Source organism: Gopherus evgoodei, chromosome 1, assembly GCF_007399415.2.
Source record: "Gopherus evgoodei ecotype Sinaloan lineage chromosome 1, rGopEvg1_v1.p, whole genome shotgun sequence".
NCBI lineage: Eukaryota > Metazoa > Chordata > Testudines > Testudinidae > Gopherus > Gopherus evgoodei.
In genome coordinates this window covers 246343089-246919804 of record NC_044322.1, presented here as the reverse complement: position 1 = coordinate 246919804, position 576716 = coordinate 246343089, and the positions used below count along the sequence as shown (strand labels likewise).

The 576716-nt window shown below is 42.2% G+C and overlaps 3 protein-coding genes across 6 annotated transcripts; 2 read left to right on the top strand and 1 right to left on the bottom strand.

Moving 5' to 3' along the window:
- Positions 1–90662: 90662 nt before the first annotated feature.
- PIK3C2G (phosphatidylinositol-4-phosphate 3-kinase catalytic subunit type 2 gamma) lies at positions 90663–426205 on the top strand. 4 transcript variants are annotated; one of them, XM_030541952.1, is made up of 34 exons: positions 90663–90743; positions 106561–107352; positions 110282–110364; positions 116064–116221; positions 117726–117837; positions 139617–139719; positions 150235–150305; positions 154967–155030; positions 165969–166091; positions 171319–171352; positions 180207–180402; positions 184295–184417; positions 195469–195600; positions 199784–199906; positions 204130–204244; positions 206241–206371; positions 210112–210300; positions 228937–229030; positions 231837–231931; positions 274941–275121; positions 283038–283145; positions 285449–285541; positions 288597–288726; positions 290132–290268; positions 293165–293334; positions 320582–320738; positions 333587–333696; positions 351694–351886; positions 352438–352559; positions 357821–357929; positions 369387–369462; positions 380938–381032; positions 406254–406379; positions 425578–426205. In XM_030541952.1, exons 2-34 carry the CDS (start codon positions 106657–106659, stop codon positions 425728–425730), a joined length of 4602 nt encoding a protein of 1533 aa, XP_030397812.1. In that variant the 5' UTR covers positions 90663–90743; positions 106561–106656; the 3' UTR covers positions 425731–426205. The 4 variants fall into 4 exon arrangements, 3 of the variants coding, with proteins under 3 accessions (XP_030397812.1, XP_030397821.1, XP_030397831.1); XM_030541961.1 differs by lacking the exon at positions 199784–199906; XM_030541971.1 differs by lacking the exons at positions 351694–351886; positions 352438–352559.
- A 3021-nt stretch (positions 426206–429226) lies between these two features.
- Positions 429227–557283, bottom strand: PLCZ1 (phospholipase C zeta 1). The gene is given in 19 exon segments (XM_030549213.1): positions 429227–429726; positions 432361–432510; positions 435564–435696; positions 447104–447276; positions 479831–479947; positions 482529–482679; positions 489725–489961; positions 503231–503265; positions 503268–503382; positions 506279–506364; positions 506367–506408; positions 508439–508452; positions 508614–508720; positions 508722–508785; positions 528121–528127; positions 548399–548422; positions 548808–549042; positions 552679–552843; positions 557221–557283. Coding segments are annotated over 19 exon segments (2001 nt in total). The 3' UTR covers positions 429227–429643.
- Positions 557284–557339: 56 nt separating this feature from the next.
- On the top strand, positions 557340–558233 carry CAPZA3 (capping actin protein of muscle Z-line subunit alpha 3). Its single transcript, XM_030549198.1, has one exon. It carries the CDS (start codon positions 557340–557342, stop codon positions 558231–558233), a length of 894 nt encoding a protein of 297 aa, XP_030405058.1.
- The last annotated feature ends 18483 nt before the right edge of the window (positions 558234–576716 follow it).

The following is a 576716-nucleotide window of genomic DNA, read 5'->3' as shown; positions in this document are numbered from 1 at the left end:
GTTTGTGTGTGTAACAGAATGTGGCTTCACACTTATCTTCCCTACAGGAAATGCATCGACTCCATCGGTGTACACTCAGTGACCTTTTATTTCAAGTTCCCTCCACCAGTACTGCTGCAGTCTACTCTCCGTGCAAAGGTCTCTTTACAATATCTACAATGTTTTTGGCCTTCTCCTCAGGATTTAAGGGGAACAGAGATCTCCTTTCTCTGAGGAAAGGAAAAGAGAATGAGGATGACTTGATGTGGAAGCTGCATGATGTACATTACGCTTCGTTTGTATGAAGTGCTGCCTGATAGAGCTAATGGAAGAGATCTGAGGTTTGGAGATGCAGGTGGAAACTGTGGTTGAGTTTTGAAGGTCATGTGAGCAGATAATGGAGGGAAGGCAAGAAGACACTGAAGGGAAAAGTCAAGACTCACATATGCAAACTGGCCTGGATTTTCCTGGATGTGTGATAGCTGACAGATGCCATTTTAAGTTTGGTGTTGGTGAGTAGTGAGGACCTCATAGAAGAACTGGTTGTAGGGGACAACCTTGGCTTGAGTGATCATGAGCCAATTCAGTTTAAACAAAATGGAAGGATAAACAAAAAATAGATCTGCAACTAGACTCATTGACTTCAAAAGGGCAAACTTTAAAAAATTAAGGGAATTAGAGAAGAGGACTGGGCTGAGGAGTTCAGAGATCTGAATGTGGAAGAAGTTTGGAAATACTCTAAGTCAAAGTTGCAGAAACTTTGTAGGGAATTCATGGGGAAGGGTTGCAGAACAAACTGGATGAGCAAGCTTCTCAGACAGGTGATTAAGGAAAAGCAGAAAGCCTACAAGGAATGGAAGATGGGAAGGATCAGCAAGGAAAGCTACCTTTTTGGAGGTCAAAAAAGTGTAGGAATAAAGTGAAAACTGCCAAAAGCCAAGCAGAGGTGGACCTTGTAAAGTAAATTGAAACCAATAGTAAAAGGTTCATAGCTGTATAAATATAAAGAAAATAAGGAAAGAAGAAGCGGGACTGCTAAGCATTGAGGATGGGGTGGATATTTATAGATAATCTAGGCATGGCCCAACACCTAAACAAATACTTTGCCTCAGCTTTTAATAAGGGTAGTGAGGCTCTTATGGGTAGTGACAGGGTGGCTAATGGAAATGAGGATATGGAAATAGAAATTACCACATCCAAAGTGGAAATCAAACTCAAACAATTTAATGGGACCAAATCAAGGATTCTGGATAATTCCCATCCAAGAATATTAAAGGAACTGGCACATGGAATTGCAAGTCCCATATCATCACTGTAAATGGGAAAGTAAGTAAGGAGGTCGACAAATATATTTACCTGGATCAGTAGCTGAACAGAGACGACTCATTCAAAGGGGAATGCAGTAGGAGGAGAAAGGCAGGGTGGGCAAGTTTCAACAAAATAAAGACCTCTGTAATGGATGATGAAGTTCCCATGAAGAAAAGGAAAGAATTGTTCTGCCAGCAATGATATGCAGAGCGGAAAGTTGGTCAGCAACGAAAGTGGAGGAAGAAAAATCGCTGTCACCCAGATAGCAATGGAAACACAAATGTGTAAGATGTTGCTCCATGATCACATACTGAATGAGGAGATCAGAAAGCATACAGAGGTGACCGATATAGTGCAGGCGATGTACAATGCCAAGCAGAGATGGGTGAGTCATGTAGTCTTCAGGCAAGATAATAGGTGGATAACCCGCATCAGTGACTGGATCCCCAGAGACCACAAGTGATCACTGGGAAGACTGAAAATGTATTGGGCCAATCCCATGACAAAATTCTTTGGCCAAAAATGGAAAAAAACGTGCTTGCAACAAAACAGAATGGTGTGGTGTCAACTTGCATTCATGGAGGGAGGGATGAGGACAAGCCAGACAAAGATGACAAAGGTGATTTTTTAGTAAAAGTCAGGGACGAGTTATGGACTTCCATGAATTTTTGGTTATTGTCTTTGACCTGTCCATGACTTTTACTAAAAATATCCATGACAAAATCTTAACCTTCCCTATGAACCCACATTCCATAACTGGGCAATCCTGCTTTTTATGTCCAGGATGCCCACACTGGGTGCAAACCACTCTCTGGTTCCCTGAAGGAGTTCTCATTTCCTCCTTTTTCTTTTCAATCGTCCTGGGTGTGTCTGCATTGCGTCTCTCTCTTCCCCGCCCCCCTAAAGTCCAGTCCCTGAAACATCTGGAATTCTTTCCTGGGAAAGTCTGCATCCACAAACTCATTTGCAAGCATTACCATTTCCTCCAGGATTGTTGACTAATGCCTCCAATCCCAAACGCTAGCATTTTAGGGAGGCTCTGGAGAAATTGCACCAGTATTATCATGTCTGTTATTTCCCCTGTACTTCGGGTGTCTGGCCTTAGCTAGCGAGTTGCCCAGTCTGTTAAATTTTGTCTGAGTGTCCTGGGTCATATGTCTCCAGTCCATCTAGTGACTCGAAATTTCTGTCAATATTTTCTGACCAAAAGGCGAACCCTAACCAAGATGTCCACCTTTAGCTTATCATAGTCCAAGACCTGTTCCTTGCTCATGGCCATGGGCTTCCCCTGACAAATATGGTACTACTTGGTGGACCCACAATCCCTTATCTCATCTGGCTCCCATCGCTGCCCTCTCAAAAGTTAGTAAAAATGCACCAGGTCATCTGCTGGGCCCTTCTTCCACAAGGTCACCCCGTGTCCTACTGCTGTTTCCTGTCGCAGGACTCATCAGATCCTGGATCAATTGCTGCTACACCTGCAATTATTCCTTTGTGAACTCTTGCAGAGTCTGCTGCTGCTCAGCCTGCCACGCAAGAAGAGACTGTCATTTCACCTTGTAGGATTCCTGGAATGAATGTATAGCCTTCTGCATCTCTTTTTGTTGCTCCAGCAGCCATTGTAGGGTCTGTTCCATTGCCCAAATGCTGACTCCTTGCACCGGCTTTCCCCGACCAGCTTCTAGTCATCTGTCACCACCAATGAGGAAATTGCAATTCTGGACAAGCCCCACATGTGTAACGGCAAGGCTTCACTCCTGTTGTCTTTCCCACAGAAACTGCACCAACTTCACCAGATGTGAAATTAGTGACTTTTTATTTCAAGTTTCCTCCACCAGTGCTAATATAGTCCCTGTGCAACAGTCTGTTTACAATATCTACAGCGATTTGGCCATCTCCTCAGGACCTGAGAGGGAAAAAAGGTCTTTCTTTTCTCAAGTCCATGTGACTGGGCTTAGTTAGCCCTATTTTTGTCCATCTGTCCATCCCCAGCACTTCCTTCCTGTTCCTCTTTCTCAAACTTGGACTGATGGACTAGTTGAATCTTTATCCCACCCAGCACCAGCCTGATTAGATAATTACCCCAATCAGTTTCCTCTTGGGAGCTAATTAGCATCTAAGTGATCAGAGTGCAGGTTCAACTATTCACTCCCTGCATAATGTGCCAATGGCAAGAGTGTCTCACACTCTTCCCAGAGAGAGAGTAAAAGTGGAATGGGGGTCCCAGACTAGTAAGGAGCAATAGCAGGGGTCCTATCCTCTCAGGAACCACAAGGACTATAGTAACCCTTCCCTCTCACTCAACTCAGAGCATCAGGAAGGGTGCCTTAGCACTTACCCCGAGAGATGGGCTGTATCTGAATAGGTGACTGGGCCAAGCCCACTGCATTCCCCTCCTCATACACATTCTTTTGCTGGGGTGGCTTTGGCAAGGAATAGTTCTTGATGTTAACACCCCGTTGAGAGGCATAGTGCATGCCTCTCTGAGCCACTGTTTCATACTCTCTGTATACTTGGGAAAATATCACTGCATCAATAATATTTGTTTCCATTTGTCAAACCTCCCTTCACAACCATGAGGGCTAGAAACCTTTTTTTTAAACGAAAGTTGAGCTTGATCTCATCACATGATTTTACGAACCGGGTAGTAGCATATGATACCTGTACCTTAATCTGACCATGACATGCTTCATTTCATTTCTAAATGGGATCCTGAGGGATCGCAGAACAGCTCTTAACTGTGATTGATTTAGTTAAGGTTTAAGTTAGATGTCCACTGTAAGCCCAAATATGCCCCTCCCCCCCCACTCACAGTATCAAAAGCAAACCAATTCACTTGAAATGTCACGTGACATACAATAGTCCAGAGCAGAATATTTTGTTTTGAATATTTGGGATAAATCAGAGTAGCACTGAAGGAGTTAGGTTACCTATACTGGAAATTATGTTAAGAGTATGTTTCATCCTGGGCATTTCCTTTCTTATAGATTTCACAAACAGCTGGGGGTAGCAGGGCAGCCTGTTTATAAATAAAGCCAAAGGTGTATCTGGTATATCTAGTATATCTTGGAGTACAAGGAAACACGACATCTGTCACCTTAGCTACAACTGACAGCATGCTTGTCTCAGGAAAGGAGTGTCACAGTCTAAGTTCCCTGTAAGCTGCGCAGCCATGTGGCAGGCTAACATGACATCTGTCACCTTAGCTACAACTGACAGCATGCTTGTCTCAGGAAAGGAGTATCACAGCCTAAGTTCCCTGTAAGCTGCACAGCCATGTGGCAGGCTATCAGGAGCCTTGCAGGCCCACCGGAGGTACTGGGGAGAGGAGCCCCTGGCCTGGCCCGGTCAAGCCCAGCCTCGCCGGAACTGCCACAGCCCAGGAGAGGCGCCTCTCCCCCAGCCTGACCCAGCCCAGCCCCACCGGAGCTGCCGTGGCTGGGGAGAGATGCCTCTCACCTCGCCCCAAGCTACTGCAGTAAGAGAGGGCTAGGGGGGACTCCTCTCTCCCCATTGCAGCCCCTGGGCAGCCTGCACCCCAAAGCCCTCATCCCCATAAACTTATATGTGATCTCACTGTAAACGTAAGTGCTGTGTGTTAAGCAGAGCAGGTATCTGAGGTGAAACTGGTAAGCTGGGGTGCATTGTTCTGTGGAAGCAGTGAGTCTGAATACTGAAAGCATCCAGTGGAACAGGGGCTGGACACTCCAGGGAGATGCTCAGGAGGCTCAAGGGTTGGGATGTGCCAATTGCTGATCTGTAGAGTGATAGCAGGACCTGCAAGACCCAGGGAAGTGCTTGTGTTATCCGTGGCTGGTGGAGTTGGGGAGCTGACCCACAGCAGGCAAAGACAAGGCTTCCTCAAGCCAAGGGCAGGGTGTAGTGAGGTGCCACACAACCTGGGTACCCAAGGAAGCATCACAACTTCCACTTTTTGTGTCTTGTAATATCTCCAAGCATTTTGGACTAGAAGTTCCAGACTCGCTTTATTCTGTTGATTCTATCAAGGAGTGGTACCTTGGGCTAGCACATAATTGTGTGTGTGTATGTATGTATGTGTGTGTGTTTTGGTGTGTAACTGACTAGATATTATCTCAGTTTTTCTTATATTTAATGTGCACAGCAGATGCACACATTTAAAACATGCATCAAGCCCTAGCATACTTAATTACAGCATGTTTCATGGTGGTTAATGCTTTATAAAGCATTCATCTTGATGGTGGACATTTTTGCAGAGTGGCCAAGACTTCATAAGTGTTGTGAAAAATGGACATGGTCCAATTCAACTCTATGTGGTGCTACACATACTTGATAAATTCTTCATGTGATTGATACAAATAGCTATGATGTGGGGAGTAGCAAAGAAAGAACCACACTATAGGCAGGTTTATCCAGTCTCTCAGGAATGGGAAAGAGAGAGCGCCGTGGGAGCAAGAAGTCAGAAATGGGAAATAGGAAGCAACACTGGAGACAGGAAGCATCTGAAAAGGAATTGCAAGATGGACTAGCTCCTCTGCATGGCTGAAAAAAATCTGCAGGGACTCCAATCTCTGAGCAATTCTTAGTTTTCTGGTTATTAAAAATACCTTTTCATTAACCTTTCTTAAGTTCAAATGAAATTTAATGAATTTTTTTAAATTAAGATTAGTTCCAGTAAATGAGTAAATCAGGTAATGTGGGACAATAGAGTCAAAAGTTATTCTAAACTTTAGATATTCAAAGTTAAGTTTCAGCTTAAAAAAAGTGTAAAAAATGGAATGCGCAGAAAATGCTCAGTTAAGGCATCCAAATAACCTTAGCTCTGCCTCTGTGTTGTTCTGCATTAGAACAACCAGAAATTCAGAGATGGCCTTTTTTCGAAGAACTCAAATTCACTGTAGCAGTGTCCCCAACAACTGAGAACTGTTCATAATATAATCTTTTACTCTCAAACATGTAGGTCCTGATTTTGCCACCTGTCTGCAGAGAAAGATAAAAGATGGTTATGTGCAATAAATTATATTAACATGGAAAGGTCTTATTGAAATAACAGTGGGTAAGTCCTAGGAAACCATCTTTTATAAACAGAAATGTACTCATTATTTAATTTGTCTTGCAAAATATCATATTTTTGGTGCTTTTTAGTGACCCAGCAAAGACAAATGCTACTTTATCCTACATACCACATTTAATCCTGTTTTGTTTGCCACCAAATTATTTGTTATGCTTAAGTGTAATTGATGCTAATAAGGTCTCTTAGCTCCCTTCAAAATTCTCCATTTATGACCAGATCAGTGCATAGAGAAAAATGCACTTTATCATCACAGTTTGCAGTAAAGAGGATGGTCTCAATGTTCTCCAGACAGATAGTTAAAGGCTCAGAAGGCCAAGCTGCTTTTCCAGAATGGCATCCCACTCCCTCCCCTCAACACATACCGGTACTCATATCATGGAATTTGGGGATGGGCTGCTCTCCAAATAAGTATGAAAGTAAAAATCCCATTCATAGAACATAATTGAAAATTACACGTGACTTGGTATGTTACTGTAATTTTGAACTGTGTGGGGTTTGGGTGTGGGAAGGAAATCCGCCTTTCAAGCATCTTCTGAGCAAGTTTTTTTTCACCTTACACGGGCCATAATTTTCAAACCTGGGTACGACAAGTTAGGCTCCTAAATTGTTACTTGGGCACCTATGTACAAGTGGTCTGACTTTCAAAGGCATTGAGAATCTCTAGTTCCCACTGACTTCTATGGAATAGTGGGTGCTTAGCACCTTGGAAAGTCAGGTCACTTGTACATTAGGTGTAAGAGCCTAATTCTACAACCTAGGGTCACCCCAAATGCCTTCCTAATGTGTAAGCTATTTGAATTATTTAACCTGTGTGGAATATCCAGGCATTGGCCCTAATTACGTTATGTAATGTACCTGGAAATACCCTGTACAGAAGATGCACAATGATGAGTTAACATTAGTGTTGGAACCGTGACAGTTTCATTTTCTGGACTTGTGCTTTTAACCTATGTCACATTAATGTTATTAACTGAAAAGTCTCATTTAATAGTGATAAAAGGTCTGAATATAGTAGTTTATTTAATTCCTGCTTCAGTTGTAGTGCCATGATTTCTAAAACATTTTTCATTAATGAACGCTTTTATGAGGGCTGTTTGCTACAGTATAGGCTTGTGATCCAGCAAAAAGTATCTTTTTTTCTTATAAAAATTATAAGAGCTAGTTTATAAAAAAAAAAATCAAATTAAGAAATGTATAATATATTACTTGGGGAGGGCAGGGGAGGAATCCTGGCCCTTTGAAATTAATGGCAAAAATTTCCATTGACTTCAGTGGGGCTGGGGCTGCTTCATTAGTGAGGTGCTGAGTGCCTTCAACTTCCATTGAAGTCCATTAGAATTGAGGGTGCTCATTTTCTTAGTGTATCAAGTTCTCAGTGTCATTATTTGTATGCACGGAATATAATGTGACTAGATAGATATTTTATATATCTTCTTCGTAAATGAAATTTACCTCTGTGCAGATGATCAGAACAAAGACTAAGTGGTGCATAGGCATAGACCTTATGAATTTCACTCAGTAAAACTACTTGCATTAATAATCCACATTTTTTAAATCATTTGAGATTCTTGAATGAAAGGCACAACATAAGTGAAAGGAATTATTATAATATATTTATTTAAGAAATTACATTCCTACTGCTGGCATTCCATTGACCTATTAACTTCTGAACAAGCTCTTAATACTCTTGCATCAAAAAGCAGCAGGAATTCAATAGATTTATTAAATCTGAATAAAAGAGGAAATAAACATTAGCAATAGGGCAAGTAGCCAAAATTGTTATTACGTCAATGTTACGCTAAGCAAAGTAATCTGGCAAACCTTTAAAGAATAACGTTCCTCCTAAATGATGACAATAAAAAGAATTTAGAAAAAGAAAGTCTATTTCTCTCTGGAAATAGGATTCGGGGTCAGATTGTGGATGGGGGAAATGGTGGTAATTTACTCAAGTACAGGCCGCAAGCCCAGAATAGCTGAATGTTTTTGCATAAATGACCAGTGCTGAAGTAGTTAAAGATTCACAAACACAATGTTACATTAGGACAGAATGAATGTTGTAAATATAGAGAGAAATACAGACCTTGTGGGTAAAGCAGTAGACTAAGATTTGGGACATTTGGGACCTGTCCTAGTGACAGGCAATTCACTTACAGTAAAATTTTCAAAAGCACTTGAGAGACAACCAGATTTTCAAAGGTTTTTACGTACTAAAAGATGCAGATAAGGGCCTAGTAGGGCTTTCAAAAATGCCTAAGCGAGCTAGGAGCCTAACTCCCTTGATTTCAGTGGGAGTCAAGCACCTAACTTGTTTGGGTCCCAGAAGTTCATGTATAATGAATTAGTCCCTGTAGTCGCCTGGTTTTAAAGACCAGGACAAAGACCTTGATTTGGATGAGTGGAGGGTGGAACACTAATCTCAGCCATACCTTTGCCCAGTCTTACATAGGAGGGAAGCTGTTGCATGTTCAATAAGGAGTTTCTGTCTATCCTGGATGTTCCTAGGTAGAAGGAGTTAAAGGAGTCGAGTCTTGAAAGAGATGGACTCTTGTTTGCTAGATACTCATCCAAGAACAGTGGATGGGATATCCTGGCAATATGAAGTTTAATGAAGGTTTTCCCAATCGTCGTCATTAACTGATTCCCAAGATGTATGGACAAACCTAGTGTACTCCAGGTTTCCACATATAAATAACTCAGGGGCAGACATCTTCAATAAAGAATAGATATGGTCACTGTTTTTTGCAGTCTTTCAGTTGTTTTCCTCTTTCTATTGTCGTGACTTTTGTCCTGCCTGATTTGAATTTCCTTTTGTATTTTTCATGTAGTTTGGAAAAAAAACCCATATGATTACAAGTCAGGGTTTTCTGGGTTTTTGTGAAGCTTTCCCCTGTCTTGTTTAAAGAGCACATTCTTCTGCCATTTTAGTTAAAATAAAATTGATGGCATACTGACATGGAAAAAATTTCTGGGGAACTGACACTGGTAATTTTTTTGGGAAAAAATTTATGTATTGGAGCATTCTTATGTACCTTACTCTAGCATTTGTAGTGCTCATTTAATGTGCTTGGTTGACAACTAGAGCTCGCTGGGAATCTTTTTACACATTTTCTTTTGGTTGGAAAATGCTGATTTGTCAAAGATGTCTTAGGTCCAGGACAGAAGGCAGAGACCCAACCCAGAACAGCCAAGTGATCAGGGAACTCACGTGAGAGTCCCAGATTAAAGTCCCCACTTTGCCCAGTTCAAAGCAGGACTTGAACCTACATCTCCCATGTGAGTAATAGACCACTGGGCTATATAGAATCAGTCTCACTTTGTTTCTGTCCCAATGAATATTTATACAAAGTGGAACAGCTGGAACAGAAGAGTTAGAAAGACGGACCGTGTAGCCTGGTGATAGGGGCACTCACCTGCGTTTCACATTTCCTCAGAGAGGGTCCTAACCATTGAGCTGTTGCCTATTCAGAGGTAGGAGTATCCTTCTCACTCTTGCGGGAGGGGTTTCAAAACAATTTAAAAGGTCTTTTTTTTTCTGATGTGGAATAAAAACAAATTTAGAAACTTTAGAATTATTTTTCACAAAAAAATTTTTTTCCTGGCCAGTCTTGTTGACAACCCTAGATAATAAAGTTCTTTTTTTAACAGAACAGTACAGCATGGATATACTTCTTCTATGCTCAACTGCTAATATGCCACCTCCCTGATATGGAGAGACATATCTCATCTTTAGAACTGAGTTGTCAGTTCAGATTCCATGCCAGTTCAGTGCATGTCCTATCTTCTGAGACTTTGTCAGGTAGACACCTGTCCACTAGCAGCTGAACTCAGAACACCTACCTTATTTCAGGAAGTCCACCAAAGAACCAATGGATAATAACAGCTTTTGGTCTCTATTGGGCTATGCTGAATTTGAACTAGTGATCTGAATGTATTTCCATTACAGACAATTCCCAGCAGACATCTCAGTGAAGACTGAACAGTTGTTGGATATTGTTACCACATACTTTGAAAGAGGAATAATCTTTGTGTGTCCTTGGCTCTGACAAAATGTTGGAATTCACAGCCACTCTCAGCCTACCTATTTATATCTGGCTATTTTTCTGCAATTAACAAAATTACAAATGCCTCCTTTTAAAAGTCACTTGACTACTTCATCTGTATTGTTTTGTGAAGAGCATTCTTAACTTCATTTACATTCAGTAATGTTGAGGTGTTACTAATTATTCCCAGCATGAATGCCTACTTGTAATTGCAATTTATCATGAATGCTTATGACTTGGTAATGATTTTTCAAACCATTTTTTCTCCCTTCCGCCCCTCCCCCCATCAAGTCTTAAGGGTTTTTTGTTTCTAAAACTGTTGAATAACCTGCTGGTTTGAAAATAGTAGCTAATGCATACCACCTACTGGTAATAATTGCATCTAAGCCCTTTACCCCCTTCTAGCATGTTAATGCTGTGAAACGTAACAAATTCCTTACAGTCAAAATGCTCAGTTTTCATTTAGTGGATCTTTAGTTAATGCTTTGGGGCCTGTTTTGCTCAAACTCAATAGAGTATTGTAGTAGAAAAGGATTTTTTCCCTGATACAAAAAGCAGCTAACTAAATACATGTTGGCTTTCACTCTCTGAAAATTTCCCTGACATGTGGTGAATGAATCCTGTAGTGCCACAGCTAATCTCCCACAGCCCTACAGATGGTAGATGGAAAGCCCTGGAGTCCTTCTACTCACTTAGACCAGCAGCGCCAGCGTTCCAGTATGTGACAGACATCTAGCTATGTACAGTGCTTGTCAGCCTGGCGCTTGTCACTTAGGGTGAACCTTGTTGTAATACAGAATTTGGTCCCCCATTCCTCATTCTTTAGGAGGAGGGAAGTTGTGGTTAGGGGGAAGTGGTTGCCAGAGCAAATATGTAGCGTACTGTGGCTAAATGTTACCTTCTATATGTATGTATATGTGTACTCTATTTTTGGTTTTGTTGTCCTATGAAGAAGTATAACTGAACTTGACTTTAAAATTAATGTAAAAACAGTGATTTTCTTATCCTTACTTCTGAAGGAATGAGAAGCAAAACAGGAGACTTTGGATAGGATTTTATTCATCAGTAAACTTTCAAGTAATCCTATTATGTGTTTGTGGTTTACTGCCACCTATGTGATTTTTTTAAATTGCTAATTAAATTCAGGGCACAGGCTTTGAAAGAACTTTAACTCCCATTATATTTGTCTGTACTCTATACTGTAAGCCAAGTTTCACTGAAATGTACAAGGAGGCAAAACATATAAAAATGATAATTACATGTACCAAAATGAGCAGGCAGAAATAATTATGAAAATGTAAATTACATATATTATCTATGTTTGCATACTGGAATTTTATAACTGGACCTTGACCTTGAAAATGGCATTTCTAACACACCTGTGAAAGTAGTGGCTGCTGTGTTCTCTCCATCTTAACGCTTTTCTCTTGATTAGAAAATGAATGTCCTAGTTTTTCCTCAAATAACACTGCTCTACAGCCAAAATGCTTCTGAAGTAAATGTAGTCCAACTTTACTAATTCTGGGTCACTGAGAACGAAAATGATGCTTAAAATTGTTGATTGGCTCTAGTTTTCAAGATATGCTATTGGGTCAGTATATATGACTCTTGACTTGGGAATGGCGGAGGATAAGTGAGTTATAAAGGGAAGGGATCTCAATTTAAACCAGAAATGACTAAAATACATCTTTGACTGGATCTATGAATAAATCTATGACTGGGTTTGCACAGTACTTGCTTTTTAGGCAAAACAATGAATGATGCAATCTGAAGCTGGTATTGCATCATAGATGATATGAATAGCATCATGTTATTCCTAGAAGTCATGGATGATGCAATCATAACGAAGCTTACATAACTATGCTGAACAAATTGCCCTAGATCAGCTCTAGAAATCATACAGTGTCGTACTCTCTTATTTGTCCGTGTTTGATTTTGCAAAGGGACACATTTCTGTTTAGCCAAAGTGAGCAGAGATGCCTCGTACTTGTGTGAAGAGTGCAGATAACTTCTGCTATGTTTGTGGTGAAGTGACTTTTGCATCACAAAAGTGCAGTATAAGCACTATGGTTAAGAAAGCCTATCACCTTTATTTTGGCTGCAAAATTGGAGATCAGGACAGGAGGTGGGCCCCACACACATGCTGCAACCCTTGTGCAACAAATCTTCGCCAGTGGTTGAACAGGAAAAGGAAATCTATGCCTTTTGCAGTGCCAGTGATTTGGAGAGAGCCAACAGATCATACCAGCAATTGTTACTTCTGCATGGTGTCTCCAGTTGGGAAAGGTGTGTCAAAGAAGAAAAGGTGGACTGTGCATTATCCAAACATTCCATCAGCTATATGCCCAGTACCCCACGGAGAAGGACTGCCGGTTCCTGATGCACCAGAATCATTCTCACTTGGGTCAGACGAGGAAGAGGATGAAACTTCTGGTCCTGAACCATCAATGTCACAGGACTCACATTTTCTCCCATCCTCCTCCTCTGAACCACACCTCATTCAGTTCACCTTGTGTTATGACCTTGTCAGGGATTTGGAACTACCCAAGAGTAAGGCAGAGCTGTTTGGTTCCAGACTACAGCAGTGGAATCTCCTGGCAGGCTATCCAGGCAAATGGAGCCGATCAATGCTTGCAGACTATTGCTGGACAGTGACAAGAGATGCTCCATTTAATGAGTACAAGAGACAAGCCAAGAAGCACCGAGTAGACACTGAATAGGACTAAACCATGTACATAATAGTTTTTTGCCTTTTGTTTCATAATAAATTTTATTTATATAACCCTTTTGCTGATGTTTAAAGTGTTTACATAAACAGGACAGGTGAAATATTATCATGTAAAGCAACCATAAACACATGAAAAGACCTAGGTTTACAATTAATGATTAAAACTCTACTATCTACACAATATACGTAGACATAAAATGTAAAAACTTAAATATCTTAGAAACAGTAGCTAATCAGTTGTTTTAATTGTCATATTTGAATTCAGCACATCAAAATACATAATAAATATCACATTTTATCTCTGAAACAGACGACTTCTCAAAAATTGTAGACCAGTGTGTAATCATAGGGCCACGTTTATCCCTAATGTAAGCCCACAACAGTCAATAGAGTAATATTAGAGATACAGTTAGCCCAGAAGGAGCTGTGATCAAAAATTAAAAAGTTGAGAGTAGAATTTTTAAAGCCACCTGAGGTTGGTTTTTTGTACCAGAGAGTAGGGTTGCTAATTTTGTTGGACGTATTCCTGGAGGTTTCATCACATGACATAATCTTTAATTAAAGATTAATTCCTGGAGACTCGAGGACAATCCTGGAGGGCTGACAACCTTACCTGAGAGGTGGCAACCCTAGATGCTGGTGTCAGAATAGGACACTGGTGTCAGAAGAAGGGGCAATAATATGATAAATTAGAAGAGGCAGAAATCAGATGTGAAGTTTGGATCTGGATCCAGAGTAGTTTAATCAAATTCAAGTTTTGGTTTGTGCTCATCTCATTCGCTGTCAGTAACCCTCTCACTAAATCTCAAGTATATTTTCAGTGAAGAGAATTGCTTTTTCCTGCAATTAGTTGATGGCCACATTAGCAAAAGCATTTTTCCCAGTATCTAAAAGCTCCAGGAAAAAAAAAATCCAGTAGTTCTGCAAAATCTTTTTGAACAGCTTCAGTTTAGCCAACTGAGGCCTTGTCTTCATTAGGAATAAAAAAAGGGGTTATCTGAGACATGGTAACTAATATGAGGTAAACTCCTGGAAAGACAAGGCAGTTTGTAGTTTTCATGTGTTAGCAGGTTGAGGTAAAGGCTGTGAGGGAGCCAAGGGTTTACCCTGGCATGTTAATACACGTAAACACTATAAACTATCTTGTCTTTACTAGCATTTTGCCTCATGTTGGTTATCATGTGCTAGCTAAATTGAACTAAGAAAATACTTTTTTCCTTGTGAAGATCCACTCTGAGGGTATGTCTACACTACGGGATTATTCAGATTTTACAGAAACCGGTTTTTTGAAACAGATTGTATAAAGTCGAGTGTACGTGGCCACACTAAGCACATTAATTCGGCAGTGTGCGTCCATGTACCGAGGCTAGCATCGATTTCCGGAGCGTTGCACTGTGGGTAGCTATCCCATAGTTCTTGCAGTCTCCCCTGCCCATTGGAATTCTGGGTTGAGATCCCAGTGCCTGATGGGGCAAAAAACACTATCGCTGGTGGTTTTGGGTACAGCCTCACCCCTCCCTCCATGAAAGCAGCGGCAGACAACCATTTCGCGCCTTTTTTCCTGGGTGAACTGTGCAGACGCCATACCACAGCAAGCATGGAGCCTGATCAGCTCAAGACAGCAATCATGGATGTTGTAAACACTTCGCGCATTCTCATGCAATCTATGCTGAAACAGGATCTGCAAAACCAGGCAAGGAGGAGGCGGCTACGGCAGAGTGGCAATGAGAGTGATGAGGACCTGGACACAGAATTCTCTCAAACCGCAGGCCCCGGTGCATTGGAGATCCTGCTGGTAATGGGGCAGGTTCTAGTCATTGAACGCCGATTTTGGGCCCGGGAAACAAGCACTGACTGGTGGGATCGCATCGTGTTGCAGGTGTGGGACGATTCCCAGTGGCTGTGAAACTTTCGCATGCGTAAGGGCACTTTCATGGAACTTTGTGACTTGGTTTCCCCTGCCCTGAAGCACCAGAATACCAAGATGAGAGCAGCCCTCACAGTTGAGAAGCGAGTAGCGATAGCCCTCTGGAAGCTTGCAACACCAGACAGCTACTGGTCAGTTAGGAATCAATTTGGAGTGGGCAAATCTACTGTGGGGGCTGCTGTGATGCAAGTAGCCAAAGCAATCACTAAGCTGCTGCTACAAAAGGTAGTGACTCTAGGAAATGTCCAGGTCATAATGGATGGCTTTGCTGCAATGGGATTCCCTAACTGTGGTGGATGATAGGTCATAATGGATGGCTTTGCAGGTCATAATGGATGGCTTTGCTAAAATGGGATTCCCTAACTGTGGTGGCTATAGATGGAACCCATATCCCTATCTTGGCACCGGAGCACCAGGGCACTCAATACATAAACCCCAAGTGGTTCCTTTCAATGGTGCTGCAAACATTGGTGGATCACAAGGGACGTTTCACCAACATCAACGTGGGATGGCTGGGAAGGGTTCACGACGCTCGGGTCTTCAGGAACACTACTCTGTTTAAACGGCTGCAGCAAGGGAATGACTTCCCAGACCAGAAAACAACAGTTAGGGATGTTGAAATGCCTGTAGTTATCCTGGGGGACCTAGCCTACCCCTTAATGCCATGGCTCATGAAGCCATACACAGGCAGCCTGGACAGTAGTTAGGAGCTGTTCAACTACAGGCTGAGCAAGTGCAGAATGGTGGTAGAATATGCATTTGGATGTTTAAAGGGATGCTGGCGCACATTACTGACTCGCTCAGACCTCAGCCAAACCAGTATCCCCATTGTTATTGCAGCTTGCTGTGTGCTCCATAATCTCTGTGAGAATAAGGGGGAGACCTTCATGGCAGGGTGGGAGGCTGAGGCAAATCACCTGGCCGCTGATTATGCGCAGCCAGACACCAGGGCGATTAGAAGAGCACACCACAAAGCGGAGTGCATCCAAGAAGCTTTGAAAACCAGTTTCATCACTGGCCAGGGTATGGTGTGACTGTTTTTTCTCCTTGATGAAAACGTGCCCCCTTGATTGACTCATTCCCTGTAAGCAACCCTCCCCCTTTGATTACAACTTGCTTTATAAGGAAATAAAATCACTATCGTTTAAAAATCATGTATATTTTATTAATTGATTATAACAAGAGGGAGAGAACTGACAAGGTAGCCCAGGTGGGGTTTGGGAGGAGGATAGGAGGGAAGGAAAACGCCACTAAAAAAATTCAAAATAATGATAGCCTTTTGGTTGGGCTGTCCACTGGGGTGGAGTGGGTGGGTGCACAGAGCCTCTCCCTACGCTTTCTTACACGTCTGGTGGGTGAGGAAGCTAAGGAGCACAGTGAGCGGGGAGGATGCTTACACAGGGGCTGCAGCAGCACTCTGTGATCCTGCTTCCATTCCTGAAGCTCCACCAGACGCCGGAGCATGTCAGTTTGATCACGCAGCAGCCCCAGCGTTGCATCCCACCACCGCTGATCTTCCTGCCGACACCTCTGATCTTCCTGTCGACACCTCTCCTCACGTTCGTCCCTCCTCTCCTCACATTCGTCCCTCCTCTCATGGTCACTGGCATCTTTCCTGTACTTTGATACCATGTTCTTCCACTCATTCAGATGAGCTCTTTCATTGCAGGTCACTTCCATGATTTCCAAGAACATTTCATCTTGCGTCTTTTTTTCTGCCACCTTATCTGAGATAGCCTTCGGGACGGAATAGGGAGGCTTGAAAAAATTGCAGCTGCAGGAGGGAGGGAAAAAAGGGAGAGAAGTACTTAAAAAGATACATTTTACAGAACAATGGTTACACTTTCATGGTGAACAACATTATTCACATTACATTGCACATGTGATTTCAGTACAAGGTTGCATTTTGCATCTTAATATTGAGTGCCTGCAGCTTTGGTGTTAGATCACAGACACAGGTCTGGGCAACAGAATTCAGCTTGCATGCCGCCATGGTAAGCCATTGTCTTTTGGTTTCTGCAGCCTTCATATCCAGCTCCCTCCTTTCCCAAATACCAAGCAAAGCCTGTTGAGTGATGTTTCTTTCTGTTAACGTGCAGCAGCAGAAACTGGGTGAAGTGAGGCATAGCTCAGTGGCTTAAGCATTGGCCTACTAAACCCAGGGTTGTGAGTTCAATCCTTGAGAGGGCTACTTAGGGATCTGGGGCAAAAATTGATCCTGCCTAGTGAAGGCAGGGGGCTGGACTCGATGACCTTTCGAGATCCCTTCCAGCTCTAGGAGATTGATATATCTCCAATTATTACCTTACCTATCAGTTTGTAGGTTAGATAAATGTCTATCAGGGATGGTCTAGACAGTATTTGGTCCTGCCATGAGGGCAGGGGACTGGACTCGATGATCTCTCGAGGTCCCTTCCAGTCCTACAGTCTATAAACTTCCCCCCACATCCAATTCTCTGGGATGATCGCTTTACCCCTCCCCCTACCGCGTGACTGGTATCATGGAAGATCCCTGGTAGCCACTCCCCTTCCCCCCCCCCCACTGCGTGGCTGGTATCAGGGAAGATCCCTGCTAGCCAAACGCGAAAATGCTCAGCGCCAATCACCACCCTCCCCACCGCTTGGTTAACTGCAGAGAAGGATTTTTTTTCAGCCACAGGCAAACAGCCCAGTAGGAATGGCCACCTCTGTCCCCTTAATTAAATTCCCGTATTTCAACTAGGTTACCGTGAACAATATCACTCTCCTGAGGATAACATAGTGAGATAAAGAACGGATGTTGCTTGAATGCCAGCAAACACCGGGACCATACGCTGCTAGGCTTTGTCATGCAATGATACCAGATTACTTGCTACATGCATGGTGTGATCAAGTATCCTACCATGGAGGATGAAATAAGGCTGCACTACCCAGAAATCTTCTGCAAAGACTTTTGGAGTACCTCCAGGAGAGCTTCATGGAGATGTCCCTGGAGGATTTCCGCTCTATCCCCAGACGCATTAACAGACTTTTCCAGTAGCTGTACTAGCCGCGAATGCATCCCAAGTCCTAGGGCAAATTAATCATTAGAAAATGCTTGCTTCTAAACCATGTTTTATATTTACAAAGGTACACTCACCATGGCTTCATTGTCTGGGATAGTGGCTTGGGAGGGCTGGGATGGTAATTCCATCAGGCTGAGAAAAAGGTCCTGGCTGTTGGGGAGAATGGTGTGCTGTGTGCTCTCTGCAAGCTCCTCCTCGTCCTCCTCATCTTCCCCATCTGCAGAATCCTCAGACATGGCTAAGATTACTCCCTCCTCGGAATTCACGGTTGGGATGGGGTAGTGGTGACGGACCCCCCCTAGAATTGCATGCAGCTCAGCGTAGAAGCGGCATGTTTGTGGCCCTGCCCTGGACCTTTCATTTGCTTCTTTGGTTTTCTGGTATGGCCTCTCTCCATCATGGCCTTGGAGATTTTTTTGAATGTTTTTTCATTTTGTCTTTTGGAACAGAGTTCTGTTAGCATGCAATCATCTCCCCATATAGCAATAAGATCCAGGACCTCCCGTACGGTCCAAGCAGGAGCTCTTTTTCAATTCTCAGACTGCATGCTTACCTGTGCTGATGAGCTCTGTGTGGTCACCTGTGCTGATCAGCTGTCCATGCTGGGCAAACAGGAAATGAAATTCAAAAGTTCGCGGGGCTTTTCCTGTCTACCTGCCCAGTGCATCCAAGTTCAGATTGCTGTACAGAGCAGTCAGAATGGTGCACTGTGGGATAGCACCCGGAGGCCAATGCCGTAGATTTGCAGCCACACTAACCCTGATCCAACATGGCAATACCAATTTCAGCGCTACTCCCCTCGTCGGGGAAGATTACAGATGCCAGTATCAAGAGCCCTTTATATCGATATAAAGGGCTTCGTTGTGTGGACGGGTGCAGGGTTAATTCGGTTTCATGCTGCTAAATTCGGTATAAACGCATAGTGTAGACCAGGCCTGAGACTCAGAAGTAGAGAGGGAAAGAGACATAGGGCTTGAGTCTGTTACACTAAGGTCTGTGCTTAAAGTTGGTGGGAATGGCCCGCTGAGAACAGTGGTTGTGTAGAGCCCCCTCCACCCCCCAATCAGTATAGAGCAGTTGAACGGCCCTGTGTCAGCCTTGGTCCCTGTCCTACACATAAGGCCATGTCAGGGAATGATGAAGCAAACAGCGGTGTAGGCTGGACACAGTGGAGCTATGAAAACAACTGATTTTTCAGTTCATTGGCTGTACCAATAAATAAAAATTGTTTCTGGTTGACCCAAAATGAACTTTAAAAAAAAAAAAAGTTCAGCAAACTGGAAAAAAAATTGTTTTGGGTCGAACTAAACATTTCATTTTATTTTCAAGAGGGTTTTTTTTTTAAACAGGTTTAATTTTTTAAAATAAAAAACTTAACTTTTTGTATAGAAATTTATTTATTTTGAATTAAACCCCCCCCCACAAAATGTTTCATTCTGAAAATGTCAGAACAGAACTTTTTGATTTTGATTTGCTTGTTTTCATCTGAAACAATTCAGTGAAATTCATTAAATATTTCAGTGGAGTCACATTTGTATTTTTCAGCCAAAAAAATGTTTCCCAGCTTTAGGTCACAGTGCATTGCATTGTGACTCTTCAGTGCTTCCCAGGGTCTTATGGGTAGCCAAGCATATGGGCAGCCCTGGGTTTGCTCTAACTTATAGTCCACTCTTTCCCTTTCCTTCCAATTCTGCCCCAAGAAAAGGGATGGGGGAAATGAGGCACAGACCCAGCCCCAAAATTATTTACTTAGGGACATAGGTTTCCAAAAAGTATGTATGCTGCTTTATTTTTATCTTTAAAAGAATCTTCACTAAAACACATGCTATTTTTAGGCATATCTGAGTCTGCTATTTTTGTAGCATTCTGCTTAATTTGAAAGAAAGGGGAGACCTGCATTTTCCCAACTTTCATGTTAATAGAGAACAGCTGGAAACTTAAAAAAAGCCCAATGTAGAAAAATATGGTTGATTTGCTTAACCCTATTAATCTAAAATCTGGGTGCCAGCTGGGTAGAATTCAAGAGAAAGAGGTTTAACTCTTTTTTGGCCTCACATAAGGCCACTTGTACATTTTCATGCAGATGTTTCCAGGGGGCATCTTTGTAGTGGGAGGGGCAGCATGGGAGAAAGCACAAAAGTGCTTGTTTGAAAACCCAACAAGTGGGCAATGGAGGCTGATATTCTGAGCTGGTCAGAGGCAGGAGTCGATATCTCAGTAGCAAATGAGGAAATGATTCTCATGGTCAAGTTTCTCAGGGTCACGTGACAAGTGAAACATTGACTAGGGAAGACATTTCCCTATACAAATAATGATTTACGCTTCTATTGCTATTATTTTAATTATTCTTCTCTTCGGATGCTGGAGCCTGCCAAGTCAGTTTGCAGCAGTCTCAGAGAAGTACAGAACCCTCGGAACGCCATCAAATCTGGTCACAGGGGAGTCATCAGTGATGTGACGTTGTCTGTCTTTGACCACAGCCACATGTGGGATCATTTTGTTGGTCCCAGATGTGAAGGCTGGCTGCACATTGACCCTGGCCCATTCAAAATTGGTTCAACAGAGCCCATGAGCAGTACAGCAAATCAAAGCTGGGTTCACACGTGGTTGGGTCAGTTATAAGAGACTGATTGTGGATGTCACCTGTAGACCAATCTTCACAACAAATCAATGTTTCAGAGAAATCTGGGTAGGGCAAGTGCACCTGCAACAGGTGCCTTGATGACAGGCATGCTTTTGGATGGTTGAAGAGGTCTGCATATAGTGGTAGGCTCAGGTTTGCCCTGATCTTCTCAACCATTCTTATCAAAGCATCCCCATGACAGACGTGTGGGGAAGTAATCTTGCTTAATAATGGTGTGCCATGGTACTGGAGTGGGTCAAATTGGCCCAGTTATGATGGGCATAGTTGAATGTAGTTGTGTGTCAACCAACTTGATGTGAGATGAATAGAGCCACACCGGAGCACAGTATCCTGCTACACAGTATGACAGAGAGCTAACCCAGCTGATCAGAGGATTTAAGCATGCAGTGCCGGCCAGGTTGCTTAGAAGGTTGTTATGCATCCTCACCTTAGCCACAGTTTTCCACAGACGGTTAAGATATGTGTGGGATATATCTAGGGTTCATTTAAGAAAAACTGTGGGGTTCACGTTTCAGTTATTTACACCTTTGTGTTTTACAGACAGAAGTCTTCCACTGAGCTCCTGTGTTGCACAAGACGAAAGAGTGGAATTCAGTGCTTTGGCCCATTGCCAGACACAGTGTATACCTTCCCTTAGGCCCAGCATGGAGGAGCAGTGGCTTGACTGAGCCTGTTCTTCCCCTCCATGCCCCAATTCCTGATTCAGGCCACTCTTACACAGCTTTAGGGTTGGATGTGATGGAGTGGGGCTTACTGCTTTTATTTCTCTACCTCGTGCCATGTTACAATCAGGCCTATACTTTTTATTTTAAAACCTCCAGTGTACACTGTTTCATTTCAGCCAAACTTTATTTTAACTGACTTTTTTCAAATTTGAATTATTTACATTTTCATTAAAAATCTACTCAAGCTAAAAAAAAAATTAATCTTTTTCTTCTTCCAAAGTCCTGCTGTTACTCCCCAGTGTTCATGTCTGACTTAAAGAGTAATTAAAATAAATATCAAGTGCTACTGAAATTATTAATAAAGTATACAATTTACATTCAATTGTAAGTGGAAGAATGCTTGCACTTCCCTTTTAAAAAAGCAGCATGGTACCAGACGGGAAGGAAGTGTGCTAATTACAGTGCCTTCATGAAGCTTTAGAATTCATGACTGAAAAGTTGATCACAAGATGCAAAGGAGACAAAGTAAGCATTTTAATTTTTTATACTTCAGCATTTCTAATCCCAAAGCTTGCTATTAAAATATATAACAAAATTTGCCTCATGCTTTTCCAACATTTTGATATTTCATTATCTTTTCCATGTAGAAGAATTATAGATATTTAGGGCCAGATTCTGATCTCATACTAGTTTTCATTGAGATAATTCCATTGATTTTACTGGAGTTACTCCTGATTTATACTGGTTTAACTGAGATCAGTTTCTTTTCTAAAAAAAAGCCTAATATTTAATTGCTTTTTATCCATATCATGCCTCTTTAAACTAATGACTGTGCAACTTGAATACTGGAATTCCAGTCAACAATGGTTTGAGCATACAGGACAAAAAGCAGAAGTTTCTTAATTTTATGAAGAGGCAACAGAACCAGAGTATGCTTCTCTCCAGTGATTCTGTCCATTGTTACATCTGAGAGTGAATGTGAAGATATTTATCCATCTTGCTTTTTGTCCGGATGTTGCTACTTAATTTGGAAATTATAGTGTCCTTTAATAAAAGACCGAGAAGAACACCAATGTAATATATGAAGATCTAATTCTTAGATAGTTTCTGTACAATTTTGCTGGCACAGATATGTTTAACTAGCATATAATTATTCAACTTCCTAATGTGTGTAGTTGTAGCCAAAATACCAGTTCCCCACAGTTGCCATTGTCTGTCTTGTCCTCCGTCTACTCCCCAGTTCATACTCCCAACTCCCTTCCTCTCCAGGCTTCTGTCCCCCTGCCCTGCATCTCTTTTCCTCACCCCTATTCCTCACCCATCTGCATTCAAATCAAGCTACTTCCTCCTTCATTCTCCCTTGGGCTCCTGCAGCAAGAGCATTGAGAGCACAGGTGAGACACTGTCCCCCACTGTCAGTCCTAGTGCCAAAGTGGCCCCCAGTGGCTGGGAAAACCAACTGCAGTAAAACCCCGGCTCAGCTCTGGAAGCCCTAGGCAGGAGCTTACTCGTTCACTCTGTGGGGATGGTGCATTCACAGTTTGGTCAGCACTAGCAGCTGTGAGGGGATGGAGCATGCCCAGTGAGAATGGACTCTTCAGAGAATTTAACAGCCAAATTCTAATAAGTCTTTATTTTGAAGTTCCTGCAGTAGAAATAGATTAATACTGTTTATATTTAGTTATAATTTAAGAATTTGTTATTCTGTGTATTGAGAAAAATGGGAGCTGCCCCTTTCTGAATAGGGTGAGGGCACAGTGAGTGAGCTACTGCACAGTCTAGAGCACAGATATCAAAAGTATGGCCTGCAGACTGGATCTTTCCGATGAACAGAGATGAAAGTAAGCCGGTGTGCCCCGGTATGGTGTACCGGCAAGAGCTGGTGTGCCCTACCAGGGAGGATCGGCTTCCCCTGGCAGCAATTTAAAGGGCGTAGGGCTCCCAGCAGCGGCTGGAGCCCCGGGCCCTTTAAATTGCTGCCAGAGCTCTGCTGCTGGAGCCCTGGGGAAGTGGCGGCAGGGCTTGGGTAGCGATTTAAAGGGTCTGGGGCTGCGGCAGCTGCAACCACCCTGGCTCTTAAAATAGCCACCAGAGACCTGCCGCTGCCTCCCCAGGGCTCCGGCAGCAGGGCTCCAGGGACGATTTAAAGGGTCTGGGGCCCCGGTAGCCACCACTGCCCCAGGCCCTTTTAATTGTCCCCGGAGCCTGCCGGGGCCCTGGGGTAGTGGCAGTGGGGCTCTGGCGGCGACTTAAAGGGCCCAGGGCAGTAGTGGCATCCAGAGCCACGGGCCCTTTAAATCACCGCCTGAGCCCCCGGCTGCTGCTGGTACCCCAGGCCTCTAGCAGCGGGGCATAGGTGGTGATTTAAAGGGCCTGGGGCTCCCACTGCTGCTACCCTCTGGGGCCCTTTAAATCATCACTTGAGCCCCGCTGCCAAAGCCCCGGGGGTAGCAGCAGCATGGCTCTGGCAGTGATTTAAAGGGGCAGGGGCTCCCGGCTGCCACTACTGCAGTGGAGCCCCTGGCCCTTTAAAACTCTGCTAAAGGCTGGGCCCCCAGGATAGCGGCAGCATCGGGAACCCCCTCCGATGGTGATTTAAAGTGCCCAGGGCCCCACTGCAGTAACTGCAGCTGGAGCCCCGGGCCCTTTAAATCACCCCCGGGGCTCCCAGCCACCTGTGCAGCTCGTAGCTCCAGGGGTGATTTAAAGGGCCTGGGGCTTCCAGCTGCTGCTACCACAGCCCCAGCCGTGGGCCCTTTAAATCCTGATTTAAAGCACCTGGGGATTTAAAGGCCTCACTTCTTCTAGTTGAGACCCCGCCTCCTCCTAAAGACTCCGGAGTACTGGTAAGTCCTTTAAGTTACTTTCACCCCTGCCCATGAAACACTTTGCATGAATCTACAGGCTTGTCAGCATGACCCCAGAGTCTGCACTACAGGGGTATGATTTGCAGAGCACACTAATGTGTTGCACTCTAACTCACCGGTGTAGTCCAGGCTAGCGTGCACTGATGTAATCCTGTTTCAAGCAGGGCCACATCAATGTGCACTGAGGAATGTTTAGTGTGCACCATTGGTGTGCTCTAGTCCAGAGACTGGTGCAGCAATCCAACAAAACCTCACATACAGGTGTAGAACCACTTGGTCCCGTTTAAGAGGCATCAGAGAGGTGTACGTCTGATGGAAAATGGTGCATGTCCAGATGAGGAGAGTAGATACCCCAGCTTGGCAAGTCAAACATAACTAAGTTTCAGATAAATCAAAGGATGAATGTAAGTAATTACTAATATGGTTTATCTTAATGTAGATCTATTTTAATAATTTTTGCTGAATGTGGCCGGTACCAAGTATCAGAGTGTCAGATCAGACCTGTTGTATGAAATGAGCTCGACACCCCCGTCTAGAGTGTGTGCTGCTGCTATAAGAGGAGGCTAGCCTGTTCTGTGTCCTGAGGTCCCTGCCTAAAAGAAGCTCCTATAGAAAAAGGTTTGAACGCCTAGAACAAACCATGTTCTTTTTGAACAGATGGGTGTTTCGATTGAGGATATAACATTGACTGAACATGTGCAAGCTGTGATTTGTTAAAGGCTAATAATTTGGCCAGGTTTGGGCAGATCCTCACAAGGGAGACAAGAGGCACATTCCTGACACAAACTCCACCCTCCTGCTAAATTTCAAATCCCTGGTCCAAAGCATGGTGGCGCTAGAATTTCTCCATAAAATTATTATGACTTTTTTTTTTAACATGGGCAAAACAGGGTATTTTTCCCTAATCTTGTTCTCTGAAACAAGTGAACCATTTTAGCCGTAAATTTCTAAAAGTTTCTGAGGCAGACATCAGTATGGACAACAGCAGCCCAAATGTTTTAAGGGGGGCAAAGTTACAAACAACTGAAATGACCTTATAATGATAAATGTCCATCAATCTCAACTGTAGGTGGTGCTACCTGCCCCGCCTGTAGTAACACACAGTTCTAAGTTTTGTTTGAAAAAGTATTAAAACAATAAAATTCATTTAATTATAATCAGGGACAAACTAATACAATCAAGAGCAATGTCCATGTCATTACACAACCTCACTCCCACACATCCCAGGGCTTTGTTTCAGTGGCCTCACATTATGGCCCAATGCCTACTTGGAATGGCAGGAGATCCCAGTCCCTTAAGGTGAGGCAGCATGAAAGACCAATGTTGGGACAGCAGGGGTTTTCTTACCTCAGTATCTCCAGGAGGAGGCACAATGAATGTGTCCCATGCTTACCACAGCAGCTAGGGTGTATCTGCTTGTGTGGGCCTGCTGCATTCTTCTCTTCCTGTCACACATGCAGTCCTCTACTGGGGTGGTATTGGCATATGGTCTAGAGCTGTAGTCTTGGAGTTAACACCTGACTGAGATTAATAGGGCCATTCACACCTCTCAGAGCTTGTGTTTCAGGCTGTTTGCAGATTCAGGATACATCGCTGCATTGATGCATTTAGCCGTATGGAGTGGAAATCCATCAACCTCATGAAGAAGCTTGCACAAATACAGACAGATATCATCTTCCTTTCCAAATGCAAACGGATGGACATCATACCAAATGCACTAAAGGTAAAAAATCCACTGCTATCTACATACTACACAGACCACAGTGAGAGATTGTGCCATGCTCTATCAAAGAAACTGAGGAACCACCTGATCAGCATCCTATACAGCAAACAGGAAAACATCAAAAAAGAGCTCTCCAACTCTCATTAATAACCAAACTTCCATACAAACGGACTTCACTAAAATAAGACAGGAGATCTATATTACTCACTTCACCTCTCTACAAAGGAAAAAGGACTGTAAGCTGTCTAAACTCCTACCTGCCTCATGGGGCCACAACCGTGGTACCCCCAACCCACCCAGCAATATCGTCAATCTATCCAACTACACACTCAGCCCAGAAGAAAAGTCCGTCCTATCTCGGGGACTTTTTCTGCCCTGCCACCCCCACCAACATGATACAGTTCTGTGGCGATCTGGAAGCGTACTTTCGCTGTCTCCGACTCAAAGAATACTTTCAGGACAACACTGAACAGTGCACTGATACACAGGTACCCTCCCACCAACAGCACAAGAAGAAGAACTCCACATGGACTCCTCCTGAAGGTGAAATGACAGCCTGGACCTCTACACTGAATGCTTCCGCCGACGTGCACAGGCAGAAATTGTGGAAAAACAACATCGCTTGCCTCATAACCTAAGTCGTGCAGAACACAATGCCATCCACAGCCTCAGAAACCACCCTGACATTATCATCAAAGAGGCTGATAAAGGAGGTGCTGCTGTCATCATGAACAGGTCTGACTACCAAAAGGAGGCTGCCAGACAACTCTCCAACACCAAATTCTACAGGCCACTTCCCTCAGATCCCACTGAGAAATACACTAAGAAACTGCAACATCTACTCAGGACACTCCCTACACTAACACCAGAACAAATCAACATACCCTTAAAGCCCCGACCAGGGTTATTCTATCTACTACCCAAGATCCACAAACCTGGAAATCCTGGACGCCCCATCATCTCGGGCACAGGCATTCTCACTGAAGGACTGTCTGGATATGTGGACTCTCTACTCAGACCCTATGCCATCAGCACTCCCAGCTATCTCCGTGACACCACTGATTTCCTGAAGAAACTACAATGCATTGGTGACCTTCCAGAAAACACCATCCTAGCCACCATGGATGTGTAGAGGCTCTCTACACGAACATTCCACACACAGGTGGAATACAAGCTGTCAGGAACAGTATCCCTGATAATGCCACAGCACAACTGGCTGCTGAGCTCTGTGCCTTTATCCTCACACACAACTATTTCAAATTAGATGACAATATATATCTCCAGATCAGTGGCACCGCTATGGGCACCCACGTGGCCCCACAATATGCCAATATTTTTATGGCCGACCTGGAACAACGCTTCCTCAGCTCTCGTCCACTCACGCCCCTTCTCTACCTACGCTACATTGATGACATCTTCATCATCTGGACCCATGGGAAGGAGACTCTGGAAAAATTCCACCATGATTTCAACAGCTTCCACCCCACCATCAACCTCAGCCTGGACCAATCTACACAGGAGGTCCACTTCCTAGACACCACGGTGCAAAGAAGTGATGGTCACATTACCACTACCCTATACCGAAAACCCACCGACCGCTATGCCTACCTCCATGCCTCCAGCTTCCATCCCGGGCACATCACACGATCCATTGTCTACAGCCAAGCACTGAGGTACAACCGCATCTCCTCTAAGCCCTCAGACAGAGACCAACACCTACAAAATCTCCATCAAGCATTCTCAAAACTACAATACCCGCATGAGGAAATAAGGAAACAGATCAACAGAGCCAGACATGTACCCAGAAGCCTCCTACTGCAAGACAAACCCAAGAAAGAAACCAACAGAACTCCACTGGCCATCACATACAGTCCCCAGCTAAAACCTCTCCAATGCATCATCAGGGATCTACAACCCATCCTGGACAATGATCCCACACTTTCACAGGCCTTGGGTGGCAGGCCAGTCCTTGCCCACAGGCAACCTGCCAACCTGAAACATATTCTCACTAGTAACTGCACACCACACCATAGGAACTCTAGCTCAGGAACCAATCCATGCAACAAACCTCGATGCCAACTCTGCCCACATATCTACACCAGCGACACTATCACAGGGCCTAACCAGATCAGCCACACCATCACCGGTTCATTCACCTGCACGTCCACCAATATAATATACGCCATCATATGCCAGCAATGCCCCTCTGCTATGTACGTCGGCCAAACTGGACAGTCGCTACGGAAAAGGATAAATGGACACAAATCAGATATTAGGTATGGCAATATACAAAAACCTGTAGGAGAACACTTCATCCTCCCTGGCCACACTATAGCAGACCTTAAGGTGGCCATTCTGCAGCAAAAAAACTTCAGGACCAGACTTCAAAGAGAAACTGCTGAGTTTCAGTTCATCTGCAAATTTGACACCATCAGCTCAGGATTAAACAAAGACTGTGAATGGCTTGCCAATTAGAAAACCAGTTTCTCCTCCCTTGGTTTTCACACCTCAACTGCTAGAACAAGGCCTCATCCTCCCTGATTGAAATAACTTCGTTATCTCTAGCTTGCCTGAATATATATACCTGCCCCTGGAAATTTCCACTACATGCATCTGACAAAGTGGGTATTCACCCACAAAAGCTCATGCTCCAAAATGTCTGTTAGTCTATAAGGTGCCACAGGATTCTTTGCTGCTTTTACAGATCCAGACTAACACGGCTACTCCTCTGCTACATCACTGCATTGGTTATGCTCTCTTCACATATTTGAGCTTTTCTTTATAAACATTAGGTCTCAAAAGCTGCTTTTTTTTCTTTTCTTTTTTTTTTTTTAATAAAAACTGAGGCATGGACATATAGTGCCTTTGTGGTAATTCAGCCCTGATTATAATTCTTCATTAAGAGTTACAGCCTTAAAAAGTTCTTATAGCTTGTTACAGCACATTGTCAGGCTTACAGTTCCATAGAAAACTTTCCCTTTCTTACACGCTCCTACTTGTAACCTTGAAAAACATGAATTCTTCTTCAGTGATTCCTGGAAGCAGCCTGTGAATGGGAGCATTCCTAAATTCTCTTGGTTTCTTTTGGAGGTTGAAGGGTATGCTTGTGTTCATTGTGGATAAAATGTGGTTTGCAGGGTGCCTATGCATAGGGAAGCATGCTGTGGCTCACTACCCTAGGAACATTCTAGAGAAGGCCAGGGGGAGGGAGTTGAGCTCAGCATGTGGACTGGAGAACTATGAGCATGTGATAAATAAACCCATATATGGAAAGGTTAACTCTTATTTGTTAGAGGTTCATGTTATGTAACTTATGTAACTTGTTATGTAAGTGCCATGTGCTATAAAAGAGCAAGGGGAGGGGCTCTCTGCTGGAAGGACTCTGCCTGATTTTTGTACCAGGAGCTCTCCTTTTGTACATATTGAATAAAGCCTTGTTGAATTGAATTGAATCCTATCGCATTGAATCAAATCGCATCGAATTGAAGTCCCTTGATTCTACCCAGCATCAGACTCACTGGGAACCACAAAATCCCAAAAAGGTACATTCACTTTATAGATTGTATATCCCTCATTCCCACTCCTAAATTGCTTAATATTATCATATTATAGATGCAACCAAAAATATAATCATATGAACAACATAGATATCTATTCAGAAAGAACATCTGTGATAATGGTGTGCTGGATGCTCAGTGAAGGGCCCCATAATGCACTTAATTGTCCCACATATTAATCTGTTTAGTATCATGAAGCTTTACAACATTTACTCTTTTATTGTATTTAGACATGGTTACTAAATGTATTTCTTTTATACGCTGACAGTTTTTTGAGACATGAAGTATTTTGCTTTTTCTAAATGTTAAACAAAATAATCCCTTCCTATATTTTGGACAATTCAAAGATAAACACATCAAATAGCAAACATGTAAACATTTGTGGATATAAATGTTTCTAAGGCTGTTAATCTCCATGAGACATTTTCTTCTTTAAACAGTTTTAACTTCAGAAGAGCAAAATTTCTTCTTGTCCAGAAGAAGCAGTAGTGAACTGAAAATACATCTAGACAAATAATCATATCTGACTTAATATTGTTGGCACTTACTGTTTATTTTTACCTAGAGGGGCATTAACCTTAGTTCCAAAGAGTTTATCTAAAAGTTTCAGAATTTATATTGAGAGTGGGAGAGCTGAGGATGTGGAATTTTGAACCCTGTTGGAACTTCACTGGTTCTGCATTTAGAACAGACTTGACCTTTCTCAGGCTCAGGTTCTGTGCTGAATGTTCACAAGACCATTTAAAATGAAGAAAAAAGGAAAAAACTCTTCTGCCCTTGACTGAAAATATTTGGCGTCCTCATTTTTCATATTGCTAGACTATTCCTGCCAAAAAATGAGCATTGTTTTGCTGTTTCTATGGTAAACATCATTAAAATATGTTCTGTTGCTTGACTGTTCTGTGTAGTATATTTGTGTGATGGTGCTTGTGAGCCTGTTTTTGAAATTAAGTGCATTCCACTGCACCCCTCCATTGTAAAGAAAGGGTTGGAAAGACAATATTTTTCCTTTGATTTTTTCCTTCTTTTTCCTTGATTTTAAGCTCTTGATCTAGTTGTGTTGTTACAGATAAGACCCAAGTGAGGCCCAAATGGATGTTATCTCCAAACCAGCCAGTGAGGCCCTTATTAAGTCAATGTACAGTAATTTATGACAGCCTTCATTATCCAAATATCGTGAGGGAACACTCAATAAATTCTGATAATCAAGATTTCTGATGAGGGGATTTTCAAAGTAATTCATAGAGTTTACATCTAGAAGTGACCACCAGATCATCTAGAATTTTCTTCATAGATGTGGTATACACAGCTCTTTTTAGGATCATTGAGATTTTGATATTAGAAGCTGGACTATATCCATGATCCACCCATCCTGGTACATTTTGGGATCATTGAATGTTACCTCCCGGTAGGCCCAATTCCACCAACCCTTAATCTTGTGTGCAATCCCATGGATGTAATAAAATAAACTAAAACATCATTCTTCTGTTTAGTTCATCCATTGACTTAAGATAAAAAAATTCCAAAGTGCCTTAGGAGCCTAAAGTTCATTTTCAAAAATGTCATAAGGCTAAATTTACAAAGGTATTTAGGTGTATAAAAATGCAGATAGGCATCTCTATACCATTATAAATTTGGCTTTTAGGCAATTAGTATCTTAAATTCCATTGATTTTTGAAAATGACAGTTATGCTCTTAAGTGACTTAGGTGCTTTTGAAAATTTTATCGTTAATGTAAAAAAGCTGCCATCCTGATAGTGTATTCCAGGCAAGAAACCTGAAGAACAAATTACTGATAATGGACCAAATTCTGCTTTGTGACATTATTAATCAAAAGTATTTCCATGAGTTTCAGAGGAGCTACTCCCACTTTATGTTGGTGTAACTGAAAATAAAATTTGGCCTGTATTTAGTATAAAATCACTAAATTCTTGATTATAATTTTATATTAAACAAGAACTGCAATCTAATGCAGTATCTGTGTAAGAGATAGTCATATAATCTAGTTAAAAAAGGGCACACTTATAAATGGCTTATACCTTAAATATTATATAAACATAAAGGAATAATTAGCAACCAAGTGAGAAGCCACCATTTTGATGGTCTACTACCATCAACAACAGCACAGCAGAGCATTTCTGATTCCATCCAATAGAGAGTAATGGTGCACATACCTGGTATCTGGTTCATTATGCTAAACAAGGGAGAGTGAACTTCTTGTCTCAGTGATGTAAATGACAAACCTACTATTGGTTTCAATAGAACCAGTATTTCCCCTGATGAGTTTTATAATTCTAAAGTAAAGGCCAACTAATTAGCCTTTATTCTTGCACTCTACCTGAAATTCCCAAAGACAGAAATGTCAAATAACCATGGTTATCTTTGAATAGGATAAAATATTAAGTTAATCGTTTGAGAAAAGACAGTTGTCATTTTTGTGTACTTTGGCTTTGCTTAAAACTCAAACCCAAACGTAAACCTTCCTGAATACTGGAAGAAGCTACATTAACTTTAAAACACCCTGATTTTGGTTTGGTTTGCACTTTTAGTTCAACAGTGAAATGCTGAAACAACATGGGAGAAGCTGCTGTCCTGAGCCCCCAGATTCTGCAAACACTTAGGTTTGTGCTTAATGAAAAGTCCCATTGGAAGTGAACGGATGCGTTAAGAGTTTGTAATATAGGAAAGCTGATATTTATAGTCTAGCTGGAAGCAAGTAGTAATAAAAATCTCATAAGAGCCTGATCTCTTAGGTCAGATTTTGCCATGCTTACCTCAAACTGAGTAACATCTTACTTTGTGAGTAACTTTTAGTTACATTAACTTGTGGTAAGAGTGGCAGAACCTGACCCATATATAATCAGTGCAAGTTTGCATTTGTTTTAAGCTGAAGAATTTTGGATCAGCTTGTCAGCTCTTGGGTGTTTACACACTCCTGCAAATTTCCTGTGGTTTGTCTGTTACCAGTTTCGATTTTAGTGGGCATCTAGAGAGAGATGAGTTCTAGTCTGCTCTCTACTATAGACTTACTATGGGTGTTTGTAGTGCTCTGAGATCCTCAAATAAAAGGAACTTACAAAAGTGTAAATTAATTGTTATTTTATTATAATGGCACAGGGGCTTCAGAATAGATGGGCATCAATCAAATAATGCTTCACTGAGAGAGCATTTCAAGGGTTACTTTTTTTTCTCCTCCCAATTTATCTTTCTGGCTCCCTCTAATTAGTGTTGAAAGGATTTACTGCCATGTATTGAGAGAGAAATATATATCCAGCTTATTGTTTGGTGCGTGACCAAACCCCAAACTATAACATATTGTGCTAGATTAATTCCAAAAGCAACAATTCATCCATAAAAGACTTAGAAAAAATCTATCAATCCATGAAAGAATAATTAGAATTCAGACAGTGAAAGTATTTCCTATCAGAAATGATGTATTGTTTTAAGAATGCATTTTTAAACTACAGGCCTGATTTCGTTCTTACATATAGCAATTTTACAATGGTGTAATTCCACTGACTTCAGCAGTATTACATTCAGACTGTGATTATGATAAGTGAATGGAGAATTGGGCTCCATGTAACTGGCATGTTAATGAAATCTAGAATAGCTTTAGTATGTTATTCTTGTATTATGTGATTTAAACTTAGCTGTTCCACTATCAAAATATGGTGGTACCCTAAAACAACATGGAAGAAAATATTGACCAGGGATGGTGGTAACAGCATATTAAGTGGGAATATTAGGAAGGCTGAACTCCAGAGTTAATAGGTGTAGCAGCACCTTTTAAATAGTGATAAAGGGCCTAATTCTGCAAGGTAGTGAATATGAGTGTGCTCAGCACAATACAGGAGCCACTCAGATTTGTTGCATCAGTTCTGTTGACACATGCTATCCATCTTACAGGATGTGTCTGAAGTTTATTTTTCCTGAACGTTAGTGTCAAAGGCCACACAGTCATTTGATGGCCAATTGATTAATATTTTGATCATCACAATCATGTTTTGTTCCAGTTAATCTTTGTGATAGTTTAAATTCTTGAAACCTGCTAGCCTCTCTTTGCTGTAGTTTAGGAAAAGAAATAGATATGTCTGCTAGTGTAAATGATTCGTATTTCTGTATTTTACTAAGTTGGACATCCTATAGTACAGATGTCACCCTATACATTTTCATAAGTATAGCAAGCTGAATGATGATTAATGCTTAGACTACAGCCATGAGTCCTTTTTAAATGCATTGCTCTGCACCAAATTACATGGTGGAAAACTGCTGAGATAGTGAGCAATGGGCCCACTGTACTTGAGCACTAGCAGACAAGGAGTTAATTCCCTGCTCATGTCTTCTGCAGCCAACCCTTCTACAGGTGACTGGGTGCAATGATTAGGAAGGCTTGGTGGCTCATTCAGGAGCTCAAGGCAAAACCAGAGAACTCTGCAGAAATAGTTTCCTAGCAATTATATGGAGGACTTCCTTAACATGCAAGAGTTTTGTATGACTGGATGTATTTTTAAAAGATATACGCAGTAATTCAAACAGAAGTTACAGGCTTGATGCAGAAATTACTGGGTGAGGTTCTGTGATATGTGTTATGCAGGAGGTTAGACTAGAGACTCACAATGCTCCCTTCTGGCCTTAAAATCTATTGATATCTCACAGCTAAGGGACCATATATTCCTGTTGCTGGAGCAAAGCTATTTTTGTGCAGATGTAAAAACCGTTTGTTTGATTTTACAGATGGGCTTAAAGTGTATTATTTGGATCCACTCTTCCCCAAAGCATAAGGGATCTGTGGGTTTTGCTGAGGCTTATCCCTAATTATTATGGGGGAGAGGCATGGGGAATAGGCTTTGGGGTGGGATGGGAAAGATGGTGGTGGTGGTAAAAATCTGTTGCTCTTAGAGTATGATAAGGAAATAATGTATATCTTGTGGGACCAGGTTGGTTTGAACCACAAGCCTTTGTTTAAACAGTTGCAGGAAAAAAATTCTGTAATAGCATGTCATTAAAGGTTCCCTCTAAATTAACATTTTTGGTGATTTGTACTGGATTTGGCTAATGTGGGTGCGAATGTTATCCTTGTAGATAGGAGAGCATTTTAAGAGCCACCAAAGTTCACCCTGGGTGTCTCTGATGACTGTCACAGGTGAAATAGCACTAACAAATTAGTCTGAGTCAGTTAACAGGCTGAAGCAGCCTTGGCCTGTTGCATGTATACATTGACTATTCTCCCTCTTTTTACAGGAAGACTGAGCCTCTGTTTCTCTTGTGAACCAAAGTGGTCTTCCTAATTAGTGGTGATCATTTATTACAGACTTTAGTAGACACCTGCTGCTCCTCAAACATAAGTGACTTAAATAAAAGGCAACCAAAATTTGATTTTTTTCTGCACAGAATTTTGACCAGCTGTACTTGATTAATGTTGCTGGGTGTGTATTTTGTATGGAAACTGTGTACCCTGGGAAAGCTTCATGCTACTAAAGGGTGCGGAATTGTAGACCTCTTTCAACAGAAACACTACAGCACAGGAAACAGTGATATAAGTTCCCCATCCTAGTATTTTGCCTTATCTCTGACTTTGGGTGAGAGGATAAATCTTTCTCAGAGACCTGTCAGTCTTAAGCATCATTTGAAAAGAAGGATTCAATAGATTTCAATTGTAAAAGCATTTTAATTTTGTTTTCCAAAAAGCATCTACCTGGTAACTGGGAGCTGGGTTTGGACTGACTCTGTGTCGTATAGGCCACTAACTAAGACAGTACATTGTAATTGCTGTCGTGATTGGCAAACCTTAAATGGTTCGTGTTGGGTCTTGATAAACAATCAAACATTCAGATGTCCATCTGACACAGTTCTGCACAGCTGCCTGTGGTCCTGTAAAAGCAGACTTCTTCTCAGGACTTTTTCATTTCTGGTTCCAAACTCGACCAGAACAGGGAAGTGTAGTTAGCCAAAGGGGGGGAAAAACATTTTTTTCCAGTGTCTTAGTTATCTCAACCGTTTCAAACTTATACAGAGATTCCATTTTGAGAAGCTTAGGTAAAATGTAAACATTTCTATAATGTATTGCCACTCCAATGAATCATGGAGAGCACTGCAAACAAACTAATCAAGTGACTAGTAATATATCTATCATTGGTCTCTACTATGTGGAATTTGAACTCTACAACAACATGTCTGAAACACTACAGTGCTGACAGCTGACAGAGATTACCCTTTAACTAAGCTTCCTTTTTGAAGCCCAAGAGTCTGAGTTCTATCCCTTCTCTCATCAAGAAGTTCCAAGTGGCCATAGTGTGCAGATTAAAGACAACCATGTACTAATGAGATGTTTCTAGATTTATTACAAAGATCTAGTGACAGGAAAGCATTGGACTTTCAGATGAAAAATGCATTTTTCTAAATTATGCTGCAGTAGAACCTCAGCTACAAACACCTCGGGAATGGATGTTGTTCATAACTTTGAAATGTTCAAAACTCTGAACAAATGTTATGGTTGTTCTTTCAAAAGTTTATAACTGAACATTGACTTAATACAACTTTGAAACTTTGCAGAATTAAAATGGGGCTCTTAACAATCTTAATTTAAATGAAACAAGGACAGATACAGTTTCCTTACCTTGTCAAATCTTTTTTTAAACTTTCCCATTCTTTTTAGTAGTTTACATTTAACTTAAAATTGAAATACAGTACTGTGTTATTTCTTTTGCTTCTTTTTTAATGTTAATTATTCATGGGGAAAAAATGCCAATACAAAAGCCCACTGATTTAAATGTCCATTCAAATAGGACTAAGAAAAATGCTGCAGCAAGACATACTGGCACTAGTCTTTATAATGACAGTTAAAATATCTATATATCTAGATATATCCAAACTTAGTTTATCCTGTAGTACTTAAGCAGGAAAGTTAAGTAGACTTGAAAAAATCTTTCAAGATTTTAACTTAGCTTTTACTGTAATCAACACACCGCTTATTGGAGTTCCTTTTGATCTCTCTTGTATAAACCATAGATGCATTGCCTTACCAAAATCAGTGGTGGCAACAGCTTTGCATACAATACACCTGCTTTTCACTGCTCCACTGTCTTTGGCTTCTTTTGCAAATTGCTTTATTTTTTCTTGACTTTTCTGAATATCAGTGATGGTTGATTTCTGGATACTATATTCTACTGCTATGTTGCTGAGGCTAACACCATTGTTGAGGTTTTTTAATATTTCTAGCTTTGTATCTATTGAAAGTGTGACACGTTTGCACTTCCCATTACTTGCCATTTTGTTTAATCATATCTTTTTCTTCTCTGCCATTGCCTGATTGTGTACTTCCAGTTCCAAATGAGATATGGGATTGACCACTTAGTTTGTTACCCTGGTATTTGTATCTCCGAGGTTGTAATGTATTTAATAACTTGATTTCTTGCGTCTAGTTATAAGTCTCTGGTTTATACCATTTCAGCATGGATGCTGTCCCATCAGGAAGTTATTTTATTAAATATGGATCCTATTTGTCTTAGTATGACAGTGCTACACATTTTCTGATGGCTAATCCTATCAGCCAGAGGAGTACTTTTTCCTATTACTGGCCTATTTTTTTCCAGTATATTTATGCTCTTTCCTCCCCACAGGTTTCTATTTCTAATGGTGATTTTTCTCTTCTCTTTGAAAATAATCTGCTTGTAGGATGATGTTCTTGCCTAATGTACAAAGACCTTGATGAAATGCATTGTGACACATTTCCTTAGCCACTATTTTTATAATAAGAAAATGCCTTTCAGGAGTGTGTCAGATTTTTGAACACTGTTAGTTATGTGTTGGTAGCAAATTCCAAGATAAACACATTTCACAAAAGCAGCACTTTTCTCTCTGTGCAGAGGAAAAATGGATTATATATGTTTGTTTCATATAACACATCTAAACTTGCTGAGTTTACCTTCCATATCCCCAAATCCAAAGGAAACCTGAAGCTGGGTACTGTAACAATTTTTTTCAGCTCATTTTCTTTGAGGATTTTTCTGTTCTTGTGTGTTCAGCTTCGTTTTGGGTTTCCTTTACATTTGAAATGCAAATTGGTCAAATGGACCAGTACAAATAACCTTTCCTCCTAACAAACATTTCTTGAGGGAACCTGATTGGAGGGAGATGGAGACTAAAACTCCTTTTTTCCTTGAAAGAAAGGAAAAATGAAAGGAGAAGAATAAAAACAAGGTATATACGTTAAGTCTCCAGTCTGGCAAAGATTTATGTACATGCTTAAATTTACATATGTAATTGATCCCATTGACTTCAGGAGGACCACTCCTGTACGTAAAATTAAGCGCATGCATAAGTGTTTGCAGGATTGCAGCCTATAAATTGCAGTTAACAGAAAGTTGAAAGTTTAAATGTTTAAATATTAGAATTGGGCAAAAATTAATGAAAATCAAAATTTTTAAAGATCACCTGAGTGTTTCAAAGAATTTGCACTAGCTGTGCTTATACTTTTCTAGCATTTGATTTTCATTAACCTATGAATGAATTTAACTGGCACAAATATTCATGGAAAGAAAATTTCAAAGTTGAATACACATGTATTCAAGGAAATTAAATTTTGCATTGGTATGCTAACGGTTCTGCACTCGCACTATTTGCATGCTAATCTAATCAGGGAGTGGAAACAATACCCTGATTATTTATCTGACCAATTGAAACTCAAATATGCAGCTTGAATTCTGGATATCAAATACCTAGGATCAATCCACACAGTTTATATAATAACTCTGAGATCACAATTCACTTCAAGATATACTATGCGCAGAAAGAGGCAAAATCAATCAAATCATTTTCACTCTGTTCTGTAACACAGGTCTCTGTGTTGGGATAAATGGTTCTTTTTGGAAAATTAGCTTGCTTCAAATAGTGAGAGGATATCTCCAACTAATCAGGCCGGTGAAAAGTGTAAACATGTTGAAGCGCGTTGTGGAAGTGAAAAGACTAGTGAAAAACGGTGTGGAAGGGGAGGGATGAGGGAAGCAGGTGAAAAGCAATGGTATCTTTTATGTATCTTGTCTTGAACCCAGTAAATTCAAGCTGCAGCCCTAGCTGAGCATAATAATTTTTCTTTAGCAAACGTATTTAGATATTGGCTATCTGTGTCAGCCAGAATTGTTTATGCCCCGTTTTTCCGTAACCGTGCACATCCAGTGATTGAGCCAAGCTTCCGAAGCTAAGACAGATTGATTTCATATAGAAGCAGTTGAGAAAGATCACACACTCTGTAAGCAAGAGGCTATTTACATTTTATGTCAATTACTGAACTGCATATTTGCCGTAGTCTATAAAATGTGAATTTCTTCACTTGCTTTATTAAAAACATTTCATGTTGCTGAACATAATGTAATAGCTCCTTCACTTAAGACTTCATAGTCCTCACTGTGATGGATGTCATGAGGTTTGGAACATCATAGCAACAAGACACTTGTTACAAAAACTCATACAAAGGAGAGTCTCTTTTAGCAATAAAGTTCCTAAGAAAAAGTCAAGCAATTCTTGTTCTGTCCAGTAGAGGACAGTGGTGCACACACATTAGTAGCTGTATAATTTTTAAATTTTAGAACTGGAAGTGATCCCAAATGCTGAGTCAATTTCTTTATGTGCACATTTGGAACAGCATTTTACTCATTTTCACTAATTTAAATATTTTTCCAGTTAAATATTTTATATAAAATGTCAGTTAAGTTTTTTTTCCCCATCAATTAGAAAAATCGGTCATACACTGTCATGTATGGCAGAACATATGAAATGAAAGTAAACTACAGTGGTTAGAGGAGGAATGGATAGGATTGTCTTTAGACACAACAATGGTTCTTTGAATCGGCATATGTCTAGATGCTATTTGATAATGTGGTATTTAAATCAGAACCACTGTAGATCTCATGAGATCCATTACTCATTAACTTCTGGGTATTCAACATGGGGACAATGACAGTTCTTCCTTCATATATTCCTGGATGACAGGGAGTTTCAGGGGTGCATGTCTGGGAAAGGGGGTCTAGTACAGAAAAGGTTGTGAACAACTACATTTACTGATGAGATCCTAGCCCAATTCTGCAGTGCCTGGATCCAGTGTATTTACTCTACCTGTAACTTTTTTTTTTCTCCTTTGGAAATTCCTAACTTTTTTTTTCTGTTGCACAGAGGAAGAGTGATGCCTTCTTGTGAGTTTGGGTGGGTTTTAGAGGTGGAGCCATGTTGGGGGACTAAATGGCTCAGATGGTGATGACATCTGGAGACATTCATCTTTAGATTCCTGTTTTTGACACAGTTCTGAAAGTCACGGCCCTTTGTTAGTTTTTATGTTGCAGTAGCACCTAGTGGCCTCAGCCGTGGTACCTGTATTGTATAAATGTATAGTAAATGACAGTCCCTATCCCAATGCTCTGACAGTTTAAAAGTCAAGACATAACTTGTAGATGAGACTAAAGAATGAGGAGAGGAGGGAAGACAGAGTAACAAAGCCAATAGGATGTTTTAGTATAGATTTAGCTATGTGTGATGTTCTTAGCCAACTGGTAGCAATAATCCCAGTTCGCTCAGTAGTCTGAGCAATGGACTGTTCAGTGATGCTATTCAGTGGTCTGTGTGAAATGAATTAGTAGTCCCATTCCAGTTCCCAGGAGGCAAATAGCCAAAACAAACGACAAACTCTTTAGCGCTAATAGTCATCTTGCTGGCAGTCTTGCCTCAGAAGCTAAGAAGTAACTAGGCATGGAAACTTGAATTATTATTTCCTCAGTAGAGGAGGTTCCTCTTGGTAAAGGTTGAAAGACATGTCTGGGACAGTTTTTAGAAAGCTTGCGCTGCTGGTGTCCATGTAGTATGTCTTTTGTGAGTAAACTTGATTTCTGCAGCCATGAGGCTGACATCATTCAGCAACACTAATCTTATCCAAAATGTTTTAAAACACTCCAGAAACCGCACATGCTTCATGGAAAAGTTAGTCTAGCAATATTTCACATGACAGGGTAGCTAAAAGAAAATCAACTATGGACTTGGTAAAAAACAAGGAAAGAAAAGGGAGGAAAGCATGGATAAGAGAGGGATAGAAAGACAAGAGAGAAGGGGACTGAATAATGAATACCCAAGACCCAATTGTGTGCTGTGATCTTACCAGAGTACCAATAAGTGAGAACCTTTTCCTTTTAAGCTTTTGACAGTTGATGTGGTGACTTCATCAAACATCAGTATTTTAAAGATGATTATGTGGTCAAGAGGTGAGTTTGGGTAACATTTTGCATGGAGGAGTGTACACGAGTGCAGCCGGGGCTCGACCCTCTCCAGCGGGAGGAGGGGAGCCACACTGGCTCACTACACACCGGTGGGTCTGGGAAAATAGCCCGGCAGTCCTCGCAGCAATCACCTGCCCTGTGGGGGCAAGGGGCTCAGGTCCTTCGGCAGGGCTGAGCTGTAATAATCGCTATGAGCCTGGCCCTAGGTCAGGGCGGGGCAGCAAACACTGAGTCCGGAAGCTCAGGCCCTTGGGCAGGGCTGAGCAGTAATGGTAGGCGTTGGCCTCCTCAGGCCAGGGAGAGGGGGAGTCTGCCACTCCAGAATGGAGTGGCAGGGGGGACACAGGCCCTCCCACTCCACTGTGTCCCAGCCCGGGGCCCTAGCAGTGGCATATGATCCGCTGTTTAGTCAGTGGGGATCCTGGCCACAACACACTGACATAGGCTCCAGTAATGCTGCAGCCAACTTGGGGTCGGCTGCCACCGGGCCACTTCCATACTCCCCTTCGGGGCCTACCTGGGTCCTGACATTGGCCTCGGCAGGGTCCAGGAGCATGGTCTCGTTGCTGCCAGGGCTGAGTGGTAGGTCCGGCAACTCCTCCAGAAAGTCGGCCCAGGGTAGCTCCGGCGGCTCCTCCGGGTGGCGGGCGGGGGGGAGCTCAGGCCAGTCTGGGCGGCTGCCCTTGGTCACAGGAGGTTCCCAGTCTCAAGCTCCCTGAGGGTCATCTACTCACTCCAGCTGCTGGGGCCTGACTGAGCTCTGAGGGCCGGCCTTTATAGTTCCGGGTCGGCGCCTGACCCTTTGAGGGGCATGCTCAGAGCTCTTTAGCTCCGCCCACTCTGGCCTCTGGCTGGGCTCTTCCTCCTCTGGGCTTGAGGGGAGCCACAGCGCCTCACTGCAAGGAGTTTTTTAATAGGAAAAAATTTTTTTGCCAAAAAGACTTTCCAAAACAGAAAGATAGAGGTTTGTGTTTCCACAGGACAAAAATGGGGTACTGTGGGTTTTAGCCATAGTTTGAGGTCTGGCGAAGTTATGTTGAATTCTTGGGACCCACGTCTGCCTTCCAAAGTGTGACCAGTTAGCTCCAACGAAAGGTGTTGCATGCATGTTCATCAAGGACTGAATTCTGCCTACAATTGTGTTGATACAATCTCTGCAAAGTCAATGGGAGCTGGTCAAATGTAAGTGTGAGCAAAATATAGCTGTCAGCATTGACTTAGGTTGCCCTTCTGGGCTAAAAAGTAAAAGGCGGACATGGGGCTAAATGAGAACCACGGGTCCACGTTCAAATTGTAGTCTTGCAGCTAGGGTGACCAGATGTCCTGATTTTGTAGGGACGGTCCCGATATTTGGGGCTTTGTGTTATATAGGTGCCTATTACCCCCTACCTCCATCCTGATTTTTCATACTTGCTGTCTGGTCACCCTACCTGTAGCTCCGCTCTGACGCTATAATGGATCAAATCCAAACAGCTTGAAGTTTTGGAACTTGAGAATTTGGATACATATTTTGAACCCTCCGGTCTAAAAGTACTTGAATCAAATTGACAAGTATGGGTGTAACATTGGAGTTTTGGTGTGAGACTGTACAGAGAAATGAAATTTAGAATCAGAGTTGGGCTCCTTTTCAGTGTAAAAACCCACACATCCCCCCAAACCTCGCTACTAACTGACTGAGCAGGAAACATTAGCGTGGCAATATTTTAGGAAGCTTTTTAGGGATGTGCAAGGAAATGTAGAAACAAATCAAAATGAAATGTAGCAGTTGGGGGTGGAATATGGATCCAGAAATTTTCAAACTTTACAAAAGGCTGGGTTTCTAGTCAATCTAAATTTGGGTTTATTCTTATTTTTTCCAAACCAGTTGGTATATTTTGTTGGCCTATGCTTGAAAATGACATTCATGCAGTCCCAGGATATGTACAACTCCTGAAATGAGAAACAACATTTAAGCATTGAAATGGAAATTAGGAATGTTTTAATCTGGTTGCTCAAAAAATTCTAATACTCATAGAGAGTATGTATGATGAAATGTGAAATTCCTAAATGAATCCTAACTTTCCAAACATTAAAATAATAGCAGTTGATACTAGTAGGCCAACTCTAAGTAGTAGTAATAACAATCATTTTATTTATTGTGTTCCCATCCATCATTAATATCCTGCTAGATGGCTCACCAAAGACATAATTTGAAATTAATGTCCTGCTAGGAGCCTCATAAAAGAAATAAACCATTAGGTATATAGCTGCCTTTATATTTTATGTTTTTCTCTATTGATGTAGATTACAGTAAAAGGGCCAATTTTGCATCTTCATTGAAGTTAATGGAGTTTCACCCACTTACACCAGGTCTGAAACTGGTCCAAAATGTGTTAACTTTTTTTTTATTATTTTGTTCTACCAAGTGGTGCAGGAGCATCCATCATTAACTTGCAAGGTGCCCCAACTGGATCAGTTAAGATAAAGAGAATACTATTTCCCCGCACGCCCCCCCCCACCAAATTTCTGTTCATTGCAAAATCCGCTTACTGTAAAATGTCATGTTTGGAGGGTTTTTTCCTTCCTTCTTATCTTTTGACTAAATTGTGAGTTCCCCTGCTCATTCTTTTCATCTTTTATGTCATTCATTAAAATATTACATTTTATGCCCAATATTGTTCACACTCTACAAGGTTTTTATCACTTAGATAAAAGCAATCTACTTGATGCACAGCTGGTGTCCAGTATGATCTGATTGCTTCTGTGATAGGTCTCAGATACCTAGTGCCATGCAGCACCCTTCTAAGCTTTTTCAAATAACTAAATTATATTACTTGCAGATGAACTCATTTTATAGCTGAGAAGGTTTTCAGTTCATTTAGGGCCAGATTTTGCCATCTTTGCTCACATTTGGTAGCTTACTCTTAGTTCTGTTGATTACTTGAGAAGTAAGGTATTACTCGTGAGTAAGGGTAGCTACTTTTTCCATATATATCCTGTGTCCTTGACTTATTTTGAGTATGACATTAGCCATGTTTCTGCTCCCCAAAACTTCTGTTTAGGAATGCTGCTGCTTTTTAAATGACCATGTGGATAAAGATGGTGGGAAGATATGATTGGTAATCTCTTGATCCCTTTTAGAAACACTGAAGGGGTTTTTTTTGTTTGTTTTTGTTGTTGTTTTGGGGGAGGGATTTTTTTAGATGTAACAAATGCAGGAACTATTATTTATAAAATAATGGTTTAATGAACTTTGCTGCCTTTTATGAACAGTTTTAAAAGTGTTCATAACACAGTAATTACTGTAACATTGTATATAACACCATTCCTTCCACAGTGCTTTGTAAGCTATCCAGGAATGGCAGCCAGTCACCAAGGAAATATAGCTGCCTCTCGGTTGGAAAGTGACATTTGTTTAACAGAGTACAGTAATATTACAGAAACTTTAGGATAGGAAGTAAAAAGTGATGTATTCAGGTGCAAGTACAGGGGAATTTAAGCATATGATTGTCTTCAATGGAGTTATTTCCATGCTTAAAGGTAAGCGCTCATGTAAATGTTTGCAGCAGTAGAGCAGTTGTTATTGGAATGGAAAAAGAGGTGTCCAAGCAACAGATTCTCTTAAGATGTGGTTCAACACTGTACAAAATGTGTGACAACAGCCTGGTCAGGCTGTGACTCTACTAGATCTTATGGGAAGCGTCAAGTATGCTCAGGACTTGAAGAGGAGGCCTAAAGGAACAAGAAAGAAGTGTGACAGGGTGCTTTTAGCAGCTACAAATAGAGCCCTTTGAAAGCCAGTACCCTGGTCACTTAGATCACCCAGGGCACCAGGAGTGGTTACAGTAGGAGGAAGCTTGATTGATATTGGAAGAGTAGAAAGGATCACTCATATCTGCAGGGAGCCTGATGAGCTAATAAAGTAATTATCTCACCACCTGGTGAACCCAGGGAAGAAAGCAAACAGTATAAAAGGCTGACTCAGGGAGCAGGAAGGGGCCTCTGTCCACCTGCTACTATTCAGTGTTGTACCTGGAGCTTAAGGAAAAAACAATAATAAATATAATTTCTGAAGGTGCCCAGGTGGATTGTGTGTGGTATATAGTTCACTGAAAGGACTAATCAGCCTGGGTTTGCAGGAGCTGATGGGGACACCTGTTCACAAGAGGTATTATTTCTAAAGTTTCACTCCTAATTCACAGGGGGAATATGTCAGCAAAATACTAGGCAACACTGTGATGTGAGGCTAAATTTACACCTAAGTAGGCACAACTTCATTGTGTGTTTTTTTTTTCTTCCTTTCAAAGCATGAAAGATTTGAGGTCAAACATTCTATGTTTGTTTTTGTTAGCAGGTTTTCTACTAAGATGTTTGCACCCACCACTCTTCCATGCATTTCTTTCTTTTAAAAGTTCTTTCCTCCTACCCCGCACCCTCCACAGCACACCTTCCTATAGCCTAAATTTATACTAATATGAACACTTTAAGCAATATTTACCCCAAACTTCTCTTATCCCTAGTGCACATACTAAGACCACTTAGCAGCTTCCCTGCCTCTTTACTAAACTCTTGGATGGAAGCCGCCATATAGCTGCTGAAAGAAATCCAAAGCCACCCCCTACGCAAAATATAGGCAGACACTGAATTAGCAACTCTGCCTTTCAGTTGACATTAAACAAAAAATAGATAAAATAACAATCAAATCTACGGGCATGCACCTTTGTGGAAGACCTAATGTAACTGTCTGTATCCTGTGCAGATGATATGGAGAAGCACATTTTCCCTCATCTTCCGCTCTGTTAGGGTCTTTTATCCTACTATGGTGCTAGATAGGCACAGATCTCTGAAACAACTCAGAGCTTTTTGTTTAAGAAATTCTTCTCAAAAGTTACCAGCCGACTTCCAGATGGCATTATTCATGGGTGGCAGTAGTAGCTGGCACCAAATAAACCCATCCTAGTCCACTCCTACTTATAAATATATTACCCAACTGGCTCTGGTCCCATTACAAACAACAGCCACAAATCCTAGGCTAATAGGCTTCATCAAATCCTAGTTAAAGGCAGTCTTAGTCTGACTGTAGCTGAGCCAAAATCATCAGGTTCTCTGGGGCCATGGGAAATATAATTCCATTTAGGTTTGATTTATTCTACAGAACTCTTTTATAATCTGTATATTATAACCAGAATTGCTTCACCCTGTAGGTGATGCTCAGTGGGGAAGAACGAATGGGCTTGGAACTCTTTTATAGAGCCTTTATTCCTCTCTCTCCAAGTGCTGGCTGACTGTGTCCACTCCTAATTAAAGGCATGTACTGGTTCAAGGGGATTAGAAAACAGATTTCATGATCAACAGTGGGTTACTCAGGTTAGTTTGTTCATAGTTAATTTCTTAACTTCTCCATGCACTTACATGATGATGTAAAGGGGATCCTAGTATATTAAGCTACAAGATTCTGGCTCTTTTCCACTCAGTCATAAATCAGCCTAATTATTGCATCCCTGGGTCTCCTGAGGCTTGTCTACACTAGCCTTGTGCTATTATTAGCATTGGTGCAACTGCACTGTATCTGAAAAGGGATATGAGATTTTTGCAAGGTAGATAAACATATCACCCAGGACAACAGCTACGCTTCATTCCAAAGTTTGTGCAATTAATTTGTCATTGCAAGCCCTGTTCGTTATTGAGGATGAAGTATCTCCCAGCATTGAATTCTTTGCACTTCACTGTTAACAGCATCTGCGTCTGCCTTCTGTCCTCTGTTCTGTCCAAAAAAAAAGTATATGTGCACATGTAAATAATTTTTTCCCTTTCTCTGAAAATAAATATCAGATGTCCCCTGAACAGTAGGGAACCCAACTGGAAAACATACTGCTCAACCCATTTTCTACAATAAAATTCTGTTTACAAAAAAAATAAGAACCTAAGAATGCCCATACTTGATCAGATTAATGGTACAACTAGCCCTGTAGCCTATCTTTCAACAGTGGCTGGTTCCAGATGTTTCAGAGGGAATGATCAGAACAGGGCAATTTATTAAGTGATCCACCCCCTGCTGTTCAGTCCCAGCTTCAGCAGTCAGGGACACCTTTAGCATGGGATTGTGTTCCTGACTATCTTGGCAAATAGCTATTGATAGACCTATCCTCCCATAAATGTATCTAATTTTTTTTTAACCCAGTTATACTTTTTGGCCTTTACAGCATCCCCTGGCAACGAGTTCCATGGATTTAAACTGAACTCTGTAAAGATGATTAACGGATCTGTAACCACCCAGCTATTGCCAGTAGCATTTGATATTGCACCTTCTGGGGGTTACTATTTTGCTATTTAAATAGAGAGATATATAGGCAAGTATACCTCCCCTTGCGAAAAAGGTAATATTACTGACAATTATGCTATAACTTTCAGCTTGTTAACATAAAACTCTACTACTAAATCTCTCGGGGTAAACTATGCGGAGATACAAAAGCCCTAAGGTATTAACTGATTTTGATATAAATTCCAATTTTATTTTATGACCATTTTACAGCTGCTGGTAGATATCTTCTCTCGTAAAATATATTTTTCCAGGTTTTAGGCAAATGTTACCTTTTTTTTTTCTGTAGGATTTCAGACAATAAGTTTATTGTGACAGGTTAGGAGCATTTTCTTCATACTGCGCGTTCATAAGAGGGAATCTTAATGTGACTAAACTAGCAGAAGACCCATAAAAAAGATGTGATTATATTTTAAGTATTCATAAAAAAAGTTCAATTTACACATTTGGATTTTGTCTGAGACAGTCACAAGAAATAGCTTCAAGAGTGTAAAGCTCTATAAACCAGGATGGCGAAATGGCTATGTTGTGTGTGCTGCTTACACAGAGCAAGCTTCTCTATGCGAATGAATAACTTCTTTTTGCTGGTATAAATGGTGAAGAGAACAAAACTAGATAACTTATCAAGTTGGTGTCCAATCTTGCATCCCTTACTCATGTGAGTGGTGCTGTTACCCAGGGTTTTCAGAACCCAAAGCAGTGGTTACTTAACTGTTTCTCTCCAGGCAGTGACAGGAATAAATCAATGGTGGCACAGCTCATCCGTCTGATATATAATTGATACAAACCAGAGTGCTTTCACCTAAAACTACATTTTTATTAGATCTTAAGTGGATGCACACACTCACATATACATGCTGTCACAGTAGATTTAGAACATTTCAAAACACTTATATTTACCTGAAGTTAATAAATGGTTTCAAGGGCTCAGCAGGCAGACTTCCGGGGGACCAAACTTCCATCTAGCCACTGAGGAACTTAGCTGTCAGATCATTGCCCAAAGAAAGCTTCCTCGGACTTCTGAAAAGCAAATTCTTGGACTCTTTCCTTCCCTACAGAGGGAGCACTGGTGTATCTTCAGCTGCAGGCCTGGCCCTCCACACTTAAGTAATCATTGAATCACTGTATATGCTGCTGCTTCCCTATCATATAGAGACACCCTTTTCTCCATACCTTGCTGGCACTTGAAGACCCTAAAATTATGTTAGACCTTGTCTTGACAGATACAGAGGAACTAAATCACAGAACTAAAAATTGATGCTAACTTAGGTACAAGCAATCATGATTTGATCACATTTATATTGTGCAAACAGAATGAAGTCCAGACCAGTGATATATAGATGTATAGGTGCTTTAAAAGAGCTAGTTTCACAAAGCTGAAAACAATTCTGAACCAAATCAGCTGCGAAGAAGAATTTAATATGGAAAAATTTGACTAATTGGGAATTGTTTAAGAATGTGCCCCAAAAGTCACAATCCCACAATTACAGAAGAAGGCTGCATTGGTTTTAAAAAAGACCTGGTTTAAAGGGGAAGTGAAGGCAACTGTAAAAATTTTTTTTTTTAAATTATTATACAACAAATGTAAAGAAAAAAGTTGATAGTAATGAATATAAATCAGAAGCTAGGAACTGTAGATGATTGGCAAGGGCACGAATGGGGCACAAGGAGAAAACTGGCTGGCAGAGTTAGGGACAATAAGAAGGAGTTTTAATTATACACCGCTACCTCGATATAACGCCACACAATATAACACAAATTTGGATATAATGCGGTAAAGCAGTGCTTCGGCGGGGGCTGTGCACTCCGGTGGATCAATGCAAGTTCAATATAACATGGTTTCACCTATAACACAGTAAGATTTTTTGGCTCCCAAGGACAGTGTTATATCGAGGTAGAGGTATATTAGGAACAAAAGATTACTAACACTGGTATTTTCTATTACTAGATCAGAATGGTAGAATTATCAATAACAATGCAGAAAAGGGAGAATTGGTCAATAAATATTTCTGTTCTGTAGTCATATGATAACACCCATTCCATTCTATTTGTATCTCAGAAGGATTTTACACAGCAGCTACTAAAGTTAGATATTTTTAAATCATCAGGTCCAGATAACTCTTGCATTCAAGAGTCTTAAAAGAGCTGGCTGTGGAGCTTGCTGGAATGTTCCTGTTAATTATCAAAGTCTTGAAAAACTGGGGAAGTTCTAGAAGACTGGAAGAAATCTAATGTGCCAATATTTAAAAAGTGTAAACAGGATGACTCAGGTAATTATAAACTTGACAGTCTGACATTGATCCTGGGCAAGATAATGGAGTGTCTGATCCGATTAATAAATAATGAATGTGGGATAGCATAATTAATATATTGAGTGTATGGAAAATAGATTCTGTCAGACTAAGTTGGGGTCTTATAAAAAAAAGATTACAAATTTGGTTGATAAAGGTAATAGTGTTGATGTAATGTTCTTAGACTTGTGTAAGGCATTTGACTTGGTACCACAGGATATTTTGATTGAAAAGCTAAAATTCTGTAAAGTTAATGTGGCACTCATTAAATGGATTAAACGTTGGCTAGCTGATGGAATCATAAATAGGGATTCATCATCAAATGGCTGTTTTTCCAGTGGGGTCCTGCAGGGATCTATTTTTATCCCTATGCCGTGTAACACTTTTATTAATGTCCTGGAAGAAAAGATAAAATCATCTCTGGTAAAGTTTGCAGATGACACAAAAATTGGCAGAGTGGTAAATAATAAAGAGGACAGGTTACTGAGAGTGATCTGGATCACAGTATCTGTTTCAAAACAGCTAAATGTAAATGTATACATCTAGGAACAAAGAATGCAGGCCATAATTATAGGATGGGGGACTCTGTCCTGGGAAGCAGTGACTCTGGAAAAAGATTTGGGGGTCCTGGTGAATAATCAGCTGTACATGAGATCTCAATTTGACACTGTGATTAAAAGGACTAATTCAATGGTTAGATGCATGAGTAGGGGAATCTTGAGTAGGAATAGAGAGGTTATTTTATCTCTCTGGTTGGCACTAGTGTGACTGCTATGTCCAATTCTAGTACCTCTGGCATTGGTCCATTACTAGATAGAAATGGCAGAATTCAAGAACAATACTGATAAATTGGAGAAGGTTTTTAAAAAGTCATGAGAATGATTAAAGGATTAGAAAACATGCTATATGGGGTAGATTTAAAGAGCTCAATCTATTTAGTTTGACAAAAAGAAGATTAAGAGGTGATTTAATTAGTCTGTAAGTACCTATATGGGGAACAAATGTTTAATAGTGGGCTATTCAACATAGCAGAGAAAGATATAACACAGTTCAGCGACTGGAAGTTGAAGCCATACAAATTCAGACTGAAAATAAGGTGTGTAGATTTTAAACCAGGACAGTAATTAACCGTTAGAACAATTTATCAGGGGCTACAATGGATTGTCCATTTTTTTTAAATTAAGATGGGATGTTTTTCTAAAAGATATGCTCCAGGAATTATTTTGGGGAAAGTCATCTAGCCTTGGAATCTATGACATAAAGATGACTAAAGGATGTTTTCCCAGGCAATTTTTTCCCTTTTTGTTGAACAGACTGGCCATATACAGAACAAGTAGTTGGCTTCTACACCTCAGAGAGAGCTTCCAAACTGGAAGATATAGAAGTTCTCCATTTAAATTTTGGTTCAATTAACCATAAGGTAGTTCAATGTAACTATAATAATGAGTGATATATTCATATACAGATTTAGCTTCTCTTCTCCCAGAGAGCTTTTGAGATGGAAAATACAATTTTCGAACTTGGGTATCTGAATTGAGATCTCAGTTCCACATTTGAGCACTTAAACTGACACTTTGTCTTTCAAATATCCACTGATGTGCCCAAGTGCCAATTTGTGTCCATGTACAGAGTTGATTTCCCACAGATTTAGCCATCCCATGTTTGGAACTTGGACTTTGCATTTTGGAATTAATTGCTTACCATTGAAATGCAGCCAACTCTAGAATAGAACACTGCAGATATTATACGCTAGTCACTATACATAGGTTGTTCCATTGAAAACAGTATTTCAAAAGCCTACTTGCAAATCATGTGATTGTGATGACAGGACTTAGGTGTACCCACTAACACATATCATTGGAAATCACCATTGGGATATATATGGATTCTATCTCAGAGCTGGCTGAAAGATGATTTCCATGAAAAATCTCAAGTTTGTTTCCATTTTGCAAGCATCTATTCCCCATCTGCCATAAAAAACTCATCATTCAAAAAAAAAATTGACCAGCTGTAGTTACAGCTGATATTTAAACAAATGAAGAATGTTGTTGAAAAGGTAATTATTTCATCCCTGGCAGAGAGCTGAACATTTATCAAGGTGTAAGTCAGTCTTATTTGTGCCCATTGTCAACAGAGTAAGCAGAACAATAGAATAACATTTCATCGCCTTTATGATAAGCCAAATTAAGTGAGGTGTTTTTAATGTACTTTATCATAAATACATTTTGTTTGTAAAAGGGAGAGAGGAAGCTGAAATTGGAGTACAAGTATAGTGTTCTGAATTTCAGCTGTTGTCTACATGCAAATCTATACCATTTACCTAAACTGGCATAGTGAAACCACTGCAAATCCAGGTATGGACACTCTTATTCCAGTCTGAGTGTCTTATTTTGGTTATAGTTTAAATCTGTTAATAATGATTTGAGAGAAACTGAAATAAACCACTCTTAAAATTGAATAAGAGTGTCCACATATAGGGTTACAGTGGTTTAACTGAACTGGTTTAAATTCTCACCTTAATGTTAAACTGGTACAAAACTCCATATGGCTAAACCTTTCTATTATTATTATTTTGTATCTGGGTAACATCTATTCTGTATTGCTTATTTATTTCTCCTGTGTCCTCAGTAATCAAGCAGATATACTTTATTAACCGTGTCTCATAGTTCCTAGCAGAACTGACTTTTGTAGCAGGACACCTGGGGTAGGTGCTGTACTCTGGCTTGGAATCTGATTCACTAGTTTTAGTGCAGCAAGAAAGCTAGAGAACAACCCTTTTAAATCTCTATTTTTCTTGCAGCTGTGACTACTTCTGGGGCAAGTAGATTTGCTGGGATAGCTGATTTGACTTGCTTACTATAGACAGTGGTTGGGAAATAACACTGGTGCCATGTGTTATTACATTTCAGAATGTCATCTTAATTAATTAAAAAAGTTCCTAAAGGGAAAGGTCTTTTGTTTCCCACTAGGTCGCTGTAATGGTTGGAGGAAGGTCTAGCTTGAGGGATTGAATAGCTTACAACTTTTATAAAGAGGCCCAAAACTTCTGAATTACGTTAAGGCACTTACTTTCCTCTCCATGAAAGTTGGAGGCGTATTAATGACTTGCTGTACTTATAAATGTGGCTGTTTAAACCTTTTATGTTAATTTTGTCATTTTGTTAATTTATAGCATTACAGTTTACAGGCAATACTTTAATCCCTGCTTCCTGAGTGACACACAATTAAATTGTCACTTACTCAGTCATGAGTCTCTTAGAAGCAGGAAGTGGTTTTTTTCACCACTTGGCCTTTGATATTATTATAGAACAGGCCTTTGGTTCTGATGCTGGTAGAAAACTATCCTTGTATGAATGAAACATGACTGCTGAATCAAGCAAAAAATCATTCTTAAAAATGAACCTTGAGTTGCGGGCATATTGATACTCTCATGGAATTCTGTGCATCAAACGACTTTCTGGGATTGGATGACTCAGAGTATTGGTTATGTGATAAATTTTCTCCACATTGTCTCTTCAAGTCTCTTCCAATCCATATAGGTTCTTATGCCACCCTCATCACTGTAGTATCTAAGCATCTTCCAGGGTCAATCAGTATTGACCAAATATCGTTACTATATAGTAACCTTTCGTTGGTTTGTATGAATGTCCTCTGATATAATAATGTTTTCCACATCAGCACAGTCACCACAGCAATTGAGCTTCTTGTTAACAGTCTCAGCAGAGAGAACAGAGATCCAGGATTCAACCTAGCAAAGCACTCCTATTGTAATTTTTTCTGCTGATAAACAGTGGGCTTTTGTTTCTAGTGGTACAAATATGGCACCTATCTGTAGGATTAAAACATCCATGTTGTTTTAAATGAACCTTTACTTTTATGTTAATGGCAAAGCAGCAGCTTTTAAGATTATCACTTAGAAAAAGTTACTCACATCATGCTACTTTCTGACTATTTTCTCTTAACCATAAAGAGAAAAGGCATTTTAAAAGTTTTTTGAAAAGGGTTCATTTATTCTCTAAAAGCAACCTCAAACCTATAATCATACAGTGTACATGCATGAAGTATTCTTAAATAAGACCTTTTTAACTTTTTAAAAAGTTCTCATAATGGTAAAAAAGAAAAAATATAGAGTTTATATAATGCCTACAAAGACTAAAAGAGGATTTTAGTACAGATGAACAGAAAATGGTGAATATTTTCTGCAAAAGTTTGAGAGGCAAAATTTTCATTTAATTTTCTTTTTCTTGGAAATTTTCTGGTCTTTCAACCAAAACCAACTGAAAAATATTCAGTTTGTAAAAAAGCAAAAAATATTTGTTTGGTAGCATTTGTGGTTTTCACTGAGATATTGGAACACACGACGTGGGAAATACTTTTCATGGTGGGTTTTTTTCTTCTTTTTTCTTTCTTTCTTTCTTTTTTTTTAAAATAAGGCCATATTTCATCAAGAAAAAAAGCTTTTATGGAGAAATTTTGACTAGCTTTAAAATGGAATGACACGCCTGAAAAAGACAGGAGGTGATGCACTGAAATATTGGAACAGCTGTATCTAAAGATGGCAGAAGCCTTGTACTGCAGAGGCAAAAGTCTCAGATGAAATGGCAGGTATCATACTTTCAAAGACACATTCTTAGCTTTATTGTTTGGGGCCCAGACCTTCCACGTAAGTGAACAGAATATTTTTACCAGCTACAATGCCAAGATGCACATGGTCTCTTGTTTCTTGTTAGTTTATAAGTACCATATCCCAACAGAGGTTTTATTCAGATGCCCTTTGATATGTGAACATTTTTTAATAGGTGGATGAGAGTAACTTGGATTTCCATTACTTCAATTTTGTGTATTACACACATTTTACCCAAAACTTAGTTTATTCTTTCATGCATCTGTGGCACCTTGCTGTGGGGAAGGTGAAGGCATCTGCCACTGCCTCACCTTTTATTATTTCCTAAAATTGTGATTGTCCTCTACTCTGTTATAATATATGGAACCACGATCTGTCTTAAACAATAAGTATTTACTAGGGAACACACAGTGCTTAATTTGTAATACAAGAGATTATGGGATTCGAGCAATTTTTTTTACATTCATAAATGAAGCAGCAAGCCCAGAGGTGCTGGAGCTATGAACTGCCAAGCTTAGAGGAGCCCTGGCATGAATTAAGCACTGGGAACACAGCAATGAGCTTCTCTTGCTTGTTCCAGATCCACACTCCATCTTTCTTCATCACCCAGAAGCCACATCCTTGGTGCTTGAATGACATAACTGCAAGCAAATATCATTACAAGCTTCATTCTTGATCTGTGTGCAATCTACAGGTCAGGTTTGGTAGAGCTTTGAGTAAACATTGACAGTGGGATCTGAGAAGTCATGTGAATTCATAGGCAGTACCTACTCTGGATATGATTTTTGTAATTCAGACTCACCCCTGATTAAACCTTTCCAGAGAAGTTTGCAGACAACTAATGTTTGAATCTTGGTGGGTTGTAGGTGAACACTTGGAACCATTTGTGAATAACGAAGCACTGCTTCTTTGAAATCAGCATGCACATTCTTGAAAGCAGCCAAATGAAAATCCAGAATAGATGCTTTCCCATTTTATCATCTACAATGTATCTGGTCTTAACCCCAAAATGAAGTTGAGAAAACAGCATCATTTCAGACATTTAAAAACTAGACTGGTCAAAGTTTAAAAATTATACGGTAGAGCACAGACCTGCACTGGTAGGGAGAATGATCAAATGCCATAAGAGGGCTTTTCCTCCTCTCCTCCCCGCTTACTTGTATGATGCCTTTTGTTTACTTTTTCACACACGTGTCAATTTCACTTTGTAGTCCACATCACTTTCTAGTTCTCATGTGCTAGCATAACGCTGTTGTTTGGATTACCCAAACTACTAAAGAATACTTACACTGATGTTTTTGGTTTTTAAATTATTATTTTTATTCCTATTTGAATTTGTAACCCTTTATTTTCTAAAAAACTAAAACCTTGTGCCTGATCTACAATACTTGTGCCAGTGTTGCATCTCTTCCTATTACTGTATTGAAATATCTAATACAGTATACAGCTGTCATTTTAATATGCTTGAAGTATAACCCATTGGCCTGTTACTTGAACTACCACACTATCTTGCACCTTGATACAATGAATGAGCAGTAAATGATTAACACTACTGTACTGTATTAGATGAACCTGGTGCAATACCTATGAGATATAATGAACAAGATAAACATGACTGTGTTCATTAATATGTATGAACTAAATATTTTTTAACATTAAGTCTCACTATGATCATGTTTCAAACTAATTGTATAGTTATCAGTTCTTACCGGTACAGATAATACCAAGTCAGGTTATTATTTTTAGCCCATTAAAAACAGGACAATGGGAAATAGAAAAGGAAAATTTAAAACTGGATAAGTTTGTACTGTAACTAGCTGAATGCATCACTTGGGAACAAATCTGTGTCTGCTTATATAGACATAACTATTCCTTCTCCATCTTATATCTATTTAAATTTATAGTATGTGCAATAAAATAATTTCTTAATTTTTCTCTTATTATCTTTGGCACAAAGTGTGGTGAGATGAGATTCACCATTTATACGAAATGATGAAGTTAGTACCTTTCTGCAGTTAAGATCAGCTGAGGATCTGGCCCCTGGTGTCTTAATATCATGTACTGCAACAAATGCACCTATCAAATAGTGGTAATTACTCTTTGTAGAATTTTAATGAATAAATAACATGTTTTCATTTTGGTAGAAAATGCTGAAATGTGAATCTTCAAAAACAATTTCTGATTTTCATTATGGATAGTAAATATCATAATTAGAGCTAGCCAAATTTTTTCCATCAAAGTTATTGTTGATGTTAAACTGTTTGGTGGTTTTTTTTTCTGTTTTGTTTTGTTTTGGGTTTTTTTTTATGTCATGCAAATTTCTGCTTTTCTCAGAAACTTTTGATTTTTTTCTTTCATTTAAAACCCCAAAATGGCTTTATTCAGCTGGATAGTCAACATTTTCCTGAGGGAAGGGAGCCCATTGTATTACCACTCTAGGCACAATTATGTTAACAGTTACTATACTTTACTATTTATATGAATCCCAAGAAACTTATGTTATTGATATTGACTACCAAAATAGTGAGATAAAGGCTAAAATTACCAGATGAGTACTGGATGGTTTTGGGAACCTGAGATGGGATGAAATAATTTTACACACTAAGACTTACTAGTTTGAATCAATCTGAAGTCCTTATTGACTTGCATTTGTTTCCATTTGAAGACATTTCAGTGTTCTATCTTAAATGAGTGAATAGTTCAAGCCCAGTCTGATAGACAAATATCTACGTGATGTAAGCCACAATTACAAGCTGCATCTATGACAGCAAAGCCAAGACTTCAATGAGCATTAATAAGGATCTCCCCTCTCCCACTAAATCTTCATTCCATGTTAGAACTCGGGTATATTGGTAGCACAGTTGCCAGCTTTCACACGTGGAAATCGGGGTGTTCATTTAGCAATAAGCCAAAAATCAAGCTAATCCCCTTTCAAAACAAGGACAAAACAAACCAATCCCTAAGAACTCCAAGACATGTAACTAGATCCCCTCGGCATGCAGTCTGCGACTGTGGTGGGCCCACTGTGCACCCCGACTGTCTCCCCACTTTTCCCTGCTTGCTGGGAGCTAATTAAAAAAAAAAAAAAAAAAGCAACAAGCTACAAGCCAAAACTAGCCAACAAGCAACTCACAAGCTAATTAAGCCAAAACCAAGCCCAATTTGTGTGTTTTTTCCACAGGTTTGGCATATCTGATTGGTAGTGCAGTTCACAGAAGCTTGTGTGGTTGCTGTTTTGGTTGTAGTGGTAGTACCTGTTCTGTGCGTTGGAAAAAGCATTCACTCTTCAAGACAATTAGTTCAATACATTTGATTATTTGAATTTTAATTAATATTGTGCTAAACAGAACTTCCAGGAAAATTTATATAAATCCATATTGATTAGAAAAACATACATTCTTGATGCAGACAAAAGCTCGTGGAAGCAGAAGGAAATCACCGTTTGTGAATTGGTGAAAAAGATTATTTCCTTCCACAACCACCCTTTTCTTATTGTATATTTTTGACAACCTGAATTCGGTTTTCATAATGTTGCTTTTTAAGTTGCTATACTAAAGAAGAAGTAGATGGCATATTCTTCCATGTACACCACTGACTCGGAATTAATTTGGTTCACAGCATTGTATTTAAACACACACACATATAGTGAAAAAGCAAAAATTATTGTTTGGCCCCTCCCATTATCCCTTTGATGACTTGGGCCTGCTTTTAGCTAATTGAAATGGTTGCTATTCATCTTTGAAGCTGTTGAGGGATGCAAGTACAAACTAACAATATTAAAACTGTGGGCTTTGCCCATTGTTTGTGAACACATGAATCACTTAAACTTGGAGCTGCACATCTCCAATTGGGTGAAGAGAGAGAAAATGTTAGAAAGAAAAGAGAAATTGAAAAAATGAAGTGCTCAGATAGTCTAATGTGTCCTAGAAACTTCTCAAGGAAATTCTTATGTTCTCTCCTGCTTAGGCTAGAAAATTGTAAGACTTATTTTTAATTCCCAGTTCACAGCAGCGGAATACCAGGTAGTTATTTCTAGCATCTGTTTGTCATAAAATAGGGTATACCCTGAAGACACACTCCTCATAAACACTGAATGCCGGAAATACTGTTCATATTAAATTGGACCACATGAATAATACAGAAGTCATGAATTTAAATTATTACTGGCATTTGGAGAAAATGACCGTATTTCAGCCCACCATTAAATAACAACTTTGTTTTATTTCTGGAAACAGAAAGTTATTAAGTTGTAAATCAGATTCTCAGGCCATTCAAAGGTATCTCAGCAGTACTGTACTGCACTATATTTGTTTCCTAAAAGTGTTCAGCTTACTTTTGCGTGACACTGAGAAGGCTTTTTCCTCCACCCCTCACACCCACTTTAAATTTTGCATTGTTTTACCTCATGCTTAATGGGGCAGGATTGAATCTGTTGGTAGATGAACTTGAACCAGATAGGTAAGTAGGTCTTTTCATGTCCTACAATTTTTATCAGATCCATAATTTAAAGGCAGGAGCCTGTTGTATATTGAGCAGTAGTGATGGGGGAAGAGTTGGAAAAAATAAAAAATTAAGCAGGGATTCTACATTCGTTGAGCCCATCATTGCTTGATATTCTGCTGGAGGGTTTGTGGCTGGAGTTCTGTGGAAGCACAGAGCAGTGGGAGTATGGTGCAGTGGTTTAGGCACTAGCCTGAGGCTCCATTTCCCTGCTCCACCACAGATGTCCTGTGTAACCTTGGACAAGCCACTTAGTCTCTCTGGGCCTCTGTTCCTCATCTGTAAAGTAGGAGTAACACACTCGTAGAGATATTGTTGAGGATAAATACATTAAAGATTGTAAGGTTCTCTGATACCATGGTGATGGGAGCCATATAGGCACCGAAGACAGAGTAGTCTCCTGCACATGGAGTATTTGTACCTTAGTGATTTGCAGGCACTAGTAGCAACTTTTAGTCTTTCAAAAACACATACAAGATTTCAAATGGGACTTGTACTCCCAAATTCCTTAGGTTCTTTTCACTCTCTTTAGAATTTTTATTTCAAAAGCCTTTTATAGACATTATCTAATTAATCCTTTTGAGCTTAATCCTGTAAAATTCTGAAATACCTTCTGAGAGGTGCTGAGACCTCTCAACTTCCAGTGAAATTTAACAAGTTGCTATTTATAACAAAATTTATTCTGTGAAATCCTGACCTCATTGAAATCAATGAGCAAACTCACCGGCTCATACTGTTCCTTGTTTTTTCCACCCTTAAAGCTACAAGGATTTCTTCCACAAAAGCATTTCATATTCTATTGTGCCAAGGCCATGGTTGCAATAGTGACTAAGGCTTTGTCTTTGCTGCTAAGAAAAGGTATGTTTTTTACCCCGGGGTGGCTAATGTGCATGAGCTATATTGAGGTAAAAACCACTGTGAAGACCAGGCAGATTAATTTTACCACAAGGAAAACTAGGTGTGGTGAACACTATTCCCTTGCCTGTGGTTCACCTTGCCTACTTTACTTCATGGTAAAATTAAAGTGCCTTGTCTTCTCTGTGTTTTTACCTCAGTATAGCTCACGCACATTGGTTACCTCCCAGACAAACCACACCTCTTCTGGCAGTAACATCAAGGCCTGAGAAGATAAAGATTGCAGCAAAAGCATTGTATAAGGCTGCCACCTGGCATTCCTTGAGTACTCTAGAGACACGGCTTTACATGCTAGTGTGTTGTGCCTTTGGCAGGAGGTGGATGAACACTGTTACTTTCTATAGGTTCTTTTCCTTTTGAGTTTGGAAGCCAGTAAGCACTGGGACTTAGCATTGGTCCAGATTGTATTGCATTGTCCACAAGTATACAAGCAGAAGGGAAGAGGGTTTTTTTTTCCCCTCTGCCTTCCAAACCATTTTTCTCTAATGGAAATATTTGACAATCTGAAACTCTTCCTGGGCTTTATATGTTGACACTGACATTAACTAGTTGTTAATATTTTATTTAAAGTTTAAGCATATTTTCTACAAATCTGCTACTGCATCAACGTGATTTTTTCCATATGTATGTTTAAAAGTGGAAGAAGAATCCACATGAAGAAAGAGTGGGAGGGAGCTGGGCAGGGAGAAAAAAACTTGGAAGCTTATGATTGTTCACTCTGCCAGTCAAGTCTGAATATCAGAGTAGGAAAGCCACAGTCCAGACTGAGTGCATCTCAGAAACCCTATTTACACACAGGGAAAATTTCTCAGCATTTTATAGTGTTAATAGTTCCAAAACCTACCTTTGGCTTTCTTGTGCCACTTTTCAACTCACATTCCTTTCACAAAAATGAACTTTTAATAAGCACTGTGATGGGGCAAGGCCAGATGGTTACAGTAAAGTACTGAGAAACAGGTATGTTAGCCCCAGGCTAAACAAATCCCTAGGACCCTGGTAACCAAATGGCAGTTGCTCCAGGTTAATCAAGGCACCTGCGGCCAATTAAGATCTTTCTAGAAGGCAGTAGAGCTAGCTACTTTAATTAGAACACCTGCAGCCAATCAAGGCAGGCTAATCAGGGCACCTGGGTTTAAAAAGGAGCTCACTCCAGTCAGGTAGGGAGGAGCCAGAGGAGAAGGAGTAGGAACAAGAAGCTGAGAGTGTACTACTGGAGGATTAAGGAGTACAAGTGTTGTCAGACACCAGGAGGAAGGTCCTGTGGTGAGGATAAAGAAGGTGTTTGGAGGAGGCCATGGGGAAGTAGCCCAGGGAGTTGCAGCTGTTATGTAGCTGGTACAGGAGGCATGATAGACAGCTGCGATCCACAGACTCCTGGGCTGGAACCTGGAGTAGAGGGTGGGCCTGGGTTCCCCCTAGACCTCCCAACTCCTGATCAGACACAGGAGGAGCTGAACCAGACTGTGGGTTCCACAAGAGGGGAAGATCACTGAGGTGAACAAATCTGCCAATAAGCGCAGGACCTACTAAGGTAGAGGAGGAACTTTATCACAGCACATACAATAAAATACCAGTTGCTAATGGTAATTATGCTAAGAAAATAACAATTTTTATCACAGGTGTTATGAAATAATATTTTTAATTATGCCAAATCTCTTGTGCCTTTGTAATTTCAGCCTGTATTTCCATTATTTGTTCATGAAAGCTGGCTCTGTATTAGTAATGTTACTAAGAGATGTTACTGAGCTTTAAACACTTATTGTCATGTTAGCAAAGTGTGTCTTTTCTTTGTGCTTATATCCTAAAAAGGCTGGCAGAGCACTGGAAATCCATGTACTAATGATTTATCTGGGATTGTGCCAAGAGAATGGTAATAGCTGTGAACAGAACACCTAAAGCTGAATGGCCAAATTATCCCTGGTGTAACTTTTTTACCTAAGTGGAGTTGCACCAAAGAATATTTTTCCACAATGTCTACACTGTTGCAACCCATTATATTTTAAAGGTAAATGCATATGCTTTTGTTTGGGACAGTCAGTCATGCTGGGTGCCACAGGACATGTAGCTCTTGGGTTCTGTCTTAATGGGCAAAAAGTGTGTATTTCTGTTGTGCTAGCTCAATTGACTTTTTTTAATGTGATTGAAAAGCCCTTCCTGCACTAGACAGGAACCCAGGCTACAACTCAGACAGCTAACACATGCTTCAAACACGTTAGCCTGCAATGAGGACTTCTTAGTCATGTTAAGCTCTTTCAAATGAACAAAGATGATTGTGAAATACACTATGTTGCCCGTGAAGATAGGGCTGTGGTGTGCTTATCCTTCCATTTGTCCTCTTGAACTCCAGTCAACTTGATACAGAACCATCATTGCAGAGTTTGGTGTTAGTTTGTACAGTTATTTAACAAAAATCAAAGAGCTCCATTAATAACACTAAAGACTGGTTTCCCTTTATGATATTCGCACTTATTTCTGAGATCTCACTTTCACTCTGAACTATGTGTGGGCCTGTGACAGCTTAGAGGTAAAACTCCCTTTAAAGCCCTGCCAAAATGCTGGCTGCAGCCTGCTCTCTGGCCAGGAGGCCAGGTATAGAGATGCAGGTACTCAGCAGGAAGCCCAGCTGCAAACCCTAACAAGGACTGGCTCAGAGGAATATACTGAGCTAAGTAGTGACAGCTGGGCTGGAGCAGGAGAGGGCTATAAAAGCTCTGGGCAAACCTCAGTGAGGAGGCTAGCCTGGGAGGACACAGGAGTGCAAAATCTGTCTCCTTACCAACAAGGATGTCTCAAGGCCAGGAGACCCTGGGGAGGGTCTATGGGGCACTAACTGTTGGAGGATCTGGGAATTGCGCAAGCATTGTAAATAAAGACATTGGGGTGATCCAACAAAAGGAGGTGTGGAAAACTCTTTATAATACCAGCTGAAACACAGGGTGCAGGCTCAGAAGTGAGAGAGCTTGCACAGGACCCAGTATCTTTATATTTTGTAGACTTGGATGTTTAAAAAGTCATCACCTAAAATTAGATGCCTAAGTCCATAGAGAGATCCTAGAATAAAAGACCTGATTTCCGAAAGTGCTGAGCGCCTAGAAGCTCTCATTGACTCCACTGGGAGGTATTGGGTGCTCAGCACCTTTTGAAAATCGGCACACTTCTTTAGATTCCTCAATAAGGATTTTTAAGACCTAAATGTTGACCAGGTTTTTCAAAAATGGTGCCTAAGGGCCTTTTCTCCTAAAGGAGATCTCAAACCACATTATAAACTATAGATTTAGGGCCAGATTTTCAAAATTGCTGAGCACTGAAAACTTCCCGTTTAGGCATCTAAATGAAGTGGTCAGACTTTCAAAAGTGCTTGAAACCCAACAGCTTCCATTGGTCTCAGTGGGAGCTGCTGGATGCTCAGCACTTTTGGAAATCAGGGCACAGTTAGAGTAGAACACAGTTTGTATGTTTGGCATAAGAGGCATTCTGGCTTAATAAGGTGGAATTGCGTCCATCAAGCATCCACAATGCACTGATCTAGTTGCATTAATGCACCTTTAAGCAGAAGAAATTTGCATGGCCCATCTTCTGCTGGTGAGCTTTTTTAACTGATGGAGCATACTCACAGACCTTGCTATGCCCATATTCTACCAGATTTCATCCCTGTAGCATGCTTCTTACTGTGCTAAGAGTGAGTTGGCAGCTATATTCTTAAGTATCATGGCAAGATGTCCTCACTTGCACAAGATATACACGTCCCATCCCACATACACATCGTAGGTATGTTACACTGAAGTTGGAGCTGTATGGGTTGTAACTTAGCAAAATTAGACCCCTTTTTCTTCCCCACCACCCCCAGTGTTGGGTGCTACTGTTTAGTACATACTGTGTGTTGAATTGTCTCATTAGAATTGGTAAGGCAACCCCCATCTCTTCATGTACTCATATATAACCTTCCTGCTATATTTTCCACTCCATGCATCTGATGAAGTGGGTTTTAGCCCATGAAAGCATATGCCCAAATAAATTTTAGTCTCTGAGGTGCCACAAATACTCCTCATTGTTTTTGCTGATACAGACTAACACAGCTACCCCTCTGAAACCTGTTTTTAACCTGGTGTCACATATGTTGTTCCTGGCAGACAGAAGTGTTGTAGGAAGGACGGTGTGGTATTTTATGCTAGCTTATAAACTAAGTCATGCTTGCAGTGGCAATACTTACGAGAGTAAGGATTCATAAGATTTAGCCCACTGTTTGAACCCAACTTTCATAGCTCTTTTCCTAGTGAAAATGTATATTGCTATTCTACCTCATAGATATATGCCCAGGTGAACAAAAGACCCAATATAAATATTGGACATCATATACCCTTTCCCAAGGAAAAAAATTTGGGCCAGGATTTTTTAATATCTTTGAAATTGATCAGGCACAGTGAATAAAATTAGGGTTTTTCAAATATTAACTTCTTTTCTCCCATATATCAGACAAATTATTGTGAAATTAACTTTATCCTTATTTCTGTAAGGAACTCTGAAATTCTGGATGAGTTAAGCTTATAGTTTGATGTTTTAAAAAGGTCTTGTATTCCTTGAAAGGTTCACAAAATTAGCCATTTTTTTCTAAATAAATGACTGCATTTTTTTTGTTTAAATGTGTTCTAGCTAATATGGAGTTTGTTCTGTTTTGGGACTACCAGAATCTCCTCCCCCACCCTCCCTAGAAACTAGTCCAGGGTTGACAATCTCTGGCACGCGGCTTGCCAGGAAAAGCCCCTGGTGGGCCGGGCCAGTTTGTTTACCTACTGTGTCCGCAGGTTTGGCTGATCACAGCTCCCACTGGCCGCAGTTCGCCGCTCCAGGCCAATGGGAGCAGTGGGAAGCCTCAGCCAGCACATCCCTCAGCCCATGCTGCTTCCCGCAGCCCCCATTGGTGCTGACAAAGCCATTACTGTTTAAATCCAAGTCAAGGTTCTGAACTCACTATGTTCAAGTGTATTCCAAATTAGCTAAAGTAAGTTTGCACATTTCTAGTTGATACAGTTTTCTTTAATGTGCACACCTGTGGCTAAGGGGATATATCATCATTACTACAACTCAGAGATGGCTTGGACTTGAGAATCAAAATAGCTACTGTAATTGTAAAAGGTAAATTGATCTCGTGAACCCTTGCTACAATTCTTCTGTCTCCAAAACACTGCCACATCCTCAGCTTGTGTAAACTGACATAACTCCATTGGCAATGGAGCTACTCTGATTTATACCAGCTGAGGATATGACCCACAGACACTTAAATAGCTTTTGCAAGACAGCTGTTTTTTCTGCTGAATAGCTGAGAAAGTTTGAAACTATTTGCCATTCTGGCTTCTACACTTGGAAGAAGAGCTGCATAATGTGTTCACTGAATAGCACCATATATTATAGTTTTTTTTTTTTTTTTTTTTTTTTCCCCCCCCCCTAGAGAATAACTTCCTTGGGCTGATCAGCAGTAGAGGCATAATTGTTTTTTTCCCAATAATTTAATCGAAGCATATGTAATTACATTGGAACCAATAAATGTTTTCTTTAAACAATGGCTTTTGCATGACACTTTCCATCTGAAGTTAACTTAGTGCTTATAAGATTCATTTAGTGCTGCCATCCAAAGCTCACTAGTCAACAGGAATCTTTCCATTGGCTTCAGTGAATTGTGGAGCAGGCCCAAAGGAAATCCTGCCCAGAGTTACAACCAGATGGGCTGAGTGCTGGGCACTTCCAAAGGGGAAAAAATATCTTCTCCCAGGTCATGAAACTGCCCCAGAGATGCTTCATGACTACAATACTAACCTCCATGGTGGTGGTTCCCTTCTCCCTCATCCACAACAAGGAATGGCTGGTAAATCTGCATGTGTGCAGATTCACTGAGTACATCCATATCATACGTTCAAATCTCAGTCAACAGTGGCATGAAAGTAGTCTTCACAGATGTTGGGCTCTTTGGATGAGAAGGGTGCACATTTGTCTTATTGGTTCCAGGCATTCTACCCATAGATCCCCAAAACAGAATTACATTGGTTCTCCAGCAAATACAGGTCTCTCTGTAGCCATGGAGGAGAGGGTCAGCATTTGCTGCATAGAGCTTTATAATACCAAAGCAATAGCTTCAGCTTTACTGCTAGTTAATACAGGTTTCATCCCTTCATTTTTTCCCAATCCCTCTTTCTGTACACTTGGCCTAGTTCACCTCACAGCTCCTGCCTGTCTTTCCTTACCTCCTTGCAGGAAACTCCAATTTCTTTTTTTTGTCCCCCCCACTGAGAAAACACCACCAGTTGGTGCAAGCATCACCCCATTGCAGCTCCTGCCATACTTGTACATTTCTGTGTTAGCTCAAATTGCAACTGAAAACATGTTCTCCATTGAACAAACTTTTTGCAATTTTTTCTCCCTCTACTTCTTATTCCTGGGAATCTGCACACAAACACACAGGTCTAATTTTATATGTATACACACAATTTTTTCAGGGTTTTTGCCTTGCCTTTTAAGATATCAGATGTGGGTTGTCACACCAAAAAACGTTGACCCTCTCTTCTGTCATTAAGCTATAGTGACTCTTTTAGTTTTCCCGCATCACCTGATGCCTGCTATACACACCTCCATGGATGAGCGGTCTCTGCCAACTCCTTCTGGTTCACCGACTTCTTGTTCTACCACTTTGAATCTAGTGTGAGTGTCCACCTGTTTTTCTGATAATGGTCTGATGATAATACAAGACTCAAAAGGGAGATTTTTGGAAGTGGGCATCCTTAGCACCCTAAACTTGTGCTGGTGTTTATCAGTCCAACAATAGGTACAGAGCAGAAGGAATAAGCCAGCAGACTATAGGGATAAAAGGTGCATATTACCATGGTTACCCAAGATAGCCCCACTTTTTCTGGAGTCCTTTGAAGTCTAGCTAAAAGGCTTCCAGTCTTAGTATTTTGAGCCCTTGTCTAGATGTTCTTTTTGCCAACTTTCTGTGGCATCATTATACCACAAAATCTCAGGCTGACCTGCATGTGTATGTTAGAGGAAAAACCTGCGGTAGTTACAGTCTTGGAGAATTCTAGCAACCCAGTGGCCTCTTCTCAGTTGTTGTTTAAAGAGTAGACACTGGACAGTATACCAAGATTTTCATGTAACATTTGGACTTGAATGGGATCTTCCCCCGTTACACACATCTCAGTGTAAACTCTTACTGTACAATGTGAAGGAGTGTGATAGGGTATATATGTCATCCTGACTCTGAAAGGGTTAATGTGGGCCTGAGAGGCCAATTAACCCACCTGTCACAACTGGAGAGTGGATCAGGCCCAATTAAAGATGACTGCCTTCTGGGTGACTAGTATAAAGAAAGGAAATCTGAAGCAGAAGGGAGAAACTTTTCAGTCACTCTCTGGTCCCAGAGAGTGGAGAGACCAGGAGAGTCAAGAAGGAAGCCCAGGGGAATAGAGAAGTCTGGCAGCAGGCAGAGGGTGGAGTCAGTCCCTGGGGCATGGAGCAGGCTCCAGTGATGAGAAACACTGTTACAGGGCAGGGTCTGGCTTTTCTGGGGGGCATTAAACTGAGGAGAAGAGCGGATAAACAGTCAAGCTTAGGAAAGGCAGAAGTGGATTTATGTTTGTACATTGTTTGGAATTTGATGAGGAGGACATTCTAGGGGAGAGCCCTTCAGATTCTGTCCCTGAAAGAAGGGTGAGCTTGGAAAGGCTGTGAGAGAGGCCAGCTGTGGCATACTGTGGTAGGCAGAAGTTCAGAGAGGCAACAGCAAGGAGTCTTACAGAGCAGACCTGCATTAATGGTTATAGGGTCTCTGGACTCAGTGCAGTGGGAGGGTCTCAATTCCCCTATCAGCTATGGGCAAATATGGTGGGAGGCCCCTGAGAATTTGATACCAATGATTGAGAGCCCTGAGAGAGGGGTGTGAGCATCATGGGGCCCAGAGTCAGGTCAAAGACCTTTCGTAAAGACATTGGCCTGTTTGTTGAACTTTCAATTTACCCTGGAAGAGTGGGACTAAAACACAACCCAAGTGTAGGGCTGAATCAGAAGAAGGGAGACCATGACAGGGTCAGAATAACCATCAACAGAAGGTGCTAGAGAAGAGACAGCTGCTATGCTATGCCAAGCCATGAGGGGGCACACCGGTGGTGAGTCAACCCTTCTAAAAGGAGACTTGCCATGCTTCTGAAAGAAACCAGTTCTGAGTTCCAAGGCAGTGTTTTTAAGGTATGATTTTATTTGCCAGAAGTTTTTATTGCAGGCCTTAGATCTAAACAATTTTTTTCTTTATTTGAGAAATACAACAAGTCATTAGGGAGCACAGCATATTTCATTGTACACCAAGCCGAGATGTTAGTTCTCGTAAAAACAAGAAGTTCTCTGGATGGCTTTACTGTCAGAAGTTTTCACATGTTTGAGAAGTTTTAAGAAGGATGAATAGAAAATGAATAATGAAAGCATTCTTCTTTTATCATTTTAATCGACTTCTCTTGGGTACATCAGTAAGACATTCCAAGGTTCCTCTTCCCCCCACATCCCTAGCTCTTCAAATCCATGTATTCCATACTGACTGGCATAAGTTATGAAGAGTGATACTACAAAGAGACCTTGAAATATATAAAAGTCCCTGTGCCTTCCCTGAATATGTTAAAATAGTCAACAAAAACATGGTAATTTCCAATGTAGTTCATTTGATCTAATATTAAATTAGCCGCTCTTGGGATATCTTTATGCAGTCAAAACATATTTGTGTGCTCTCATTTTTCTGTGGAGCTATTTATGTGTTATGGAACTGAATGGATACGTTTCAAGTAGAGACTGGTCATGACCAGAGCATTTTACTCAAGCAATCATGTCCTTTTGATATTTTTGGACCGATTAGGACTTGGAATGTGTATTTTTTCAGAACAAGAATCACCCTTGGATTCAGTGTTGCGTCTATTTCCCCCAGTAATAGAGAACAAAATAAATCCCATCATTTCCCCAAGTTTTCAGTTTTAGAAAATCAAAATACATCCTCCTTGTTCCATCTCCAGTTTTAAGCAGAACAGAAATCCCTTCTTTTTCCACTCCCGTGAATAAGATGAACCTATTCAAAAGGATCATTTAGAAATTATGGGTAACAGTCGTGTGTATATTTACCTTTTAATTAAAAATAAAGGTTAGATCCAGCAAGCTTTGCATGGTCGGATCCCTGGACCCACACAAAGCCTTGCTTAAAACAGTGGTATCTACCCACATGTACATGTGTAAAATCAGAGCCTAAATTTGATATAACAGTTAGTCAGGCATATTCTGCTATGGTCCAAAGAGGTTTTGCTGATGTGCAGGCTAAGGAATTGAACGTACACTGTGGATCTTTTTTCTTTTTTTTTCCTATATTAAAAAAAAATCTGATTTTAAAAACAAAACAAAACTCTTGAGTCCATTAACTCCATCCCATGTCATTCTAATAGAAACTGCTTTGGATTAGCTAGCAATTGAGAATCCCAAAAGAATGGGTTAGCTCGTATACATGCTACCCAAGATAAAACAAAATTGTCACATATTTTGCTTAAGGTGTGGGAGGAAAAAAATCAAATCAAATAGCATTTTACAAGTGCATGTAATAACTTGAATGTAAAGCAAGTTATGTATTATTCAAGCAATTCTAATCATGGCACAGTAAATTTTTCATGAAGGTTAAGAAAAAACTGACAGAAATATCATTTAAACTGAGTGGTTTTGATGCTGCACTTGAAAGTGGGGATTTAATAGAACTTTTTTTAATATGACGAGCCTCAGATAACATCACATTTGGCAAAGTGCTTTATTGGTTTTTGGATTAGAGTTTTTTCATAGGTTTTTTTTCCCCCTCTTCAAACTAATAAAATTCATGTAGCTGTCAGCTTGGATTTGATCCCTATTTTGTTTTGCCTCAACAATGTAATCTCAATCAGTTTTACTTATTTTTATGCCCCGTTTATAGGGTATAAAGATGACAAATCACTTGTGTGTAAATGCTGGGATTTTATCAGAAGTCTGAATGAGCATTAGGGAGATGGTGGGGAACGTTGAGGGTCAAATCAGGTTCAGAGCGCTGAAGTTCTGGGCCACCTTCTCTCATGCCAAATAGTACTTGACTTTGGCAGCATCCCCACTCAAATCAATTGAGCTACTTTTAGAGTAAGTTACTACTTATCCAGAGTAATGGTGGCAGATTTAGAGAGGGTGAGAAAAAAAGGCAGCCTGGTGCCGTGGCCTAGGTCTGAGGAGACTGGGTTCTATTCCCCATTATTCTGTGAGATGTTTTGCTTACCTTTTCACCTCTCTGTGCCACTCTCCGCACCCATGCTTTATATGTGTTCCCTGCTTAGATTAAGCTCTTCAAAGCAGGAACTGCCTCTTATTATGCATATGTACAGTGCCTACATGGCCCTGATCTTAGTTGGGGCCTGTGGGTGTTACTGTGATATAAATAATAATAATTCCTAGTAAATAGACTCTGGTAGCTGAGAAGTACAAAGCTATTTTCCCAGGGGTCCCTAGCTTTCTCTTTTCAATTTTACTTCTAATCTTTTCATTAAAAAATTATTCTGGGGCACTAATGGAATGTTTACACTGCAATAAGACACTTGTGGCTAGCCCAGCACAGCTTACTTAAGCTCATGGATTCAGGCTATGGGGCCATAAAATTGCAGCACAGACATTCGGGCTGAGGCCGGAGCCCAGACTCTGGGACCCTCCCACCTGAAGGGGTCTTAGAACCAGGGCTCCAGCCTGAGCTCAAACATCGACATTGCAATTTTATAGCCTCCCAGCTCAAGTCACCTGAGTCCAAGTAGCTGACCCGGGCCAGCCACAGGTGTTTTATTGCAGGGTAGTCATACTCTCACTTTCTAGTGGTATGGCCTGATCCTTTGTACCTCTGCAATGTAAGAAGATTTGGGGCAAGAGGGGGAGATTAATTAAGTACAGGAGACCTTTGGCATTATTTGCTGCTGGGGTTGATATTTCTGGGAAAGAAGTTGCAGGCAGTCATTTTGCAGCTGTGGTTTCTCAATCCCTAAATTGTGACAAGCGGCCAGGAATGTGTTAGAAGGAGATTTATCCTCTGAAGTTCCACCTCATGCAGCCTTTGAGATGATTAAGGAATTAGAAGGAAGGATTAATGTTAAATTTGAGGCATAAGAACATCTTTTGTCTAAGATGGAGGTTAAGATACCAACCATTGGGGAGGAATTAACAAACTGAAAATGGGAATTAAACTGCTCTGAATGAGCAAGTTTAAAGGGCTAAGTATTGTCTGTAGCTTTGGTAAAAGAGAGTCTCAACAGAAGACTAGAAGTGACAGCCATTCACATTAAAATGATGAACTTGAGGTTACTTGGCATGAAAGCCAAGAAGTAGATATTATTGAAATGAAGGATATAGTTTGAAGGTTGCTTGAACTTAGGTAGGATACACTCTAAGTATGATCTGCTATAGATAATGGAAAAAAAATTAAGAATACAGTAAAACTTCTTCCTCCCCTAAATGGAATATATTTGGCAAAGCCCTTGATGAGGTATTCAAAGCAATGACTGTGTTTTATTTCTTCTGGAGATCATGCAAAAGTGTTGACATAAACGAGGTACCGGTAGATAAGAAAACTAGGTTTCAACTTGAGCAGCGAGTGTATATAATCTTAAATCTGCCCCCCCCCCAACTCAGAGGAGGAGGTAAAAATTAAATATTTGAAAAGTATAACTGTATCTGACCTTTGCTGAAGAAGCCATTTTCATTGAATTATAGAATAGTAGGACTGGAAGGAACTTCAAGAGGTCTTTTGGTTCAATCCCCTGCATTCAAGGCAGGACTAACTATTATCTAGATCTTCCCTGACAGGTGTTTGTCTAATCTGCTCTTAAAAAATCTCCAACGGTGGAGATTCCACAACATCCCTAGGCAATTAATTCCAGTGCTTAACCACCCTGATAATTAATTCTTTTCCTACCTATACCGCCCTTTCAGCGATTTAAGCCCATTGCTTCTTCTCCTATCCTCAGAAGCTAACAAGAACAAACTTTCTCCCTCCTCCTTGTAACAACCTTTTATGTACTTGAAAACCTGTTATAATGTCCCATCTCCATCTTCTCTTCTCCAGAAGGATAACGAGCCTTGTGGATAAGGGAGAAGCGGTGGATGTGATATACCTAGACTTTAGTAAGGCTTTTGATATGGTCTCGCATGATATTCTTATAGATAAACTACGAAAATACAATTTAGATGGGGCTACTATAAGGTGGGTGCATAACTGGCTGGATAACCGTACTCAGAGAGTAGTTGTTAATGGCTCCCAATCCTGCTGGAAAGGTATAACAAGTGGGGTTCCGCAGGAGTCTGTTTTGGGACCGGCTCTGTTCAATATCTTTATCAACGATTTAGATGTTGGCATAGAAAGTACGCTTATTAAGTTTGTGGACGATACCAAACTGGGAGGGATTGCAACTGCTTTGGAGGACAGGGTCAAAATTCAAAATGATCTGGACAAATTGGAGAAATGGTCTGAGGTAAACAGGATGAAGTTCAATAAAGATAAATGCAAAGTGCTCCACTTAGGAAGGAACAATCAGTTTCACACATACAGAATGGGAAGAGACTGTCTAGGAAGGAGTATGGCAGAAAGAGATCTAGGGGTCATAGTGGACCACAAGCTTAATATGAGTCAACAGTGTGATACTGTTGCTAAAAAAGCAAACATGATTCTGGGATGCATTAACAGGTGTGTTGTAAACCAGACACGAGAAGTCATTCTTCCACTTTACTCTGTGCTGGTTAGGCCTCAACTGGAGTATTGTGTCCAGTTCTGGGCACCGCATTTCAAGAAAGATGTGGAGAAATTGGAGAGGGTCCAGAGAAGAGCAACAAGAATGATTAAAGGTCTTGAGAACATGACCTATGAAGGAAGGCTGAAGGAACTGGGTTTGTTTTAGTTTAGAAAAGAGAAGACTGAGAGGGGACATGATAGCAATTTTCAGGTATCTAAAAGGGTGTCGTCAGGAGGAGGGAGAAAACTTGTTCACCTTAGCCTCCAATGATAGAACAAGAAGCAATGGGCTTAAACTGCAGCAAGGGAGATTTAGGTTGGACATTAGGAAAAAGTTCCTAACTGTCAGGGTAGTTAAACACTGGAATAGATTGCCTAGGGAAGTTGTGGAATCTCCGTCTCTGGAGATATTTAAGAGTAGGTTAGATAAATGTCTATTAGGGATGGTCAGACAGTATTTGGTCCTGCCATGAGGGCAGGGGACTGGACTCGATGACCTCTCAAGGTCCCTTCCAGTCCTAGAGTCTATGAGAACCACCCCCCCCCGCTTTTTTTTTCAATCTTTCCTCATAGGTCATGTTTTCTACACTTTGAATTCTTTTTCTTGCTTTTCTCTGGATGATCTCAATTTCTCCACATCTTTCCTCAAATGTTGCTCCCAGAACTGGACACAGTACTCCAAATGAGGCACAATCAGCGAAGAGTAGAGCAGGATAAATACTTCTTGTGTCTTGCTTACAGCACTCCTGCTAATACATCCGAGAACACTGGTTGCTGTTTTTGCAATAATGTTACACCGTTAACTCATATTTAGCTTGGGATCCACTATGAGCCCCAGATCCCTTTCTGCAGTACGCCTTCCTAGGCAGTCATTTTCCATTATATATGCGTGCAACTGATTGTTCCTTCCTAAGTGGAGTACTTTCCATTTGTCCATATTTAATTTCATCCTGTTTACTTCAGACCATTTCTCCAGTTTGTCCAGATCATTTAGAATTATAATTTTATCCTTCAAAGCACTTGCAACCCTTCCCAGCTTGGTATTGTCCACAAACTTTATAAGTGTACTTTCTGTGCCATTATCTAAATTATTGATGAAGATATTGAATAGAACCAGACCTAGGACTGGTCCCTGTGGGACCTCACTTGATATGCCCTTCCATGTTCACTCTGAACCACTGATAACTACTCTCTGGAAACAGTTTTCCAATCAGTTATGCAACCATCTTATAGTAGCTCCATCTAGCTTCATCATTGTCTTTCTGGATGGGATTAGTTCATACATATATATATAAATTTAGCCTGGTTCAATAGCCTAAGGAAGAAGTGAATGCACTTTTGATAGAAACGACAGTAATTTTTTGCTGAATTTTGAAGAGTGTGTTTTAAAAATTGTAAAGATTTGCCCTACTTTACTCTGAATTTATTTTCTGAATTTTGGGGGGGGGTTATTTCTCAGACTGACTGAATTTGTTATATCTTTTAGTTAGACATTCAGATATTGGTATCACATTCTCATTCTTTAAAACAAACTCCCTTCTAGGAACCAGTGGTAAACTCTTCTTTGATCCATGTATCTGAGGACTTGACATTAAGTCCTGCATACAGTGCGCTATTTCTTTTCTTTGGATTGCTGGAGTTTGTGATATTTTATATGGGCTCTGTTAACTTTCTTTTTTTAAATGTCCAAAATCTATAAAAGTAATGTTAATTAAGTAACATATTAAGGATTTCTTGCTAATATTACTCACTGAATTCATAAGATTTCTATAGAATTCTAAATATTATTGTGCATTTATACTATCATCCTGAAGCCCCAGTCGGGCCCAGGGGCCAACTAGAAGCTGGATATATACAACATTAGGGCTCCATTGTGTTAGATTTTATACAGACATGCCATAGAATGACCCTTGCTCCCAAACAAATGACAAGTTAATTAACAGTTTAATTCCAACTTTTGCTTAAGCAATGTTTTCATAAAAACCAGCAGCACAGATGCTGGAACTAGAGGCCCTGGGGGTGCTGCTGCAGCCCCTGGCTTGAAGTAGAAATAACTTTGAATATAGGGTTTCCGCCTTCAGCACCCCCACCATAAAAAATGTTCCAGCACCACTGACGAGCTGTATCCAAAATTTTAGCTAGCATATGAGCTTATAATATATTTGAGCCATTGCATATTTCACTTCACTGAACAATCTAGTGACTCTCACAAAGATGCTTGGTCAGAAGCCAAGACACTCCTGATAAATTTAGAGGGCCATAAAGCAGTGTTAGCTTTCTTGAAATCTGACAACAGAAGAGGAGCAAAATAGCCAGGAATAATAAATTTCAGGGACCACAAGACATTCCCCCCAAACATTCCTTATATGGGAGTTAAAAAATATTTTGTGTCAGTGTATGGGGAGATCTTGACAAACCAGTAAAGTTCCTGAACCACTGCTGCTTATTACTAAAAGTAGCCAAGCTAGCAAGCTGTAAGTGGGCCTATGTATGATCGAGTCAGGAGGGGAGAGGATTTGGGTGCCACAGAAAGGGCAGCTTGATCCCGCATCCTTCCTGATGCAATCTCTGTTCAAATTCCTGAGATGCTTTTTAGAAAAATAGGAAGCTTGTCTATATGGGAAGGGCCATTCACGGTCCAAGAGCACTTGGGAACTGTGAACTACCTCATAGCATTTCCCAATTCTTCACTAAAGCCCAGAGTGTACCATGTTAATTCTCTCAAGCCTTTCTATTCCAGAGACTTACAGGTTTGTCAGTTTACAGTCCAGGGAGATGATGCTGAGTGGCCTGACGGTGTCTACTACGACGGGAAAAAAGACGGTGGCGTGGAAGAGGTGAACCTCTCAACCACCCTGGAACGTCTGCAGCGGCGACAAATCAAGGAGCTGTGCACTAGCTTCGCCCCATTGTTCTCAGTCAGACTGAACGGGCATACCACTCCATTGACACAGGTAATGCTCACCCCATTAGAACCCCACCCTACCGGGTGTCTCCTCATGCCCAAGCTGCTATAGAACGGGAGATCCAGAACATGCTACAGATGAGTATAATCCGCTCATCTACTAGTGCATGGGCATCTCCAGTGGTTCTGGTACCCAAACCAGATGGGAAAATACGCTTTTGTGTGGACTACCGGACAACTATCCAATGCCACGCACTGATGAGCTATTGGAGAAGTTGGGACGTGCCCAGTTCATCTCTACAATAGACTTAACCAAGGGGTACTGGCAAGTACCGCTAGATGAACCTGCCAAGGAGAGGTCAGCATTCGTCACCCATGCGGGGATGTATGAATTTAATGTCCTTCCTTTCGGCCTTCGAAATGCACCCGCCACCTTCCAGAGGCTGGTAGATGGTCTACTAGCAGGACTGGGAGAATATGCAGTTGCCTACCTCGATGATGTGGCCATTTTTTTCAGACTCCTGGCCCGAACACCTACTCCACCTGGAAAAGGTCTTTGAGCGCATCAGGCAGGCAGGACTAACTGTTAAGGCCAAAAAGTGTCAAATAGGCCAAAACAGAGTGACTTACCTGGGGCACCAGGTGGGTCAAGGAACCATAAACCCCCTACAGGCCAAGGTGGATGCTATCCAAAAGTGGCCTGTCCCAAGGTCAAAGAAACAGGTCCAATCCTTCTTAGGCTTGGCCGGGTACTACAGGCGATTTGTACCACACTACAGCCAAATCGCTGCCCCACTGACCGACCTGACCAAAATGACCCAGCCAAATGCAGTTAAGTGGACTGATGAGTGTCAAAAGGCCTTTACCCAGCTTAAGGTGACGCTCATGTCTGACCCTGTGCTCAGGACCCCGGACTTTGACAAGCCATTCCTAGTAACCACAGATGCATCTGAGCGTGGTATAGGAGCAGTACTCATGCAGGAAGCAACGGATCACAACTTCCATCCTGTCGTGTTTCTCAGCAAGAAACTGTCTGAGAGGGAAAGTCACTGGTCAGTCAGTGAAAAGGAATGCTACGCCATTGTGTACGCCCTGGAAAAGCTACGCCCATATGTTTGGGGACGGCGGTTCCAGCTACAAACTGACCATGCTGCACTAAAGTGGCTTCATACTGCCAAGGGGAACAACAAGAAACTTTTTCATTGGAGTTTAGCTCTCCAAGATTTTGATTTTGAAATTCAGCACATCTCAGGAGCTTCTAACAAAGTAGCAAATGCACTCTCACGTGAGAGTTTCCTAGAATCCAGTAGTTAAAAAGTGTTCTTAAAATGTAGAAGTCTGTTAGTTATATACTTTGGTATATGTACAGGTGCATGTGTTGTATTAATCTGTTTATTTTAAAGTACTAGGAGGAAATCGCCGCCAGTGAGCTTCCCCACTGTCTGCAATTTGCGGGGCGTGTCATAAACAGATAGCTAAGGGTTAAAGTCTCTTTCACCTGGAAAGAAGTAACCTGAAACACCTGACCAGAAGACCAATCAGGAAACAAGACTTTTTCAAATCTGGGGGGAGGGAAGTTTGTGTCTGAGTCCTTTGTCTGGTATCTGTCCCTCTCGGCTATGGGAAGGATTTCTCTATTTCCTGCTTTCTAATCTTCTGTTTCCCAGTTGTAACTACAAAAAAACAAACCTATCTTTTTGTACTTACATGTGTGTAGTTGCTGGAGTGCTTTGAATTGTATTCTTTTTGAATAAGGCTGTTTATTCATATTTCTTTTAAGCAATTGACCCTGTATTTGTCACCTTAATATAGAGAGACCATTTTTTATGTATTTTTTTCTTTCTTTTTACATAAAGCTTTCTTTTTAAGACCTGTTGGAGTTTTTCTTTAGTGGGGAACTCCAGGGAATTGAGTCTGTGCTCACCAGGGAATTGGTGGGAGGAAGAAGTCAGGGGGAAATCTGTGTGTGATAGATTTACTAGCCTGACTTTGCATTCCCTCTGGGTGAGGGGGAAGAGAGATTAGCTCTCGGTACTTCTGTTTTCCAAGGCTGGAAACGGGGAGGGTGGAATCCCTCTGTTTAGATTCACGGAGCTTGCTTTTGTGTATCTCTCCAGGAACACCTGGGGGGGGAAGGGAAAAGGTTTATTTCCCTTTGTTGTGAGACTCAAGGGATTTGGGTCTTGGGGTCCCCAGGGAAGGTTTGGGGGGACCAGAGTGCCCCAAAACACTCTAATTTTTTGGGTGGTGGCAGCTTCACCAGGTCCAAGCTGGTAACTAAGCTTGGAGGTTTTCATGCTAACCCCCATATTTTGAACGCTAAGGTCCAAATCTGGGAATAGGTTATGACATATGTGCCCTCAGGAATGTGTCTGTCAGGGCTTCAAGGCATGCAAACTCTGGGGAAAAAAAACACATCAGGTTAATGATGATCAGAAGGAAACCCCTTGCTTAACCTTTGAAATTGCTTGCTTAACAAGTTTTATTTGAGTGATGTGTTTATTGTAATACTAATGAATTAATAAGGTAAGAAAGTTTTGGGTAGTTGAACTCTTCAGAGACACTCCCTCTGGACACATCTTGTGGTCCCCACTGGCAGATGGAAGATTGGCCGTCGGAAGACTGCTGCTGTGCCCCTTGAGAGCCACACCCAACTCTGGTAATTATTGAGGGTTAGGGGCATTTTACTAATGTGTTGCAGACATGTGTAGGTGCTTGAGACTAAAGTATAGCTTTAAGTGAAAGCACTTTTGTGTTCTGTTTCTGCCAACCATCTTTTTTTGTGTCGAGTTCAGTGTTTAACAAAACTGGTGTATAAACCTTAGTAACATTTCACAAGTAGAGTTTCTTGATCTCAGAGATATTGAAATGATTTGCTTAAAGCCACACAAATCAATGGCAGAGTTGAGAATAAAATTAGTTTATTCTTGTCCCTAGTTCCATGTTCAGTCTACTGGACTACAGCTGTTGATATAAGTGCAGCAAGATCCTGTTTACCACAGCAGCTGAGATTCTTGCAGTGTTGGATTCAAAAGAGCTTGACCTGAGGAGCTGCTGCAACTGCTTTTCTGTTCATCTCAGCACAGTCCGTTGCGTGATGCTTGGTGTGCGTCACCGAAGATCTGTGAGCAGTCCTGTTTCCTAAAGTTTGAATTTAAAATCGGCTAGTCCTTGACTTATATTCCTTCCAGTTAGATGACTGGCTTTTCAGTAACTGATTTTACTATATTTGTTTTCCTGTTTGGCAGGACTTTTTGTCTGCCACTTTTCTGATTCACTAGTCTTTTGCCACTAGAAAAATCACATCTGTGTTCTGGTCATGTTTTAGCAAACATCAGTTCTGGCATGTAGAGGTTAATTGGACAAATCCTGGACCTTGCACAAAACCTGAGAAAATGGGCTTTGCCCACAAGTGTTTTCTGTGAGGACAGTGGAGCACATGCAGCTTTAATAACAGCATCTGTGCCTTCTGCTAGTGACAGCCCCTCAGTATCTGGCTTACATAATCCCCTACTGGCTGTGTCTCCAGTATTGCACATCCCTGTTTCCCTTCTGCATCCTCCTGTGCAGTGGCAGAGCTGAAGTTGCAAAGCCCCTTTGCAGCTTCCCTGTGGTTGAGGGGCCTCATGCAGCAGAACCATGCTAGTTCCGCTCTTGAGACATTCCATTACCTCCTACACTCTCCAGGATTTGGCCCAATGACTGAGCCAGTCTTTCAGATCAGAGCATCAGCCCTACTTTGTAAACATTAAAGAGATGTTGTTTAGACATTAAACATTAAAGTCTATGGGGTGCTTAAATCTCTATTAATACAGCATATAAACTAGTTTATTAAAAGTCTTTTATACTGGATTCCCATAACTACCAGTGTCATGAGTCACCAAGATGGCTGTCACCATCAGGACTCAGGAGACTGAGAATTAACAATTGTGATGAATAAAAAGTGTACAGTAGTCATGTTAAAACACACACCACTAATTCTCATAGTGATTAACACTGTAAATCCAGTGATCTTTCCCCTCTTCACAGCAAAAAATGTAAGAACAAAGTTTTGAAATGAGGACCCTGCTGACTAAGACTTTATTGCTTTTCCAAAACAGCCTCTGAACATTTAATATAATAGAATACAATATGATCAACCCTGCAATTAAAGCTAGATCATGAGAATAATTGAATGAACTATACTTTATGATGCACTCTCCTCCTTGCTTTTGAATTGCGGCTGCATTTTCAAAAGGGTCCCATTTTAGGCACTTAAATGAGGGCCACATTTTAGAAAGAGCTTAATACCTCTGCAGTGTCGTCATCATATTACTGGCCTGGCTAATTAATGTAGCGCTTAAATGGGAGCTGAGCTGTTTTGAAAATCTGGCCCTGAGTATGCAGAGCCACACTTGAATTAGCTGATCTGGCCTTTCTGATTGTATCATTTATGTTCGGTTCTAAGAGTGCACAGCTGGGTTCTCATAATTCAAAAATGGTAAAAAATCCCTTCTGCTAGTTCTGAAGTGTGGATGGGATAGGTAATAAGGGAGGAAAAATAATAAAGGGAGCCTTGGGGCAAGAAAGGGGGCATTCTGAGACAAAGGACAAGGGTTCAGTAGAAGACAGTGACAGTTGTAAACTGACCACAAGTGCCAGGCTATCTATTTTTTTTTTTTTTACAAGCCACAGCTTTATTTTACCAACAAGCTTATTTGGTATATGTTCCTCTTAGAGCTGGTGAGAAAATGAAATTTCTGTTCCATGGTAAATTCCAACTTTTCAGATTTTGTTTTGTTCTCAGTCCAAACCAAAAAGCTAAAATTTAGATATTTTCTATGGAATGAAAATTCCAAAAAGTTTGTCTGAAACCATCAAAACATTTTGGTTTAATAATGTCAAATCATTCTGTTTCAATATGATGTTTTCCTACTTTAATGTTAAATATAAAATATTAAACATATTTAAAAAATCTAAATAACATAAATCAACATGAGAAAATCAAGTAAAACATTTTATTGAAATGAGAAATTCAAAATGATTCCTTTTGACTTTTTCCCTCAGAAAATTTTATCAGAATCGACACTTAGCTGTGAAAGGTCTCAGTTTTGACACAACTCCATTTTTTTTAGCAGAAAATGTTCATATTGAAAAGTTTGCAGTCAGCTCTAATTCTTTCCCATCATTGTGATATTTGGGCACCTATCCCATTACAGGATATTCATGAGTAAACTACTGTTGCTCTTCTTGAGTGGCTGAAGAAATGAGGTCCAGCATTCTCATGTTTTGCATCAGTAAGCTACTGCTGCCCCCCTTGTTAAAGCTTTATTGCTACATTAGCATGATTGTACTATATTTTCTTAGGCAGTACAAAGTTTATATGAATTGGTAGGAGTATTTTGCAGAATGTAACTTTTCAGATTACTGCATTGAGAAAACTCATCTTCATTTGAATAAAATTCTAACTAGATTATAGAGATGGGTCCAGACCAAAACCTCATCAAATAAAATATCCCTGCACCATGGATGGGAGAAGTTGGAGATCCAAACCTGTATCAATCTATAAATTATGTGGATGAAGCCTATCTACCAGGGCCACCCAAAGGATTCAGGGGGCCTGGGGCAAAGCGGAGGAGCAGACATAAAAAAGGCACCACCCGCTGCGGCGCTCGTACTCGCCAGGCAGCGCTCTGAGTCTGCATCATAGGTGAATTAAGAGTCTTTGGAAGCATCCAACATTGGCCAAGACTAGTACCAAACTATATGGACTGTTGTCTTGTTTCTTTGTGTCACTTGCTACTTTGTGTCTACAATCAATTCATATCAGTAGCTGTGTTGTTTTCACTATATTACTGACTGTCACAGGGTAGCTGGCCCTTCCAAAGAGAGCAAGGTCTTAGCCCACCTGTAACAAAGCTGATTTGTCTACCTAGGTGAAGAGAACGAATCATGTCAAAAGACAGGTGGTCTTATGACTAAACAAGGTATCTGATGTAAGAGAGAAGAGGCCTGTGAACAGCCAAAGAGGGAACTTCAGAGAGAGACAGAGTCTCCTGCGGTTGCCCCTGAAGGAGGCAGTTGGGGCTTGGTAGAAAGACTCAGCTGGAAGTTTTGTTTTCCTTTTGTGGAGAAGGCAAAGAAGGAACGCCGCCAGCTCATGTGTCTTATCCCAAAGTTTAGAGAACAGAGAAAGAGACAGTACTTACAGAGGAAGGTCTGTTTCCCATTTAAGGCAGGGGTGGAAGACTTTTTTGTGTAAGTATAACCAGACCCCAAGAAGGGCTGTCATTGGACCTGAGAGAGCTTCTTTTTGAGTTATTCTAGAACCAAGAGGGAAAACTGAGGCAGGGTGTGCAGTGAGGACATGTTGGATGTGGCTGACCCAGTTACCTTGAGCTTCTTTCTGATTGGTAAAACAGAGGTGCCATCCATTGTTGTCCTTATAAAGCAAAGTGAAGGTATGAAGCAAAAAAAGATAAAAGGGATAGAAATGCTATAATGCAGTCAAAGAAGTAAAGTAAGGTGGTCATGAATATTAGAACAATGAGGCAGAAGAGGGAAATTCAGCTAGCCCGGAGAGACCCTAAAGGCATCGCAAGTCAACTTGTAACAGTTATTCAGAGCATAAACTAGTCTTCAGATTTTTAATTTTCTAGAAATCTGATCCACTAAATGCAGGTCCCAAACCACCACGTAATTGGGAATAAGAGTATCCCCAGAAGTGAAGCGAGTAGTTTTTTTTTTGTTTGTTTTGTTTTTTCTATTCTGTTTTACAACTACATCTCCTCCTTTCCTTTGCTTGTTCTCTTTTGTATTCCATTTCCATTATGTGTAGTTTGCTGTTTGCTACTTTTTGTATGTTTTTCTGCTTCTGTGGCATCTTTCTCTCTCTCTCTCCTCTTGTTTTATTCTTTTTTTCCTCCACTATGTCTTTGCCAAGGTTGTCATCTTCCCACTCTCTTTCTCTGTCTTCCACTTCCTTCTTTACTTATTTTTTGTTCTTTCCACTTCTTGTTTCTTTTTCCTTCATCTCTGACTCTCACCCATCCACACTATGAGTCACATTTCTTTTTTGCTGCCTTTTCTCCTTCCTCTTCCTAGATTCCTTTTTCTCTTCCAATTATGGTAGAAATATTCGAAAGATCAGTTGTCTCCTGATGTATTTTTTAGTAGTAAAGAGATCAAGCTACAACATTCAGACTAGTAAAATAAAGTTCTTGGATGGAATTAGACAAATTTCCCAAAGGATTCTCCTCTTTGAGTCTGGGACATAGAAGATTTTTAATATCTTAACACTATCTTGAAAAATGCTTTTCTGGTTGTCGTATCAATCTTCAACAGAAAATAAGACCACAATGTCAGCACCCAAATCTGCTTTTAAGGATAATATGTTTTGGCAATTTAACTCAAATTATACCAGATTAAGATTTTATTTATTTGTTTTACAGTAGTAGTCAGAGTTCCCAAAAGAGATTGAGAATTTATTGTAGTAGGCACTTGTAAAACCAAGTGAAAGAACTCTCTGCCCTAAAGAATTTACAATCTAAATAGACAACACAAAGGGAAGGGAGGGGAAACAGAAGCACAGAGATGGGAAATGACTTATCTAAGGTCACACAGCAGGTCAGTAGCAAATCAGGGAAGAGAACTTGGGTCTTCAGATTCCGAGTCCAGTTCAGATTCTGAGTCCAGTGCCCTTTGGACCATGCGCCCTCTCTATGAGACGAAAACACTTCTCCTTATATATAATCCTCTTTCCTCCCCACTTTGTGCTGCTCTCATGCAGTCTTCACTGTTAAAAACATCACATATAGAATGTCACAAAAAGCAATTGCTAGGGATTAGAACTACTGTCCTGGGTAGCTTCAAGTGCCTACAAACTTAAAAGGGATATGAAACAGCTTTAGTTTTTACAGAAAGCTTAATCTTTTCTATCAAGAATAGATTTTAATAAAGAAGATAGCATTGCTTTAGGGCTAATGCCTTCAAAGACATAATATCCTTAAATAACATTCTTTTAGAAATATCCTCAGCTATTTCAATCTTGTGATGGAATATCCCACTTTTGATTAGATCTCCACCTAAAGCTTTACTACTGAGATCAGCCAGAACAGTGACTAATTTATCCATTGGAGGCTTACATTCGGTGTCAGATTTTTCTGCTTCCATCTCCCATGTAGGCCTTTGGGGTGAAATCCTGGCCCCACTGAAATCAATGGCAAAAAGGCCGCATTGACTAAAACCGGACTCAAATTTCATCCTTGATGTCTGAGAGTCAGTTTTGAGTTCTAAATTCTTCATATTCTGGAAAATTGAGTTCATGTGAATAGCATCTACTACAGACTAGGCCCAAGAAACAGCCCCATGAGTGGTTACATAATGAGTTTTTGTCTTTTGGCAAGTGGGAAAGCAAGGACTGTTTAACACCCACACTCCTTACCAGCTATGGAAAGAATATTATCCTCTATTAATTTCTACAGGTCACTTCCATAAGGGACTCCTGTTTTGAGCATCACCGGTCTCTTTCAACAAGAAGTGATTAGAGGTAAGTCATTTCTCCAGTGCTCCAGCCTCCCACAGATATTGCAGTGACTACTTGGAACTCACTGGGAAAGCTCAACAATAAGAGACCGAAATAAATCGAGTGGTGTTTGGTAAATCAAGAGACAATGCCCAATAAAAAGGGTAACCAGCTCAAGTAAAGAGACCAATGAAGCAAAGCCCTGGAACGAAGGACAGTTTCAAGACCAGCAATGTTGAACAACTAGCTATTTTGCAGTCATCTTATTGATATGGTGACTTGAGCTTTTTTGCTTTCAGTTAGGCAAGGAACTGCCTAGGATTCCAACTTTGTTTAGTATGTGTGTTTTATATTTGTATTCAAATTGGTGCATATTGAGTTTTATCTGGGTGTAGTCTATTCAGAGGACTGGAGGGAAAAAAAGTGGTGTGTTTATATAGGAAACAAGTAGTGATTGACACATGACTCCAGCATGCCTCAACATTGTTAGTGTTCTGCCAACCAGACCTTCCAGATGTTATTGAGGGTGAGAGATCTGGACATCTGTAAGCCTGTAAGTTCCCTGAGCTTGCTTGAGTGGAACAAAGTTGTCATAGACTCAGATAAACTGCTGGCTTCAGGAGTGGGCTTTGGAGTGTGTATGGAGGTAGTAGGGGGGCTTCTGTGAAAGAAGGGAGAGAAGAAATGGAAGCTAGTTTTTCTGTCTCTTGTCCCTCAATTAAAAATAGTCAGGAGGGGAATTCTCATGAGAGTTCCAAGGGTTAAAGGAATTGCATTGTGCACAGGACTTCTTGTTGTCTCAGTTTAAACATTAAACGACAGGTAACAGGAGAGAGCCGTGTATGCCTGCTTTATACATTGGAGAAATTGTTCATTCATGTGAAATGTTGACCTCTGTCATCCTGCCAAGTTGATTGGGCCCAAGGGTGAGCTGCTGCTTAAGCGTTGGTTGCAAAAGTTAATGCTGCCAGGGGAGTACTTTAAAAGGACGCTGTCAGGTTGGTGTACCCAAAATCTGACCTACCTTTTTTTTCCCTTCCCCTTACATATATTTAAAAAGTTCATGTCATTCTTTTCTGAGTCTTTTTTTTTCTCCAAATGAAAATGCTTCAATTGCTATCTGAAGAAAGGCTAGGAAGGAGAGTCTGAGATTCTAGTATTCAGAGCATGGAAATACAGATGCTATGAAGGGGGAAATTCTGGAATGGTACTTGAAGGAGGTGGATACATTTTATTAGTAAATTATTAAAAATGGTAGATTAAAACTGAAGTGAAACTATCAACTGGAGTCCACAACTAACTTCCAAAAGAGGTGGTGAAATTACTATTTTATTTTAATAGCATCATAGCTATGCATGGTGGGTCTTAGACAGAAATAAAAGTACTGGCCTTACTCTAAACAGATCACTCCCTCTAAACCGCAACTTGGCTTGATGACCTCTTATTATAAATTATTATATTACTATTTCTGTACTGTGCTGGTACCCAAAGGTGTCAATCAAGATCAGAGCCTTGCTGTGCTGGGTGCTGTACAAACACACAGGTAGACACAGTCCCTGACCCGAAGCATTTGCAATCCAATTACAAATGAAATGTGACAGGTAAATGTAATCAGTGAAAGAAAGGGTGGGAGAAAGAGTAAAGGAAATAAGATCATATGGTTAGCGAATTAGCTATTGTTTAAGTTGATGATTTACATTGGTTCCAATCAAAATCTCAAAATGAAAGCCTTGAACTTTCTGAGGCTTGCATATCACTACATAGAACCCTGCAAAAACTCAGAGGGAGCCCAGAGAAAGTGTTATAGGATCACATTGTAGCATAATGCATATGCTCAAAAGGGCCAGGTTAAAGTTGCATGGTCAATCTTAACTTTGGCATTTCCAGACTTTCATACCCTGCATCATCTTCCATGTGGAAGTTCTCCTGGCTCCTCTTCTATAGAACATGGGCACCACAGAGACTCTTTAATCTCCAATGCTAGAGTAAGGACCACAGAGAGAGCTTTGGGGTGAACAGAGAAGGGTTGGGGAGGGACGATTCTTTACCACTCCAGCATATAGTCTGACTACTCTGGCTATGTGCTAGAAATGGGATTGTGAGTTAATATCCTTGAGAGAGGCATCACATTCTAGTAGAGAGCATACTAATAATGTTGCCTGTTAAAAATTGTACCCTTAAAAATCAAAAATATTAACAATCTTTTTTTAGTCTATCTTACAATTCTCTACATGGCAATGCTGCTTCATATCCAGTAAAGGAGAATGAGAAATCAAAGCATCACCAAAGAAGTTGTTCTAGTTAACATACACTCTACTCTGCCTGCTGCGGACAAGGATTTAGTGTTTATCTCTATTACAACTCTCTGAAGCTAGTTGTATAGTTGTGGTAATAGTGCCCTCCAGAGGAATTTTGAAGGAATTAGTTTGAGTAGCTAACACAAAAGATGATGCGAAATCAAAATGGAATACAGTATATAAGTAAAAATAGTTGACCCTTTGAAAAAAAAAAAAGAAGTGCTATCTTAAAGGCTTACAAATACAACTGTATCACTGAGCCTAGTTATAATAGGTTGCCCCATATGGACATGAGGGCTGCAAAACTCCAACTGAAATGAAAAACTAGAGTACCACAGTGGAGAATCAAGCCACTGATTCTAATTTGTAGTGAGACTGGATTTAACTGCGTTTTGTGACAGGCTACAGTCTTTGTCTAGGCTGTTTTGACTTATAGCCATGGTTGTGCTTGTGAACTTATCCCCGGTCTACAATTGTGAAGAGCAGTAAATGCAAATATTCACAAAAAAAGGAGCTTATTTTGGTGCCAAAGATAAAACCACACGTACTATTTCACTTACTGTATCTCCATAATGTGGTTGCAAATTATTAAACCTTTTGATTTCTTACATCTTTGCAATGACTGTTACTGCCTCTTTAAGATTTTTCATTTAACTAAATCCTAGATATTGATACTGAGGCTGTGCACATTAGCTGTGTCATTCTCAGCTAGCAAAACAACATATGTATCTCATGTCATCCAAAGTTTGCTGCAGCCTTTTCTTCCAAAGAAAGCGATGTTTTGTAGTAATGCATTGTGACACTAATCCTGGAAGGGCACATGTTGTTGCAGCACATGTGGCATCTTATTTTAGATCACATAGGCGATACACTCAGTGCGTCAATATGATAGGCGACCTTAAAGGCAGAGTTTCAAACAAACTGTACAATATCCTTGCTTTGGAGGCTCAGGATGGCTAGGGATGGCTGAATTGGTTTGGTTAAAATTTAGACTAGGTCTGAAACTTCACCAAAAATGCAAATCAAATCTGAATTGTGTGAGGTTGTGGGGAACTCTGTATTCATTTATTAGGGGATTGGAGCAAGAAGGATGTGACATTCACCGTGGGTTTCTCTGTAACAGGAGCATAGCCCCTAGTCTAAAATTTCTGCAAAATCTGTGTTTCTCAATTTGTCTGCAACTCTTCTCTTGCAGGGACATGGATAACACACAGCGCAGTGCGGCCCATGTGAGAAGAGAATAAAACTGAGGACAGGAAAACAACCAAACGCTACTGTGACAGGTTGGATCACAGAAAGCCCCGGCGAGCTGCCACCTGATGTTCCAAGACTACTTCTGCCCCCTGCTTTCCCAGCCTGCTTGGGACCCCAGACACTCCCGTCTGCTCCAATACAGACCCAGGATCTGAATTACTTGCCCCAAAGCTGTAGGTTTACCCCAAAACAGCTAAAAAAAGTGTTCCTGTCTTTAACATGTAGACGCCCAACTTCCAATGGGGTCTAAACCCAAATAAATCCATTTTTACCCTATATAAAGCTTATACAGGGTAAACTCATAAATTGTTCACCCTCTAACTCTGATAGAGAGAGATGCACAGCTGTTTGCTCCCCGAGGTATTAATACATACTCTGAGTAAATTTAAATAAGTAAAAAAATGATTTTATTAAATACAGAAAGTAGGATTTAAGTGGTTCCAAGTAGTAACAGACAGAACAAAGTAAGTCATCAAGCAAAATAAAATGCACAAATCTATGTGTAATCAAACTGAATACAGATAATCTCACCCTCAGAGATGCTTCAGTAAGTTTTTTTTTCCTCAGACTGGACATCTTCCAGGCCTGGACACCATTCTTTCCCCTCTTGTTCCAGCTCAGGTGGTAGCTAGGGGATTCTTCGTGATGGCTCCTCTCTTTAGCCACCTGAAGACAAAATGGAGGGGTTTCCCAGGGGTTTAAATAAACTTTTTCTTGTGGGTGGAGATCCCCTTCTCGCTCCTATACAAAGTCCAGCTCCAAGATGGAGTTTAGAAATCACCTGGGCAAGTCACATGTCCATGCATGACTCACAGTTTTTACAGGTAACACCCATTGTTTACATGCTACCTTGAATGTCCTCAAGTAGACTTCTTATGTGGATTTGAGCATTCCAAGATCCATTGTCCTTTAAGTGTTTCTTGATTAGGTTCTTAATTTCAACATTCCTTTTTCCAGGAACTGACCAAATGCTCTATGAAGGTTATTTAGAAATCAAGCTAGTACACAGCCAACATTCATAACATTGAATACAAAAATGATACATGCATGCAAATAGGATTAATACATTCAGTAGATCATAATCTTTACGGAGATATGTTACATGGCATCTGTAGCATAAAAACATTCTAAGCATATTTCCATAGAGCCTTTTGGGAGGTATCATCACACAAAATTTCTGCAAAGTCTGTGTTTCTCGATTTGTGTGTAGCTCCGCTCTTGCAGGGATGCGGATAACACATAGCCCAGTGAGGCCCATGTGAGAAGAGAATAAAACGGGGGACAGGGAAACCACCAAACTCTACATTTTACTAGTCTCCCACTTTCTCCTGCAGCTGTGGGTAAAGCAGTAGGCATCTCTTTGAACCCCTCCTGCCTTCCCGTCCTGCCTTTGAGGCAACCTTTAATACAGCCCTCCCTAGGAACAGCAGATTGGCACAGGAGTGTAAATTCAACCAGTCATCTTTGCTCCGGTAACCCATTGGGTGCACAAATGAGCAGCATCAATGTACACCCATATTCTGGTGAGCATTAGCCTTAGTATAACTCCCACTCTCATCATTCCTGCCTAGCATAGGAGTAATCTGTGCAGGTGCCCCTGCTGCGGAAGTTAATGTCTGCCCATAAAAATGTAGGCCATTTCCCCTAGCTGCTAAATCCCATCACACAATACCCTTCCATGACTTAGAGCCTGTGAAGTAGTCAGCAGGATTTTGGGGACCCAAAAGTTGGGGGTCAGTAGCTCCTTCCTGTTGGATGTCATAATATGTCAGAGGTATAGTGTGATACCTGGGGAAATAGATTCACATCATGGAATTTCTTTTTCTCTCATATTTTCTTTTAGTTTCTTAACCTAAAAGATTTTCCATCCAAAATCTTCCATTAGGGGAATGTTAAAACTGCATGACCAAGACCTCAAAATTCAGGAAATAAAAAGCTAAGATTGCAAGTCAAACCTTAACTTGCTTCTTAACTGTGTGTATGATAACAGTTTTTAGTTACATGATCACACAGTTTCTGAAATGGGAAGACACAAGTGTTGCTACACTTTGTTTCACATAACAGCTGGTAGTACCAGGTATTACTTCGTTTATTCCAGGCATACAATCCCTTAGAGTCATTTATTTGAAAAAGTGAACAGTAAACCATTCTTGCATCTTATACAGCAGGTAACATTTAATCAGAAGGAATTTTGAACAGGTGCTGGCATGAATAGCCTAATCTAAATATGCAGCTAAATTAACTTTGTATTTAGATGACTCAGTTCCTGAATCACACCTAAAGATCTCTGAGGTCCTAAATTTTAAAGAAATTGCATACATGGCTGCTGACTAAATTTTTAAAATAAGGGGTATAAAGACACAACAACTCTAAGTTATGTGGGATAATTATGACAATGAAATTAACATAAATATACAAGAATGGAGAAAGATACAAGAGACTAGATGTTAGGTTATAGAATTTTTTTTTATGATGTTCTATAGTAGTATGTGGGAAATATGTAATCACATAACTGTGAATTCAGAATAGGACAGGGTTAACAGTGTGCAAGTAAGTTTTAACCTCTGGAAGTAGGATGCTTTTGATGTTAAGCTTGAAAGTTTATTGATGTATTTCCTTTGACTGATAAACAGTGGAATCAGTTCTCCTCTCCAGGCAGGTTTACATTGATATAATTTCACTGACTTCAGAGCCACTGCTCTCAATTTACCTCTGTGCTACTGAGCAGAATCAGGCTCAATATTTTATCAGAAAAGTGTGTGTGCACCTTTGATACTTTTCAATAACTGATCCTGCATGTCAGGTGAACCTATGCTTTACTCCATGCAGAACTTAAAGGGAGGGGTCAAAAGTAGCTTTATGCCACTTCTGGAGCCACTCTGGCTGGTTCCAAGGCCCTGGCACAGGACAGAACACTCTCAAGGCTCCCCTAAATTATAACAACTGTCTATGTCCCAACAGCCTGATCTGGCAGCTGGGAATAACCAAGGGCAGTGGTGCTCTTTACATGTGCCCTATGCTGGAGGTTGTGAGGGTGGCAAAGAGTTTCTCTATGAATCACAGAATATCAGGGTTGGAGGGACCTCAGGAGGTCATCTAGTCCAACCCCCTGCTCAAAGCAGGACCAATCTCCAATTAAATCCCCAAATTGCTCCCTCAGGGATTGAACTCACAACCCTGGGTTTAGCAGGTCAATGCTCAGGCCAATGCTCAAATAGAAAGATCCTCAACATGGAAAATCTCTCTATGCTAGAGAAATTCCTGAGAGACCATCTTTACCACCCCTTGCACCAGCCGGTCCAACACAAAGGGGTTGTTGGACAAGGATGAAGAGAAAAAAAGTCTGCAGCAGTTGCTATGGAGCTTCTCTTTACAGTGTGCTGGTATCAGAAAATCATGGTTTTGTATTTGTATAGTATCCGATAAGAGGAATTTACCGAAGGTCAACAAATCCCATTGAGTACTGTAGAATGACATAGCTGAATTTCACAGGAAGCCATTGAGCAGACACACTGGAATGAGTGATCTGGAAAGAACAGCATAAGAAAACGGAGTAGAAAACTGCATAAGGTAAGAAATGAAAATTAAAGCAGATTGGAGTTTGAGATAGACCTGAACGAGAGCTCTGGATCCAAACATCCCTGAACTTTGGGAATGTTTGGCTCTTGATCTGAACCTTGTTGCTTGGGCCAGTCTCTTCCTGAAACGTATGATCTTAAATAGTGGATTACTTACATTTAGTTAAAGCTAAATTTGGTTTTCTTGCATGCCACTGTTGTGTTAACTGCATATTTAAGGATGTTTGTGGCGATTTTATGCTTTGCATTTCAGTGTTTACTTTCTCAACAATCTGATCTTTTAAAGCTGTAGTCATTTTTACCAGAAAAACAACTTTGTACATAAGAGCTACTATCCCTTTTTAAGAGATCAAGGTACATAGATATGAAAACAAAAGAAGAGATTAAAATCCATTGTTCTTCATATTCAGTCATGACTAATTCAGCAACCTTGTGCATGTGGAGTATGCCCTTGAAAAGCCATATGGCTCAAAAATAATAGGTGCCTTTGGTGACTTACTCTGTATTTAGGGCTGTGTGTGAAAGAAATTTGGAACATTTTTCCTAATAAAGTGAAATGTACAAATTCTGTTTCTTTGTCAGTGTCATGAAAAAATGAAGGTTGTGGCTCTTCACTACAGTGATTGAGAGTGAAAAGCTGCTCTCGGAAGTCAAAGCTCCATTTTTCCCCATCATGCATAATGCTCTTATTGATTTCAGTGGGTGATGAGTCACTCCGTCAATGACGCACCATAATATTGTATTTGTTTGTCCTTGTATTTTTCTTAAGTTTTTTCCAGTAATGCCCACACTCTTCTAAGTCCTTACCAAAGAGTGAAGAAAGCATGATCTCTGCTCTAAGAAGCTCACAATCTAAACAGCCACTAGAATAGGGGAAAGAGTACAACATAACCAGAGTGATCAAGGTGGCAATTGATCACTTCTTGGTAATATAACTTTCTGTGTTCACCAGGAAATAAAACCCCTGTTTTTTCTATGTGAGTTTGCCAATACATAATAACTGCCCCACATACAGTGATACTTAGGGTGTGTCTACACTGTAATAGAACACCAGCAACTGGCTGTGGGGACTCTGTCTGTGGGGCTATTAAATTGCAGTGTAAATGTCTGGGCTCAGGCTGAAGGTTGTGACGGCGGAGTATCCCAGATCCTAGTTTCCAGCCCATATGTCTACACTGCAGTTTTATCACTCCCCCCAGCCCAAGTCCCACAAGCAAACGTCAGCTGACATGGGCCTGCCACAGGTGTTTTTACTGCAATGTAGACATACCCTTAGAGGCATTGATCCAAGAGAAGTGGTATTGCACCACCTACAAAGCAGTGTCTCAGCTCTTTTTCATAAAGGTTGGTCTTCAGACAGCGGACACATTTGAGAAGCGCCAGCGCAGACATGATGGCATTCCTGGTAGCCAAAGGCCCAAATGACACATTACCCCCTGTACATGTGATAGTGTTGTCTGGATCATGTTCCTGGCATCAGAGTTTTGAACCAGTGACAGCAGGTGGCACTAAAGAACAGCAACATGTATAATCTGTTGTGAAGTGGAGCAGATGTTTGTTCAGCAGCTCTGAGTTTAGTTAGATTTCTGGCACCACAGATTGTAGACATTCTCCAGTGCACTTCCTCTGTGAACATCTTACACTTGGAGTCCTTTCCACAGTCTTAATCTATACAGATGCCCTGCTTTCAGAGAAGGGAAGTTACTGGGGGACCCAGCTTTTGGGGAATGTATCTATTGGGTTTCCGGGAAGTGGGCGGGCAAAGCCTGCCCACTGCTAAAGGATCCTCCCCTAGCCTAAGGGGAGGACCCACAGGACCAGGAACCCACTGATTACAGGGGACAACTAATAAAAGAACAGGGACAGGAGCGTGGTCAAAGGGTCATAAGAAGGGAACCTGATGGGGACACCGAGCAGAGAACCCCAGACAGCACCCACTGCTCCTTGAAGGCGTCAAGGGAGCCAGCGGACGCCGCCCAAAGGAACTCGGCCCGGATTCATGAACGGACCATGGAGCGGAAACAAGCACCACAGTCATCGGAGTCTCCATCAGCCAGCCTCCTCTACCTGGTCATGTAGATGGCCTTTTTAGCCAGGGCGAGGAGGAGGTTGACCAGGAGGTCCCAGGACTTTGTGGGGCCACGGATAGGGAGTGTGTAGAGAAGGAGGTGAGGGGAAAAGTGCAGCCAGAAACGTAAGAGGATGTTAATGAGGAGCCAGTGTAGGGGCTGCAACCTGGCGCACTCTAAGTAAACGTGTGCCAGGGTCTCCCTCATGCCACAAAGGGCAGGTGTCCGGGACAAGGATAAACCACGCCAAGTACGCGCCCGTGCTTATGGCCCCATGAAGGAGCCGCCAACTGATATCCCCGGCAGGCCTCGGGACCAGGGTAGAGTATAGGCTGCCCCACCGGGGCACCTCACCCTCCAGAGGTGGCAGGAGGTCCCCCCACTTTGTATCGGGGCGGGACACGAGAGTGAGGAAGTGAAGGGTGTGGAGCACGAGTGTGTAGAGTTGTTTCCTTGGCGCAGTTTGAAACCGGACCGGCTGCAGATCGTGCAGCTGGCTTGCTGAGAAGGGGTGGGGGGGCCGGTCAGGTCTACGGGGCAGGGGCCCGATGAAAAGGTCCGGAGGGCTTGGGATGAGGGGTGGGCGGGGCGTGCCCTCCCACAGGACCCGGTCGAGGTAGGCCCGAGCAGCGCGCTGCAAAGCGGCCTCCACCTCCTGGAGTACATGCCGGGGAGTACAAGGTCTGGAGAGCCCCATGCGTTGAGCGAGCGTCAGGGGATCCAGCCAGCCTCCCCGGTCATAGTCCAGGAGGTCTCCAACCCTGGTAGCTTCTGCCAGGACCAACCTCTGGCGCACCGCGGGAGACTCCGCCACCTGCACATGGACCTGGGGATGGTGTAGCAGGGGCTCCGCGAGGAGATCTACCCCCTCGGTGGCCACCACGGACCTGGTGGCGGAGAACAGCTTCCAGATCCGGAGGAGGTCCTGGTAGAAGACTGGCAGCCCGGAGAGGTCTCGCAGAAGACCCCTCGGATCGAGATAAAGGAGCTGCTGGTCATATCGGAGCCCTCGGAAGCAGCGCAGGAAGGCGTGCACCAGTGCTCTCCACGCCAGACTACTTGCACCATAAAGAAGCCTATGCAGTGCCTGGAGGCGGAAGACGTGAATCTGAGTGCGCAGGCACTTCAGGCCCTGCCCTCCCTCCTCCAGGGGCAAGTGGAGTACCCCTGCAGGGACCCAGTGCAGTCCTGGCCAAAAGAACTCCAGCACCACCCTCCGGAGGTCGGCCAGGAAGCCCGGGGCCGGGACCAGTGTGTTGAACCGATACCAGAGCATGGACAGGACTAGTTGGTTGAGCACCAGTGCCCTCCTTCGAAGAGAAAGGCACCAGAGGAATCCTGTCCACTTCCGGAGCCGCTCTGCCGCCCTGCCCTGCAAACCTTGCCAGTTCTCCGGCGGAGACAGATGGGTGGCGGAAAGGTAAATGCCGAGATAGAGCAGTGGACCCGCGCTCCACCGGTTGGCCTGAAGCGCGGGTGTGAGGGAGCCTGCCTGCCACCTGTCCCCAACCACCAGGCCAGAGCTCTTGACCCAGTTGACCCGGGCGGAGGAGGCCGCCGAGTACACCGCCTGGCAAGCCTCCACCTGAGCCAGGTCGCCCAGGTCCTGGACCACGAGGAGCACATCGTCGGCATACGCCGACAGGACCAGCCGCAGCTCCGGCTCCCGGAGCACCAACCCCGTCAACCTCTGGCGGAGGAGACGGAAGAAGGGCTCGATTGCCAGTGCATACAGCTGGCCCAAGAGGAGGCACCCCTGCCGCACTCCCTGCCCGAAGCTGTCTGGCTCGGTCAGGGTCTAGTTGAGCCTGACCAGACACTCTGCGGAAGCGTACAGCACCTGGAGAAAACCCACAAACAGGGGTCCGAAGCCAAACACTCGCAGAGTGCCCAGGAGATACCCGTGGTCCACCCTGTCGAATGCCTTCTCCTGATCCAGGGACAGGAGGGCGAACGACAGACCATCCCTGCACCCAAGCTCCAGGAGATCCCGGACCAGATAGCATCTTTGATAACCTCTATGGCCCAGGACGGTGTAGGTCTGGTCTGGGTGGATCACGTCCTCCAGCATGGCCCCCAGCTCAGCGAGATGGCCTTGGTGACGATTTTGTAGTCCGTGCTGAGGAGCGAGACAGGACGCCAATTCCGTAAATCGTGGAGGTCCTCCTTCTTTGGCAATAAGGCAAGCACAGCTCGCCTGCACGAGAGAGGGAGGACCCCACTCTTCAAGGACTCGGCCCAGATGCTGGCCAGGTCCGGGCCGAGGACGTCCCAGAACTCCACGGTCAGCCCGTCCATGCCTGGAGACTTGTTGGTGGGCGTGCGACGGAGGGCTTCCGAGAACTCGGCTAGAGAGAGAGGCAGCTCTAGCCAGTCCCGGTCGCCCGCGCTGAGTGTCGGGAGCCCGTCCCAGAGCACTCTGCGAGCGGCAGGATCGGTCGGATACGGGGAGAAAAGGTGCGCATAGAAGGTCCGGGCCCTCTCACATATCTCCGCCGGATCCATGAGGGGGGGTGCCGTTCTCCACCAGAAGGCAGGTGACGTGCTTCTTGGGCCCCCTCCGTTTCTCCAGGGCATAGAAGAAGCGGGAGCCGCGATCCATCTCCCAAAGGAAGCGGATGCGGGAGTGAACAAAGGCACCCCGAGCCCGCTGGTCCTCGAGGACCTGGAGCTCCTCCTGGCACGCTCCGCAAAGAGATGGATCCTCGGGGCTGGCAGCCAGATGCCTCTCCAGCTCTAAGACCTCCCGTTCCAACTGCCCTATCACCGCATCCCTCCGTCGGCTGACGCCCCGGGTGTAGTCACAGCAGAAGAGCTGGGCGCGCACCTTCCCCACATCCCACCAGCGCCGTGCCGAGGGAAAGGCACGCCACTGCCCTCGCCAGGCCAGCCAGAACTCCTGGAAGGATGCCACGAAGCCCGCATCCTCCAGCAAGCTGTTGTTGAAGTGCCAATAGGCCGGCCCCGGCCTCTCCGCACTGAGAGAGGCTGTCACAGTGATGAGGTGGTGATCAGAAAAAGGGGCTGGCCGGATGCTGGAGGAGTGGGCCTGTGACAGGTGGAAGCATGACATATAGATGCGGTCCAACGGGAATGCACAACCGGTGGGCCCCCACCCGGACATAGGTGAACGTGGAGACATCGTCCGGGTGGTGGTCACGCCAGACGTCCACCAGGGAGTGATGGTTGATGATTTCCTGGAGGACATCCTAGGCGGCCGGGCTCCGCTCGGTCCCCGAGTGGTCCCACTCCTCTAGGACGATGTTGAAGTCCCCGCCCAAGACCAGGCACTCACGAGAATCCAAGGAGCCATGGAAGGCGGACACCTGCTGATAGAATGGCAGCTGTTCCGGGGCCAATGTCGGGGCATAGACGTTCACGAGGTTGACCACGAGCCCCTCCATGCGGACCCGGAGGTGCAGCAGGCGGCCCGGCACAGCCTCGGCGACCCCCAGCACCTCGGGCCGTAGGTCAGGGGGAGAACAGGGTAGCTACTCCAGCCCGACGGGTTGTGAGATATCGGAAGTAGACCCCGTCCCCCCACTCCAGCCGCCAGCAGGCTTTGGTGGTCGGATTCGTCTGGGTCTCCTGCAGGAAAACCACAGAGTACCCCCCGTCCCAAAGGAAGGAGAGCACCTGGCTCCTGCGGAAATCCACCCGACAGCTCCGGGTGTTTAATGAGGCAAAGGTGATGAGTGCCATGAGGAGGGCTGGGGGAGGTCCTCGCCAGCAGGGGTGCTCACAGCCCCATTGGGCCACGCAGCAAACTGTGACCCACCCCAAAGATGAGCAAGGAGTCTCGGAAGCTGCGGACCCGGTGGTAAGTCTCGGCACCCTGCTTCCTGGTCCTCTTGCCCTCCCCCATGAGGGCCCTCGCGGCCCGGAGGATCTGGTGGAAATCCCCCCAGCGCTGGAGAGCAAGCGCCACCTTGTTGCAGGAGCCCCTGACGTCTTCCAGGAACTCCCGCAGCTCCTCTTGTAGCGTATGGGGGGGTGGGGTCGCTGGCCTCTGGCGATCCACCGGCAGGGCCTCTGGGACAGCCCCATGGCCTACTGAGATGGGCAGGCAAGGGGCGGACCCACGACATGGTGCCCGAAGGCCGGCGCCACGCGCTCCGCCTCAGACCCCGGCTCGATGGGGGGCGGTGGAGGGAAGAGTGCAGCCCCGAGGGGGTCGGGACTGTGAAACGTAAAGGCCGCTCCCTGGGAGTCACCCTCCGGGAAAGGGAAGGAGACAGCCCCAGGGGCGTCAATAACAGCGTGGGAGGTGGAGGGGACAGGGACGGGGTCAGGAGTAAGGGCAGGGCTGGGGTCAGGAGCAGGGTTGGGAGGAGGGACAGACATGGGACTCTGAGCCGCAGGAGCTGAAACGTCAGGAGGCGGCTCCTCGTGGCCAGGCGGCTCCTCGTGGCCAGGCGCAGGGGTTTGAGGGGCAGGGAGGGGGTCCCCGGGGACACCGGGTTCAGGCTCAACCGCTGGCAGGGGAGCCTCAGCGGTGAGGGATGCAGAACCCTCAGTGGGGCCCCCACCCAGGAAGGAAACCGGTTGCCCCGCGCCACCGAGGGATACCCCTGGTGGCTCGCCTCCTGGCCGTGAGGCACCGGCCCTCGCCTCAAGAGGCTCGGCGGCCGTCAGCGGGGTGACCTCTGTGGCCGGGCAGGCAGAAGAGTCCAGGGGGCCCCCGGAGGTGGGAGTGGACGCAGCAGTGGGGGCGATGGGACACAAGGAGGGGGAATCCAGGGTGAGGTTGGCTAGGTCGGGGCCCTCTGACAGAGGGTCGTTCTCCCCCAGGGTAACTGGGGTCAGACCCAGGGCCTCGATCTCCTCAAAAAGGGAGGGGAGCTCACCGCCCATCACCCCGGGGTCGTCCCCACTCGCACCCGAGGTGACGCTCACCATGGGTGTTGTAGGGGGCACAGGCGGCACGGGGATAGGAGGGGACTCATCAGGGGCCTCCACTGGGAGGGACTGCGGAGGAGGGACGGTGGTACTCTCCAGTGCTGCCACGTCTTCCCCAGCTGGGACTGGCATATGGTCCGATCCCGTGGGCAAGGCGGAAGGCTCGGTGTCTGCGGCCCCCTTCCTGCTCTTACGGGGGCTTCCGCATCAGATGGCGCGAGCAGAGCCCGAGCCTTCCGCTTGCCCCACCTACCCTGTGCTAAGGTCCAGCCCTCCATGGCGTCACCTGTGGGCTGGTCAACAGGGGTTGGGTCGGAGGGCAGGGATGTTGGTTCGTGGACTTGGAGGGGCACTGGTGGGACAGCCGGAGGAAGGGAATATACCCCCTGGGGAGGGCCCTCTCCCATGCCCGGGGGTACCCCTGCTGCACCCTCCTCCACAGGCCCAGCCAGGGCGCAGGCAGCTTGTCTGGGCATGCCGAGGGAGGTACCCCTGCAGCCCGAGCAGGAGCAGTGATGGATTGAGGAGGAGGGGGAGGAGGGGCGGCCCTGGGCACCGGGCAGCCAGGCGCGCCAGCGATGACGGGGCCGGCACTCTGCCAGGGCTCGGGGGCCCCGGGTGCTCCTCCGAGCTGGGCCAAGGGGCAGTCCCTCCGGACGTGTCCCGTCGCCCGGAAGAGGTAATACCGGGCCTCCCCCGTAGAATAGTGCACCCGGTAATGGGCCCCCTGATAGGGGACCAGGAAGGACCCCTCGAGCGCCTCTCCGCCACGCGCCGCCGGCGGCAGTTGAAGCTGCACCTGCCGGCGGAACGAGAGGATGTGACGGAGGGCGGGGTCCCTGCAGCCCAAGGGGAGAGGGCTCACTACAGAGATGGGCTTCCCCAGAGTCGAGAGGGCGGGTAGCAGGGCGTCATTGGGAAGGAAGGGAGGGACGGACGTCAGAACAACACGGACATCCAGGTCCTCCAGCGGCTCCAGGGGGACGAACACGGCCCCCACCGCCAGGCCCTTCTCCACCGCCTCCTGGGTGGCGGCCTCCGAGGCAAGGAAGATGACCACTTTGCCACACATCTTGGAGGCCGCCACAATGGCCGTGGGCCCCACCACCCTTGCCAACGCCAACACGTAGGTCTCCATGTGGGGCGAGGTGGGCACCAGGAGGCAACGGACGCTGTGCTTCCTGGTCAAGGTGGGGAAGGGGTCCCAGTCACCGTAGGTGGTAGCGGAGGTGGCGGTCAGGGGAGATGACATAGCGGCGGGCGGGGGGGCCGCCGCCACCTGGGTGTATGCCCTGGGGGCCGGGGGAGGGGCACCCACAGAGCTGGTGGAGGGAACAGCAGGGAGGGGCACCACGGCCGATGGCGGAGCCGCGGCAGCGGTGGCAGGCTCTGCCATGGAGGGCTTAGTCTTCCGAGCAGGGCCCTTCCCCTTCTTCTTGCCCTGGCCCTTTCTGCTGGCTGGGGGGTATCCCCCAGAATCGGAGGGACATGGCAGCAGTGGAGGTCACCCCAGCGCCTGGCACTGCCGCGCTTTAGCGGCAGCAGTGGCAAGCGGTCCGGCAGTGGCGGTTGAGGCCGAAACTGGGGGGTTTGGGGGGAGAGCAGGCGGGGGAGGGGGGACAGGGGTTGTCCCAGGAGTCCCACCCGCTGCGTCTCCTGCCATGGTGAGTAGGGAGGGAGGGGAAATACCCGAGAAGGGGAGGGGAGGGGAGGGGAGGGAAAGCAGGTCAACCACTCCTCCCTGCTAGGCTGTAGGCAGGGGAGGAGGGTACCAAAAAGGGGGAAGGGGCAGAAAAGGGGACTATCAAGGACTTCTCCCTCCGGAGGTGGAGGAGTGGGGGCTGGCCAGCAAGGCCCCCCCACCCCTCGCCCAGCAGCAGTGGCAGCAAGCGGCAGCAGCAGCAGTCCAGCAAAGGAGCACTGCAGCCAGCAGCAGCAGCCCAGGAAGGGAGAAGGGGCTCTAGCCAGCAAGGCAGGCAGAGAAGGGGGAGCACTCCAGCCAGCAGGGCAGCCCAAGCAGACAGAGCTCTCCCGGTAGCAGTGGTCCCCTGCTCCTGCCCTGAAGGGCTTAAAACAGCCTTGGGAGAGGGCTGTGGCAGGGAAAGAGCTACTAGGCTGATTGGGGGAAGCAGCTGCAGCTGGGCCATGCCCCAATCAGCCTCAGCTTGCCCTATATAAGAGGTTGGGAGCAAAGCGCTCAGTAATCTCTCTCTCTTTGTGTTCAGAGAGAGAAGGGCCTGGCTGCAGGGAGCTTAACTAGGTACCTGGAGGGGACCAGGGCTGGGAACAGACTGAGGGAGCCAGGGAGGCTCTGGCCTAGGAAAGCCCTAGACTGCAGGCATGGTGAGGCCTGTTAAGTACTGGGGTTGCAAAGGGGCAGGCAAAGGCAGCAGGTCCAACCCTCCTTGCCTATGATGAGTGGCTTGTATGCTGTAGTCTGCCTCAGCGAACGGGGGCTAAGTGGTGACTGGCAGTAGCCAAGACTGAGGCAAGGTGGGGATAGGGGGTTCCCCTGGAAGGAGAGACACTGAGATTGGGGGTTACTGCCAGAGGGGCAGCACCCCAGAGAAAGAGGCATTGGGGTTCTGGGAGGGACGTGGGGCCAGTGGTAAGGTGGATCACCGCCCTGCAGAGGGTGCTCTGACAGCTGGAGAGCTAATTCCCAACAGAGACCAGCAGGAGGTTCCACAGGGGTGAGTCCACTCACTTACAGGGAAGCATTACTGAATGGGATAAATTTGAAGAATGTCTGTGTTTCATTTTAGGGTGTAAACAAAACATCTAGCAGTTCTTCACTTGCAGCTGGGATTTTGTCACATTTACATTAACACCAATCGAAAAAGCTAAATCAAAGGAATGATTCTCTTTGTTTGACTTGGTTTCCTGACATCCCAGCCCAGTTTGACTCCTGGTGTCTTACTTGTGATCCTGATCTCTGGTTTGTCTCCTGCCTCTGACCTTCTGGTATCCTGATCCGGCCTGAATCTGGTTACTGATTTGTAGTTCTGCTCTAAAGTTTGTCTCCTGCTTCTGATCTCCTGGTAAACTGACCCAGCCTACGCTTGACTCCCATCCCGTGACTATGGACTCTTCACCACTGACCACAGCTTTGGCTAGCCATGACACACCACCACATAATGTCAAGTTCTGTGACAACAGCCACCAAAATTGGTAATCTTTCTTTTCTTTAACCACTGGTAATATATACAACACAAATGCCAGAAAACAGTTTGTGGTATGCATAGGGTAGTTCAGGGCTTTGGGAACATATAAGAACTAATGTACTACCTAGCTCCTAAAGACTAAATTTTGCCCTTCAGTAAATTCTTTCAACTCCCATTGATTTCAGTGACAGCCACAAACATAGGGCAGAGTTTTCCCCACGTTTATCAAATTCTTATTCCATTCAGTTGCTGTCAGATATAGAACATCTATAATCAGTACCCTTAAGCATTTTATCCTATTTTGTTCAAGGATACTGCAAGACTTTTTCTAATTGAAATGCTGTTTAGTTTTTACTAACACACTCTCACCCTCTGCAAAGATCCTTTCGTGCATGTAAGAATCATGGAGTTGATTAAGCTCTTGGTTTTATGTGAATTCTGGATAGGCGCCTAAACCAGATAGTCTCTACCTTCAAAGTGCAGGTCTGCAACATGGAGTGTGGAGGCATATAGTCACTCTGGGAACTCCCTGAGGGGATTATGGCTGGAACAGCCTCTGTTACTCTCTTTTTATGGAGAACAGCCTTGGCTTCCCTGCGTGAGGCCAAATATTCTGGCTAGTGTGCAGGGCTGCATGGTTGGGTTATGACTCACCTTGTACCCTTTTGAGGAAGCTAGCACCATTGTCAGCACGAGCCTTGAACTGTTCCTGTGCTTCCTGAGTGCAGGGGACTGTGTTAGTGATAAGCCCACAGTTTATTCTCTCCTCCACTGCAAGCCCTTTACAGCAACTCAGCAAATAATGAGGCTGCAAAGCTTTTGCTTAACCAGTCCTTGGGAAATACCCCAGCAGAAGAGAGGTTGCCCAATTAGCCCTGCGCCACCTGCACTCTGGGCAGCAGGAAGCCACCTTAGAGAGAGACTGCTTGCTACCCAGGAATTGTGCACCTCATGTTATCGCCTCCCAAAATTCTCACAGGCTGCTTCTTGTGCCAAGCAACCTCTCTTCCCTGTATAGCATTTCACTGTGTGTAATAACAGGGATGTATGTTACCCTAAAAGATGTGTGTGATCTTACTGAAGGTGGAGACTAGTGAAATTTCCGAACCTTATTTCAGTACAGAACAGCTTCCAAATCCTTTCAGTTAGAAAGGAATTGTCTTTTGTCTGTAGTATAATTAACAGTGTAAGTTCATTCACCAGTACCTTTAAAACTAGGGTTGCCCGAATAATGTGAAAGGCAACAGACAAAAGTGCATCCCATTTCTCCTTATTATCATTTGAAATTTCCCTGGAGGAATAAATGGAAAACAGTCATCAACAAACTAAACTTGTTAAACAGGAATGAACACTCACGCCTCCTTGAATTTGAAACCTTGTAGTTCATCTGAGTGTGTCTGTGAAGTACAAAGAAATAAGACATCGTATGTGCTTCCAAACAACTAAGTGTTTCAGGTAAGAGGCTGTAACAAATATATGTATAGGTTAGCAAAATGCCTAATATTGCATTCCCGTGTTCAAGCAAAATTGAAGGATTGAGCCCAAAATGCATGAGTTTATGATGTGTATATTGTTCTGCCATCAGCTCTTCAGAGTAAGGAAAGTATCTGAATGTTTGGAAAGTGCTTTGCACATTGTGGACATTACACAGTGTTGCAACTCTTGTGATTTTTTTTTTATCACCAATTTCATGATATTTGATGTGGGGGAGGGTTTCTTCTTAAAATCCCAGTTACTGGAGCAAGGCAATTATGTGAAAACCTTAGCTTTCATCTTAAAAGAAAAAGGAAATGTCTAGTCCTCATGGCTGCACAGCTTAAAAAAACATGAACCATAGAAACTCAAAAAAACAGAAGGTGAATAAAATGAATGTCAAACTACTTTTAAAAAATCTTGTTCGGGGCAGGGACTGGTTCAAACTTCTTGAACATTTGGCATTGTCAGTGCTGTTACTGTAATACTAATTATACCAACAATAATGAAGGACCTGTCCTACTTATCAATAGAACTTTGGACAAGGATTTGAGTGAGAGTAGGTGTAGACCAAATACTGAGCCTGATCCTCCCAGAAACTGAGCACTTCCTGAAAGGCACAGAGAGTACCTCGGTAGGACCCAGGATATGGCAAGCTGAAATTCCAGTCTAAATGGCTAATAACTACTTGTCTACAGTTGTCTACTCTATCAATACAAAGTCTGTATATATATACAGCTTTATACCCAATGTGTTAATAACTCATAATGAATCAGGTCTGTGCTTGTTGCAGCAGAGTAGAGGTTTGTCAGGTAGATGATTCCCTACCTGATTTGGCAGCATCCCTAGTGCAGGGTTTCTTGGGCTCCATCATCCTCATGTTGGCTCTAACTTAAATAAGATTGCAGTGATCCCAAGAGACTGTGTGCCCGATGAGAACAGTAGGAATGCAGAAGTGGCTACACCCTCTCCAAACTCTAGCACAATACTTACACTGGTTCCAACATTGCAGAATTTGTTAGCATGACACCTCCTGAGCAGCACAAAGGCTAAAATGAAGGAGATAGATATTTATCTATATATATCTCTGTATGAGAGGGAGAACACATGATGCAGTGGTATGGATATAAAACCTTTATTGCATAGGATAGGACATTGTGCTTGAGAGACAAAGCCATGAAGGAGTTATGCAGATCATTGCAAGGACATGCCATTAAACATTTACCATTTAAGTTGTTCGTACTGCTGAGAAAAAATGGAAACATTTAGAAATGTTTAGCACTTAAAAAGAAGTATTTGTAGTATTTTTTGTTCCCCCAAAATTCAAAGTAAGTATATATTTTGGGGGGGGGGGAATGAGAAATTTATTTTTAATTTAAAAATTTTCATTAGATTTTCTGGTTGAAAAAAATCAAAATTAATTTTTTTTCAATTTTGGGGGGCATTATTTTGATCTTAACACTTTTCCCCTTTCTCTTTTCCTTACTCTCTCTCCTTCCCCCCTCCCTTCAAGAAAGCAGAGGGAAGGAGGTTTGTAAAATGGAAAGAGAAGACTTTTTTTTTCCCATTAGAAAAAGGTGGATTTAAAAAAAGTGGTGTCCCCTCCCCCACAACGTCAAAGGGTTTTTAATCAAAAAATTCAACCAGCTCTGTCACAGAGATCACTTTCCTTCAGTAACTGCTCTAATGCCTAGTAACACATTGAAGTACCTATACAAAATTTATCAATTGTCAAATCCTAATCAGGCTAATAAGATACATATATAATTAATAGATATTATGTGAACCTTTGTCTATTTGATTTGGTTACTATTTGATTACTAGCATGATGTCTGCTACATGGGTGCAAAGAGGTAACTCAGTCCTGTGTGTAGGTTGCACGTCTGCAAGAACCTAAAGTCAATGTCTTTAGACAGCCCAATCACAGGTTCTTATCTGAAAATACAGGTGTCAAGGCCTATTCTTGTTTTGTTTCTGTCTGGGGGGAGTGGGAGTTAGGGAAGGGCACAAACACTCCCCATCTGAGGACTGAGCCAGGCCCTTCAGGTGAGAAATTTTTAAACAAAGCAGTTGGAAACTGTCAAAATCCTCAAACCTGATGCACAGACAAGGTCTTCAGAGAAACAGGTAACATGTTCCCCCAGAAGACTGAGGAGATACTACCAGGGATGGATCAGGCCTACCTAAGCTTATCATTCCTGTCAAGACATAGGGCATGTCTACACTACAATCTTAAGATGACCTATGTTGGATGTCCACACTACCCTCCTTCTGTTGGTGCTGCGCATCCTTACCAGGAGCACCCCACGGACCGAAGAGGGTCACTGTATGGGCCTGAGAGCCAGGGCTCTCAGCTCCACACGGTTCCCTGCCAGGAGCCCAACTGCGCCCTGGGGCGTCTCACCTCCAGTGACAAGATCCACTCCTAGATTCTGGTCAGCTGCCGTGCTCCTGGCAGGGAACCCCAGCGGGGAGTGGGAAATCCAGCCAACAGCCAATGTAAGAAATTCATTGTCTACACAGACACTGCGTCACCCTAATTACACCGATAGAAGCCCTATGCTTCTCATGGAGGTGGAGTTGTTATGCTGGTGTAGTAAGGCACTTACATCGACAGGAGCAAGACTATACACATTGACACAGTTATGTCAACATAAGCTGCCTTATATCATCCTAACTCTGTAATGTACATCAAGCCTTAAGTAAGACAATATGCATTTAGGTCTTTTTGTTATGTTAATCCCTTTCTTTCCAATTGCTATAATCAGATAGATAGACACTTTTTTTGAAGACACTGTTTGGTGTTCTTGCATTTACCCACTGTGCACAGCTCCTGAAGGGAAATCTATAGCAGAGGTCACATCCAGTTGGACCTGCTGTGGAAACATGATTGGTAAATGGGTACTGTAGCCAAAGACCCACTCTAAAAATGGGGTGACTTGCAGGATTCCAGTCTGAGAGAAGTGCGTATGCTGGGTCTGTCCCTTGAGAGGGGTGCCCAAGGAAAGACCGAGGATCAAAGGTACAGTTAACCCTGGAGCTGTGACAGCAGGTCTTGGAGGTTTCCATATCACAAAATCCAATTTTCATCCTCCTTTTCCTTCTGATTATGGGTGAGTAGTCTGAGTCAAGATAGTTTCATCAAAATAATAATAAAAAAGTTATGTTGAATCCTCTACTATAATATAGATTTCAGTGCATAGCATTATCATCTAAGCTAATACATTATAGATTTTAGCAGCATATTGAAAAACTATGTGATTTCAGCCTCAGTAATTTACAAGAGATCTTTTTGTTTCAATAGTATTTCTATTCTGAAAGAAAGGGTATAAATAGTCCATTAAAATATTAAATCAAATGGGTTTTATTTCTTCTATTTGAAAAAGTAGGGAACACAATTGTGTATGGCTTGTGGTAGCTGCTGTTCCCTGCCATTTGCCCTCTGAAGTTTTGAAGACACACTGCTTTTGCTGTTGTGCCCCCTCCAATCCCAGGACTCAAAATAGTTGCATAGCCAACTTAACCGCACCTTTTTATGAACACATGCACATGCTTATAGGTCAATATATGTTTACTGGTCTTGTTTCTGATCTCATTCTAATTAAATGTCATATGGGTAGGGAGACTAAATTGGCTCACTGATATTTGCCTTGATTTATATGATAAACTCCAAATTGTGCATAGTGACTACAGAAGAGTATAGAACTGTGTCCATTGACTTGCAGTATGACCTTGGCCAAGTCAATTAATCTCTTTGTGCCTCAAAATACACCTCTATAAAATGCATAGTATAAGGAGAGGTTTTCAAGGGCACAAAAGAGAAGTAGACAGCTAACTCTCTTTTGTACCTTTGAAAAAATCTCCCCCCATATTGACCAACCTCACAGGGGTATTGTGGAAGAGCTTTGAGATCCTTGGATAAAATGTGCTATTCAACTGTAAAAATAATAAGGAATTTAAAATTATTTATTTGGAGACTGCAGAAATGGGCATCTTTAGTTTTAATGACCACAAATATTATTCAACAGTACAGAAACCAAGGACCATTCTCCATCTGTTTCATATGGTGGGTTTCACTCTAGGTACCAGATAAGAGAGAGGATCTTATACCCTATGGAGAGAACTCTAAAATGAATGTCATTTATATGTACAACTTACAGCACATTAAATTCATTTTAGCTGGTTTTATTTTGTTTTGTTCCAGTGAATATAAAGCTCAAATTCTGCAGTGTTACTCATTGTGACTTTGAAACTGTGGCAAGTCTCCTGTGTGTTAATAAGATTGATGGGCTAAAGAAGCATGGCTTACTTTTGGAAAATGCCTTTGACACAAGATGAGTTACAAGAAGAACAATCTGAGGAACAAGCGTCTTACTCAATGTATCATTTTAATCCTGATAGCCAAGTCAGTCTAGGACTTGATCAAATAGTTGGTGAAGGCAGCAGTGAAATACCCTTTTATGGTCCAGCATATTCACATGACCTTGAAGAAAATGATTTTTTCTTGGATGCAGCAGAAGAACATTTATATGGAGTAAATCCACCTCAAATTCCTCATAGGGATCTTTACTTTGGAAGCCCCACCTCACACTGGCAGCAAGTCAGGGTGCCACCAACAATTGGCTTCAGACCTTCTTTGCTATCAGGATGTAGTAACCTCTCAGTTGAGAATTCCTACCCCACATACCCCATTGGAACACTTTATGACTATTGTCCACATGGAGGAAATAACTTGAGTCCAACTGCAGATGAATTTGGGTCAGATGTGGAGAAAGAGAATAAAAATCTGAATTTCTATATAGGCTTTGAACATATAGACTATCAATATCCCGTTTTCTCAGACGACAATGCAAGTGGACAAGGAATGAAAGCTAAAAGGAGAAATGACAGTAAAGCTTTCCTTGTGAGCTCTGGGGAAACATACTTACCAAACCTACCTAGAGAATTGACCACAGGACCTATCTGGACCAGCATCAGCTCTGCAGACAGCACAGAGGTATGTGCCAAATTTGTATGATTGAAAGACTTAAAGATCTTGGTTTTGACTGTCCCCTGTCTTACATCTTGTGTACTCACCCACACCTGTGTGAAGTGGGTGAGAAATGGCTCTCATTCTGCACATGTCAATGGGCTTTGGATCAGGCCCACTGAAGCCAGTTGAAAGAATCCCATTGATTTTAATGGGCTTTTGGAGCAAGTTCTGAATAATTACACATGAGGTGAGGCAGTGGGTAATCAGGCAGCAATTTTTTTTTTCTTACTCAGTTTTTCCTGTAATGCTTTTATATGTTAGAGGAAGCTACCTTTGTAAATAAACAGTACATTGACTCTTCTTGATGATTAGTTGGGAGGAAAAGCTTCTAAATTTTACTCTCTTTGTAGAATAATCTGTCTTTTCAGAAGAGAACCAAGCAGCCCATAAGAAATCACTTAAGAAGGGAAAGGAAACTGCTTAGTCTAACTAATAAGAATTTTATGTTGGCCAGATCTGTCCTCTATCTTACTTGTGGCTTACCGAACTTACACTTAAATGTGTGGACATATCTCTTCTATCTGCCCATTAAAAAAGACTGCTTCATTTTTTAGAGTAATGGAACCAGTTTCTCTACTGATGTGATTGGTTTAACTTCATTGATTCTAATGGAAGTAGGCCAATTTGGACTAGCTGAGGATCTGGTCTGTGGTCCAAAATGCTCCAGTGGTGTATACTATAGTAGTGCACTTTTGGACCACTAACATTGTTTGAATCATTGGACTGTTACTACTCTAGAGCAAATGGTAGAGCAGAGTATTTTAGGGTAGGATCTCTCCAGCTTTTTTACAGGGGGCACAAAAGAGCTATAATAGCAGGGCATTATGCTGAATCTGTTTTGCTGTGTGGCCAAATTTGCTATCTCTCTCTCTGTTCAAGATGACTTGTTCTAATCCTGAGATTTGGCACAATGACTATTTTGACCCCAATCTGCTTGCTTTTATGTATGTGTATTTTTTAAATAAATATCTTTTACTGTAACTGAACAGGTCTTCAGAAGTCAGATCCCTCTCTGGCTCTTGTTGTCTTTTTGAACCAAGTTTTTTTTCTCTTTCTCTTGCCTTCCTTCAAGCGTTCAAGTGCTCCATTCAGGGATATTGGAGGGGCGGGGGAGAGGGTGTTAATTTCCTGGTCTTCCAGTCTCCATTTCCCTCTCTGATGTTCTCTCCTCTCTTCACTCTTTTTCTTTTCCACAACCTCACACATTTCCCTTCCTCATAATGGTGACCCCCACCCACCTCTTGGTCAGCATTCTGAAATATTTTGGGAATCCTGAAGTATCCAGATATATGTGGGGAGAAGTACTTCAAGTCACTCTACAGTGACCCTTTTCAGATAGCTAGGGCATGATGCTGCAAAGTGCTGAGCATCTCTTGACCTTATTCAAAGCAGAAGGTGCTGAACACCTTGTAGGATCAGACCTTGTGTGAGTAAAGTTGACTTATTATAGACCTCAGTCAAAACTCCACTCCAGACCACTTCACAAAAGCTAAGAATCACACCAAGGTCTGGAAATTGTGGTTTGTGCCTCTCTCTGATGTTTACAGGCTGAAGAAAATCTATTCCTTGTAAGACTATGGTTGACTGCACAGGGATTTGATGGTGGTTTTAAAAAGGGTGAATTAACAATTTCTAATTTATTTGGTGCCTTTCCTCCTGGAGGTCCACAAAGCACATTGCAAACAGTAGCTGCAGCTAGGAGAAGTGATGCTAGCAAAGTCCATCTTTGCCTTTGCATTCTCAGAGTGGAACATGCTCATTCACTCTGTGACAACAGTACATGTGTTCTGGTCACATGTAGCTGATGTGAGAGGATGGAGCATTCTCATTGGGGATGGAATCTTCAGAGATTTCAGCTGTTGAATTCTGCACTCAGCATGTGTAAACTGAGATTTTTCTAAGGCTTCTAACTTGGCCAAATGTGGGCAGATTTCCATGGGAACAGCAAAAGATCATCTTCCTGCCACATTTCAAGTCTCTGCTCGAAAGCATGCAGTCGCATGTGCTTCTTAAAGAAACAGTCTTGAGAATTTTTTAACATGGACAAAATGTATTTTTCCCTAATTCATTTTTGGAAATAATGGAACCATTTTGGTTGAAACTTTTTTTTTTTGGGTGTGAGGAGGAATCAGAGTGAGGCACAAAGACGGCATGGAAAATTTCAGCCTCAACTTTTAAAGTCTGACAAAGTTCTATAAGATGCAAACCTGCAGGCAGGCCAGGGCAGCTCACACAGCTGCCATGACTCCCTCTTCCAACAGAGCCTGCAGTAACTCATGGCTCAGGGACACTGCAGCAACTCAACTACAGTGACTTATCCCTTAAGCAGAGCCTGCAGTGAGTCAGCACTCAGGTTTGCTGCAGCAGCCTATACCAGATCAGGGCCCAGGTAATATGACCCCCAGGCACAGGAATTTCATTGAGCCCGCCAGAGCTTCAAGTTAGTCTGTGCAATAGCAGTACTCAGCCAGGAACCTTTGTGCTTCTGCACAATGTTAAACTTCCTAGGCTTCCAGCCTTCCTTGATCCAGTTATTATTCCTGTCCTAACTTTGTCCTAGACTTGTTCATGGCCATATCAGCCTTGTCCATGCCCTATGCCAACTATACTTCAGCCCTATTATTGATGTGCTCCAGCCCTGCACCCATAGGCGCCAACTCCGTGGTTGCTCCGAGGCTGGAGCACCTATGGGGAAAAATTGGTGGGTGCTCAGCATCCACTGGCAGCTCCCTGCCCTGCCCCGGAGCCCCAGCTCACCTCCACCTCCTCCCCTGAGTGTGCTGCTGCATCCTGCTTTTCCTGCCTCTGTCCCAGTGCTTGGTGCTGTGAAACAGCTATTTCACTCAGCAAGCCTGGGAGAAGGGGGAATGCATTTAATTTTGGTATTTTTTAGCTTGCAGGTTGGTCTATCCAGCTGGTTGAAGTGAATCAAGGGAGTAATGAAAGTATTGCCTCCTTTTGCAATGGAGTGAAGAAGTAAGTAATGAAAAAACTTTATTCAACCATGACATTTATCTCGCTAATATTAATTGGATGATTATTTCTACATTTCTGAACAATACCACAATTTCAATGTCTTTAAATATGGAAAAACTCTTAATTTTGGTTTAGAGATTAATATGAACAAGCAAGTGTAGTAGAAAAAATATTTTGTGTCCTTGCCACCCTCTTTATTATTAAGTAGTAAATTGACCTCTTCAAAGTTAATGTTTTTCAGTGTACTGAACATAAAAGATGTTTCATCCCACTTCTTTCACCAGCTCTAATGCCTCTGGGGTTTGGGACTGGAAATTGAAAGTTGGCTGGGAGATAGTCCTGATACAGGAGAAGTGTTATTTGCTGTCCTCGTGAAAACTCTATTTTGGCCAAGTTTTAAAGTTTTGGATAATTACCATCTGCACATGGATAATAGAGCAGAATTGGCACTTGAACTGTTTAGAAAATTAAGGGACATCTGCACTGCATATCTTGCCATGCCTGCAGTTAGGTGCCTGCCTGCTTATCTACTTTCCTTCAGCAAAATACCCTCTGGTCTTAGTAAAGGTGCACTGGGCTGGGAGCCTGAATGTCATGAGTTCAAATTTCATCTGTTTCATTGATAAGCACTGATTATTGAGCACAAGTCATTCATTAATGTCCAGGCACTCCTCTTCCAAAGCTAGGAATAGAATCTCAGAATCCTGATACCTAACATTCCACTTTTGTCTAGAAAACAACTGTGTAACCCACTGACAAACTGTGTAACATTCCACTCCAGTGGATGTTCCACTTAGAGGATAATAGGCTATTATTGCTACCAGGTACTACCTTAGTGTTCCAACCCTGCTAAGCAATAGAGTTGGGCTTTTACTGTCCCATAGGATAGAATTTTTCTTTCTTTCAGTTTTCTTTAAAAAAAACAAACTAGAAAATTCATTTTTAAAAAAAACAAGAATATTAAGAAATATAAGATTGAAAGTTGCCCATACAACCTCAGCTGAGTCCCAGTATTGGTATTTATTATGATAAAGTCTTTTTAGTAACATGGTCACATACTAATTTTTACCCCCAAAGAACTATTTTAGGTATACAAATATATATTATCCATTTACATTGAGATATTGAGTCAGTTTTTTGCAAGGCCTTTCAAGACCTGTCTGTATAAAAATGTCTTTCTAATTCATCTTAATGGCTCTGAAATTAGCTGAATATATTTTTAGCTCCATGGAGAGGTTGTCCATCCCCCAAATATGCTGCATCAGAGATTTCACTGTTTCCCTTTTTTCATAGTGCGTCAGTCTGACTCCCCTTTCTAATAGCATCAGATTCATGAAGGCATATGCCACATGACATACTTTCTGTCAGATACTCAAATTGTTCTGTCCAAACATTGTACATTTTAACTTTCCACTCCAATTACAGGAAAAGACTCCTATTGATTTTCTGAATTAATGAGTTTATTTACAGTATAGGAAGATTAATGCTGTATAGGAAGATAAATAGAAATGAAGCTGTTTCTATTTGGCCGTAGCTTGTTTTATGTGTGTCCGTGGCAAACTCTTTCTTTTTGTTTTATCAAAATAAGAACTCATCCTCAGGAGATGATGTCACACCAAGGAAAAGACCAAGGAAAAGACCAAGAAAAATCTCCATTAGATTTGCACACAACTAACCCGTTCAGTCTTACTGAGCTTCCCCCAAGTCCCTAAAGAATCTTAGTAACTGTCAGGTTTTATAAATCAGGCAAAATATCTAATTCAAACTCTACATCATGGAAACTTACAGCTCCAGTTAGTAACTCAAGTAGAAACCCATTATATTTTTCTCCAGGTAACATTTGTACAGATAGCAACCCATAATTGAAACATTTCATTGTATCAACTTTAAAGCAGTTTCCATAATCTCTTTACCAGGTTTCTTGGTACAGTTATGGAACAGGCTTTAGCAAATGTCCTTCCACGGATAGTTTCAGAATCCTTTTTCAAATGAATTTGACACTAAAAGATACCAAATTCACAGTCTCAAGGTTCAGTGCTATGAGGTGTTGAACTGACTTCATCAGGAGCGGAGTATGCACTGCACCCCAGAGGAATGCTCAGCATCTTTCAGGGTCAAACCCCTGGAAATGATAGTCCTCTATTTATGTACAGCATGGGCAGCAAGCAATACAGATTTTCCCCAGGCTGCCAAGCCTCTGTACCTCAGCCCTCAGCCCTGATTTAGGGGTGAGAGGGTAATTAAGTCTCCAGCATTCAATCCTTGTCATCTATACGGAGACAGCTTACAAGGGTGAAGCTTGTGAGAGTGGAAATTGTGATGTGTTCATGATCCACAAACGAAGCTACACAGGCAACTACTTTCACATAGTCACGAAACCTCCTTTTTATAGAATAATGAATTCTGTTTCTAGTATAAATTTAGCACATGTACTGTAGGTAGTGTGACTTTCCATTATACCACTGAGCTACCATGTTCACTAGCTTTTCGTTATAAGTAATGCACTACTTCATTGTATAATTAGCTTTGGAAACCTAGATTTCTCACACACACACCCAATGTTATAGGAACGTGTATGCAATGAAAGCAGAGTTCATACTGGTATTTAAATGAGTTAGGAACCAGCTCTGAGATGTAATATTAGAAATGACCTTATAATGAAGAGATTTATACAGAGAACTATGCCACAAAATATACTGTTATCAGAGACGATATAAAATGCTGCCAAATCAAGATACAGCATGCTGCTTGAACACAAAAGAATGCAATGTGCTTACTAAAGAATATTTGATTTTAGTTACTAAAATGCAGGTCAATTTAGTGAAATGTAAAACCTCAGTTGGTAGGATATGTACTCCTATCTGATGCAATATAGTGTATTGGGGAGGAGGGATAGCTCAGTGGTTTGAACATTAGCCTACTAAAACCCAGGATTGTGAGTTCTTTGAGGGGGCCACTTGGGGATCTGGACAAAAACTAGTACTTCTAGTTCTATGAGATAGGTATATCATCATATTTTCAATCCCAGCTGAGAACCATGATGTCTCTAGATTTCAATGGCACGCCAAAGGGGACTTGAAATTGACCTCTGGTAATTGGAAGAAGAAGGAGTATATAATGCACTTACGTAGTAGCAGATTTCCCTTTAGTGACTTGACTTGATGACTAGAACAGGTTTCCTATAAGCATCTACAGGAGTTTCCTTAAACTTAAATAAGAGAAACCCATATTTTTGGTGATGAAGGTTCCAGGTTTGATCCTAGACCTGGTTGAAAACAGATACAATTTTTTGTGTCAGATTTTGCACAGAAAATGTTTTGACTAGCTGTATTCAATCTTTGCTGAGGCCTTAGTATCTGTAAGTTTATGTGCCCAAAGCTAGTTACACGATCTCCTTAGAAATCTGTCATTAAGAACATTGCTTTAATAGAAGACAAGAGTGAATATGTAAGAGCAAAATCTATGGAACTTGGAAATTGTAAAGAGAATAATAACACAAAATTCTGTTTACAGTGGTAAGGCTTCTTACCAAAAGGCTTACCCTGTGATCAAACCTAATAAAAGATCATGATAGCAGAGTCCTCAGGAAGGGTGATGGTGTTAAATGCAAGTGGAGAGATTATGGTGCCAATCTTTATGCCTCACCAGAGCCACCTATGATACAGGACAACAGAAAAGAGAGAATGAGCCATTAACCCTGTGAGAGTAAGTGATGTGTGCTATTACAAAAATGAAGACTGGGAAACACGAGACATAGACAAGAATTGTTAAAAAGTGATTGGCATATGTGGTACTGATTATATATGGAAAACATATAATGATGTACGGATGACTGGAAATTGGCCAGGAAAATGGACAAAGAGAATTTCTATGCCGTTACCAAAGAAGGGAGGCATAATAGAGTGTAGTAACAATTATACATCTCCTTGATGTTGCATGCAGGCAAAATGCTGCTCTATATAATCCAGGATCACATGCAACAAAAAATAGAAGCAGGAATACCACCACAAAAAGCTGGTTTATGAAAGGGTCAAGTCACATATGATCAAATAGTGAATATCCATAGTCCCATTGAAAAATGCAGTATAATCACCCATTGATTATGTGCTTAATTTGCTACTCAAAAGTTGACACCATCCAACATGACAGTTTGTATCTTTGGCAGACAAAGCATCTTATTGAATTTATTACAAGTCTCTACCATCACCAGCAGACTGCAGTGCAAACAGCAGTAGGCAATGGTGAGTGGTTTTCCATTGGGCAAGGTGTGAGGCAACTGTGTATTTAGAAGGAGCTGGGATTTCCATTAGTGAACATCTCTTAGCTAACCTCAGGTATGTTGATAACATGACCCTCTTTTCTACAACCACCAATGCAATGAGTGTTGGAGTCTATGAAAATAGTTTGTGTGGAATATGGACTATTCTGTAAACGAAGAAAACAAAGTGCTCGTACCTTGACATGATTAACAAAAATGAAATGCAAGTGGGCATCAGGATTAATAGACAACCTGTAGAGGCAGTACATGAATTTAATTATCTGAGATTATATATACCCAACCAAGGATGCTGTTCTAAGCAAATCAGTAAAAGACTGGGGATGGCTCACTCAGAAACTGGAAACGTGGCATCTCAATGTATGAAGTTGTGACTTATAAAAAGCCGAATATTTTTCCATAGTGATTTATAGATGTGAATCTTGAGAAGTTAATGCTTCTGACAAGAAGAAAATTGCAGCTTTGAAATGTGATGAAGACTTTCTTGCATATCCTGCAGATAGGCATTCATCTTTTTTTCTCTGTTAGAAATATTGTTGGAGTGGAGCAGACCCTGATATCAGAATTCACAGTCGCAAATGTATATACTTTGGTCCTATTAGGTACAGAGTTGAAAGGGGGAGGAGGGAATCATAATAGACGGCAACCAGTGAAGAAATGGATGAATGCTGTGTGGCAAATCACTGGAAGGTCACCTTGCTGAGTGCTCGAAATTTAGCAATGGATTGAGAAGGCTTCCAAAAATTCTGCTATGATGTCACCATTATTCGGACATGAATAAATGGGCAGAATACACTCATTGCATCATGGTGAAATTATTTTGATCACAATACAGTGATGTCTCTGGCTACACTCCCTTTGACTTTAGTAGGACTAGGATTAGACCCACACAGTGATTCTGTTCATAATATTGCATACTGTGGCCACGTCCAGACTAGGAATTAAAATCGATTTTAGATACGCAACTTCAGCTACGAGAATAACGTAGCTGAAGTCGAATTTCTAAAATCGAGGTACTCACCAGTCTGGACGGCGCTGCATCGATGTCCGCGGCTCTCCGTGTCGATTCCGGAACTCCGTTCGGATTGATGGAGTTCCGGAATCGATGTAAGCGCGCTCGGGGATCGATACACCGCGTCCAGACTAGACGCGATATATCGATCCCCGAGCAATCGATTTTAACCCGCCGATGCTGGGCTGTAATTGATGGCTATTTTACCAGTGGTTCTCTTATTTAATGAAACATGAAATAGGCAGCAGTTATCTCACTGAGATGTCTGACAGAAGTAGATTTGTTCATAGCATCAGCATATAAATTTTTTCTTAATATCTAACCATACCGTTGTTTATGGCATATTGTGGTAGTTTTGTCTCAAGTTACAGGAGAGCTGCAATATATCAACTTATCATATGTTCTCTCCAGAATCAGAGACGCATATCCTGCTTTTGATTTGACAACAAATACTGGGAAGATTTGGAGTATCACAACAACATTATCAGATGAGATCCTTTGTAAATCAAAATTCAAAGTTAGCATTTTGACAAACTGTTCATCTCCTCCACTGCATCTTACACCATGTGGTAAGTGCTTTGGGTTTCTTTAGCCTTCCAGAATTCAGTTCTTCAGTTCTACTAAAATACACAAACTTTTTTGTCATCTTGCTAGGTACTTGGTACCATTCCATTTTAAGTTGGGGAGGGAGGTTAGGGGGGATTGAAAGTGCCAATTGTCGTTTTTTTTTACGAGAAATATAAAAGAAAATATTAATATTGTGTGGAAAAGAATTGGCATTTATTGACCTGATCTAAATGTAAACAGCTTAAATATTTTTGGTCTAGATTTACCAATATGATCTGGCTTCTTTATGCTACTTTAGTTTAATGGGTTGGTTAAACAAGGCTCACAGCTGCCTTTTACCAGTAAGGCAGTACAAAGCAGCCAGTGCATAAATGTGAATCTGCCCACTTTTATTTTTAGGGCCTTCAGTTTGATTGTGAGCATTTAATTTTTGTGTCTGCTCTCCAAGAGGTCACTAAAACACAAATGGTTTTAACACCTTAAACTTTAAAATGAAACTTTAAAATGAATGTTTTAATTTTTTTTAGCAGTAAAGAAATAGCATGAATGAAGAATTGAAATGAAAAATCAACCTCTGCTTGGTGATTCGGATTGTTAGCTGTGGGCAATCAGATTGTCACAGAAGTTTGGAAGGAATTATTTCCGCTGTGTGCTGCATTGCACAATTGACTAGGTGTACTGTGGGTGATCTTTGCCTTCATTCTGAAGAATCAGATAATGGCCCATGATCTAGTTGGTAGGGCAAGTCCTTTATGCCGATAAAGGCAAATTTAGTTAGTTATATTGTGATTTGCTTGCAAGAATTCACAATCAAACTATAAATATATCTTTGATTTTTGGATCAGATCCTCAAAAATGGGAGAGGGGAGAAGAAAATCCCTGTGATGGAAAGTGACCTAAAAATTTGAAGCAGGGTTATGGAGGAATGTAACTACTAGAGTAGATTTATCATGGGCTAATTGCACATATCTTCATATCATTGCTGTGCCCAGCTACTATTACGTATGGCTTCATGAAATGAATGTGGCTGATTGCAGTGACAAACAAATCTCTGACGTATCCTTGGGTCTTGTGCAGGCGCAGAGCCTTCATCATGCCCTCTTTTTTTGCATTAGGTTATATTCACATTTGAGAAAAGTACACAATTTCAATGGGGAAAAACTGAGTTTATAGATTTCAGTGGGAATAACTAGCTTTTTGGCTCTGCCATCTCTGATTCAGAATTGATAAGTTTATAATTCTAGATTCCTGACAGATTCTCCTGTTTCTTTAAAAACCGGGGTGAGTTCAGTGAGTTGCTAGGATTGTATGAATGACAACCTGATCCTCCTCAGACCACGTGAAGCCAGAAAAAAATGATTAACTAAGGTGTGGTTCATTCTAATTCCTCTAGATGGAGCTATACTGCAGCAGAAGTTAGAAGTCGTACTGTGATTCTGCTCAACAATATAGCCAGCAACTCTCTACCAAGCTGCTATTAATTTTTCTTCTTATCTTTGTTTACAGCTAGCTGTATTGTCCGTAACTTAGTTGTAGAGATTCTCCATTGCACAAATCAATATCCAGCCCAGGAAGAGTGTTTTCTAAGTGTTTATGGATCTGATGAATTTTTGCAAAAGTAAGTATCGCATTAAGAGATGGAATTAGATCATATAAGCTATGCACCTGAATACTGAAGTACTACATTTGTAAACAAAGCAGATCCAAAGGGAGAGATGCAAAACTGATGGTCATGTCACAAATCTTAGATCCCACCTTCCTCGAGCCTTGGAAGGTATTTCAACCGTGGAGTTTGGTTCATGCCTATCTCAAATTGTGCTTATACTGTGGAGTATTGAGAAGGGAATGTGGTCTAGAGAAAAAAGCATGGGACAAGGAGCTAGGTACTCCTGAACTTGAATCAAAGCTCTTCTATTTACTCCCCGCATGGCCTTGTACAAGTTATTTCACCTCTCAGTCTGCCTCAGATTCTTCATCAGCATCTCTTTTTTTCCTAATGCCAAGATTGTGTTGGGCTGAGCTGCCCATTTCTCCATCCATAAAAATGGGGATAACAATACCAACTTCTTATTGCAGGGACGTTATGAGAATGAGTTAATGTTTGTGCAGCTCTTCAAAGATGTATACCACTGAATACATGGGAAGTGTGATTATGTAAAGTTGCCTAGTGGGACGGTGTTTCTTTCCATCAGTGTGGAGTAAGTGAAGATACCCAGCTATCACTAAATGTCAGACTGTGAAGAGAGAACATACATGGCAGAAAGAGGCCTTTTCTGGTATCACTAGACAGGAACTTCTGAACTTAAACTGCTTGAAGTTGGATGATGAGGTTGGAGAAACCTATAAAAATTACTAGTAACTGATTATATTCTGCAACTGAGGGTGTAGGGTTTTGTAAATTAGACCTTACTGTGCTTGATTTTCCAATTGCTTACACCTGCATAAAACAAGACAGTATTGTTATGCAGGTGTAAAACTGGAACAAGTGAGAGGCAAATCAAGCCCATTACCTCCATTACTTGATCAGTCTGTTGCATAAGACAGACTGAACTTGTTTAGAAGAAGGGGAAAAAAAGCTCTTTCTCATTTCAAACTAATTGCTAACAAAATGAAAATAACAAGTAATTGTACTGAGGATGAGCTCACTGCGTCTCAGTACAGTGTATGGTATGTTCTAAACAATTTATTTTCACTTTTGGAAGAACTCATCAATAGGGAACTGCTAAATTCCTGCATTTGCAGAATCTCTGCATGTCTCATTAGCAGTGAAACAAAGTCAAAAATGTTCTCAGCTGCTTGCTTTGCTCCTTCAGTGTAGTGCAAAGGGCATTGAGCTGCACTTCTGGCCTCAACTGCTGTAATTCTATGCTATGCTGTGCTTTCATCTTCCTCTTTTTCCTGGCTCTTCCTGATCATCGTCAGTGTCCTCTAAATGAGATCTTGAAACCCTAAGTCAAACTCATCCATAGGGCAACTTATTGTGAAGCCTGTGGGGTTACTTGCAGGATCAATTTGGCCCTGTATCTGAGATGCAGGAGCAGCTCCAGGCACTAGCACAGCAATCATGTGCCTGGGGCGGCAACCTGGGGTGAGGTGGCCTGTCAGTCATCATGAGGGCTGCAATCAGGGAGCCTTTGGTGGCGTTTCTGCGGGAGGTCTGCTGGTCCTGCAGTTTCGGCAGCAATTCGGTGGTGGGCACACCGAAGGCACGGGATCGGTAGATCACCCGCAGAAACGCCATCGAATCCACGTGACCGGCGGACCTCCTGCAGAAATGCCGGCGAAGGCTGCCTGACTGCTCTGCTTGGGGCAGCAAAAAACATAGCACCGCCCGTGTTGAGATATCTATGTCTGTGAGCTGCTCTTTCCCCATTCCCTTGTTGTTAATATAGATGTAAAATCAGAAGTGCTCATGCAAAATTCTTCTTAGAATACACATCAGTGCTGAATTCCAGAATAAACCCTCCAAATCATGTTTGCAGCGGTCTTTGTAGCTGTGTTAGTCCCAAGATATTGGAGAAACAAAGTGGGTGAGGGAATATCTTTTATTGGACCAACTTCTCTTTGTGAAAAAAGCAAGCTGTTGATCTACACCAGTGGTTTTCAACCTTTTTTTTTTCATTTGTGGATCCCTAAAAGATTTTGAATGTAGGTGTGGACCCCTTTGGAAATCTTAGACATAGTCTGTGGACCCCCCAGGGATCCATGGACCCCAGGTGAAAACCAGTGAGCCACACAGGGCTCTTCTTCAGGTCTGGGAAAGATATTTAGAATGTTACAACTAAATATAAGGCAGATCAAATTGTATAGCATAAGTAGTTCACACATACTCTTAAGATATCATTCAAGGTGAAGTGGCCCTTTAACTGATCTGCACAAAAAGAGAAAGGGGAAGAGGGGGCTTAGTGGGCTACAGATTGTTGTAATAAGCCATAAATATAGTATCTTTATTAAGACCACGCTTTTAAGGGTCTACCAAAGTTGTGAATTTAAGCTCTCCTGTCCGTCTTTTTGAAGATCTTGTGCAGGCGGTCGTTTTTTGTTTTTATTTTTCTATGAATTCATTTGAGAGCATAGTAATTGTTTCATTTGACTCATATAGTTGTTGTTGGGGCATTTAGTGCTCTGGATGAGGTACACCTTATGTTGATAAGCATGTGTAGGATCCATGGTTCTTGAAAGGTGTGTTGGGGGAGGGGGTATTGAACAGAATAGCGGTGGAGATATGCTTGCAGGGTTTGCAGCTATTGTTATGGCAGGGTCTACTGCCACTTTGTGTCCTGGTCTGTGGGGAGCTTGATTCTGATGATGAACTTGGTAAGGTTGTTTGAAGGTGTCATAAACAGATAGCTAAGGGTTAATGTCTCTTTCACCTGAAACACCTGACCAGAGGACCAATCAGGAAACCGGATTTTTTCAACTTTGGGTGGAGGGAAGTTTGTGTCTGAGGTCTTTGTTTTCTGGCTGCCTGCTTTCTCTGAGCTTTGGAGAAGTAGTTCTGTTTTCTAATCTTCTGTTTCTAAGTGTAAGGACCAAGAGATCAGATAGTAAGTTATATGGTTTCTTTTCTTTGGTATTTGCATGAATATAAGTGCTGGAGTGCTTTGATTTGTATTCTTTTTGAATAAGGCTGTTTATTCAATATTCTTTTAAGCAATTGACCCTGTATTGTATCATCTTAATACAGAGAGACCATTTGTATATTTTCTTTCTTTTTTATATAAAGCTTTCTTTTAAGACCTGTTGGAGTTTTTCTTTACTTCAGGGAAATTGAGTCTGTACTCACCAGGGAATTGGTGGGAGGAAGAAATCAGGGGAGATCGGTGTGTGTTGAATTGGCTAGCCTGATTTTGCATTCCCTCTGGGGGAATAGGAAAGTCCTTTTTGTTCCAGGACCAGGAACGGAGAGGGGGAGTCACTCTGTTTGGATTCACAGAGCTTGTGTCTGTGTATCTCTCCAGGAGCACCTGGAGGGGGGAGAGGGAAAAAGGATTATTTCCCTCTGTTGTGAGACTCAAGGGATTTGGGTCTTGGGGTCCCCAGGGAAGGTTTTTCAGTGGGACCAGAGTGCCCCAAAACACTCTAATTTTTTGGGTGGTGGCAGCAGGTACCAGGTCCAAGCTGGTGACTAAGCTTGGAGGTTTTCATGCTAACCCCCATATTTTGGACGCTAAGGTCCAAATCTGGGACTAAGGTTATGTCATGGTGTAGCAGCGGTTGGGAGATAGACAGAATCCAGAAGCCAGTAGGAATATTATATTTTTCTTTTCTCTGCTAAGGGCTTTTTAGCACAGAGAGAAACAGTTGGTTTTAAAAGGGAACCAGAGAGAATTTTTTTTTCTGCTCTCTCTGGCAGTTTGTGGCTTGCATGTTAAGCAAGAAGTCGTTAAGGGCTATCACGAGTCTTTTGTCACACAATAGCACTCCCATTGAGAGTCATACCAGCACTATATAAATGCAAATAAAGTGGTTTTCAGGTTTACTTAACATTGAAGATTAGCTAAAGGCACTGTTGCTAGGCAGACTTCAGGAGGCAACAGAGAACCTGCAGTTCGTAAGATAAACACCGGAGGGCACCCCAACACAAGAAAACAGGAACCATGTCTACCAAGACAAAAATGGAGGCTGAAGAACACATCAGAGAAGCTGAACACAGGTGACAGCTGGAAATAAAACAAAAAGAGATGGAGATGAAAGAAAGAGAAGAACAGATCAGACAGGCAGCCTACCAAAGAGAACAGGCAGCCTACCAAAGAGAACAGGCAGCCAAAGAGGCAGCACACAAAAGAAAACTAGAAGAAGAAGAGGTGGCCTACCGAAGGAAACAAGCAGAAGAAGAGTTGGCCCACAGAAGGAAGCAAGAAGAAGAAGAGGTGGCCCACCGCCGAGAAATGGAAAAACAACAAAAAGAAATGGAAAAACAACAAAAATAGAATGAAGAGAAGGAAAAACAGAGAAAACATGAACTGGACTTGGCAAAGGCTGGGCTGCATGTGCCAGCCAACCCTAACAACCCGGCGCCAATTATTGCTCCACAGCACAGGAAATTTCCCACCTACAAGGCAGGTGATGACACCGAGGCCTTCTTGGAAAATTTTGAAGGAGCCTGTCTTGGGTTACAGCATCCCCGAAGACCAGTACATGGTAGAATTAAGGCCACAACTCAGTGGACCTTTAGCAGAGGTGGCAGCTGAAATGCCTAAGCAGCAAATGAATGACTATAAACTTTTTCAAACCAAGGCCAGATACAGGATGGGGATAACCCCAGATCATGCCCGTCGGCGCTTCAGAACCCAAAAGTGGAAACCAGAGGTGTCATTTCCCAAACACGCCTACTACATTGCAAAAAACTATGAGGCCTGGATAACAGGAAACAACATTCAAACCTTGGAAGAACTGAACCTCCTCATACAAATGGAGCAGTTCTTGGATGGTGTTCCTGAAGACATCACACGGTACATACAAAATGGAAAACCCAAAGATATCGCTAAGGCGGGGGAGATTGGAGCCAAATGGATGGAACTGGCAGAAAGCAAGAAAGCTACTATCAAGGGGAACGATTACCCCAGGGGGCACACAGACCATAAACCCTACAACCGAGGACAGCCAAAGACCCCACATACCACCCAAGTAAAGCCACAGACACCCTACCCTTCCACCGCACCACTCTCCAGTAACTCACCTCGGCCCAGTGACCCATCAGATGGAAGATGCTTTAAGTGTAATAAACTGGGACATATCAAGGCCAACTGTCCAAAGAACACCATGCGAGTGCAATTCATTACACCACCATCACCCCAAAGATCCCCAGGCCCGGATGCCTCTCAAATACCCTTGGAGCGAAGGGAAAATTTGAGAGTGGGCGAAAAGAAGGTTACTGCGTGGAGAGACACGGGGGCACAAGTGTCAGCTATCCACCAATCCTTCGTAGACCCCAAATTCATCAACCCAAAGGCCAAAGTTACAATTTACCCCTTCATGTCACAAGCTGTAGACTTGCCTACAGCTCAACTGCCTGTCCAGTACAAAGGCTGGTCAGGAATGTGGACTTTTGCAGTCTATGACAATTATCCTATCCCCATGCTACTGGGGGAAGACTTGGCCAACCAGGTGAGGCGGGCCAAGAGAGTGGGAATGGTTACACGTAGCCAAACCAGGCAAGCTTCCAGACCCATTCCTGTTCCTGAGCCGTCCACAGAGGCCCCGTCTGTGTTACCTGAGACCCAGACAGAGGTAGTGGACCCGGATTCCATGCCTACCACTGAAACAGCCACAGCATCTCCAGTCCCAGGCCCGGAACTGGAACAGCAACCAGCACCAGCAAGTGCAACCACATCTTCAAACTCAACGCCAGAGGGCGCCAGCGAGCCAGAACTGGCAGAAGCACAAGACAACCATACCCAAAAGGCTCAGCCAGAGCCTGAAATACCCTCAGGTGCACCAGCGGGGAGCGGTTCACCAGCAACGGAAACAACCCCATCACCTACATCGCTTCCAGAGGGACCAAGCCCAAGTCCACAGTCTGAGGAAGAACTGGTGACCCCAGCCTCAAGGGAACAGTTCCAGGCTGAGCAGGAAGCAGATGACAGCCTTCAGAAAGCATGGGCGGCGGCACGGAGCGCCCCACTGCCTCTCAGCTCTTCTAATCGATCCCGGTTTGTTATAGACCAAGGACTTTTATACAAGGAAATTCTTTCTGGTGGACACTGGAAAGAATGGCAGCCGCAAAAACAGTTGGTGGTTCCAACTAAGTACCGGGGGAAGCTCTTAAGCTTAGCCCATGATCATCCCAGTGGCCATGCTAGGGTGAACAAAACCAAGGACCGGTTGGGGAAGTCCTTCCACTGGGTGGGGATGGGCAAGGATGTTGCCAAGTATGTCCGGTCTTATGAGGTATGCCAAAGAGTGGGTAAGCCTCAAGACCAGGTCAAGGCCCCTCTCCAGCCACTCCCCATAATTAAGGTCCCATTTCAGCGAGTAGCTGTGGATATTCTGGGCCCTTTCCCAAAAAAGACGCCCAGAGGAAAGCAGTACGTACTAACTTTAGTGGACTTTGCTACCCGATGGCCGGAAGCAGTAGCTCTAGGCAACACCAGGGCTAACACTGTGTGCCTGGCCCTAACAGACATCTTTGCCAGGGTAGGTTGGCCCTCTGACATCCTTACAGATTCAGAGTCTAATTTCCTGGCAGGGACCATGGAAAAACTGTGGGAAACTCATGGGGTGAATCACTTGGTTGCCACCCCGTACCACCATCAAACCAATGGCCTGGTGGAAAGGTTCAATGGAACTTTGGGGGCCATGATACGAAAATTCATCAACGAATTCTCCAATAATTGGGACCTAGTGTTGCAGCAGTTGCTGTTTGCCTACAGGGCTGTACCACATCCCAGTTTAGGGTTTTCACCATTTGAACTTGTGTATGGTCACGAGGTTAAGGGGCCATTACAGTTGGTGAAGCAGCAATGGGAGGGGTTTACGCCTTCTCCAGGAACTAACATTCTGGACTTTGTAAGCAACCTACAAAGCACCCTCCAACACTCTTTAGCCCTTGCTAGAGAGAACCTAAAGGATGCTCAGAAAGAGCAAAAGGCCTGGTATGACAGACATGCCAGAGAACGTTCTTTCAGGGTAGGAGACCAGGTTATGGTCTTGAAGGCGCAACAGGCCCATAAGATGGAAGCATCATGGGAAGGGCCATTCACGGTCCAAGAGCGCCTGGGAACTGTAAACTACCTCATAGCATTTCCCAATTCCTCACTAAAGCCTAAAGTGTACCATGTTAATTCTCTCAAGCCTTTCTATTCCAGAGATTTACAGGTTTGTCAGTTTACAGTCCAGGGAGATGATGCTGAGTGGCCTGACGGTGTCTACTACGACGGGAAAAAAGACGGTGGCGTGGAAGAGGTGAACCTCTCAACCACCCTGGAATGTCTGAAGCGGCAACAAATTAAGGAGCTGTGCACTAGCTTCGCCCCATTGTTCTCAGCCACCCCAGGACGGACTGAACGGGCATACCACTCCATTGATACAGGTAATGCTCACCCAATCAGAACCCCACCCTACCGGGTGTCTCCTCATGCCCAAGCTGCTATAGAACGGGAGATCCATAACATGCTACACATGGGTATAATCCGCTCATCTACCAGTGCATGGGCATCTCCAGTGGTTCTGGTACCCAAACCAGATGGGGAAATACGCTTTTGCGTGGACTACCGTAAGCTAAATGCTGTAACTCGTCCGGACAACTATCCAATGCCACGCACTGATGAGCTATTGGAAAAGTTGGGACGTGCCCAGTTCATCTCTACAATAGACTTAACCAAGGGGTACTGGCAAGTACCGCTAGATGAACCTGCCAAGGAGAGGTCAGCATTCGTCACCCATGCGGGGGTGTATGAATTCAATGTCCTTCCTTTCGGCCTTTGAAATGCACCCGCCACCTTCCAGAGGCTGGTACATGGTCTACTAGCTGGACTGGGAGAATTTGCAGTTGCCTACCTCGATGATGTGGCCATTTTTTCAGACTCCTGGCCCGAACACCTACTCCAACTGGAAAAGGTCTTTGAGCGCATCAGGCAGGCAGGACTAACTGTTAAGGCCAAAAAGTGTCAAATAGGCCAAAACAGAGTGACTTACCTGGGGCACCAGGTGGGTCGAGGAACCATAAACCCCCTACAGGCCAAGGTGGATGCTATCCAAAAGTGGCCTGTCCCAAGGTCAAACAAACAGGTCCAATCCTTCTTAGGCTTGGCCGGATACTACAGGCGATTTGTACCACACTACAGCCAAATCGCTGCCCCATTGACCGACCTGACCAAAAAGACCCAGCCAAATGCAGTTAAGTGGACTGATGAGTGTTAAAAGGCCTTTACCCAGCTTAAGGCGATGCTCATGTCTGACCCTGTGCTCAGGGCCCCGGACTTTGACAAGCCATTCCTAGTAACCACGGATGCATCTGAGCGTGGTATAGGAGCAGTGCTCATGCAGGAAGCAACAGATCACAACTTCCATCCTGTCGTGTTTCTCAGCAAGAAACTGTCTGACAGGGAAAGTCACTGGTCAGTCAGTAAAAAGGAATGCTATGCCATTGTGTACGCCCTGGAAAAGCTACGCCCATATGTTTGGGGACGGCGGTTCAAACTACAAACTGACCATGCTGCACTAAAGTGGCTTCATACTGCCAAGGGGAACAACAAGAAACTTCTTCGTTGGAGTTTAGCTCTCCAAGATTTTAATTTTGAAATTCAAAACATCACAGGAGCTTCTAACAAAGTTGCTGATGCACTCTCCCGTGAGAGTTTCCCAGAATCCAGTAGTTAAAAAGTGTTCTTAAAATGTAAAAGTCTGTTAGTTATATACTTAGTAGTATATGTAAAGGTGCATGTGTTGTATTAATCTGTTTATTTTCAAGTTCTAGAAGGAAATCGCCGCCAGTGAGCTTCCCCACTGTCTGCAATTTGGGGGGCGTGTCATAAACAGATAGCTAAGGGTTAATGTCTCTTTCACCTGAAACACCTGACCAGAGGACCAATCAGGAAACCGGATTTTTTCAACTTTGGGTGGAGGGAAGTTTGTGTCTGAGGTCTTTGTTTTCTGGCTGCCTGCTTTCTCTGAGCTTTGGAGAAGTAGTTCTGCTTTCTAATCTTTTGTTTCTAAGTGTAAGGACAAAGAGATCAGATAGTAAGTTATATGGTTTCTTTTCTTTGGTATTTGCATGAATATAAGTGCTGGAGTGCTTTGATTTGTATTCTTTTTGAATAAGGCTGTTTATTCAATATTCTTTTAAGCAATTGACCCTGTATTGTATCATCTTAATGCAGAGAGACCATTTGTATTTTTTCTTTTTTTTTTATATAAAGCTTTCTTTTAAGACCTGTTGGAGTTTTTCTTTACTTCAGGGAAATTGAGTCTGTACTCACCAGGGAATTGGTGGGAGGAAGAAATCAGGGGAGATCGGTGTGTGTTGAATTGGCTAGCCTGATTTTGCATTCCCTCTGGGGGAATAGGAAAGTCCTTTTTGTTCCAGGACCGGGAACGGAGAGGGGGAGTCACTCTGTTTGGATTCACAGAGCTTGTGTCTGTGTATCTCTCCAGGAGCACCTGGAGGGGGGGAGGGAAAAAGGATTATTTCCCTTTGTTGTGAGACTCAAGGGATTTGGGTCTTGGGGTCCCCAGGGAAGGTTTTTCAGTGGGACCAGAGTGCCCCAAAACACTCTAATTTTTTGGGTGGTGGCAGCAGGTACCAGGTCCAAGCTGGTGACTAAGCTTGGAGGTTTTCATGCTAACCCCCATATTTTGGACGCTAAGGTCCAAATCTGGGACTAAGGTTATGTCAGAAGGCCAGAAGGGGTGTGGGGGTGAGCAGGAAAGATTTATTTCAGAATGTGGTCTCCACAAAGTATGGGTAGCAATTGTTTGATAACCTATATGGGTTCCAGTGTGGGGTGACAAGTAGGGGTATGTGGTTGGAGGATTTTTTAAAATCTGTATTGAAACAAGATCTCTCGGAGTTTGGTGGCAGATTCAGTGATGGTTTTTTTGTTTTTTGTTTTTTAAATCTACTTCTTTGGTGTAGTGTCCTTGTTTGGTGAAGGAGATTTTAAGTATGCTAAGGTGTATATCCTAGATTTTCTCCTTGGAGCATATTCTGTGATATCTGAGTGCCTGGCTGTAGATAACAGATTTCTTTGTGTGTTTGAGGTGGTTACTGGACCTCAGTGTGGTAGTCTGTGGGTTTCTTCAATACAGTTGTCTATAGCATTCCTTTGATGAAGCTGATGTCCGGAAAGTTGATGCTGGCACAGAAGTGTCATAGAGAAAGTTTGATGGATGCGGGGTGGTGGTTGTTAAAGTTGTGGTGGAAAGATATAGGGACGTTTAGGTCATTTGACCAGAAGCTGAAAATATCACTGATGTACTTTGGGTGTATCATTAGCTAAGGGTGAGGATGTGAAAAGGATGTTTGGGGTGGATATGTGAGTGTTATCTTGTAGATATTTGAAATGGGTAGCTATGCCATGATTGTGAGGAGTGTGGGTAAACAGGGAGGTGAAATGGATGGTATTCTGAGGGGCATTGTTAAAGTTGCTGAGTTTCTACCGGATATCAGTTGTGTCCTGGAGGAAACGAGCCCTTTGTGTGGTGAATGGCCCTTTGAGGATGTTTTTTATGAGTCTTGATAGTCCTTCAGTAAGAGTCCCAAGGCCAGATATAAGTCTACCTGAGTTCCCTTATTTGTGTATCTTGGAGGCATGTAGAAGGTCTATCTTGGAGGCATGTAGAAGGTCCCTGAGTGGGTTCATGGGGGGAATGAGGTTGGAGAGTTTCTCTTGGAATTGTTTGGAGAAGGATTTGGGTGAATTCTAGTGTGGAGTCTTGTTGGAGTTTTCTATAATAGGAGGTGTCAGAGAGTTGTCAGTTGACCTCATTAACATAGTCATCATAGAAACCTTGTAGCAGTAAAGAGAATTGTGTGCTGCTGTTCTTTCTTTGTCATTACAGTTCAGTAGAACCTGAACATAAAGCCAACCCACAAAAAAGTTCATATAATGCACATGCCTCACACCATGGTGTTAGTGAGCCAGATGACATCATGAAGTTCTGTAAGAGGCTTCCATTTGTTATCAGATTGAACTGTATTATAGAGCAGCTGATGCACCCTGTAGCAGAATCTGAAATACTTGATGATGCCTGGAATCAATTAGCTTTAAGTGAGTGGAAGTGTTGGGGGAAAAGAGCAAATACATACTAGTGTGTTAGCTAGGAATAGCACGGCACATGGCATTGCCGGGTAAATGAAGATGTAACAATTTATTATTCCCCCTCCTTTGTGTGTGTCCATTATCTACTGATGTTCCCTTTGGCTTTTTATTATGAACCTCAGTGGAAACCTGGATTTCAAACATCCCCAAAAGTTCAGGGAATTTTATACTGAGGATTTTGGTTCATCCCATGGCTAATTGGTGAAATTCTGATTTGGAACCATGCTCCATTTCTGGTCTTTAACTTAGATTTCTCTAGGTCAGAAATTGTGAGTTGTCACAGGCTATGCAATTTCTTTTCCTTCTTACATTTCTCTTGTTAGCAAATCTCTCTTGCACCATCTCTAGAGCATTGTTAGGATTAATCCTTAGTTTGTCCCTGCCTCTTCTCTCAACTTTAGTTATATCTTTCCCTCAGCCCATCTTGATGTATTGCAATTTCCCCTTCTATGATCTTAATGTATTGCTATATGTCAAGGCATAGGCACCGGCTCCGTGGGTGCTCTGGGGCTGGAGCACACACAGGGAAAAATGGTGAGTGCCCAGCACCCACCAGCAGCCCTGCTGATCAGCTCCTTACCCTCCCCCCCAGTGCCTCCTGCCCATTGCAATCAGCTGTTCAGCGGTGGGCAGGCTGCAGAGCAAGGGCGGAGGGGATAGAATGGGGCAGAAAGAGGCAGGGCAGGGGTGGAGTAGGGGCAGGGCCTGGGGCAGAGCGGGGGTTGAGCACCTCCAGGGAAATGACAAAGTCAGCACCTGTGCATCTAGAGCCCAAAACTCTCTAGTTCAAAGAAGTGGGAAATACTATTCTACATTCACTAGCTTTCCCGTACATTTCCAAATACTATTCACTTTTGTTCTTCTGGTTTTCAAAACTCTGCTTAGACTCAATCTCGCTTCGCTCTCTAAGAGTATGTGTATGTTGGACCTGCAATGTGTAATTTCCAGCTTGAGCAGATATACAAGTGCTTGCTCTGATTGAGTTAGAGTACTAAAAAATAGAAGTGTATCCACAATGGCCTGAGAAGCAGGAGGAGCTACATGCCCACATACCTGCCTACGATCAGGATTGTACTCTGGTAATCTAGCTCGAGCCCACCGCTTGCACCACTGCAGCTATGCTATTTTTCGCATGCTAGATCTGTCAGTGCTAACTCTGCCTTACACCTTCTAGCTCACCTGTAGACATACCCTGAATCTCCTAGCTACCTGTTCAATACATTCCATCAAACTTGACCTCTTGTTTGTTTCTACCTTTTTATTTCTTGCCCTGTCCATCTCTGCCAGCTGAAGATTTTCCCTTTCCAAACCACTTGTATATCCTCTTTGTTTAAATCTTCCCTTCAGACTGTCCTTTGCTTTTTTTCCTCTTTAGCTTGTGAATAGATGCCTCTGCAAAGTGGTTTTATGATGTCCTTTATGAAAGATGCCATATAAAAATAAATTATATTGGGGGTTAAGCAGCTTGTGTTGAATAATTCATGACTACCACTGCCAGCAGCAAATCCAAAGCAGCTCTTGTTATGTGCCAGTAATGAATCAATCTTTCTTGCAAACTTTCTGCCTCTAGAGCTATAGGTCACTTGCTCAGAGCATTCCAAAGTGCCTAGTAAAACATACCACCTTGCTATATAAAAAGATGTTAGTTTATTTTTATTTTTTTTGTTTATTGATCTGGCTGTTGTCAGTAAGAAGAACTGACTGCAATGCACAACCAGCAAATGAACATAGTCCAGCAGGTTTTATAAATGTTACTTTAAAGTTTCCTGTCTTTTGAAGGCAGGAGGGTTTAAGTTTGCCTTTAGTATATTGCTGAATTCTGCTTTCATTTTCCTATAGTGTATTTTTGTGTAATTATCTTGCTCCTAAATTCAGTGGTCATAGTAAACAGAAATGTAGAATAGAAATGAGCATCTCTGGTCTATAATTTACACTCTCATGCTGGCTTATGACCTTATGGATGACATTTTTTTGTTTTTTTTGCCTTGTTAATTCCAGTCTCTGCTAATCAAGTCTTGACTAGAAACTAGTTTTTCCCTTCAAGTGAAGTTTAAACTATTAATTATAGGAAGGACAGAGGTATATTTGTGTAGATTGGGATCATTAGAAGCTTGCATTTTGAGGTGAATATGCTCTTTATAAAAATAAGCCTCCATTTTCTCTTGTCACTGCGAATTAACGTTCTCATACAGTTCTCATATTTTTTTTGCTGCAGGATGGCTACCTTTAAATCTGCTATTGTGTGTCCAGGGAGATTGACGTGTTCTACAGGTTTTTGTATATTGCCATTCCTAATATCTGATTTGTGTCCATTTATCCTTTTATGTAGGGACTGTCCAGTTTGGCCAATGTACATAGCAGAGGGGCATTGCTGGCACATGATGGCGTATATTACATTGGTGGACGTGCAGGTGAATGTACTGTTGATGTTGTGGCTGATCTGGTTAGGTCCTGTGATGGCGTCACTGGTATAGATATGTGGGCAGAGTTGGCATCGAGGTTTGTTGCATAGATTGATTTTTGAGTAATTACTATGGTGAGGTGTGTGGTTGCTGGTGAGAATATGCTTAAGGTTTGTGAGTTATACGTGGGTGAGAACGGGCCTGCCTCCCAAGGCCTGTGAAAGCGAGGGATGAGTTGTAGATCACTGATGATGCATTGAAGAGGTTTTAACTAAGGACTATAGGGCAGTGCAGTTCTGTTGGTTTCTTTTTTGGGCTTGTCTTGTAGCAGAAGGGTTCTGGGAACATGTCTGGCTCTGTTGATTTGTTTCCTTATTTCCTCTTGCGGGTATCATAGTTCGAATGCTTGGTGAAGATCTTGTAGGTGTTGGTCTCTGTCTGAGGGGCTGGAGCAAATGCTGTTGTACCTCAACGCTTGGCTGTAGACCAGGGGTCAGCAACCTTTCAGAAGTGGTGTGCCGAGTTCTCATTTATTCACTCTAATTTAAGGTTTCGCGTGCCGGTAATACATTTTAATGTTTTTTAGAAGGTCTCAGTGTATATATTATATAACTAAACTAGTGTTGTATTGTAAAATAAACAAAGTTTTCAAAATGTTTAAGAAGCTTCATTTAAAATGAAATTAAAATGTTGATTTTATGCTGCCGGCCTGCTCAGCCCGCTGCTTGTCTGGGGTTCTGCTCACCTAGGCCGGCAGCGGGCTGAACGAGGCCTGCGGCCGGGACCCCAGCTGGCAAGGGTCCAGCAGCCGGAACCCCAGACCAGCAGCAGGCCGTGTGGGGCCGGCGGCCGGGACCCAGAGGGCTGGGTATGTGGGGGGGTGCAGGTGTCAGGGCAGAGGAGAGCCTGGGTATGTGTGGAGATGCCAGAGTCAGGGCTAGAGTTGTTGGGGGGTGGAGGGAGATGGAGTCAAGCAGAGGGCTGGGTGTGCATGAGAGAGGTACAGGGCTCAGGGCAGGGGCCTGGGGTATGTGCGGGGCAGAGGGCAGTGTGTGTGTGTTGGGGGGTCAGGGCTCAGGGGAGAGGGCTGGGTGACTGCCCCCCTAAGAACTCGCAACCTCCCTGCTCTTTGTCTCCTGACTACCCCCTCCTGGAACCCCTGCCCCCCAGGACACCGCCCCCTATCTAAGCCTCCTTGTTCCTGGACTGGACCCTAGCCCCTACCTATCCCCTGACTGCCCTGACCTTTATCCACACCCTCATCCCCAGCCAGACCCCCGGGACTCCCATGCCCCATCCAACCGCTCCCTGCTCCCTGACAGGACCCCCAGAACTCCTGACCCATCCAACCCCCCCAGCCCCTTGTCCCCTGACCACCCCCACCAGAGACACCCCATCCTAACTACCCCCCCAGGACCTTCCTTGCTCCAGTCCCATGACTGCCCTGACCCCTGTCCACCCCTCGCCCCTGGACAGACCCTGGGACTTCCATGCCCCATCCAACAGCCTCTGCTCCTCGACTGCCCCCTCCAGAGACCCCCGCCCGTAACCACCCCCCCGTCCAACCCACCCTGTCCCCTGACTGCCCCCACCCCTTATCCAACTCCCCCAGCCATGGACCCCTTACCATGAGGCTCCACACAGAGCAAGTCACGCTGCTCTGCAGGAGCACACAGCCCCGCCCCACAGAGCGCTGCGCACGGCGGCGGCAGAGCTCTGGTTGAGCAGGAAGCCTGTCTGCCTCCCCGCGGAGCCAAATGCTGCCCCACAGGAGTGTGCAGCCCCAACCCACAGAGTGCTGCATGCGGCGGCAGGGCTCCAGGAGAGGAGAGAAGGTGGGGGAGGGGCCGGCAGCTTGCTGCGCTCAGTCCGGGAGCACGGACCCCGCGGCTTGCCGTGCCCGGAGAGTGGGGCCATTTGCTCACCCCGTGTGCACGGCTATGCTTCCGCTCCCTGCCCCTGCGGGGGGAGCGGAGGGCAGAGGACAGCGGGCCAGGCTGGGCAGGATTTTTTAATGGCATGCTGGAGTCCTGTCAGGCTCCAGCGTGCCATAAAAATTGGCTCACATACTGTCTTTGGCACATGTGCCATAGGTTGACGACCCTTGCTGTAGACGATGGATTATGTGGTATGTGCAGAATGGAAGCTGGAGGCATGAAAGTAGGCATAGCGGTAGGTGAGTTTTCAGTATAGGGTTGTAATGTGACCGTCACTTATTTGTACCATGGTGTCTAAGAAGTGGACCTCCCATATAGATTGGTCCAGGCCGAGGTTGATGGTGGAGTGGAAGCTGTTGAAATTGTGGTGGAATTTTTCCAGAGTCTCCTTCCCATGGGTCCAGATGATGTCATCAATGTAGCATAGGTAGAGAAGGGGCATGAGTGGATGAGAGCTGAGGAAGCGTTGTTCCTGGTCAGCCATAAAAATGTTGGCACATTGTGGGGCCATGCTGGTGCCTATAGTGGTACCACTGGTCTGGAGGTATATATTATCACCAAATTTGTAATAATTGTGCGTGAAGGTAAAGTCACAGAGCTCAGCAACCAGTTGTGCTGTGGCATCATCAGCAATACTATTCCTGTCAGCTTGTATTCCATCTGTGGGTATGTCTACATCTAAAATTTTGCAGCGCTGGTTGTTACAGCTGTATTAGTACAGCTGTATAGGGCCAGTGCTGCAGAGTGGCCACACTTACAGCAACCAGCGCTGCAAGTGGTGTTAGATGTGGCCATACTGCAGCGCTGTTGGGCGGCTTCAAGGGGGGTTCGGGGAACGCGAGAGCAAACCGGGGAAGGAGACCAGCTTCGCCGCGGTTTGCTCTCGCGTTCCCCGAACCCCCCTGCAAACCACAGGGAAGGAGACCTGCTTGCACGGAGGTTCGGGGAACGCGAGAGCAAACCGGGGAAGGAGACCAGCTTCGCCGCGGTTTGCTCTCGCGTTCCCCGAACAAGCAGGTCTCCTTCCCTGCGGTTTGCAGGGTGGTTCGGGGAACGCGAGAGCAAACCGCGGCGAAGCTGGTCTCCTTCCCCGGTTTGCTCTCGCGTTCCCCGAACAAGCAGGTCTCCTTCCCTGCGGTTTGCAGGGTGGTTCGGGGAACGCGAGAGCAAACCGGGGAAGGAGACCAGCTTCGCCGCGGTTTGCTCTCGCGTTCCCCGAACCCCCCTGCAAACCGCAGGGAAGGAGACCTGCTTGCTCGGGTTTCGGGGAACGCGACAGCAAACCGGGGAAGGAGACCAGCTTGATTACCAGAGGCTTCCTCAGGTATGCTGGGATACCTGCTTATTCCACGGAGGTCAAGAAAAGCGCTGGTAAGTGTCTACACTCGATTACCAGCGCTGGATCCTCTACTCCCGAGACAAAACGGGAGTACGGCCAGCGCTGCAAACAGGGAGTTGCAGCGCTGGTGATGCCCTGCAGATGTGTACACCTCCTAAGTTGCAGCGCTGTAACCCCCTCACCAGCGCTGCAACTTTGTGATGTAGACAAGCCCTCAGTGTGAGATGTTTGTGTAGAGAGTCTCCACATCCATGGTGGCTAGGATGGTGTTTTCTGGAAGATCAACAATGCATTGTAGTTTTCTCAGGAAATCAGTGGTGTCATGGAGATAGCTGAGAGTGCTGGTGTCATAGGGTCTGAGTAGAGAGTCCACATATCTGGACAGTCCTTCAGTGAGAGTGCCAATTCCAGAGATTATTGGGCATCCAGGATTTCCAGGTTTATGGATCTTGAGTAGTAGACAGAATAACTGTGGCTGAGGCTCTAAGGGTATGTTGATTTGTTCCTGTGTTAGTGTAGGGAGTGTCCTGAGTAGATGGTGCAGTTTCTTAGTATAGTCCTGAGTGGGATCTGAGGAAAGTGGCCTGTAGAATTTGGTATTGGAGAGTTGTCTGGCAGCCTCCTTTTGGTAGTTAGACCTGTTCCTGATGACAACAGCATCTCCTTCATCAGCCTCTCCTGCAGCAAAAAAAAATCAGGACCAGACTTCAACTGCTGAGCTTCAGTTCATTTGCAAATTTTGACACCATCAGTTTAGGATTAAACAGATTGTGAATGGCTAGCCAACTACAAAAGCATTTTCTCCTCCCTTGGTGTTCGCACCTCAACTGCTAGAAGAGGGCCTCATCCTCCCTGATTGAAATAACCTCGTTATCTCTCGACTGATTCTTGCCTGCATATTTATACCTGCCTCTGGAAATTTCCACTACATGCATCTGACAAAGTGGGTATTCACCCACGAAAACTCATGCTCCAATACATCTGTTAGTCTATAAGGTGCTACAGGACACTCTGTTGCTTTTTACAGATCCAAACTAACAGAGATACACCTCTGATACTTAACTAATGCACGTGACATCCCTTTAAGATTACTATTTGTTTTTTATCTCCATTTTATAGATGGGGTAACAGCTGCACAGAGAGCCAGGTTTTGTGCGGTTCTGCACCCCCTTTATATTGCTTCAGGAATGGACCATTGATAGTCTGTCAGTACATAATAAACTTGTGACAAATAGGACATCTATTTTGTGGACAGCTACATCTATTCTTTCTTATGACCTGAACTAGATTTTAAACTTGATTATGTTTTCCTCAAAAGTCATTAACCCACTCCATCTATTCATTCATGCCCCAATAGCTGCATGACTAAAAGGCTCCTCTCCAAACATTTGTGCAAAACAAAATCCATTCACACTAATATTTGCAGAAAGGAAAATTAGAAAATTATAGGAACATGGTCAAGAGATTCAAGATTGATAAATATGTTATGTGTAATGTTTCCAATTGTTCCGCTAGTTGTAATATAGTGTGAGGGTAAGGCAAGAGGGGAGGTGTATTCCACTATTGACTTCTGCAAGGGGAAAAGTGGGTGTGAAGGTATTTGAAGGAGGGGTATGAGGATGTGTTGCCTATAGGAAAAGAACTGTCGTTACAGACTTGGGGCTGGTGAAGGGATGATGAAGTCAAGAGTAGTTGGTGACAAGGGAGCAGTGAGGCAAGATGCATGGGCAGAGCATCAGGGCTTGATGGGAAGTGACAGGAGAGGTGTAGGAGCAGGTACAGCCATGCAGAACCCCAACGGTGAGGATGAGGAATTTGAACATTGTATGGAAAGAGAGAGGGAGGCAGTAAGGGACTGGGGGGGGTGGGAGCTGACAACAACAGTACAAATATTTTATTATTTCAATATAATAGCTAGTGCTTTTGCACTCTAATTTTTTCTTCTAAATCTGTACTGTATGCTTTTAACATTAAGGAATCTTGCGAATGTGCAGAAGCATTGTCAAAGGACCATGCCCTAGGTATTTATTTCATCAGATAGAAATAGGTTTCTCCTTCTGTGGCCTTCAATGTCTTTCACAAAATGCCACTTCTGCAATTTTACCTTTTGTGGTTGGAAATGGGGAGCTTGTGTTTTTCCTAATTACACTGTGGGATATGTGTAGAGTATTTACTCATAGAAGTCAGAATTCCCCAGAAGTCTGAATCCTTTGTAATTATCTCTGACAGCCATGTAGTGTGCTAGTTAATGATTTAAAATTAACCTTTGTTTTCTATTCGACATCCCCATGTGAGACGCAGTTGTTCCTAGTATGCTATGTGCACATTCTATACAGGACCGGCTCCAGCTTTTTTGCCACCCCAAGTGGTGAAGCGGGGAGGGGAAAAAAAAAAGATAAAGCCGCAATTGGCGGTACTTCGGTGGCAGCTCTACTGCGCCGCTTCATTCTTCGGCGGCAATTTGGCGGTAGGTCCTTCGCTCCGAGAGGGAGTGAGGGACCCACCGCCAAAGACCCGGATGTGCTGCCCCTTTCCATTGGCTGCCCCAAGCACCTGCTTCCTTCCCTGGTGCCTGGAGCCAGCCCTGATTCTATAAGCCCCTATTTCTGTCATAGGTTCATAGGACCTGTGTTTTGGGAATTAAACCCAATAAATCTGATTTCAGCCCCTCCCAACAGAACTCTCTTAGATATGGATAGACCTACTTGCCATCTGAATTTCATGCCTTCCCTGATGGTTGGTAAATCTGAAAAGAACCTGGTCATGGGCTGGCTGGGCCTTTGAGGCAAGCTAGGCCTAGCCTTGTCCATGGTTTAGCAGCTACCCCTTAGCCTCACTGAGCTGGCAATGCAGGACTAATTAGTTAACACAGCTGGGTGTAATGGGGGCTTAATTAGAAAGACTAATCCCAGCTGTGGTAGTGAAACAGGCAGAACACTCCTTAAATAGAGCTGGGAGCTCAGCAGAAGGGGAAAGAGTTTGGAGGGAGAAAGAAGGGTTGTGCCCCCCCTGGGAAGAGGCTGAGATACTCACTGGGATAAGACTAGCTCCTGGGTAGGAGAGCTCAGAGTTAGGGCCTGCAACGAGAGAGAGAGACCCACAAGGAGTAGAGAAAACTTCTGGGGGGAGGGGCAAGATAGAGGCAGGAGGATCCCCAGAAGTAAAGGTGAAAAGAAGCAGGAGAATCCTGCTGGGAAGAAGTAAGATGAGAGGAGCTCTGCAGGGGCCAGAAGAAGGGGCCAATAAGCAGTGGAGTCTGAGAGGGGCAGGAGAACTAGTGATTTAGATGTTTGGTTTAGACTTTAAGTTGAACTTTTTGTTGTTTTGGATGGGGAATGAGATGTTGTATGACTTAGCCGGAGGGCCAAGCCACAGAAAACAGAGGGAGTGGGGAGAAGGTAACAGGCAGGAACTGGCCATTGCAGTCAAGGAAGTGGCCGCCAGGGGCAGACAAGAGGCAAAGTCCTCTGCAATGCTAAGTCCAGGCACGAGAGGGCACTCCAGAAGTGGCAATCAGCACTGCAAACCTGTTTCTCCTACTTGGCCCAGGGAGCTCTGGAACAGCTTGCCATGCTGAAAGGCAATATAAATATGGATCAATCCTTCTTGCTGTCATGTCCAGGAGCCTGAATGAGGCAACATGAACCTGACAGAACATGCACTGGAGATGTTACTGATGGTGCATGTTAACTTGTTCCAATAATAAATTTGTCATTGTAGAAAATCGATACCGCTAAACCCTAATTTTTTTTTAATTTGAAGAAATGTTCTGGCTTAGAACTGGGAATCACTGGTGCATTATTTCGCCTATTTTTTTTTAATGATAGCCAAAGGAACAGTGTTAACTCTACATAAAATTAGAAATACCAGGCCAGACTCTCAGCCCAGGGGAAGTCTCCTTTGCATTGATCCAAAAATGCTAAAAGCACTGAAAGCTACTCTAAAGAAACACGGGGGGACCTGGGGATTCTCCTGACAGGGGAATCCCCCTGCTAGCATGAAGATTATTGGAGCACTCTAGGTGGAGCCAGAGTACCCTGCACTCTGGGCAGACCTGTCCCTATTGAACCATTTCAGTTGATGTAAGGTAGAATAGCCTTGAAGCTGCTTGGGCCCCTGGCTGGACCTATGATTAGAGGAGGTCAAAAACTGACTTACAGCCACCTTTGCCTTCTCCTTGTCAGTGGCACAATTTGAGCTTTGGAACTTGTGAGAATCAGGCCCCATGCTCATTTATGTATATGATTTGCAAATATAGATTCTTTTCTACCCAGCCTCTAAAAACCAATTAAATACAGCTACACTTTTTTCATCCAGTATGTTCTATTTAGTTATGTATCAAGACATAGAAATAATACAAATTATCTACTGTCTATCGCACAGGCAAATATGGTCTCATTATTTTCCTCATAACTCCCTTTACTGTCTGTACCCATCTGTTGCCTCTTGTCCTAGATTGTAATCGTCTTGGGGCAAGAGCCATTTTAAATTCTATTTGTACAGTGCCTAGCACAATGGGATCCTGATCCATTACTAGGGCTTCTAGGCACTATTGTAAATAAATAATAATACATTATGTCCAGGGTGCTTTGACTATAACCCATAGTAATTTGAGGTTTATGAACAAACAGGTTTTAAAGAGAGAGTATGGAAAGATCTTTTTATTTCCATCTTTCTTCATTGTCATTTCTTTACAGAACTTGCATGTTTTAAATCAGAGCGTCAACTCTACTGATGATTCTATTAATCTTTTTCCATTCAGCCCTTAAAAACAAGTCATGGTGAAAACTTCACAATCCTTTATAGAAGCAATACACTGTGTTTGTGTAATACAACCTTGTTTTGGATGCATAGCGGAAGTTGCTGGAGCCTGGTGGAAAGTGTGAGAAAGAAAATGGGGAATAATGACTTTTTTTCTTTCTCCCCCTCCTTTCCTACCACCTTCCAAATTGCAGCGATCATGCTTTGGGCAGTCATGAGAGTCTTCGCAAGGCAACCACCTCCATTCAGCTTCGTCTACAGAAAGGCACCAGCTATCAGCAAAGTTTGGCTCGAACGGTGCGTCACTTTTTTTCTTGTTTCTTTCAGTATGCCTGAGGAAGTGAAATCTCTCCAATCCTTTCATGTAACCATCTGCATTGATAATCAGAAAGGGCTTGTTTGCTTTCTTGAGTGTACATTCAAATGTAGTTCATCATTAATGTAACATACTCTGAGTCTTTCTGCTTCTCTCTAGTTAGGCTTTCTTTATGCTTTTGGTAATCCTAGAGAATACTTGAACATGAGAAGAGCAAATGTTACCTTTGTTAGAAGAATTCAGCTTTATTGGAGTTGAACTATAGTTATATCAGCTTGTCATTTTTTTCCCCGGCTGATCCTTGTACATTTTTGAAACATATTAAGGGTAAAAATCCAACACAAGATAAATCAGATCCAGATCCTGGTTAATGAAATTCTAACTATTTGTGTGTGCGTAAGAGAGAGAGAATGTATTTCTGCTGAAGATATAGTCTTATCGCACTTTAAATTTGAAGAGATTCTCATTTAGATTATTTGTGATTCAAGTACCTAGGAATGGATTATTGAGCTTTAATGATACTGATCCATGCTGCTAGATGTGAATTTTATTCCCTGTGGGCAATCTTGAATTCCTTCCAAACCAAACTTCACACTACAAAGGAGACCTTGATGTTTTAGGTGGTTTTGACTGGAGATGGGTTGCCTTTATCCACAGGTAGGATATCTGCCTAAAGGAGGAAATTGGAACTACTAGTCCAAGTCTGTAAAATTTGGATCAGATAACAGATTTCTAATACAAAAAATAGGGTTTCTTTTCTTTCCAGTTCTGATATGTATCCCCCTAAGATTTCTCAGGTTCTGTGTAATTCATCAGTTGCAATATTGGGGGGAGAGGGAGAAGCCATGAGGCCAAATATAATATGTTTTAAAATATCTTTTCTTTTGACTTATTTACCTTTTTAACAGATAAAATCAGAAGAGACAGTGCTATCATATACAGCAGTGGTTCAAATTATTTTCACTTTGCATTACCAGGGTATGCAACAAGTGTTTTTTTTTTTTTTGTTGCAAGCAATTGAAAATATCTGTAATTGAGATTCCATTGGTAGCAGAAGGACTGATGGTTCAGGAGATCGGAAATATATGATAGAGAGGCTTTCATCACCAAGTCACCATTTAAAATTTGGCTCAGATCAGTGGTGACCAAAAATAATTAACATCTCACTGATGTCAGGTGATCTGTAGAAAATGAGTTGATGGTTTGTGAAGCTTTTATGGAGTGGGGTAAGCAACTCACACACTGTATCCCTTCTGCTGTGCTGTAGCAGATGTCTGGGGTCTTGCAGTTTGGCTTCCTGTTGTTGGAGGAATCAGTGACACTGAGTCAGGGTATTTTAGAGCAGATTGCTTTATTTATACCTGCACACCAGTTCTGGGACAGAGGTGGTCACAAATATCATGCAGACAGTTCCTTCTTTCAGAAATCTCAGCCCAGTCACCAATGCCTGGCTCCCACGAAGCTACCCTGCCCCAAGAACTGACTGGCTCGGCGGGCAATGATCGATCCAGCAGGGATTGATTTATTGCATCTAGTCTAGATGCAATAAATCAACCCCCTGAGCACTCTCGCATCGACTCCTGTTCTCCAGCGCCGCGAGAGGTGCAGGCAGAGTCGACGAGGGCGTGGCAGCAGTCAACCCATCGCAGTGAAGATACCGCAGTAAGTCGATCTAAGTACGTTGACTTCAGCTACGTTATTCACGTAGCTGAAGTTGTGTAACTTAGATCGATTTCCACCCCCCCCCAGTGTAGACAAGGATCTAACATAGAGCAAACTTCCTTGTGCTAACGTAGCTCCCCAAGAGAATCTACTTTACAAACCTAACAATATATTTTTTTACAAGGCTAAAAACATGTTTGCACACTAATAAAAAGAAGAACGTGTAAGACTCTATGTAAGAGCACCATCTAGTGCTCCTGTTATAACAATACTTCTCTATTGCACAGAAGATTTGAGACTTAATTCACTTTTCTAAAGTGCTCTGGGATCCCCAAGTATGGTTAGCTGCCTGGAAAGAGGTAGGCGTGGAAAGCTTTTATCTATCATTTTAAAGCCACTAGGTAATTAAATATTGTCCTTTGAAATAAATAGTAGCATAGTCATGGAGTTGCCTCAGATTACACACAACCTTCACTTCTGCAAGTTATTCAGAAATATACTGCATGTGTGACTCTTATTGCATAATTACAAAACTGGCAATCATAGAAACATATTCTCACCAGTAACTGCACACCGCACCATAATAACTCTAGCTCAGGAACCAATCCATCCAACAAACCTCGATGCCAACTCTGCCCACATATCTACACCAGCGACACCATCATAGGACCTAACCAGATCAGCCACACCATCACCGGTTCATTCACCTGCACATCCGCCAATGTAATATATGCCATCATATGCCAGCAATGCCCCTCTGCTATGTACATCGGCCAAACTGGACAGTCTCTACGGAAAAGGATAAATGGACACAAATCAGACATTAGGAATGGCAATATACAAAAACCTGTAGGAGAGCACTTCAGCCTCCCTGGCCACACTATAGCAGACCTTAACGTGGCCATCCTGCAGCAAAAAAACTTCAGGACCAGACTTCAAAGAGAAACTGCTGAGCTTCAGTTCATCTGCAAATTTGACACCATTAGCTCAGGATTGAACAAAGACTGTGAATGGCTTGCCAACTATAGAACCAGTTTCTCCTCTCTTGGTTTTCACACCTCAACTGCTAGAACAGGGCCTCATCCTCCCTAATTGAACTGACCTCGTTATCTCTAGCTTGCTTGCTAGCATATATATACCTGCCCCTGGAAATTTCCACTATATGCATCTGAGGAAGTGGGTATTCACCTACGAAAGCTCATGCTCCAAAACGTCTGTTAGTCTATAAGGTGCCACAGGATTCTTTGCTGCAATCATAGAAATGAAATTGTTGACTAAAAATTCCAAATCATTCTGGTGAAAAATCCACTGGCCTTCCCACCTTGATTCATTTAAATGTCAACAGAAAGGGAAACGGTTCTGGAAGACATCTTCCTTAGGAAAATACAAAGAAGGGTGATAGTGTTTCTTGTAGATATGGTATAACAAACACTAGGACAGCATGACCACTTGCCTAGTACTGCTTACATACAGGTAGGCATATGACAATACTAAATCTGTCCTCAGCCACCACATACCTACTCATTTCCAACTGAAATATCAATCTAAATGCAGAATTGTACCTACAGCTTATAGTTCATAAATTTATTTCTTGAGGGCTACACTTCCTATGGTGACAGGCAGATCCTTCTTCTCATTTGTCAGATCTTTAACTTATTCCTAGGTGCCCAAGCCTAGATGTCCAGCTGAGTTAGTGATCATTCTGTGTGTTCAGCATGTTGTCTTTGAGAGGTGATAGGAACAGTGCACTGCAAGTAGGAGGGGGCAACAGATCCAGCGTTGCGTTCATATTTCACATTGTTAGCTAATCATTTGCAATCCAGAGATGTGACATTAAACTCCTCAGACCAAATTCACAGCTAATATAAGTGCATGCAGGGATAAAGTTGCTCTATTTTGTTTACTTTGCAACAAATAGGTGCGCTGAATCCCATAATTTTAGTAGTAACCACTTGAGGGAAAGAGTTTAGATTCATATTGAGGCGTATGTCATAATACAGGAAGACGATCCTTCTAACCACTTCCTGAAGATTCGTGCGTCTGGTGAAGAGCTCTTAAAAATCAGATTTCCCCCTCCCCCAAAGCTTTATCGAGCCTATTTAAGTGAAACAAAGCCAATAAGACAGGTCCGCGCACGCACGCACACACACACGCATACAAAGGCAGGAAGTCTTAAGTAAGAGCAGCAGACAGAGGAAAAAGAAAGTTTTGTTTAGCACAATGAGAAGTGAGTATGTATGAGTTTATTTGTAAACTGACAAGTTTATTTGTAAAACAAGGATGTTATAATCCCTCAGAGGGCCAGTAATAATATTCAAAATTGTTTAGTAAATGCAGCCAAAGACTTTTTTGGGTAAAGGTGCATTTTTTTTCCTTGCACAGGAAGCTGGTATTTTATGATGTATTCAGAAGGAAAGAGGAAATTGTCTTGAGCCAAGGAATGAAAAAGCAAGAAATGTGGCCTCAGATTTTCCCTTGAAATCATAGGCTTTTTTCAGCCAGTGGATGACCTTTTAATTTGGTTGGGTTTTTTTTTTTTTTTTTTGAGAGATGAGTTTTACCAGCACAACTCTCTTGAACAAGACCCTTTAGTACTTGAATTTTCTAGATGTTAGATTCTCATTAGACCTCCAAATAAAGCCCGTGTAGAGACCATGGAGTTAACAGTTATGCTGTAAAAATATTGAGACCTAATTATATTGTCTCACAGAACAAAAATTTCCATTGAAGTCAGTGGCAATTTTGCATGTGAAACAGCAACAAATTCATCATATTGTAGCGTATCCTACACTTTGAGATCTTGAAAATGGCAAATATTTTATGTGGGTGGGGAAGGTACAGTATTTTCCTCACAAAATGATGAACCAATTTAGAATAGTAGTAAAATACTCCAGGGGATGGGACGCTGTATTTGTTCTTTGATCTTGTGTTTCACAACTGCTGTATTATGTATACAACTTAGGATATTTAAAAGTATTGGTTGACCAGTGGCTCCAAAATGCATCCACGTAAACTGTAACGGGTGAAAAACTTACCCCTTCTTGGGGTTTGGTTTCAGTCATGTAAAGATCTCTGAATGAGACAGCACAAAATCTAGTCCAAGCCTCCACCACAAGTTTAGTTGCCTTTGGAGTTCCTCTCTGAGGAGTACTTAGCCAACACCTGCTATTCCCTCTCTCTAGCAAGCCATTCTCATGTACCTAGCATTTTTTTGAGGGCGGGGGGAGAGGGGAGAATATGAATCTTCAGAAGGACCGAATCCTCACCTGCTATATAGGGATTTTCAGGGAAATGCTACCAACCCTGGAGATCATTTTTTGCTTAAGTGGAATGTACCAGCATTAATGCTGATAACATTGTAGTAGAAGTGTTATGTTAATGCATGTGTAGTTACAATAAAAATATTTTCAAATTGAGAAAAATAAAGTCATTGGCATCTGATGGTAAGAGATGCATTTTTTGTTTCCTAAAATTTTTGCATATTTAAGAAACTCTTAGTGGTATAATGATATGGAAGTATTTTCCTATGTTGAATCATCCCTCATCCTGCAGCCGACCAAAAATCTTCGTCCCATTAGTATGCAAAAGCCTGCTCCTTTGCTGTTCTAATTTGACAGGTCTAAATTAGGCTTAATGTACTGCAATGCACTATGTAGACCAAGCACGCAGTAAGTGCAGCTCTTGGCATTTAACACTGCAGAAATAGTTACAACTACCAGGTAGAATTATTACTAACAAACAAAGTAATTTTTAAGCTTTGATATTTTAACCAGTTAATAACAGTCTTGGAAGATAAGTTAGTAGTGATCAGGATGTTAGAAAACATTTGTTGTCTCAAGGCATTCGCTAATCAATAATGTACAGTAGGGAGTCATCAGATATGCTGACTTTTTACAATACGTTCAAGTAAATTATTGATCTGCCCTTAATGATAACTGACATGAATGTGAGATCTCCAGGCCTCAGTTACTAATAGCAGTTGAGAAGATTAACAGCTGTAGAGCTAGCGTAAGTCACCGAACCAAAGGTCTCCTCCAGCCCTAGGGAATCCTTGCAACAATGGACTCACATAAGAAAAGAATGGGTTTTGCTTGCAGGCAGAAATGTTAACCAGTGCAGCAGGCGCAGAGGAAGCTATAATTGAACAGATACAGGCTTTATTGTATTGCATACTATTAAGCTGCTTCTCATAAGACACAATCCAATGGTGAGTTGGGCCTTTCTCAGACATACTGCACACCCTCATATTTAGGGCTCCACCAAATTCATAGCACATTTTGGTCAATTTCACAGACATAGGATTTTTAAACTAGTAAATTTCATGATTTCAGCTATTTAACCATGAAATTTCATGGTGGTGTCATTATAAGGTCCTGAAGCAAAAAGTAGTTTTGGGGGGAGGTTGCAAGGTTATTGTAGGAAGGGTTGCTGTACTGCTACCCTTACTTCTGCACTGCTGCTGGCGGCAATGCTGCCTTCAGAGCTGAGCAGCTGGAGAGTGGCAGCTGCTGGCCAGGAGCTCAGCTCTGAAGCCAGAGCCAACCACCAGCAGCAGCTCAGAATTGAGGATGGCATGGTATAGTATTGCCACTTTTACTTCTGCACTACTGCCTTCAGAGCTGGGTGGCCGGAGAGTGGTGGCTGCTGACTGAGGGCCCAGCTCTGCAGGCCGCAGCGCAGAAGTAAGGGTGGTAATACCATACATGCCATCCTTACTTCTGCACTGCTGCTGCTCTCCAGCAGCTCAGCTCTGAAGGCAGCGTTGCTGCCAGCAGCAGTGCAGAAGTAAGGGTAGCAGAACTGCAACCCCTCCTACAATAATCTTGCGACTTCCTCCCCACAACTCCTTTTTGTGTCAGGACCCTACAATTGCAACACTGTAAAATTTCAGATTTAAATAGCTAAATTCATGAAATTTACAATTTTTAAAATCCTATGTCTGTGAAATTGACCAAAATGGACCGTGACATTGCTGGGGCCCTACCTCTGTAACATGTTTTGAATGCCAGGGTCACAGTGGTATGCCCATGGTTGGACTGCCACTTTTGGTCCCAGAGAACCAGCATAGTGTGGTAGGATCACATCATACTAGAAACCTGAAATGAAGACCAGTGTCTGCAGAAATTAACAAGAAGGAAGGAGACCTTCCTTGAGTTAGGCAAGAAGCTTGCACCAACCCTCCAGCACCACACCACTCAATTTCAGAAACCTGTACCAGTACAGAAGTAGGTGTCTATTGCCCTTTGGAAGCTGGCAACACCTGACCGTTACCGATCAGTTGCCAACCAGTTTGGGGTTGGGAAATCAACTGATGGGGCGATGGTTGCACAGGTTTACCAGGCTATTAGAACTGAGATCCACCCACAGGTGGTTGCCATTATCGTGAAATTATATTGGGTTTTTAGAGGGGTTTTCTGATCTGTGCAGAGATCATTGATGGAACACACTTCCCTATACTTTACCCTCCGAAAGGGGCCAGTAAATGCATGAACCACAAAGGCTAGTGTTCACGGTTCTCCAAGGCTTAGTGGGCTGTAGGGGCAGTTCATGAACACAAATGTTAGGCATACAAGAAAGGCTCATGATGTCAGAGTGCTAAGGAGATCGAAGTTGTGCTGCAGAGGGAAAGAAGGGAATTTATTTCCCCCCAAATGAGGTGAGACTTTACAGTGGTTTTTTTGTGCCAACATTGATTTTAGAGGACCCTGCATATCTGCTCATACTGTGGCTCATGGAGCCTTACCCCAAAACTGCCAACCCAAGAAAAAGGGAATTCAACTACAGGCTGAGTAGCTGCAGAATGGTGGTGGCATGCACCTTTGGGCATTTGAAAGCACGTTAGTGAAGCCCCCAGACCCGTCTGGATGCCAACATGGTTCTGATTATTATGGCATGCTGGGCTTTATGTAACGTATGTGAGGCTGAAGAGGAATACAATCAAGTGAACAGAGGACACAACTGCTTTCCAAAGCCTGTATAGGCAACCTGATTTCAACCATGTGCACAGTGCTCCTGGTTCCCAGCAGGCCTGGGAAATTTGTGGTGCTGGATGCTTGCATATAATGGAACAGAGGGGAGCCAAAAGGTGAATTGGGACTGTGCCACAGTCTATTGTGCTGAGGTCAGAATCATAATGCTGTTTGACAAGCTCAGTAGAGCATTTCCATGTACTTCTATTCTGAGAAACCTCAGTGGGTTTTGATCCACTGCAGTTAACTGGGTGAGGATGGACCCTGATTATTAACACCTTTGGCTGTGGTTTTGTGCTGTGGACAGGGGCGGCTCCAGGCAGCAGCACGCCAAGTGCATGCCTGGGGTGGCAAGCCGGGGGGAGGGGGAGCGCTCTGCCGGTCGCCGCAAGGGCAGCAGGCAGGCTGCCCTCGGCTGCATACCAGAGGACGGTCCACTGGTCCCGCGGCTTCGGCGGATCTCCCGCAGGCTGCCGCCGAATTCGCGGGACTGGGGACCTCCTGCAGGTAAGTCGCCAAAGGCAGCCTGCCTGCCTTGCTTGGGGCGGCAAAATACCTAGAGCCGCCCCTGGCTGTGGAGTCTAAGGCCTTGGCTACGCTTGAGAGTTACAGCACTGTTAGTGGCTTTATAGCTCTGTAACTCACTCCCCGTCCACACTGGTAAGGCACATACAGTGCTGTATCTCCTTGGCTACAGCGCTGCTTGTACTCCATCTCCAAGAGACGAATAAAGAGAATAGCGCTGCTGCTGCAGCACTGGGGCACCAGTGTAAACAAGGAATAATCTTAGTACGCTGTAACTGACCTCCGGAAGCTTCCCATAATGCTTTTAAGTAAAGATTACTCTTTGTTTTGTTGTGATGCCTCTCTTTGTTTTATTGCGAGCTCCGGGCTCCCAAAGCTTTTTATCAAAAAAACAAACACAGCTAGTGTTTGCTGTGAATGAGCAGAGGCAGGCAGGGGGCTCCCTTTGGAACGCCCACAGCTAGTGTTTGCATGAAAAGAGGGGGAGGGAGAGGGCTTGAGGAGAGAAACGGCATGGCGTGTGGGAGAGAGGGAGCAGGGGGTCCGTTTCAGGGAGGCTGCTTATCAGCTGCTGTTTGCTTTCAGTGAGTGAGAGAGGGGTGGGGAGGGGGTTGGAACTTGCAAGGCAACTGCTGACAGTGTGTCAGCTCCAAAAATCCTCTCTCCCCCCCCCCCACGCTCCCTATCACACTCCACCCCACCCGTTGCAGCCACTTGAATGCTGGGATAGCTGCCCATAATGCACTGCTCCCAATGCCGCTGCAAATGTGGCCATGACAGTACGCTGGCAGTTCTCAGTGTGGACGGACTGCAGCGCTTTCCCTACTCAGCTGTACAAAGACAGGTTTAACTCCCAGCGCTGTACAGCTGCTAGTGTAGCCATACCCTAAGGCCATCATTGAGCAATGTTTTTGTTTCATGTTAACTGCTCTGTTTTGTGTTGGTTTGTTGGTGGGGCGGGGGGGAAGAGGGGAGGAGCTTTAAGCATTGTTACAGTAACTATACAGGTTTTGGGAGGGACTTACACATTCCTTCCTTACAATTCTGTCTGATACCATATCTTCGAGTTCTTATCAAGTGCTGTGCATGATTGCTCACATGGCATGACTACTCCCATTTTTGCCAGTGATAACTGTTTGGTTGGGGAGCCATTAAAGCCCTGGGTGTCAGGTATCTTCGCTGTTACTTTTGTTTCCTTTGTATTCTTGCTTAATTATCAAAGACATAAAGATGTTTCAATTAACTTGCCTTCTGATTTCCATTGTCATGCTGTGGACAGTTATTTCACAGCATACTTCAAGGCCCTATAGTCAGCAGAGATCTGGACTCAGCAGTGAGTCAGAGCTGTCTGTGCAGAACACAGGCAATGGCAACTTGCTGGCTGAATGTTGGGAACTACCTTGCTTGAAAGGCAGAGATTCAAGAATCAAAGGAAGGCGGGAGGCCATTCATGGGGCTGGAAGAAAGAGTACCTCTGATGGGTGGTGGGGTGGCCTGATCAGCAGAATCTGTGCAGGTAAAGATGGTGGGGAAAAGTCTCTCTCTAGGGAGATGGCAAAAGTGTGTTGGATTTTGACCCTGTTTATCAGTAAACATGGCTCCCATCCCATATGTCACCCATATGACTATAATCCCCAATGTATTCCCTAAAAGGAGGAGGAAGCAGATGGTGAGGGTGGGGGTGGGAGGAGTATGAAATGTCTTCTACTTGGTGTAGCATGCAGGAGTGGCTTTTCCTGAGAGAATGTCTTCTCTCTATACTGCTGGTTGAGGATACGGGCTGGGATTTCTCCTCTGTCAAAAAGGCAAGAACCTGGAGAAACCAAAATATAATCTTAATGTGAAAGATGGGCACCAAACACAATTTCAGATCAAAATATCCTGAAGTTTGAGTGTGCTTGAAATCTATGACAAACTAGGAATTTTTTCAAGTGGCTCCTATTTTTTTTAAACTCATGCAAGAAACCATAACCTTGAGCTATACTCTTCCTCAATCTGGGGGTGTTAAAAAATCCAGGACTGGATTGGAATGTTGTGGCCTCAGCCTTTCTCTATTTGCAATCAAGTCTTTATTTGAAAATGCACAAAAGTGATGAGGATTTTACTCAAGATGAGCTTCTTACTTTCCAAGGTCAGGCTGGTGGTGTTACCAGCTTAAAAAGTTTATCTAAGGGCTCAAGAACATGTAGGCAAGGAGAGGAAGGTTTTCATCAGTCTTCAGTAATGGGCCAAAAATAATGAAAGAACATACTGACATTATGAAGCACCAACCAAATTTGTACCATTTAGATGCTTCATACCAGCAGTTATGTAACTCTTTATATGCTCCTTTCTCTACAGCTTGAAGATGACCAAAGTCAATTTAATGTGAACCAGCTGCTACAATATACATATATTTGGAAGGTGTCCAGGTAAGAATGTTAGTAGTTGGAGTAGCTGTGCTTGATAACCATATATATTTGCTATCAGCACCTGGATGCCCTGGGGCTGTGATTTCATCAACACTTATAAGCTAAGCAGAGCCAGGCTTTGGTTTGTACATGGATGGGAGAACTACCAAGACAACAGAGGGTGCAGCATGAACCATTGCTGGCCTTTCAATAAATGCCAGTTCTTCCAATGAGTCAGTATTGAGCCAATTTTTGCATCACTATGTTAGTGGTCATGATGCTATTGAAGGTGCTTCTGACAGTAATTACTGAAGTCAGTAGATACTGATCTTTGTCATGTGACTGAAACCCTGAACCGGGCCACGTGACTGGACCAGCAATTAAAGCATTTCTATGCATCAGATTCTTATCACAGTACTGTCTTTGAGATGAAAAGAGAAGCTGATGTCTTGTGCTCTTGTATTCATTAGAAGTCATGCAGAGCCAGGTTGTTTTAACTCTTGTGCTCTGGCTAAATTCTATCTAAGGATGGAGATTACAGCAAGTGAAGTAAAATGAGCTCAACAGGTTTTTGTTTTTGTTTTTGTTTCTGTTTTTTTTCCCCTTCTGTCCTCACTGGTTGTTTGGCAGAATGGTCTGCTTTATTGAACTATATTTTCTCCCTGTCCCTTAATGTTGAGCATGTATGTGACATTTTCATTATAGATTCTATCATAAATAAAAGAAAAATTCTATTTTCTCCAGTTTGCAACAAAATGGCTTTCTGTGTATTTCAGTATAGTCGGCTATAGTGCTCTCTGCCATCCATAGCATTTTTACAAGCACAGTGAGTGTTAACTGTGTAGTTAAACCCTGTTATAGCTAGTCTTGTTAAAATAGCAACTCACTACAAATCGATGAGAATGGTGTTATGTAGAGAAAAATTATCATACAGCATTTATAGCAGTGTTTGGCTCTTAAAATTCTCTCTTTATGAACTGGAGAACTTGAAAATTACAGCTGGGAGAAAAACATCCTCTCCCCCACTTCTCCAAAGTTCCCTGGATTGAAGGAGCTGTAATTTTCTCATGCTGCTGCTCATAGAGAGACTTTTTTCAGAGCCTAATATAAATATAAATACTGTGGTAATGGGTTCACTCTTCATAACATAGTCTTTGTAACCAGGTGCTATTTTAACAAAGGTAGTTATAACAGGGTTCAATATAGCTCTAGGGCTGATGTGTCAAAGACACCCAGATCTCTCCTAGCAGATTAGGGTTGGAAGAGAGCCCAGGAGGTCATCAAGTCCAACCCCCTGCTCAAAGCAGAACCAACCCCACCTAAATCATCCCAGCCAGGGCTTTGTCAAGCCAGGCCTTAAAACCTCTAAGGATGGAGATTCCACCACCACTCCCTAGAAAACCCATTCCAGTGCTTTACCACCTTCCTAGTGAAATAGTTTTTCCTAATATCCAACCTAGACCTACCCCACAGCAACTTGAGACTATTGCTTCTTGTTCTGTCATCTGCCACCACTGAGAACAGCCTCGCTCCATCCTCTTTGGAACCCCTCCTTCAGGTACTTGAAGGCTGCTATCAAATCCCCCCTCACTCTTCTCTTCTGCAGACTAAATAAGCCCAGTTCCTCAGCCTCTCCTCATTAAATTATGTGCCCCAGCTCCCTAATAATTTTTGTTGCTCTCCATTGGACTGTCTCCAATTTGTTCACATCCTTTCTGTAGTGGGGCCCCCAAAACTGGATGGAATACTCCAGATGTGGCCTCACCATTGTTGAATAGAGGGGAATAATCACTTCCCTCGATATGCCGGCAGTGCTCCTACTAATGCAGCCCAATATGCCGTTAGCCTTCTTGGCAACAAGGGCACACTGTTGACTCATATCCAGCTTCTTATCCACTGTAATCCCCAGGTCCTTTTCTGCAGAACTGCCGCTTAGCCAGCTGATCCCCAGCATGTAGCAGTGCATGAGATTCTTCCATCCTTAGTGCAGAAGTCTGCACTTGTCCTTGTTGAAACTCATCAGAGTTCTTTTGGCCCAATCGTCCAATTTGTCTAGGTCACTCTGGACCCCAGCCCTACCCTCCAGTGTGTCTACCTCACCCCCCCAGCTTAGTGTCATCTGCGGACTTGCTGAGGATGCAATCCATCCCATCAGTGAAGATGTTGAACAAAACTGGCCCCAGGAACAACCCCTGGGGCACTCCGCTTGATACCGGCTGCCAACTAGACATCGCGCTGTTGATCCCTACCCATTGAGCCTGATGATCTAGCCAGCTTTCTATCCACCTTATAGTCCATTCACCCAATCCATACATTTTTAACTTGCTGGCAAGAATACTGTGGGAGACCGTATTGAAAGCTTTTCTAAAATCAAGACATATGACATCCTCTTATTTCCCCATATCCGCAGAGCTAACTCTCCCTCCACTTTCACTGAGCAACTTTTGAAGGAGTGAGGAATATTTAGCTCTTATATAATAATAGTTAAATCTAGTAGTGTTTTTCATCCATAGATCTCAAAGTGCTTTATAAAGGAAGATAAATATCACATTTCCCATTTTACAGATGGGAAAATGAGGCACAGACAGGTGAGGTGACTTGTTCAAGGTCACCTTGAACTATATGGGATGTTTTCAAAAGATCTATTTAGTTTCTTACAAACACAAAGCACTTCGTAAAAAACACAACTCTTGTTTACAGTCTGCTTCTCTTTCCCTTCCAGTATTTTGGCTCTTAACCCACTCATTGGTAAACAGGGGTTTCCTTTCCTCCTGCCTATACCAGAAGGAGATTTAGCAGTGGCCTTTTTATGCTAGGTCTTACACTCCAATTAACTCTGCAGTGATCTAACTCCTCCTTGAGTTAAGTTCATGTGAGAGTGGGCATACTGCAAGCATATGATCTGCACAGAAAAATTGTGTCAGTAGCTGAGAAGTTGTGTTTATTCAGCATGTAGCCTCTACCACCACTAAGGCCATCCAACTCAAATTGAAAGCACTAACACAATTGAGTTAAAGGATTTTGTGTGTGGACGGGACTTGAGCTGGAGCAACACTTGAGTTATAACTGGAGGTAACTCTGCAGTGAAGACTTGGAAATAAATCACATTACACGACAAGATGCCCTCCTTTGCTATTCTTAATAGCAGTTTCTGAGTGGGCAGCCGCATCATAATGAAATGCCACAGGGTGATATTTGTGTCATGATATGGCAAAATGAAACAACATTTTTGTCCCAGGAGCCAAATTGGTTAAGATGGTCACGCTCTACCTAGCTCCCATGGAGAATAATGAACACATGACTTCTTTAGCTGCTATTCTCTGGCCTGGGATGAAATGATGAGAATGAGCTGATACCTTACCCTTGCAAATCAGCAGATTCCTCTTATAGGCAAGTGGGTAGCTAATGAAACAGATCAGTATATCCACTGGTAGGTCTACACCTCCATCCCTCGCTATAATGAACACCCAGAGTGAAATTCAAACTTGGGGTAAATCCCTGGACATCAGTGGAATTGTATTCACTTAGGCCAGGGCTAATTTTGGCCCAAATTCCTCAACATCAAGATGCTGTTAAATACAACATGCTGGTTTCCCTGATGAGTGTTGTTAGATACAGTTTTTTATTAGCATATTAATAAATGGCCTTTTGGAAAGGAAACCTGGCAGCACGCCACAAGAAGTTCAGCTGTCAGGAAATTAAAAAAATGAATGCTGTAGTGTATGTAGTATATTACTCTGCATTATCATGTACATGTTTGAATAGAAATCAGCATCTGAGAGTGGTTCTCACATTTTGCTGCCTTATGTTGCAAAACTGTTGTATATTACCTGATGTGCTAAAGTCATTGGATCCATGGATATACATTGGTTCTAACATAATATATACATGAGCAACATATATTACAGGATCGAGGCAGGAACAGACTCAAGGGATAGAGATCTACACTAGGTTAATGTGGGTTACATCAGTTTCCTGAGTTCAGCCTGAATGGAGTAGAAAAGTAAAGCCACAACATACATATTAGAAAGTAAGGGAAATCACTGAAACTGAAATCATTTGAAAAAATAAAATGTGTAAATATTAGAAATATAAGTAATTACTTAAATTTATGATTATTATTTCAACACTGTCCCTTTTTAAAAATGTACTTTTCTACACTAGTGATCTGATTCAAAGTTTATAAAATTCAGAATTATTTCCAGTCGTTTTGCAGACATAGGACTTGATTATCCATAGATTTCCACCCTATTTTCAAACCTAGACAGCAAAGCACTTAGGTCCATCTCTATTCAAAAAGCATTTAAGCATGCACTTAACTTTAAACACACACAGTCGATGGGACTTAAGCATATCCTTAGCTTTAGGCAGATGCTTAAGTGGCTTATGTTTCTAAAAAGTAGGTGTAAAATGCCACCAGATTGGAATGGTAGCATTTTAAACCTACTTTGTGCAAGGGTAAGTGACTACATAAAGGTAGTGACGTGTCAGGTCCAATATTCTTTGAAATCTATATAAGCACTTGTCTTGATTCTGAATTCATATTTATACCAATGTAAAATCACTGTGGCCAATGAAGTTCTTCTTGATTTATAGTGCGAGGTAAAAATAATGCCCACTTTCTTTTTCTACCTACCACTAACTGAATGTTGATTTTTTTTATTTTTTTTTTTAATTTCCAGGAAGAACCTTGTTACATTTATTATGAAATATGGAGGTCAAGTGGAATATCTACTGCAAAATGAGGTATTTGTTCTCAGCCTGTTTTGCCAGAGAAGCATTAGCTTACTTGTGAAAAGTCTCTAATTATTAGATTAATCTGCCTGAAACTGAATTAAAGAGGACTCTTAATTAAAGCGGTTTAAGCTGTTTTGGAAAGGGTGTGGAAATTTTAAACTAAAAGTAATGACATCTAAATTATGATAAATACTATAAGATTAAAACATTCATAGTAACAATTTCCTAGTGTTGGGGAACAACAAAAGCATCTGAGGCTCTATTTTGAGTTAGCACCCAAATATTTGGATCTAGTTTTATTGTAATCATGTGAGTCTGCAAAATTTGCCCCTCCCCCAATTCTGCAAACACTTAAACATGTGTTTCAGTGGTACTATCACATGCATAAAGTCAGGCATGAGTTTAAGAGTTTTTTTTCAGGATCAGTTATAAACATAAAACTTGAGGGCGTTCCAATCTAACCCTAAAACAAAGATGCATGTTTAAATGACAGATAATCTGGGAAGGAATGAAGAAGACAAATAGGTTGAGCTGAGATTCTGGAGGTGGTGCAGACTCATCTTATTTTTGGTTAAATTAGTTCTTCCTTCTTTCATTTATGATTTGGGAAATGAAAGAAAGCACAAGACTGTGTTAGATCACAGAATATACTTATGCAGCAGCTTGGAGCTATTACAGTTTGATGCAGTAGAGTTTAACTGGTTGTGTTAAAGTAAGGAATTCTCCTGCAAAATGTTATGCGCCAGAAAAAAAACACAACCAAAAATCTCCATCCTGTTTCAGGGTACTAATCCCCCGCTGCCCCAGATTTCACTTTTTCAAGATTTTTTTTGTGAAGTAGATATTGCCATTTTGAATTATGAAAAATTACCAAAAATTCCTGCAAAAGAATGTACCTTTGTGTGAAAATCCTTGACTTTTCTTTTGTGGGACTCATCATCTGTTCAGTTGCAGCCTGGGCTGTGTTTTAGTGCAAGGAAATATGTGCAATGCAGCCCCATAATGGCATTCCAAGTCTTGGTGACCATGGGACGTAGATCAGCAATTCGGGACTGAAACTACACAGCAATTTCAAGCTAAGGCCCTGATCCTGAAAACACATAGGTATTTGCTTAACTTACACATGAATAGTGTTCCTTTGAACTCAGTGGTATTACTTATGTTTGTGAAGTTAGGCACATGGCTAAGTGTTTACAGGACTGTGGTCTGAGACCCCAATACTGCAGCGTCTTAAACTTTTATTTATGTGAGAAGTTCCATTAAGTTCAGTTATACATGTGTGCTTGCAGGGTTGGGACCAAAGCAAAAAAGGTTCTAAACTGGAAAGGAGCTGTGCAAAATGTTAATCACACAATTAACTGCACTCCAAGCTCCATATCCTGCAATATATACTGTGAAGGCAGACCTCTGCACCTATATAAAATCCCTGGGACATCCCTTCATCTAAGATTTTTACCTGGAATTCCTGGCAATCAAAGGCTAATCAAACCTAAAGACTAGTCTAGACACCACACAATCATTTGTTGCAGTTTACAAATATTTGTAGTTTATCCTAGCGTAAACTCATGATACTTAAATTTTAGCATGAGTTAGTTAACAGATGTTAAAAATGCACCCATTTTTTGCAGTGTTGATATGGCCATAGAGTTTACCTCAGGATCAGGACCTAAGTTTTGTGCCTTGCTGAGTTCACAATCCTTTCCTGAACCTACAGTGGTGTTGTCTTTATTCTTCATTGTATTGCACCAGTTTTATGCCAGTTATAACTCCACTGTAACACAACAGAGAATTGGGCTGTGTGTGAAATTTTCCATGCACATAAGAACTATTATTAGAATTAAGTGTTATGGTAGCTGTCCTGAAAAAGCTATGAAGTGGTCATGGAATCTGCCTGTTTAGCTTGCAGCGGGGTAGGAAGTTAGGAGGGTAAGTCCATCCCTGTTCAGTAGAGCACTTAATTTTAAGCCAATGGGACTTAGGTACTTGCTTAACAATGAGCATGTGGTTAAGTGCTTTGCTGAACTTGGACCTTAGTCTGTCCTCCAACTCTGGTTTTAAGGTGGGCGATCTCCAGGTCATCAGTAAATTTGTTTCAGCCATTTATATACCCACATCTTCAAACCCCATAAGTCATGGGTATTTGTTGAAAAACTTCAAAGTCATGGAATCCATGAGTGAGATCCATGGCAGAACTGTCGTCCTCGCTATTATTAATGTACAGTAAATGTCCTACAAGCTAGCTGGTGGTTGCTCCTATTACAAAATGAAAATCAGAGATAGAAATATGAAATTTTTGGCACAAGAGATGCAGTTTGGCCAAGCATGTATGGAGCATTGCCACAGAATTAGTGCCCTGAATGTTAGCCATTCTAGTCGCCCCAATCATCTCTTCAAAGCCTGTAAAGAAACTTTTTTGTTTAACTTTTCATAAAAGGGATGTTCCACAGTGGAATGGTTTTAAATATAGAAATAATTTAATCATCAAAATATCCTCCAAAAGATATAATATTAAATAGTAGTATTTAAATATTTTCAGTAAATAAAACATGTACATTATGTTGACTTTAATTCCTCCTGAATTTTAGGGCATTTTAGAACAAAAGCCTTCCAAAATAGTTATAGAAAAATGAGTCTGTCTGTGTTCAGTCCATTAAGGCTAAATCAATGTGATATATCTATATCTGGAAAGGGAGAATTCTCCAGGTATTAAATGTCTGTCTGGAAAGAGATTTTTCTCTCATCATCTATCAGTCATATCTAATTTAAAATATTTTTCATGTCTGTGTCCTTTTAAGGCAATAAGATCAATGCCTTGGAGTACCAAGTCCATAAACCATACCTAATTATAAAATTTCTTGCTTCACACTTAACGGCACATTATGTCATGGAAATGCAAACACCCTTCAAAACTTTCCAACATGCCTTTTTATAGGAATCCACAATGTATTCTGAAAATGTTAAACAAGATATTTTTCCTCCAGAGGAAGCATAGCTATCGCCCTATTCATGGATTAGCCTTGTGTGTCCGCAATGATAATGTATTACTCTGAAAATGCCTGTGTGTGCGTGTGTCTGTAGAGATAAAGTCCCTTGTGTTACAAATCCATATCAACATGCGGAAAAGAAAAATAGTAATATTCTCCAGGTCCATACAATAAAAAAAGCCCACATAATCCTCTGGCTTTGTCATTGTTAAGGTGGTGATAACGCTGTCTCATTTTAGCATCTCCCGCCAGTATGGTTATGTGTACCCTGTACATACAGAGAGGAAAATCTGCAAGCATTTAATTTAAAAATCAACTTGATGGAGGGGGAGGGGAAAGGAGGAAAAAAGGAAAATGAAATGATTTATAAAGGGACAGGTTAGAAAGTGATGAATCAATTTAAGACTGAAGGAAGCTCCAAAGCTTATTAGAGAACACAAACCACCATAATCAATCTCCTTCCCCTTCAATCCTAAGGCAATATTTTCTTTTAAAAAATGTGTTTGTTTTATTTTTCAAAATTCCGTGAGAGAGTGTACATAATATATCCCTGATCTAATTAAGTCAGTGGCATTCGACCAGTGATACAGTTATCCCAATATATCCATTTCTATTAATGATAGATATTAACCTTCTTGTTACAGTTCAGTTACAGACCTTCAGCTTAGAAATATAAAAGTTCATCTTAGGAGCAGTTTTTCTCTTTCGGCCATAAAAATGGATGAGTTACAAAAATAACTTTATCAGCACATTAACACACTGTAGCTCACTGAAAGGAATGTTATCAGTACAGAGACATAGAGAATATTTTAGGAGGAGAGTTTTTGCTTGCTCAGGGAATTTATTTCAGTCTTTAAGGCAGTCAAATAGTACAAATAGACAAGGAATCCATGGAAATTATTTTAAGTATTCTCCCCAATATAAAGTATGTAGTATTTGCGGAGATCCCCTTTCAGATTCCTGGAGTCATAGAGCTTAAGGCCAGAAGGGATGACCAGATCATCTAGACCGACTGCTTGAATATCACAGGCCACCAACACCACTCAGCACCCGCGCACTGAAGCCAGCAACCAATATTAGACCACTATATTACAGCCCACAGGAGACTAGACTGTTGTGTGCCACAGACAGAGTAGGAAGGAGCACCAGTTCCTGAAGCCCCTGCAATGGCAAGGAAATGACTGCCTGAAATATACCCAGGTAATCTTGGCAAATGACCCGCACTGCAAACGGCAGAGAAAGGCAAAATAAACACGTAAGGTCACTGCCTATCTGATCTGGTGGAAAATTCCTTCCCAACCCCATGTATGGTGATGAGTTAGATCTACAGCATGTAGGCAAGAACTAGGCAATCAAGCTTCTGAGAGAGAGACTGATGGCACCCAACCCCAGTGCCCTGCCCCCCCTTCCAGTGCCCCATCTCCAGCCATGGCCATCCCTGATGCTTCAGAGGAAGGACATAAAATAAAAAAATGAGACTACACTGAGGGAGGGGAAATGCCTTCCTGACCCTGCAGGGGGATGGCTGAAACCCTGAACAATGAGCTTTTAGGAACAAAACATGTTAACTAGAAGTGAGCCCCATGTCTGCTACTGAGCCCTGTGCCTCTCCATTACAAGCAACCCCATCATACAATCATGTTCATACAGGGCCAGTGCAACCACTAGGCAAACTAAGCAGCCACGTAGGGCACCAAGATTTGAGGGTGCCAAAAAGCGGTACCCAAAATGTCTGGGATGCTCACCCGGTGCTGGCTAAATGTGTAACCCTCTTCCCGCTGCTGTGCGAGGGGGCGCTATGTGATCAGCTCCGGCCGGCTGGGAAGTGATGTCATTCCTCCTCCGGCCACCAGGGGCGCCGCGCTGCTCCCTACTGCTCCTGCTCTGCCACCGGGCCCCTGCCCCTGCTCAGCCCTGCCGTGCCCCCACTCCCCTGAGCTCTGCAGCGGGGCAGAGCCTGCACTCATCGCCGAGGGGAAGTGCAGAGACTCAGCCTCAGCCGCGCCGCTGGTGAGTGCTGGGAGGTGGTTTCCCCCTGCCCCCCAAGCCAGCTCGGCCTCCCCGGAGGCCTGCCCCCCCCCATGGAAGCCTGGGGCACACCCCCCCCCCGCGGGGGGGCTGCATAGGGCCCCAGAATATCTAGGGACAACCCTGGTACCTGTCACCCTGCTCACAGCAAGCCCTTGCAGCAGCCCCTGCTGCACCCCCCTGTCCTGCCTCCAGCCAGACCCTCCCGCACCCCCCTGCCCTGCCTCCAGCCAGCCCCTCCGCAGCCCCTGCCTGCAGCCAGCCCATCTCCAGTCCCTGCTGCACCCCCTACCCTGCCTCCATCCAGCCCCACACTCCTTGCCCGCAGCCAGCCCCTGCTGCATCCCCTGCCCTGCCGGCAGCCAGCCCATCTCCAGCCCCTACTGCAGCCTCTGTCCTGCCTGCAGCCAGCTAGCCCCACACCCCCTGTCTCCAGCGAACCCCTGCTGCACCCCTCTGCCTGAAGCCAGCCAGCCCCGCACTCCCCTGTCTCCAGCCAACCCCGCACGCAATCTCCAACCAGCTCTGCATTCCCTGCCCTGCCCGAAGCCAGCCAGCCCCACACCCACCTGTCTTCAGCCAACCCGTGCTACACCCCTGTGCCCGAAGCCAGCCAGCCCCACCTCCTGTCAGGTTATTCATTTATTTTCATTAAATATGTAGTCTAAATAGTGAAATTAATAAATTTTCAAGCCAAATATATATTAATGCTAATAAACAATGCCACATTATGCAGTATTCATTTTTGAAAGTTTATAATAAGCGATGCTCCGGGGCGCAAGGTGGAAGTTTTGCCTAGGGTGCAAAATATCCTTGCACCAGCGCTGCGTTCATAAATTTGTCCAGCTCTCTCCTCAAGTTGTTTTGCCCTCCCACCTCCTACTGGGAGGCTGTTCCTGACTCTCACCCCTCTGATGGTTAGAAACATTCTTTGAATTTCCAGCCAGAATTGGTCATGGCCTGTTTATATCCATTTTTTTCTTGTGCCGTCATTGCCTCTTTGCCATCCTTGGTATTTACCCCAGATGTATTTGTATAGAGCAGCTGTATTGCCTCTGTCTTCTTTTTGCAACAGTAAACCAGTCAAGCTCCTCCAATCTTCTGTTAAACTAATTCCTCTATTCCTTGGATCATCCTAATACCTCTTTGCTGCACCTGTTCCAGTTTAAAGTATCTTTCTTGAACATGGGTGACCAGACTTGCACACAGTACTTGAAATGAGGTCTTACTAACACCTTGTAAAATGGCATTAATATTTTTCTCTCTCTCTCCTGGAAATGACTTGCCTGGCTCTTCCTAGGATCACCTTTTGTCTTTTTCACAGCCTCATCACATAGGTGGTTCATAGTAATCCTGTGATCAACCCACACATCCTGGTCTCTCTCCTCTGTCATTTCCAGCCCACAGCTTGTAGAAGAAATTCCTATTATTAGACCATAAATGTATGACTTTGCACTTTATACTATTGAATCTCATCCCATTTCTGTCACTCCTGTCTTCAACATTATCCAGATGTTCCTGCAAAATAATCTGACCTTCCTCTGTATTGACAATGCCTACCAACTTTGTATCATCAGCAAATTTTAATTGTGCTCTCCTAGTTTCTGTGCAAGATCATTAATAAAAAATTGAATAATACTGGTCCCAAAACCAATCCTTGAGGAACTCCAGTAGTAGGTTCCCTCCAGTCTGATGATTCATCTTTCCGCACAACCCGCTGCCTTCTCCCCTTTAGCCAGTTCTTTTCCCACTTTACTTTTCTAGTATTTGACCCCATCTGCTCAAATTTAACTAATAATTTCCCATGCAGTGCTGTCAATTGTTTAATGAAGTCCAAGGATATTAGACCAACTACATTTCCATTATCTTTAAAAAAACAGCTGTCTTCTCAAAGAGATTGTGCCAAACTCATCTTTTAACTTTGGTAAACCCTCATTGCATTATGTTCCCATTAATTTAATTATTATTTCCTTCATAATTTGTTCTAAAGCCTTGCATAGGACTGCTGTTTAGACTAACAAGTTTTTAATTGCCCAAATCACTTTTCCCCTCTCTTAAGTATAGGTTCAATATTAGCTATTCTCCAGTCATATGATATTAATACATCTGAATATACAGCCATATTAAAAATCCTTATTACCAGACCAGCAATTTCATGTGTTCATTTTTTCAGTATTCTGGGATGTAAATTATCCCTCCATCCTGATTTGAGTTTATTAAACTCTTACATTTTTGTTTCACCTCAGATGAAATAAGTTTTATTTCTAGACACTCATTCTCATGAGCCGTATTGCCTTCCTGCACATGTTCTATATTATTATCCTTAATGAAAACGGAGGCAACTTATTTATTTAGTTTTTGTGCCATACCTGGATTATCTTTAATTATTTTCCCATCCACGCTGCATAGCGGTCCAACCTCATCCTTCCTTATTTTTTCTCTATTTATTAAACTAATAAACCTCTTATTATTTATTTTAATTTCCTTGGCAAGATTTATTTCATCTTGACTTTTTGCAGTTCTCATTTTATTCCTACATTTTTCTAATCACCACAATGTAGTTTTCTTTGCTGATTAGGCCCCTTTTCCATTCCCTCTAGGCTCTCTGCTTACTCCTAATAACCTTTCTGTGGAGGCTATTCGTCTATCTGTGTATGGAGCTTTTCCCTACAAGTTTTTCCCCCCTTGCTTGTGAGGCAAATTTCAGATAGCTTTTGCACTCTTGATTTGAAGAAAGTCAAGACTCCTCCACATTGAAGTTCCTGAGCTCTTTAGTGCAGTTGACTTCAACTAATTCCTTTCATTTCCCAAAGTCTGCCCCTTTGAAGTAAAAAATCATAGTTGATGACCTGGTTTTGATCATCCTTCCATTTCATTTAAAATGAATCAACTCATCATTACTTGATCCAAGATTATTTCCTATGACCTTCTATGATGTCTTCACTACTTACCAAAACCAAGTCTGAAATAAATTACATCATTTCTTGTTCATTCAGTGACAATTTGAAGGAAATTGACATCGATCACTTCCAGGAATAAATGGGACCTGCCATAATTAGTAGCATTTATTCTTCAATCTATGTGCAATATGTTAGTCTCCCATTATGACACAATTTCCAATAGTACTGATCTTTCTAATAATATTTGAAGAGATCTCTGTCCATATGAGTGTGACCTTAGGGGTCTATAGCAACCCCCTAGCATTATCCTGAGTCAATCTCTTTTACAATTATTATCTAAAGTGATTTTGACCCAAACAGATTTTCACTGATGTACAACACTATCTTATCAACTTTACCTTTATTCCTATTGGTCCTAAGCAGCACATACATTTCAGTACATGTATTCCAGTTATGAGTGCCTTTCACCAGGTTTCTGTAATCCCTGTAATACCCGATTTGACCTCATAGACTTTAACGTCAGAAGGGACCATCATCATCATCTAGTCTGACCTCCTGCACTTGCAAATCACAGAACCTTACCCACCCACTCTTGTAATAGACCTCTAATCTCTAGCTGATTTTATAAAGTCCTCAAATCATGATTTAAAGACTTCAAGTTACAGAGAATTCACCATTTACACTATTTTAAACCTGCAAGTGACCTGTGCCCCATGCTGCAGAGGAAGATGAACAATCCCCAGGGTCTCTGCCTATCTGACCCAGAGGAAAATTCCTTCCCAACTCCTAATATGGTGATCAGTTAGACCCTGAGCATGTGGGAAAGACCCTGCCCCAGTAGTTCCAGTTCCTCCATTTAATTTACACTCCTCACATTAGTGTACAAATACGTCCATTGTTTATCTAGGATCTCACCCAGTTTTCTATCTGGATTAGATATCCTTTCACTAACTGTAACAACTACTTGCCTGCCACTCCACTCAGTATTTGTAATTTTTTTCTCTGTGCTGTCAATACTCTTACTTTGTGATGTTTCACTGTCCTTTATTATATCTTCATTTAGCTGATTTTCCTTCTCCCGTGTATTGAAACCCAGTCGTGGAGATTTCATGAGTCTCTCCCGACCTTCTCCTCTCATCTCCTAGTTAAAAGCCCTTCTTATCAATCATGCCAGACATGATCCCAAAAGTTTAATACTGAAGTGGAGTCCATCATTTGAGAAGAATCTCTTCTTTCTGTTAATATCTCCCAATGATTAGTCATCCCAAAACTTTCTTCATAGAACCAACCCTTGAGGCATTTGTTGATTATCATTATCTTGTCATGCCTTCACCCTCCTTCTCTAGGGACCAGAAGAATTCAGCTGAAAATCATCTGAGTTTCTTCTTCTTTAAGCAGCTTACTCGGCCGAGCCTACTCATCCTTAAGTCATTTTAGGGGAAATCTTTCAATATCATTCATCCCAACATGCAGCACAATCAGTGGACTTATCCATGCTTCCATTAGGATCCTCATCAGCTTCACGTCCACACCTCGTATCCTTGCTCCTGGCAGACAGCATACTTTCCCCTGGATGTGGATCTGGTCTGGTGAGAGACCTGTTGATTCTTCTGAGTATGGAGTCCCTAAACACATAGACCTGTCTCATCCTGATGTTGGAATGAATCTGACTTGAGTTCTGTGTGGCATTCCCCTATGCATCATCCTCACTTTTCCTTAAACTCCAGTTTCTGGTTTTCTCTGTCATCCCTACCTCTCTTCTGTAGGGACTGGCTTCTCTTCTTTTCTTCCTTGCCACTGTATCTTCTACCTGTTTCCTCCTCATTCCCTAGTGCAGCAAACCTGTTACTCAACTCAATTTCATCACCACTAGCTGAGTCTCTACCTTGTCCTCATGGTCACATTCTTCCATGGATCACTCTGCTCTTCTTGCAGTCCATCCTCCAGAAACTTTTGTTTGGAAGGTGTCTGCAAATCTTGAGTTGTCTGTACCACCTCTCCTCTCCTGTCCTGCATTATGCCTTCAAATTCCCAACTGAATTCCATCATTATCTCCAGCAGCATCTCTAATCTCTCTAATCTCTGCCATGAGTTCTATCGGGTGACATTTCATGCATAAGGAGCTTCCATAACAGATACCCACTTAAGGATGATATATTCTTTTGGGTCAGAAATTCTTAAATACACATCATATCTGGAACAACTCAGTTTGTGTAAAAGATAGTGTAATTTGGCCAATGGGCATGTAAAATACTATATTTTAAAAGTCTGGACTTTATCTTCATGAATATTTAATAGATTGGAAATATAATTTTTTTGCAGAAAAACAGGTTGCAAAATACTCAATTTCCTATCCATGTGTCAGAGATAATTACTCTAAGGAGTCATACTTCTAGGAAGGAGAAATATGGCCCTGCAAAATGGCTCATTGATATGAGTAGGAGATAAAAAGTGGCAATAACTCTGAGGGTTCCTGAAAAGCTTTTGAAGTTTCTAAGTCATCCGGTTGAAGTTTCCAAGTTATCTGGTTCATGGTCCCACAGAACTTGTTTGTTCAGAATATGTTTGATTTTTTTATGAAATCCAGCTAAACCACCACGTTTTGCCTTAAAATCTCTCTTAGAGACTAAGTTGGTCACAGTTTTCAATCAAAACAAGGAATTAGTCCAAGAAGCTTAGCTTAGATATGCCAAAAGCTTCTTAGACCTCCACAAAACCTTTGGTGAAACTGGCCCGACTCTTTCAGGTATGTAATCAAACACTGAAGCAGATGATACCTAGCTTGTTAAAGATTTCATTAGGAAAATTTCACCTGCTCTATAAGAATCATGTAAGGCATATAGAGTTTCATGCCTGCTGTCTTGAAGACTTTGCCAGTCCTCAGTGGTCTGCAAAGTTCCTGGGTTCATGTAGTATGTCATGTCTTTTGTGCCAGACTTATTTTTGGATGCACCCACGGACTTCAGTTTAACTTAGTGATGAGTTTTTTGTAAGGTATTTCTATTAAATGGGTTTTTTCTCCTTGCTGTCAACAGCATAAAGTGGATAAAGTGATTGAAGAAGCTAAAGCAATCTGCAGCGTTCTCTGTTCTGTGGAAACCAGGGCTATTACTGATGCAGTCAAGAAACTCCGTTCAGTGCCACTGGGAAAAACACAGGTAAAGAATGCACTGAAACATTTACAAGGTTGGCCTGAAGTGCTGATGTCCTGTTCCTTCTTGGACACCATAACTTTAAGTAGGTATCATTCATTTCTTCATTGATCATAATGAAGGGCCTTGCTACTTATTTTCTCAGAGATGAATATTAGGAAGCGGCAACTTAAAAAGAGAAAAGGTTGTGAGCAATTAAACGTATGACTAGAAAGCAATAAAAGGTTGGTCTTGTGGGTAAGGTACTGAACTTGGACATAGAAGAGATGGATTATGTTCCCAGCTCTGCCATAGATGACTTGTGTGACCTTGGGCAAGTCATGTAGGATTCAGTTAGCGGAGGTTCTGAGCACTCAAAACTCCATTTTAAGTCAGCATCTGGTGAATGCAGGTACTCTGCCCTACTGAAAATCAGGCCATTAATCATTGTGGGTTAGTCATGCTCAGGGGCGGCTCTAGATATTTTGCTGCCCCAAGCACGGCAGGCAGGCTGTCTTCAGCAGCTTGCCTGCAGGAGGTCACCGGTCCCGTGGATTCGGCGGCCCGCCTGCAGGAGGTCTGCCAAAACCGCAGGACCAGCAGACCTTCTGCAGGCATGCCGCTGAAGGCCAACCTGCCTGCTGCCCTTGCAGTGACCAGCAGAGAGCCCCCCGTGGCTTGCCGCCCCAGGCACGCGCTTGGCATTCTGGTGCCTGGAGCCACCCCGGTCATACTGATGCTTTCTCACATTAATGAAATTTTTACTTCAGTGTTTTAAGAAGTTTGAGTTTTCCTGTTTTCTCATAAGTGGTCTGTATCCTGCTGTTCTAACTTATTGACTTGAGTTTTCATGTGGAAGGGACTGCAAGATTGGACCCATTCTTGTTGGTTTGCCCAGATCTTAGATTCATCCACAATCTATCATTTTATCTCCTGCACAGTACACTTAGTTAAATAATCAAATATCAGAACAAAGTTTTAGCCCATAAATCTTGTGATGTATGTAAGAACAATCTTCTTAAGTCAGTCATTTAAACCTGTGTTCTTCACACTTTCAAACCCCAATAAAATCATCATTCTCTCAAAGTATTTTTATCTGAGTAAACCTGAGGCTGAGAGGTGAAATGGACTTGCCAAAGGGTACATAGTTAGTAGAAGAACTGGAATCTGAACTCAGAAAATCTTATTTCCTAGCCCTATCTTCAGTCCTCCTAGATTATGCCATAAGAGTAGATAGCTCAATTTTCTCACAGTAAATCAGACCAGCTGGTTTCCTTTAATTTCTTCCCTAGCATTCCTTCTAGTTCATTGTTTGTTGTTAAGTCAAGTCTAGTTTATATAGCACTCCGAATATGTGTGGTGCTTCATTGATAAGTGTTTGGAAGCTCTACATGGCAGCAATTTAATCTAAATGGGTCTGTGAAATACCATACATCCTCTGATGTGGTGTTAATTTAAGTACAAATATTCACAAGAATATTCTTCTGCTACTTCAGGTGACAAATGCAGTAGAGAAATAAATAAAAGAAACTACATCAGTTTATGACCAGGCTTATTGACTTTCATTTGTAGAATCCATCTACCATTTCTGGGGAAGAATTAAAAATCTTCCATATGAACAGAGTATTTTCTTCAGTGCCATGCTCTTAATAAACAGATGGCTGAAGAACCCAGTTCTTTGGGATGGGGAAAAGGCTAAAGGTGGGATAAATGCTCCTTTAGAAATGAACTAAAAATATAAAAAGGAAGAAGGCTGAGATTGATTCTTTCAAATTGGTACTGCATTGGGAAATGGATCACCTCCCCCCCGCCCCCCAGGCAAAGGGAGATTCTAGTTCTGAAAGCCACTTTCCCTTTATTTCATCAGCACTCTTGAACACAAATCCTCTGAAGCAACCTACATCCAGTTTGGGTCAGGCTTGCCTAATTTGTCAGAATCAGTTTTCAGACATTCCATTTGAAACCAGAGATAGAAATATCCAAATCATGGCCTGCTTTGGACACCTCTAATCAGAAAACAGTATCCTAAATGCAGCAGTGAACTTGGGAGTGTGTGTGTAGGGGAAGAGCTATGATTGCAGATCTTCTTACATGAGTCTTAAGTTTCTATTAGTGAATAAAATCCATCGAGAAAGCTTGGGCTCTGCTTTTCTTCGGAGTCAGTGTTCCAGGTCCTGTAAAACTGTAAACTGGATTGGTTGGCAATTCAGCACTTAGGTGAGATAACCCAAATCATAAACTGATCTGTTCTGTAGCGAGAACTCTCATTCACGTCTTCCTGTGGTGGGTTTCTCTTGTACTCCCAGCACTGGCTCAATTCACTGCTCTGCCAGAGACGTCCTCTGTAATGTTAACCAAGTAACACAATCTCTCGGTGTCCAAGTTTCCTATACTGAAGATAGGCAGAGTAATAATAATACTTTTTCTGTCCTGTCTAGTTAAATTGTGAGCTCTTCAGGGCAAGAGCTGCCTCTTATTATTTGAATGCAAAGCACCTATCACAATGGAAACCTGGTCTCAGCTAGGATCTCTGGGTGCCACTGTAAAGCAAGTAATAAATGGTGATAGTGGTGGCCTAGTCTGAACAGTAAAAAGAAAGTATTGTGGATTATTTTCTGATAAAATACTTTCTCCCCAGCCCTGAATAGAACATCTAGATTGATGCAAACCTGACAAAGAAGTTGATGAGATTTCTCTTCTATCAACATTTCCTTCAGGCTTGGTTAGCTGACCTAGCTCACTTTCCCTTGAAGCTTTCTTTTGAAGGCTGTCCATGACCTTGAGTGACACCCTCTGCCCCTCCTTCGTGAGACAGAGCTGATTAACAACTGACTTCAAAAAACAGCTGAATTCAGCTACCAAATGGTTCCTGTGCCAGCAAATGCCTCTGCTGCTTCTTGTTTCCTACTCTTTTCAGAAACAAGTGCTAGGACAGTTGATTAGACTTGGGCAGCCCCTCAAAAGTTCAGGTTTGCTTCAAAAAGAGCTGCATCTCATCCAGAGGCAGCTGAATTATAAATGTAATACAAGCAGACAAATATTTTGCTGCACGTAAGCAACTCAAGTTCAACTCAATTTTCTAGTATAGTTTCATATATATATATTTATATATGTATAATATGTATATATGTGCAGGTATGGATAAATGATGAGCCAGATTTTCAGGAGGTATAACTTAGCTCATGATATCTATCTCCTATATTTAGATATGAAGCCTGAATCAGTAGTCAGCAGTTTGATATTTGATGATGGGCCAACTCCTCTAGTCCTTATTCAAGCAAAACTCACATTGAAGTCATGAGTAGGAGTGCTGGCCCCATACAAATATGGTGCAGTGTTTTTTGGCTACTGATGACACATTTTTTTTCACTTGATTCTTAGGGATCTATGGACCACTTACCTATCTAATATGTCTGGTTTAGGTGTTTCTGTAGTACCCATCAACATAGCAGCCAAAGTAGTGCTGTGGGGTTCCATGGGTATAAGTCCCTGTCTACTGAAAGCCTGAAATCAGGATGCATAGCTGGTTCAAGGATCCAATTTTTTTTCCAATTTTGGTGCCATTACACAAATGAAATTTGCATATCTGCTTGCTGCATTCCTTGTGCTGCAGGATTATACATCAGGAAATGGAGAGATGCCAGAAGAACAATTCTATTTCCTTTCTCACATAGTTTCCTGATTTTTAGAGTACTGTATATTGTGGTTTTGTCTGGAATACTTTTTACCCATCCAATTGGCGGGTTGCCTGCACACACTACCCCTCAGGGAAACTGCTTCCTGCTCCTTCCAAGGCAAATTACATATGGTAATATATTTTTGCATATCTTTCCGTGCTTCTATCTATTCCATCAACATTTATATATAATAGTGCCTACATTTCTTCCAACTCTGTGTCTTTATTTAAATCACCCTCATTGCCATGAAAGCTCCTGTCCTGTGGTTGGGAGATTATGAAAGAAGCTGGCATCAGTGATAGTTTCTGCATGAATTGGCAGTGTCTTTCTCTAAAAGATTCATCCAGTCTTCCAGACATCCTGATCCTGGGAATTTTTAAAATCTATTCAAGGAAAATTCTGGGCCTGCTGTACAATTAATGTTGTTCATCCCTCTCTCACAGTCTTTTTTACTGTGATTCACAAAAAGTCTCAGGAGACCAAATCCTGCCAGAACAGGCACTAATCCATTATATATTAAATGAGCTACAGTATGTTGAAATTATCAGAGCTGTTCCAAAAAGATTATTTACTTTACAAAATGCAAGAGAATAAAACAAAGGTCTCTGTTCCCATTTGTTTCACTGCGTAAAGATTGTGAGAAAACATCTCAAACCAGTACACTGTTTCTTCCCTCAAGTAAGCATTGGGCTTCCATGCATATTAACCCGCTGATTGCTGCCTAACTAGCTGGGTACTAGTACTGCTTGTAAACGAATTAGAGCATTTAAGAGGATCCTGCTGAATACAGAGGCCAATAAAGTGTGGTCTCCCTGATCAACAGCAAAGGGATTAATGAGTATAAGAGAATAATTGACTCTTCAGGGGTGAGGGTTCCAACGGGGTGCTGTTAAGAAACAAACCAACGCCATGCTGCAGTATGCACTTTACATAGTCATTGTCTATGTTTCAGCTTTATACTTCAGCAATGCATTTATAGCATCTTGGTAAATATTAACTTATGAATGGTGCTTATTGCAAGTGAAGACTTGGTGGCGCAGCTGGTTAAAATTAAATTTTAACGAATCGTCTATTAATTATTTATGCACATAAATAATTGGTCTGATCTTTCAGAGGTTCTGAGCACCATGCAGCTCCCAGTGAAGGAAGTGGGAGATGTTGCCTGCTCATCACTTGTAGAAAATCAAGCTTCCAATTTAGCTCTCTAGCTATGAATTGGGAGCCTAACTTTTAGGCTATTGTTGTGCAAGCCCCACAAGGCCGAGTCTGCCTCCCCAGGCTCTGAGACTCACTGCTGTGGGCTATGTAGTGTGTAGATGTACCCGGTGTGACTTGCCTAAGATCATACAGGAAGCTTGTGGTACGAATAGGAACCAAACCCTGATCGCCTGAGTGAAAATCCAGTAAGTTTCTCCCATGATCTATGCTTCTCCCTTTTGCCCCAGCACCAGCTTACCGCCATGCAGTTCCCATAGGAAATCTCTGTGCCTGACCAATACCATCTCTCACAGCAATAAAAGCTGGTGTTCAGTCTTTTCTGCATTATAAATACTCATGATTTTTTCTTGTCTTTTTAGAATTCACTTCAAAACGTAGAAACTCCAGTCAGAGGTAAAGATGTTTCTTTTAGACATTAATGCAAACAATAAACAATTAGCAAAATGCACATTCTTCAATTTGAATTAATGTTAAAGAATTTATTAATTTATAGCGTAAACCATTTCCTGTAAGTAAAGCAAATGCAAGTGTTTCAAAGTCTATATAGATCATTATTTAGTCTCCAATTCATCCTAGAGATAAATCTTTTTTTTTATCTCAGATTAGAAAATATAGTCAGTTATAGTGGATATTTTAAAAGGCAAAGTGGATTGAGCCCCTTTTAGAGGTTGTCCTTAATCTCCCTTCTCCTGCTGGAAAAAAGAAATGAAGCACCACGGTGAAGCTGCCAATTTAGGTTTGTCTCTAACATTTCTGTTCCTCTTTATAAACTCTGTGCTGTTATACTAATGATATAATTTAAGGGATTTAGTAACATGGTAATGGGAGCAAACAACCATCCATCTTTAGTGCCCCTAGTTCAAATCAGACCAGACTAATAGTGACTGAAAATTGTTACTGCCTGATTGGTGTTTGATATCTTATGTGAATTAATTAAATGGTCTCAGTTTATTTGCTCAGACTGATGTCCATGTTGCGCCAAATAAAAAGTATCAATCACTCTTAGTTGCAGTATGATCTGAGTTTCTGAGAACTGAATGGATGCAAAGAATGTAAAAGCCCTTCATGTTTAGGGTTTGTCTATACATGAAAGTTGATCCAGAATAAGAGAAACTGTGAATTTAAAGCAGATTGACTATTCCAGATTAGCTCTGTGTATTTTATTTCAGATTAACTCAATCTGCTTCCAAAATGGATTAAGATAATTCAAAATAAGACACTCTGTGGATGGACACTCTTGTTCCTGAATAAATCAGGAATAGCTATTCTGGAAAAGTTTTCTGTATAGACAAGTTTTTAAAGATGGTTCTGGTCAGGGCTGGGGTATGGTGACCAGATCAATGCCAGGCTAGCTTGTAGCTGCTAACCAACTGTACCTGTATTCTGGATTTTAGACTGCAGGCTGATCATTCCCACATTTTTCAAATTCATTACAAATAAATTAAATAACACAATTGTATAAAAAGCACCTACATTCTCACCTGCAGGAAAGAGCAAAGTCTCCTTGTGCATAGCAGAGAGGTGAGCATGCAAGGGAGAGGTGAGGAGAGGTGAGTGTGCAGGAGACACCTATGGTCTCTGGTCCTCCCCCTTGGAAGAAGAAATTGTTTATCTCATGAGCTTTGTTCAGCTCTAGTGATGGCAACAATTTGCTAAACATGAGATGAATTAATAGTTGCTAATTACCATCTGTCCCTCATATACCTTATGCATCTTCTTCCGCACTCTCTTTAAAACACTCTTGTGGAAAGAATTTAAGCCATTCCTCTGAATAAGGCTATATGCAAGCTTGGGCTTTACTACATCAGCAGTTTCCTCAAAGAAAATCTGTTTAATGTATTGAAGCGCATTATAGATCTCCAACAGATTTTTACCTATCTGCTGGTCTACACCCTTTTATTTATGCCAGAAAAATGTCAGTCTTTTTCAGTTGAAGGCTTTTGTATTTGTTCTGGGCACACCTTTAATTTCATAAGCTTTGCAGAATTCATTCTGCAATGTACCCTTAGGAACTGCACATTACTGATTGCAGTGAGGTCCTGTCAGAACTTGTTGGCATCTTAGTATTCAATCAGGTTAAATCCTGGTGATGCTGTTTGTATTGTCTTTTTAAGCTATTTTTATTAAATTTTTTTCTGTTATTAATTGTAACTTGTGATGAGGAAAGATAGTCATTTCTAGACTTCTCACCTGTCTGCACAACACCGCATTCCCATAAAATAGAGAATATGATTATTCAAGTCAATAAATATTTGACATTGTGGGTTTATTATGATCCAGGTTATAGACAGACAGACAGAAGCAAGTTTATACAAAACTCAGCCTGTTTGTCTTCTGTGAAGCTGTAATGGATTAACGTTTGTACAGTATTAGAGTATGCAGCCTTCTAATGAAATTACTACCTGAGGTCACATCTGACAGAATAAGCATCCTTAATGTGTCAGTACTTTGTCGGAGGCATTCCTGAAGACTACCGGTGCACCATAAAGCGGAGTTGTTCAAGTGACAGTATCTTTCCTATGTGCTGCTAGAGATGTCATCTTTTGGAGGGAATGCAAAATAGATATACTCACTTCTTGAGAATTACTTACATTCTCATGGTACTGCTAAAGATGTAAAGTTTTTGACAAATTCTTTTTGGAATTTGACAATTATTTCTAGAACTGATCAGAAAATTGTAAGCATTTTCCACAAACATTTTTAAAAGAAACAAAATATTTGCTTTATTCAAATTTTCTGTGGAAATGTTCCAGTTTTTTAATGAAAAACTGAAAAACCTTTTTTTACCATACTAATTTTTGCTATTTTTTTTCTTGGTTAAACAAAGTTGAGAAATTATTTTGGATTAAACAATACATTTTGTTTTGATTTTGAGCTTTTTTCACATTGTTGCATTTTTAAATTGAAGGACATTTCTAAACAAAGTCACTTTGACCCAAACAATCACATCTTGTTTTTTCTAAAATGTTGAAACAAAATGGTTCAACTTTCTCTAAAAAATTTTTTCAAAATGAACAATTTGGTAAAACCAACACTAACTCAAAACATTTTCAGTGTCACTGAATCTGCAAATTTTGCAGAAAAAAAGTTTTATCTGAAATTTTTTTTCCCTTTTGTAAACAGAATATTTTTAGTTTTCAGGGGTTTTCTGTATCAGACCCTTTTAATTTCCTACCTTTTGTGATCACTTCCATGTTCTAAGTAGCACTACAACTTTAATTGTGTCTTAATGAAGTTCTTTGGTTTAGGAATTGTATTCAGGGGCTTGCTCTTTTTCTTAAAATAGGTAGGTAGATGCAGTTTTAATACTGTGTTCTCCATATTAGCTGTCAGGTGTCACAAGAATATGAAGCTTTTCTTGTCTGAGATTCCATTCAGCCATTGAAACAATATTTATGTAGTAACTGGAGGGAATGTGTATACAGGAGTACAGAGGGCATATTTAACATGTATTGAGCTGACATAGTCTACAACAACAACAACAACAACAAAATGCTCACCCTGAAAGAAGGCCTAAGACTAAAACAATACATAAAAATATAATATTGGAGCAGGAAGAAAGAAAGCAATCTGATATATGCTAACTTATTTTATTCTTTGTTTTGCAAAGTCTAGAAAGTATATGCTGCAGGTATAAAAATCAACACTTTCAATTACTAAATTGCTTACTTAATTTTGCTTACTGGAGGAGGAATTCTCTCTGTAAAGAGAGTATGTGCAAGGATTAAATGTGTTTTGTGGAGAACATTGCAGAAGCTGAATTTCATCATGCATGGTCTCAGTCCATTTCCCAGTGAGCAAGTCCATATCACAGTGGCTGAGATCTTAAACTAAATCATTTCAGACTAGAAATTGGGTGCAGATTTTTAACAGTGAGGGTAATTAACCATTTGAACAATTTACCTTGGGATGAAATGGTTTTCACCATCACCTGAAGTCTTTAAATCAAGTTTGGATGTCGGCTTTAGACCAGACAGAAGTTTATGAATATGCAGGAATTACCGGGTCACATTTTACAGGCTGTGTTATACACATAGTAAAACTAGCTGAGCGTAATGGTCTTTTCTGGCATTAAAATCCATGAATCACAAAAAGAAACTGGAGTACTTGACTTCATGAACAAATAGGATTTGGTGTACCCTGTACACTATGTAACAGCTGACTACGTAACAAAGATTTTGCCCAGCCACTGTAATGGACGCTTACAACCTGCCAAGATATTTGTGTCTCTAGTTTTGTTAATTGAGGTCCTGCTTAATGAATGAAGAGTGGAAAGAAACAGCTGTATCTGTCTTAGAAGCTGCAAAGGGATTTTAAATTGAGGTCTCATAGTAGAGATCAGTGGGCTTTGGCAGTGCTGTAACTAGCCATTTTAGTTCCCGGGGTGAGCATGCACATTTGCACCCCCTTCCATTTTTTCCCACCCCATTTTTCCACTCCCGCAGCTTTGCACCCCACTCAGCTCTCTCTGCTTGCAGCCCTGGGCTTTAATGTCAAGAAAAAAGTGTACCTGCTAACTTCAGGAGTTACAAATGAACATACATTTATTTATACGCTGGACTGAATGTTACTCTAGCAAGATTCTTGCATTTTACCTCAAAATGTACTAAGACACTAAGTAATCACAGTAGAAGATGCACCAGAGCCCATTCTTTTATTTGTTTGGAGCACTCTGCATTCAGTTTAATCTATAAAGGGACTTATCAGATCTACTCTCCTGCAAAATTAGGTTAGTGCACAGTATAATCTGGTCTATAATAGTCTTCTGAAGTTCTATTCATCAGCTTGCTTGGTGTGGGTAATTTTTCTGTCATGTAAAATATCAATTTTGTTCACATTTATCACCACAATCATTGTAAGAATGCATTTTGTGCTTGTACTAGTAAGTTTTCATGGTGATATAGCAGGGCTAGTGTATATATACATATTGTTCCAGCAATGTGACATATTTTAGCTCTGAAGTATAAGTTTGATCCATCGTCATTCTTTCCACAGCCACAATATACCTAAGAATATAAATGGAGAATTCCATTATCTGGAAGCTCATCCATGTTTCTTCTGATTCTTATTTAAAAAAAGCTTTCCTATTCTGGTTTGGTTAATGTATTCTCATATTCTCTTGTTCTGTACATATAATCTGAAACATTGTCCTACAGCTTTCAACCTGTGATTATGTAAGAAACATTGGAAACAAAGGGCATGTTTCAACAAACTGAGGGTTGTAGTTGGCATTTTAAAATGCTTCTGAGCTATGTTTTGTTATGTTTTACAAAGAGATGAGAAAAGCCTGCAAATTGTAGTTATTATCGGCTTTTTCTTACAGCCATTGACCTCAGCGGGACTGCCTGCAGATAGGAAGGGACTGTCTGTACATACATTCCATTTTGGACAAGTGAAAAGCCCTTGACTTCACTAAATGATTGCCTCAAGACAGCTGTTGACTGTATGTTCACAAACTCTCACTCAAATAAATCCATTTTGGATCAGATGGATTTATGTATACTATTTTTGGCACAAGAGAGCAATCTCCTTCATATAGTGTTCATATAGTATACCTTCTTTGTATTTCTAAATATGCCTTTCTCATCAAATCTGTTTTGGAACTCCTAGGACATGTAGATGTGGTTGAATGTAATTCTGTGGAGCACAGAAGAACACAATGAAAGGCTTAGTATGGAAATTACAAAATTGTTTACAGGAGTGACAGAGACATGCGAGTGGCTTTGAGGATAGGAAAAGGACCCAGTAAAAGATGCAGGCAATACAAAAGGAGGATAGATGGAGAAGAGGAACAGTAAAATGAATAGGAAAATGGAGAGCAGACAAAAAAAAAAAAGCAGAGGAGAGAAGTATAAACAAAAATAGATGGAAGAAGATTGAGAGAGAGAGTTTTGTTAGCCTATCAGACTATAAATTTACTTGTTATTCAGATCCAAAAGAGGCATTCACAAACCGTAAGAGACAGTGTTGTAGCCATTCTTTTCTGGAGCTATGATTTGGAGGCATATTTTCAGGAATGAAAGGCAAAACAAGTTGGCACCTCCCACATCTAGAAAATATATAGGTCCCAGTTCAGCTTAGCATTGGCTCATTAACTTCAGTGGGACTTAAGTAGCTGCTCAAAATCAGACACCTATTTAAGTGCTTTGTTGAATCAGGACCATAGATGGGAAAATACTCTAACCCATTCACCCGTGCACACTTGTGTTTGGACAAGCATTAAGATTAATAGAATATAGTGAAAAAAATAGTCCAGTTAAACTGTATCCTCTTGTTTTGATTTATGGGTAGTCTGAGACAAGAGGGGTGCAATAATTTTGGAGGTTCTGCATCTGTAAATTATAGAATTTAGTATATTTTGTATGATATTTATGGATATTTTAGAGTTGATTGCATCTTTCTTACTTGCTGTTCATATCAGGGCTCCACGATCCATTTTACAACTCTCATACAACAATTACATAGAATCATAGATTTTAAGGTCAGAAGGGACCATTATGATCATCTAGTCTGACCTCCTGCACAACGCAGGCTACAGTATCAAACCTGTGTCTGAGCCATTGAAGTCCTCAGATCATGGTTTAAAGACTTTAGGGTGCAGAGAATCTTCAAGCAAGTGACCCTGCCTCCCGCTGTAGAGGAAGGCAAATACACCCCAGGGCCTCTGCCAATTTGCCCTGGAGGAAAATTCCTTCCCAACCCCAAATATGGTGATCAGCTAAACCCTGAACATGTGGGCAAGACTCACCAGCCAGACACCCAGGAAAGAATTCTCTGTAGTAACTCAGATCCCACCCCATCTAACATCCCATCACAAGCCATTGGGCATATTTACGCTAATAGTCAAAGATCAATCTCATTGTACCATCCCCTCCATAAACTTATCAAGCTTAGTCTTGAAGCCAGATATGTCTTTTGCACCCACTACTCCCCTTGGAAGGCTGTTCCAGAACTTCACTCCTCTGATGGTTAGAAACCTTCATCTAATTTCAAGTCTAAACTTCCTGATGGCCAGTTTATATCCTCTTGAATTATAATGTACAGTCTACATTTATTTTAGAGACACCATCTATGTAATTTTCAGGTCCTGTATGAACAAATGGTCACAGTTATGCTAAGATAAGATCATAGTGGCATGCTTTTAAAATATAGTCAGAGAGATAAATTACTGCAGCTGAAATGAGCTTGGGAAATGTAACAATTCACCTAAAATTTTCCAGATTTCGAATTCTTATGGGATAGGGAAAGAATCAAATATTAATTATAGTATGTGGCATGTTTATCCTATTAAGATTTTTTAAATCATAGAAAAATTACTGAAAGGTTTAGCTATAATAAAACTGGAAGGGATATTGATCCTCTCACTTCAGGGAAGAAAATTAACTTGGGTCAAGCAGATATTTCCCCTGTGTTACATTTGTTTTAACCTTATTCCCAGATCTGGACCTTAGCGTCCAAAATATGGGGGTTAGCATGAAAACCTCCAAGCTTAGTCACCAGCTTGGACCTGGTACCTGCTGCCACCACCCAAAAAATTAGAGTGTTTTGGGGCACTCTGGTCCCACTGAAAAACCTTCCCTGGGGACCCCAAGACCCAAATCCCTTGAGTCTCACAACAAAGGGAAATAATCCTGTTTCCCTTCCCCCCTCCAGGTGCTCCTGGAGAGATACACAGACACAAGCTCTGTGAAACTACACAGGGTGATTCCCCCTCTCCGTTCCCCAGTCCTGGGAACAAAAAGGACTTTCCTCCCTCTCCGTTCCCCAGTCCTGGGAACAAAAAGGACTTTCCTATTCCCCAGAGGGAATGCAAAATCAGGCTAGCCAATTCAACACACACAGACCTCCCCTGATTTCTTCCTCCCACCAATTCCCTGGTGAGTACAGACTCAATTTCCCTGAAGTAAAGAAAAACTCCAACAGGTCTTAAAAGAAAGCTTTATATAAAAAAGAAAGAAAAAATACAAATGTTCTCTCTGTATTAAGATGATACAACACAGGGTCAATTGCTTAAAAGAATATTAAATAAACAGCCTTATTCAAAAAGAATACAAATCAAAGCACTCCAGCACTTATATTCATGCAAATACCAAAGAAAAGGAACCATAGAACTTACTATCTGATCTCTTTGTCCTTACACTTAGAAACAGCAGACTAGAAAGTAGAAAGTACTTCTCCAAAGCTCAGAGGAAACAGGCAGACAGACAAAAGACTCAGACACACAATTCCCTCCACCCAAAGTTGAAAAAATCCGGTTTCCTGATTGGTTCTCTGGTCAGGTGGTTCAGGTGAAAGAGACATTAACCCTTAGCTATCTGTTTATGACAACATTATTAAGCAAATAGATATATTATGGATGCTTGAGTCTTCCTCTGTAGCATCCACTATTGGCCACTCCTGGAGACAAGTATAGCAATAGGTGGACTAGCTGTTATTCTTGGTTACCCGCATACCTTGGGAAGTAAGGAGGGTTGTGAGGGGAAAGGCAAGGGTAACCCTAGAGTATTTTAAAACATTCTGGTACTAGATTAACCAAGAATACCCAGCACATTGCACTCTGGCTGTCTCCCTTCCTTCATGACATGCCTCCTACACCAGGAACGCCAGGAAAACTGAAATAAAGCCCTTCACACCAGCTCTATTCCAGTCCTGGTTGGGGCTCCAACTTACACTGGGATTCAGGCTGCCCCAGGAAATATGGAGAATACAAATGTGGCTGAAAGTCAGTGGGCGTAGAAGCAGAACAATAGAGAATTGGAGCCATTATTTATTTAATGTCTGAATACAAGTGTATTATAGATTAATAAATTGCTGTACATGACCCACAATACACATTGCAAAATCACATAGTATTAACATTTAACTTGCAGTAGTTTTCAACTCTTATTAACTATGTTGCCAGGTCCCCTGAACTAAATAGTTGCTTAGCTGCAGAAAACATGATAAACTTTCCCACAGAGTGGGAATTAAGAGATTGAAATGACAAAGCACCCTGACTTTACAGTGGTTTAAAAAGTCTTCCTTTGTAAATGTCTGTTTGAAGATATTGTAATAAAGGACTGTTGAATACCAGAAAATGTGCTAAGATGGCTTTCAGGAGCACAGATGGCTAATTGGCTTCACTTTGGTAGATGTCATTTTAATTAAATTTTAATAGAAGGAATTTCAAAGCCATAATTGATGTCTTATGATAAATATGCTTCTTCATCAATGACCTATTGCTAACCTTTATTTCCCCCCCCCCCAGTCTTGATAGAGAATGCTGTGACAGAGCTGTCTGCAGCCATCTCCCATCTCATCCAAGTTTTCAGCAGCAGCTTTCAGACAGATTTTCAGCCTGCAAAAATACTTAGAAGCCCTTCATGTGCAGATGATGACCTAGATCCCCACTTTAGCTTCACTGTTTATGCAGCCCACAACATTCCAGCAGCCTGGCTGAAAAGGTAGGAGGTGCCAGCCCTTCTCTTGAGAAGCTCTTCTTTCCCTCACGTGTATTACAGCTAGTTGCAGTGCATGGCTGCTGCATGTCAATAAAGATGTTTTGTGTTGCTATTATGAAAACACTGGTCAAATTCAGATCTAGTGTACGCAGAAGCAGCTGTATTATTTTCCAGGAAGCTGCACCCACTTACATCAAAGAGAGGACCTTTTTGGAGCATTATAGGTAGGGGAGCATAATGGAGGACTCAGGAGGCAACCTAGGCACCTGCACCAGACAAGTGTGGGAGGACAGTGGTAGGGTGGGTAGCTGCCCTGACAGGTGTGTGTGTGTTAGAAAGAGACCTGCCAAGAGAGAGGGTTTTAGATGAAGGGGGAGAGGAGTTTGCTACCTGCCCACAGAGAGGGGTGTGGCAGGGTTCGTGTGGGCCCTGCATAATGAGCGGCTCATGGTTCAAGGCCATCTTGTTGAGTCAATTTAGCTGCACCTGCTTACAGTAGGTCTGAGTTTGACCTTAACAATGGCATTCATGGTAGATGTATTTAAACCATGATTATCGGGTTACACCTATGCAGTGACAATTTTTGTTTACAGATGATGGTTAAATACATTTGTAGTTTTATAGGCCTGAGTATATCTGGTACATTAAGCACCACAAAGAAAAACAGAGGGAGACAACTTTAATAAAAGAAAACACTAATATAAATAATCTCTGCCACATTATTTATTTGTTCAGTTAGGGTCTCTTCAAATGGCTGGTTTTCCTACTTTATTGTAAAGTGAACACTTTCCCCTCGCCACACTAAGGCAATAAAGAGAGGGTCAGATGACTGCAATCTGGCAGTGTTATTGTTACAGGGGACATGCTGTTTTCCAGATTTTTATTAATGTTTTTCCCATGCACCCACTTTCCCCTGAACTGCAGATGACTAATTAAAACACAATGGGATCATTTGCATTAGAACATTAGCAAAAGAATGTACTATACAGCATTTAGTTATAATTAGCAGTTTAATAAAAATTTCAGAAAATTTGCATTACTGAAGATAATAGATACAGAAGCATAATCACTGCTCTGATTCTGCAGATGGTTGTACTGTTCCCAGTGTATTTTATTTTAAGGTTTTACCACTAAGATGTGAAATTACACGTGGCCTAGAGGCCGCTGATCGCTTGAGCTCCATCTCAATATATAGACATATGAGAAAATGAGAATAATTTTTCTTTCTAAATCTCCCTCTCCGATTTTTCCAACATTCAGTAGCTAAAATAGCCTTCCTTTCCTACCATTGCATCTCTGTATCCTACCTTTCTCTAGTGCCTTTACTGGCTCCCTGCCTCTTTTCACATTCAAATTTCTCGTTCTTTGTTCTAAGGCTCTGCACAATTCTGACCCTCACATCTCAGCTCTTGTTTCGGCCTGTTCGCAATTTTGTACAGCTATGCTCCTGCTGTTCTACTCATCTTGTTGCTTTCTTTGTCTGCCTGTCTCATGTCTTCCCCTCTTCCCACTGCTCCCTCTTCCTCTCACTTCCTACTACACCCAGAACAACTTTCCCTGTTCTAATAAAGAACAAGTCTCATCTCTGTCCTTCTCCTTAAAACTCACTTCTGCTGGCTGGATTCCTGTCACTGGCTTTCACCTCTGTGCTATTGATTCCTCATTCCTAGCCTTACTTTCTTCTTAAAATAGATAATGTACAGACAGGGATGAAAGTAATTTACAGGATTTACCGGTACTGCCGGAGTCCTGAGGGGCGTGCCTTCAACCAGAAGAGGCAGGGCCTAAACTGGAAGGGGCAGGGCCTCTCAATATTTAAAGACCCTAGGGCACCGGCTGTGGCTGGAAGCCCCAGGACCTTTAAATCAACCCGGGGCTCCCAGCTGCAGAGGTGGCTAGGAGCCTCTGGGGCTCAGGGACAAATTAAAGAACCCGGGGCTCCGGCCACCGCGGAGCTCCGGACCCTTTAAATCCCTCCTGCAGCTCCAGCTGCCAAAGCCGCGAGCGAGATTCAAAGGGCTCTGGGCTGCCCGCAGCTGGGGGAGCTCGGAGCCTTTTAAATCCGGCCCAGCCCAGCCGCAGGAGCCATGGGCAGGATTCAAAAGGCTCTGGGCTTCCCGCAGCCACGGCAGCCCGGAGCTCTTTAAATCCGACCCAAGCCCGGCCGGTGGAGCTGCGGCAGGGGATTTAAAGGGTTCTGGGCTGACCCCAGCCCCAGCACCCCAGAGCTCTTTAAATCCCCTGCCACAGCCTGGCTGCCAGAACTGTGGGCAGGATTCAAAGGGCTCTGGGCTAACCCCAGCCGTGGCAGCCCAGAGCCCTTTAAATCCGGCCCCAGCCTGGCCGCTGGAGCCACGGACAGAATTTAAAGGGTTCTGGGCTCCCCACAGCTGTGGGAGCTCTGAGCCCTTTTATATCCGGCCCCAGCCCAGCCGCCCGAGCCGCGGGTGGGATTCAAAGGGCTCTGGGCTGCACGCTGCGGCCGGGAGCCCAGAGCCCTTTAAATCCCCGCTGCAGAAGCCAGTGTGGTCCAGCACGGTGTACTGGCTCTTGCCGGTACACCGTACCATACAGGCTTACTTTCACCTCTGTTACAGAACCTTACAAATTACAGAACAACACGATGCAAATTATCTATAAGTATTATCATTCCTTCCCCCTCTTATCCTCTAATTTATCTGTGGTTTCCATGTTGTCTACCTAATTTAAACCCTGATCCTGCAAAGACTTTAGCATGTGCTAAACTTCATGCACTGTAAGCGATCCTATTGACTTAAATTAAACTATTCACAGCATTTAAAGTTAAGTATACATCTTTCCAGGAAGGAGCTTAAATTCTTTGGGGTAGGGACTGTATTTATAAAGCATACTTACAGTGTTCTATTGCAATTTAAATAGTAAAAATCCAGGTCTCTGTCTTGTCAGTGTTTATCTTTTGTTTCATAATTTTACAATTGCATTTATTAATTGTAGGACTAAAGTATAAATGTCATTGTTGTCATATTTAAGACCAGATGCAATTCCTATTAGTTATAATTAAATATTGCATCCTTTTTCTTCATGGAGTTCTCTCTTCTGATTCCTCACCTTTGTCCCCCCAGCTGAATATAAACATACATAATATAATAATTAATATTGCTGGAAAAAAATCAACACTGATGCTTTTATAAAGAAGGCAAAAGTAGGAACCTTGAGTCGCCAAACCCCTTCAGATTTGCTGTTCGAATCTGACTCCGTAGCTCTACACTATGCCTATGGTACTTGTTCAGAATCTCGGAAGAAGACAATGTTTTTCAAGAAGATGGAAACCTTTCAAGAAGAGCAGATATTCTAATACTTCACCATTTTGAGCTCATATTGCATATGATTTCAGTGATGATGAATCTGAAACCAAACCACAGCCCAGAAATTGTTTTGAACCCAAAACTTCCACCATGATCTAAACCAAACCAGATGAGTGTCCAGTGCTGTCACTGACCAGCATAATGATAAATACACATACAATAGTAATTGCACATCTCTGTAAGCATTATCGTCTCTTTACAGATGTGGAACCTGGGGCACAAAGAGGTTTATTGTTGCCCAATGTTACACAATGGAGGTCTGATCCTGTGCACCTTAAAGTCCATGGCAAAACTCTCATTGATTACAGTGGTAATGGATCAGGCTCAGTCAGTAACATAGCTGGAAACAGAACGTAAGAACCCTGACCAACACTCCTCTACTCTAAAAATAGAAGAATAATATGCTTTTATTAAAACACTAGCATAAGCCTGACTATTTCACTTCTATCTATAAGGATGAACCTTTCAGCATTCTGACTAGCTAATCCCAAATTTCAGCTATAAGGTATGTTGAATTACAATTAATATATTGCATTTCTTTTTCTTTGTAGCTACAAGCTCTTCTCTTTTTCCTGTTCTTTAACTTATGGTGGGAAGAAAATATGTCAAGTGAAGAACTGCAAAAATATACCAGTTAAGAAGTCTTTTTTTTTCCTGGCAAACTGGAATGAGAAGTAAGTTTTAATCTTCATTTGAAGGATGCTAGTCTGCCTCATTTTACACAACCAATATTAGGTTCTAAAAAATGGAGGTGCAAAGGTGTCTTCTAGAGATGGTGTTAGCTCATATCATAGGTAGTAATAATGTTCTAAATACGCCAGTATGATAATATAAAGCTAAGTGCAATGGATAAAAATTGATACCTGGACATATTCTCTAATCTGTTATTATCCTGCAGTTTGGGCACCAATTGTGGGCCAAAAGGACCCTCTGTGCATGGATGTTCCTTTTTCTGCAAGTAGAATCTCCACAGATTCTAGTGATCAGTAAGTGAAGGGGTGGGGAGCAAGGAGTGGACAAGCCAGGAGGAGGAGGGAGATGGGTCACGCTGGGAGTCTGGATTATGGGGACACACATTATCCTTTCTGGGACTGAGCACAAACTGAAGGGAAATGTAAATGCAGCCCCAGGCTGTATCTGTGGTGGTCAGTAAACCCTCTGTATCCAAGGTGCTTGAAAGAGATTCTTTTTATTCAATGAGACAGTTTCCAACTGCCTCTGTCTATGAGAGCATGGGTCTCTGCAGTGCTCCTCCCCAAGACTTCCTGCCTGGAAAGCTAAACCACTTAAAGGTACAGTTCCTAATACTACAAATTTCACTTTCCAGCACAGTGATGTCCATGCTGGGGAACCACCTTTAAAGAGGCGGGGGGGGGGGGGGGAAGAGAGTGCTTTGGGACAAAAGTCAGCCACGAGTCCTTGCTGTAACAAATTCAAGGATCTGCACTGCAAGGGAGCAGGGAGTGAGCTTCAGTCTTATACAGAAACATAAGGCCTCTGCAGTGATGGCCCTTCCACCACCACTCCCAGCTCCCCGAGAGGATCCATGGGGTTTGCGGGCTGAACTATCAGTTTCTTCAGTGGGTGGGAAGAAACACCCATTCTGCAATGGAACAAAGAAGGACATTCAGGGAGTTTCCTGGTTGCTGTGTAAGTATGTTTGCACAGGGACATAATCTGGCCTAAATTTTCACTAGTGTCTGCCTTCTGATAATCATGCAGCTCCCATTGAAGCTGAAGGACAGTTTGTAACTTCTTGACCTGAAAAATTAAACATGACTGTCATTAAATCATTTTTAAAAAATCATTCCCTCCTGTACAGCCTTTTCTTTTTATTATTACAACTGTCTGTGTATAATGATAGCAGTTAAAAAGTCAACAGGTACCTTACTGTGATATGTGAGAGAATGTGGTCTGATAGGGTTAAGTCCAAGTTTCTGTCTCCCCTTGTGCAGGTGATCAAGAGAAAGTAATGATGCTGGGCACTCTAGGCTAATCAGGTTCCCCAGCAGAAAAGCATAAACCCCGTCGAAGTAGTTTGTTTTGGAGGGCAGAAGGGGAAGTCATTTGGAGCAACACAGATTCCACACTCAGTTGCTATAGAGCTGAGATGGTAATGCAGAGTAGGGTTTTTCTTCGTATTTCTCACAATGTCAGGCCTTCTAGTTTTGTTGCTGTAATTATCCTATTGGATAACAAAATCTTTAGTAGGAGTGTGGGCAGCCTGACTGCCTTCCATTTTGTATTTTATATCAGCTAAATCTTTTCAGCAGTTTACATCTTGTTAGTCATCTTTTTGAATTGGTAACAAGACACTACCATATAGCGAATGTTGGCAAATGTTGACTTTTCAGTGGTGCCCACTGAAGTTATACATTTAAGTAAAGTTTGGCTTGACAAACACAATCATCTGGTATGGGTCATGTAATTACAATTGTGTTGTGTGATTTTTTTTCTCTTGCTTGATTTTTGGTGTTGAATATTTTATTGTCGTTCAGGGCTAAAGGAGAGAACTACAGTGCTCACTGTTTGAATCTTTACAATGCTGGTTAACATAGGCAATTGTTCTCTTTATGATGTACAATTCTTCTTCTGTATTTATTTTAAATGGTTGTCACCATTTGAGTACCATTTTCTTTTTAATATCATTGCTTATCTGGAATACAAAGGAAATGATTTGCTGATCTGAGTTTAAGTCAAAGGATCAGATATATCTGAAAGGAAGAAAAGAAAAATATAGAGTTGTTCCCTTTATTAAAAGAAAGCTGATTCTGATTTGCATTGTGGCCTTCCAGAGATTTCTGATAAGCAGCAGTTCATTTTCAGTCTGTTCAAAAAAGTAAGGAGAAAAGTGCAGCTAGGGAACTATCAGGTGAATATCTCTCTTGGGTATTCTTGGCTGCCTAAGAAGTGGTCACCTTTCTAATATGCATCCTAGGAAATCTGTATTTATAGGAGGAGAATTTTTTTTTCAGGAGTCGGAAACCCGTCTGATGTAGTAAGAAACTTCTCAGCAAAAAAAAAAACAAAAGCAAAAAACAAACAAAAAAAAGTCTGACTTCTGGTTCTACCTGAATGCAGAAGTTAGAAAATCAGATAATTAAAGAGTCAGGGGTTCTGTTACCATCTCTGCAGCTGAAGTGCAATATCAAGTGGTTCCAATTCCACCCGCTGAGGTCCTTTTTTTAAAAAAAGAAAGATATTTCTGTATACATGTGTGGTGGTTTGAGAACTGGGTTAAAATTGTGAGCTATCACATTAAATTCCCTGGGGGTTCCCTGGTCCTGCTTGAAGAATAGGGAGTTCTGTAGGGAAGTATGTAATCTGGGTCTTTCAATAGACTGACTCTGAGGGTACGTCTACACAATAAAGAAAAACACATGGTTGGCCATGCCAGTTGACTTAGGCTCGCAGGGCTTAGGCTGCGGAGCTGTTTCACTGCTGTTTGGATATCTGGACTCAAGCTGGAGCCCAGGCTTGAAGACCCTGCAGGGTGGAAGAGTCCCAGAGCTAAGTCTCCAACTTGAGCTTGGGAGTCTGCACAGTAGTGAAACAGCTCCACAATCCAAGCCCTGCAAGCCTGAGTCAGCTGGCCTGAACCAGCTGCGAGTTTTTCTTTGCTGTGTAGACATAGCCTTAGGGCACATCTACACTGGCAAAGTTATAGTGCCTCAGAGAGCGCTGAAGGGAAACCACTGTTGTGTGTTCACACTGTCAGCTGCCTGCGCAATAGCGTGTTCACACTTGCAGCAGTATTCGTAACGTTGCACTCTGGACAGCTATCGCACAGAGAACCTCTTTCTTTTCTGCTGCTAAGACTTGTGGGAAGGCGGAGGGGGTCGCGGGGCATCCTGGGTCCTGTCCCAATGACTTGTGATCCATTGTTTCGCATCCCAGAAATCCCCATGCTTCTGTCCACATTTGGCGCTGTCTTTCAATGGTTTGTGTATTGCATGCCCTGCCTCTTTGGGCTGCAGGAATGGATCCCAAACTGCTGACCAGTATGCTGCTCGCTCTGACCAACACTTCATGAGTGGCAGTGGAGTTGTTACATAAACTACAAAGACAAGAGGAGTGCAACATTGATCTCACCATGTATAGTAGCAACAACACGAGATTACTTTTGGCATTCACTGAGGTGCTAACCACAGTGGAACACTGCTTTGGGGGTCAGGAAACAAGCAGTGAGTGGTGGGATCACATCGTGATGCACGTCTGGGATGGTGAGCAGTGGCTGCAGAACTTTCAGATGAGGAAAGCCACATTCATTGGACTGTGTGATGTGCTCGCCCCAGCCCTGTGGCACAAGGACATGAGAGCTACCCTGTCTCTGCAGAAGCGTATGGTGATTGCATTGTGGAAGCTGGCTACTCCAGACTGCTACTGATCGGTCGCTAACCAGTTTGGAGTGGGAAAGTCGACCATTGGACTCGTGTTGATGGAAGTCTGCAGGGCCACTAATCGCATCCTGCTCCGAAAGACTGTGTCTCTGGGCAACATGTGTGACATTGTATATGGCTTTGCACAAATGGGCTTCCCTAACTGCGGAGGGACGATAGATGGCACACACATTTCAATTCTGGCACCATACCATCTAGCCACCAAGTACATTAATCACAAAGCGTATTTCCCAATGATTCTCTGGCGCTTGTGGATCACTGTGGGCATTTTACAGACATTAACACAGGCTGGTCTGGAAAGGTGCATGATGCACGAATCTTTCAGAATACGAGCCTGTTCAAGAAGCTGCAAGCAGGGACTTTCCTCCCGGACCAGAAGATCACCGTAGAGGAAGTCAAAATGCCCATTGTGATCCTTGGAGACCCTGCCTACCCCTTAATGTCGTGGCTTATGAAGTATTACACAGGACAACTTGACAGCAGAAAGGAGCTGTTCAACCACAGGCTGAGCAAGTGCAGAATGACTGTTGAGTGGGCTTTTGGCTGTTTAAAAGCCCTCTGGTGATGCGTTTATTGGAAGCTGGACCTAGCTGATGACAATGTTTCTATGCTTATAGCTGCGTGCTGTACGCTCCATAATATTTGTGACAGGAAGAGTGAAAGCTTCACTCAAGGCTGGTACATATGATCTCCAGCCAGAATAAATTAAGCCATACAATATCCTTCTGAAGTATTATTTGTTTTACAGACAAGTCACTAAATGGTGACATGTCTTATCAAAGACTACAAAAGAAGTCTGTGGCAGAATCAATATTGCAGTGAAGTTCTCCTAGCTCTGGCCTTGTGCTATTGCTTTAGAAGTGTTTCTCCACTCAGTCTAAGATGAAAAGAAATTGTTCTATGGAATAGCTTATGAAGTTATATAGAATAGTATAGCGCATGAAAGAGGTAGTGTACTGTTCGTTTTTTGTTGGGATATATTTTCTTTGCTGCCTTCTGTGTAGAGCTAATTTTACTCTGACTTATTTATGTGCTGGTTTTTAATTGGTCCTTTCTTTTTAATAAGAGACATGAGTGACAATAGGGCCATTAGAAAGAGATGCTAAAAAGTCACTTGGATTTTTTTTGTCCAGCAACAGCTCAATCAGCGGATGGAGGAATTTTGTGCTGGCAGCTCATTGGATATAGCTGAGACCAATGAGGCTCATTACTTTAGATTAGAAATGATTGAGTTATCAATATGGTCAAGAGAGATGGAAATGGCGGGAAAGATTTTGCTGAGTAGAGGCCCAGACAAGGAGTTCCCAAGGAAGGTGTATATAAGTGGTTTGTATTTTGGAGTGCTCTAAGTATAGGAAAGGGGAGGCAGCTCAAAACTTTGAGTGTCTAATATTTTGGCTAAACCAGAAACCCTAACAGAGGTTTTTTGTGTTTGACACTGGGCTTCTTGTGAAGTCTCACTTTCTTTGCTTGTTGCCTCCCTCTTCCCCACCTTTTGTCTGAAATGTCTGTTCAGATTTTAGTTTCTTTGGGGCAAAACCTAATATAATAGGGCTCCAGTTTCCATTATGGTCTTTGGGTGCTACTGTTGTATACATTTTAACTATCCTGTGCACTGAATGAGACAGGGATCCTGTTTTTAAAAAATAGTATGTGATCATGTAATTAGAGACTGCACCATAATGAATGTACACAGGCAAGCTTCATTCTGGAATTTCCTATTTTTTTGAGTGATTGTCTTAACAACCTTAATGTTTGCAGTGTTGTTGTGGCAGTGTGGGTAAGGAAATATATTTTACTTAACCACATAGAGCTGTTTTTTGGGTCTTCAGGGTAAGCTCGAAAGCTTCTCTCTTTCACCCAACAGAAGTTGGTCCAGTAAAAGATTGTGTCACCCACCTTCAACCTTAATAATGTTCTTTTAATTTAGCTTTTTGTGTTTAACTTCCTAGGTTTTAAAAAAACAAACTAAATACTCACATGAATTATTAGTAGCACTGGAGTCTTTAAAGTCACTACACAGACCTCTGCACTTAATGGTGTAACTGATAGCAATAGTAGGTTGTCATCCTTTATATAGATTGGCATTATATGGGGATGAGACCTGCTTTGCCAGTGGGTTTCACACATATTTGCTGACACCAGAGGAACGGTGATATTCTGAAATCTTGTTTTCCATTCCAGGCTCTGGAGGAGTGTGTCCTCTAGTGGGCACAGATTCTTCTGCTTGTTTTCCCCTTCTGTCCCATCTCCACCAACCTGTCCCTGTCAGTCCGGTCTCTTCCCTCGTCCTGGCTACTTGCCCTACTCTACTTGCCCAGGCAGTCCTAATCACCCTTTTCACTGCAGCTGTCTCTTTTCCACCGCTGCCACAGTTCTCCCACCACGATCACCACTGGTTGCTAATCCTAGTCTTCGTCCAGCCAGTCATAATTTCCTCCCCGTCCCACAGCTCCTTATTTGATCTCATTGTTCCTACTAGCCAATTGTCTCCCACTCCCATTTCTCACTGGCTTTCAGTCTTCTCACTGAGCTTGTAATCCTAGTACTCTTGTCCAACCATTCCCGGATCCCTTTATCTCCCATTCACATTTTTCTCTCCCGCCATCTGGTCCCAGTCCACCAGATTCCTTGTCCCAATCTACTCTTTTCCCTCCTCGATCTCCATTTGACTCAGAGATCTTCTTTCTACATGTTCCTGAGTGCCACCCAGATGATCACTGAGAGCACAGACGAAACACAGCGAGAGCAACTATTACAGGGAAAGTCATTCTGGGCCTATATAGCCCTAGACTGGGCTTGGGCCGTGATTCTGCAACCTCATAATGTAAATGGAACCCACTGAAGTCAGGATCTAAGGCCTTGGATTGTAAATTCTTCATAGGGCCTTGTGAGCTGCTTGCACAGTTGATCTGTTGTATGGTGGTTTAGGTATATGAATGTAACCCTTCTGCCCCTCTGAGTTGGCTGCAACAAGGGCCGGGTTCGGTATCCAGGGGTTCTGTTTCAATAACACAATGCATAACCGGCTCAAACCCCCACCCAGTGACCGGGGACACTTACCTACTACTCACCCTGGGTGCCTCTAGGAGACAATACTTCCCCACTCGCAAGCACGGAGTCTGAGTGTAGCAAAATCCTTTTAATAAAGGAGGGAAACAATGTGGCATCACATTGGAGAAATACCACAAACAGGATTATAATACAAACCATAAGCACAAAACCCACCTCCAAGTACGTCTGGCAATGTCCTTTCTCCCTTAAGGTCTTAAGTCCAATCACCTCAAAGTCCAACAACCCGAAAGTCTCTGGTCAGTGCCACCCCAGAGTTCAAAAGTTTATCTGCAGAGTCCCCCTCCTCCCCCAACCTGGGTGGAAATGGGGGGAGGGGAAGCCCCCACAGGGTGTTAAGGGGCACCTTACGTGGGCCAGGGCCAACTGCTCCACCTCTCTGTGGAGTTCTGCTGCAGCCTTCACCACGACCAGCTCCACTACACCAGCTGTGCTGCTCCTCCAGCCAACCCGTGAGCCACTCCAGCCATCCCTGCAAACTGCTCTACTCCACTCACTGTTCCATGGGCTGCTCCAACATGCTGTAAACTGCTTCGCTCTGCCAGCCGCTTAGTGATAGGTCTTCAGGCTCCCCCACTAGTTAACACAGCACTCAGTGATCTCAGCTCAGCTCTTTTAGTGATTTCAGCTCTTAGTAGGGGAGCCCTGGTGCTGGTGCACCATTGGCCCAACATGAATTCAGTTCAGCAGTCTCTAGATGGACTCCTAATGGAATCAAAATTAGCTCTACTCTTTAACAGTGGAGAGAGGAGGATGTGCAGTTGGTGTTCCACACCCTCAAAAAGGGCCCATACCATCAGGTACACACACCAGTCCTCAACCTCTCTCTATTCACTGGGTTTTGGAACCCATGTCCCTTGTCTAGCAAGTACTATTTAATTTAGGTTGAGTTATTTCTGTCATAAAGCAGTCTCATAGTTCCTCATTCACATAATTAGGGTGACAGCACTTTTTTTTTCCTCCTGCCTCAATAACAAAGAAATTGGGGATCCCAGAGCTCTCAAAATAATCATCCAGGCTGCCGTGGGTCTATGCTAGCTGGGGTGGGTGTGCCAATTCAAATACCTGGGATTCCTTTCCACACTCCCCATAATTCACCACCAGATGTCAGGGTAGAGCTCATCCTGACTCTGCTTACATGAACAACAAGATGCAATCTACTCCTAGACAGTCTGAATTGAAAGTAATGTCAAATGTCACATTTCCTCCTAGGTCTAAAATAAGGCTTTGCATTTGGCCTATACCTTCTAAAGTTTGAGCTATGACCTCAAATAGTCAGAGCTGAACTTCTTTCAAATTACTAGCAGTTGAAGGTTGCAGCATGTCATGGTTACAAGGCAAGCTGTGACTTGGGCCCTTTTACAGTCCCTCTCAAGTGCACCTCTCAGGTGACAGACTTTGCTTTCTTTATCTCTCTCAAGGGTAGAGCCCTGCAGTTCAACCACTCTTAGACTGGATCTCTGGATTGCAGAACTCCACCACCCCCCTTTCCTGACTGTGTTAACACAACAGGCCCAACTGCAGTTGGCATCTGCAAGAGACTTTTCTCCAGAAGGCTGTGACAAACAGCTGACTGAAGTGACCCAAACAGCTTCTTCAAAAGAAAAGGAATTGTTTATTCACCCAAAGGTACACTGCAATCAGAGAATAGAGTTAAAACAACAGAAGTCCTACAGTCTTGACTTATTCCCCTGGCAGCTTGGGCAAGCCTCATTAACACAGGCCCATCCCATAGAGCCTGTGTATTGCTTCCTCTGAGCATCCCCTCAAGCCGTGGCTGATAACTGAATTCCTGCTCCCTCTCTAGAGAGGAAGTTTTTAACTATTCAGTGTCCCAGTGATCTCAGACTCTGAACCTTGGCAAACCAGCTGTATAATTTGCATGGAGTCTGGAAATAGCATCTTCTTAATTAATAGCCCAACCATTGTTCTCTTAACACCCTGGAACTTGTTTATGCAGAGGTGTTTTATCTCTGACCTGTTTGTTTCCTATTTGTTGTTCTTAATAGTCCCCTTTTATTTAATCCACATCATCAGACAGAATATCATCAAGCAGGTAAACTGAGGTACACAGAATATTTATAAAACAGTTATCTCCTATGTTCTGTAAGCACCCTATATCACTGCAAATTTTCTTGATAGGCAATAAGGTCTTGGATTTGACCTATGGCTTCAGTCTCATGATGATCTAGCCATTTTTAAAGTCTGCACTTAATATAGCTTAATAGAGCCTACTTTTAGTAGTGCTATGTATTTTGTCATGACAAGTCCAAGTGAAGCCTCTAGTAAAAGAGAAGTAGAGAATCTGTATCTTGTAATATGAGGGATATTTTTTCCACTTGGTTACAAGATTAATGAGGCTTCCTGGCATTAGGAAAGATGTTTGTCCAGTTTATGAGTAATCATTTATCTCCTGTATAATAAAGTGCAGGGCTTTCCCCCCCCCCCCGACCCTTGATTCAGATCTTTTAAGATATTTAAGGTTGAGTACCCATGTTTTAGGGTCACTTTGTTCAGGATGAATGGAATTGATGGGCTGTAAATGAAAAGACAGGAAATAACTGATTTGGAGATGTGTGAAATAGACAGCTTTCCCAATCACTTTTTGAAAGTCACTGAGCTTTGGGAGAAAGAACAAAAATTAGCGCACCAGTCATTGTCTGAAAACTGTAAATAGGGACATTTGGGGAGACAAGGAGATGCATCTTAATTTCTTTGGAGTGAGACTGCTCTTTAAACTGAATGAGTGGAATATAGATTTAAGAGTAGCAGCCATGTTAGTCTGTATCTGCAAAAAGAACAGGAGTACTTGTGGCACCTTAGAGACTAACAAATTTATTTCAGTATAAGCTTTCATGGGCTACAGCTCACTTCTTCGGATGCATAGAAGAAGTGAGCTGTAGCCCATGAAAGCTTATGCTGAAATAAATTTGTTAGTCTCTAAGGTGCCACAAGTACTCCTGGAATATAGATGTTTTGCTTTGTAGGAGTGCGGGGAAGAGGGTAAATTGTTCAAGTATACCTTCAGTCAAGTTATGCCAGATTTATAACAATGTAACTGACAGTGGAATTTTACCCTAAATTCCACATAACCCCTCCTAGTTCTAATCCTAATATTTTCCAGACTGTTAAATTATTTCAGTGGAGCTTCCTTGATTTGTTTCCAGAATGACAATACACATTTTTGAGAACACCTACAACTACATCATTTCATTAAACCATCTAGAATGCTGAAAATTTTCACTCTGTTTAATTTAGATTTATATCCTATGTTTTTAATATTGAAGCAGGTTCAGATCTTCATTTTCTAAAATGTTTGTATCACCTCTGCAAAATAGTTCTTTTAACCCTGGATTCCTAATATTGATTTTGTTTGCAAAGAAAATTGTAATTTATCTCAATATCTGTCAGCAAAATCTGGCTTTTCACTGAATGTTCTCAGTGAAAATAAGAGATGTGCTTTTGAATATGAACTTTCACTTCAGGCAAAATAAAGTAATACTTTGTAGGTCTCTGAACTAATGACTCAGATGTTTTTACACAGGTAGGAAAAAAATCTCAATTATTAGGATTTGGGCGAATTAAAATTGTAAACCAGTTTATAAAACCTACATAACTAATTTAATTGATCAATCTACTTGTTATTGGGCAATACAAACCTGAAATGGACACTAGTTTCTACAACTTTACTTTCTTGAAAAATTGACATGCATTGGATTTAAAAGTGCATCAGCCTTTAAACTGTGTTTGAAAAAAAATTACATTGATTATACGTGCATAAATTAGAGAATGGTATCATAGTTAACAAATTCTAAGAGACACACACACTCACTCTCTCCAATTGACTTCAACAGGATTTGTGCATATGTGTCTGAGGGGAGAATTTAGCCCATTACCACTAGTTTATAATCCATCTTTCATTCAGTGTTTATTCTAATGTACTTTCTTATTAACAGGATGGCCTTTGCTTGCAACAACCAAGCTAGTCCTGTCCTTCTCTTCTCTAGTATTTGATCATTTGGATGGACAAGATTTTATATGCCTTTTCTCATGTAATGTGACCTAAGGTTAACTGTGGGCAATGCTTATAATAGATCTGTCAGTTGCATTTCCCCCCATGGAATTGCTACCTTGCAGTTTATTGCTTAGTAAGTAAGGTGTGTTGTAGGATACGATAAAAGTTGAAAAGCAGTAACTGCAAATAACAATGTTAAAATATGTTAGATTTCTTAAAATTGTGATTTTTTTTTCAGAATCAACTTTCCTGTACTAATAAAATCTCTTCCTAATGAAACAATATTGACAATAAAACTATTTGGAGTAAACAGTGTGTCTAAAAATACAGAAATACTGGCTTGGACATGTTCCCCCTTGTATCAAAAACAGTAAGTACATTTTCGTATGATAGTGGTTTTTTAATAGTATTCTTTAATTAAGTGCTATACTCTGCAGGAAAGGGAGGTCTGAAAGAAATATACAAACAAATGAGCACTAATTTGAGCAGCTAAACAGAACTTTATTGCAATAAGGACTGAAACAGTCACTTTCAATAATTGTTCCACCTTTCCATACAGAGCTCTTTCAAGTCCTGATTTTTCCGAACCCCTTTGGAATGGGCTTCTCTGACTGTCCACCGGGTTACCCTAGAAAATTCCCCTCGTTTTGAAGGGCCTTGTTACCTTCCCCATCCCTCACTCAATTACCCTCTCATTCAGACTATTTTCTTTCTGGATATGCTTTCCTGTTCCCTCGCCCCCTAACCCTTTCCACACATTTACTTCTCATTCTTCACAGAATTTTACTTCTCATTCTTCACAGAATTGTGCTGCCAATGGGACTACAGTGAACAGTTTCTCTGTTCCCTCCCTGTAGTTTAGAAACTTCCCTCACATTTTAACTTTCCCTTTTTACCCAACACTCAGTTTAACATTATTTTAAAGATGCTTGTCAGTTATGAATACCTCTGTAACTCTGTGTAAATAAAGACCTAGGGTGAAATATTCAGAAATGAGTAAGTTGTATTTTATCTTTGACTTGGGCTAAGGCCAGATTTTTAATGATATTTACACTCATAGACTTTACAGCCAGAAGAGACCATCATGATCATCTGTCTGACCTCCTGCACATTGCAGGCCACAGACTCTCACCCACCCATTCCTATAATAGACCCTTAATCTCTAGCTGAGTTACTGACATCCTCAAACCATGGTTTAAAGACCTCTAGTTCCAGAGAATTCACCATTTACACTACTTAAAAAGTGCAAGTGACCCATGCTGCAGAGGAAGGCGAAAATCGCCCCGAGTCTCTGCCATGAACCCTCTCCTGGAGCTCGGTGCCTAATCCAGGTCAGATGTTTCTCACAAAAAATGAGAAGAAAGAGGTGGAACTCCTCCTTATACACAATAACCCAGTGGTTAGAGAACTCACTCAGGATATGGTTCCGATGTCCACTCTGCCTGATTCAGAGCATGAATTTGAATCCAGAGTCCCCACCTTCTGGGTAAATGCCTTAGTCACTGGGCTACAGAGTCATTTTCACTCTCCGGCTCAATGATATATAAGTATTTCATACAAAGTGCAACCCACCCCAAAATACCCTAGCACTTGGGTGTTAGGATGCTCTACTAGGAGGTGGGAGACCTGGCTGTGTAGATTAGGGGTGCTCTGAGCACGCCTACCAGATCAGGCTCTGCAGGCAAGATGGGGGGTGTGGGGACAACTAGCTTGTGATTTCTCCAGGGACTTAGGTCTAAGTTCAGAGCTGAGCAGCATGGCAGTGTCAGGACTGAGGTAGCTTTGTGAGTGCCCAGCAGCAGAAATTTAGGCACCATGGCGAATTTAGATGCCAACTGAGTTAGGCAGCAGCTGAGCAGTGGTGCCAGTGACTCCTAAATGTTGGAGTTAGGTGCTGAAGTGGCAGACACCTAAGTCTCCCATGTGAATCTAGCTCTTAAAAACTAAGTCGTATTGACTTTAAAAGAATGCTAGGCCCCTAAGTAACTTGGGTGCTTTTGAAAATTTACTTCTCTATTAAAAATAGGCCTTATTCTTTCATGGTGCTACATAACTAGGGCTCTACCAAATTCATGGCCATGAAAAACACATCATAGACCATGAATGCTGGTCTCCCTCCCACCCGTGAAATCTGGCCTTTTGTATGCTTTTACCCTATACTATACAGATTTCACAGGGGAGACCAGCATTTCTCAATTTGGGGTTCCTGAGAAACCCCAATTTCCAACCTTACTGCTGCGCTGCCTTCAGAGCTGAGAGGTCGGAAAGCAGCGGCTGTTGGCTGGGTGCCCAGTTGTGAAAGCAGCACCTCACCAGCAGCAGCACAGAAGTAAGGGTGGCAATACCATACCATGACATCCTTACTTCTGTGCTGCTGCTGGTGGTGGCTCTGTCTTCAGAGCTGGGCGCCTGGCTAGCAGTCGCCACTGTTCAGCTGCCCATCTCTGAAGAAATCACCCCGCCAGCAGCAGTGCAGAAGTAAGGGGAGCAGTAGTGTAAACCCCTCTTATCCCCCCACAATAACCTTGCGACTCCCCCACAACTCCTTTTTGGGTCAGGACCCCTACAATTACAACACCGTGAAATTTCAGATTTAAATAGCTGAAATCAGAAAATTTACTATTTTTAAAATCCTGTGACCATGAAATTGACCAAAATGGACCATGAATTTGGTAGGGCCCTATACATAACCAGTATACATAAGAAAGGAAATACAAGAACACTTGCCATTACAGCTATTTCAGTATTTCATAGATCCTAGCTCAGATGACCCATCAAAGGAGAAATTAAAGCTAGGTGTAGGAGGAGGAATACTTTAGCTATGTTATTTACTATTAGGAGAAACTACTAGTATAAGAGAAGCATAGGTGCTTTTCCTCCTCTAGCCAACCACAGCTCCACAAAATTGCTTACTTGCCATGATTTGAATTGATAGTCCAATTTAAAACCAAAAGCACCCCTGAAATTCAGTCAGAAAAGTGAAACTTTAAAAAATCTGAACACTCAGTCTGCTTTACTATTCCATTAGAGCCATACCTGAATATTTTGTAGTTGGAATAAAATACGGTCTCTGAAAGGTCAACTATCTACAGAGTAACAGGAATAAGATTTTGGGGAATTATGCCACTTTGACACACGATTCTGACAAAGGAATCTGACTGGCTAGTCGGAAGGGTTCCAGTCCAGGAAATTAAGGGACAATAATTGCAGTATGTGGAGCTTTTTCTCCTTTCTATTTTTCACCATTCAAAACATCGATCATTTAATCTTTAATTTTTGTTCACAAATTTTATGCAGAAAATGTTAACTGTCCTGTAATACAGAAATATAGACATACGATAAGCAAGAGTAGTGATAAACTATGGGCTAAATTCTATTCTCATCTTTACTGATGTGACTCTACAGCGACTCTAATGATTTCAGTGGAATAATTCTTGAATCATGGTGGTATAAATGAGTACTTAGAAACACACACCAGTGATGCATTGTCCCAGGTTACTGGGAGTGTCTCATGAACGCAATGAGACTATATATTAAAGAGTTCTAATGAGCATTTCATAGTATGCTACAGTGCAGAATTAAGGTTGTTTTGGTGCCCTGATTCTGTATTTCTATACCTTAACATGTTTAGACTTCTTTTTAAGTTTACAGTCAACTATGAATTGCTTGGGTTTATAATAGATGGTTTGGGGATAATTGCAACATTTCTGCCATGTATTTTATCTTTAATCATTGATATGTCCTTTCAAACTAACTTCATTTTAACATAGTTTTCATCTGGAAATAAAAATAATAAAACTGCTAATCATGGACCTTGACTTTTCTAACCAATAAACCTAATATTCATGCTGCTTGCCCTTATATGGCAATTGGCCATATATAGAATATAATTTCCAAAAGGGACCTGGATGGTGGAGTTTAACAGGAACACGTTAAACTCGAGAAGCTGTTCAGTAAGTATTTGCAATGACAGCGCCAACTCTCCTTGCACATCAGGAAAATCTGTTAGTCTCTTGGGCTAAATAGTTGAGAGTTCCAAACCTAATGAAGACATCAGAAATCCATCATTTTGGGCAATTTGGAAGAGGTAATGTCTCCCACAGTGCTCATTTCTCTGAGTTCACTGCTTCTAACAACACAGCTTATTTTGAAGTGGTATTTCTAAATCAGAGAGAGCAGGCAACATAATTTTCTTTTGCTGGTCTCAGCGAGCGAAGTCCCCCATGTGACTTCAGGGCACAAGGTTGAACTTGTAACTTAATTTTAGCTTGAGCCGTCCTTAAACCTTTGTCTTGTCTTGTAATGTAATGAGCCTGGGAGTTTACTTCAACTCCTGTTATAAACAAGAGTAGGAAATTTGTTGAGGGTGTTCTCACTTGTCATTGGTCTGTGTAAATAAATACATAGCAGTAGATATATAGCAATTTGTTCACTTTCCATCCATATTTTATTGTTAAAGGAACTTTCTCATACAGATAGTGAGATAATAGATAGATAATGTTAGTGAAGTTGTTGGCTATCAATGCTCTAGTTGTTGGCCATTTCCTTTTCAGAATCATCCCATCATGCTATACCACCTGCTCTTCCTGCTATTTGCATCATTCTTCTATGCAAAAAGAAATGCCCAGTTATTGCCATCCTGTCTCCAGACTTGGTTCTAGAGACCTGCAATCCATGTAAGTGCACCATAATTCTGTGGGGGCTCCAGTGGAAACTGGGCTTTAAATGATGTGTAGTTTCTGTATTCTTGTGGAGCCCTCTTCCCCTGGGTGTCTCTCATGACCGTAGGCTTGTCCTTCTTTAAAGAGTTTGACTTAGTGATGTAAACACACTGATTCCGTGCAAGCAAATAAAGTAATACAGTAATTTGTGTCATTCATTCATTCGTGTGTGTGGAATGAATGAATGACACAAATTACTGTATTACTTTATTTGACTGTACTGAATCAGTGTGTTTATGTCACTAAGTGTGTGTGTGTGTGTGTGTGTGTGTGTGTGTGTGTGATAAATACTACATATTTATCCAACCACATAAACTGGTTCCTTTTTTTCTAATTCTACACTATTCAAGCAGTCTTGCTGCTCTCTATATGGTAATCACTATCTCCTGATAGAACAAAAATATCTCCTCCTCTGCTTCTTCTTTACTTTATGCTTCTGTTATTCTGCTTTGTGTTTCTCCTACCTTGCTGACCAGTTCTTTAGCTTCTCATTTGGTACCATATCACCCTTTCTCATCTCCCATTCTTCTCCCCAATACATGCACCCACATCTGGCAAAATTCAGCATTTGATCTACAGATAGGTCAGGGCCAGAAAGTTCTGATTTAGATTTCAATCTTAGCTCCACAGGCCCATCTGTGTTCTTTCCTTGATCCACTCTTCTCCTTTCATACTCTTTCTGGGTGATTTTATTGACTCCCATGGTTTTAACTGCCACTTATAAACAGGTGATTCCTAGATGTTTAACCTTGAACTCTGCCTTCTTTCCAATATCACATAGACTCATAGACTTTAAGGTCAGAAGGGACCGTTATGATCATCTAGTCTGATCTCCTGCACAATGCAGGCCACAGAATCGCACCCATCCACTTCTATAACAAACCTCTAACCTATGTCCGAGTTATTGAAGTCCTCAGATCTTCCACTGTGTCTCAGAAATCTCCTTCTGGATGCCCCCCTGCTTTCTCATAGTCAGCCACTCCAAATCAAAACTATTATGTTTCTTCTCTGTGGGCTGGTCATGTTTTGTAGTCTCCCCTTCTTTTATCCCTTCGCTGGCTTCCTGGCTTCTTATTTCAACAACTTCAAGTTTATAGTCACTTCCTTCAGCACCAGGAATAAACTTGCCCTACTTACTCTGCTCTTGCTTCCTCCTATTCATCTTCATGTTGCTCAGTTTTCTCCTTACTGCTCGTTTCCTCTACTGCCTGCGGCATTTAAAACAGTCCCTTAGCTCTCATTCATCAGGCACCTGCATACTTATTCTTCAAATAGCTCCTTAAAAAACGTTTTTATCAAATCTTTCCGACCTTGTTTTCCTACCTTGTTGCCCCACCTTCCATTGCCCTCACAGTTACCCCATTCTTCGTCTTACCTCTCTCAAAGGTTTCCAGGTCAGGAACCACAGCTCTATGGATTTTTTAAAGTACTGCATACATTTGTAGTGCAAGTATAAATGATTAGTGGTAATAAAAGGGGATGAGGGTAGTTTGGCCTCCATGTCCATTCAACCCTTGGCTGCTCATCTAAGACTGCTAACAATAGTACAATTAATGCTGATTATGGTAGTTGCTGTGAAAGAAACAGCTGAAAAGCAGTGACTCATTTCATAAAGTTCACCCAAGTAAACATCAGCTGGAAACACCTTTCAGTCACTATTGATCTGGTTTGAATTCAAACTAGTAGCCTAAAGGTAAACAGCTTCATATTTCACAACTAGTTTCCCCCTAATATCTTCTTGTTCACGTCAGTATTCTTTGTTCCCCATACACCTGCAGCTGCAAAACAAACTTTTGAAAATCATTTGTCTCTGATCCTCCTGAACTTTGCTCTCTCAGTGAAATAGTGTTTGCACTACCATCACCAAATATCTTCAGAAGTGAAAAAACAGACTATGCTTTTACTCTGAATGGTGGCTGCAAAGATGACATTGCAGGGTTTCCATGTTTCTTGTCTCAATGACTCTATAGCAATTTAGTTCAGTTTGCAATTCAAAATATTCCTTTTGTGTCAGTGCTGCAAACTCACATCGGGATCAGAAAACCCATCTGTGTTCTTATATCCTCATCACTGCTGTAGATTCTGTGTTCTGAACTCATTTATCCATTTTGTTGATGCTCTAGTAGGCAGAAAGGAATTTAGTTCATTCTCCCACAGCTGTATTGATTGTGCAGTGCTAACAGTAGTAAAAATTTGCCTGTCACTAAATAAAAATTATTTAGGAGTAGAAAAAAAATGTTGAATAAGCCCTTTTATACATACTTGTGATTTCTGATCTTAACCCCACCAGCCATTAAGATGTGAGTAAATTAAAAGGCAAAACAGATACAACTTTTAGATAACGTTTTCACCACTTAGCTCAGAGAGTCGAGAAGCTTAATTCAAGTGAGTGGATTAATTATGATTAGGACTTGCACCTATGTCTTTCCAAATGTATTCAGGCACCACTGAATGAATTATATTGACCTGGAATTTTCTTACCCGAAGACAGTGTGCGTGCATGTTTCTGATCGGACTTTTGTTTGTGAATGTAGTGCTCAGACAGGTGCTAGAGGCCATAATCTTCTCTTTATCCACTGAACAAATTGAGTGGGGAAGCTTGCACTATCTCCTTCCTCCTAGAGGGATCATTTCTATGGGTGCTTCAGTCCTCTTGCCCCTTCAGTCCTCCAGACTGATACTACTAAATAAAGTTGTTGTCAGTAGCTACCGGTGTGGTGCTCTGCTCTTGTTCGATGATGATAACAGTTGGCTGCGTGCATGTTCCCTCTGTGTGCTGCCCCGGCTCTGCGCAGATAGCTGACACAGCAAACCCCGAGAGAAACCCCAAAAGACCACAGACTCTAGTAAGGTACAAAGGAACCCGAGCCAGGTTTATTGTCAAACAAAGCACATTAATAGTTTCCTATAGACTCTACAGGACGTACTACGAATATGTGCCCCCTGGCAATGGACACAGCTCAGTCAGTAGCAGGACACTCCACTGCCCCCTCGACTGGATAAAGATGCGCACTCTGGGACCTACTTTTATACAGTTACAGGACAGATTACTCATCCCTGCTAACGTATTGAGGTACAGCCACTTGGCTCATTAGGGTGCTGTCTCCCCTTTCATCATGTTGTTCCTGGCAAACAGATCTATCCATCATGCTGTCCTGTCTTTAAGATGCACCTGCCTGTTCCTTGTTATGGCTGTGAAGTGTCCTGATGTCATCTTGGCACAAGTTCCTCTTCTCACCACTTCTGTGAGTGAGGTCTGCCTCTGGTTTACAGCCCAGGTTTTGCTTAGCAATGCCTAGAAGTACTTTGGTTCAGGCTTCAGGCTGGGCCTCTGACACAAGAGTTGTGTTTCAGGGCCTCATCATACAACAAGGGTGCATAACTATGGCCAGTTGTGGTGGATATTTTCTATCCATCTTAGATACCTATATGCCCCCCTTACCATAGCATCTGTGCACCTCAGAGTAGTTATTCTCCCAACATCTCTGTAAGGTAGGGAAGTAGCATTAGCCCCTTTTTACAGATGGGGAACTGAAGCACAAAGAGACTGTGACTACCCAAGATCAAACAAGAAGTCTGTGTTGGAGCACAGAACTGAACTGGAGTCTTCTGTATTGCCTCAACCAGTGGACCAGGACTGACAATTTACCAAACTTGTCTTGTATAGGCTACTGAGGGCAGCAACTTTCAGACATTACTGACCTAGGCCAGATTTGAATTACCAGCCTAGGGTTTGTGGCCTGTTCCATTCGTAGAGTCATAGAATCCAAGCCCAGAAAAGACCATTGTGATGGTCTAGTCTGGCCTCCTGTGTAACATGTATCATAAAACTTCCCCAAAGTAATTCCTAGAGAGCATACCATGTTTTAAAAATTGTCAGTGATGGAGAATCCGCTATGACTCTTGGTGAATTGTTCCAGTGTTTAATTACTCTCACTATTAAAAATGTATGCTTTATTTCCCGTCTGAATTTATCTGGTTTGAACTTCCAGTTGTTGGATTTTGTTATACTCTTTTCTGATAGATTGGAGAGCACATTATTAAATATTTGTTACCCATGTAGATACTTATTCCCTGAGTCATTGATTTCAATGTTTCTGTTATAATTTCAATCAAGCTTGTCTGGTTTATCTCCTGTACTGATCCGATATTATGTCTACGTATGTTGATATTTGCAGAAAGTTCATTCATGGAACCGTGCTGCTTAGCATGGCATTATACAGTGAGCCTCCAACAACCATGATAGCTCCGGGCATTTGTGACACTAGTCTGCCAGCGCTAGTGACACTGCAGGTAAAGATTGCTTTTCGAGAAAGCAAAGCAAGGACTTATCATCAAACAACTTACAGTAAATGATTGATTACATGGTTCTTCCTGATCCCACAGTTTAAAAGTCATAAGAGACCTCTGCTTGTACGCTATCAGCCTTTCTAATTGTGGGAGAGTAAAATTCTACATAACAGCAATTATACACCGTACTCGCTAAATCAGATACAGGCTGTGGGGGTTAGGCACTGAGAAGATTACTTTTTCTTCCATGTTCCTTGACACAAATTGCTGACCTGGTACCCTTCTCACAGCTGCATTTCTGTCCCACTTGTATACCGTGTACCACTGAATTACTTATCTTTATATGCATCGCAGGCAACTAACAATTAACTGAGTCTGCAGAAAGGTCTGTGGGGAAGGAGCTACAAATTGCATCTGTATTTATACCGCTCTTAATCCATGACCAAATGCCAGGCTGCCACTGATGTCACTGTGAGCTCTGCGTGTAGAGCAAGGGCGGTATATGGCCTTCAAATATTGAAAAGACATTTTGTCTGTCCCCAGTGTTGTCCTGTTCACAGATTGAACTGGTAATTTTAAAGGCACAACCAATTGCTTTTCATATTCAAAAACCAAATGATCGTTATTAGCAAATGAAACACAAAGGCAAGTAATGTGAGTAGATGAGGCTGGCCTAAAAATGCCCTATTTTTTAATAAGTAAGAACAAGAGTTTCTAGTTGGAATAATACAGTCAAAGACAGCTCCTTAAAATAGCTTTCTCTGTATTAATAATAAATGGAAGGTGAGGCAGTAGAGGGCTGCTAATTTAAAATCTGTCTCTCTGCTCTAAGAAACAGCAGAGAAGAAACTCCCACTCCCTTCCCATACTCAATTATGCCTGTAAATATGACAGTAGGAGACACTGAACATACTGCCTTAAAAAATAGCTCTTTTGATGTGACTGGTGTGTGCTGTAGTTCCTAGGAGTACTGTATTCTGAGAGCTCATTTATTGGTGGTGTTTTTTTGTTAATAGTTTGTGAGAATGAGTGTGTGCACATATATTGGTTAGAGAGACTGCTTTTCTTGTCCTGCTGTGAATGTCTTTTCATACATTATGATGTAATTTCTATGATACACAAATTGAACTGGATTAAAAAACGGAATTTTTATCTAACCTGCCACCCAAATCCAAAACACTTTTGAGTTTTGAAAAAGTTTGGTTAGCAGCTTTCCTCCCATTTTATTACGTTATTTAATGAAACTTCCCAGACTGAGCTGGAAGTTAAAAGTGAAGAAAAATCATGAGAGGCTATCCTTGATCCCTTAACAGGCCAATCAGAAACAAGGAATTACCATAAACAGCCTGCTCTACTGAATTTTCCAGCCTACTATTGCAAAACCAAGAACTTCAGGTACATATCAAAACTTGGGGAGGCTGTTGATTCAAATTGAATAGATCCTCAAAAAAAAAAACCCATTTTTGAGTTTTTCCTCATAACTTGATGAAACTAAAAATGGGCCTGTGCCAATGCCTGTCTCCTTCCCTCCTCCCAACTCTGGGGAAATTAATATCCAGATCTGAACCTTGCAGTTTGATCCCTGTCTCTTATAATCCAAATCAATATGCGGACTCTGAACCCCTGCTCCCCCACACTATTCTGGAGAAGTGCAGATCTGGATTGAAACTTTGCAGCTCAGGCCCATCTCTAGTTAAAAACAGGGAGGGAGAAGTCTTTAACCTGAAGTCCCATGCAGACCTAATGAGGCTCAGATACACTGGGTAAAATCCTGGCCCCATTAAATTTAAAGGCAAAACTCTCATTAACTGAAATGAGGCCAGGATTGTCACCCAATAGTTTTAAGTAAAATTCATTCATATAATAAACACCCCTTTGCAATTATTCTGTCTCCCTTTCCCCCTTATTGTTCACATTGTCTCTACATATTTAGGACATGCAGATATCTGAGAAACCTTTTATACAAATTTATATGCAAGACATCTTTTTTTTTTAATAGGTTGACTTTCCAGATACTAATTTGGAGTTTATTAAACCTGACCCTGAAGAGAAAAGAGATGACCTTGAAGAGCCAGCTAAAGAGTGCTTGAAGCATATAGCAAGACTTTCACAGAAACATTCTCTCTTGCTGTAAGTGCACCTAAGCCTTCCTGCTTACATCTGGCATGCTGTGCATAACACCGTCTATCACTCTTAAATGTGTTCAATTCTTGAAAAGCTAAATTTCCCACCTATATAGCCTGATTTCATTTATTTGATGAAGTAATACTTCTAGACGAGAGGAAAAGGTGGCAATGAAGCTAAAACAAGCCCCCTGAAGGTGACAATGCCTTTCTATAGCTTAGAACACTTTGTCGCTATTCTTTTATCTTTTCTGGTTTTCTTGGCCCTAGGAGCAAACTGCTGATTTGAAGCACAAACATTTGTCTCAAGTTATATAATTTCCAATAATAATGGTATTAGCAATTTTAAAAATTGGGCTGGATAAAAACCAACACTAGTAAATAATAATGATAAACCATACTATTAGGCCATCGTACTCACCAAGTGGCATACAAGCATTAGAAAGGAAATCTGTATCATGTTCCTCAGTAAACAAAGAAACAATTATGCAGAAGTTAGCTTTCACAGCAGGCGTATAAAGAATAAGTAAAACAAAACATGTTGTATCATCTACTCAGGCAGATTGGTAATCCTAGGCATATGTAGGTTATATTATCAAGTAGCATTATGTACTGTCTAAAATAACAATTATAGTGAGAACCACAGTGGGGTTAGTGGTATCAATGCTTGCATTATACAAGTCACTAACACTTGTTCATTAATCCTTCCCCACAGGCTAAAGATGTCATAGTAATGTAATAAATACATATAAAGTCTCTTTTTTAAACTTCTGATTAATAATTTTTTGTTATACACATGTAAAGGAGAAAGGTTTCTTTACTAATTTTATTTGTTTGGGAAAAAGATATTTATTGAGTTATACATTTCTGTTGGCTACAATAAACTGCTAGTATATTCAATGTTACTGTCTTTTCTCACCTCTAAAGAGACAGGGTGTGATTTAAGTTTCTCTACTTTCAACCGCTGAGGGCTGTTAAGCAAGACTGGCGCTGGTCAGTACTTGGATGAGAATCTTTTAAGGAAAACGTAGTTGCTGTGAGAAGTGACATTGGTGCTTCAGTAGGCAATCATTACTTCCAAGTTAGTACAGAACCAGAACTATTTCAGTAAGGTGCTCAGGATTGGTAACTTCTGAAGGGGACATTCTTTTGATAAGATTTATACCTGAGATCATGAACACTCATGACGAGACACTGAATCAGAAGGCTCATTTTAAATGGTCCACTTCTCCATTTCTTTCTCTCTCTCTCTCACACACACACACACACACACACACACACACACACACACACACACACACACACACACACACACACACACCTTATAGCTTCATTTGTATATTTTTTAATACCTGTACTAATTTTTTCTTAGTTTTAAAAGCTTTAACATTTTTTCTTTTTCAGTTCCATTAATAAAAGTTCAAAGTTTTTTTTTTTACAGTGGTTGTTGCAATCAGAGTAAGCCAAACCACGCTTAACTGCTTAATGTTGTAATAGTGAAGAAGGGTTGGTTAACATCTTATCTCTTGTTGGGCCCAGAAAATCTCCTTGTCAACACAACAATCCTCGGATGCTATATATGCGTAAAGTGTTATTGTCACCTAGACTGAACATCTTTTCAGACATAAACTTTTATTATGGCAGATAAACCTAAAACCTTTACCCCGATCAAATCTTTAAAGGCAGCCATCAAACAAGACAGTAACTCAGCAAAACAAGATAGGAAAGAGAAGACTGCCCTGTCACTGAAGAGCAATGGGGTAGATACGAGAAATCATTGGTCTTTTATCTAGCCATTTTTAAGCTTTAGATGATTTAATCTGAACAGACTGTCATGTTCAGGAGATACTGTTGGGAAACTAGAAAATCTATTGAAGTCAGCATGCAAGAGGTATCCTCTAGTTGCACTGTCTCACTGAATGCAGTCGTAGCATAAAGGAACGCATGACAGGCCATCAAAAAGCTAAAGCTTTATCTCCTCTGCAGTGTGTGGCACTCACACACTCTGCACATAAACACAAGGATTGCTGGCTGCTATTATTGTGAGCACTCTGTGAATTGTTGAGCTACACTAAGGAGATCATGGATCATGCTGCCACTACCTGTATCTGAAGCTTAAAATATACTTTATTTATTATAATAATTTGCTTAAAACTACTACTAGTAAAAAATGACAGTAGGTAGAATGTCTCTTATGCGGCCCCTGTCACTATAGTATCTGAGCAGCTCACACAATTATGAACTTATTCTCCTCATACCCCTCTGAGGTAAGGAAAGCAAATTGTCTTTCCTTGCAACACTAAACCCCATGTTTATTGTTTTTACTGTCAACAAGTATTCCAAATGCCTGGCAAATTCAAAACTGACTGAAGGAAATCTTTTTTCCCATAATGCACAATTAACCTGTGGAACTCATTGCTATGAGATATTACCAAAGCCAAAAACTTAGCAGGATTCAGAAAGGGATAAGCTATTTGTTTGGCTAATAAAAAGTTGTTATAGGAAATCATGGGGGGAAGTGTTTAGAAATGGATGCAAGCATTCGTGTTTCAGGGCTTGATTCAACTTCCAACTATTAGGAGTTAGGAGAAAATTTCCCTGAAGGCAGGTTATCCCATTACTACCTACAGCAGAGATTTTTGAACCTTCCTCTGATACCTCTGATGCTGGTTACTGTCCAAGATGGGATGCTGGACAAGATAGATGAAATCATGGATCTGATCTAGTGTTTCACCTCCTATGTTCTTTCAGAGCCTTAGTGATATTTATAATATTAATTATGAATATTGTCTATTTGTGATTTATTGTACATTTTTCAAGCTTGTTTTTAGAGCTTGAGTTTAAACGAGGATTGCCTGTTTACATTAGCAATTTTATCTTGATTAAGTTTTTGTTTGTGATGATACTGAACCCTAAGATTTAAGTAGGCTATTTGTTTTATGGACCAAAAAAAGGCGTATGAATTGTTGATGCATTGAAGGACATACGGTACACATTAACCTGGGGTTCTTTTCATGGGCTTACTGAATTTTACAATATTGGAGGATGCCAAGGCATTTCATTAATATGACATTTGCCCCTCTCTGTGAGGTAGGTGGCACTACACCCATTCTGCAGATGAGTAAAATGATGCACAGCAGGCGAGACTGGTTCTTTGAAAGAGGCTTGGAAAGTGAAAGGAGCTTTCTTCCTACCTATCCTCTTTGCACACCCTATGCAAGGACCAAGAACAATCATGTGTGTGTGAGAGAGAGGGAGGGAGAGAGTAAAAAGGCCACATGTTTTCTAAGTCTCATATCCTAGACTGTATATGAATGCTTTCACCTGAGTTGATCAGTGGTTGGGAGCGAGGGAGTGAAAGCTGACTAGCTGTGTTATAATCAGTAGTTGTAACCACAGTTAATTAGAGATGCTATAGAATAGGCAGTGGATACGACAGTAATTTCTCTGCCCAGAACTGCACACACTGAAAAAAAAACTAGAGAGAAAGAGAGAGCACGCAAGCTTGGCAAAGTGAAATATTTGTATGTGCATCTCTTTTGAGAGTTCGTCTTTATATGTCCCAAGGCTGACAGATCCAGATTATAAATATCACTTCTTCATAAGAGCTGATGCACAGAAAATGATATCCAATCCCAAGGAGAACAAGTAGCTAGAAAGCAGTGCCCTCTCTTTACAATAGTTTGCTGCTACACAAGGCTCTAGGTGGTTTTAATTTCGAACTGAATTTCTAATCTTCTCTTCCAGGTTGTTAGAGCAAGAGAGAAGATTTTTATGGTTTTATCGTTCCTACTGCAATAATGAAAACTGTTCCCTTTCTTTGGTACTGGGCAGTGCCCCCAGTTGGGATCGAAAGAGCATATCAGAAATGTACACAGTGTTGCGGGAATGGAGCTTTTCTAACCCTTTGGAGGCACTTGGGCTTCTGACTTTCAGGTAAGAGAAAATTAACAAAGTCAGAAAATAAGAATAAACAGACTCCTAGTCTGCTGATTGATTCAGCACTTTGAGTTGCTCAGTATAATACCAAGCTTTGGTTCATTGACTGTCTGCTTTCAGCTTTGCCTCTGTATCAGAATGAAGATGTAACTGGAACTCTTGAGCTGACCTTCAGTTGAATCCGCTGGCCCTGCCTTCTTGGCTGAGAAGTTTGCTATTTTCCAGGATAATTGAAAGCATATTTCTTTCTATATGATGGATTCATTCAGTTTCTAGTAACAGGTGATCAGTCAGATACTTAGCACTTATACAGCACTTTGCATCTTAATGCTGCTGTACAGACATAAAGTGAGTAATGGAGATGGAGCTGAACCATGCTTGTAAATCAAGATGCTACCTCAAAGTGACCTTTGCCACCTGCCCGTGGGGCAATTGAGAACCGGCTTCTAATGTTGTGCTCTCATTAACTTTCAGTGAGAGCTGGGTGCCTTTTGTGCATCAGAAAGTGTCTCTGCTGTTGAGGGTATCTTTTAATCTGTGACATGCATAATCTCCAGCAAAAAGAACCTGTGTCAGCAAATGTATTTTCTGAAGTTATTTTGGGGGAGGGGGTTGTTTTAAGAAATCTGTGTGTGAAAACATCACACAACCTGACAAAATTAGGGTGCAAATGATGCATTGTCAAGCCCTTGCTTGTCTGGGTGTTGAGATTTCCATGATTAAACCTGCAAATCCTGCTTTGCAAACTGATTTACTAGCTATAAACCATATCTTTAGAAAAGAAATTAAAAGGAGAGGTTTTGGAGACTTCACCTAATCCCTTTGCCCAGTGAGTAAGGACTTCATACCCTCATTACTCATTTACAAAATCAGATACTTAAACATATATATTTAAAAATAACCCCTGATGAGCATTGCCTTCAAGCATTATTCTTACCCCCCCTCCTTCTCTGGTTTAGGTTTGAATCCAAAGTATTAAGCTTCCCCACATACATACAAACATCGCCTATTGAAATTTAATGGGAGTTCTGCATGCAAAGATCTTGAAGGATTAGGTCTTTAGTGCATGGAAAGCACTAAGGAATATTGGAATATATGTGATTGTGCTCAGGCAGTGTATGTGTGCATACCATGTTTGCCATCATTACAATATTTTTGTGCTTTCATGACTTACCAGAGCACCCTTTTATAGTTGGAATAAATACAATGACAAGCACCACATTGATGTTCTCTCTCCAGACTGGCAAAACTCTTAATGGTGATTTAGGGGACGCACCAAGGTTTAAAAACAGAACCTTGAACTAGTTCTGGCTACACCCACAGTTGGCATTTCTGGAGACAAAGGACTCAATTCTTCCTTGAAGATCCAGCTTTGCATTGGGAGTGGTATGCAGTTTTATAGCCCCATCACGTGCTCCAAAAGGCATTGTGACTCACATTGCCTGAAAGCCTTTCACAGAGCACATTTGCTATGCCACACTTTTATATGTCTTCACTGCAGTCCTGATGTGTGGTTGCAGCAAATGTAGGCACACCCAAGCTAACTTTGATCTAGCTGGATGAAAGCTAGCTTGAGTAACAATAATATGTTAGCTGTTGCAGCACGGTTGGCAGTACAGTCTATCCTCCAGAGTACAATCCCACCCCAAACCCTGGGTACATCTCGGCCATGTCATAGCCACTGCTGCTGTGACTACATTGTTGTTACTCAGGCTAGCTTTTGTATAGCTAGATCAAAACTAGTCCAGATATACCTACAGGAGCCACAATCACGCCTTCCAACTGTGGCACACCCTTACAAGATGCAATGTACACCCCTCTCTGAGTCTGTCTAGCTCTGCAGGTTGGCATGGAAGGGTGGGCTGAGGTCATAACTCTGACTCCTCCAATGCAGCCTGTGGAATGGCTGGCCAAGAGTAAATACTTGTGCTTGGGATTTGAGGGGAAAGTTTCCCCTAATTACATACCTTCGCAGGAGACGTGCGCACTCTGGTTTATATTTTACAAACATGTTAACAAAAGAGACCGAGGATCTCAGTAGAAGTCTTCTTTTCTTTAAATATTCTGACTTTAAATATTTAATGTCCCTAGCATGTTGCATGTGTGTTTAAGACCAATAGGGAAGCTGTCTTTGGGGATTAGGGAGAGTACATTGCTCTCTAAACATTCATTTTAAAAGGACCAGTTTCAGAGATGGCTGAACTGCTGGAGAGGAGCGGGGGTTCAGATGGCTGGGATTGTGGTGACTTGTTTTTAACCTATTAAATAATTATCAGTTAAGTAGCAGCAGTGGCTGTACAGCTAACTTGGCTTCACGTTCACACTCTGACCTTCAATCAGTTTGGACTGTAGATTCATTGACTAAGGCCTAGGCTACACTTGCGAGTTACAGTGCAATAAAGCAGCCTCGGGCGCCCTAGCTCACTCCTCATCCACACTGGCAAGGCATGTAGAACGCTCTGACTCTGCAGCTACAGCACTGCTGGTACTCCATCTTGGCAAGTGGACTAACGTTTACTGCACCCCCGCTGGAGTGCCGCAGCGCCAGTGTGAATGAGATGTTGCGTTACTGCGCTGTGATCAGCCTCCGGAAACGTCCCATAATCCCCTTCATTCAAGTGGCCACTCTTGTCATTGTTGTGAAATCAGCTTCAGAAATGTGGAAAAGCCCTGTCAAAGCTCTGTTTCGGAGAAGCTGGCTGCTTTTCAGGTCCGAGAAAAAGCAAACATTTACTGTTTGCTCTGAGTGAAAGAGAGAGAGGCCAGGGGAGGAAGAGGGTCTGAACTTACAAGACAGCATGCTGACACACTCAGCACCCCAAAAACCCACTCTCTCCCACCACATATATACAGCACACTCTCTGTCGCACTCCACTCCACCCTATTTGAAAAACACGTTGCAGTCACTTGCATGCTGAGATAGCTGCCCATAATGCACCACTCCGAATGCCACTGCAAGTTCCACAAATGTGGCCACGCCAGTGCACTTGAAGCTATCAGTGTGGACAGATTGCAGCGCTTTCCCTACTGCGCTCTACGAAGGCGGCTTTAACTCACAGTGCTCTACATCTGCAAGTGTAGCCATGCCCTAAGCTGTCTGGGAAGACTTGCTCTACTCTGGTCTACATTATGCTTGGCTCTGGCAATTTTTACCCTCTGCTCCTGATTTCTTAGGGCAACAAAATGTCCTCCTAATTTCTTTTGATTAGAAATTAAACTACAAAAGGATGCCATATGCAAAGAAAAGGTGAGATGTGACTGACAGAAATGCTTCTTGTCTCAGCGTGTGTTTTCTCATGTGATCCAATAAGTATTCTTCATTTAATTAAAAAGTTGTTTCATGAGGACTGGAAAGCTCAGGGCTTGCTAATGGGAATCTTTGATCTCTGGGTTGCTTGTTCAAATGTAGTCCAGTATGATGGTAACCAGAAGTCATTACCATCTGATGATTGTTCTGTGGCTTGTGTACATGAAATGAGTTGGCTGGTCTCTGGATAAATTTCTACATCACAGAAGTTGCCACAGCACCTGTCTCTATTTGGCATGTTTATTCTCAGTCTCATCCAAGAAATTATGGGTCAAAATTTTCAGAATGACTGGTAATTTTGGGTGCTTCAGTTTTTGGTTGCTGTAGTTTTGGGGTGCCCAATTTGAGACATCTTAAGGGTCCTGATTTTCTGAGTGTGGGTGCTCAGCTCTTTCTGAAACACAGATTGGGTACCCAAACATCTCTAGTCACTTTTGAAAGCCTTGAGCTAAAGAAACTAAATTACCTGTAGGGCATGGCCTTCTCAGAGCAAGATTAAAGGACATTTCCTGAGCGCTAAGCTCACTTTTGCAAAGGGTAAGAGGAAGGAAGAGAAGTCACTGAGACAACATCCAGTTGTCTTGATCGCAAGAAGTCAGTACATCCCATGCAATTTAATGAGAGTTGCAGATTCTCTGTACCACTCAGGATCAAGCCCCAGTGTTCAGAATACAGCGCTCTCTGCCATATGGTATAACTTTAAAATTAGCTGCTCATAAGCCAATTAAGTATATGTTTTAATAGATGCATCTCATTCTTCTGGCATGTCTCTCCCTTTGCTGACTATCTTCTCTACTTTACAAGCACGACTCCAGGCAGACTAATAATAAGCTAGTCATTTATGCACTAGAAAAGGAGAAGTTTCATAAACTGGAAACATATTCATGCTATGTTTCACAGATAAATTTAGTAGCAGTCTTGCATCCAATACATGCAACAAGCATGGATTCCTAGGGCCTCCCAGGAGCCAGTCCTTAAAAACCAATTTAAAAAACATAGAAGAGCTCTTTAATGAAGGAAGGAGGGTAGAGAGCAGAATAAGATTTTACGCTCTTAGTTTTACCTCTAATTTCAGGGAAGGTTGATTACAAACTACAGTCTGAAAAATATAAATTCTTTCCCAAGGCAATGGGTAGAAAACTGGTCCCTCCTCCCCTGCGCTGCTTGCTGCTGTCCTATGCATTTCCACCTCCATTTTCATCATTGGCTTTCCTTACTTACCTTCCTTGGGAGAAAGCCAAGATTTTAGTTGAACTCTAACTTCTCTGCATGGCACACCAGTCAGGGAAATGATACAGGCACAGTTATTGTGATGATGGAGAAAAGCCGAATGCAGTGTTATAAATTTGATTATATATGTGGTGGGCACACTTATACACTGTATACATGTAGGGCAGGTGCACCTAAAAATTGTCAAGTTATTTTGCTTTTCAGATTACATATGTTCTTCTATATTTTGTATATATGAACCCATTAGCTAACCTGAAAAATAAAATAACAAGGGTTCAGTGGGGTGGAGAGAGAAACTAGATGGTATAAGAAAGAGAAACAGATTTTCCTGCCAAACTATGGGCTGCACAACTTCAAGGACTTAGGGACTAGAACCCAGATCAAGAGAACCTAGGGTGGCTGAGATTCCTACAGTGCCACCAAGAAACAATGCAAAGGTACAGCCAGGGAGCATCATGGAGTGTATGCACTGCAGAAAGTACCGCCCATGAGATCAAGAATGATAATACTCTGCGACCCTTTGTTTGGCCAAGTGCCCCTACTTAACCCTTGTGGTTGTCCCAAGAAGCTTTCTGGGTATCTACACAGACCTTGGCCTGCTGCAGTGCCAGATTTTGCCTTATCTCCTGATCTCTGACTCCTTCCCCTTGATTCTAACCCAGTACTCCCTCTGATATCTGGTCTTTGAACCCAGCCTGACTCTGATCCTGACTCTTGTTTATGGGACCTGACCCTGCGATTCCTCCAACTCCTGCCTGGTGACTCCTGTTCCTGGTGGACAGACCTCAGCCCAGCTGTGACTACTAGACCAGGCCATCTCCACCCCACTTGCTTACAACAGGAGAGTGAAGAGGAGTATGAACCCCTCTTATATCCCTCTGCATGCTAAGAGGATCTTGACTTCAGGCACATGGGGTAAGAGGGTTTATGTGCCTGCTTATGCCATTCCCAGAACAGGTGCGCAAAGAGGGGTGGGAAATGGACAGTCCTGCCTATTTTTTAACCAAAGTTGCTGAGCCAACACTTTTTCTAGACTGGAAGTAAGTTGTTAGCACCCATGCTCAAAGAGGAAGCAGGATTAGAATTGATAGGGTTTTGAGTCTTCTCTACTGGGCTTTATCGGTCCCTGCAGAGTGAGCTGTCAGGCATAGAGTTTTAATCTCCAGCTGCTTTGGAAAAGAGGGTCTGGTTGGTCTCAAAAAGAACCTTAGGTTAGTGGGGTTAGAGTGCCTCAACAATAACAGATGGAAGAGAGGATGGCCAGTCCCCTTCAGAAACTAAAGGGGGTAGGGTGTCATTGGAAGGCCTTGAAGATAGCAGTGCTGGATAAGGGCCCCTGATGTTTGATCAAGCAGTGGGAGTGGGGGTAAGAAAGGGAGAGTGTTTGGGATTAGATACGCCTCTGGAGGTTTGAATTCCCTATCTTGAACATCCAAATGAACATTAAGAAGTCAGTTCATGGACAGCCTCTCTCCTTCTCTGCTGCTGGAATTATTTTGTGAATACCATAATTACACGAACCCTGCAATATGCTGAGATCCCCAGTTTTTACCCCTGTGACTATTAGAGATTATCCATCTAAAGAGTATAAAGGAGAGATGTTAACATGAGTGTCCTGGCAAAATATCAGCATCTTAAACTTCCCTGCTTCTCTTCTTAGTCACAATATCCTCCTTCGCTTCCTGAGCGGAACCTGATGTTAGTGTTTATTACTTTATTAGATATAGTGTTTATTACTTTATTAGATATAGTGACTAATGTGTCCCATCCCAAATGTGGCTGCACTATAGAGCTGGGTAAAGTTAAGTGTAATCTAATTTGTAAAAGTGTGTTGAAACTTGTGAAAGTCATATCACAAACAATAGTAAGAATATGTGGTGCAAATCCAGATTGTCTTCAGTAGAGTTGCTTCAAATTGACCCTGATGTAATTAGGAGTAGAATCTGCCTGGTTCCCTCCACATCAATAGCAGAATGCCAAATAAAATAATTGAGTAAGAAGCAGTTGGATTGCATTGTGTCTGTTGAATCTCTTTGATTCTGAAAATTATTATATATATATGTATGGAGTAGAATAAACACAGGCTTATCTGCCGTGTAAACAGGGATGTTACCACCCATCATTTGGTATTTATATTTAGATTTACAGGACAGACAAACTATAAAGTCATGAAACTGCTATGCATTAATGTTTTAATAGACAACACTCTACAATAAATAGCAGATCATTACTGAGGTATTCAATAGTCTTTTCAGTATCTGTAACTTTGATTAAATCTTTTGATTGCAAGCACACATAGTTATAATGGAAAACTGTTCTGGGTGGCTTGCAGTCTTTGTGCACAGATATGCAAAGGTGGGCAGAAAGCTAAACACCTAAGGACCACCTGAAGATTGTGTAGGTAAGATAGGAGGACATTTGTTGTCCTCTGGAAAAATATAAGATCCTAGCCCATGCATGTTTTCAAATGGAAAAGCCTTATTCAAAAATTGATTCCTACCCCTCCTCCTCTATCAATCATAGAAATGCAGGGCTGTAAGGGATCTCGAGAGGTCATCTAGTCCATCCCCTGGTGCTGAGCCAGGACCAAGTATAACTACACCAGGGGTCAGCAGCCTTTCAGAAGTGGTGTGCCGAGTCTTCATGTATTCACTTCTAATTGAAGAACAATTCGTCACCATCCTCTTTATGACAGCCCTTAACATATATGAAGACTGTTATCAGATCCACTCTCTCGGTCGTCTTCTCTGAAAACTATGCATGCCTGTTTTTTTAACCTTTCCTCATAGGTCAGGTTTTCTCAAGTGTTTACCATTTTTGTTGCTCTCCTATGGACGGTCTCCAGTTTGTCCACGTCCTTATTAAGCGTGGTTCCCAGAATTGAACACAATACTCCTGCTGAAGCCTCCCCAGTGTCAAGTAGAGTGGGACACAGAACCTCCCGTGTCTTACATATGAAACTCCTGGTAATTCCCCCCAAAAATATTAGCCCTTTTTCAGCTGCATCATGTTGTTGGTTCATATTCAATTTGTGATCCACTATAAATCCCCCAGATCCTTTTCAGCAGTACTACTGCCTAGCCAGTTATTCCCCATTTTGTTGTTTGGAATTTGAATCTTTTCTTAAATGTAGTACTTTTCACTTGCCTTTACTCAATCTCATCTTGATGATTTCAGACCAATTCTCCAGTTTTCAATGACATTTTGAATTCTAATCCTATCCTCCAAAGTGTTTACAACCTCTCCCATCTTGGTGTCATTTGCAAATTTTCTTCACTCCATTATCTAAGTCATTAATAAAAATATTAAATAGTAATGAACCCAGGACAGACCCCTGCAGGATCCCACTAGATATTTCCTCCCAGTTTGACAGCAAACCACTGATAAATACTTCCACTATTGTATTTCAATCAGTTTTGCACCACATTGTCCTAGTTTGCATATGAGAATGTCATGGGGGTGTACAAGTCAAAAACCTTTACTAAGATCAAGATATATCACATCTACAGCTTCCCCTCCCCTGCAGCCAGTAGGCCAGTAACCCTATCAAAGAAAGAAATTGGATTGGTTCGGCATGACTTGTTCTTGACAAATCCATATTGACTATTCCTTATAGCCCTATTATCCTCTAGGTGCATACAAATTGATTTGTTTAGTAATTTTTCCAGTATCTTCCCTGATGTGAAAGTGAAGCTGACTGGTCTATAATTTCCTCAGTTCTTCTTTAATCCCCTTTTTAAAGATAGATACTATGGGGTTTTTTTCTCTCCAGTTTTCTCCAGTCACCCTGGCACTTCAGTCACAAGGCATATTATAACCAAGTGGCAGATGATGTCGAATTTGGTTTGGCCAGGGGCAACCTGAAGCCAACATTCTGCACCATTTGCTATAATGGCAGTTGCTATAAACGGCATCCTGAACAACAGCCAAGGCCATCCATGTAAATCAGATGATGACATTCTCTCATGCTGGGTAGAACATTGGTTCAGGACACTGTGATATTCTCCAGCTGCCACTTGTTCAGAGCTGGATGATCTGGCAGTCACTGCAGTTCCAGATCCAGACATTTGTACTGATGCACCAACATTGGATGAAGTGAAGTGTGCCATCTCTAAACTGAAAAATGGATGTGCAGCTGGTGCTGATGGCATCCCCTCAGAGCTGCTAAAATGTGCTATTGATCCTGTAGCACAATCAGTTCTGGTCATCTTTCATCTGGTGTGGAGAACTGGAACCCTGCAAACTGCCTGGAAAGATGGTATTGTGATCTCACTCTCTCTAAAGGCAAGGGACCACACACTGAATGTAAAAACTACGGGCCGATCACCTTGCTCTCTGTTCCAGGGAAGATATTTGTGAATGTTTTGCTGGCACGCCTGCAATGCTACATCGGAAGCATTGTCCCCAACAGTCAGGCTTTACAAGGAACAGGTCCACATTAGATGCCATTTTGGCCCTTTGCTTGTTGGAGATACGTTGTGAGTTCAGGAAGCCCCCGCACATAGCGTATGTTGATCTTAAGGTTGCTTTTGATTCACTAGAGCTTGTCGCATTATGGAATGCCTTAAAGGGCATAGGTGTCCCTAACACTCTGCTGGACTTGAATAGAGAGCTGCATAATGGAACTACTGCCTGTGTTCGTCTGGGGAACTGGATGTCAGTGCCTTAAATGAATATCTGGTGTTAGGCAGGGTTGCGTTTTGGCCCCTGCACATTTTTGTTGGGCAATGGATTTCATAATGCAGCATTCCATCTGGTCCGTGGGCATTGAGATCGGTGATGTCTCACTCAAACTTTGACTACGCTGCTGCTGATGTTCTTTTACTACAGAGCCGCGACAGGTTTTGTGAGGCATTCCAGCATATGGGGAGGAATCAGCTAAGATTGGTCTCCATGTTTCATGGTCAAAGACAAAACTGCAAAATCTAGGACAAGGTCCACCTGTGGCTCCAATCTCTTTGAACAATGAAATTGTTGAATTAGTTTCCAGCTTTTGCTATCTCTGTTCTATACTTACCAGCTCCTCCAATTCTCTCACATGGAGGTTCTCCGTCGGATTAGCATCGCAGCATCTGCCATGGGCCATTTACAACAGATATGGAATAATCATCTTCATAGTATGACAACCACGTTCTGGATTTATTTGAGCTGTATCCTTCCCATACGGTTGTACAGCTGCAAAAAATGGACACTACGCTGCTCAGACTGGACAAAGCTGGAGGCTTTCCACACAAAATACCAACATCGTATATTGGGCATAAAATGGAATGACTTCATTAGTAATGTAGATGTTTATGGTCACTTGGATGTACAGATTTCTGGGGCCATTGTCCACAGGCAGCACCTTATGTTTTTCTGACATGTTGCAAAGATGCCACAAGACATTCCCGCATACACTGTTCTCCAGGTGTCATGTTACATTTGGGATAAAATTCCACCAACCGAAGGGTGGAGGCAGCCCAAAAACCAACCCCCTATTACATGGGTTCATCATGTCTGTTCGGATGTCGGACTCTTAGGCTGTCAAGCCTTTGCAGTTGCACAGGAATGGACCAAATGGTGAACGGTCGCTATCGCTGTCTGTCTGGCTAAGCCTTGAAGAAATAGTGGTAGTCTTCTGGGATGTCACCCATCACCATGAGTTCTGAAAGATATGATAATGGTTCCAACATTGTTTCAGAAAATTCCTTAGATACCCTCAGATGCATTTCATCACGTCCTGCCGATATTAATTGTGTTAAGTATCTGGTCACCGTTAACCTTTTTAATGCATATTTCACTTCAGGAAGGAGGTGTTTAGTGAAGACTGATGTTGTCCATTATTAGCTCTCCTTCCCTGCAAAGTAGAAGACCTATCCTTTCCTTCATCTTTCTCTTATTCCTAAAGTATTTATAGAACCTCATCTTATTTGCATTTTATGTTTCTTGCTAGCTGTAACTCATTTTGTGCCTTAGCCTTTCTGATTTTGTCCCTACATGCTTGTGCTATTCTTTTGTACTCATCCATAGCAATCTGTCCATGCTTCCAGTTTTTGTAGGATTGTAATAATTTTCAGGTCATTGAAGAGCTCTGGATGGGGCTCTTACTATTCTTCCTATCTTTTCATCACATTGGAATAGTTTGCTATTGTGCCTTTAATATTGTCCATTGGAGAAACTGCCAGCACTCTCTGAACTCCTTTTCCCCTTATTTTCTTCCCATGGACTTTACTTATTAGTTCTCTGAGTTTGTTAAAGTCTGCTTTTTTGAAGTCTATTGTCCTTATTCTGCTGCTCTCACTCCGTCTGTTCCTTAGAATCCTAAAATCATCATTTTATGATGATTTTCACCCAAATGCTTTCCACCTTCAGATTCCCTACCAATTCCTCCCTGGTAGTCAAAATCAAGTCTGAAATGGCTGTCCATCTAGTTACTTCCTCCACCTTCTGAAACCAAAAATTGTCCCTCAAACATTCCAAGAACTTATTGGATATATTGTACACCTCTATCCCAATATAACACGACCTAATATAACACGAATTTGGATATAACGCGGTAAAGCAGTGCTCTGGGGGGGTGGGGCTGCACACTCCGGTGGATCAAAGCAAGTTCGATATAATGCGGTTTCACCTATAATGCGGTAAGATTTTTTTTTTTTTGGCTCTTGAGGACAGTGTTATATCGAGTTAGAGATGTATTTTGCTATATTACTTTTCAATGCAGGATATAATTCCCAGTAATGGAAATATCATATATTAAACTGATGTATGCTTGATCTTAGGATATGTCTACATTAGGAGCACTTTACTATTAAAGAAATATTTGCATACTATACCAGCAAAGCACTCCTAGTGTGGAAGCAGCAATACCAGCACGAATACATTTGTACCAGTATATTAAAACCATGCCCTACGAATGAAATAAGCTATTCCAAAGAAGCCCAGCTTTATCAATATAATTGTGTTTGTGCTAGAGACTTCTGCCAGCACAGCTATGGCATTCAGGGGTCACAACTCTTCACACCGCTCACTGACATATCAATGCCGGCAAAAGTTTGTAGTATGGACATTACCTTAGTCAAAAGGCCACAAAAATATGTAAAAAATGGAAGTACAAATTCAGTGACAAAATTCTGTTCTTTTAAATATCTATGGGCCAAATTAATATCTATGTAACTCAGTAGTGAATTTTGCCCTATGAGCCCAACTTGAAAATGTCAGGTCATATGAATCTCTGTCTAGATATGCATATGCAGTCTGAAGGTCAGTATTAGGGTTGTCTGGCTGATCTCTCTGCAGAGCTTGGAAACGGCCAGTATGCACCCATACACCAGAAGCGGCGCTTTTTTAAAACTACTGTAATGTTTTTTAGAATTTCAGGTTTGGGGGGCTTTTAAAAAAAAAAAAAGCAAGTCCCAAGTTGTTAAGGGAAACTGGGACTGGGTGTTAAGGTTGGGGATGCCTGGAACTGCCTGAGAAAGGAGACGGGGACTGGGAGCCGTGGGGACAAGGGGCAACTGAGATCAGATGATGGTCTCAGGGAGGAGACAGTGACTGGCAGAAGAAGGGAGTGGAGGATGAGGCGAGACAGATCTGACATTGAGCTGGGGTGTGGAGTGAGAACTGGAACTGGCAGGGCAAAGAGTCAGGACAAAAAGCAAGAGATGCAGTTTGGGAAGACTGAGATTAGATGAGGAGTCTGGTACTTAAAGCCAGTGTGTTGGGAAACATGGGGAAGAAAAAGATGACTGGAAGTCACTGTGGTGTGAGAGGATGGGGACCCATGAGAAAGGAAACTAGGACAGTCTGGGCACGATGTCTGGGGACCGCATGAGGGAAACTGTGAATGGCTGGACAGGGAGATGGAGAGCCACTGGAAGAAGACTGAGTGATTGGGGTGGGTGGAGGAGGAGGTTAGAACAAGAGCGGGTTGGGGACTTTTCAACAATTTTTTTTGTTGGAAAATGAGAGTTTGTTGAAACTGCAACTTATTGTGGGAACATACCAATGAAACATCTGGCCACAGATCAAGAGAGACACCAACCCCAGAACTGATCAAGTGGCAGAGGTCTGGATTTAGAAGTTCCAATCCTGTTGATGAACTGTCTGGGTGTCGATATGATACCATGTGATGGAATTTGTTTTTTCAGTTTGCTTTTTTTAAAAAACCTAAGAAATTACACACACAACCTATATTATTCTGGTTGCAAAGTCAAGCATTCAAAATGTTGAAATGTCAGAACTAAGATTGCGTGTGCAACCTTAATTTGATCCCCTTGTGTAAGTGCATTGTGATAAACTCTTTAATTACATGACCACATACTATTTTTCCACAGGATCTTGGGGCCACGCATTAAAAAATGAAATAAAAACAAAATATTGAATAGCGGCTCATTAAGTGAGCACTGTCCATCCTGTGCACTGAATAAGGCAGCAATTCTATAGAAACAATAGTATGTGATCACATAATTAAAGAGTACCAATGCATACCCAGAGGTTACATAGGCATCCTTAATTCTGGCATTTCCTAACTTTGAGTGTTTGACTTTGCAACTTTAATAATCTTTTCATTAAGTTTTTGTGCATTTATAGGTATAAATACACACGTGCGCGCTCACACACACACACACACAAGAGAGGATAGTGTTACTTTCTTCCTAATAACCCTTTAGATCAGGTTTAGGCAACCTATGACACGTGCGCCAAAGGCGGCACGTGAGCTAATTTTCAGTGGCACTCAGACTGCCTGAGTCCTGGCCACTGGTCTGGGGGGGCTCTACATTTTAATTTAATTTTAAATGAAGCTTCTTAAACATTTTAAAAACCTTATTTACTTTACATACAACAATAGTTTAGTTATATATTATATATTATATTATTATATTATATTATAGACTTATAGAAAGAGAGCTTCTAACAACGTTAAAATGTATTACTAGCACGCAAAACCTTAAATTACAGTGAATAAATGAAGACTCGGCACACCACTTCTGAAAGGTTGCCGACCCCTGCTTTAGATTACTACAACTGAAATAATAGTAAAAAATCAAATGTCCTTTTGCCATTTATACTGCTTGTTTACTTTCTGTACTGCTTGTTTACTTTCAGTCCAGACAATGAAGCTAGACTGGTGAGTTTAATTTTCATGGATTAGCCCAAAGCTGCTTCAATATTTTGTTTACAGACCTGCAGAGGCATGTTGAAATGATATTTTAAAACAACAACTAGTTTTCATTGTAAAACAAACAAAAAAAATCTAAAATTGTATGTGGGGGGAATTCTGTTCTTGTTAAATCCTGTAAATCTCCAGTCTCGATCTATTTATAAATATAAAAAAGCACAACAATAAAGCTTAATTTTGTAACCTAAATCTTAGTTCTGTATCCAGTTAAGTATTTGTTGACACTTCTGTCTGCCTTTGTAGGCATTTATAGAGCACTCAGCAACATAGTATCCTACACTTCTTGGAGTCCTGAGGCTCTAGGAATCAATGTATTGATTATACTGGTCTGGAAGTGTAGCTGTCTACATTTGACAAATATTTTATCCTTCATTTCATGGCTCAGATTTGCAATACTATGTGGGAGAACACAGCAGAATGTAAATTGTTTATACAAAATGAGAGCTACGCTTACAGCGCTGCATGGCATACGATAAACTTCTCATAATTGGCATGCCCCTGCCAGAAAGGTGGCATGTGAGATGCCTCTCTCTTCACTAAAAGGAGCATCATATGTTATAAAATACTCCAACCTCTACAGTAAAGTATTTCCATCCTATTTACCTAACAAATATGTATGAGATCTCCAACATATTGTTATTTGAGATCATACATTAAAATTAAGACTATTTTATCTGTTACAAATGAAAACTAAAGATATGCATTAGTTGTAATAATTGATTCCTAGATCTAAAAGTCTTCAGGGAACGTCACAAATTTACATGAAGTCTCAGGAGTGCTAGGTGTTTTTTTTGGATCAGATTTAGCTGAATGATGTAGCTCGAAACACATTTCCTTTCTGGATACCCGTATGAAGAGAATCAAGAACAGTTCTTACTTCCAAAGCAAATTGCAATTTGCTTACTTAGCTTAAAATCCTGTTTCAGATGTCAATGTAAAGTCTGAAAGGAGATACAACTACATTAAGGGATGTTATAAACAGGAAGGTGGTCAATTATTTTCAGTAGTCAGTCAGGAAAGAATAAAACATTATGCGTTTAAAGCAGCAGTATGGACATTTAGCGGAAATACTATATAAGAATACTCCAAGTAACAGTACAAGCTACCAAGGAAAGATTGTTGGAGTCTCCTGTGCTACAAAATGCTCTTAAAGAGTAGATTTGACACCCATGGTTTATGTATTACCTTTACCAGTAGCACTGCCTATATGCAAGCCCAGTACAAATATATGGAAAGACAGAGTCCTTGCCATGCAGTACACACTACCTGAAAAGATAATGAAGAAATAGGAGAAAGGAGTATATCATACAAGTAAGGTGGTCAAGGTGATAGGAGGATTAGGAATAATTTAGGGATGACTGAAATCACTTCAAATGCTTGAAGATTCACTAGAGGACTCAGGGCTTATCGATCTGGCGAGTTACTGCACAGTAAGCCTGACTGTGCATCTGCAGCATAGGAGCTTGCCATTTAGTAACTCACCATGTGGACAAGCCCTGGCTAAGGGACCCCTCTCACCTAAATGGTTTACAAGGCTAGAAGAAGCTGGAATTTCTAGTAATGCAAAGGATAGGTTTATAAAATCATGACTGGTGTGGAGAAAGTAAATAAGGAAGTGTTATTTACTCCTCATAACACAAGAACTAGGGGTCACCAAATGAAATTAATAGGCAACAGATTTAAAACAAAAGGATTTTTTTTTCACACAATTCACGGTCATCCTGTGGAATTCTTTGCCAGGGGATGTTGTGAAGGCCAAGACTATAACAGGGTTAAAAAAAGAACTAGGTAAATTCATAGAGTATAGGTCCATCAATGGCTATTAGCCAGGATGGACAGGAATGGTGTCCCTAGCCTCTGTCTGCCAGAAGATGGGAATGGGCAACAGGATGAATTGCTTGATGATTAGCTGTTCTGTTCATTCCCTCTATGGCACCTGGCACTGGCCCCTGTCAGAAGACAGGATACTGGGCGAGATGGGCCCTTTGTCTGACCCAGTAGGGCCATTCTTATGTTCTTAAGTTTTTGATTCACATAGGGTTTCTGACCTAAATCATAATGTTTTTAAGAAGTAGAATTTCAGAATGTAAATAATGTTTTTAAGAAGTAGAATTTCATTGTGGAGCTAATGTTTCTAAGGATGTTCTTTTTCATCCTAATCAAAATAATCCTGAAATACAGATAAATAGAAGGAGAATCAGCACCACTAAATGCTCTATCTGTGGCCCCAAACAGCCCAGAAATTCAACAGCAGGGATGGTTGTTACTGTTTGGATTGAACAAGTTGTCACTTGGTTAACAAGATTGGTCTATTACTCATTCCCTCAGAAAGGTTCTGCTTGACCTCAAACTGACCTTCATATATACAAGCTGAAAGAAACCGTTTAGTAACGGAGAGCAATACAGAATCTCATGCAAAAACAGAGTGGTAAGAGCCATGTTTGCTGAAGCAAGCTGACCTCTAGATTTTTACTGCAATATATACGCCTTTCAGTGCATTGTGACACTAAGCATATCTCCTTAAAATAATTTAGAAACATAGACACATTTCACACTGCAGCTCTTAGCAAATTAGTTTTAAGGAATCAAACCATTAGCAGTTGGATTTTTCTGAAACTGTTCAATAAGGTTTCTCATTCTTCATCTGGCTAGGGAGAAACCAGAACTTTGTCGTCATAACATTTCACATCTTCGAGCATTGACTGTTCCCAAAGACAAGTGGTAACTGAGTAATAACATTTTCTGCTTGACTTTATGCCTGTATAGAACATGTTTCACTCTCCAGTAACCTGTTGAACCAGGAGAGAGGGGAAAGGGAGGTACTGATTCCCATACTATCTGTGCAAGTTTGGCTCACAACCCTTTTGTAGTTTGATGATAGGATGATGAGGGGATTTGTGATCTTCTTTCAAATAATTTTTCCCCAAATAACTATGTAAAAATTATAGCAGCAGCTTCAAATTCATTGTATGTTGCCTGACATTAAAAAATAATTAACTCTTGTAAAATAGACCAATTTGGGACTAAAATGATCATTTATTTATAAAACACCCTTTTCCCTCCTCAACAGGGCACTCTGAGCACTACATAAACAATTACAGACAATATTAAAACATCATCAAATATGCACCATAAAGATAAACAAAATATTAAAAAGCCAAACACAATGGCATCATTAAAAAGAGTTTGGAAGGGATGTGATACAGATGGGTATGAATGCAGTGCAGAAGCCAGGGCTTTCTACCAGGTCCAAAATATAGTCATTCCATTTTTTTTTAAATTATTTGAACACACACAGCAATTTGATTATCAAAGTGTGTAGGGTTTTCTGGTTTATTATTTTTTAAACTTAAAAGTACCTCTCTAGAATTCCACTAGACACTTCTGCACAAAAACAGCTATGCAAGTTCTTCAGTGTCTCTCAGTTGTGGAAACTTTTTTATTACTCTCTCAGTGACCATTGTTTCTGTTTTGTTATTGTCTTTCATGTTTTAGTTTTCATTTATTTTCAAGTGCATTGAATGTCCCGATTGACAACCTGGAAGAGTGAAGTCCTCTGTTGATCTACAGAACAGACATAGCATAGGCATCAGCAATACCAGCTTCCACACTGCCTCTGCCAATGTGCACCTGGCCTGACCTGAAAGGAATCCCCTTTGGATTAGATGACAGCTCAGTCTCCAGGCCCTGTCAACCCTTGTCATCCATATCTAGAGTGCCAAATAGACAAGACTGTTGCTGAGATTTTTCAAAGGAGCCTGAGGGAGTTAGGCTCTGAAGTAGGACTGAAATCCAGTGCAAGCTGCACACTAAAACTCCCAGTGATAATGTCTGTTTAGAAGTAGTAGGGTTTAATTGTTTTCTGTGATGTAGATGCTTGACCTGAAGGGACTGGATTGAACCTATCAACTCATTTCAATGTGTCCCCTGAACAGAGTTGAGCAAATTCTCTGGAGGTGAAAAGCTGCATAGCCCATTACTAATTTGCTGAGTAGAGCTTGTCAAATATTGCAATTACTTTTTGCAGGATATTTCAAGAGATTTTTTTTAATTCCCTATAAGAATTTTTCAGTTTTTGAAAGTGTAAACTGAATTCTTTTACAGATTTTTTTTTCAATTTCTGGTTTATTAATGAAAAACTGGAAACTTTTCTGCTAAAATTGTTGGTTTTGATCAAAAAGTCGTATTTCACCAGAACATTTTTTGAGAAAGACTTTCTGACCAGCTCTACTCTTGAGCCATGAAGTTTGTCCTTAATAGACCTGGTTGAAAATTTTCCAGTGGAACATTTTTCCATTGGAAAATGATGTTTCATCAAAATCTAAACCTTCCAAGGGAATGTGTTTAATTTCCATGAAATTCCATTTTGGGGAAAAAAAAATTGAAAAAAAAAACATTTTGATTTTTCATTTTGAAATTACTGTTTCCACATTCTATATTGTATTATACATAAATTATAATATATAATAAAATATCAAAATCAAAATGAATCAACAGTTATTTTCTCAAAAATATTCCAAGTGAAATGTCAAAAGTTTGTCTCTTAATACTGATTCAGAACAAAAACAAATTTTGAAATGTTGCAATTCCCCATGCAATGGAAATTCTGAGTTTCAGCCTGTTATGAAAAAGAGCTGCAGAAAGCTCAGAATTTGCTTCATACACTAATATATAACTACAGGACTGAACTGTTAATTATAGCTTAACTGAAAAGAGGTATGTGGAGATCAGTGTAATGTTTTTTCATTGTAAGTTATAGTAAAAAATCTATGCAATTTAAGTTATCAGTCATGTGTGTTTGGCACTTATTACTGTAAAGCAGATTGATCTTCCTCTCCCATTTCTTTAGCATTTTGTATTGCTGAGAGTCATGAGAATTGTAATGTATCAGAAGCAGCTCGATAATGCCTAATGATCTCTATTTGTTTTGCACTAGTTTTCCAGATCAAGACATTCGCAGAACTGCAGTCCAACAAATGGAAAATCTGTCAAATGATGAATTGTTAGAATACCTTCCACAGCTGGTTCAGGTAACGAAAAAATGGATAGCCAAGGAAGTTCTCTAGCCAGATCAATGACTTCATTAAATACTTTTAATTCTTTCAGTTTGATTGATACATTAGTGGAAGAATAAGCAAGAAAGTCAGATCAGCTGGTGCAATGATTAAGTTAACTCCAGGGGTGAACTATAGATCATGCTCTACTCAAGAGAATGTGGTTTGCTTCTTGGCATTGCTGATTGGATTTTTGTGTCCTGAAAAGAGGCCTCTCCACTGGAGGGAAAAAATGTAGTATCTGAGGGGAAAAAAAAGAAAAGAAAAGAGTTATGACCAATAGCAGACACCATCAAATCAATGGCTGGCATTGGCATGGCTTCTCTGCAAGAAAAGTAGTGTTTGACATCACAATGAGTTATTTATTTTTAGATATCAATGCAAAATAGCCAAATACAATTGGTGTAAGGATGGGGAAAAGATGCCATCAATGTGGACTGAAGAGAGCAATTTGCAGGCTAAATAATCTTTCATTATATACACTGTCTTTCTTCATAAATGATCCCAAAACACTTTATATGCTGTAGGACAGAATGTCCCAACTATTTTCTCAAGGGTTTGCAACCATGGCTCAGTAGATATTTTCTTGGGGTCCAAGAAGAGATGACTGTCCCCAAAACATTGTCCTTCCTCCATGCAGTCTTTTATAAATGCCTCTCCTACAGCTCCTATGGGGTCAGAACCCTTCAGATTATGTTGGAGTGTGTGCTTGTGGGAGAGCAGTGATGAGGGAAACCCAGAAAGGAGCTTTCAATGGCATGTAATAATTAAAAAGAACAGGAGAACTTGTGGCACCATAGAGACTAACAAATTTATTGGAGCATAAGCTTTCATGGGCTACAGCCCACTTCATTGGATGCATAGAATGGAGCATATAGTGAGGAGATATATGTACACATACAGAGAACATGAATAGCTGGGAGTTGTCCTACCAACTCTAAGAAGCTAATTAATTAAGAGAAAAAACTTTTGTAGTGATAATCAAGATAGTCTTTTTTTCTTTGCATCTGATGAAGTGGGCTGTAGCCCACGAAAGCTTATGCTCAAATAAATTTGTTAGTCTCTAAGGTGCCACAAGTACGCCTGTTCTTTTTGCGGATACAGACTAACATTGCTGCTACTCTGAAACCTGTAATAATTAAGTTACTGGAGGACTGAACTATAGATTATGAAAGGGTCATAATCATAGAATTTAAGGCCAGAAGAGACCACCGGAATGTCTAATCTGACCTCCTGTATAGCACAGGCCACCAACAGCACCCGCACACTAAAGCCAACAACTTAAGTTAGACTAAAGTAGTACAGTCCACAAGAGACTAAATTATTATGTGCCACAGGCAAAGAATAGGAGGGACAGAGATGCACCAGTGGCTTAGGTCCTTGTAACGGCAGGAAAATGTTTAAATGAGAGATACCTTGATAATCCTCATAGGTGACCCATATCCTGTGCTTCAGAGAAAGTCTTTGTTGGCAAGTCTTTCCATTTGCACCCTTTTTCTGTCTTGTCTATGTAGACTTTATGCTCTTTGGGTCAGAGAACATCTCTTACAATGTATCTGAACAGTACCTAGCACAGATGTGGGCAAACTACAGCAGCCTGTGGAACCATCCTGCCCAGCCCGAGAGCTCCCAGTCAGGGAGCCTTGTCCCTGGCCCCTTCCCTGCTGTCCCCTCTCCCCCGTGTGGGCCGCTCTCTGGCCCACTGCTCCCACTGGGCAGCATGGGGAGAGGAGCTGGCTCTGGTCAGGTGTCGTGGCTGTGAGCCCCTGCTGCTGGTAAGGGAGCGGAGGGGTTGGGTAAGGGAGTGGGGGATTCTGGGGGGGCAGTCAGGGAGAAGGGGGCAGTTGGATGGGGTGGAGGTTTTGGGGGGGCAGTCAGGGGATGGGGAACAGGGAGGGTTGGGAGTGGGAGTCCCGGGAGGCCTGTCAAGGGGTGGCGATGTGGATAAGGGTTGGGAGGGCAGTCAGGGAGCAGGGGGATTGAATAATGGGGTGGGATCCTGGGGGGCAGTTAGGGATGGGGGGTCCCAGGAGGGAGTGGTCAGGGGATGAGGAGCAGAGGGCAGATGGATAAGGGCTGGGAGTCTCAGGGTGGCTGTCAGGGGTGGGGGTGTGGATAGGATCAGAGCAGTCAGGACAGGGAGCAGGGGGGTTGGGTAGGGGGTGGGGGTCCTGGGACAGGGCAGTCAGGGGACAAGGAGCACGGGGTGTTGGATGGGTTGAGAGTTCTGAGAGGGACAGTCAGGGGGCAAGAAATGGGATGGGGTGGATAGGGGGTGGGGGCCAGGCTGTTTAGGGAGGCACAGCCTTCCCTACCCAGCCCTTCATTCAGTTGCGGAACCCTGAGGTGGCCCTCGGGCCAAAAAGTTTGCCCACCTCTGACCTAGCACAATGGGGTTTTAATCTCAGTTTAGGCATCTAGGTGCTACAGTATTGCAAATAATTTTTTTAAAATATATATATATATATTTTAATCCAGGGAATCATTTAGATAAATTTGAATCTATTTTTAATTTTCAGAGAAGCTGTTGTGTCTCTGAGCACATATCACAGGATCAGAGTGAACTTAGTTTCTGCACCTGTACTGTCCTCACAAAAAAAAGGTTAATGCTAAAGTCCTCACTTCTATATGCCCACTGCATTTTTAGGAATGTTCTGCTTCTGTTGGGTTATCACATCTTAAATAATTGATAAATCAGTAAAACCTTTGTCAGGCCATTTTGTTTTAAAGAGAATGCAACAGAAGCAGCATGTAAGTGAATGTAGTTTCTATGTCTGTTAAGGTTATCAAGTTTGAGTGGAGTCTTGAAAGCCCTCTTGTGAAACTTCTGCTATGTCGCTCTCTGCAGAGCATCCAAGTAACTCATCGACTTTACTGGTAAGATCATCTAATATATCAGATTATCCATTTAATTGATTGTTACAGTGAGCTTTGTCCACTATGTTTACAACACGCTCTTGCTATGTTCAAGATCAAGTCAATTGGGAAAATAGTTTTATTTTCCTGATACTCATTTCAGCACTGGGTATGGAGTGAACCAACTTAAATAAAAGAACCACCTATCTGAACCTGCATCCATGCCCTTAATATGGGTTTTATTCTTAAGTCTTTAGTTCACTTTCCACAATCTTGAACTTTCTAGTTTCAGCCAGAAATGGAAGTACTGAAATATTGCCAAAAAATATTTCCAGACACACTGAGAGCAGGACATATTGGCTATTTCACGAAGGAACTTATTCTTCAGAGCTTACCAACCAGACCTCTAAAATTCAAACTTTTGGATGCATATCAAAGGCAAATCTCTAAACACTTTCCCATTACTAGTCATCATACGTTATTGAAGGCTAGGTCCTAAAAGTTCATTACACAGAGAAATCTTTATGCTTCATATACTCTCCTATCTTTTTCCTGCATGTTGACTAGATTTTCAAAGTGAAAAACTGGGAGACAGGATTTTGCATCATGGGTAGGATTGAGTCCATCCAGCCTCAGAACCTGCCAAACTACTCAAATCACTAAGCTCAGAAAAATCCCTCCCAGATGACCATGGGACCAGCAAGAGCCAACTTTTGCTTGAAAATCTCCTCCATCCCTTCTCTAGTTCACCTGATTGTTCCTTCTCCAGGCTCAGAGATCTGTTGTCTCTCCATGGAACTTCAGGTAGTGACCCACAGAACAAAGTTTGAGAACCTCTGCCATAGCGACTTAACAGTATCTGTTGCAGAGCCAATAGCTGTTGCATTATTGACTGAGGCTTAGTTTACCAGCCCCAATACTAACTAGCTCTGTTTGGCGGTATTGTAGAACCCCAAACCTGCCAGCCAGAACATAAATTCTTGTGTTTTACATACTGTAATGGAGAAGGGAAAAGAATTCTGTATCAAGCATTAACTAGGTAGGGGATTTTAGATTAATTGCACACTAAGCTGATTTATAACCATGCAACATACTCATTTGTGAAATAGTGTAAGGGCTTCTTTCCTCTGTTGTGGGCAGCCACTGGAAGGTGACTTGTACAGGTCTGACCATGCCATCCAGTAGAGGGCAAATATATATAAACAGACAGCCAATCACAGTGTCTCTGATATTTGTCATCGGGGCATGGTTAGACCTTTGCTCTGGAGGAGGTTCTCATATATAGGCCAATCTGATAAGGTATGTGGCTGTGGCGGGGGGGGGGGAGGGGAAGGAGGGAAGAGCTGCTGTAAATGGTGGTGTACATTAGAGACTAATAATAGTGTTTTAGAACCAGTTACTAGGTTATGAGCTGGAAGTAGCCATAGCTTGATATCCTCCAATGTACTGTCTGAAGTTAAATGTTTGTATTAATCTACGTGCATATAATAAGGAACAGGGTGTCCAACTGTTCTTATTGATTATGGAGATGTAATACATCATAATGTGACTGCAGCTGTCTTTTGCTGGCAGGATATTCTGTGTAAAAGCCATTGCAAGTTTATCTCATGTGATAGTTTATCTCAGCCTCTGTTTACCAGAAGCTGGGAATGAGCAACAGGGGATGATTTAGTATGATGATTACCTGTTCCGTTCATACTCTCTGGGGCACCTGGCAAGGGCCATTGTTGGAAGACAGGATACTGGGCTAGATGGACTTTTGGTCTGACCCAATAGGGTCATTCTTATGTAATGATTATTCTACAGGCTAGATTTGTCAGTTCAGTGGTTTCTAATTAAAAGGATGGCCTTTCCATCAGCTCTGCAAATCCTGGTATCTGAAAGTCAAGCTGGGTTCTTTTTGCCTGCACAGTAATTCCATTGAATTACACACCTCCAGACAAAGACTACAGCTGAAATGTAATCATTCTGTTGATGATGTGCAAGACAGAGACTCTAGATCTTTCTCACACCTGTATGAGCTTAGCAAGTGCTAATAGGAATAAAAGATAGTGAACAAGAAGATAGGAATAAGAATACAGATAGAGAGAAGATCTGTCAAATAAGGAGATGCCTTTTTTACTTAGTCACCTTTCTGATCATACATGCAGTTTAACTGAGACTTTTGCCATTGCATCTCATAATTTAGCTACACTGGAGGGAAGTTCACATAAATAATGATATACACTGAATCCATAAGTTGGCCCAATAAATCGATGGCAGCTCTGGAGGTCTGTATTTCTACATTGACAAGGATCCCAAGCACAATGATCACCAGCTGGTGTAAATTGTCATAACTCCACTGAAGTCAGCAGAGCTATAATATTTTATACCAGCTGATGATCTTCTCCAGTATAACCTTGCTACTGAATTTTCACTTTGTAATGTAGATCTATGAAGTGCCTTTTCTGTCCCTGTCTTCTGCAAATTTTTTGTACAAACCAAATCATCTTCAACTCTTACATAATCTGCAGGAGATACTCTTTCTTATGTGCAGCAGCAGCTAATCCATCCATGATAATGGTGCAGTGCAGAATCCCTGTCTGGAAGAATTGAGTTTTATGTAGTCGGATTTAAAAGGAAAAAAACTAAACAAAAACCAAAGCAAATTGAAGATTTTTGTATTATCATGGTTCTCTCTGTATTCCAACTAGTAGCAGCAGCCGGTTCATGTCATCAAAAACTTTGATTGCTTCTCAAGGACTTTTTACCTATCTCTGTGTGTTAGTAATTAGAGATATCATCAACCACTGAGAGTAAAGGCTTTAAATGTTTTGATTATCCTGTCATGCACTGGTTGCAGATGTGAAGTGCAGTTCACCATGAGCCTTTTTAAGTTTCATATTTGAAAGATTCATAGGAGTCTGCAATAGCTTCTCATAAGTAGTAAGCCCTGAGTTGCCATTTATCTAATATTAACTGTTGTGTCAAAGGATGACATATGCCACTGTAAAAATATCCTCTGAGCTAAAACACAGCATGCAACCTCCTAATCAAGGAGGGGGGATTCTTAACCAACTTTTAAAATTAAAATAAAATTAGTATACTTATTCAAGTAACCAAAAAAGAGGCTTACGTTTTGCTTTATGCTGTTCCAGTACCAAAATGTAGATTCTGTAGTGATATTGTGGACTGATTAATTTGCAATAAAGTCTCACCACTTTGCAATACATAGAAGCACCTTCCTCTATTGATGTGGTATCTTTTTAGAGGGGGGATTCCATCTCTCTGAAACATCTGGTACTTGCAATTGTCAGAGACAGAATGCTGCATTGGAGTGATCATTTGTCTGCCAATTCTCATTTTTCTGTCTTAATGGAGATCTAAAAACATACAACTACATAAAATCAGTTCAGAGTCTACACTGGCTGCTGTCAGGGTGCACTATGATGAATGCCCTAGTGTTGAAAAGTCTTTTGGTGATGAATATTACCACTCACCAAAGAGGCCCTTCAGAAGCCAGTATTGACCCAAAAGTGGGCCGTGCTTGCTGAACTTGGCGGGGCTTCAGGTTCATTTATCTCATAGAAATTAAAAATTCACCCATTAAGTTAAGAGGTTCTCCAGGTTCTCCAATTGTCTACATGCAACAGGCAGAGTTGGAAGTGCAGTATTTCTGAGCATTTGAGATTTTTCAGCTTTCCCATTTAGCAGCTTAGTAACTCCAGTCAAAGTGTGTGCACCCCAGCGTGTGACCTGCTTTCTTTCCTTGTCAACTTGATGAACTCCTGAGTCCTGCTGCCAATGATTTGTTAGCCAAGGATGATGTCACGCAGAGAGGAGGGATCCTGTTATGGCTAGAGTCTGGGACTCTTGGCCACAAGACATCATTGCCAGCTCTGACATAGAGTTCATGTTTGACCTTGGACAACATTTAATTTCTCTGCTCCCCAGTTTTCCCATCTGAAAAACAGGTATAATATCCCTTACTATTGTTCTTGCCAACTTCAATTGTAAACTCTCCAGGCAGGGACTCTTTCTCAGTATGTGTGTCTATGAATTCCACTGTGCTGGACATAGATCTTAATTGGGACTTCCACATGGTACTGTAATACAAACTGCAATACTTAATAATAATCGCCTGTCTAGCATTAATTTCAGTTCATGCTGCACAGACCTGGGTTAAGCTCAGCTGTACTTAGTTGTAGATGAGGAACGTGCTACGTATAGCCTGTGCTCTTTACCTTTATTCCTTCCCTGCCTTGACACACCCTTCCTGACCCATGGAGACTCTATCTAAGAGTAGTACTCTCTAGGTTTCTGCAGGTTTGATGGGAGTATGCCTTGTAGCTATTGATCATTTAAAAAATGGATGCCTAATTTTGGACTCCCAAGTACATATTTAGATTCCTAAAAAAAATGTCTGATTTTCAAAGGTGCTGAGCACCTAGCAGCTCATCTTGACTTTAGTGGGAGTGGCATTTTTGGAGATTAGGCTTCTAACTCAGCCGTCTAACTGTGGACCTAGGAGCCCACCTGTAGGTACCATATCTGAAAACCTTACTCCTTGCTTCCCCAACTGCTACCCCTACTGCATAAAGCACACCAATTCCACCTCCTTTTCCTCCGTTCTGGACACATTGGTGGAGAGGTTCATTCAGCTTCATATGAGAAAATGTCCTACTTCCATTTTCACTAGTAAAATGTAACACTCTTACATTACTATAAAATATTTCTCTTCTAGAATGAAAAACTATGAGTAGTTTTCCAGGTAATACATTTTGTGCAGAATGTTATGCTTTGTATTAATAATGGCTTTTCTCTCCTTTGCAAATGAATTCCAGTCCCACTAAAAGTAATTAAAAACAAAGCTATTCTTCCATTTATCTCTACATTTTAAAGAAAATAGATAATATCTTATTGTCTAAATGTTTAATTCTTGTTCTTTGAGCTGATTTCCAAATTAGCAGTCAAATAATGTCTTAGAAGCAAGTACTGGTAAAAACAAGCTTTTATGAGCAAGATATCTATCTTTTATTATAGTAATTGGCATTCTACTGTTAAAAATTCCAATATAGTTCACAATACACTCTTCCAGAAAATTTTTTTTATAAAGGGAGATTTTAAGAAAACCCAGAAATCCAGTGATGCTGTTTCATGACCCAAGTGGAGAATTCAGCTGAACAAACCTTCCATGTTTCACAAATCTCTTCCAAGTCCAAACACTTGTTCCCACAGCTGGGTCACTGGTAACGCTACTAAGTTCTTTAAATGGCAAACTAAACAAAACATTGCTCAGTCATATGGCTTTTTTTTAACAACAGTTGAGCTATGAAAAATAAAATTGACATTATTTCCCAAACCCCAGGTAAGACGATGAGACTGTCCAATAATAACTGGCCAACTCATCATCTGTTAATATTAATGCTGGATAGTAAATCACTGGACTTTTTCCCCCCCTAAAAGTGAATTATCATCTTATCTGACCATTTAAAAAAAAAGTTCTGGAATAATAATTGGCAGAAGGTGACAAATGTGCAAACACTTTGCTGCCGTGTTGTTTTTAAGATTGTTGGGCGAAGCATTCAGTTGATGTAAATCACTATAGCTCCGTTGAATGTGCCATGCCAGCTTATACTGGCTGTGGGTCCTAAACTCCACCAGTTGTAGTGAGGGGATAATTTACTCTACCTCCACAACTTTTGCTAACAATGAATGAATTATTTTGCCCACTTTTTTCAGGAACCAGGTCATGAATGTTGTCAGTTACTACACTCCTAAATATTAAAACTTCTTACATTTCCATTTTAAAGGAATCCTTTTCATGGAGCATAAAAATTGCCCTTGAGCAGAGGCACTGTCCAGATGCTACTTACTTACATAAACCCTATTTTGAGGTCTTACGGCTTGTCTACATGGGGACACTCAGGAAAATTAGTCTGAATTAATTAAAGGTGTGAAATTAAAGCTGATTAATTAAACTGCATTAAAGCTCTGGGTGGACAGTTTCATTCAGAATTAAAGTGACCTCAACTGTGGTTCACTTAGTTCCCTTGGATGGAGGAAAGGCCAGGCCAAATGTGAATGAGTGGCATTGCAATCTGGCCCCTGGGGTCTCAATGCCATTCAGATTTAACCTAGTCACCCCTGGGTCATGAGCAGGAGGTGGTGAGGGACAGCTGGGCCAAATGTGAGTAAGTGGTGTTGTGACCTGTCGGATAGGGTTGCAACACCACTTGAATTTTGCTTGTCTTCCCCTCTGTCATGACAGAAGAACAGCTGGGCCAAATTTCTAGTTCCAATCACGAGCTGGAGGATGGGGGAACAAATGCCTCATTTCCCCCCAATTCAGTATGATCAAATACTTTTCCTGCATGAAATGAAACTGTCACACAGTGCATGCCTTGTTCATTTAACCTTTAGCTACATAGTAAAAGATGAAAAAAATCCATGTATATTGATTCCCTTGCATTAACCTCCTGAGATTGATTTCCATGCATTAAATTTGGAAGTAATACTTCTAGTTTCTTCATCACTACTTTAAGCTATAATTTAAAGTCATTACTGAATAAAGAAGTAGATTGTTAAGATTTAAGATTCTATGGATTTTACCCTTGTTAGAGAAGAATTGAAATTCTAGCTTCTGTGTAGGACATATGCAATTTACTTCTCCAATGCCTCTGCATGAAACTTCAGCATGAAAGGAATTCATTTAGTGTTAAACAACTTTACAAATTCTACTTGGACGCCATCTGGGTCCAGACTTTTTCCTCACTTCAGTTCAGAAACTTGTATTCAAATTTTTGCTTTCTCAATGTGGCTGATTCGAAAGAAAGAAATCTTGGAGAATTCTTATTAAAAATCAGCAGATGGGATTCAGATTTCAAAATCAGCCTTAGCCATTTCTGCCAAATATAAGACTTTACAAGGTTCTGAATTCTCCCTTCCATTATCATTAAGTGCCAAGTGGTCGTGACCATGCACCAGATGGACAGCTGTGAAGCTTCATGCTTGCCACCGATTTCTTCAATGTTTTGTTCTTCTGTCAACTATAACTGTGTCTGCATCAAAAATCAAACTCTTACTGATTAAAAAGGTATTGTAACAAGCGTATGAAGTGAGGGCCCCAGGGCATCCTTGCCCCATCCAATATCTTTTAAATTTTCTTTGTGGTTTGATGCTTATTTACTAGTATGAGTCTCTGGGAGTCAAGGCCAATAGAGTGAGCTGTGCTGTCTTTTGGAGCTGTGGTGGGAAGAGCAGATGCTTGGTTAGCTCCTGCAGGGTGCAAGAAGCAGAGTGGTCCATAGCAACTTCCTCTAAGAGCAGAAAGAAGCTGAGTGATCCCTGATAGACCCTGCTGCCTCTAGAAAATTATTCTCTTTAAATTCCTGCTACTCTTATGTGTGACATTTTCACACAGGACTTTTATCCAGCTTTCACTTCACACTTTGCATTTGGAGGATTTATATACTCTTTTGTCTAGCAACCTGCTGATCAGTTTCCTACTTGTATGAAGCGTCTTTGCTTCTGGCTGCTTTCACAGGTGGCTATTGTACCACACGATTGCAGTAGTTGGCAGGGTCAGCATGTGGCTGGAAACATGTTTCTACAGATCATGCTTTCCACAGTGGAATTGAATATTCGGAAGAAATGTTGTAGCCACTAGTGTTATGTCTACACTGCAAAGAAAAACCTGGGGCTGACCCTTCCCAGATGACTTCTGGGCAGCCTGAGCTCTGGGACCCTCCTATCTTGGGCTCTAGCTCAAGCCCAGAAGTCTACACTGCAGTTAAACAGCCCCTTAACCTGAGCCCTATTAGCCCAATTCAGCTGGCACAGACCAAACATTGGGTGTCTAACTGCAGTGTATACATGCCCTAAGATCAGTGACTGTTGCTTGGAGGTAAGCTATAAGAACAGGTTTCATTGTAGTGGAATATTATGAATGTTCTTGTATTCTTAGAGCAAAGAAAAAAAGAAAAGTTGTCCTGAAGGCTAAATATACTTTTGTGGCTTATTATCTATCCTGAATTTTATTTCATGTAATCAGATCAGTTACTGAAACGTTGTAGAATTTTCTAGCTTGTAACATTCTTCAACTAGACAGTGATTCTGTCTTGAAAAGAGGAGAGTGTCACCATTCTCTTGCATGTACAAACTAGCTAGAGGAGCAGAAATATATGAGCAAAAGAGGAATTTGGGGTGCAATCCTGCCTCAATTAAGCCAAAGGGAATATAATGTAACTCTGGTGTGTGTAACTCTGAGGTTCTAACCTGCCCAGTCAACCACACACCTCATTTGGAAATGGAAGTATACAATCAGGCAGCAGCAGAGACCAAAAAAATAAAATAAAAGCAAACACAGCACAGTACTGTGTTAAATGTAAACTACTAAAAAATAAAGGGAAAGCATCATTTTCTCCTGCATAGTAAAGTTTCAAAGCTGTATTAAGTCCATGTACAGTTGTAAACTTTTAAAATAATCACCATAATGTTTTGTTTAGAGTTACAAACATTTCAGAGTTACGACCTACCACTATTCCTGAGGTGTTTGTAACTCTGAGGTTCTACTGTAATACCATTGACTTCAGCGAGGTTAGAATTTTGCCTTCTGCCTTTAGTTTTTCTATTAAGGAGATTTCTGTTGTGGAGGTAAAGAGCAGTGTATCTAAGACTTTACCAAAGTGTAACAGAGCCTTGTGGAACAGAATCAGTAGGAAGTTTTTTAAGACTTGGCTAAATTCTCTAGCAGCAGGGAAGCTGGCCCTCAATTCTTTACTTTTCAAAATCATTAGCTTGCTGTTTAATTCACCTCTTCAAATTTGGGATGAAATACATGATAGATTGCTTCATATTTTGTCAAGGGAAATATATTTTTCACTGTCACTTACTATTGATCTACACTCATCATGTTTTAGTTCCAGTATCCTCAGGAAAGAATAAATCAAGCAGAGTCATGGTTCTGTAATGTCCTCAAACTATTTAAACACTAAGCACACCTCTCGCACTCACTCACTTTCTCCCTCTCACAAACTCTCCCACACAGGCAATCAAAGGCTGCCAAGTGTGCTAATGTTTAGCCAACTTTTAAGTATCCTCTCTGTAAGAGGCAGAGGCAGCCTGAGCCATAGAACCTTTATTTTGCATTAATTAAATTTATATTAATGACCCCAATCCAGCATTGCACTTAAACATGTACCTAAACTTAAGCATGGGGCTAGTCCCTTAAAATTATGCATGTGCTTAATAGCTTTGTTGGATTAGGGCCAGTATAAGACATGTACCAAAAAGACAGTATTGGACTCTAGATCCAGGTTAGGTTTAGGCTGAAATTCATGTTCAAGGACTAATCAAAATTATGGCTCAAGTTCAGGCTTGGATTTGATGGTGCCAAAATTTAATGAGCTGCTCTTGTAAGACATCAGATTCATCTGAACTGGGAATCCTTGAAGTAACCCTCTTCCTAATTTGGATGTGACCCAGAACCAAAATGTTAAGGTCAAGTTCAGATCCAGATCAAAGCATTTGAATATGAACCTCTCAACCACTATCACCTCTTAAATCCAAGTAATTTGGATTTGGTTATGGTTGATCTCTAATTATATTAGCAATAATGCCATTATCCCATTGTTGTTTTGAGGCAGTAATCAGATTCACAATGAGGTAATCTGCTTCTCATTATTATGCACTCAGTTTGGATTATTGCCTTGGAAAATGGAGGGATAATTATATTATTACTTAATTTATGGGTTATCAATCTTCTCAGACTCCTGTTTTACTAAGAGTAAACATCAACCAAAACAAAGACATTTACTGTGAATGTAAAAGGGCTGGCCACCTTCTGAGTGCTCCATCATGGCCAGAGGTTACTCTGCCCGTTTCCCCATGTCAGGAATTTTTTAAACAATATCCACACCTCCAGTCCAAAGATAATTGAAATCCCTCTTTCTGAGGATCCAATTTATTCTGTCCAATGGGTACACATTGGATCACCAAGCCCCATCCCCAGTTCAATGTCTCTCTCTCCCTTAGACAGGGAATCCCCAGCCCTCGTTCCTGGAGCTGGACATTCAGTGTATCTCTCTCCTTCATTAGGGAGTCACCCAGCCATCCTTCCCAGATCTGGGTCCCAGCTTTACCTAGCTGGAGTCTTTCCCCAGTCTGTAGTCTTTGCCATAGCTTCCTGAACTACCTCCTCACTCCTCTATCTTCCCCCTGTACTTATAGGAGATGCCTGTCCTCCATCAGGCCCCCTCAAGGTTGTTAATGAGGTACAGGTGAGCTGGAGCCATTCTGTCTTAAAAAGGCCCATTTCATCCTGCAACAGTGAGGAATATTCTGACTTTCAGAAGCCAAAATATGACTGAGCACTGTGATACAGCATGGCCAGAGGGCAGCAGGAGAGTGATAGCAGGGAGCCTTATTCCCTGCAAGGGGAGGAAGGTTTGCTATAGATTAACTAGAGCACCTGAAGCCAATTAGAGCACCAGCAGTCAGTCTTGTGATAAAAACCCCCTGCTTCAGCCAGACAGTGTGGGAGTTGGAGCAGGAAGGTTTGGTTGGAGCAGAGAGCAGTTTGAAGGAGTTGGAGAAGAGAACAGTTTTGAAGAGAGACAAAAGGAAAGTTTGGAGGAGTGCTGAGAAATCCAAAAGAAACCCTAGGTAAGGGGCACCTGGCTTGTGTAAAAGGAGGGCAAGAAGCCCCTTCACAAGCTGAAGGGCAGGAGAGGGAAGTAGCCCAGGGGAAGGAATCGCTAGTTCAAGTGGTTTGCCACAAACCTCAGGGCCCCTGGGTTGGGACCTGGAGAAGAGGGTGGGCCTAGGTCCCTCCCTCTCCACTCCCCTCCTCAAGGACACTAGTGGGGTAGTTAAAATACTGGTTCAGAGGCAAGCAATGGTGCCCTGAACCTTCCCCAAAGAAGGGAAAGCGTGAGACCCAGCATAACAGTACTGGCAATTTGCCACAGCACTTAGTTCACCTATGTCTCACAGTTATGATTGAAATAATACAGTACACTAACACAGAGATGTAAAAAAAATTAAGTGCCTCTTTCTATCTCTCTGAGCTTTATTTGTGCCTGGGCTTGCTTTCTTTCAGGTTTGAAGAAAGAGATGGGAGAACTGTCTTTATTGCTCCTGGGGGAGTTCTGTGCCAAAAAAATTAAAAATTCTGTGCACAATATTTTACAATTCTGCAAAATTCTGCATATTTTTTGTCAAAATAACACAATACAATCACATCAGTTTGTTATTTTGGTAATTTATTTCAAAATACTTGTCAGCGAATATGTCTGTAGCAATACAGACAACAAAAAAGATCCAGGAAATTTTTTTTGACAAACAGATTCCTTCCTAGCCATATTAATACAGAACTTTGAGTAATAATTCAGTTAAACTAAAATACTGAAATGTATTTCCCACACCCTTCAGAAGCTGTGCAAAGGCTTGGGGGAGTTGGATAAAAGAGGAGCTGAGGGAGAGGGAAGTAATTGCTTGGAAGGAGCCTGGCTGTGAACTTGGAGGGTTGTTGAATGTGGATGGGAGAAGTATGGAACAGGGTTTGAGGGGCAGGGAAGGGATTGTTAGGAAGTGTCACACATGCATACCCTGGCTGACCCATAGCCTCTCTCATTCAGTCAGGCACATCTGCATCTGCCCCCATGTGTCCCTGCACCCCCCCAATCGCCATATGTCCCTGCACCCCCACTCAGCCATCCCCTTCCCCCTCTCCCCATGTATCCCTGCACTCCTTGTTCCAATGTGTCCATGCTCCCCCTCCTAATGTGATCCTGTACCCCTACTCAGCCACCCCTTTCCCTGTGTCCCTGCATCCCACTGCCATTCAGACCCTACCCCACTCTGTCCCACCTACTACCCTTCTTAACCCCAGTCTGTGACCCTGCCCCCAGCAGCCCCATGTGTCCCATGCTGTCCATCCACCCATATCCTGTGCCTTCTGACCTGGTACCTTGAGAAGCTGTGAGGAGCACAGCCTGTTCTCTTCCTGTCCTTAGCTGAGGCTGCTCCTGCCTGGGAGTAGCCACTCTTTGTTTTGCCACCACAGCAGCTTCTGGTGGGTGAATGGCATAACTGCAGCACCTCTCTGGAAGAGATTTTTCTGCAGAGAAAAAAAAATTCTGCTCTGGACATGAATCCTGTGTGTGCACTGTGGTGCAGAGTTCCCCTAGGAGTACTGCATAGCTATATCTGTGGATTGATAACAGGATATAGAACATTTCATCTTTAAGTGAAGGCTTTGAGTCCAGCATATGTTGACGACAACTGAAAATAATTACCGACTGACTGGCCTCTGTGTAATAAATTGATGTTCTTGGTCTTCTTCCATATAAAAATATCAATATAGTTGGAATTAACCAGCAGTCTTACTGGGACTCTCAGCAGAGAATTGAAGGACTAAATGGCCTCCTTTACCCTGTAGAGATGATCCTTCAAAGTCTGGTTTGAGGCATATAATTGAGTATTCCACAGCAACATTAAATAACTTGTACTACACTTGTCTATACTGTTCCATGAGTGGAGGACTAAGGACCTGATCCAAAGCTCTTCGAAATCAGTGAAAAACTTTCCAGTGACTTCACTGAACTTTGAATGGAGGCTTTAGTTTCTGGAGCTCAAAGTGTGACAGTTTTACCAACACTAAATTCACTTCTTTAATTTAAAGAGTTTTGAACAGAACATTCATTGACCAAAGAACAAACCTTTACAGGTACTGCATTCTTCTCTTTTCAAATTAAACTATTCCCGTGGGGGGGGGGGGGGAACCAGACTTTATATCTTCTTGAAAGCTAAGTTGGAACTGGAAAAAGAATGATACAATATCACAAAGAAACAGTAACAAAAATAAAATACTAACAGTAAAGAGGTTCCAAAAAACCCAAGACATTTTGACAGACACCTTCAAAATCCCATGTTGACATCTTTATTTCTAATAGTTCCTGCTTTTGTGCCATTAATTCCAGGTTTGGCACACAGATTGTGTCAGTTATGATTGTCAAATAATGTGTGAGTCTTAGGTCCAAAGCAAATTCACACTGTAGTCTAGTTAAAACCTACTAGTAGGTTGCCTCCTGGAAACCTAAAATCTATGGCAAATCAAACTATTTTCTATGGTATGTAATGATTGCTCATTATTGCTCCAAGAATGCTGTCGTGCAAACAAATATGATGAGTGGTAACTTTTCTTTTACTTAAGAAGCAAATGGTTATATGGTTACAGTGTTCTTTGTGCTAAAGAATGTTGCTAACTGAGGGCCGGACTCAAAGGGATACTCTTATGGCTTTGCTTTCTCGTAGATAGGTTTAGTGTGTTGTTTTGAAAGTGAAAAGTGTTTTTAAATTGATGTAAAAGGAAAATAAAACTAAATAGATGGTATCAATGCATCTTCATAGATGTTATTTCAAACATGTAACTGTGAACTAGTCACCAACATGCATGGCCCTAGCAGTGTGATTTTAAATTGTATGTAGAGCTCATAATGATGCCTATACATAAGGTTGTACACACATTTCCAGTGAAAAGGGTCGTTTTTGTTTACTTGCAACTTTGTCATTTTTTATCTATGTAGCTGAAATACAAAAGTTTTTAGTCAGTCCAGGAGATTTATTTTTTTTCTGGAAAAGTTTGCATCAAAAGAGTTGAAGCTTTACAAGAATGAAAGGGGGAAATTCACTTTTTCCTCTAAAAATAACTTTTAAAAAGAGCTCTGTACATCAGTGGTAAAGAGTCCCTGAGCTAGAGAGATATCTTGTGGTGTTGTAGTCAATACGGATTGTAATTTGTCAAAAAAATTAAATAAAGTATTTTGTGTATGCACATTGGCTCCTAACAGTCTATGAACATTCTGTTGGCTATTTCTTTCATAGTTTAGAAGAGTTTGTGAGTAGTGCTGTGTCTTTCTACAATTAGGGAAAATGTGAGAGGAAGGAGGTAGGGTTCCAAGCACTCCTCCTTGTGTATGATGATATGAGGAAGTATGAATGGAATAAAACCAGGGCTTTTGTTTCATTACTAAAAATGTATTGCACATTACAAAGTGTTCTGTTGTGGCTGAGCACATTGTTGAACATGATGGAAATTCTTTATTTCTTCATTTTACTATTTTTTAAAAATGTAGGAAATGCCGTACCAAAACCAGAATTCAGAGTGTTAATGTTACAAAGTGAAGAACTCAAAAGTCAGGAAGTGACAAAAGTTATCACTGTGGGTTTATGTAATAAAAGACTATGCCATAATATATACTCACAAGGGAACAGAATTAAAGCTCAGAATTTAATCTTTAAAATGATCTGAAAATAAATATTTTAAAAATTGGGTGTGTGTGTATTTACAGCTTTGTGGTGTATATAAAGTAATTCTGGAGAGGTGGTTTTCAAAATATTATTTTTTCTGTTTTTTGTTTTTGACATTATGAATATTGGGAATGGCAAATCTACTTTTTCCATGGTTTTGCTGGAAGATCTTGTAATAGTTTCAAGACGTACCTATTATGACTTCTGATACCTTAACTGAATTGAAGCGGCATTAATATTTTGCATTAAGAACATCAAAAGAGTCAAAGTTAATTTAACTTATTCTTTGTTCTAACTTATTTCGGTGTCACTGGTGGTCAGTACTTAAGTCTCTGATACTGGGATTTCAGTCTGGATTGATTAGCTGATCCACTGTGTGGAATAGCTCTGAGAGCCAGGATTTTTCAACTGTGATGGCAGAAGAGTAATGGGTTCTCCCAGCTTCTGTTGTTGTGGTGGCAGAGTTCAGTAGAGTCTTGGTGCTTTTGGGAGATGGTTTCAGAGAGGGGTTTGTGCAATCATCATTCAAGTCTTACTCCTACACACTACTGACATAGTTTGTGAGTGAAGAGAACCATGGAGATGTTCTGAGTCACTGTGAGGGAAAAGGGTCAGCTTGAGTCCAGGATATCAGTGACAATTGTGAGTCAATGTTCACACCATTTGCCAGCTCATCTTCACTTTGGCCTTGCTGAGGAGTGGTTTGCCCATTTGGGGGCCAACTGAAAACGCTAAGACTTCAAAAGTTTGTATGGGCAAACCAGGTTTGTTTCTTTGGTTCCCTGGTAAATTGGAGTGGAGCCACCTCTTTCTCAAAATCCTACTAACATACTTTTTAAAAAGCTAGAAATATATTATATACTTAGTTAATATTTCCTGCACCCACAGAGTAGTAGACAGAGATCCACATCACTGAAGCCACCATCAACTGACATGCTAATTGTTAGTCTCATCAGGGAAAGCACAAGAACTGAGTCTCCCCTCTAACTGCTGGAGGTAAGCCTTTCCAAGAAAGGGCTCAGGTATACGGCCAAGGCAGCGGAGGGGCCATGTTGTACTTGCTGTGTGACTAAATAGAGGTCTCCAGGGAAGGAAATCCAGCATCCTTCACCAGTGCATTTTTAACAAGGGGAGGTGCGATGGTTCTGTAAACTTCCTAAGGGAATCTGTCACGTGGACATCTTTAAAATGTCACTGTATAGCCCAATTCTGTACAGGCAGAGCGGTGAACTGGGTAACTACAGGGTTCATCTGCACTAACGCCTCTGATTCTGTAAATACTTTAACCAGCCAGGCAGAAAACGAAGTACAGTAAAATCCCCTGCACTAAAATGATGATGATAATAAAAAAAAAAAGCTGAGGTACTTTCCCAATCACATATCCCTATTGGAACATAAATGAATAGTTTTGCCTGAGGTGAAAAGCCATGGCTTATTTGTAAGTGGATCATCTTTCTAAGTTGGGGTCGTCCCTCCTTCCCAAACTAAGCTTTCCCCTCTCATCTCCTCCAGTAAATGACTTAATGAGTTAAAATCCCAAGAGATAAATGGCAACTCTTAGTATTTTGCTGTAAACAACAAAGGGGCCTCGACATCTCCATCAATAAAATCCTGTTTTATGTTTCCTATGCTCCATTTGTCTAGCTTGTGTTGCAGGGCTTATATTCAAGCAGATAAAAATCTTTCTTCTGTTCACGTAAGTGCTTATTTTATATGTTTGGCTTCCCTCAGCACTTTGGCTTCCCTCAGGTCTCTGTCATCCAGTAGAGTTGTAATAAAAGTTCCCTTGAGGCATCCTTCCCCTCATTCCCATCCCACTGCTTCCTCACATGGATGTAATAGTATTTTTACATTCACACACACGTTTATGTTTCTGTTTGTGTACACTGACACAATGTAGATGATGATCTTTTAACCTTTATGATGCTGGCTTATTCCCTGGTATTTAACTTTTTGGAAACTGGTAAGTTACTAAAATACTTACTAGTGAGTAAATAGAGGGCATGCTATGCCACAAGAAAAGTGTTTATGGGCAGCTGAGAGATGGGGCTGAATTGGGATAGTCTAACTGGCTCCATCTCTCCTTAGTCAGCACTCTCAACATTCCCACCTCCCTTGCTGCTGGATCCTGCCTCCATTTTTAGGCCCAGAAGGAGGATGGCTAGGTTCATCACTTGACCAGGCTGAGTGTGGTATGGAACTTGCACAGTGTTGGCAGTGCTAGAGAACAGAGTGAGCTGGGACCAGGTTGAGGTGGTGGGTTGGGATTGAGAGGGTTTCTATCTACCAAGATGGGGAGAAGTGTGTTTTTGGTGGTTACTGAGAGAGCTTGGAGAGGGATAGTTCCCTACCTTGTTTGTTAGAGGAGAGACTGCTGAAAATATGGGATGAGAGAAGAGATAAGTAGCACAGTGAGGATCATAGCCCTTCAGAATTAATTGAAACCAAACATGAATTTCAGATATGAACATAAAGGCCATACTGGGTCAGACCAAAAGTCCATCTAGCCCAGTATCCTGTCTTCTGACAGTGGCCAATGCCAGATGCCCCAGAGGGAATGAACAGAACAGGTCATCATCAAGTGATCCATCCCCTGTCACCCATTCCCAGCTTCTGTCAAACAGAGGCTAGGGACACCATCCCTGTCCATCCTGGCTAATAGTCCTCAAGGGATCTATCTTCCATGAATTTGTCTAGTTAATTTTTGAACCCTGTTATAGTCTTGTCCTTCACAACATCTTCTGACAGTTCCACAGGTTGACTATGCATTGTGTGAAGAAATATTTCCTTGTTTGTTTTAAACCTGCTGCCTATTAATTTCATTTGATGGCCCCTAGTTCTTGTGTTCTGAGAAGTAAATAACACTTCCTTATTTACTTTCTCCATACCAGTCAGGATTTTAATAGCTTTCTACCAAATCCCCTTCAGTCATCTCTTTTCCAAGCTGAAAAGTTCCAGTCTTATTAATCTCACCTTGTATGGAAGCTGTTCCATAACCTTAATCATTTTGTTGCCCTTTTCTGAACTTTTTCCAATTCCAAAATATCTTTTTTGTGATGGGGTAACCATCTCTGCACTCAGTATTCAAGATGTGGGCATACCGTGGATTTATACAGAGGCAATATGATATCTTCTGTCTTATTATCTATCCCATTCTTAATGATTCCCAAAATTCTATTCACATTTTTGACTGCCACTGCATATTGAGTGGATGTTTTCAGAGAACTATCCACAATGACTCCAAGATCTTTCTTGAGAGGTAACAGCTAATTTGGTCCCCATCTTTTTATATGTATAGTTGGGATTATGTTTTCCAATGTGCATTACTTTGCATTTATTAATATTGAATTTCATCTACCTTTTGTTGCCTAGTCACCCAGTTTTGTGAGATCCTTGTAACTCTTCACAATCAGCTTTGGATTAACTATCTTGAGTACTTTTGTATCATTACATGGGTGCAAATTTCCCCACAGAACTTGGAAATTTGATACCATCTCCAGATGAAAGGTACTTTCAGGGTTAGACCCTTGGGTGTCACTATTTCCTGGAAATAGTACTGACTATACTGGATCACTTCTGGATTGTCATCAATAAAGCAATTGCATATGCCACTACATGCTCCTTTGTGTGTCCTTGTTCCTGCATGTGTAATCACACTTCACTTCTCTGTCAGTCCAGTTTACTGATTCCAGAAGAAGTGTCCACAATTTTCCCTCTCGAACAAGGAATTAGGGAGCTTCTGTGTTATCACTTCAAGCCAACAAATATTCTGAAAACTCCTTGACTGAGCTGCTCTTCTGACTGTTGTTGATGCCTTGAAAAGAGCTTGACGGTGGAGAGCTGAAGTGCAACAAATTTAAAAAAGGTTCTTTATTCAGTTGGGGCTTATTTTTGTGTATGATGAATGTGGGGGGTATGTATTCAAAGCACTGGCAGAGGCATGACTTAAAGTGGATCACTTTGTAACCTGTGCCAAAACAAGCTATGGATAAACTGGTTTAGATAAAGTGGGTAAAAGGTCTGGTGACTTCCTATTGCCCCACAATGAATTTGTCCCAAATGTTTGGTGAATTGTGAGGAAAAGGGGTTGTTTGTTTTTCCTCCTGAGCTTTGTGGTTTTCTACAAGGTTGTAATTGGAAGTACCAAAACACTTGAAGAGAGTCTGCTGTTATGATATCTTTTGTCCTGATCAGATATGCCTCCAGGAAATTAGCTCTTGGATGAAGAGCAACTAGCTCAAGCTGAACTCAGACAAGATTTAAGTGATGCTGGCTGGAAATGAGAAACACTTTGAAGAGCTGGCCAAGAGTTTGTCACTATCTTCCATCAAAGGTATTCATCAAAGTGGCCGACGCCTCAGGGTCCCGTTTGATTCCTCAGTAAGCCTGAATTGCCAGATAGCACAAGTTTCCAAAAATACCTTTTTCCACCTCCAGCTTGCAAGGAAACCTTCATCCTTTGCTCCTGGATGAGGACCTGGCCACAGTAATCCATCCACTTGTCATCTCCGAGCTTGATTACTGTAACTCGCTGTGTCTAAAACTGAATGTGAATACGATGCATAAGGTCCAGCTGGTACAGAATACAGTGCACATCTTCTCCATGGTTCAGACTATTACGAGTCTTTATTGCCTGTGCTTAAGTCCCTGCACTGGCACCCAGTCAGTTTCTGATGCCAGTTTAAGTCTTGGTCCCAATTTTCAAAGAAATAGATGAAATCCCTGCTACATCAAAAACCAGATTTTGATCTATGAACTGCCACAACAACTCTGCTGTTCTGGATAATGCAGATCCTAAAGCCCTGGATGAAGCATATGAGAGCTGGAGACAACATATTCTCTGTCAAGGGAATCAGGCTATGGAATGGTTGTCCAGAAACTATCAGGCGAATCAGAAGTCTGCCTATCTTTGGGAAACTTTGCAAAGCCTTCATTTTGAGGGATCCCTTTCCACTGCAAATGACACAATTTGAGCACCCTTTTATTCCTTAACTCTCACCCACCCCAAAAAACCCTACCCAAAGCAGAGTTCTGATCCTGTAAAAGGAAAAGAGCCAGAAACTTCAGGAAGTCTTCTAGGGACTTTGTTATTGCTATTGATTTATGTGGAAGGTGCTCATATAATATGGTGATGAGTGGCAATATAAAACCCTAAGACTGATAGAATTGGAAGGTATCAGAAGATTACTGCTCATGCAATGTTCAGAGATGTTTGCAGATCTAAGTGGTTCAAATAGCATCCAGACTTTTAATATCTGTGAACTAAGCCTCTAAACTTTTGAATGAATGATTTGTCACTAGTTCAAGCCAATATAATCAGCAAGAGGCAGTGGCTGCATTAGATTTCTGTGGCCATATAGAACCCTTCTCTTCTTGTGACTTCACATGATATTCCCAGATTGCTCTCAGGAGCACCTGTCATAAACAGATAGCTAAAGGTTAATGTCTCTTTCACCTGAAGCACCTGACCAGAGGACCAATCAGGAAACCGGATTTTTTTCAACTTTGGGTGGAGGGAAGTTTGTGTCTGAGTCTTTGTTTTCTGTCTGCCTGCTTTCTCTGAGCTTTGGAGAAGTAGTTTCTACTTTCTAGTCTTCTGTTTCTAAGTGTAAGGACAAAGAGATCAGATAGTAAGTTATATGGTTTCTTTTCTTTGGTATTTGCATGAATATAAGTGCTGGAGTGCTTTGATTTGTATTCTTTTTGAATAAGGCTGTTTATTCAATATTCTTTTAAGCAATTGACCCTGTATCTTGTCACCTTAATACAGAGAGACCATTTGTATGTATTTTTTCTTTCTTTTATATAAAGCTTTCTTTTAAGACCTGTTGGAGTTTTTCTTTACTTCAGGGAAATTGAGTCTGTACTCACCAGGGAATTGGTGGGAGGAAGAAATCAGGGGGAGATCTGTGTGTGTTGGATTTGCTAGCCTGATTTTGCATTCCCTCTGGGTGAAGAGGAAAGTGCTTTTGTTTCCAGGACTGGAAACGGAGAGGGGGAGTCACTCTGTTTGGATTCACAGAGCTTGTGTCTGTGTATCTCTCCAGGAGCACCTGGAGGGGGGAAGGGAAAAAGGATTATTTTCCTTTGTTGTGAGACTCAAGGGATTTGGGTCTTGGGGTCCCCAGGGAAGGTTTTTCAGGGGGGACCAGAGTGCCCCAAAACACTCTAATTTTTTGGGTGGTGGCAGCAAGTACCAGGTCCAAGCTGGTAACTAAGCTTGGAGGTTTTCATGCTAACCCCCATATTTTGGACGCTAAGGTCCAAATCTGGGACTAAGGTTATGACAGCACCACTGTTGCTTCCCCATCTGTGGGCCACTGTCACTGCAGCGGCTATTTTGGCCAGTGAGGCAGGGATTGAAACGGACTTCCAGAGCCAAATCCATGAGTGTCTACAAATCACAACAGTTTGTGTGTGTGTATGTATTGAAATAGTGCAATTTCTGGCTCACAAATGAGATCCTATTAATTACATTTTATATTTTCCAAGTGTACTGTGAGACAGAATCTCAATGACTCATTATCTTGCACACTCTTCTATTGATGGGTCAGTCGGTCAGAAAGATTGAAAGCAGCCTTTGTGGCAAATAATCTTTCATTTTGCCAGTGTTTTGTACTATACATCACCCATTTGGTGCTTTGTCACATGATGGTGATATGCAAATGCAAAAACAAGCCATAGCTTGGCAAAAGCACACACTGGTTTCTTTTCCTGGGTCTGTTTTCAGTTCACATACAAAAGGTGTACCAACAGTCTTGCTTTATGGCCAGAAATGTGTGAAACAGCAGCTCAGTGGTGATGACTCACTCCAAAGAGCTTTGCTATGCTGCCTTATAAACGCAACCATTTCTACACTGCCACATTTCAGTTGTTAGGGAAGGATGATCTGATGCTATCTGTATTAACTTCTGATCCTTCAGGCAGTTGCTCACTCAGCTGAGTATAGCATCAAAGGAGAAATGGAAAGAGTACAGTTGAGCTTGATGTTTTCCACCCTTTTGTCCATATTATGGCTGTCCCCCATCATAGATTCAGTAGGAGCACAGAGAGGATAAGGTGCCCAGACTGTTCTGCACTTTGAGGGAGGGATCAATCTAAGTTACACAACTTCAGCTACATGAATAACATAGTTCAAGTTGTCTTTACTGCAGTATGTCGACGGGAGTGTCTTTACTGTGGTGTGTCGCTCTCCCGTCGATTCCCCTTGTGCTTTAGAGTACCAAAGTCAATGCTAGAGCCATTGTCGGTTGACTTATGTCTATACAAGACACGATAAATCGACCCCTGCTGGATCGATCACTGCCCATCGATCCAGCCAGTAGTGTAGACAAGCCCTAACAGTGTGAGAGGAGGTCCTCTAGTGCTGCCGGCAGGGGTCTGTGTCCCAGAGGGAGTATATCTGGCCAAAATGGAAGCAGCATGGCAAGTGACTGCGCGGGAGGTGGGGGAGGGCACACTCGTGTACTGATGTAGCACTTGCCATTGGAAAGCATGTTCCATCCTTCACTTATCTCATTATGCTTGGAAATACTACACCTGCTTCTGCCCTAATGCTTTCTTAACATCCCCAAATCTGACTCTGAATCTGAGATTCAGATCTGAGTCCCTTTGTCACACGAACAAATGTTGTTAATGTCTCTCCTCTCTATTACCCTGAGCTGCTGCTTTCCCCTGTATGATACACAGGTACTGGCTGTATAGGTGTAGCTCAGGTGGGCAAGGGATGGGGGAGGGCAGTAATATTATTTTATTAACTTATAGCTGTTGCTATGGTATTCACCTTTATAGTATCAGAGCACCTTACAAGCAACAATGAAGTAAGTTTCTTAACACCACTGTGAGCTAGGAAACTTAATGTTTTGACTAAGTTTTAAATCCCCAAAACTCAAACCAAAACTGGAAAGGGTGCATCTCATAAAATAAGACACTTGTTTGCGTGAACCTCTGCAAACCAAAGCTGCCGAGTTTCACACATGCCTGAACTTCCTGCAGTGAGAACTTGTGAGGCAAAGTCTATCCTCCTTTGGTCTTGGTATGGGAAGCCCTTGGTAAGGAGAGGCAGAGTCTGACCATGAAAATAGCTATGGGCATTTAAAAACAGCAACAAAAAGTTCTCTTACAGGATTTTAAGACAAGGCTCTCTTGTTTCCATTTAGTTGCTGATACCCTCTTCTTTTTAGCAAAGCAAGTATATGGTGGGGAAGGTGGAAGGAAGTTAAAGCCAGGATATTATAAAAGAAAATAAATAAGTAAATAAAATACAATGCTAAAAAAGCACAAGAGCTGTCATGGTGTAATCCCCCACTCTGAACCTTAGTGTCCAAAAGATGGGGTACCAGCATGAATTCCTCTAAGCTCAATTACCAGCTTAGTACTTGTAGCGCTGCCACCAACCAGGAATTCCAGTGCCTGGTACACTCTGGTCCCCCCAAAACCTTGCCTGGGGACCCTCAAGACCCAGTCCCTCTGGATCTTAACATAAGGAAAGTAAACCCTTTCCCTCACCGTTGCCTCTCCCAGGCTTCCCCTCCCTGGGTTACCCTGGAAGATCACTGTGATTCAGCTCCTTGAATCTCAAAACAGAGAGGAAAATGCACCTTCCCCCCTCCTTCTCTCTCCCCCTCCCAGACTATCCCTGAGAGAGAAAGTAATCCTAACACAGAGAGAAAATTAACCTTTCTATCCCCCTTCCCTCCTTCCTCCCCACCAATTCCCTGGTGAATCCAGACCCAGTCCCCTGGGGTCTCACCAGAATTTAAAAAACAATCAGGTTCTTAAACAAGAAAAGCTTTTAATTAAAGAAAGAAAAAACAGTAAAAAATTATCTTTGTAAATTTAAGATGGAATATGTTACAGAGTCTTTCAGCTATAGACACTGGGAATACCCTCCCCCCCTAAGTATACAAGTACAAAGTAAAATCCTTTCAGCACAATACAAATTTGAACTCCTTCCATCCATATACACATTTGCAAATAAAGAAAACAAACATAAGCCTAACTCGCCTTACTGACTATTCTGGACATATAAGAGACTGTATCAGAGAGATTGGAGAGAAACCTGGTTGCACGTCTGATCACTCTCAGAACCCAGAGAGAACAACAACCAAAAACTAACAGCACACACACACACAAACTTCCCTCCCTCAAGATTTGAAAGTATCCTGTCCCCTGATTGGTCTTCTGGTCAGGTGCCAGCCAGGCTCACTGAACTTAACCCTTTACAGGCAAAAGAGACATGAAGTACTCCTGTTCTATTAACCCTTAACTATCTGTTTATGGCAGGAGCACAAGAAGGAAAGAATAAAAGGGGAAGGAGAGAGGAAGAAAAACAAAACTAAAAGGGAGAAAGGAGAAATAGAACTAGGGAGAAGGGGTATGAAGGAAACAAAAACAGGGCTCTATACAGTTTAAATCCTGTTCTTATAACCTGCCCCTGACAGACATGCAAAGTACAGACGTGAGCTGACAAGGGCCGGCTTTCATAAACTCCCCTGTTTAATTAGAAGAGGAGAGATATCATCTTGTCTGAGGAGAGCTACACAGTAAGGAGAGCTGCAGTCTGAAGAGATTTCTTCCTTCAAAGAATTGGAATCGCGGAGTGAAGAAACTGTGTTACTGGGACCCTAGAGGCTCCCTTATTAAAAAATCTGACTCACTCACGGTGCTACTCCCTGCAAGCAAATGAGCTTTGCTAGCTACCTTTACATTGTAAAGAACCTTCAGGCCCTCCTCTATATAATTTTCTTTATGGATGAAGTGTCTCCCAAAATTAGATTATTGGCAATCAGGGTCTCTCACAGTTTTCTATGGCTTGACTATCTGGACCGCCGTGTCCTTAGTAGGTTGTATGGCTTTAGGTCTTGTTACTGTAGCTGTACCAAGGCTTTTACACATGGGCAGAAGAGTAGCAAAGACCTAGAAAAAGAGACTCAATGTATCACTGGAAGGGCTGCAATGGATTAGCTGGAAGTGTCGAGCACTGTCACCATGACTCAGGGTCCATTCCTGCTTCCACTCTTTATGTGCGCTGCGCTCCTGAGAAAAAGTCTGAGAGGTCCCTAATGAGCCACAGGAGACAGATTGCCAAAGGGACTAATAGTGCCCATGTACATAACTTCATGGTGCAGAGGAGTTCCTGCTACGCTTCTACCTGGGATGTGAAATGACAACTTAGAACAGGAGACTTTGCCGTACTGTAAGTATAGCGAGATACCATGATTACTACAGTACCTATGTCTGTAAATGTTGAAAATTCATTATACCGCTTTGTGATGGGATATATAAATCCCACACTGGACAGCAAGAAGTTAAGGAGCTGCTCTGGGCTCAAGCAGCTCCACCCTGTCACCTCTGCAAGGCATGCAGAGATTGGATGTAGAGCTCAAAAGGGGAGCAGAACAGTTCATTTTTGGCAGACCAGGGAAGAGAACAGACCTTCAGCTCCTGAGGAAAGGCTAACTGAAGGCAGGAGCTTCCCAGTCAACCGCTGTCCAATGATCCCTCTATTCCTATTAACTCAATTTATTTGTGTTAATCCCCCCCTTGCTTTTTGTTAATGGACTACCCTGGAGCGGGAGAGACTTTGAAGTGACCTGGCTGGAGAGCCAGGTTGCAGGAAAAGGCAGACCAGTGCAGAGACAGAACCACAGGAGACACCCACTGTGGGGACAGCTGCTATGCCACGCCTAGCCACAAGGAGATGTCAGCAGTGTAATCTGTTCACACTCTTCCATACTCTATAGACTGTGATCTGTTTAGACATTGCTGCCCAATCTCCCTTTTCTATAAGTTGGTAAAAGAAGGTTGGTAGGGCCACCAGCTGGACAGGATGTGTGCAAGCAGCTGGTCTCATCTCCCATGGGCTCCAGGGATGCAGTGTATCAACAAGATCTCTGGATACATGCAGAAACAGCTGGTGTCTTTCTCTCCATGCACTAGGGATTGTGGACTAGTGACCGACGAGAGCTAGTAACATGGGGAAGCAGATGGTGCAGTCTCCTAATGCTCCAGAGAGATGGTGGAAGTAGAGAGCGTACCACATGGGGAAGTAGCTATGGGGATGGGCTCCTGGTGTGCAGGGTTGTGCTAGACCCCTTGCTTTCTTGTGTAAATGACTTGGTCAGCCATACTTTAGAAAATGAAGTCCCAGAAAATAAACAGTCTTTCTGGACATTTCCTGCTCAGAAGTATGAATTCCTTTGAATAACATTTGAGCTCATGGTTTCAACCCCCTCTAAACAAACACAAACAAACAAACAAACAAAAACACACAAGATGGGTAAAGCTCTAGATTTGTAAATGACTTAATAGGTTCTTATTCTGGTTGAATGACTGAAATCTGGTGCTGCTTCTCAGATGAGTGACCCAAGACCATAATGGCCATCTAGAAAGTTAATTTTACTTTTAAAAACAACAGCAACAAAAAACAACCCGAAGCTTATTCTGTATTAATGTCAAAAAAGTGCAGTGTCTTAAAGGAAAGTTAATCAGAGTCCTTCAGTATAAATCAGGTTTAATTCAATCATTTTTCTGTAAATCCTGATTGTCTGATGCATGCGTAACTGTTCAGAATCAGCTCTGTCTGATACATTTTGTTTTATAATGTCATAAAGGATTTTTTGTTCCAGCTGTGAAGCTAATGGAAAGTTACAGAAGCTATCCAAAGCCATTTTAGTAGACATGAAGTACCCAAACAATAGGAAGGGAGAAATGTTCCTGTAAGCACTCTTCCTCTCGATATATTACAGTGATGACTGTGGCCCAGATTCAGACACTGTGTAAAGCAGCACAACTCCATTGGCTTTAGTGGAGCTACACAACTTGTACTAGAGTTGAGTTTAGCCTTTTATTTATATGGCTTTAAAGTAGACTCGCCACAACCACTCTATGGGTCAAATTCACTGCTAACAAATGCAGGCCACACTCCACCAAAGTTGCTGGTGCTGTGTCTGCATATTCTACTGGTGAACTTAGCACTCCCACACATACACTCTCATTCATTACAAGCCTACAATGCAATTGCACATGAGAAGATGGTCCTTTCGGCTATACATGCAATGACCACCTGGTTTCACTCCATGATTCACAAATTGATGGTGACCTTTTACAATGATATGTGACTTGTAGCTCTCCAGCTTACCGGAGTGAGGCATTGCATGACAGTCTGACAATAATGTGGCATTTGCCCAAAGAATAATGTCCATTTGAAACAAACACAGAGGCATAGGCTGGCACTTATAGGTAAGATGTGAGTGGCAGTGACAGAACCATTTCTCAATGAACCCCAAAATAATTTTGCTCCATTCATAACCTTTATTCAGCTCTTAAGATGTTAAGTGTAACAAACTTGCTATACGCTTTTTTGTATTCTGGATACATTTTGTGCTTTTGTGACTCCTCCTGGTTCTATGGATGAGGAGTTGGTTCTTCAGCTTTTAGAGGCTGAGACCACTCAAGAAATGAGCCTGAGTTTCAGAATTCAGATTTGGATTAGACATCCCATTGTTTTGGATCATTATCCCTGCAGTTTTGTCCTGGCACTTCATTAAGGTGGAGTCATTAGTGAAACTTGAGTCTTATTCAGCTTCTGAACTCCCACAGAATTCAGCAGTGTTTGTATGCAGTTTGGTTTGGGATAATCACTAATCCTGGTACGTTGGCCTTTTCTTTTTTTTTTCTTTTAAAGTATCAGCTTATTAGTGCAACGGTGGTTTGCTGAGATGTTAATTCTGTTCTGTCTGTTTTACTGAGGATTGGTGAAAGGCAACCATTCCCTTGACTGCCAAATAAACTTTGTGTGCCTCAAGCTTAACTATCACATCTAATACCTATGGTGCAACAATGCTACACTGTTAAAAAGTCCCTGACGTCTAGGCATCTGTTCTAGGTAATATTTTTAAAGTAATTAGCCTACAATGAATAGAAATGTCATGACAATTTTAAAACAAAATTTCAGTGGAAACAGATGTATTTTTTGGTTAAGTATTCAAGATCAGTGTTTTGAAACACAGACGAAAGAATGCTGTTCTAGCTGAAAACCAGCAAGAGAATCTGACTGCAGTTTTTGTCTGAGCTGTGTGAAGTACCAAAAGTATATTGTTGTTCTTCGAGTGCTTGCTCATATCCATTCCAATTAGGTGCGCTCGTGCCGTGTGCACGTTCCTTGGAGGATTTTTACCCTAGCAACACTCGGTGGGTCAGCTGGGCGCCCCCTGGATTGGCGCCGCTATGGCGCCAGATATATACCCCTGCCGACCCAACTGCCCCTCAGTTCCTTCTTACCGCCCGTGTCGGTCATTGGAACAGTGGAGTGCGGTTTTACTGACCTCCACCTCCCTAGCTACTCGTAGTTCTCTAGTTATTTTTTTGTGTACATAGTTCAAAGTTATATAGTTATAGTTCATTTTTATCGTTCACAGTTAGTGTATAGTTAAGAGGGGTTCCGGGATTAGCCCCTTCCCTGCACCCGGTGCCGAGGCCCATGCCCGATTCACCGGGTTTCAAACCATGCTCGGCCCGTCACAGGCCGATGCCGACAGGAGATCCACACGACTCCTACCTTAAGTGCCTCAGGAAACCTCACCTGACAGATAAGTGTCGCATTTGCAATGCTTTTAAGCCGAGAACAAAAAAGGAGCGGGACTTTCGGCTAAAGCAGCTCCTCATGGAGGCGGCTCTTACCCCTCCACCTTCGGCACCAAGCGCTGGTCAATTGGCGGGCAGAAGCACCTCCTCGGCACCGAACCGTGCTGGTACTGCCAAGGCCTCTCAGCACCGGCCGTCGCCGGCACTGAAGTCGACTTGGCACCACTCCCTCTCCCCGAGGTCGAGAAAGCCTAAGACTCCTGCTGCTTCCGTGCCACCTGCACCGCAGCCAGAGAGCTCTTCTAAGTCCGATCGCCCGGCTCCGACACCTGCTGCGGCGCCATCGATTCCGGTCCCACAAGTGCCATTGAGTCTGGTGCCTGTCAGCTCCCCGGTGCGAGCCGTGGTTGAGCTTACTATTCCATCCACGCCGGAGACGTTCTCAACGGCAAGGGATCTGATTGCCATGACAGAGTCAACGCTGCCTCAACCCCCGGCACCGCCGGTGCGGGTAATACAGTCTATCATCAAGCCTGCCCTGATAAGACCATTCTCTGTCGGCACAGCAGAGTGGCACCGTTCACGATCACGGTCCCATCGGCACTCCTGCTCCCAACTCCACTCGCAGTCCTGGCACTGTTCTCCTCCTCGGTACCGGTCACACTCGCGGCACCATTCAGTATCCCATTCACTGGCCCGCTACTCTTAGCTCCGTTCCATGGCCATCCAGACACGCATCAGTGTCGTCCCACGCAGACAGCTCTTATGCACAGGACTGCGATTCTGATGTGCCCAACAGAGTCTTCCAGGAGACTCAGAACCAGGACCAAGGACCCCATCAGTGGTCTTTCTGGACACCTTGGGTGTACCACCAGGCCCAAGGCGTATCAGTAGTTCCATCCCGCTCTGTCCCATCAGAGCACTGAGTGCCAGAGGTGATGGTTAGCCATCCCCCTCCGACTGCTACGGAGGAAGCCCCAGTTCACCCACCGGACTCCCAGGTTCCACTGGATCAGGAGGTCGCCCAAGAGCAAGAGGCAACACAGGACCCGCTCGTCCCCAGCATCTTCTCTTCCTCTTCTCCAGATGAGGCGGTGGCAGGAACATCCTCCTCGGGCCCTCCTCCAATCGACCTGAGAGCCTATCAGGGCCTCCTAAGAAGGGTAGCGCTCAATATGAACCTCCAGGTGGAGGAAGTCCCGGAGGTAGAGGACCCGGTAGTGGACATTCTGTCGGCAGATACCCCCACTAAAGTGGCCCTACCGTTTATTTGGACCATCCAGGCCAATGCCAATACTATATGACAGTCTCCAGTCTCTATCCCTCCTGTGGCCAGGGGAGTCGAGCGTAAATATATGGTGCCCTCTAAAGGGTACGAGTACTTGTATGTCCATCCTCCTCCCTGCTCACTAGTCGTCCAGTCTGTTAATGAGAGGAAATGCCATGGCCAGCAGGCGCCAGCCCTGAAATTGAAGGAGGCTAGGCGAATGGACTTACTCGGCCACAAAGTGTACTCGGCAGGTGCCCTACAGCTCCGGGTGGCAAATCAACAAGCCCTGCTTAGCTGCTATAATTATAACACCTGGGTGGCAGTGGGTAAGTTTACGGAGCTTCTCCCTCAAGACTCCCGCCAAGAGTTCGCTGCCCTCTTGGAGGAAGAGAAAAAGGTGGCCAGAACTTCCCTCCAGGCCTCGTTGGATGCAGCCGACTCAGCAGCCAGGACTCTGGCCTCGGGTGTTGCCATGAGGCGCATCTTATGGCTTCAGGTTTCAAGCCTCCCACCGGAGCTGCAGTATACCATTCAGGACTTGCCATTTGATGGTAAAGGCCTCTTCTCAGAAAAGACTGACCCCAGGCTGCAAAGCCTGAAGGACAACAGGGTCATAATGCACTCTCTCGGCATGCATACACCGGTGACCCAACGCAGGCCTTTCCGTCCCCAGCCTCACCGCCCATAATCTGTGCCAAGACAAAGACAGGACTTTGGCAGGCAGTGCAGCTGAGGTGGTCGCAGATGACCATCAGGACCCCAAGGGGGCCAAAATCAAGGCCCCTCGAAACCACCACCAGGACCAAAGACAAACTTTTGAAGGTGCACCCAAGGGCGGCGTACCAGTTACATGCCAGGTTCCCTCTCCTCCCTTCTCCAACCGTCTCTCCTACTTCCTCCCGGCGTGGTCCCAGTTAACTTCAGATCACTAGGGCCTATGCACAGTGGAATATGGGTAACACCTCCAATTTATTTCAACCCCACCCTCCCTCGCTCCAACCCTGTCTCTCTTCAGGGACCCCTCTCACGAACAATTCCTCTTACAAGAGGTGTGGACGCTCCTTGCCATCAGAGCTATAGAGGAGGTACCAATGGATGAAAGGGGCTAGGGGTTTTACTCCCATTATTGCCTAATCCCCAAGTCGAAGGGAGGTCTCAGACCTATCCTAGACCTGCAAGGACTCAACTAGTTTATGATAAAGTTGAAGTTCCGCATGGTATCCCTGGGGACCATTATCCCGTCCTTGGATCCTGGAGACTGGTATGCCGCCCTCGATATGAAGGATGTGTACTTTCACATCGCCATTTTTCCTCCACACAGGAAATACCTCCGCTTTGTAGCCTACCGTCAGCAATTCCAGTTTACGGCCCTGCCGTTTGGCCTTTTCTGCAGCCCCAAGAGTATTTACAAAGTGTATGGCCATAGTCGCCACCTACCTCTGCTGACGTCGGATACACGTTTTTCCGTATCTGGATGATTGGCTCATCCGAGGGGCCTCCGAGACACAAGTCACTCAGCATGTGGGCATCATCAAGGACCTGTTCACACATCTAGGCCTGATGATCAATATAGAAAAATCCACTCTGGTTCCCATGCAGAGGTTAGACTTCATAGAAGCTATCCTGGACTCCAGTCTAGCCAGAGCCTGCTTACCACAGTCGCAGTTTCAGGCGATGGCAACAATCATCTGAGGTCTACAGAATTTCTCGACTACCTCGGCTCACGCTTATCTTGGTCTCCTGGGTCACATGGCTGCCTGCATGTTTGTAACCAAACACACCAGGCTCCGCCTCTGTCCTCTCCAAGTTTGGTTCAACTCGGTGTACCGCCTGGGCAGGGACCCAATAGACACGATAGTCACCATTCCCCCAAGCACTCTAGGCTCCCTAGAATGGTGGCTTACTCCCTCCCTGGTGTGTACAGGGCTGCTGTTCCATCCGCCCCAACCCTCAAAGTCCCTGACGATGGACGCATCAACTTTCGGCTGGGGTGCTCACCTCGGACACCTTTGTACTCAAGGCCTTTGGTCATCTCAGGAGCTGGCATTACACATAAATGTCCGAGAACTGAGAGCAGTCTGCCTGGTGTGCCAGGCATTCCAGAAACAGTTATAAGGCCATTGTGTCTCAGTGTTTCCAGACAACACAATGGCCATGTACTACATAAACAAACAGGGAGGGACACGATCCTCCCCCCTTTGTCAGGAGGCCATCCAACTCGGGGACTTTTGCATAGCCCACTCGATAGATCTGGTAGCGTCCTTTCTCCCTGACGTTCGGAACACTCTGGCGGATCAACTCAGCAGGTCTTTCCTGTCTCACGAGTGGTTGATCTGCTCGGACGTTATTCATTCTGTTTTCCAGAAGTGGGGATTTCCCCACATGGACCTGTTCGCTTCCCGCGCGAACAGGAAATGCCAGATGTTCTGCTCCTTCCAAGGTCTCTCCCCAGGATCGATCTCAGACTCTTTCCTGATGCCGTGGAAAAGCCAGCTCCTTTATGCCTTCCCACTGTTCCCGCTGGTTCACAAGGTCCTGTTAAAACTCTGCAGGGACAAAGCGTGCATCATCATGATCGCTCCAGCATGGCCCAGGCAGCACTGGTACACCACGTTGCTCGACTTGTCGATAGCCAACTCAATTACCCTGCCACTCCACCTAGACCTCATAACTCAGGACCATGACAGACTTCACCACTTGGACCTGCAGGCCCTTCACCTCACGGTGTGGCTGCTGTGTGACTAAACCAGTCAGAGTTACATTGCACTGCATCAGTAAGACAAGTTCTCCTGGGTAGCAGGAAACCTTCCACCCAGTCAACATATCTGGCCAAGGGGAAGCGTTTCTCCTGCTGGTGCAAAACGCTTACTCTTACTCCCACTGAGTTCTCGATCCCCTCTATTTTGGACTACCTCTGGTCTCTCAAACAGCAGGGCCTAGTAGTATCATCACTGAGGGTACACTTGGCAGCCATCTCTACCTTTCACCCAGGCGACGGCGGCCATTCCGTGTTCTCACACCCTATTGTTCCGAGGTTCCTCAAGGGCTTGGAGCGCTTATACCCCCAAGTACACCGCCCAGTCCCGACCTGGGACCTCAACCTGGTTTTAACCAGACTTATGTCTCCCCCATTTGAGCTGTTAGCAACCTGCTCGCTACTATACCTGTCTTGGAAGACAGCTTTCCTCGTAGCCATTACATCGGCCAGACAAGTCTCCGAGCTTAGGGCTCTTACTGTGGATCCGCCATACACTGTGTTCCACAAGGACAAGGTGCAGTTGCGACCACACCCAGCATTCCTCCCTAAGGTGGTTTCGGCCTTTCATGTTAACCAGGACATCTTTCTCCTGGTCTTCTTCCCGAAGCCACACTCAACAAGACGGGAGCAACAATTGCAGTCCCTGGATGTCCGTAGAGCGCTCACATTTTATATTGAGCAGACAAAACCCTTTCGTAAAATGCCCCAACTCTTTGTCGCGGTAGCAGACCAAATGAAAGGCCTACCTGTTTCCTCTCAGAGGATCTCATCTTGGGTGACAGCGTGCATCCGCACTTGTTATGATTTGGCTCATATTTCCCCAAGCCACATCACTGCGCATTCTACCAGGGCTTGGGCTTCATCTGGCGCCTTCCTGGCTCATGCACCTATCCAGGAGATATGTCATGCACCTACCTGGTCCTCGGTCCACACCTTTGCTTCACATTATGCTCTGGTTCAACAGTCCAGAGATGATGCAGCCTTTGGCTCAAGAGTTTTGCATTCTGCAACATCTCACTCCAACCCCATCGCCTGGGTAAGGCTTGGGAATCACCTAATTGGAATGGATATGAGCAAGCACTCGAAGAAGAAAAGACGGTTACTCACCTTTGTAACTATTGTTCTTCGAGATGTGTTTCTCATATCCATTCCAAACCCGCCCTCCTTCCCCACTGTCGGAGCAGCTGGCAAGAAGGAACTGAGGGACGTTGGGTCGGCAGGGGTATATATCCGGCGCCATAGCGGCGCCACACCAGGGGGCACCCAGCCGACCCACCGAGTGTTGCTAGGGTAAAAATCTTCCGACGAACGTGCACGCGGCACACGCACACTTAATTGGAATGAATATGAGCAAGACATCTCGAAGAACAACAGTTACAAAGGTGAGTAACCGTCTTTTGCTGTGCACTGTTAAATATGGTTCATCTTCCACCCCACATGATTCATCTAAAACAGTTAAAAATTAAATATTAAATAAAATGTAAACATTTAAAACATTCATCTAATACATCAGCATTTAGTAGGCAGTTAGCCAAATAGCCTCAACAAGTCACCATTAATTCTCCCCTTTCTCTGTAAAAAGAGGGATGAGGTCTAAAATGAGCAGGACAAGCTAGAACACTTTTCTGTCACTTCTTTTGTGACTCCATCAGTTTGTGGATGGTTTAAGTTCTCATTTGAACCCAAAGAGTTTTTAGCCCTTCTGTGTGTTTGCATAACTTCTCAGATATGGAATGGTGCACCAAGGGTGTTTTCCTAAATCTACAGATAATGCCTGATACAGTAGCTCTAAGAGAGAGTACCTGACCATCTCAGCTGACTCTGAAGCCTAAGGAAAACAAAATATGTGCCAATATTAACATTCATTTCTGATGGCTTTATCAGGAACATCCTGCCTGCTTGAGGTGGATAACACAGAAGTTAGAGATGAAAAAGATAGGGGTCATATAGTCAATTCACAATGCATGATGTTCACCAATATGTTAGACGTTATATGGGTCTCAGTGGTATAGACTGTTTGTTTTTGTCGTTCTCCTCTGTTGCTCAGCTAGCTACTACATTTCAATAGCTGTATACAGAATGGTGGAGGGCCACTCTGAGGATAAGCCACTTTTATCTCATCTGTTAACTGGTCTTCTCATGGCCTTGTCTTCTGCTAATCCAGAATTTTCCTTCCTGTATGTTTGGTCCCCTCTCCAATTTCCAAGTTATCTTTTCCAATGTTTTTCCACTTCTGGAAGCATTGCCTAGGTGGTTGGACACCAAACTGTTTTTAAGGGGCAGGGGCAGGTCCATAGAGAGAATAATTTGTATATACCTGCCTTCCAAAACAAGTGGGTATGGCTCCTCTTTCCTTCTCTCTGAATTGGCAAAGGGCCACCCCATGAGAAGACCAATTAAAAATTGAGACAAATTTGGCCTCTTCTAGGCCCATTCTATATGTCTAGAGATACACTTGTAGATATGTAGGCAGAGGGGTGTGTTTGTAAAGATCTTCATGAGTCTTTAGAATCTATAGTTTCTATATAGCGTATGCTATGTTGATATCATTATCAAAGGGATTATTCCTGTTATCTTTGGTGGGGTGTACAGAATTGTAATTAGCTGGAAAGGAACCTTGCAGAATCTAACCTTCCTTTAGGAGAGAAAAAGGAAAAGCTAATAAGAGTATAATCTTAAATATTTTACTTGCAACTGGGATAATTAGTAGCAGTGAGTTGCCCACTCTTCCTCACTGCCCTTCACAGATGTGCTACAGATATTACATTTCTGTGACTCATTTGTCACATTTATGATTCTAATCCCTGTGAGCAACCTGCAATGGGATTTAACAATACTGTACTCAGACCTTGTGCTCATCCCCACTGCTCAACCCCACCCCACCCACTTCCTGACTCTCCTCATTGCATCCTAGCAGCCTAAAATATTTTTTCCTGGGTTCTCATTAAAATTCAGATTGCTCTTTCTTTTCTTATGTTTTGTGCATGTGCATATGCCATAGCTTGATGCATTTTGTGAACTTCAAAGATGTCTTCAGAGTGTTGCAGGACATGCCTGTATATACCAAGGTGGGTGCCTCCCTTAGACACATGGCCCGTACCCCTCTGGAGAAACAACCATTTTTCATGCTAACCTATTGACAAATACTGGGGACTGTGTAATGACATTTAAAAGCATTCATTGCTATACTAAGCTTTGGAGTCCTGCAGTAATGTCCTTTCCTTCTCTGAGTCTGCCTGCTTCCAGCTGAGTAAAACAGAGGATTAAAGCAACAGGAGTAAACTGTATATTTACAACAAAATATGAATATTTTTGTCAAAATATTCAAAAGTGACTAGTGATGTTGGGTGCCTTGGTTTTCAAGCACCCAATCTGGGACACCTTAACAGGGCCTGATTTTCTGACTATGAGTGCACTCAGGTCTTTTGAAGTTCTCATCAACTGAGACCCCCAAAATCACTCATTGCTTTTGAAAATGGAAGTGTTCATCATGTTTTATTGTGTATGCATAGTGTATGTGCTGGTATATACAGTGGATATACAGATTAAAAACACCAAACCATCTTATTAAATGGAAACATTAATTTGTCCTTATCACTGCCTAGGGTTCTTAGAAGTTTTACCAACCATGCCTCACTTATGAACCTCAGGCAAATTGTGTCTCTCTTGTCCCTCGTATCTGTTAAGGGCCTGCAAACCCATAGTAGGCTATTTGGGACTCCTTGCTCTCCTTTACTACATCATTGAACTTCAGAGTCCTTCCCCTCTTAGCCTCCTTGTGACATTCCCCAGCCTGTGATCTATTGACAGTGAGTCTAAAACCACCTATCTTGCTCTGGCCAAAGTCAAGTATCAAAGTAAGAGATGAGGAGATTGGAGAAGAGCCCATCCGTAGAAGGAGAGCTTCATCTGTTCTTCTGTTGCTGGTCCACAAGACCCCTATGTTGCAGGACTGCAGGCCTGGAATATAAGCAAGATTTCAGGGTTAGTTCTAATATGCAGTCTTCTGTAGCAAACATCAGAGGCTAAATGTGAGTTTTTCCTTGCTTCACAATCCCTGACCTTGAGTCATTCTAATTACAGTGCATTCCTGTTGGGACAACAGCTGTTAGTGTGTCCAGTCGTGTCTTGGAAATGTCATTCGTGTCTTGATGATTATGTTCATCCTGTGATTTCATAGGGCACAACTGCTCCTATCTGTGCCTGGTTCTCAGACTGCAGCGGATGTGTGGGGATGTGCGGGCTAGGCAACAGTGAAGACAGAATTCCAATTGCTTATTTGTTCAGTTGCAGAGTAAACACTACAGCAGAACCCAGAATGAGTCATTACATTAAAGGCTGACCTCTGATATCCACCTTGTTTTGTTTTTATAAAATGAAGATGAAAGTCAAATCTAGTTAATTCCAATCATTTTGCAAATTAAGGTCAATACAGTGGCTTTTAAAAGAACATCTGTGAGGAGTGAGTGGTAGGGAGTTCATTGCCAGAGCTTCAGTTCCGGATGTATTTTGTCATCAGAGCACTGCGGTGGACAGAATCTCTCTGAAGAGATACGGTAAAAAGGGGAACACTCCATTTCTGCAACTGCCATGTGCTGAAACTGTGCAGCTTGTGTTCTCCTCCAGTACTGGCCTCCAGCTGTTGCAAAAGTGGAGGGCATGATCATGAGAGCTGCTCCACCTTCCTGCAAAGCTTGGCCTCATGAAACAAAGGAATCAAAATTTTGACTCTTCCCCTCTCCTCTGTGTCCCTCCCCAAACCTCTGGCTTATGCATGAGCAGTTGGAATCTGGTCCTAACCCCATTTTCAACTTAAAAGGAAACATTTGTGAAGTACATGCATGTGCTAAGATTATTAGAATTTACTTCTCCTGGAGCTTGGCCATAATGATAAACTAAAAATAGATCAAAAAGGTTGATCTTTCCTATACAGGAAGTGTCTCTACTTAAAACAGAAAAAGTTGCTTTTCCTGGTTCCAATGAATTCCAGACTGTGGATTCATTAGAGGAAAGGTATCTCAGTACTGTGTATTTAAGAAGAACAAAGATGACTGAATCCTAAAAGGAATATTTCATACAGGAGAAGGTAGCCTTCATAGTTTATTTAAATTGATACTATAAGAAAAAGAGACAGCTGAATTCATATGATTTATGCTCTCGGGGCCAAATTCAGAAACAAATATAAGTGGGTATAAAGAATTCTAAAATGGTATGAGTTGTAGTGCTCCAGCCCATTCAGCATGTAGATTACACTAATTTAGAAATCCTTAGACTCTCTCACATGCTATTTTTTTCCAAATGGCCCCAGCCTCCTTCAGTGCCCAGGATGGACTGTGCTCAGGGAATGAGTCAACGGAGCCGGTTCTAGGCATCAGCAAACCAAACACATGCTTGGGGCAGCACAATTTCAGGGGCGGCATTCCTGACACTTCAGCAGTTGCCCTCCCAGAGGTTTTTTGTTTTTGTCATAAACAGATAATGAAGGGTTAATAGAACAGAAGTACTTCATGTCTCTTTTGCCTGTAAAGGGTTAAGTTCAGTGAACCTGGCTGTCACCTGACCAGAGGACCAATCAGGGGACAGGATACTTTCAAATCTTGAAGGAGGGAAGTTTTTGTGTGTGCTGTTAGATTTTGGTGGGTGTTCACTCTGGGGGCTCAGAGGGACCAGATGTGCAACCAGGTTTCTATCCAATCTCTTTGATACAGGCTCTTATAAGTTCAGAATAGTGAGTACTAGGTAGATAAAGCGAGTTAGGCTTATGGTTGTCTTCTTTATTTGCAAATGTGTATTTGGCTGGAAGGAGTTCAAATTTATATTTTGCTGAAAGGATTTTAATTTCTACTTGAATACTTAGGCTGGGAGGGTATTCCCAGTGTCTATAGCTGAAAGACCCTGTACACATTCCATCTTAAATTTACAAAGATAATTTTTATTGTTTTTTCTTTCTTTAATTAAAAGCTTTTCTTGTTTAAGAACCTACTTGTTTTTTTATTCTGGTTAGACCCCAGGGGACTGGGTCAGGATTCACCAGGGAATTGGTGCGGAGAAAGGAGGGAAGGGGGAGAGAGAGGCTAAATTCTCTCTGTGTTAGGATTACTTTCTCTCTCAGGCAGAATCTGGGAGGGGGAGAGAGAAGGAAGGGGGAAGGTGCATTTTCCTCTCTGTTTCAAGTTTCAAGGAGTTTGAATCACAGTGAGCTTCCAGGGTAACCCAGGGAAGGGAAGCCTGGGAGAGGCAACAGTGAGGGAAAGGGTTTACTTTCCTTGTGGTAAGATCCAGAGGTCTTGGGAGTCCCCGGGCAAGGTTTTGGGGGGACCAGAGTGTACCAGGCACTGGAATTCCTGGTTGGTGGCAGTGCTACAGGTTCTAAACTGGTAGTTAAGCTTAGAGGAATTCATGCTGGTACCCCATCTTTTGGACGCTAAGGTTCAGAGTGGGGAATTATACCATGACAGTTTTTTGTTTTTGTTTTTTCGCTTGAGGCAGCAAAAAACCTAGACCCAGCCTTGTGAGTTCAAATATTAAAAGGAGGACCCCTTCCTCATTTGTCGCATTAGTTGGAATGTATGTACTAGTTGTAGTACTGGGGCAGGGGACTGCAAAAGGAGAGATGACGGTCTCATGGTTAAGGCAGTTGAATGTTAACTGGAGAATTGAATTCTATCCCTACCTCTGCCATGGAGTTCCTATGGGATGCTGGTCAAGTTACTGAAACCAAACACATTCAGTAGCTGAGTTTCTCATTTTCTGTGTGCCTGACTCAAGACACCTGACCTGAGATTTGCAAAAGTGTTGAGCATTCATAAATGCAACTGAAGTTAATGGGAGCTGTGCTCTGAACAAATGAAGTGCTATAAAATGCTATTTTATCTGAAAAATCAGCCTTGGGTATCTCAAATAGGACATTCAAAATTATCAGGCACTTTGGAAATTAATGCCTCTCAGCCTCTGTTCCCAGTTGGTAAAATGGGAATAATAATACCACCTTAGCTCACAGGCATTTTGGAAGATAAATTAATTAATGTTTGTGAAGCACTTACATACCGTAGCGATGCGCACCAGAGAAAAACCTCTGCGGAAATTAATAATTCCGTTTTACAGAGCAGGACTGGAATAGTGTGCAGTAAATAAGGCCTTTGTACAATGAGGAAAAAATAAAATATTGCACGAGGATCAGTGAACTATCACTTATTCTCCTGTGCACTGAATGAAGCAAGTGTCAGGAGCCTGAGCTGAAATGCAGATCTGTTGGCTCCTTGTATCCAATCTTGTGGGCCAGTCAGTCAAGTGATTCTGCAGCCACCAAGCTGGACTCATCAATCAGGCTGAGTTGAGGGAACTAAAGCCCACAGTTCCTGACAGCAGTTGTTCTGTGGGGAAAAAATAGTATGTAATGATGTAATTAAAGACTGTATCAGAAAGCATATGCACGAGGGAACTGAAATTAAATGTTGAACAGGCATCCTTAATTCTGGCATTTCCTGACTTTTGAGTGTTTGACTTCGCAACATTGACATTCTCTTCACAGCTTTTTTGTATGTAATGGGTATATATTCAAGTCATCTCTGAGTTGAGATCACATTTCCTGTAGCAACAGAAAATGAACAGTACTTCTACAAATTTAAACATTCAATTCTGAGAGCAAAAGTGGTATGGTCTTTTTACAGAACACTTTAACTACGGTGTTGTGCCGGTACTTTCATCACATCAAGTGATTACCCCCACACAGTCGATGGAACACCATTTTGTTTTTAAGAAAATGTCATGGAAGATAATGAACAGCATCCAAGAAATATGGTTGAAACTCACCCTGTTGCAGAGAGGTGATAGAAGATTTACACAGCCCCTTGATCCCTGTGGTACATTCGTGGCCCTGCCAGTGCAGTCATGCAGAGCGACCTTTGCATATCATGTGATGAGGGCTGTATACTCACTCTGAACAGGCTAGTGCAGAATGGGTAGGAACTGCCCCTTGTGATTACACAGATTCAGTGGGCTGAACTGCATGCAAAGGGGCATGATCCTAGATAGGAACAGCAGCCCCAAAGAGCATACCTGCAGGAGTAAATAGTACCCTGCTTCAGCCCAGTATTGTTACTCACACAAAAGCTATTTACTCTGGCTTTGTGGAAAGGGTGAATTTCACCTCCTGTGAGTTAGGTAAGCTAGAAATGACGTGTTTACTTCTTTACATTGCTATAGTTGAGACAGGTTGAAACTCCCTGTCTGCACAACAGCTGGCATTGCATCAGCAACAATCATGTTGAAAAAACAGTTATCAAGGACAGTTCTGATAGAATTGGACTAGAATGGTTTCGCTCTTCAGAACGGCCAGTGACTTTTAAGAAATATATGTTCTGGTTACAACTGTGTTAAGTCACACTATGGAGTCTAAGGACTTGACTACACTTGAGAGTTACAGCGCTGGTGGCGGCTTTACTGGCGATGTAACGTACTCCCTATCCACACTGGCAAGGCACATACAGCACTGTATCTCCCTGGCTACAGCGCTGGCTGTACTCCACCTCGACGAGAGGAATAAAGAGAACAGCGCTGCTCTTGCAGCGCTGGGGTGCCAGTGTAAGCAGTGATTAATCTTACTACACTGTAACTGACCATCAGAATCTTCCCATAATACTTTTTAAGTAAAGATAACACTCTTTGTTTTGTCGTGATGCCTCTCTTTGTTTTATTGTGAACTCGGGGCTCCCGGAACTGCTTATCTAAAAAACAAACACAGCTACTGTTTGCTCGAGCGGAGGCAGGGAGAGGATCCCCTAGTATTTGCTTGAGGAGAGAAGCATCCCGGAGGTAGGGTGGGAGGGTCTGTTTTGGAGCAGCTGCTTATCTGGTCTGAAGGCTATTTGCATTTAGTGAATGAGAGAGCGGTGGGGGATGGGGTCAAAACTTTTAAAATGGTTGAAGGTTGGAGCTGTGTATCTTCAAGTCCTTAGAACTTGCAAGGCAGGGAGCTGACACAGTGTCAGCTCCAAAAATCCACTCTCTCTATTTCTCCCACGCTCCCTGTCACACTCCACCCCACCTCCCTCTTTTGAAAAGCACATTGCAGCCACTTGAACGCTGGGATAGCTGCCCATAATGCACCACTCCCAACACTGCTGGAAATGTGGCCACGCTGCAGCACTGGTAGCTGTCAGTGTGGCCACACTGCAGCACTTTCCCTACACAGCTGTACGAAGACAGCTTTAACTTCCAGCGTTGTACAGCTGCAAGTGTAGCCAAACCCTAAGACACAGTTTTTGAACCTCAGCGACTCTAGCTAGTATCAGTCATCATGCATGAGCTGTTCGAGTGAGTGAGGATGGCAACAGAAGCTCTGCCACTAAGGGTGTGGAGTCTGTCTGTACGCTGGAATTTATCTCCCACAAGACAGTGCACTGACACTTTATATTCTCGTTCAGCCCAGAATATAATTATTTGTTTGCAATAGACTATACTAAGAAGTGTCATTTCCAACTCCTAGGGGGAGAGAAGATGACAGACTAACTTACTTGTATCTCCTCCCTTACATGTCTAGGCATTACTAGCAGAACACTACAGGTACTTTCAGTGTTTGCAGTGCTTACAAACCTGTAAAAATTCAGATTCTTTATGCTATTGGGAAAGTTTGTCAGAAACCAGCAGGTGATATTATTCTGTATTGAATTGTCACTTTGTCTGGGTCGCAAAGGAAGCTCCAGGGGAGCAATTGTCTTATAAAAGACAACAAAGAACAAAAAATGTCAGCAGGGAAAAATATGTAAAATCTTTACACTCTTCTTTTATTCAGTTAAATCAGAACAGAGATTTCAGGCACAAAATATATAAATGCTTGGCTGTGGTAGCTTTATTGTAATGCATTGACAAAAAGGGGCAGAGCTAAGGGGTGTAGGGGAGTCCCAAGTCATGTTCTGACATCTGTGCAGTAAAATCTTTTTTCTGCTAATGTGTGTCATATTAATATGTGTATGCATGTTGTTCCTTTAAACCTTAAAAAACTGGATAGCTTTCAGTTGGATAACCTCAGATAAATAAAGCTGTTCTTAGTGTTCAGTGGCCAGGTCAGCTAGGGAAGCTACGTTGGGGCTCAGGCAGGGTTACTGGCAGAGTGAGGTTTTGGGGGGGTCGGACTGTGGGAGGATCATGAGGCTGGGAGTGGTCTAATGCTGCTCATGGAAGGGGAGAAGAACGAATCAGGAGATAGGCAGAAAGCTAATTACAAATTAGCTCTATATCTATGCAGACCAACAAAAGGATGACTTTTTTTTCAGTCAAACTAGCATACACCAAGATCAGCTCAAATGATCTTAAAGGTGTTGAACTGTGTCTACTTGGAAGTTAAAGGTGTGGTGGCGGGAAGGGCAGTTCAAATTGAGTTAAATAAATTCAATTGAAAAAAAGCATATTTTTTCCCCATGTGGACAGGGCTGTGGATGGAGGAGAAAATTGAATGAGGCTCAAAAGATCAATATACTTGTTCTTTCACCCTACCCCTTAGTCAATGTTGGTGATGACTCAAGCCATAAAACTTCCCCAAAGTTCATCAGAATCAGAACTGGGTTTTTAGTCTGGATCCACCTCTGACAAAGAAGAGATGGATGCAGTGGATGCACATAAAAAGTTAACTCAGGGTTTAGAGGTTTTATGGATTTCAGGAATATTCCTGCACTTAAAAATGGTGAATACAGCTGAAACTATAGCACTTTTAAGACCAATATGAACTTTTTAAATGTACCCACAGTCTGCAAGGTCTGTGTGTGCACATGCGCAGTTGCCGTGGTGGGTATTGTGTATATATGTATAAAACTGGACAAAAGAAAGTAGAAAATACATTCCTCTGACAAATGTTTCTTTTAGAAATAAGAAGCAAGTCAGGAACTGCTCTGTGGATGGCAATAAGAAATAGGTTTCTATCGATTTTACACTCTTGGAATCTCATTAGTTATCAGATGGAACTTGACTGCTGCCAACAAATAAATATTTTTTTCACTCTCTCCTGTTAAACTGCCCAAAGCCACCAAATACAGATTAGTCTGGAGTACGTTCATTGTTCTTGCTAGAGGTGGTATAAAAAAAATCAGTTTTAGGTACACAACTTTTTTTCTCCATCCTCCCTTCAGGCTGTTAAAGGATGCACAGAATGAAGCTCATTTCAAAAGCTGGTATCAGAAACTACTAGCTGCTGTCCAATTCTGCGCAGGAAAAACCTTAAATGATGAGTTTTCTAAGGAGAGGAAACTTATCAAAATTCTGGGAGATGTTGCTGAAAAAGTCAAGGCTGCCAGTGATCCCAAAAAACAGGTTTGTTAAGATTTTTTTTTCCTTCTCTATGTTTTGTACGAATAACTTTTAATTTTGAAGCGATTGCATCTCTCTCTCCTAAACTGCATTTTGTTATACTAAATAGCTCCATATTTTGAATAAAAAGTCCCCCAAAGTTTGTGCTATTCTGCACTCATACACATTTATTGGTTTGTTTCCTTTTGTGGGAGGAACGTAAACTCTGCTCTCTAATTAGTGTGTGCATAAATCCCAAGGCTAAGCTTCTTAATTATATAAGTATGGGTACCATTCCAATCTTCCAGTTCGCCTTGGCAAAGCACATAAACACCTCAGTATTTGTGGTAGTCTATATACTTAGCATAGTGATCACCAAGAATCCTATAATAATAAGTACACCGCTACCTCAATATAACACCACCCAATATAACACAAATTTGGGTATAACATGGTAAAGCAGCGCTCCGGGGGGGGCGGGGCTGTGCAGTGCACTCCGGTGGATCAAAGGAAGTTCAATATAACATATAACGCAGTAAGATTTTTTGGCTCCCAAGGACCGCGTAATATTGAGGTAGAGGTGTATTTATAAAGGCATTTATAAACATTTTGACAGCCACAACTGTAAACTATTTTTAACGAGCTGTAATCCCTGAGCCACAGTTACTGTCTTTGGCCCATATTCATATCATTCATATCCATAACCTTTTGAGCCACATCACTAAAGGTGGCCAAGGATGATGTCTCCAACATCCATCAATCTGTTAACCAAGGTAAAGCCCAAACCTCTTCTGAAAATGTTTGTCTTTTGAATTTAGTTTGTTTATAGCAGGGAGATCTCAAGACTCTAGTGCAGCAGTTCTCAAACTTTAGCAACATGAGGACCCTCATTTGATTTAAAAAATTTTTGGGACCCCCCCGCCAAGCCTCCCTGCTCAGCCCTTACCCTGCCCCTTCTCCAAGGCCATTCCCCCTGCTCACCCATCCACCCTCCCTCTGTCACTCACACTCCCACACCCTCACTCACTTTCACCAGGCTGGGGCAGGGGGTTGGGGTTCAGGAGGGGGTGTGGGGTGCAGGCTCTGGGAGGGAGTTTGGGTGTGGATTCTGAGCTGAAGTAGGGGGTATGGGTGTGAGAGTGGGTGAGGGCTCCAACTGGGCGGCAGTTACCTCGGGTTGCTCCCAAAAGAGACCGAGGGAGCCAGGGGGTCTCCGTGTGTTGCCCCTGCCCTCAGACACTGCCCCTGCAACTCCCATTGGCTGCAGTTTCTGGCCAATGGGAGCTGCAGAATTGGCGCTCATGACAAGAGCAGCACACAGAGACCTCCTGCCCTGCCAGAGACTCAGAAACATATCAGCAGTTTCCAGGACCAGCGCGGAGCCAGGGCAGGTAGGAAGCCTGCCTTAGCCCCACTGCGCTGCCAAACTTTTAGCATGCAGGAGGCACTGGAGGCATGCAGGAGGGAGAATGAGGAGTTGGAGGGAGGGAGGGAGGGAGGGGGAGGAATTGATCAGCGGGGCCCACGGACCCCCTTGTGGCCCCCCAGGTGGTCCACGGACCCCTGTTTGAGAAACACTGCTCTAGTATTTAGTGTCTCTTTAAAAGTTTAATGTTAAATCTCTGGGAGATGCTAAGTGCTTCCTTTGAGATACTGAACATCCTCAGTTCTCAACAAAGCCAATGGGAATGGAGGGTATTTAACATCTCAAAGGAGGCACATGGCACCTATTAATAGATAGAAGATGTATTCCCTGTTCCAAAGGGCTTCTTGTCCAATATATGCAGTTTGCATGCAGCTAGGCATAGTCTAAGTTTAGCTCACTTGGTTACTGAAGCAACCATTATTGTTACTTAACTGATGTCTAAACTCTTTCTTGCTGAGATCTCAACCAGACAGACCAGAGAGCCAAATAAAGTTAAGACCTACCACTGCATGTTGTCAGAGTCTGGACTCTGGTTTGCCTCTACTAAGGACTCAAGGATTAAAAAAAAAAAAAGACAGAAAACGTAGACTCATAGACTTTAAGGTCAGAAGGGACCATCATGGTCATCAATCTAGTCTGACCTCCTGCACAAAACACGCCACAGAACTTCACCCACTCACTCCTGTAATAGACCCCTAACCTCTGGCTGAGTTACTGAAGTCCTCAAATCTTGGTTTAAAGACTTCAAGTTACAGAGAATCCACCATTTACACCAATTTAAACCTGCAAGTGACTCATGCCCTGTGCTGCAGAGGAAGGCAAAGAAAAAAGAATCCCAGGATCTCTGCTAATCTGACCTGGAGGAAAATTCCTTCCCAACCCCAGATATGGTGATCAGTTAGACCCTGAGCTTGTGGGCAAGACCCAGCAGCCAGACATCTGGGAAAGAATTCTCTGTTGTAACTCAGAGCCCTCCCCATCTGGTGTCCCATCACCAGCCATTGGAGATATTTCCAGCTAACAGTTGCAGATCAGTTACATGCCATTGTAGGCAGTCTCATCATACCACCCCCTCTCCAGACATTTATCAAGATCAGTCTTGAAGCCAGTTTTTGCCCCCACTGCTCCCCTCGGAAGGCTGCCCCAGAACTTCACTCCTCTAATGATTAGATACCTTTGCCTAATTTCAAGCCTAAACTTGTTGATGGGCAGGTTTCTATCCATTTGTTCTTGTGTCCACATTGGCACTTAACTTCAATAACTCATCTCCCTCCCTGGTATTTATCCCTCTGATGAATTTATAGAGAGCTATCATATCTCCCCTCAGCCTTCTTTTGGTTATGCTAAACAAGCCAAGCTCTTTCAGTCTCCTCCCATAAGATTGGTATTCAATTGCTCGGATCATCCTAGTAACTCTTCTCTGCACCTGTTCCATCTTTCTTCAACTTGGAAGATCAGAACTGCACACAATATTCCAGATGAGGTCTCACTGGTGCTTTGAATAATGGTACTAACATTTCCCTATCTTTACTAGAAAGACCTTGCTTCATGCATCCTAGGACTGCATTAGCCTTTTTCACAGCCGTATCACATTGTCATCTTGTGATCAACCAATACACTCACGTCTTTCTCCTCCTCTGTCACTTCCAACTGATACGTCCCCATCTTATAGCAAAAATTCTTGTTTTGTCCCTAAAAGCATGACCTTGCACTATTAAATTTCATCCCATTTCTATTACTCCAGTTTATGAGATCATCCAGATCTTCTTATCTGATAATCCAGTTTCCCTCTATATTGGCAGTACCTCACAACTTTGTGTCATCTGCAATTTTATTAGCACACTCCCACTTTTTGTGCCAAGGTCATTAATAAAAATGTTAAATAAGATTGGTCCCAAGACCAGTCCCTGAGGAACTCAAATAGTAACTGCCATCCAGCATGTCAGTTCACTTTTCAGCATGACCCATAATTGTCTCTGCTTTAACCAGTTCCTTGTACACCTTTCAATTCTCATATTAATCCCCATCTTCTCCAATTTAACTAATAATTTCCCATGTGGAACTGTAGCAAATGCCTTACTGAAATCCAGGTAGATTAGATCTACTGTATTTCCTTTGTCTAAAAAAATCAGTTATCTTCTCAAAGAAAGAGGTCAGGTTGGTCTAGCACAATCTATCTTTTGTCAAACCATTTTGTATTTTATCCCAGTTCCTGTTTACCTCTATGTCCTTAACTACTTTCTCTTTCAAAATGTGTTCCAAGAGCTTGCATACTATTGAGGTCAAACTAGCAAGCCTATAGTTTCCCATATCATTTTTTCCCCTTTTCTTAAAAATAGGAACTATATTACCAATTCTCCAGTCATAGACTCATAGGTCAGAAGGGACCAATCTGATCATCTAGTCTGACCTCCTGCACAAGGCAGGCCACAGAACCCCACCCATCCAATTTTATAACAACCCCTATCCCAGGACCAAGTTATTGAAAACCTCAAAATTGGTTTGAAGACCTCAAGCTGCAGAGAAACCACCAGCAAGCGACCCGTGCCCCACGCTGCAGGGGAAGGCGAAAAACCTCCAGGGCCCCTGCCAATCCGCCCTGGAGGAAAATTCCTTCCCGACCCCAAATATGGCGATCAGCTAAACCCTGAGCATGTGGGCAAGAGTCACCAGCCAGCACCCAAGAAGGGATTCTCTGCAGTAATTCAGTTCCCATTCCATCCAACATCTCCCCGCAGACCATTGAGCAGACCATTGAGCAGACCTATCTGGTGGTAATCCAAGATCAATTGCCCAAATTAACAATCCTATCATAACATCCTTAAAAATCCTTGCTTATTGGACTTGAAATTTAATATGCCAGTTCCTTTAATATGCTGGGATGGAGATTTTCCAGGCCCCCCGATGTAGTCTGATTAAGCTGTTTGAATTTGACATCCACCTTGGCTGTGGTAATTTCTACCTCTGTATCCTCATTGCCATGGGTCACCCTGCCATAACCCCATAACTCTTCACTAACCTCATTAAAAACTGAAGCAAGGTATTTGTTTAGGTTTTGGGCCATGCCTAGGTAATCTTTAATCTCCTCTCCATTCTCAGTGCTTAGTGGTCCCACTTCTTCTTTCCCTTGTTTTCTTCTTATTTATATGGTTATAGAACCTTTTACTATTGGTTTTAATTCCCTTTGCAAGCTCCAACTCTGCTTGACTTTTGGCAGGTCTCACTTTATCCTACACTTTCCGACCTCCAAGAGGTAGCTTTCCTTGCTGATCCACCCCATCTTCCACTCCTTGTAGGCTTTCTGCTTTCTCTTAATCACTGTTTGAGATGCTTGCTCATCCAGCTTGATCTGAAACTCTTTCCTAAGAATTGTTTCCCCTTGGTTGGGATGCAGGCTTCCAACAGCTTCGGCAACTTTTACTTAAAGTAATTCCAAGCCTCCTCCACATTCAGATCCAGTCCACTTCCCTAACTAATTGCCTTAATTTTTAAAGTTAGCCCTTTTGAAATCAAGGATCCAAGTGGCAGATCTATTTTTTGTTTATTATTCCATTTAGTTAAACTGAATTAGCTCATGATCACTCGAACCAACGTGGTCCCCTACAACTAGTACCAAATCTAAAATGGCATCACCTCATTTTGGTTCAGCAACTATTTGGAGAAGAAATCTGTAAGCTATCACATTCAGGAAAATCTGGACCCTACTATTAGTAGTAGCACTTGTCCTCCAATCTATATTTGAAAAGTTAAAGTGTCCTGTAATCACAGAATTCCCAGTAGTATTTATTTCATTAAAAATATTAGAGCTCTCTTTTCATATCCAAATTGGATCCTGGGGATCTGTAGCACACCCCAAGCACTATTCCAGGGGAACCACTAGTAGCTTTCTTCCCCAAAGTGATTTTGACCAAACAGACCCCGTCTTATCCATTCCATTACTTCTAATTTCTTTACAGTCTACCTCATTATTTATATACAATGCTACTCCACTACCTTTGCCTTTTTCTGTCTTAAGAACATAAGAATGGCCCTATTGGGTCAGACCAAAGGTCCATGTAGCCCAGTATCCTGTCTTCCGACAGTCTTTCCTAAACAGCACATACCGTTCAATACCTGTACTTCAGTCATGACTACTATTCCACCATGTTTCTGTTAGCCCCATAATATCTGGTTTCACTTCCTACACCAGTAGTGCTAGTTCCTCCATTTTGTTACCCAAGTTCCTTACATTGGTGTAGAAACATCTTAATTGTTGCCGCTTGGCTTCACGGACGTTCCTTGCCCAACTGGGTATAGTCATTCTACTGCCAGTGTCACCTATATGACTGGTATCAGTGCTATCCTTCCTCTTAATGTCCATTCTCCATTGCTGTTTCTTTTCTTACTTGATTTTCCTCCCTTTCAATGTTAAAATCAGGCATGGAGATTACATGAGCATTTTCAAACCTTCTCCCCTGAATTCCTACTTTAAAGCTCTTTTAGTCAATTGTTCCAATCTCCATCCCAGAAGTCTATCTCCCTCCCTACTCAGGTGGAGTCCATCCCATGAGAACAGTCCTCTGTCCATGAATGCCTCTCAGTGATCGGACGTCCCAAAGTCCTCCTTATAGCATTACTGCCTGAGCTATCTGTTGATCATCATAATCTTCTCCTCCTCTAGGGACAGGCAGAATCCCACTGAAGATCACCTGAGCCTTCATTTCCTTAAGCATCTTCCCCAACCTGGCATTGTCTCCCTTGATATGTTCCAGCGAGAATCTAACAGGATCATTTGTTCCCACATGAAGGACAATCCAGTAGATTCTTTCCTGTTCCCATTAGGATCCTCTTCAGACTCAAGTCCACATCCTGTATCTTAGCTCTTGGCAGACAGCACACCGTTCTGTTCTCTGGATCAGCTCTGGTGAGAGACCTGCCTGTTTTTCTTAGCAGGAAGTCGCCAATCACATAGACCTTTCTTTGCCTGGTGATGGTGTGATTCTCCGGCCTTCCTCCTGTTCTTTCTGGCTGAGACTCCTCTTGTCTTTTATTTTCCCTTGCAATCTTCTGTGAGTCTTCCTGTATCCTCCTGGGGCTCTGAACTCTGAGTATCTCCATAGGCTCTTCCCCTCTTTCTGTAGGACTTATAGGCAGGGCTGGCTCCAGGCCCCAGCGCGCCAAGTGCATGCTTGGGGCAGCATGCCGCGGGGGGCGCTCTGCCAGTTGCCGGGAGGGCGGCAAACGGCTCCAGTGGACCTCCCGCAGGCATGCCTGCAGAAGGTCCACAGCAGCCTCGGGACCAGCAGACCGTCCGCAGGGTCACCTGCGGGAGGTCCACCGGAGCCGCTGGATCGGCGAGAGGCAGAGCGCCCCCCCCCCCCGCGGCATGCCACTGTGCTTGGGGCGGCAAAATGGCTAGAGCCGGCCCTGCCTATAGAACTAGTTGCTCTTGTCTTCTTCCTTGTCCTCTCTCCTTCAGTTACAGCCTGGCTCTGCCCCTTCTTCATTTTCTAACTCCGCAAACCTGTTCCCCTTATCTAGCCGGTCTTTTCCTCTGCTTGGTTCTCGTAGTCACATGCTTCCACTGGCCACTTTCCTCAACCATTAGTCTCTCCACCGAGTTTTTCAGTCCAGTTTGCATCTGCGAATCTTCGCTTTTCCCTTCAACCTCCTTTGTTTCATCATTTGCTCAAATCCCCTTTGAAACTCAACCATAGTTTTCACCTGCATCTCTAAGCCTCAGATCTTCTCTTCCACCAACTCTATCAGGCCGAACTTCATACAAATGAAGCACTTTTCAAGTACCCCACTCCAGGATCCATGTACATCCCATAGCTTCCACATCTCTGGTCATCTTCATTGTGTCTTATAGTGCGTGGGTCACTACCACTGCTGCCTCTGTATCTCTCTTAGCCTTCCCACCTAAAGTACTTCCGAGGGGAAAAAAATACAAAAACAAACAACAAACAACCAACAAAACCAAAAACCCAAACCAACACCAAAAGAAAACCAGAATGCCACACCTAAACAAACTTTAACATAAAAAGACACAGTGATTTGTCAGAGTGAAAGATTGTGCATGCCACTGTAAGAAGAAATCAGTAAATGTGTATGACACCTTTTTGGTACATCAAGAAGCTATAAAGCCAGAAAAACACAAACCTTGTAATTGGCATACCTACACTTAGAAAGGGGAGGCAAGGCAACAGTCCTGAAGCAAGAAACCACTCATTGTGAACTTGGTTAGAGAAAAATGTCATAAGAAAAAATGCTGTTCAGAATAAGATGTGCTTAGCTGAAAAGCTGCTGAGGAGGACACTGTAGGCAACAAGGGCACAGATGCATACCACGATCACAATTCTTAGTCTCAGTTACTGCACATTGGTGTAATCCTATTAACTTTTATGAGGTTGCATTAATATTACTAAGACCAGAAATTTGATTCACTATCTTATTAAAATATAGCAAGAGAGTCAGCAATTAAAAAACTGCTGTGATGTTGTTTCAATTTGTCATAATGATTGATGTCTCACAGGAGGTACTAAAGATGGAAATCAACAAACTTAAGCAGTTCTTCCAGGAGGTAAATGTTTGCCGGCTTCCCCTGAATCCTGCAGTTGTTGTACGAGGCATAGATGCAGATGTAAGTCCATTTTACTCTATAGATTATTTTATTTTCAGTGTAATAAGTACTAGGGAATGAAATGTTGCATGAACTAGGTCATGATCCTGCAAATCTTTATTTATGAGTATCCCCTTTAAGCTTTGGCATCACATAGGCAGCTATCCACAGGACTGATATTTTTATGGATGCCTTCAGCCCAGCTAGGGGGAGAGGTAGTATTTGCCAATTTAAGTGTGTCTCTCTCCCCTTACAACAGCAGCGTTGCAATGGAGACTCAAAATTGTGACTAGCATGGTTCCAGCCTGGCTTTCCTCAAAGCAGCTTTTATGGGGAAGGAGGTATCTGCCTCTTTAACAGTGCCCCCTGATGCAGCAGCTGGTTGCTGCCACAGAATGCAGATTCTTACTGGCAGCTCTTCCTCCCTGGGGCCTGATAGCCTTCAGAGATGAGGGGTGCTTAGCTGTAGCACTGGCCCTCCTCCCATTGAACATGTGAGATTTCGCATGGTAAATGTTTGCAGACTCAGCCACCTGTGCAAGTTATCCTTATTAAAAACTACTGCCGAATGGAGGAAACTTGTGTATTTTTTCATATGTTTGACTTCATTGACCAGACTGCCAGGACTGTGTCATTCATGTTTTATCACATACAAATGTCACACCAGAGGATTCAGTGTTGTTGGGGGAAGAAGTACCCAGCCACAAGGAAAATATAATATGTACAGATCTGAGGGGATTTTTAAGTTATAGCTTTATAATTACAGCACTGCTCTATAATTTTACTCTGTGGCCTATAACCCACAATGGACCTGATCTTGTGAGGAATTGAGCCCTTCAACCTTCTTTGACCTGTGACTCTGCCAATAATTGCTCTTCAGACTTGATGTCAATGAGTACTGAAGCTTCTTAGCACCCTGCTGGACTGGGCCAATTGTGGATAACATAAATCAGAAGAATTTTCGAGCTAACTGTTTCTCACTGCTTTCAGACTTTCTGGGAATAATGACTATTGGGGAGGTCTGTAACTATCCAGTTGAGCTATTGATACCACACCAGATTGGCCTGACTGACACTGAATCTTGATTGATGTGTGTGTGTGTATGTATTCATTTTCTTATATATATATATATTTTTGTCTGCAGCCCACTAGACTGAAATGCATGTTCTATTTCATGAACTCTAATATTTTTAGAATACTCCTAATAATCAAACCATAATTCATTTCAGCATTGTCTACTGGTTAAACTAAGAGTCAAGCATCCAGAATCCTTTTCCAGCTCAGCCACTGGTGTACTATCATACATTAACCTTTGGCAAAGTCTTTCAGTCACTCTGAGTGAAATCATTGCCCCATTGAAGAAAAACTCCTGTTGATTTCAGTGCAGTTAGGATTTCACCATCTGTGCCTCAAATTTATTCATCTGTAACATAGTATAATATATAGTTCTCAGACTTCACATGCGTGTAAAGAGGCTGAAGTAATGTTTCTAACATACTTTGAGATCCCTGGATGAAAGACAATGTATAGCTGTCTATATTATAATTTTTCTTCAAATTTTCCACCCTTGCATATGCCCAGTTCTGATTTTAATGGGAGCTGTGAGGTGCTTATTATTTCTGAAAAGTAGGCCATTGCTTTGTCTTTCTCAGTTTTTCTTTTTTTATTGTGGTGATAATAATACTTACCTAACTCACAGGGGTTTTCAAAGCTTAGTTCATTAGTAATTTTAAAAGCCTTTTGAGATCTTCAGGTGGAAGGCTCTATATGATGCCAATGGTCAGGGTTTAAGATAGGCTCCAAATAATGTAGATTATGATGATTAGAATTTGTTGCACTCCTAACCCAGGATTAGAGACCCATTAAAATTGATTTGCCTCCATAAGGATTGTAGGATCAGGCTAACCACTGACAAAATAAGACAAAAAAAAAATCTTTAGATCGCAGTGTTCACAAGTGCATTGCAGCCTTTGATTGGGTCTGCCTTACATCACTTTGGTCTTTCTAGTCCCAGCCAAAATGTAGCACTGAATGGCCTGGGGAAAATAAAAAAATAATCGTAGCGAAAAGATTACCTGAGCATTTCAGAACCTTTAAGAAGTTTGAATATGATGGTAAAGATGGGCAAAATGTCAAAGGAAGTAGAGATTCTTCTGTTCTGAACCAGTTCAACTATTTCTAATATCGAGGACTATTGATTTTTGTTACCTGTGCTGCTGATAAATACTTCAAGACACCACATCTTCTCAGGGAAATGTTCTACTGCTTTTACCCTACAGTATACTATATTTTATGTGTGTGTCTTTTTTTTTTTTTTCCAAAAGGCATGTTCATATTTCACATCCAATGCTTTTCCATTGAAAATCTCCTTCATCAATACAGAGACACTGAGTAGAAACATCAACGTTATTTTTAAGGTAGGTTATTCATACTAATAACCTCCAGTTCATTTTGTATGCAAAAAGTTAATTTAATACCCATTGAAAGGGAAGGCTTCAGTTCTTGAGCCTGAGGTGTTTGATTTGGCTGTGCTGCTCCGTTTTCATAATCCTATTTGATGCTAGACATTTAAGTACAGTATATTAAGGAAATATAAAGCATCCAAGGTTTTGACTGGTAGAAAATCAAATGCATTCTAGGAAAACAATGTGTGCTTTTAACTCAGGTTAAACAGTAAATGATAACATAGTGTATTTACCTTCTTGAGGTCTAAGGACAAAGTCCAGAGAAATAACTGTTCAAGGAAAGGACTGAATTGTACAGTAGCCCTGTCTAGCTGATAAAAGTACTACCATGCTGAAGACTGCATTTGGCACAAAACATATAGGACTCAATTCTGACTCTCCAAGTCAGAGTCAATGTGATGGAGTAGTGGTGCCAAGGGATCAGCCCATTCTCATCATGTGGCATGGCCCTTTAAGATTTGGAAAGGTCTGATGTATATACAGTGACTCAGGAGACAGAGAGAGGAACCGGTCCTGGGAATGAATGATGCTTGGGAGGAAATCCTGTCCCTGTGTCTTTAAGGGCCTGGGGCCAGGAGCCTTGCAAAGAGTCAAGAAAGAGGCTCCCTTCTCACCCAGCCAACTGGCTTTTAGGAAAGGGACTGTCACAAAAGCTACCTCCTCCCTCATGTTATAGTGCGTCACCACTAGCAGGAGAAGGCAGCCTGCTAAACACCCTGCACCTGAGGACTAACTGCGGGGAAAGGGCCAACTGAGGAAGAAGCTGGCTAAGAGGTGGCAGTGGGGGAGGGCAAGACCCCCCCCAAACACACACACTTAGCCCCTGACCAAAGCTTGGTGGCATAACAGCACAGCCTCTTTCCTGCTGGCATGATGAGGGGTGGCTGGGCAAAATTTGAGTGGCCTTGAAACCCTGTGTGTCTGCTTGGGCCCTTTGCTTTCTCAGTCCTTCTGGCACCCATGAATGCCAGCCTCCCAGTCCCCAAGGAAAAGCAGAGTAGGACTGGGTACAAGAGGGAGATCTCGGAGCTGGGGGCAGATCAATGTGGAGGGAAGAGTTTTTTGTGGAGCTGAATGCAAGAGAGAGAGCACAGATCTGGGTGCCAAGGCAGTGTGAGACTGCTCAAGACTGGGTATTGGGAAGTGACAAGGGAGAGTTCGGGGGTGGAGGCGAGGTGTGGGACTGGATTCAGGGCAGTGGAGGGAGAGCTCTGGATTCCTATCTTAGGAAAATTTTAATTGCATCCCTGAGAGAAGAGTAACTGTTTTGAACCAATCTGGTCAGGGTAATTGATTGAAAGAACCTTGAAAGGTTGCTAAGTGCAACATACATGTAGGACCATGAACGGCCACAAGGGGCATGCTGGAGAGCACCACCCCATGGCAATCATGTTATGGAATGATAGAGGAGGTACACCACTTTAATAATGGTATTAGGATGGATTAATCGCTGGCGTAACTCCATTGTTGTATTTGGAAGTAAGCCCAGGATTGTCATGTTTCCATACACAAAGAGAGAAAACATATGCTTTCAGTCTAAAATTACTTCTGTTTCAGATTAAGAGAAACAACAATAGGAAAGCCCCCTAGAGAAAACACGGTATGAGTGTGTGAGAGAGCTCTCTGTTTGGACCACAGCAACCTGAAGAGCACAAAATGGTTGCTGTCTCCAAGCAAAGGGTTAAGGGGTAGTTCTTAGAAATTAGAAGGTGCCCTAGTCAGAAAACAGAAGCCTAAAAATTTCATGCTACAGAAACCACCAGGGTGAAATTTGCATTTTATGCACATATGGCCTAGGAACAGAAATATCATTTCTGGCCAAACTGGAGGAAGCACCCTCATCTGCCTTTGTCACTTTTGGAAAAGGTGTATACCTGGCACTACTTACATAACAAACCAGTGGCTTAAAGTGGAAGGAGAGGCAGGTGCCTCGTCATGCCACCCAATGTACATCTCTGGGGCAATGAACACTGGCAGTGATGCCAATAGTGTTATGAAGTTCTCTGCACCTTCCCCTATCCAGCATACCGATTTAACAGCAACAGTAATTTGGCTCATAATATGCTTCATTATTTGTAATAGATAATGCTTAAATGAAATGGTAACTGTTGTTTTGAACAGTGGTGAGCAAACACAGGAAAAATTCTCTTCAGGCCTGGCTACTGAGCATAATTAATTGGAATCAAGATTAGCTGTAAACGAAAGGGAAATGGATTTTTAAAAAAATAGGGGGAAATTGATGTCTTCTCATTAAATGCCTGTAGACTAGGATGTTTCTGTAAAAGGAACATAATAAAGGAACAAATCATTGTAATGTAACTAAAGCTTACAATTTATGAAAGACTTTCCTGATGAAGGCTTGAAAATACCAGTTAAATCCAGATGCAATTTAGCCATTGAGGAGGAGGGGATGAATAGCAGAGCTTTTGTTTTATGGGCCATTTACCCAGCTACGGTAGAAAATAATCCCTTCATTAATTACAGGACGCAAGGTCCGATTTCTCTAAGATTGTTGTTCAACAGACTCCATGTGGGGAGCAGTCAGCAAGAAAATGCTAGTTGAAACTGGTTCTGAATCATGTCAGGGAAACCATTTGTATGTGTAATAAGGTTGCCCTGTAGTGTCAGGCCAAATACTTGTGCTCTCATTCCTGAAAAGGGATCTGCTATTGGATGGATTTTGAAATTTAACTAAACAAGGATCCAAGCTCCTGACCGCATGTGAAAGACCAGTAATTTCCATGTGAGTAATAAACTGCAAGTTTGCAGCAGGCAAAACGGCATATGGTACCGTTAGTGTGGTTGCCAAAACACTTCTTGTCTGTATAAGTCATCCCGTTCTTTCTTCCTTCTAATATAGTATGAACACTTTGAGCAAAACTGCAGGGATTTACTGCAAAATGAAGGTAGCTGGGGCTTTTGGCCTGGAAAAAATCCAAAAGAGAGAGAAAAGTGTCTCGCTTTGGGATTCAAGCAGAAACTCAAATTTCACGTGCCCTTTTCACAGGTGGGAGATGACCTACGTCAGGATATGCTGGTTCTGCAGATTATTCGTGTGATGGACAGAATTTGGATTCAGGAGGGACTTGATATGCAAATGATCATTTATAAGTGTTTATCTACAGGAAAAGGCCAAGGTCAGTACAGATTAGAAAGGATGCCTGTATTACATTATTCATATCTCATGTAAACCAGTAATACAACAGCACTCCTCCCTTCAGTATTTCCTTTTGAAGGTGTCTTTTCTTTTTCTCCTTTGAGGGAAAAGAGTGCTCAGAACTACCCTCAGTTGGGTCCTAAACATCTTTGTAGATTTAGAGAGGTTAACTTTTTTTTCCCCCCACTTCAGAAGAAATAGAACCTAAGCTAATGAGGTTTTGTAGCAACTCAGGCCTGAATTTAAAGCCTAGGCATCCACAACTCGTCTTGCACTCTCAAAAAAAACTTCTCATTTAGGCACCAAGTAAGAACTTCTGAAAACCTGATCAGAAGTGTTGCCATGGGAATTAGTGGGTGCTAAGCCCCTTTGCAAATCTGGCCCTTATTTAGGTTTTGGCTATAGACTAATAAAGTTCCAGAAACCGCCCAGCGTTGTTTGAAATACCACCCTTGCTGTTCATACTGCTTAAGGCTAGCTTGGCTCATATGAAAGCTTTATTTATTCCTTTCTTTTATGGTTGTTGTAACAAAGCCATAGCAAGGACGCCAATTACTTGCTAAAGAAATTTACTGATGGTAATAGACCTTTTTACTGAAAATAATTCTAGCACAATAAAGAGCTGAAGAATCCAGATGACCTACAGTGCAGAAATGAAAAATACAGCATTTTTGGCCTTTGTAGCCATGCTGCAGAGAAAGTTTGGGGAATGGGAGGAGGCCTGCAGGAGCCACGGAGGATTCAGGGATGTGGCAGGTGGTTGATGGGAACTGGAAAGGGATCCTCTTCATCCTTTCTTTCCATGACCAAGGCAGAACCAGAAAGATTTCCCTTCAAAAAGTAACCATAAAATACTATATCTGGAGAAGGAAGATGCTATAATTAGTTCCCCTCCATTACACTAACTCTCAGTTTAACATCTTTTAAAGGATACAGGTCGGGCATGAGAATAAACCCTGGATGTCTGTCTATCTTAGGTACTTCTGTGGCCCTTGTGGCCAGAGTATCTGAGCACCTCACAATCTTTATCCTCACAATGCTTTGAATCTTGCTAAATTCTTGGGCTCCATGATGTCATTTGGCAGTGAACTCCACAATCTAGTTGTCCATTGTGTGGAAAAGCATTTCCGTTGATCAGTTTTTAATTTGTTATCTTTAATTTCATTGTATAGCCCTTTGTTCTTGTTTCATGAGGCAGGGCGAAGAGAAGCTCCCAATCTCCTTTTTCTAGATCATCTAATACTGTATAGACTTTTATGGTTAATTGAAAGGTGTGTGTAATTCTCTCCATGGGGTGACATGATACAGTGCAATGCAAATTAATAAACACTCTGCCCCTTTTTAAAATTGTGAGTTTTTCATGTGTACTCCTTCTCTTTGATTAGGACTAGTACAGATGGTGTCAGATGCTACAACTCTAGCCAAGATCCACAGGGAGTCTGGACTGATAGGACCACTGAAGGAAAACACAATTAAAAAATGGTTCAGTCATCATCATCCTTTGGAATCAAGTTACCAAGAGGTATATTAAAATGGAACATTGCATAAATTGTTTATTTTACAAATGAAAAAGCAAATGGTGATATGCACAATCTCCTGAAGTCAGGGAAAACAGATCAATGTACCATTAAGTCTTCTGAAATGGCACATCAATTTCTTTGGCCAGATTGCGAGGGACCAGATTCAGTGCAGTGTTTTTTCAGGAACAATAAGAAAAGTCAGGAAAATACCATACTTGAAGATGGAAGGGTGAAGTAAGAAGAAGCTGAAGACAAAATTAAGTAAATAGATACCAAACCTAGAGATTGGTTGGTTGGTTGGTTTGTTTGTTTGTTTGAATCCCGATAGTAAGATGTGGCGTTTTATATATAATCACACATACGGTATCTTTTCTGTGCTTAAAAATGTCACACTTTTAGAAAACTGTATTTCATTGAATTCCCCCAATGATATAATGCATCAGGCCATGCTTGTCCTTTTACATTATGGGATCCTGTGTAAAGCATCTGGTTTTATACAAAATGGTGTTACACGTCTGGTTATATATCATCCAGGAAATTGGGGAAACTGCAAAAGCAGAGGTTTCTCTCTTAAAAGAAAGAAACCATGAAGTCACTTATGCACATTCTTTTTAGGCGGGGCACGTGTTGAGGTTCACAAAAAGGCTTTGAAATTTTTAGCGTCCTGAGGAATTTTTGAACACATCCCCATACCTGCAGTAGATTAGTAGCCATACTTTTTGCCCAATTTAAAGAGAGCTCCAGGTGCTGAGCTACTCTGAAAATGAGACATCTAATTTGATGCCTAATTGTAAGCATCAACATATACATTTTTTTTGCCAGCATGTGGTGGTTGGTTCATTTGTTGTGTATTTATTTATCCAAATTTTCAATCTAAACCTTTAGAAGCAGCTTTAATGTAATAATTATTACCGTATATATTTACAGTAAAGATGCTACTGACATTTTGATTGAAAATTGAGACAGCTATCAATTATCAGTCAAAAATCCAGTTTTGTTGGGTTTTTTAGTAAGTCAAATAACATGGAATGTTCTAAAAAAAACCTATTTGTTACGCATTATGTTCATTTTTTTAAAGAAATGAAATAGTCATTTCTGATTGCATAGGATGTCTGTATAATTGTTTGTATCCTGCTCTCACCATTTGTCTTCTTTTGATATTAAGACTTTGCACTTGGATACTGAACTCACATAGGTGAGTAAGCTTTATTATCGTCAAATAAAGGCACAGAAAGGTGAAGTGACGTCTCCAAACCCACCTAGCAACTAAGTGGCACAGTCAGGAAGACACCCCAGGCATCCTGAGTTCTTGAGCTGTGGTCTAATCACACCAGAGTGCTATCATCAAAATCAGTAGATTTAGCACCGTAATACTACAGTAATATCAGTACTCAAACAATTTTTTATATTCGATAGTATAGTATAAAGATGGTACAGTACTGTATGCAATCAGGTATTGACCAAGAACTTAATAATCGTGAATTAGGTTTTATAGAGTCTGCATATAAATGGCTCACATTATTATTAAGACAGATAGCTTAGTAAGATTCCCAGGAGATTCAGACCCTTACAATTGAGAATGCTATCTGTGGTTATTACACGGTAGTAGTGAAGATAAAACTTGCATGGGCTATAGTTCCTCATGCTTTGTATAAATCTGATCACCATCCAGAGCTAGGAAAAATTATCTTCTCCCTCTCCTCTTATCTGTGATATGGCATGGGGCAGAGTCTTTCCCTGTGGTGGGGAAGGGCTCTAGCCAGCAGGGGAAGGGCTCTAGCCAGCAGGGAGCTGCTGGAGCCTTTCCTTGTTGCCACTCTTCCCCTTTTGCCCCTCTCCCCCCACCCCGAGTTTTTCCCCACTGCTGGTGCCTTTCCCAGCTGCTAGAGTCTTTTCCTGCAATGGGGAAAGGCTCCAACAGCTGGGAGGCAGAAGGAGTCTACATAGTTTCCGCTAGTAGAGAGTCATGTATAGTATGTACTTGGGTACCCTTCAGACGTGTCTGTACTCTAGTTGCCTAAACTGTGCCTCACAGTCTACACTGATACTTAAACCCATGCTGGGCCCTACCTGAGTACAAACTCTACGTGCTGCCAAAAGAAGCATGCAGTGTAGACATAGCCATTGTGAGTATCTAGTGGTTAGAGCAGGGGTTTAGGAATCAGGACTCCTTGTCATGTATTCCCAGCAGTGGTGGCTCCAGGCACTAGCTCTCCAAGCACGTGCCTGGGGCGGCAAGCCACAGGGAGGCAGCCTGCCGGTTGCCATGAGGGCAGCAGAAAGCGAGCCTTTGGCGGCATTTCTGTGGGAGATCCGCCAGTCCTGCGGCTTCAGTGGCAATTCGACAGTGGGTACGCTGAAGGTGCAGAACCGGCAGACTTCCTGCAGGCTGCCACGGGATCAGGGACCTCCCGCAGGCAAGCCGCTGCAGGCAGCCTGCCTGCCGTGCTTGGGGGGAGCAAAAAAGCTAGAGCCACCCTGATTCCTAGGTCTGCCACTGAATCTCTCATACTTTGGGTAGTTCACTTAACCTTACTATATTTGAGTTTACCGCTCTGTAAAATGGAGGTCGGATTCCTTGCCCAGGAATGTTGTGAGGCTTCATTAATTAGCGTTTGTAAAGTTGTATGGGTTCTTGAGTGAAAGGTTCCACCTAAATGCAAAAGAACTATCCAAAATAAGTTACTGCTGGAGATAGAACTGTCTAGGTGAACCATTGGTCTGCTGTACTATGGCAGTTCTCATGTGATTATTTTAGGTCCCAAACCTGCAAACACTTAGGCCTGTATTTAACTCTAAGCATGTGCACAGGAGCTTGTAGGACTTGGTATTCATGTTAGTACTGCAAAAATACATTACTGTATATTTCATCTTTGTGTTTTTGTTTTGTTTAATCAGGCAATAAAGAATTTCTTTCATTCCTGTGCTGGCTGGTGCGTTGTTACCTTCATTCTGGGAGTCTGTGACCGACACAATGACAACATCATGCTGACAAACGCTGGCCACATGTTCCATATAGATTTTGGAAAGATTTTAGGTCATGCACAAAAATTTGGAAGCATAAAAAGGTTGGTATCTACAATAACATTAATTATAAAGTGTAAACAGTGTTCTGATAAAACTTAAGTATCCTAAAACATACATGAAAATTGTAAATGAGTCCTTGCTTTTTTTCCCTCTGAATCTTTAGAGGTATTATACTTAGCATGTTGTAGCATTCTTAAAACCTTATCAGGAGAGGACTGAAAGAATTAATAATGGGATATGGAGATCTTCTCTTTTAGGTCAGTAGTATGAGTTTGATCCAGTTCAGCAGTGGCCAGAACTAGTTACCATCTGATGGCTGGCCGATGAGAAAACAATTCGTGGTCTCATTTTTTTTTTCTAGTGGGCAGGTGTCCATAGCACAAATCCAATCCCACAGCTGAATGTAATTGACATCCTTCTTGTCACTTTTAACATAGAGACCAAACACTGACTGGGCATGCGGGATCAACTACACTCCCACGCATAGGGTGAAATCCTGGCCCCAGGGATGTCAATGGGGCCCATGATTTACACCCCAAATATTGATCCCAACTAGTCGGGGTTGAGTTATTGTGTGGCAGCTCTCACTTCCTGGCTGTACATATTCTGTGAATAAGTAAATACTTGCCATACCTATTCTAGTTCCATTCTTGACTATGAAATTATGAAAGGATGAATTAGGATAAAATTATAATAACTAGAAGTGTGCATAGACATTTCAATACACCCCAAACATGAGACAAACTGTATAGCAGTATATATGATGGATAAAAATATCTCCCTGGCACTGACAATCAGATTGATGTGTGGAGTCCTTTCTTCACTTGTCCTCATAATCACCTGACCCATCCCAGAATGAATCAGCTTGAGTTAATCCTTTTTTTCCCCTTGTCTTCCAGCATATTAGACAGAAATAAGTGTGGGCCTACTGGTACGAAGGAAGCTGATAAGGCTAATTAGTTCTGAACCATGTGGACAAAAGATTTATTTGCAGTGCTCAAAATCATCATCAGTCATTCAAGGGGCTCCCTTAATTTTACCAATTTTCTGTAGAAAGAATAATGCACAGTAGAGTCACAAAGAGACATACATACACACCCTGAGTCAAGTGCTGCATCTGTTACTCAGCCAAAGCTGCCAGAGTCTATCTAGAGCTTACTTGAATGGTACTTTTGCCTGAGGGCAAAATGATTTAGGAGGGAAAGATTTGGCCCCTGGAATGCAGCAGAAGGCCCAACACCCACAGTTTAGACAGGAATGCTATAGCTATTATTTTCATTATAAAATAATGTAATGACATTATACAGCTTTGTTTAATGTAGAAGTACCATTTGGAAAAAGTCATTTATTTAAATAGCAGCTATTTTTGTTCCTTTTCATCCATGCAAATATTTTGCTCTATTTTCAATAGATTCCAAAGCGATACAACTTGTGACTCATTCATGCGTCCTTACTAGGAATAGGGCTGATATTTTCTGTAGGCCGTAGACACTAGGGAGTGATATATGCTTACTCCTTGGGCTCACGTACACTGAGTAGGTCTGAGAAAGATGGTTGTAATACACATGAGCAGTGTGTGTTCTTCATCAAATGTAGTGTCTGACAGATAATAGTGACATATGGATATCAGACTTCCATCACCCACAACGTGAATACTTGATGCTATTTGCATCTATCCATCTATCCATTCCTTTTCCACGTGCAGACCTGAAGCATAACGAAGCTTACATCACTCTGCTGAACAAATTGCCCTATATCAGCTCTAGAAATCATAGTGTCGTGTTCTCTTATTTGTCAGTGTTTGATTTTGCAAAGGGACACATTTCTGTTTAGCCAAAGTGAGCAGAGATGCCTCGTACTTGTGTGAAGAGTGCAGATAACTTCTGCTATGTTTGTGGTGAAGTGACTTTTGCATCACAAAAGCGCAGTATAACCACTATGGTTAAGAAAGCCTATCACCTTTCTTTTGGCTGCAAAATTGGAGATCAGGACAAGACGTGGGCCCCGCACATATGCTGCAAGACTTGTGCAGCAAATCTTGGCCAGTGGTTGAACAGGAAAAGGAAATCTATGCCTTTTGCAGTGCCAATGGTTTGGAGAGAGCCAACAGATCATATCAGCAATTGTTACTTCTGCATGGTGCCTCCAGTTGGGAAAGGTGTATCAAAGAAGAAAAAGTGGACTGTGCATTATCCAAACATTCCATCAGCTGTACGCCCAGTACCCCACGGAGAAGGACTGCTGGTTCCTGATGCACCAGAATCATTTTCACTTGAGTCAGACGAGGAAGAGGATGAAACTTCTGATCCTGAACCATCAATGTCACAGGACCCACATTTTCTCCCATCCTCCTCCTCTGAACCACACCTCATAACACAAGGTGAACTGAATGACCTTGTCAGGGATTTGGAACTACCCAAGAGTAAGGCAGAGCTGTTGGGCTCCAGACTACAGCAGTGGAATCTTCTGGCAGGCTATCAGAGCAAATGGAGCCCATAAATGCTTGCAGACTATTGCTGGACAGTGACAAGAGATGCTCCATTTAATGAATACAAGAGACAAGCCAAGAAGCGCCGACACTGAATAGGACTAAGCTATGTACATAATAGTTCTTTGCCTTTTGTTTCATAATAAATTTTATTTATATAACCCTTTTGCTGATTTTTAAAGTGTTATATAAACAGGACAGGTGAAATATTGTCATGTAAAGCAACCATAAACACATGAAAAGACCTAGGTTTACAATTAATGATTAAAACTCTACTATCTACACAATATACATAGACATAAAATGTAAAAACTTAAATATCTTAGAAACCATAGCCAATCAGTTGTTTTAATTGTCATATTTGAATTCAGCACATCAAAATACATAATAAATATCACATTTTATCTCTGAAGCAGACGACTTCTCAAAAATTGTAGATCAGTGTTATCCTTTGTTGTTTAATACAATGTATATGCATTGCAGTGAGGTAGCTTAGGCAATTTTAAAGATCAGCAGCATCTGATCTTACAAATCTTGACTCATGTAAGTAATCTTTATATCACACTGTGGTCATGTTTTTCTTCAATGCATTTATAGCAAAGACTTGCAGGAAAAGAAGTCCCCAATCTATAGTGATTACCGTACCCTGGTCTCTCTTTTCTTAGAAAAATAACTTGCTTGCTTACCACAGATATAAATACCCATTGTGTATTCTCAATAAATGTGTGGGGAGTTTTGTGTAGCAAACATTTGTCCTTCAGAGCATCATAAGCAAATGCCTTCCACAGTCTTCTGCAAGTAAGTACTCTTTTTACTGTAAATAAACTGAAAGGTTGATAGTAGCCTGAAGAATTATGTAACACTCTATGCCAGGGCTGCCCAGAGGATTCAGGGGGCCTGGGGCCGTCGGCGGCAGGCGGCTCTGGTGGACCTCCCACAAGCGTGCCTGCGGAGAGTCTGCTGGTCCCATGCCTCCGGTGGAGCATCCGCAGCCACACCTGCAGGAGGTCCACCGGAGCTGCGGGACTGGCAAGAGGCAGGGCGCCCCCCGCGCGGCAAAATGTTTAGAGCCAACCCTGTTCGGCGGCGGGGTGCCCTTCCATTCTGGGACCCGCCGCCGAAGTGACCCGAAGACCCACAGCGAGGGCCCCCCACCGGCGAATTACCACCGAAGCGGGACCCGCCGCCGAAGTGCAGCCCGCTCTTTGGCGGTAATTTAGTGGCAGGGGATCCCTGCTGCGGGTCTTTGGGGCACTTCGGCGGCGGATCCCGGAACGGAAGGGCCCCCCGCCACCGAATTACTGACGAAGACCGGGTTGCACTTTGGCGGCAGGTCCCGCTTCAGCGGTAATTCGCTGGCGGGGGGTCCTTCCGCCCCGGAGTGGAAGGACCCCCCCACCGGCGAAGACCGGGAGCGGAAGACACTCCGGGGCCCAGCCCCGCAAGAGTTTTCCGGGCCCCCCAGAGCGAGTGAAGGACCACGCTCCAGGGGTCCCGAAAAACTCTTGTGGGGGCCCCTGCGGAGCCTGGGCCTGGGGCAAATTGCCCCTCTTGCCCCCCCCGGGTGGCCTTGCTCTATGCAGGGCAGTGATTCCTTCCATTCAATCCACTCTCGACTCTGAAAATAATCCTTTGAAAATAATATGATTCAGACAGACATGAGAATTTTCAGGAAAACATTTCTGTTGAAAACATAGCAAACATAATTTGGCAATGGAAAGCAATCAATACCCGCTCCAGTCCAGTATCCTCCTCATTACATGTTATGTACTGAATGTCTCCATTTAGAGCCCAATCCTGCACCCATTAAAATCAGTAGAAAAGTCCCATTGCCTTCAGTGGGATTTAATGAATGTTCCTGCCTTGAAGAGCTTGTAGTCTGTCTATCTGAGCTTTAAAGTCTCTAGAGGAACATTACTTTTTGAGTCCCATAGGAGATTTACAGACTAAACATGAGATTTCATTATCTTTTATGTTATCTTACAAAGCTACACATTTTGTTAGTCGTAATAAAATTACACACCTTTCTTTAATCAAGCCACAGCTTTTGACTCTAAGGCAGTGAATTCCACAGATTCAAATGATGTGAAGAAGTAATTGCCCTTTATTTGTTCAAAATTTCCTGTACTTTAACAGTATTGAGTATCCTGTGCTCTCATTTTGAGGTAGGCCTGTACTCCCTGCCCCTGTTGAGGTCACAAGGAGTGTTCTCTAAGGATAAGTCTATGCTGCAATGTGTACCCACATACTGGCTAGTGCACATGTGATTGCATGTTAGCCAAGCCTGCCTCCAAGAGCCCATACTACAGAGCCACACGTGCCCCTGTATACCCACATCTATTCTGACACAGCAGCTGCATACGTTTAGTGCTGGAATTAATGGGGGTATGTATATCCCAGAGCATCCAACAGGAACAATTCTAGCAATTGGTGTATAGTGTATTGTGGGAGGATTTTTTTGTCCTTCCTGGATCCCTGTGCAGAAGTGGTTTTAGCTGAGGTACACAGGACAATGTAAGAGGAAGGGGTTAATTTTTTTATTTTTCCAGTTCTAACCAATTCCTCTTGAACTTTTGTGCTTTGGAGGATTAGGCAATAAAGGATTTATTTAAATACTGTACTATCTGATACAATTCTAGATTTAGCAATCTTACACTTCTCTGGCCATTTTCAGCACCTTTCTTGGTAGTTTTCCAGTCACTGGATTAGGTGGCCATCTCAAATGAGATGAGATAATCCAGGTTATACTATATTTTTGTCATGGCATAGTAGTATATGTGTAATTTCCCATCCTTTTTCAATGCACACTGTCGTCTTGTTCAGTTGCTGTCAGGCACAGCCTATATGCCTTCACTTATCTCCTCAAAGACCCCTGTGTCTTTCCTGTATATTAAATTTAGCTCTTTCTGTTGTGTGTTGTATTTTGTTTTGTTTTTTGACAATGTTTATTACTGGAGCCGGCTGAACCTAAGGATGGCCATACTGAGTCAGACCAAAGGTCCATCTAGCCCAGTATCCTGTCTTCCAATAGTAGCCAAAACTAGATGCTTCAAAGGGAATGAACAGAACAGGTAATCATCAAGTGTTGCCCCTTCCGAGCTTCTGGCAAACAGAGGCTAGGAACACCATCCCTGCCCATCCTGGCTAGCAGCCATTGATGGACCTATCCTCCACGTACTTATCTAGTTCTTTTTTTGAACTCTGTTTATAGTCTTTGTCTTCACAACATCCTCTGGCAAAGAGTTCCACAGATTGATTCTGTGTTGTGTGAAGAATACCTTTTAGAATGTTGCCATTGGGAAATTCTAATTTTCCATCAAAAATATTTTTGTGTTTTTCCCCCCATCCTTTTTACTGTTTTTCTGCTTTTTCCAGTTTGAGAAGAATAATGGGGGGGATGCCATTTTCATTTATAAAAATCAAAATGAAAGTTTCTTTATCACTGAAAGTGTTACTTTAAAAGAAAAAGAACCCTTTCAGTGCTTTCAGACTGCTTTTGAATTGGCAAAGGTTGAGAACAGTCAGAAGATGGGGGGAAACACAATTTCAAATGAAAAAAATGAAAATTCTAAAATTTCAGTTATTTCTTGTATAGTTTTATTTGGGAAATGTTTCAACGGGGGGATCTAAAATTTTCATTTTGAAAAAATTTTAGACTGAAATTTTTTTTGTCAAATTCAGAATGGTCTGTGAAACATTTTTGTTTTCAATGCAAACCTATTTACTGATGAAAAAACTTTCCTTGGAAAATTTTTGGCCAACTCTGTTTATTACCTTACCTATATCTAAGTTAAATTCTATCCTATATCATACTGCCAGTCTCTTGCTTTATGTAGATCTGGAGTTACATTTCTTAGTTTTCATTAACCTGAAGAGTTTCAAGTCATCAGCCAACTTACTTCACTTGCTACACCTGTCCTCCTTCAAAAAAGCAAAGGCCAGAGACATGCAAAGACTTCATATTATTAAATTTAAGTGCTTGGGTGGTTTCACTGAAGTTAATGAGGCTACTCTGGTACTTAAAGTCAAGCATCCACATATGTCTTTGCAGAATTGGAGCCTACATTTTCAAAAATGATTTGAGGCAGTTTCAACTTTTGGATAGGCCAGTTTGAGACACCTTAAAGGGGCCTGAATTTCAGAGGATAGGTGCTCAGCACTTCTGAAAATCAGCCCTTTTTAGGTGTTTCATGTTAGGCATTCAAAAGCACTAGTCACTTTTGGAAATTTAGGCCTTGTATACTGAGAAATATGAGTCCCAATACTGGCTTTAGAACACTCTTATATTCCTCCACTTTGAAGACTAGTTATTTATTGTTACTGTGTGTTTATGCCTTACCCAGTTATTAATCCTGCATAATTCTTTACCCTTGGTTATTTATTTTCTTTAATAGTCTCTTATGGAGGGAACTCATCAAATGCTTTTTGAAATCAGAGTAAATTTATGTCCACTAGTCCCTTTGTATCTGTTTTAATTTATTATTCCTGTGAAGTATCCTAACAGTTCAAAGAGGCACATATTTTCCTTTACAGAAGCTGTGTTGGTTTGTCCCTATCTGTTTTTATTATCCAAGTGTAATGTTCTGCTTTCTCCTTAATTACACGCTCAATTGAGTTCCTTGGAACTGAGGTGAAGCTCACTGGTCTGTAATTCCCAGTATCCCCTGTGGCTCTGATTTGAAGCTGAAGCATTGCATTAACTACTTTCCAGTCTTCAGGAACAGTTGCTGTTTTGAGGAGGTTATTGTATAGTCTTATTAGTAATTATCTGGGCTAGAGTGTGTTATTTATCGCCTTTGGAACCACCAGTGGAATTCCTTCCAGTTCTGGTGTTGTACTGCATGTGAGTTTGAGTGGCTCCATATCTTCCTTTTTGGAGACTTTCCCCGCCTTTTTTTTTAAGACTACCCTGTGAATTCTTATATAAATGCCTTTTGACACAGGAAGTTTCACATCACAATCAGCAGTAAATAACTGATGGAAAAAATATTGACCTATCTTCTGTGCGATATCATCATTGCTTTTAATTACAACCTGCCCTTCCACCACTTTATCCCATGTGCCACTTGGGTATCTGTGATGGGGTGTCCTCCCCACACTGGCCCTACATGAGCTGAATTAGGCTTCTAAGGGAGGAGGAGGGTATGCTGGAGGCAGCCAATTAAAGAGAAGCTCACTTATGATGGACAGGTGGGGCTTCTCCAAAAGACAGGAAACTGAAAGCAGAAGGAGATGCAGGGAGAAGGCTTCAATCACTTCCTGGGAGAAGGGAGGACTGCTTAGGGCTACAGAGACAAGTTGCCTAAAGTTACTCCCTGGGAAGAGGGAGTGACGAGATTGTCAAAACCAGAGGAGTGATGAGGGCCAGGAGGTTTGGAAGTGACTCCGGTAAAGGCAGCAAGGTGCAGGGAACTGGCCTTGCTGCTATGTAGAGGGTCCCTGATCCAGAACCTGGATAAAGAGTGGGCCCAGGTTCCCCTGCCAGTCACTGCAGGAGTGGCACTGTGAGGCAGTGAAGCAGAAGACTGCCTGAGACTGCTAAAAAATGGAGCCTTGATGTGCTTTCCCCCTGGAAGAATAGTGACCTGGACAGAGGGTTGAGTCATGAAGAGGACAGCTGCAGTTCCCAAGAGTGAGAGAAGAGCTGCAGAGGAGAAACTGAAAGGGTGTAACCACTGGAAGGGGTGTCGGCCTGACTGAGTTAATCCCAAGAATCACAAGGAGGTGGTGTCATCTAGCAGGGAGTCGAGCAGGCTGTCACAGTATTTTAGAGGGGCTATACTCTTACATAGTCTAGTGCAGTGTTTCTCAATGACCAGTCCAAGGACTGGTGCCAGTCCATGATAGTCTCCTGGCCAGTCACTCAGATTTCCCTAGCACAGAATATTATTAGAAACATAAAGTTTTTTTGTACTTGCATTTTACATCACTGCATTCATTCAATTATTTTTGAACATTTTAAATAAATCGACCTGGTTGACATTGGTGCCCCTGGTACTGATATGCAATTCACATTCGCATTCATTTGTTGGAAGGATGTAGTTAACAAAAAGCAGCAAGAAAAATTTAAGTTCTAGTAAAAATTTTACTTAAATAAACTAGACAATGTCACTGTCAAAGCAATTACTTCTGGATCTATTTTTCAGAACTTACAAAAGTTCAGAAAAACATAATAGAGATGCGAGTGACTCCTAATATGATCAGGAAGAAGTGTTACAAAAGGAAATGTTCAGCTGTCAATCAAAAATACTATTAGTCTTACATTTAAGTGTGGGTTTGTTGAAAGTGAGGATGTAAAATGCCCAAAACCTCTCTGTATTGTGTATGGCACAACTCTCAGCAATGATGCTATGAAACCTTCAAAAATGATTTGACACCTTGAAACTAAACATCCAAATTTAAAAGAAAAGCCAATGGAATTCTTCCAACAGACACAAGATGAAGTGAAGGGGCAAAAGAAACTATTGCCCAGCACCATAACATCAAATAAAGGTATGATATAAAAGCATCATAGCTGCTATCCCTACACAAAGCTAAATGCAAATTGCTATTTACAATTGGTGAAGAACTAATCATGCCTTTTGTAATAGATGCCTACAGCAAAGTCTTGGGTGATGAAACTGTGAAAAAAGTGAATTGTATTCCAGTGTCAAATGATACAGTCACACTGAATCACTGATATTGCAGAAGATCATAGAATCATCAAATCATAGAACTGGAAGGGACCTCAAGAGGTCATCTAGTCCAGTCCCCTGCACTAATGGCGGGGCTATATTATCTAGACCATCCTTGACAGGTGTTTGTCTAACCTGCTCTTAAAATCTCCAGTGACAGAGATTCCACAACTTCTCTGGGCAATTTATTCTAGTGCTTAACTATGCTGACTGTTTGGAAGTTTTTCCTAATGTCCAATCTAAAGTATTCTTGCTGCAATTTAAGCCTATTGCTTCTTGTCCTATTCTCGGAGGTTAATGAGAACAATTTTTCTCCCTCCTCCTCATAACAACCTTTTATGTACTTGAAAACTGTTAAGATGTCTTCCCTTCTCTTCTCCAGACTAAACAAACCAATTTTTTTCAATCTTTCCTCATAGGTCATGTTTTCTAGACCTTTAATTGTTTGTTGCTTTCCTCTGGACTTTCTCCAGTCTTTCCTGAAATGTGGCACCCGGAACTGGATACAGTACTCTAGTTGAGGCCTGATCACCATACAGTAGAGCAGGAGAATTACTTCTCATGTCTTGCTTACAACACTCCTGCTAATACATCCCAGAATTACGTTCGCTGTTTTTGCAACATTGTTACCCTGTTGACTCATATTTAACTTGTGATCTACTGTGACCCCCAGATCTCTTTCTGCAGTACTCCTTCCTAGGCAGTCATTTCCCATTTTGTATGTGTACAACTTATTGTTCCTTCCTAAGTGGAGTACTTTGTATTTGTCCTTATTTAGTTTCATTCTATTTACTTCAGACCATTTCTCCAGTCGTCCAGATCATTTTGAATTTTAATCCTATCCTCCAATGCATTTGCAACCCCTCCCAGCTTGGTATCGTCAACAAACCTGAAGTGTACTCTCTATGCCATTATCTAAATCATGGATGCTACTGGACAGACCTAGACCCAGAACCAGTCCCTGCAGGGATTCCCTTGTTATGCCCTTCCAGCTTGACTGTCGACCAGTGATAATTACTCTCTGGGAACAGTTTCCCAACCAGTTATGCACCTTTATAGTATCTCCATCTAAGTTGTATTTCCCTAGTTTGTTTATGAGAAGGTCATGCAAGATCATATCAAAAGCCTTACTAAAGTCAAGCTATACCACTTCTACCGATATCAAAGCTCAGTTGATAGAAAGGGTGAGAGCATTAAGATGGTTTGCAATTCAGTTACAACAGACATTGTTAACACTGCAGTTCTTATTGTTTATGTGTGCCTATAGGATGCCTGTGCCTATGATGGTGCATTTGACAAAGATCTACTCTGCTGAGAACTGCCACAAAACACAACAGGTGCTGAAATATTTTGTGATGAGTATGTGACAGGACATGGACTTCAGTAGGATCCACTGGAATTTGCACTGACAGAGCAGCCACACTGACAGCAGATATTCAGCTCTAGTGGCAAGAGTGATGGAAATTGCATCAGCTGCTCAAGCAGCACGCTGCTTTATTTATCAAAAAGTCTAGGCAGCCGAGAAATATATGCCCTTGGTATAGTTGTTAAAATTGTGAATTTTGTGAAAGCAAATGGACTCAATTCTCACATCTTTGCTACAATGTGTGAAGAAATGGGGTCTGTCCACCACTTACTCTTACACGCTGAAGTGTGGTGGTTATCCTGTGGCAAAGTATTAAACAGAGTGTACGTGAACTTGAAGACTTTCTGCCTCAAAAGAAGTCTCCTCTGGCAGCATACTTTCAGGATTTACAATGGCTCGCCAAACTTACATATTTGGCAGAGTATGTTGAGTGTCTTTGTACTGGCTTACAAGATCTGGCCTTTAAAATAAATAAATAAATAAATAAAAGCTCAAGTCTGGAAAGAGAGTCAGGTGCAACTATTATGACAAGTTCCCATTTTTTGCATTTCTGGCTATTGATGATAGTAAAGGTGTAGATCTGCCTCTCCTCCCTAAAATATTGCATCCCATCTAAAATCAACTCTCCAAACATTTGAGGACTATTTCTCATCAGACTCTGATCCACAAAAAGGAAAGCAATGGGTTCATGATCCATTTTCCTCCCCAGAACCTGAGACCTCTCTGTCGCTATCGTTAGAGGATAAGTTGCTGGAACTGTCAAGTGATGAGGGCCCGAAGTTACAGTTTCATGAAGTGACTCTACCTGTTTTCTGGAACAAAGTCCGAAGTGAATACCCACAACTTGGTGAATTCACTGTCAAAACTTTGCTCCCATTCCACTCCACGTACCCCTGCAAAACTGGATTTTCAGCGATGACTGCAATGAAAACAAAATGCTGCAAGCGGCTGAGCATTGGAAAGACGCTTTGAGTTTCCTTGTTAAACATTCACCCCCAGATTGAAAGACTTGCATCTACATGACAGGTACAAATATCTCATTAACAGTAGGGTGAGTGAATGCGTCTGATTTTTTTATTATTTTTTAAAACTAAATTAATTGAATGATCTCTAATGTACAAAATGAGGTATACAAAATTTGTAGCCAAAATTATTGGTAGGCCTTCATTTGAAACAATGTTTAAAAATCAGGTTAACATTTTCATATCGCATAACTTGTTGAACTGCATAGGTGCTGGAACTAGGGGTGGCTTGAAGTTGTTTATGTACTGGGTTTTCAGTTTGGTTCAGTGGCTCTCAGCCAGGGCTGCCTTACCATGAGGTGAACTGAGGCAGCTGCCTCAGGTGCCAGACTGTGGGGGGCCACTAGGCCCCAGAGTGTAGAAAATTGTGTCTGTTGGTGGTGCGTATGTATTCTCTCTGCTCTAGATGCACAGAGATGGTGGAGTGCTGTGCTGGAGGAAGGAGGGCACAAGAGACATAACAGGCAGGCAGGAGAAAAGGTGAGAGGGAATAACAGAAAGCACAGGAGCTGCAGGGAGAGAGGAGGAGGAGCCTCCTACATACCTCTTTAGCACCTCCAGGAGCCTAGACTGATTAACACCAGCTTTTCAGGGATCTTCCTGTTTCCTGCTGCTTCCCTGAAGCCACTTGAGGAGAACAGGCAGTCAACTGAAGTAGTAGGAGCCAGCTAGGCCCTTAAGACGCTGATATCTTCCCTCACTCAGGCCCTGCTACCAACCTGCTTATTTGTCCCCTTCAATTGAGTGTTGAGAGCTACTACAGCTGGCACAGAACAGCAGTCATGAGTGAAAGAAGAAAACACCCCTCTGGAGCAGCGTTCAGAAAAAGCAGGCGAGCAAAGGAAGCTTTTCTATCTAAGCAGGAAGCAACTCTCCTGAGGTACATAGACACAAATGTTCATGGTGAGCCTTCCAGACCCAGGGAGGATGTGAGTGGTGAGGGGATGCCTCATCTTCCAGTTAGTCAGAATGCAGGTGACCTGGCAGCCACTGCAGCATCCATATCTCCATCTCAAATATGGATGTAACCATGCACATTCCTGAAGTAAAGTGTAGATCAGAGAAGAATGTGGTGGAGGCACAAGAAACAGCTGCTGCTGAGTTTAGATGATCCAGGATTGTGGACCCACTTGAGCAGTAGCCTGAGGGACTTCCCCTTACTGCATGGGCCACAGCAAGTGAAAAACTTCATTTCCCAAAGACAATGAAAATAGAAGTTTCCATCCAACGCATTTCTGGCGTGAAATCCCCAATGGTGACAAAGTGGAGAGGCCATGGTTTATGTACTCAAAAATGCAGAATGCCGCATACTGTTTTTGTTGCAAATTCTTCCAGTCTAATGTTCCAGCCACATTGTGTTCTACAGGAACGAAGGACTGGAAAAATCTGGCTAGAAATCTGGCATGCCATGAGAAGGCAGAAAATCACTAGAGAGCATTCCATAAGTGGAAAAAGCTTGAGATGAGACTAAGGTTAAAGGCCACCATAGATGATCAGCATCAAGAGAAGATTGCATCAAAGTCTCTTTACTGGCAAAAAATTCTCATTGCCATTGTGAGAATACTTGCTACCCAAACCTAGCACTGTGTGGCACTTCATATCAGCTGTATGTGCCAAACAATGGAAACTTCCTTAAAACTGTGGAGCTGATGTCTGAGTTTGATGCTGTACTCCAGGAGCATCTGAGAAGAATCACCACCCAAGAAAAATATACACACATCACTACCTTGAAAAAACAATTCAAAATGAGATCATACAGTTACTGGCAACAAAACTCAAAGAGAAGATTGTGGCAGATCTGAAATTAGCAAGATATAACTCTGTTATTCTGGACTGCACACCTGACATCAGCCATATCGAACAAATGACTTTAATAGTGCGTTTTGTAACAACAGAACCTAGTGAAAATGTCCCTGCAATGGTGACTGTCAGAGAGCATTTCCTAGAATTTACTGACATTGATGATACTACAGGAACTGGTATGACAAATGTGCTTCTTAAAAAGCTGGAAGATATGGGAATTGCAATAGCTCACATGAGAGGTCAGGGCTACAATAATGGTGCCAACATGAGAGGAAAGAACAGAGAAGTGTAGACATGATCCAAGAGTTAAACCCTTGAGCTTTTTTTGTCCCATGCAGTTCTCATTCATTGAACTTGGTGGTCAGTGATGCAGCATCAGCTTCTAGTGAGGCTGCTGAATTTTTTAATGTAATTCAAAGCATCTATGTATTTTTCTCTGCATCAACTCATCGATGGCAAATTTTGAAATAACATCTGGGAACATCCTCTCTGACACTGAAACCACTGAGTGCCACATGATGGGAAGGTTGAGTGGAGGCGATAAAACCTATCAAACACCAAATGGGAAGATAGATGATGCCATAGTTGCCATTATGGAGAATAATGCTATGACAGGAACTGTTTGTGGAAGAACAGTGGCAGAGGGAAATGAAATCATCAGAAACATACATAACTTCAAATTTCTGTGTGGCTTAGTGTTGTGGCATGACATACTGTTTGAAATAAATGTTGTAAGCAAGAGACTCCAAAGTGTTGACCTTGATATATCTGGAGCAATGGAACAACTGGACAAAGCAAAGTCACACCTACAGTCTTACTGGTCAGATGAGGGATTTCAAAACGTTCTGAAGAGTGCACAGAAGTTGGCAGAGGAACTTCACACTGAAGCTATTTTCCCACCCATTCAAGAATACAAGAATTACCAAAGAAAAAGACGTTTTGATTATGAGACACGGGATAATCCCATAAGAAACCCCAAACAACAATTCAAAGTTGAATTCTTTAACCAGGTGCTAGATTGTGCAATACAGTCAGTTGAAGAACATTTCATGCAGCTCAAGGAACACAGCACTATATTTGGGCTGTGTATGATATTCCAAAACGCCTCACTATATCTGAAGAAGACCTACGCAGCACACTAGAGACAGTGTTGACACATGATGATGTGCATGATACTGATGCAAGTGATTTAGGTGATGAACTGAAAGCCCTTTCAAGATACATTTCAGCAGGATCAACTCCAAAGGCTGTTCTGGAATATATGTGACCAAATAAGATGACCACCCTCTTTCCAAATGCTTTTGTTGCTCTGCGCATACTTCTAACACTTCCTGTAATGGTTGCCAGGGGAGAACACAGCTTCTTCAAGCTGAAGTTAATAAAAACACATCTACCTCCACAATGACACAGGAGAGGCTGGTCGGCCTTACAACCATCTCAACAGAGCATGAGCTGGCCCAGACTGTGGACCTTCAGGAAGCAGTTCACATCTTTGCAACCAAGAAGGTAGGGAAAGCACCACTTTGATTATTCAAACAGATAAAAATGCCAGTGTTTACTATGCAGACAAGAATAGTTACATTTGCTGTTCAAGCATTTGAAAGTTAAGAGTTACTTCAAAATTTTGAACAAGGCATTTTAAGTTGTTAGTTCTCCTGTATTGGGGTAGGTAGCAGAGCAGTACCATGAGAAGAGTAGAATAGGAAGAAGGCAGAATTGAGACCTTTCGAAGTTTTGGCCCAAGCGAGAGGGCCTGGGGGCGTCACTTGAGCTCCCCGCCTCAAGTGCCAAAATGTTGTGGGCTGGCCCTGCTCTCAGCAGACCCACTATCCAAATTGTTCCAGTGCCCCTGTTGAACTGGACTTTATTTTAACAAAAAGAACTGAAGTAATGGCCCAACACAGGGCCATTACTTCAGTTCTATTTGTTAAAATAAAGTCCAATTCAAGCAAATAAATAATGCCTTACATGCGGTAGTACAAAAAAGAAATGTCTGCAAGAAAAAACAGCAAGAAATACCAGTGAAGCATGGTTCACTTTTTTTCTCTCAAGCAGTCCATGATAGTTCAGTAAGACAGCAAGCCTTGGTCCCTGGTGTCAAAATGGTTGAGAAACACTGGTCTAGTGCATTTAAAGAGTTTTGTATTGCTTAATCTCAATAACGTTGTTTCCTCTTCATTCTGACTCTTTGCCCATTATCCTTATCAGGAAAATGTGCTCCAGTCTATTATAGATAGATAGATAGATTAGATATGTCATTTGTGAAGAATTTCCATCTATGCCCTAAGGAATTCCTGTACATTGCTGTTTAATCATCATGGTTTTAGTCTCATCTTTTTTTGCTTAATGATAAACAGATATCCTGTACCTCTGATATTGTGTGTTTTGAGCAGCCTTCTGTCACTGAATAATCCATTGGCTGAAACTCTAGTGTTTTGTTTGTTCGTTTTTTCCATACCATTCAGTTTTTTTTAAACCATGTTCCTAATAGTTTTAAAGTTTGCCTTTTGAAAGTTCATCAGTGCTATTATCCATGGGGAATTCACTCTTACAGAATATCTAAACCATTTGTGTAGTGATCACTGTTAGCCAGCTGAACTTTCTCACTCACCTCTACATGTTGCATCAGACACAACTGGTAATAAACTCCTTGCCATCTGCAAAATGAGATGCTTTTAGAATTATTTAAAATTATTTATGGTATCAAGAAAACTGTGGCCAATGTTTTAAAACATGGGTGTCCAAAAGTTACGTATTTAAAAACTGTATTAAAGCACCCAAATAAATAGTCTGATAGCTGGTTGCCAGCACCTCAGAAATTCAGACCACTTAGTCAGGTGCCTAAATATGGAGTTATGGTCCTAGCTTTAGGTATCTGAGCTTGTCTAAATCAGACTCTGATGGTGCCATTTGACCAGTCTATATAAGAGACGGGTCTGTGCCACAAAGTAGTAGAAGAGACAATGATTGAAAAACATTGTAGACTTCTTTATCTTTAGATCATAGTGCATGTTTTATGAGGTGTGGTATTTTTTTAAGGCTTGGTCCCTATTTGATATGCAAGTGGATGAACTCCTCTGAGAGAAGTGAATTTCTTGTTCAAACTTTGTGGTCAGATAACAGCATAAAGGGGTGATTGTGGCTGGCAAAATGCTGATACATCCAACTGAAAAACCATTCACAGATCTCTCAGACCACAATCTCTGCTTGCAGCGGCATGTTCATTGCCAACTTCCTTACTAGGAAAGACCAACCCAGATGAGTCCCTAAAGAGAAAGATACCACAATGGCTTGGTTTATGCTGTGAAATGTAATCACATATAAACAATTGTCAGCACTTGTGTTAATTGTACTGGGTCTTAGCACGGTTAAACCAAGTGTATACAAGGATTTATAATATGCTCTGCATTGTGTCAGCTAACCATAATTAAATCCTGATTCAGCTAGCATGATTGTTGACCACCAGGTTCAGACATGGTTACATCTTGTAGCCTAGGCCAGTTCAGTGAGATAAATGCTTCCTTGAATATTGGCCAGGACGGGGAGTATATACAATGTGGTGATCACATGGGGAAATTTAAGTGAAGGAGACCGGTACAAGCTTGATTGATGGCCCCTGCTCAGTTAAGGAATGTGCATCAAAACATAACACTCCTATTCTGAAGGGCCATTTCTGCAATTCCTCCAGGCTCAGAACTTTCAGCCCCAGATCCACAAAAGTACTTAGGCGCCTAACCCCCAGATTTAGGTGCCTAAGTTCCACATTTAGGCACCACTACGATCCACAAAAACCTCACTTGGCTGCCGCCTAACCCTGTAGGCACCAAAACACTTTCAGCGCCTAAGTTTTCGCAGTGAAGATTTCCCTAGGTACCTATGTTTCTGGCTCTTGCTATGCACACTGCTTCCTGCCTCTAGGCACCTGGGTGTCTTTCCCTCATCTAAGCCCCAGAGCGATTTATGAACCAGAGGAAGATAGGGTGTCCTCCACCTCAGTTGTGTGTGGTGCCTGATCTGGTAGGCATGTTCACTGGTGGCCCAGCTCCACACAAAACAGTGTGGGGAAAGAAGCTTTCTTTAACCAGCTGCTTAGGATACACACCTGGGATGTGGGAGAGCCCTGCTTTCAGTCCCCACCTCAACTTGATAAGAAGAAATTTGAACAAGGATCTGCCACCTCTCAAATTAGTGCTTTAACTAGGCTATGGGATATTCTCATAGGAGAGATTGAGGGAGACCTCTATTCACATTGTTCCACTGTTAAATAAATTATTGAACAATTAACTATTTATTGGGCCAGAAAAAGAGGGAGAATCATTCCATAGCCCAGTGTCTAAGGCACCTCCCTAAGAGATGCAAAGAATCCTGTGGCACCTTATAGACTAACAGACGTTTTGGAGCATGAGTTTTTGTGGGTGAATACCCACTTCTTCAGATGCATGTGGTGGAAATTTCCAGGGGCAGGTATATACATGCTAGCAAGCAAGCTAGAGATAACGAGGTCAGTTCAATCAGGGAGGATGAGGCCCTGTTCTAGCGGTTGAGGTGTGAAAACCAAGAGAGGAGAAACTGGTTCTGTAGTTGGCAAGCCATTCACAGTCTTTGTTCAATCCTGAGCTGATGGTGTCAAATTTGCAGATGAACTGAAGCTCAGCAGTTTCTCTTTGAAGTCTGGTCCTGAAGTTTTTTTGCTGCAGGATGGCCACCTTAAGGTCTGCAATAGTATGGCCAGGGAGGTTGAAGTGCTCTCCTACAGGTTTTTGTATATTGCCATTCCTAATGTCTGATTTGTGTCCATTTATCCTTTTCCGTAGAGACTGTCCAGTTTGGCCGATGTACATAGCAGAGGGGCATTGCTGGCATATGATGGTGTATATTACATTGGTGGATGTGCAGGTGAAAAGAGATGGCACATCTCTGTTCAGCTCCCCACTTCTCATAAGACTGAGGGGGAACTTGAACCAGGTGTCTCACACATCCCAATGAGCACCTTAACCCCTGGGCTAAAGATGATAACGGAGTGTCTCCTCCTTCACCTTGCTGTTCTGTGTGGCGTTTGGTGGCCTCTGAGCAAGCCTACTAGATCATGCCCTGCATGTGAATTAGGTGGAGGAACACCTATCTTTCTCTGGTTTGCATGGCACTAATGGGGATAGGTCCCTCTATGCAGCCTGGACTTAGGTACCTATCTCCCTGAGAGGGATTGAGGTTAGGACTCATCAGCATCTCCCATTGGCTAGCTTAGGAGGAAAACACCCTACCTTGCTGACTTTTGTAGATCCCATTCTAAGGTCCTCTCTCTCCCCATTCATTGTATTCAGAGCCTAGGTGCCTCACTCAGGCTTTGTGTATCCCATTATTGTCCTGGTGATTTTGTAAGCACCTGAAAGTTAGCTGTTGTGACAATAGGTGTCAGAACGCTTATGTCCCTTTGTGGATCCCCAGGCCTCACTGACCTCAAAAGCACTTCACCGTGAGTTCTGTGTATGGAAGCTTCCCAAATGTCTGTTGCAATAAATAAAGGTTTAAAAGAAGGAAATGTAAACTGGGAGAAATCCCTCTGGAGAAATAAATTCTGGTTAACTTTAGGTGGCAGGCTGTTCAAAACTCGCTCAATCATTTGTCTCTTCTAATGGGTTTTAATGTGCAATTGCTGTTTGGGATAGACTGTTCTCTTTAGACATACAGGGATATGTATATAAACCCTGGATAGTTGGAAGAATAAAGGTCTCAACAAGGTATGGGCCTGCTTTTTATTTCGCAAGAGTTTGAAAATAAATAAATAAAAATGTGGAGGCGTCTGGAAGGTCTACACTTCTGTATTGTCTGCTTTAGTAAAAATAAGACTCAACTGAATATAGATTTACAATGAGCCAGAGGCAATGTAACTGGCAGCTTTGGGGTGAGCCTGCTCCTATTGAAGTCAACGTCAAAAATGCTGTTCATTTTGGTGGGAGCAGGAGTAGCTTTTGGCTAATCTACTGGCAAAATACAGAATGGAATGTTCAATCGCTTTGAAGGTTTACACAGAGTTTGGGGGGAAATGTGCATTTTATTGAACTGTGTTGCTCAGATCTTAGTTATTGTATCATAGATTTTAAGTATAGATTTTAAAGCTGTAAGAGATCAAATGTTTTAAATTAACATAAAGGATCTGACCATGACTTTGTCTGTGACACACACATTCACTGAGCTCACTGTACACCCAGGCACCAGCCCAAGTATACCGTGCATAGTTCTGAGGTGCCATGCACTCAAACCTGCATAGTGTGTACAGTCCCCAAAGAAACCTCACTTTACACTACCCTAGTGCTGTGTGGGGTTCAATAGTGGTTGGGATAGTGTACAGTGCTGCAAATTTCCCTCTGGCCTTAAGTTTTCACTGACCATGCCTACTTTTTCACCGATCCACATGAGGCGTGCCATAGTGATAGGGTGACCAGACAGCAAGTGTGAAAAATCGGGACAGGGGGTAATAAGAGCCTATACAAGAAAGAGCCCCAAATATCGGGACTGTCCCTATAAAATCGGGACATCTGGTCACCCTGACTAGTGATGCTCACATGTGGTCATAACTTCAGTAGACCAGGGGACAGCATACCAGTGGCTTTGTGTAACTTCCTCTTTATTTTTTTTTCCTAAGCACATGGGGCAACCCACTTTTTATTCTTGCTTGGTGACTCCTTACTAAGAACCTGATAAGGCCTAAAGTAATGAGTGGGAGTCTCTCTATTGAATTCAGTAGACTTTGGATCAGACTCTAAATCCTCTTTGCTTCTGAACACATCCTGTAAACATCTTTGTATTTGATTGTTACTTTATAGGCTCCAACAGCCTGAACTGTATGTGAACTGATGTAGACTTAGGAATAAAAACCATAGCAACGCTGAATATTTTGATTATAAAAGTGTTTTTTCATTTTAACTTTTGATCAGTGGGTGATCTGGTTCATTAATTCTATACCTAGTCAAGGAGCTATGGAGTATTTGGATAATTCTTTGTATTTTACACATGGCTCAGAGCTGCTGTTCACCCATGAGATCACTCAAAAATAGTTTTATGCCACCCATTAAATAAATACCCTTGTATAAGAGACTACTGTTAGTCTATCGCCAGTCTTATTCCCCCAAGTTAACCTCAAACTTACTAAATACTGTATAGCTTTCCTAAAGTAGGAGATCACCTCTGTTACAGAGTGGATTTTTGTTCACCTTTTTGAGTAGTTGCTTAAGGCAGATTTTACTGTATAGTAGTTCACAGCCTGTTTCTATAATGTGTGCAAAGTTTGTCCTTCCATGCCAAACTTACAGAAATAAGCACCTGAATTAAAAAACCTACAGAAATAAGCACTCAAACTAAAAAATAATGCTGTGCATTATTTAAAGAAGCTTTTGGTTTTGCAGAAGAATAAATGATATCCACATTCAAACACTGTCTGAAACCTTTACTTTTCTATTGATTGCATCTGAGTTCCAATCACTCCTGCTGAGTGTTACTACTTATTCATGACAGCCTAGATGATTTTAGAAAACCCAGTGTATATGTGGGTGGCTGGGTGAATGGATAGAGCAACTGATTTTAAACTAGTCAAAGTTCTGTGTGGTTTCTCACGCTCTCTTTGTTCTGTGTTCATATAAGCAATTGAACTATATCTAAAGTTAAACTAATCTTTGACATGCTTCTCGTTACATCTGTTGCAGTGTGACTAGAACAAACTTTCCCCTAACAGTACAATGGGAAGTTTAGATTGAACTAGGAAAAAGGTCACTTGTTGTTTGGCTCATGTGCTCCAGTTACTAAATAAAGGAGGAATTTGAGACATCTTTCTCACTGGAAACATGTTCCATACCGTGGGATTCAGAATAGGGAAAGCTGGAATCTTTGCTGACCTCATAAACTTCATTATCAGCTTATTTCAAATGTTTCAACCCAGTGGTCAGTAAACCCTAGGGATCTTTCTGTTCTCAAGTCTAGGGATGTAGCAAGTTTCCAGCCAATGGTAAGGTCCTGGTAAATATTCTCCTTATCCCTAATTTATTTGTTTGTTATGCCTGCTGAGCTATCCAATAACTTGAGGCTTGCTTCCTTCCCTGCCTCCCATGTCATATCATCCAAACATTCTTAGCCTCCAGAGGGACACTAAAAAGCATTCCCATGAACATTTGGAAGATCAGCAATGCACAGTGACGTTCATCACTGGGCTTACTTTTCCTTGGATTAATTTAATAAATCTTAGGTCACAGCAATAGCAAAATATACCTCCTGAAATCCCAGTACTATATAAAAGCGTGTTTGCCCTAAGTGTGTGCATTCTCTAAGTGTGTGCATTGTTGAAATACTTCCACTGTAAAAAAACTAGAGGATCCTTCATCCCATCGGGGGAGGGTGACCAGATGTCTTGTTTTTAAAGGGACAGGCCTGTTTCTTGGGACTTTTTCTTATATAGGCGCCTATTACCCCCCACACCCTGTCCTGTTTTTTTACAGTTGCTATCTGGTCACCCTACATCTGAGGCACAGCTTGCAGTGAAGAAAGGAGGCCTCATAATGCATGATTTTGCTTATATGCTGCAGGTACATGGTCAAGGCCAAGTTACACCAGCTCTTCGCAAAAATACTTTTACACTAAAGAAGATGCTCCCCCTGTGCTCCCCTTGTAAGATAGAGGGTATAATATAGTGAAAAAAAGCTTGTATGGCCTTCCAAAATGGAGACATAGTCAAGGCCAAATCTCCTCCTTATCATGTTGCCCCATAAACGCAGCACGGAAACAGAAAATAAGAAGTGAGCGCTCTCCATGTTGGGGGCTGAAAAATCTTCTCTGTTAGGTACATGCAACCCAACTGATTTAATTGATGCACAGGTTTAATGGAGATCTGCATTTTGGCCCATGGGGCCTCATTCGTGCACGTTGGTGATGATATGGAGTACTTGCTCTTTCGGCCCCCTCTAGTGGTGATATATTATATGAATTATTTATGATCTGTGTGACAAATATTGAAACCATGTGAAATATCTTTAGAGGAACATGTTGTTAAGGTTATGAATGGTTTATGTATCGCTGTGGGCCAGGGATTGTATGCAGCTGGGGGGAGGGTTGCTTTTAGTTCCTCCAGGATCTAAAAATAGTGGATGATGATTTAAGGTGAATCACTCAAGTTGTAAACACCTCTGGAGAGGTACCACCCCCTGCGATGGCTTGTATGTGGATATTCAGACTGGGTTTTCCAGAGACCTATAGACAAATAAAGGGTTTCTGTCATAAAAAGACTGCAGTTAAACTGACTTGGGATCTTCTTTCTGATCCAGCAAATGATTGGACCTTCTGTCCAAGAGGGACTCCAACTCTTGTAGAAAGTTTGGAAAGACTCTGGCCTACTAGTGTCCCATGGGGGCTAATGAGTAACTCATGATATTTTAGTGTGTGTTCTAAATATTTCTATTGTTTTCTCTGTAATGCTTTTGCCTTAAGAATAAAGGTGCTTCCTTAGAAAGGGCTATGCAGTAACTTGTAACTGCTGGCAATACACTGTTCATAGCCCTTGGAGAGAAAGCAACACATTGAGGCTGGCTGCTATACAAACTGGCTTGCTGTGGATATCACAGTGTAAGGCAGGGAACTGTGCCATCTTAAAGCCCCTGTCAGGCAGGAGAGAGATGTGGGTCTCATCCAAGAGACATGACATCTGGGAGCCAGAAACCTTAAATGGGGGACCACAAAGGGTAAAAACAGATGCAATTACCCTGAAACTGTGACAATCTGGATGTCATACTAACAGTAGCATATGTTAGGACCTGAATGAATTGGAAAATGTGCCATTTCGTGTTCAGGTCTGTGTAGTTGACTGCATAGAAACACCGTCCCTAGCAGATTTATATCCAAATCAGCCATATATCTGTTATAGATATTATTCCTGTGCCTTCTAATGAGCTGCTGATTTTTTGATTGAATGTCACTATGTACTGAGTTGCTGGCAGTGCGCATCAAGGAAGAAAGAGCTGCCAGGCAAACAAACATATGCTCATGTGCAGTAGCATTAGACAGTGTATACACACAGATAAGCCTCTGCTCATGCCTCCTCTGTTTCATTTGCTGCTATGTGTTTATATATGTACAGATAGAGAGGGTGATTTTTTCAGCTCTGGAACAGACATTACCTTTTCCTTATATAGACTGAAACAGCAGTCACCATTTGTTGCTGATGATGTAAACTTGAACATGTATGATGGGCTGACAATGTAAAGTTTACACTTTGCAGTTCAGGAGTCATTTATGGGGCATCTTTTTCCCCTCCATGCTTTTTATATTTCAAACAGGGCTTCTGAAAAGCAGCAGGCAGAAAGGGACACATGCAGAAATTCAGCCTTGTAGATGTATTTTACACAGCCTTTAAAAGCCTTGTATCATTGAAAATTAGTTTTTAAAGATATCTCAATTAAGATGTCCTCTATTTCCCATATTGATGATTCTTGTTTCCTCTCCTATGTTATACTTTTTCATGTTGCTATTTTTTTTAATTGGGAGGTGCTCTCTTTGTGAGCTTTTAGCTGGATTAAATACTTGCAGCCCTGGAGTTTCAGTATCTGGTTACCATGGAAGAGAGAGACTGTGATGTCAGAAGAGCTTGAGCAAAACCAGGCTTAAATGTTCCAAAGGAAATCAATTTTCTACATCATATTTTTCAGATAAATAGAAGAGGAAAGGTCCAGCATCTTAGAAGGGAGACTTGAAGGAAATTGAGAAATTTAAGAACCTTGTAAACTGTTTCAAAACTTTTTGCAAAATAGCTAATGCTGCAAATCATATAAGAGCTGTCAAATACCAGTTACCTGCTCAATAAAGCCTACAAAAATTGCTTACTGCTAGCAGCCACTGTGCCATATGAAAGTCATGCTGTACCCCAAACTGCGTCTTCCACTAAAAACACTGTTACTCGCAGTTTCTGATTTCAGCTCAAATAACCATGATGCTGATTTAACATGAGAGATTTGACCTTGCTTCAGAATAATTGTGCTTTCTCAGAATATCTTATTTCTTGGTGTAGATGGATGCAAACCTCAGAATTCAGATATGGATTTTAAACCTCACAGAGCACTGGGGTGTTTTATATCTGGAGATATGACTAGGCTTCTTATAAAGAGAAGACCCTGCAGCAAATCTGAGATTGAGGTTTGGTTTTCAAACACCACCAAAGACAGAGGAGCATTAAAATCCAGATTTTGGGGCTGGACCCTACTCCAATCTTAGGTGAAAATGATCAGTTTTGCAGGCTTGGCTCTGTGACTGTCTCACGGGCTGACTTCAGTGAGTGTCCTTGGTTCAAATCTTGTTCAGTAATGACATAGGACTATTTAGAAGTTAATGTCAAAGAGAAGTAGTTGTGTTAAGCAGGCAACGGAAATAACTTCTGTCTCTAAGAAAAGCTGAATGATGGATTAAAGACTGGGCTGGAAAAGAATTGCTTACTGAGATCAGTAATAGACGTGGTTTTATAATGTGTGACTGAGACACATAATCTCCAGGAAGAGAGCTCACAAAGCCAAAAGGCAGCAGTGATGTTCTAAAACAGCTTCTTACACAATACAGAAAAGATTGGAAAGAAGAGAGAATATTATGGGCTCAATTTCACCCCTGGTGTAACACAATTAAAATCCATGAAGTTATGCAAAAAATGTATTTAGCCTTTTGACTTAAACCTTGGCAAACTGGGTTCTTTCTGGGTGTGCTTCACCTATATGTAGAGCCCTACCAAATTCACGGCCATGAAAAATATGTCACAGACCATGAAATCTGGTCTAAATCGGGTTCTCAGACGTCATTGCACTGCAACCCCTTTCTGACAACAAAAATTACTACAGGATCCCAGAAGGGGGGACCAAAGCCTGAAGCTGCCCAAGCCCCACCACCCAGGGTGATGGGGAAGAGGCAAAGCCAAAGCTCCACCTCCCCAGGCCTGGGGATCGAAGTCCAAGGGCTTCAGCCCCAGGCAGGGGGCCCATAATCTGATCTCTGCTGCCCCAGGGCTGAAGCCCTTGGTATTGGGTTTTGGCCCCAGGCCCCAGCAAGTCTAAGCCAGTCCTGGCAACCCATTAAAATGGGATCATGACTCACTTTGGGATTCCCCCCGCCCAGGTTTGAGAACTGCTGCCCTAAAGCTATACAGATTTCATGGGGGAGACCAGTGTTTCCCAAACTGGGGCACCTAACCCAGAAAGAGGAGGTGGGGGAGTTGCAAGGTTATTGTAAGGGTGAGGATCACAGTATTGCCACCCTTACTTCTGTACTGCCTTCAGAGGTGGGTGACCAGAGAGCAGCAGCTACTGCCATGCAGAAGTGGGGATGGCATGGTACAATGTTGCCATCCTTACCTTTGAGCTGCTGCCTTCAGAGCTGGGCACCCAGCCAGCAGCCACCGCTCTCCGGCAGCCCAGCTCTGAAGACAGCACTGCCATCATCAGCAGCACAGAAGAAAGAGTGGGAATACTGCAACCCTCCTACAATAACATTGCAACTTCCCCACAGTCCTCTTCTGAGTCAGGACCCTACAATGACAACACCATGAAATTTCAGATTTAAATAGCTAAAATCATGAAATTTACGATTTTTAAAATCCTATAACCATGAAATTGACCAAAATGGACCATGAATTTGGTAGGTCCCTACATATATGTGGACAGTTTTTAAAGGCAGAGAGAGGGTTTGTGGGAGGCTTTAATCCAGAAACTGTGGGAAAGGGGGAGTATTCAGAGCAGTAGGAATGCAAAGCAAGCTTCCAGTCTTGCCTGGGGTTATCCCCCAACATGAGCATCCAGTGCAACTCAACTTCATCACTGCAGCCATACGAAGAGCATGTGTCTGCAGAAGATTAACTGGTAATGGGCTGGGCGATACTGAGATGGGAATTGTTTGTAGGGAAGATGTTCAGGTTTCTTGTGGAGAAGAATCAGCAACTAGAATGGGGTCAGGCCCCTCATGAGTGAATTTTTAACTAGAGAGGGCCCCAAACTGTGTAAAGTGTATCTGGAGTTCAAATCTCCCAAAGATTTGGGAATATTTAGATTCTGGAGGTTGGCTCAGGCTTACCTCTAGCTCAGGGTTAAATTCTAATCCACTGTGTATATTACCTGGGTTATAGCTCTCTGATCTGTTTACATATATCTGTATACACAGTTATGAGGAATAAAACCCTGCAGTAGTTCTCTCTGTGCTGGAATAAAACGGTATATCAGGCTATATTGAAGCTGAAGCTGTCAAAAGGGAGAATTTTTAGCAAAAGCCTGGTTAATTCATTCTTTTTGCAATACCATAGCATGGCTACAAAATCCACAAGCTATTAAAAAAGCAAGTCATTGGCCCAGATTCTGCTGGTAATTTACATCCGTCTAAATCCAGAGTAACTGGATAAAAGACAGTGTTTATCTGGATTTATTTTGGCGCAGCTGAGATAAGAACCAACCCTTGACAGAAAGCAGAAAAGCACCCTAGGTTTGGGGGGGGGATTTTGTTTATTTTAAATACACTTTTTGCCTGGTAGAGAGTTATATTTATATCCCACTCTGTTCAAGTACAGCTTTTAAATATTTCAGTACCAGGAGAGAATATGCGTCAAGAACAAGACCATTATTCTGAGGCATGGAGTAGGGAAACTGAAGGAGTGAGAGTTAAAAATAAATTTTTAAAAATTGTGTTCAGTTGTTGGCTTCCCCAAATTGCTGCACAGCCATGTGCATGAAGAAGATCTCACCTAGAGACCTGTCTGCCACAATTAGTCAGCATCACTGAGTGTTCTGGCATGGAGTTATCCACCCTAAAGGAAGGGAGAGGAAAGAAATAATGAGAAGGGAAAGACTGGGAAAACAAATGTTAACAGGGAGTTAAAAAGCTCAACCCTCTGGTAGGATTTGCCATTTTTCATTGTATCTTTTTTTTCCCAAGGGACCGAGCACCTTTTATCTTCACTTCAGAGATGGAGTATTTCATCACAGAAGGTGGAAAAAACCCACAGCGTTTCCAAGAGTTTGTGGAACTTTGCTGTCGAGCTTATAATATAGTCAGGAAACATAGCCAATTGCTCTTGAACCTGCTGGAGATGGTAAGAAGGTCAGGGATGTAACCCAAAAAACCCTCAATCCCTCGTTTTCTTTTTCCCCTGTAGCAAGGCTTAGAGGGATTAGATTTTTATCGGTAAATGTCAATCACATTGTACACCCACAAACCAATGAAAATGTATATTTTTACCACTAATAATCTAAATTTACATTAAGGCAAAGTAAGAAAAATGCTGCTTCAGAAGTTACTAGCATTTGACTTAAGGGTCTTTACTTTGAATATTTTGACATGTGATGTGTACAATTTGTTAACAGTTCTAAAGGTTTAACTTTGAATCTCAAAGTCTACAGTCATTAAATAATTTCATGCAAATGTGAAAAGGTAAATCGATAAAACTTGAAAAAATCCTTAAAATTAGACATCGATGTTATCACTCAAAATTGTAAAATAATCAAATTCTGTCAAGTCTCTCTTACTGTGATTTAGAGCTTTGTCAAATTTCCAGGATTTTTTTTTCCATGCAAATGTTAGCAACTTTATTTAGTGTTACCTTTGTGCTCGCAAAACATCATTCTGCCCTCTCTTTTTTGTGAAAGCTAATTATGTTTTTGCTCATATTAAAGTTTCACCGTATTTTTTTTAAATTGGAACATTTTTGTAAAATTTTAACCAGTTGCAGAGCAACTCAAATGAAAAGGTTTTCTTTTGTGAATGTTTCACCCGGTCCTAATTCCAGGTTTTCAAATTGCAACTCTGTTCGGAATTAAAGAAGTGAACTAATTAAACTAAACTCAGGGCTTGTCTACATCACAAAGTTGCAGCGCTGGTGAGGGGGTTACAGCGCTGCAACTTAGGAGGTGTACACATCTGCAGGGCATCACCAGCGCTGCAACTCCCTGTTTGCAGCGCTGGCCATACTCCCGTTTTGTCTTGGGTGTAGAGGATCCAGCGCTGGTAATCAAGTGTAGACACTTACCAGCGCTTTTCTTGACCTCCTAATAAGCAGGTATCCCAGCATACCTGAGGATACCTCTCTGGTAATCAAGCAGGTCTCCTTCCCCGCGGTTTGCTCCGGTGTTCTCCGAATCCCCCCCCAAGCGGGTCTCCTTCCCCGCGGTTTGCAGGGGGGTTCGGGGAACGCGAGAGCAAACCGCGGGGAAGCAGGTCTCCTTCCCCGCGGTTTGCTCTCGCGTTCCCCGAACCCCCGTGCAGGCAGGTCTCCTTCCCCGCGGTGTGCTCTCGCGTTCCCCGAACCCCCCTGCAAACCGCGGGGAAGGAGACCTGCTTGCACGGGGGTTCGGGGAACACTGGAGCAACCCGGGGAAGGAGACCTGCTTCTCCGCGGTTTGCTCTCGCGTTCCCCGAACCCCCCTTGAATCCGCCCAACAGCGCTGCAGTGTGGCCACATCTAACACCACTTGCAGCGCTGGTTGCTGTAAGTGTGGCCACTCTGCAGCGCTGGCCCTATACAGCTGTACTAATACAGCTGTAACAACCAGCACTGCAAAATTGTAGATGTAGACATATGTTGCAATACCCTATGGTGATTGATCTAGGACACTGCTGCCATTGCAGAGTTTCAGGAGCCATTATTGTAGAATGCTACCATGCTTTGTTACTGAGATAAATACAGTAAAGAAAAAAGGCTACATGAGGACTGCATAGAAGAACCGGATGTAGAGGACAGCCTTGGTCCGAGTGATAATGAGCTAATTCAGTTTAAACTAAATGAAAGGATAAACAAAAAATAGATCTGCAACTAGGGTCCTTGATTACAAAAGAACCAATTTAAAAAAATTAAGGGAATTAGTTGGGGAAGTGGACTGGCCTGAAGAATTCAAGGATCTAAATGTGGAGGAGGCTTGGAATTAGTTTCTGCAACTTTGACTTAAAGTACCTGAAGCCTCCATCCCAACCAAGGAGAAAAAATGCTTAGGGAACGGTTGCAGACCAAACTGGATGAGCAAGCGTCTCAAATAGGTGATTAAGAGAAAGCAGAAAGCCTACAAGGAATGGAAGATGGGAGGGATCAGCAAGGAAAGCTACCTCTTGGAGGTCAGAAAGTGTAGGGATAAAGTGAGAACTGCCAAAAGCCAAGCAGAGTTGAACCTTACAAAGAGAATTAAAACCAATAGTAAAAGGTTCTATAGCCATATAAATAAGAAGAAAACAAGGAAAGAAGAAGTGGGACTGCTAAACACTGAGGATGGGGTAGAGATTAAAGATTACCTAGGCATGGCCCAAAACCTAAACAAATATTTTCCCTCAGTCTTTAATTAGGCTAATGAAGAGCTTAGGGGTAGTGGCATGGTGACTAAAGGGAATAAGGATATGGAGGTAGATATTACCACATCCAAGGTGGAAGTTAAACTGAAACAGCTTAATGGGACTAAATTGAGGGGGAGGACAGATAATCTCCATCCAAGAATATTAAAGAAACTGGCCCGTGAAATGTCAAGGGCAATAGCAAGGGTTTTTAATGAGTCTGTAAACTAGGGGGTTGTACTTTGTGACTAGAGAATTACTAATATAGTTCCTGTTTTTAAGAAGGGGGGGGGAATTGATCTGGGCAACTGCAGGCCTGCTAGTTTGACCTCAGTGGTATGCAAGGTCTTGGAACACATTTTGAAAGAGAAAGTAGTTAGGACATAGAGGTGAATGGGAATTGGGATAAGATACAACGTGGTTTTACAAAAGGTAGATCGTGCCAAACAACCTGATCTCCTTTTTTGAGAAGATAACTGATTTTTTAGACTAAGGAAATGCAGTAGATCTAATCTACCTGGATTTCAATAAGGCATTTGATAAATTATTAGTTACATTGGAGAAGATGGGGATTAACATGAGAGTTAAAAGGTGGATAAGGAACTGGTTAAAGTGGAGACTAAGACAAGTTATACTGAAAGGTGAGCTGTCAGGCTGGAGGGAGGTTACTAGTAGAGTTCCTCAGGGATTGGTCTTGGGACCAGTCTTATTTGACATTTTAATTAATGACCTTGGCACAAAAAGCGGGAGTGTGGTAATAAATATAGATGACACAAAGTTGGGAGGTGTTTCCAATATGGAGGATGACCAGAATATCATACAAGAATGATCTTGTAAACTGGAGTAATAGAAATGGGGTGAAATATAATAGTGCAAAGTGCAAGGTCATGCTTTTAGGAACTAACAACAAGAATTTTTGCTATAAGCTGGGGAAGTATCAGTAAGAAGTGACAAAGGAGTTGAAATACCTAGGTGTATTGGTTGATTGCAGGGTGACTATGAGCCACCAATCTGATGCAGCTGTGAAAAAGGCTCATGCAGTCCTAGAATGCAGCAGGTGAGGTATTTCCAGTAGAGACAGAGATGCTTTATCAGTGCCTTGTACAATGGTACTGAGGCTGAGAGGGGTAATGTGAGACTTTTATTGATTAATGTTTGTAAAGCGCTTTCAGCTCTGCAGAGAGATTACTCAGTAAAGCCCAAATCAAAGGCCCAGTCCAAAGAGCAAGCAGCTGGGCTGTGCATTGCAGGGCTCCTTCAAGGAAGGAGCAATGGAATCCCCGACCAAGCCAGTGGAATGGTCATAGATCGGCTATACAACTGCTACCAAAGCCCTAGTGCTCTGCGCCACTTGTACCTCTCATATGCAGGAGAGGAGAAATGATAGGTATGGCAGTGAGTGGATCAGCTGTCTTCTCCGCATATTCTTGTTGTGTGGTGGCATGCCAGGAGACTCCACAATGCTGCACTGCACGGCACTAAGGATTGTTTGTGCCCAGCACAAGATCCCCAAATCTTACCTCTCTGAGCACCCTCTGATGTGCAGCAAAACTGCACTCTTATGGCCAAAATGAAAATTATACATTGCAAAAGATGCCATGTGTTTCCCATCTTAAAGCAATTTTGAAGCTAGAACTGGTGCATGAAATGGGATGCCCTATAAAAGGAGTACATAGATCATAGACAATCATAGAACCATAGGAATGGAATGGCTGTCAAGAAATCATCTAGTCCAGTCCCCTGTACTGATGGCAGAACTAAGTATTAGCTAGACCACCCCTGACAGGTGTTTCTCTAATCCGCTCTTAAAAATCTCCAGTTACAGAGATTCCACAACCTGTTTGGGCAATTTATTCCAGTGCTTAACCATCCTGACAGTTAGGAAGTTTTTGCTAATGTCCAACCTAAACCGCCCTTGCAGCAATTTAAGCCCATTGCTTCTTATTCTACCCTCCTCCTTGTAATAACCTTTTATGTACTTGAAAACTGTTATCATGACCCCTCTCGGTCTTCTCTTCTCCAGATTAAATAAACCCAGTTTTTTCAATCGTTCCTCATACATCATGTTTTCTAGACCTTTAATCATTTCTGTTTCCTTGGACTTTCTCCAATTTGTCCACATCTTTCCCAAAATGTGGCTCCCAGAACTGGACACAATACTCCAGTAGAGGCCTAATCAGTGTGGAGTAGAATGGAAGAATTACTTCTAGTGTCTTGCTTACAACGTTCTTGCTAATACATCCCAGAATGATGTTTGCTTTTTTTGTAACAGTGTTACCCTGTTGACTCATATTTAGCTTGTGATCCACTATGACCCCCAGATCCCTTTCCGCAGTACTCCTTCCTAGGCAGTCATTTCCCATTTTGTATGTGTGCAACTGATTGTTCCTTCCTAAGTGAAGTACTTTGCATTTGTCCGTATTGAATTTCTTCCTATTTTCTTCAAACCACTTCTCCAGTTTGTCCAGATGATTTAGAATTTTAATCCTATCCTCCAAAGCACTTGCAACCCCTCCCAGTGTGGTTTCATCCGCAAACTTTATGTGTGTTCTCTATTCCATTATTTAAACCATTGATGAAGATATTGAACACAACTGGACCCAGAAATGATCCCTGCATGACCCCATCTGATCGCTTGTCCGTGAACATGGACATTTGTGCACAGGGATCCATACTGATTACCTGAGAGCTTCTGGATAGATTTTTAAAGTTTTGGTTTTAACCTATAAAGCCCTAACTTGCCTGGCACCAGGTCCCCCTGTGAGACCACCTCTTTCCCTTTAATACAGTGCAATGGTTGCAGCCAGTAGAGGTGTTGATGCTAGAGCCCCTTTCATATAACAGAGAGGGGGATGCTGGGAGAGTGTTCTGCGCAAGGGCCACAGAGCTCTGGAATGGCCTCTGGCCCCAGGTCTCATATTGTTTGGATCTGTTGGCATTCAGGGCACATTGCAGGTTCCATTTGTTTCACATGACCTTTGAAGGGCAGTATGGGTGTTGAGCTATAGGCTAACGTACAGTGATGTGTTAGCACTTGATTATAAGCTGCAGCTTGGTGGGTGAGCTTGATGGTATTGCATTCTGGGTTTGGTAATTGTAAATAACTGACAGGGAACTCAGAGCCTATGGATATGGGTGCTCTTATTTCTTCTAAAGAGAGAGGAAATAAAACAAACATAGGAGATTTGAGTGTGATGGGATGTACCAGGCCCTTTGAGGCCTCCTGCTGGAGGCCCTGCGGTCCTACCACACGCACCTATCCTGGGAAGGAGCAGTGAAGGTGAGTCTAGGGTGACCAGATGCCCGGATATTATCAGGACCATCCCAATATTAGGGACTTTTTCTTATATAAGCAACTAATTCCCACCCTGTCCTGATTTTTCACACTGGCTATCTGGTCATCCCAGACCTGGAGAGGCCTTGTGGGAACAGCCAATCAGAGCCCAGCAGGCTCCAATAAAAAGAACTGCCAGGCCTAAGCAGGTCAGTCCCTGGCTGGGACCAGAAGGCTGAGGATGGGTGCTCTGCTCTGGCCAGAGGAGCTCAATGGGCTGATCCTACTGGCTCTGAGAATGAGAAGATTTGACAGCTGTAACCCTGAGGTAAGGATGAAGAGAAAGGGCCTACATGGGAAATGGCCCGGGGAAGTAGCAGCAGCAGCAAACTGGAAGCAGTGATACATGTTTATAGGGTCCCTGGGTTGGGACCCAGCATAGTGAGTGGTCTCCCCACTGGCTTACTTGCAAAGTGGCCAAAGCCCTGAGAAGGGGAAAAGGCTCTGTTGGGAAGCTCAGGTGAAGGGCAGGACTTAGAGGGGCATGGAGGTCACCCCGGTACACTCCTTTCTGTCAGGTGTGGTGCCACAGCTTGATCTCATTAACTAGAGCCATAGCCATAAATAGGAGCCTACTCTGCTGCACCCAGGGACACTCATCTCTCCCACTCAGTCCAACAAGCAGCCTCTAGCTCCTTCCTTCAGGAGACATGTCTTTCCTGCATCTGTAAATAGTCTCTGCTTCTGGAATCCTTTTTGGTTCCTTCTCTGGGTTACTCCTTTCAGACCTTCCTTAATCAGGAGTCTCCTTTGCAAATGGGCTGCATTAGTTAGTCCCTGACTGTTCTCCTTAATCAGGAGTCCCCCCAGCTCTCCTCCCTGGAGCTGAGTTCTCTTAATCACTTTCTCTAGTCCTTCTGAAGTAAGAGCTGTCCTCTCCCAAGTTGCGTTATGCGTTATCCAGCGATAAGGCCTTTGCCAGCTTCTCCCTCAGCTGACCCTTGCCCTTAGTCTTTAGGCTTCAGACTGCTCAGCAAGCTAGTTAGTATTCCTGGTGCCTGCCCTGCTAGGAGAGAGAGGAGGCAGCCTTTATGCTGGTCCCCTTCTCCCAGCTCATTCCCAACTGGCTGGGGAGAAGGAGAAGGGAGGGGACCCTTGCTTTCCCCTCTCGCAAGGCTCCTGGCCCTTAAAGAAACAGTAACAGTATTTCCTCCAGAATACTTCTTATCCCTGGGACTCCTTCTTTTCTCCTAATATATCCCAGGTCTTTTTATATATAATTGGGCCTTTCAAACTCTTCAAGTGCCATGCCACATGGGCTGACTATTAGGCCCTACTACTCTTAAGGGCAGACTGCTCCATCACATACAGTAAAAAGGGTAATTTATAGAAAATTATGGGGAAGATCTACCTTGAGCTCACTTTAGTGCAAAATGCCAGATGACAGCAGAAAGGGAAAGATAAACTAACCATCTCATATTTATTTTATTCAGAAAAAGCAGTCTCAAGTTTCCACAATGGAAATTCTGTGCATATCTGAAAATCTGCATCTTGTCTCCATTTCACTGTCTGAGTTCTGCTTTCTGAGATATCTATATATGGTTTTTTGTTGTGTTTTTTTTAAGTCAAATCTGAAGTTATATAAGGCCACTTTCAAAATGTGCAGTGCTTGATTGGGGTTGTAAACTCTATCTGCTTTGAATGGTCAGTAACTGCTAGTGGCTTTAGCAAACTTTGATTATAAACCACAAGATTTTTTGGCTCAGTGTGGAGTTAATGCTTTATTCTCTTGGTGGTGAGCAGCATGTTTCCAAATATCAGCAGTACCAGTATATGCTCCTGGGAGCGAGAGAAGAAATAAGCCATGAAGTTCCCATCAATCTGAAAAGCAGAAACATCTGCGGGAGGCCCAAGAGCCTTGCTGACAGAGTTCAGCTACAAAGCCTGTAGTTTATCAGCTTTCCTCTCATTAAAGAATCAATATGAACTAGAACAGAGGGTTTCTGGGGGCCATGAGCAGCATTGAACTAGTTAAAAAAATCATGTAAAATCCAGGATTTTCCAGATAGAAATTTCTATCACAGGTCTATATAGCTGGTTCTCCAAGAAAGCCTAACAGATCAGCTCTCTGCTAAAATGTGAGTAAGAAATAGACAGAGTCATTACTGAGAGACAGGAGATATAGATTCACTGCCACTGAGTCACTCTGTGTCCTTGAACAAATCACTCCACCTTGCCATGCCTCAGAAATACCTTTTGTAAAATAGGGATAATGAAACTTGCCCAACTTGGTGAAGGGAGTTGAGATGTATGTGAAAAGTGCTGTATCAGTACTAGTATAATTAATTCTTTCATGTAGAGATGGGCCTACCCCACAATCCTGGATCTGAATGCCCACAGCCTTGGAGGTGTTTGCCATCCAAACTTGAGTCTACCCTAGGGTGACCAGACAGCAAGTGTGAAAAATCGGGACGTGGGTTGGGGGTAATAGAAGCCCATATAAGAAAAAGACCCAAAAATCGGGACTGCCCCTATAAAGTTGGGACATCTGGTCACCATAGTCCACCTTTACTGCTGGCCCTTCACTTCCTTTTCACTATGAGCAGATCCAAACATTACCATACTTTGAGGAATTAGAAATCCAGATCCAAATGTTTGTGGCTCAGGCTTATCTCTAGTTATATCAGATAACTAAAATACCTGTGATGGTCAAGTACTGTAGCCCAAGCCATCTGGGTGCCCAAACATATGTGTACTTGGGACAACCAGTTGGAAAATACCCAAAGTCTTGTCTGATCAATCTCCAGCATCACTATGTTGGGAACCCTCCTTGTCCCCTCTGATACAAGAGGAAAGAAACTACACAAAGCAGGGATGATGAAGGGGCTGGATGATCCTCAAGGAACCATGCTGCACGGGGGAACAGTAGCCAACAGAGCAATGCAGAGAAGCCAGTCCTATCCACACAACCTTCTGCTTCGCTGGCACTTGGGCTCTTCTTCCCATATCCCCAGGGTAGGGAGTCCACACCATGCCACCTGCATCTGGTGTAAGATAGGGCACCAAACTAGAAACTAGAAGAGACTAGGATTCTTTACCCACCTCGACGCATAGTACTGTATGACAATGGGCAACACACTTCATCTCTCAGCACCATAGTTCTCCCAGCTGTAAAGTGGGGATATTTTTACCTACAGTCCTTTGTAAACCGCTTGAAGATATATAGATAAATAATATTATGTGTTTGTAAGTGCAAAATATTATTATTGTGCCTTGCCCAGTCTCAAGAAAGATGAACTCTAACTGGAACAGGTGCAGAGAAGGGCTCCTAGGATGATCAGGGGAATGGAGGGGCCTACCTTGTAACTGGAAAAGCTTGGCTTGTTTAACCCAGGAAAACTAAGACTGCAAGGGGACATGATTGCTCTCTAGAAATACATCAGGGGGTAAACACCAAAAAGGAAGAAGATCTATTTAAGCTAAAGGACAATGTTTGCATGAGAACAAATAGACATAAATTGGCCAGGAATAAATTTAGGCTAGAAGTTAGAAGAAGGTCTTATAACCATCAGAGGAGTGAGGTTCTGGAACAGCATCCCAATAGGAGTAGAAGAGGCAAACTAGTTTTAAAATGGATCTTGATAAATTATTACCAGGATTATTTGATAGGGTTGCCTGTGATAGCAGGGGACAGAATTCGATGACACAGAAGGTCCCTTCCAGTTCTATGTTCCTGTGCCCTCTTTGTGTTTGCCAAACTGAGGGGAAGATTCTCTTGGAAACTAAACCATTTGAATTCACCTCAGTGATTTTTCAGTCTCCTCTGCGTAACCAGTGTTCAAGCTGTCACAGTTCCAGCAGCAGTCCAGACAGAGCCTGAGACATTAGGCAACATCTCAGCCATGGTGCTGAGGAGAAATGGACCCAAAATACAAACGCGTTGATTTAAAAATATAGAAAAGATGAAAAGAAATAAGGAAAACAAATCTCTCTCTTCTCTCCGCCTTTCACTTTACAACAAAAGCTATGTTTCCCTTTTATTTGGTTTAATCTTCTGAGATCAGTGGGCACTTCTGTCTGCACTGGAAATATATTTCATTGTGGAATGTACACGCTCAAGCAGCAATGGTAAAGTTATATTTGTATTCTTTCTGAGCAATGGGTGGGAAAGATTTTCTATTACACACAGTCCATCATCTCAACTCTGTGTGGGGAATGTGCAAAGTCAGTGGGTTTTAAACCTTTATTAGAAACTTTTCTCTTCTTTTTTTTTAACATTTTAAACTGCCTAGGGACAGGTGTGCTGGACATATTGAACATGTCTAGTTGTCCACTTCTCATTGCTGATAATATTGTTAATTCTCATGACTATATAAATAAGATTGGAAGGAAGGAAGACTTTGCATTTAGGAAGTGTCTTTCATCCAATAATACTTAGGACATATTCAATCATTTTACAACATATTCAATCCTACTAATACTGTTGTAGAGGCAAGCAACTACTATTGTACCCTTCTTCTGGACTGGGAAACTGGGGCACAGAGAGGCTAATGGTATCTGGCATGTTACAAATAAAACTGAGTACATTAACAAAAACAGTTTCTTACAGGCAGATGTATGTACCTAATTGCATGGATTTGAAATAGTGTGACATTGGGATGTAATGTTTTTATAGCTATACCTTTAGGTATAAGGAGTTCATAGAGTAAGGAGAGGCATCCATTCTGGTTTAGAGTTCAGTTTGGTTGGTGGGGAGGAGGTTATCACAGCTGAAGGTGGTATCTGCAGCCTGCCCTGGAGATCTGTAGGTGGGTGCCCTTTGCTGCCTTACGGAGGCTGAGGCCTGGTCTACACTACACATTTAAACCGAATTTAACAGCGTTAAACCGATTTAACCCTGCACCCATCCACAAAATGAGGCCCTTTATATCAATATAAAGGGCTCTTTAAATGGGTTTCTGTACTCCTCTCTGACGAGAGGAGTAGCGCTGAAATTGGTATTGCCATGTCGGATTAGGGTTAGTGTGGCCGCAAATCGACGGTATTGGCCTCCGGGCTGTATCCCACAGTGCACCATTGTAACCGCTCTAGAAAGCAATCTGAACTCAGATGCAGTGGCCAGGTAGACAGGAAAAGCCCTGCGAACTTTTGAATTTCATTTCCTGTTTGCCCAGCATGGAGCTCTGATCAGCATGGGTGACGATGCAGTCCCAAATCCAAAAAGAGCTCCAGCTTGGACTGTATGGGAAATACTGGATCTGATCGCTGTCTGGGGAGACAAATCTGTTCTATCAGAGCTCCATTACAGAAGACGAAATGACAAAGCATTTGAAAAAATCTCCAGGCTATGATAGACAGAGACCACAGCAGGGACTTAGCACAGTGCTGCGTGACAAGCGTAATGGAAAGCCAAAGAATCAAATGGACGCTCATGGAGGGAGTGAGGGGGGACTGAGGACTCCAGATATCCCACAGTCCCTGCAGTCTCCGAAAAGTATTTGCATTCTTGGCTGAGCTCCCAGTGCCTGAAGGGTCAAAAACATTGTCCAGAGTGGTTCAGGGTATATCTCATCAATTTACCTCCCCTCACCCCCATGAAGGAAAAGGGAAAAAAATTGTTTCTTGCCATTTTTCAATGTCACCGTATGTCTACTGCATGCTGCTGGTAAACGTGGTGCTGCGGCGATGAACAGCAGCATCCCCTCCCCTTCCTTTCCTGATGGCAGATGGTACAAAATGATGGAAAACCATCATCAGCCCATGAGTGCTCCTGGCTGGCCTCGGTGAGGTTGGCTGGGGGCCCTGGGTAAAAATGGGAATGACTCCCTGTCATTCCTGGCAGACGGTACAAAATATTGGGTAACTGTCCTCATCATAGCAGCTGGAGCCTGAGTTCCATCAGCCCCCTCCCCCCTTTTGTGTCTAAAGAAAAGATTCTGTACTGCCTGGACTATCATAGCAGCGGATGGCTGCTATCCTCTCCCCCTCACCCTTTAATGTCCTGCCTCGACTATCATAGCAGCTGGAGGCTGCCTCCCCCTCATTTTATCTCGCTAAAAAGTGTTTCTTTTTACTGTATTCTTTTTTACTTCATCACACAAATGGGGGGACACTGCCATGGTAGCCCAGGAGGGGTGGGGGAGGAGGGAAGCAATGGGTGGGTTTGTTCAGGGACACCCCCTAGAATAGCATGCAGCTCATCATTTCTGCGGGATCTCTGGGGCTCCGACCCAGAGTGGCTATGCTCTCTGGCTTTCTAGAAGACTTGCCCCATATTCTAGGCAGGACTGACTCTATTTTTAGACAAAACATGAAGGGAATGACCTGGGGAGTCATTCCCATTTTTGTCCATGCGCCCCCGGCTGACCTAAGCGAGGCCAGCCAGGAGTACCCATGACATCAGCAGACAGTACAAAATGATTGATAACCGTCATCGCCACTTTCCAATAGCAAACGGTACAAAATGATTGATAACTATCATCTCATCACCAATTTACAATAGCAGATGGTGCAACAGGGATGTTAACCATCTCTGCTACCTTGCAAAGGCAAATGAATGCTGCTGTGTAGCACTGCAGTACCGCCTCTGTCAGCGGCATATAATACACATATTGTGACAGTGACAAAAGGCAAAACAGGCTCCATGGTTGACATGCTATGGTGTCTGCCAGGGGAATCCAGGGAAAAAGGGCGCGAAATGATTGTCTGCCGTTGCTTTCACGGAGGAAGGATTGAGTGACGACATTTACCCAGAATCACCCGCAACACTGTTTTTGCACCATCATGCATTGGGATCTCAACCCAGAATTCCAATGGGCGGGGGAGACTCTGGGAACTATGGGATAGCTACGGGATAGCTACCCACAATGCAACGCTCCAGAAATCGACGCTAGCCTCAGTACATGGATGCACACCACCGAATTAACGTGCTTAGTGTGGCCACGTGCACTCGACTTTATACAATCTGTTTTACAAAACCGGTTTATGTAAAATCAGAATAATCCCATAGTGTAGACATACCCTGAGAGGGAAAAATAATGTTTCTGTGTATACTGAGGTGGTGGACTCCTAACAGAGAGCTCAGTTGCAAGGAATTTAATTCATGAGGTCCTAAATCTATTTGAATACATGCTCTTCTGGTGTATCAATGTGAAGAGGTTAGGAGTGCATTTCATTCTCCTAATCAGTGCTCTGTGTGTTATACCCAGAGTCCCACATTGCCCAAATTAAGAGAGGTTTGTAATTTATAAATGGGGAGAGTTCTTTCCCTGTAACTCCACTTTTTTCTAGTTGCCTTGTTTCATTTAAATTATGTTCAGTGCATTTATTGGATCAATCCTGTTTATTCAAAGATGCTGCATGCAGGGTTGCCTGAGCTGAACAGCGTCCACGATTTGAAGTATGTGTATGATAACCTTCGTCCACAGGACTCAGACCTCCAAGCCACGAGCCACTTTACCAGGTAAAAAACAGAAAAGAATTCAGAAAGTATGCCCTTTTTTAGGCTTAAAGAGAAACTGCAAAATTACAAATCATAGGCTCTGTTGATCTATGGAGTTAGTCAATTGAAATCAATAAATTACACAAAGGATTGTCTCTAAACACAAACACGCAAACAAACCCTCTCTTTATGCACGTCACTAATAGCTCCTTAGATTATGAAAGGAGTTGTTCATACCTAACTTATTTTCCATTACTGAAGTTGCTTACATTTTTTGCTCAGCTTGCATATTGTAACTACCCTAGTATATTTCTTGTTGGCTTCACTCTAATGCACTGTGACAATGCTGCAGGGTTTGGACTGCAAGCACTTCCAGTGACTGTTTGAATCTCCTCCTTCAAAGAGCTTCTTCTTTGAGTTCCATGAAGAATGTGTTTTTTGTGTTGGTTTTTGTAAAATGTTTTCAAAGAACTATGAGAAGCAATGTGGCCTTGCTGCCAGAACACTGGGCTGAGACTCAGGGGATTTCGTTTCTGTTCCTGACTCTGTTGGGTGACCTTAGGTAAGTCACTTCACCTCTCCGTGCCTTGGTTTCTCCATATGTAAAATGAGGTTAATTATATTTTCTTCTTCTTAAGCACTTTGAAATCTACAGATGAAAAGCACTGTATAAGAGCTAGGTATTATTAATAATCACTTTGCCGCTTGATTGGTATTCGCGTAATATTAAACTTTTCATTTCTAACTTGTTGTTCGGATTCAGCTAGGATTGGTAGGTACTGAAAGTTAATGGCAGTTTAGCAGTCTGTACGAAACAAGTTTGATGTCAGTTCTGTCTTTTGTAGACAAGCGTCCACCACCAGAGCCAGATTAACTCTCCTGTGGGCCTGGGGCTATTAGATTTTGTGGGCCCCTGTATACAAGTCTTTTTCCTAGGAGGGAGTTTAGTGCAGGAGGGGGCTGGGGCAGGAGATCGGGGGGCAGGAGGGAGTTTGGGTGCAGGAGGGGATTCTGACCTGGGGTAGGGGGTTGGGTGCGGGAAGGGGTTTGAGATACAGACTCCGGCTGGGAGGTGCTTAGCACAGGTGTCTCCCGGCTGGTGTTGCAGCTGGACTCAGGCTGCCTGCCTGCCTACATGCCGTGGCCCCTCATTGCTCCCAGAAGTGACTGGCTGCTAGCATGTCTCTGCAGCCCCTGGGGGCAGGGAGACAGCGTGTCTCCATACACTGCCCATGCCCACAAGCGCTGCCTCTGTAGCTCTCATTGGCCAATTCCCGGCCAATGGGAGCTGCGGTGCTGGGGGTGAGAGCAGCACATGGAGCCACCCCCCCCCACCAGGGGCCACAGGGCTGTGCCAGCAGCCAGCCACTTCCAGGAGCATTGTGGGGCCATGGCATGCAGGCAGCCTTCCTGAGTGCCCCTTTTAGTGGCGTGGAGATTGCTGCCTGTGATTTATTTTTGCAGGGCTCCCCTTGAGCCGTGGCCCTGGCTGTAGCCTCTAAAGCCCCTGCCTTAATCTGACAGTATCCACCACACAGAAATCCCCACCACAGTCGATGCCTTTGTGTCAATAGATAGGCCAAGCCCTGAATGCGCTTGTAAGCTGAATGAGCCACAAGTGTGGAGGCGCAGCCTGGGGAAAGCTCACACTGTCACAGCTTGCACTGTACCTGCTCTTGGGAAGGAGGACCCCAGAATATTGCCCAAAGGCACTATTAGAATTTTAATAAATGAGAGAAGGCCCCGAACCCAAACAATTGAATCAAATGCATTGCTCCTGTTAAATTCTCTCTGGAATTATCTAGATCTGCACCCTGATGTCAGTCTGAACAGTGTTACTCAGACTTGTCTTTATGATGTGTTGAGAACAGAACACGGAAACAATACACTCCCAAAATTTGGAGAGGTTGGGATCGAGATACAAAACCTTTGGATCAGACCACAGTAGTTTGGAACTTCCAAAATTAAATAATTCTATTATTTTAGAACACAGCAAAGTCCCCAATTTCTCGTTTTAACCCCTAGATTTTCCTTATTTTCCCATTACCTTTTGATTACACAGTTTCATTTGTTTTTAATTTCTACATGACTGTGATGGTGCTGGGATTCACCACAGCGGTGCTTCCCACTGGTCTCTCTGGGAATTAGCTCAGTCCATGGGAAGCGCCCTCTTATGGTGGTTTCCCATCCATCTCTTGCCCTTGCTTGGCACCTGGACCCTCGTTGCTCCCTTCTGCTCGTGGCATCCGCTTCAGGACACTGCCCTCCGGCAGTGCCCCCCAGTCCATTCTCACCCTCTTCCAGGGGCCTAACATCAGTCTTTCACCTGCCACAGTGGCCAGCCAATCCCAAAGTCTAACCCCTTCCCTCAAGAGTATGATGCAGTCCAATATGGCCACTTCCCATGGCCCATTGCAATATAAGGGGAAAGGGGGGGAACCCAGGCCTGCCCGCTACTATGAGTCCCGACCCAGGGACCCTCTAGCGGCAGCCTGCCTGCCCTCCTTCTCTCCCTTCACTTGCTGTCCACTCTCCCTGGGTCACTTCCCCTCTGACCCTTTGCACCCTTTAGGCCTTTCCCTCAGGGCCTGCAGCCTGGCAGGTAGCAGGCTAGAATTCCCTTCAGCTCCCCCAGGCCTGCCCAGCACTGCGCTGTCCCACATGCTGGTCTCCTAGCTCAGGAGACCGACCTTCCCTGTTAGAGGTCTGGAAGAGACTGACTGCTCCTCCTGAGCAGCCCTTATATACGGCTGAGCCCAGCCCTGATTTGCCACCTCCTGCCCAGCCCTGACTAGCTTCCTAACAGGCCCTCCCTGATTGGCTGCCACTTTGCACAGACTCTCTGTCCTGTTTTAGCCCCCCTTTCAAAGGGAGGTGAGGCACTCTCCCCACGACAATGACATTTAAGATCAATGTTGATCCCATCTCCTCTAATCCCTACTCACTCCCATCTCCTCACAATTTAAAGTATTGCCAAGCTGCAGCCTTGTATACTGCAAGCACACAGTAAAAACAAGTCCTGTTAATAGTAGATCCCTTAGTGATTTCCTCACAGTATAGCTGTATGCTTTCAGTGACTTGAAACAAAGATCTGATTGTTAGAATTATTGTGAAACAAGATCTTAAAACCCTGGAGAAATGTACAATTTTGCTAGAGTGCATGTTTTTTCTCTTTTAATATAAGAGGTTTGTTTGCGCTGTCTGTGCACGTTACTCCAAGAAAATGCTCTCATTTCATCAGTTTAAATAAGCTTCATGGAACCAGTTAACTCATTGTCTGTCTGTCCCTATTTTAAATTTCTAATCGTGGCTTAGTACATGTTAATAAACATGTTTTAACTAACACATTTATAAATTTTAATGTGGACAGGATGCCAAGACCTGTTGCTCTTTGTGTTTAAACATATGACAACCTCACTCTGCCAGTGCCCGAGCTAGATAGAATATGTTTACACTGCATTTATGGGGTGTGGTTGCAGCTCATTTACACATATTCAGACTAGTTTTAATCTATCTCCTCATCTATCTAACAGGAACTCCTTGACTCCAGATGTTACTTTGTCTTTATTTTCTTAGCTACTTCAATAAATGTTCATTATTTTTAAAAAGTCCCTGTCGTGGGATTGCTGGCCCCTTTAAGAGAAATCTGGGCTAACGCTATCCTAGAAGAGCTAATTTAAAGGGAATGAGCTTATCTAGGCAGTTAGTTGCATAACGAACACCTGAGCCTGATAAAAGTTCACCAGGGCTCAGTTGCAGAGAGTTGCTCACAGAGAGAAGCTCTCATAAGGGAGAGGAGTTCCCAGAGACCAAGGAGGAGGCAGTGCCACCCATGAGCCCAAGGGGAGAGACTTCATTTCCATTTAATAAAATAGAACCCCATCAGGGGAATTGTCTTGCATCACTTCAGATTATGTAGAAGTCTTAAGGGGCCCTTAGAGAAAGGAAAGTGAGGTAGATAGTACCTGCAGCACTAGCTCAGCAAAGATGTGCTACAGTGCAGGCACAACTTGTGACAAGTGGTACTAGAAGTGGGATTCTGAGATCATCTCCCATCAAGGAGGGATGACTGAGTGGCACAGTGCAGACACCTTCCTTGGCTGTGAGATTTTGATCCTCCCATGTCAGCATATGGAGGGGCAGCCACAGCTGTTGGGGGTGGGGTCTGAGCAGGCCCAGAGGCCTGTGAAGGAGGTTCCACAATGGTGAAGACTCAATTGTCATTGACACGGAAAGGGAATAAGATATAGGGCTCAACCAACTCTGTTTTGACTATGAGGAAGTGGGGCATGCAGGATGGGTTTGCCCCTGTAAAGACAATGATTGTAAAGCTGTCCTGGTTGTACTGAGCACCAGAGGAACGGGGGAGAGACAAGATGTCCTTATCAGAAACTGCTGGCTATTGTGAAGTCTGAACAAAAGACGGTGGGGACCCAGTTTGGGTGCAAGAAAGTGTGATGCCCCAGGGACAGTCTGTCTTGGTTGTGAGGAGAATGGTCACATAGAAAGATGTTGCCCTGCTAAAAATTTTGACTTCAGGTAGATGCACTTTAATTATGAGGAAGATAGATCCTACGATACTAGGTGAATATGGAGTAGTCCAGGAAATCAGCCTGGGCATGTAAAATTAAAGGTAGGAGGATGGCTATGGGTTTCAAGCTTCCCATTGGTTAGGGTAGATACCCTCACGCTTCTCCTAGCCCCAGAGATGAGAGTTTGGGGATCTTGAATTATTTAGTAGAGAAACCAGAATGGTTTCTACTCAAAAGAAGAGTTCAACCAGCTAACCTAGGGGACAACAGGATTATGGGGTTGAGCAAACCAGAAAAAAGACTCCAGGGATCAGAAGGTCCAAGGAAATGCTGGCAACAAGAGCTAAGATGTGACTGCAAAGCAATCTAAAAGCTGCAGGCCTTGATGGAAGCTTTCTATCAGGAGTTGGATGGCTGGGCAAAGATTCATGAGCCCGAAATCAAAGAGATAAGGTGGAAATTCCCCCATGCTATGGAGGGTATGACTACACAGCTGGAATGAACTAGGCAAATAGAAGCAGACCTTGAAAGGGCAAAGCAGGCATGGGAGAGCAGAGCCGGCTTTAAGCCGATTCACCTGATTCCCCGGAATAGGGCCCCACGCCAAAGAGAGGCCCGCGCCTAAGGGGTCCCCGCTCCAGGGGTCTTCGGCGGCATTTTGGCTGCGGGGGGGTCTGCTCTTGGGGTCTTTCGTGGCATTTTGGTGGCGGGGGGTCCTTCGGTGCCATGGAAAACCCAGAGCAGATGCCCTGCCACCAAGTATTCTAATCAGGCCTTGCGGGTCACAAAGTCGGCCCTGTGAGAGAGTGAATGTGAAAGGCTTACCACTGAGATTAAGAAGTCTCTACCTGGTAAAAGAAAATATTTTGTACTCATGGAAGGAAGTGACAGAACCACAAGTCAGTTTGAAAAGTGGCTCAGGACAGCCAAATCAATTGGAGAACAAGTCATTTAAGCCAGAAGATAAATTGGCGGACCTGGGAGCCCACGTGCAGATGACACAAGAGTCACTGCAGGAAGAAGCCACCAGAAACCAAGTCTCATTAACCCAGTGGAAGAGAGAGAGGATGAAAAGAAGTACTTAAAGGTACAGATGTGTGGAGGAGCTAAGTTAAACCTTGAGAAAGAAATCTCCAAACTAAAAGATAGACATTTCCTCTCCAGACCAAGAAGTTATTCCAATTTTTCTTGTCTATCACAGAGACAAATGGGAAGTACTGAAATAGAAGTGAGAGAGAGATTGTTTTACCGGTTACCTGAGCAGTTCAGTTTTGTCAACAACACCAAACACTGCATCTTTTGTTATTTAAGAATAGCTCAAACAGTAAAATGACTAACACTGTCATAAATATTCTTGGGATGGATATTCCGTTTGTTAGGCTATTTTTCTTACCTTTTCATATTTTGACCAAGCTGACTAATGCTGCTGGAGGCTGGGCTCTAACCTACCAAACCCTTTCAGAACTGTAAAGAGTTCTATGTTTTAGGAATTGTTATTGCTCCTTTTCTTCACTGAAGACTCATTCTGTAATCTCTGTTAGCATCTACACACCATTTTCCCTTGACCCCCAGAATTGGGTCACTGCACCATTATGAGCTGACCAGCAGCCACACACTTCTCAGATTACAGGTTTTGGGAGGGTCACTCTCCCATATTATGCATAAACAGTGGTATTTGAGACTTAAACAAGGTTTCTGTGGGACCACTGCCACATGAAATAGTTGCCTATAGTGCATCCCTGCCCTAAATTCAGTTTGAGCCTTGAAACTCTGTTTGATCTCCTCCCATTTCTCATCCCTTCTCTAGCCCCAGAAAACAATTTATCCACAGAACGGGGCACACTTCCTTCTCCTGAAAAGAGATCTCCCAGTTTGGTTTACTGCAAAGTGCTGTCTCCTCAAATGTCACCATGACGTTGTGTGACATTTTAAAAAGTGTTCTTAAAATGATTTACAGTTATTTTAAATAGATCAAAATTGGTTCCATGCTAAGACTGAAGAGTTTGAATTCATTGCAGTACACAAGCAACCCCATTGCTCCTGCCCATGAATGAGAGCTGCATAGTGGATCTGAAGATTAGCAGAAAATTAGCAATGCCCATCTTCAAAAGCTTGACAGCAGGGGAGATGCTAAAGAGGTGTTATCTGATGTATCTGTTTAGTTTATCTATTAATGGAATAATTTATTATGCACCCATCTCAGCACATGTCATGCACGTAGATTCCAAACACAATACCAACGACTGCAAAACTATACCACCCTCATAACGCAAATCCTCCGCCAGTCAGCAGAATCCCATTCCCCAGCTGGCAGCATATCCCTTAGTAATCAATCCCCCAGCTAATTAAAACACCAGTGGAGGTTGATGACATCTGAAAGAGCAGAGACAAAACTACCATCTCAAAGTGTGCTTGCAGATAATTTACAGCAGCAGGCAATAATCACGGTGTGTACACCGCAAAGGAACAAAGACAAACTTCTGACTCTCCCCTGCAAGCAGCCTCCACTGTAAAATGACAGGCTGAACAGATGTATCCCACACTGCATTCTAAGGAATGCCAGGAGATGGGGAATCCTTCAACATATTGATATTCACAGCTCTACAACAGGCCGTAGACAGCAGGATGATTATTGCCCTAAATGGAATCCTGACTAAGATCCTATATACTCTCTGTGGAAAACAGACCAGTTTTTCTTTCTAGTGGGTTCTACTGAAATTAAGTTAATTTTGGTCCCATGGTTACATAATAGTAAGAGGCTACCCTGACTCTACATCTGACAAGCTGATTCTTAACAGGCAGGGTCAGGTAAGGAAGGGCTGTGTGAAGCAGTAAAATTGACAATATGGGCAGAGTTGTTGAGCTAGGTTGGGAGAACTTACAAATGAATTTTGCAAATGAGTTATCATGCTCATTGACATAACCTTATTCCCAGATTTTGGACCTTAGCGTCCAAAATATGGGGGTTAGCATGAAAACCTCCAAGCTTAGTCACCAGCTTGGACCTGGTACCTGCTGCCACCACCCAAAAAATTAGAGTGTTTTGGGGCACTCTGGTCCCCCTGAAAAACCTTCCCTGGGGACCCCAAGACCCAAATCCCTTGAGTCTCACAACAAAGGGAAATAATCCTTTTCCCCTTCCCCCCTCCAGGTGCTCCTGGAGAGATACACAGACACAAGCTCTGTGAAACTACACCGAGACTCCCCCCTCTCTGTTCCCGATCCTGGAAACAGAAAGTACTTTCCTATTCCCCCCAGAGGGAATGCAAAATCAGGCTAGCAATCCAACACACAGCTCTCCCCTGATTTCTTCCTCCCACCAATTCCCTGGTGAGTACAGACTCAATTTCCCTGAAGTAAAGAAAAACTCCAACAGGTCTTAAAGAAAGCTTTATATAAAAAGAAAGAAAATACATACAAATGCGCTCTCTGTATTAAGATGATACAACACAGGGTCAATTGCTTAAAAGAATATTGAATAAACAGCCTTATTCAAAAAGAATACAAATCAAAGCACTTCAGCACTTATATTCATGCAAATACCAAAGAAAAGAAACCATAGAACTTACTATCTGATCTCTTTGTCCTTACACTTAGAAACAGAAGACTAGAAAATAAAACTACTTCTCCAAAGCTCAGAGGAAACAGGCAGACAGACAAAAGACCTCTTACACAAACTTCCCTCCACCCAAAGTTGAAAAAATCCGGTTTCCTGATTGGTTCTCTGGTCAGGTGTTTCAGGTGAAAGAGACATTAACCCTTAGCTATCTGTTTATGACACGCCCCCCAAATTGCAGACAGTGGGGAAGCTCACTGGCGGCAATTTCCTTCTAGAACTTGAAAATAAACAGATCAATACAACACATGCACCTTTACATATACTACTAAGTATATAACTAACAGACTTTTACATGTTAAGAACACTTTTTAACTACTGGATTCTGGGAAACTCTCACGGGAGAGTGCATCAGCAACTTTGTTAGAAGCTCCTGTGATGTGTTGAATTTCAAAATCAAAATCTTGGAGAGCTAAACTCCAACGAAGAAGTTTCTTGTTGTTCCCCTTGGCAGTATGAAGCCACTTTAGTGCAGCATGGTCAGTTTGTAGTTGGAACCGCCGTCCCCAAACATATGGGCGTAGCTTTTCCAGGGCGTACACAATGGCATAGCATTCCTTTTCACTGACTGACCAGTGACTTTCCCTCTCAGACAGTTTCTTGCTGAGAAACACGACAGGATGGAAGTTGTGATCTGTTGCTTCCTGCATGAGCACTGCTCCTATACCACGCTCAGATGCATCTGTGGTTACTAGGAATGGTTTGTCAAAATCCGGGGCCCTGAGTACAGGGTCAGACATGAGCGTTGCCTTAAGCTGGGTAAAGGCTTTTTGACACTCATTAGTCCACTTAACGGCATTTGGCTGGGTCTTTTTGGTTAGGTCGGTCAATGGGGCAGCGATTTGGCTGTAGTGTGGTACAAATCGCCTGTAGTATCCGGCCAAGCCTAAGAAGGATTGGACCTGTTTCTTTGACCTTGGGACAGGCCACTTTTGGATAGCATCCACCTTGGCCTGTAGGGGGTTTATGGTTCCTCGACCCACCTGGTGCCCCAGGTAAGTCACTCTGTTTTGGCCTATTTGACACTTTTTGGCCTTAACAGTTAGTCCTGCCTGCCTGATGCGCTCAAAGACCTTTTCCAGGTGGAGTAGATGTTCGGGCCAGGAGTCTGAAAAAATGGCCACATCATCGAGGTAGGCAACTGCAAATTCTCCCAGTCCAGCTAGTAGACCGTCTACCAGCCTCTGGAAGGTGGCGGGTGCATTTCGAAGGCCGAAAGGAAGGACATTGAATTCATACACCCCCGTATGGGTGACGAATGCTGACCTCTCCTGGCAGGTTCATCTAGCGGTACTTGCCAGTACCCCTTGGTTAAGTCTATGGTAGAGATGAACTGGGCACGTCCCAACTTTTCCAATAGCTCATCAGTACGTGGCATTGGATAGTTGTCCGGACGAGTTACAGCATTTAGCTTACGGTAGTCCACGCAAAAGCGTATTTCCCCATCTGGTTGGGTACCAGAACCACTGGAGATGCCCATGCACTGGTAGATGGGCGGATTATACCCATCTGTAGCATGTTCTGGATCTCCCGTTGTATAGCAGCTTGGGCATGAGGAGACACCCGGTAGGGTGGGGTTCTGATTGGGTGAGCATTACCTGTATCAATGGAGTGGTATGCCCGTTCAGTCCGTCCTGGGGTGGCTGAGAACAATGGGGCGAAGCTAGTGCACAGCTCCTTGATTTGTTGCCGCTGCAGACGTTCCAGGGTGGTTGAGAGGTTCACCTCTTCCACGCCACCGTCTTTTTTTCCGTCGTAGTAGACACCGTCAGGCCACTCAGCCTCATCTCCCTGGACTGTAAACTGACAAACCTGTAAGTCTCTGGAATAGAAAGGCTTGAGAGAATTAACATGGTACACTTTAGGCTTTAGTGAGGAATTGGGAAATGCTATGAGGTAGTTCACAGCTCCCAGGCGCTCTTGGACCGTGAATGGCCCTTCCCATGATGCTTCCATCTTATGGGCCTGTTGCGCCTTCAAGACCATAACCTGGTCTCCTACCTTGAAGGAACGTTCTCTGGCATGTCTGTCATACCAGGCCTTTTGCTCTTCTTGAGCATCCTTTAGGTTCTCTCTAGCAAGGGCTAAAGAGTGTCGGAGGGTGCTTTGTAGGTTGCTTACAAAGTCCAGAATGTTAGTTCTTGGAGAAGGCGTAAACCCCTCCCATTGCTGCTTCACCAACTGTAATGGCCCCTTAACCTCGTGACCATACACAAGTTCAAATGGTGAAAACCCTAAACTGGGATGTGGTACAGCCCTGTAGGCAAACAGCAACTGCTGCAACACTAGGTCCCAATTATTGGAGAATTCGTTGATGAATTTTCTTATCATGGCCCCCAAAGTTCCATTGAACCTTTCCACCAGGCCATTGGTTTGATGGTGGTACGGGGTGGCAACCAAGTGATTCACCCCATGAGTTTCCCACAGTTTTTCCATGGTCCCTGCCAGGAAATTAGACCCTGAATCTGTAAGGATGTCGGAGGGCCAACCTACCCTGGCAAAGATGTCTGTTAGGGCCAGGCACACAGTGTTAGCCCTGGTGTTGCCTAGAGCTACTGCTTCTGGCCATCGGGTAGCAAAGTCCACTAAAGTCAGTACGTACTGTTTTCCTCTGGGCGTCTTTTTGGGAAAGGGCCCAGAATATCCACAGCTACTCGCTGAAATGGGACCTCAATTATGGGGAGTGGCTGGAGAGGGGCCTTGACCTGGTCTTGAGGCTTACCCACTCTTTGGCATACCTCACAAGACCGGACATACTTGGCAACATCCTTGCCCATCCCCTCCCAGTGGAAGGACTTCCCCAACCGGTCCTTGGTTCTGTTCACCCCAGCATGGCCACTGGGATGATCATGGGCTAAGCTTAAGAGCTTCCCCCGGTACTTAGTTGGAACCACCAACTGTTTTTGCGGCTGCCATTCTTCCCGGTGTCCACCAGAAAGAATTTCCTTGTATAAAAGTCCTTGGTCTATAACAAACCGGGATCGATTAGAAGAGCTGAGAGGCGGTGGGGTGCTCCGTGCCGCCGCCCCACGCTTTCTGAAGGCTGTCATCTGCTTCCTGCTCAGCCTGGAACTGTTCCCTTGAGGCTGGGGTCACCAGTTCTTCCTCAGACTGGGGACTTGGGCTTGGTCCCTCTGGAAGCGATGTAGGTGATGGGGTTGTTTCCGTTGCTGGTGAACCGCTCTCCGCTGGTGCACCTGAGGGTATTTCAGGCTCTGGCTGAGCCTTTTGGGTATGGCTGTCTTTTGCTTCTGCCAGTTCTGGCTTGCTGGCGCCCTCTGGCGTTGAGTTTGAAGATGTGGTTGCACTTGCTGGTGCTGGTTGCGGTTCCAGTTCCGGGCCTGGGACTGGAGATGCTGTGGCTGTTTCAGTGGTAGGCATGGAATCCGGGTCCACTGCCTCTGTCTGGGTCTCTGGTAACACAGACGGGGCTTCTGTGGACGGCTCAGGAACAGGAATGGGTCTGGAAGCTTGCCTGGTTTGGCTACGGGTAACCATTCCCACTCTCTTGGCCCGCCTCACCTGGTTGGCCAAGTCTTCCCCCAGTAGCATGGGGATAGGATAATTGTCATAGACTGCAAAAGTCCACATTCCTGACCAGCCTTTGTACTGGACAGGCAGTTGAGCGGTAGGCAAGTCTACAGCTTGTGACATGAAGGGGTAAATTGTAACTTTGGCCTTTGGGTTGATGAATTTGGGGTCAACGAAGGATTGGTGGATAGCTGACACTTGTGCCCCCGTGTCTCTCCACGCAGTAACCTTCTTTCCGCCCACTCTCAAAGTTTCCCTTCGCTCCAAGGGTATTTGAGAGGCATCTGGGCCTGAGGATCTTTGGTGTGATGGTGGTGTAATGAATTGCACTCGCATGGTGTTCTTGGGACAGTTGGCCTTGATATGTCCCAGTTCATTACACTTAAAGCATCTTCCATCTGATGGGTCACTGGGCCGAGGTGAGTTACTGGAGACTGGTGAGGTTGAAGAGTAGGGTATCTGTGGCTTTACTTGGGTGGTATGTAGGGTCTTTGGCTGTCCTCGGTTGTAGGGTTTATGGTCTGTGTGCCCCCTGGGGTAATCGTTCCCCTTGACAGTAGCTTTTTTGCTTTCTGCCAGTTCCATCCATTTGGCTCCAATCTCCCCCGCCTCAGAGATATTTTTGGGATTTCTATCTTGTATGTACCGTGTGATGTCTTCAGGAACACCATCCAAGAACTGTTCCATTTGTATGAGGAGGTTCACTTCTTCCAAGGTTTGAATGTTGTTTCCTGTTAACCAGGCCTCATAGTTTTTTGCAATGTAGTAGGCGTGTTTGGGAAATGACACCTCTGGTTTCCACTTTTGGGTTCTGAAGCGCCGACGGGCATGATCTGGGGTTATCCCCATCCGGTATCTGGCCTTGGTTTGAAAAAGTTTATAGTCATTCATTTGCGGCTTGGGCATTCAGCTGCCACCTCTGCTAAAGGTCCACTGAGGTGTGGCCTTAATTCTACCATGTACTGGTCTTCGGGGATGCTGTACCCAAGACAGGCTCTTTCAAAATTTTCCAAGAAGGCCTCGGTGTCATCACCTGCCTTGTAGGTGGGAAATTTTCTGTGCTGTGGAGCAATAATTGGCGCCGGGTTGTTAGGGGTGGCTGGCACATGCAGCCCAGCTTTTGCCAACTCCAGTTCATGTTTCCTCTGTTTTTCCTTCTCTTCATTTTCTTTTTCCATTTGTTTTTGTTGTTTTTCCATTTCTTTTTGGTGTTTTTCCATGTCTCGGCGGTGGGCCGCCTCATCTTCTGCTTGTTTCCTTCGGTAGGCCACCTCTTCTTCTTCTAGTTTTTTTTTGTGTGCTGCCTCTTGGGCTGCCTGTTCTCTTTGGAAGGCTGCCAGTTTCATGTTTTCTTCCTTTTCTTTTATCTCCATCTCTTTTTGTTTTATTTCTAGTTCCTGTTTGTGTTTTTCCATCTCTCGCCTGTGTTCAGCTTCTTTGAATTGGTCTTCGGCCTCCATTTTTGTCCTGGTAGACATGGTTCCTGTTTTCTTGTGTTGGGGTGCCCTCCGGTGTTTCTCTTTTGAACTGCAGGCTCTGTTGCCTCCTGAAGTCTGCCTAGCAACAGTGTTTTTTTCCCTTTCTCTCTCTAGCTAATGTTCAATTAAGGGAAACCAGAAAAACCACTTTATTTGCATGCATATAAGTGCTGGTACTTGCCACCTAATGGGAGGGCTATTGCATGACAAAAGACCCTCAACAGTCTTCTCGCTTAACATGCAAACCACAAACTGCTAGAGAGAGCAGAAAAAAAAATTCTCTCTGGTTCCCTTTTAAAACCAAACTGTTTCTCTCTGCTAAAAAGCCCTTAGCAGAGAAAAGAAAAATATAATATTCCTACTGGCTTCTGGATTCTGTCTAGATCCCACCGCTGCTACACCATGACATAACCTTATTCCCAGATTTTGGACCTTAGCGTCCAAAATATGGGGGTTAGCATGAAAACCTCCAAGCTTAGTCACCAGCTTGGACCTGGTACCTGCTGCCACCACCCAAAAAATTAGAGTGTTTTGGGGCACTCTGGTCCCCCTGAAAAACCTTCCCTGGGGACCCCAAGACCCAAATCCCTTGAGTCTCACAACAAAGGGAAATAATCCTTTTCCCCTTCCCCCCTCCAGGTGCTCCTGGAGAGATACACAGACACAAGCTCTGTGAAACTACACCGAGACTCCCCCCTCTCTGTTCCCGATCCTGGAAACAGAAAGTACTTTCCTATTCCCCCCAGAGGGAATGCAAAATCAGGCTAGCAATCCAACACACAGCTCTCCCCTGATTTCTTCCTCCCACCAATTCCCTGGTGAGTACAGACTCAATTTCCCTGAAGTAAAGAAAAACTCCAACAGGTCTTAAAAGAAAGCTTTATATAAAAAGAAAGAAAAATACATACAAATGCGCTCTCTGTATTAAGATGATACAACACAGGGTCAATTGCTTAAAAGAATATTGAATAAACAGCCTTATTCAAAAAGAATACAAATCAAAGCACTTCAGCACTTATATTCATGCAAATACCAAAGAAAAGAAACCATAGAACTTACTATCTGATCTCTTTGTCCTTACACTTAGAAACAGAAGACTAGAAAATAAAACTACTTCTCCAAAGCTCAGAGGAAACAGGCAGACAGACAAAAGACCTCTTACACAAACTTCCCTCCACCCAAAGTTGAAAAAATCCGGTTTCCTGATTGGTTCTCTGGTCAGGTGTTTCAGGTGAAAGAGACATTAACCCTTAGCTATCTGTTTATGACACTCATATACATCCTTCCCTTTTCTCTTCCACTCACAGGGCCTACCAGGCTTACTGCAGCCCTAGACTTGTAGGAAAGACTGCAGCATTTGCTGTCAAGGGTTGAGAGAAAAGTCAGGATCAGGTCTTTGATATGGATTAGCAATTCAAACATACTTAATTCATTTGAGGGATGTTAGGGATCCAAATTGTGCGTATGTTTCTCTCCATAACACCTGATTGCCCTTGAAGGTTAACCTTCAAAATGAGTTGTTCTGTCACAGGGCATGTGACTCTTTCAGGTCCTCTACAGAGGCCCAACCATTATTCCTCCATAGAGTCCAGGAGGAACTTCACATGTGCAGTAACACTCAGATGTCCTACTCAAGGCAGTTGTGATTGTGTGTTTGGGGCTGCCTAGCAGCCTCAGTTGCTATTTGCAAAGGTGCCTTTGAACACCTCAGCCTACATGGCGGAATCTCCAGAGACTTTCTTATGAGGAATTTCGCTTCATCATTACTGGTGTTGCCATGAGAACAGTCTTGCTGATACTACTGTATGGTGGCAGGTCCTGTCCCAGCTGGAATTAAAAAGCTGGATAAGCTTCCTGGAGCATATCAAAACTTCAGTAATGAGTTCAGGCTTAACACTAAAATTAGGCTGACGTCTGGAGCGAGGGATTCTTACTTCATATATTAGGGACAAGAATTGCATTTTTGGCTAGAGATTTTGAATGCCTCTGTTTTGAGAACCTGTGAAGAGGGCCTGGTTTGCAGAAAGCACTGAGCACCCACCCTCAGAATATCAGTTCCCTTTAGGGTTTCCCCAATTGATCACCCAAAAGTTGAGCACCCTAAATTGCTAGTTACTTAGGGAGATTTAGGCCAAACTTTATTTGCTCATCCCCACTTCAGAGAACAACTTGCTAAGTCTCTGAGCACCCTGACTTGTGTAGGAGTTTAACAGTTCCTTAGGAATGCAGTGGACCACATATGAAATCTAAATTTAATTCAGCCATTAGGAGGCATAAAATTGGTGTATGTGAATTACACTGAAAACTCAACTCACTTTTCTGAAAAGCAGGCCAGAAACTAAGCTGACTGTCAAGAAGAAAATTAAATTTTTGCCAGAAAATTGTGTGCCAGCTACAGTAACAAGATTACTAGAACTAAAATCAGCCCTCTGCTTCATTTGCACATTTGTTAGCACTTTATATATAGTCAGTGTCACTATATAGTCCAGTATATAGATCTGTACGAGCAGTGCCTTGCAATCCTATCGAGCCCCATTGACTCTGTGTGAGTGAATGGGTCCCCAGCACAGAACCAATTGCCTGATCAGAGCCCAAGCTTGTTTGCTTGTTGCAGAGAAGACACAAACATCAGCAGAAAACACCTTCCAGCACATTGTTTTTAATGTGCTAGATGAATTGCTGCATTTTTCTATATATATATAATTTTTTCAAAAATTTAGTTTTAAATATTTAATAAAATAAATATTTTTTTCAGTTTAGGTATAAAGTAAAGGTATGTGATTAGCAATCTACAGGTTAAAATCATTTGAGAGATTTAATGGGCCCATAAAAAGAATAACAAACCATTAAAGAGATGAATTGCCTGAATTATGGTCCTCTGATATCAGCTGCTCTGCAATAGCAATAGTGTCTGAATACCAGGTTAGTTGTATACTGTAAGCAAAGGCCATGTGTCATACAAGTTCTATTAAACTGAATAGTTTTTAGCTGTAAAATTAACATTATTCTCTCCCAGTAATACTCTGAATTTTCTGGCTGCTTTTCTATTTTATGGTAGAGCTACAGATTCCACAACTCAAAACACATGCCAGTGATTTATCAAGTGATTAAACTACACTTTTCAAATATAATACTCTTTTCCCTAGGAACTAAAAAAAGACAAGTTTTACAACCTTGAATATGGCCCAATTAATCAGCACTGTATTGATTTTCCAATAATATCCTAAATTAAGATTTATTTTCTTGTTTTGCATGAGACTCCAAAATTGTTTCATTTCTAAAATGGGCTGTGTTTGACTCTTTCAAGAAAGCTTATTAAGTTGCTAATTACCTTGCCTTATTGGAAGATTATTTTGCTCATATTACATTAAGAAAAAATATGTATCTTCACTTTCCACCCTTACTCAGTTTAATGTGGATAATGTCTACATGATAAATTGCACATTTTGAGTGAATTCTGCGTGCATGATTGAGGTTTTTTGCTTTGCATCTGGGCCTCTTCTTTGGGGTGTAGCTGCATTTGTGAAAGATACCAGAGTCTTCAGCCTGAATGTCAGAGGTCATGCAAACTTAGGTCTCAATTCAGAAAAGTGAGGTCTCAATTCAGAATTGCTATTCTCAATACAGCCCAAGCACATGCTTAACTTTAAGCAGATGCTGAAGTCCTAAGTGAATGGGACTTAAAAAGGTGATTAAAGTTAAGCATGTGCTTAAGTACACTTCTGACTAGCAATAGATTTAAACATATATTTGAGCCCAGTTAGGATCCAACATTGGGAAAACTGTGGGACTCATATAGTTTTTGGGGGGGATGTGTAGTTAAGTCTAAATGGTTGGCACTCCATAACATCAACAGCCATCCTGGATATCCCAGAAAGCTGACCCCAAAGTAGGGAAAGAGAGAGGAAACTTAACATCACAGTGAAAATAGATCCAATTGGCAACTGGATTTTAGGGGCTTCCTCTCCCTCTTCAAGGACTAGTGATGATATGATTTTGCAAGTGCCATTTTCCAAACAGAATTCACATTTGATTTGAAAAGGTGGTCATGCTTATTTGTATATAGTGCCTTTCATCCTGAAGGATCCCAATGCTCTGGGAAGTAAACCAGAACACAGTTCTAATCTTGCATGGGAATAAATGGGGAAAGATGGCGTAGGGAAGTCTTTCCTTCTTATATCAGGGGGTAGTCGTGTTAGTCTGTATCCACAAAAACAACAAGGATTCTGGTGGCACCTTAAAGACTAACAGCTTTCATGGATAAAAAACCTCACTTAAATCTGTTAGTCTTTAAGGCGCCACCGAAATCCTTGTTGTTTTCCTTCTTATGTAGCTACACGAAGGGCAAATAGGATCATAGGTTGAGATTTTTAAAGTCCACTAAGGGATCTAGCAACACAAACTCCTATAGGTGAATCACTGAATCAGCTTTGAGAGTCTCAACTTTGATGCTGCTTCTCCCTGTGGCAGTTGCTGCTTCTCGACATGCAGAGAAGCATTGTGTGTGTCTCTGCTCTCCAAAGCAGAGGTGGGGTGGGTCCAGGTAATCAGGAATAAAAGCCACTGAGATAAGTCAGGTGGGTTACCCAGGTTGTTAGCCTAGTGAATGTTTTTTGTACTTTCCTGATAACACACCCAGCCCTAGTCCTTTGGAGATTGATGGAATAACTTATCTGAACTGGACTCAACTGCTGTGTAAATTGTCCTGCTGCAAACAAATGGTGACGAGAGTGTGTGTGTTGTGTGTGTTTGATTTTTAGTTGCATTCATAGCAGCAGGCACCAAGAAATGGAAGCAAAGGGAAATGTATGCATGAAGAGACGCATTTACATTTGATCTTGTTTTTGTTTTGTTTTCTCAGGAAAATAAAGGAAAGTTTAGAGTGCTTCCCTGTAAAACTCAACAACCTAATCCATACACTCGCACAAATGTTAGCCACGGGCTTTGCCAAGCCTACAGATTCACAGAGTGTTCCTCGGGAATCCAACATGCTGGATGCAGAGAGGTCAATTGCCCAAGCAACCATTTTAGGGTTCAGCAAAAAGCCTGACTCTGTATGTATTTCGCTCTCCGCTTGCCTTCCTTTCGCTTCATCTTTAACTACTCTTCCTTTATCTTACATGCTCTCCTGCCTCGGTTATATAAAATGTGCTTATGCCACAATGAAAGGATCATGAAATGAGCAGCGGTGCCATAAGCAATGAGATTCTGGAGGGAAATAAAACCAGGCAGAGAGCTATTAATGGGGAGCCATTAGGAGAACGGTTCCTGCCCTATAGTGAAAAATAAATCAAGAGCTAATTATAACACCCATAAGGAAAGCATGGCACAAAATTAGGAAGCCTGATAGAAACTGCTGTATGCTGCGTGAATGGAGCATTATTAGTTTTCTCACTCAGTGGTGACATTTCAGTGTTTGAACTGCGTCCTATCTAGACAAGTTCCTTTTTATACAGCTATGCCTATAAATTACAAATTGCATTATCAGGCACTTTGGAGCTACATTACAGAAAGGTTTTTCTTTGTTGAAATTTCCCTGTAGTTCTGCATGTGCCTTTTTGGCATCAGCCTCTCTCTAATCATTTCTGTGTTTTCCCCAATGCAGCTATATTTAGTCCAGGTGGTGCAAACCTGCCAGGTGGTCACCTTTGTGGAAAAATCATTCGAACAATTTTCAAAACTTCACAGCCATCTACAGAAGCAATTTCCATCACATACCCTCCCGGAGTAAGACAGCACATTAGTCCTCATTATTCTGCTGTTAAATGGTTCTCGCTAAGTACAAGTGAAAATGTGAAGAATTTATGGTTGTTATATTTGCTAGCAACATAAATTTTGCCTCTAAGGCACTCAAAGCTTTAATGTCTGTCATAGGATCTAGGGAAAATTGATCCTAGTCTGTTGTGGCAGCCTAACTTTGCTACATTCTAGTTATCTACAGCCACCTGTGATGTATACTTTTTTCACCCATTATTTTCAAGGCAGATTTATTTCTGGAAGTGGGATGATTTAGCAACAAATGGCTGAGCCTTTCTTTTTGGAGAATTCATATGCACAGAGGATGGGAGGAGGGGTTAGGGCCTGATCCTTTTTTTTTTTTCTTTTCTTAAGTGAAGGGAAGAACTGTCATTGACTTCATTTGGACCATGATCAGGCCTTAAATCAGCTTTCTTTACATCAGCTACTGTGCAAAAGTGTTAGCAAAAATACTTTATTATAGCAACACAGGTGTTTACATGCTGAGTCAGATCAAGGTCAGGCTAATCCAGTATCCTGTTCCTGACAGTGGCCAGATGTGTAACAACCCTGACACAGATAACTGAGGCATTATCTCCCTCCTCACCCCCCACATTAGGTCTCCTCCTAGCCTCTAACAGAGAATGCCTTGAGCCCTGAAGCATGAAGTTCAACATCTCTTCCAAAAATTGTATTATGATAATCCTGGGTATTAATATCTATATACATGTCCAGTCTTGTTTGGGATCTCACTAAGTTCTTGGTCTCAATGACTTCCTGTTGCCAATGAATTCCGCAGATTAATTATGTGCTGTATGGAAAAGTGTGTCTTTTACCATGGCCATGGATTCTGGACATGTCAGAAACATCACATATATCATTACTCACCAATATTGATGCCACTGAAAGCAAAGCAGACATTCCTTTGTCAGTCATGCTAACCCATCCCATGGAATTCCCTTCTCTCTACAGTCTCAGCTGAAGGAAAAACAAATACTTGGCCACAAAAATGAGTAGTTTATTTGATCCTAAATACTGGGAAACTCAGGCTCAGATGGACTTGAAAAATACAAAAGTCTCTGGTGTTTGAACTGAAGTAAATAGGCCAAAGTCATCATGGTTTGACTGGGGATGGGCAACAACCACATATTTTATATCCAAATTTGGTCTTCCCCAAAAATGTGAAACAGGTTAATTCTAGAGAAAGGTGAAGGAAAGATTCAGATCCCTTAGTTTCTCATTGCTCCGCTCTGGAGTTTTGATTGGCTGATTATACTTTGAATGCTAGTTGCAATATTCTAATTGGGATCTGAATATCTCCAAAGTTCGAGGGTGTTTGAATCAGGGTTTCCATTTGAGCCCATACATAGTTCTAACTATTGAATTATAAAATAAAATTGCAAAAAGCAGCTATTTCTATCAGTGTTCTTTGTGAGCACAGACCTTTGAAAGGGGGAAAAGGAGTTTTAAAATTATATAAATCTATCCAAATCTGTAATGTGACTTGTTAAAATATTAGTAGCTATTATTCATGTAAAACGTTTTTTAAATATAATTTAAAAAGTACTTGCAAGGCTTTTAAATTACCAGGATATGTTTTCCAGAAACCTCAAAAAGTCAATACCTCATTCTAAACCTGTTTAAGAGCTTCATAATTGTGCTATCAAAATTCAGTCTCAGCAATAACTTGTCACCACATGATCTTGTCCCAAGAGTGAATTCTCTTTACAATTTTTCTTTAAAATGTTCTTTTAAGTTAAACAGCTTTTTTTTAAACTGATGTTTTCCAGTTTAAGGATCTTTGTGCATTCCAGCTTTGATTTAAATAAATAAGAGGACAAATTATTTCCTTACTATGGTCTTATCATTGGAACTGCCATACCAGATCAGAACATTAGTCTGTCTATGTGATACACAACTCCAGTATTGGCCCATGCCATATGTTTCAAAGGAAAAAGTCCGGTTCCATAATGTATCTACAGTATCAGTTTGAAGCTGTATGATTAAAAAACAAAATGACCGATTTTTAACTTTGAAAAGAATTTCCACATGAATATTGTTACGAACACTAAAAATGGTATAGGTCCAGATTTCCAAGATGATGATTAATAGATTGTATGGAAGAAAAAATACAGCCTAGGCCTGATTTTTGGATGCGCTGAGTACTTGCTACAACAGTGAATAATGAATGATGATTAATGGGAAGTGAGGTCTCAGCATCTCTGAAAATCATACCTTTAGTATTTAAACATGTTCTGCAACCCCTATTTGTAAGTCAGACCACAGCACTTCCAAAGAAACACTTATATTCTGTCACTTTATCTTGTATTTCATCTACAGAGGATTTTAAATTTTTTTTTAACGAGGATGACGAAAAGGCAGTTTACACACAAAACCACATATTTTATAAAACAAAGATGTCACTTAGCCACAAAGTTTGGAAGCAGATCTGATTTTCATGAAGTTCCAAGATGTTCAGGTCTGCAGTTTTTGTTTATTTGCCTATTAAAAAGCTGGAGGTCAGCTGCAAAGTTCAGATCCAAATTTTTGTCAACCGCAAGTGGGTTCAGAACTGGGATTTTAGTTTCAGCTCTACACACAATTCAACAAAAGCAAGGTATTTTAAGGAAAGACTGAACACCAGGAAGGTCACAAGGCTGCCCCTATGCTTTACTTGAGGTTTGAAAATCATGACCATTAATTCTTGCCTTGCCTCCTCCCTCGGCCATTCAATGTTTCCTTCAGTTAAAGTCAATAAGAGTTACAGCTGCATTCCTGAGGCCTCAGTGTGGCCTCTGGGTTTTGGGGGATAGGGTATTGGACTGGATGTCAGGAAACATGGCTTCTGTTCTTATCTATGCTGTTAATATGCTGTGTGACCTTGGGCAAATCACTTTACCTTCTACTCTTTATCCATCTTGTCTATTACAATGCTTAGCACAGTAGAGTCTTGATCTTGGTTGGGACCTCTACATGCTACTATAATACAAATAATTATAACCAAAATGGTGGAAGTACATTATTTTGCCACTTTCACTTTCGTTCTTCACCTACTAACCGCAGACAGATCGCTCACTTGAATTTTGTGCAGAAGTGTTTTATGAGGCAGAAATTGCTTCAAGATGTTTCATATAATAAAGAACTATCCTGAAATCAAATCAGTGATTTTTTTTCATTTTTCCCCTTCCTCAAATGTATAGGTTCAAGGGAAGACTTTACTTAAGCAAATAAAAATGTAGGCTGTGGTAATTGGACTATAAACTAGATGCTTGCAGGAAGTGAGAAAAAGCTGCTTACCAGGTACATTATAAACTAGGCTGGACAAAGCACTTAAGAAGATTGTGAGATCTGTCCATCAATAAGCTTCCTCTGTAAAGTCTCTTAGTCGATAAAAAAGTGTTTTACTGCTGGTTGCAATATCTACAATAGACATTCAATATCAACTTAATCAATGTATCCTTATATAATGACCCTCTGTAGCAAACAAACCTTTTGAAAAATCTGGCAATAGTTACATAGAGATGTAATGTAATTGGGTTTAACTTACTTAAGTCATTCAATTTTTCACTAGATGAGAATGTCATTTGCCTGCATAGACTTTTACAACCAGCTGGTTTGCAGAGCTAGCCAGTGTTTCTCTGTACAGCTGCAAACTACAACTCAATGTGCTATAATCTGGCTGGCCTTTTAAAAGCTGGTGGCAGCTTTTCGTTGAGCTCAGGAATTGGGTACAGCCTGTTCAAAGTAAGGATCTGACCAGCAGGCTCTCAAAAGTCTGTCCAAGTGTAATTTCACTGTGTTGGACTGCTGGCTGGCTCTCTACTCACCTGAAGCTTTCAGGTTTCTCCCGAGAGGATAAACAGGGTTATACTAGAAAAAGAAGAATGTAAATGAGTCATTGTTAAGTGCCTGGAGTGGTGATGAGAAATTTAATACAATCAAATTGAAATGTCCACTGTTGTAAATCATGTAGATGAGAGGATACAAAACATAATATTAGTTTAACAATCTCATCTTAATATTAGTATTCCATATCTCTAAACCTTCACATGCAATTTAGCTCAGATAGCTCTTCTGAGACGCACAATACACTCCCTCGTCTTGAGAAAGAAATAGTCCTTCCAGTTCAAGGTTAATGTAATCCAATAAGGTGCACTGTTAGAAAGCTAACCTTCTGGCTGATCGAGCCATGCTTTGCCTGTAAAGAAGGGAGAGGAATGTAATGATTTAAATGTAGCTTTTATAACATACTTAAGCAGGGTGACCAGCTGTCCTGATTTTATAGGGATAGTCCTGATATTTGGGGCTTTTTTTTAATATAGGCTCCTATTACCCCACCCCCCACCCCCATCTTGATGTTTCACACCTGCTATCTGGTCGCCCTGCACTTACGTGAAAAAATATTTAAAATATTAAGTATCTTCAATAGCTATAAAATTTGAAGACACAGGACCACAATGTAGAAAATTACTAGATAAATTGTTTTTTTAATTATTAAACCAAAGTAAAATTAATATTAATAAAATCCAATCAAAGAGCATTATTATCTGTTGTGTTTTCATACACTACTTGTTTTATGGTAGCACGTACAAGCCACAGTGGGGATCAGGGACCCATTGTGACAGGCCCTGTACAAACATCTAACACAAGACAAAACCTTTTCTGAAGAGCTTACAATCTAAATAGACAGAAGAGATGGGGGCTGGAGACAAGGGAGGAAGCAAAGCTACTGATGAGCGGCTGCAAGATTTTGTTAATACTTTTTTGTCATTCATTATTAGAAATGGTAGTATTTTATTACAGTAGGCCTAGAGCCATCAGTTGACTTCAGTGCTAGGCACTGTACAATCGCAAAGATAGTCCTTTCCCTGAAACGCTTAGAGCCAGACATTTAAAGGTATATAAGCATCTAAAGATGCAGATAGGTGCCTATTAGGTGCCATAAATACCTTTAAAAATCTGGCCTTTTCAATGAAATAGATAGACAAAGGATGGGATGGGAAAGAGAGACACAAAGCTGAAGCATCTTGCCCAAGGTCACACAAGATGTCATTAACAGAACAAGGAACAGAACCTTGGTCTCAGGAGTCCACCTCTAATGCCCCATCCTCTGGACCCCAGTCCCTCTCCTTAAATAAAAATAATAATTAAAACAAAACCTTAAAGATGTCCTGCTGTTCTTATGTAACATAGAGTAAACAATGTCATATTTGCTCAGGAGAAATAAAATGTCTACATGTTCTCCATTTCAGGTTTCCCCACTGGTGGCATTTACCTTTTACGGATCTTGAACACAAAAGAATGAAAGACTTAAATCTCTATGTGAAGCAGTTATTGAATGGATCCAGCAACCTGTCTAATGTACGTGATCAATTTCCATATAATAGCTTATATTGTTTTTAGCAGCTTTCTGCCAAACAGATCCCAAAGCTGTCTACAGCCTATATAAAATGACAACTCCAGACACTGCTGAACCCATTTCTGAGGCGGAACAATGTTATAATTTGACAGGACTAACCACCCACAGACAACAAAGTGACTGAAAAATAATTTATTAGAGCTAGCTGGGAATTTTTTGACAGAAAAATGGTGTTTCCGGGAAACCGAATCTTTTAGGATTAGTTGCAACAGTTTCCTGATTTCAGAATTATTTTGGGGGGAAAAAGTTTGAAATTGTGAAAACATCCCATTTCAACATTTTTCTAAACAAAAGGTTCTGTTTTTTGGTTCAAAATGACTTTTCATTTAGAATTTTAAGTTAATACTAAAAAAAAAAAGAAAAGAAATAGAATTTTAGAAGGTCAAAATCAAAACAGAATGTTTCAAAACTAGCAAAATGAAACAGTGAAATTACTTAACAGAAATATTTTTCTGATTTTAGGGTCACAAAAATTTTGAGATTTTTACTTTTAAAAAATTGTGCATTCCAAACCAGATGAAATCTTGAAAATTTTTGCTGGACAGGAAAAGTCACCCAGCACAATAATTTATGCAGCTGTGATCACACAGTAGAAATGTAAGAGGAAAGGGAAATTAGCCAGGTGAAATAACAATCAGAGCTTGTTTTCTTTTTAATTATAATGCATAATCCTGGATTGAAGATCAGCTGTAGATAGGCACTGTCAGTAGATTTCCAAAGACAGCTAACCCACATGATAAAGCAACACTCAGGCCTGGAGAAGAGACTTTAGACTCCTGGTCAATTCAGTCCTTGGCCTCTCTACTGAGATTGCCAGTAAAAATTCAGAGTTTGGGGGTTAGATTTTATGTGATGTATAGACCCTGCCCTACAATGAAATGGGACTAAGACCACCAGTTTTTCACATGAGCTCTTTTTGGTCATTAGTGATCTTAGGATGTTTCAGGCTAGTGACTTAGAAGTGAAAGTCTCTGTGTCTTAATTGTTCTCTAGGCCTACCTCAAGTAGACAGGCTTTCAATTTGGGCCAGTCACTACAGTGCAGAAACTATAACATGCTCTATACTAGGGAAATTAAACTGGTAGAAGCCATCTGAATACTTGCAGAGACGATCTGTACCTGCAATAGTGGTGGAGGAGGGCAGAGTGAGGGCAGCGGCTTCAGCAGATGTTAGTGAGCATGTGCAGTACAAGCCAAGCAGCTGCATGCCCTTTCTCACACACACATCGCCTCTGAATAATTGTAAAATCCTTTGAGTCCGCACACAAAAAAACTCCTAGAAATGGTCTAATAGCCACTTAGAACACGTTGCCGCTCATCTTGTTTAATAATTCATCCAATCCTCCCGTTACCATCCCACAAAACACTAGCGGCCTTGAGTCAGTTCCCAGAATGCACTGCTGCAGGGAGCTGAGTGGGAATTGCAGGGTAGGTACCCGGAGGACACTGTAAATTAAACTGTTTAGAACAGTGCTCTTGTGGATAGAGGGCAAAACTTAAACCGCACCAACATGGGTAGTGTGGATACACAATACAACCAATTTGTTTACCAGTGGTTCAGTTGATACACAGAGTTCAGTTCCAGTGCAGACAAGAACTATGAGCCAAAGAGATGAGAGTTTAGGGACAACTATTAAAATGATGACAGAGAAACTAATCTTTAACAGTAGAATATGTGCTGTAGTTAATGGAGTACAAGACTTAGTGGGCCATATTAATGGAAGGAATAATAGTTGAATAATTTTCATCTGTAAAATGTTCCTGTATATTGTCTTCCTACCCATTATGTATCTAACCAGTAATTCTAGTGATCATCTTTATATAGTCACCGGTGTTCCAAAACCACTGAATTGTGATGTTTTACTTTAATGTAGCTCGCTTGCCAGGGGATGTTAGATATTCTGAACATACCAACATATTTAGATCAAGGAGACTGGTTCAGTGGGTAATTTTCCTTATATTAATGGCTGAGAGATCCATGTTTTTTAAATAGTATCAACTATAGTGGATGTTTGGTTAAGTTCCAAGCAGAAGTATTCGTTAGGAGATTTTCTTGATAAAAAATTATTGTACTTACTTGCTTCTGTCTGTCTTCTCATCTCAGACAACTTTCCAGTCAAATCCGTCCCTTTTTTTCATGCAACTAGAAAGCCTAGTCTAAGCCATATCTAATGATAGTTCTCTGTTTAAGAGTTACTTGTATTTTTACTATGCATTAGTAAAAATGTGTAGTAATAAATAATTAAGGAGTTTGTGGAGAATAAATGTTTGTGTCTTGAAAGTGCAGATGCCTGTAGAATGAAACTCTTTGTCTCTTACATCTATTGACTGGACAATATTTGTCATACTGAATTGTGTTTTAGCCAGGTTGAGGCCTAGGGCAGGGTTTCAGACTGTGGAGACCCAAAAAGTGGAAGAGATTTTAATTATAAATACCTCTGTCTACCATTTCTAAACTGATTATCTTGATTGCCTAGACATAAATTGTCACCTTGTGCAACTGTAAAAATTCTTGTTCTGCTTTTGTAGGAGGTACTGCAAACTCAGACTTATCATTATGTAACTAAAAATTCTAGAATTAAAGACTCAGCTTTCTCACTGACTCATGTGAGTGCATGCTTTTCAGACCAAACTAAGTGCCTGTTACTGAAACAGTGTTATGTTTAAGACTGTCCTTTTCTGTTACATGATTTAACATGGCAGGGGGAAGGAATATCTACTTTATTGTTTGTATTGTAATTCTGATGGATTCAAACCCTTATTTAAAATACTAATACAATATATTTTAAGAAATAGAAATTTTAAATTATCCACACATACCAAAGTCCATATACAGTATATTCACATAGTGTGACAGGGTCTATAAACCCCACACTAGACTTGAGGGGGTTAAGGAGCAGTTCTTGGCCCAGGTGACAGCACTCCCTTATACCTGCAGAGCCCGATCTGACTAGAAGAGGAGTTTAAAAGGGAGCCAGACAGTTCAGATGGGAGGTGAACATACCTACCCTGAGAGCTCCTGAACGAGGGTGCCACAGAAGCCCTCACTGCAAGGAAGGGGTTAGCATCTGAGCCCAGCTGGGCTGAAGGTTCACATTTTTGTTAGTTTTGTGTTGTTTTGCTGTCTTATGTCAGAGTTTGAGCGTTTGGGGAGAGATGAATGGTAGGAAATGACACAGAGAGGCCGCCTTAAGGCACTCTAGGGAACTTGATGTTGTTGTCTGTCATAGGACCCTGGGCTGGAGCCAGGTGGAGTGAGGGGGCCTGGGCTCCCCTACCAACCATGCTTGTTGAAGAAGGGCATAAACCTCCCTTCCACCCCTCCTCTCCAAACTAAGGAGAGGACAGAGGTGCTGAGAGCCTTGGGGAGAGGGCAAGCCACCTTCAGGAGCCCACAGGTGGGCTGAAGACCCTTGAGACTCTATATAATTTCCCTACACTAGGAAGTGAACTAATTTGATGACCCAGCTGGAGGATCGAGTCACCACTCACCTAAAGGCCGGTCGTCATCATATTGGAATAGATGCCAGTGGAAGGCACTGAACATGGGGGAAAGTGAAAGCCCAGTGACCTAGACACTAGGTGACACCACTGGTAAGCCCAAACCCCAGTAACACATACATTAATTTTACATAAGGGTTCAATCCTATAACCGCTTACAATGAGGCATAATAAATCAATGGGGCTACTCACTGTGCCTTCAGTACTGGAAAGTATTGAAGCATGTGCTTAATTCCATCCCTATTCAAGGAAGTGCTTGCGCATATGCTTAAATCTAAGCATGTGTTTAAGTCCCATCGATTTCTAGTGGTCTTAATAACATACTTAAGAGTAGGGTTGGCAGGAAAACAAGAATTCAGTTTCTTGTAAAAATGTTTCAGCATTTGGTTTATTCCACATCAGGACAAAATGAAGACCTTTCAAAATTTTCTAGCGAAAACCTCCCTGGTGGGCTAACCAAGTTCAAGTCCCTGCCCTGAATCCAGCAGAACTGGGACCTGCACCTCAATCTCCAATATCCCAGGCGACTACTTTACCCACAATGTTATGGGCTATTTCCAAGTAGGTTTCTCTCTCTCTCGCTCTCTCTTTTCCCTTGGTTTTGACCTGAGAAATACACCTCTACCCCAATATAACGTGACCCGATATAACACGAATTCAGATATAACGCAGTAAAGCAGCGCTCTGGGGGGCGCAGCTGCACTCTCTGACGGATCCGTGCGTCAGTGTGTCTGGCTCCGACACACTGCTCTGAGCAGCGTGTTAAGGATGCCAGGCCGGGGCTGAGGGGTTGGATAAGGGGCAGAGAGTCTCGGGGGGCGGTCAGGGGACAGGGAGCAGGGGGGAGCCACAGCCTGAGGAGGGGAGCAGCAGTGCAGGGGAACGTCACATGGGCTCCAGCTGGCGCCAAGAAGTTGGGGAAGACTGGTCCATGTGGGGAAGTTGCAGATCCAGGGCACGGAGAGATGCCGTGCAGGTGCCCCGTCCCAGCACTGGAGGGCTTGGCACACAGCACGCCCAGCTGCTAGGCTGCACCCTGCTCACAGCAGTGCCAAGTGGGCTCTCCGGGTCCATAGTGCGCCGCACTACCTGCCTGCAGTCAGGGGCTCCGTGTGCCCCAGTGGGCAGCTAGCCGCGGCATCCTCACCAGAGATAAGCTGTGCAGGGCTCTGCGGAGGAGGCGAGACGGGCTGAGCGCAGCACGCACGGCAGGAGCTGCCCACCGATGGTTCACCCTCCCCTGGCACCGCGTAGGCACAGGGTGGGGACCAGGCACATGCGGGCACCTCAGGTGAGGCTCTCCACCCTGCTCCTCCTCGGGGGCTCAGCCGCCATGCCAGGCTGGGCGCACTCCCCAGACAGGGCAGCAGGTGCTGGGCCAGTTCCCCCTGCCCCATCTCCACGGGGCTCGCCCCAGTTGATGTGGTCGAGCAGGTGTGAGCACTTCCATGTGCCAGCTCCCTGCGTCCTAGTGCCTGTCCTGGTGCAGCACGTAGCTCAGCGTGGGAGTCCTGGGGGGTTGGATGGGTCAGGGGCCTCAGTCGGGGGGTGGGAAGTAGGTGGGAGTCAGATAGGGGGTGGGGCTATTTGCTGACTTTTAATAATGGTGATGCTCGAGGCCAAAGCAAGTTCGATATAATACAGTTTCATCTATAACGCGGTAAGATTTTTTGGCTCTCAAGGACCGCGTTATATCGGGGTAGAGGTGTATTCCAAGTGAAAGTTCCATCAAAACTGATATGTTTCCACAAAAAGTTGTCTGAGTGAACTTTCTTTTGTAAAACATTGCAGCTAATATCCATCTGGCTACAAACAGGAATTAAAACAGCAAATTTCTAGTATGAATGCATCTTTATTTTGATATTAAATAGAGTAGCTTAGGTCAATGATAAAGGGAAAATGTCAGCACATGTTTTTTAGTTTTGTTTATTTTCATGAAATCAATTGTGTTACGTGCATGATAACAGAAAAATATTGTAATTTTGCACCAAATATGTCATGGTTGGTTGGTTAGTTGCATATACAGGGCAATAATCATGGATAAACATGAGAACATGTTCAGAAAGATTTGGACTCATGCAGTTTTGGATTATTAAATGACAGCAGCCAAGTGGTATCTTATTGTGGGAGAGCAATCCAGAAACTAGTTGAAACATAAACAATAAACTGAAGGTTTGAAACATGGGAACAACAAAATTACACATTATCTCAGTGTAAATCAAATCTATGACATTCACAGACAGCCTTTTTTTATGCCCACTGCAACTCTAGCTGAGTGATGGGCTAAATGGAGGTTGCAAGTCCATAACAACCCAAAAGCCATAATATATAAAATAAATTAGGGCTGTCACAGTGGCCCATCATTTTAATGCCATGCTGTAGAAGATTGTCCACTCCCTAAGGAGTCAAAACCAAATTAAGGCACCATTAATTGAGTCAACTCTTGGGTCCTGTGTCAAGCAGCAACATGTCAGTTGTTGACTAAGGCCTGGTCTACACTGGGGGGGGGGGATGGTGATTGATCTACAAGAATAGCGTAGCTGAAGTCGACGTATCTTAGATCGACTTAGATTGACCTACTTCATGTCCTCGTGGCGTGGGATTGACGGCCGCCGCACCCCCATAGACTCCACTTCTGCCTCTCGCCCTGGTGGAGTTCTGGAGTTGATGGGGAGTGCATTCAGGGATCAATGTATCACGTCTAGATGAGACACGATACGTTGATCCCTGATAGATTGATCACTACCCGCTGATGTGGCAGGTAGTGTAGACATACTCTCAGGTGATTTTTTTCTGCGTAGTTTGAAGGGAGAAGTTGCAGCTGGCCCTGTCCTACAAAAAGCTTAACTTCAATTATGGAACTGAATATAAAGTAATGTTAATTTATCAGTCCTCAATATTTTGTATAAATAGGAAACTAGCAATTTATGTACCTGAGTGTGTGTGAGGGGTTGCTGTTTAGAATTCATAAATTTACTCAGCTGGGCATGAATTATTTTCTCATCTCTTCTTGTTTAAAAAATATATGGTGTTTATTTTGGTTTCTATATATTGGGATTTACCGTGTGCTCATGCAGCTCACAGATTTTAGATTTCAGTTCCTATCTTGCCAAAATGCATGTGTTTAATTAACCATACCTGATTTGTCCCATTGAGTTCATGCATAAAGGTTTTTTCTTTGTTTTGGAGGGCAGATGGGTTGATTTTTGAAAATTTCATAGAAAGCTCATTAGCAAAACTACACCACATTAACTGTAGGGAAGATGAAGTTTTATTTTTTTCCTGTGTAAAATTGTTTTTACTTATCCACAAGATACTTCTAAAAACATTGGGCCAAATTCAGTATTAGTGTAAACACATATAAGTCCATTGATTTCATTGAAATTGTACTGCTAACATCAGATGTGATTCTAGCACATGGAAACATACAGGGACTGATTTTCATTTATACTGAAGTTTGTTTACACCACTCTGGTAATGTAAAGATGCTTTAAAGTGGATGTCAATTGAAATGACTATAAATTACATAAGTACCCACTTTAAAACCTTAGTATAAATGAGAACCAGGCTGATAATTTTGCATTTTTTGTAGTCTGTCTAATGCTTTGTAATATCGAAGTAATTAAGATTGAAAAGGGACATACCTGTATTTTTAATTATTTTCACATCTTTCCAAAAGTGAAAGTAAGCCGATATGGTCTGGCACGGTGTACTGGCAAAACCCAGTACACAGTGCCGGATCGCACCTGCTTCCGCGGCTGGGATTAAAAGGCCTCTGGGCTCCCCGCTGCTCGAGCCCTTTAAATCCCGCCCACAGCTCCAGCGGCCGGGCTGGGGCCACGATTTAAAGGGCTCGGAGCTCCCCGCCGCCACGGGAGCTCCGGGCCCTTTAAATTCCAGCCCCAGCCCGGCAAGGCTTGGGGCTTCCACATCTGCCTTTAAATCCCAGCTGGAGCTGCGGTGGGGATTTAAAGGACCCAGAGCTCCGTGGCAGCTAGAAGCCTGGGCCTTTTAATTTGCACGTGAGCCCTGGGGGCTCCCAGCCACCTCTGCAGCTGGGAGCCCCAGGCTGATTTAAAGGCCCTGGGGCTCCCAGCCACAGCCGATGCCGCAGGGCCTTTAAATCTTGAGAGGCCCTGCCTCTTCTGGTTGAGGCCACGCCTTTTCTGGGTGAGGCCACGCCTCCCTCAGGACTCCAGCAGTACTGGTAAGCCCTGTAAGTTACTTTCACCCATGCATCTTTCTTTTACTTGAGCAAAGAAATCTTTCATAACTATAGTAGTTGTATAACCTCCAGGGCCAAACTCTCCCCTCATGTACATAGTGGCGTAAATCCAAAATAACCCAGTGATGTCACTGGAGCTACTCTGGATTTACCAATGCCAGTGAAATCAGAAAATGGCTCCAGCATTCATTTCATGGGGTCACTCTAATGTGATGGAAATAATGAGGGTCTGAAATGTGTGGCTCTCTTGAATTTTCACTTTTCATGTACACACTGCAATCAAGCAGAGCCAAAATGAATAGGGCTCAAAGTCTCTTTTCTTCCCCTATCATTTCCTGAAAATGTCATAGCTGCAGCAGGGTCAGTTTTTTCTAATTTATTTCTTTCCTGCTGCTTCTCTGGCCTGTTGAACTATAACAGAAGCATGGGAGTTCTCTGACTCCAGACCTACACTAACACAAATAGAGAAGATAGGCAGACAGCTGAAAAAACAGATCAGGTTGATTCTTTTTCTACTGGAATTATTGCTGGCTAGAAATCTGACTATGATTAATTTATTTGTCCAAGTATTAAGATAATTTTTGCTTAGGCTCCTGTAGAGATGCCTGGCCAAAGTCTACTGTGTTACACCAATGCAAGTCCAGAATATATACACTAAAGTCAGTAGAATTAGAAGTTCTAGATTTATACCAGCATACCTCAGAGCAGAAATTTGGTCCTTCCAATTTTAACAGCTGAGCATATTGATGAATTCTGAGTAGAGACACACCCACAGCTCAGGTACATAGATTTCCCTAATAGAGTATTCGACTTTTTGATTCAACCAGGTGAACATCAACCATTAAAATTTACAGATTATATTTTTATTAGATAAAAATAAGACCAATGATGGGAGATTTGCCCGAAATTCCTAGTACAGGCATTGTTTTAAGGGACTTAAACTAAACTTACTGACCTGGGGAGAATATTTCTGTCTGTGAAAGAGTAGTTGAGTGTTCCTGGTCAATTCAGTCCTTGGCTTATATTGAAATTAACAACACAGGGGTCGGTTACTGCCACTCATGATGATGTGTCTTTGTAACATGGATAGGTGGACATGTACTGAGGCCTCCAAAACCATTTGAATAATGCCAAACAATTCTGATCATGAGCAGTTAATCTTTACTGGAATGCAGATGCTCAACCATTTACAAAACATACTATATGTGTTCATTTAACATGTGCTGTCTCAGGCTCTAATACGTCAGTCTGTCCCTGTTCAGCAAAGCACTTAAGCACATGCTTAAGTCCCATTGACATTGACTGCAATTAGACTTAAGCACAAGCCTAAAGTTAAGCAAGTGTTTGTGTCTTGCTAAATAGGGATGAACCTAAGCATGTGTTTAAATTATTTGGTGAACTTTTCCTTAGCCTTGGCAGCATTTTCACATGCCCTATGTGTGCTGCCCAATCTGCCCTTTGGTCCTGGGCTGTCAGAGGCACTTTTTTTTCCCTTTTCACTTGTCAACACTGACCTTTCTTGTCTTCCTATTTCTGTTGTTACCATGCTGGGTATGTCATTGTTCTCTCTCTCTCTCTCACACACACACACACACACACACACACACACACACACACACACACACACACACACAGCGCAAAATTCATGCCTTGAAATCAATAATGGGGCAAATTCATGCCTTGAAATGAATAATGAGGCACCAGGGATGAATGGTGCCCTTTATGTTTATGCCTGTCATGGGATTTTGCAGCATTTGCCATGTGCTCTTAAATGATCCTGCAGGTACTAGTGAAAATGAGAACTTGCAATTATGGTACCCTGAAATAACCCTCTGCTCTTCCCACTCAGTACTCTCCCTGTGTCACTCAGTAAAGAATTTGTATTTCCCTTTCAAATGCGTTAACATACGGTATTCTTCCTTCTGCCTCCTCATACCTGTCCTCTCGAGTTTGTGAAGGTAGGTTGACTACATACATTTATCTGCTTTCTTTTCATACTGTTGAATAAGGGGCGAGCTGCCAAAAGTATACTACTTCAAACTGAGTCTCCCTACACCTGCCTGTAGACACTTATGCTGAAAAAGCAAATAAGGGTCCCACAGGGAATAACCCTATTGTTTAATAAAAGTTCAAGATGACACTACTACCTGAAGCACTGCATGTGTTGACATGTGAGATGAAAGTTACTTTGTGGTTGTCAACCCTCGGCATTATCTGGAGTACTGGCATTTTCTTGCTAATCACTTCTTCTCCTATTCGAATCAAGGAAAAGTGACAGTTTTAGAAGCATTTTGGAGATTTTATTTTTCAAACAGCAAAAACAAATGTCAAAATAAATCCAAATTGTTAAATCATATCTGAATGCTGAGCATATGTTCCTTGTTCTTCTGTCTGCTAATCCCAGATGTTAATTGCTCTAGGAGCTACATTTGTCATTAAGCTCTTCTTTTTTCTGCTTTTGTCTCTTGCTGCATTTTGTCAAACTGAAGCAGGACATACTGTTGATAAGACACATCTTATTTCTCTTAGCCCTGTAAAATGCTGATGACATTTGAATACTGGAATCTGAAAAGGCTCTTGTGCAGCATCCAGTTTGTTATAGTGTCAATCCTGGTAACACTGGTATAAACGTGGCTAGTCTAACCACATTAAAGCATGGACAATCTGACATGCTGCTTTATGAAAAAGCTAATAAAATGCAATTACTGTCCAGCTTTGATTCAGAACTCTTATAAGTATTCATTTTGAAATTCACGTTTTTATTGGACTGCACAATATTTGAGACCAGGGGATTTGGCTTATTGCTTTACTGGTCTAAAACTGAATTCAACTACCTTTTACATCTGTTTACTAGAGCACTGTGAGTCAGTTAACACAAGAAAAATCTGTAATCCAGCACAAGAGGTGAGGCCTCTTTAAACAATGTGGTGAAAAATGATCCTCTTCTTCCAATTTGCATGTCTGACCTCTGTCAGGAAGTTAACTCTTTATTAGCCTTGTTAGAATGAGAGGGTACAAACAGCCAACAGAAGACATTTGCACCACTTAAGTTATGTGGTGCCTCAGGCCTTATACTGGTCCAGTGCCTGGGGTGAACTTCACCTTGCATGCAGGGGACCAATGCAAGACCTTCTGCACCACTTCCTCTCCACAGGAGGGCTATACAGGGGGTGGTGATTAAATTTTTTGCAGCATGTTTACCAACTAGAAACACTAATCTGAGACAACAGTTTGGCCATGGTGTGGTGAGGCATGCTGATGGGAAGAAGCAAAGACATGTACAGAGCGGGATGTCTCATGGGGCCAAGGTGCAGCTCCCTCAGGTGTTCTTCTTTCCTGCTGCCCCAAAAAGAGGCAGCATGCACCCTTCTTAGTGCCTGCTGTCAAACCCAGTTTTTACACAGATGGCCAGGTTTGTGATTACACCCCATTCAGAGGTGCAAATGTTCATCTGGATTCGTAGAGCAATATCCAAGGGAGTACTAGGGCCCTATCCTGCCATGTGGCCCTGCAATGGGCAGGAGGAGGCTCCCCTTTCCTGCTTATTCCTCTAGTTCATATGCAAGAGACAAATCAGCCAGGTGCCATTCGGGGACAGTGTTGGAAAATGGAGCACCTCTCCCACCCATTCACAGCATGTAATATTTCTGTTGTTTTTTTAATTTGATTTCAGAATGAGCATGTCCTCAGCTTTTTCCTCGATGGGTCCAAAACCGACTGGCTAGAAGAATCTGCACTTGTTAGCCTAGGTATGTAAATTATTAATTTTGATCACTTTAAGAGGGAATTGGTCTTGGTGACACTGAATGCTGCAATGCAGAGGTGGGTCTAACCGAACCCACTGGTAAACGTGTTTTTTCTTTGTAAATGTGAGCATAATAACCAGTAAGTAGTCAGTTCACTTATTTCCAGAGTCATAGAAGTTCTTACAAATATTTTTTGAATACAATCTGCAGATCCCAACTAGTTTTGATGTCCCCTCCCCCACCAGTTGTATTATTTCTAGGTATACTTACGTCATAATTAAAGTAAATATATATTTACGCTTGAAATAAATTAGGCCAGGAACCTTTTTTTCTTAAAATCCTTCTTCATATAAAAATCTTAAGAAGGAGGATATGAGGAATGACAAGGTATCATGCATGTTTTGAGACAGGGGAAGAATAATGTATGCTAGCAGTGATTTGTCAACAAGGGTATTTCACAATGAGTGAGGCATGTAAATAACAGAACATGTGGTTAATCTTGCTTAAATATGCATTATTACTTATAGAAACAGCACTGCTATATACTGCTCCTCAGTAATTAATAATACTCTGAACATTGTTTCCTTATCATGTCTAAACTCCTAACCACCTCCCTCTTCTGTCCTGAAGCCCCACCAATGAGCTATCTTCTTGGCTTTGTTGTTACCTTATGCCGACTCTTAGCTCATCTTCTGCAGTCAACTTGGGAAAGTGGGGGAAATAAAAGTTAATGCTGAAGGCCACAGTTCTGCTCTGCTTGCACGAAAACAGTTCAACCATTTGCTGTGTATTTCAAGCTATAAGAAAGCTCCAGGATACCAAGCTATTCACATTTCATAACTAAGTGGCTGCTAGTAATACCGCATCCCTTCCATGTCCAATGTGCTTGTTCCTCTTCTTTACAGACTGAGGCTCTGCTCCTTGGCTATACCACTCTAGTGACACAAAGCAATTCTAATTCCATCTTAACCAGCCACTGGAGGATTCCCCTTCTGTAGTGAGATCCTGTGGTGGTATAGAATTGCTATAGTGGCTCCTACTGCCCCTCTCCCTGCAGCACAAGAGACATGGCCAAGACATCTCTATACCCTATCAATTCCCTGTAATGTTTGCTCTGATGATACCTACATGTCCCAGGATTGGGAGGATGCAAAGCACTGACAAGATAAAAGTTTTGTTGCAAAAACTCAAGCCAGACTTTTAATACAGCTTCTAGCCTTGGTTCATGGGCTAGGTTCTCTATCTCTTTATGGCTTCTTTTACTGTAGTATCTGACTACCTCGCAGTCTTAAATGTATTTATCTTCCACACCCCTGAGAGATCAGGAACTACTGTTACCCCTCTTTTACACATGAGGGACTGAGACACTGATGTCACATGATGAGTCTGTGGAAGAGCAGGAATTGAACCCAGTGGACCATCCAAAAAACTATTATATAGCCAATGGTACACAGGTTAAAGGAGAAAACCTTTCACTCTGAACTGGACCAGCATTTATTTTCTGAGTATTTAGTGAGCTACCAAGCCATCATATCTATAACCCAACCTGTTGGTTAACTCTTTACATTTTTCTAGTGATGTGGGAGCCATGTAAGACTAGCCAGAGGGAGAGGAATACAGCAGATGTACAAGTTAAGATCCACAGGCCTTTACTAATCGGAGAAAGGGGTGTAGGGAGCCATTTGCCTGCAGGGGAACTTGGCTTTCAAAAGTTTGGGAAATGATGCTTTCAATAAGCAGGGTGTCTGTGTCTTAGAGGAATATTCATCTCCAGTTACCCTAGAAAACAGAGAACATTGTAATTGTTAAAGATTTTGAGAGTAAGACACTCACATAGATTTTGCAGACTGAAGTAGTTAATGCCCTTTCTCTTTGTTCTAATGTCCAAATCCTGAGCTCTTTACTTGGCTATGGAGGGGAATTTCCCCCTGCTTGCACATTATTTGTTGTTTGTATCTCAGTAGCAGTCATAGATCAGGGCTCTATTATGCTTGACATTGTACCAGCACAGAACACAAAGAAGGCCCTAAACTGCATACAGAGTAGCCACCTTCAGAGCACTGTTCCCTCAACTTCCTTTGGAAAGTGGGAAGTGGTGTGTGTGGGTCTAGGAGCCCCCGTCAGCCCCCTTTGACTTTATAGGAGTCGAAGGGGGCTGGCAGTTCCTGAAAGATGTAATACTAGAGGCTCAGCATGATGCTATTCCAATGCAGAGGAAAGATAAGAAGAGCCACATGACCAATGTGGCTGCACAAGGAGCTTTTTAGCTATCTAAAAACCAAAAGGGGTACATGCAGGAAATGGAAGGACGTGCATGTCAGTAAGGATGTATACATGGGTATAGCACAAGTATCTAGGGACAAAGTCAGGAAAGCCAAGGCAAGGAATGAGGTACAACTGGAAAGAAGTGTTAGAGACAATAAGCAGGGGTTCTACAAATATGTCAGACAAAAACGAAAGATCAGGGATGGCGTGTGCCCACTGCTCAGTGGAGAAGGTGAGCCGGTAATGGAAGATGATAAGAAGGTGGAACTGCTCAGTGCCTACTTTGCTTCACTCTTCATACAAAAAATAATGTGACCCAATGACTAGAGAAGTTGTTATAGAAAATAAAGGGAAATAAATGTAGATAAGGACAAGTAAAGAACACAGCAGAGTTCTTCTGACTAATTTGAATTAATTCAGGTCAGCAGGGCCTGTTGCCATTTACCCTAGGGTTCTGAAGAAATCTCAGAGTCACTGAGATTTGCAGGCTTATGGATGATAGGAGAGGTACTGGAAGACTGGAGAAGGGCTAATGTAGTACCCATCTTTAAAAGCAGGGAAAAGGAGGAGCCGGGGAACTATAGACCAGTCAGTTTGACCTTGATACCTGGGAAGCTACTTGAGCAATATATAAAACATTCCATTTGCAAATACCTGGAGGATGAAGGGGTGATTACTGACACCCAGCATGGATTTACCAAGAACAGAATCATGCCAAACCAGCTTGATTTCCTTGTTTGACAAGGTAACTGCTTTGGTGGATAGGGGGAATGCAATGGACATAATATACTTGGACTTTTTAGCAAGACTTTAGACACAGTTCCACATGACAGTCTCATAAGTAAGCTGGAGAAATACAGGCTCAGTAGAACTACCTTTAAGTGGATGCATAATTGGTTAAACAACTGGAAACAAAGAGTAGTGATTAAAGGAAGGATGACAGATTAGAAGGAGGTCTGAAGTGGGGTTCCACAGGGATCTCTTCTGAGTCTTGTGTTATTTAGCATCTTTATTAATGACCTGGATATAGGAATAAAGAGCATGCTGATCAAATTTGTAGGTGACACAAATCTAGGGAGGATTGCAAATACTTTGGAGGATAGAATTAAAATTCAAAGGGCTCTTGATAAATTGGAGAAACTGGGCTATAGACAACAAAATGAAATTCAACAAAGACAAATGTAAGGTACTACCCTTAAGGGACAAAAACCAAACACACAAATACAGAATGGGGGATAACTGGCTTTGCAGCAGCACTGCTGAGAAGAATCTGAGAGTTGTAGTGGATCACAACCTCAACATGAGTCAATGATACAACGCTGTTGCAAATCTAATGCAATTTTGGGCTCCATTAAGAAAGGAATAGCACATAAGTCATGGCTGATGATAGTACCACTCTACTCAGTGCTGGTTAAGCCTCAGCTGGAGTACTGTGTCCAATTTTAGTCACTGCTGTATAAAAAAGATATAGAGAAACTGGAAAGGGTCCAGAGATGAGTGACTAAAATCGTCAAAGGGATGGAATGTCAGCTATATGAGCAAAGGCTGAAGGAACTGGGTATGTTTAGTTTGGAAAAGAAACATGATAGTGGTCTTCAAATACTTGAAGGCTGCCATAAGAAAGATGGAGAAAAATTGTTCTCTCTTGCCATAGAGGGCAGGACAAGAAGCAATGGGTTCAAACTACGGCATAGAAAATTTAGATTAAATATCAGGAAAAACTTCCTAACTGTAAGAACAGTAGCACAATGGAACAAACTTCCTGTGGAAGTCATGGAATCTACTTCACTGGAGGTTTCAAAAGGAGGCTGGATAGTTACAACAAATCCTGCACCTTGGCAGGGGGTAGATAACCTTGGTGGTTGCTGCTAACTCTGTGGTTCCATTATTCTCTGAGGAGAGGTATAGTGAAGCCCTGGGATTTTCCTGGCTTGAAGGTGGGCCCTGAGCATATTCTCAAGGAGTAAAGCCAATCCCTTTATTTAGTGGAGTGATGGTGTAGAAGGAGGGGAACTCTGTGTGGAGACACCTTCCCTCTTCCCTTCCCCCCACAAAGATTTTACTCCTTTTTTCTATATATGGGATGATTCAGGCCTCCCTTTTTACTCTCTCTCTATTCTGACAAAACTCCACTTGGCTTAATAAGAGTTTTGCCTGAGTGAGAACTTGGTGATTTGTCCTTCAGCCCTGTCTCTTAATTAGAATGAATATAAAAGAGAAACAATATCCCATAACAAGCAGATTATGAATTTTGATTGACAACATCCTTCACTTACATCACTTTAATTTTCAAAGATTATAGGTAATTACACTTATTAAAGAGAGTAAAATAAAAATTAAAATGTATGAATTTGTAATGTGCTCCTAGCAATGAAGAGATTAAAACTCCGTGCCAAATTTACTTTGTCATGAATACAGATGCAATATTCCCACTGGGATGCATTCTGAAATATACTCAATATTGTATGCATCCAGGTACTCTTAGCCTACTATGGGGGGAACAGATATCAAAAATGATTTTGCCTAAGGTGTTTCATGATGATCAAAAAAAAGTGTTATTTTGTGCAAAAATATCCATCAAAACAATTTTGATATTCAGTGATGTTGTTTATTTTTCTTTTACTGAATTACATCTGCTGAAAGTATTAAAATTCCAGACCATTCAACTATACACTGTGAAGAAATGAAATGGTTTCTGTCATTTCTAATTGTTCACATATAGGCCAAGGTCTGTGTCGGCACAATTGAGCGCAGCACCAGTGATGTCAGTAGAGCTGTGCCCATTTATACCAGCAGAAAAATAGGACCTATCTCCTTTTAAAACAAGAGACAGGCTCATTGAATGAGGAAATGTGCATTACACCTCCCTGTGCAGGCTTCACTCCCAGTGCTTAATGTGGGACTCAGCCCTAGATAGACCAGACTTCTGTACTATTCTTTGTGATACATGACAACTCTCTCTGCGGCATGTGCTCATATGTGCTTCTTGTTGTGTTCCTAGTATTTCATCTTTTGCAGGCCATCAGTATTTCTTGATGTCTTATGAGACAAAAGCTAGGAGAAAGGGTGTTAGGAGCTAATCTTTCAACAGTCGAGGACAGGAGGATTATAATTCTCTACCAAACTGTCAGTAGAGCAGTTGGTCATTTTTGCAGTATTCTACCCCAATCCATTCAAGCTGAACTGGTTCCATCAACCTTTGATGGTAGATCGTTAAAACAGGTCTTGAGAGGAAAGGTGTGAGATAAATGACATAAATTCACCCACGAAAGCTTATGCTCCAATATGTCTGTTAGTCTATAAGTGCCACAGGACCTCTGTTGTTTTTTACAGATCCAGACTAACATGGCTCCCCCTTTGATACTTGAAATCAAAGGATGTAGGAGATAGAATAAGATTTACCTACCTTCCAGGTGTGCTGAGAAGCTTCTTTAGTTAGTGTTTGCACAGCATTTTGCTTTTATGCATCAAAGGATTGCAAAGTATTCTTCCAGGGTAGGTTCCCTCAAGGAGATTTGATCAATTTCTCTGTATCCATTGCCTTACTTTCTTAATTTCTCATACAACACAATGACTACAGTGCATGGTTTCTTTAAAAATGATGATTCCAGAAACATTGACAAGAACATAAACTAGGGCTGTAATTTGCTTTAAAAAATGACCATCCAAATAAATAAGGGGAACACAAACACTGCAAATTATTCAGCCTAAAACTGCAGTTAATTTCCAAATAAATTAGCATGTTTAGTTTTAAATAATCAAAAATAAATAAACCCAGGGAAGAAGCATCCACAAGTCATATTAAAAGAACTATTCAGCCCTGGGGCTATGCTTTGGGCACTTATAGGAGCTTTTCCATTGACTTCAGTGAGCGTAGGATCAATCCTTAGAAGTCAAATCTTGATTCGATTGAAGTCAATGGGAGTTCTGACTTTGTCTTCCATTACACAAATGTTTGGCCCTTGTTTATAAGAGAGAACCAGCAGTGCACACCATCTTTTAACAATGCAGAGCTTAAGCATGCTGGTCCACCAGCTGCTCCGTATCCATATTGGGCATCAGAGCAGGTGTGCGCCATTATAGTTTAGGTCAAAATTCTGGTCTCATAAAAGAAAATGGCAAAACGTCCATCAACTTCAACGAGAACACAATTTGGCACTGAATGCAGGAGTGTCTAAACTGTGACCTGATAGCCAAAAACAGCTGATGGCATCTGGCTGCTATTGCTGATTGTAGCTGATGGAAGTTGAAGGTGGTTAATGCCTCAGAGGAACCCCCTCAGTGCCTTGCAGAATCAAACTGCTTGTGTTCAGTTTTTTCCCCTTTTCTTCCTTGTGTTCAGATCATTTTATCTGTGTTGTCAAATCCATTTCATATATACACTGGAAAAAGGCAAAAAAAAAAAAAGCCATGCTCATACCTATGGTGTCTGTTTCAGATCTCAGATTTTCATGTGATTAATATATGTATTTCCCCTGATCTATTGCACCTTAACCTAGTTAAACAATTAATAAATTTATTTCTTACATATAAAAATGTCAATTGCAAGTGAAGAATTCCTCCATTGGATGGAAAGTTTCACTTTTTAAAACATTAATAGAACAGATACAAAAGGGGTGGGGCAAGACATGATTCTCAACTGAATTCTAACACTGTAATTTACACTCTGAGATCTGATGTGCTTTCTAAACTTCTGAAGTTGACCTCTTGCAATTCATAGTATCAATAGAGCCCCCAAGATAATTGTATCCTTATGTTCAAACACAACTCCCTGTTTCATACTCAAGTATTCTATCCTCTGTATTGCTACAACTGCTTTAGCACAATTTTTATGACTATTTATGAAAAACTATTTAACCATTTCCGTTTGCTTCTAATTACCCAAGAGAAACACTAAACCTATGAAGTTCTGTAATTCATTGGATTTTTTTCCTTCCCCTCCTGTCACTGTTTAAGTGATTCTTAGTGATGCTCACCTAGTCGCTATGCAATATAAGAAGGAAATAGATTGTTATAACACAATCATTCTAGCATTGAAATTAGGGCTGTCGCGTGCTTAAAAAAATGAATCGCGTGCAATTAATTGCTCTATTAAACAATAATAGAATACCATTTATTTAAAAATTTGATGTTTTCTACATTTTCAAATATATTGATTTCAATTACAACACAGAATACAAAGTGTACAGTGTTCACTTCATATTTATTTTTTATTACAAATATTTGCACTGTTAAACACAAGATGGTATTTTTCAATTCACCTAATACAAGTACTGTAGTACAATCTCTTTATCATGAAAGTTGAACTTACAGACGTAGAATTCTGTGCAAAAAATCCTGCATTCAAAAATAAAACAATGTAAAACTTTAGAGCCTACTAATCCAATCAGTCCTACTTCTTGTTCAGCCAATCGCTCAGAAAAACAAGTTTGTTTATATTTGCAGAAGATAATGCTGCCTGCTTCTTGTTTACAACATCACCTGAAATTGAGAACAGGCATTCACACTGCACTGTTGTAGCTGGTGTCACAAGATATTTACATGCCAGATGCACTAAAGATTCATATGTCCCTTGATGCTTCAACCACCATTCCAGGGGACATGCATCCATGCTGATGATGGGTTCTGCTCGATAACGATTGAAAGTGGAGCAAACCAACACATGTTCATTTTCATCATCTGAGCCAGATGCCATCAGAACAAGATTAATTTTCTTTTTTAGTGGTTTGGGCTCTGTAGTTTCCGCATCAGAGTGTTGCTCTTTTAAGACTTCTGAAAGCATGCTCAATACCTCACCCCTCTCAGATTTTGGAAGGCACTTCAGATTCTTAAATCTTGGGTTGAGTGCTGTAGCTATCTTTAGAAATTTCACATTGGTATCTTCTTTGCATTTTGTCAAATTTGCAGTGCAAGTGTTCTTAAAACAAACATGTGCTGGGTCATCATCCAAGATTGCTATAACATGAAATATATGGCAGAATGCAAGTAAAACAGAGCAGGAGACATACAATGCTCCCCCAAAGAGTTCAGTCACAAATTTAATTAACGCATTTTTTAATGAGTGTTATTAGCATGGAAACATGTCCTCTGGAAAAATGGCTAAAGAATGAAGAGGCATATGCATCTGGCAATATCTTGCAATGACGCCAGCTACAACAGTGCCATGCAAATGCCTGTTCTCACTTCCAGGTGACATTGTAATTAAGAAGTGGGCAGCATTGTCTCCCATAAATGGAAACAGACTTGTTTCTCTTAGTGATTGACTGAACAAGAAGTAGGACTGATTGGACATGTAGGATGTAAAGTTTTACATTATTTTATTTTTGAATGTAGGATTTTTTGTAGGGATAGGGAATAGTTATGAAGTTCAGATTTTGATTTGAACTTTCCCCATGTTTTGGGAGTATTTGGATAATGATGTAAGCAGAACAGAACCTCACGCATACTTGCATAGCTGTACTGGCATGATGGGGTTAATATCTGCTGCAGTGAGGGTGAGGATAAAACAGTGTCCATCCCTCCCCCAGCACTGCTCCAGAACTGGCCAGCAGAGACCCTACCAGAGTCTAGGTGCACTGAGATCTAGGTGATTCCCCCAGGCCACGTGAGGGTGGGGGTGTGAAATCTGCAGAGAGGAGACAGCCACAGATTGGTAGCAATAGATGAAGCCAAAGCAAGGATTGCTACCATGGGTGGGAGAGTGCATAAAGTGGAGCCCAACTAGGGTCATCCCTCCCATCAACATCTTCTTAGTCCGGTGGCACAAGGACCCAGATGGTGCCTCCATTCCCACCTCATGGCATGATGGAGAGCTATAGAGAGTAGCCAGCCAGAGACTCCAGCCAGTAGAAACAGGAGGAGCCAAACAGTACAAAGTGCTTTGACTTTCTCTGCCCTCTGCTGATTGGCTGTTTGCTCCAGCCCTCCCTTCCTCCCTGCCCTCCCCCTTCCTCAGGCTCTTCATCTCAGCTTCACTCCACAACTCCACCACCTTACCCTCTTCTCCTCTGCCCTGTCCCTCTCACCCTCCTTTTTCTTTTCATTTAGCTGATCCCCTCCCAAGTATCACCCCATTCCCAAAAATGGTGGACCTAACAAGACAGTTGCTGCCATCCCATTGTTCACTCTGCTTGTGTGTCCTACCCCTTCCCCACTCTGTGTCTATCTTGTTTTATTAGACAATATTGTTTTCTTATGGTCCCCCATCTACCTGTATCCAGCTGCTGGCTCTTGGCTTAAACTTAGATTGCAAGCTTTTGGGGCAGGAACTGTCTTTTTCTTGTGTGTTTGTACAGCACCTAGCATGGTGGGATCCTGGTCCATGAATGGAGCTCCTAGGCACTACAATAAAACAAATAAATAATAATAGGAGCAAACTCTCACTTTTTTGTTAGTTTAGTAAATGGATATAATGGGCCAAATTCAGTCCTAATGTTAGTAAAATGAAACCCTACTTGTTCCAGTAAAGTTAGAGTAGTTTACATAGAGGTTGAGGGTATTTTTTTACAGCAGGATAAATAACAAGGGTTAGCTATCTCTCTGCAAAAATCCTAGTGGAGACAAGAGACTGTCATTTTTACTTCAAGCAACGTGAGGTCAACCACAGGTGGGAGGTAAAATGTTGACCTTGACCTAACTACATCATGGTAAAAGCTACCTGTGCCTGTCCACTAGGATTCTACAGCAGGACAGCTAACCTGCATTCGTTATCCCACAATTTAAAAAAAAAACAACTTTTTTGGTAAAGACATTTGGCTCAATGCCTCTAAAAGTACTGATAGGAAATACTGAGTCAGTGCTGAGATTACAAACCTGGCTGGGCTTGCATTCAAGGTGATGGAATTTTTGCCCCCGGTTTCAGTGGGAACAGGATCAGACTGTGATTGCAAATTAATATGAATTTGTGCAAAGTATCAGGACCATGGGATCAGGCCTTCAATCAGAGGTGAAAGTAAGCCGGTACGGGCTGGTAGGGCGTACCGGTAAAAAGTGGCTGCCGGTACTGGCCCATACTCAGCTGATGTTAAAGCACTGCCATGGCAGTGCTTTAAGTACTCTGGTTAAAGTGCTGCTGTGGTAGCACTTTAACATCATCGCTCCTTTTGCCCCCTCCCCACCCCGGGCTGCTGCTGGAGGTGGAAAAAGGGGCAGCTTCCCCGGGGCTGCAATTTAAAAGGGCCTAGGGCTTCGGCTGCCGCTGCCGTAGCAGCAGCGGCCAGATCCCCAGGCCAATTGCCGCTGGAGCCCCAGGCGGCACAGGCCAGGCAGTGCGGATGGGCTGGCTTGGGGATACTGACCCCAGCCAGGGCTGGCTCCAGGCACCAGATGACCAAGCACATGCTTGGGGCGGCACCTTGAGGCAGGGTCGCTCTCGGGTTTTTGTTTATTTTTTTGGTTCGGCTGGGTGGCCCTGGAGGGTTTTTTTTGTTTGTTTTTGTTTCAAAGGCGTGGCGCTTGGAGGGGGCGGGGGCTTGGGTGGCACGGTGCTTGTGAGGGGGTGTTACGACAGGGCAGCGCTCTTTTATTTTGTGTGAGGTGGAAAAAAAGTTAGAGCTGGCCCTGACCCCAGCCCCGCCCCTTCCACCGAGGCCCTGTCCCTTCCAGGGACCAGAGCCTGGTAAGTATGGAATGTTACTTTCACCCCTGCCTGCAATTGGCAAATATATAGTAATCTTTTCCTTTTCTTTATTCCCTGTATCTTTAGCTCTCATAAATCTGCAGTTGTTTTGGAACCTTTCTGCAAACTCTTGTGTCTATAAATGTGAGCCAAATTCTATACTGATTTACATGCCTTGCCTCCTACACAAGTAGGAACTTTTTTTCCCCCACTGCAAACTGGAAGAAATTGAAAACCCATGTAATTCTTTTAAAAAAAATATATAGGAAAAATCACAAACAACAGCTCAATTATATTCATTTTTCTACAAAAATACCCTTAGGGTATGGACAATTAAGTCATAACATTTCAGCTGAAATTCAGACTGATGACAAATGGAAAATTTTAAATCTCTCGTAATGGCTCTCTAATATTTATAACAAGCTCATCTCTAGTGTTTTCCAATTCCAGACCTTCCTTAAGCAGGCAATATTTTGTTTTACATGTTATGTAAAATAGTATTTCAATGCTTTAGCTATGCATTTCCATTAATATTTTCACTAACTGGAAATTCACTCTTTCAGTAGCTGGAAATTCATTTCTTTTGCTTATTTCAGGTCCTAAATCTACTGAACAGAAACCTGGAGTGCAGTTAGTCATATCCTATGAGAGCACCCACCTGACAATATTGTTGAAACATATGAGGAATATTGTAAGTCCTTTTATTATAATTGAACTCTAACATAAGATTTTATGTTACCAGAGTGCTGTGCTAACATTAATCCTCACAATGTCCTTGCAGATAAATACATTTTACAGTTGTGTGACAGTGTTTTTTATTTAACATATTTGATCTCTTTCAACCAGGTTCAAAGCCAGGGTGTGGTACAGAAACTAGCACCATTAGTTTCATGGCCAGTGATGATCTCCTACTGGCAACGCACAAAAGATTAGGTGTCCATAATGGCTCTTTGAGCTGCGTTAGATATTACTGATTCTGAGTTGTTGTCTTGCCAGGAGTAGGTGGAATCACATGACAGGGGCTCTGTCCCTTTCTTGGTAAAGTCCTACCTGGAGAGTACTTGTTTATCTACCCCTAGCGTTCTTTCATGTGGGATTGTACAGGTATGTCAGCTCTCCTGTTCAACATATACGTGAAGTTCAGGAACATCATTTGCTATTGGACAAGGGGGCAGAGTGCCCCCGGGACTTTTCATAAGTCTATGTGCTCCATTCCCCTCCTTCTGAAACTTATAACCACATATAACCTTGTATATGCTGACAAAACTCTCCTCTCTGCCTCCCCCTGCCATTTTTTTCCTGAAGTGACTTCCTTGGTGAAGTTGCTAGAGGAAATACTGAGGTGGGTTAGGCTGCAATGTCATTGGTATGACGACAATGCTCAGCTCTACTCTCAGCAGGCCTAGATGGTAAAATTATCTGCTTTCCTGTAGTCTGGCTGTGATAGGACTGGCAAGGTTCAGTTCAGACAAGACTCAGGTGATGCTGGTTGACTTAGGGGATCTTGTGAGGGCAGTATGCATTGATTCAGCTAAAGTGGTATGTCTGCTCTTTGATATTAACAGCTTCTACAGGCTCTGGAATCCCCCGCTGCTCTTCTCAGTCTCAAGTAATGGCAGTGGCTGGAAGACCCTTTCATTACCTTTGTTTAACTAGGAGATTGTGACATCTCTTCCATGCCATGGACCCAACTGTGGTCATTCATGCCTTTTTCACCTCCAGATTAGATTACAATCACTCGCTCTAAATGCGACTCAGCCAAGCATCAGCCAACACAAAATGAGACTGGCTGGCTGGTTGGCTGTATGAGTCATGTGAAGCCTACATATCCCCAACTATTCTCTATAGACTCCCCAGGCTTCTGATTTGCAATTCAGTGTGTTCATTTTGATCTATAATGTCCTAAAAGATTTGGGTCTTGAGAGACTGTCTTTCTCTTTCCATGCACCATCCTGAGAGTTGAGATTTCACAGGATACATCTGCTGATAGGTCCTATTTATATGAACGTCCTACACTACAGAAGATGCTTCCTGTGCTTTTTACCTTTGGGGTACAGTATAAGGCCCTTTGGGGAGGGGAGCATCTCCTTCAGGCTGAGTAGCTGGTGAAGTTTGTGGAGGAAATTTTGGTCAGAACATTATGCTCTTAGTGTTACTGTGTGTATTGTATTTTTTCCACTGTACTTACGCTGAGAGGCTCCATGGTGTGTGTGTGTGTGCGTGTGATAAATCTGTGGTTGGGTAGGATGCATACTTGTATGTGTCAGATGTGGGAAAGTATAGTAGTAGTTTATAAATGTAAGTTTTTCTGATGAATCTGCATGGATGGTTTGCAGATGTACAGGGGCAGCTTTAAGACTCTCAGAGGTGGCTGAACTGTGTCCATACTTTCAAATGTTTAGGCTTTTTAATGTATAATTAACTTAAAATGTCCTGGCCTTTGTAACTCTACAAAGTTCCATTTAAATTAGACCTTGGATGGGCCTGAGCAGCCATACTCAAGTGTTCCTGGACCAAGGGTTTGGTGACCTAGAAGTTCTTTATCCTGTTAATAATCTCTTCAGCCATCCAGTCCCCTAGATCAATCTGTCTGCCTGCCTCTTTTGGGGTTAAACAAGGATTAAAAAGTATTCCAAGTTTATATTTTATTCAACACATATTAAATCCATTTCAGTTCTGTTCAGTCTTTTTCAGTGTCTTACTAATTACAATATTTTTAGTGGTTCATCTGTACAGAAATTAATTTGCCACCTTGTTTTATTTCAAAATTTATAGGAAATACTTTTTGCACTGGTTTCCCCCCCCCCTTTAATATATCCTTTAAAATAGAGTATATTGCTTTCAAATGTTTAAATAATTGTATTAGACCAAATTCACGCTTGGTGTAACTTCATTGAACTCACTGGAGTTTCAGTAGATGAATTTGAATCACTGAAGGAAACATTAATTATTATTTGTATTGTAGTAGATCCTCAAAGCTTCATTCAGGGATCAGGGTCACATTGTGCTAGGTCCTGTACACACACAAAATAAACAAGGCAGTCCTGCCCCAAAGAACTTATAGTCTAACTATATGATGAGAGACAACAGGGGGAGAAAAACAAACAGGTTGTGAAAGAACAAGGTATCTGTGAAACTACCATGTTTATAGCCATTGTCAAGTGTTGTGTGGGCTTCATGGCAGAGGTGGGCTTTAAGGAAGACAATGTAGTAGCTTTGCAGCTTTTTACAAGGAGCTTCTCCCAGGCATATGGCGTGGCACAGGAGAAAGCAGAGAAGTGTTCAAGGTGTAGTTGGTCTCATTTGTGAAAGGCTGGTTTTGTTAACAGAGGTCAGGACTGACAGCTGTATAACTGTATAGTTTCAGTCCATGATGCATTATTTACCCACTTTTTGTAATGCCTAGAAAGAAGGTTGGCAAAATAAAAGCATGTATCTGATGCCCAATCTGATCTTAGGTCTGCTTCAAAGAGGTACCTGTTTCTCCCTAAAACAGGAAATATTTCAATCATCAGTGAAAGAAGTTCTTAAAGTCCTGCCTGAAAACAGTCTATTGAAATATACTTTGAAGAATAAGTACAGAGTGAACTTGTTTAATAGATTTTAAGGCTAGAAGCGACCATTAATCTCTGCTAAACTCCTGCTTTATCTAGGCCATAGTTTCACCAAAGGAATTCCTGCATCTTCCCCAACAACTTGACTAATAAGACAATTTTGAGCAGCAATGCATGCAGAGAGTTGTAGAATTAGTTGCAAAGGCTTGTGCACGTTTCAGCTTAAACACTATGGGTAAATAAGGAGAGAGAAGTTCTGTTAAACTAGTGTTGACTGACATATTTAACAGTGCTGCCAACTCTCATGATTTTATTGAAAGTCTCATGATCAGTAGTGTTATCATGTGAATACAGCAGATTCTCAGCTTTCAGTAATTAAAAAGTAAGTTTATAGCCCTCATGGTAGCCAAGAAAAGCTTGAAAACAAGACCCCTAAGGGTGTGGAAGCCAGAAGATCCATGAAGAGTCAAAATATTTTATTTTTGAAATCTCATGATTTTGTAAACCGGTGATGATTTTTTGGGCCCTGACTCGTGATATTTGAATGCTTCGAGTTGGCGATACTATATTAGTGCAGAGATGCAGTGAAGTTGGAAGGCTATAAACAAAGAGGAAAACCTTGGCAGAGGGAAGGAAACTAGAGAAGGGGATTAGGGACTAGTGAGGAGGAGAGTGAGGGAGAAAGATAGATAGATAGAGATTGCCTAAGAGAGAGGGTAGGGCAGCATGACGACTGACAGAGTACCTGACACTGGAGAGGGAGACATAGGGCTTGTCTCCACTCACCAGTGGCTCAACGCTGCGACGATCAATTCACCGGGATCTAGTGAAGACCCACTAAATCGACCACAGATTGCTCTCCCGTCAACTCCGGTACTCCACCAGAATGAGAAGAGTAAGGGGAGTCAACAAGAGAGTGTCTCCCGTTGACATTGCATAGTGTGGACCCTCTGGTAAGTAGATCTATATCGACTTGAGTTATGCTACTAACGTAACTCAAATTGCATAGCTTAGATCAGGGGTTAGCAACCGATGGCACGCGAGCCGATTTTTAATGGCACACTGGAGCCTCCTGGGACTCCAGTGTGCCATTAAAAATCCTGCCGACGCAGCAAGCTGCAGGGTCCACGTGCCCGGGCCAGAGCACTGACAGAGTGCAGCGAGCCGCTGGCCCCTCCCCCACCTTCCCCCTCCCTTCCCCTGGAGTCCTGCCGCCGCGCGCGCAGCGCTCTGGGGGCTGGGGCTGCGCGCTCCCACAGGGCAACGTTTGGCTCCCTGGGGAGGGAAAATCGCTCCCAGCTCATCCAGAGCAACGCCGCAGTGCGCACAGCGCTCTGAGGGGCGGGGCTGCACGTGCGCAGCAGCAACAAAACTCCGGATGAGCAGGGAGCCTCATGGTAATGGGTGCGGGTCCGGGGAGGGTTGGATAAGGGGTGGGGGGAGATAGAGAGCAGGGTGGGTTGGATGGGGGGGTGGTTAGGGGCGAGGGGTCTCTGGAGGGGGCAGTTAGGGAGCAACGGGGGTGCAGGGGAGTCCCGGGGTCTGTTAGAGGGTGAGGGGTGGATAGGGGTCAGGGCAGTCAGGCGACAGGGAGCAAGGAGGGTCCGGGGGGGTCTCTGGAGGGGGTGATCAGAGGACAAGGAGCTGTGGGGGGTTCGATGAGTTGGGAGTTCTGCGGGGACTGCCAGGAGGTAGGGGTGTGGAGAGGGGCTGGGGCAGGCAGGGAGCAGGGTGGGGTTGTATGAGTCCAGAGTTCTGGGGGCCCTGTCAGGGAGTGGGGAGCAGTTAGATAGGCATGGGAGTCCAGTGGGTTCTGTCTGGGGGCGGGAGTGTGGATAAGGGTTGGAGCAGTCAGGGGACAGGTAGGGGGTAGGGTCCTAGGGGGGCAGTCAGGGGACAAGGGGCAGGGAGGCTTAGATATGGGGTGTGGTCCCAGGAAGGGGTAGTCGGGACAAGGAGTGGGGGGATTGGGGCTTCTGGGGGGGCAGTCACCCAGCCCTCTGCCCTGAGCCCTGCACTCCCACACACACCCCAGGACCCTGCCCTGAGCCCTGCACCACCCAGCCCTCTGACTCCTTCACCCCCCCATGACCCCAGCCCGGTCTCTGGCACCCCACACATACTGAGCCCCCCTACCCTGACAACTGTACTCCTCACATGCCCCCAGCCCTCTGCCCTGACTCTTGCACCCCACGTCCCCAGCCCCCCCACATCCCATGCACCCCCCAGATCCCCACCCTGAGGACCAAACGGGAGCTCCTGCACCCCCACTCACATTCCCACCTGCACCCCTCACACCAAATGGGAGCTGACCAGGTAAGTGCCTCCACACCCAAACCTCCTGCCCCAACCCTGAGCCCCCTCCTTCATTCTAGCTCCTCGCCAGACCCTCCACCCCCAGCCCTGTGCTCGGTCCACTCCCACCCTCAGCTCAGTCCAGAGAGAGGAAGAGAATGGGCCAGAACCAGGGAGAAGGTAGGTACCCACTGTATGTGAGAAGGGCCAGGACCCCAGACCGGCAGCGGGCTGAGCGGGTCTGGCAGCCGGGATGCCGGTTGGCAGGAGCCAGCGGATGGAAACCCTGAGCCACTCAGCCCACTGTCAGTCTGGGGTCCCGGCTGCTGGCCCCGCACAGCCCGCTGCCGGTTTGGGGTTCTGGCTGCCAGACCCTTCCCAGCTGGGGTCCCAGCCGCAGGCCCCACTCAGCCCATTGCCGGCCTAGGTGAACAGAACCCCAGACCAGCAGTGGGCTGAGCGGGTTGGCGGCGTAAGATCAACATTTTAATTTAATTTTAAATGAAGCTTCTTAAATATTTTGAAAACCTTGTTTATTTTACAATACAACACTAGTTTAGTTATATAATATATAGACTTGCAGAGAGAGACGCCTTCTAAAAAACATTAAAATGTATTACCAGCACATGAAACCTTAGAGTGAATAAATGAAGACTGGGCACACCACTTCTGAAAGGTTGCCAACCCCTGGCTTAGATCAACTTTCCCCCATAGTGTAGACCTTCCCATAATGTTCAGGGAGGAAAGTTTGGTCTGGCATCTGAAACCTGGCAATCACTGTATGGAGGAAGAAAAAAATAAAACTCAAAGCCAAAAGAAGGACCTGGCCCATTAGAAGTGGGTGTAGGATAGGGAGAGAAAGGGTGTTCTGTAAACATTGAAAGACAGACTAAGCACTGGAGGAGGGGAATCTTTAAGCTCAGCACAAGCAGTTGTAGCAGCGTAACTGTTGTTAATACTCAGTATGACAAGGTGAGTGAGGTAATGCTAAGGGAAGTCTTTATGGCTAAATTCATCTTAATATTATCATGAAAATGCATCAAATTGGACTCTGGAAACTGACACCGAAGTGGGAAGGAATCAATTGTCCAGTGTGGGGATTTGACTAAGTTTCCCAGGTAAATCAGGCTGCATCTCTCTGTCTGGTAGTCCTGTGCTAACAACCCTGCCTGCTGCTAGAAGTGACCTCCATGCAAGTGCAGGGAGCTCCAGCAGCAGCAAACACCTTAATGCTGCTGCCCTGTGCATTTGCCCCATGACAACTAAACCAGATGCAAGTGTAGGCTACTGGATAGACTTCCCAGCCAGACATGAGGGAGAGTGGGGACAGCTTCTCAGACTTTTCTCTAGGCTCCAGTTAGCAAAAGACACCACTGATTGAATTGGCCTCGTTAGCACTACAAAAAGTAATTTTCCCTCTGTTGATATTCACCCCTTCTTGTCAACTGCTGAGAATAGGCCACTTCCACCTTGATTGAATTGGCCTCGTTAGCACAGAAGCCCCCCACACTCACTTGGTAAGGCAACTCCCATCTTTTCATGTACTGTAATATATATATACTGCTTACTGTATTTTTCAATCCATGCATCTGATGAAGTGGATTTTAGCCCACAAAAGCTTATGCCCAAATTTGTTAGTTTCTAAGGTGCCACAAGGACTCTTCGTTGTTTTTTCCTGATACAGACTAATGGTTACCACTCTGAAACCTGTCACCCATCCTTAGTTCACTCCTGAACTTCCACCCATCCTTAGTTTATTCTAGACATTGGTGGAGAAGAATCCCCGCCTACCAAACTCTCCGCTAATCATTTACCTGCCTGTTTTTAAAACATGAAAACAAAATTGTCCCCAGGTAGATTGTGAACAAGAAAAGTTAAATCAATGCAAATACATCCATATCCAGGCCCACAGGGATTGCTCAAATTCCTGCCCCAGAACAGATCTTACATGTAGGGGAAGACAGTAAATCCTGGAGCATGGATTTGCACAGAGCTGGTGGGATAGCCAGGAACCAGGAATTAACCTAACAACTGCATCAGTGCTCAATATACCTGTACATGTGCAGAGATCTGTGCCAGCTGAACCAACCCATTTCAGAAGTCTAGAAAAGATTTGTTCAATATTTTCCATTTTTTCCCCTGTTGAACAGAGTATCCTAGCATGATATGGGAGCATAAGCTCAATGTTGACTCACAGAAAAGAATGCTGCCTATTGACCAGCACTTCTTCCAGATATGCCCTGGTTTTCCCTGGGACAATAATCTAATAAGCAGCTAGACTTGAGTCCTTATTTGAACCAAACTGTTGAACATTCTGAGGTTGGCCCATCACTGCTGGTGAACAGAATAAGGTGCCTGGGGGGAGAAAACTGATGGCAAAACGCATTGCCAAGTGATCTCGGGGTTTCTTGCCAATAAATGTAAAATGTTGTTCTAGTTCAGGAAAGCATGTGTGTCTGATGAATTCTGAATCAATCTGTCTGGGGAAAAATGTATTTAAAGAAAAATAAACTTCTAAAATCTTTTACAATACAGCTCCAAACTTTCCTTTTTAAAAGCTCTGTTGGTTTCATGAAGCCTCAACCCTCTCTAGGCTTTTCCACTGCCAATGATTAATGATGCTGTGAAGCGTGATGTGTGGGTTGACAGATTGAGTGAGCCTACATTGATTACTAGACATCCTCTTTGCCCTCCTGTGCTGTACCATCCATACTCATAGGAATCACTGCAAGAGAAGGGTAGGAGAAATGATGGATGAACTGGTTTGGGAAGGAAGGAGAGAACTAAACTTTCCTTAAACCACAATTCTATCCAATTTAAACCGTGTAAAAGTTCCCAGGTGCAGTGCAGTAAGGACCTGATCCAAAAGCCCACTGAGGTCAATGAGAGGGGCACTAAATGGATATGTGCGCAGGGAGTGAAAATTCCTTCTTGCCTGTCCTATAGCAGTCAGCTCTTGTCCTTTTCCTTTTCACACTTTATTAATAATAATATAAGAAGTGGCAGGACCAAAAGAAAAATATAGTTCTTGTCACTGAAGGGATAATAGTCTGAGCCGCAATCCTGCATGGATGGAGCTGATTACAGAATTGGGGCCTAAAAGATAGAAACAATGAAAATGGGACGCACAGTAGAAACTAGAGAGAATGACTTAACCCAGGGGAATTTTTGGGTTCATTTTTATTTTTCTTTCCACCTTTTTTTCTAAACTATCTACTCACTTCTTACGGATCTCATGGGAGATTAGGCTTTCATGGTTCCTGGGTTCGCTGGACCTTTGACCCTTTACTCAGTCTTTCCATGGGCATCCCTTTCAAGTGACAGGGCAACACCTATTCTTCTCTCAGAGTGGAATCCTGACTTTTAGAATGGGTCTCTAGGTTACAGCCCCCGGTTTACCAACCATGATTCTTCAGCATGAGCCTGTAACTAACTTACTGATAAACAAAACTAGAAGACAAAGAAGATGGATTGAAGGTCTATTGCTATAGACTTCCCTTCAGGAGCTGTGAACATTTCTCTGCAGAGCCTGCCTCTCTCTCTTCCCTAGGCTTTAGAGGTAGAGTCTTTAAAACCAGGCAAGCCTCTTTGTTCTATGTGTCCAAATTTGCTCCCTTTGCCGGAGCAAATCTGGGGTGAGGGGGGTGTTGTGCCCAGCTTGTACAGAGACAAAATGTCAAAGGCCTTGACACTTGTACTGTTTGTTAAGCAGCATGACTAGGATAGCTAAACCATTTTAGTTCTTACAGATTGTCACAGGGTCACTCACCACACTGGTGCCTCCTGCGGGCCATTTCAGGAATTAGCTTTGGTCAGCAGGTGTGCCTTCCAGTGGTGTTGGCTCTCCCATCCTTGTCTCTGCCTGCAGACCCACTGCAGTTCCAATCTCACTGCCTCTGCTTCATGGCACAGCCCTCCGGCCATGTCAGAATCCGGGTTCCCCCATTCCAAGGACTCCTGCTGCAACAGTCTAGCCATTCCTTGCAGCAGTTTGGTAGTCCACAGCCTGACTGCTTCTTCAGCGGTGTGTGTGTGTGTGGGAGGGGAAACCTGGGCCCACCCACTACTCTGGGTTCCAGCAGCCCTGGTCATGGTGCTAGTCTCTGCAGCCCTCTAGGAAACCAGTCCCCTCCCTTGGGCTTCATGCAGCAAACTCCCTTGCTGTGGCTTGCAGCTTCCTTTTTTATGGGCTGGCTGGGCCCTGATTGGCTGGTCCAGCCACCCCCCTAATTGGCTGCAGCCACTACCATAATTGGCTGTTTCCTTGCAGCCCTTCAGGCTGGGTTTTAACCCTTTCAGGGCCAGTGCAGGGCAGACACCCTGTCACACATACCCAAGCTGCCAAAGACTGATTTAAACCTTAGTTATCCTTTAACAAGAAACCCAACAACAAGCAAGCAAGCAAGCAGAGGTCACATATCTATAATATTTTATGCCTAATATCTCCCATTTTTCATCACAGAGGCACTTGAATGAAAAAAAGTGTGTTGGATTAGCCAACTGGAATAGGGAGGGAGTGCCATGCATAGGAGGCAGAATGGCAAAATGTTCAAAGAAGGCTGTGGGAAATAAATGGGGGGGGATGGATTTTAGAGCTGAACAAAAGCCTTGTAGAGAGACAAGTGTTGGTGACAGAATGAGACCAGTAGTTTGGAAGGAGGGGATATAATAGTTCCAACTGTGGTTTTCTCTAGACTGCCAGAGTAACATAGGACAAAAGCCAAGACACATGAAAATAATATTCTTGCTCTGATGCACATTTACAGAGAAATTGACTTTTTTCAGAATGGCGGTTTAGAAGATGCTTGTACTTTAAAATGAGCTTGGATAGGAGCACTTTTCTTTGGACTGAAAATTGGCTGAAGGGCTATAAACAGAGGGAAACATTGAACAGCATTGTTTCAAGTTGAGGAGGAGGTCATCTATTGTGGCACCGCAGAGATTGATGTTAGGTCCCAATTTATTTAATAGAGCTGGTCAGAGGTATTGACAAATATATCATTCAGTTAATTGTACTGTTATTGACAGATGTCTTATTAATCAAATATTTTGGGCAGTACAGGCCCAGCTTCATTATTTGAATGCTATTTTGAATAAATCGTTCACTGAATAACTAACATTTATTGAATAAAGTATTCAATGAGCTCCACTTAATATTATTGATCATTGTCCAAAGGAGGGAAAAGACACTGACATGAAATTTGCAGTTAATACTAAAGTAGAAAAACAAAAATACTAGTATAGACTGAACTGTAATACCAAGATATCTAAAGATATCTAGACAGAAACTCACGCAATCGGAACCTGTTTGGACAAATGATTACTTTCCCATTACTACACATGGGAAATATTGATCCCAGGCACACACATTAATGAGATGCAGAAATATCGATAACGGTATAACTTGGAACTCTTTTTTTATAAATTCAAGTGTCAAACTGTTTTATTTAGAAAAGAAGATATTTCAATCAATACTAAGTAGAAGCTACCCTTAAATATTTTTAAAAGTAAATATATAATAAAAAATAGAATGTTGACCTCAAGAGGTCATCTAGTCCAGTCCCCTGCACTCATGACAGGACTAAATATTATGTAGACCATCCCTGACAGGTGTTTGTTTAACCTGCTGTTAAAAATCTCCAATGATGGAGATTCCGTAACCTCCCTAGGCAATTTATTCCAGTGCTTAACCACCCAGACAGGAAGTTTTTTCTAATGTCTATCCGAAACCCCGATTCCTGCAATTTAAGCCTATTGCTTCTTGTCCTGTCCTCAGAGGTTAAGAAGAACATTTTTTCTCCCTCCCCTTTGTAAGAACCTTTTATGTACTTGAAAACTGTTTTCATGTCCCCCCTCAGTCTTCTCTATTCCAGACTAAACAAACCCAATTGTTCCTATGAAGTGGGGTAGTTTGCTCTTGTGCCCTTAATAATGTCTCTTTGAAAAACTGTCAACTGTCTTCAGTTGTTTTTCCCCTTAGACTTGCTTTCCATGGGATCTTCCTACCAACTTCCTGAGTTTGCTAAAGTCTGCCTTCTTGAAATCCATTGTCTTCATTTTGCTGTTCTCCCTCCTGCCATTCCTTAGAATCATGAACTCTACCATTTCATGATCACTTTCACTCAAGCTGCCTTCCACTTTCAAATTTTCAACCAGTTCCTCCCTAATTGTCAAAATCAAATCTAGAACAGCCTCTCCCCTAGTTGCTTTCTCTACCTTCTGAAATAAAAAATTGTCTCCAATACATTCCAAGAACTTGTTGAATATTCTGTGCCCTGATGTGTTATTTTTCACAACAGATGTCGGTAGCTGAAGTCCCCCATCACCACCAAGTCCTGTGCTTTAGATGATTTTGTTAACTGTTTAAAAAAAAGCCTCATCCACTTCTTCTTCCTAGTTAGGTGGGCTGTAGTAGACCCCTACCATGACATCACCTATGTATTTTTACCCCTTTTATCCTTACCCAGAGACTTTTAGCAAGTCTTTCTCCTATTTCCATCTCAACCTCAGTCCAAGTGAATACATTTGTCTTGTCATGAAATAATGTAAAAATAATATAAAAATAGAACTCCATAAAATTCAAAACAGAAACTTCAATTTTTTTTCAAAAATTTCATTAAAAAATATTTTTCCTGGAAATTTTTGTTGAAATGCACGTTTTTAAATATTTTCTGTTGAAAAAACATTTGGACAATTTTTTTTCAATTAGCTCTAGATCTAAGCACTACATTAGCAGAACGATGCTGAAAAACTGGAGGGAACTAAGAGTCAAATCAGTAGGGCTACAGCGACTGATTTATGAAAAGTGATTTTAGTAGCTAAATGTAACTGGGTTAAAAATTGACTAATGGGCACAAAAGTTTGCACATACTTTGAAGGCAGCAAACAGTAGGGACTGAGAGGAAGCATTCAGGGTGTTAAATAGAACATAACTAGCAGTGGTCAGATGTAATTAAAGAAAGGAAACTTTGGGCTTCATCTCACAGAATGCTTACTCATAGTGAGTGGTATCGTTTGAGACATTTAAAAGTAGTTTGGAGAAGGTAGCTATGGACTAATGTACTAATTTATTAATTAACAAAACTAGAAGGTCGGTTAAAGGCCCAAATAAAGCTCCTGCTGCTGCTGCTTGTGTTGTGTTTTTATATTCCATCTGTGCTCAGACATGGAACAAAAGAAAATATCTATGTGACCATAAGACAGAAATAAAACAGCAGCATTTGTAAGTGCTATCTGTTCTCAGAAACTGATTTTCTTTTACTCCATCTGATGGTCAGTGACAGTGTAAATCTTCTGTGAGCTGAAAAGAAATGTGAAACAGTATTGTTTTCTTTGATTTTTTTCTTTCATTGTGTTCTGTTCATGGGAGAGGGAATAGTAGAATCTGTAGGTGTGTGTGCGCTCACGAATGTACATACTGTAGACTAATATCCCAATCTAAACAACATCTATCTCAATGAGTCCCATGGACTCTCTAGCTGTGGAAGCTGGACACTGTTCTGAGTGGTAACTGGATGTCCCACTGCACAACAATAATACATGGTAGAGGGAAAGCAGGTTACCTTCTTCACAGGCTTCTAAAACAAAAATTTTAGAGAACTGTCCACCAAACCTATGAGTCTTCACCCTCATCCTACTCCCCACATCAAGACCAAGGATTAGGACCTTTCCTCCTGATAGTCATCACTTCACCCCATTAACCCATTAAGAACATAAGAATGGCCATACAGGGTCAGACCAAAGGTCCATCTAGCCCAGTATCCTGCCAATGCCAGGTGCCCCAGAGGGAATGACTAGAACAGGTAACCATCAAGTGATCCATCCTCTGTCACCCACTCACCTCTTTTGGCAAAGAGAGGCTAGCACCACCATCCCTGCTCAACCTGGCAACGAGCCATTGATGGACTATCCTGCATGCACTTATCTAGTTCTTTTTTGAATCCTGTTATAGTCTTGGCCTTCACAAAATCCTCTGGCAGGGAGTTCCACAGGTTGACTGTACATTGTGTGAAAAAATACTTCCTTTTGTTCGTTTTAAATCTGTTGCTTAATAATTTCATTCGGTGACCCTTGTGTTATGAGAAGGAGTAAATAACACTTCCTATTTAGTTTCTCCACGCCAGTCATGATTTTATAAATCTCTATCATATTCCCCCTTAGTCGTCTCTTTTCCAAGTTAAAAAGTCTTATATATCTCTTCTCATATGGCAGCCATTCCATACCCCTAATAATTTTTGTTGCCCTTTTCTGAACCTTTTCCAATTCCAATATATCTTTTTTGAGATGGGGAAACCGCATCTCTGTGCAGTATTCAAGATGTGGGCACACCCTGGATTTATATAGAGACAGTATAGTATTTTCTGTCATCTTGTGTATCCCTTTCTTAATGATTCCCAACATTCAGTTTGCTTTTTTGACTGCTGCTGCACATTGAGTGGATGTTTTCAGAGAATGATCCACAATGACTCCAAGATCTCTTTCTTGAGTGGTAACAGCTAATTTAGACACCATCATTTTATATGTATAGTTGGGATTATGTTTTCCGGTGTGCATTACTTTGCATTTATCAACATTGAATTTCATCTGCCATTTTGTTGCCCAGTCACTCAGTTTTTGAGAGATCCTTTTGTAGCACTTTGCAGACAGCCCGAGTCTCAACTATCTTGAGTAGTTTTGTATCTGCAAATTTTGCCACCTCACTGTTTACCCCTTTTTCCAGATCATTTGTGAATATGTTGAATAGGACAGGGTTCACTACAGACCCCTGAGGGACACCACTATTTACCTCTCTCCATTCTGAAAACTGACCATTTATTCCTACCTTTTTTTTCCTCTTTTAACCAGTTACCAGTCCATGAGAGGACCTTCCCTCTTATCTTATGACAGTTTACTTTACTTAAGAGCCTTTGGTGAGGGACCTTGTCAAAGGCTTTCTGAAAATCTAAATATCTATGGGATCCCCTTGCCAACATGCTTGGTGACCCACTCAGAGAATTCTAGTAGATTGGTGAGGCATGATTTCCCTTTACAAAAACAATGTTGATTCTTCCCCAACAAATTATGTTCATCTGTGTGTCTGACAATTTTGTTCTCTACCAGTTTGCCCGGTACTGAAGTCAGGTTTACTGGACTGTAATTGCTGGGATGACTTCTGAAATCCTTTTTAAAATTGGCGTCACATTAGCTATCCTCCAATCATTTGGTACAGGAGCTGATTTAATGATAGGTTACAGACTACAATTAGTACTTCTGCAATTTCACATTTGAGTTCCTTCAGAACTCTTGGGTGAATACCATCTGGTCCTGGTGACTTATTACTGTTTAGTTTACCATTTTTTTCCAAAACCTCCTCTAATGACAGCTCAATCTGGGACAGTTCCTCAGATTTATCACCTAAAAAGAATATCTCAGGTTTGGGAATCTCCCTAACATCCTCAGCCATGAAGACCAATGCACAGAATTCATGTAATTTCTCTGCAATGGCTTTATCATCTTTGAGTGCTGCTTTAGCATCTTGATCGTCCAGTGGCCCCACTGGTTGTTTAGCAGGCTTCCTATTTCTGATGTACTTAAAAAAAAAATTGAATCTTTGTCTAGCTGTTCTTCAAATTCTTTTTTGGCCTTCCTAATTATATTTTTATACTTCATTTGCCAGAATCTATGCTCCTTTCTATTTTCCTCACTAGGATTTGACTTCCACTTTTTAAAGGGTGCCTTTTTGCCTCTCACTGCTTCTATTACTTTGTTGTTTAGCCACAGTGGCACTTTTTTGGTTCTCTTACTATGTTTTTTAATTTGGGGTAATCATTTAAATTGAGCCTCTCTTATGGTGTCTTTAAAATGTTTCCATGCAGCTTGCAGGGATTTCACTTTTTGCGCTGTACCTTTTAATTTTAATTGCTCTGTTTAACTAACTTCCTAATTTTTGTGAAGTTCCCCTCTCTGAAATTAAATGCTACAGTGCTGGGCTCCTGTGGCGTTTTTCCCACCACAGAGATGTTAAATTTAATTATATTATGGTCACTATTACCAAGCGGTCCAGCTATATTCACCTCTTGGACCAGATCCCGTGCTCCAGTTAGGACTAAATCAAGAATTGTTCTCCTTTTGTGGTTTCCAGGACTAGCTGCTCCAAGAAGCAGCCATTTAAGGTGTCAAGAAATTTTATCTCTGTATCCTGTCCTGAGGTGACATGTACCCAGTCAATATGGGGATAGTTGAAATCCTCCATTATTATTGAGTTTTTTATTTTAATAGCCTCTCTAATCTCCCTCAGCATTTCACTGTCACCATCCTGGTCAGGTGGTCGGTAATATATCCCACTGTTATATTCTTTTTATTAGAGCATGGAATTACTATCCATAGAGATTCTATAGTACAGTTTGGTTCATTTAAAATTCTTATTTCATTTGATTCTACGCTTTCTTTCACATATAGTTCCACTCCCCTACCAGCACGACCTGTTCTGACCTTCTGATATATTTTATATCCTGGTATTACTGTGTCCCATTGATTATCCTCATTCCACCAAGTTTTTGTGATGCCTATTATATCAATATCCTCATTTAATATGAGGCACTCTAGTTCACCCATCTTAATAGTTAGACTTCTAACATTGGTAGATAAGCACTTTAAAAACTTGTCACTTTTTAGCCGTCTGCCATTACACAATGTAATTGAATGGGACTTTTTTTCATTTGACTGTTTCTCATCAGATCCTACTTGTATTTTATTATTGCTGACCAAAAGAAGGTTTCCATATTAGTATAGGATCTAGTCCTGTTTTGTTTCATTGCTGTGAGTGAGGGGTGTTTAATAGACCTCAAAATTAGCACAATGCAACAGGGGATTCAGGCATAGGTGCAACCACTGGAAAGAAGAAGCAGGAACATTTTTTTTTCTCCTTCTCCCTCCCGGATTTAATATACTGCATATTCCTCTTCAGTGCAGCTGTAAATGTAATGTATTTTCACTCCTGGTCCCTGTGACAGATATAGCAATTTTCTGCAATTGTAGGAAATTGTCTTCCTTCTTCTTTGGGAGATCTTATTGAATTAAGTTTAAGTATCTTTGGAGTCCATTGGTTTAAATGAATGGTTTGTGTATTACTGTGGGCCAAGATTGTATGTAACCTCTCATGAGGGGAGATGTGACAGATGTGAAACCATACGGTGGAGGTTAAAAGGGCTCTGTTGAACAATGTGCCAGATATAAATAGAATTTTGGAACAAAAAAGTGTGAAGTGATTTTCCTGAGGCCATCTAGATGCAAATTCCCCACCTCTGGTAATGCAAAAACCCAGCCATATGAAGCTATGCCTTGAAGAGTGAGCCATTGTCTACTGATCACCTGTTACATCAGGCCAAGATTAAAGGCCCAAGTTGTATAAAGGGAAGACTGAACTATTCATGGTTCTTGTTCTGAGTCTGAGACAGTTATGAACTTGGGGAAATACAGGTGCAGTTTCCTTGAACTGTGACACCAGCCCATCCCACCTCACCACCCACCCATGCGTGCGTGGGCCCACGTACTATATTGCGTAATGGTATCTTTATTACACAGGGTCTAAGTGTGAAGTCTGCTTTCTAGCTCAATTTAGTTGGCTCCAATCTAGGATAATGCCCCTGTTTTGCCAGTAAAGCTGTGTCCACACTAGTATAGTGTCAAGTATCAGAGGGGTAGCCATGTTAGTCTGGATCTGTAAAAGCAGCAAAGAGTCCTGTGGCGCCCTACAGACGTATTGGAGGATGAGCTTTCTGGGTGAATACCCACTTCGTTGGATGCTGCTTTTACTAGTGTAGTGGTATAGCTATACGAACAAAGTTTGCAAGTGTAGATCTGACCTGTATCTACGTGTGGATGAGAGTGTTGAAACTGTCTGATGCCCTCGGTCAGACTAATGCACACAGCACATAAATCATATTTTGGGATACAGATCAGTAATATGACAGTGTACCCCATGTTCATCAGAGTTGGAATACAAAGGCAACAGGAGTTTTGCTCTCCCACCACCAATTTTCCAGAGAAGAAGGTATATCTGCTAAGAGAATTACTTTCAGAATTCCAATGCTGAATCAAGCCAGCCCTCACCTCTCAGTCATGTAGCTCCAAAGCAACAGCAATCTCATCATTTTCCTGCTCTCATTTGGGACTGGCATTCCCCACTCCCTGTGCTGCTCAAGCAAGTGAAAATGTCTGCGCCACTGACCTTCATCACCATGGGTGCCCTCTCTCTTTATTCATGAAAGGGAAAAAGAACAATTACATTGCTAGCAACATAGGCACTGACTTCCCCTCTTTCCCATGGGTGTTCGACCCCCCTCTACCCCGGCCCCGCCCCCACTCCACCCCTTCCATGAGGCCCTGCCCCACCTCCATTCCAACCCCTTCCCCAAAGTCCCTGCCCCAACTTCTCCCCCTCCCTGCCCCTATTCCAACTCCTACCCCAAATCTCTTCCCCAGCCCCGTCTTTTCCCTGCCTCCTCCCTTGAACACACCATGTCCCCGCTCAGGGGATGAGGGGGTTGGGACAGGGGTGAGGGGAGGAGGGGGTTGGGACGGGGGTGAGAGGAGCTTGGCTGGTGGTGGGTGCAGAGCACCCACTAATTTTTTCCCATGGGTGCTCCAGCCTTGGAGCACCCATGGAGTCGGTGCCTATGGCTAGCAATCATGAGGCGGGAAAGAAATTTACAGGCAGAAAAGAAAACAAATGGGTTAAATGATCGTAGGGAACAAAGAGAAAACAGTGAAATGTGTTTAAACTTTTATAGAAGAAAGCAGCAGTTAGTGAGAAAGTACTTCATTTTGTGCAGTCAGCTACCATTGTTTTGGTTAGTACCTTAACAAATGTTTACTTTATGCTCTAAGATCCACCATGGAAATATAATGGATTATTATTCTAATTATCATTTACTATAGTAGTTACTTTAAAGGTGATTTTCTTTCAAATATTTCAACTACATAATTTGAAATGATTTTATCATTTATTTTGCTAAGTGTATTTACTGAACCATGATTTTAAATTCACAGGAAAGAAGAAAATTTAGTGGCAGAGAGGAGCGGGAGGCACATGGTGCAGTGAGATGTTCGAATCTGAAAAAATAATCATATCATGTGCCTGGAGGGTCCTTATTAAATAAGAACACAACCTCTAGTTTGCACAGCTCTGCTATCATTTTATCCTCCAGGTCTATAAGCCTTATTAATCTGTTTCTTGAAGGAATGTCTTGTTTTTTAATACCATTGTTGAGGTACTGATTTTCTTTTTTTAGGGCTCTAAATTTAGAATTAGCTCAGACGATGCTATCTTTTCAAAAGTGAAGGAATATTTGTTTGTTGTTAAGCTGCATTTTATGGAGGCAGGCTTTAACTTTTCCGAGGAACACTAATTTAAGTTGCATATAAACTGTGTTTTGTTACTAAGAAAAATTAAATGGCTTGTGTATTTAATAATTTTGATGGAGCCTCTGCATTTATCACTAGCATTTAATTTAATCAGGGTTCATCTACTGTTTTTTCTGATGACTTAGGTGTTTTGACTGATTTCCTCAGTGGATTTTCCTTTTCCTCCGTTCATGGATTATAATCAAGTTTCCTTCATGTCTGCATTTAGAATACAACTATGTTGTTACGAGGGCTGTGAAAACTGCGTGTATCTATTTACCATAATTGTATTTTAACATGCTTATTATTTAGTCATCATTCTTTCATTATTAAAAACTTTAATGGTCGGGGGGAGGAAGGAAATGTGTGTCTCTGTGGGAGGATGTGAAGATGAGCCAAAGGTAGCAGTGAGGTCTGCTGGAGAGTTTTGTCTGAGAATGGTAGAAGGCAGTAGCTGGAAGTGGAGACAGGAGGAACCATAAGCATCTTTCATTTATGAAGAGAAGAAGGCAGTTGAGACTTGAAGATGTCCAGAAATTTTTACTGGGGATGGAAAGCAGAAGAAAGGAAGTTATTTATAGAGGAGGGAAGGCAGTGGTTGTGAATGGAAGTTACCTGGGGGAACGGGGGGTGGCGCTAAGGATTGAAAAATGCGAGATGGAATCTTTTCTGGAGAAAGAACAGCAGCTGAACCCAGAAGATTTTCAGGAACTACCAGAGTGTTTCATCCAGGGATGGAAGGCAGCAGGAATGCCAGGAGAAGGAGCATCAACAGTTTTTAGGCCAGGGCCAAAAACTTGAAAGCAAGTGAGCTTTGAGGAATGACTGCCAGAGAAAAATATTTCATTTGGGACGAGGTGCTGTCTAACAAAGATAAAATTTCCGCAAAAAATCTAGGTGTTACTTTCACAAATTTTCCCTTCAGACTCATATGCTAAAGAGACTCAGGAGTCATACTGTCAGGCTGAATTTCAGTGCTTTAAATGTGCCAGGTTTAGAAGAAACCCTTATGGCTTTCTTAGTGTCAAAGAAAATTCCATCATAAAGGAGAGTTAGGTAGTCAGTAAGAGGAAACGAGCGGCTAACAAAGTGCAATTTTTGTAGAAAATTTCATTTCTTCTCTCTTTTCCCAAAATATAACTAGTGTATTTAATATTGAATTACACAAATCCATAACCTGTCTAGGTGGATTTCTGTAAGTACATATCAAATACTACTTTTGGTTTTGGAAATCTAATGTGAAATGAATTATGGAATTTTGCTACAGAGGGTATATTCTGTGAGACATATTTTTAATACTAAATTAGGGATATGAAAAGAAGTCCCTCTTTCCATTGACTGCCATCCAAAGTTTACCAGCTTTCTCTGCACAAAACTTGAATGTTCTTGCAATTCTGTATCTTAGATTGTGCCTTGTATGGTAAAGTTTTTTATACTGTTGCTCCATTATCATCTTCCCTATTAGCAACTTTGCGCCAGTGCATGACATTTTAGAAACTGCTATGAAGACGCTCAACATTAAAAACCAAACTGGAAGTGTTTGGTGCCTATGGAGGCTCCAGTGGATTAGGAATAGTGGATCCGGAATGTTGTTTACTCTCCCTTTGTAACATTTCTATCATCCCCTTTGTGGTTTTAAGAAAAACTGACATATCAAAAGAAGGCTGGTGACTGTTTTTCAGGATTCTGCTTATTTTAGAGCTTGCTGTGATATATAAACTAGCTGGAATTTTTTCAATGTATACAGAACTTTTTGGTCAATTTCTTCAGAACATTGGCTTCTTGGCGGCATTTCGGCAGCTGCTTGTCCAGCGGCCGCACTCCCCGGCGACATTTCGGCGGCTAGTTATCCGGCATCGGCCACACTGAAAGGTTGGGGACCATTGCTATAGATCATTCTCTCTTTGGCCCTATGAATATTTAAGTACATTCAATAGGAAAGATCTGAGAGCAGTATAGCCTATACTTGGTGGAACTGTTTCAACAGAGAGACTGATAGCCTACAGCCTGGTGGTAAGGGCACTTATTTGGTACAGAGGAGGTTTCCATTCAAGTCTCTTCTCCTGAGTGGGGATTTGAATCTGGTCTTGCACATTCCAGGCAAATGCCCTAACCACTGGACTAAGAGTTGTAAAAGGGGAATGCTGTCTCTGTCTCACACCAAGTATTTTCCCTGACTTTTCAGTTTGCAGGCTGAACCAAAAACTCAATTATTCACCCAATTCTATTTATGTCAATTCAGCAGCTGAAGCTTACTTACTGACTACAGCATTTTTCACCATGATCATGTGACATGTGCGATCTGTGAATGCTGACTCTTCATTTCTGGGTGGGATGGAAGATGCTGCTTTTGACTTGAGCTGGACCTCCGTCCCGGTTGAAAAGAGAGGGGGCTGCTGTCAGAGCATTCTCCATGAGGGACCTTGAATTTTGGAATCCATGCTCCCTTTTTGTCTGAACTATGTTGACCCTTCAGGGCATGCTGAAAAGCGTATCTCTTTTTCCTAGCAGAGGAAAGGAGTGGTAAGGATTTGTGCACCTTGGGCTGATGTTTAAGGCTAGATTGGTTTGTTCCTGCCCGGTTTGGGGGAGACTGCTGAGTTTACTTTTGTAGGTGCCAGTATGATTGGATTTTTAATATATGATGACAGGTCCAAAAGCCTTGGAGAGGGGCTTTTCAATGGATTGTATGACTCCTAATACTGTGTTAATTTAACAATACAGTGCTGTGTCCTATAAAATTGTTTGTTAGCCTCAATGCCCTCATGAAGTTCCTATTTGCATAATTGCATCCTGCCTATCTAAATTCCTTATGTATTTAAAATTGACTATAGTCTTTTTCACTTCTGTCCTAAACTCTTGGTGGGGAAAGGAGGGGTGGAGGAGATGTAGATGATTTGTATAATGCCAGCAGTGTGCTATTAAACAGTAGTAACAACGTTAGCCATAGTCACATTAAGCTGTGTGGTTGAACCAAATCGTATATTGTGAATGATCGCTTCAAGTAACAAACAAAAAAAAGTCTTTGTGTCATCAGCTTAATTGTTATTGATGCAGGCACACATGCATCTATGCATCTTCCCTTCTATATAGATGTTATTTATTGCTAGGATGCCTGTAGCATCTTTAGTTCAAAGATATGTTCTTCTTTGAGTGATTGCTCAGGTGTATTCCACAGTAGGTGTGCATGCCCGCCAAGTGCACCGGTGCCAGAAGTTTTTCCCTTAGCAGTACCCGTATGGGGGGAGCACCACTGCGACCCCTGAAGTGGCGCCTCTATATCCCACTAAAAGGGGATCCGTGCACTCTCTCCACCCTCGGTTCCTTCTTGCCGCCAGTGAAGGGGCACCTTCATGAGAAGGTGGTCAGAGTCCTCACGGACAATACGGCTGCGATGTATTACATCAACAGACAGGGAGGAATGCGCTCCTCGGCCCTGTGCCTGGAAGCCCTGAGCCTGTGGGAGTTCTGTATAGCCCACAATATCTCCCTGCGAGCCTTCCACCTACCCGGCATCCACAATGTGTGAGCCGGTCACTTCAGGAGGGTTTTTTCTCACCAGTACGAGTGGTCATTCCACTGGGAGGTCATCTTACAGCACTTCCGGGAGTGGGGAGTTCCCCGGGTCGACCTCTTTGCAACCAACCAGAACCAACACTACCCCCAGTTCTTCTCCAGGGGAGGGGTGGGAAGGGGGGAGATCTCAGACGCTTTCCTCCTTCAGTGGTTGGGCCATCTTTTCTATGCCTTCCCTCCTTTCCTCCTAATAGGCAAGGTCCTGCAAAAAGTAAAAGCAGACAGGATGCGTGTCATCTTCATAGCCCTGGATTGGGCCCGTCAACACTGGTTCGGGACCCTCCTGCAACTCGTAGCGGCTCCCCCGTGGAGGCTGCCACTTTGCCTGGATCTTCTCTCCCAGGAAGGGGAATGCCTCCTCCACCCCAACCTGGCCACACTTCACCTGACAGTGTGGTTGCTCTGTGGTTAGATGAGGAGGAGGGGAGGTGTTCGGAGAATGTCAATCGAGTTCTGTTGGAAAGTAGAAAGCTGTCCTCATGACGGACATACCTGGCCAAATGGTCCAGGTTCTCTAGGTGGGTGAGGGAGCGGGGAACTTCCCCATTGTCTGCATCACTCCAACTTATTCTCGATTACCTCCTGTCCCTTACGACCTAAGGGCTAGCTCCCGCCTCCATCAGGGTGCATTTGGCTGCATATCGGCCTTCCACTCGCTGGTACAGGGCCACTCGGTCTTTTCCCACTATATGACCTTCCGCTTTCTAAAGGGCCCGGATCATTCATTCCCATATGCTAGGCCCCCTGTGCCACAATGTTATCCCACCTCACGGGTCCTTCCTTTGAGCCCTTGGCCTTGTGTTCCTGGTCTCACCTGTCATGGAAGGTAGCATTCCTTGTTGCTATCACATCAGTCCGACGTGTCTTGGAGCTTAGGGCCTTGACCTTGGATCCCCCATATACGGTCTTCACAAGGATAAGGTCCAGCTTCGCCCACACCCCGCTTTTCTCCCGAAGGTGGTCTCCGCCTTCCATATGGATCAGGACATCAAGACATGGATTGGTACTCTGTCCTAAGCCCCACTCCTTCAACGAGGGGCACCACCTACATACGCTAAATGTGCGTAGGGCACTGGCTTTTTACCTGGACTCCTAAGGACTCTGGAGTACTGGTAAGTCCTCGCAGCTGTCCGTCGCAACAGATGAATGGATGAGGGGACAACCAATTTCCACCCAGCGCCTTTCGCACTGGATTACCTCATACATACACACATGTTATGACCTGGCAGAGGTTCCCCCACCACCTATTGTTAAGGCTCATTCTATGAGAGCTCAGACGTCATCGGCCGCCTATGTAGCTCACGTCCCTATCCAGGACGTATGTAGAGCTGCCACGTGGTCCTCTGTCCACACCTTTTCTTCGCATCATGCAATCATCTCCCAAGCATGGGATGACACTGGGTTTGGTAGGGCAATACTCCCAGAAACCCTTAAACTCCTACCCACCTCCATCAGATATAGCTTGGAGTCATCTACTCTGGAATACACATGAGCAATCACTCGAAGAAAAAAGGACAATTACCTGTTCCGTAACTAGCGTTCTTCAAGATGTGGTGCTCAGGTGTATTCCACATCCCACCCTCCTTCCCCTCTGTTGGAGTTGTCTGGCAATAAGGAACTGAGGGTGGGGGGGAGCGCGCGGCTCCCCTTATAGCACAATATAGAGGTGTCACTCGAGGGGTCACAGCGGTGCTTCCCACATATGGGTACTGCTACGGGAAAAACTTCTGGCACCAGTGCACGTGGCAAGCATACTGTGGAATACACCTAAGCAACACATCTCGAAGAATGCCAGTTACAGAACAGGTAACTGTTCTTTTGTACTGCAGGAAAACCTAACATTTCTGGTCTCATATTGTGAATTATCCAAATCTGAGCAACTGCTTTGCAATGGGTCAGGTGAAGCTGAAGTGAGGAATATAGATATGATTGTGCAGCCAAAATAACACTCTGAGCCCATCCACTCAGAAAATCCTTTTATTTATTAATTTACATGGAGTTTCACTTCACTTTCTGTCCATGGATACCCACTTCTTTCTGGTGCTTGCAAACTGGCCAGTATGCTTTCTTTCTAAAAGGCTAAATACACCCTCAAAATTATTGATATTTAGTAAAACACTTGTGATGGTACATTACATGTTGTGCTGTCTAATTGCATGTTGTGTTGTTAGCATTTTGATGGCCCCTCGTTTGGGAGATCCTAAGTGAGAAATGCAGGCACTGCTATGCACAAGCATAAGCCAACCATAACTGACCCAGAAGAAACTTCCCCCTATTCCACAATTGTTAAATTGTGGATTTCTTGCATCTTCCTGTAAAATACCTACTAGGGGCTTCAGAGACGGGATTCTGAGCTAGATGGATCACTGACCTGATTTGGTTCCTATATTCATAGGTCACTGAAAAAAACTAATGATAGTCTCTCCTCACAACTAATGAATCCTTCACAAAATATACCAGACCCTCTCCCAGATGATAAACCATAACTATCTGCAATCTCCATCTCCTTTTCTAAGGGCCAATTTTCGAAGGGGACAAAAGAGAGTTCCCAACTGTGTGGAGGTGGGAGTGGGGGATAGAGAGACTTTATATAAATATCCCTTCCTGCCCATATTGTTGCTGAAAATGCTCCTGGATCTTCTGTGCTAGCATCCTCTATGAAACACCCTTAAAAACCATCAATTGTCCCCATATCAACATTGCAACTGGCTCATTTTTTATGGGTTAAAGTCAATAGGAGATGTCTGGCTAAACTCCAGTTTATGTGCATTGCTTTGAAAGATGTAAGGGCTACGTTGCATACCAGTTTCACATAAGTTAAAGTGGATTGATGGTCTAAGTGTCTTCCACTAAAAGTATTAAATGTGGAGAATTTTATTTTGTTTTTATTTTTTCATTTACTTTTCCCAACACAATATGAGGTTGAATTCAATGTATTTCTGTTGTTTACATTGGTTAGTACTCCATTTTATACCAGTAAAATTTTGTCAATGTAATAAGTCTCCTCATGTCTGCTTTATGGCCAGATTTAATTTCGTACCTCTCATTTGTTTTTTCTTGATAGAAACACAGACATTCATATTTATAACCCTTTTGTTCTACAGCATCTCCCAGATGGCTCTGCCCCAACTGCACATGCTGAATTTTATCTTTTACCAGATCCTGAGGAAGTCAGCAGAAGGAAGACGAAAGCCGTTCCAAAAAGCACTGACCCTACTTATAATGAAATTGTGAGTGCTACCATTCTTCTTCCAGCATTTCTTGTTTTTCTTGTCCAAATCCTTTACTGAAATAGCAATAGAGCTTTGAGAACTGCAATAACTGGTACAATCAAGAAACGGGGACATATCCATAGATCAAGTGTAAGCATTTTACTTCCAGTTCTCAGTGATAGAACAGTTTCCTTATGTCTGTCTGCTTGAGCTGTTTGTGTTTTTCACATAAGGTGTTGATGTGCCTTGCTTCAAAGCGGTTAACGGCACCATGGCAAATCTGCTGCTACCTTGCTCTGTCATGGGCTGTTGCTTCCCAGTTACTGGGGTCGGCCTAACATGCTTTCAAGTGTGACTTTGGTATCTCTTTATATCATTTGCACTGACCACCATGAGAGCAGGTGCCTTGCTTTAACTGACCCTAAAGTATAGCCTTGGGTATTCTTGAGTCGCCATACAAACAAGTTGGCCAGACCAATGCAGCTGAGCTATTGTAAGCATTCTTTGAATGCCAGACATCCAAGAACAATTAAGGATTTCAGTATTAGGAATCTTGTCCTAGCATTTGACTCTGCGAGCAGACTAAAGAGAGCACATATGATCATGTTTCCTGATATAGGGTGATATGTTGTCCATGTCTCTCAACCTCAGTTCTGGGTCACCTTCCCAGGGTCAATGTCATGGGCAGGGTTGGCTTTACAGTTTTCACTGCCCCAAGCAGTGCACCGAATTGCTGCTGCGGGCAGCGGGGGCAATCCGCGTGCCCATAGGGCGGCAGGCGTGTTTCTGCGGCGGCGGCAATTCAGGGGCAGCTTCTATGTTTAGCTGAAGCCACCACAGACAGCTGAACATAGAAGCTGCTGCTGAATTGCTGCCATCGCGGAAACGCGCCTGCCTCCCTAAAGGCACACGGACTGCCCCCGCCGCCCGGAGCGGCAATTCAGCGCGCTGCTTGGGGGCAAAACAACAGGGACTGCCGCCTCTTGCAGATTGCCACCCCAAGCACCGGCTTGGAATGCTGGTGCCTGGAGCTGGCCCTGGTCATGGGCCACCGAGGGCATCCACAGGTCCTGAGCAGTGGAATGGCCTCCTGGTATAGATGGTAGCTGCAATATAAGCAGGGACAATAAGCACTCATGGAAAATCAAATGGCAGTACCAACAGGACATGGTGGAACAGAAGGCGGCACTGCTGCCCCTAGAGAATATCAAAAGATGCGCAAAGATGGTATTGGACTAAATAATTACATAAATAATAAATGACTTAGCCTCTTTTTATGCCAAAGTGTTGGCAGTTTACAGACCTATGTAATCACTTCCTTCACCTTTGAAATGCAGCCACCTCTGGGTTGAAAAGAAGCAACCAAGCACAGAGCAGCACTACAGGACAGGAAGTGACATACACTATATTCTGTTGAAACTGAAGGAGAGGGATTCAGTTAGTGTATTTAAGGAAGCAATGAGCTTTAGGGCCTTAGTAGTGATACTTAGCATGTCACACACACTACTTGATTAAGCTTCAAAACCCCCTTGTTCGGTATGGTACCCTACCCCTTTGTACTGATAAGGAAACTGAGGCATGACAAAGTTAAGTCGATTTGTGCACAGACACCAGGCAAGCTAGTTAGCTGGGATTAGAACTACTGTTTTCTGATTTCCTAGTCCGCGGCAGGGAATCAAAGGGCTCTGGGCTGCCCACAGCTGTAGGGAGCCCAGAGCCCTTTAAATCCCAGCAGTGGCTGGGATTCAAAAGGCTCTGAGCTGCCCGCAGTGGCGGGGAGCCCACAGCCCTTTAAATCCCAGCCATGGTCAGGATTCAAAAGGCTCTGAGCTGCCCGCAGCAGCGGGGAGCCCAGAGCCCTTTAAATCCCAGCCGCGGTCAGGATTCAAAAGGTTCTGAGCTGCCCGCAGCCCCTGGGAGCCCAGAGCCCTTTCAATCCCAGCCGCGTCCAGGATTCAAAAGGCTCTGAGCTGCCCACAGCCCCGGGGAGCCCAGAGCTCTTTAAATCTCAGCCGCGGCCGGGAATCAAAGGGCTCTGGGCTGCATACAGAGATTCCTGGCCGTGGCTGAGATTTAAAGGGCTCAGGGATCCCCGCGGCTGCAGGCAGCCCAGAGCCCTTTGAATCCCGGCCGCGGTTCCAGTTGATGGGCTGGGGCTGAGATTTAAAAGGCTTGGGCTCCCCTCAGCGGCAGGAGCTCTGGGCCCTTTAAATCCCTGCCCCAACCCTGCAAAGCTCTGGGTTCCCCCAGCCGCCGGAGCTCCAGGCCCTTTAATTTGCCCCGACAGCTCCCAGCCACTTCTTCAGCTGGGAGCCCCTGGTTGATTTAAAATCAAGCATCACCTCCCCACCCCCAACCTTCCTTTTTGGCCCACAGCTATTTTGGTGGGGCTGCGCTGGGGAAGGAGGGTTTGTGTCTGCAGGGCTTGGTGGTGCTGGAGCGGGGTGTTTCGGTGGGTCGGGAGGTCCTGGGGGGGGTGTTTCCACAGGGCCGGGGGGGGGTTGGCCCTCAGCTGTTTCCTTTGGAGTAATGTGGCCCTCGCAGCTTTACGAGTTGTGCGGGCCTGAGTTACACTGTACATTTTCAATGCATATTGTAAGCAGGCTCCAGCAAATGGTATTTACACTCATGGCTGAAACAGCTAGAAGTTGGCACCATGTGGCAGTATTAAATGAAATTAGACTTTTTATTTATCTGTTGTGTTTATATCTGTCCTTTTAGCAATTAAAGTTACAGTGGAATGGAGTTGCTTGGCTCTCTCGCTCGCTCTCTCTTGCGTGCGCGTGCGCACGCACGCACACACACACACACAGAGAGACACACCCCGCCCTGGTAGAGCTCCCCTTCTGCCTGGACACTCACCGGGCTCTACCTCATTAGGCACACGTGCATTGAGCCTCCTGAGTCTGAACAGGCTCCAGATACTGTGCCTGGGGGGAGGGGAAGCTCTAAGCATACTCTTGTAGTACAGATCTTCTGTAGCTCCCCCTCCAGGCAGCTGGGACTTCTCAGTCCAACTGCCTCACCTCTGGGATTAGTGCTGACCCCTCAAAATCTGTCTGTAGCCTAAACACACCCTCTCCCAGAACTCCCATGTGGCTGTTCTAGGTTTACAGTTTGACTCTTCAGGGACACATGACATTGAAAGCAAACAGACGCGCAGGTTTTTCACAGGAATCTAAACACAATTTACTCTTTACTTAGCAGCAAGAGAAATATACATATCTAGACAAAATAATAAACACACCTATTTCCATGATCAGTTTCCTCAACACTCTAGGGAGTTCTTTGAGCTTTGGCAAAGTCCTGTGTTATATCCAGGATCCTGTTCCTGAAGTCCACAGCTTCTTTCAGAATCAGAGTGTGTCTCTCCCCTCTCTAGGCCAGTCAGCTTTCTCTGATCATGTCCCATAGTTAAACAGGACACCCCTACTACAAAACATGTCCCCCTCTCCTGCCCAGTGCTTCCTGTGTCTCTCTGATTCACCAGCCCTCTGGAGAGAAACTTGATCAAACTGTTTTCCCCATTCACTACCTTCGCATACCCATTGTTCAGTCACAACACAGTTTATAACTCGACGTTGTTCCTGGTCTGGCAGAGACCAGGGACAAGAAAGTTACAGTCCCTGTCAGCAAATGGTGGACTCTACCACCACATACCAGGCATTCAATGATACAACAATTTCATAACAACTTCATAACACCAGTTTATAAGGTGTACATAGACACATTCCCCAGATCATCACACAGAGATTGTTTCTCTAAATTAAAACCGTCTTACATATATTTAGCACTCATCATCATGAAGGAATCCCTAAATATTCTATACACCATATAGCTCCAGTACCACTAAAACACTGCCATATTTGTGAGAGCACGCACCGGTACTCAGTGGGAGGAGTGTTAATTTTGGCCCAGGACTCAGGAGGAAACTTCTGGCTTTAAGAAAAGTACCATGGAAATTTTAACATCTGCTGAGACAAGACCTCCAGATTTTAAGGTCTCAGCTGAAAGACCTATATGCACAGTGAAGCACATGATACTCAGTCTAGTTCACAAAGAAGAACTGAGCTGACCCTGATGGGAAGTTGAGGTTCAAACCTGAAATTTCTTACACTGTTTAGAAACCCCTATGATTATACTACCCCATGTGATGCCATGCTGCATGCATTTTCTGTGTCTGTAGGTGATGGACAGAGGCAAAAGCAGGGATTATATTTTTGTGAGCCTCAGGGAACTGGAAAAAACAACTAAAAACACAAGTCAGCCTTCTATTACCTTAGTAGAGGCTGAATAAAGTAATATAGTAGCTCTTTTTATAAGAATTATAAGAATTCACAAGCTTTTATTTAAGCCAAAGGGCTGGAAGGAAATTGTATTTTCAATTTTGCTCTGTGTTGGAAGCTGAGAAAATTCTGAAATGTGCCTCTCTTGGGTATATTTGATTTTAATTTTGCATTTTGTATAACTGCCTGAAGAAAATTATAAGCCTTATTTTTGTTTTGTTTTTTTCCTCGTGTATGAGACCAAAGATATGAAAGTCTGGAAGGTGTCTGACACTAAGCAAAACAGACTGTGTGGTTTGGAGTCACCGTTAGCAGGCATTTATTTATTTTTTGCTGCTCCTTTTGCATTTTGTACTTTTTTGCATTAAAAACAACATAATCTTGGTTTAGAAAGATGCTTAAAGAGAGGATGAAGTGGGGGTGAAAGTAACTTAAAGGACTTACCGGGACTCCAGAGTCCTTAGGAGGGGGCAGGGGCTCAACCAAAAAAGGCATGGCCTCTACTGGAAGAGGCGGGGCCATAAATACTGGCGCTTTAAATCAGGATTTAAAGGGCCCGGGGCTGGGGCTGTGGTGGCAGCAGCTGAGAGCCCTGGGCCTTTTAATCACCCCTGGAGCTACCAGCTGCAGAGTTAAAGGGCCCAGGGCTGTAGTGATAGTCAAGCCTCTGGCCCTTTAAATTGCTGCTGGAGCCCCATCACCATTACCCAGGGCTTCAGCAGGCTCCAGGGATGATTTAAAGGGCCCAGGGTGATAGCAGCTACTGGAGCCCCGGATGCTTTAAATTGTCACCGGAGCCCTGGGGAGGCGGTGCCGGGGTTCCAGCGGTTATTGGGCCAGGGCGATAGTGGCTGCTGCAGCCCTGGACCCTTTAAATAGCCACCGGAGCCCCACCGCCACTACACCAGGGCTCCAGCAGGCCCCAGGGATGATTTAAAGGGCCCGGGGTGGTAAAAGCTACCGGAGCCTCGGATCCTTTAAATCGTCCCTGGAGCCCTGCTGCTGGAGCCCTGTGGAGGCAGCGGTGGGTCTCCAGTGGCTATTTTAAGGGCCGGGACCGTAGTGGCTGCCACAGGCCTGGATCCTTTAAATGGCCGCCAGAGCCCTGCCACCACTACCCCAGGGCTCCAGGGACAATTTAAAGAGCCCGGGGCGGTAGCTGCAGTGGGCGCCCCGGGCCCTTCATATCGCCACCCGAGCCCCGCCACCCTTTCCCCAGGGCTCTGGCGGCAATTTAAAGGGCCTGGAGCTCCAGCCGCTGCTGGGAGCCCCAGGCCCTTTAAATTGCTGCCAGGAGAAGCCATACCGGGGTGTACCGGCTTACTTTCACCTCTGGGATGAGGACAAAGAATATGGAGAAAACAGATGCACAGTAAGGAGAAAGAAAATCACAAATAGGCTGATGAAACAGGGAAAGGGGTAAAGAGGTATCATTCAAAAAAGTCCCAGTCTGTTTGTCTATGTAAAGGGCTGCAAGAGGTAACTAAGGGGTCAAAAGGGACTAAACCTGAAGAACTTAGATTTCCCAGCAGTGATGGTTCAAAGCTCTCACATCCATAGAGTGAAAAGGGGCAGGACCTGCTGCATTAATTCCGCGTCAAAGTCCTAAGACTATATTGAAACATTTGTAGTATCAACTATGTAACACGTTATGAGCTCATGTTTGCCCTCAAATTATCTTTTTTCTTCCAAAAGCAAGAGAAAATGCAGTTTGGCCAATTAACAGAAAATCTAGAAACTGTGCCATTGCTAAGAGAGACAACTGTCCCTTATTGGAGACTAACATTTCATTAGATGCCTCTCATATGTCAGCCACACTTCAGTCTTTGGAATCAGGAATACCTGAATTTTCTAACAGCTCTCCCATTGATTTGCTGTGTGGCCTTAAGCACTTCACTTCTGTTTAATTTGAATGTATAAGTGGCAAGAATTAATCTTAAACAGTGATTTGAGAATTGGCCTGGACTACATGTGAGATATTGGCAGCTGATAGCTTTAGCTCTATACTGTGTATCCACCCCAAATCTTTCAACCTCCTTTTCCACACACATACACTCTAATTACATATTCCTTGTTTCCTCTGAATTTGCAATGCCTTCTTAGAGCCAACTCATAGGGAGTGGTTGAAAGCCATGTAGACTGTACTCTGTCCCTGTAAATTGTGTCATTCCTCAATGCCTACAGCTTCTCTTGGCCCAAGGAATGAGAGTTCTCACCCTCCCAACACTTTCATGTACAGATACTCAGTAATGAAAAGATTCCTTAGCTATGCGGCTGGCAAATTAAAATTCTTCAGTGATTTTAAATGAAAAATTAACATGGTAATTTTTAGATTTTGGCCAAGAACCATGACACATTAGTACTGTCACATTAATACAGCATCATTAATCAAATCATATTTGCATTAAATTACATGACCTCTTACTGTGTTTCTGTCCTTGGGTTTATTCTGTCTAAAAAACGTTTCTCCATTTTTAAAAAATTCATCTACAACTCAGTGAAAGGGACACGGTAAAAATTATGGATTACATGGTGACTAGATCTGCTTAGATATGCAAGAAAAAGGAACAGGTGCAAGAAGCTCTTTCTCCTTGGGGCCCTTCCTCACTCTCATGCAGGAGCTGGTCAAAACAGCAGCCTCTGAAGTCTGCTAAAAGAACTGCTCCCTGTTAAAGCCACCTCAAGGTGGGCAAGGCGGGCCTGTCCTTCCCTCCCATGCCAGTGAGCAGAGCTGGTTAACCGCTTGAAAGTCTATCATACTGAGTGACCTTGTCCTGAATACCATATGTAGAAGTTAGTAAGTCACTATAATGTCTTTGATCCAAGCTGTTTGAGGAATTCCAGCAAGATGTTATCATAGCCCCCTGCTGTGTCTGACTTGATGAAGTTAAGGGTCTTATCTAGCTCATTGACTATGAATGTCTCTGGTTGACTCGTACCCACATTATGATGTCGAAGTTGGCACCATTCGTCCTGTACATTGCATTTGAATTGCTTCTCCACTGGGACCTGTGCTACCCACAGTAGATAGCTTGCAACCTCACTGGGCTTAATCAGTGGGTGATTTTGACATGAAGTTGTTGAGTAGCTCCCAGCCGGTGGATCAAGTTCCAGCATTTCCGGCTGCAATAAGTGAAGTCAAAGCTTCTCTGTAGATTCCATCCGCTGAGTGAGCATGGCAGCATTCAGAGACTTAAATCAGGTGCTCAGTGATGTCCAGGTCACCAGATAATTGGAATTTCCTGAGCAAGGAATAGCTAAGTTGGTATAACTGAGCATGTGGTTTGTAAATAGCTCCTTGGAACTGGTGGTAATCTTCTTTGACTGGGTTGGGATACAATGCAATGGAATTGTAACCACGCTGAGTTCCAGTATGGCACAAGTCTTTTCCCAGTCAGTGGAATTTCCAGAAGACAAACACTTGATTGAGCTTCAACTGATGTGTAGCTGGAGCCCAATGTGAATGAGTCATGGTCTATGTTGGCTATGGGGGAAGTTATCAAGTACTACACAGCTCAGTGCTTGTGAACAGCCATCTAGTGAACTGACCCAGCAAAGGTCGGGTGAGTAGTCTTTCAACCATCTGGGTGAAAGAAATGTACCATGTTGTTTTGCATTGTGAATGAACACAAAGTCATTGTTAGTTGCCCAATCCATCAGCCGTTCAACATTCTCATCTGAATCAGTGTACCCCCACTCAAAGTGGTGGCTGTTAAAATCACCAACAAAGATTGGTGGATGATCAAGTATTGGAAGGACCTACTGGTTCCAGTGCTCACTTGGTGGCTTATATACATTGGCCATCCTAGATCATTTTGTAAAAACTGGAGGAGGAAAGTGGAACAACATCAGATATGTCAGCGCACATGTATGTTGCACAGCCATATTTGGCATTTGGGGTGAGTGAAATGAGGCCAAAGCCATTGAAACCATAACATCCTGCTAGCCTAATTGCAGCATGAGTTTCTTGCAAATAGATCATGTCGACACTGAGACAAGTAGCTAAGACACTAATGATGCTGTGTGCTGCTGACAGGTCCTCATCGTTAAGCTGAAGAATTCAAAGGGCAGGTCCAATGGCCTGAAAGTCGAAGGATGGTGCTACCTTGGGCTCAAGATAGCACGTGACCAAGATTCATCCATTGCTGAATTTGGTCCTTTGGCTGGATCATTAGCTTCCCTGGCCCAGCCAGGCAGTGATGGGTAGCACACGTGAATGCTTATCCATTACCCCACAGATTTTTCAGAAAAGTTGCCAGTTAGACCTGGGGTATGAGCACCCGAACACTTAGAACATCAGCCCTTGCCCTCTGCTATTCAACTGCAGAGTACTGCACTCCTGTCTGGTGTCACTTGCCTCACACGAGGCTGGTCATTGTAGAACTTAACAAAGCTATGCATATTGCTACTAGGACTTTATATGCAACTCCATTGTCATGATTGCCAACAGTTAGTAACATAGCACTGCCCCATATTCGCTGTGAGAAGGCCTTTATGTTGCTGGCCAAGATCCATGAGAACAGCAACCTGCTTTTGTGTGCAGACTTCTTCAACCACCCACCAGCTCACCTGTCTTCTAGACACCCTTTATGGTTGTTTCTGCTACCACAGAGCATGATGGTGGAATCTGCTTGGTACAGTGAGTGGTCAGAGATGACAGTTATTAATCACTCTCTCATCACTGACCCAACCGTCTGTCAACCAGGTCTTGTTCTGCCAAGGCACTTGTGATCATCTCTGAACCACTTTCAAACAGGACTAGGCAACTGTGCAGCTGATCTCTTTAAATGGAGTTTTTCTAATGGCCCACGGTGCAGCTGCAGTGAACTTCAGACTATGCCTCATATCCTTGACAAACGCCAACTGCCTTATTTCGACGGCGGGCTGATGATGACATCATCAAATAGCTGGGCACATTGCGCATATGCTGAGAGAAGGAGGCATTGTGCCTCACTGAGGCACCATGTTGCCCAGTGTTCTGCAATAGAAAGGAGGGGTTGCTGTCATAGGCGCTGAGTTATGTGAGCCTGTGGTGCCTGTGCTCCACCAATATTCAGGAACATGGGCCCAGCTCTACCAATGTTTGGGCTTATATTTTCAAAGCCATCCTGTCCATAGCATGAACCGGGGCAACTTCCCCGGGCCCTAGGCCCCGCACTTTTGGGGGCCCCATGCTTCATGGGGACACGAGATCCAAGGTGGTCTGGGTGGTTAGCAGGGGGACTGGGACCGGCAGCAGCTCCATCCCACCTCTTCCCATCCCTTCCCCCCCAACTCCCACGCCTACTCTACCCCCATCCCGCCTCCATTCCACTCCTTCCTCCAAGGCCCCGCCCCACCTCTTTCAGGCTTCCACCCCCTCTCCCAAGCGACACTGGGAACCAGCAGGGTGGAGAGGAGCAGGGTGGGTTATGGCCTGGTCACCTGCTGCTGCTGCCGCCAGGCCCCCCACTACCTCTTCAGGCCTCCCTGGACCCTGCGTCCCCTTGAAATGCAGGGCCCCCCAAAGAGTGGGACCTGAGATAGTTGCCACGGTTCATCCTGTGGATGGGATGGCTCTGCTTGGACTAGTTCTGGGCACCACCAAAAATTATACAGCTGTGAGCCAGTGCAGCTCCCTGACCACCACAAGGAGCTGTAATAACTTGTGTCACTGCTGTAAGGTCTGCAGCGACCCTTCTCTAGTCTATGCCATCCATGTCCTGCCTCTAGAACACCCTTTTCCTCTCTTATGCTGGGAGTTATGAATGCAGCTGGTGCTTTCCAGTAGCAAATTACAGTGCAGGGAAATGCTGTATTGGCCACATGGCCATTTTAAGGTCACTAGTGGCGTTAGCAAAGTGGGAAATCTAAGCCATGATGATGAAAGCTGGAAGAATTTTGAAAGTCTGATTGTCTTTTCCTTATTCACTTTATTGCACTTGGTTCGGTGTGCACAAACTGGAGAGGTGGCTTCGCTTTTGCCGAGCCAGTTTCACTTTCTAATTCTGATACACTGGCACAATGCTGTTGTGTTTGTGTTTTACAAACAGTGCAAGAGAAGGTATACATTTAAAATTGTTTTCACTGAGACAAAACATAAAACCTCATGGAAACATGTATACACCGATATTGATTTTATATTAATATACACTCTTTTACACAAATCCAAGATTTGAAGCCTAAATCAACATGACAGTGTCCTTTTAAATATTATAAACCAATATACTATTCTTGAAGCATTTTCTTATCAATGAGAGAAGGAGAGACTGAAACACGGGAATTGATTACGAATGCAGCTTGTTTCTTGTTAGGCTGTCACTTGCCAGATTTTTAAATTCAAGAATACAATGCTCACATTTCATAATTAACCCCAGCATGTTCTCACAGTATCAAGGTAATTTCAAAGGTAAGTGTAAAACTGGAAGACTTTGTATTTTTCTAAAGGGATGTAACACAAGCTTGCTCACTTATTTTGAAGAGGTACAACAGCAATATAACAATGATGATTCCAACTAACGTATAACTTGTACTACCTCGATTTGGGCTCAATCCTACAATTATTCTACTTTTTGCAACTTGTACTGTGTTGGCTTTGTTTATTACATGACAGTCCCATTAAAATATCTCAGTTACTGTACCAAATGCACATTTGGACACTGCTAGTGAGAAGTTTCTAGACTTTCACTGTAGGGGCTTGTCTACACAAACATTGAGTTCGTGGCAAGATGGGTTCTGAATCTGCCCTGCAGTAGCCTGTTGCAGACTAACTGTCCTTGGGGTGCTGCTGACATGTATTAACAGTTTGTTAGTGTACTTTGATCTAGTCCTCTTTGAGACAGGCCTAGACCAAAGGTCACTAACTGTCAGTCAGGAGGGTCCACAGGGTTCATGGCAGGTTAGTTTGCACACCCTATTTTGCTGTAAGCTAAATGATCATGTAGAGAAGTCCTAAGGATTTGTGTATGCCAAGAGCAAAATTTATACAGGCAGTTGTCAAAGGAAAGTTGTCATTTCTCTATTGTGTGGGTTTTTTAGATGGTTGGGTTTGGTTTGGTTGGTTGCTTAGTTTTGGGTTATTTTTGTTTGTTTTTTTTTTTTGTCTTGAACTGTTATGAAATCTTTTGGAAGTACCACTGAGAAGAAAATTAGACAGTTTAAAATAAATTCTTATATGGTATCTGTCTATCTTAGGGGTTTATACGGCTGCCAATTACCGTATTATCGGAGTGCCTTCCAAAGAAAATCAATAGCAAAGTCCCTGGTGGACTTCATGGAGTTTCTGGCATTTCTCCTTGTTTGAGGTCAAAACTCTGCTTGGGGTAAGATTTGCGGGGCTTGGGGGAGGGATTATTTTTTGGTTGGTGTAGAGGTTTAGGGGTAGAAGTTGGTGTTAATGTTGACACTCTCATTCTTATGGGACAGCTTTTATGAAGAGGAAGATTTTTCTAAAGAACGGTCAGATGTTGGATTCCCCTGATTTCATCTAGAAGTTTGTTCCATAGGCAGATCCTTCCACAGAGAATACTTTATCCCCAGCTCTCACATGCTTTCTCATGGACTTTGGGATCTGTATTGTCCCAGAGGAATGCAACTGTCACAGTGGATTATATATAAAAATGTGGTCTTTTTATTCAGCTCGGGCTTGTCCCATTAATAGCTTTAAAATTTAGGACCGAGGCCTTATATTGGCATCAGAAACTGACTGAGTTTAAGTGAAGGGACTTGAGTTTGGGCTTGATATACTCATGGCAGCCTAAGCCAGGGAGAAAGTAGGTAACTGCCTTCTTTGCCAGCTGGAGTCTGTGTATCATCTTGTCATATCCCTGGTCAAGTTCCCTCTTGTGGACGCTCTCCAGGCTGCTGTGTTTGGATTCCACATGGTGGATCTGTGTGCTTTTAAGCTTCCTTTTGTCTGGGTAGGCTCTGGTCTCTCTGGCATACTTCCTGGGCACAGACTCTGTTAGCCCTTCATGGAAGTGGGACTTAGCATTCTAGTTGGCCAGGTCCCAGAACCACCGCTGACCCCCACAAGATACCACAGTTGTTTAAGCACTTCCTTTCCCAGAGCTCCAACCATGTGGCTATTCTGGATTACTATTTACCTCTCCATGGACATAGAGACACAGGCTTTGCAAAAGGTTTTGTACACAGTTACCGTTTACTATTGATAGCCCAAGAAATGTACAGCTCTGGAGGAAAAAAAACAGTTGAACACCTGTACACATTCCCTGCTTCAGTTTCCTCATTACTCTTGAATATTCTCTGTATTTAGCTCAGAGTCTTTTATGAAGTCTAGGATCCTTCTCCCCACTTTAGGCTTTTACTCTGGAACATAGTCTCCTCTCCCTGCTGCAGCCAGATTTCTACCTCAGCCTCTGGTCTCTTCTTCCTTTCTTTTTTCTCTCTCTCTCTCAAATGGCCAGGGAGAGACCCTTGCTCTTATAACCTACAATCCCCTTTGTCAGGTGACCCCCCTGAACAGCCTCATCAGGTAAACAAAGTCTCCCACCAGGTGATTCGTTGCTTAGTTATCTCCCCCGTGAAGTGCAGCCTTGAAAAACTTGTTTGCCTTCATGGTAGCCATCTCTTTGTCCAAGAGTTTTCCATTAGAATGGATGAGCACCAAGATTTAATGCACCTCCATTGTTAGCCCAGAGTCACTACCCTTTGGAATTTGAGTTCAGCATGGAGGTAAAAAGACAACAAAGAAGGCCGACATACCCCATATTCAAAATGGAGTTTGCAGTCTGACACTGATACACATACAGAATCCTCAATATTAGCCAGAAAGCATAAGCTATAAATAGCCAGATTCTCCAAATCATCACAGGAAGAGCCTCTCCTCTGTTTGAAAGGGATGCAGTTTTCTAGCAACCTGAAGATGAAAAAAGGACATTTTTAGATATTGATGCATTCAGACTTAGTGAGAAGTCAAATAGGCCCCTAAGGCTTCATGCCATTTTGATAAATGGGGTCTGTATGCCTTCAGTAGAAGGTAGAGATAATGTCTGCGACAGTTCTTCAAAGCATTTCTCCTTTCCGATCAGCATTACTTTGATCTAGCCTAGGTTTGTCTTGAGCCAGCTGCTTTTCCTTCTAGAGCTGATTTCATGTTGGCATTCTGACATTTTAGTAGTGTTGGTTGTTGCATCAATTGAGATTGAGATACATTCTTAAGTGTCATCAGCATACTTTTGGCATCTAAACCTACGGCCTCTCACTGTCTCTCCCAGTGGTCTCATGTAGATCTTTGTAGAGAAGAGAGGATGCTATGGATCCCCGCAGGACCTTGCAGGTGAGGGTCTTTGGAGAGGAGGAACAGAGTTACTCATTACGACCCTCTGAGTTCTGCTGGAGATGAACTGTCATGTCGGCATGTTAGTAGTATCTTGTGGTACACTGTGTCAAAGGCTACAGAAGGTCCAGCAACATAAGCATGGAGATCTTTCCTGTGTCTAGGGCCATAAGAAGGCCCTCCTTTAATGCCACTAGAGCATTCTCTGTTTTGTGTCACAGTCTGAACACTGATTCTACGGCATCAAGGCTAGTGGATGGTGCATATGTTGTCAGATCTTGGTGATTATTCTTTCTAGTTATTTTGCCAATGGTTTGGGAGGTTGGGGATAGGACAGCACTTGGAGGGATCTTCAAGGCCAAGTACTGGCTTTTGGGGGACTGGGTGAACAAGTATTTTTCTTGGAGTTCGGTAGGTGTGTTCTACTGAAGAAGGCATTTACTATTTCCCATATAGGGAGTATAACTGTTTTTCATTGGCTTTTACCAGCTATGAAGAGCATGGATCCATTTCACACATTGTGGCTGTAATATTTTTCAGAACTCTTTATTTCACAGTATGCAAACAGTATATACTTTCTAACAATGTTGTTGATTTCACCAGTGACAGCTGTTTATTATGTGTGATGTGCAACAATTACATGTTCATGAAACTTAATATTTTTTTTTTTTTAGTGAAAAATGCTTCTTGAACAAGTTAGCTCAAAAAAAGAGAACTATAAAAGAGAGCACAGTGCTTTCTGGAAATAATCAGCATTCTAATTTTATTTTAGGCAGTTAATTTCTAACGTACTTGCTTGTTTCCTTTGTGGTGGCTGACGTTATTTCTGTTGTATTTTCCTGTTCCATGTTTTTAAGCAAAGAGTCTATTTAGAGTTGCTTCAGAATATGTCATCAGCACAGTGTTAACAGTTATTTTGGCTAATCATCAATACCATTTTAAAATATTAAAATAATACTAGTGATTTTAGCATCTGTGCTCTTGTATGTGCTCTTATCTTATGATGCACAAAGTAATTATTAATAGTGAACCAACCATGTTTTACAGTTAGTGATTACCAGTCCTTCCAATTCCATATACTTATTACTATAATTAATAATTAGGTGTTGCCTCTGTCTGAGAGGCAAGTAAATACACAAAATCAACTTAGGGCAAGAGGTCCTAATTTTTATTAACATAAATAACAGTGTCTTGGACTGACAGAAGACAGTATCTAAAGGTCTAGCAGTTTCCCCCTAATTAGTATGCTAACAGGCCCCACACGTTGTGATGAGGAGGACACTAATATGTCACAATTAGAACTGAGCAAAGAACTGATTTTTCAATTTGTTGGCAGTTCTGTAAAAACGAAATAAAATTCATTTCAAGACAAACCAAAACTGATTTTTTTTCCAGCATTTTCAGCTAATCAAAAAAGTCAGTTTCATTTCAGGTATTTTTTTAATGCAGGCAAAGGAAATGAAGGGCTAGATTCACAAAAACAGAGCAGAGCCTCATCTGGACTACTGTGTCCAGTTGTGGGTCCCACACTACAAGAAGGATGTGGAAAAATTGGAAAGAGTCTAGCAAAGGGAAACAAAAATGATTAGGGGCTGGAGCACATGACTTATGAGGAGAGGCTGAGGGAACTGGGATTGTTTAGTTTGCAGAAGAGAAGAATGAGAGGAAATTTGATAGCTGCTTTCAACTACCTGAAACGGGGTTCCAAAGAGGATGGATCTAGACTGTTCTCAGTGGTAGCAGATGACAGAACAAGGAGTAATGGTCTCAAGTTGCTGTGGGGGAGGATTAGGTTGGATATTAGGAAAAACTTTTTCACTAGGAAGGTGGTGAAGCACTGGAATGGGTTACCTAAGGAGGTGGTGGAATCTCCTTCCTTAGAGGTTGTTAAGGTCAGGCTTGACAAAGCCCTGGCTGGGATGATTTAGTTGGGGATTGGTCCTGCTTTGAGCAGGGGTTGGACTAGATGACTTCCTGAGGTCCCTTCCAACCCTGATATTCTGTGATTCTATGGTGCTGTCCTCTTTAGACCATATGTCCCGGTGGTTTGGGCACTCACTGGTCATGTGTGATAAACCCAGTTTAAATCCCTATACTGGAGCAGGAACTGGAAGCCAGCAATTCTCCTCCTCCCATGTAAGTGCTCTAACCCACAAACTATAGCCTAATTTTGGAAGGAAGTGGGTTTCAATCTCTCCTGTCGAACTGCTTTATATAAAATTCTCATAGTTGTGAGCCAATATAAAGCAGTCAGAATGACTCTAGTGCCCAGTAGCCAGGGCATTCACTTAGAAGGAGGGAAACCTAGGTTCAAGTCCCTGTTCCAGACTCTGGATTTAAACCAGGTATCCCATATTCCATGTGAGTGCCCAAACCACTGATATAAGGGGGATATTACCACCCTACCTTTATTTTTGTGACTCTTGCCCTTCATTTCCAGCTGGAGGTTCTAACCAGTTGGGAGTGTGTGGGGGGTCCTCCTTCTAAGATTTTGTGAGTGGTGCCTTACTCCCCCCAATTCAAAAAAAAATCTGATTATTTGAAAGTTGTTTGTTTTAACATTTGTGAGATTTTTTTTTCTTCATTTTTTTTAATTCAACCAAAACAGTTATTTAAAATTTACATGAATTTGCTAAATGTTCTGGTAAATCCAAATCTGAAATTTTCAGCAAAAAAAAGTTTCAGTCAAACAATTTTGCGCAGCTCTAGTTCCAGTTCATCTTGGTTTGAAAATTTGGTCCTAACTGACTTACCTAAAGCTACAAAGCAAGTCACCAACAGAGTCAGGAATAGATCCCCCAGAATAAAGAATCCTGTTTCTCACTGCTGTGATTTAACCAGGAGGTACACAAATTATTTTGTAAATATTTACCTTAAACTTTCTTTGTCACAGCTTAACTCCATTACTACTAGTCCATTCTTCTCTCAGTAGTAATTATAACTAATCCTTGTTGTCTTTATATAATCCTTGCACATGTATGCTATCCCTATGGGATTTTTGTACATGGAATTAGCCTTCTCTTAATCACTCCACAATGGACCTCACCTGTATTTCCTAAACTTGTTAAAATATTTTTTGTTGCACTCTCCTGAATTCTCTCATTCCTTTTTCAGAATAAGGTATCAAAAACTGAATGTAGTATTCCAAGTGAAGCCTATCCCTGAGCTGAGTAGGCCTAGCCTTGTGTCCATGTGACACTTCTGTTGTTAATAATAATTTATAAAATGCATTCAGCCCTTCGATGATCATGAAATGATAAATTTCATGACTCTATGGAAGGGAGGACTGAGAATGTATTTCAAAAAAAGCAGACATTAACAAATTCAGAGAACTGGAAAGTAAAGTGCCATGGGAAGAAAATCTAAGGGAAAAAGGAGGTCAGGAGAGCTGGCAGTTTTCAGGTAGAGCATATTAAAGTCATGACTGAAAACTATCCTGACACAAAAGAAAGACAGAAAGAATAGCAGGAGGCCAATATGCTCCATGAGGCACCCTTTAATTACCTGAGATTCTGAAAGGAATCCTACAAAAAGTGGAAACATGGATGAATTGCTAAGGAGGAGTACACATGAAGAGCACAAGCATATAGGGATAAAATCAGAAAGGCTAAGGCACAAAATGAGTTACACCTAGCCAGGGACATAAAAGGCAATATGAAGAGGTTCTTTAAATACCTTAGGATCAAGAAAAAGATGAAGGAAGGTGTAGGTCCTTTAACTTAGTCGGGAAGGAGAGCTAATAACAGTTAACATCAAGAAAGTTGTGGAGCCTACTTTGCTTCTTTCTTTATCAATGTGACCAGGTACTCAAGGAGGAAGGAACACAAGCCAAAATAGGGAAAGACCAGGTTAAAGAATATTTAGATAAGCTAAATGTATTCAAGTTGGCAGGGCCTGATGAATTTCATCCCAGGGTATATAAGGAACAAGCAGGAGCAATCTTGAAACTGCTAGCAATTATCTTAGGAATTCATAGAGAATAACTGAGGTCCCAAAGGACTGGAGAAGGGCAAACATAGTACCTATCTTTAAAAAAGGAACAAAAAGGAACTGGGAAGTTAATTATAGACCAGTCAGCCTAACTTTGATATCTGGAAAGATACTGGAACAAAGTATTAAGCACTCAGTTCATAAGCACCTAGAGGATAATAGGGTTATAAGTAGTAGCCAACATGAACAAATCATGACAAACCACCCTAATTTCCTTCTTTGATGGGATAATCAGACTAGTGGAGAAGGATGACGCAGCAGACATGATAAGGCTTTTCTTATAGTCTCACATTACATTCTCATAAACAAACTAGAGAAATGTGGCCTACATGAAATTACTATAAAGTGGGTATATAACTGATTGAAAGACCCTACTCAGGAGTAGCAGACTATGGTTTGCTGTCAAACTGTGAAGGTATCTGCATTGGGGTTCTGCAGGCATTAGTCCTGGGTCTAGTACTATTCAATGTTTTCATTAATGACTTGGATAATGAGGTAAATAGTATGCTTATTCAATTTCCTGATGACACCAAGATGGGAAGGATTGCAAGCACTTTGGAAGAAAGGATTAGAATTCAAAACAACCTTGACAAATTGGAGATTTGATCTGAAATCAACAAGAGAACATTCAATAAAGACAAATGCCAAGTACTGCTCTTAGGAGGGAAATATCAAATGCAAAATTACAATATGGGTAGGTGGTGATACTGCTAGAAAGGATTTGGGGTTTATAGTGGATCACAATTTGAATATGAGTCAACAATGTGATGCAGTTGCGAAAAAGGCTATCATTCTGAGGTGTATTAACAGGCGTGTCATATGTAAGACGTGGGTGGTAATTCTCCTGCCCTACTCAGTACTGGTGAGGTCTCATCTGGAGTACTGTGTCCACTGTGTCTGAGGGCATAACACTTTAGAAAAGATATGAATAAACTGAAGAGATTTCATTGGAAAGCAACAAAAATGTCCACTTAAGGTAGGACAAGAAGTGTTGATCTTAATCTGCCGCAAAGGAGATTTAGTTTAGATATTAGGGAAACTTTCTAGTTACAAGGGAAGTTAAGTACTGGAATAGATTACCCAGGGAGGTTGTGCAATCCCTGTCACTGGAGGTTTTTAAGAACAAGCTGGACAAGCTCCTGTAAGGTTCTCTCTCAGAGCCAGGGGCTGGACTTGATGACCTCTCAAAGTCCCTTCCAGCCCTATATTTCTATGATTCTACAGAAAAAAAAGGTGCTGTGTAAGTTCTTACATTAAAGAAGACTTGCAACACCCCAATTATATAAGTTAGCCTTTTAATAGTACAAGATGCATTATAGTCTGCACCAGGATTGCCAGGATCATCTTTTTTAAAATTAGATGGTATAGGTAAAAAGCATCACACAGATATAAATAACCTTACTTAACCTAAATTTTCCAAATGGATGGTGTTTTAGCCCTGTCATCCCCCCTAACTTTTATCACTCTGAGAACTAATACATTCATTTTGAGCTCTTAATCCTTCCCTCCTCAAAATAGAAAGAACTTGCTGGCAGTTTGTCAGTTACTTTAAGCATTAATAGTAATCTTTAGGTGTAAGTGATACATAACCAAAAAAAAGTGCTTTTGGTATAAAATATTCAGTTTTCTTATATTTTCTCTGCTTTCCCATATATGATTGCAGGTAGTATACGATGCAGTGACCGAGCTCCAAGGACGTGTGTTACAGCTTATTGTGAAAAGCAAAGGAACATTTGTGGGAGCTATCAACATTCAGCTGAACAGTGTCCCATTAAATGAAGAAAAGTGGTACCCATTGGGGAACAGTATAATTTGAACATTTCTTTAGATAACTGAAATATTCATTTATTAATATTTCTTTTTCCCTTTTCTCATGGGCCATTTTGGCACATTAGCCGAAATATTTGCCTTTGAGAATATAACATGCAGTAAACTGCTAACCATATATACATTGAAGTACTAATCACAAGAAAATTATCTCTTTTTCATGATCCGTTGCCATTTAGCTGTCTTCATAGGATTACTACCTTTACTTGCAACAAGTTCCCATTAGCCTGGGTGTAAAAAGGCTTGCAGCCTGCAATTTCAGTTATCTTGGATAACATTTCTTACGGCAACAAGCAAGATTTTTGCTCCTGCTGATCACTATTATTTGTATACGGCTAGATGTGTTTTATGTATCCCTAAACCTGTGATGCTGGAGCCTTATGCAAAGCCCATTTAAGGCCATGGCTACACTGGCGCTTTACAGCACTGCAACTTTCGCGCTCAGGGGTGTGAAAAAACACCCCCCTGAGTGCTGCAAGATACAGCGCTGTAAAGCCTCAGTGTAAACAGTGCCACAGTGCTGGGAGCGCGGCTCCCAGTGCTGCAAGCTACACCCGTAGAGGATGTGGAGTACGTGCAGCACTGGGAGAGCTCTCTTCCAACACTGGCGCTGCGACCACACTCGAAAGTTCAAAGCGCTGCCGCGGCAGCGCTTTGAAGTGCAAGTGTAGCCAAGCCCTAAGTCAATCGTAGTTTCCCAATGACTTAAATGGGCTTTGGATCAGACTAATAATGAGCTTATTCGGCTGAATTCACTCTACTTGATGTCTGTGTAGTTATATCAGTTTTAAATATGGCCCAGTTAGTATGATCGCATGTTCACCTGATTGATAGCCAGTTTGTATTTAAAACTTCGAGCACATTTCACATTTAATTCTTGCTCATTTCACATTTAAAATGTAATTATGTGTGCAAAATTTAAAATCTGAACATTTAAAAGAATTTAAAACTATACTGTACTTTAGTTATAGTGTATACCATATATTTTTAAGTTTTAACTTGCTGATGTAATGTGACTTTGTAACTTTAAGATCTGGGGCAAGATGTTTCATTTCCCTGGGTTTATTCTGGAAAAATATTTGGAAATAAATAAATTCTGGAAAAATATTTGACAATAGACAAATGTTATAAGTTAGAGTTTGACAAATATTTAAATCCAGTGCTCCACATAGACTTTTAAACATTTCCAAAAATCAGATGTAAATGACTAATATATTTGAACCATCACACAGCAAGTAAAGGAAACATACAATAAATAGTTACTCTGCTAAAAGGTTAAATTAAGTAAGATCATATTATAAGACATCTTTGTTCATTAGTGTTACCCCCATTGCATGTTCATGATACATCAGGGAACGAGACAGTACATACACAGCCTCCAATCTTGTAAAGCCTTATACACATGCTTAACTTCATGCATATGAGTCATCCCATTGAGTTCAATGGGACTGGTTCACGAGCTCAGTCCTTGAAGGTGCTTTTGCCCAATCCAGTGAAACACTTAAGCACATGTTAATTCCCATTAGACTCACTGAATTCCATTAACATCAGTTGCACACATGAGCCCCATATGCATAAGGTTAGGCACTTACATACTGGCATGTCTTTCCAGAGGCAGGGTCACAGGCTCGTAAAAAAAAATATTGATTCATGATGTAAACATTAATATTATAACCTGTATTTGGCTAGAGTTGAGATTTCTCCTGCAAGTTGAAAAAGTGGCCGACAGTGGGATATACTGCCCAGAGTTGTAGGGGATTCCTTTTTTCCACCCAAAGGATAATAGTTTTAAGACACACAAATCAGGCTTAAGCAGCTTATGATATATAAACCTGTTGAAGTTGCAGTATGAGTGTCATTTAAGAATATCATGAATCCAAATAAACCGGCATTCTTCTCATATGCAAACAGATTGGTTATGCCAGCTCTTGGAACGGAGCCACCATATTGCCTGGGGAAATTAAACTTGTCAGTAAGGAGAGAGAACCTGCTTGCGTAAAAACATGAACATGCCTCCTCAGTGCTGAAGAAAAAACATAAAATATTTACCATATGAAAAAGATATTGTCTATGATACAAATATAAACAGTGCAAGGATCAACAAGGCCAAAATTTTAGATTATAGGTATTCTAAGATAAAGAAGCAAGTGACTTACCTCTCAAAAAATGCAGGAGACAGATCATATCCAGCTTTGAGTTATCAAATTACCTGACCCTAAAGTTCAGTATGGATTTCAGATTCTTCTCAGTTTACTGTCTTGTTTTCTTTAGTTTGCTTTTAATGTAAATATATGTTGGCAATTTTCCAATAGTGTTATTTCCTGTAACATTTTCAAATCTTTGCCTGTGGTGTGTGTACGGGAGAGTATAATTTTCCATATTAGAGAGAGACACATTTTGTGTATGGGGTTATATTAATAAAAATAATGTTTAAAATGACAATAAAAATAAAATCTAACTATGAAGATAAGCCAGGGATCAGCAACCTTTGGCACGTGGCATGCCAGGGTAAGCCCCCTGGTGGGCCAAGGCCAGTTTGTTTACCTGCCATGCCCACAGGTTTGGCCGATCGTGGCTCCCACTGGCCGCAGCTCACCGCTCCAGGCCAATGGGGGCTGTGGGAAGTGGTGCAGGCCAAGGGATGTGCTGGCCGCCACTTCCCACAGCCCCCATTGGCCTGAAATGGCGAACCATGGCCAGTGGGAGCTGCGATTGGCCGAACCTGCAGACGCGACACGTAAACAAATCGGCTCTGGCTCACCAGGGGTCTTACCCTTTCGGGCCACAGGCCAAAGGTTGCAGATCCTTGAGATAAGCATTGATACAAATATCTTAAGTAAGAAATGTGCCATTGTAAAACAGGTTGGTAAGTTATTGAGGCTTGGACCTGAAACCTTCAATGAGTGCTGTAGATCCATGTGTCCATGTGGAGCTCGTTGAACAAAAGCAATTTTATAAGATGAGTGGGAGAACACTGGCTCCTGATGGGAGGGCAAAGGCTATGCTGGCAAAGATGGTGCCAACAGCAGTATCTGGCAGGTGGTTAGTGTTTTAAGATCCTGGTATCAGCAGAACTGAATATTGTCCAGGTTACCACTCTTGAGCTTTTATCATTTTACAGTGGGCATTGATGAGCTATAGCTCAATCAAAAATTGACTCATTATGGATTTAAAGGGTAAATTATGTTTTGTGTGTATGTGTATGTATGTTTTTTTTGAACAGATTAATATATAGTAGGAAAAAGTTTCTCAGTGCAAATTAAAAAGGCCACTCAATTTTGCACCAGTTTCTCCTCCCTTGATTTTCACATCTCAGCTGCTAGAACAGGGCCTCATCCTCCCTGATTGAACTAACCTCGTTATCTCTAGCTTGCTTGCGTATATATACCTGCCCCTGGAAATTTCCACTACATGCATCTGATGAAGTGGGTATTCACCCACGAAAGCTCATGCTCTAATATGTCTGTTAGTCTATAAGGTGCCACAGGATTCTTTGCTGCTTTTACAGATTGAGACTAACACCGCTACCCCTCTGATACTCAATTTTGCACATAATTTTGGTGTTTTTGGAAGTCTGAGACCATAAATATTAAAATACTACTTCCTTATTATTTAATAATTCATTACTATTTTGCTATTAGTTGCAAATAACCATATATTAAAATATTGATTGGATTCAAGAAAATCTACTGCAAAAGTCAACCATGTATGAGTTCTTCTAAATTACTTCAGGGCCCAATTCTACAGCTTTTATTCATGTTAAATAGCATTTAGCCACACAAGTGTTGCAGGTGCTCAGCACCTCTGAAAATCAGGCCACGCACTAAACTGTTGTTTGCAAGCTACATGATGATTGCTTTATTGAGGAGCATGCCAGTTCAGGAGTACTGCTAATGTCATCATTAATAGTACCAAATATACACAAAGAGTGATGCAGGATCAAGTCTGTCACCAAGTTTGGAAAACAGAGGAACATGACGATAACCTGTAAATGTAATAACAGTAAATTAATTTATTAAATACAAATGTAGAATTTATGTGGGTTAACTGATGCAACGGAAGTGGCCATATTTACTGTACAAATGAAATGTAATTTATAGTTATCTAAATAAATCCTTTAATTAAGGTAAGCCAAAATGATACATAGAGTAACATTCATTACTACAGTAGTTCTCTAACATTTCTAACATTTTAATTCTCCTGGCATTCAGTGGTGATAAACACAGGTAGTGTTAATATAGTGTCAAAGCCTCCACTGATACATAAGTTGTGATTTACAGTATCCTGCAGACTTATGCTACAGGACTGGCAAGGATTTCGAAAGGATATTCTTGGTATCCGGAATATGTGCTGCACATATTGCTTTTAGAACACCTCCTATTGATTAACCAGTGAAGGAAGAATGACAATGTTCTTGCTGCAGTGGTAGTGAGCTAACAAAAGAGAGGTGGGAGGCAGAAGTGGAAGGCTTCCTACCACCCCGGGCCACTTAAATCCTGTTAAAAATGGGCTTTTTGGCAACCCGAAAATTTCTACAAACAAACTTACCCAAACTGATGTTTGACAACCCTGACTAAGCGCCAATGTTTATTTGACTGCATTTTCCATATACAAAGCAAATTTAGAACAGTTTTCTTGCAGTTTCACAAAATAATATGTACATTCAAATGGAAGAGAGAGAGACAAAGGAATAGGTGTGCAGATTTAGCTTGTAGAATGGTAAGTATTCTGTAATAACAATGTCTGTTTTTCTCATACCTCCTTTTTTCCCAGCCCATGAAAATAATCCATAAACAGCTTTATAACTTACTACCCAGGAAGAAGAAAATGTGTGTGTGTGTGGGGAGGACTGTTAGGACTGGTATAAAAGCAATAAGTTGCCCACTACCAGCTCAGTGTTTTCCAGCCTTACACAGTCCAGGTAACATTTTTAAGAGTGCCTAAGTCACATTTTCAAAAGTCCCATGATTTAGGGCTTGTCTACACTGCCACTTATGTGAATGTAACTTTTATGTTGCTCAGGGGTGTGGAAAAAGCCTCCCACCCTGAACGATGCAAGTTACAGTGACTTTAAGTAGTATCCACACCATGCTATGTCATTGGGAGAGGTTGAATAATTATGCCGACAGGAAAGCACTCTCCCACTGGCATAGCATGTCTTCACCAGACGCACTATAACAGCACAGTTGCATCGATGCAGCTGTGCCAATGTAGCGCAGTAGTGTAGACTAGCCCTTAGACTCATAAGTGCCTAAATCACTTTTGAAAATGGATCCTAGGTTCTTGAGTAACTAAAGCACTTTTACTTCTTTCTCTCTTTTCCAAAAAGTGGGCTGAGATCACCTGATAGTCTTGAGATATGAATTGTCCCTAACTTCAGAACTAACTCTCAAAGCTCAAGCTTATCCTTCAGAGAGAACTGCAAGGCTTATTGTTTTGGGCAAGTTTAATGATGATGTAAAGCACGGTCTTTTCTACTTTGTTCACTTTTCTGTTTATGCTAATTTTTTTCCCAGACGTCATGGAACTGGGAAGGCTACACATGTAAACGAATAAAGTTAATCAGCATATTGAATTGCCTACTTTTGCCCTGAACTCTGCTATCAAGAAAATGACTCTGTGTTCTCGATGTTTAAAGCTACATTGACATTTTATCTGTTCCGTAAGAAGGATTTCTGGCAACCAGAAGTTTTCTGTGGGTTTTTATAGCCACAGAAAAGTTTAAACCCCTTAAACAATTATATCAGTTCATCTAGGAGAGTGTATTAATCTGGTTTCTCAGAGGCCCTATAGCTCCTTCCCTATGTTCCTGAAAAATCATTTAACAAGAGGGATCACTGCATCTTCAACAGAGAGTATTGAGACACTGGAAGATGACATCTATAGGGAAGCAAAGTGCAGTAGGTGAATCTGTACACCTTTATTCACCAGTACAAGTTGGTTCTGTACTTGTCAGAAGTTCTTCTGGAAATCAAATACAGTACACAGCCAGTCTACGTAAGCCACTCTCCTCCCGGCATAGTGGCTTCTACATCAGCTATTCATTTGAATTCTATTCATCGGAAAGAATCAAGGAGATGTACTAGTAAAAGAAGGGGAAATTATCAGTAATTACACTTTTCTATTTCCCCCATTTTATTTCTGTCTTTGTCCATTGTGAAAAAATTGCAGAAAGAGTTCGCCTGATTCTTTATCTTTATTGCCTATCTCTCTTTTGTTTTTTTCAGGTTCTGGACTGAATAAAACATGGGCAATCTGGTGCCTTTATACTGGTACTGACTGACTGTTTTCACCTTCTTGCTTCTTAACAGCTGGAGCTATAACACACTCTGAATGCATTCTGTTTATAATGTGATCCAAGTAATAGTGCAATAAATATAACTACCAATAAGTAATATTTCCATCAGTAGTGTAGGTTGGCAGTCACATAGAATCTAATCATCATAGCACAATGACCAAAAATGTGATGAATGCACTGCATCTGTTGCACCTAATACAAAGTTTATGGTGTGTAATAAACCTAATGAATACAACAGGCTAATAGTGAAAGCTTATGCTTTTGTAGATTTTTGCTCAGTGGTTCAGTATGTAGTTTGCTTTTGGAGGAAGTATTAACTACCTTTATTCATACACAGCAGTGGTAAAGTGTATTGGCCCAGGAACTCATTTGCAGCTAGCGATATCTGATCTTCCACAGAAAAGCGTACTAATGCCAGTTCTGGAACTTGAATATTAAAAGTAAAAGTTTCATTCCACCTAGGGCACAAAGCTGGGGTGGGGGGCAGAGAGAGAGAGAGAAAATAATTGTAATACAAACAGCATTCTGTACACACATCGACAGATTGAAAAATAATGCGATTGAGAAATTGTAATTAATTTATGAGCTATGCTTTCGACAACTGCAGACAGTGCAGAACCTCCTTTTGTGCCTGATTCTGTGCCCATTTAACTCAGTACCAGAACTGCTACTGACTGCACGGGTACAGGCTCACAACTTTCATGTGGCTTCAGGAGTAAAGACAATCAAAAAGTAGTTCTCATTTTTTGCAATGTTGAGTCAACCTAGATAAGTCCATCTCTATAGGTGGAGTGAGTTTTAAACATGACAGGACTAGGCGCTCTGGGTACTTTATACACATTTGTCATGCATTACCTGCACACTGAGTAATTCAAACCACAAGACTGAGCACCTCTTTTTGAAGAGAACAAAAAGGGATTATGACTGACTCAGAGGTTGTGGTCAAATAAAATTTGTTATAGCCCTAGTAATCTCAAGATTGTGCCAGCGTGCCTCTTTTACTGCTTTGGGATTGAGGCAGATGCTAGATGAACTATGGTAGAAAGGAAATAAATGGGCATAGAATGAGGACTGTCTTGTTTTGATTAATAAACTTATAGGGAGAAACAGAAATTAGTGGTCATTTATCCCATCATCCTTACCTAGGTTATGTTTACTATGAAAGCCCCTTCTAGAAAAAGAGATAAAGAGAAATGGAATGCAGAGGTTCAAAAGGAAGGGGACCACAGAGAACCTTTAGACTGTGACACCAGGGGAGAGGACCTGCAATGACACAGGTAGGAGAATGCTTGAAGCAAATGAGAAATTATTTCCCCCAAAATGGCACTTGGACCCTCAAGCAGTTAAGGGAACCCTCCTAAGTTAAAGGATGGAATGGACTGATGATTCCTTCACATAAATGGCTTTATCTGTCCACTAATCAGTAAAGAACACCAGTCCCTTGTAGTATGTGATGGAGGTTCTTTTCTTAATGGAAGAGAGAAGAACTTTCTTGACCACCTAAGAAATTTCATTCTCCCTTAACATGGTATTCTGCTCAAGCTGGCCGAGGCTCAGATAAAGAAATTGTCTTTGTCACAGAATATCTTTTATGAGAGAAAAAAGAGTTTTTAACTCTCTGCATAGTCTCAGCTTATCATGATACCAGGGGCTACTGGGCCAGGCCAGAGCAATGAGCATGACTACCCTTAATCTTGACTTATTTTCTTTGGTATCACACAATGGTGGTAGAGGAGGGAAGATGTCTGAAAAACTGAAGTGCTGGGGTAATAAGGAAACACTAATTCATACATGTCCTGGGTCTCCTGTGGATTCATTTTGCCTCCTCCACTTATTCCTTCAAACTTTTCCATCTGCATCAGAACACATGCATACAAACACAGACATGCTGTAGAGCCAGGATGGAGGATGGTCACTGGAGTTGCACTGATCTATACCAGTTGATGAACTGTCTCAAGAAAACCAGGATGATCCTGCCAAGGTGACCTGCATCTGATCTGATATTTCACCACAGATGGTGAAGATGGATTTTTGGTCTTTCCTTTCCCTATCCTTTGACACAGGTTTGCTGACTTCGTCTTCTCAGTTATGGTATGAAAGAGAAATAAACTAAGGGTGATGGAAAAACAAACCAGAAATGTCAGAGGCTGGCTTTGCTTCCTCTCTGTAATGAGCCAGAAAGTTTTTCACAGGGGTGGGGAGCAAGGGAGGGAAAGAGGAGAGAAAGAAGTGTACTGGCTGAAGGGTACAAAATGGTAAAATCGTATGTCCTGGCTGGGTTCCTACTCTGAAGAGCCACATGCCTTCAGCATGTTGATTTGTATGCTGAAAGGGGGGATGACTGACATGCTATAAGCAGTAGCATGCTGCTTTACCCATGAGACATTGAGGCATGGATGTTTACCTGGCTTAAAGCCTTCTGAGTTTCAGCAACCTAATTCTATGGGGCACAACCTAGACAAAAGACTACCATAATAAAACTTTGTCTTGCGTGGTTCAAGGAGCCATTCTGATTACCTCTTAAAACAACAATGCATTGAAGCTATTCACTTCACTCTAGAGTCTAAAGAATCAGTGGCTCCCAGAAAAAAGTTCTTAACTGATATTCAACACCAAAGACACCACAATAGATTATGAAGCGTAGATAAGTCCAGCTTTGTAAGAAGGTTCTGCACCAACACCACATATTAATGTGCTTTAAAAACCCAGTGTTATGGTGCATGAAGAATGGATGCTGCTTCTAACAAAGGACCTGTAGTAAATGAATAAACCCTGGTTTTCAGGTCTCCCTTGATGGCACCTGCCTTGTGCTGATCAACAAGGACCATTTCTGCACCAAGACAATGTTGCTTAAACTGCTCCAGATGATGTCTGTAGCACACTGCCACTTGGGTTTTGTGGTGACACACCTTGCTGATCCCATCCCTAATGAGCTCTGAAGCATTGTAATGGTATGCATCAAGGAACTGATATGCACTGCCCTCTGAATACAGAGTCTGCATTGCCAGGATGGTCTCCTGATGCAGTTCTGTACCAGTGCTCCTCATCTTGATTCAGGCCTGCCTGCATTGAGGAACTACACTCTCACGGGCAGAGGTGGTCCCTCTATGTCAGGGCAGGTTGAGGCACAATAGTGAGATAGGGCAAGGGAAGCGGCCCATGTTTTACCTGTTGTATGTGTAAACAGACAACTTCAGTCTCTATGACTGACAATCCCTCATTTTTCATACAAGCATTATGGTAACGAAGTTAGTTTTTTAAAAAAGCTGAAAAAATTCTAGTCTCAAATTTTGCAGATTTAGTTTACTGTCTTCAGGTTAATCTTGTTAGGACGCAGCTTGTCATGCTTGATATTTTTGTTGACCAGTCTTTACACCTAGTGCCTACTTTTGCTCTTCGTCTATGCAGCACAGCTTTTTGCTATGGAGTAAATTACTAGAGAACCAACTTCTATATGCTATTAAGCTAGTCTTTGTGAAACATTATTGAAGTCATGTACAATCAATAGAATATGTTCCGCTTACCATTGCTTTTTATGACACAAGTCTGCTGTTTTACTTGATCTTCTGGCACACCATGAATTTCTATCTGGACTAAAGGATCAGCTTTATTAGTCCTGGAGAGGTTACTAGGTGGTAACTGATAACCACTAATAAGCTGCATAAATGAAAATGACACATAAGACCTCATTTGGGCTTGAAAATGTAATTTATTATAGTAATTTTAACATTAAACTGTACATTCAACAATTGCTCAGTGCAGTCTAGCATATAAAGTGGAAGCTACATAAGAAATGTTTCTAAAGAATAATACCAGCTGAACTGTAATTGAGACTACCTTGCTTCGAACGTAATTCTATCTCTGGCTAATTTGATTCTCAGTTTAATTATCTTAAAACCTTTGCAGTTAAATAATATTTTTGGAAAATAACTTGCTTCTGTGTCTTGTTTTTTACCAAAGTCTGACCACTTTAAGCAGATTCTATTCAATCATTAGCTACAGAAAGTTGCTGTTTAATCAATGAAGGCAGGCTTATGTGAATTCTCTTTCGTGGGTTTGCCATCAAATTCATGGAACCGCTACCCAGGATGTGTCCACTGGGGCTGCACAAGTGTCCCCTAGTGACATCAGCATATAAGGGAGAGTAGCCCCTAATCACTTCAGTTCCTTTGCCTCTGCAATGAAGTGTTAGTAACCTCTCTGTGTGTCCTGTTTGCTTTTAGACACCCTTAGGTCCCTATTGGTCATTATAGACTCGTAGACTTTAAAGCCAGAAGGGACCATCATCAAGTTTGAACTCCTGCACATCACAGGCCACAGAATCTCACTCACCAACCCCTCTAATAGACCCATAATCTCTGGCTGAGCTATTGGAGTTCTCAAATCATGATTTAAAGACTTCAGGTTACAGAGAATACATCATTTATTGTAGTTCCAAAAAAAAATCTCAGGCCCTCTGCCATTCTGATCTGGGGAGCCATCCTTCCAAACCACAAATATGGCAATCAGTTAGACCTTGAGCATATGGGTGAGACACACTAGCCATACACCTGGGAAAGACTTCGCTGTAGAAATTCAGAACCCTCCCTATCTAGCAGCCCATATCCAGCCACTGGTGATATTTGCTAATAGCAGTCACCGATGAGCCATATAATATTGTTGGCAACCTCATCATAACATCCCCTCCATAAACTTATCAAGCTCAGTCTTGAAACAAAGTAGGTTATTTTACCCCCACTACTCCTCTTGTAAAGCTGTTCCAGAACTTCATTCCTCTGGTGGTTAGAAACCGTTCACTAATTTCAAGCCTAACTTTGTTGATGGTGAATTTATATCCATTTATTCTTGAACCAACATTAGGGCTTAACTTAAATAACTCCTCTCCTTCCCCGGCGTTTACCCTCTGACATATTTATAGAGAGCAGTCATAACTCCCCTCAGCCTTTGTTTGATTCAGCTAAGCTCCTTAAGTCTCCGCTTGTAAGGGAGGTGCTCCATTCCTCCGATCATCCTAATTAGGTTTGCCAACTTTCTAATTGCAGAAAACTAAACACCACTTCCCCATCCCACTCCCAAGACCTTGACCCTGCCCCACCTTTCCTTGAGCCCCGTACCCCACCCCCCGGCCATTGTGCACCCTTCCCCACCCTCGCATTTTCACTGCAGGGTCCAAGGGGCACCAGGAGAAAGCCAGAAGCTGCAACGGTTTGAACATGGGCAATGGAATGTGTGATTCAAATAACCTTCACCTCCCTAGGGAGAGATTTTAAACACTATTGTCAAATTAATTGCCCCCCAAAGAGTCCCACTCACTCGCAATGAGTGAGACTAAAGAAACTATTGCAGGAGCTTGATTTTTTTTGCCTGCACCCAGCCGTCCTGGTAGGGGCTGCAGTAGTGCTATAGCCACTGACTGACTCCCTTCCTACCTGACAATGAACTATACAGCAGAGAGAAAAGTTATATTGTTCCATGGTTAATGACTAGGTAAATTATTTAAATGTATGCTTCAATAGACAATACATGTTAACATTGCCTGAAACTTGAGTTTAAATATATCACCTTAATATTACATTGACGTTATTTTATGAGTTCATTATAGCTCTTTACTATTAAGAAGGTGGGGCTAAATAAAATGTAATTCATGCTGCAAAACTGTCCTCTCCCTATTTTACCATCCTGCTAACCAATAGATTTTTTCTAATGTTCTTCATTTCATGTGTTTTCACCTGTATTGTGTCCCAGATTTGTCCCAAAGCAGGTTGAGAGGAAATATGCTAGAATGTCACACACAGCGTGACCACCTGTCCTTCGTTCGGTGCCCAATGTTCCACATTACACATCAAATCAATAAATATTGTCTTGTATACATCAATAATCATGCAAAAGAGTGTACACTGTAATATGTGTTATAAGTATGTGTCACAAATAAAACATTGGGGACGTGCCCTTACAAATCAGCTTCCGCCTATAATTTCCAAATTGTCCTTTATTTGATACATAAAGGGGCTGTATATGGGAGTGAGGGAAATTACCATAGCCAAGGACTAGTTCTTCTGTTTCAGGAGCACCAGTCCTAGTGAAGCTATGAATTCCCTGGTGCCAGGCCCCTTTTGTGCTGCCTGTGGTGTTGGCACCATCAGACCATATGACCACTTACTTTTTGCAGACTCCAGAGGGCGCCCACCAATGCGAAGTGCCAGGCTTTGAACACAGCAACATCTGGCTGCTGGCCTGGCTCCTGATGTGCCCTGTTGGCTGGGTGGATTGCAGTGGCTACCTCAGTGACGGAGGCCATCCCAACCCCAGTGCACTACCCCTGGATGCACTGCTAGAGATACCCAAACCTCTGTGCAGCTCCTGCAGGGAGGGACTGGCCTGCACAGCCACTGAGATTAGCAGCTGCTGTGTCCCACTTGCCAGGAGGTGGTGTGTGTCTGTATGTTGCTACTGGACTTGCAATTTCATGTGCCAATTCCTTTAATATGCTTGGATGGAGATTATCTGGGCCCCTTGAATTGATTGCATTAAACTGTTTGAGTTTGTTTGCCACCTCAGATGTAATTTCTGCTTCCATATACTCGGTCCCATTAGTCTGCCAAAGTTCTCTATCGTTTAGTTCAGTTTTGCATTAGGTGCCGGCATCAAGCCTAAGAAACAATTTAAGACATTCACCCCTTTTCCTGCCTTCTATCCATGTCAGCTGCTTGGGGTACCTATGTGAGGTTTATACTCCCTTGCAGTGCTAGCCTCATCAGGCATTCATGCCCAGAAGGCATTAGAACAGGCTGTTGGATCATTCAAGCCCAAAAGCAGAGACCTCAGCATTGAGGGTTCAATTCACTTCTGTACCAAACCCATCGCTAAATGGCTGAAACCTGGAACCCCATCTTTGGCTTTGGTACCACCAACAGCCCCATCCTCCAAGAAAGATGATGACACCAGCCCTTTGAAGCCAGCGGGTCATCAATCACAAAGGAAACCTGCGCCTCACGTGCTCTGACACACAGCCTTCAGCCTTCTCCTGTATAGGTATCACACGCTGTCATTGGGAACATTTTTTTGCACTCACTTTATGCTCTGCTACAATTCAGGTTAGAGAAAGGCTTTACGCTAAAGTCTCCTCCAGCTCTATAGTCTTGGAACATGTGCTAGAATTTAAATTACACTGGCCTATTTATTGGCTTCCTAAAAGTTAATGTAGCTGCTGTTTTTGCATATCACCAACCTGTACCCAGATTCTCCCATGCCACAGTTATCCAATTTCTGAAAGGGCTAGTCAACATCTTCTCCCTTCAAAGGATCCTGCTTCTATGTTTGCATTTAGTAATAGTGAATCTCATGGAATCGCCATTCAAGCCCCTTTGGAGCTGAAACACTGGATAGCTATTAATTACCTCAGCTAGGAGGATTAGCGAGTGTCAGGTCCTGACAGCAGACCCGCCTTATACCATTATACAGAAAGATATCTCTTTGTCCTCAATTAAAATTCATCTCTATAGTAGCAATTCATCCCTAGTATCACTCCTAGTTTTCTTCCAAAACTTCATTCCTTCCCCAGTGATGCACATCTTCACATACTGTATATGAGGCGAACTGTCTGTTTTCACTGAGTGAAAACTAAGACCTTCCATAAATCCATATTTGTCACACAGAGAGAGAGAGAGGCAAAGAATAGACTATTTATGCTCAAAGGGCATCTAGATGGATCACCTTGTGTGTCCATATTCGTTATAGAAAAGTTAGCTTCCCATCCCAACAGGAATTAAGGCTTGCTCTATATGTGGCACAGCCACCTCGGTAATGTGTGAAACAAATACCTGTAGAGGCAATATTTAGAGTAGCTACTTGGATTTCAGATCCCACCTTCAGTAAACATTAGGTAGTAGATTAGCCTCCAGCTCTGATACCAAATCCAGACAGGCAGTGCTTCAGTTCTCACCGAACTAAAGAATTCCTCAGGCCACCATCCAGTCGAGATGGTATGGCTCACTACTCTCTCACAAGCAGAAATACACAGCAGTCCTCACTGAGGGTTACTTACCAGTAAATGTTGTTCTTCAAGAGTCTCCTCTGTGCATTCACACTATCCTCCTGCCTACTTCAGAGCACTCATCATACTATACGACAATGCAGTTCAGAAAAAGAAATTGAACTGGTTTGGAGAGGCACACCCCCTAATATAAATTCAAATGTTGACTGCTGGCATCACTAGGAGTTGCTCATGCAGTTTCAATATACACGGCTTTGATAGAGGTTCTGTGAGCTTTACGCTGGGGCATCAAACTCACATGTGTGAATGCACAGTCGATTCACAAAGAACAATAACTACCAGTAAGTAATGCTTTTCCCTGAAAGATAGATTGTGCCTGGCCCGTTGCTAGGGCATGGGGTGGGGAGATGGACCAAGAAGCCTTATCTAGCCCTCCACTCCCCACACAGAAACCATGTACAATGTGATATTTGTGGTCTCCTGAGAAAGGCTTATCTAGGCTACTGACTCTGGACAGGGGAGGGGACCCTGATCCCGTCCCACCACATACACACTGGCTAGCAGAGATGACTGCAGGAGGAACATATCCTGAAGATGATATAACTGGAATATGTGTTATGCTAGCAGGAGGCACAAAATGCACAGTCTTCAAGGTCATGCCCATCGCTGTTCCTTTGTATTCCACTTGGTGTGGTGAACTTCCATATTAATGCCCCAAGAGATCTGAATGAGACAGCTGATTCCAGAAAAGCTCCACGTAAGTATAAGAGATAATTGATATAAGTCAACTTGTTCAGCTAGTTATTGATATTATGACCACCACTGTGTACTACATAAAGTATATGCATTCTGTTGTCCATGTGGCTGGCATGACCAGCCATTGAACAATCAATTAAAGTGATTAAAAACAGGCTTGTTTGATATAAAAAGGCACTTGTAGTAAGATGAATCATATACTAAAACCTCCAACTCTATAGTACAGTGCTCTGATTTTGTTTAGTACTTAAACCTGATAGAACAGAGCCCTGTGTGATCATCCCAGTGTGATCAATATTCTGAACCAGGAACAAAAAAGCCATATACGGTTCTGATGTGGTGGTAGTTTATCTCAGTACAAATGTGATGCAATTCAAAAAGTCTTTCAACTATGAATGGAAGGAACCTCTTTTTTTAAAATGTAACTGTAGAAATGTAAAGCATACAAAAATTCCTTTCTACCTTATTCAACTACATGCAAGAATGACCATCAGGATGACAAATCCACACGTCTTTTCCTTTCAGTAATGTCTAAAATTTGAGGTGAAATGGGACTGACATGAAAAAGTGTCTTAAGGTTTCAGGATTCTGTATAAGCAGTAACACAAAGATCATCAGAAAGCATCACATGTTTCATCATGGAAAAAGGAGGGCACACAAATCCTCTTGCACATCTGCTGTGCCGCAACATCAGTACATCTATAAGATTCCTACTGCTCAAAAGTAAGCCTACTGCATTTACCACAGTCTACCAGCTTACTTGCCTTAAAACTATTTAATTTTTAACTTCTTTAATTTCCTTGGGCACTCACGTTCAAATTAACTTTTTTACTTTTCCAGTGACCTACATGTAAATGTGTTTTGACACTCAGCTCTATTTTTTTATTCTCTCTATCCAAACCGTGCTCTTCTAACTGCTCCTCCTCCACCTCTACCCCTTCATGTCATTCCTTCTTGGTACAGCCTCGTTCACTTCCTTTCCATAACTGTTGACCATTCTACCTCCTTCCATCCTGCTCCCGCCACTATGCCCATGAAATCTACCAGCTCTGTTCTTTCATTACCTGACACAGCTTTCCTTCCCTTCTACTCACCATTAGAGAACCAAAGTACCAGATGTGAGTTTGGAGGTTCTCTAATGGTGAGTAGAAAGAAAGGAAAGTTGTGCCAGACAAACTCACATCTGGTAAAATTTCCTCCAACCAGTGTCTCTCAGCCAACCTTTACCTGTCAGAGACTTCTGACCACACTGCCTCTCAGCTCTTTTCCTTTGTCAGCTCTTTTGGCTTCTGACAGAGTAAAGGAGTGTACTTCTTCATTGAGGGACAGGCTGGGAGCCTAAATATAAAATAGTCTGAATGGAATCAAGGAGGTGCCATGTCCTGCCCTGGGGCCTGGTTACTGAAAAGGTACTGAAAAGGAAGCTGAGCAAGAGAGAAAGGACTAGGAGCCATGCAGGCGACAGTCTCTTTTAAGTAAGGTGATCACTCACCCCTTATTTTAAGGAACCATCCCTTATTTCATTGATTTAGCCCTTGGGCTGACCATCTATCCCTTATTTGAAGATGTATTGACATGTATTAAAACTGATAATAAGTAGGGCTCCATGTCTATCATGGAGCTTGCAGAAGTCATGGATTCTGTGACTTTTCATGACCTCCGTAATTCCTGCAGCTGCCACTGTGGCTGACCCCAGGGCTCCCCAAGCAGCTGGCCCCAGCTGCTCGGGCAGCCCTGGGGACAGTCACACTGGCTGCTGCTGGAGCGGCTCTGCAGCCAGCTGCCTGGGCGGCCCCATAGCCAACCACACTGGCACTGCTAGAGCGGCCCAAGGGCCAGCCGCACCAGCTGCTGCTCAGGCAGCCCAAGGCAGCTGTCCCCAGGGACCACCCAAGCAGTTGCCAGGGTGGCTGGCCCCAGGGACCACCTGAGCAGTGGTCCTGGAGGTGGCCAGAGCAGCCTCTGCTCTGTGGGCCCCCACAGCTGGTGCCATAGGTCTCGGTAGCCTGGCAGCTGGTGTCACTAGACCTTGCCCTCCTCCCAAAGCAGCAGTCCCACAGAACAGTGCCCCCCCCAAGCTGCCAAGATTTAGTCAAGGGTATTTATAGTACAAGTCATGGCCAGCTTATGGGTTGTGAATTTTTGTTTACTGCCTGTGACCTATCCATGACTTGTACTAAAAATACCCGGGACTTAATTAAAGCCTTAATAATAAGCACCATTTTAAACATTAAATTGAAGCTTCTGATAATTTCACTGTAGACTTGAGGACAGTAGAAATGTACATTTGAGAGAAAAATGCATGATATGCTACAGAAAATGGTGTGTCCCTAAAATGTCCCCTAAAATAAAGTATTGTGTCCTATCTTTCATGTTGTTATCCCTTATTTCCATCCAACAAAGGTGGTCACCCTTGGGATGGTGTACCCCATAAGTCTTCATGGGAATATGCTTATGGCTATATATATATGATATAACTGGAATATGTGTTATGCTACATATGCCATGTAACATATCTATGTAAAGGTTATGAACTACTGAATATGTTCCTCCTATTCGTATGCATGTATCATTTTTGTACTTCAAGTTAGGAATATTGGCTGTATACTTGCTCGATTTTAACTAGCCTAGTAGAGCATTTGGTCAGCTTCTTGAGAAAAATTAAGTGCCCAGTCAAAAACCACTTAAGCCAACAATGAACTTGAAAATGCCCATCGACATCTGAGCTTTTACAGGAATGTGGCTTGGCTGGTAAAAGCTGAGTCATGCATGGACATGTGGCTTGCCCATGTGATTCCAAAACTCCATCTTGGAGCTGGACTTTGCATAGGAGAGAGGAGGGGTTCTCCACCCATAAGAGAAAGTCTATTTAACCCTCTGGGGAGACCCCTCCATTTTGTCTTCAGCTGGCTAAAGAGAGAGCCTCTCTACCCCCAAGGATACCTGAAAGAAACTGGAACAAAGGACAGTAACTACAGGGGGTGTGAGTGATTGCTGGACCCAAACTAGAAGGAGACTAGTCTGTAAAAGGGAGCTTACTTGAACTGGTGAGGATTTTATCTGTATTCAGTTTTTTTACTGTACTAGACTTAGATTTGCGTGTTTTGTTTTATTTTATTTTACTTGGTAATTCACTTTGTTCTGTCTGTTACTGCTTGGAACCACTTAAATCCCACTTTCTGTATTTAATAAAATCACTTTTTACTTATTAATTAACCCAGAGTATGTATTAATACCTGAGGGGGGCAGGCAAACAGCTGTGGATATAGCTCTCTATCAATGTTATAGAGGGCAAACAATTTATGAGTTTACCCTGTGTAAGCTTTATACAAGGTAAAATGGATTTATTTGGGGTTTGGACCCCATTGGGAGTTGGGCATCTGAGTGTTAAAGACAAGAACACTTCTTTAAGCTGCTTTCAGGTTAAGTCTGCGGCTCTGGGGCACGTGGTTCAGACCATGGATCTTTGTTGGAGCAGACTGGCGTGTCTGGCTCAGAAAGACAAGGTGCTGGAGTCTCAGGCTGGCAGGGAAAGCAGGGGCAGAAGTAGTCTTGGCATATCAGTTGGCAGTTCCCAGGGGGGTTTCTGTGATCCAACCCATCACAACCCTACGTTCCAACTCCAGGGGACTAGCCTGACCAACTTTGTTTGATGATTCTAAGTTCAGGAGCTCTGAACCAGGGCCCTGAGGTAAGGCCCTTATGAACTTTGTTAAGACTGCTCCTTCCCTCATGTAGCATGATCAGCTGAACTGGCACCAGAGGGACCATGTTCCTTACAGGGCGAGTTATTGAAGGGACACTAGGAAAACTGGGAACGTAGGAAGTTAGGCTGGAAGCAACGCAGCCACATGGACAGAGCAATGCACAGAGTTTAGTAAAGTTCCACTTGTTCAAATTAACCTGCATTCAGCTTCACTCATGGCTAATGAAACACCTTCTTAAAGGGGACATCATTTCTTTAGTTGTTTTGCTTTCCTCTTGCTTGTTTCCTGTACAAATAGCAAACTAGTTTCCCCCATTCATGAGCCTGGTAATTAACTCAATCTCTTCTTTATTGAACTGTTTTCTCTTTGACGCTTGTATCTGAATTTTCTTTCTCTAATCACCATCTCCTGTCCTTCAGTGTTGCCTGATCCCCCTCCCTTTAACCTTATTACTCTTACGTTATGAGGCCCCCATTCCATCAGTCCCTGAGATGTCATTGCTGCCTTGGGCTTCCCACTACCTAGCCTGCACATTCTTCAGCTCTGTTATCAACCTAAAATTCTGCTCGCACAGCCTCTCTCTTCTGTACACAATCACTTCATCTCTGTTACTAGTCGTCCTAACTAACCCCTAGACCACAACCCAGGTTTTTTCCTCATCTTTTACAACTTTATATAAATAATGAATAATATAATTGATGTATATGCATGAGAGCTTGAAATCATTAATTCACTTCCATCATGTAATCAGTGTGCTCACTATTAGGGTAGTATGATGTGCTGAATAAGGCACACACATTGTGTAATTATCCTACAATCCCTATTTAATTAATGTCTTATTCCTGCAATTTATTTCACTGACAGAAGTGAAACATCAATTATACATTAATTCTATGCTAGTTAAATAGCATTTAAATAAGTAGTACACAGTATGATCAGCGATAACATTTCATTATGAAACTAGTTTTCTAATGATTGAGAATATGAAAGTTTCTTTTTGGAGTTGAAAAGAAATAAGCTCTATTGTAAGGGCTTTTTAAAACTAAACCAGGATTTGCATGACAGTAAAGCACAGAGGGTGTCCTCCAAATTTTTTACAATTCTGTCTTTTACCAAATTAATGTTATCATAGTACATATGCTATGCCTAATATTTAATTACGAAAACATGACAAATTAGAGCTTGTAGAGCTTGATCCTGCTCCCACTGTGACAGTACAAGTTTTCCTTTACCACATATAACATGGACGATCATATAGCTGAGACTAACCAGGTTTGCTCTTTTACGTCACCAGTTTTTAGCTTAGTGTAAGTTTATAAATTATAGTTGAAGGAAGACCCAGACGCCTTAACTTGGCTTTACAGTTTGTGTCTTCAGAGCAGTTGCTGGTCTGCCTATCTTCTCTCAGTTCTTCAGGAGGTGCCAGGGTGGTCACTTCCCAACTCTACCACTATGATCTTCAGATGTGGCACCTACTACAGGCCACTTTTACCCCATCCAAGCCATAGAAAGCCATCTGGATTTTGGGGTTGGGACAAAAATTCATCATAGGGTATAAGGATTAGGGATACACCGTGCTGTCAGGTACCGCACAACTGAGCTGACTGCAGAAAAACCTCATAATCTTTACTGTATAAAACATTCTAAAAGATTTTGAGGTTTTTCTGCAGTCAGCCAGTAAGAAAACTTCAGGAGTTTCCCAAGTAACTGTGCACTAAGGGTTATAGGGCTTCTCTTATTTGGTATGGGCCCCTCCTATATTGGAAAGGACATAGTAGTGGACTGTCCCACACTGGACAGCTGTCCATAAAACCCGCTTGAGGGAGTGGCCACTCTGTGCCCCTTAAAAAATGTGAGGCGGTCCACTGCCCTCTCCCGCCCCCATGCAGTGATTAGAACAAAATGCAAAGTGATGGGAAAAGCGGGATTGGGGAAGGGGGCAGAGAGGGAAAACCTGTGTGGAGAAAGTGGAAGGCTATGAGGTTCATGAAAGTAATGGTAACCACCCAGATTCCAGTTGAGTTCTGTGCAAATCTTTTTTTATGTCCTTAGTGTCTAACAACAGCACTGTATACTAAAGACGTAAGCATAGTTTTACCCTGTTGCAACTCACACATCTCATAAGATAATTAGATATCTACCTCAATACAAACCATATTTATATTTTTAGACCCCATTTTGTACACGTTACTTGTTTCCTCAAACATCAAGGGAAAGGAGTGTCTTTAAGCAGAATGATGTGAAATGAAACTAAGAAACCATGCAAGCAATACTGACTATAATATGTTGGCACTATGATATCAAGGAGCTTTATAGTTCTAAATTATCCAATAATCTTAGGATGACCAGATGTCCTGATTTTATAGGGACAGTTCTGATTTTTGGGTCTTTTTCTTATATAAGTTCCTATTATACCCCCACCCCCGTCTCGATTTTTCACATTTGCTGTCTGGTCACCCTAAATAAGCTTAAGGCACACTGAACTTTTGAAGAAAAAGAAAAGGTACCAGTACTAAATACTTATGAGAGGCAGTTAATATAGTTCAGATAATTCAATGAGAGATATTTCCATAAATTATAAATGAGATTGTCAATAAACCACCCTTACCCTTATTGAAAGAGTTATTGGATTATGGTTTCCTGTTACATTATATGGATTAAACTGCGTAGCAGAATCTCTCATGAACTCTGGTTTTAGAAGATAGCCACAACAACCGTTGTCCATAAATTTTCCATTTTGCAGCTCCATTTGTAGTCCAGGTGTCTGGAAATTTAAGGCCACTGTAAGAAAAATAATATTTTGAATATTGCAGATAACAATGCTTCAGAATTAACCTAACACTGGTTGTAGTTTAAACAACTATTAAAAAGAAATAATAATAGATTGTCACATGCAGGATGCCATTGTCTTCACATGTAGGACACTGTTATCTTTTCAATTTGGTAGTAGGCACTAAGGCAGTGTTCTGCATTGAAAGGCCTGCGAGCCAGTGGCAGTTCCATGGACCCTAAGAATGGCTCACTAAGTTCCCTGTAAGCAGCATGCCGCAGGGCCAAGCAGCAGATTATAAATATCTGTGCAGCAGCTCTAAAGGGCCGTGCAGCAAGGACCCGGAGAGGAAAAATGTAGGGGGTGGGCGGGAACTGGCCCCGGAGATCCCTGCTGCTGGAGGGGAAAGAAGGGCCCCTTCTCCGGAGCTCCATGCTGCCTGTGGGCAGAGGAGAGAGAAAGGCCCTTCCCCTGGAGCTAGCTGCTGCCTGCCAGCAGGGAGGAGAGAGGCACCCCTTCCCCGGAGCTAGCTGCTGCTGGCAGGGAGAAGGCTGGGGGGAGTCCTCTGGCCCCAGCCCCGGGACAGCCTGTCTGCACCCCAAACTCCCATCCCCAGCCCCACCCAAACCCACATCCCCAGCCAGAGCCCTCACCCCACCATTGCATCCCAACCCTCTGCCCTAGCCCTGATCCCCCTCCTGCACCCTGAACCGCTTGTCCCTGGCCTCGCCCTGCAGCCCTCACCCCTGCACCTCAACCCTCTGCCACAGCCCTGAGCAGCCTCCCAAATCCCAAACTCCTCATCCCTAGCTCCACCCTAGAGCCCTCACCCCCAGCCAGAGGAGTGAAAAGGAAACAGAGGAAGAAATTGACCAACAAACATTTGGACTGCCTCACTAGGATTGAGATGACAGCTTACAAATACTGCATGAACAAAGTCAAGGAGGAACAGACATACTTTCACTCATCCAGTTTTTAAAGTAAATTTCACATTATTCTGCTCTTAAAAATTTACTCACATAGATGCCTTTTTAATTCCATATATTTTTCCTGGTTATTATTTTATAAAAGGAGTATCATTTTATTGTACAAATAGACTTTGTTTTAGTTACACAAGTGGCTTTGTAACATGACATCATTAAGAAATAGTAAGCAATGTGTTAATTAAGTAGTTGATGTGGCTCTCACATTGAAGGTTTTTTGCCAAAGTGTCCCCCCCCCACTTCAAAATTAGTGAAGAACACTGCACTAAGAGATTATCCATGTACCATGAGTGCGAGTGTGTCAGCGTGAGAGTTACCTTCTGTTCTCTGCTGTTGCACTGTACTCTGTTCTTTCCATATACTTTACAAATGCAACCCTTGGGAAATACTTGAGCATTTTTTTCTAACTTCTGACCAGACAGCACGTGTGAAAAATCAGGACAGGGGGTGGGGGGTAATAGAAGCCTATATAAGAAAAAGTCCCCAAAATCGGCCCTGTCCCTATAAAATCAGAACATCTGGTCCTATCTGCACTGCATCTGTAAGTGAACCCTGGCTAAGTGAAGTTCTGCTGTGGAAGGGGAAGAGGCCTGACTGTGAGCCTACATGTAGCAATTGTACTGATTTAATCAAAAATGGATGTCACTTTTGACAAGATGGCCAGGAAGCCCAAGAAGTTTCAAGTTTAATTAAAATTTTTCATTGCAAATATGTTTATGTATGGTGAGGAATGATTGTGAACACTTTTTTAATTGCTATGTGAACAAAATACTTCCTCAGAGTTTAAGCTGCTGATTTATATCCATTCACACCTGTCACATTTTCCTTTTCCCAGCAGCTCAGACCATTTTCTGTTTGCTGCAGCTGCAGTGTGGAAATAAAACAGCGCACTTCTTAGCAAGATATTATAATTCATGAGATAAAGCCAACACTGCTCTAGAGCCACTTAATGAATTTTTCTCTGTTCCAGCATCTTGGAGTTTCTTGTTCATATTCATCATGGAAAATTCACTAGTCAAACAAGTAAAGAACTAATATGACATGTATTAAACAGTATGATGATAAAAAGGTATTTACTTGATGTCCTGACAGCTAAAAAATGAGGCCTCTAAGTACTACAAGTCATTTCTAATAATAATGCAGGAAGAGAGCCTCATTCTGTGTTCCATGAGATACTCTTGAGGACATTCTGCACCAAAAAATTAAAAATTCTGTGCACAATATTTTGCAAAATTCTGCAAATTTTATTTGTCAATAAATAAATACAGAGGCTCCGGCATGGCAGTGGGGAGCACAGGTCACTGGCTGCATGAGGGTTGAAGATCCTCCCACCATGACACGGACTCAGTGGTGAGGCTGCACCTGACCCTAACACAGCACAATGCCTGGGCCTGCCCTAGAAACACCCTGGGGCCATGTCTCTCTGGGCTCAGTGCACTTGGTGGGGCAGGATCCATGTGTGGCAGAGCTCAGTGTGGGGGGATCCAGGTTTGCAGGTGAGAGGATTTTTGTGGGACAATCTGGGGGCAGGCAGCTCAGTGGGGGGTCTAGGTGTGGTGGATCTGGATGCACAGAGGCTTATTGGGTGGGTTCCAGGTGCAGAGGCAGTCAGATTCTGCAGGGGCTCAGCAGAAGAGTGGGTCTTGGTGGGGTGGGGGTCTGAGTGCAGCTAGTTGGTGGTCTGTGACGCAGGGGTCTGGATGTGGGAACTCAGGGTGGTGCAAGGGATGGGGCATCAGGGTGGGGGTTTGAGTGCAGGGAACTCAGTGGAGGGCTGTCTGGGTGCAGGGGGGCTCCAGATGCAGGGGTTGAGGTTCAGTGGGGTGAGGTTTGGGTATGGAGGACTATGGGGGTTCTGGACGTCCTGGGTGAGGCTTGGCAGGAATGTCTGGATATGGGAGGTCCAGATGCACAGGGGTTGGGTGGATTGGGAATCAGCTCCCCGTTCAGTGACCCCTCCCCCCACAGCTGAGGAGTGATGGGGGAAGGAAGCAGGAGAGGATGCTGAGCTTCCTGCAGCTGTGGGAGGTTCTGGGGTTGGGTCTGACACAGCACCAGCCATTCCTTGCAGGGGAAGAGGAAGTCCTGTGCTTTCCTGCCTCTAGGACTCTGCCTCTGGGACTGGCAGCTGATCCTGGCTCAGGGTAGGAGCCGCTGGCTGGGTGATTTACCTCTTCGCTAACTGCTCTGCGTGTCTGAAATGTTTTACCTGTGCTACTAGTGAGTGGGGCATGACTGCTCTTGCAGCTTTTCTTTGCTTCCCTGTCAGAAAGTAATTTTGTTGTGGGGAAGCAAAGAAATCTGCGAGAGAAATGAATTCAAATTCCCTCAGGAGTAATGAGAGAATACAATCTACTAAATCAATATGTAGCAAATTTCAAAATTCTTTGTCTCAAGGAGAAAGTGCAAGAAGCTTGGATCCTTCTTTCTTCCAAAACTTCTTCACCATTTAACCAATTCACTTTTGATTTCTGTAGTGATATTTATAAAATATCCAATTGTTTATGATTCGTATTGCAAGAAACCTGGAGTTCATTTAATCCTTTCTTGTCAGATTCAGATTTTAAAAGCAAGATGCCAGTACTAGCAATGAATGCACTGGAATGTTTACTACCAAGGAGTTATAACATAAAGTAGGTCAGCATGTCTTTGGTGATGGTATCGTTTTAAGTGTGCAGCTAAAGTGAATCAAGACAAAAACAAAACAGTGATGGCTTCAAATAGCAGTGAAAAAATTGCAATTTTTTTTAACTTCTGCATGATGAAATAAACGACATGAATGTACATAATTAAACTGCTGCTAACTTTGCCAAGCTTCATAAACTGCTAAACAGAAACACCCGATATAACACACAATGGGGAATATTTGATGGTGTCTTGTATTAGATAACATACTACTGTGGTACAAACATAGAGCAATACTATCGTGAATTGATACCCCAGAACACCAGCACTGTATTTTTACTTATTTTTTTGCCTCAAATTAGAAATTAAAAATGTACTGAGGATAAGATTCTTAATTTAGCCATTAAAGTCAATATGGCTACATACGTGTAACTGAGATAAGATTTCAGTTGAAGATTTTTGTTTTACTATATACATATATGCTCGACTTTTATTTCCTAATCATTCAGTGAAAATATCAGCAACGTGACTGGTGAACTTGGCCTGTCCTGGCATGTCTATTATTCAGTTGTGCCTGTCTGTGAACAGTAGCTGAAACAATTCCCATTCTGACTGACTGGATTAAAGAAAGAATACAAGTTTCTATTGTCATCCCAGGTTCTTAACTGTCTTTTCTAAATGGATCATAACAAGACAGATGCCCCAGCAATACTGAAACTAAACCAACAGTTTTCAAGGGAGCAAGAACACATTTAATCTGATTCCACTCCCTTTTCTCTAATCCTCTATTGAACCAAATTTGTGCAGTCACCGTTAATCAGTTCTCAAGCACAAAGGTAAACAGACCGCATGAACTATTGCAGCAACACTGAAGATCTACAGGAAATGGGCAAAAGATTCTGGGGCACACCTGAGCAGGGCAGGAGGTGAAAGGAAGACTGTGGCATCAAAATATGAAAAGCACTGAGAAACCTTGCTTTAAACTAATATTTTTCAAGTAGTTACATGTAATTGACCTAAAGATCTGGTAATGGAATGCAGCAAGGCATGAACAGTACTAAGTCAGGCTTCTCCCCTTGTACACACTTTAAAACATTTGTAGACTATTAGCGTGCTTCTCTTAAGTCAATCCCTCCAGCCCACAGTCATTTTCGTTACTCTTTTCTGAACTTTCTTCAGAACATCAACATCTTTGTAGATAAGTACCGAAAAGGCATGAATCTCCCGAAGGCTTGACAACACAGAGACTTCAAGGTCTACCTGAATTTGTTTCATGTGGAGATATATACATGGATATTAAAAAACTCTATTGCAGCTGTCAGGCCCTGTAATCGGGTTATACAAACCCCACACAAGTGGAGGAAGGGGTTTAAGCAGCTGCTTTGGACCCAGGCAGCTCCACCTGCAAAGCATGCGTGGCTTGGAGGAAGAGCTCAAAAGGAAAGCAGCTCAGCTCAGGAAGGCAGCAGACAGTGGAGCTGAACTGACCTGCCTTCTGAGCCCTTTGGAAGGAGCTTCAGCTACCTGCGGTGTGGCTGTAATAAAGTTGCCAAACTCAAAGGGAAGAGACTTGTGAGTCTCAGGGGGTCTGAGACTTTATCTTTGATTCCAGGTATTTAATGCCTTTACTTTACTGTTGAGAAAGAGGGATCTGATAGGGAGTGATTGGGGGAGGCAGCAGTATAGCACTTTGGTGGTACAGACAGAGCTGCTTACACTGGGCCCTGGATTGGAACCTGGCAGACATGGTGAGCCTGAATTACCCTACCAACACCTACGGGTGCCAAAGGCAGAAGCTGACGCCCAAAACAAAGAGTCTAAGGAAAAGAAGTGTCTGACAGACAGGTTAAGACGCTGAGACCTCAAGCCAGAGGGAAGACCTGGACCCCTGCACCTAGCCCAGGGGGCTGCCCCATTGCTGGACTTTTTATAAACCCCAAAAGGGGATGGCACAAAACATGTGACCTGGCCAGAGGACTGAATCACAGAAGGAGAAGACCACCACAGGACCAGAGTGGCTGCCAGTGGGGAAGTTCCACGAAAGAATAGAACCTGCCACACCCTGCTCAACCATGGGGTAGCCACTGCGGTGAGTGATCCCCTTCACAGGCCCTATGTCAACATCATCTTTGCAGATACTTCCAGCTCTGGCAAATCCTACCAGATGTAAAATGACCTGAATCCCAACTAGAGTTCAATTAAAAGAAGGCTTTGAATTAAGTCATGTCTGTCAGGATTCCAATGTATTCCAGTTGTCTTTTCAGCTAAATCTGTGACTTTGAATAGTTTATCAGGGACCTAGCACACCAAAGGTGGCATAATATAGCCATGGATTCCTTCCAGCATGCTGCCCATGATCAGCCAGTTGTCCATCTGTATAGTTATGAGAACTGCCACTAAGCACTTTGTGAATACATGTGGTACCAGCTCCAGCCCAAAGAAAATACAAAGAATTTGTAGCAGTGTTCATATATGACAAATCTGAGATACATCATGTGCTTAAGACGTATATCCCATACTAGTAGTGTTTGCGTGGTTCATTGCTGTAATCTAGAACAGTGGTTTTCAATGTTTTTTTTCATTTGCAGAGCCCTAAAAAAGTTTCGAATGGAGGTATGGACCCCTTTAGAAATTCAACCTGTGGTCCATGAACCCCTACTGTAGAAGTCTTTGACTGAAAACTGATTGAACAGAATTCAACTATAAATGTTGCGCGTGCTCAGCACAGGATTTGACACAGCATGAGAAAGGGCGCTAAACGGTGGGCTTCTATGGTAAGAACAGCACTTCTGGGTTTTGACCTGTAGGTGGAGATATTCACATACTTTTCACTGAGCAGAAAAACAGAAGACCTTTTCTGGGATCTGAAACTCTCTTTTCATAGTCACCTTTTTGTAGACTCGTTAGAAGTAGTCTGCAGACTCTTTGGGGTTCATGAACCACAGATTGAAAACCACTGTTCTAGAAGAAGTATGATAGGGTATACGAAGAAATGCAATTTTGAAAAAAAATACCATGTAAAATTTTAGGTCTTAGATGTCAGGGAATTGGGCAATACCTAGATTAAAAACTGATGTCCTCTTTTGCTCAGTTGCATGGTCTTGATGAGCTTCTTTGCCAGGAGACATTGAACCTTGTGCAATCTCACTTCCTGCTTTTGCTGAGCTTGAAGGTGGAACTTTGAAATAATTTCTCTGTAATGTGCTTTGTGGCCCTGCCAAACTGATTATTTATTTTGGCTGTTTCTAAAGCCTTGGGGATTTTTACTGTTGTGTAGCTTTGAACCTCTGACGTATGCTGGAAAGGAACCCAAACATGCTCAGTCTGGGACTATCTCTATATTAGGACATTTTTGGAAAAGATTCCCATTGGTGCTACCATGCTACCACCAGAGAGAGTTTGAGTGTAGGAAAGACTCCAGCAGCTTCCAGTGTTTTTACTACTATGTAAATTAAACTTGTTCCTTAGCTCTCCCATTCAGCACCAAAAGCCCCTTGGTATTGGCGCCCACACCAAACCACAGAGTTTGTTTCAGACTGACTCATTATTGACTCAGAGGATGATATCCTTCACATTGGCCACTGAAGTGGATTACGGAGACTAAAGCTAGTCTTTTCTGAGTCTGCATAGAATCAGAAGACTGAATCTTAGGCAGCTCAGAGGATTTCACCTTCAAGTCTTCCTTAAAACAAAGCCTGAAAGCTGCACTGGCTTTCCCTGGCAGTCCAGGATGCAAAGGACTTTATACACCAAACACTAGCTAGAGGATTGGCCTTCCTCCCCAAGAGGACAAAGCAGTGAGTTACGGAGTCTGGATCTAGGAAAATAGAGACTGCATTTTAACCTAAGGCTGGGGCCACCATATCGCCCTCACCAAGCCAAAATCAGCAACTAACTCCATAAATATGAAGAAAGTTCAAAAAATGACTTGAAAACTAAGAAAATTACTCAAAGATGACACCCTTAACTAACACTGAAATTCTATAAGTAATGATTTACTTAGGGATTTTTAGAGAAAAAGTGAGATTTCTGAAAACCAAACTGAGCTCTGGCATTCCTTGGTTCACAGGCAACTGTGGTCGGAAGGCAATCAGGGGTGCTGTATGTCCCATATATAATCTTGGTCTATGAACATTTGGTGCTGCAAGACACTCATATTGCATGCAGTGGGCACAGCTTCTAGAAAGTTCCAGTGGTCCCGCATCACTGGCATGCATCCTATTGGTGGCAATGAACGGAGGCCACTCTGAAGAAAAGTAGCTTAGAATATTATTTTTTGTGTTGTAATAAATATACAGGACAAGTAATCCAGCTAAACAAATATTCCCATTGGGATCTTTACATTGGCCTTCTTTTAAAAAAACATTCTGTGATTTTTAGCTGTGCTACATAATGCTGTATTTAACACAGTTGGTTGTTTTTGGCTTTTTTTGTATTTGCCATACATAATGGCAAAAGGGGGAGACTCCAGCTATAAAAATGAGAGTTTGGTGACCTCCAATGGAAGTAGAGCACCTAACTGTCTTTTGAACCTTTAAAATCCCTCCCAAATGTTTTAGATTGTATGCAAGCCCCAAGAATATGAATGTGAATGAGCTGAAGAATGTGAATGAGCTGAAGGCTGGTGGTTACATCTCCAACAATTACTTCAGTCAGTTAGGTAAGACTTAGTCAGTCCAGGGTCAAGTAGCAGCTATTTACTATTTTATTTTGAATATATCCAACTAAAAATGAAAAGATAAGATTAACATTATCTTAACTATGGGCCAAATGCAAAACTGATGGAGATCAGTGTAGCTGGATTAAAGTCAGTGGAGCTATGCTGATTTACCATCAGCCTAGGATCTGATACAGTTCCAGGGCTTGTCTACATCAGAAAGTTGCAGCGCTGGTGAGGGAGTTACAGCGCTGCAACTTTGAAGGTGTACACATCTGCAGGGCACCACCAGCGCTGCAACTCCCTGTTTGCAGCGCTGGCCGTACTCCCGTTTTGTCTCGGGTGTAGAGGATCCAGCGCTGGTGATCCAGCGCTGGTAATCCAATGTAGACAGTTACCAGCGCTTTTCTTGACCTCCGTGGAAGGAGGAAGCCTCTGGTAATCAAGCTGGTTTCCTTTCCCGGTTTGCTCTCTCGGTCCGGAGCCAGCCAGCAAACCGCAGGGAAGGAGACCTGCCTTGCTCGGGGTTCCGGGACCGAGGAGAGCAAAACCGGGAAAGAGACCAGCTTCGCCGCGGTTTGCTCTCTCGGTCCCGGAGCCAGCCAGCAAACCGCAGGGAAGGAGACCTGCTTGCTCGGGGTTCCGGACCGAGAGAGCAAACCGCGGCGTTCCCGGTTTGCTCTCTCGGTCCCGGCACCCCGAGCAAGCAGGTCTCCTTCCCTGCGGTTTGCTGGCTGGCTCCGGGACCGAGAGAGCAAACCGCGGCGTTCCCGGTTTGCTCTCTCGGTCCCGGAACCCCGAGCAAGCAGGTCTCCTTCCCTGCGGTTTGCTGGCTGGCCTCCGGGACCGAGAGAGCAAACCGCGGGGAAGCTGATTTCCTTTCCCGGTTTGCTCTCCTCGTCCGGCGAACCCCCCTTGAAGCGCCCAAACAGCGCTGCAGTGTGGCCACATCTAACACCACTTGCAGCGCTGGTTGCTGTAAGTGTGGCCACTCTGCAGCGCTGGCCCTATACAGCTGTACTAATACAGCTGTAACAACCAGCGCTGCAAAATTTTAGATGTAGACATGGCCCCAGTCTTCAACAAAGAACAAGATATTCAGCTAGGAATCCCATCTGGTTCTGCAGTTTGGAAGTGGCACACAATATAGGCTATTAGGACACTTATAAAAGTTACCCAGGGCTATAAGTGTTATATAGTCTTCTAGAAACAGATAATATGGTGTTACCTTGTCTAATTAATTTTGCAAATAAAGAATGGATTTTGTGAATAAAAGAAACTATGATGAAGAAATATATTAATATATAACTGACTAAAGGCATCATTTTTTAAACCAACAAGGAAATCAAGCATTCAAGCAATATCTTGAGTTTCCTAGATCTTATTATAAATGGATACATTTCTTAGTTTGTTGGTTTATTATAAGCATATGAAAATATGTTTAACAAGGCTTACTGAAGCTGCAGTGATCATGGTGCACTGCTGTACACTTCTGTTCCCAAAAGACTGCCATCTGGAAGAATTGCTCCCAGACGTTAAGGCATATAAAATGGTTAAGGTTGGACTAAGATGTCAGAAACAAGTTCATGGGCAGGCAAAGAACATTGTGTTTTATTAAAAGTTTTTAGTGGATAGTATTAACTATACAATTATGTGTCAGGAACTCAGACGGCTCCAGGCATTGTCACCTGGCAACCTGAGTAGCTGGGGTATTTGCACTGTAAAAAAAACAAAAGAAATAGTATTTTTCAGTTCACCTAATAGGAATACTGTGGTGCAATCTCTTTATTGTGAAAGTTGAACTTACAAATGTAGAATTATGTATAAAAAAACTGCATTCAAAAATAAAACAAAGTCCACTCAGTCCTACTTCTTGTTAGGCCAATCGCTCAGACAAACATGTATATTTACATTTGTGGGAGATAATGCTGCCCAATTCTTGTTTACAATGTTACCTTAAAGTGAGAACAAGCATTCACATGGCACTGTTGTAGCCTGCATCTCCAGATATTTACGTGCCAGATGCGCTAAAGATTCATATGTCCCTTCATGCTTCAACCACCATTCCAGGGGACATGCATCCATGATGATTACAGGATCTGCTCAATAATAATCCAAAGCAGTGAGGACCAATGCATGTTCACTTTCATTATCTGAGTCAGATGCCACTAGCAGAAGGTTGCTTTTCTTTTTTGGTGGTTTGGGTTCTGTAGTTTCCACATCTGAGCATTGCTCTTTTAAGATTTCTGAAAGCATGCTCCACACCTCATCCCTCTCAGATGTGGAAGGCACTTCAGATACTTAAACCCTGTGTCGAGTGCTGTAGCTATCTTTAGAAATTTCACATTGGTACCTTTTTGCGTTTTGTCAAATCTGCAGTGAAAGTGTTCCTAAAATGAACAATATGTGCTGGGTCATCATCTGACACTGCTATAACATGAAATATATGGCAGAATGTGGGTAAAACAGACCAGGGGGTATACAATTCTCCTCCAAGGAGTTCAGTCATAAATTTAAATTAACGTATTTCTTTTAATGAGCATCATCAGCATGGAAGCATGTCCTTTGGAATAGCAGCCAAAGCATGAATGGGGCATAGAATGTTAGCGTATCTGGCATGTAAATATCTTGAGACATCGGCTAACACAGTGCCATGAGAACACTTGTTCTCACTTTCAGGTGACATGTAAACAAGCAGGAGGCGCAGTATCTCCTGCAAATGTAAACAAATTTGTGTTGTCTTAATGATTGGCTGAACAAGAAGTAGGACTGAGTGGACCTTGTAGGCTCTCAAGTTTCACATTGTTTTGTTTTTGAGAGCAGTTATGTAACAAACAAAATCTACATTTGTAAATTGCACTTTCACAATAAAGAGATTGCACTTCAGTACTTGTATGAGGTGAATTGAAAAAAACTATTTATTTTGTTTATCATTGTTACAGTACAAATAAAATTATATACTTTGATTTCAATTACAACACAGAATACAATATATATGAAAATGTAGAAAAACATACAAACTAAACTTCTCCAGAGTCCATGTACAAGTGAGTATGGAAAAGGATAGATAGGGATGAGGAAGTAGGCAGGTACTATGACAATGGGGGTTATATAGACAAGCTATGTGCAAATTGGATATTTCCAAATAATTTTAAAAATGGAAGGTTTTAGGGTGGGTTGGGATGTGGGAGTTGCTACTGATCTATCCACGATTGTTAATTGACTGATTTCTTGTAGGCATCACAGCAGTTGTGGGTTCTGAGAGGGATATGAAGGAGAAAGGCCTTATAGATTAATTCAGAGTGAGTGAGATGTGGAAGGGAGATATGGAAGAAAGCACCAAGATGAAGGCACTAGTGAGAGACATGGACAAAGAGTCAGATGAGATTACCATCTTAGTCAGATAAGGGAAAGAGATAAGAGAAAAGCAATGAAGAAGATAGTCACAGAATTGTGACGGCCTTGAAAGTGAGGTCAAGAAATGGAACTCATTGCAGTGGAAAACAAGGAACCTGTAGCGGGATTCAAGTGGGAATGACAAGCATAGAGTGCTGGTCAAGGACAATTAACATGCTCACTGAATAGTAGAAAGACATGAACTAGTCATTTAAGTAATCTCATGAGGCTAGGATAATGGATGTCTTTAAAAACATTAAGTGGCACATGGTATACTGAGCTGGCAGGCAGGTGCACTTGACTGATGGCAAGAAAAGACTTTATAGACTTCAAATTTGAGTAAACCATTCAAATTAGATTAGATAGGTACGGAGCATGGAGACAGATTGTAATTAGCTGTGCATAGAAAAAAAGTCTTCCACTTTTGGGAGTAACATTTTAATACAGAAGGTTTCCTGGACTGCAGCAAGATTGTGTCATCATCATCATCCACACTAATCCCAAAGGGATGTAGTTTCCTTGCAGATTGAGCACCACCTGGATCGAGCTCTAGCTAGGTCATTAAAATGGGCTGGCTGTTTAATTTGTCCATTGTTAGCAATCGTATCACGCCACAGAAACTTTTCTAAACCACGTGATTGCTGACTGTGCAGTAGCATTCCTTGGTAAATATGTTTCATAATTTATTGGTCTTCTATCCTAATAATATCTATATACCAGGAAAGATGCCAGAACTGAACCAGTGTTGATGGAGCTGGTTGGTGGGTTCAGTTCTGAATATCCTCATTGCTTATCTTGCCCTGTCACTTAATATGGAGCTGCAGAAAACATGACATGAATCAAAAATGTCAAGCCACTCCCTCGTTGGCCTTCCTCTGCACCCACGTTTGGCTGCTGTACAATAACGGTATAATCATTAAGAGCAAGTATCAGAGGGGTAGCTGTGTTAGTCTGGATCTGAAAAAGCAGCAAAGAGTCCTGTGGCACCTTATAGACTAACAGATATATTGGAGCATGAGCTTTCGTGGGTGAATACCCACATCTGACAAAGTGGGTATTCAACCATGAAAGCTCATGCTCCAATACGTCTGTTAGTCTATAAGGTGCCACAGGACTCTTTGCTGCTTTTACATTAAGAGCAAGATTCTTTGCAAATGCTTGATCCAGAAGTAATCAATGTCCCATTACGTGAAAGTGATTCTGGATCGGAATTCAAGATGAGACCTTCCTGTATCAGTAGTGATACTGATAGATAACATAGGGGCTCTCTTGAGAGATCTAAAAGATTTGCGTACCAATGTTGCTTAGCCCAAGCTGGAGCTCCCAAAATGATCCAGACCTGACCCTGTGTTCGCTTTCTGAAAATCTAAAGGAGCAACAGAAGCTATAGAAAAGCTTGTATTTTAGCAGATTTCCTGTCCATCCTGAATCAAAAAGGAGGACATTTTATATTGTTGCTTATGCAACAAGGTGGTCCAGTACAGATTGCTTCAAAGACCATCACTCATACTGTTCTTCTATTCTATGAATTAAATTGAAAGATGAGATGGGACCAGTACAGCTACAACTACAGTGAACTAACTTGTCAGTCAATACATTTTCTTCTCCAGGTAGTTGAAGGGGAATATGATGCATCTGATAAGCAAAACAGCAGGCCCAAAGGGCACTGTGATTTCCTAACAGTTTCTTGGAGCAAGCACCTCTCTGCTGAGGTAAAACACTGTTGCTTTGTCCATTAGCATTTACACTATATGTTCCTTATGTATATGCAAAAAATATTTCACAGCCCATCTGATGACCTGTAGCTCTCGAATGTGTATGGCGTTTTACTTCCCATAGTTACAATGACCCCGAACAATCTGTTCTTAGAAAAAGGGCCCTTCATCCAAGATCAGAGGTATCTATGATGACTCCTTTTGAAGAGTGGAGGAGATACCTTTCAGTACACTGTCTAGTAATTTCAGTAAGTTGAAATCGGAGGACTTCGGGGGGGGAAATATTTTGGCAAAGAAAAGCCAATGTTTGGATTATAAAGTTATTGCTTCTTTGGAAAACAACAGGAGTGTGAAGGAGAATTATTTTTAATGGCTACTCAGTTCTTAACAGATGTCATAAAATATGTTTCATAATGATGTGAAACTCCATTTAAACTGTTTTTTAAAGTGTGGAAGACATAAAGAAAGCTGTTTGCTATAGTCCTCATGGCTCTTGTATATTACTTGCAATCTTTTCAAATAGTGTTATTAAATCAATATTGAGTATTGAGTATTGGGCTTTGTAAAATTTTAAATTTTTGTTATTGATATAAGGATTTTCTTTGAAACCATCATACTGATTTTTAGTTTAATGTATAATCAAATTTAAGGAAAGTGACAAAGGGAACTACAGTTTATGTGCTTTGGTATTTTTGAAAGTGATTTCTTCATTAGAAGGAGAGAACGTGAAAAATATAACAAAGGCAAGAATAAATTAAAATAAAGATATAGGTAATTGGATCTAATATAAGACCTCATTCTTCATATATTTTGTGTATTCAAAACTTGAACTTGAAATCAATAGGAAACTGAGATTGAAAGCAGCTTCAAGTTTATAGTTATCTCTCTTATTCTCAGTTACTCTTATAGGTTTGCGGAAATATTTTCAAAAGCTCCTAAGTGACTTAACTCCTATTTTCAAAAATGACTTAGGTGCTTTTTGAAATTTTTATATCTCATCTTATTAAATGTCATGCTAACTGATAACATATAGGAGTTTACCTGGTCCAGAGAACCAGCAGACCACACTTTACATGAGGAGTAGAAACTTCCAGATGTGAAATTATTTTTAAACCATCTAAAAACATCTGAAACTGCAAATTAGGACCAACCACTTCAAGATGACTGAATATTTTTGGTTTATAGATATTTTGTGTACCAAGGAGTGTGCATTCACTTAACCGAAACAGCCTTCAGAGGCTTAGGAGAATCCATATCAGTAGCAAATAAATGTTATCCAAAATAAAATATGATAGTAATCTTTCTCCCTTGCACCATAAGGACAAGTAAAATACTATAATAATACTATTTACACTTACATAGCACTGTACACATATTAACTAACCTTCACAACAGAACTCTCAGCCTAGACCAATAGGGGCTATGGTGGTTTTACACTACATTAGCAAGCCACATGATCCCGGGTTGCTCTAGGGGCTGAAGAGCTCCTTAGCTAGGTCCCTAGGCTATCTACATTGTGTTCAGTTATGGCAGCCTCCCTAGGCTATCCTATGGGCCATGCGTGGCTCACAGAATGCTGTTGCTCCATCCCTGACATGCCCCTCCTTTCACCATTCCCACCCCCCACCAAAATAGCCCCTACACCAGGGCTTCCAGGGGGATCCTCAGAAGGCAAGCTTATAGCTGTTTTCCTCCATGCCTGCACTGGAGGTTTTGATGACCATCTAAGGGCCCCCTTTACATTGCTCCTGTCCTTATACCAGATGTAAGCAGGCCAGGGCATGGGTGAAGATCTCACCCAAAGTTTATAAATGATAACTTAAGTGATTATAATCAGAAGAGGGCATCTGTTATGATATACTGTGATTCATTTCCTTGTAACTCCTGGTTGGCATGATTAATGACTACATAGCTTGATGAAGCTTGATATACAATGAATCCATTCCTATTTGTTCTAACTTTTCTTCTTGCTGCATGCAAAGACTATTGCCATATTGTATTATTCACCTTTGGACCTCAATTTCACTATCTATCTCTGCTGTCCATGCTCATCACTGAAGCATTTCAAAACAAAGGACCTCATCCTGCCAATATTTAGCTTATGAGAAGTGCTTAATTTGGGCCAGGGATTGCCACGGCTGAGCCCCAGTATCTCTAGCCTTGGCAGTTCATAGCCCTGGCATCTGTAGGCTTGAGTCCTTCCATCTAATTGCTTGAGCCCCGACACCTCTTTCATTTCAAATTAAGCACTGCTTATGAGTAACTTTTACAGACGTGACTTGTCCTACCGAAATTAATGGGACTACTCTCATGAGAAGTTACTCACATGCAAACATGTTTGTAGGATCTGGGTCAAAGCGTAGGAACAGTCAGTGTCTGAAGAAGCGTTTGGGCCAATTAAATTTTATAGCTATAAAGACATTTTTATCAAAAAAATTAAAGAACTAATTTTACTTTGTCTAATGACTGTCATTTTTTCCTAAGTACTGTACAAGTGTAAGTAACTCTATTGCAAAAAACATTTAATTAGTATAAATCATTCATTGTCCATTACCCAATTAGATTTGAAAACTGGTTTCCATGAGGATCCTTTTTCTATGGAGAAGAGTATTTCATGAGAAGAATAAATAAACATTTCTGACAAACTATTAAAACTAAAATCTAAGTTGCTGTTTCAATTAATTAAGGGAACATGTCAATTTGAAAATTACACTTCTGTCTAAAATTAGTTTATCTGCTATCATTTCTTGTAACACCTAATATTATTGTACCTGAAAGGCTAGAGAAAAAATGTATCTTATTGTTTCAATTACTTTGTGGTTTTGACAGCATGTTGTCTATAATCAGTTGCATTAGGCCCCTCTTCTTTGTGAGAGTATCTAACACAGCAATTAGGAACATGAGATGATAATCCACAAAAATTAGTAGGGTGATTCAGGGCCAGCAGTAGCCACTGACGCTGTTATCACTATCTTGCTTTTTTTTAAAAAAAATTTGATTAGACTTCAAGTTCACAGTGTCTTTTTAATTGCCTGCAGACATCGATTTAGTGAATTCAGTAACAATGATTTTGATGATGATCATAAAAAAAAAAACCATGATGAAAAGAAAATTCTGTTAACGTGGCTTCTTGGCTAAAATCCATCATAGATTAAATTGGTAAATATTCTAGCAGAAGATAATGTGTTTCATAGAAATGAGGCTGCTTTGTGCTGAGCAGTCATAAACCTGGCATATCTGCGCACTTATGATTTTCCTTTGTAAGAATCTACACAACAATTTCCAGACTGTGGACAGCCCAGGGGTGAGGGATGACAAGATCCAAGCAGTAGAGAACCAAGCTCATAGTTCTTACTGGGTTCCATATTTTGTTAAAGTTATACACGCAATTCTAATTTTCAGCATATTTTTTCCAAATGTATATGATTGTTAGTACTGCAATCTAGCAGTTTATTGACAGCATAGTGTTACCTTCCACTTAAGATGGACAGAGCACTCAGTAGTATTTAGTAACATAGAATGTATGTATCAGCTTTGCAAGATCCAGTCTTTACTCGCTATAATTTTTTGGATAATTATAATAATTTTGCTCTGTAACCTATATTCAAGTGTGGCACTACCGCTCCACAGATTAACAGCAGTGCTTGAAGGCTGGCCTTGCCCTAGAAACCCTGATTGGCTGGGGATGGGCAAGTAAGAAAAGCTGGCCTCTTCCTCCCCACCTCAACCACCCAGAAAGCTTTCAGGAAACCCTGCTTCTGCTGCTGACTCTCCTCTGGGGCTGGGAGTTGCCTTTCTATACTTCAAGAACCCACACAAGCTGCAGGAAAAGGCATGTGCTGCTACAGCAAACTTGAACTGGCCTGAGCTCAGGGCTGGTGGCTAGGCCCAGTGAGCAGCCTGTGTGTGTGTCCTATGAGTCTGCACCAAACGCAAGAATAAGCCACTGCCCAAAGGGAAAGAGGTGCCTTAATCTGTACTTAGCTGGAATTAGAGTTCCTTTTAGACATCTTGGTTTTATGTCTTACTCTCAATGACACTGATGTTCTGAACATGCTAATAAATGTACAAGGAGCGTATTTGGAGTGATTCCTGGGTGAATTCCTGCCTCACCAAAAGTTCTAAAAATGTGAAAAAGCCTAACAAAGAAGGGAGCCCCCACCAAACCAGGATAAAGTATTTTTAATGTAGATATGTTTGTCCCACATCACCAACATGGATTAGAGTTCAGTCATCTCCAAGATTTCTAGGATGCTGATGTTGGATCATTCAATAAAAATTACTCAGGGATGGGGTGGGGGGAACCCTATCAGTGAGCTCCCTGCAAGAGGACTGGACTAAGGAGAAGCACATGTCTGGGCTAAGGAGAAGCACATTTTTTCTCTTTACTTCCAATCCCATCCCAGGTCTTTTCTAGCCATTAATGCATTTGAGGCAGTTCAATAACACAATCAGAGGCCTACCTCTAAAAATACTGAAACAGGGCACTTTTCAAGTTTCACTAGCAACAATTACAACAGCTATTAAAATGCTGCAATCTAAATTTGATTCATGTGAATCAAAGTTGGATTCAGTTTCCTCAAAGATGTCAGACTGGGAACAAAGAATCTCCAGTGTTGTGGGGAAAGAGTGAAAAAACTTTGAAGAAAGAATTCACTTGGCACTTGTGCCTTATTAGAATATTAAATCTCCAGCATGAGGTTTAATAAAAGATAACATTTTCCCATGCTAGCTAATTTAGTTTATAGAAAACTTTATTGAAATCTATGAATATAAGAAAATTAAGTATCCAAAATCTTTCTAATGGGAGAAATTATCTCATTTTCCTGTTTATAAAATTCCCTTACCTAATTTGACTTTTCGTTCCTTATTCTAAAAATGTTGTGTATATCATTCTAATTTCTCCCAGTTAAATCACTGTCTTCTTTATCTATCTCAGCAAACACAAACAGTTAAGCTGCCTCTGTTATCACCATTCAACCAGCTTCATATTATGAGTACAGTTGGAGAAAGAGTGTAATATAGAATTTTCAAATAAAATATCACTAGTTAAAATTGTAGAAGAAAATTATGGGAACTATGTTCTGAATCTCTGTCACTAGGCTTTGCAGTTTCTGTGTTGTTTTGGGCTAAATTGAAGTTTATAAAATAATAATAATAATATTTATTTATTTATTTATTTATTTACTACAATGACACTAATGTCTTATTAACACATTTAGACCAAAAAGAAGCTCATCTACCTGAAGTTATGTGCTGATGAGGATACTTTAGATAAATCTTTATTACTAAACCATAAATAACTGAAATATTTGCTTGTAAGCTGATTTCTTGTGTATCTATTATGCCAAAATGCAAATGAGAGTAGCTTTTTGAATGGTTAAGGTTTGGTGTTTTTTCCTTTCTTTTTTGCGTTTAACTTGTTTTACTGGATTTCTGGACATGTTTGTTCTTTAAACTTTTTGTTACTATGAACAGCTCAGAACACTTACCTGTTTTCCTTTAGTATCGTTACAACTATAATTTTATTTACAGACTGAATAAAAACTTCACATAGTTTTAAAAAATTCCTGAGTATGACATCATTTGCTATTGAGAAGATCTGGCAGATTAAGACTCCTAAGCTTTTTTTTGCTCAAACAAGAAAATATTTTATGAACTTTTGCCTTTTTGGTGTGGCAAATTAACTAGTACAATTGCATTCATACAATCCTATGTTTTTTAAAATAGTTTCATATATTTCTCTTGTCCTGTGTACTATTTATAAGTTTAATAACTTCTGATTGGATCCCCCTTTGTTCTACGGATTCCTTTCATTTTAACGTGGAGGGGAAAGGAAGGATCCTGGCAGCCATGGCTAGCAGGAGAAGGAAGTCCTATCAGCACAGCTCCACCAGATTCTGACAGTGAGAGAAACAGGGATGCTAAAGTAATGCAAAGATACAGGTTCTTCAAATTCCTTGCCCACTCCACAAGGATGGAATTGGGGTGGGTGGGGGGAGGGGGGGACTTTGATCTCCTACCATGACGAATCAAAGGGAACTAATGGGAACTTCACAGAATTTTCCTTTCCAATGGCCCAATTGAACAAGTTTATGAAGGATCTAATTTTACCCCAGGTAGAAATCTGGAGACAATATTCCCAGATTATTACAAGTAGCAAATGAAGAACTTCTCTTTACTTTGGTAATTCTAAGTTTATGTGGTCAAAACAAGCCCTCTTTTGGAGATACACATATATGCATATATTATAGTGTACTATATTTGTTGTGACAGAGTGGAATTTCTACGTAAAATAAGCAAAAATACTGAATACAGACCATGTTTCACTTAACTTACAAACAAAAACAGATACATGTGATGGATCTGATGGTAAATGTAGCCCTAATTGAGAAATATGGTACTATTCTTCTCTGAAGTGATTTAACTGCATAACTACTCTTTAGTGTTTACAATTTTGTATACATTTAGATTATAAGCTTTTTGTGGCAAGAACCATCTGTTTGTTCTGTATTTGTATATACACAATTACAATGGGGTCCTGGTCCATGACTGGGGTTCTAGGTACTACCGCTGTAAAAATAGGAATAATAAGAAGACGAATACACTATACTATTAGATACTATGATCATGCCCCACAATACACATTGAATAGTATGAAGAGCACTGAAGAAACTCACTGGCAGTGTGGCAGCCTAGAATTCATCCTTCCTGGTGGGTGAAATGAGGAGAAAGTAAAACGCCTCCCATCACTGAAAACAATAGCTAGAAAACAGGGGGTGAAAAAGGAAGACAGAAAAGGAAAATTACCTCCCACAGGAACAAGAAGTAGCAGGGGAATAGATGCAAGACCTCGCCCTCCCACTCCCCAGAAGGTAGGAAAAGGTGGGAAATAGAGGAACTTACCTCATTATCAGCCATCATAAAGGAGGCAAAAAGAATGGGTGGAAAGAGCTTGTTCCAAACAATAGCAGGAAGAATGGAAACACCAATAAACACTGCATTATAATGTCAGGTCATTACACCATAGTATTTCTGTGCAAAGTCATTTGATGATGAAGTGGCCTTTTGGCTCTTAAAGATTGAGGACCGCTGGAGAACATACTGTGGAACTAACTGGTTTTTTAAATTGCTCCATTTTAACTGTGGAAGAGTTTCATTCTTAGGTTACATTATTAAGACGATCAAAGTCTTTGTTTCAGTCGCAAGTTCTTTGTTCATTTTAGATTTCAGCACTTTATATAAATGTACACATAGCCCATACAGAGTACTTCTTCATGTTAGAGGACTCAATCACAGACCAGCTATGTGTGAATTGCTAAGGGTCTTATTAGCCGAAATAAAACTGTTCAAAATAAATTTCATAACACAAATTGTGGTGCTCTCAGGGCAGCATATAGATCTAGATCTGTGCTTCTAAGTATATCAGTAAACATATTTTTGGTTCTTCTAAACTAAAATTCTGCACCTGGTATGCCATGCTGTCATTACACAAATAATGGTAAATTTTGGTCATTCTTTTAGCTTGTTATTAGATTTTATATTGATATCTGTTTATTTAAATAACTGCACTGAGTTTTCTTCCAGTGCATAAACATTTGCAGTCCATTTTATTTAATAAATAAAAAAGAAGAAGATATGGATGCATAAAAGTAGTTCTTTCCACAACTACACTAATTGTATAGAGGAGTGTCATGGTACAAATCCCCACTCCGAACCTTAGCGTCCAAAAGATGGGGTACCAGCATGAATTCCTCTAAGCTCAATTACCAGCTTAGTACCCGCAGCGCTGCCACCAACCAGGAATTCCAGTGCCTGGTACACTCTGGTCCCCCCAAAACCTTGCCCTCTGGATCGTAACACAAGGAAAGTAAACCCTTTCCCTCACCGTTGCCTCTCCCAGACTTCCCCTCCCTGGGTTACCCTGGAAGATCACTGTGATTCAAACTCCTTGAATCTAAAACAGAGAGGAAAATGCACCTTCCCCCCTCCTTCTCTCTTCCCCTCCCAGATTTTCCCTGAGAGAGACAGTAATTCTAACACAGAGAGAAATTAGCCTCTCTCTCCCCCTTCCCTCCTTTCTCCCCACCAATTCCCTGGTGGATCCAGACCCCGTCCCCTGGGGTCTCACCAGAATAAAAAAAAATCAGGTTCTTAAACAAGAAACTTTTAATTAAAGAGAGAAAAACAGTAAAAATTATCTTTGTAAATTTAAGATGAATTAGGTACAGGGTTTTTCAGCTATAGACACTGGGAATACCCTCCCAGCCTAAGTATACAAGTACAAATTAAAATCTTTTCAGCAAAATACCAATTTGAACTCCTTTCACCCAAATACACATTTGAACTTCTTCCAACCAAATACACATTTGCAAATAAAGAAAACAGCCATAAGCCTAACTCGCTTTATCTACCTAGTACTCACTAGTCTGAACTTATAAGAGCCTGTATTGGAGAGATTGGAGAGAAATCTGGTTGCACGTCTGATCCCTCTGAGCCCCCAGAGTGAACAACCAAATTCTAACAGCACACACAGAAATTTCCCTCCCTCAAGATTTGAAAGTATCCTGTCTCCTGATTGGTCCTCTGGTCAGGTGACAGCCAGGCTCACTGTTCTTGTTAACCCTTTCCGGGCAAAGAGATATGAAGCACTTCTGTTCTATTAACTTTTCTTATCTATTTATGACAAGGAGGCATACTAATTTTAGCTGACAACAAAAAGTTGCTGTAGGTGCTTTTCCTGTTTGTAAAAGTCTACCTTCACAAAGCACATTTTGATCTTTTAATGTATTTACAGCTCTACCTCGATATAATGCTGTCCTAGGGAGCCAAAAAATCTTACTGTGTTATAGGTGAAACCGCATTATATTGAACTAGATTTGATCCGCTGGAGTGCGCAGCCCCGCCCACCCGGGGGCGTTATATCCGAATTCGTGTTATATTGGGTGGCTTTGCATCAGGGTAGAGGTGTATTTTTAATAAATGCTCCATTCTATGGTTAATGTTTTTTATGAAATAGGAACAAGCACCCAATAAAACTAAGAAAATATCACTCAAGGCTGGTAAAGGAAAATACTTTCTGTTAACTGCTGATTTTTTAAGTTATTCATTGTGATAAATCATCACTCTCAGGTCCATTTCTCTGACCATGGCCGAGGGCCTGGTCCAATGCCCACTGAAATCAATATCTACAACTTGTTTTCTGAGCAGAAAGCTCTTGCTGCAAATACTAAAATATTGCTCAAATAAATGGGTAGCGGGCTACGGTGGACTTTTTCTCTAGATTTATTCTCTGCGACACAGAGGCCCATTTGTGGTTCACTACTCTGCGTCAGCAGCTCTTGTCAGGCGTGGGATAGATACTCACTAAAACTAACATACTGTTGTCATAATCTGTATCTAAAATGTGCCATGTAAGATATCACTAGAAAACTAATAACTCAATAATCATTAATATTCTTGAATGATGTATTGACCATACGTGTACAAAAAGTTATAGATAGGTGCTAGAATTATGTTTTTAAACTGTCTGGCAACCAATGCATAAGCCCAGTCTTCCCAAGAAAAAGAAATATGTATTTGTTTGTCTGCCCAGCCTAGTTGTCAAGTAGAGACAATGCTTACCTTACCTATAAGGTAAACAAAGCTATCAAGCTGGAGGAGAAGACGGCATGGCATCTACACTCCAGCAGAAGACGGAAACTTTATCTAGGCTATAAAGTAATTGAATCAACTGATGATATAGACAGTATTACTGTATTATACAAGTGTATCCAGTAAGGTCTTTTCTGAAAGCCAATGACACATTAGTGATTAATATAATTGTGAAATGTATGTATTAACAGTATATGAGGAAATATGGATACTTAATGCTATTGTACTTTAAAGTGTGTGATCAAACACAGAGAGAAACAGGGTTCTCTCCAGACAGGTGGGAAGGCAGCTATCTGTTTCCAATGAAATTAAGCAAGGTGTGACCAAAAACAATAGAAAGTTCATTTAAATGAGTAGGGGGTTGGGAAGTCCACTGGAAGAGAAGAACAGCATGAGGTCATCATGTTTTGTCTGGGGACAAAACAATAAATCTGGGAAGATATAATGAGAAAGGAGAAGTCATATTTGTATCCATCACTAGACGGGTGCAAAGGGACAGAGCTTAAGAAAGATGAGTCCTTCAACCAAGGGGATTGCAGTCTCTGGGAATGGAAGATTGATAAGGACCTTGAACAAAGACTGTAGCTTGTTAAGTTAGGTCTTAGCCATTAGAAAGTGTATTTTTACTTTTGTTTGTTTATAACCCTTTCTACACTTTATTCCTTCTACTTGGTATTGCTTAATCTATGTCCTTTTGTTAATAAACTTGTTTTATTTTTACAATAAATCAACTTAATGTGGTGTTTGAAGGGAAGGGTGTATTTATCCTCGTTAAATTAATAAACTTTTGTCTCTTTAAAGGACAGGAATGGACACATTTTGGGTAAATTCAGGACTGAGAGTGTACTGAGTAGTCACCAAGGCTGGTGGAAGCCAGGGTGGGGCTGATGTGCTGTAGGCAGGCTCCTGGAAGTCAGAGATGCTGATGCAGGAATGTACAGCATACAGACACTCAGGGTGTGACCTGCATGCTTGTCTGCTGGTGTACAGGATGTGAGTCACAGCACCAGAGCATTTAAGGCACCCAGGATTACAAGGCAAGCAGCAACATAACCCTTTACTGGTCTACACTGAAACCCAGAACATGACATCCTCAACCCCAAAATCTGAAACAGAGACCAAACTAACCTGAAAGGAATGATTACTGAGCTGAGTTTGCTCTGATGAATCAATCATTAGATAAGGGAAGAGATGAATGTATTCTCTGAAATATGCAGTTACTAGTACTAAGCATAAACACCCAAAGAGTCGTAGACAGATGAAAAGGGGGCATGTGTAGTCAAAGTAGTTGTTTCCCACACAAATGTTCAGAACTTTATGTAGGGGGGTCTAATAAAAATGAATAGAACATGAATGCTTCAGACTGAGAGCTCGGAAGAAGTCTTCACTGAAAAAAAGAAGGGATACAAGGATTACTGGTGCCAATGTCAAAAGAGGTTAAACTGAAGCCATTGTGAGGGCTGGCATCAGAAGAAGTAAAAGAGGTATGATTTGTTCATAAAATTTCTACAGATTTATTGAGATCTTTGCTGTCATCTTCAGAGTCAGACTGAGCGACACCCAGCTTTTATATTAGTCAAACCTGGTGAAGGCTCTCCAAGAAGAAAGACTACAGTTTGTTTACACTGATCATGTGCAGGCACAGCCGCTTGCAGCTCCCAGTGGCTGTCGTTCAATGTTCCTGGTGCAGGCCGCAGGGACGTGCTGGCTACCACTTCCCGCAGCTCCCATTGGCCAGGAACGGTGGACTGTAGCCACTGGGAGCTGCAGGTGGACATGCCTGTGGATGGTCAATGTAAACAAACTATCTCCCGACCCGCCAGCTGATTACCCTGATGAGCCGTGTGCAGCCCACGGTCTACAGGTTGCCCACCACTGACTTAGAGAGAGAGATTAATGAGTCTGCTCTATAGCCTTAGCTAAGGGCCATATGCAGGGCTGTCCTTAAGCATATGCAGCATACAAGGCTGCACAGGGCACCTGAAAATTTGGGGCCTCCCACGGTCTTAGTGTCCACTGTTCCTATCCCTGTGCTGACCCTTCCTGCATACTCCCACCACAGCTGGCTGCTGCAGCCTGGTGAGTCTTCCTCCGGAGGGAATCTAGTACTTAAAATGAACAAGCTTTCCAGCCTGCCAAACCTATTAGCACAACATTGAAACTGTTAAAGAGCCATTCAAGTGGTAATGAAGCTATTTAACAGCCAATTGCCAACCCCCAGGTATATACTGTCAGTTTCTGAATTTACTGACAAAAATAGTTGTGCATTACTGTAATATTTACTCAGAACATGTTAGTCTACAGGACCTTAGTTTAAAATTTGCTTTAAAAATATTTCATTAGTGTGTTGCTGAAGATTATAAAATCATATCTCTAAAAAAATCCATGTAAAGATTTTTAGATGCACAGTCTGAGTATTCATCTTTAGCCTTAAATGCTTGGATATTCAGACATATAGTTTTAAAATAAATCCTTCAAAAGACCACCCTTATCTAAAATACAAATGTGAGCCTGGGCTGCCATTGGGCATAGGGGCACCAGTTTAATAATGCCGCATAGGGCCCCATTAACTTCTAAGGATGGCCCTGGCTATATGGCTTTTAATTCATGCAGTAGAGGCTCATGCACTAAGATCCAGAGGTCCCAAGTTCAATCCCACCCATCGATGACCAGAGTCTGTCAGTGTTATAACTGCATTAGGGTTGCCAGCTTTTTAATGGCTGGTAACCGGATCCCCGATGTCCCACCCCTGTTGCTCATTGGATCATCTCCATGCCCTACTTTCCATTCCAGCTGGACTCCCTCTGCTCTGGGGCTGGGATGAGTGCTGCTGCAGCCTGACAAGGAACCTGCCTGCAGGTAGACAGCAGCCCTGGATGAGCAGGAGCTGACACGGTTAATGATCCTGAACTTCCCTGTGCCCCACGGTAATCGGACTTTTGGTATCCGGTCAGTACATCTGACCAGACACTGACAGTTCCTCTTTTTGACCTGACTTTCCACTCAAAAACCGGGCACCTGGCAACCCTACAATGCACTTGAAGAGGAAGTTCTGTCAAAGGCCTCTTGTACATAGAAGTTCCCAGGATGAAACTCAGGCCATAGTGCTGGTAAAACCAAGGAAGAAAAAGGGATAGTTGGGGAAAATCTACTGAATGGAGCTTTGATAATTGAGTCTTGGAATTCAGTCATGTTTGGTGAAATCAACCTAATTAAATCAGTATCTGGTCTTTAAGGCTTGGAACCCACATATACAAAAACAACCAACCTGTTCCCATATTTACTGCACTTAACAATGCTTCTTCAAAGGCAGATTCAAGTGTTAGGACAAAGGGGACTGAGCCTCTTCTTCCTTTTATTTTTAATACTTCTATCAAGGAGTCTGTGATTTTGTATACAAACCCCACACTGGGACAGAAAGGGTTAAAGGACGATACTAGGCCCAGCTAGCCCCGCCCCTCCAACACTGCAGAGTATGCTCCAACTGGAGACAGGGTTGAAAAAGGAGCAACCCAGCTCACAAAGCTGAGAGTTGCACAGACCTATCCTGCAGGCTGCTGCCAAAAGGGGCTAGAGACACCTCCCTGAAATACTAGGACTGTATGCTGAGCCCAGTTGGTGCTGGCAGTTTGTTTTCCTTTTTATTTTTTCTTATCTGGGATCAGAAACAGAGGGAGCATTGCTAGGAAGCGACCCAGGGAAGGTAACTCAAGAGGGTTCACCTCCAACCCCGGGGTCAATGCTGTTGATTCTTCCAGGGCCTTGAGTCAGAGCTCAGTGGAGTGGGTAGGCCTGGGCTCCCCTATCACTGCCCCACAACTGAGTGGGTGCTAACCAATGGACCCTGCTATAGAGCCCAAAGCCTCCATATATAAGGTAAAAGCCTTTGGGATCCAAGCCTTTAGAGGAATGACCCAGAAATAAAAATCTCCAGAACAAAGAGTCTAGTTCAGGGGTCAGCAACCTTTCACAAGTGGTGTGCCGAGTCTTCATTTATTCACTCTAATTTAAGGTTTCGCGTGCCGGTAATACAGTTTAATATTTTTAGAAGGTCTCTCTCTATAAGTCTATATATTATATAACTAAACTAGTGTTGCATTGTAAAATAAACAAGATTTTCAAAATGTTTAAGAAGCTTCATTTAAAATTAAATTAAAATGTTGATCTTACACTGCCAGCCCGCTCAGCCCACTGCTGGTCTGGGGTTCTGTTCACCTAGGCCGGCAGCAGGCTGAGCAGGGTCTGCGGCCGGGACCCCAGCTGGCAAGGGTCCAGCAGCCAGAACCCCAGACCAGCAGCAAGCTGTGCGGGGCTGGCTTCTGGGAGCCCAGACTGGCAGTGGGCTGAGTGACTCAGCCCACTGCTGCTCAGGGGTTCCATCGGCCGGCTCCTGCCAGACAGGATCCTGATTGCTGGATCCACTCAGCTCGCTGCGAGTCTGGGGTCCCGGCCCTGCCCACATACAGTGGGTACCTACCTTCTCCCTGGTTCTGGCCCATTCTCTTCCTCTTTCTGGACTGAGCTGAGGGTGGGAGTGCACTGAGCACAGGGCTGGGGATGAAGAGTCTGGCCAGGAGCTAGCATGAGGGAGCCGGCTCAGGGTTGGGGCAGGAGGTTTGGGTGTGGGGCACTTACCTGGGCAGCTCCCATATGATGCGAGGGGTGCAGGTGGGAATGTGGGGGGCAGTGCAGGAGCTCCCATTTGGTGCTCAGGGTGAGGGTGGGGAAGTGGGGGGTGCATCGGGTGTGAGGGGGCTGGGGATGTGGGGGGGTGCAAGTGTCAGGGGCAGAGGGGGGGCTGGGTATGTGTGGGGGTGCCAGAGTCAGGGCTGGGGTCGTGGGGGGGTGAAGAAATCAAGCAGAGGTCTGGGTGTGTATGAGGGAGGTACAGGGCCAAGGGCAGGGGCTTGGGGTGTGTGGGGGGTGGGGGTGCGGAGCTCAGGGCAGAGGGCTGGGTGACTGCCCCCCTCAGAACCTCCAACCCCTTCACTCCTTGTCCTGTGACTACCCCCTCCTGGGACCCCTGCCCCTAACTGCCCCCCAGGACCCCATCCCCTATCTAAGCCTCCCTGCTCCTTGTCCCCTGACTGCCCCCCTAGGATCCTACCCCCTACCTGTCCCCTGACTGCCCCAACCCTTATCCACACCCGCAAGCAGACTCCTGGGACTCCCATGCCCCATCCAACCACTCCCCACCCCCTGACAGGACCCCCAGAACTCCAGACCCATACAACCCTCTCCCTGCCTGCCGCAACCCCTCTCCACACCCCTGCCACTTCACAGCCCCCCACCCCGAACTTCCGACTCATCCAACCCCCCCAGGTCCTTGCCCCCTGACCACCCCCTGGAGAGACCCCCACCCTAACTGCCCCCCAGGAACCTCCTTGCTCCCTGTCCCCTGACTGCCCTGACCTCTATCCACACCCTGTCCCCTAACAGACTCCAGTACTCCCATGCCTCATCCACACACCCCCCGCTCCCTGACTTCCCCTCTCCAGAGACCCCCGCCCCTAGCCACACACACTCCAGCATCCCACCCCCCCCATCTACCCACCCTGCTCCCTGTCCCCTGACTGCCCCCACCCCTTATCCACCCCCCAGACCACTTACCTTGAGGCTCCAAGCAGAGCCAGATTCACTACCCCGTGGGAGCGCACAGCCCCACCCCTCAAAGCACTGTGCATGCAGCAGCAGGGCTCTAGGTGAGTTGGAAGTGTCTTTCCCTCTCAGTGGAGCCAAACGCTGCCCCACGGGAGCGCGCAGCCCCGGCTCCCACAGCTCTGTGTGCGAGGTGACAGGGCTCCAGGGGAGGGGAGAAGGTGGGAGAGGGGCTGGCGACTTGCTGCACTCGGCCTGGTGCTCCAGCTCAGGACCGCGGACCCCGCGGCTTGCTGTGCCAGGCAGGATTTTTAATGGCACGCGGAGTCCCATCAGGTAGCCACGTGGCATTAAAAATTGGTTCGCATGCCGTCTTTGGCACGCATGCCATAGGTTGCTGACCCCTGGTTTAGTTAGAAAGGTTGAAAGATTTTAGAGCTGAGTGAGGTTCAGATCCAACACATGGCTCTATCCCACAGAAAGTGCTGATTGAGATATAATTGTCTTCTCAATGAGAAGCAAATTAAATCAGTGAATGCCAGGCATGATGAACCTGAGAGATGAACCCAGTGCAAAACTGAGCACCTTTTTGCCAAATGCCCTTCAACCAGCTATTTAAGAAATAAACTAGCTGGTCTGTAATAGTAATGAATATTCAGGTTATACAAAAAGTGTATCAATCAGTTAAAGTCTTGGGTATATCAACCCTCAACAGAGTGGCAAGAATCCAATGAGCACCAACCGCTGAGATGGAACCTGACCAAACAACCATGAGATGGGACTGGTAACACCACCAATGCACCTTCAGCAGCAATTCATCTGAGGACAAAATCAATATCATAAACAGGCCTATATGATGGCATGGACCAAAACCAAGCAGACTAATGTTAACTATATACGTGTGTGTCAATTGTTACATTTACTATTACCATCAAACCTAACTAAAATAACGTATATAAAACATAAACAAATAGCCAAGACAGCAATGGAGAAGAGTGGCAAATGTTTCCAAGCCTCACAATCTGTGGCAACAAAAATGATACTAAGAGATTTTGGGGCTGTGAGTCCTTTTATTGCCAACCAGGCAGAGCTGCGTGGAGGAATATAAGCAATTCCAACAGCCAGTACTTTCTAGATCACTCCAAGCTTTTGGAATTAATAGTATGCATGTCTCAAGAGGGGCAGAATCACAAATTTAAGCTTTAGACATTCCTGTCTTGGTTGCATTCAGGGATCCAGCACCAGGAATAGGGATCTGTCACAACTTAAGCTTTGTTCATAATGCTCCTGTTTAAGTTCTGTATTTATAATACACTGAGAAAGTAAGTGGGGAAAATACAAACTATTAGAAGTTTAAAAGATAAATTAAAAATTGGTTCTGAGAAGGTGACTGCCTCTTTAAATTGTGTGCACTTTGAAAATTGAGTTTAGAGACAGCAAAAGGAACTCAGCGCATAGGAAAAGCAAGCAGTGCAGAGTTAGAATAAGAAAACATCTATGAAAAGGTTTACTCAATTTCTCGCTTTTATATAATATTGAAGAAAGTAACAGAGTAATTTAGAAAATGATTTTATTAGTAGGTTTTTTTTAAACACACAGAAAAAAGAGAAAAAATAGAGAAATTAGAGTTAATAAAACCATGAAAAAAAGGTAAAAATTGTTAACAATTGAAAGTCCCTTCAAAGCATAATAAGTGGAAAAGTCATGTTTACCTGTAACTATTTCAAATTAGAAATTAATTTGAGTGGAGGAAAAATGTTAAAATTATCAAAATGATCATGTTGAGGAAAAAACCAACTTTATACTGAAAATAAGCAAGTTAGACATAGATGAGAAGATCCTCAACCTCACTCCACAAAACAGTTTGCACCACAAAACAGTTGGAAATACACCTGATGGCCCAGATCCACAAAGTTACTTAGGCATCACAACAGAGTGTCACAATGCCTAATTTTTATGCACCTAGAAAATCAGTGAAACAACAGTGTGATGCACAAAGCCTGCATTAAGTGCCTAAGCTCCCAATCCAATGACTGGGGAGGGATACGGGTATCTTAGAATGTGATCCAGCACATTAGGTGGAAAGCTGACTATGCTAGCCAATGGCAGATGCCAACAAGAGGGGTGTGGCCCGAAGGTCTGCCATCTAAGGAGTTAAATGCTTAAGCCTGGGCACTGGGGAGTCACCTGCCTTTCTTTGTGATCCACAGCCAGAACCCATCTCCTGAAGTCAGGCAGTTTAGGTGAAAAAGCCAGTTCTTGCAAGAATGAGTTAGGCACCTGCCTAACTCCATACAAAACAGCAGCAGGAAGAGGAGGTTCCCCCCTTTTAATTTTTATGCTAGTGCATTCATCTGGGATATGGGAGACCTGGGTTCATTTCTCCCCACTGCCTGAGGGGGACAGAGGTATGGGATATTGTGACTGGGGCTCCCTCAGTCAGTCCTGTTGAAGCTGTTCTACTTTGTATAAATCAGTGTTTCCCAGTCGGTGTGCTGTCAGGCCTGAATAGATGAGCTTCACAATTTTTTGGAAAAGTACATGTGACAACAAGAGGGAGAAAGCTGTCTTTTAATTGGCCATCTGCCTCACTACCCCACCTCCTCCAGGGGTGGAGCAACCAATCAGAGCTCAATCTCTCTCTCCTCCCCCCACTCCAGCAACAGCTCTGCTCCTCCCCTTCCCTCCTTCAGCCGCCAGCTGGGGGGTGAGGGAGAAGGAGTCCCTGGAGCTCAAGGTGTGCAGTGGCAGAGAAAAGGTTGGGAACCTAATGAATGATTCTTTAACCTGGTGGTTAGGGCACCCACCATGAGATAGGAAATCCTGGGTACCATCCTCATGCTCTGGTGACTACTTCATTATTTATTTAGCTCTCTCTTCCAGGGCCTGGGTTAAAGGCCATTCTCAGGAGAAGGCAGGCATGGCTGAAGTACATCTGCATTCCAGCAATTCTCGGCTGCCCTTGAGGAGTTTGGCAGCAGAGTGTAATTAGAACAGTTTTGAGACTCATATCAGTTACACTGAGAATAAGGACAGACCTCAGCAAGTCTCAGGATCAGGAAGCTGGCAAAATGGCTAACGTTACCTTTCCACTTTTCTGCTCTCTGAGCTGCACCAAACATAGTTTGGTCACAGTGGACAAACTGACATGGAAGTTGTGAGGTTTAATGAACATAAAATGTGTAATGATATAATTCATTCTATTTTTTTAAATTAATATTGACAATTATCCTGGTTATGAGTACTGTGTTTATTGTACAGTACACTCACTCTTTTTCAAGGGCTAAGGTAACATAGTTAACATAATATTAGCCCCAGAAGGCAGGGAGTAAATCTCAGAGACATAACTGAGCTATATCCCGAATTTAAAATAATAAAGACACTTGACCAGAAAGGAGGTATAGCATTTAAAGTTTTCTAATTAACTTCTGAATTCTGTTTATATCCAAGTTTTTGCTGCAGTTTTGTATAGGATTTATTTATTTGTAAGTGATTCTTTAACTTTAGGAACTGGGGCAGAGAGTACTATAAACATTGAATTTCTGGTCTGATGACAGGAGGAGTACAAACTGTATTGTTTTTAGTATCCACTAACAGTCATAAAAATGGCATAGTAGTCTAAAAAGGAAAGTTAAAGATCTATTGCTATATTACAACTGCAATAATTATGGGATGTTTGGAGCGAGATAATAACCAGTAGTCAGACCAATATATGTCCTAAGTCCTTAATAATGGGAGATGAGGCCACCGTTGTATATTGACTTTAACATAATAGTGAGAGCAGGAAAACTCATGTAGTAATACTTAGGATTATGGAGAAAATATCTACCTAAATATTATGTGAAATGCAATAATTCAGCAAACAGTTTTCAAAAGCTTATATCCAAAAAGTCTGTGCGGGACACTAAAATAGCACACACTGGATGATAGCACCTACCCATCTGGCATCCTACATTCCAGAATTCTTGAGGATTATAATTAGAAGAGGTTGCTCTAGTCCCTTTGGGATAAATTCTTGTAATAAATTTGGCAGTATGTAAAACAAATTCATTAGCTGAAAAGAGAATAAAAAAATTTAAGATAGGCATTACTAAAAAATACATATAAACAGATCTTGTTTCAAACAAATAATCAGATTATGTGATTTTTAGTCCTGCCTGTATAATGTTACCTAAGTATGTGTGCAACTTCTTTTAAAAAAAGATTAAATTGTTAGTTAAAATCCATATAATTTGGTAATAATTAGTAACAATTACTAAGGATGCAGTAACCTAGCTGTTTTCTTCTGGAAAATATTTCACTATTTTTGTTGGTGGTGGTTTGTGTTAATGTGTTGGGTTGGTGGTGGTTTGGGTTAAAAATAAGAATAAACTTTTAGGGAATGGGGAGGACTGGAAATAAGAACTGTGCTATAAAACCATTTATTACTATAAGTGCTCAGTAGGTAAATTCTAGCCCTGGCTGGTACTAGCTAAAAGTTGTTCCCTCTTGATTGCTGTCTCGTGACCTACATACAATGAATTACTAATTTGGCCCAGTGAAGAGGTTTCTATATCACAGAACCCACAAAATTTAATTGATAACCTTGTTCTGTCCTTGGGGAGAGGCCGGCTATTCAGCAGGCATGGAAATTAACCTTCTCACTTCTAGAAGCGTTCACCTCTTGAACAGGTCTGAAGCACACTGGCAGGGAGGAGGTAGTTTTACTGTTGTGTTTTAATTAATCAGAGAACTTCAAGTCTTCAGCATCATGAAGCTGACAGCTTAAGGGCATAAGCTGGGTTGCATAAGGGCAGCTTGGCACCACTTTTCCAGTGGTATATAATTGCAACAATTGGTATATATAAATATAAATATATAAAAGCAGCAAAGAATCCTGTGGCACCTTATAGACTAACAGACGTCTTTCTTTCAGGATTCTTTGCTGCTTTTACAGATCCAGACTAACACGGCTACCCCTCTGATACTATAAATATATAACCACTGTTATATAATTGCAACAAATCTTGTACAAAATGTGGCATATAAGATGCCTATGGAAAGGTTATGATATGCTGAATATGATTATGCTATTTGTGCGCATGTACCATTTTTGTATTTGAAGTTATGAGTATTGGTTCTATGCCTGTATTTCAAATGTTTGCTCCTGGGGTAATGGTAGTTAGCCAGCACATCTTGGAGGGACTATTCAAATTGAGTGGCCCATCAAAAGAACATTTAACTGACAATAGACCATGGGAGATGCCCATCTACATTTAATGGAATTTCCTGCTATGACTAACCGGAATCAGGCATCACATGTGACTTCCCCATGTGATTCCAAACACCATCTTGCTACCTGTAATTTTCCAGAGAGCTTTGTTTGAAACAATGGATTTTCTCCACATGGCAGAAGCTATAAAAAACCCTAGAAACACCTCCAATTTTCCTCTTTCCTGCTCAGACCTCTGGACTTATACTAATGGGAGCATTCTAACCAAGGGACTGAAGTCCTTCCAGTGATTTGGAAGCAACCAGAGACTTATCAAATCAGCAGTTTATTCCATCACTGCTACAAGCCTGAACCAAGAACTTTGCAATTACTGTATGGATTTGATTCCTTTAACCAATTTTAACTCTGGTCTTTCTTTCTTTTTATAAATAAACTTTTAAATTTTAGATACTAAAGGATTGGCATCAGTGTGATTTTTGGGTAAGATCTGAGTTATATATTGACCTGGGCGTGTGGCTGGTCCTTTGGGATCAGAAGAACCTTTTGTTTGATGAGACCAGTTTTAAAGAACCACTTATCTTTAAATCTAGTGTTTTTGGTGGTGATACAAGGACTAGAATGCCTAAGGAAACTGCTTTTCTGACTTCTTATTAGCCAGTGTGGTGAAACAGAAGTTTACTTTTGTTGCTTGTTTGGTATATCTTATGGAAGAATAACCATCAATTTGCAGTGTGTCTGCTCTATTTCTCAGCAGTTTGTCCTGAATTTGCTATTCTCAGTTGTGACCCACAAAGGCATGGTTACACCTGCCACTGAAGGATCTGCACTGTGCCCCCGCATAGAACTGCCAGGGAAGCTTCTATGCCAAACTTCTTCCTTGTGAATAGTGATATTGAACTGTCCTAACATTCCCACAGGTCTGTTGGCAGCTGGCGCAAGTGAAAGCAGCCTGAGGCTGCCCTAAATGGTGCTCGGGGACCAGAGTGATGCAGACCAGGCCAGAATAGTAATTCTACATAATTCAGCTTGGCTCTGAGGGCAAACTACTTGCTTTGGGGATTATTCTTCCTTCAGTCTGCACATACAGTGGTCATTAAGGCAAATGGGAGTGCATAAGCACGTCAAAGGGAGAATAAAGCCCATTATATGGTAAAAATGTGTTCCATATATGTTCAAGTACAGACTGTAAGATTACTCAGAACTATATGGTACAAACACACCCATAATTCTTTGCAACCAAACATAATAAATTCATATGGTTCCTTTACTATGCAATTGCCAGAATATTTCTAAAACTGCATTATAAAACAAACCAATAAATTGGAGACTATATGTTTCATAATGTTTATTGACTGTTCTGACAGCTAAGCAGTGAACTATGGCAACATTATAACTTTTATCTGATTAAACCAAAAGAAATTACCTGTCTGTTTGGCAAGTTTTCGTGCTTTAACCTCTCCAATTGAATTCATTTCATAGAACTTCTGATTAGCTCTTGAATGCTCAAAACTTTTAAACTTTTCAGCTTTGGTATAAATCACAAGTTCTGAGAGCTCCATGGCCAATTTTACCTTCTTAATCTATAAATATAACATGAGATAATTGAAGAATATACATTTTAATATTTTCATGTATTTAATTACTGTTACTGCCAATCCAGAAAATAACTTTCAATGATTTCTACATGAAGATGCTAAAATGAGAGAAGCCACATGAATCTCTAGATGCTCTAGGCCAGAGTAGGCAGTGTGTTATATTGTATTTAGTAAATACAAAATACCAGCTACATACAAATAATATATATAAATGTACAGAACTATGAAAAACAACATTAGTTTACTTACCAAGCACAGAAACAGAGAAATAATAATCCTTTCCCATTTGGCTCTATCTAGGTGAAACTGCACCTGCCTATCTATAACTTAATGTTCATCCAGCATCCCTCACTATGGTATCTGAGAAACTAATGAATTTTAAAAAAGGAAACTGGAAGTTCACTGATCATGAGCCTACCCTTCCGTCCCCAAGTTCTATCCAGTGGTGTCAGTTATTAACTTTTGTGGGGGTTAACATTTTTATTATTGTGGGAAACTATGATGAATTGATGGGTCTGGGATTGCCAGCCCCAAATGTTCAAAAATCATGATTCAGGCCCCCAGAAATCATGATATTGGCTTTAAAATCATGAACTTTTAAAAATAAAATATTTGGAGTTCTTTTTATTTGCCTTCTGGCTTTTGCATTTTTTCAGTTCAAATCTTCCAGCATTTCTCTGCATCCAAGAGGATTAGCAATTTAGCTTTCTTTTTTAAAAATGAAAGCTGAGATTTTGATGTATTCACATATCTCCTTGTTTTAAGAAAAAAGCTACTATCGTAAGACTCGTGATAAAAATAACAAAAGCTGGATCTTATATATTGTGATTTCTGAGGTCATTCTGATCTTAAAAAAGAAAGGAATTCTATAAGAACATAAGAACAGCCGTACCGGGTCAGACCAAAGGTCCATCTACCCCAGTATCAGTCTACCAACAGTGGTCAATGCCAGGTGCCCCAGAAGGAGTGAACCTAACAGGCAATGATCAAGTGATCTCTCTCCTGCCATCCATCTCCATCCTGTGACAAACAGAGGCTAGGGACACCATTCCTTACCCTTCCTGGCTAATAGCCATTTATGGACTTAACCACAATGAATTTATCCAGTTCTCTTTTAAACGCTGTTATAGTCCTAGCCTTCACAACTTCCTCAGGTAAGGGGTTCCACAAGTTGACTGTGTGCTGCATGAAGAAGAACTTCCTTTTATTTGTTTTAAACCTGCTACCTATTAATTTCATTTGGTGACCCCTAGTTCTTGTATTATAGGAATAAGTAAATAACTTTTCCTCATCCGCTTTCTCCACATCACCCATGATTTTATATACCTCTATCATATCCCCCCTTAGTCTCCTCTTTTCCAACCTGAAGAGTCCTAGCCTCTTTAATCTTTCCTCATGGGACCCTTTCCAAACCCCTAATCATTTAAGTTGCCCTTTTCTAAACCTTTTCTAGTGCTAGAATATCTTTTTTGAGGTGAGGAGACCACATCTGTACACAGTATTCAAGATGTGGCCGTACCATGGATTTATATAAGGGCAATAGTATATTCTCAGTCTTATTCTCTATCCCTTTTTAATGATTCCTAACATCCTGTTTGCTTTTTTGACTGCCTCTGCACACTGCATGGATATCTTCAGAAAACTGTCCACGATGACGCCAAGATCTTTTTCCTGACTCGTTGTAGCTAAATTAGCCCCCATCATATTGTATGTATAGTTGGGGTTATTTTTCCAATATGCATTACTTTACATTTATCCACATTACATTTCATTTGCCATTTTGTTGCCCAATCACTTAGTTTTGTGAGATCTTTTTGAAGTTCTTCACAGTGTGCTTTGGTCTTAACTATTTTGAGCAGTTAGTATCATCTGCAAACTTTGCCACCTCACTGTTTACCCCTTTCTCCAGATCATTTATGAATAAATTGAATAGGATTGGTCCCAGGATTGACCCTTGGGGAACACCACTAGTTACCCCTATCCATTCTGAGAATTTACCATTAATTCCTACCCTTTGTTCCCTCTCTTTTAACCAGTTCTCAATCCATGAAAGGACCTTTCCTTTTATCCCATGACAGCTTAATTTACGTAACAGCCTTTGGTGAGGAACCTTGTCAAAGGCTTTCTGGAAATCTAAGTATACTATGTCCACCAGATCCCCCTTGTCCATATGTTTGTTGACCCCTTCAAAGAACTCTAATAGATTAGTAAGACATGATTTCCCTTTACAGAAACCATGTTGACTATTGCTCAACAGTTTATGTTTTTCTATGTGTCTGACAATTTTATTCTTAACTATTGTTTCAACTAATTTGCCTGGTATTAATGTTAGACTTACCAGTCTGTAATTGCTGGGATCACCTCTAGAGCCCTTTTTATATATTGGCGTTACATTAGCTAACTTCCAGTCATTGGGTACAGAAGCTGATTTAAAGGACAGGTTACAAATCTTAGTTAATAGTTCCGCAACTTCACATTTGAGTTCTTTCAGAACCCTTAGGTGAATGCCATCTGGTCCCGGTGACTTGTTAATATTGAGTTTATCAATTAATTCCAAAACCTCCTCTAGCGACACTTTAATCTGTGACAGTTCCTCAGATTTGTCACCTACAAAAGCCAGATCAGGTTTGGGAATCTCCCTAACATCCTCAGCCGTGAAGGCTGAAGCAAAGAATCCATTTAGTTTCTCCGCAATGACTTTATCATCTTTAAGTGCTCTTTTTGTACCTCCATCATCAAGGGGCCCCATTGGTTGTTTAGCAGGCTTCCTGATTCTGATGTAATAAAGGTCTATTGCCATTAATCTTAAGCCCTTCTCTGGTTTCCAGCTAAACTGCTCCTCAGTAATTCTGATAGCATAGCATGTTTTGGTCACAGAGAGAGAAAGAAGTTCTTCAGGCAGTACAGATCCAACCCATTAAGACCTTTCAAGAGTAGGATAATCACCTTGTACTGGATCCAGTATTCAATGGGGAGTCAACATAGTGACTGACAATGTGTGCTTGGCATTTCTTAGGAGGCATGCTGCTGTTTTCTGAACCAGTTAGAGATTTTCTGAGTTTGTAAACTATGTCAGACTTATAAAACACTGCAATAATTCAGCCTGAAGGTCACAAAATCATGGATAACTATAGCCTAGTCCATATCTGTGAGTACTGGGTACAGTCTTCTGGTCAGCAAAAGTGGATGAAAGCCTTTCTTCTGGCCATCACTATTTGGGTCTCAAATACCATCAAGAAATCCATAAAGACCCTAAGGTTACACATTGTTCAGATAATTTGATCAATAGAGGATGACATTAATACTGCCAGCTAACTCTTTGAAATGCATCTCTTTTCTATCCAGCATTACCTCTGTCTTGCCAAGTTTCAGTATGATCCAGCTGTGCTTGATCCATGCAAATAATTTCACTTAGGTGTTAGGACACATGGTGATAGTATTATTGGCACCTGATGTAAGGGAGCAATACAATTGTATGCTATGTTTCAACTGCTAGCCTATAAGACCATCGTGTCTCAATATTCCTCAGTGATTTTACACAAATGTTCAGTAAGAAGGAGAGCACAGTGCCCTTTTCAACTCCTTAAAAGAGAATTTTAGGAAGAGATATAATGGACCACCATCAATCTATGCGCTCAACCTGAGACAAAGGACAGGTGCCATCTCAGTGGGCTGCGTCTTATCTCCACAAGTTCTCAAAGTTAGTTCAGCAGCATCTCACCTAAACAGGGGTATTATACTCTCACCCAATATTGCACTTCCTAATCTTCATGGATACTGGCTCTTCTCTCTTTTCAAGGGAAAAAAATAAATCTCTTGGGGGTAAAGCTATTTTGATTGATTGGTTGATTTGTACTTTTAGTTGCAAGTCATTGCTTATTTAAATGGCGACAGGGAAAGAGGGATGGTGGAAGGAGGTGAGAGTCCTTAATGTCATTCTCATGGTCAATTAAATCACATGCTTCGTATCAAAACAAGAATACAAACAGTCTGTTGCATGGTTCTGGGAATGTGATAGATTCCCCTGTTTGAAGGAAGAAAATGGTTACTCACCTTCTCATAACTGTTGTTCTTCGAGATGTGTTGTTTGTGTCCATTCCAATCAGGTGTGTGCATGCGCACATGCACAGTAGCTGGAAGATTTTTCCCCTAGCAGTATCCATCGGGTCAGCCTGGGATCTCCTTGCATTCGCACCTTCATGGCACTCAATATAGAGCCCTGCCAACCCGCCACTCAATTCCTTCCTGCCAGCTACTCTGACAGAGGGTTAGGACTGTGGGTCCTAATGAACATGAACAACACATCTCGAAGAACAATAGTTATGAGTAGGTGAGTAATCATTTTTTCTTCTTCGAGTGCTTGTTCATGTCAATTCCAATCAGGTGACTCACAAGCCTAAATTCAGGAGGTGGGGTCGGAGTCTTCCACTGATTGGAGCACTGCTCGTCTGAAGACTGCATCATCTCTGGCCTGCACCAGGAATGCTGTTGATGAAGCCTGCACCCTGGTAGAGTGCACAGTGATTAGAGGTGCGGGAACCCCCGCCAGGTTGTCACACTCATGAATGCAGAATGTGATCCATGACAAAATGTGTTGTGACGACAAAAGCAGACCTTTCAGTCTGTCTGCCACTGCCACAGATAACTGGACTGATTTTCTGAATGGCTTCATTCTCTTGATGTAAAAGGCTAGCAACCTGCAGACATCCAGAAAGTGAAGTCTCTGTGCCTTGCCGGTGGAGTGCAGCTTAAGGTAGAATACCAGGAGGAAGATGTCCTGGTGAAGCAGTTCTTGGGCCACCTCAAATGCCTCCAGTGTCGACGCAGGGTCAGTCAACCCAGGTTTGGACAAGGGGCGTAGTGCTTCCTCCATCAACAGAACCTTCAGGCACTGCTCTGTATCTTTTAAAGTCCAGGGCCAAAAGGTCTTACAAATGGCACAATGACCCTTTTGATGGCCCTCTCCTAAGCACCTTAGACACAAGGTGTGAGGATCGCTTCTGGGCATACATTTGCCACAGGCTTCGCCGGCTTTGAAGCCCAGAGACCCTGGCATGCCCTGGTCAGGAGAGCATAGGAGGGGATTCCCCCCTAAAAGAAACTTATCTAACATTAACAAACTACTCACTACTATCTATTAATCAACAATGGAGAACTAATGGAGAACAATATAAGAAGAATGCTGAATGTGATTGTTGAGACAAGAGCACAGGAACATTCCAGGTAACTGTCACTGATGGGAAGAAGGAACTGAGGAGATGGAGGGTTGGGAGGGCTCTATATTGAGCTCCATGAAGGCGCAACTCCAGGGGGCGTCCAGGCCGACCTGACAGATGCTGCTAGGGGAAAATCTTCTAGCTACCGTGCACATGCAAATGCACACACCTGATTGGAATTGACATAAACAAGCTCTCAAAGAAGAACTCCGAGTTCTGTAATTAGGGGACAGAAAAGACCCTAATTTCCCTCACTAGACAATAAGAGCTTGCATTATTCTAGGGTGACCAGACAGAAAATATGAAAAATCAGGACAGGGGATGCGGGGTAATAGGAACCTATATAAGAAAAAGACCCAAAAATCGGGACTGTCCATATAAAATCGGGACATCTGGTAGGTGTAATTTTGCAACCACTGTGGTGCAGGAGAGGAAAGATCCATTGTTCTTTTCTACAGCAGTGGATATGCTTTAGTTCATGGTTGCTAAGGTTCCTTCCTTCAGATACTTGAAATAACAAAATTCACCTAAAATATCACATTCAGTTCCGAGCATCTGACCAACTGATCTCTATATTTGGGGCAGGAAAGGAATTTTCCCCCAGGTCAGATTGGCAGAGACCCTGGCTGGGGTTTTTTTTTGTTTGTTTTTGGTTTTTTGCCTTCCTTTGCAGCATGGGGCCTGGGTCACTTACAGGTTTAAACTAGAGTAAATGGTGGGTTCTCTGTAACTTGATGTCTTTAAATCATGATTTGAGGACTTCAGTAACTCAGCCAGATGTAAGGTGACCAGAAGTCCTGACTTTATAGAGACAGTCCGATATTTGGGGCTTAATGTTATATAGGTGCCTATTACCCCTCTCTCCCCTTGTCCCGATTTTTCATACTTGCTGTCTGATCACCCTAGCCAGAGGTTATTGGCTTATATACAAGAGTGGGTGGGTGAGATTCTGTGACCTGCAGGAAGTCAGACAAGATGATTGCAATTGTCTCTTCTGGCCTTAAAGTCTATGAGTCTATGTATCTATCCCTTTAGTTAACTGAGTACATTTAACATGGAAATCAGTGGATGTAAACATGGAACTACATGCCATTTTTATAGTCACCTTTAAGAGTTCGGGCTCATTTAATGATCTCTTCAGTATCTTGATAAATGAAAAAGTAAAACTCCTGCCTAGCACTGTAAATACTTTTTATTGTAGCCTCATGCCTATCTAGTCCTGTGCATAAAAACAGAATACAGAAAATTGGGTGAATGAGGTCCTTTAAATCTTCTTGGACCAATTGTTTGTTCTGATTGGGAGTGGTGGGGGAGCTGTAGACGGGAGGGACATCAGAGGAACTCTCCCTCTCCATGCCCTCATTAGAAGGCCCACAAAACTCCAATTCTCCACATGGGCAGTCCAATAAGGAGAATGGGCATAAGCAGTGCAGTGTGAACAGCACTGCATCTTATCTGTTGGAGCCCCTAGCTGGTGAGGACAATGGACAGGCTAAGCACATGGTTAGAATGGAGAAGTTCAGGGAAAGTACAATTTGGCATGAAGCAATTGAGAAGGACTGCACTTGAACTGGATGCCAAAATATGCTGTATCTTGACTGGATGCATTACCTGAGTGAGGAAACGAAGGGAGCCATGAGATGAAAAATACTATTTTTAAATATTATGCTTTAACAAGAATTTGTAATTTTAAAACCTACCCTTTAAATTTTGTTTATGATATATCATAAGCTACTTTAAAAAACAATCAACCAAACAAAGAAAACAACTCCTCTGTTCACCTTCTAATTTCCTATGAGACGGCATACTTTTACCTTTCGCTTTTTTCGAGGGGGTGGTGGAGATCTCTTAACTGCATTTCTTCTTTTTAGCAGAGGAGATTTTGGTGTTGAGGGAGTGCTTTCATCAGCTTCATCATCTTCCGATTGCTCTACCTCTTCTACAAATTCCCCTATCTCACCATGGCTATCAAGACCTCTCCTGAGAACAGTTTCTTCAAGTGTTCCAACTTTCTTATTTTTTACCAATATTTTGAATTTTAATTCCTGTGAAAACAGTAGAAAGCATAATAATGCATTTAATAATACATTTTCATATAAAAATATTGCGACACCTATTCTCAAAATGTATTTTATAGATGTAATTCGTTTTAGAATTATGGGTGCTGAAGTAGGTGGGGTGATGTTCACAAACAAGTACTCTAGAGTAATGGACAACCAAATATCTTACCAAACAAATTACCTTTCATGACAATGCAAGTTTCAGAGAACAAAAAAACCTGAGCATAACAGATTACTCCATACAATAAGCAGAAGAAAGGTAACAACACAAATGAAGTTTGCCATCGTGTAAAACACACCAGTGCTGGAACAATGAGCAAGAGTATTGTAAGAAGAGAAGTGGGTATTCAGCACCCATCTACTAAAAGAATGTGATTGCCACATAGCAAGGGCAAGCAAGAAATTGTTGTTCCATATTGGTACTAGGTACGAGTCAGTGAGACTGTATTGGCTGAATGCCAACGGCAGCACAATGGGTGTGTACGCATATAGGTGGACATAGATGGTATTGTTTATTAAGCATCGCCTTGTTTTTTATAAATACAAATGCACACACGTGAGAACTATGCTTGTTTTGATATCTGACTACACCTATGGAAGTGGTTCTAGCTAAGGAAGGCAGGAATTTTGGTGCCCTATTTGCATAGTACACTGCTGCCCTGTATACCAAGCTATGATCCTACCATTACTTATTTTCATATGTGTATAAGCACAGCAGGACCTTTTTTTTTTATCCTATATCTTCAATAAAGTTAACTTAATAGAGCTCGGAGTCTTGATACTTCGAGCCCAGCAAAACTGTGGATATCTGCTTTATATTTGCAGATCATGTTGTGGATCACGGATCGGATGCTGATACAAATTTAGGGATCTGTTGGTACCTAAGGGAAGTGTCATTTTTCAAAGTATACAGTACCTAAAAAATTGATAGCTTTATTATTCCTGACAGAAAAAATAGACAAAATTTAAAATTACAGAATTTATATAGATATACAAAATGTACAGAGTCAAGTTTCCAATGGTAACCATTATCAGACAGCAAAAATCATCTTACTGAACTATTACTTCATAAGCAGAATGACATTCATTTCTAGGTAAATGACAGCATCTTACTTGATCAGCATGCCAAACAAAAAAATATAAACTATCAAAAGTCTTTACATGTCTTAGTGGTTGTTATACATTTCCCTTGTTGCCTTACTAAAATCACTGTACAGAGTTAAAAAGAATTAATTTTGATATAAGAGTATCTATTAGTGGGTATGAAGAGTAATTCTGCAGTTAAAAACAGGCAACTATTTCATATAATAATAAAGAGTGTTGTAGAACAATATTACAAGCATGTTTCTTTTAAGTAAATAAGTAATATATAAACAAAGTGAGAAGGCTGTAGCACCACATCTTCAGACAACCATGAATCAGAATATTTGCATAAATTTGTATTAAATGAAAGATGGAAATTTGGCAAAGGCACTAAGGTTATCCCAAGGCCCCTTTCTTTATATTTTGCTTTTTCCAAGTAAATGTTCATTAGCTGAGTGAAGAATGCAGTATTATGTTGCTAATATGATCACAGATTACATAATAGATATAAAGTACTTATGAAATTACGTTTAGGGACAGATTTTCCAAAGCACTCAGATCCACAACTGGAGCCAGAGTTTCCAAATAACTTGGTTCCCATTTATGCACTGAAGCTAATTCCTCTGATTTTCAAATGTGCTTAGCGCCAAGAGACTCTCACTGAGTGCAGAAGTCACAAGCCATCCCATCCACAATACAAATCCTCTCTACCAGGCAGTCTTCAGAGGGGAATATTGCAGCTCATGGGTCATGTGGCAAACAAGAAAAGAAGAAGTAAACTGCTAAGCACTGAAAATGGGGTGAAGATCAAAGATAACCTAGGCATGGCCCAACACCTAAACGAATACTTTGCCTTAGCTTTTAATAAGGGTAAAGAAGAGCTTAGTGGTAGTGGCAGGGTGGTTAATGGAAATGAGGATATGGAAGTAGTAATTACCACATCCAAGGTAGAAATCAAAAAACAGTTCAATTGGACTAGATGAGGGGACCTGTATAATCTCCATCCAAGAATATTAAAGGAATTGGCACATGAAATTGCAAGCCCAATAGCAATGATTTTTAATTAATCTGTAAACTGAAGGGTAGTACGTGTGACTGGAGAATTGCAAATATAATGCCTATTTTTAAGAAAGGGAAAAAATGTGATCTGGGAACCCACAGGCCTGTAATTTGACCTCAATTTTCTGCAAGGTCTTATATCTAATTTTGAAAGAGAAAGTAGTTAAGGACATAGAAGTAAATGGTAATTGGGATAAAATATGACGTGGTTTTACAAAAGGTAAGTCATACCATATCAAACAAATCACTTTCTTTGACAAGATAAGAGATTTATTTTAAACAAGGAAATGCAGTAGATCTAATCTACCCAGATTTCAGTAAGACATTTAATACAGTTCCACATGGGAAATTATTGGAGAAGATGGGGATTAATATGAGAATTGAAAATTGGATAAGGAACTAGTTAAAGGGGAGACTACAATGGGTCACACTGAAAGGTGAACTGTCAGGCTGGAGGGCATTACAGTGGAGTTCATCAGGGATTGGTCTTGGGACCAATCTTATTTAACCTTTTTTTATTGGTGATGTTGGCACAAAAAGTGGGAATGTGCTAATAAAAGTTGCAGCTGATACAAAGTTGGACGAGGACTGGAATATTATACAAGAAGATCTGGACGACACTGAAAACTGGAGTAATAGAAATGGGATGAAATTTAATACTGGAAATTCACACACAAGGACTAACAAGAATTTTTGTGATAACATGGGGATGTATCAGTTGAAAGTGACAGAAGAGGAGAAAGACCAAGGTGTATTGATTGATCACAGGATGACTATGAGCTGTCAAGAAAAAGGCTAATCCGGGGATGCACCAGGCAAGATACTTCCAGTTTAGATAGAAAAGTGTTAGCACCATTATACCAGGCACTGGTGAGACCTCATCTGAAATACTGTGTGCAGTTCTGGTCTCCCATATTTAAGAAAGATGAACTCAAACTGGAACAGATGCAAAGAAGGGCCACTAGGATGATCAGAGGAATGGAAAACCTACCTTATGAGAAGAGACTTAAAGAGCTTAGCTTGTTTAGCCTAAACAAATGACAGCTGATGGGACATATGATAGCTCTCTATAAATGTATCAGAGGAATAAATACCAGGGAGGAGGAGGAGTTGTTTAGGTTAAGTGCCAATGTTGAAATGAACAAAGGGATATAAACTGGCCCTCAACAAGTTTAGGCTTGAAATCAGACAAAGGTTTCTAACCATCAGAGGAGGGAAGGCTTTCGAGGCAAGAAGAAGGAGCAAAAAACCTAACTGGCTTCAAGACTGACCATGATAAGTTTATAGAGAGAATGTGTGATAGGATTGTCTACAGTGCAATGTAGCTGATCTGTGACTGTAGAAAATATCCCCAATGGCCAGTGATGGGATTCTAGATGATGAGGGCTCTCAGTTACTACAGAGAGACTCCATAAGTTTTCTCACATCAGCACCACAGAGCCTAATCTTCATTTAAGGCCATGTTTACATTAGTGAGCTCACAGCAGCAGAGCTGCACCAATGCAGATGCGCTGCTATAAGATGGGACATGTAGTCACTCTCCTGTCGACATAATAAAGCCACCTCAACAAGCGACTCTATGTCGGCGGGAGAAGCTTATGTCATTCAAGGGGTGTTTTTTCACACCTCGGAATGACATAAATGGTAGTGTAGACATGTCCTTAGAGACGATAATGTCCATATAATCTCTACAGTAAAATGGTCATCTTATAACATTCATTATCTTTAGCTCTGTATATAGTGAATTGATACAGAGCAACAGGATTTAGTTAACCCCTTAGACCATGCGAGTCACATAACTACATCATGTGTTTCGCATGAAGTAGCAAAGAATTCAGGGTTTATATTAATATTGGTCTGGGAAGGTTGTGAAAACATATAAATACTTACACATTATATAACAGATAATTGAATTTACCTGTGATTCATTATTAAGATACCCATTAAGAAATACAAAGTTTGCATAAAAAGAAACATCATTTACACAAAATGTAGCATTTATGGTAGCAAATACTAGAGTTATAATTAAGGTGGAAATAGGGATTACATTCTAAATTCCAATTTTCAGTTGCTGACACTCTCCTTTTCAACAGAGGCCTTTTGTTTGTAGGATCAAATTGTCAGAGTGCAAGGGGAAGAGATAGCACATTCTTAATGTTTACCATCCATGCTCTAGTGTAAGGACTGATGTAATCTTCCTACAACAGTAACTCCGAATACAGGTGCACTTTAACACTGCCTAAATCACTAATCGATGAGCCTTGTTTCTTGTAAATATCTTATTTTTTTAGCAGAATTTGAATGTGCATAGTGTTGCTGATATTTCTGCAGAATTCTGAATTTTTTTTACCATATATTAGTATTTCTAAATATTTAACAACATTTGTATACACTTTTGGTCATCTGTTTGTTCAAATGTTTACAAAAGGGATTTCACTTCATAGATCCAAAAGGGAATTGTCATGCTTGTATTTATTGATATTGTATTAATTTACTGCACCTTGTATATAACTTCGCTTTAAGTAGAAAAGATTAACCCAAACTTAAACTTTGGTGTTGCGACTAGTGGCTTCATAATAACAGAGGCTCATATTGTGCCATCACATTTTAAGCAGAAGGCAATTGGAGGTTTGTTTATAGACTGATGGCACAATATAACCCAGAACTAAAAAGCTCTTTTCCATAGGCACACGTAGTCTGAAATATCTTGTTAAGATGGTAGTTTCATCTTATCAAAGAGAAATGATAACATTCATGTTGGTTTCAGATAGAATTACAGCAGGTCTCTGGGGTCAAAAAGAGATTTTGGTACAATATTTTGCAAGACCACCACAAACTACTAAAACCAGAATCATCAATTGCAAAAGATATGACGTTTTAAATCTAAGTTTCATGTCACATCTTCATACTGGGGGGGAAAGGAACAACAAATACAAAGAAGTGGAAAAAATGGAGTACTGTGTAAGTAGCTTGAGTACTTTATTTAGATTATCCTTACATAAATATCCTTAATATCCTTAATTAATTTAATTAATTAAATACTTTCTGTGCAGACCTTCAGTTTCATGTTTGAAATTACACAATAAAATTATCTACTATGTTTTAAACATTTTAAAAGTATAAAATTTACAACAATAACGATACAGGTTGTGAAATAGGGATACCAATACTAATTTAGAAATCCTTGGTCAATAAAAATATATTTAAAGCCTCACTTTTCTACCAGGATATGTGCCACTAATGTTTGTTTCTGTGCACATTAAACAAAAAGCCAGTTGACACAACTTTTCTACAGTTTACTCCATAATACTTAGCATTCATCAATATAAGATTATTTGCCACCCAACAAAATTTTTGCCTATATGTGCTGGAGGGATTTTGAGACTAGCACTAATTTAAATCTCTTGACACAATAGATTAGAACACATTATTTAAATAAGTAAATCAGCAAAAACAGCTCCTGTGGTAAAATGTACTTTAATTCAGGTGATGTTGAGCCCAAGGTATGATGCATGCCAGAACAACTAAAGTACCACAAGACTCAGCAGAAAGGCCTAGGCACATTAGCAAAAATAAGATACTGCCTTCCTGATTGTCACAGATTCAGAAAGGTCAAAAGTCAGATCACAGAAAGATGGAAGACAAATGCTGAAGCTGTAAAAGAGGACTGAGAGGAGAGGAAGGAGAAATGTGAATACTTCTTTAGTTTTGAAAATCTTCTTGCATATCCATAGATTTTTAACCTAGTATGCTGCCTTTTATTTTAAAAAAGGGAAGCAATCCTCTGCCTCCAAGGGATCTTTAAAATTGGCTGACACTAACTCCTTTTCTTCACATTTCCCAAATTGTTAGGAAACATAGAAAAGTAAAAGGTCTGGAGAGTGGGCAAACATAGTGCTTGGAAAAAAGAAAATAAAGCCCCGAAAATCCAAATTAATAATGCAGTTTAAAAATGGAAATTTTCTAATTCAAGCATCCCTTTGATCACATCAATATTGATTAAAGGTGAAGAAATTGCAGCATATGGGAACAGTTAAGCTACCCCTTCATAAAATTCAGCACAAATAAAAACATTAGAATTATGGTGCCGGAACGGCCCTTTTAAAAATATCAGTGTAATCAGGGATGCTGGCCCTGTAAGACTAGGCTATCCCATTCCAGTAATTCTGGAGCAACGGAAGGCCTGGGAAATGGCAGAGGCAGGTGCTGGGAGAGAGGAAATGGTCCTAGGGAGGGATAATTTAATCTCTGAGGCAGGAGTGGGGAAAGTTTACTATTTCTTTAAAGGCTTTGGACTAGAAGCCTTTTGGTGTAGGGGAGGACGAGGCTCCTCCTCCATCCCATACAATCAATCAATAAACCAATCAAGAGACACCTTCAGAAAGGAACAGTGGCACAAAAGATTCCCTGTTCTCACTGTGAAATGGAAAATAAATAGAGAGGGTCTGTTTGCCAGTAGAGTGGCAACCCTCCTGTTACCCAGGGTTTTCAGAACCCAAAGTAGTGGTAACTTAACTCTTTCTCTCCAGGCGATGTCAGGGATAAATTAATGGGGGCACAGCTCCTCTGTCTAATAAGTTTTTACCTAAAACCACTTTTTTTATTAGATCTTAAGCACACATATACATATATGCTGTATCAGTAGGATTAGAGCTATCCAAACATTTATATTTACCTAAAGTCTGAAACAGTTTTGAGGAATCAGCAACCAGCCTTCTGGGGACGCCTCTTCTGTCCAGCTGCTGGGGAGTTTAGGTGCCAGATCCTTGCTCCCAAAAAAAGATTCTTTGGACTGCTCCAAAGCATATTTTCTAACAAAATTCTATAGATTTTCTCTGGACAAAGCACATAACTCATAATAGCCCCTAATAGGCTAACAAGTTCCCTAGCAACACCAATAACAATCATTATTCTCCTTATCAGCAAAGCAGCTTCAGCAAAATAACTTACAAACACAGACAACCAGAATCAAGATCATTTTTCCACATTTCCCCTCATTCTCATGAATCTGTACATTCACTTTATCTGTCCCAGTCAGTAGAATTACAGCTTGCAGTTGTTTTTGTTCTATCTGCCTAAGCAAGGCCAAATTATTCCTGTGTGGTGTCCTAAGTGTACAAGATGGTTGCAAGTTATGTCAAATCCAGTTCTCTTACAGCACCTTCCTCCTTCCCACAGGAAAAGGGGCAATGAAGCATGTCCCTTCCAGGCTGTGGAAGAAGGATGAAAAACTGCTACCCAACCCCATCTAGGAAACACTGGAAGGACTTTTGCTATTAAGGTTTTGTGTTTGAGATCACTTTATTCTGAAAGATGTTTCTGGTCAGTTCAACTGGAGCAGGAGCAGGGAAATGTTAAGAGATTGCTGAGAAAGAAAGGGAGAGTGTCACAATCCACAGATTTGCATAATAATAGGGGGAAATGGTTAAGATCTCCATGTGTCTTTTGGCTAATGTCTTTGTTAGAATGCACAGGAGATAAGCTATTAGAGGTTTTCTAAGAAGATTATATCAAACGTATTCTCAATGGTACTATTTTTAATTGTACTTATGTACCAAATGGAACTGGAGAAAGAGAGACTTATTTTAATCAAAGCTTCTGGGAAATAGTGCCATGACTTTTATATTGTTTTTATCATAGTTTTATCTAGATTTCAAGGAGGAAAAGACACACATATGAATATACAGGAAACATTCTCTGTAAATTTACTTTTACTGCATTTGTAGAGTTTAAAAAAATAATTGAAAATAAGCCTACTTTGAATATTCCTAGTTCTAGCTCTTTGTTCCTACTGTGAGGTTGGTCAGCAGTGGCAAACTCATTCTTTGAGTTGCTGCTGCCATGGCAACAGGCAGTGGCTATGCTCCTCCTTCTCCTCACTCTGACCTTCAAGTCCCAATCTCAGATAGATACTAGGAAAGATGAACTGCCATGTCTTTCTGAGTCATTGACATAAAGGTGTACAGCTGAGTATTGTTGCAATATGGCTAATATTGTAGCCAAAAACATCTTACTGTCTCCTTAAATGCCAAATATACTAACGGGTTTTTCGGGGAAAGTGAGGGGAGGGAGTAAGAACAGATTACACTAGTAGCCAGCAGTAGAAAGTTGTTGAAATAGATGAACATTCCCTAGTACTAATCTCTAGGCCATCTCCAGGAGGAGAAGATGAGTCAAACTAATATACTCAGTCTGCACTACTAGGGTCTGTAAAGATGTCAATAACAACTATAGCCTGCTGAGTGATCTACATAAAATCAGCATGGATGCTTAATATTTCCATCAATAAAAGGTTACTATCAATCATTAAGTCTTCATACCATACTGTGATCTAAAATCAGAATGACAGGGATCAAAAAAGAGTGCTCTCCAGATATTATCAGAGGTATTTCTATATAATCTTTCCATTAGTGTTTCGCCAAAAAAGGATGTTAAAGTCAGGGCAATGATCAACAAAATTACCACAGTTTAAGAAACATCTTCTTGAGCCAGGGATTAGTCTTTGCTCCTTGAAAAGCTCCTGGCACCCTGCCCTCTCAATATGAGCAGATGGGAATAATGTTTCTAATAAAACTGAAGTATCATTCTAGTGTCTGTGTAAATTAAAAAGACAAAAAACATTACATGCTTTTTATTCTCTCTTTTCCAAACTGAATCACAATCATTGTTTGCCAATTCATAAACAGTTGTTCTTCTGTATCAATAACACCAAAGAGAAAGATATGTAATAGAAGAGAGCTCTACCACACAAGAGCCTGCTGTTAACTTTGTTTTGGGTCTGTATACTGATTTTTTAAACATGGAACTCTCTTCATCAACAATGAAATCAAGCCCCATATAGTGGGGTAAGGTAGGCTAACTATTCAGTCTGACCAGAATGGTGGGGCCTAAACAGTGTTTGGGAAGGGCCTCCAAAGTCTTATTTTTCTATTTACAATCTCAAAATAAGGAAATACAATGCAGTCTCTTTCTAAATTTCCTGCATGCTTGCTTAAAGTCCACTGAGGTCTGTCCCATGCAACTAGCAAGCTGCAATGTGTGGAGGGTGAGGAGTGAGGCGGAGGAAGCAGCAGTAGGGCTGCTTCAGTGTCTGACAGTAGGAAGGTAAAGATGACAAAATGAGGGAGGATGGGGGTCAAAGGTTTCATGGGCACTACTATCGAAGTATTTGGAAGCAGAGGAAGACTATGTAAACCATTCCAGGACATTATGTCCAAACAATCTCCAACACTCCAGATTTTCATTTTTCTCATCAATAACTGCCTCTCTCATGCTCATCCAATCACTGAAAAATAGTAAAGTAAGGCTATTGTAATTTACGTACAGTAACTCCTCACTTAATGTTGTCCTGGTTAACATTGTTTTGTTGTTACGATCAATTAGAGAACACCCTCATTTAAAGTTGCGCAATCTCTCTTATAATGTTGTTTGGCAGCTGCCTGCTTTGTCTGCTCTTGCAGAAAAAGCAGCCCATGGGAGCTAGCTGGTGGGAGCTTGGAACCAGGGTGGACAGCAGCCCCCCATCAGCTTCCCTAAGTTCCCTGTGCTACAGCCGCCCAGCCAGCTATTGCCAGGCAATTCAGGTGTCCTCCCCCACTGTCATGCGCTGCTCCTGCCCTCTGCCTTGGAGCTGCTTACGAGTAGCCTCCTGCTTGCTGTGCAGGGGCGGAGAAGAGGATGCTATGTCAGGGTTTCCCGTTCTTGCCCCCTGTTCCTTTACCCATCTCCATAGAGCAGGGGGGGACATGACAGGGCTCAGTATGAAAGGAACTTGCTGGCAGCAGCTGCTGTCTCAACTTGCTGAATCTACTTAAAAAGGCAGTGTACTTAGATTGGGGTCAGTGTACTTAAAGGACTTAAGGGAATGTGCATCTCTCTCACACACACACTACACACACACACACACGGTGTGTGACTCTGTCTCTTTCTGTCATGCTGCCTCCCCTCCCTCCATTCATGTTGCCTTGTAGAGTGTGAGGCTACATTAACAACAATGTGTTAACCCTTGAGGCTCAGCCGAGTGCTAATTCATCATTTAGCAGGAAGGCATTCTCTGGAAATATCCCACCCTCTTCCACCCTCTGACTTCACCACCTCAACCAAGCTTCCCAATCATCACTGCTGTGTACGGTATTAAATTGTTTATTTAAAACTTATATTGTGTAGATAGAGAGATAGACAGACAGACACTTGTCTGGTGAAAAAATTTTCCTTGGAACCTAACCCTGCCCCATTCCTATGGGGAAATTGGATTCACTTAACATCGTTTTGCTTAAATTAGCATTTTTCAGGAACATAACTACAATGTTAACTGAGGAATTATCGTAGTTTTATATTTTAGTCTTTCATTAATAGTTGATGTAAATGAATGGTGTCTCTAGCACACATGGAAGTCGGGATCCAGCTCATTTAGTCTGACAGAAATAGACACAACGATAAAAAGTATGAGAAACACTGGAATAAGGCACTGTTTGTAATTAATATCTAGAAAAGAATTTGAGAAAACTACACATAGGTGACATGCTAACAGAGGAAGGAAGATAGCTAACACTTTAGATGAAATAAATGCATATTGTGTATTGACCCTGCTGAAAAAAGAGATCTTAAGACCCTGTAACTTGAATCAAACTAAACCATGATAACTGTTCCTTGCAAACAACATTATTCTTCTTGCCAGTTTTCTTTGTTTCACAAATATTAAATGAAAAAGACAAGTTTATGTATTAACATAGATGGGTTATACAGAGTATTTACAAAAAAGGGAATGGAACTCAAAGCATCCAATCCATACAGTATGTAAACAGAACTATAAGGATAACTACATTAACACATATCAGGGGGGTGGCCGTGTTAGTCTAGATCTGTAAAAAGCAAGAGAGACTCCTTTGGCACCTTTAATACTAACAGATGTATTGGAGCATAAGCTTTCATGGGTGAATACCCACTTCGTCAGACGCAAATTTGCTCCCTGTCCACATTCAGAGCCATAGTTATGAGTTTAGTGACAAAATAACTTTTTACTGTTTTTTACATGTTAACTCCACTGAACCAACCCAGCTAAATGATAATGAGCTGATTTAGTCCTACTTGTTCACCATCATCAGAATTATGTACTATGTTCCATCTGTATGAACCAATTACAAGCATTGGAATTGCTCAGGTGTGACTGGGGACAGAATTTGAAGACAGTGGGATTACAAAGGAGAAACTTGGGCCTAATTTGACATGACATTTTTTTACTACTTTAATGATGGACAGAAAAAGAAAGAACTCAGGTTGACTCTTAAATCAAAGGTTGAGTCTGCAAATCTAGCTTTTTGTGGGGGACGGGGATCTTTTTAGTTGGAAACTGTGATAGTTGATAGGAAACATTTGAGAAAATAAATGTGGAACCTCACAATGTCATATTTAGAGAGTGGCTTATAGAGTTGGCAAAAGAAAGGACATTCCCTACAACCACCAGTAATCAGTCTATGGAGGGGCACTCAATATAGATGTCTTTATTTTACAGGCCCTATAATTTATTCAATTTTGCTGTAGAGGACATAGAATTCTTAGACAGCACCAAGATTGATAACTGCAGCTTGTATATTGAGAGACTCTGAGGCAGCCCAGATCACCCAATGTAATTGTGCTTTTTTTCTATGGCATGATTTTTCAAAGGTTCAAAATCAAATAATACAAGACTAGTATGATGGTAAGCCTGCAGCAAATACTAAGGTCAAATCTATAAACATTTTGGCTTATTTATTAATTTTTTTAATATTTATGAATAAATACCTACCATAACATTGTTTATAAAAGCATATATACTATCTATGTCCTTTCTTTTTGGAAAACCTTTGCAAACTATTTTGCAACCAAAAATTGCTTTCTTTGTGGCAATTTTTTTTTATTCCCTTAGGACAATGATTCTCAACCTTTTCAGGTAAGTGATCCACTATTTAAAGTAAAAGTAAAAAATTACACCACACACTTACATTTCCTATAAAAAATAAGAGTAAAAAACTTATAAATTATAAGCCTATATAATGTATTTGGCATTTGTGTTTCAAGAGTAATAGATAATACTTGATCTCAATGGCAAGAGTGTACAGGGAGTAGAGGAGCAAGAATTTCTTTGCTTGAGAGCACAATAAATTTTCAATGCCTTGTGACCCTCTCCCCCAGTTGTGTTCTGTGACCCACCCTAGGTGTCACAGTTCACCAGCTGACAAACATTGCCTAGGTCAAGCATACTGAGAATGCTTTTGTGGTTTAAGACACTGGGCTCAGGGTTGAGGGATTCATTTCCTGGCTATAGCACAGATTCTTGTATAAGTTTGGACAAATCACTTAATGTCTCTGTGCATATATTCCCATCTGTAAATGGGCATAATAATACTCCCTTTCTCTCATTATCTGTCTTGTCTATTTAGATTGTAAACTCTTCAGGGAAAGGACTGTTTCTTACTATGGGCCAGATTGTCATACTCTTACTCATATTGAATTGTAACTTACTTAACAAGAAGTCTCATGTATTTCAGAGGAAATACTCATGATATATCAATGTGAGTATGGGCTTCACAACTCTGGCCCTTTGTGCTTTATACATTGCCTAGCACAATAGGGCCTTGATCTTGGCTGGCGCCTCTAGGTGCTTCCATAATACAAGTAATGATAATAATGCGGCACATTACGGCAGCCGCCTGCCATGTCTGAATTTTTAAAATAAACTGTAACAACAAGTTTTAACTATCTATATTTTCATATAAAAGATTGAATGTGTTCAAAGCCTAAGGAAAATGCTAAATCATGACTTTGTGAACTGGAAAATCCAAGACTTTGCAAAATAGTGGATTATTATGCCTTTTCATCTCTACATTTCAAGTTGTTATATGAAACACCATTTTCTTAACAAGGGCATATCAACCTGCATGATTTGGTTTTTACTTTTTTTTATTATTATTTCTATGATGCGGAATTTATTCTGTTTTAACCATCTGAAGCACAAAGATGTTTTAAACACCAAATGTGACAGTTTCATAAATGCTTCAGGGGGATTATCACAACTACTGCAGGAAACTAGAATTTTTTCTTATCTTTCACAGAGAGAAAATTTAACATTGTTACCTCAGGGGAAGGTAGATCTGTAGGAAACGTATCACCATTATTGTAGTAAGAAGTTTGTCACCTAGAATAGTTTCTAAATAGTCTGCCATTACTTCCTGTTGCTTAGGGCTGCAGTGATTCTCCAAAGACAGTACAAGAGGATAGTCAGATACCTAAAAATACAATTTCAAGGCCGTAATAATTAATAAATAAAAAACAGAACTACTAGATGCACAATATATCTTACAAAAAAGCACATGGGTATTTGTGTTTTCATTAATTTTAAAATATTCAAAAGAGTATTATTAGTTATTCCAGATTAATAATACACCATCATTGAGCTCAGTAATATTTATGGAAAAGGAAAAAGAAAACTGGAATCTAGAAGAGCAATTTTCAAGTTCAAAGATAATATCAGAAACAAAATCCAGAAACAGAAGGACCATTAGAAACATGAATAGCTTTAAATGTAGACATAAACAGAGGAAAGACTATGACAAGGGAAGCCAAATAAAAATCAGTTAACCTGGTCCCAGTACTTTATCAGGGAAATCTTGAATGACTACACTCTGATCTTGAAAAACGGGGCATATTAAAGTTTATTTCTTCAGTGGTTAGTAGCCGACAACCAAGTTTACCAGAGTTGTATTATATGCCTATTAATGTTGGGTGTGGAACAAGGAAAGAGAAAAGAGCTATTAAATCAACTAAAATCACCACACATATAATGGCAAAAAATTCCGTGGAAATATATTTGGAGCTGCCAAGACAGCAATACACTGACTACTGCCTTTCACTGCCACAGAGCTTCTCAACAGATTATAATATTGAGAAGCAAATAGCGATGATGTGAACAAGAAAAATAAAAACCCCAAAATAACCAAGAATATACTAAAGCATGGAAAATTATTTAGGTTAAATTTATTAGAGGTTTTAAAAGCTACTGACATCTAAAAACTTCAACATTCAATGTAGACATCAGTCTATTTCAGTGTTATATTTTCTATACAAATTATTTCTTCATTCCAGCATATTTGTAGAAAAATATTCTTCATTTCTTCAAGGCTAATAGTCACTACCCACCTAAAAAATCATTCTCTTGTGACCTGCAAGTAATATCACGACTTGCTCTGGGAATTATCAGGACACCCTGGTAGATAATTATTACTTAAAGTGAAGAGAAATGGATGAATTGCTTAGATATAATGATCCTGTTTAGATGCAAATATTCTTAGTAATGAGAAACAAGGGAAAAGCAATACAAGGAAAACATCGTAAACTGCTATTTCCAGGTCCCTGAAGCCTAAAAAGAATCTTAATTTGGGCCAATCATTGGTATCTGGAAGATACACCTAACATCTTTTAATCACAGCTATTTCACTAGCTACAATCTTTTAAAGGGATACAAATCACATTCTGTATGAAAAAAAAATTAAACGAATAATGTTAAATGTAACACCGATGTCTACTATAACTGAAAGAGACTAGAGTAAACAATATTTCTCTATTTTTTCAGTTTTTCTTTCTATATTTGACATCATTTTGTGTTTAATCAGTTTTCCTACTTGATTGTGTGGGTTTTTTACAAACACGGGGGGTGGGGAGAGAAAAATATTGTTAAAAATAGGAAAATGTGATCAGAACCACAATAATTGACATGAGGATGCAGGGGAAGGTGTGGTTCAAGACATCACTTTTAACTCATGTTTTCTTAAACTGTCTAGATTTTAAACTGAAACTGTCAGTTAAATATTGTCAGATGGCATTGCATTCTGATTATGGGCTGATATTTTATGTATTGCAGAGTTTTCAGCCCTGTCATACTGCCCACTGCAGCACTCTTTACTCATTCCTTACTCATCACAAAGCTCAAACACAAAGGAGGCAGAATGATAAATCTGCTCAAAACTGATGGACAGCATCATAACAGAGATCACCACATGGGATGCAGAAACCATTCTCTCAGCTGATTGCAACTAGCTATTCCTATTAAGTGAGATCTGCTTTGCAATAATATATAAGCTTCTGTATTTTGGTAAAATGAAATAACTCATATAAAATATGTTATAGCATTGAAAGGACATAATAGTTTTGTATTAAATATATTGTAAAATCAGAGACCTACTAAGTTCTTTACAGACGTTATCCAGTTAGCTTTGAAAAGGCAATAGGTGTGGGTGTGTATGTAAGCACACCCAAACCAACACACATACACACTTGGAGTTAGGTCAGTTTTGATTATATTTATTTTCAGTGGTGGTGTATATCTGTAGGTATATATATACACACACACATACACACAGAGAGAGAGAATAAATATAATCCAAACCCGCCTAACTCAAAGATTTGTCATAAAGGGCCCTTCAGGACAGTTTACTTGATTTCACTGGGATTTATGCCAGGCAGCAATATAGAAGAATGGGTTAGTGCCAAAAGAACATTAACTTCCACTTGTTCTGCTACAGATAGGCAGAAGGGACAACATTTTAATGAGTCATCTGACTGATAATAAATTATATCTTTTTTTCAGAGCTTGTTTTAAAATTGGTGGGAAATGATCAGAATGAAGAGGAAATGGAAAATACAGTAAGACTCAAATAAAATTCCAGTGTAATACTTTTGTTCCCTCCATATTGCAAGCTTCAACACTACAGAAGACAGAATTGTTGCCACAGAAGTCTGAGCAAAGACATAAAAACACAAAAAAAGAGAGGAAACTTTATTGGATCAGATCTTGAAATCCTTACTCAGTATATATTCAGTCCATGCTCAAGCTAAATTCTTACTGATTTCAAATGAGAATTTTGCCTAAATATGCTGAGGAAGGTCTTCTGGGTTCAGTCCACAAAGTTTAAATTATATTGAATTATCAACAAAATGAGACTGCCTTTCATTAAAATGATACAGAGTTAAGACAGATACTGTAGATTTCTTTTATCTGGTTTGTTTCTACAGTACTCCTCACCCCAAGCACTATTCCATCTTATTTTTTCCAGAGTACCCTAAATGTAAGTGTGTTAACATTATGTGTATTAACACTCATCACATTTCAACAATATATGTACATACCACAACTGCATACTTATCTATCACCTCGATGACAGTTCTAAATGTAATTTTGCTCGTTAAAGTATGACCATGATACACAATAGGTCATTTTGTGGTCCATCCCAGCAATCAATTTCCAAACAACGACATCCTTCATCAGAGCACTTTAAAAACAAGAAGAAAAAAATAACAATCAAAAAAGAGATACCATATTCATAAGCATTTTGGTTGCATTCCTGATTACAAATAACATAATCTGGGTAATTACAAAAATATTAACATACCTAAACTGCCATAAAAGAAAAGAAATTCCTACAAAATGATATGCATAAAAAATTGATGTATATTTTCTCTTATCTACTTTGGGCTTATAATAAGCCTTATCAGAGCCATTGGGAGGGAGGAAATAGATTCTATGAATATGAATCCTTAACAGATAAAATATAGCCAAAGTTTTAGTTTAAGTAAAACATTTCTTGAACAATGGCTATCTGCTTAAATTTGGAATGTTTGAATTTTTATTTATATTAGGATTGTATATTTGAATAAATTCCAGCTAAGATATAAAAACACCAGTAATAAGTTTATAATGGGCCAGAATATGCCTACTCTTTACACAGATGATGAGGGCATGAGGAGGCCTTCCCCTTCCTCTGTGCAAAGAGCCAGGCAGTGTTACAGTACCTGCATGCTGAGGAGTACAGAGACTGCTTCCTCCCAACTTTCCCAAGAAAGCACAGCACACCACAAAGGGAAAAGAGGCAGGACCATAATCTACAGCAATGCCATGCAATAACCATATGATTCTGATTAAGGCATTTTAGATTCTGTGGTCTACATTAGATTAAACTAATTTGTAAATACATTAGATTTTTGTCCCTTCATGGTTTCACGGCAAGGGAGAGGAAAGGATGTTTGGGTGCCCTAACTGTGCATTTCCATATCTTAATATGTCTGGATTTCTTTAAGCTTAACCATAAATCTGAATTCCTTTGGTTTATAATTTTTGATTGGGGATAATCCATGTAATGTATTTTACCATAAGTACTGATACGTCTTCTCAAACTTAACTCCATATTAATCTGATTTTTGTGCTATGAATTTCCTTATTTAATTAAAATAAAAATTCATACATGAGCGCTAGGTAAGAAACTGAAAGAAAATGCTGCCATGTGATATTTCTAATGATTTGAGGTTATGTAGCATCTACCTTAAATAGTTTTTAACATTTAACTTTTAGGTCCAGAATCACAAGTATGTTCTGATTGCTTACCCCATTCCGGAGCAATTGCAAAGCAGCCCAAGAAAACTGTCAGCTAAGCTGCATTTACAGCGGCTTTGTTTCACCAAAGCAGTGCAAAGAAACGGAGTGTTGGACTCCTGTCTTCCACATTCCTGTCTCTCTACATCTGCTTTACAAACTCCAATTTCCCCCTTCCTTCTCTTCTCCTCATTCCAGTTTTTCTCTCTCCCTGAAACCCACTACATTCCCCCTGCACAGGTACAAACAAATCTTGCTTCTTCCTCCTCCACATTCCCCTGTGCTCATTCACCCCATATTTTCCTTCCCTCCTAAATCTCCACAATCCCCAGCATACCCTCTCACCCTAAATCTCCCATCTCTCCATTCTCCTGCATGTGCACATATTTTCCCCACTTTACTGTGCCCACTACATTCCCTTGCATAAGCACACATGCCTGCATGCATACTCACATGCACCCATGCTGGGCATGCTGGAGTCCCCAGCCAATGTACCTGGCTTCTGCACTCCGGTCCAGACTCCAGCTTGGGAGGTGGTGAGAAGCCTTGGCCAGAGCATCCTGTCAATCTCTAGCTGGTAAATGGCTCATTTGGGTGACATAACCAGCTGGTGTAGATTAGAACTGTTCTTCCTGTGTACACCAAGAAGTAGACCTGCATAGAGATGGGCCCCTCACCACCTCAGCTGCATCCAGAATTTAATCACATATTTGTTTGAATTAATGGAAGATTAATTATGTATCTTCAGTGATGTGGAGATTAAACACTGCAATGTAGTAACATACAGAACAAAGTCCTGCAGATGTCTTTATTTGCTGCAAGGGACAGTAGTATATGTGAGGCCAATGAAAAACTTTGGTTTGGATAGTTTTTAGAGAGTAAACAGATGGAGTGGCAAATATACGAAAATGTGTACACACCAAATAAAATTTCACTCAGTCATATTCAAATAATATTATTCTATTTTTCATCATTGTTTTAAATAGAATCTTGTATTCCTTACTACTAAACACACATTGCGAAAGACACAATAAATTGTAGCTTAAGCCACTTGATAAATAATTTGCTTACAATTAAAAAATAGTATTTAAATACCTTGAATAACCCCAAAGGTGACTTGGCCCTATTAGTTGATCAGATATGAGGTAGGTGTTATGAGAAGATGAAATAAAATAATCACGTAATGGGTAGCTCATATTTTGGGTAAACAATTGTGTGTTCTCTTTTAAATATCAAACAGTCTTTTGAGTTCATGTATCTTAAAATCCTTCAAACGAATCTGTTTTTTTCTCTGCACTAAAAGTGAAAATAAAGCAAAAAAATTATCATTTGCAGTAGTCAATTTAAATAACATTTCTAGCTATGTATTTTCATGGCATTAATTTTTTTTTGAAAATGGTCTGCTCTGAATAAGTTAAAGATCATACGCCACAAGTATTTCTTTCAGTTTTTAATTAATCAGATATAATATAAAGACAGTCAGTAAGATGCTTGCATTCCTGGAGTCAATGAGTTCTAAATGATGAGAGGAATGATTTGAATGAGATCTGATGTTATAATTCTTCTGTGAATATCAAGAACCAAAGCTTTGTAAATTCTCACTTTTCACATTTTTAAAAACTAGTGCTCCAATAGAAAGAAAAATTGTACTGTTAATTTATTTTTGGTGGGTAATCTGTCCACCATTCCATAAAGAGATTAATGTCCTTGTCTATGAAGAGCTCAGGAACAGTTCTGCAAGTGTCAGTCAGAGAGACTTGAAAGATAGTACTGCAGCCTAGAATTCCCACTAGGAAGACCTGTTCTTCCTTAACTGTGGAAAGAGAAATTAAGTAAAATCTGATAAACATTACCAATACAGAGAATGGATTAATATTCTCTTCACCAAACAATCTCAAATCATAACAATATTAAGATGACCTATAAATCAGGTTTACATAATTTCTTCAATTGTAGCAAAATGCGCCAACTGCTCCACAATTCCTAAGGTAACCAGGGCATTCAACACATTATTTAAAAGTGATTTCATGACAAGCAGTCTCATTAGAATGGCAACTTCTGCTCCAGTGTAACACCTCAGCATGTGTTACACTGGTGGCAAGTGAAACCATTGCAAATCCAGAAGTCCACTAGACCAGTGTTTCTCAGTGACCAGTCCGTGGACTGGGGACTGTCTCTGAGATCTCCCTAACACAGTTTAGGAAGGCAGCAAGCCAATCCGTGCTATCAAAAAGGTAGAGAAACACTGCAGTAGACTATTAAACGTAGTCTATTTTCAACTAGTCTGTGATTTTGCAAACTTCTGATTGTAACCTACCTGTGTTTTCATAGGACAAATCTGACTGACAGTGTATAGGATGATGAAATATTTTAAAGAGGTGAACCTATATATACTCTATTGCAAAAGAAGCTTTACCTCTTCAGGTTATTTTCCGGCCCAAAAATAAAGAACCACCAGTATATTATTTCTTAGGGAAGCAATTCTCAAAATGTAATATGGATGATGATTAAAAGTATTCTATCAGAATAAGAATTCACTGTAATTCCACTAATTAAAGCTACAAAAATGGAATACCAAGTATTTTTCAGTTGTAGGGCTTTTCTAGACTGGGAAACTGAGTAATTTTTTAAAACCTGTTTACACGTTATAAATACTACTTGGTACTTAATATAGATTAGGAGACATACATAGGTGCTGGAACAAGAGGTGTGGGGGATGCTGCCACACACCCTGGTTTGAAGTGGTTTCCATTATATGAAGGGTTTAAAGTTTGGTTCATGGCTCTCAGCATCTCCACTATAAAAATTATTGCAGCAGCATTCCTGCTGATGTATAAAATAATATTGTTCAGGCCTAGAATCTGTCAGATGTTCTGACGCCACACAGGCCACTGAATGAGGTCTATTAGATCTTCGAGTATGAGAACCTTTGAGGGTAGGGCTTCAGGTAGTAGAAGTGAAGATCTGAGTAGGGCTGGACAATATAGAACCTAAGGAAAAAAGTTTATTTTAAACTAGAAAAGCACTGAACTGATTCTCTCTAAACAGTTACTGCAGATTATTTTACATGATTTTTACAGTTGAGGGAATTTTGTAAAATAATTAGTTCCCTTTTAAGCAAAAAATAAATTAGAAGGCAAATCACAAAAATCCATCAATTAGTGATGACAGTTAATTGTCTAGAAGTGAATTAAGAGAAAGGCGAATCCAAAATATTTGAAATAATTGTATTTATTACACCAGTAGAGAGATACCACAGAAGAGAAACATTTTCTCTGAATGCTGTGTTTGATTACACTTGATGGACAGACTAAGAGTGCGCAGTCTAAAGTGTTCTGCTTAAGTACTGTAATATGCCAATTTTGTTTGAGGAGCTAATTATGTCCTGTCAGGTTCGGAGCATCCTTAACTTTCATCAAATCAGTGGCATTGTAGACACTCAGCACATCAGGCACTTGGATTTTATTATGCCAAGATGTTATTAAGAGGTAAATTTGTGAAAGTAAGTATTCACTTTGCCAGATGGAGATTTATCTAAAGCCTTCCACATCTCTAAAATAGACATAGGTAATACATGAACTCTCTTCTGATGAGTTTTTGTCATGTTTTCTCTTTAATATTATATGTTATGGGAAACATCCCAATTTCACTGGGGCCTCCTATACAGAATATCAAATTTGTTTGTAACCATTATTATTGCAGAACCATGATACAGTACTCTCTCTCTTCAATGCTGACATCTTGGTCTTATTCAATGTGTATATGCCTTATAATCTTGCAGGAGCATCTTCCTAGTGTAGCCCTCCTGAATGTCCTCCTGAAGTGAGACACATAGACACAAATGGGTTACGGTATGCTTGAACCAGCTCCCACACATGGGCAGGGAGACATTACAACCCCCTGAACTGACTCCCATACCCTTGGAAACCAACCCCTATACAATAAAACATTAATTAAAATAAGTAAAATGGCAAAATGCAAAAATAATTAATGAATATGCTGCATGTGTTATCTGAACATTAAGATCCCTAATGTAGAATTTTAAAAATAAGAGACACCATCACACTGTATCCCCATACAGGAAGAAGGGAAGAGGCTAGCTGAAACCCAGGAGAAAGTTCTACTATAAGATCACGTGTAATCTGGCTTAGGCATTTCTCTGTTGGCTACTCTTGTTCTTTTATACCCCTTGGTGGTTGCCAATGTAGTTCCAGTATTTCAAAAGGGTAAAAGGGATGATTTAGAGAACTGTAGAGCAATTAGCTTAATGTGGATCCCAGGTAAAACATGGAATAGTTAATTTGGGACTCTTATCAATAAATAATTAGAGGCTAAATATAAGTTATACTAGCCAGCATGGTTTTTATGGAAGGTAGCTTTTGTCAAGCAAACCTGTTGCCTTTTTTTTGACAGGATTAAAAGCCTGGCTGATAAAAGTAGCTGTGTTGTTATAGTATACTTGGATTTCTCCATGGCATTAGGCCTAGTACCACAGGACATTTTTATTAAAAACCTTGCATTGTATGGAATTAACAGGGCACACATACATTGGCTGGATTACGAACTGGTTTACAGATAAATCTTGACATGTAATTGTTAATGGGAAGATATACATTTCTAGTAGGGTCCCCTGGGGATCAGCTCTTGATCCACTGCTATTTAATATTTGTATTAATAATCCAGACAATGTTAGGAAACCTTTGGTAAAGTCTGGAGATGACAAGAAGACTGGTGGGGTAGTAAATAATGAGGATGACAGGTTATTGTTACAGATTGATCTAATCACCTAGTTAAATGGTCACAATCCAAAAAAAATTGTTGTAATACAGACAAATGCAAGATAATACATCTAGGAATAAATAATGTAGGTTAAATCTACAGGATGGAAGACTGTGTCTTGGAAAGCAGTGACTCAGAAAAAGGGGTCATAATGATAATTGCTTCTACGTGAGCTCTCAGTGCAATGCTGTGGCAGTAAGAGCTAATGCGATCCTTAGATGTACAAAAAGAAGAATGTCAAGTAGATGTAAGGAAGTGATCTTGCCTATGAACACAGCATTGGTAAGACCACTACAAGAACAGTGTGTCCAGTTCTGGTATCCACACTTCAGGGAGGATATGGAAATACTGGAGAGAGTTCAAAGGATGGCCAATGTCTAGAAAACAAGCCTTATGATGTGAGGCATAAATAGCTCAATTTATTCAAAAAAGGAGGTTGAGAGGTGACTTGATCATTGTGTATAGGTGCATACAAATGGAAAAGATATCTGATAGTATGGGGCTTTTCAATCTTGACAACAAAGACATTACAAGATCCAGTGGGATGGAAGTTGAAGTTGAAAAAATTCAACCTTGAAAAATTATGAGGGTGATTAAACATTGGAGTTGAATTGGGAAGGTGATAAACTCATCATCACAAGATTAGATATTCTTCTAATCATGAACAGATAAATAATAGTAAGATTAGATATTTTTCTGAAAGATATGCTTTAATCCATTTTGTGGGAGAGGCTGTATGGCCTATGTATGCAGGGAGTCGGCTGGATGCTCGAGGTAGTCCCATCTGGCCTCAGAGTCTGTGAATCTATGGGTTCCCCCTTTAATTCCTTTCTTCCATGGGCTTTGAGAAGAAAGGGATTGCCTATGTTCCCCTCCACCTGCTCATAACACTTGTAGTTCTCTATTATTATAGTGACTATAATCTAATCTCATGATTCAGGGCTTCAAATGGTTGTCTGTAGGGGTCAGGATGATTTTTTATTCTTGATGCACATTTGTAATCTGGCAGGTGGGAGGGAGTCATCTTCCTCTGAAGCATCAGAAATCAGACACAGCTAGAGATGGGATACCGCTTGGGATGGACTGAGGCTGAGAGGTGGCACAGAGAATCCTCTGTTTTAGATGCCTGCCTGATGTGTTTTTCTTAGGGCTATTGATTAATCACAGTTAACTCATATGATTAATTCAAAAAAAACTGTGATTAAAAAATTAACCATGATTAATCACAATTTTAATCACGCTGTTAAACAATAGAATACCAACTGAAATTTATTACATATTTTGTTTTTCTACATTTTCAAATATATTGATTTCAATTGCAACACAGAATACAGTGTCCAGTGCTCACTTTATTATTTTTATTACAAATATTAGCACTGTAAAAATAATAAATAGTATTTTTCAATTCACCTCATACAAGTACTGTAGTGCAATCTCTTCATCATGAAAGTGCACCTTACACATGCAGATTTTTTTATTACATAACTGAACTCAAAGACAGAATAATGTAAAACTTTAGAGCCTACAAGTTCACTTAGTCCTACTTCTTGTTCAGCCAATCGCTAAGACAAACAAGATAATGCTGTCTGCTTCTTATTTACATCACATGGAAGTGAGAACAGCTGTATGCATGACACTTTTGTAGTCAGCATTGCAGGGTATTTATGTGCCAGATATGCTAAATATTCATATGTTCTTTCATGCTTCAGCCATCATTCAAGAGGACATACTTCCATGCTGATGACACTTGTTAAAAAAATAATGTGTTAATTAAATTTGTGACTGAACTCCTTGGGGGGAGAATCGTATGTCTCCTGCTGTGTTTACCCACATTCTGCCATATATTTCATGTTATTGCAGTTTCGGATGATGACCCAGCACGTGTTGTTCATTTTAAGAATACTTTCACTGCAGATTTGACAAAACGCAAAGACAGAACTAATGTGAGATTTCTAAAGATAGCTACAGCACTCGACCCAAGGTTTAAAAATCTGAAGTGCCTTCCAAAATCTGAGAAGGATGAGGTATGCAGCATGCTTTCAGAAGTCTTAAAAGAGCAACATTCTGATGCAGAAACTACAGAACCCGAACCACCAAAAAAGAAAATCAGCCTTCTGCTGGAGGCATCTGACTCAGATGATGAAAGTGAACATGCATCAGTCTGCATGGCTTTGGATCATTATTGAGCAGAACCAGTCATCAGAATGGATGCTTTTTAGGTAGCAGTGCCTGGTTGGGACATGTGGTGCGAAGTAGCCATCTCACAGTGCTGTGGTGATTTTCAACCAGGGCTCATGCATCCTAGCCCCCTCAGTTCCTTCTCTACCATAGAGTCCTTACTGCGAACTCTGAAGTAGAGGGGAGGAGGGTGGGTAGGTGGAGCACCCACAGGGACAACAATCTGGAAGAACCTCAGTTACTCTTCCTCTTCTAGTGCTGTCCCTGTGGGGTGCTCCACTTTAGGTGAATGTAGAGCAGTGCCCTCATGAGGATAGAAAGAACTGGAGTTCATTGCTGAGGCTAATACAGTAAGGCCTAGTCATATATCCCAAAATGGAATTGAGAGTGATTGCATAGTGGTTCGTGAATGTGTGGTCAGAGGCACAGGTGGCCACCCTGCAGATGTCTAGAATGGGAAACATTGTGCAGAATGCTATGGAGATAGCTAAATCACTTGTTGTGTGGGCTCTGATACCCGGAGGGGCTTCAGTGCTATGTAGTGAATAGAATTTATGTATACTAGCTGGATATCCATTTGGATAATCTTTGAGTTGATATGCAGAGCCTTTTTATCGTTCTGTTGTTGACACACAGTCTAGGAGATTTACAGAAGAGCTTTGTTCTATCTAGGTAAAAGGCTAAGGCCCGGCACACATCCAGTGTATGCAGGATCATCTCTTGGGTGTTAGTGTGTGGTTTTGGGTGGAATGTAGGTAAGTGAATTGCTTGGTTGAGATGGAATGAAGACTGGTATTTTGGGCTTAAATTAAAGAATATGTGTATGGGGAGTGAGCAATGACAGCCCGTATTTCACTAACTCTTCATGCCGATGTAATGGTGACCAGGAATGCCACTTTCATAGATAAGTGAAATAATGAGCCTGTGGTTCAAAAGGGGCTCTGATTAGACATTTGAGAATCAGATTTAAGTCCCACATAGGCGTGGGTTCTCAGATGTCTGGGTACATGTTCTCTATGCCCATTAGGAATCACTTAGCAATCGGGTGGGCGAATACCAGTGTCCCATGTATCTGTTGATGGAAGGCCGTGATGGCCGCAAGGCGAACTCTAAGCAAGCTCATAGTGAACCCTGAGTTCTTTAGGGATTATAAATAATCAGTGATTACTGGAAGTGGCGCCCAGCTTGCAACTATTGTTTGTTTTGGCACCACAGGAAAAATCTTTCCTGTTTTTGGAGGTAGATAGTGCATGTGCTGTGTTTCCTGCCATTTATTAATGCTTGTTTTACCTGTTGTGAGCAGGTTAGTTTGTCAGGGCAGAGCCATGAATAAGCAATGCCTTCAGGTGAAGTCTCTCCGGGTCCAGATGGATGACTTGGCTGTCATCTTGAGAGAGAAGATTCTGTAGGCAAGGGAGAGTGAACGGTTTGCAGATAGCCATGCGTGACGGGTAAGGGAAGCAAGTCTGTCTGGGCCATGTCGGTACTATGAATATTATTTTGGCATTGTCGGTTCATATTTTGTGTAACACTCTGGAGATCAGAGATATCGGTGGGAATGCATATAGAAGAGGAGCATTCCATCTGATGAAGAAAACGTTCCCCTGGAATCATGCTCCACGTCCTGCCCATGAGCAAATCTTTGGGCATTTCTTGTTTACTGATGTCGTGGACAGATCTATGTGTGGTGATCCACACATGTGAAATATGTGTTGTGTTATTTCATTGTTCAGTTCCCATTTGTGCTCTTGGGAAAACTATCCTAAAGTGTCCACCATCATGTTGCGTCAGCCTGAGAGGGATGCTGCTGTAACAGAGATGTTCTGCTTTATGCACCAGTTCCATAACTTTAAGGCCTCCATGCATAAAGAGTGGGAACATGCTCCATCCTGGAAGTTTATATAGAACACACACGCAATGTTGTCCGTCAGGATCCTTATCATTTTGCCTCATATAATGGGGAGGAAATGTAGGCATGCCTTGTGAACTGCGAGTAATTTGAGCAGGTTGATGTGTGAGTGTATTTCCGTAGGGGACCACTTGCCTTGGGTTGTATGTTGGTTTAGGTGAGCTCCCCATCTGATCAGTGAGGCATCTATTGTGATTGAGGATCCTGCTGAAATACGATGTCTGAGCACACATCTATTGTGTTTCTCCACTATCATAGTGAATGTAGGACCTCTGGGGTTGATTTGAGTCTTTTTTCTAGGCTGTGCTTTTGTGGAATATATACCAAATTCAGCCATCCTTGAAAGTAGTGCAGGTGTAATTTGCGAACATGTTGGCCGCCATATGTCCCAGGAGTTGTAGGCAGGTGCATGCATATACCCACGGGCTGTCTGAGATCACTGATATGAGGGAGGTCAGTGCTGTGAATCAGGGCATTGATAACAATGCTTTGGCCTCTACTGAGTCCAGGTGCACTCCTATAAGTCCATTTGTTGTATTGGAGTTAGGGTAGATTTCTTTTCATTGATTTGTAGCCCATGGGAGTGGATTTGAGCAATGGTTTGACGAGTGATGTGTAGTTTTTCCATCCTGGTAGGACCTTTTAGTAGGCAATTGCCTAAGTATGGGAATATCAGTATTCCCTGTCTGTGTAGATGAACAGCTACTACCACTAGGGTTTTGGTAAAGACCAGTGGAGCTGTCAACAGTCCAAATGGAAGTACTCTGTATTGGAAGTGATCTTGTCCCACTGTGAATCATAGGAATCATCTGCGAGCAGGATGGATGGTAATGTGAAATAAACATCTTGTAGGTCGAGAGCTGAGAACCGGTCCACCTCTTCCAGCGCTGGGATGATCGAGTTCAGTGTGACCATTTTGAATCTGTGGTTGCAGACAAATTTGTTGAGTTTTCTGAGATCTAGTATGGGTCTTTAACCTCTGGTTTTCTTTTGAGTCAGGAAATAATGAGAGTAAAACTCTTTGCCTCTGTGTTGTGTTAGAATTTGTTCCCTGGCCCCTAATTGTAGAAGGTGATCTACTTCATCTCAATAGGTGCTCATGAGAAGGATCTCTGAAGAGGGACAGGGCAGGGCATTGGGTAGGTGAGATGGAGCAAAAGGGGATGGTATAACCCATTCAAATGATCTCCAAAACCCAGTGATCCATGGTGATAGAATGGCCCATATATGATAGAATGGTCAGAGTCAATGACCAAAAACTTGAGCTGTTGGTTCTATTGGCCCTGGTGGTCAGGGGAGCTCAGTCAGACCCTCGATCAATGCTTCAAAATTGTGTCTTGTTTGAAGATGCTTGGGACTTTGCAGTCTGGGATTGGGTAAGGCGACGTCTCTGTGGTTTGTGCCTTTGATTATCAAAAGGCCTCTGTTGTTGCTGTCCGATTGTGTCTCTGTTGCACTTGTAAGGTTGGTATCTCCTACATCTGTTAGGGGGTATATAGATGCCCAGGGTTTGGAGTGTCGTTTGAGAGTCCTTCATTGAGTGTAGGACTTCATCTGTTTTTCAGAGAATAGTTTTTCTGTGTCAAAGGGGAGGTCCTTGACTTTAGTCTGGAGGTCCTTTGGAATTTCAGAGGATTGTAGTCAGGAGGCTTTCCTCATGACTACTGCCTTAGCCACTCAAACAACAGCTATGTCCGCAACATCAAGGGACACTTGTAAAGCTGTCCTCACCACAAGTTTACCTTCAGTTATGGTGGATTGGAATTGCTCTCTTCAGTCTTCTGGGATGTCTGCTATGAATTTGCTGAGTTTTAGTTTTTTGTAATTATCACGGTCCTATTTCCCTAGTACTGCCATGTAGTTGGATATGCGAAATTGAAGGTTGCCGATGAGTAGATTTTTCAGCCAAACAAATCCAATATCTTTGAGTTCTTGTCCTGTGGCACGGATTTATAATGGAGTTGTTTCCCCTGTTGGTTCACTGCTTCCATCACCAAGGAGTTGGCTGGGGGTGTGAAAATAGGAAGTCTATACCCTTGTGGGGCACATTATACTTACTGTCTGCCCTTTTGAATGTAGGAGGTATGGTTGCTGGTGTTTGCCATACTAATTCTGCTGGTTCTATTAGAGCACTATTAATTGGTAGTGCAATCTTAGTCAAGGGTGCCGGGTGTAGTATTTTGAGGAGCTGATGTTGGTTTTCAGTCACCTCTTCCAACTGGATGTTCTGGCTTTATGCCATCCCTTTGAATAACTCCTGAAATTGTTTTGAGTCATCTGCAATGGTGAGCGGGAGTGGCATGACCACCTCATCCAGACATGAAGATGAGTTGTGAGTTGGTGATTGCTCTTGGTTGTTGGAATCATCCAATTCCTCTATAGGGTCTTCCTGTTTCTCCAAGGGCTCATTTGCAGTAGCTGTAGCAGGGCATATCTGTCACCTCTGTGGCATATGGGGCCTTTGGGTCTGAGCTCGGTGAACTGCCCATGGGTCCCACAGTGCCCATTGCATTGGGAATGGCATAGGGGGGCACGTCCATGGGTTGGTCAACCATGAGGGCATGTCACTGTATAGGCATTCCCTGGCACTTGTGTGCAATGGTGGTGGTTCAGTGCTAGATGGAGAGGAGTATCTGGAGTAGAAGACTGCCTCATCCATATCAGTTGAGAATCTAGAGGTATTTGGTGATTCCCGTTGCATCAGTGCCATCGGCCCTAGAGAACCGTCAGTGCCAAGTATCAGTAATCCTGAAGTGGAGCACCTACAGGGACAGCACTTGAAAAAGAACTGCTTTATCTGGACATGAGGAGATTGTTGAGAGGAGGAGAGACCTCTTCATCAGAATCATAGAATTATAGACTTTAAGGTCAGAAGGGGCAATTATGATCATCTAGTCCGACCTCCTGCACAACACATGCCACAGAATCTCAGCCACCCACTCCTGTAACAAACCCCCTAACCTATGTCTGAACCACTGAATTCCTCAAATAATGGTTTAAAGACTTCAAAGTGTGGAGAATCCTCCAGCAAGTGACCTATGCCCCACATTGCAGCGGAAGGCGAAAAAATCCCCAGGGCCTCTACCAATGTTCCCTGGAGGAAAATTCCTTCCTGACCCCAAATATGACGATCAGCTAAACCCTGAGCATGTGGGCAAGACTCACCATCCGACACCCAGGAAAGGATTCTCTGTAGTAACTCAGATCCCACCCCATCTAACATCCCATCACAGGCCATTGGGCATATTTATCACTAATAATCAAAGATCAATTAATTGCCAAAATTAGGCTATCCCATTATACCATTCCCTCCATGAACTTATCATGATTATTCTTGAAGCCAGATATGTCTTTTGCCTGCACTTGTCCCCTTGGAAGGCTGTTCCAGAACTTCACTTCGTCTAATGGTAGAAACCTTCGTCTAATTTCAAGTCTAAACTTCCTGATGGCCAGTTTATATCCATTTGTTCTTGTGTCCACGTCGGTACTTAGCTTAAATAATTCCTCTCCCTCCCAAATATTTACCCCTCTGATATATTTGTAGAGAGCAATCATATCTCCCCTTAGCTTAACCAAAAGAAGGCTGAACAAGCCGAGCTCTTAAGTCTCCTTCCATAAGACAGGTTTTCCATTCCTCGGTACATACCTAGTAGTCCTTCTCTGTACCTGTTCCAGTTTGAATTCATCCTTCTTAAACATGGGAGACCAGAACTGCACACAGTATTCCAGATGAGGTCTCACCAGTGCCTTGTATAATGGTACTAACACCTCCTTATCTCTACAGGAAATACCTTGCCTGATGCATCCCAAGACCACATTAGCTTTTTCCACGGCCATATCACATTGGCGGCCCATAGTCATCCTGTGATCAATCAATACTCCGACGTCCTTCTCCTCCTCTGTTACTTCCAACTGATAAGTCCCCAGTTTATAACAAAAATTCTTGTTATTAATCCCTAAATGTATGACCTTGCACTTTTCACTATTAAATTTCATCCTATTACTTTTATTCCAGTTTACAAGGTCATCCAGATCTTCCTGTACGATATCCCAGTCCTTCTCTGTATTGGCAATGCCTCCCAGCTTTGTGTCATCTGCAAACTTTATTTGCACATTCCCACCTTTTGTGCCAAGGTCAGTAATAAAAGATTAAATAAGATTGGTCCCAAAACCAATCCCTGAGGAACTCCACTAGTAACTTTCCTTCAGCCTGACAGTTCACCTTTCACTATGACCGAGATTAGTCTCCCCTTTAACCAATTCCTCATCCACCTTTCAATTTTCATACTGATCCTCATCTTTTCCAATTTAGCTAGTAATTCCCCATGTGGAACCATATCAAATGCCTTACTGAAATCAAGGTATATTAAATTCACTGTGTTTCCTTTGTCTAAAAAATTTGTTACCTTCTCAAAGAAGGAGATCATATTGGTTTGGCACAATCTACCTTTTGTAAAACCATGTTGTATTTTGTCCCAATTACCATTGACCTCAATGTCCTTAGCTACTTTCTCCTTCAAAATTTTTTCCAAGACCTTGCATCTACAGATGTCAAGCTAACAGGCCTGTAGTTACCCAGATCACTTTTTTTTACCTTTGTCTTAAAAATAGAAACTATGTTAGCAATTCTCCAGTCATACAGTACAACCGAGTTTACAGATTCATTAAAAATTCTGCTAATGGTCTTGCAATTTCATGTGCCAGTTCCTTTAATATTCTTGGATGAAGATTATCTGGGACCCCCGATTTAGTCCCATTAAGCTGTTTGAGTTTGGCTTCTACCTCGGACATGGTAATATCTATCTCCATATCCTCATTTTCATTTGTCATCCTACCATTATCCTAAGCTCTGCATTAGCCTCATTAAAGACTGAGGCAAAGTATTTGTTTAGATATTGGGCCATGCCTAGATTATCCTTAACCTCCACTCCATCCTCAGTGTTTAGCAGTCCCACTTCTTCTTTCTTCATTTTCTTCTTATTTATATGGGCTATAGAACTTTTTATTATTGGTTTTAATTCCCTTTGCAAGGTCCAACTCTACACGGCTTTTGGCTATTCTCACTTTATCCCTACATGTTCTGACCAATAAGGTAGCTTTCCTTGCTGATCCCTCTCATCTTCCACTCCTTGTAGGCTTTCTGTTTTTATTAATCACCTCTCTGAGATGCTTGCTCATCCAGCTTTGTCTACAAAAACCCTCGTCACGGATCTATTTTTGTTTATCCTTCCATTTAGTTTGAACTGAATTAGCTCATGGTCGCTTGAACCAAGGTTTCAAGTATCAGAGGGGTAGCCGGTGTTAGTCTGGATCTGTAAAGCAGCAAAGAGTCCTGTGGCACCTTATAGACCAACCGACGTATTGGAGCTTTCGTGGGTGAATACCCACTTCGTCGGATGCATGTCTCCTACACTCATTTCTTCTATGAGGTCCTTACTATTCACCAAAACCAAATCTAAAATAGCATCCCCTCTGGTTGGTTCAGCAACTACTGGTGAAGGAATCCTTCAGCTATCGCATCCAGGAAAATCTGAGCCATATTATTATTACTAGCACTTGTTCTCCAGTCTATATCCGGGAAGTTAAAGTCTCCCATAATCTCCTAGAGAGGAAAGGTGATGGAGGCTGTCTATCTCTGTGACACGCAGTGCTCAAAGCCTTGCAGAATTGCTGGTAATATACCACCCAGAGTTACAGTATGGCTGAGGAGGTGATGCATAAGGCTTAGGAGAGGGCACCCATGGGTGCTGAGACTAGCGAGATGGTGGCTAAGACAGTGCATCACGAGTGGTAATAGCTCCTTCAGAAACTTCTGGAAAGGGGCCTCTACAGGGATGAGGCAGAGAGCCCTGCACCAATATTTGGGAGACTGAGGCAAGATCTTCATCATAATCTTCTTCCTCCAATTAATTGTGAAAAAATAGAGCCCGAGGAGAAATTGGAAGTGAAGCAGACAGTTCTGGGCAAATTTCTGAAGATCCTGATGGCCTTGGTACCAAAAACACATTGGAGCCTTGCAGCGGTGAGTCATGTATCTCAGATACAGCCACATCTGGGGAAAATGAAACTCCTGCAGTACCAAGCATGCTGCCATTACCAAGTCCTTGGCCTACACCAAAGTGGATAGAGGGCTCAGTAAGCTGATAGCCATCCCAGTGGAAGTGCGGTAAGAGTGTACGTGGGCTTCTCGGTTCAGTACTGAGTGAGCACAGGAAGAGCCCTTCTTGCTGCCTCAGTCCATGGCTTGAGACTTTGCAGTGCGATTTTGGTTTATTGTGCCACTCGGTACCTGAGGAACCAGCAGCTTCATGAATACCAGATTGGAGAGAAGATGGTACTGAAGTCACTGGAGTCATCAGAGACTGCATATTTTTTGAGGTAGATTCCCACCTGGAGCTCAAGGGACAATCTTTGGAAGTTTTATGACAGGAATCTTGGGTCTTCCTCTTAGTTGCCCTTGAGGAGTGTGGCTCAGAGACAGTAGAAGCAGAAGACTTACTCAGAGACAGGCATACAAAGGGGTCCCTGGGTCAGAAGCAGGCACAAAAATTACATTTCTGGCTAATAGGATATTCTCTGAGGCAACACATGCATCAGGAGTGTCCATTGCTCACCAGGCTTGCCACTTGGCATGACAGATAACATCTGAAAGCAGGAGGACTGGGTATAACCTCCCAGTGAACTAGGACTATTTTATCTAATCTATCTATCTATTTGTGATGGGATCCATACCAGACATAAGTCCTGATAGGGTTAATGTAGGCCTGAGGAGTCAATTAGGGTATCTGCTGCACCTGGAGTGACAGCCAGGCTTCACTGAAAAAGAGGCCCATTTCAGCTGGAGTAGGCTAGATTATAAAGCCAGGAAGTTTACAGAAGAAGCAGGCTGCGGGGAGAGAGTCTGCAGTCACTCTCTGGGAGCAAAGAAGAAGGGAGGTGAAAACTGAGGAGGCAGAATAAGCAATGGAGTGCTAGCCCTAGAAGAAGGATCAATCCCAGGGGAGTTGTGAGGAATGGAAACTGAGAGGGCTAGGTAGGAAGAAGCCCAAGGAAACAGCATCAAGGGGTAGGACTGTGGAGACTCTGGCTGCTTGTTATATGGTCCCTGGGCTAGAACCCAGTGTACTGGTAGGGCCTGGATTCCCATACCAGCCACTAGGAAATGGCACAGTCTAGACAGCTGGCTAGACTAGACTTTTTTACCCCAGAAGGGAAGAACCATAGTGACCTGACCAGAGGGCTGAGTCACAAAGAGGGAGCATCCTGAGTCCTGGAGAGGGGCCATGGTGCGAGGAAGGAGGTGTAAAACTTGAGTCGAGCTAATCCCGAAATGCAACCACAAGGAGGTATCCCTAGCAGTGCGTGAATCCCATCTCACTACTTACGTATCTATACAAAAATTTTAAAAGACTTTTTTTTAACTAGGAAGCTAAAGAGCACTATTACTTACTAACTAATTACTGGCTAATGCTAAGAACTACTATAATAACTATTAAAATAAAAATTAGGACACAGAGGAGGTAAAACTCAATGCAGACAACTGCCAGAGCTCCATCTCAGGCCAAGGTGGTTGAGAAGAAATTGAAGGTCACTCACCCACACAGTGCTGTATAACAACAGCATGGGACTGTGTGGGTTGAATGGCCACCGTTATGAGAAATCTCCAGTCAAAGATGTAGGAGGCACAAGCGCACCTAAAATGGAGCACACACAGGGACACTACTCAAATAACTGTTGTTCTCTGAGATGTAAATACAGATATGTATTCCACTTAGATGTGCGCATGCTGAGCACACCAAAGCCAGAGAACTTTGCCTAGCAGTACCTGTAGTGGTGGCCCTCATGCCCTCTGAACCCTTAGCCCTTCCCCAGGCTATTTAAAAACAACATCGCCCCAACTTCTCTCAATTCCTTTGCACCAAAGTTCAAGAATTGAGACTCCAATGCAGAGGGAATGGAGGGTGAGTCATGGAATACACCTCTGCACCCACATCTTGAGGCTAACAGTTACAGCACAGGTAAGTAAGCATCTTTATTAAAGACATGGATGTAGAAATAGAGAGTATACTGATCAAATCTGGAGATGACACAAAGCTGGGCAATGTGCAAACGCTTCAGAGGATAGAGCTAAAATTCAAAAGGAGCTCAATAAATTGGAGAACTGGGCTACAGACAACAAAATTATATTAAAAAAAGACAAAGTTAAGGTGCTATACTTAGGGAAGAAAAAACAAATGCACAAATACTGAATGGGTTGGCAGCAGCACTGTTGAGAAGGATCTGGGAGTTGTGGTGGATCACAATCTCAATATGAGTCAACAATGCAATGCTGTTGCAAAAAAAGAAAATGCAATTTTGGGTTGTATTAAGAGAGGAATAGCAAGCAAGTCACAGGAGGTGATAGTACTGCTCTACTCAGTGCTGGTTAAGCCTCGGCTGGAGTACTGTGTCCAGTTTTGGTGACCACTGTATAAAAAGGATATAGAGAAACTGGAAAGGATTCAAAGATGAGCAACTAAAATCATCAAAGGGATGGAATGTAAGCTATATCAGCAAAGGCTGAAGGAATTGGGTATGTTTAGTTTGGAAAGGAGACATGATAGCAGACTTCAGATACTTGAAGGCTGCCATAAGAAATATGGAGAAAATATGTTCTCTCTTGCACAGAGGGCAGGACAAGAGCATAGCAGATTTACATTAAATCTCAGGAAAAACTTCCTAACTGTAAGAACAGACAATGGAACAGACTGCCTAGGGAGGTCATGGAAGCACCTTCCTGAACATTTTCAAAAGGAGGCTGGATAACCATCTGTCTTAGATGGTTTAGACACAACAAATCCTGCAGCTTGGAATAGGATTAGACTAGATGGCCTCTGTGGTCCCCTCTAGCCCTATGGTTGCATGATTCTATGATCTTTTCTTTTTTGAGTGGCTGTAGATGTGTATTCCACTCAGGTGACTCACAAATGGTATCAGAAAGAGGTGAGGCTCAGAGCCTGCTTAAAGAGTGACTGCAAGACTGCTTTCTCAAAATTTGTGTTTGATCTGGACAAGATGTAATAGCATAATGCTTTGTAAAAAGTATGTATGGAAGACCAAGTGGCAGCTCTGGAAATGTCTAGTATCGGAATGTTACTGAGAAATGTAACTGATGTCACTTGGGACCTCGTTGAAAGGGTTTCCAATCTTTCAACCTTTTTGGAGGCAAAATCTGAGCTATCTCATAAGCATTCGTAATGCAAGATGTTATTCACTTGGAAATCATCTGCACAGAAACTGCTTGACCTTTTATGTGATCCACTAAGGAAACAAAAACATGTGATGAACAAAGTGGTTTAGTTCTTTCCAAGTAAAACCTCGAGCACTGTCTCACATCCAAGGAATGAAGACACTGTTCATAAGCATTTGAATGAGGTTTGAAAAAATATATAGCTAAGTAAATTTTCTGGTTATGATGAAATTGTGACACCACCTTAGACAGAAACTTAGGATGAGGTCTCATGGTAGCCTTATCCTTGAAAAACTGGATGTATGAAAGGTCCATCATCAGGGCCTACTATTCTTTTCATAGAAATTATGGCCACAATAAATGTTATCTTTTGGCATTGGAGTGACAGAGTACAAGTTGCCAAGGACTCAAATGGAGGACCCATGGTGGTGGCTAACACCATGTTAAGATCCCACTCAGGAATCACTTCCTTCACCAGTGGAAAGAGATGAGTGATCCGTTTCAGAAACCTGACTATCATGGCATTCAAAAAAACAGATGTCTCTTGCACAGGAACATGAACCATTTAAATTACTGCCAGTGAACTGAGAGACAGACCAGATGACTGAAGGTGTAACAGGTACCTCAGGATGTCCTGAATACAGGATTGCATCAGTTGAATCCCCCGGGCTAGGGACCAAATTGAAAAAAACACTTCCACTTACCCATATAGGTAGCCCTAATAGAAGGCTTTCTAATGTTAAGTAGAACCTGTGGAACAGCTTCAGAAAAGTGCTCCTCTTCCTTATCTAACCATATAGAATCCATGCTGTGAGGTGCAAACTGCTCAGTGCTGGATGAGAAATCTGACTTCAGAACTGAGACGGTATATAGGGACAACAAGAAATAGGAATATGTGCAAACAGGCTGAGGAGGTCGGAAAACCAACATTGTCTCAGCCAAGCTGCCGTGATCATAATCAGTCTGGCATGATCAACCCTCAGCTTGAGAATGACCAGAAAAACTAGTGGCATTGGGCATACAATAGTGCCAATCTCCAATTCAGAGGAAAGGCTTCGACTAAGGAATCTGGTCTGAGACCCGCTCAAAAGCAAAATTGATGGCACTTCTTATTGTACTTTGTTGCAAACATGTCGACAGCAGGAATGCCCCATTCTCCGAATATGGACTTCAGCACACTGATCTTCAAAAAGCACTTGTGATTCTGGAAGAAATTCCTGCTGAGATAAATAGCCAAATGATTCTGGGCCCCTGGTAAATGAGCAGCTGTGGGAATGATGTTCTCTTGGATTCATAATGCCTGAACTTTATTACCTCTTGACAGTGATCTTGTCAGTGAGTATGTGAAGCACTGCACCCCTGATCTGCACTCAAATATCTAATATGCATTGCATATGTCCTGAAGCTCCAGAACATTAATATGAAGAAATGCCTCCTGATTCATCCACAAATTTTGTACCTTCAATTCCACCAGATGTGCTCCCCATCCAATTGTTAAAGTATCCATAACTATGGTCCTGTCTAGTGTGGAACAAGCAAAGAGAAGACCCTGGCATATATTGCTCTGAACTGTCCACCACTGAAAGGAATCTAGAATCACTGGAGGCACTCAGACCAGGCTTTCAAATGCCTGACAATTCAGGCGGTAGACCAACTTCAATCAGTCTTGAAGAAGAAGGAGGTGCAATCTTCAATTCTGGGCCACATAAGTGTGTGGCCATATGGTCTAATAACTTCAGGCGTGCTCAGATCGTAATAGATGGGTGAAAACGGAGATACGGACACAGGTGACAAACTGCCTGAAATCACTTGTTCAGTAGGAATGTACTCAAGCTCTAGAATGTAGTAGGCTCCAATGAACTCAATTTTTTTAAATTAGTATTAATGTCAACTTCCCATTGTTCAAGATTAGATCCAGGTGATCAAAAAGGCATAGTGTGAACTGATCACGCAAGAGGACTGGTTCTCTTGCCTGCCCCTCACTGATCAATCATCCATGTATGGGAAGACATGAATTCCTCTTGTCCTGAGACTTCAGTCACCACCTCCAAGCATTTGGTAAAAACACAAGGTGCCAAGGACAGGCTACAGAGAAGCACAGTGATAATGATGACCTGTCACAACAAATCTCAGAAACTTCCTGTGACTTGGGAAAATTGTCACGTGGAAGTAAGCATCCTGAGGATACAGGGCAGCAAACCCAGTCATTGTGATTTAATGCAGGAAGAATTGTTGCTAGAGCAACCATACAGAATCTCATGCATTTTATTTATTTGTTGAGACCCCAGAGATTCAGACTAGGTCTCATCGGACCAGGAAATACTGGGAATAGAATCCTTTTCCCAAATGCTGCTGGAATACCTCCTCCATAGCTCCCAAAGCACACAAAATCCGGACTTGCTGAAGGAGCAGTGGCTCACGAGAATGATCCCTGAAGAGGGACAGCATAGAAGGTGGTATTGTATTAATTTAGATGGAATATAGAGATCCAAATACGTTAACATAACCCAGTCACTGTCCAACATTCAACACTGTTAAACAAGGTCTAGGGTTCAGTATACAGAAACGTCGGCCTATCACAGCAAACACATCATTAAACTTTCTTTTAACCTTTTATTAAACATAAAGAAAAGAAGGAAAAACAGTAAAAAATGTTTGAAATGTAAAGTATTAAATAAGTCTTTCATTTTAATAACATCTCTTTCCCTTTAGCTGGGGAGAATTTTTAGAAGGAAAAATCCCCTTGTTTTACATTCTCTAGATAGTATCAAAGATGGTGATAACTGTCCTTTCAGGGAAATTAGACTGTAACAGGTTCCCCCCTGGGTGTGGCCTGGAACGGGGGTACCACTGAGCCCCCTGAACCACCAGCCTGGGCTCCCTCTCACACTGTACTGCCGAGACAAGTTGTAAAGCCCCCCAGCCTGCACTTTCACCAGCATTCATACAGGGAGGGACACACCCAGCTGCAGTTACATGCAGGGTCTCTTACCACCAGCTTCCCAGTCTGGGACCCCAGAGCAGCACCATCCTGTTGTGGTTAAATCTGGCCAGTACATGGCTGTAATACCTGATCAATGTGAAGAGGACAATGCACACTTGTGGTAACCAAGCAGAGATTCTCCCCAAGCACTCCAGTCAAAGCTCATTGGTTTAGATTAAAACATAAAATAAGCTTGTTAACTGCAAAAGAATAGATTTTAAGTGATAATAAGTGATAGCAGACAGATCAAAGCAGATTACCTGGTAAATAAACAAAACTGCAAACTGAGTTTAACATACTAGATAGGTAGTATATGAATTAGGAAATTCTCACCCTGAGTGATAAACAGCCTGGCAGATTCTTAAGACACAAGCTGTCTTGGCTTTACAGCTTGGGTTTCCCAGGTTGTCATATACAGGCTAGAAATCCCTTTAGCCTGGGACCATCACTTCCCCCCGGTTCAGTCTTTGTTCCTCAGGTGTTTCCAGGTGTGTTGTAGTAGGAAGAATGGTACCATCATGATGTCATTTCCCCCCTTTTATAGCTTCTTCCCACTTGCTGGAAAGCTCTTTTGCTGTGACCTGAGTCAAACAGTTCCCATTGTGGAGGATTATCTCTGAGAGTTTTCTATTGTACACAATTCCTTGGGTAATCCTTGTGCTTGTATGCATTTCATCAATAAGCCATTAACATTGTTTGGCTTTTTTACTGTTGTACCCGAAAGGCTGCTTGTGGGTGTTTTCAACTTCACAAGAAGTTTCAGTAACACCTACATAGCCAAGCTTCATAACTTTACATACGACGACAGCACATACAATCCAACGAGATATTAATGTCTAGCAGATCGAGACTTTTAGAATGATACCTTAGAAGGCATGATTTGTACAAAACATATCCTAATTACATGACAGTGATGAATATTGGGGTGCCAGGGTGTCACACTAAGTTAATTGAGATAGGCTAGAGCTGTTGTTGTTGCTGTTTCAGTCTAATCTTATTTCATCACAGGTGGTGTTTTAGATTCAGCTGGAACTGGTAGAGGTAGTGATGTTATCTGGGTTCCTCTCTCTAGCCTGGTTTCATCAGGACATCTCTCAGGATTAGCATGATGAAGTTCTGGAGTCCCAGGAAATGGTGGGGGTGTTATGAGAGAATTGGATTTAACATAACTGATAGCCATCTTGTGCACTTAACCTCATAAGCTGGAAGCAATGACCCCATATAGGAATAATTTTGCCTTGCTTAGGCAGACAAAACAACTGCAGCATGTTATTAACAAGGACAGATTCATGAGAAGGAGGGGAGGGGCTATTTGAATAGGTGACCTTGGGTATGAGTGCCTATGTTTGTTAATTTAGCCTTTACTGACAAGCTAAGAGACTGATACCTAATTCCTCAGTGGCTAGGAGAAAAGCTGACCACCAGAACCCTGCTTCTGAATCACTCGATATCACTTCAGACTTTGGGTAACTATATCTATCTGGGGTGCTTCTAGAGTATTGCTAGGTTTTCTTGTGTGCTTTAGACTCAATAAAACAAGAGTTTTGGGGTGAAAGCACTCTTGTATGTACTAAACATTTATCGATGGAGGTGCTGTGTCCTCCACTGATTTATTTCCTGACACCGCCTGGAAAACAGAGACTAGTTACCACAGCTTTGGGTTCAGATACTCCAGGTAACAGATTTCTGTGCCAGTTTGGGGAGTTTGGTGGAGAGAAAGGGGATGATTGGTACACACATGGTTAGCTGCAATAGGGACGAGAGGGCAGTGTGACGGAGTAGAAACCGTAATTCCCATGTTGCAGTCTGCGAGGTCAATTTAGGATACATTCTGTTACTGGGACTCAGGCTGGTAGCCCTGGTCAAGTAAGAAAATATGTCAGACGAAAAGGTTATATCTGGAAAGATGGAAATAGTTTTGGGTAACAGCTTGATGTATTTTGTAATGGTCTTTGGAAACCTGAAGCCTTCACCAGCCCCAGGGCTTTCCTGCCGCTCTGTAAGCAGATGGTAGCAATGGTAGTAAATAAAAAGATCTTTAAAGGCAAGAGTGAAGGAATTAGAGAAATATAAAATTGAGAAAGAAAAGGAAGCAGCTACCCTGACCTCTGAGTCAGACATAGAATATTAGGATTGGAAGGGACCTCAGGAGGTCATCTAGTTCAAGCCCCTGCTCAAAGCAGGACCAATCCCCAGACAAATTTTTGCCCCAAATCACCCCCTCAAGAATTGAATTTACAATCCTGGGTTTAGCAGGCCAATGCTCAAACCACTGAGCTCTCCCTGCCCCCTAGCCTCTGGGCTACAACTCTGACTCAGGCAGCACAGATAGTGGCAATGCAGAAGCAAGTATGTGACAGTGAGAGAGTGAGTGAGAAGCTGGAGCAGGAAGTCTGCGAGTTGCAAATGTAGGCAGAAGAAAGTAAGGCAGTGATTAGAGCCTCACTGAAGAATTCCCAGAATAAAACTCAGGCAGACCACGGGGAGTGTAAGATACAGATCTGTGCTCTCTCAGTGGAGTTGGGAAGGCAGATGGGAATAGTGACTGCGATCAAAGGGGATCAGAATCTAGGGAAGGAAGTTGGGCTAGAAGAAGGCCCCAATTTGAATCCTCCTTATTATGAGAAGGAAGACTACAGTGTGTGTCCCCTGGGTCTTTTCTGGAACGTCCCATACAGCCCCTTGTTCCAAACACTAGAAGAGCTGCAGAAGCCTCCACCATACAGAAGGTTTATGGTTTATGTGAAATTTGCAGGAGGGGCATTTGGACAACATTTACTGGTAGATTCAGGTGCTACTTATTCCCTGATTAGTGCCCAGAATAAGAACCTGTTTGGATCTCTGGAAGGATTTAAACGTTACAGGGGCTTAATGAGGCAGAGAGCATTGTCCCCTTTTGCAGAAAGATCCTGTACAGGGTGGGGAAAAGGGAAAATAAAGTGCAATTTGGTTTGATGGATTGGGAGATGAAGGAATTCTGGGAATTGGTTGTTTTGAGAGAACTGAGAGTGCTGGTTGACTTCACCAACAGGGTTCTATGGGAGATGCCCCCTGGCATACTCTGGGAACCTCTGGAGATTTTAGCAAGCTACTGTCTTGCAGCTCTTAAAGCCTCTAAAGAACTGGATTGACTCAAATGGGCCACAGAAGTTCTAGAAACTGCAGACACTGGGAGGTGTGGGTTAAGAGTAAAATTGATGCAGAAGTTCTAGTCACAGGCCCTGATCATAGAATGTCAGGGTTAGAAGGGGCCTCAGGAGGTCATCTAGTCCAACCTGCTGCTCAAAGTAGGACCAATCCCTGGACAGATTTTTGCCTGAGATGGCCCTGTCAAGGATTGAACTCACAACCCTGAGCTTAGCAGGCCAATGCTCAAAGCTATCCCTCCTGCCCCCAAGCAGTATATGTAGCCAAGAGAGGCAGAAGCCAGCCTAAAAGAAACAATTGATTGTTGTGTTCAGGGCATGGCAAAACTTCCCGTGGAAGGCAGTAGAGTAAAGCAAGTGGCTGCACAATAGACATCACTGTGGGACTCAAAAAAATCTCTGAAAACCGTGAGTCATATAGTGGGCCAACAAGAATGTTGAATGGAAATACCAATTTGAACACCTGCCACACAACAATACTGCCTCCAGCCAGCCACTTCCACCCCCAGCACAAAACCAAAATATTAACATGAAAGTGGAAGAATCCCACCCAGACTTAGAAAGATCTGCACAGTGATGGAACCCATGGATTATAGAGTACAAGTAATAAAAGATGCCCAGGAATGAAAAATAGTAGAATTGAGAGCCTGCTTAGAGGAATCTGGAATTTGATATGAATGCAATAAAAATGTCTTGCAGCCACAGGATGTGTGTTTAGAAATTAGAGATAGAAAATGCCATTAGCTATTAACCCATTGCAAGTGAGTAACAATTGTGCATGTTTAGAAGCTGGTGCCCTATGCTCAGTGGCCAGTAGGTAGTAGGCCAGGGCCCCTATCTCTACTGCGGGAATGGTGCCAATCTCAGTAGTGATGGTGATCCTAGGATCTTCTGAGAAAGTGTTTTTGAAGGTGAGGGAGAAGAGGAAGATGTTCTCGTACTTGATCTCAATGAGCCCTGGAAGTTGTCTGGTGGTAGCAGAAGAGCCACCCTGACAAGGTAATCAAACAACCAGCCTCATCTGAAAAACAATATGGAGATGGCAGGCGCACCAAGAATGAATGAGCAGTTGGTGCTTCAGTACCAAAAGAGATATCACAGTTCCACTTGGTACCGGAGCAAATAATGATTCCAGAGCCAAGGTCAGTACTGATCCCAAAGATGAGGGCTGAAGCAAAGACAACATCAGTGCAAAGACGCACCTGCACTGGTGGGCCCCTTGGTACCAAAAGGATGCTGACCACAAACTCTGCTCTTAGGCAGAGAGGAATATGGTGACAATGAACAAGACAACTCTGCAAGCAGACCAGATGGTGCTGAGGGCACTGCAGAAGAAGAAGCTGAATGGTTCCTGAATTATTGGGGAATCAGGAACAGAGGGGCAGAGCAGGTCTAATGCCACCTGGTATGCCAATGGCATGAGACAGGTCAGTACCAATGCGATGTTGTCAGTACCAGACTCGCCAGTACAGAGTCCAAAGATCTTGGCGCAGGTACCAAGGAGTGGTTAAACAGTCCACCATGCATACCGGAGAAATCATTGTGTCAGTTAGCACTGCTCTAGAAGACAAAGAGGAATCTCTCTGGTCCTGGAATGGTCTTGGTCCATCTTGTGGGATCTCTTCCTTGGAGGCCAGAGGAAGGAGAATGATCTCTCTTACTTCATTGGGGAAGCACTAGACCTCACGCTGGAAGCAACATCCACTCTGACAGACATTGCCGGGCTCAAGGATCTGTAGAGGTCTTTGGTGCCAAGGTAGGCCTCCTGCCTGCTCTTGAAGATGCTGTTTCACACGCAAGTCCCTCACTATCTGCAATCTCTTTTAAACTTACAGATGATGCAAGATTTCTTTATGTGCCTTCTCCCAGGTACACAAACACCACATGTGGGGATCATTATTAGGAATAGCCACCTCACATGATGGACAATGTTTAAACCCTCGTGAAGGCATCACCCAGGGTGACTATCCATTCTCACTAACTACTATAAACTGCACCTAAGGGAGTACTAAACTATATTAATTATATACAGCAAAGTCCCCAAAAAACTGAGATAAACAAGTGTGAGATAAACTACTGCACCCAGAATGCTCTGATTCCAGCTGCAGGCAATGAGAAGAAACTGGGGGGAGGGAAGAGGAGGGCAGGTCAGCACCATCCTTAAGTAGCTTGGCAAGAGGCTAAGGGGCCAGAGGGGATGAGTGCCACTTCTACGGATACTGCTAGGCAAAGCTCTCCAGCTTTGGTATGCTCGGTACATGCACACTTGAGTGGAGTACACATCTGCAACTACTTGAAGAACATTATGGTTTTCTTTGTTTTTTTAGAAATCACAAAACAGTATAAATATAAGATCTTTTCTGGTTCTAAGTCATATGTCTCTCTCCCACCCTAAGAGAAAAGCATTTACTGCTTCCTTGAAATTGCTTCCATCTTTGTCTGAATAAGATACCAGAAACTGAATATGAATGGAAGGGAATCCAATCCATTTTTCCAGAAAAATCTGATTTCTATTATCTTCCTGAGCCCTCCTGTCATGTACAGATGTTTTCCACTCCTATATTAGAAGAAAGTAATGTTAATACATTTTAGACACTCTCTGATGGTATGGCAGATACTGCTTTTGCATCCTTGTAGAAGTAGAGCTTTTGTCATATCTGAATTTTCCTTTTTTGTTGTTTCAAAATCATCGTGTGAAAACTAGTATCTCTCTTCTGAAATTCTGTCTAGGAATAAGGTGGAAAGAAATCACTTCTAAGTCTATGCTGTTTTAAATCCCTCTGGAGTTTTGAGGATGGAAAAGTATGCTTTTCTCCCTTAGCCGCTTCACCAAGTCTTATTCAAAAGTCTCCCCATAACACTTTGCCTATAAATGTTGCAGAAGAAAGGAACTGTGATAGTTAACTAGATGTCCTCTAATAATATCTCAGCTGGACTGTATTCAAGGTCACAGTCCTTTAAAGAAAGTCTGAGCATATCAATAGATGCAATTGGCAGAAAGGAAAATGTGTAATTTGTATTTTGTTCACTATTAATTGTAATGATTCATCCTTGCCGTGGAATGCTCTGATATCATTGCTCTATAAATGAACATCATAGATATTTACAAGGTTGTCACCAAGGCCTCAGAGTTCCTCCTTGAGGAAAGCCTCAATCTTTTTCTCCCTTAGGATCCTTGTAAAAATAGCTAGCATAGCCACCAATCTATTTGCATTATAAATAGATATTTAGGGATGAGGAGACTTTCTCTTGGAATTTTGTAAATTTTCATACATTATTCCTAGGTCTTCCCTTACTGGAATGTTTCTATTTAATAATATCTTGTCTCTTCCAAGAATGTAATAAGATGTCCAAATCACTTCTGTCAAAAAAATATTATTTTTCTTTTCCTCCCTCCTAATCAATGGAAACAGCCAGAATGTTAACCTGTTATCACAGATTCAGACCTGTCTAAGGGGAATATTTTGTCCTGACTTTCCAGATCTTATTATGTGTTTCCCTCATTTGGTAGTTTGGAAGACTGATGATTACATTATATCTATGCCTTTTTGGTTTTTTTCCCTTGTGCTTCTTTGATGTGATTTTTTTGTTTGTTTTTGGTTTTTTTGAGGTAGGTTGGTTAGTTGGTTGAGTTGAGGGTTATTTTTGTTTGTTTAGTTCTTGAGAGCATTTTTGTTTTCTTGAAACTAAGACAGCTTTCAAAAGGAAGGAGTTTGGAAAATGACCCTAGGAGGCTCTTTTACCATTGAGAATCATTTAGCCTGTGGTGTATGTTTATTGCCCTGCTTGAGACAGAAGAAGTGGAACAGTTGCCTTCTGTGCACAGGGTAGAGAGTAGTCATCTCATAATCTCCAGAGAAAAAGCTGGTACTATAATCCTTACACCTGCATACATCAACTGACTTTTTCCTCTTCCTTACAGAGGGTTGATAGATCAGCACTGTTAACATCACATACTGAGTTAGGGCAGTGTTTGTTTTGTTTATTGCATTCCAGATATGTTTCTCTAGATGAAAAAAGTACACGGCACTGTGGTATCTCTCACAGAACTTTTTCCATCAAATTGCATTAAAAGTATTGTTAACCAACATTAGCTAGACTCACATTTTTCTGAATCTCTGTAGCCAGCAAATTCAGAAGTTGAAACACTTAAACTGGTGTGTGCCAAAACTGCCATTCAGTCCCTTCTGACCCTAGAATCTATGAATCTATGAATCTGGATAGAATAGCTTTTGTCCTGAATTTTAGGTGAACTGACAGATACTTTACAGAATCCTTTTAATCTCTTTAAAGAGAAGGATGTTGCCCTCTCCACTACGCTAATCCGTAAGAAGCAGATTTTAAATAAATACTGAGAGTAACAACTAATATTTGAAAGATTTAAATACACTATCAAACTAGAACTCTACAGAATTAAATCTAATGGCACAATGACAAATTACAACTTGTATTCTAAAAGCAAAGTATAAATGTAATACTTGTTTCCACCACTTCAACAAAGAAAGTAAACACTATTTTCTTACTGTTGTTTTCCTGTAATAAAAGCATTACCAACAAGTAATAATTCCTAACTTCTAAGAGTTTAATTTTGCAGTTGATACACACGTAATTCCTATCAACGCCTTTTGGAAAAAGAACAGACTTCCTAAGGATAAACTAATGGTGCACTTCCACTTGCAGATAAACACTGTGGATAGTTAAAATTCTGCATATCTTGTTAGATGCTAAAATATATAGGTGCTAGGTTTCTGCTATCACCTAAAAAATATTAATTTGCAAGGTTTTCAAGGCAGGGACTGTGTTTTTCAAAGTTTCTGTGTAATGCTCAACACAATAGGCTACCAAACTTGGACTTTTGCATGCTACCACATGACAAATAGTAACAATAAGCCACTGTTTTTCACTGAAAGGCCCGTGAGCCAGTGGTGGCTCCCATGGACCGTAAATGCAGCTCCCTGTCAATTGCGCTCTCTAGTGGCACAATGAGGCTGCAGCTAAGGCAGGCTCCCTTTAAAATTAAAACTAAAACTAGACATTACAAAGATAAACACGAGGTTCTTGGGTAGTCAGACCAGACTGTTACTAATACTACCATATTATTCAGTAAAAATAGTTTTACAAAAATAATAAAACACTTTTATACAGTTTTACTTAGTATAGTATTAACATATGTGACAGACTCAGACCAGTAGGGTACAGGAGTCTGGTCCTATTGGTATCCAGGAGGTGGGTGGGCTTCGCCCGCCCACTTCTAAAGGACCTTCCCCTAGCCTAAGGGGAGGAACCACAGGTCTGTGACACCAACTAATTCTGTGGGACAGCTAATGAAAAAACAGGATCAGGAGTGAAGTCACAGGGCTAAACGAAGGGAACCTTATGGGGACATCGAGCAGAGAACCCCGGACAACGCCCACTGCTCCTCGAAGGTAACAAGGGAGCCAGCGGATGCCACCCAGAGGAACTCTGCCCGGATGCGTGAACAGATGGAGGAGCAGAAATAGGCCCCACAGTTGCAGGAAATCCTGTCAGCCAACATCCTCTCCCTGGTTTTGTAGATGGCTAGTTTGGCCAGGGCCAAGAGGAGGTTGACAAGGAGATCCCGCGACTTGGTGGGGCCACGGACGGGGAATGCATAGATGAACAGGTGAGGGGAAAAGTGCAACCAAAAACGCAACATAAGATTAAAGAGGAGCCGGAACAGGGGCTGCAATCTGGCGCACTCTAAATAAATGTGCGCCAGGGTCTCTTTCATGCCACAAAAAGGGCAGGTGTTGGGGACAGGGGTAAACCACGCCAAATACACACCCGTGCTCATGACCCCATGAAGGAGCTGCCAACTGACATCCCCGGTGGGCCTCAGGACCAGGCCAGAGTATAAGCTGGCCCACCGGGAACTCTCACCCTCGAGAGGTGGCAGGAGGTCCCGCCATTTGGTATCAGGGAGGGACGCGAGGGTGAGGTAGTGGAGAGTGTGGAGCACAAGCATGTACAGATGTTTCCTTAGTGCGGCCTGGAACAGAACCGCCTGCAGATTGTGCAGCCAGCTCGCAGTGAAAGGGTGAGGGGGCCGATTGGGTCCACGGGGCGGGGGCCCGATAAAAAGGTCCACGGGGCCTGGGGTGGACGGTGGGAGGGGCGTGCCCTCTCACAGGACCTGGTCGAGGTAGGCCCGAGCAGCAGGCAGTAAAGCGGCCTTCACCTCCTGAAGTATGTGCCGGGGAGTACGAGGTCTGGAGAGCCCCATGCACTGAGCGAGCATCAGGGGATTCAGCCTGTCTCCCCGGTCGTAGTCCAGGAGGTCTCTGACCCTGATGACTCTCACCAAGATCAGCCTCTGGCGCACCACGGCGGACGCCGCCACCTGCACACGAAGCTGGGGGTTGTGTAGCAGGGGCTCCGTGAGGAGATTGGCCCCCATGGTGGCCGCCATGGACCTGGTCATTGAAAAGAGCTTCCAAGTCCGGAGGAGGTCTTGGTAGAAGACCGGCAGCCCAGAGAGGTCTCATGGAAGACCTCTCGGATGGAGGTAAAAGAGCTACTGGTCGTATCGGAGCCCTCGAAAGCGGCAGAGGAAGGCATGCGCCAATACGCTCCAAGCTGGACTACCTGCACCATACAGGAGCCTCTGCAGGGCCTGGAGGTGGAAGACATGGATCTGAGTGTGTAGGCACTTCAGGCCCTGCCCCTCCTCCTCCAGGGGCAGGCGGAGGACCCCTGCAGAGACCCAGTGCATCCTTGGCCAAAAGAACTTCAGAACCGTCGTCTGGAGGTTGGCCAGGAAACCGGGGCCGGGACCAGGATGTTGAGCCGGTACCAGAGCATGGACAGGACTAGCTGATTAAGCACCAGGACTCTCCCTCGAAGGGAGAGGCACCGGAGTAGTCCCGTCTATTTCCAAAGCCACTCCGTCACCCTGCCCTCTAAACCATGCCAGTTCTCCAGCGGAGATGGATGCGTGGCAGAAAGGTAAATGCTGAGATAGAGCAGCGGACCCGCTCTCCACCAGATGGCCTGAAGCATGGGTGGGAGGGAGCTCGCCTGCCACCTGTCCCTGACCACCAGGCCAGAGCTTTTGACCCAGTTGACCCAGGCGGAGGAGGCCGCCGAGTAGATGGCCTGGCAAGCCTCCACCCGCACCAAGTCGCCCGGGTCCTGGACCACGAGAAGCACATCGTCGGCATACGCCAAAAGGACTAGCCGCAGCTCCGGCTCCCGAAGCACCAACCCCGTCAGCCTCCGACGGAGGAGACAGAGGAAGGGCTTGATCGCCAGAGCATACAGCTGACCCGAGAGGGGACACCTCTGCTGCACTCCTCGCCTGAAGCTGACCGGCTCGGTCAGGGTCCAGTTCAACCTGACCAGACACTCCGCAGAAGTGTACAGCACCTGGAGAAAACCCACAAACTGGGGTCCAAAGCCAAACGCTCGCAGAGTGCTCAGGAGATATCCGTGGTCTACCCTGTCGAATGCCTTCTCTTGATCCAGGGACAAGAAGGCGAACAACAGACCATCCCTACACCCTAACTCCAGAAGGTCCCGGACCAGATACAGGTTATCAAAGATCGTGCAGTCCGGGATGGTGTAGGTCTGGTCTGGGTGGATCACGTCCACCAATACGGATCCTAGCCGCATCAAGATAGCCTTCGCAACGATTTTGTAGTCCATGCTGAGGAGTGAGACGGGACACCAATTCCGTAAGTCGCGGAGGTCCCCCCTCTTTGGCAAAAAGGCGAGCATGGCTCGCTTGTACGAGAGAGGGAGGACCCCGCCCTGCAAAGACTTGGCCCAGATGGTGACCAGGTCTGGGCCGAGGACATCCCAGAATACGCGGTAGAACTCCACGGTCAGCCCGTCCATGCCCAGAGATTTATTGGTGGGCATGCGACGGAGGGCTTCCGAGAACTCAGCCAGAGTAAGAGGCAGCTCTAGCCAGTCCTGGTCGCCTGTGCTGACCGTCGGGAGTCCGTCCCAGAGCACTCTGCAAGAGTTAGGATCGGTCGGATCCGGGGAGAAAAAAGTCACGTAGAAGGCCCTGGGCCCTCTCGCACATCTCCGCCAGATCCGTGAGGGGGGTGCCGTACTCCGCCCGGAGGCAGGTGACATGCTTCTTGGCCCCACTCCTTTTCTCCAGGGCGTAGAAGAAGAGGGAGCCGCAATCCATCTCCCGAAGGAGGTGGATACGGGATTGAACAAAGGCACCCCAGGCCTGATGGTCTTCGAGGGCCCGGAGCTCCTCCTGCTTCTCCCAGCACACTCCGCAGAGGGATGGATCCTCAGGGCTGGTGGCCAGACGCCTCTCCAGCTCCAAGACCTCCCGTTCCAACTGCCCTATCACTGCATCCCTCCGTCGGCTGGCGCCCCGAGTGTAATCACGGCAGAAGAGCCAGGCGCGCACCTTCCCCAGGTCCCACCACTGCCGCGCTGAGGGAAAGGCGCGCCTCTGCCCTCACCAGGCCAGCCAGAACTCCCGGAAGGATGCCATGAAGCCCACATCCTCCTGCAAACAATTATTAAAGTGCCAATAGGCCGGCCCTGGCCTCTCTGCGCAGAGAGAGGCTGTCATGGTGGCAAGGTGGTGATCTGAAAAGGGGGCTGGCCAAACACTGGAGGAGTGGGCCCATGAAAGGTGGAAATGCGACAGGTAAATACTGTCCAGCCGGGAGTGGCGTGATCGATGGGCCTCCACCCGGATGAAAGTGAACGTCGAGACATCGTCCGGGTGGTGGTCACACCAGACGTCCACCAGGGAGTTGCGATCGATGATCTCCTGGAGGACGTCCGTGGCGGCTGGGTACTGCTCGGTCCCCAAGCGTTCCTCGAGGGTGGTGTTAAAGTCCCTGCCCAGGACCAGGCACTCAGGAGGATCCAGGGAGCCGAGGAAGGTGGACGCCTGCTGATAAAAACACAACCTCTCCGAGCCCGATGGCTGGGCGTAAACATTGACAAGATTAACCACAAGCCCCTCCATATGGACCCGGAGGTGCAGCAGGCGGCCTGGCACAGCCTCGGCGACTCCCAGCACCTCGGGCCATAGGTCGGGGGAGAACAGGGTCGCCACTCCAGCCGTGTGGACCGAGAGGTGGCTAAAGTAGACCCCGTCCCCCCACTCCAGCCGCCAGCTAGCTTCAGCGGCCGGATCCGTATGGGTCTCCTGCAAGAAAACCACAGAGTACCCCACCTCCCGAAGGAAGAAGAGCACCTGGCTCCTGCGGAGACCTATCCTACAGCCCTGGGTGTTTAATGTGGCAAAGATGATTGGTGCCATGAGGAGGGCTGGGGGGGATCCTCGCCAGCAGAAATGCCCACAGCCTCCGTCGGGCCGCGCAGCAATCCGTGACCTACCCCGTAGGTGAGTAAAGAGTCACGGAAGAGGCGGACCCACTGGTAGGCCATAGCGGCCTGCTTCCCGGTCCTCTTACCTCCCCCATGAGGGCTCTTGCGGCCTGGAGTACCTGACGGAAATCCCCCCACCGCTGGAGTGCAAGCTGGACTTTGTTATAGGAGCCACGGATGTCCTCAAGGAACTCCCGCAGCTCCTCCTTCAGTGCATGGGGGGGCGGAGTCACTGATCTACGACCGTCCCCCAGTGGGGCCCCTGTCACAGCCCCGTGGCCTACTGAGGCGGGCAGGCAGGGGGCAGATCCCCGACGTGGCGTCCGATGGGCTGATGCCATGCGACCTGCCCCACTTCCTGGTTCAATAGGGAGCGGCGTAAGGAAAACAGCAGCCCTCAATGGGTCGGGACAGGGAAAAACAACTTAAGCTGCTCCCTGGGGGGGGTATCCCCAGGGGTGGCACTGGCAGCACGGGAGGTGGAGGGAACAAGGACAGGGCTGGCATCAGGAATAGGGCAGGGGACAGGAGTAGGGCGGGGATAAGGAAGGGAACCGGAGAGAGGGGCAGAAGTAGGATCCTGAGCCTCAATAGTTGGGCTGCTGGAAGGTGGCCCCTCCTGGTTAGGCTCAGAGATCTGGGGAGTGGGAAGGAGACCCCTAACGATGCTGGGCTCAGCCACTATGATTTGGGCAGTAGCCCTGGCATCAGCAGATGGATGGTCGTCAACGGGGTCCCTGCCCAGGAAGGAGATTGGGTGCTCCACACCCAAGAGGGACACCCCCTGGGAACCAAGTCCCGGCAGTGGGGCACCGGCCATCGCCTCAATGGGCTCAGTGGCCATCAGCAGGGTGCCACCTGCAGCCGAGCCGATGGAAGATTCCAGGGGACCCTCAGAGGCGGGAGCAGAAGCAGCGGTTAGGGGAAGGGAACATGGGGACAGGGGGACCGGGGTGAGGTCGCCCAGATCGAGGCCCGCTGGCAGAGGGTGGTCCTCCCCCTGCGTTACTGGGGTCAGACCCAGGGCCTCGATCTCCTCATAGATGGAAGGGAGATCACCATCCACCACCCCAGGGCCCTCCCTGCCAGCACCTGAGGCGACGCCCACCTCGGCGCTCGCAGGGGCTTTGGATGGTAACGGGGTGAGAGAGGCTCCCTTGGGGGCTACCAAGGGAAGGGACCCTGGAGGAGGGGTGGTGTCACCTTCCTGTGCTGCCACGGTGTCCCCAGCTGGCACCACAAAATGGGAGTCATCAGGGGGCAAGGCGAAAGGCTCGTCATCGGTGCCCCCCTTTCTGCTCTTCTGGGAGGTCTCCGAATCCAAATGATGTAACGGGGCCCAAGCCTTCCGTTTTCCCTGCTTCCGCTGCACTAAGGACCAGCCCTTCATGGCATCATCTGGGATAACAGGGGCCGGGTCGGGAGAGCAAGGGCAATGGCTCAAAGACTCAGGGAGGCAATGGTGGGGTAGCAGAAATGAGGGAGGCGTCTCCTTGAGGCAAGCCCTCTCCCACGCCCGGCGGTATCTCCGCTGCACCCTCCTCCACAGCGGTGGACCGAGAAGGAGGAGGAGCAGCTTCGGGTGCCAGGTGGCCAGGGTCATTGGCGATGACAGGGCCGGCACCTTGCTGGGGCTCGGGGGTCCCGGGTGCTTCTCCGTGCTGGGCCAAGGGGCAGTCCCTCCGGACATGCCCCATCGCCTGGCAAAGGTAGCACCGGGCCTCCCCACATCGAGTAATGCACCCGGTAGTGGGCTACCTGGTAGGGGACCAGAAAGGACCCCTCGAGTGCCTCTCTGTCACGTGCCACTGGTGGCAGTTGAAGCTGCACTTGCCGGCAGAATGAGAGGATGTGACGGAGGGTGAAGTCCTTGCATCCCAACAGGAGAGGGCTGATGACGGAGATAGGACGCCCCAGGGCAGAAAGGATGGGCAGCAGGGCAGCATTGGGCAGGAAGGGAGGGATGGAGGTCAGGACCAAGCAGACCCCCAGGTCTTCCAACGGCACCAGGGGACGAACATGCCCCCCACCGCCAGGCCCATCTCTACCGTCTCCTGGGCGGCGGCCACTGATGCCAGGAAGAAGACCACTCTCCTGTACATTTTGGAGGCTGCCACGATGGCTGTGGGCCCCACCACCCTCGCCAACGCCCGCACATAGGTCTCCACATGGGGCGAGGCGGGCACCAGGAGGCAATGGATGCCATGCTTCCTGGTCAAGGTGAGGAAGGGGCCCTGGCCGCTATAGATGGTAGCGGAAGCAGCAGTCGGAGGAGCAGCGGCAGGCGAGGGGGCCACCGCCTCCTGGGCGTACGCCTTGGGGGCCGGGGGAGGGACACCCGCAGAGCTGGTGGAGGGAGCAGCGGGGAGGGGTGCCACGGCCGGTAGCGGGGCTGCAGCAGCAGGGACAGTCTCTGCCATGGAGGGCCTGGCCTTCTTAGGGGACCCTTACCCTTTTTCCCACCCTGACCTTTCCCACCGGCTGGGGAGGCTCCTCCTGAATCAGAAGGGGCGAGGGACGTGGCAGCAGCGGAGGTCTCCCCAGTACTCGCCGCTGCCGGTGCCTCAGCAGGGGCAGTGGCAGGTGGACCGCACCAAGATAGAGGAGGAACTTTGTCACACATATTACATCTCAGACCATGTAAGGTGACTAACTTCAATATAAGATTTTATCTTGAAATAAAACCTCAGAAGGGCATGGGATAAGATGTCATGGGATAAAAGGGAAAATCCTTTCATGGACTGAGAACTAGTTAAAAGACTGGGAACAAAGGTAGGAATTAATGGTAGATTCTCAGAATGGAGAGGGGTGACTAGTGGTGTTCCCCAAGGGTCAGTCCTAGGACCAATCCTATTCAATTTATTCATAAATGATTTGGAGAAAGGGGTAAATAGTGAGATGGCGAAGTTTGCAGATGATACTAAACTACTCAAGATAGTTAAGACCAAAGCAGACTGTGAAGAACTTCAAAAAGATTTCACAAAACTAAGTGATTGGGCAACAAAATGGCAAATGAAATTTAATGTGGATAAATGTAAAGTAATGCACCTTGGAAAAAATAACCCCAACTATACATACAATATGATGGGGGCGAATTTAGCTACAATGAGTCAGGAAAAAGATCTTGGCGTCATTGTGGATAGTTCTCTGAAGATGTCCACGCAGTCCTCACCTCAAAAAAGATATTCTAGCACTAGAAACGGTTCAGAAAAGGGCAACTAAAATGATTAGGGGTTTGGAGAAGGTCCCATACGAGGAAAGATTAAGAGGCTAGGCCTCTTCAGTTTGGAAGAGAGGAGACTAAGAGGGGATATGATAGAGGTATATAAAATCATGAGTGATGTGGAGAAAATGGATAAGGAAAAGTTATTTACTTATTCCCATAATACAAGAAATAGGGGTCACCAAATGAAATTAATAGGTAGCAGGTTTAAAACAAATAAAAGGAAGTTCTTCTTCACACAGCACGCAGTCAGCTTGTGGAACTCCTTCCCTGAGGAGGTTGTGAAGGCTGGGACTATAACAATGTTTAAAAGGGAACTGGATAAATTCATGGTAGCTAAGTCCATAAATGGCTATTAGCCAGGAAGGGTAAAGAATGGTGTTCCTAGCCTCTGTTCATTAGAGGACAGAGATGGATGGCAGGAGAGAGATCACTTGATCATTGCCTGTTAGCTTCACTCCCTCTGGGGCACCTGGCATTAGCCACTGTCGGTAGACAGATACTGGGCTAGATGGACCTTTGGTCTGATCCGGTACGGCCGTTCTTATGTTCTTAAGGGCACGGGTTGCATGCCGAGCTTTTACAGCTCTGATTGGACAGTGAGAAATGTTTAATAAAGCATCACAAATCCCTAAATTTCTTGTATTATCAGGCAGGCCAAAAGGGGGTTCTATGCCAAGACTATGAGGATAGAGTCAAACTCCATATTGCCCCAGCTGGGAATATTCTCTCCCCTCTGGGCCTCTCTGTGAGCTTTGATTTTCCTTAACTTGCTGTCAGCAATGCCTCAGGTTAGGAAGCAACAACTCAGAGAACCTATAGTAGCTGGAAGTGGGGCAGAACCAATACAAAGCCTTGAACTGCTCCAAGTTCAAAAGGCCAGCTGGCCCATAAGCAAAGGAAGTCACGCAAGAAGGGAACAGGATTCTTGGCCTGATAAGAGTGTGGAAGAGAACTCTCTCAACAGTTCTGGAGAGTGCTTTGGGAGGGTTCAGGGACTATAGTTCATATGTAGTATAAAAACTGCACTCAGCTCATAAGTTTCATTCTTGTAATATAAGAATAAAAGTTCTGATGCACAGTCTAGCATCTATGTCTTTTGAAAATGAAGCCGCCAAGATATCTTAATGTGGAAAGACAATCAAATTTTAATATTATAAACAGGACAACTACTTAATTTTGAGGGACCTGTGTTCCGTGACTTCTTGTTTTATATTTGTTAATGGTGTGCAGGTTCCAATCCTAGATCACTGTGATAGACACTGCCCTTCAGGCTGGGAGAACTAGCACCAACATACAGGTTAATTTCAAGAGGTATATCTGATTTACAGCTCCCAAAAAGAGCTGTAATTAGCCCATGTTGCTTTTTCTCAGCTGAGTTGCAAATTTTGCCTCTTGTCACACAGAGCAGTGAAGCTCAGCAGAGAATCTACATCACTTAAGGGAGCCTTCACTTTCTAAAGTGTAGCAGAAGTAGTTGGGCTATTACACGCAAAACAAATCCATGGTCTTCCCAAACACTATACCCACAGCAGTGATGTAGCAGACAGAAAGGGAGATCAGGGACCCCTGAAGATCTTCCATCTCCACATAAGTACTTCATTCATCTCTGAGCAAGTTGAACCGCAGTGGGAAGAGCCAATGGGATATATAATTCTTAGCAATTCTCTTTTCCCTTTATTTCCAGGGGATGGATCAAACTGGAGGGGAAGAGAAACTGGGCAGAGGAGAATACCAAGGAAGAGGGGACATATAGACAATAATAGAAAAAGGAAAAACAAAATGGAATTAAGAAAAAAATGAAGTCAGGACATAAAAGAGGAAGAAAAAGGAATGGAGAAAAGTAATATAAGATGATAATTTTTAGACTAGTACATTTTTAATATATTTGTAGTATCCCTACATATAATTTTTGATAAATTAAAAGTCCACAAAGTAATAAAAAAGGATTTGCCCATGAGTAAAACTACCCCAAACCTTAGTCCAACCACTCCTTGACAGCCTAAGAGACAAGAAAAGAGTTATGAAATCACACAGAAGGTACGTATGACTGAAAATAATTTGATAACAGTTACTTCACACAGGTGTAACTAAGGACAGAATTTCACCGGCAGAATCTTTTTTACTAATGGCGATGCATGAGCCAGAAGGAATCCAGCCTGAGCTTAAAATTCCAGGCCGAATTTGCACTGCTGCCTTTCTAAACTACCTTCTTACCTTACATGTAATTGAGAAAAATTAATCTGGAGTCACTGAGGCATGATAAATGTGGCATCCATGTCATATTTACAAAACTATTTTTCAGAGTAAAAGTGCACTTTAAGAGGTCCACTGTTAGAAAACAAAATGTGTCCTGCTATATTAACTGTTAATTTTTTTCCAAGTACCCGCAATGGAATACCCTCCAATTTAAAAAAAAAAGATTTTTTAAAATAAATTTCACGCCATAGCAATTAAAGTGGAAAAGCCTTTATATTATTGTTTATATTGTACAAGAGATCAATTCTCTTCCTGAAAGAGATGGGAGATATTCAGTGAACCGAACAATCCAACTGGTTAAGCATTCTTTGGTGCTTTTAAAATAAAATTGGTTGAGAATGTTGATAGTGTCCCTAGTCTCTGTTTGCCAGAAGCTGGGAGTGGGCAACAGGGGATGTTTAACAGGATGATTACCTATTCCGTTTATTCCCTCTGGGGTACCTGGCATTGGCCACTGTTGGAAGATAGGATACTGGGCTAGATGGAACTTTGGTCTGACCCAGTATGGCCGTTCTTATGTTTTTATGATCCATTTTGCACTCAAAATACTGAGCAATCAAAAACAGTAGATAGAGAATACTAGCAGCTCTCCTAATGGAATGTCCCATAAGGAGAGTTCAAATAGGTGTAGTATCAATATTTGTTGGTACTTAAAAACAAGTTTAATACAATGCAAACAATGTAATTAATTATTAACTAATTTTTATTGCTGGTGCTATGTTTTATAGCATAAGTGGGTTATATTCAGGACTGCATGTTTTCCATGGCCATAGCATTTGCTGCGGAATTCCCCTTCCCTCAGAATTATGTTTCAGAATCTAAGCTTTGATTTTTTTTTTAAAGTAATACATATATTTCTAGTTGTCATGGTTGCAAAGTAAGTCCTGAAAATGTGAACTAAGTATACACCAATGCTGTGTTAGTTTACTGAGTTTGCACACAGCCTGGACCCTTAATGCAGAATTTAGATTCAGTGTGTTGCACAGCATACAGGGTCTTGATGGGAACTAAGCAAAAATTGATACAAACACCACTCAACTCAACTTTGTGAGTCTTATGTGGTTTTAATGTTGTAAGGTAATTTACACATAAGTACCCACTCCAAAAGTATGACTGTCAATACTTGAAAGAAATGCAGATACCTATTAGTCTTTTAAAAACACATATTTAGACTTGAATAGTGACATGGTTAAAGTAATGTATCAAAAGCTAGTACTATTCGGAGACATGTAAGCTATATCCTATCTTGTACTGCACTGATAACAATATACTAACAAAAACTGACTTACAAGTAACATAACATAAAATCGAACTCTTTTATTAAGGAGCTCACAAAAATATCTTTTTTAATGTGGTTGTGAAACAGGTCTCTTAAGCTAAAGTAAGTTACATATAATTTAGTTCTGATATGATTTATTCTTGTTTTAACAATTATTGTCCTTAGACTTCAAGTTTCAACAAGACAAATTAAAAAGGTCTCTAGCTACAAAATAAGTAATGATTCAAAACTTCATTTTACTTTTGCACATTTCAAATACATTTTTAAATTATTTATTTTTCTACTGTAATCTAATGTTGAAGAGCAGTATCATATGATGGAGAGGATATTTGGCTAAGGACATACAGTTTTCATTTTTCACCTCTTTAGTGCATGATTCAAATTCATCTTGATTAATAAAGCAAAATGAGTTTTGATAGATTAGTTTAATCAACAATAAGCGTCACACAGTTTGACATCCCAGCACAGCAAGGGCCATTTCACATTTCTCAGGGGCCTAACAAAACATTCAGGGCTTTAACTAGCCATATTTTTCATGATCTTACATAAAATGTTTCTACACAGGAGACCTTATACAACTTTTGGACTGGCCCCGGGTACAATACTAGAGTTTGAATCACCTACCTATAGCAAATTGTATATTCTATATTTGAGCCATATCCTGTATAAATTTATGACTAATGTATTAAAGATTTCTTGTAATAATATATCCATAGTAGTTTAAGGATCTGAACTTGAAAAACAACTAATATTATGTCCACGTGCTTACTAACAGATTTCAAATTCTCTCTCTCTTTATTTAGGAAAGCAGATACTTATCTTACACAGTTTACAGCTTTTTCATAAGTTTCATAATAATTTTATAGCCAAATAAGTATTCAAAAATATACATACATACATATATAAATAGTAACATAGTAAAATAAAATCTGAAAATCCAACATTTATATTATGTTAAAGATATAGTGTACCTTCTTCAATGGGTTCATATTTTGCAATAAGTTCAGAGGCAATTGCTTCATCAGCATCAATTACAAATTGTTCTTTTCTGAGAAACTCAATCAGGTTTACTTCAGGTAGAATTTTGCGGTTCGGAGAATAACTGCAGAAAAGTTCATGTATTTCACTTCTGTGTGCAAGGGTTCGATAAATTGCCCTGAATTCTTCTATAGTAATAGTTCCAGTCTTCGGCTGATTACTTGTTTTCTGAAAACATTTTAATGCAGTGATTTTAATGTATCATTAGAGCCATTATATCAGTTAAAACATTGAGCCATAATGTTTCTTCAGTACATGCTCATGATCCAATACTATTCTATTCTAACAGGTGATGCAGTTAGTAAATCTTAGAATTTGGCCTTGCCTCTTAAAAAGGTCTATTATTTTAAGCAATTAAGTTTAAATTGTATTGCATAACACAAACTCCATATTGTCAATTGCAAAATAGTTGTGTATATTTGATGTATCCAATTAGAATGCATGAATTCAAAACAAAATCTTGTACTGAAATATATATTTTAATTTCATGAAACTGTACCGCAAAAAAACTTTATCATGACAGTGAAAAAGTAAATATATTCTGGCACATCAACAGTTACTATTTTAAATAATTTTGTGAATACTGTAAGGCTCTATTTTAAAATTAGGAAGAGTACGCATTCCTCAAACAAGTGAATTAAGAATGACCAAATTATCATAAGATTAAAATCCAATGGCAGGTCATATCTAAGATTTTTTTTCAAGTTTAAAGATACGACTTTGCTCAACTTTTAACAGACTAAGATCAGTTAAGCTTTGACCAATTATTCATATACTCAGAATTTCTAAATTATACACTTGTTTTTTCTAAATGAAGCTTTTTAAATGTTAGAATATGGATTCATTTCAATGTTTGATTATCAAAAGCCACTAGAAAATAAGGGTGAAGAAAGAGGTAGAATGACAGTAACTGAGTATATCCGACATATACATTTTTTTCAAAGACTCACCAAAATAATTTTTCTCTTAAAATTTTCTAAATAATATATGGAATTCAGTTTTCTCAGTGTATATTTTTTTCTTTTTTTTAATGTATTGTTCATAGAAGGTTCCATAATGTGCTAGCCCTTGTGAATGAATAAGCTCTGTTTATTTGCAAAACAAACACAGCACACGAAATGTAAATAAAAACTTCATTGAACTACCCTCCACCAATGTTCTTCAACTCTCTTCTACAAGGATCACCACTGGAATTGAGAGAAAGTTAGTATTATTTAGTTCTTAAGCCCTGAGACTATCATGGAGGATAGTAATTAGTGCCTAATATTATGTCAGCCATGGTGGTTAGTGCCTAGTAAAAACTGCCCTGACAAAGAAAATGACCAACTATCATTTGATAAAGATTTCTGTTCACTACCAATCTGGGATGGATTTGAAACAATGTCCTAGAGATGAAAGATTCAATATTGCATTATTAATTCCCTCCTGAGCAATCTAGTCATTAGTGAAATAGATTTCTAAAAGTATAAACTGGCATAAAACTAAAAATTATATTAAGTAACCAAAATCAATGCAACAGAAAAGTATTTTGGGGGCTTCTAACAATAATCTATTAATTCCCTTCCAAACTAGTATCTAATTACTGATTGTTTGAAGGATGACTGTTCAAGAGAAATTTACTATTAGATTTACTAAAACCAATAATGAAGAAAACCTGGTACAAGAAACTAGTAATAAATTTTTAACACTGATTGAGAAATCACAACTTCCCAGGTCCATGGAAGTATTTGGAAACTACAGTAATAGGGGCTACGTAAGACCCTAGACAGAAAGATTACTACAGATTTATATTAGAGACACATGGTGGGTGAAGTAACATCTTTTACTGGATCAATTTCTGTTGGTGAAAGAGATACAAGGTATCAAACTTAAAAGAGTTCTTCTTCAGGTCTGTGTAAGCTCAAAAGCTTGTCTCTTTCATCAACAAAACTTGGTACAATAAAAGATATTATCTCACCCAACATATCTCTCCAATATCCTGGGACCAACATGGCTACAACAGCACTGCAATCTATAGATTTCTATGTGTGTCTCTAGCTCCTTATCATATCTTTAGTTTTATTAATGCACCTCAACTCTTTGCTATTCAGAAAATGTAGTGAGTTTAACAAAAGGCTTTCCTGTTGAAATGAAAGCTTCAGAAAATGTATTATTCTTTAACACACTTTAATCTCCCCATTTCTTCTGATTTTACCTAAAGTAATACGACAGAAAAAGAAATTTAAATTAAAAGAAAAGGAAAGAAAAATAAAAGCAGTACATTGGTAAAACACCTGCATAGGTGTCTCTAATATAGAATTAACTTTTTAGTCATAGCCCTTCAACTCTCTCTTAAAGAGCAATGAATTTGTAATACACCTCTATCCCAATATAACACGACCCGATATAACACGAATTTAGATATAACGCGGTAAAGCAATGCTCCGGGGGGGCGGGGCTGCGCACTCTGACGGATCAAAGCAAGTTCGATATAATGCAGTTTCACCTATAACGCGGTAAGATTTTTTTGGCTCCCGAGGACAGCGTTATATCGGGGCAGACGTGTAGTACTGTATCCAGTTAGATCATTCCTATTCTAAACAGGCCACTCCTTCAAGTAATTATTCTTTTTATAGTCTACAGCCATTCACCTAAAATTTCTCCCTGAAAATAACATAATAGAAAGCCCATAAAAACAATAAACACAAAATTTGCTAACTCTCAAGAGGGTCCAAAGGGTCAGCACACTCAGGCTTTGTCAGACTGCTGCAGGAAGTAAATTCCAGAGTTGAGGATCCTCCATGAAAAATGCTTTGCCATCAGCCTCAGTGTTTAAATTTGGAGAGTGTTATCTTGAAACACCTTAGTTAACCTGAACTGTCACGGTGGTGTTATGATTTGAGAAGTCAGTCTTTGGGTAGCCAGGATCCAAGCTTCATACAACAAAGTTAACATCTTAAAATAAATGAAATGAATGAAACAGCAAAAGTGTCTCATGAACACAAAGTTACCATAAGTGTACACCAATATTGCCATGAATTTTCTGTTCCACAAAATATCCACTTTATAAAAAGAACGGTCACATTATTTCTACAAAAATCTTCATAGAGTAGAAAAGCAAAGGAATAGGAAGAGATTTTTTTCAGTACAATAATTTCAGTGCTGATCATCCTACGATAGGATCAGGTCAACCTGTTTGGAATTCAGTATTATCTACCATTCTACAAAAAAATCTACCTGTCAGGCTTTCAGCATTATTTTAAAACTAGAGACATGTAAATGCTATTTTAAACTATGCACATTCCATTTGAAATCATTATTATTCTTGTAATAACAATGAACCCAAATCTGACTGATAGTTGTCAAATTTGACTCTTTGATATCATACTGGTTAATTATCTTTTTGACAATTATTAGTGTGTTTGAAATCCTAACACTGCAGTAAACCCTTTGCCAACTGGTGGTTGATTAGTGGTCTGTGTTAAATTAATTTGGTAGTTAATCCAGTTCCTTGCAGTAGGATGTAAACATCACAAAACCAATACTCTTCTTAGTTTCATTAGAATTGACGGAGACTGAATTCTCCTGCCACCTAGGGATGATCTATCCCAGAACATGTTGGGGAGGCAGTAAGAAAAAGATTGCATTGATGCTGCCTATGAGATATCCATGCTACAGATAAATACAAGACTTTTGTCCACTCAGCCGTTAATTTGGCACATTTAACAAAAATATATATATATAAAAACAAACAACCACCAAATAGCCCCTTAGGTGTCTGGTCATTCTGAATATACTTACATCAATACATGACTATTTTCTCACCTTAAAAACATATTTTACATGAACATAATCAAAAGGGATGTTTAGCTTAATAAGTAATTTCAATGTCTTATCTAAATTAATCTTTCCGGTTCTAAACTCATCCTGAATGATGGACAAAAACCATGTATGGAAAAACAGGTTAAGGAAATGTATAAACACATTTAACTAAATTTTTTTTATGGGAAAATGTCTTTTTAAGCGAAACATATTAGCTATTTTTCTACTATATTTTCTCCATTTCTGGTTCCAAATAATTAACTGAAAAATATTTTTGTTATTTATTTTATTACAGTGCTGGGCTAAACGGGTGCTGGAGGAGGAAGCGCAGCCTACAGGGAAGAAAGGCAAAAAGGAATAAGAAAGATAGACTATTAGGGTTGGAAGAGACCTCAGGAGGTCATCTAGTCCAACCCCCTACTCAATGATGAAATGGCACAGATGATAACTGGAAACAGATAAGACATCCAATGGTAGTGAAAGTGAAAACGAGTACAGTAAGTGTTTAATGGGAGTAAAGGGGGGGAATTTATGTATTAAAGAACATAAGGTAGTAGAGGAAAGCAATAAAAAGGGTAGAATAGGTGCAGGAGTGTGAAAGCAATGGGGAGGCAGCTGTGAACAGACTAATGTGGACAGGGAGCTCAGGAGGTTGAGTAACTATGATGATTTGGGTTATTAATGGGGGTGGCTAGAAGAGCTTAGTGGGTTTTCAAACGATGTCAGAGGAGGGAGGACTGGGGGTGGGGGAAGGTGAGCTGGCCTTGCACTGTGTGTTTGGGGAGGTCTCTGGCAACTGAGGGGGGGGTCTCCCCAGCGTAGGGACGGGGGACCTGGCCGGGGAGCGTGTCTCTTCACGCGGGCGTGTCTCTATTAGGGATGTGCGCAGTGCACGTGGGAGGGGAGGGGAGGGGAGCGGGAGCCTGTCCCGCCCTGTCCGCCCGGCGGGGGGCGATGATAAGGATATTTGGCCTCCATGATGGACTCCGCATCGCCCTGCGCCTCTCCGGGGTCTGGTCACTCCGATGGTGTCAGCAGCGGCTCCCAGCGCGGCATCACCCCGGCCCGGCTCCCCTCAGGATCCCGCCCAACCGCCCCCGCCGCTGCTCCGAGCAAAGAGAGAACAGGTCCGCGCCTGAGCGCCCGTCGGCACGCGGGGCCTGTGACGCAACAAACGGCCCGGCCACGTGGGATACCCCCCCCCCGCTCCAGGCCACGCGACGGACCGGCTTATTCCGGCCCCGCCCAGCGCGTGGCCGGCGGGAGAGACCGGCTCTTGGCCGGGCCCGGATGAAGGTGACTTTCCTTTTCCCGCGCTCTCACTGTGCCCTCAACACAATTGGGGCAATTCAGTTGCCGTAGTCTGTGGCCACCCCAGGGTCTAGATCCCGCCAGAAAGGAGGGTTCCATCGCGGGTTGCCTTGTGTCCTCCTGACCACGTGGCCTGGTCTTCTGACCCTTCCCTGCAGGGCTCTGCCTCCCTTTGCCCCCTGGCTAGATCTTGCAATGCCCTCCTCATCCCACCCTCCAGAAGCCCCAGGCTCAGTTTGGGTGAGCCTGCTCGTGCACCCAAAGTAAGCAATTGGGAGAGCAGTGCCATAAGAAGGGTGAGGCGAGTGACACATTGCCTTGGGCGTGCAAAGCCGAGGGGCGCAGAAAAGCTGGAGCGTCCCTGCCGGAAGGAAAGCTGTGTGGCTGTCCCGGTTGCTGCTGCCTTTATGGTAACGAGACGCTGGCTGGCAGAGGGCGAGCAGCTGGCTGCTGCAGGTCAGGAGGGGGAGTAGGGAGGAAGCACACACATGCTTCGCAGCCCTCCCTCCCACCTGGAGGAGACACTGAGGGGGCTTCCGGTGGGAGACAGGATCATCGGCAGTGGACCTCACTCACCTGAGCAGCTGCTGGGGTTTTGGTGAGTGTTTGACCTTGTGATCTGCCCCCCAACCCCAGCCACTGCTCCTGTAAACAGGGCAAGGGGCAGCCCCATTCCCCAGTTAGGCTATGGCGAGGGGCAGCAGGGAAGGAAGGAAGCCAGATGTGATGGCAGTCTTCTCCCACCCCAGCAGCACCCACCACTCCTTCCCAGAGCCCACACCCCCTCTCTAGCCCCCAAACTCTGTTGCGGAGCCTGCATCCAGCCATCCGCACTCCCTCCCAGAGCCTTCACCCCTCCACCTATCCTGCACCCCACCACATGCCCCAGCCTGGAGCCTGCACCCAGCACCCAAACTCCGTCCCAGAGCCTGCACCCCCACCTCTTCCCACACACCCTCTTGTGCCCCAAAACTGTGTCCCAGAGCCTACACCCAGAGGCCCTGCCCGAATCCGGAGCCTGCACCCAGCATCCAAACTCTGCCCCAGAGCCTGCACCCCCACCTCCTCCCACACTCTCTCCTGCCCCCAAACTCCCTCCCAGAGCATGCACCCCAGACTCCATCCTAGAGCCCAACCTCTCAACCGTCCTGCACCCCATTCCCCTGCCCCAACCCAGGGCCTGCACCCCTGTCCTTCTCCCCCCACCCAAAATCCCTCGCAGAGCCTTAGGTGGAGGACAGAGTTTGGGGGGGCGGGCTCTGAGCATTCTGAGCACCACCAACATTTCTACAAACCTGCCGCCCCTGATACTTGGAGGTGGGGGCGAGGTGGTGAACAGTGAGTCGGTGGATGGAGGAGGGCATCCATTTTCAGTATTTTAATTTTTGGTACTGCATTGATTGACTATGGTGTGCATTAATATAGTGACCCCCTGGGACTTTGAATGAGGCTTTATACTTGGGGAGTGGGTGCGGAGGCGAGTCGGTGGCTGGAGGGGGGCAAATCTCTCAGATTCAAAATCTAGGACTGTGTCTGTTGGTCCTATCTGCTGCTTTTCTCTGGGCTGGGGGTTGTCCCAATGCTGCAAAGAGGGTGTTCCCAAAGGAAGGTGCTTGCTTCTAACCCGCTAGACTCTCAGTATGTCTGCTCTTCTCTAGTCAGCCAACTTGACAAGTTTGATTGTCCTTGGCCTGGCTCCCATCCCCTCTCCAAGGGTTGAAGCTGTCTGGAGGTGCCTGCCTTCCATGCTTACCTCAGTCACACCTCGTTCATTCAACAGGGCAATCGATTACAAAATGAGGGGAAGATCTTGTTCTACTTCTAGCAAAAAGAAATTTTTCTTTTACCTTAATTATACTACCTTAGGGGCCTGCTATAACATATTACCAGGGTTCAGTACAAAGTCATATAAAAGTTATACAAAAATACATAATGCAGAGATTTATCTACAACTGCATTGATTGACTGCTGTGTGCAGTAATATAGTGACCCCTGGGTCTTTGAATGAAGCTTTATACTTGAGGGGGGCGAGGGGGCGAACAGGTGGGCAAGCAGTGGGTGGGCAAAGAGGCGAGCAGTGAGCTAGCAGGGGATCTAGGGGAGGGCATGGGGGTTTCTGGCAGGGGAGGGAGAAGGTGAAAGGCGGCGAGTGATGGGTGGGGGACTTACTAGGAGGGATGCAGCAAACCAGCGGGGGGCTAGGCGGTGAAGAGGGGTGTGATGGTGGGGCCGAGCGGGGAGAGGGTGGGGCCTATTTTACTACTGTGATCTGGTCATGCCACTTCTCCCTCCTCCCCCTGAAACCTTCCTTTTTGGCCCTCAGCTATTTCAGCAGGGCGGTGCTGGGGAAGGAGGGTTTGTTTCCATGGGGCAGGCGGCACGGGGGGGAGTTGTTTCCATGGGGCAGGGTGGTGCTGGTGGGGGGGGTGGAGTTTTTCGGGGAGGAGCTGGGCGGTGCTGGAGGGGTGCAATTTTATATTCTTACCTCGGGCGAAAAAATAGCTCTCTCTGTGGGAGAGGGAGCATTTTGTGTCATCACACCGGCCTGCCGGAGCACAGGGCGGCTGTGCCACCCAACCCAGCCTGCTGGAACATGCTGCAGCCATACCGCCTGATCTGGCTGCGCTGACCAGCTGTCGGAGCACCTCCAGCCAGGCCAGAGACATCCTCCCCTGGCCCTCCCCAGATAAGGTGGGGAGGGATGGGATGGGGAGAGTGTAGGGGTCCCAGGCTAGAGGTGGGGTCATGTGGGGGTGGTCACGGGTTACTACCCTGACCGCCAGCTTCTCTCCCCAAAAAACATTTCCCCACCAGTTGCTGTCTCAGCCCATCAGGGTAAGCAGCTGGCGTGCCGGGACACTTTGTTTACTTAGGTTTACCTCTGTGTCTGCAGATGCTCAAGGTAAACAAACCATTTCAGCCTGCCAGTGGCTTATCCTGATGGCCCAGGAGCCAAAGTTTTCTGACCCCTGAATTATAGGGTGGTTTATGAATCAGTCATAAAAATTTTCCATTTTACTTATCCATCTGAGGCGGGGAGGTCGGCTTATAAACGAACCGGCTTATGATCGAGTATATACGGTAGTTTTTCATGTGCTGCCAGCAAATATTTTCCACTATGACAATTTTTCCAAAAACTCTAGCTCTATTGAATCATTTTCTTGTGATCTCACTAATATTTCTAGATCTTTCCAGATGCAACTTTAGAGCACAACGCAAAGTTCTGGATGTTACCAAGAAACTTTTTTGCTCTGACATCCTCTGGTGTTCTAAAATATTTTTAATAACAATTTCCATGTTAGCATAATATTCATGCTTTCATTTCATTTATTTCACCACAGAAATAAACCACAATGTCCAACAAATGTGATTTATCTAAGGAAGAGAAAGTGTGGGTCATATACCGTCTGCTGTATCAGGCACCTCCAGGTGAATTCTACAGTGTTTTTGAAGATCTCCGTATTCTGGTCCAGGATGATGACCTAATGAGGCAAGAGGCTGCCCAGGTCTGTGCCCATCACAATAAGAAAAATTTCACCTTAGTCAGAATAGAAGGAACCAATGTGCTGGTGACTCGCTACAATGATCTAGGAGGAAATCGCTTTTTTGACCCTAAATATAAATTTTCTTTCAAATTTGATCACTTGAGTGGAATATCAAACAAATTTCAGCTCCATGGGGTAGCATGGGATGAGACAGAGTTATGGAGAACAGCCCTAAATAGTGCTTTAAAGGCATACGTGGATAGTCACTTTCCTTCAGGGGACTGCTGTGTATTTAGAAAAACCTTGAAAAACAGGCAGGTATTTGTGGTCTGTATTGCAAGTCATCAATACAAACCGTTGGGTTTCTGGAATGGCCTTTGGAAAGGTGAATGGACTTTTTCCCAGATTCCAGTTATTACTCAGGTTACAGGGGCCATTCATTTGCAAGTACACTACTTTAAAGATGCTAACCTCCACATGACAGTCTGCAAGACTGTTGAAGAGACCTTGCGTGTAATTGACCCAGCCCAGTTGGCGTTAGATTTTGTGAAACTCATAGAAACTGAAGACAACAAATTTCACATTGCCATGCTGGAAAATTTCCAAGCTTTGACAGACGAAATCTGGAGAAAAATTCTACGAAGGCAGCTCCCAGTCACTCGCACAATCATTAACTGGAATAAACTGCTGACCAATCAGAGCATAAAAGCCAATATTTCCAGTCGTGAGGTGCCACTGAGTTTAACAAAGTGTATGGTTTGAGTAAAATATAGCCCAAATAAAACTAACAATCACTGTGGAAAGTGGATTTATTTATTCATTTGGCTTATTTCTGGACATCTATGGGGAATATAGAGCCTTTTACCACAAGACTGCCGTTTTGAATCTAATCCAGTTCAGTAATGACTAAAAGTTATTACTGTTTGATGTTTTTCTTAATGCAGGGATTTTCTCGCCTTTTTCTGATTCAGCTAGCACTGGCCCCTGTCAGAGATAGGATAGTATCAGAGGGGTAGCTGTGTTAGTCTGTATCCACAAAAACAACGAGGAGTCCAGTGGCACCTTAAAGACTAACAGATTTATTTGGGCATAAACTTTCATGTGTAACCCCCTCCCACACACACTTCTTCATATGCATGGAGTGAAAATTACAGATGCAGGCATAAGAATACTGACACGTGAAGAGAAAGGAGATACCTTAGAAGTGGAGAACCAGAATTGGCCTTGTTAACACTGGTTCTCCACTTGTAAGGTAGTTCCCTTCTCTTCATGTGTCAGTATATTTATGCCTGCATCTGTAATTTTCACTCCATGCATCAGAAGACATGGGTTTTTTTATCCACAAAAGCTTATGTCCATATAAATCTGTTAGTCTTTAAGGTGGCAGAGATAGGATACTGCCTAGATGGACCACTTGTCTGATCCAATATGGAAAGCCATATTTCTATGTATTTTTCACCGGTTTTAAATTGACATACATTTTTAAATAAAAATAATTGAATTTAATCTCACAATTTATTTTAACTTTCATTTTGGGGCAATTGGTAATGCTTGTTTACTAAGGATATTAAGGGACAAATAAGAGATTTTCAGAATAGCATTGAAACCCAAAAAGTTGAACCTTCAAATTTTGTTCACGTATATCAATATCTAGAGAAAAGATATTCATAATGCAGTCACGTAAACTAAGGGAGACATGGAAACAGGAGGCATAAATCTATTACAGTCAGGGCTGGAACTGTGCCAGATCCCACCAGGGATGTATCATAGTATTCAAGAAGAAACTTTAATACCAGTCATCATGGGATAGCAGAATACATGAAGCTGGGCCACATCGTCTCTCAGTTTTGACAATTGAATTTTAACTAGGGCTGTCAAGCAATTAAAAATATGAATCGCAATTAATCGCACAATTAAAAAAATTAATTGCGATTAATCACACCATTAAAAATAATAGAATGCCCTTTATTTAAATATTTTTGGATATTTTCTACAATTTCAAATGATTTCAATTACAACACAATACAAAGTATACAGTGCTCAATTTATATTTATTTTTATTACAAATATTTGCACTGTAAAAAACAAAAGAAATAGTATTTTTCAGTTCACCTAATACGAGTACTGTAGTGCAATCTCTTTATCGTGGAAGTTGAACTTACAAATGTAGAATTATGTACAAAAAATAGCTGCATTCAAAAATAAAACAGTGTAAAACTTTAGAGCCTACAAGTCCACTCAGTCCTACTTCAGCTAATTGCTCAGACAAACAAGTTTGATTGCAATTTGCGGAAGATAATGTTGCCTGCTGCTTGTTTACAATGTCACCTGAAAATGATAACAGGCATTCACATGGCACAGTTGTAGCCAGCATCACAAGATATTTACATGCCAGATGCACTAAAGATTCATATGTCCCTTCATGCTTCAACCACCCTGACGATTGATTCTGCTCTGCTCTGCAAAGGAGAGCAGACTGACACATGCTGATTTTCATCATTTGAGTTAGATGCTACCAGCAGAAGGTTGATTTTCTTTTTTGATGGTTCGGGGTGTGTAGTTTCTGCATCTGAGTGTTGCTCTTTTAAAACTTCTGAAAGCATGCTCCACACCCCGTCCCACTCAGATTTTGGATGGCACTTCAGATTCATAAACCTTGGGTCGAGTGCTGTAGCTATTTTTGGAAATCTCACATTGGTACCTTTTCTGTGTGTTGTCAAATCTGCTGTGGAAGTGTTCTTAAAACGAATGTGTGCTGGGTCATCATCCAAGACTGCTATAACATGAAATATATGGCAAAATGTGGGTAAAACAGAACAGGAGACATACAGTTCTCCCCCAGGATGTTCAGTAACAAATTTAATTAACACATTTAGTCTTTTAACGAGCATCATCAACATGGAAGTATGTCCTCTTGAATGGTGGCTGAAGCATGAAGGAGCATACGAATGTTTACCATATCTGGCACATATACCTTGCAACGCCAGCTACAAAAGTGCCATGTGAATGCCTGTTCTCACTGTCAGGTGACATTATAAATAGGAAGCTGGTAGCAGTATCTCCCGTAAATGTAAACAAACTTGTTTGTCTTAGCATTTGGCTAACAAAAAGTAGGACTAAGTGGACTTGTAGGCTCTAAAGTTTTACATTGTTTTGTTTTTGAGTGCAATTATGTAACAAAAAAATCTACATTTGTAAGTTACACTTTCACGATAAAGAGATTGCACTACAGTACTTGTATGAGGTGAATTGAAAAATACCATTTCTTTTGTTTATCATTTTTACAGTGCAGATATTTGTAATAAAAATAATAATATAAAATGTGCACTGTACACTTTCTATTGTGTATTGTGATATAAATCAATATATTTGAAAATGTAGAAAAACACCAAAATGTTTAATAAATGTCAATTGGTATTCTATTGTTAAATAGTGTGATTAATCACGATTAAGTTTTTTGAGTTAACCATGTGAGTTAACTGCGATTAATCGACAATCCTAATTATAACTGATTACTAAAAATAATGAGTGACTTATCCACATCTGATTTCATACTAGCTGTGGGCAGCTTACCATCATCAGAGGGTACGGTCCCACCAACACCAAGGCTAACAAATAATTTACAAGCAACTGCAGTCAGTCTTCAATAAAACTCAGAGAAGAGATGTCATTGTGATTGTGGGCAACTTTAAAGTGCAGGCAGGAAAGTATAATGACATCTGGGGAAGTACATTTGGTATCAGGCAGATGAACAGGAATGGGCAGCAACTGCTGGAATTTGCAGCTGCCAATGACATGGTGATCGCTGACCTTCTCTTTCATCACTCAAAGATTCATAAGCAGACCTGGTATAGCCCAGATGGTTTCACCACACTGTTATTGATCATGTCCTTATTAACAGTCATTGGCAGTCATGCATGTGCGAGTTCACTGAGATGCTGAACTTCACACTGACCATTGGCTTCTGCTGACAAAAATGTACTTCCAACTTCAGTTAATGGGCTGAAATTAGTCCAGTTCAACAAAAAGATCTTAATACAACAAACTATCAGATAGCTTTCTGTTCTGAACTGTGTAAGGCCATCAAAGCACTAAAGAATGAAATGTCACTCCTTCTGTCATCTGATAAGGAATGGTGTTGTTTTAAGTCATCAGTGCTGACCACTGCCAGCTCAGTGCTGGAGCCTCAGCTCTTCAGACATTATCCAAGGATCAGTGAGGAGACACTGGCGTCACAAGGTTTTTAACACCCTCTCGCTTCTATCGTTGGGGCGTGATAGGAAAACCGACACACAGGTAAGGTGTAAACACAATTTATTAAAAACAAGGACCCCCAAAACACTAAGCATATAAACAAACCACTCAGTCATCAAACCAACAAAGGCCTTAAGCCTGGAACCCAAAAGGTATACAGTAGGGTAAAGATGTAACAAAGATTAACTGCATCACCATGGGATACCACGGAGGCAGGAATCAAGGACACAGAATACACTAGGATGGGTCTTCAGATGGAACACAAGTAAATCGATCATCAGGTTTTCCAATGCTTTACGTTGTCCTGTGGAGGAGTATGCGGACGCTGTTCTGACTGGATGTAATGTCAGTTGCATGGGAGCAATGAAGATGGACACTGGACTGTAACAGCGATGACTTGGCTACCTCTAGGGTGGACAACATCTGAGGGGCATGCTGCTTAGCCTTAAATAAGTTCCTGTTGCCAGGCATGTTGGAAGGTCAGGTGACCCCTATCTTTCTCACCTTTGCAAGAAAAGGCGCCAAACTAGGCAACAAGAAGGACACCAAATATGGAGGAACAACAACAACTCCATGAATCCAAGATGGCTAACTGAGAGGGAAATAGCAAAACAGAAAAATTCCCTACACTGGAGCTAAGAAAAAAGCAAGGCTACAATTTGAGGATTCAATGACATGTTTGTTGAGAGCAAAGGAAAAGCTGAATGAGTTTGACTTCAGTATGTCATCAAGTTGTTGTGTGAGAAAGATAAGTAATCCTGATCATGTATCAGAGAGGTAGCCGTGTTAGTCTGGATCTGTATAAAGCAACAAAGAGTCCTGTGGCACCTTAAAGACTAACAGATGTATTGGAGCATAAGCTTTCATGATGTCTGACGAAGTGGGTATTCACCCACGAAAGCTTATGCTCCAATACATCTGTTAGTCTTTAAGGTGCCACAGGGCTGTTTGTTGCTTTAAGTACTCCTGATGTTTGTCTCAGGCAGTGAGTTTAGAAAGGCTGCTGCCTAGCACTATTACTGCACCCTCTATTCAGCTTTGTGGTGTTTGTAGGCATCAGAATATCCAGTAAAGAATTAGGATGGCAGTGTAGCAAGTCGGAGGGGCCTCCCTCTGATGCTGACAGGGAAGAACCACTCTCTGCCTCCTGGTGAGTGAAGCCAGGCCAGGCCTGGCTTTCATGTCAGAAGCAGAGGGATGGAACAGGAAGTATAAGAGGCAGGGCTTCCAGCTCAGTTGAGAGGGATCCAGTGAAGGAGTCAAATGCTGGTGCCTTGCTGCTGGCCCCTGAACCAGGGACCGAGCTGTGTCAACCTCTGCCTCCTCAGGAATACTTGGAGGAGCTGCTGCCAGTTGAATACCCCAAGGAACAGCTGGCTCTCAAGTACCCAGGGGAGTCTGAGGGCCCATGAGCAACAAAGCCCTATGAACAGGTTAGGGTCGGAAATAGCCCAGGGAAACCAGACACTTGTCCAGTTGTGTTGCTAAAACCATGATCAACATATTTCGGCAGGATCTCCACTGACCCAGTGGCAGGATTCCCAGTCACTGTTAGGGCCCTGTGCTGGGACCCAGTGGAGTAGGGTGGGCCTGGGTCCCCCTGCTGCCAACCCCCAACAGCTTACTCACCTTAGGCTGGATGGTCTGTGCTTGCCTGCCTTTGCGCTGCCCCAGCCATGGAGCCAGGCTATAGACTGTTTGCCGTCTGCCCAGCCAGGGATCTGGGCCACAGCCTGCCTTTCCCAGCCAGGGAACCTGAGCCTGACTGTTACTGGGTCTATCTACAGTTGATCAGCTCTCAGCCACTTGGTGGTGTAGCAAGGTGGAGTGGCCTCCCTCTGATGCTAACTGGGAGGAACCACTCCACGCCACTACATACTGCATCAGCCAGAGTCTCCAAGATCAGTTGCGAAGATCATTTCAAGATAATCCTCAGTTGTCCATCACCTGCAATTCCCCTTCGATTTAAAGAAGGGCAGGAAGTTCTGGTAGAGCCACCTTCCTTCAAGCAAGAAGAGATCCAGATCACAGTCCAGAAACAGAAGTCTGAGGAGGATCCAGGAGTTTGTAACATTACTTGAGTTCCTGAAGACAGTAAGAGTATTGTTGTACTGTGACTGCCATGCTGTCCCAGACCATCTGGTGTACTAGTATCAGCTCTGATGACTGGAAGAAGGAGTTATTTTGCCTCTGTTCAAAAGACTGAATGTAGCAATTATAGAGGTATTATGCTGTTGTCGGTCCCAGGGAAAATCTTCACTTCAATGGTAATGTTTCAAATCAATGATGCATTTCCTGGCAAAAGCCAGGATTCTCAGTGTGGCTTTAGTTAGACCTGGTCATTCCACTAACAATCTGCTCTTTACTTGAGAGAGTTTTTTAGAAGTTGGCTGAATTTCATAAATTTCATGAGCACTTTTCATAGATTTCCATCAGACTTTTGAGTGAGTGCATAGAGCAAGTTTATGGGATCTGTGCTGCATCTTGGCATCTCAGAAAGATAGTGTCATTGATAAAAGAGCCCTATGGAACGGAAAGCGGTGTTGGATTCAATGGCAGATACACAACCTAGTTTCCTATCTCCATGGGAGTTTGGCACAGGCTGTCACCAGCACTGTTCAATATCAGCATTGACTGCTTAGTAGATAAGCTTGGGGAGGGATCTGTTGGTGACACTGAACTGAACACCATTCTGCTTCAACATTTTGAATTTGCAGATGTCTTATTGCATCAGTTTGGTGAATTGCTGCAGCTGATGGCTGATCTGGTTAGGCAATAAGCAGCACACATAGTATTGTTTATTAATCCAGGTAAAACTAGGTCCCTAGCCATTATTGTCAAACAAACTCCAGCTCCAGATTATAACCAGTTCAGTATTAACCTATATGGATGGGACATTGAGGAGCCGCCAAATATTTGGGCAGCATCATAGACATTGCTGGAGGATTGCTGCTGTCATGTTTAAGATCCTTCAGCATCCTCTGTGGGGACATCATGACATGAAGCTGGCTACCACCATTATACCAACTCTCTCATATGGAAGTGAAAAGTGGGCATTGAGGAAAGCTGAAGAACACTGAGTTGACGTCTTCATATCAGAGAGCAGGACAAGATCAGAAACTACGATATTCTAACTGAATCCAGCAACTTCTTTCATCAGCACTGGTTTGATTTCAACAATTTTCTTAGTATGAACACATGTAAGGCAATGAATTTTGAAGCATGTGTACCAAGAAATGCTGCTACATGGCTGGTGGTCACAGGGGTACCTTAAGCTTTGGTGGTATGACCAGATTGCCGGAGATAGACAAACTGAATATACAATCAGAACATCTTAGGTACTTTGCCAGAAAATGATCTGGGTAGCTCTTGATTTACATAGAGGCCATGTCTCTTTGGGATTTGCGATGATGATGAATAAAATAAAATGCAGTAAAATGACAGAGGAACAGAGTTTAATCACAGATAAATGATGTGCAAATAGACTAGAGAATTTGTTGTTATGTACTATTGTCATTACTGCAATAGCATCCAGAGATGTTAGTGAAGACCAGGACCCCATTATGTGATAGGCATTGTAAAGACATAAAATAAAATCGAGTCCCTGGCCCAGGGACCTAACACTCATAATAGGGGCAAGATGTAACAAGTGGGTAATGGTCACAATTGACAAGGAAGAGGAGGAATAGAATACAAGGATGATTAATTAGAACCCAAGGTTACATGGACTTATAGTGGCCCCATATTCAAGCAATAAGAATATTTGCCTGTTTTGTCTTATTTATTTTTAAATATAGCTATTATTCTGTTCCAACACTTTTAATTACTCTAAATTCAATTCCTTCCTCATTAGCTATTCCTTCTATTTAAACATATCACTTGAATTAAAGTTTTAATGGAAATAGAAAGCTATATTTGTAGTACTGTTTAGTACTGCATTAAATCTAGTAAAAATGTTGGTGTAAGTTTAAAAATATAATACACAACTAGAAGACCTGTAATTTTATAATACATATATATGTGTTAATATTTGTTTTAAGCACCACTGCAGTGGATTTTGCCTTCACTGATCACAGCTTGTAGTGATCATGTAGTAATGTGAATTAACTGTTACTTTCCAAAGCCATTTTCTGTTCGTACTGATGTGTTTGCCCCTCTTTTATACCAATCAATGGGGTTTTCAACTGCAAGGATCACATTTGACATGATTACTTTGATTTTATACGATGTTTTAAAACATAGCAAAGGACTTTGCACCCTTTTGAGTGCCACTCAGCCACAGGAAAGGTTGTTACAGTATCTGGAAGCACACGTTAGAACCAAGTATAATTTGACTGACCTGTCATAGTACTAAGATGCATCCTAGAACTTACCATGTCATTACTAAAATAAAGATTTTGCTTCTACATACATGCCTGTTTGGGGAAATTTCTTATTTTATGTATCCGAATACAGTGATCATCCAGATATAATAGTAATAAGTGGGTGCTTATCAAATAGATATAAACAACATTATAATTCTACAGCAAAATTGTTGTTGTTATAATACAATGTTAAATGTATATTTGTTCATTTCTTTAGATTCATAAAGCCATAAGGGGTGCATATTATTGTATGTTAGGTACAATTAGTTAAAAGTATGGCTAACATGATGCAAAGAGTTGTTAAAGACACAAATGGAAAGATTCTTGCTACAGAAGAACAAAGAAAAAGAACATTTTCAGGCTGTTTTAAATAAACTAAGCCCAAGCAAACTACTAGAAATACATGTGAAAACCTACCACCAGAGATTGATACTGGTTTAGTAGATACTACAATAAAAGAAGTTAGAAAAGCCATCTGTAAGCTAAAAAATTGGAAAGCAGCAGGAGGGGATAACATTACTGGAGAGATGCTTAAAGCAAATGACAAAACAGCTCTCCAGACTTTCTTTGTCTTTTTGGACAGAATATGAATGAATGAAGAATCCAGTCCACTGGAAGAAAGACCTGATAGTAAAATTGCCACAGAAGGATGAGCTTATCAGCTGCAATAACTGGAAAGGAATCAAATTTCTCTCAGTGCCTGAGAAAATCATAGACAAAATCATTTGGGAATGTATCAAGAAACAAATAGTCTCCAAATTAGAGAGGAAAAAGCAGGTTTTAAACCACTGAGATTATGTGCAGTACATACTGTTCTCAGCTATAGTACAAAACAAAATGTGGAATGTCAGACACGTGTGATAAATTCTATAGATTTCAAGAAGGCTTTTGATAGTCTACACAGAAATAGTCTTTGGAAAATTATGGCATATTATGGAATATTGGCGTATTAGGTAGAATAATTAGAATCATCAAGCATCTTCATGATAATGCTGAATGTGCAGTCAGAGATGGTGGCAACATCATCTGATGGTTTTCAGTGACAACTGGAGTAAAGCAAGGCTATATTATGTCCCCACTATTGTTTGCATGCGGAAAATAACTGCAGAAAGCAACAGGAATTTTATGCACAAATGATAAAGCACAATTGGATGACCTAATTTTTGCTGACGATGTTGTCCTGCTTAGTTCAACACATCACTTAATAGAAGGAAAGACCCACATTTTGCAGACACAGCAAAACAAGTTGATTTGTTTATCAACAAGGGGAAGATAAAATATACGGTTACAGTGTCCCAAAGCAACCATCAGAGTAAACAGAAAAACATGAGAAGTAGTAAGTCATTTTTACCTATATAGGGAATGAGGTATACAGTGATGGTGACACCAAGCTAGATATCAAATAAATACCCCAAAGCAGCAAACAGCTTTCATAAACTTGAAAATAAGTTGGGAAAATTGCATGATTGACACTGATACAGAAAAAAAAAATTGTTAACAGCGGCATCCTTATGGAGCAGAATCATCACTTTTATTGTAGGATTTCCATAACAAGATCAATGAATTCCAAAGTAAATGTCTGTGAAAGATTTTCAGAGTGCAATGGACAGAGTTTCTTCCAACATCAGAAATTCTAAGTAGAGCAAACCAACCTAACATGGTAAGAAGATGACAATGGACACATTTAGGACGTGCTTTAAGAATACAAATATGACTTCCATGTCAAGTGATAATATGGACAACACTTGGAAAGAGAAAATGAGGCTGACTTGGAGAAACACCACTCAGAACAATAGAGAAAGAAGCCAAATCTACCAATATGACACTCGAAAGTCTTAACAGACCAGCACAAGACTGAAATAAATAATGGAAACTGGTGGACACAGGAGAGTGCAGGAGGATAAAGAAGAAGGAAGGATTGTATAATGTTACAAAAATATTGCAAGATACCGGTTTACATATTTAATTCATTTACAGCTATGTACTGCACACGTTGTTTTCTGTTTGCATTGATTAGAATACATTTTTCAGTTCCATTTTAACATTATCTCTGTAGTCACACCCACAGGCACTGACTCTGTGGGTGCACCGAGGCTGGAGCAACTGCAGAAAAAAAATAGTGGGTGCTCAGCACCCACTGGAAGCTCCCCCAATCAGCTCCTCCCCCTCCCTCCCAGCACCTCCCACCCACCATGGATTAGCTGTTTAGTGGAGTTCAGGAGGCACTTAGGGGGAGGGAGAGGAGTGAGGGGGAGGTGTGAGAGGGGGAGGAGGTGGAACGAGGCAGGGTCTGGAAGAGGTGGGACAAGGATGGGGGCTTGCGGGAAAGGGTTGAGTGGGGGCAGGGCCTGGGGCAAGTAGGGGTCGAATACCCCCGACGACTTATAAAGACAGCGCCTATGGTCACACCTCTAAGGATGATGGGTTTGATTGTTTTATGCCAGGGACGGCCAAACTTTTTGGCCTGAGGGCTGCATAGGGTTTTGGAAATTGTATGGAGGGCCAGTTGGAGGCTGGGGGTGGGTGGCCTGCTCTCCCCACCTCTTCTCACCCTCTGACAGCCCCCCCAGACTCCTGCCCCATCCAACCCCCCCATTCCCTGACAGCCCTCCAGGACCCCTACCCCATCCACCCCCAGCTCCCTGTCCCCTGACCACCCTCAGAACCCCCGCCCCTTACTGCCCCCCACTGCCCCATCCAACCTCTCCTCTCATTCCTGACTGCCCCTCCCCCTGGGATCCCTGCCCCATCCAACCATCCCCTCTCCCTGCCCCCTGCCACCCCATCCAACCCCCCCTCCTTCCTGACTGCCCCCCTGGGACCTCTGCCCCCATTCAACCCCCCTGTTCCCTGCCCTCTGATCGCCCTGCCTCCTATTCACACCCCCGCCCACCCCCAAACTCCCTTGTCCTCTCTCCACCTCCCTCACCCCCTTACTGCACTGCCTGGAGCCTGCTGCATGGTGGCTACAGACGCGCCACCATGCAGCACAGAGCACCGGGTCAGGCAAGCCCCAGGAACTCACAGCCCCGCTGCCCAGAGCACTGCACTGGCGGCAGAGCAAGCTGAGGCTGTGGTGGAGGGGAGACAGCAGGGGAGGGGCTGGGGGCTAGCCTCCCGGAACAGGAGCTCAGTGTCTGGGCAGGAGGGGCCCGCGGGCCGGATGTGGCCCACGGGCCGGACTTTGCCCACCTCTGTTTTATGCAGATCTCTCCATGTGGAGTTCCCATTCCATAAGGATGAGTCACGTGTGGCAGTGTTCCTTGATGATGCCCTATAAAGATGCTTCTCCACTGGAGATCTGATTAGACAGCATCATGGGCTGCAGGAGGGCCTGGGGATGAGGCAGGGAGAGCATTCCCTGCTGTGTCTGTATTACTGATGAGTCAACCACACTTTATCCCCCTGGCTACTATTGAGACCTAGCCTTTAAGAGCGTGGCTCTTTTAAGGGCTGTGCTGCTGGAGGGAGCACAGTCGGTAAAGTAGCAGCTGGCTTTGCAGGATATTTATTTAAATATGTGATCATTACATTATTGTTAATTTAATTAAAATTGATACGTCCTAGGATTCCATCCCTTGTCATGCACTGCACCCAGAAGTATACATGTATTCTGACATTGGTGATGAAATAGGTTGCATAAATATACATGGCATCAGACAATGATACAAAAATACAGAAATCTGATCTTGCATTGTGAAAACAGCACACATTGAAATACAGATATTGAATATGAATTATAAAAGGAATCACAGAAAATGACTTCGCAGCTACATTACGTTATCGATGTTCAGTTTTCATATTTCCCTCTTCATGAAAGTTACTCTGAGACAAAAATGTATGAAATTTTGCAATATCTATTCTTCTGTAAGATGAACCTCTCTCCTAATTAGAGTATAATTTCTCTTGGCAAAAACACAACAAGAACACAATAAAAATACCTAATAATATAGGGCCATACAGTGCACTCCAGATCACATCTAGATCTCATCCTTCCTCTGCAATCTCCCTTGCTTTAATTGCTTTGCAGCATGCCTTTCATGAGGTCAGGATCTGCCTGGAAAGAGAGTACAGGTTTTGATTAGTTGGGGAATGGAGACCTTGTGCTTGGTGGAGTTAGTGATAGAAGAAAATGCATGTTCTTCCTTCCTTCTCCAGCCATGGAAAAGGTAAATACAAGTTGGATTTTATTACCTTCCCACAGTGTGTCCTGCATGATGGAAATCTCTCTCTAAAGGAAACCCTGATCAGCTGTGGCCAGGAGAAGTCCCTGGTAGAACAGCTCCATTGGACATCTGTTTGTATGGTTCTGTCTTCCTGTGATTCTGCCAATATCTTTCAGGTTTAGTAGTGGAGCCCCTGGATCATTTCACAGGGAAACAAAGCTCACCCACTTCCCCCACCAGCCCTTCAGTAGAGGGCATCATTGCAGAGTTTTCCTCCCCCTTTGCCTGCTTTTGAGGGTTTTTGTCACATGAGGGATGCAGTTCAACTCATAGTACCTTTACTCCTAAAGGCTCCAAAGCTCTTTTAAGACGATTGATATGCATACACACACACACACACACACATCACTTATTTCACCACTGAAATGCAGTCATCTCTGATGTGCCATGCTTGTAAGTATTCTGTATCATCATCACTACCCTGTTTTTAAGGAGAGGAAAGAGAGAATGAGGCAACTGAAACTATAGAAGAGATTTAGGTAGCAAACTATAAGTTGGTGTAAAGTCAGCACACACATTTTTTATACAAGAAAAGTGCCAAGGGATCTTTTAATGACCACAGGTGGTCAGGTTCTCATTTTCATATTTCATTCAAATTATGTTCCTTTCAGCAGCACAGTGCTCCATAACATGATGTTGGAATATTGGTTCAGTGATGGCTCTGAGAGAAAGTGACGTTTACTGAACCTCCATCACCACCTCTGGCAGCATTCAGAGTTTTCTTGAAGATCTCACATGCAGAAACTTAAACTTTTTAACATTGCCTTTTGAAGAGCTCAAGACTCAGAAAATGTTCTTTCCAGTGTTGAATTTATGTTACGGATGTACCTCAAGAATGAGGTTCAATATTTCTCATGCTGGGATGGTAGCAGACATTAAACTGGGCCACTTTGGATCTGGAAGCTAAGTTCCATTAGTCATTTCTTCAGCTATCATCTGAACAGAAGCACCTTTCAGAAGCTGTCCGATGTTTGCCTTTATCCTCTGCAGAATTGGGAAGTGAGGGTGTTCATGCCAGCTGTTACATATCAAAATAATTTCTCTCCTTAGATTCCTATCTACTTGCATTCTTATGAAGATTATAGGGGATGAGACTACAAGTGTAAGTTGAGATTTTTTCTCATGCCCATTTTCTTTTGTTGAAAGCAGTGTTTTCCCACTATGTTGATTACATCATGAGAAACAAATCCCAAAATGTCAGATGACTTGTGTGTACAAGATATTTTACTGAAACTTGAATCATTGTTTATTCTTAAGAGGTCATGGCTAGCCTGAGGAGGCTTGGTCTTAATTCATGCATCCAACAACAGCAGTTCAAGAGAGGTAAAATAGCATGCAGATGCTTTATCATCAAGCATATCTTTGGGCTATTGAAGAACTGTTTTGTGCCTGTAAGGATATAGTCATATTCAAGCATCTTCCTATATGATACTTCCATGAACTGATTTTTCCTTTCCATTCTCTTTGATTGTTACTTTGTGAGTATTCACCTCAAAAGAAAACAACACTCATCAAATATAGGGTAGTATCCTGATTATTTACATGGTGAGAAGCAATTCTAACCACTTTAAAAATGTGAAATGCATTTAAACTTAAAGGCCTAATTTTTTCTCCCCTAATGCTTGCAACCTCATTGAAGTCAGAAGGGTGCACAAATATAATTGCCTGACAGATTTGGCCCAGATCTTTTATGGCTGTTAGTAACAATGCATCTACTGTTGCTTGGCACCATCCTGGTGAAAAATACCATTTTTTATGACAACAGCAGCATTGGAACTCAGTTTGAGATTAGTTATATAGTTTCCAACCTGAATTAATATTGGAAGAATATCAACATTTAATTGAAACATATTTCGCAGCTTTGGCTTTCAGATTGCTGTGCTGAACAAAATAAGTGCAGCTTTTTTTTTAGCTTCATAATGGGTAGATGAGACATTTAAAGGAAACAAAGAGTGAAGTTATCTGATGGTACCATATACTGTAGTAATGGGGGTGCTGTAAGTACCTAAGGTAGATGGGAAGCAACCAGAAGGGAGTAGGGTCTCTTCATAACATCTCATCTCTAGCCCCACCTGAAACTCAATAAATGGTCAATACAAATTGACCTCACAGGAGGAATTAAAAATGGGAAAACATCTTTTAGCTTGTAATTTAAGGCTGTTAAGTCTGATAAAATTTGTGCTTGGGTGCCCATACCTCATGCCAACAAGGAACAGAAGGGGTTATTGAATGTCACAATGGGGTCCAATCCTGCTCACTGGATGAAGTCTGTTGTGATTGGATCTAACCCTGATTCCCATGTTCTTCTAAGTCCTCTGAGCCTCGATAGTGACTGTTCACTGTTCCTAGCTCTGGATCAGTCAGGCACATTCCCTTGTACAGATCCCATGTTTGATATACTTCTTGGACAATGAGACTCTGCAATCCAGCCGCCTAGACTCCAGAACCAGTGCTACAGCCCTACCAAGCCCCCTGTTGCTTAGACACATTTCCCCGGAGTACACCTGGCTGTGGGAGCTCTGATATTCTAGTTACACCCTACATGGACAATGCAGCAGTAATGCAAGGAATACAGACTGGTCAAAGAAACCACAGATACTTTGCTCTTAAAAAAAAAATGAGAGAATTATAGATCTAGGGAAAAGAACAAAGTCTTGAACAATAATACCCTTCAATCTGATTTCATCACCCCTGTGGTTTGGTCTAAGTCCTTTGGGCAGGCAGCTCTTTCTGTGTGCTTGGCCTGGACTTCTGACATTGGTTGGCCTGTCTTACTTAGAGAGACACCCCTTTTAAATCATACTCTAATCCCCTGTTCCCTCTGTGGTATAATCTAGGAGGAAGTCCAGTCTCCAGTCCCCCCCATGCCCAGTACTTCAGTATAGAAAATCAAACCAGTCAAAAACCCATTATTCCAGTAGGGAAGAGTCATTAAATGTTGATGGCCCTTGAGTGCTCTGTCACAATTTGTCAGACATAGTCTATCCACCAGGTGTCAAGTATCTGCTAGAAAACGGAAGCGCTAATCAACATTGAAAGTTACATTCAAAATGGAGGTTGTAATACAACAGAGTTCACCAAACAAAATGGAGTGTATGTTTAGATCCAAACATACCCGTTCCATCACACTGACCTTCCCTGAACTTGAGGAAGAATACTTACCTGACCTCAAAGGGTGTGCATAAATTCTTTGTCTTTGAAGGAGGGGCTGACATCTGGGACTCGTTAGACAGGAGGCCTTTCATAGTACATTTTTGGGTTGTGAGTAGGGTCCTTGGTTTCAAAGAGGAACAAATTCTACTTGGACTGAGGGGGCCTCTGCTTATGGACCTGAGGTGCATACAGGGTTAGATGCTCTGAATTTACTATGGACTCTAGAGGGAGTTAGTACTTTATCCACTGGTAAGCTAACCACTTCTAGGAATCAGGAATAAAAACCCTGTTTTATGCCTATAGCTGCTGTGTCTTGTTGCATGAATCCTGAAGTTGGCTGGGCTCCAGTGATCTTGCAAGGGTTGTCACAGATCACTTTAAATATCATAAAAAGAAGAAACTTTAAGAGCTATGTGGTATCAAAAAGATGACAAGGTATAGTCACTCTGCTTAACGGAATAATCTTAATTATAAATATATTTTGTCATAAATTCTCCCACTCTCTTTCTTGTTTTATAGCATTTTATAGGTGAGGGAAGAATTTTTTTGTCTCTTTAATAATGTATTTGAGCTATTAGTAGAATGTCCTTCACTAGCCCCTCTGATTATGAAATTATACAAAGGGAATTTTCTAAAGAAAACACTTCATTAAAATATTGTTGTCACCTAGCTTTAAATAGTATTAATCTTACTTATGAACTTTATTTCATAAAAGACCTTAAATTCCCATCCTTTATTTAATTATATTCTCAGTTGAGAGCTGATATGAAAAGCACAGGTTATTTCAAGTATTATTCATACTTGTACCGTTAATGAGCTAATCCCTGAAGTCCACTATACAAAAGTCTCCATCTTGTTCATCATTTTTGCATGCCCATAAAAAAATGCATTCAGTGCCATTGCTTTCCTTCTATAATATCTGCATGTAAATATATTCTGCTGTTCTTTCTTAAATAACACTGGTCTACAATTTTTGAGAAGTCATCTGCTTCAGAGATAAAATGTGATATTTATTATGTATTTTGATGTGCTGAATTCAAATATGATAATTAAAACAACTGATTGGCTACTGTTTCTAAGATATTTAAGTTTTTACATTTTATGTCTATGTATATTGTGTAGATAGTAGAGTTTTAATCATAAATTGTAAACCTAAGTCTTTTCATGTGTTTATGGTTGGTTTACATGATAATATTTCACCTGTCCTGTTTATGTAACACTTTAAAAACCAGCAAAAGCGTTATATAAATAAAATTTATTATGAAACAAAAGGCAAAAAACTATTATGTACATAGTTTAGTCCTATTCAGTGTCTACTCGGCGCTTCTTGGCTTGTCTCTTGTATTCATTAAATGGAGCATTGTCTGTCTCTTCAATCAGCTGATAAAAGGCAGTGTCATAAAGTGACTATATTGTTGAAATGTACCTAGATGGTTTTGCTATAAGATTGATCTTACTCAAGTAGAAAGAAAGGCATGTTGAGTGATAAACTGCATCCTTGGCAATCAAGTCTTCCACAGATATTCTGTGCAATGTCATCAGCTCCTCTTTGAAGTGCTGCCTCCCTGAAAGTGGTTGCTGTCTCAAATCATTCTATTTTATAAAGTTTCTTGTCTTGTGTGTATTTTTTCCTCAAGCAAACAATGCAACAGGTCCAGTTGCTAGAGGACATGGCTTGTTCTGGTGGCTATAGAAGCAGGTGAACATGATATTCTCTAATCAGATTCAAAGTCTGTTTTCTTTCCTGGGTTCAGTGCAACTCTGACATGTGCCAAATTGGACTTGCTTGTGTAACCCCTGTGACAGAGTATTGGTGGCACATCATCTAGATAACTCCTCCAGCTGCCAATACAATACAATTAATCACTCCTGGCTTCTGCTGCCAGCATCAAAGAATTCTGTCCAGCACTGGTGGCTTTTGACATTTTTGCATTCTTTTTATTTTCTTGAAAAATAACATATTTTTCTAAGTTTGTGGAGTCTTTTTCTCTTTGATATAAGTTTGAAGGGGCTTGAATGTTCGATGTCTTCATATACCCTGTTGAGGTGAAATTCCCAAAGTATTTTGTTAGCATTACCACCACCACCACCACCACCACCACCATTTTTGATTTTGTACAAGTATACAGACTTGTGCTAAATTAGATCTATATGTCTGTATGAAAATTGCCATTTTTGTTCAGTGAGCATGACTGAAGCCCAAAATGAAGCTGTGTATTGTCATCTCTAACACTAATAGTGACCTGTGCATAAGAGTTGCTGAATTAAAAAGCAAGTTTCTAGAATATTTCAAAGGCTAGTGCTGCATGCACAGGCAATTACAAATTAAAACCTTCTACCAGGCAGACTAGATGCTACATTGTACATGTAAAAGCTTGGAGAAGAATTACATTAAGAATTCATGTATGTTTACATCTACTCAGTATGCAGTTCCAACTGTGGTCATGCAATCTGCTGCTATTAGTGCACAGCCTTTAGTGTTAGGTCTTGGTCTGCAAATTTCAACTGAAAATATAGAAAACTGTTAAAATAATTTGTGAGATACTTTGACAATTAAGAATATGCAATGTGAAAACATTTCATGTTAATATATTGCAAAGTGATATTTGCCATTTTAGCCACGGCTTCATCATTTCTGGAAAAAAAATATTTGCCCATGCAAAACCAATAACCTTTTAATACATTGCTTTTGGTAGCTTTGACCATTGAATGCCTCACTGAAGTGTTAAAATTAACTTAAACAGTAAAAACTGTAGTCCTAGTTATATGATATTGTTTCTGAAACTGTGCAAAAAATGACACTTTCTCATTTTGGATACCACTGTTTCACCTCGCTTACAAGCTTATGGCAGCATTCAGGGCTGCCCAGAGCGGGGGGCAAGTGGGGCAATTTGCCCCAGGCCCCGGGACCTGCAGGGGCCCCCATGATAATATAGTATTCTATAGTATTGCAACTTTTTCTCATGGAAGGGGGTCCTGAAATTGCTTTGCCTCAGGCTCCCTGAATCCTCTGGGCAGCCCTGGCACCATTTGCAGCTCTGCATCATACCTTGTCTAAATGTATATAATATAAGCTTTCAAGTGCTATACGATGGTGTGTGTAAGGTGGGTACAGTAAACTACAAAAATATGGCTCTTTTTGAAGAATTGCTGCATGCCTATAATATTTATCCTCTGGTCACTCCATATGAGAAACTAACATGTGCTGGAAGGATGACTTTGTAGCCTAATCTTAAGGTTAGAAAAAC

What these genes read in the sequence shown, in the direction of transcription:
- CAPZA3 (XM_030549198.1), top strand. Translation starts at nt 557,340, where the DNA reads ATGTCCAACAAATGTGATTTATCTAAGGAAGAGAAAGTGTGGGTCATA.
- PIK3C2G (XM_030541952.1), top strand. Translation starts at nt 106,657, where the DNA reads ATGGCTTACTTTTGGAAAATGCCTTTGACACAAGATGAGTTACAAGAA. An exon ending in AGCAAAGTTTGGCTCGAACG is followed by an intron (nt 139,720 to 150,234) that starts GTGCGTCACTTT and finishes CTTTCTCTACAG; the next exon opens with CTTGAAGATGACCAAAGTCA. An exon ending in AATATCTACTGCAAAATGAG is followed by an intron (nt 155,031 to 165,968) that starts GTATTTGTTCTC and finishes TGCTGTCAACAG; the next exon opens with CATAAAGTGGATAAAGTGAT.